This window comes from Balaenoptera ricei, chromosome X, assembly GCF_028023285.1.
Source record: "Balaenoptera ricei isolate mBalRic1 chromosome X, mBalRic1.hap2, whole genome shotgun sequence".
NCBI classification, from domain to species: domain Eukaryota; kingdom Metazoa; phylum Chordata; class Mammalia; order Artiodactyla; family Balaenopteridae; genus Balaenoptera; species Balaenoptera ricei.
The window spans coordinates 132,263,182-132,839,897 of NC_082660.1; the positions used below are offsets into that span (position 1 = coordinate 132,263,182).

Genomic DNA, 576,716 nt, shown 5'->3' on the forward strand with positions numbered 1-576,716 from the left:
TAATATGTATGCCTTTTATTAGTTTTCTTGCCTTAATGAACTAGCTAGAACTTCCAGTACTGTGTTTTTGTTTTATTGAGATATATTTGACACACAACATGGTGTAAGTTTAAGATGTACAACATACCAATTTGGTACAAGCAGTGAAGAGAGAAGATATCCTTGCCTTGCTACCAATTGTGGAGGGAAAGCATTCAGTCTTTAATCATTAAGTGTGATGTTAGCTGTAGATATACTGTAGATGTTCTTTATCAAGTTGAGGAAGTTCCCCTCTAGTTCTGGTTTTCTGAGAGTTTTCATTGTGAATGGGTGTTGAATTTTGCGAAGTCCGTTTTCTGCATCACATGATACGGTCATATGATTTTAATTGAATTTGTCGTTTTGAGATAATTGTAGATTCACATGCAGGTGTAAGAAATAATGCAAATAGATCCCATGTACCGTTTAGCCAGCTTCGCCTAATGAAAACATCTTGCAAAACTGTAGTATAATATCACAACCAGGATGCCGACATGGGTACAGTCAAGGTACAGAACATTTCCATCTCCACATGAATCCCTCGTTTTGCCCGTTTATGGACACATCCACTTCCTTCCCACACCAACCTCCTCCTTACCCTTTGGCAACGTCTAATCAGTCCATTTCTATAGTTTTGTCATTTTAAGAATTATATAAATGGAATCACACAGTATGTAAGTTTGGAGGGGTTGCCTTTTTTTTTTTTCACTCAGCATAATTCTCTGCAGATTCATCCAGGTCATTACATATATATCAACAGTCGTGTCTTTTTTTTGCTGAGGAGTATACCGTGGTATACAGGTACCAGTTTGTTTAATCCTTCATTCATTGAAAGATTTCTGGGTTGTTTCCAGTTTGGGGCTATCATGAATAAATCTACTATAAACACTTGTTTACAAATTTTTGTATGACTGCAAGTTTTCATTCCTGTGGGATGAATACCCAGGAGTGCAATTGCTGGGTCATATAGGAGTTGCATGTTCAGTTTTTAAGAAAGTGCCAGTTTTCATTCCCTCCAACAATGTATGAGTAATCCAGTTTCTCCCATTGTTGCCAGTATTTGGTGGTATTGAGTTTTTTAAATAAAGGTGAAATTCACGTAACAATTCAGTGGCATTAGTACATTCACAATGTACTAAGCCATCATGTATTACTTCAACTTTTTAAAAATGTTGTGGATTGTCTTATAGTCCAGAATATGTCTATCTTGGTATATATTTCTTGAGTGCTTGAAAAGAATGTAAATTTTCCTGTTTCTTGGTGGAGTGTTCTATAAGTGTCAATTAGATCCTATTAGATGGTGGTGGTGTTGAGTTCTTCTATATCTTGCTGATTTTCTGTCTAATTGTTCTGTCAATTATTGAGAGAGGACATTGAAGTCTCCACTATAAATGTAAATTTCTCCTTTCAGTTATGTTAATTTTTGCTCCATATATCATGTAGCTCTGTGGTTTGGTGCATACACATTTAGGATTACTTTTTCTTCCTGGTAGATTGACCCTTTTTCCATAATATAATGCCCCTCTCTGTGCCTGGTAATTTTCTTTGTTCTGAAGTTACTTTATCTGGTATTACTAGAGCCACCCCTGCTCCTTTTTCTTTAAATTAACATTTGCACGTTTTTCATCCTTTTACTTTCTACATGCCCATATCATTACATTTGAGGTGAGCATCTTGCAGACATCATATAGTTGGCTTATGTTTTTTTATTGACTCTGTCAATTTCTGTCTTTTAATAGGTGTATTTAGATCATTTTCACTTAATGTAGCTATTGATGTTAGTGCTTAATTCTGCCAATTTATTTTTAATTTCTGTTTGCTCTCTATTTTTGTTTCTCTATTTTCTTTTTCCTGTCTTCCTGTGGGTGACTTGAATATTTTTTAGAATTCCATTTGATGATTCACGTACAGTGTTTTGCATGTTTCTTTTCGTATACCATTTTTCTTGGTGGCTCTAGGTATTACATCGTATATACATAACTTATAAGCGTCTACTGATGTCAACATTTTACCAGTTCAAGTGAAGTATAGAAACCTTACCTCTCTTACCACTGCTTTACCACCCTCCTCTGTTTATAATGTAATCGTTAAATATTTCTCCCACATACATTTAGAACCACAGCATGCACTGTTATAATTGGTGCTTCAACCACCAAACATAATTTAGAAAACTTGAAAGGAAAAGGAAAGTCTATTCTATTTACCCATATTTTTTCTCTTTCCATTGTTCTTTCTTCCTTGGTGATGTCCAGAATTTCTTCTTTTATCATTTCCTTTCTGTTCGGAGAACTTCCTTTAGCCATTCTCTTAGGAGAGGTCTGTTGTTAACAAATTCTTTTAGTTTTCCTTTTTTTTTTTTTTAAATTTATTTATTTATTTATTTATTTTTGGTTGTGTTGGGTCTTTGTTTCTGTGCGAGGGCTTTCTCTAGTTGTGGCAAGCGGGGGCCACTCTTCATCGCGGTGCGCGGTCCTCTCACTATCGTGGCCTCTCTTGTTGCGGAGCACAGGCTCCAGACACGCAGGCTCAGTAGTTGTGGCTCACGGGCCTAGTTGCTCCACGGCACGTGGGATCTTCCCAGACCAGGGCTCGAACCCATGTCCCCTGCATTGGCAGGCAGATTCTCAACCACTGCACCACCAGGGAAGCCCCTAGTTTTCCTTTTTAGTTTTCCTTTTTAGTTTTCCTTCATCTAAGAATGTCTTGATTCCCCTTCCATACCTGAAGCATATTTTTCAGCACTTATTTAGATCTTCTGTTTTAGCTGACTTCCTCTGACAATGCTCTGGCAGGGAAAGGGGAGCACGCTCTCACTTCTGCCAGGTAGCTATGGAAATCCAGGTTCCCCACTTAGCCTTCATTGACACCGGGGAGGTCGGGGCTTCTCATTACTGCTGGGCAGTGGTGACAGTTCCAGCTCCCCACTGGGCTTCCACTAATGCCACCCTGGCTGGGATGGGTAGGAGTGCCTCATTACTGTTCCCCATGTGATCTCCACTGACACTGGAAGGGATGGGATGTGGACCTATTACCACTGTGCCAGGGGCAAAGGTCCTGGCTCTCTATGAGGCCTCTTCTAACACCACCCTAGCAGGGACAGGGAGAGATGACTCATTACTGCTCTGTGGGAGTGGATTCTAGGCCCCCAGTTGGCCTTTACTGATGGGGCTGGGTGGGACCACCCTTTTTTTCTATGGTGTTTAGCTGAATTAGAGTGGTTCTTGTATAAAAGTTTTCGGTCTTGGGAGGCTGCCCCTTTCCCAGTCCTTTGGCTTTTGCTGGAGACTCTTTGTCTGTGTTCATTGGCACTTTGGATTGTTGGCTTCTTCAGGTCCTGATCTGGGATCTGTGAGGCAGAATGAAAACCCAGGGAGCTCGCCACCGTGTTGTTCCTTAGGTCCCAAGGTCCCTACCCAGCCTGTTTTCTTCTCTCCACCTTTCAGGGTCTTCTTATGTTTGTTTTATATGTAATGTCCAGAGGTTTCAGTTGTACTCAGTGGGAGAATGGGGAAAGTACTTCTCCATTTTTCCAGAGCCAGGCATCTGGACATGGAAATTTTAGACCTGGTTTTGTACTGCCAAGTAGATCTATGGGAGGGAGAGCTTCCCTCACATATGAATGTCTTAGCAGAGCTCTTATTCCATGTCTACATTGTGAGAACAAAAAGAAATGAAACAAAACAAGAGGAGAAAAATCCTCTGTACCTGGGTTTGCACGTGTCCGCTCATCTGTCATGCAGGGCAGAAATTGGGGCAGCCATGATCGCAGCCGGCTCGGTTAGTGTTTTGTAAACCAGTGCACCAGGGTTTCATGAGCCCCTTCCAACATCCATTGCTTCTTTCCATTGACTGTCAGGTTATGACCTGTTAGTCAGCTCACTTGGCTGGGTGCTAATGGGCAGAGTGGGGAGTTGCTCCTTCTATGGGCCAAAGGCTTCAGTAGAGCTGAAGGGGCAATAAGCCATCACCTGATCCAACCACCATGGTTTTCATATTTAAAAAAAAAAAAAAAAACTGTGTCAGAAAACAGAAAAGCCTTTCCCCAGATCTCACTGCGTACAACACAAGCAAAGCCAGACCCAGGAGCCCCATTCCCTGCCTTTAAGCCCGCTGTTATTTAAGGTACATTGGGCTGCTTCTCCACCCATCCCTCAGCTCTCCAGTGAACTTCACTCTGCCCCATGGCCAGGGACTGCGGTCTCATCCCAGCCAAGTGCCTCCCATTGGTGCCCTTCATCCCTGGAGGTGGGAGGGGCTCCATGAGGGTGGTGGGGTGGGAAGAGAGACAGGAAAACGAACGTGGCTGACTCCACCTAAACCTGTCCTCAGAATGCAAGTCTGTGATTCACGGGGTCAATGGTCTCATCTTCATATCTGAAAGACAGTGTACTTTTTGTCTCCCTAAGCCCTGTGTCTAGGTCGTTTGGGAAGCGCCTTGGAGAGTCAAGAATAAAATTGCAGGTCAAACAATGGATGACTGGAAAAGTCGGCTTGTAATCAAGAGCATGCTTCCCCATTTCGCCGTGGTGGGAAATCGTCAGGAGCCCAGAAAGCTCCAGGAATCGGTCAGACAATGGGCTATCGGGGGGAGGGGGGTTTTGAATGCTTCTAATCTTAAACTTGAACGTAAGATGTGTTATTGAAATTCTCTGTGCGAACTTGGTGGCAAGCAACCAACCCAAAATGTAAGGAACTGAAATCTGACCTAGAAAGGATCTAGGAGATGAGCTGACCTTGCCCCTTGTGAGTTTTTGGAAGAGCAGGAAATAGAGTCCAAGGTTCCATGTGGATTCCCAGTCCAGCTCTCTCTGTACTGCACCCGTTCAACTGGAAAGAGATGAAGGGTGCAAAGGGAAAAAGACCTACTTTTTCCCTTAATAGAAACCAGGAATGTGGGGATGACAGGCACTAGATATATTATATTAGCTTCCTAGTACCACTGAGAGCAGGAAGCCGGTGAGTGGGGCACAGAAAGATATTCCCATTCGATTCTCTGGCCCTGATGTCCTTTCAAAAACTCATTTGACAAATTTCTGCTTTCCTCCCTTGGAACTCAGATGTCATCCATGGGTCTGAACCTCAGGGTTAGGGATTCCAGAGAGCCATTGGTTGGTTGAATCTGACAATAAAAGCCTGCAACCTCGCCAGTCTACCAGGCTTAGCTCAGTTAGTAGGAGGTGCCGCAAACACAATGGCTGTTATCTCAGTGTATTAGGTCCACAAAGGAGTGGCTCACTTAATCTCTGCAATTAATAGAGCAGAGAGGAAATGGCTCTTCTAGACCCGTGGGTTTGCTTCCTTCCTGTTCAGAGAACTGGGAGCTGGGGGCCCTGAGGTAATGTCATTTCACATAACTAGAGGGCCTGGCTTCTCCAATTCCAAGGGCAATCCACTTTCAGTAAGTCAGTTTTCTATTTAGTTGAGGATTCTGATCTGTGCACAAGTGTGCGGGCACATTGTTGCAATCCTGTTGCTCTTTTTTGCCCTGGTTGTCTGCCACCAACAATGTACTGAAAATGTGGTATCCAGTTGAGACATTTACAAAACTTTGTTTACTGGAGTTCCAGCTCTCACAGAGATGGCGGAAAGATGGGATGGCAGAGAGGGAGCAATTACTTTGGCCTGTGCTCCAAATTGCCAACCCTCCCGTCAGGCATCATTCCATGGCAGTCTCTACCCTCCATCCTAATTACCCTTTTTAGTTCTTGCTTCTCTTTTATGGTCAAGAAGTAAGTCAGTGAAGGAAAGCCTCTCCATAATGCATCCAGAATTGATGGTCAGTTTCAAGGGGCCTTGCAGTTTCTCCTTTGTTTCATCCAGAGTTCGTGGTCAGTTTCAAGGGGCCTTGCAGTTTCTCCTTTGTTTCATCCAGAGTTCGTGGTCAGTTTCAAGGGGCCTTGCAGTTTCTCCTTTGTTTCATCCAGAGTTCGTGGTCAGTTTCAAGGGGCCTTGCAGTTTCTCCTTTGTTTCATCCAGAGTTCGTGGTCAGTTTCAAGGGGCCTTGCAGTTTCTCCTTTGTTACATCCAGAGTTCGTGGTCAGTTTCAAGGGGCCTTGCAGTTTCTCCTTTGTTACATCCAGAGTTCGTGGTCAGTTTCAACGGGCCTTGCAGTTTCTCCTTTGTTTCAGGCTTGTTTCTATCCCTAGGGGAAAAGAGTGGGTGGGTTGTAGATGCAGGATCCTTTTCCCCTTCCCCCCATGTGCCCCACCAGCACCCTTTTAAAAAGTGTGACTAGTAAGTAATTGTTTTGGTTTTGATCAGTGTAGATCTCAGCACAGGATGGGTTTTTCCTAGAACAGGTTCTTGGAGCTGCCACCCGTGCCCTCACTCTGGAGAAGCGGCCCTTGCTCACGCCATTTCCGGGCTAAGCTTCTCTTTGCAGGTGGCCTTTAGAGTCCTTTGTAAGTCTTGCCAAAAATTCACATTAATTGCTTTAGAGTCACACCTCGGTATTGATCAAAATCAGCCCTTCTCCCTCCTCCGTGGCACACCTTATTCTCCGCCAGTGGCTCAGAGTGAGTTGTTTCTGAAAAGCCAAGCTGTCCTAGAAGACCATGGATTTTCCCCAGTTGAGGGGATCCAAAAACCAAGCCTTGGGCTCCAAAAGGTAAAAATCACATTCATCTTCTTGGAAGATGCACATGGCCTCTGAAGGAGCTGACACAGGGCACCTGCTCCTTTGGCTGTGCCTGATGGCTATGCTTAGAGTCTGGCCGAGCCAGGCACTGCTGATGCAGCCAGTTCTGGTTTGAGCAGTTCCTGGTTTGAGCACAGCTGAATTCTCGCAGCTGGTCAGTCCCTGCAGCTTCAGGAAGGTACCTGGTGCCCACACGGAGCTCTGCTCCACACGCTGAGTAGCTCAGCAGCCCCGTGTTTGTGGACAGAGACGGACAGATTCAAAGCAGAATGGCCAGTCAGTTCACCATGAAACCTGCTGTCCAGATAAGTTAATACAGGGCCCAGGATGGCAGCAGCAGAAAGCAGTCCTTTGTGGGAGCTGGGCTGGCACCTCCCAGGTGTGGCCTGGACTGGATCTCGGCTGTTTCCAATGCTTGCGCTCCCTCTGATGCTTTATAATATCCAGGGATGACACCCCACACCCCACCCCAGGAAACTGTGTGCCTCTGGAAGCACATCCCTAGCACCACCCTCCCTTGTCCTGCCAGCATCCTCAGCATAGAGGTCTGACACAGACATTCAGCTTACTTGGGTTTTTTTGTCCTTTCCCAAGAAACAGACTAACAACAACAACAACAAAAAACAAATTTCAAGTCAAGTTCTGTTAATAAAATTATATCAGTCCCAAAGGAGAGTTCTTTGAAACAGCCCTGGGATTTCCATGTGAATTTTTTTTTTAACATTTTTATTGGAGTATAATTGCTTTACAGTGGTGTGTTAGTTTCTGCTGTATAACGAAGTGAATCAGCTATACATGTACATATATCCCCATATCCCCTCCCTCTTGCGTCTCCCTCCCACCCTCCCTATCCCACCCCTCTAGGTGGTCACAAAGCACTGAGCTGATCTCCCTGTGCTATGCGGCTGCTTCCCACTAGCTATCTGTTTTACATTTGGTAGTGTATATATGTCCATGCCACTCTCTCACTTCATCCCAGCTTACCCTTCCCCCTCCCTGTGTCCTCACGTCCATTCTCTATGTCTACATCTTTATTCCCGTCCTGCTCCTAGGTTCATTAGAACCTTTTTTTTTTTTTTTAGATTCCATACATATGTGTTAGCATACGGTATTTGTTTTTCTCTTTCTGACTGACTTCACTCTGTAGGACAGACTCTAGGTCCATCCACCTCACTACAAATAACTCAATTTCATTTCTTTTTTTTTTTTAATATTTATTTATTTATTTATGGCTGTGTTGGGTCTTCGTTTCTGTGCGAGGGCTTTCTCTAGTTGCAGCGAGTGGGAGCCACTCTTCATCGTGGTGCGCAGGCCTCTCACTATCGCGGCCTCTCTTGTTGCGGAGCACAGGCTCCAGACGCGCAGGCTCAGTAGTTATGGCTCACTCAGTAGTTGTGGCTCATGGGCCTAGTTGCTCCGCGGCATGTGGGATCTTCCCAGACCAGGGCTCGAACCCGTATCCCCTGCATTGGCAGGCAGATTCTCAACCACTGCGCCACCAGGGAAGCCCAATTTCATTTCTTTTTATGGTTGAGTAATATTCCATTGTATATATGTGCCACATCTTCTTTATCCATTCATCTGTCAGTGGACACTTAGGTTGCTTCCATGTTCTGGCTGTTGTAAATAGTGCTGCAATGAACATTGTGGTACATGTCTCTTTTTGAATTATGGTTTTCTCAGGGTATATGCCCAGTAGTGGGATTGCTGGGTCATATGGTAGTTCTATTTGTAGTTTTTTAAGGAACCTCCATACTGTTCTGCATAGTGGCTGTATCAATTTACATTCCCACCAACAGTGCAAGAGGGTTCCCTTTTCTCCACACCCTCTCCAGCATTTACTGTGTGTAGATTTTTTGATGATGGCCATTCTGACCGCTGTGAGGTGATACCAATGGCATTTTTCACAGAACTAGAACAAAACATTTTACAATTTGTATGGAAACACAAAAGACCCCAAATAGCCAAAGCAATCTTGAGAAAGAAAAACAGAGCTGGAGGAATCAGGCTCCCTGACTTCAGACTATACTACAAAGCTACAGTAATCCAGACAGTATGGTACTAGCACAAAAACAGAAACATAGATGAGTGCAACAGGATAGAAAGCCCAGAAATAAACCCATGCACGTATGGTCACCTTATCTTTGACAAAGGAGGCAAGAATATACAATGGAGAAAAGACAGCCTCTTCAATAAGTGGTGCTGGGAAAACTGGACAGCTACATGTAAAAGAATGAAATTAGAACACTCCCTAACACCATACACAGGAAGTAAACTCAAAATGGATTAAAGACCTAAATATAAGGCCAGACACTATAAAACTCTTAGAGGGAAACATAGGCAGAACACTCTATGACATAAATCACAGCAAGATCCTTTTTGACCCACCTCCTCGAGAAATGGAAGTACAAACAAAAATAAACAAATGGGACCTATTGCATAGCAAAGGAAACCATAAATAAGACAAAAAGGCAACGCTCAGAATGGGAGAAAATATTTGCAAACGAAGCAACTGACAAAGGATTAATCTCCAAAATATACAAGCAGCTCATGCAGCTCAATATCAAAAAAACAAACAACCCAATTTTAAAATGGGCAGAAGACCTAAATAGACATTTCTCCATGTGAATTATTGAGAGTCCCCTTGCAGGAAAACGTGCATCTGATGTAATGATTTTTCTTGGCCTAAGACCAGGGCCCAGGACACCTGATTCCAGTCTTGCTTCTGCTCCTAACTAGCTATGGGGCTTTGTCCATCCTTTGCCCACCCTGAGGACAAAGATCAAATGAACCAAGAGTAAGAACAGCAGCCACGTTTAGTTGAGCATTGACTAGGTGCTATGCACTTGCTAAGCATTCGGGGCGCCTTATCTCCTGTAATCCTTAGGATAACCCTGAGATGAAGAGGTTAGCTCCAGGAAACTGAGGCTCAGGGAGGTTAAGCAACTTGACAAAGTCACAGAGGCAAGACACAGAGCTCAGAGCCTGCTTTCTTCACCACTGTGCTCTGCTGCCTCTTGGATCTGAAGCGTGTTGAAAACCACAAAGCTCCAAGCACATATCAGGTGGGAGTAGTTGTCGTAAGAAAGTGCAGCACCCTCTCAGCATTTGTTCATTCATTCAGCAGCCTGATTGCTTAATGACTCGTGATCTGGAGTTTTACCTTTTGAACACTTGGGCATCCACCCAAGTTTAATAAGGCATCCAGTCTCTGCAGTGAGTGTATGGAGTTTTAACAGGAGGCAGAATGTTTGCTCCCTCCTTTTGAAGTTAAGATCTCCACTCCTCCCCCAGAACGGTGAGTGGATTGATTACTAGTGCACGAATCTCTAAAATACTAGCACTCCAGATGGGAGCGCTTCAGAGCCCACATGGAATTGGAACCCAGTCGTCTCCGTCTCAGTCTGCACCCAAAGTTGCGAAGATTCCCCAGCTCTGAGCAGCCGCCTATTCCGTTCATAAGGCAGCTCCCGAGAAAATGGAGGCGTGAAGGGCATTAGACATACAGTCGGAGAAGGAACGGGACGCTGCGCTCACGGCGCACCTTCTGTGTGTCGTCATGTGATGATAATGAATGGCTGACTCTACGGTTACCATGAGTTGGCATGCCCAGTCTTCCTTCCGGCCTTCCCAGCCATTGCCCCTCTTTATGGATGAGGACGCTAAGATCCAAGAAATCCCATGACTTGTAGTAGGATGCTCATGGCGAAGGTGGGGAGCTCTATCAAGGGTCCCCATTTGGGTGGCCCCAAGTGCAGCCTGCTTTCCACCTGCAGTGTGACGTAAACCAACGGCTCACCCCTTCTTCTCCTTCTTGTCACCTCGAATGCAAATGGAGCTGAGGAAGGGGCAGAAAGGAGTCCTGTCTGTCCCTCTGCTTTAGACTGGTGACCTTAGGTATGCCCGGTAGGAGGAGGGCCATTCACCGGCTGCCATGGCGTGTGGTCAGGTTGGGGGTTTGTACCCCTCATCTTCAGAAGCACACACTTTTCTTTGCAAAAAGCGCAGGGAACTCAGTAAGGAGACCTCAAATTTCATCCCAGGGCTCTAACTAGCACTTTGTGAGCCCTTGGGTAAGTCCCTTTGCTCTTGAGGTCAGAGGGCCTGCATATCTCAGGCCTTCTGCCACATTTCCAGGGTCCCTCCTGTGTGCCCAGCCCTGTGCTAGACCATGGGCTACAGCAGCTCCCAGTCAAGGGGTAGGTAGACTCTTCCCAGGCTTCCTGCACTGGGAACAGATGTGTCCTACTCTGTAGTTCTGCCTGTCCTCCTCGGAAGCCGGGAGGAGAGGATGGCCAAGCGGCTCCCTTGTGCACGTTCCTTTGTGGACAATAGCTCGTCTCCTCCTGTGACACAGGGACTAATATCTCCACTTCACCGGGGAGGAGACCGAGGGACTTTCCCAGTGTGGCGCGGGCAGTAGGTTGGAAATTCCGATCTCAAACCCAGGTGCCCTGACCAGCATCATCCAATGCCCAGCCTGTGAGCCGAGAGCCAGGCTAATTAAAACCCCGCAGGGAGTAGGGACAGCCAGCCAGTGTCCCCTGCTTCATGCCGGCTGTGGGCAGGGTGCACTGGCCCCAGGAGAAGGGAGCAGGGTGTATGGCCCCGGCTTCCAGGAACCAGGGGGTCCAGGAATCAGCTCACTGGGGAGGCAGCTGTCCCCGACAGTTACTGGGATCCTGCACGAGGCTGTGCCCTCTGCCCACGTCAGATGACGATGAACACAGTGTGGATATGAACGCAGTGTAAACCACACAGGGTATTGCCGCTGTGAGCACTTTTTTTTTAATGATCAGAGATGGGCATTGGTTCAGAAAGGCGATGAGAGACAAGTGTCCTTGGAGCTCAGGTAGAGACACAGGGCCCCTGAGGATATCTCAGGCTCATCAACAGCCCCGCTGCCCGAGGAGCGCTGGATTTATGGTGTAGCTCTGAGCATTCTGGGTCAAAGCCTGCAGTGCGTATGTGCCTTTCTATTTGGGGATCCTCCCCACGGAGCACGCAGCTGTTCGCTCCTTTTCCTCCCGCCCCCTCCTCCTGCAGTGAGGGCCCGGCCCTGTTCCAGACACCCCGCCGGGCTGGGCCACCAGGCAGAGGCCTTGCCTTCAGCTCGGCTCTCCTGCGAAGCGCTGCTCGGCTGGCAGGACACCACTGGCCTCTGCATCCGGGTCCCACCTGGGTAGCCCCGTCCAGCAAAGCAGTGACCTGAAAATCGCAGTCAGTTTGCAGGGGGGGCTGCCGGGAGGAGGAGGTCTGTTTGGCAGCTGGCGCCCACTGGCATCTGGGCGCTCGGCACTGCCTATTTCTGAACTTCTAGGAGCCCACGTTAGCCGTGTCTGCGTTCCTGCCCGGCCTCTGCCCACAGCTTCCTTGACATCAGGCCTGAGGTGACAGGTGTCTGGAGCTTGAGCTGCCTGGGGGAGGGGGAGGGTGGACACTCTCGGACCCCAGGTCAGGGTGTCAGGAGAGTCTGGCTGAGCTGACACTCAGGCACGACCCCCATCTAGGGTGTGTGCAAACCAGAGGGGGGCAGCCCTGGGACGCAGACCCAGGGCTCCTCAAACTCTGGCTTGGCCTGTGCAGGCTGAGGCCCCTTGCTTTTGTTGAAAATCCCCAGCTGGAGAACTCAACGTGGCTCTGATTGCAGACAGATATTTGGGTCATAAGCTGCCCCTGGGGTACCCAGTTCTAGACCTCAGGTTGGGGAGGCGACAGGAAGCATGCACTTCTGAAGATCAGGCTACAGATTCTGATTTCTGCAGTTGACATAGAAGAATCTGTCAGAACCCTGCCTCCTGCCCCTTGGCCTTTCCTTTCTCCTCCTCATCTACCACCTCCCCTGTCTCACCAGATCGCCAACCCCAAAGTACCAAAGTTAGAAAGACAGGCAGGAGCCCAGGCCGGACTCGACCCCTGAGGGCCCAGACCCAAGGCCCAGGCGTGGCAGCTGCCACCCCTCCCTCCCTGCCCTCCCCCCCCCTCCCTTCCTCACAAACCCCCTCTGTGTGCCTCCCCCTGGTGCAGCAGGGTGCGGTCCCTCTTCTGACTCCATCCAGAGCTGTTTCTCCAGGCCGGTCGCCCCCCTCCAAGGCTGTCAGCTGGCACACAGACACTCTCGTGACCCTGAGTAAATGCTCGGTGGACAGCGGTTGCCCTTCCTCTTGGCCAGAAGGTCCCTTAGAAATCGTCCAGGTCGCCTCCTTTGTTGACCACAAGAGGCCCAGACACACGAAGGAGGAGGCGTGTCCTTCACGGGGCCAGTTAGTGAATTCATCACCATTTCTGGAAAGCGATTGCCTCTGGGCCTTGTGCTGGGAATGGAAGAGAACAGGATCATTTGTAGGAAACCTGCTCCGGGGCTTAATTCACATCTGCAGATGCCAGCTGAGCCCTGTCACGACACTAGGTGCTCTGCGGGTACAGAGATGAGGAGGAGACAGCCCCAGCCTTCTGAGAGCTGCGTTGTGGAGGCCAGGGGTGGAAGGGGTGGGACTCGGGGCCGGGTTATCCTAGAGACCCTTGAAGGCCCGAGGGAGGAGGGTGCGCTTTCATCTGCTGGACAAGGTGCGAATTGTTGCTGCGGATACGAAGGCTGGTAGAGCAAGCAGACAGCCGGGCCTTCTGCGGGAGGCGGCGTTCTCTTTCATGGACCCCGTGGAGCGCCCGACAGATGGGCAGTAACAATAACCACCGTTAGCGAAGGTTAAACGTGGCGTTTGCGACTGCTGCATGCCTCACCCATTCAGAAGTGGTCACCTAACTTGTACGATGGTAGAGATCTTGAAGATTTTCAGCTCCGAAAATGTTGCCTGCCACTGTCTCGTGAACAGTAGGCCTACGTGGCCCCCTGCAGTGTGAGGAGGGCAATTTGGAAATAACCTCTGTGCCTCGGGGGAGATGCCCAGCCTGTGCTGTAGGTCAGGGCTTGGCAAACTCCCACCCGCGGGCTAAATCCAGCCCGCAGCCTGTTCTTGTAAATAAAGTTTTATTAGCACAAGCCACACCTAGTCATTAACATATCGTCTGGAGTTACAACAGGGACCACTTGGTCTGCAAAGCCGAAGATAGTTACTCTTTGGGCCTTTACAGAAAGTTTACGAGCCCCTGATCTAGGTCACTGGGCTTTGGATCATATTTTCCGAGGCCGCAGTTTCCTCCCATAAGTGGGTGCTCGGCTCTGTGCCACTTGAGGGACAATCACAGATCCTGGCACCTCTCCAGGCATTCTGCTTCCTCTCCTGTGCCGCAGCTGGCCTGACCCCCCTCTGGACCTATCCCTTCTCCAGAGGCCTGGCCTCTCTAACTCTTCCTTGTCCTTCCTGCAACATCCCTTTCTCTCTCCCATCAGCATCCAGGCAGACCTTTTACAAACAGATGGAGCCGACCGTTCCTCGGTGTAACGCCCCGCCCAGTGGTTTCCCACCGCAGACATCTGACAGTCCGCCCGCTTCCCAGGGCTGCAGGTCCCTCTGTGAGCCACGGCTGTCCCCCCGGCTCGCTGTGCACCAAGCACAGTGGCCACCTGCCCGTCCTCGGAGCACGCCGAGAGCTTTTCCCCAGGGCCTCTCCCTTCTGCCCTCCTGCCTGGAGCGTTCTGCTCCCAGGCCTTCTCCTGGCCACTCTGTCACATCACTGCCCCTTCAGTCCCCTGAAGGATCCTGCTCACACCCTGTTCTTGTTCTTGCCGTTTCCCTACCGTCTGTTCCACTAGAACTCCAGCTCCGTCTCATTCTGGTTCCCCGCCCCTCCCCCGGCATGTGCTCATTCTCAGGGGGCTTTCTGTTCCGGGCCCCCTCGACAGCCCTGCTCTGTACAGTAGACGCCTCCGTCTCTGTAGTGGGCAGGTGCTCAGTGCCACTCGCTAGCTGCCTCTTTTTCTAAAATAAACTTGAGGCAATAAAGTTGTCTAGTGTTAGGGCTGTCTGTGTGATGCTGTCAGAAAATCTCAACATTTTCTTGCCTCTTTTTCTCCTTTAAGTCAAGCCTTTGGGCTTTAGAACAATGAACCTGGCCGATATAAAATACCTCCAGGAAGTCAGCCCCCAAACACCAACATCCAACATCTGCTTTCTGAATATATGGCTTCAAAGAGCTAAGTGTACGGTAGCTAAGTGCTGTCCGTCCTATGTTTTTAAGCCACAGGACAGCTAAGGAACTTAGAAATGCCTTGCCCTTTCCTGTAGTTAAATCTGACATAAAATTACTTTATTGGCAGCATTTTAACAAACAAAAATCTCCTGTGTTTTCACCGGTAATTCAGCTTCAATTTTCCAAGTGAGAAAAAAGTAATTACGAATGATGGCAAGGAGACAGTTTTGAGGTCTCTGTTAATAACACATTCAGGGCGAGTCTTCTTTCTCCGGCCCACTCAGGGCAGCTCCTTACAGTGAGGTGGAGCGAGGAGGAATCACTCTGTAGGAACAGCCCCTTGACTGTCAGCACTCCGGCCACTACCAGTACCAGCATCACTACCCCTCCACGTCCACCACCAAGACCATCACCACCAACCACCACCACCACCAGCATCACCACCTCCACCACCACCACCATCTCCACCACCACCAACACCATCTCCTACATCAACACCACCTCCACCATCACCACCTCCACCACCAGCATCACCACCACCTCCACCAACACCATCTCCTACACCAACACCATCTCCACCACCACCACCAACACCATCTCCTACATCAACACCACCTCCACCATCACCACCTCCACCACCAACACCATCACCACCACCTCCACCATCACCACCTCCACCACCAGCATCACCACCTCCACCACCAACACCATCTCCTACACCAACACCATCTCCTACATCAACACCATCTTCACCACCACCACCACCACCATCTCCACCACCACCATCACCACCAACACCATCACACAGACACACACACACGGGAAATTTTTCAGGTTCTATGACATGCTCCCTGATGTAATCACAGACACCTTCCACACACAGTGAAAGAAAGAAATATTTTCGGGTTTTCATCATTTTCATTATGTAATCTACTCTTGTTGCTGTGAGCTTTGGCACTATGGGACATCAGCATGTGTTTGTGGCCAAAATTAAACTAGGATTCATTACAAGAAAGGCTAATATCTCCGAGTACTACAACTTTAAGACAGACAAGTTTGGATGAGAGATCTTCACTTCATAAAAGGATTTACTGAGGATTTCCTTTCAATGGCAGATTCTTGTTGCATTTTATTATGATTTGGTTGACAAAAGTTAGCCTTGCACACAGCTGTTCAGGAATGCAGCCAATGAGTAAAGGCAGATCTGCCTTGAATGGCAAATGCTGCTGAGTAACTATGTTACAGGCTATTTTAGGACCACCAAGAATGTGTTTGCATTTTCAAGAGTGGAAAGAGAGAGAGTATTTATTCGGTATGAACACCATGCCAGGCACTACGCTCACACCATCTCCACCTCTAAGCTCATGTGATTCTGATAACAAGTTTGTGAGGTGGCCTCAACTCTCCCCATCTTGGTTGCACAGCACTGTGAATGTACCAAAGGCCACTGAATTGTACACTTGCAAAAGCTTAATTTCATGCTCTGTAAATTTTGCCTCAATTTCAAAAAAAGAGGACCTAAGCCATTTCACAGTGTATACATATGTTAAATCATCACGTTGCACACTTTTCAAAAAATCACATTGTACAACTTCAATACGTATAATTTTTAGCTGTTGATCATACCTCAGTAAAGCTGGAAAAAAGAGAGGACCTAGACCATGGGGAGGGTCTCTGCACTGACCTGAAGCTCCTTAGCCCATGTCCCTTCGCAGCCTCTGCTTCTGTGGCATCAGAGCTCCAACAGCCTGGCTCAAAGATCTACTAACTAGGGTGCGTACGTTTGCAGGCCATTAGTATATTTTAGAGCCAGAAGTTGGCACCTAGCCACTAAAATGTGCTTATTCAGTAAGCATGTGACCTCCAGAATACACTGGACTAACCGGGTGTCTCTGGATTCTTCCCCCACCTACACAGCTGTTGGGTTTCTCATGCAGGGAACTTCCTGCCATGGTCTAAAGCCTGTCGCCATTTTATTTAGCCCGTTGTTGGGACACAGGCAGAAGCAAAGTCCCCTTCTGCTTAAGCTTCAGGACTGGCCTTCGAACCTTACAAAGTCTGGGACGTAATTTTCTTCTCTGAACCTTATATTCCCTTTTATAAAGCTGGTGCCTCACATTGTATAAACTTCAGTCCCCACAAAGCAGAGGTCTGAACCTGGGCGCAGGGAAGGAGGTACTGATCAATCCCCAGCTGGTTTTCTCTTCTTCCCACTTAAGCTACTGGCTCCTCAGACGTGGCTGCCTGCCGCTCTCCAGATCAACACAGCTAGTCCACACACACACACACACACACACACACACAGTGTTCCAGTCATTCCTTGTTGAAACACACACACACACACACACACACAGTGTTCCAGTCATTCCTTGTTGAAACACACACACACACACACACACACACACACACAGTGTTCCAGTCATTCCTTGTTGAAACACACACACACACACACACAGTGTTCCAGTCATTCCTTGTTGAAACATACACACACACACACACACACACACACACACACACACACACACTGTTCCAGTCATTCCTTGTTGAAAGGGCATGGAGAGCTATTTGGGGAAGATCATAATTTGACCCCAGCTGGTCTGGGGCAAGCTGTGCTTTCTTTAACATGGTCTGGAATTGGAGGTGATGTACACCTCCTGCCCATGGCAAGGACACTTGTGAACCACGAGGCTCTCCTTGGCCTATCTGCACCCCAGGGAGAGAGGCCCTCTTAGGTGGGGGAGAAGAGCATTCATCTTTTCTCTGCAGGAGCAGTCCAGAAAGAAAGTCATAGCATCAGCTTACCAAAGCTGGGACCCGTTCACTTTGTGGGTGGGGAAACTGAGGCTCAGAGTGAGTAAGGGACCTATGAGAGGTCACACCACAAGGTATCAATACTTAGAAGCAGATCCCTGGGAGAAGTGAGAAAGTTGGGCTTAAATGAACTCCGAGGGCCCTTCTGCCCTCTTCATATGTAGAAACCCAGGTCTGCCCAGTGGCCCTGGTGGTCTCCAGCCTCGGCTCTGCATTCGCTTTTCCTCTTGCCTGCATGTTTCTGGGCGCATCAGCCTAATTCAGGTGAGATACAGATGACGCTTGTCAACCTCAGTCCTGCGCAGACAGACTCAGCGGGGCTGAGACGATGCCCTTGCCTTTGACCTTCGGCTTCTAGTGTGGCTCCGCAGGCAGTACCTGCTTGATCTCTAGGCCAACCTCATCAAGTCCGGGTGCTTGAAACCAACTCCATCTTTCTCTTCTCCCCGCAAGTGGTCATCTTTATCCCACTAATGATGCTACATGGGAAGGCCTTTGGAGGAAACCGGGGCAGGGTTTCTTCCAGTGGAAAGAGGCCAACCTGGCAGTTAGAGAAACTGGCCCATGGGCACATCTCTTCCTGGCTCTCAGCCTCATGAGCCCTCATGTGAATGGGAGGGACCGGCCTGTCACTAAGGACCTGGCAGTTCTGACAGCCTAGGAGTGCAAGGCTCGCACTCCAGAAACGCCTGGTCAATGACGGAATACTTGGAGGCGTCTTGGGGGGTGGTACAGCTGAATTATGAGCCCATCAAATCTACATGCATCTATCGGTTTGGGGCCATTCTTAGAGTTGCTAGTTTTTCCAGCTGGTGTGTCTACACTACAGAAAGGGAGAGCACGGTTCTCAAAAACCCCCAGGTCTGCTCATTTCTGCATTTGTTGGGGCCGCTCTGGTTGAAGCTTGTTGAAGCCACACCCTCATGTTGGGAAGCCTGAGGGTGCAGACGGTGCGGTGGAGCCCAGAGTGGTGGGCGCTGGCTGTCAGGTCGGTGCCATCGGTGCCAGGCTGCTCGTCTCCCTCCACTCCCACCCCATGTCCCGATTCTAGAGCATGTGTCCTTATTTGCCAGAGAGCAAGCCGAGGCCCACACTGGAGGGCACTGGGGCAGCCTGGGGACCCAGGGCCTGGAGAGCGACATCAGTGACAGTGACTGCTTCTGATGTGCACTCCTCAAAGGTGCTGTGAGGCACCCAGGGCAGGCCGAGGACTCATTCTACAGAAGAAAACTTGAGGCTCAGAGAGGGGGAGTGACTTGCCCACAGTCACACAGCAAATGGAGGAGCTAGGACTTCCATCAGGTCTTTTGCTGCCTACTCCAATGCTCCTCCCTCCACCCCAGCCCGCCTCTGCCTGCAGAGCGTGCAGTCTCTGTCACTTCGGGGCAAGCCCGCGGCACCAATACAGCCCCTCTTTCTAGGGTGAGATTCTTGCTCCAAACCACCTGTTAGCAGAGATTCATTCCTGAGACAAACCGACTCCTCTTGAAGCCAGTCAGGATTCCCTGCAGTTCCCATCCACCCTGGGATTCTCCAGAGCCTCAGGTCTTGCAATTCTGGAAATGCTGAAAGTCCTGTTTGTTCTACAGAAAGATCAGTTTGCGGGGACGTCGTTCTGCAAAACAACCGTGCAAATGATACATCAGCTACGGGTGCTCCTCTGATCCCATGTCTACACGCAGGCAGGTTCCCTCTCTCTCCCTCCTTCCCTCCTTGTCCCTCTTCCTGCAAACCCAGTCCTGCTGCATCGTGTCCTAGCTATTCTCCTTTCTTCTGAGCAAGTCTACTGGGGAACACTCCTGTCTCAGAGGGCTTGAAATGCAAGCTAGTTGGCCAGCGTGAGGTTCTTGGGAACTCCCAGGGAGCATATGTAACAGTACTGAGGAAAGGTGTTGATGGAGCATGCGTGGACTCGTGTGAGAGAGGCTGAGAGAAGCAGAAGCAGATTGGCCGGGGCTGCCCCCGCGGGAGGTGCTAATGAGAGAGGAAGGGGAGACTAAATACGCCACAGGCGATTTCCAGCTTTTTGACGATCTTGCCCGGGGCTCTCTGGAGGGAAAAACGAGGCTGCCTGAGCCAATCTCTCCTGGACACCTTCGGCTTCCTGCATTCTTACCCAGGAGGGACGGTGCATATTTTTGCTGGCCTTTTGTAGGTGTCTGTGTTAAACCTCCAGCTAGAGTGTTCAAAATCAAGTGTTTATAGCAACCTGCCAGACTTCTTTGGAAAGAGTTATATATATATATTATATATACATATATGTTCTTCTCCTTATGCCCATTTTCTGAGCCTGGACTGTACTCTTATACTCTAGACCCTTTACCAAGAAATCTTTGCCCTTTTTGCCATTCTGGACTAAAAAAATGTAGAAAGGGAAGAATTGCCATATGTCATTGTTCAGACAGAACCAGAAATAATGTTGACTTCAGAGCTGAACTTGGCCTCTATCAGAAGGGTTGCCTTTGTTTTCTCATTATTTAGGGGGTGGGGAAGGCATCACATGCTTTGAAATGCATTTTAATGAATGTTTATAAGGTCGTGGGGATCACATTGGTGGCTTTGTCTGCCCGATTATGAAATGGGACTCCTCCGGCACTGGTGGATGGAGATAAAATCATTCCTTTCTAAAAGACGCCAGGACACCGTTCCTCATTCCCCCTCCCTGCCCTGCCACTGCCCGGACCTGTGAGGGCTGGGCCTCCTGGGGTCTAGTGTTGGTGTTGGCCCCTAACTAGCCGTGGGACCACAAGCAAATCACCACCCATTCTGTTTTCTGTAAAAAGTGAAGGTTGAGATGTGTTGTCTCGCAATCCCGCTAGCGGCTACTGATTCACTTATGGTAAAAAAAAAAAAAAAAAATGTCCTCCCAGTGAGTGGGCAGAGTCACGTGTAGTACAAGACCTGAAGGAAGTAGGGGCTGGCTGGGAGCTGGGACCCATAGCTTGCTGTACAGAGTCCACAGGGACTGGCAAACGGCACATAGGTAAAGCTGTTTAGAAGGGTCTGGAAGTTTGGTGGGGACCTGCCACCCCCAGCATGACGCTGAGAGGGGAAGTCATTCCGGGGTAGCAAGCTCTCTGCTGCACTTGATCTAGAAGGGTGGCCACGGGGTTCAGTCAAGCACAACAGCCCAGACAGGCTGACCTCGGTGGTGGCAGCAGCCTGGGTCTAGGGGTGAAATTAACTCGTAGTAGATGTCAACACAGCCGCCTTCCCTCGGCTTGTTTAGGCTTGGCTGGGGATCTGGCCATCCGGCCAGGGTGCTTTAGGCAATCTGTTGAAAGCTCTCCCTGTAAAATCTGAAATGCAGAGCTGCGGCCTCTAGCAAAGTGGAGTCTCGTTTAGTCCATTGAGAAAGGAAAGCTGGGAAGAGGCTCCCGCCTGCCCCGCCGCTGAGACTGCGGAGTCAACCAGCGCCCCCCATTGGACCCCCAGGGACAGCAAGGACAGCCTGCCCGCCGACTAGGGAGCCTCCCAAAGCGTTCAGGGAAGCTAGCACCAGTGGCGTCCGGCTGCAGGTTTGGCACAGCAAGGGTAGCACCTGCTCCAGCAGATGGGATCCACCAGCAGCACAGCGGCCCCCAGAACCTCGCAGGGGCATCCTGGGGTCCGCTGTGGGGTTGAGGGCCTGAAAAGTTGGGGGCACACACACTCTCAGTTCAGAGAGCTGGAGACCCCTTTCCTTCGCCAGTGGTTCCCAGTATTAACTTTAGCATCTGGTGGTCATGTCCCACCTTCCCCACCTCCTGCCACCTTAGTCCCAACAGGATAATGGCAGACCAACAATTAAATGAAAGCCCTAGTATCTGCCAGGCCGTTCCAACTCACAGCTCCTGCCCTCCCTCCTTTCCCTCCCATCCCCCAAGCCCATCCTTCCCCCGCCTGGTCCTATGCAGACTTCACTGGCATTAAACTCGCCTTGAGTCCAAGACATCACGAACAGCGCATTGGGCACGGCCATCGCCAGCTCGGACTCCCGGCAGGGGATCCTATGTAAAGCCCACACTGAGTCGTTCCTTACTGATCCATTTTAGACATTTCTGTTTTCAATATATTGGATTTGTTCTAAGTCTTTGGGAAAATGTAGAAGAGACCAAATTTCAGCCTGAAATGCAGTGACTTCTCTGTGGCCCATAATGGATTGAGTGAACGGCCAGGAAAACACGAGGCGGAGCTCGCTGGGTGCTGAGTCATTTGTGTTCATTGGTCCACGGATTCATTCAGCTTCTGTTTACTGAGCACCTGCCGTGGGCCAAATACCTAGTGAGCACTCCTGGGTTCCTGCCTGCCCCGTGGTAGTCAGGCCTCAGGTGAATCTGGTGGCGGACCTGCCCCTCAAAGTGCCCTTTTCCGGGTGGTGGACATCTCAAAAGGAAGGGCAGGGAAGTAGGCAAGTCCCCTCGCTAAGAGAGGGGGAGCCCTTTCTGCGGGGATGGGATGGTCAGTGTCCAGCCATCGGCGGGGGAGGATGGAGGCTGCGGGTCGGGGAGCAGCTGAGTGACGGTGGCAGGCCCCTGTATCTGCCCGGGCCCTGGGGCCCTCTAGCTGAGCCGCTCGGGGCAAGCCTTGCCCATCCCAGGGTCTCAGGGGCCCTCCCTGTCTTTAAAGGCCAGGGTTGGACTCCCAGAGCACTTCCAGATCTGCCCTCTGTAATGCCAGCTACTAGTTAATGAGGGTCCACTAGGTGCCATGGAATCTGTCCCGTCTCACATGATAGCCCGAGCAGCATCCTGAGATGGGAACTAAAATGACACTCATTTTACAAATGAAGAGACAGAACTCAAGAGATTCTGTGTGGAGGCCAATACGTAGTGGTTGCGTCTGCCTCGGGACCGGGGCCCTAGGCCATCCTGCCTCCACCCATGCTCTCAACCTGGCAGTCCACTGAGAGCCAGCCAGGGAGCTGTAACAAACCTTGGGTGCCTGGGCCCCGCCCCCGCCCCAGAGGAGACTGAAGCAGTTCAGCTGTGGTAGGAGAGCCTGGGAATCTGGGGGTTTCTAAGTGCATCTGATGGGTGCCAAGGATCCAGATGTGCAGCCCTGGGGGATCTCTTTTGACGTTCACTCTGCTGCAAGAGTCACGGCCACTGTCGTGCTAGTAGGTGGCCCTCAGGCACGCCTTGACCCTCCAGTGAGCCAAACGTAAGGGGACGTCAGAGGATCAGCAGTGGATGTCCCAGTAAGACTTCAAAGCTGGAAAGAGGTTTCTTCGTGCAAAAGTGCTTCAGGGGAAATGTATCTGGTAGAGCGCTGGCCTTTAGGTGATTTCCAGGCCCATCTCTTCCCACACATAATCCTCCACTCCACTCCCTTCCCCTTCACTGCAGGTCATGGTCATTTACAAGACAGCCACGGATGACTGTATGAAGCCTTGAAAGAGTAGGAAATACGGCATTAGTAACTTCTTTGATTTGTTCCCAAAGGCTAGGCTTTTATAAATGGCGGGCAGTTCCCCCAAGTGCAGATCACAGATCGGGGCCTTTTCCTGTTGTTTCCTATCTCCCCAGCCTGAGGATGCATCTGCACGGAGGCATTTCTTAATTAGATAGCTTTATACTTTTTTGGTGGAGGATTGTAAGTTATTCCATTAAAAACAAGCAATAGAAAAATACAGAGAATAGAAAGTGAGTTTCCAGTCACCCCCAAAAGATGACTACTCCAAAGAGTTGCATATACTTCCTTCCAAGGTGTTTCTGTGCACTCATAGCAATGTGTGTGTATGTGCGTGCACATGTGTGTGTCTGCGTGTGTACAGATAAATGGAACCATGCTATAGTGACTGTTATGCAGTTGTGTTACGCTCCAAACAGTGTCTCTCAGACAGCTGCCCAAAAGAACACGCCAGATCTACTTCACTCCTCCAAAGCCTCTGCTTTATCCCATTTTCTCACCAGAGCCTGATGCATTTAACCGAGACAGGGAAGCAACCTAAAAAGTTCAATGTCTACGTCACGCTTTTCCTTTTAAAAAATCAGGTTACCGGTAGACAGGTGGGAATTGCAAGTTTCTTAGCGATTCTCCTTTGCCCTCCAATGTCTGCCCACGGCCCAGTGCACTCCGTGCCTTCTGCATAGTTTCGCTGAAAGCTCCTTTAAGTGGGCAGAGAATATCCTTCGCGTGACTTTCTGTAGTGTTTGGTGTAGAGACAGCATAATGCTTTATTTGAACTGTAACACGCCAGTCTAAATGAAACACAGCAACAAAAGAACAAGCCTCATGGTTCTAAAAATAGGCTGTATTGTATAGTTTTGACAACTCTTTCTAAGTCTTGAAACTGAGAGATCTGTTTTATCTTGCAAGTTTCCTGTTCAATAGCTTTAATGTGCCAAGCCTTTATAAACATTCCTCTGTCTCCCCCCTTCCCTCTCCCTCCCTCCCGCCCTTCCTCCCCACCCCTCTTTTCTCTTCCAGCCACAGGGAACCGTTAAGAGGAGACAGGAAGGAGAAACTTTCCAGCTTTCAGGCATGGCCGAAGGAGGTTACCCTAATAAAATTAAGAGACCATGCCTTGAAGATGTCACCCTTTCGATGGGCCCCGGCGCCCATCCCAGCACAGCCTGTGCAGAGCTGCAGGTTCCTGCGTTAGCCATGAACCCTAGCTCTGCAGCGATGGGAGCAGCTGGCCATTCATTACTACTCGAAAATAACCCCATGAACGGCAGCGTAATGGGCTCACCGTTTGTGGTGCCACCAACTGCGGAAATGGGACTGAAAGGCCCCCCTCTTTCTTACTATGACAAGACCAACACTGTGCCTGCTGTGGACCAGGAACTTCAAGATCTGCTGGAGGAGCTAACAAAAATTCAAGAACCTTCTCCGAGTGAGCTCGACCTTGAAAAAATCCTGGGGAGCAAGCCGGAAGAACTGCTGGTCTTAGATCACCCCCCGGCCACCCTAGGCGTGACTCCCAAGCCTGCGGTTCAGATGCCACACTTGGAGAGCCTTGGTTCCAGCAAGGACTTCGCTTCGAGCTGCAGCCAGGTCCCTGGGGTGTCGCTTCAAATCCCGCCCTCCTCCGCGGGGATCAGCTACGTCATTCCCTCCACCAGTAAGCAGATGGTCTCCCCCAGTTCTTCAACAGCACAGGCCAAGAGCCAGGTCCAGGCGCCGCTCCCTGCGGCTGCCTTGCCCCCGCTCCCTGCGGCTGCCTTGCCCCCGCTCCCAGTGCCTCAGTGGCACCACGCCCACCAGCTGAAGGCGCTGGCGGCCAGCAAGCAGGGCTGTAGTACGAAGCAGCCGGGCCCCGCTCCCAGATGGTCTGGCCTGCCTCTTCCCGGCCTCTCCCCGCCCTACCGCCCGCTGCCCTCACCACAGCCGCTGCAGCCCTTCAGCCCTCAGGGCCTCATGGTGTCCTGCATGTCGTCGAGCAGCCTGCCGGCGAGTGCTCTGCAGGGCTCTCCCGATGCCTTATTGTCCAGCGTGGCGCCCAGCAGCGGCGCTGCCCTGGGGCCGGCCATGACCTATGCCCCCGAGAAGCTCCCCAGCCCCGCGCTCCAGCAGCAGCCGCAGTTCAGCCCGCAGCCCTCCATCCTCGCCAACTTGGTGTCCTCCACCATCAAACACCCTCAAGGGCACCTGCTATCCACTCTGCCCACCAGCAACCCGGGGCCCTCCACTCCCTACCACGCAGAGAGGCTGTCCAGCTCCGGCCTGCCGCAGTGCCCCCTGATCCGGAGCCTCGCTCCCACCAGCAGTCCGCTCGGCCCGCAGCAGCCGCAGCTGCAGCTGCCGCCGCTGCCGCCGCCAGCCAGTACCATCCTCAAGCCCATGGCCACCAGCTCACCCAGAACCCTGAGCCTGATCACGCAGCAGGGGCTGGCCGGCCCCAGCCCGGGAGCCCCGGAGCCTTTTACTTTCGGCCACACCAAGCCCTTGTCACATTTCGTCTCTGAGCCGGGCCCCCCGAAGATGCCCTTGGTGCCCGCCGCGTCTCGGCAGCCTGCCCTGCTCCACTACTTGCAGCAGCCGACGCTGACGCCGGCCTCTTCTGCCACGGCCTCGTCCACGGCCACAGCCAGCTTGCAGCTGCAGCAGCAGCAGCCGGACGCCGCTTCGTTCCTTCTGCAGCACGTGACGCAGCAGCCGCAGCGCGTTCGGCGGTCGGTGGCCTCGGATTCCATGCCTTCTCTGCCCAGACAGGTAAGCCGATCTCATCTCTGGTTGCGTCCCTTGGTTTTGGAAATAAGAACCATGTTTCATGGTATTGAGAGCCGGCTTTGGAGGCAGATCCAGGCTGTAGTCCTCTTTGAGAGTGGACTTCACTCTGGAAAAGTCTGTTGAAGCCAACTTATTCTGCGCGGTCGAAGCACAGTATTCATGAGGTCAAGGTTATGGTTTCAGTTCCTGTGCAGGTCGCTTAGCTTCCCTGGGAGAAAAGTGCACCCACAAGGTGCCGCCAGGGGAAGGAACCAGGGCAGACGAGTCAGAATCACACAGAACTGGGCCGTGAGGCACGTTCCCTCACCCAGGACCAGTGAAGCCTTCATAGGATGCAAGGAAATTGCATTGAAGCATTTAAATTTTCTCCCTGCTGGTGTAAGGCTGCACACCGAGCCTTCTAGAAGTGTCACAGCAAACGTCTGCTGGGCAGCGGCAGCGTGCCATTCACCCCTGCACCAGGTGCTGAGGCAGGTCCTAAATGAAAATGTCAGAGACGTGTCAGGTAGTTACTCTTACCATCCCCATTTTACAGACGAAGTAACTGAGGCTCAGAGTGTTGAAATGACTCGCCCAGAGTCACACAGTTAGCCAGAGGCCCAGCAGCAACTTGAAGGCAGGCGGGCTTGCTCCAGAGCCCGTGCTCTTCTCAAAATCCCCATGATGTCTCTCTCATCTCCTACAGTCTTGTCAATCACTCAGTTCAGCTACTTCTCCCTGGGCGGTGTCTATCATAGTTCCCACTTTTCGTTTGCTCTGACCTCTGCCTGTATTAGTTACCTATGGCCGCGTAACAAATTAGCCTATAACTACTGCTTAAAACAAGACACATACATAACTTCACAGTTTCTGGGGGCTGGGAATCCTGGCACAGCTTAGCAGGGCCTTCTGGCCCCAGGTCTCTCACAAGGTTGCAGTCATCTTAAGGTTCAACTGGGAAGGACTGGCTTCCAAACTCACTGCTGTGGTTGTTGGCAGGCAGCAGTTCCTTGCGGGTTGTTGGACTGAGGTCTCGGTCCGTCATGAGCTGTTGGCCAGAGGCCTCCCTTGGTTCCTTGCCACGTGGACCTCTTCATAGAGCCTCTCACAACATGACGGCCAGCTTCATCAGAGCAAGCAAAAGAGAATGCGCCAGCAAGAGAGGCAGGGGGAGTGCCAGCAAGTCAGAAGTCACAGTCTGTATCACCTAGTCTGGGAAGTGACATTGCATCACGTGTGCAGTATTCTGTTCATTAGACGCGAGCATGAAGATGTGAATACCAGCAGGGGATTACAGGCTGGGGAGGGTACCAGGAGGCAGGGATCCCTGGGAACCACGTTAGATGTCTCCCTGCCCCAAATACCGTCTTTCATGCTTCCTCTTTTCCATTGCTCTCAGGCCTGCCCAAGTTCAGGCCCTCTTGATTCTTCATCCGAACTCGTACAGTTGACTCTTAAACTGGTCGCCCCAATAAACCATCCGTTTCTCTGAGAATTACCTTGCTATAACACAGACCTGATCATGTTCACACTTGCTCGGAAGATTCTGGAGGCCCATAAGCTGGCTCCATCTACCTCCTTAGACTCAGTGTCCATCGGGCCCCAAAGTGCTTGCAGCTCCCGGCCCACTCTGCGTTCTTGGCCTTGACTCCCACTGTTGCCTGTGTCTGGCCTTCCCTGCCCACCTTTGCTATCCTGTCCCACTCTTACAGCTCCTAAGGCTCAGTCACCATCCCCCCCGCCCCCCAGGAAGCTTTTCCCCAACTGTCCTCTGGACTTCTGTCTCCCACTCTGCCTCCTTCTTCTGTAGAGAAGCCAAGGAGTAGGTGGCCGTAAAGTGCTTGGCTGGGAATGTGGCCCAAGGGAAGCTCCTGGTGTGGGCTGACCTCTTTGCTGAGGGCCCTGGATGACCATGGCCGTGGCAGTCCCCAGAGGAGAGAGACCGTGTCTTTTTCATCCAGGTCTCATGAAGCATCACCAAGCAGAGCGCTCCACGCCAGGGATCGGTCCTTCAATGGGAGCACCCGTGGGGGTGACCAGGGTGAGCGGCCAGCCCTTGTCCACAGTTCAGGAGCACTTTGGTTTGATTTTGTTATAGGCCTGTTGCCAACTGTTTTCGTGGACTTCTGCAGCTGGCTTGGGGGAGCGCCAGCGTCAGCACCGGAGCCCTTATCCTAGCAGGCAAGATCCTCAGCCTGGAGCCGTGTCACCATCTAACATTGTGAGCCTTTTTGGTTTCTTTTGTGTTCAGTGGGGAACGTGTGTAGCCTGACTGTGTTGCCTCGGAGCCAGACCAGCTGGCTCACAGAGAGAATCTTTCATGATTAGGGTCGTGAAAATCACACCGGACTGATTCGCTAGGTGGGGCTGGAGAAAGTGTCCGGGAGAAAGCGCATGCAGCCGAGCTCCCCAGGCCAGGAGGGGCTCAGGTGATCTCTGCCGACAGAGGCAGGAGGCTGGGCTCCCCAATGGGATGCTCTTGCTGCCAAGAGCTACTTCCCAGCCAGCACTGGCCAGTGCCCAGGGGCTGGGCGTGCTACCTGGTACTTCACCTGCCTTTTCTCGTCTTAGTCCTCAGGGGTAGGGGCTGTTATCATTCTCTTTAAAGCTGAGAAGTCCCCAGGGTTGCCCACAGTCACGCAGCAAGTCGGGGCCAGAGCAGGGAGTCCGGCTAGAGAGCCCACACTTGTAACCCCACGCACGGGGCCCTGCCTCAGAGCCCTTTGTTCCTGCCTTGACCTCCTAACTGTTGCCTCTTCTACAAAGTGGGTGTGATGGTAGGTTGTTTGAGGTTGTCTGAGGATTAAAAGCGTCGATTCAGTGCATCTGAAGCACTCCAAACAGCCTGGCGCAAAAGCTGCCAACGAAAGCTTGCTCTCACTCCTAGTCATGAGTCTCCAGATCTGTTTCCTGGGGGCGAAGATGGTTCTCAAACCTGGGGCTGTGTCGGGGCAGAATATGAGCAGTGCTCTCTCCAGACCCCATGCCTGCCAGTGAGATGGACAGGAGTGGTGGGGCCCACTAGCTTCGTGGGCTCTTCTCGTCCTAGGCCCTGCCCTGCCTAGACCACCGCAGGCCCACTGGGTGAGGGGAAGGAGCCGCCTTTGTGCTTTCGCTCTGGCTCCACCCCGCTTCCCAGCACCCTGCTCTGTGCACGGCGTTCTTTTAGCCAAGATGCACTGACGAGGCCTCCAAACGGGCACATCAGCAGCTCCGCTGTTCCTTCTCGTGGCTTTTCCGCATTCAGTTTAAGGCCTGAGAACCCAGCTCCGGTCACTTGTCCAGGAGAAGGTGGAAGAAAGGGAGAGGCGAGTGTTTGAGGCCCCCATGGTGGGCAAGTACATGCTTCTTGCTCCCAGCAGGGAGAACTTGCCGTGTTTTACTGATGGCCAAGCTGAGCCTCAGGGAAACATTCGTTACCCCCTGGATGGCGTTGACTAGCTCGTTGCACCTCCAGGGATGGTAGTGGTTACCACAGGAGGACTGGGCATTCATGTTAAACCAGAAATGCCAAATCCAGCTGTCGCGAGGAGCTCGTTCTTATTTTCAGACTAGTTTTTCTCAGCTTGGGGGATTTCACTTTACCAGTTACGTGAGCGATCCAATTTCAGTGACCCGCTTGCTTGCACTGAAGGTAAAAGGTAAATGCCATCTGGCATCAGGGCAGCAGTTCAGCATGGCAAGGGCCCTGGAGGCAGACAGACTGGGGTTCAAGTCCAGACAGCAACTCTAAGTGGGCAATGTGCCAGGAGCAGTGTCACTTAAGCCCCCTGAGCCTCAGCTGTACCTGGGGAAAGGGATGGGCCCCATCTCGTAAGGCTTTGAAAGACAGGAGATGCTGAACCGATACCGCTCAGACCCCTGCCCGGCCCACACTCCGCGCCCAGGCACGGCAGGCGTGGGCTCCCGGACTTGGATCTGGAACCCCTGGGGTCAGACGCGTTTCCAAATTCAGAACTTTGGGGACTTTAGAAAAGTAATATGGTGCATATACCAGATATGACACGACCCTCCGGTGGAATCTGGGGCAGCATTTTATTATTTTTTGCAGAGAAATATAAATATTTAACTAAGCCCAGGTCAAGTTTTGTTCCCAAATAAATTTTGGCACCAAATTTACAAAAATAAAATAGGCTTTCAGAGCTTTGGGCCTTGAAATTACAGATAAGGGATGTGGACCTAGAATTATTAAGGAAAGGACTATGGACTCGTGACACCCAGCCCTGGTGTGTTGACTTTCAAGGCCCCCAAATCTCCTCACTGTATTCCCCACCCTACTCCCAAGGCTGGGTGACTTCTCTCTGTTTTGTTTTTTTTGTTGTTGGTTTTTTATTTATTTATTTATTTATGGCTGTGTTGGGTCTTCGCTTCTGTGTGAAGGCTTTCTCTAGTTGTGGCAAGCGGGAGCCACTCTTCATCGCGGTGCGCGGGCCTCTCACTATCGCGGCCTCTCTTGTTGCGGAGCACAGGCTCCAGACGCGCAGGCTCAGTAGTTGTGGCTCACGGGCTTGGTTGCTCCGCGGCACGTGGGATCTTCCTAGACCAGGGCTCGAACCCGTGTCCCCTGCATTGGCAGGCAGATTCTCAACCACTGCGCCACCAGGGAAGCCCTTCTCTCTGTTTTTAATCGAAGTGAGGCAAAATGAATTTTGTTGCCATAATTGAATGCCCCTTCTCGCTGAAAACCATTGAGGATACCTTAGGGTATTGTGAACATCAGGGTTAGGACTTCAATTTGACTATCAGCCACTGGCAGAGGAACTGACATTTACTCAAAGACAGAGACAGTTCTGTCCAGGAGATGGGACTTGTGCTCTGGAAGAGTCGGGGAAGCAAGAGGCAGCAAGAGCGCCCTGGGTGCACGTGCGATTGCAGAGCTGGGAGTGTAGCCTGGCGGGGAGGAGGAACGAGGATGGTGGCCAGTTGGAATAAGAACAAAAAAGCCTGAAATCTGATCCTTGAGGCAGGCCCAGTGGGGGGGTGGGCAGCTGCAGAGAAATAGACCAAAGAGGCATATGCTATGGTTTGGAGAGATTTTGAGAGGGGCGAGAGAGGGGACCTGAGCCTGCCTCTGGGAAGGCTGGACGAGCCCTCGCCTGCGTCTGCCCCGTTTTCCGCCTTTAATGCCAGCCGCCAGTCTCCCGTGCTTAGGCAGCAGTGAGCACCCAGCGATGGTGGAGGCGCGGGCTCATCGGGGGAACTTGCCATCCACCCTCCTGAAGGGCTGGGCCGGAGGGGGATCTGGGCGCCTCGGTCTGAAGTGGGACCGTGAGGAAGCCCTCTTGTCACCCTCACCCGTGGGTGCCTCTTGCCCCTGGGAACTGAGCCCCTGAAGCACAGCACTCCCAGCACCCAGGGCCTGGAGGGAGACAGCACAGAGCCAGGGACAGCGGGGCCTTGGCCCTTGGTTCCTGGCAGGATGCAGGCCCCCGGGACTGGGCTTGAGGCTTGGATCACTGAGGTCCAAATCCCGGCTCTGCCACTTTTTCATTTGGCACGCTCCTTCCTCTCTCTGTGCCTCAGTCTCTCCATCTGCAAAATGGAGATGCTAGTATACCTATCAAATGGGGCTGCTGAGAGGATTCAAGGAGATGAGGTAAAAGTGCCTGGCCCAGGGCCTGGCACACAATAATGCTCCACCGATGTTAGCTCTACTGTTTCGAGAAAGCTCTTGAAACTCGGCACCCAGTGGAATGCGTTTAGGCTGCCAGGCTCCTCTCCGGCTCCCAGAGTTGGGTGGTGGCTTGCAGAGGAGGGGCGGGGGAGCGCCCTCCAGCCGTGGGGTGTCAGGGAGGCCAAGTGGCAGACACAGACTGGTGACCCCCGAAAGGAGCAGAGCAGCCGGGCCTGGCTGCAGCTTCCCGAGCACCCTGGCCAGTGGGGAGGGGACAGTGCTGGCCATTCTCCCTCCGAGCACAGATGGCAGAGGTGCTGGGAGCCATGCGGGGGGCTGCACCATCCCCGCGTGTGTGCTGAGTAACAAACGGCAGTAACAAATTCTGCCTGCATTCAGCTGGGCCCCAACCCCGCCGCTTGCAGCAGGCCGAGGGCTGCCTGGGTTTCTAGATCCAGAGGGACTGCTGCTGATGGGCGGAGAGAAAGAATGGAGGGCAAGTGAGGGCCAGCCTTGCCGGCCTCCCGGCGCCAACGCCACCAGGAGCACTGGTTCAGCGTGGTGACTTGGTTTGGACTTCCGAGGTTGGACTCGACTGCTCGGTAGAGCAGAACCTTGAATTACTGCTGTCTCGATTAACACTGCAAATTAAAATCTTTCCCTTCACACCGTGACCTCCCATTGCAAACCAAAATGATAAAACCAGGTTAGTTAGACCGAGAGAATTCCCTATTCTTGTCAAAGTTACGCCGGCTCCATTTTCCACTGGAGGAAGAGAGTCAGGAGAAATGGCAGCGTGTGAGTCTGCTCCTAGCCTCAACATCGTTCATGGCCCTTTAAAAGCAAGTGACCACTATCTTGCCAGAATACTACACCCCCGTGGGATCAGACGTACCACACGTTGTCAAGGAAGGGCCTGTGACCTTGGACTTGAGAGTCCTTTCAGCAGCTTCCCTTAATTCTTCTGCTGTTTTGAGGCTAAGAGGCAGGGCAGAGCGGCACTGCTCCCCGTGTAATGAGGAAAGCTTCTTCGCCTTTGTCTTCTACGAATTCTGGTGAGAAGCATCACAGATTTCATTTCAAAGGTTAGTACTGCTGAAATGCAAGAGCAGAGGCCCCTGGGGGAAGCTCTGGGTGCACTAAGGAAGAAGCAGGGCAGGCAAGTCAGATTTCAAAGAGCCCATGTGTCCGAGCTCGGGCCTCGCCTTACACTCGTCTTCTCTACCAGACATGAGGACATTTTCCTGAATAAGCATCTTTATTTTGTTTTTAAATTATTATTATTTTTAAGATTTATTTATTTATTCGTTTTTGGCTGTGTTGGGTCTTAGTTGCGGCACGCGGGCTTTTCTCTAGTTGTAGCACTCAGGCTCAGTAGTTGCGGCGCGTGGGCTTAGTTGCCCCGCGGCACGTGGGATCCCTGACCAGGGATCGAACCGGTGTCCCCTGCATTGCAAGATGGATTCTCAACCACTGGACCACCAAGGAAGTCCCTAAGCATCTTTATTTTGTATTTAAGCACGATTGTACATACAAGCTTAGTTTTTCCTTTCTTTTTTTAAATTGGGCAGCAAAGAACTATTTAGTTTGGGGAAACATTTTTTAGCTGCTTTGGGAGGAAATATAATTAGACAAAGTTTACAATAAGTCCCCTACATACGAACCTCCAAGTTATGAGCTTTCAAAGATGCGCACGTGCCCCTGTATGCCAGCTGTTGTACTGTACTACAGTACTGTTCAAGGTACTGTACTGTAAGATTAAAAATGTTTTCTTGGGACTTGCCTGGTGGCACAGTGGTTAAGAATCCGCCTGCCGGGACTTCCCCAGTGGTTCAGGGGTTAAGAATCCGCCTGCCAATGCAGGGGACATGGATTCGAGCCCTGGCCCGGGAAGATCCCACATGCCACGGAGCAACTAAGCCCGCGTGCCACAACTACTGAAGCCTGCACACCTAGAGCCCGTGCTCCGCACAAGAGAAGCCACTGCAATGAGAAGCCTGCGCATCTCAACGAAGAGCAGCCCCCACTCGCCACAACTAGAAAAAGCCCACTTGCAGCAACAAAGACCCAACGCAGTCAAAAATAAATAAATTAATTAATTTTTTAAAAATTTTTCTTTATTTTTTGTCTTTGTTAGTTTTTTAGGTATTATTTGTCTGAAAAATACTATAAACCTATTACAATACAGTAATATATAGCCGATTGTGTTAGTTGGGTACCTAGGCTAACTTTGTTGGACCTCAAACAAATTGGACTTACAAATGCGCTCTCAGAATAGAACTCATTCATATGTAGGGGACTTACTGTAATAATACATTTTGGTAATTTAGAGACCGACATCTCTGTGTTGAATAAGTTTTGTTTTAACCACTCTGAATTGCCAGGAAATGAAAGTCTGTTTGGCAAAACACGGGCTCAGAACTTGGTACTAATGTTACCAAGAATCAGATTTTTTTTTTCAGTTTCTTTTTTGGTTTCTAAGTACCATTAATGATCCTCCACCTCAAAGCTATGTCCTTTTTTCAAGAAGTGGAAATTTTAAATGAGCTGCCTATCAAATGCTAACTTTTTAAACATCAAGCTTTTTCTGTGTCAGAAGCTGAAGAATAAGTGAGACGTCGCGTTGCAATGAGGCAGCATTACTTTTTGCCCCTGGAGTAATGATCCATCACTTAGTAAGGTCAACAACAAAATTAATGGGGATGCACAAAGCCCCCCAATTCAGATGCCTCCATAATGGCGATCACCAGCCTTAATTTTTAATTGCTTGAACAATTGACTCATGAAAGCTAGAAAGGCAGCCATTTTCAGAAACCTCCTGTGAAGTTTTTGTTTGGTTTTTTGTTTGTTCCTTTTGTCTTTACATACCTGAAAGGAACACTAAACTTTGCTGAAGTTGGGGTGCCCAAAATAAGACGTTTTAAAAATGAAGTGTGTAAATTATTTTATACTAAGTTCATTGAAACAAGCTGCATATTTGTCACTGTAAAGCAAGGAAAGGAATCTGACTTCAGTTTTCAAAGAGTCGAAGAGGACAGAAATAAATCATTGTGTTATGTTCCTTTAAACTGTAACTGCTTATGAATATCTACAAACCCAAAATGTAGACCACGTCAGGGAGAGGCCGTCCACTTCCACACATAAAACAGGTTTGAAAGTGAAGTGGTCAGCTACTGTTGTGACCCCAAGTGAAAAGTTAGCAAAATAGAAAACATGTCTAGGGCAGATGGAGGGTCACAGTGGATTTGCACCGTTCGGCTGTGACCCTAACACCTACAGCCAGCGTTGTCGCTGAGTTCAGGATGGCGCCAGAGGAGCAACGCAGGTCAGAGATGCGACCCTCCGGGCGAGCAAGGGATGTGTCCTAAGGGGGCTCCACTGCACCCCTGCCCCTCCTTCCTGCACCCTCCCCAGCTTCCCTCTCTCAAATCCATTCGTGGCGCCATAGCACAAATTTATGGCAACCTCTCCTGAGCCCGTTTGTACGTTCAGCCTCTTCTGTCCCTTGGGGGTTGTCAAATCGCACAACCTGGGCCTGCTGGGCAAAGCAACAGTGTGCATATGCTCCTGGTGGCTTGTGAGCTTGAAGGGGGCAGCGGATGAAAGCAGTCCACCCCACCCCTACCCCCAGAGAGTTTCTGCTTCTTCCTAAGGAGTTGAAAAAGTTTAGGTTTTGATTTGATCTCGTGAATTTTGCCCACAGTGACAAGCGCTGCTTTGTCTGATTGTGCTCTGTTGTTGTTGGATGAGGGCTTATCATGTTAGCTTCTCCCAACAAAAGCAGTGAGGTTGTTGAGAGCTAAAAGCAGCGTGAAGGTCCAAAGAGATCACACCTCCACCCCAGGCCCACGTGCGTGCGTGGCGGTCCTGAGATCCCATGCGGTGCCCCGAGCTGAGCCTTCCCTGGCTCCTGCCTCCCAGGGGAATAACAGCTTCTAAGACAGTGGAAGAAAGGGGCAGCATTTCTCCATTTCTTCCATCCTTCGCTCCTTCTCCCCATGTGAACCGAGTTTCATGTTAGATTAGAAAGTGGGCAGCATGGACTCGCACAGAGCCCGTAGACCTTGACTCAGTGATGGAGAGCTAGGTGCACGGGAAAAGGGGAAGTGGGCAGTCCAGGAAATGATCACAAAGTCCTGGCCTAAATGTGACCTTGGAAGCCTGAAAGATGCATAGCCCTACTTCATCAGAAATTACTCCAACTCTTGCTTTGCTTTTGGGAGCTTTGGATTTGAAGCTAAATGCGGAGGCTCTATCTGGCCTTACCCCCTGCAGCATGCTACCATGTTTGGCCATTTTTGAGCAGAGGAAGTGAGCAGAATTGTGGGGACCCAGAATTTTCTACAGGCCCATGTCTGGGTGGCACGTGAAAAGAATTTGCCAAACCAGCTGACTCAGGAGGCCAGTAGATGAAGGTGGACCCCTTATTCGCAATTTTGCGTAATGATCATTTATTTCCATGTGACAAAGCTTTGAAAGATGTGGGAGGCCTCCAACCACCCTTGAGTGGCAGTAAGTGGGAACAATTCCATGACCTTTCCCTCTATCAGGCAACACTTTCAAAGATGAGCTCTAGAAAATGTGAACAGGCAAAGCTCTCAAATATGGCTTTCTAGTTTCATGTCGTCAAAAAACAAAATCTTGACACCGATTAGGATGGCTATTATTTTTTAAAAAATAGAAAAAACTAGTGTTGGTGAGATGTGGAGAAACTGGAAACCATATGCACTCTTAGTAGGAATGTAAAATGGTACAGCTGCCGTGGAAAACAGTAGGGTGGTTCCTCAGAAAATTAAACATGCAATTACCATATGACCCAACAATTCCATTCTTGGGTATATACCCAAAAGAATTGAAAGCAGGTTCTTGAACAGATATCTGTTCACCAGTGTTCCTAGCAGCATTTTCACAATGTCCAAAAGGTAGACGCAATCAAAATGTCCATAGAGAGAAGAATGGATGAACAAAATGTGATCCATCCACACAGTGGAATATTATTGAGCCTTAAAAGGAAGGAAATTCCGATACCTGTTACAACATGGATGAACTTTGAAGACATTATGCTAAGTGAAATCAGCCAGTCACCAAAGGACAAATACCATATTATTCTACTTATAACAGGGACCTAGGAGTCAGATTCATAGAGACAGAAAGCAGAGTGGTCCTTGCCTGGGGCTGGGGCACTGGGGGTTAGTGTCTAATGGGGACAGAGTTTCAGTTTGGGAAGATGAAAAAGTCCTGGAGATGGATGGTGGGGATGGTTGCACGACACTGTGAATGTACTTAATGCCATGGAACTATGCGCTTAAAACGGTCAGTTTAACAGCAAGAAAAAAAGAAAAGAAAAAGCAAATTTTAAAACATGAGCTAATCCTCTCCTAGTCAAGGCAGTATTTAATTTTGATAATATTGACGTGTGATGTCGAGGTGGCAGCAGCTGAGCTGCCTGTCTTCCTTCATGGAGAGGAGAGTACTGACTGCACTTCCTAGATGCCTTAGTGACATGCGTGCACTTCCCCTTTTCACTTAGTGCATGCGTGTTACACGCACGGCGTAGGGTTCCTGGGCATAGCCAACGCCTAGAAAGAACTTTCCTGATAAATTGATCACAACTTCTGTCCTTTTCTGGGCATTTTAGAGAAATGACAACATGTGGATGGGGGAACAAAGAAGTGATGTAGACAGAATGGGGTCTCTGCTCCGGAATGGGGTAAGAAAGCCCACTGGCTTCATGGGTTCTCTGGTGCATCTGCAAGCCTAGAAACGCTAGGATGGCTCACAGTTTGCTGATGAATACAAGAGCCAACGGAACAATGCTAGGGACTCACTTTCTGTGCACAGTGTCCCTCTGGAGCAAGTGCTAGGCCCTGGGGTCGAGTTCTGGAAAAGGTTAAGGGGTCTCGGCTACGGTGAGAACCAGGCGTGACACTGACACACAAAGTAGGAAACAGGAGCCTCTAGCCGTTGTCCAAATGACTTTTGGGAAGTTGACACACCTGGTCACTGTGTCCCCACTCACACCCCAGCTCTCAAGACCTTCGGTTTCTGCCTTTCAGGGCCTGGCAGTGTCCACTTTTTAATCAGAGTCATTTGTGTCTTGCCTGTGCCCCCATTTGCTAGCAGATTCCTCAGGCACACGATGTCTTATCTAGGTCTGTAAACGTGAGCTCGAGGAGCCTTTGAACAAATGACTGGAAGAAGGCAGGAAGGAATGAACCTATAAATCAGTTGCATCTGCTGGCCTCTGAGAATGACGCTCCTGAGATTATTTTGAGTGTTTTAGAGTAATTATTGGTAGAAATCCCCAATGTTCGAAGCCCAGGAGGCTGATGAGCTCAGATTCTTGTGTTGGACTGAAGGGAGAGCTCCGCCTCTGCACGCAGGGTCCCTACCCCCTGACTGTGACTGTCCACGAGGACAGACACTTGCCTACAGTTCTACAAGTGCACTATCTGAATACGTTTGATTTCTTCAAACTCTAACAAATAGCACAGTTTTGGACCTCCAGGGGTAATTTGCACTGGTTGTTCTGTTGCGGTGGTAGCGGTTGTTTCATGCATTTTAGAAGGACAAACAAGACCTCTGGCTGCTATTTCACATACCACAATGATAGCAGCACATGATATAAGAAAAGAAAAAAAAGCTGGCTTAGAAATTCAGGCCACTCATTCCATTGCTTTTTTCCCCAGTTCAGATTCGCTTATGCCTCTCTGGGGCAGCACTGTTATTCCTAACGTAACCCAATCAATTTCAGTTTTGAAGGCTGCTCAGCGTGTGTTCTTGTCCTGTCAGACTTTAAATGTTAACTTATAAGAACAGTTGGTTGTATTTGAATAAGCTTTCCCCATTGGTTTAAAAGAATTAAAAGGTTTTTTTTTTTTACTAGTTCATGAGCACAGATTTTTATATCCTTTGTGGAAATGATCTTTGGGGGTTTCGTTTTGATTTGTTTGTTTTTGTCATTTTCACAGCTGTATTGTTAGCTTCTTCTATTTGCTTGATTCACTTTTCATTTGGAAGTGTCTTCTTTAGCAGAATAATTACATCACAGAGATTCCTTCCTGGCACCCTCCAGAAAGATCTCCTGATGTCCCCTATTGCTATATTAGCTGTTAGAGTTTGAGATTGGTACAGATCAAAGTAGCAGAATGGGGTTGAAAAGGACAGCTTCTGGCAATGGCCTTGACCCGGTCGATTCCCTCTGAACTCATAGAGCTCCAGCATCATATAGATCTGTTCTGCCTGGCCCTTTCCTCAGCAGCCAGTGGGCAGTACTGCTCTTCCAAGTGCTGTAGTTACCCCATCCTCCCTGCAAAAGGCAGGATTGTAGCAGAGGACCCATCCTTTGATGAAACTATGTCAGCCGACTATCGGAATGACCTCATGGCCTCAGGAACTGACCGGACTCCGCTGCAAGCAACAAGTATGCTTGTGACTTGTCAGAGCTAGATTGACATCCAGTTTAGAGTTTAGAATCCTTCTCCATGTGCCCCACTTTTGGAAACAAATTACAAAATCGTGAGGTTGATCAACATTGTAGTCCAGATTGACATATGTACACTAATATGTGTAAAATGGATAACTAATAAGAACCTGCTGTATAAAAAAATAAATACAATTTTAAAAATTAAAAAAAAAATAAAAGACATTGTAGTCCAAATATGCTCTCTGAGAATTCAGAGCCCTTCAGAAGTTTGAAGACAACTGGGATGTTCCCACCCCCAATTCTTTGCCCGTTTCCTGGCTATTTCTCTCTGAACTGAGCACAGGGCATTGGCGTGAGGCCCTCTGGGTGGGTAAGGCTTTACTGCACTGACCCAAATGCTTCAGGTGCATGAGCCCTGCGCAGGGGAGAGCAGGAGGGTCATTCCCCTTCTTCCCAGCAACGCCGCTGCTTCATTCCTGCTCCTCCATCTCACCTGCCATGGCAGTAGCCTCAGCCCCACCTGCCCTGCCCACACTCATTGCCCAGGCAACTCCAACTTGTGACTCCGCCTTCCCATGTCTATTTCCCACTCTTCAGTAGATAAAAGGTGTTTTTTTTGGCGCACTTTTTTTTTTTATTGTAGTATAGGTGATTTACAATGCTGTGTTAGTTTCAGGTGTGCAGCAAAGTGATTCCTTTATATATATATTTTCAGATTCTTTTCCATTATAGGTTATTATGGGATATTGAGTAGAGTTCCCTGTGCTATACAGTAGGTCCTTGTTGGTTATCTACTTTATATACCTTAGTGTATATCTGCTAATCGATAAAGTTTTGATATAATATTGGACTAGGGTTTGAGAGAGAGAATGAACCCTCCTAGAGCCATCAGCACCCGAGTCACCAACACCTCTTACAGGCTTTTAATTTTTTGTTTACAGTTATTACCTCTGAAATCAAATCTTGACTTTCTGGTATGGTCTTGGACTTTTCAAGGGATTTAAAAATTTAGGAGCTCGGTGCCAGTAATTGCTTTTAGGAGCCAGCACTGCTTATTTGCTATAGATGAATTCCAGTTTGGATTGTCAATTATTTTCTTCACAGAAAGCCACAAAGTACATATTTGAGTTAGCGTCGGAATTGAATTTGATCCAGGAATTCATAATGTTGTTAAGCTAGATTATTGCTGCTAAAACGTGGATCACATTCAACTAATGCAAAATAGAGTATTTAAGAGCTTGAGTACCACACTTGAGATCTGAGCAAAGAGCCCAAGATTGCAATCTGGGATCCGCACTCGATGCGTTTGCTGGGTCACGTTGTACAGACAGCTTAGGCGTGCTAGAATTCTCTTTAGATGAACTGGTCTGTGGGTAAAGGAAGATGACTCAAGGCTGAGCAGGGTCCCACAGGCCCCAGGCGTCATCGTCAGAGATGGGCTGTCCTCCAGCGTGAGGCTGGAGGTGTGACGCAGACGTCGTGAAGGTCCGGCCAGGCTAGAGTCTTTAGCAGTTAGGATGTATTGAGTCGCAAATAGCAGGAAACAATAAAGGGAACTGACTCAGTCCTGTAAGTGGAAGTCCGGCGCTTGGACAAACTGCAGGTAGTGTCACCAAAGATGCTCTTTCCTCCCTGCTTCATCCTCAGGCCGGCTCCCCCTTGTGGGCACACGATAGCCCTCAGCAACTCCAGGGGTTGCAGGCCGCCTCCTGCCCTCATCCAGGGGAGCAGAAGAGAGAGTTGCTTCGAGAAGGTCTGTCAGAAGAGCAAGGAAGCGTCTTTCCCAGAAAGCCCCTGGCACTTTGGGCACAGTGGCCTGAATTGATCACATGCCTACTATTCGGCTTCGTGTAAGCGGAGCTCGGTGCCCGGCCTCTGCAAGCCCAGGTGGAGCCACGTTTCCCCAAAGCACATGGGCACATGGGGCAAGTGAGGCCGCCTGAACGGAAACTGTGGAAGGCACTGAGAGCAGGAGAACTAGGTGCCAGCTTAGCCATCATCTGTCTTTGCTGTAATCGGCCTCTTTGGCCATCCACAGTCATACCCTCCCTCTTTGCCATGCGTATGCATCCAGAAATGCTCACTCCTCCAGAAAACCTATGTACACCCTCCCCAGAGGGGTTCAGTTCCAATCCAGAAACTGCAGATGTCGTGCCATCCCCTCAGTTTGGTCAGAGCATAGCCCCTCCTGTTCCCGGGACCCCTGGCCATCGTGCTTACCTTGGCAGAGAAAAAGCAGAAGTACAGGACAGGAAAAAAAAAAAAGAAGCTCCCGTTTGGAAAGGAGGAATTGGAAAGCAACACACAGTGGTCACTAGCCCAGCATCCACGGGCTTAGGGGTTCCTTGCTTCTCCGGGCCTCAGTCTCCTCTTCTGTATAACGAGAGGGTTGGATTAAAGCAGTGGTTCTCTCTGGAGTGTGTCCTGGAGGGTTTGTGAAAGTGCAGAGTAGTGGGCTCCACCTGCAGAGTTTGTGATTCAGTAGTTCCAGGTGGGACCCAGACACGTGCATTTCTAACTGCTGCTGTTTGCCCAACGACTCGCACTTTGAGAACCTCTGGTGTAGATGAGTCCCACAGGCCCTGCTGATTCTTGACATTTGGGACTCAGCTTTTTCTTAGCTATCTCTTCGTTCTACGTTGATTTACAACAGATTGTTCTATAAATGGGACACACCCTACCCTACCATGTGAATAGCTAAAAACATCTCAGACCCCCAGCTTTGGTTTGTTATCTGATTTTCAGCAAGTGGGCTTAGGGCTTCAGGAGAGCCAACAACTTTCTTGAATTTAATAAGTTAGGAATAGAAATACGAAGATTGTTCATCTGTCTTCCCCGCCCCCATCCACTGCAGCACGATGTTCTTTGGGTTGACTCTGTGTGACTCCAGAAAGCAGCCCTTTTTCCAGGGAGAACCCAGATCCTTAGGCCTCATTTTGAAAGCCTTCTCCGTACATAATCTGCATATCCATCAGGTCTTGGGATAGGAGTGGCACTGGGTGAAGCTGTGATGTAGATAAAGTTGATTTGAGAACTTTGCGAATTTTCTGCCCAGGACCCCCTCACCTGGACAACATCTCTTTGTCCTTCAGGTCACAGCTTAAAGTTCAGTTCCCCCAAGAAGCCTCCTCTCACTAACCCCTCACCCCAGCCAGGCTGGGTTCTCCTGTTGTTCTCTGCAGTGTTCCCTTATAGCACTTACCACCTTTGTTATAAATCCCGTTTAAGTGATCTCCATTACATGAACGTGCCTGCTCTAAAAGGGCAACACCATCTCTGCTTTGTCCACCAGTGTTATCACCGCACAGGGCCTGGATCCTGGTGGGTGCTCAGTAAATATGTGTTGCACGAATGCTATAAAAGGCAGACTGTGAGCAGATTCCAGCCACCGTATTTTATTACAAGGAAAGCTATCGAACAATCTATACTATACGTTCTACTATGTGCAGTGATGGTTGCTCCAAAGGAACGAAACAGACAAGCCCTCAGAAGAAACAAACACACTGATAGAGAGCCTCAGGGTCCCTGGCAACTGCAGCCAAATCTTTCATACCCCTCCTGCCTTCTCTCTGGGAACCTGGCACCTGGGAACTAGGTATCTCCTTACCAGGCACCCTGGGCCTCCTCTCTCCAGACAGCAGCTTCCTGAACGCCCAGCTCCACCCCTCCCACACCCATAGTTTGGAGATAGGCATTTGGGTGAAGTCAGTGGAAGCCCCCGCAGCTCACAGCATGCCCCACCCAGCAGGGCCTAGAGAGCTGGTCTGGGCGAAGCCCGCATTTTCCCCCTGGGGTGGTGTGAGTCTAGCGAGGCCCTGAAATGCCTGGTCCCAAGCAACAGCCTGAGTCTCCTGACTCCTGGCTCAGACTCTGGGCTCACGAATTCTGCATCTTGAAGCAGACCAGGTGGCTTCAGATCTAGGAATGAGATATGAACTTCGTACACTTTTTTTTTTTTTAATTTATTTATTTTTGGCTGTGTTGGGTCTTCGTTTCTGTGCGAGGGCTTTCTCTAGTTGTGGCAAGCGGGGGCCACTCTTCATCGCAGTGCGCGGGCCTCTCACTATCGCGGCCTCTCTTGTTGCGGAGCACAGGCTCCAGACGCGCAGGCTCAGTAATTGTGGCTCACGGGCCTAGTTGCTCCGCGGCATGTGGGATCTTCCCAGACCAGGGCTCGAACCCGTGTCCCCTGCATTGGCAGGCAGATTCTCAACCACTGCGCCACCAGGGAAGCCCCTTCGTACACTTTTTATCCCCAATGCTGTAATTCCCTACTATTAAGTATAATTTTATAATGAAATTCAACCCAACCTGAAAATTCTTTATTTAGAGAAGGCAGATTATTTATTACAGATGAAGTCTACAAACTGACCAGTAGTATACCCTGGAACAAAGGCCCTAGAGTGCAAGTGCTGTGTCATCCTACAGATGCATGGCTAGTTTTACATTTCCCACCAGCAGTGAGTGGTCCAGTTTCTCCACTTTCTGACCAGCGTTTGGTGTTCCCACTGCTGTTTATTTTAGCCATTCTGATAGGTAAGTAGTGGTATCTCATTGTGGCTTTCATTTGCAGTTCTCTAATGGTTAATGATATTGAACATCTTTGTTTGTGCTTATTTGCCTTCCGTAGAAAGTCTTCAGTGGAATGTCTTTTCATGTCTTTCTCCCATTTTCTAATTGGGTAGTTTGTTTTCCTGCTGTTGAGTTTTTGAGATTCTTTATATATTCTAGATACTAGTCCTTTATCAGATAGGAGGTTTGCAGATATTTTCTCCTAGTCGTGTTTTTCATCCTATTCACAGGGTCTTTCACAGAGCAAAAGATTTTACTTTTGATAAAGTCTGATTTATCAATATTTCCTTTTATGAGTCATGCTCCTTGGTGACCTTCGAGCTCATTCTAGTTAGATTAGGTGCATCACCAGTCTCTTTAGGTACTTATTTTCTGCATAGATTCCCACAGACGGATCGTCCCATCTTTTTTGTGTTGATCCTTACCAGTTTCAATCTTAGCTGGAGACCTTGTCTTTTTTCAGTATGTTTTAAGATCTTCTGATTACAAGAATAATATATGCTCTTTGTAGTAAACTTTGAAAATGCAGAAAAGTGTAGCGAAAACACAAATCCCATGAGATAATAAAATACACAAATACACAATGTATAAATTAGCCAGAGATAACCACTGTTAACGTGCTGGAATACACATTATTTTTTTTCTGTGCCAAAATATGTATTTCACATGAGTGGCGTTGAGCTGTGTATATAGCATTTCCTTTTATTGTGAAACGTGACATAGATACAGAAAAGTATGCAAGGCCTATATGAACAGTTTAAAGAAGTATAAAGTGAAAACCTGTGTCACTACTGGTTAGGTTGAGAAATAGAATATGGTCGACCCCCGAGTAGACCCCATACCCCTGCTGCCATGTGCCCCTTCTGGTAGAATTAACCACTATCTTGATTCCCAACGTTCTCTTGCTTTTCTATATGGTTCCACTACTTATTCATGAACTCTTCAACAAGCGATCGATTTGTTTTGAAGAACCAAGTGGCAGGCACCATCTAGGTGCTTAGGCAGCAAAGGGTCAGGGTGCCACTATTCAGTGGAGGCTTCCAGAAGAGAAGCCGCTCCCCTCTTACGGAAGCCAGTGACTAAAGGTACAACGGGTCCGGCCACTTGTAGAGCTCGCCGCCATCAGGACTCCTGGCGGAGTCATGGGCATGGTACCGGAGTCATGGGCATGGTACTGGAGTCATGGGCATGGTACCGGACAGGCAGAAGAAATCTGGCCTGAGGGCTTTTTCTCACCACAGCCTGCCTCCAGGCCCTCCAGCTTCCAGGTGGAGGTCAACAGAGAACACCTCTGTGGGGTGAAGCAAATCCGGGCAGCAGGATATGGAAGGCAGAGCAGGAAATTCAGCAGCAAATGGTCAAGCCAGCTCTCTGCCAGAGGGGAGGAGAGGCAGATACCCAGGGGTGTGGAGGCGGGATGGCCATCCAGGCGTCTGCCTCATTGTGTTGGCCACCCACGTGCACTTCACCTGCCAGCGCCAGAGACCACCTGGGGCTGCTGTTCCTGAGCCTGCCATGTGGACCAAGCTGCTTTTCCACTCTCCCCTCTGCCATTCTGTGATGCAGCTTCCTTGGGGCCGTGGAGTCAGTTAACCCTGGTCTGACTGCTTTTGAGCTTGGGATAATGCATTCGCCTTATCCTCGCAGGATTGTGTCTTTAAAAACCAAACCAGGCCAACCCCTCACGGGACTTTTAGTGGGGCTTTGTGAGGGAGTGAATTTAGATGCATGCATTAGATCTGCTGTCTCGATCCGGAAGTCTCCAAAGGAAATCCTGCCGCTCCCTTCCTCGGTTGCCTGAATGTGATGGTTAGTCGGATGGCTTCTTTGGAACCCCGGGGCCTGTCAGCAGTGCTTACTGCACCCGGCGGGGAGACACTGGACGGAACGGGGGAGGATTCGGCGCGCAGAAGCAGAAGGGTTATGTGCTGGACGTGGCAGCTGTTCATCGTCATCTCCCCCATCATCATGAGACGATCGGAGCCTTCCAGAAGCTGTCAGAGCCTGGCTCCAGAGGCTCTGGACTCTCGAGAGCTTTGGTGTCCTTTGACCCAGTCCCGGGCGCTCCTCGTAGCAGTGATCTTGAGCTCACCTTGCTCGTAGAGTGATTCCCAGTGGCCCACGTAGCCTGACCAGACACGTAGTCTTCCTTCTCTATAACCCAGCGTTACCAACGACGGGCACAGCCCTGGCCACTCTGCAAAAACGCCCCACGGAAAAACAGCTCCAGACATTTAAACCTGGAAATACTAACATTCAATTATATACATTTATAGAGGAAAAGTCCAGAAAAGCTGAAAGGAAACTTTTACAAAATGCAAATGTACAGAAGAGATCCAGCAAATGATAGGATTGGTGCTGCCTTAGAGGGTTTCTTGCAGAATCTCTCTAGTGACCCTCCCACTCCCCTGTACCACATGTATCAGAACAGAAATCCCTCAACTTGGACTTCTCCTCACTTTAGGATACGGTTGTTATAAAAGGAAAACAACACCTGGGTCACACAGTAGCCCACCCAGCAGCCCTTGCACAGCTATAAGACCCTAGCAGCAGTCCAGAATCTTCTTGCTGCTGGTCTGCTTATATATCACATTAGCAAAAGTTTCAGTCAGGCAATTGGATCAAGCAAAACTCGGGGCCCGGGCTTTGTAGTCAGACAATGTCTGGATTCTAGTCCAGGCCCTGGCACTTACTAACGAGTGACCTCCATCAAGCTAGTTGCTTAACCTTTTCTCTTTGTGCCTCAGTTTCCTCATCTTTACAATGGGATCATAACAGTGCCTCCGTCTTCGGATTGTTCTAAGAATTAATTAATTGAAATGACTCCAGGGAAGGGCTGAACCCAGTGCCTTAGATTAAGTTCTCAGTAAATGTTTCTAATATTATCATCGTCGTTTATTATTATTATTAGTTTATTTTACCAAGAGATAGGAAAAGTGATAGCTCCGCTGAGCTATGTTGGCCAGACCACACCTTAGAGCATGTTCAGTTCTAGGAGGAGCGGATCAAGATGGTGGAATAAAGGGACGTGCAACTCACCTCCTCCCACAGGACAGTGCCTGGAACATTGTAAAAGTGCTTGATACATGGCAGAGGTATTATTGTTGATTAAGACTATCACTGACTAACCTTCAGAGAATACAGCATGCAGGCACTACACGTGTGTTAGTTAATTCGGTGAATCCTCATAACCTCCGCCACTCTGTGAATGACGCACTTTTATTACTTCCCCTTTACAGATGCGGATATTAAGGCACAGAAAGGTTAAGTAACTTCCCCCAATTACATAGCTAAGAAGTGGCAAATCCACGAGTCGAGTCCAGACCCTCTCTCTCCAGAGCCTGCACTCTTAGCCAGTATGGTGAAGAACTGTGCTCTCCGTTACTGTCACCAGCATTCACAGGGGGCTATTTAAATTCATTAAAAGTGAATACAATTCAGAATTCAGTTCTTCATTTGCGCTAGACACATTTCAGGTGCTCTACTGTCGCATGTGGTCAGGCGCTACCATACTGGACAGCGCAGGTATAGAGCATTCCGTTCTTTCTGGAGGATGATTCAGCATCATCGCAAAGTTCTGTGGGACTATGCTGCTTTGTTGAGCTTCTACGATTCTATTTCTTACAAAATCTCAGGCTTGAGTTGTATAGCTTTCTCCTAGTGTTATTAACAGATGCATGCTTGTGATATATTGAAATCCCATTTGCATTTGGCCAAGTAGTGTAATGGCAAGTAAGAGGCCAAGAAGTCTGACTCACATTACACTTTCCTGGTTTCCCAAAGCATTACTTCACATTTACAAAGTCGTCTCCTGTCACCTCTGTTTGACAAGTCGGCACATTCATCCATTTTCCCAGAGATCCAGCTTCTTCTGCAGCTCTGCCTTGCCCTCTTTGAGCTATCTGGATAGCATTTAGTACCCTAGCGTGTTCTTCTCACTCGTGACTTGAACAGCTGGGGCTGGCTTCTGAAGTCAGCCCAGCCGTGAGTGACCTTGGCCTCTGAGAGTCTCTGGCACATGCACCAAGTCTCCTGTTCCTTCTTCTGGGCTCTCTCTGCTCGCCTCTGTTACACGGTTAGTAAAGTAAAGGAGGAGTTAAACAGGATTTGTTGCCTGAACTTTCAGGATGAGTAAGTCTAGAGATCAACAAGCTCCCAGAAGCCAGTGGGATTACAGTACACAACTGTAACCTTGTGAATGCACATATATTTCCTTCTGACCTCCACGGCGAAGACTGGACCAAGATCTAATCCAGTCAATAATTGATAAAGCCAGAGCAGTCATCTGCTTCTTGCAAAGCGTCTGAGTATCTGTGGAGGTTAGTCATAATCTGAGCTCCTTACATCAGAGCCCATTTGTTCTACGGTGAGGTCACAGAATAGCCAACAACGTGGAGTTACTCCAGTGTGGATGAAGGACACCCGACTGCTTCTCTCCGTGTGCAGAGAAGGAGCCCTCTTCTCCCAAACCCAGCACTTGCTTGGGTTTTAGTCACTCTGTAAATCAGGTCCAGGCCTGTACCCACCTTCCTGCTGTGCGTCCTGGGTAAACCTATCTCCACTTCCTTGTCTTGTAAACTGGGGACAGTCTCAAATATATGTGTGTGTGTGCACGGTTAGTGCAGTAAATGTTAGCTGATGTGATTGCCACGGTGTGATGATGATCTCTGTTCTACTGATGGGTCTTATTAACCCAACAGCGTTGAAAAGAGATGAGTAAATGTGCTTAAAATGAGGGTCAAGGCTCACTTTTATCATTAACAGTGCTCACTGGACTCTCATATTCCGAGTGCCCGGGATATCATGCCAAGCTCATAACAGATACAGTCAGTTGAATTTTCCAAATATTTGCTGAACCCTTTGCCTGTGCCAGGCACTGTCTGGGCACCAGAGGGGTTTAAGGATGATTAAGACTTGGCCCGACAAGGATGTATCAGTCAGCCAGAAGAGCTGGCCCAAAGGAGAGACAGAATTCCCAGGGTGGATCTCCAAGGACACGCAGGGTTCCAGACGGGAAACTTGGAGAAAGGGCTCTCTGGGCTGGCGAAGCAAGGAGCGCGAGCACAGGGGACTGAACACAGGCGGCAGCCTGTCTGGGGAACTCCAAGGACATGGGTATGACTGCGGGGTAGTGTACCTGACACCATGGGACAGGAAACCTGCCTGCCAAGAAGGCAGGAGGCCAAGGGACAAAGAGCCCTAATTGCAAAGTTTAGCAGGATGTGCTTGGGGCTCTAAGTGGCTGCAAGCCATCAGAGGGACCCAGGGACAACCTCGTTCCAGCAAGTTCTCTAGCAATCACGGGAAGCCCAGTGGGTGTGAGCTCTGTGAAATCGGGCACCAGCATCAGGCACTATCCATCCCAGGGTCTGATTCTCTGAAATTTGGAATCACGTGGAACCAGCCAGTCTGAGAGGTAGTAATCATGCCCACCAATTATGGATTGACTTGCTTTTCTGAGATTTTCGGTGATTCCAAAGAGAGAGATGGGTTTACCTTATGTTTGGAAACCTCTAGGCGTTGAAAAGTCCCAACCACTTTTTCTTTGGAAGCTGGACCTCCCACTTACAGGGCGTGTGACAGCAGTTTCTTTTCCAAAGTAAATAAAACGGAGAAGATACACAAGCATCAGCTACAAAGCTCCTTGTCAGCCAGAGTCAAGATTGAATCTCATCTAGTTTATTTCTTTTCTTTTTCTAACCGAGGATTACACCGGTCCGCGAAGTGCCTGCTCCCATTCTGCTCCACTCGAATGGGTGGTTGCAGCCCCGTTCCCAACTGCTGCCGAAACAGAACTGCCCACACGGTCGGGGCATCTTCTGCCGCTGGTAATTTCCATGTGCCATCTGCAGGTTTTTTTCTGCCTGATGAACTACCGAGGCACTGTGAGCGTATGTTCGTGCTGATGGGGGTTCTTGCTTCTTGACCCGTCATTAATATCCTACAAGTCACATGAAGCTACCAGGGATTCCTGAGCAAAAGCTTAAAATGCTTCAGTTCCCTACAAATCAGCCCCACTCATTGCTTTCAGACTGTGTCGTCATGGGGTGGGCAAGGAATCAGACCTCTAGGAATACTTGCATATCGGGATTGTAAAAACTCCTACGTGGCTATAAAATAGTGTTTTGAATTATCAAGGCGCTAGGTATGCAGGCAGAAAGAATAGTCCATTGTAGAGAGCGACGTTTCTGCTCATGTCCCAGATGACCTTGGTCCAAGGACAAATTGGAGCTTGACGAAGCGAAGCTTCAGGTGGCCAGTGAGCTCAGCTCTGCACTAATGCACCAGCCCAAGGGGAGGGGCGCTGGGCCCTCTGTAGTTGGCTTATCGTCAGAATGGCAAAGAAGTTTTCTTTCCCACGTGCACTGAGTTCACTTGCTAAGCGTATTTCACGTGGTTTTTTGGTTTTGTTTTTCTTTGGGGAGAGGGGTGTCATCTCTAAAACTCTCCAAGTAGTTAGGTTTTCTTCCTAATCCCATCTTTAAGTATTTATAATGTGTTCTTAAAATTTTGCCTGGGGGTCCCTTGTAAAACCTGGCCTGTACTTTTCTTAATGACACACTTGAACAGTTTCTACATTTCAAAACTTGTTTTCCATATGACAAGCTAATCACACACACGCACACACCATGCCAAACTTCATGTGGACTTGGGAACCAGGCAAACCTGGATCTGCATCTTCCCCTGCTATTAACTAGCTGTGTGACTTTGGGCAACTTCGTTAACCTCTCTGGGCCTCAGTGTCCTTATCTGTAAAATAAGGGCAATAATCGTTCCTGCCTCATATACAGCTGTTTCAAGGATTGAGTGAGACTGAGTATTGAAAGCACTTGGGTTAGTGCCTGGTACGTAGCAAATGCTCGATAAATTCAGTGGTGGCAGTTTTTATTGTTAATTCAAATACGGCATCCAAATATCTACTGGCCTGTCATCCATCGCAGAGACTTGCCCACAGTAGGCGCTTAGTCGTGTTTATTGTCATGAATTGAATTGACTCCGACTGTTTAGCTTAGATTCGGAGGATAAATATCTCCCTTTCTACTGGGCTGTTTGATAGACACAGGTGATCACGCAAAGCTCAGGTGTTAAAAGCACGAGAGTGAAGAGGCTGCTTCACGTAGAAAGATCTTCTCCTCAAGGCAGGCTCCCCCTGGTCCTCTTGGGCACCCCTGTGGCCGAGCGCTCGGTGCGTTCGGCAGGATGTCAGAGCTGTCTCGGCAGCTCCTTGGAGTCTTGAGGCTTCCTGTGACGTGGATATCAAGTGTGAGGGGTTCTAATTGCCTTTGGCTGAAAGAAGTGGGTCAGATGTTCAATTCGGGCGAAATCCCTGCCTTCTAAAATATGACGGAAAGGGGAGGTGCCACTCACACGCAAGTCCTGAACCGTGGGGGCCCCGGCAAGGTGAAGTACAGTGAGGGCTGCCGCTCAGGGCTGGGCTGCTGTGAGATTGCCACTTGACTGCTTGGTTTTGCACTCACCATTTGGTTTTGCAGATTCCTCAGCATGTGTCTACACACACGTACCTACAAACCAGTTTAGAATGGTGTGCTCTGTTGGGGGGGAGGGGCGTGGGGAGGGATCGGGATTGGTCAAGGTCATTGCTGATGACCTAGCTTGACTCCCATTTCCAACAAGACAGTGACTGATGGAGGCAGAGGCTCCTTAACCGAGACCCACGGATGGGTAGTAAGTGGTCCAGAAAACCCCTGAGATTATAGGTAAGATGTCGGTGGGCTGGGAAGGGGGAGACACCAGTGTAAGTGCTTTTTCTGTGGAGAGAGACCATAGCTTTTAACCGGTTCTCAAAGGAGTCTGTGACCCAAGACAATAATTAAGACCACAAAGCTGTTGGGTTTGGTTGGCCCAGACCAGTTGGTGTGTCTAACCAAGCACCCAGACGACCCCGCTAGGCGGTCAGGGCAGTGACAAGAGCAGTCAGAGGCATGTCGTGGCCACGCCGCTGATGGACTGTTCAATGGTTGTTGTAGACTCATGTAGACAAAGCCTGCAAGCTTGGGGAAGCCAGGCCCCCCCAGGTCAGCCTCGGGCGACAGCCCCCATCCTGCCAGGCCCTGGGGAGTGAGTCCTTCCTGCCCGGCAGCTCCTTTGCTCAGGAGCTGGCCCGAGTCACCTCCTCGTACAGCACCTCAGAGGCAGCGCCCTGGGGCGGCTGGGATCCGAAGGCCTGGAGGCAGGTGCCCGCTCCACTACTGCCTAGCTGCGACGCTGTCGGTAAGTCACTTCCCCCAGCCTCGCTTTCCTCATCTGTCAGCTGGGCACCGTCCCCTGCTCAGCCTGCCCGCCTGCCGCACAGGGTTGTTGGGAGGCACAGAGGAGGTGACAGCCCGGCCGGTAAAGCTCTGTTCACCTAGGAGGGATTTCTAGCAGAGAGACCACCCAAGCGAGCGAGTGCTCCAGGCACCTCATCTCCGGGGCGTTGAGTGGGGGTCGCCCTGGGCGCAGTTGCTCCCTCCCTGCTGTTGGCCTTCCAGCACCCCAGCGCATTCCCTGCCTGTCTGTCCGTGCGGCCAGGCTGTGAGTCCGTGGGGCACAGGGGCTGCGCTTCTGCACCTCCGAATCCCTCCCCGCCGCCCCGACCCCGTGCCTGCCTGCTCCATAGCTGGTGGGCGCTCGGGAACCGCCTCTCCCTCCAGCGATCTGCTGTGGACTCCGCAACCCCAAGGTGTTCTTTGACCCCACCTGGGACTCACGCACCCCAGGAAGTGGGAAGCTGGATCGCCCCGCTGGAGGACTGGTAGCCCCTGGGCGGGGGCAGAAGGAAGCCAAGCCAAGCCTGTCCAAGATGGCTGTGAGTTTGCATATGCCCTGAAGAGTCACGTTAGTGGTCATGAGAGCAAGATGGTGGACGCCAGCCAGCGCGGGCCTTTGCAGAGAATTTCATTTGGCTCGTGGAGTTGTTGTTCTGGTGCATGAAATATCAGTGTGTACAGGATGTCAGACCTCTCTGCAGAGAAAGCTAGAGAAATGAGCATTGGCTGAGTGATAGCGATCAGAAGATGCTCATCCAGCTGAAAGGACCTCCGGGATTCTGGCCTTTAATGGAAATGCTGCTTCGGTATGTGAGGCCTTGCTCTCCCCATCCCACCTGCCTCGGCCCGCAAGAACAAGCAGTGCTTTCCAGTCAAGGGCTATCGATTTTTCTCTCTCTTTTTTTTCCCCTTTTCTCTGCGTGCTCTCAGAGTGACAGTGCTCTTCGGCTTGTCCAGCACGAAGCTGCCAGGGAAACAGAATTAACAAAATGGATGGGGACATCGTCCACTCAGGACGTCTCTGAGTTCCACCCTGGTCTGACCTGTTTTGCCCTCTCCCCAAAAGGCAAAAAAATGAGGGGTCCAAGCTAGCTTGCCTCGAGAGAATTCATTTCCCCACCGTATTATCTCTCTTCAAAGCCAAGCCAGGCCTTCCACCCTGCGCTGGAGGGTGGGGCAGAGGCTTGGCCCTCAGATCTTCCCTACGAAGCTTTGGAAGTTGGGCCCACCTCGGGGGGCTTTGAGGGACAGGACCTCCAGCTCAGCCATGACTCAGGAAGACCAGACACAGTGTGAGACGGAGGATGCAGGCACCCCAGGGGAAGAAGAAAGGCGAGCTGCAAAGACATTTGTTTCTTTTGCGGCCAGATCAATCCCAGCATGTAGACCCAGCCCTTCCGGGACCAGGCGGCCCTGAAACCACCGAGGTGGAGGTGGAGTCAGGAGAGAGTTCATATAGTTGGAGGTCAACTGCAAAGGCAGAAAATGGAAAAGAAAAAAGCTGAACTACAGCTCTGGTCATATTCAATGGCGTTGATTTTGTGAAGTCCCCAGCGGCAGCTTCAGATCGGTTCAAACCCAAGGGCAGCATCATGACCGTGGGGGAGGTCCCTGGCTCCTGCTCCAGAGGCCCCAAGGGTCAAAGAAAGACCCCAGCAGGCCACTGGTGCCCCGGCCTCCGGGTGTGGCTGGTTCCCGTGTACCCTGAGGGCCCCACGGCCTGAGCCTGGGTTTCTGCCATGCCCGCCCACTCCTCATCCCTTCACTCTGTTGTATTCTCTTTAGTAGATGTGCCACCACTGGCAGTGATTTTCTTTGATTGATTTGCTTGCGTCTTGTCAGTTGCCCCCTCCATTGTAAGCTTCATGAGAGTAGAGACACACAGTGCCACCCCCATGCCTGGGACAGAGCCTGGCCCATGGTAGACCCATGAGAAATGTCTATCAGCTGACTGACAGAGGGGCTCACCTCTCACCCGGAGTCAGGGAGGCTGCCCTCCGGGCAGGGAAAGGCATTGAGCAGAGGCCCAAGGAAAGGGCAGGTGTGCGGCCGCCCCTGCCCCCGCCCTGGCCTTGGCCTCTGAGGTCCGCAGGGAAGAGTAGTGGCCTGATGACCCACTCGGCACTCCCATCTGGAGGCACTCTGGAGAAACTGAGTCATGGGCTCAGAGAGTTAGGAGCGGGGGTTAGGAAACACTGGAGCTAGCCTGCCATTCGCTGTGGGCAGCCCGTTTCTGAAGGACACGTGGGGAGAGTTTAGCCTAAGAGCAATCGCGCCCCCTCAAACAGGGCTTCGGGTCTGAGGGGTCCCCGTCCACAGGCGTGTGGGAGTCCCTAGAATTCAGATCTCCATGCAGAACGCTGTCTTCCCGTCATTTCAAAGGAAAAGTCAGAAGAGTGGGTGAGTTGTTTCCAAATCTGGCTTCCCGAAACCACAAAAGAAGGTGCTTTTCCTATTGGAGGAAGAAACAAACCAACCAACCCACACACTAGAGCTCACTAACCTTTGAACCTTTGAACCTTTAACACAGAGGCGAGTGGCTTCTGCTGTGGCAGGCTGGCTCTGCGTGGGGCACCCAGGGCCTTGTCTACTGAGAGAGGAGCAAGGAGCTGCCTGGTGCTGGAAAAAGAAAGCCCCTCCCTCTGCCCCTTTCCCTCCTCCCCCTTTCCCTCCTCCCCCTCCCCCTCCTCCCCCTTTCTCCTCCTCTTCCTCCTGTCTGTCTCCGTCTCCCCCCTCCCCTCCCTCTCTCCCTTGTCTGTCCTCTCCTCTCTCTCCCTCCCCCCTCCTTCCCTCTCTTAACTGTGCTGCACAAAATAAGGCTTCAGATCCATCCCTGCATTCCCCCAGAGCTATTCCCTTGGAGTCCCCTTCCCAGTCAGAACGCTCTCCTCTTGGGGATCGTGGGGCAAGTAACTTCAGGCCGAATCTGCCCGAAACGCAGGAACCCTGTGTGCGCATTCGTGCGGAAGGCTTGCTGATATTCTGCCTCTGCCCCCTCCCCCATCCAGTTAGAGCGTCCCTGGGTCTCATGAAGTGGCTGAATCAGTCATGAGACCGTTCTTGGCCTGCAGTGGGGAGAGGACACATCAGGTGCGTGCTCTGGGGCTCACAGGAGCCATCCTCCTGTGGTGGCCAAAGGGTGAGGCCCATAGGGCGGCCTGGCCTCCTGGGGGGCCCAGGGTTGGGCTCTGCTGTGTTGGGGTTCGGGCCGGCCCTTCGCCTGTCTCTGCTGCTTGTACCTAGCACCCACAGGTGAACGCTAGCCCTCAAGTGAGCTCCCAGAGCTTCCTGGGCATCAGCAGGAAGCTCCTAGAAAGGCAGCCCCAGGACTTCCTGGATCACCATCTTGGCTGAGGCCTGTCTGTGAAGGTGGCCCCTTGGCCAGGTGGGAGGAGGAGCCAGGGCCCTCGTTCCTGGGGAGACTTCCTTCCGGGGACCACGTGGGGAAGCACACCTAGGTTCACACAGGGCCCACCTGACGCTGCCCCGCTGGCATCACCTGGTACAGCAGCACCCAGCTCCATGACAACCGACCGCAGCCCTAGGAAAAGCAGTCCTTGGATGAGCTCCTCCATAACCATGCTGGTGAAAAGCCACAGGTTGCCTGGGCCATCCTTCGGAGTGTCCATCACTAAGCAGCCACTTTCAGCCACTGCTTCCTCCTGGTCACTGAAAACATTTGTCATTTCCTGTTTTCTCCATTTTCCAACGATTCTAATTGTCAGTGTCAAAAGGCAACAACTGTTTTCTTGGGGCTTATCTTTGGAGCACACTGATTCAGAACAAAGGATGGGGGCCTCCGTCTGCAAAACAAAGGAAGCAGCCTCCTCGGGAGGCCTGGAGAGAATGCTCCGGCTGCTCTGCCAGGGACGACAGGCCAGGCCGGGAGCAGAGGGCTGGCGGTGCCCCCCGGATGCCCCGGCAGCGTGAAGAGACCCCCGCTCGGTGGCGGCACCCCAGGATGGCAGAGGCCGTGCCCTTTGGACTTGGGAGTTTCTGTAGCCGTGCCGCTCACCAGACTTTCGCTTGAACTCGGGATGCTCTGGATTTTTGTGCTTCCTTGGATGAACACTGGCCAACATCCCGTTGTCCCTGTAACCGTGGACCGTTCGAGAAGCACTCCCTTTCATCTGGCAGACACTGCCCACTTCCTCCACTCTGACCTCTGCCCCAGCCTCGCCTTCACTTTGGTTTCCCAGGCCCTCTCTACCTCCTTCCCTTTGGACTCTTCTGCCTGTCCCCTGCTTTGTCTTTGGTCGCACTCTGTGGCCTCCCCCTGCCCTTCCCCCACTCTGTACAACTTTCTGTTACCTGATGAACCTACTGGAGCAGCTGGTGGGGATGGCGTTAGGGATGGTGTAGACAGCAGGGCCCAGGAGCCGGTTCCTGGCAGCAGCGGGCTGGGGAGGCAGAAGCACTGGATCTGCGGTTAGGAGACCCTGCACTTCCCCAGCCGTGTCGCCTTGAGCAAGTCATTTACCCTCTGTGAGCCTCAGTTGTCGTGTCAGTAAGCTGGGGCCATAGGTCTTCTGCCCAGATCTCCTAGGGCTGGTGGGAGGTTCGATGGAAAGAACAGAGGTGAGAGGGCTGCCTTCAGAAAGGCCCGCCCGCCCTGAGCAGCTCAGGCAGAGCGCAGAGCTCCCCCAGTTCCCGGGGGGGGGGGGTGGCCTTGGGTGGTCATGTGACCCCTGTGCTCCTCAGGCCCTGTCTGCGCACCCCACGCTTTAGCAGGAAGACGGCAGCTCCAGGGCTGAAGAACAGCGTCCCTGACACCCACCTCCCAGCAGCCCCAGGGCAAGGGGGGCAAGAGCTCGGACAGGAAGCAGGCTGAGGGCGGGATGCTGAAATTGCTTGCGGTGTGGTCCGCCTGCTGCCACGTGTCAGTCCTCTCTGCCTTGGCGGGACCCGAGGCCAAGAGCTGCCCGACAGGCCTGGGAGCCGGGCACTCTCCCGGGCGCCGGCCCTCCGAGTGCAGAGAAGCAGGCCCCGGGCAGCCTGTGTCGTCGGGTCAAGTCTTCTGGCATCTGGGGGGGGCGGGGGACGCTGTTCCGAAAGTAAACTCAGGGAGGTGTGCTCCCCGACAGAGCCACCTTGGTTGGTGGCGCACGCGGGAGCAGACTTCCTGAGAAGGGGAGAGAGGCGGCAGCGGGTGAGCAGTCTGGCCTGGGAGTCAGAGCTGGGACCCAGTCTCAACCTGGCACCGAAGGGCCGAGGGGCTTGGGGCCAGGCGTGCCTTCTCCTGGCCCTCAGCTGGCGCTCTCGCGGCTGTCCCCTTGAGCGCCTCCCAGACTCAGGGCTGGGACTGCAGCCCTCAAGCGCGGTTCCTCCCCCTGCCCACCCAGCTTGGAGATGGAGACCGGGAGCCCGTTCCCATGGCCCATGTGTGGCCAGTCAGGCGAGCAAAGGGAAGCTGGGACCGAGTGATCGTGTGATCATCCCACCCTTCGTGCCAGGACCACCCGGAACAAGCCTTGGCCCTTTCCCCATGACGGCCCCGACATCCCTGGTTCGCTCAGCCATTCTTTGCCCTCGTGCTTGGGAGTCTGAGCCCTACCTCCATCACTTAGTGTCCTCCGAGCGCGGCCAGTTTGTCTGGGTCTCCCTGAGGCTGGCATGCCCAAACTCTTGTCAGCACCGTAGACATGGTCTGGCCAAGGCAGAGTAGTGTAGGACTGTCACCTCCCTCCTTCTACATACTCTGCTTCTATTAATGCAGCCTAATGTCACATTTGCTCTTCTGGTGACCACATCTCACTGCTGTCCCATCCCGAGCAGGAGGACATCCAGAATGCCTAAATCTTTTTCCTCCGTGCTCTTGCTGTTAAGCTCTGTGTCTCCCGCCCCATCCTACGCTGTCGCAGTTGGTTTTTTAACCCAGGTGCAGAATCCTACTTTTATTTATACCTGCGGAGTTTTGCTTGGGAGGGTGGGGCATGCATGCGAGTGTGTGTTGGTGTGTTCACTCATGCTTTCTGCTACACCAAAGCCAAGTCCTGAGTCCCCACACAGAGATCCCAAGTCTAGTATTTCTCGGTAGCCCTAATCTAACACTTCTTTTTCGTCTTCTATTTAGCAAGAGAAGCAGAAATCAGGTCTTATGGCAATGATCCCTGAAGAGCAGAGAGCATATCTCGCCCAACAGTTGAGTCAATTTCAAGGTAAGCACTTAAAGTCAATGTTCTCGAAAGGGTGGGACAGGGGGAGTGTGTGTGAGGTTGGGGGAGAATTCATTCCAGCATAAACAGTTACTGAGATGTTTCCGAAAAGCATTGAGGGAAAGAGAGGAGGCCTGCAAGGTACTTCCATAGCAGCCTGGTTGGATCTGTCACATGGAAAGCTTAAGCAGAGTCCCAATTAAACGCTCAGTCTTAATGACTCTGAAATCACTGTTTGATTCAAGAGATTGATTCAACCATGGCAGCTATGACTGTAATCAACATTGATTGGCCGCAGATACAGCTGTTAGCCAAAAACCAGACATGGTCTCTGCCAGACTAGCAGGGGAGACATGCGTTAAGCAGTCCTCCCCAGCCAGTAGTGACATTGGACCAGCCCAAGGGTATTCTTGCCTGGGGTTTGGGGGAAGCTGCTTGCCCTCCGACAGGTGTTCAGCAGCTTCACGGTAGCCCAGGGGCCAGCAATGGCCCATTGCTCCTCCATTCTCTTGCAAAGACCCCTGTTCCTTTGGGCCTGATACCAGCTGAATGTCGCACCTGCCCAGGCTGGAGTGGACATCCTTCAGGGGGTGGGCGGTGCCAGGCCTGCGTACGGATACTGAGTAGAAAAGCAGACCCAGACCCTGGCTTCATGGAGCTTACAACCTACTGGCATTTTCAGTGCAACATGATCTGCTCTTGGGTGGAGGGGGAGCTGTGAGCACAGACCCAGGGGGTCTGGGAGGGCTTCCGCCAAGAACTGCCGTCCAGGCTGAGGGTGGAGGAACCAGGGGAGTGGGGGACACTCGGGAGGCGCCAGGGGCGGAAGGTGAGAGGTCAGTGCTGGAACTGACCCCCACTTCTCTCTTTCTGCAGCCGTCCAAGATCAAGTCACCTCCAAGTGTAGCCGGACCAAGGCAAGCTCCCTACCTAGCCAACCCATGATGCCACCCAGAGCTGGGCTCCTTCAGAACAGTCTGAGTCCAGGAATGCTCCCACCCACCAGGCACCGGAGCCGGGAGGGCGTGGGCCTGATCTCACCAACTCCGGGCAAGCAGCAAGGGATTTTCAGCTTCAGCCCCCCGTTTCCCACACCCTTGCACTTGAGCCACAACCCCGCGGGCAGCCTCGGGTCCGTCTGCCGGCGCACGCGGATTCCCAAGGCCGCCCCCACGGGGGTGCCCCTGCCCGGCTTCTGTCCCAGCCCCCTGGGCAGCCAGCTCCTGAGTCCCCACCAGTCCAGACAGCCGTGCGTGCCGAGAGTGCCCGCCGTGCTGCACAGCGCTGCCTGGGTGGCAGCAGCAGCTCTGACCACCACGGTGTTGAGGGAGCCACCCCCGAGCCAAGCAGCCCGCGGCATCCAGCAGCATTTCAATAGCAATTCCCTCTTTGCCAAGGCCCCCGTGAGAGTCCCCCTGGGAGCCCCAGCGTTTCCTTCACAACAGGCAGTTGTGTCCCCCAGTCAGGTGGCCCCGGGAGGCAGACCCAGCCAGAAGGTGGGTGCTGCCCCCGCCAACCCCAGCTTCAGCCTGCTGGGCCACCAGAGCCTCAGACAGAGCCCGCCGCACGCCACCAAGTCCCTCCAGCAAGGCATGGCCAGCTTCAGGCCCATGAGTCCCATCCAGGGCATCGAGCCACCAAGCTATGTGGCTGCCACCGCCACCACCGCCGCCGCCGCCGCCTCCTCCACCGTCGCTGCCAGCCCGTCCCCCGGTCCCTTCAACAGCGTGGGGAGCCCCCCTGAGTTGCCACCCTATGCCTTGTTGCCCCAGGCCTCACTGAACGATCTCACCTCACCCCCTGACTGCACTGAGGTGGATTTCATCGAAGCTCTCTTGAAAGGCCCCGACGTGAGCCCAGATGAAAACTGGGTGTGCAACCTGAGGCTGATCGATGACGTTCTAGAACAGCACGCTGCTGCCCAGACTGCCGCAGCCCAGAGTGCCGGCCACGTCCCTGAGCAGGCTGGCCACATCCCGCAGGACGCTGGCGAGCTTTAAATGCCCAGAGGAACCTCCACGTGGGGAGCGGTGTGAGTCCACAGCAAATTCGCAGCTGGTCCCACGTAGCCACACGCTTGTTGCCTCATTACAATTTGAGGGGCGTCAGCCCACGCCCACCCCTCTCTCTACCTGTGACAAAATGGAAAGCTGGTGATTTTTCAAGCTACCTGTACATACCTGAAAATTTTGTAAATGGTTTTCCTAAACATTCATGACAGAAGTATTTATACTTCGTTTTGTGACTTTGTAAATAAAGTGACGGCTTTCCTTTCAGTAGAGCTGTGTTCATCATGCATTGTCTGTGTTTATTGTACATTGTTGCAAATACGCAGACTGTGTTCCTCGCTCCAGCCATACCTTATCAACCAGGTGGTGGAGTCATGTACGCTTTAGATGCAATGGTGGATGTGATCAAGAGGTGTTGTGCAAACTGACGAATACCAAATAGAAACTCACTTGGCCATTTATTGCCATTTCCACTGAAACTTCTGTCGCCCTGTGTGGTTCTTAACCTCTTTCGCAAACCTTTCAGTCTCTGCTAGCTCTTTCCTGGTGAGCATATTACAGCACAAGCCGTTTTATCGTTAAGTGCCCCTCAGAGGAATTATTTGCCAGGAGGCCGGAGAGTTCTGTAGACTTGGGAGAAGCAAAGAGAGAATGTGTGAGCTGGGCACTGTCTGAGTATCTTGAGCGCCCTCCCTTTATCACTCAGACGGTTGGCACTACTCCAGCCGCACCTTGCAGGGTGGAGGCGAGATGCCCCCGGTTTAAAGCCTTTCGGTATTTGTTTTGATGTCAGGCTCTGTGGTCTGGGGGAAAATGAGTCTGTAAACATTAATTGTTGATTCGGGCTTTGTCTTTGATGGTTTCTATCTGCAATTATCGTCATGTGTATTTAAGTGTCTGTTATAGAAAACCCACACCCACTGTCCTGTAAACTTTTCTCAGTGTCCAAATTCTGTGTAATCACATTTTAATTGCCACCTCGTATTTCACCTCTACATTTGAAACCTGGCTTCTGTTTCAAACCAGTGCATTTTTTCTTCGTACTGTAATAAACAGCCAGGAGAAAAGCGCCTCTATGTTTTCATTTCTCCAGGGAGCATTCATTATCTACAAACCCCTGTCAGCTAAGCCCGCTAGTGTCTTCGGGCCTTTCTGAGGCCACTGCCTGTCTTGGGATGCTTGGGCACCGAGGGGAGAGGGGTGAGAAGCTTGTGTAGCGTGCGCCGCGATCCTTTCACATCACAGCATAGAAGCACATCATTTCTGACTCGAATGCCTCCTACAGAGGACGAAACAGGGGAGCCGCTAAGGTGACTCTGCGCTGGGGGCAGGGGGCGGGGGGAGGCTTGCGCTGAGAATCTAGACTCTCCCACCACCAGCCTCTTTCCACTGAGAGAGTGACACACCCAACTAAAGATCCAGCTCCTCCCACGTAAGGGGGACCCACATAGGGCGGCTGGAGGTTGTCCATCACTTCACAGAGAGAGTCTGAAGAGCCTGGTGAAGGCGTGGTCCCGGGAGAGAAGGGTCTTCCCGCCTCCTCGTCCCCTGCCCCTCCCCCAAAGTCTAAGCTAAGGCCAGCCCTGTTCGTCCTTAGCACTGGAGCGGGTAGAGCTCAGCGGCCGGGGGTGCTGAGCGGATGGGACGCAGGGGCTGTGCCGCCGTCCCTCCCACGTCGGGCTCCTGGAGCCCCGCCCCAACCTGCTACTCAGTCCCCGCTCGGCCTCCTCCTCTCCCCGCCCTCCTCACCAGCAGTTGCAGCCAGCATCTTGGCTGCAGGCTGTTTCCAATTTAAACTGCACGAAATCTACAGGGACTCCTGTCACCTCACACTCGGGCCCCCCCGTCACAGCAAGAAGGTGGCTGCCACAGAGCTTCATCGAAATGTGGCCTCATTCTGAAGGGGACCCTAAAGAAATGGGTGGGACCTGTGCCTTTCCCACGAGGTGGCCAGGATCTGGCGCGTAGGTGGCAGGGGCGTTGCAGATGGAACCACATCTCAGCAAAGGTAGTCAGGAAGCTAGTTGGGAACACACACACACACACACACACCGTGTGCTGTAAGAGCGCAGCTGAAGCAGCAGCTGCGATCAGGTGTGGTCCAGACTGAATACACACATTTAGTCCCCTAACTGGCAGGGAGAGTTTATATCCTCATCCTCAAGGTACGAAATGTTCCAACACATTTTGGAACTTTGGGGGCTGAGGAAGCCAGGTGCACGGAGGCAGGCCTGTCCTGTCCAGCAGAGCCTGAAATGCTAAGAAGATGCCGCCACGCGCCCCTCTCAATGGCTGTGACTGAGAGCAAAGCTCCACAGGGGGAAGCAGGCCTCCCTAGTCCGTGGGCCAGAGGGGTCGTGGAAACAGTCATGGCCCCAAAGCCTGGGCAATTGGCCCACCTGCTCACAAGGCCCCTCCTGCTTCCTGCAGAGTGTTCCTCTTAGGTCTGGGGAACGGATACGTGCCGTGGGCGTCCCTCAGCGCCAGTCACGACTCTGGGTCTCGGGCTTGACCTCTGTTCCCCCAGTGTTGACTGAAGCGCCCCAGTGGTGCCAGGCCCCAGGCAGGCCCCGGCTGCCCCTCAGGGCCACACCGGGGCATTTGGGCCCACTTCTCCTGCGGGCCCAGGGGCAGGAAGGGTTGGACCCACCTGCCCAGAGACTGTTGTTCACAGCCAGCCAGTTGGGGTGTTGAAGGCCAGCCCGTGAAGCGGGGCCTCCTCAGCCCGCCCCAGGGCTTCTGGAGCCACAGCTGTCCCCGCTCAGCTCTGCCAGCCCTCAGAGTCCGAAATAAAAGCTGAGCTTGGCCTGCTGAACTGTCCCGCCTTCCATTCCCAGAGGGCTCACTTCTCACCTCAAGCACGTGGTGACCTCAAGGCTGAGCCAGCGTGGGCAGCACCCACGCCCAGCACTTCCTGCTACCTGACCCCAGCCTGGCCTCACTACCCCCAGCAGGCCTTGCCCTCTCTGTTGCTCCTGGCGGTGGTCGTCCCAGGCTGCTCCTGCCCGGAGACACCAGCTCCCACCACTCTGCCATCGTTCAGTTCCCCTCTCTCCTGCACCCCCGGCACCGTCAGCCTCTCCTCTCCTGGATTCTTCTCAGGGGCTTGGAACTGGGCTACGTGAGAAAGGTCCTCGCCACCTCAGCCCAGAGCCATCTGGCTCCCGTCCCCGCTCCTCCCCGAGGACAGTGGCCAGAGGACCAACTCCCTCCAGGCCTGAACCCAATGGAAGCTTCTCAGTTCTCAGTGGACTTGCCCCTCTAGCAGCATAGGACTCTCCCTCCTTCCAGAACAGCACCGCCCCCGGGGTCCTGGGAGCCACAGTCCCCTGGGACGCTTCTTCCCCTCTGAGGTCTCTTCTCTCCTGTCGCTCTGTAAGGAGACGTTGCTCCTTCCGTAGCTTCCTCTCACCCAACTAGGGCTTCTCCCTCTCTCCCTATTTTCCGGTTCCTTCCCCTGGGAGACGAGCAGGTCCCTGAGCCCGCATCCAGCACCCCAGCATCTCAGCATCTTGACAGTCCAGCCACAAAGAGCGTCGTATGTCTGGGCAGGGCCCTAAGTTTCAGTCCCCAGGGGGTCGCTGCTGGACCGGTCTGCACGTTGGGCTGAAGCCTTCTAGGCCCCTTGAAGAAAAAGTGAAAGAGTTTGGAGGCTGCTGGATGCGCCCCACCAAGAGGGTTCACCCTCAGCCTGCATCAGACAGCAGCCTTGATGGGAGCCCCTCCCAGGCCCCGGCCTGCACAGGTCCTTCACTGGGAGGGCTGGGAGGAGCTTGCAGGTGGGGCCTGAGGCCTCCGCACAAAGACCCGCAGTCACCAGCTGGGAGGCTGGTGACTACGCACTCTGTCCCATCACCCCGCTCCCCAACTCTGAGGCCAGCCCCGGGGTGAATGCCAGAAGTCCCTAGGGAGGTGTGTGAGACCCCCGGAGCCTCCGTCCTCCCTTACAGCAGGCTCAGGCCCCTGGAGGTCTGTTTATCATCTGTCCCCCTTCAGCCTAGAAAGTCAGGGGATCTGGCAGTGGACACGAGGTTTGGGAAAAGCACACGCTGTTGGCTTCTCCAGTATGTGGCCATTCCATGATTCAACAAGCATGCTTGTGCCAGGCACCGGGAGGTACACAGACATGGTCCCCAGCCTCATGGAGTACACCAGGGGGTGCGTCTGTCAAGGTCATGCACAGAAACAGAACCAGGGGGAGATGTGTGTGGGGGGTGTGTGTGTGTGTGGGTGTGTGTTCTCCACAGCCACATGATCTGCCATCTGCAAGCCGGGGCCCCAGGAAAGCCGGGAGTGTCATTCCTAAGGCCGGAGAACCAGGGGCGCCGGTGGTGTAAACCCCAGTCTGAGGTCTGAAATCCACAGGACAAGCTATCAGGAAGAGCAGGCTGGAAACTCAGGCAGGAGTTGACACTGCAGTCCACAGACAGAATTTTCTCTTCCTTGAGGAAACCTCAGTTTTGCCCTTAAGGCCTTTCAGCTGATGGGCTGAGGCCCACCCAGATCATTCAGGGTAGTCTCCTTCACCTTACGTGACTATAGCTGTTAACCCCATCTACAGAATACCTTCACAGCAGCAGATCAGTATTTGATTAAATAACTGGCCCATATAGCCAAGCCGAGTTGACAGGGGGACAGATGATTGACACATTAACAAAGAAAATAGTAACAAGTTGCATTAAGGTCTACAAAGGAAACACAAAAGGGGCAGAGAGTGAGAGACCCCAGTGTGGTAACGCTGGTGGGGACACTTGGGAAAGACAACTCTCAGGGAGTGAAATTTGAGCTGAGATTAAAGGATGGGAGGGAGCAAGCCACGCAAAGAGCTCGGGCAGGGATATTCCGGGGAGAGGAAAAAGCACGTACAAATGCGGGGAGGAAGGGAAAAGAAGTCGGTGGGTGGGGCCAGTGAGCAAGATAGGGGGGAGCCAGGAGAGGGGGTGTGGAGGAGGGCAGGGCCCTGGAGGCTGTCTTGATTCCTCAAGGGAAGTCTTGGGTCACTCCTGAACCCATGTGGAGGATGGATTCCAGAAAGAATGAGGGCGGCCAGTGTGGAAGGCCTCCTTCTCCATGAGGACTTCCCCTGGACATCTCCAGCTCTGGAGGTCTAAGCTGAACTCCTCATCATGCCTGCAAGCCTGGGCATCCTCCTGCTCGGTGGAAAGCGGTCATCATACCCCGCTAAGGGACCCAAATCCACTTGGTCTCCAAGTCCAGACCTGGGAGTCATCCTCGATGTTTGTCTTTCTCTCACCCCTTCTGTATTCTGGGAAGATGGGATTTCTCCCCCACATCCATCTGCAAAATCTCTGTGATCACAATAAAAATCCCAGCAGGATTACTTTCTGGAACATGACAAAATGATTCAAGGTGACTCATCCGGTGGGTCAACAAGACAAGAATAGCCAGGAAACTTCTAAAAAGGAAGAATCAAGAAAGGGTTCTAGCACTACCAGATATTAAAATGTATCGTGAAGCTACCATATTTAAAACAATGTGGCCCTGACACAGGAAAAGATAGATGAGTCAGTGGAAAGGAAATAGATGAAAAGCATATATGGGAATTAAGACAATGAGCAAGGTGGCATTTCAAATACACAGTGCTGGAAAAACTGACTGGCCATCTGCACAATAAATCTGGGTATTCTACCTCAATCCTGACATCAAGATAAATTCAGATGATTCAAAGATTAAAATAGAAAAAAGAACCCAGAAAAGCACTATAAGGAAACAAGGGTGGGTATTTTTATATCAGGGTCGATCAACCTTCTCCTATCATGACATGAAATCCAGAAGCCATAAAGGAAAAAACTGATAAAATTGCCACATAGAATTTTGAAACTTGCATACAGAAAAACACACCATGAAAGTCAGAAGATAAATGACAAATTTAGAAAACAAAGATTTGGAACACATGACAGACACAGGGTGATTTACTCAATACTTACAAATAAAAGTAGTAGATTGTCTCCAAAAAGACAAGTACAAGAATTCATGACACTTTCATTCACAGTAACCAAAACCTGCAAACAGCCCAGGTGTCTATCAATAGGAGAAGGGATAAACCAACTCCAGTGTATCCATGCAATGCAATACCAGCATCAACACAGAGTGATACTCCTCGGCCACGTGTCAAATGCTGCCAGAAAGAAGCCAGACACAAAAACACACGTACTGTATGATTCCATTTATATAAAGTGGTAAAATAGACAAAAGTCATCTGTGGTGAAAAATAATCAGAACAAGTATGGGGGTTGACTGAAAAGGGGCACAAGGGAACTTTCTGGAGTGATGGTCAATTCTCTGTCTTGCTAAGGATGTGGGTTACACGTGTGTATGCATTGCCAAAACTCAGAGAATGGTTCACTGAAGATCAGGACATCTTGTTGTTAAGTACATTTTGCCTAAAATAGAAAAATCTTAAATATTGAACTCTAGTTAATGATCTGCTGGAGTGCTTAGGGGTGAAGTATACTCATGTCTGCAACTGACTTCGAAACACATAAAAAAAGATGCTTGATGGATGGATAGAGGGATGGGTAGAGAGATAGAGAGATGTGATCAAGCAAGTAGAAAAATGTGTTAATCTTAGAATCTAGGAGGTGGGTCTATAAGGATTCAATATGCATTTCTTCGAACTTTTCTGATGACTTAAAAATTTTCATAATCAAATATTGGGGGAAAATAATTTTTAAAAGTACAAGGGTGCTTTTTAAATACAAATCTAGCAATTTGAGGTGGAAGGAAAAGGCCATAGAGACCAAGTTTGTATTTGGGAGCAGGAAGAGGAATGTTTGATTTTCCTACGGCCTCTTCTCCGGAAGCCAGCATAGCTGAGCACAAAACTACAGGCACCTCAACAGCCAATCACTACATGAAAGGACCAGACAAATTGGTTTTATCTCACCTCTTCTGACAACATTTTGCTCACTTGAATTATCTCTATAGGCTCAATATTCTTTTTTTCATCACAGGTAAGTGGTTTTTTTTTTTTAATTTTTATTGAAATATAGTTGATTTACAATGTGTTAGTTTCAGGTGTACAGCAAAGTGATTCAGTTATGCTATATATGTATCCTTTTTCAGATTCTTTTCCCTTATAGGTTAGTACAAGATATTGAGTAGAGTTCCCTGTGCTATACAGTAGGTCCTCGCTGGTTATCTATTTTATATATAGTAGTGTGTATATGGCAATCCCAATCTCCTAATGTATCCCTCCCCCCACCTTTCCCCTTTGGTAGCCATAAGTTTGTTTTCTATATGTCTGTCAATATTTTTTTAACTGTTCTTTTTAAATGTTTCTATCTTCATCTTCTTAGTTAAAATATTTACCTTGATAAGCATTTATTCTTTTGTATGTACTACATAAAAAATTAAAATAGAGCTCTTTCAAATCACTAAGAGAAAGACTAACTGCCCAAGGAGGAGGAAATGAGCAAAGGACACGAGTAGTCAGTTAACAGAAGAGACAGAAATTGCCAGTGAACACAGAGAGGATGCTAAACCTCCCCTGTAATGAAAGGAAGGCCAATAGCACCAATGGTGCTCTGTCAAGCCCTTTCTATCAGATTCGCCTCAGACGTAACAACAAATAATAGTCGGTGAAGCTGGGGCCTGGGCACACAGGTGTTCTCTCTCCTCCACTCCTGAGTGGAAGACAAACTCATGCAACTTTTGTGGGCACAGTTTGGCAATTATTGGGCGAATTTCAACTTTGGCCATGCATCAGAACCACCCATGGAGCTTTTGAAAAATATACCTGCCTGTGCCCTAACCTCAAAGAATATCATTTAGAGGGGCTAGGGTCGGGCCCAGGAATCTGTATTTAAAGCTCCAGGATTGAGGATAACTGGCTTGGCTTTGGACATGATAGGAGTCTGTTACAGAGAAAACTCACACAGGCATTCAAAGATCTGGGCACAAAGTTGTTGATTACAGTGTTGTTGGACCTAGCCCTAAATTACAAACAACCCAAGTGTCCAAAATAAGGGCCAGTTAAAGCCGTTCAGTGGAGTATTACGCAGTTGTTAAAAAGCATGCACGACTTCTCATTTGTTGGAAGTCTGGGTTCCACTGTCCAAAATAGGCTGGAATCCCTCCCAGGCCAACTTCTACCAATTTGAGAGCCTCATGCATCACCTTCTTGTTCAGATCCTCTCATCTGTCCTCATCCAGGATGCCAGTTAAGGACCTCAGTAACTTGGCCATCAGTCCTAACAACTAGAAGAGTTATTCCAACAGCAGGACAAAGAAGGAAAGATCCAACCAGAAATGGGACTTGGCATTTCTCCGTGAAAGAGAAACTCTGAGGCACCAGTGATTTATGTGTAAAGGCTTATGTTACTCATAGGATGGAGATCAGATTGGATACAGGTGTGAATGTCCATGTTGCCTTGCAAAGATGCTTTCTAGGAATTGAAAGCAATGAGGAATGAACAAGTAGCAACAAGATGCAGGATTTTGCCAAAGAATCTTTTTTTTTTTTAACATCTTTATGGGAGTCTAATTGCTTTACAATGGTGTATTAGTTTCTGCTTTATAACAAAGTGAATCAGTTATACATATACATATGTCCCCATATCTCTTCCCTCTTGCATCTCCCTCCCTCCCACCCTCCCTATCCCACCCCTCTAGGTGGACACAAAGCACCGAGCTGATCTCCCTGTGCTATGTGGCTGCTTCCCACTAGCTATCTATTTTACATTTGGTAGTGTATATATGTCCATGCCACTCTCTCACTTTGTCCCAGCTTACCCTTCCCCATCCCCATATCCTCAAGTCCATTCTCTAGTAGGTCTGCGTCTTTATTCCCGTCTTGCCCCTAGGTTCTTCATGACCATTTTTTTTCTTTTTTCTTTTTTATTCTTTTTTTTAGATTCCATATATATGTGTTAGCATACAGTATTTGTTTTTCTCTTTCTGACTTACTTCACTCTGTAGGACAGATTCTAGGTCCATCTACCTCACTACAAATAACTCAATTTCGTTTCTTTTTATGGCTGAGTAATATTCCATTGTATATATGTGCCACATCTTCTTTATCCATTCATCTGTTAATGGACACTTAGGTTGCTTCCATGTCTTGGCTATTGTAAATAGAGCTGCAATGAACATTTTGGTACACGACTCTTTTTTTTTTTTTTTCACACACACACACTGTATTTTATTTTTACAAGAGATAAATAGACTGACACCAAGCATTGTACATGGATGACCGACTCTTTTTTTTTTTTTTTTTTAAGAATTTCACTTTATTTATTTTTTGGCTGTGTTGGGTCTTCGTTTCTGTGCGAGGGCTTTCTCTAGTTGCGGCAAGCGGGGGCTACTCTTCATCGCGGTGCGCGGGCCTCTCACTATCGCAGCCTTTCGTTGCGGAGCACAGGCTCCAGACACGCAAGCTCAGTAGTTGTGGCACACGGGCTTAGTTGCTCCGCGGCATGTGGGATCTTCCCAGACCAGGGCTCGAACCCGTGTCCCCTGCATTGGCAGGCAGATTCTCAACCACTGCGCCACCAGGGAAGCCCCCACGACTCTTTTTGAATTATGATTTTCTCAGGGTATATGCCCAGGAGTGGGATTGCTGGGTCGTATGATAGTTCTATTTTTAGTTTTTTAAGGAACCTCCATACTGTTCTGCATAGTGGCTGTATCAATTTACATTCCTACCAACCGTGCAAGAGGGTTCCCTTTTCTCCACACCCTCTCCAGCATTTATTGTTTGTAAATTTTTTGATGATGGCCATTCTGAGAGGTGTGAGATGATATCTCATTGTAGTTTTGATTTGCATTTCTCTAATGATTAATGATGTTGAGCATTCTTTCATGTGTTTGTTGGCAATCTGTATATCTTCTTTGGAGAAATGTCTATTTAGGGCTTCTGCCCATTTTTGGATTGGATTGTTTGGTTTTTTGATATTGAGCTGCATGAGCTGCTTGTAAATTTTGGAGATTAATCCTTTGTCAGTTGCTTCATTTGCAAATATTTTCTCCCATTCTGAGGGTTGTCTTTTCGTATTGTTTATGGTTTCCTTTGCTGTGGAAAAGCTTTTAAGTTTTGTTAGGTCCCATTTGTTTATTTTTGTTTTTCTTTCCATTTCTCTAGGAGGTGGGTCAAAAAGGATCTTGCTGTGATTTATGTCATAGAGTGTTCTGCCTATGTTTTCCTCTAAGAATTTGATAGTGTCTGGCCTTACATTTAGGTCTTCAATCCATTTTGAGTTTATTTTTGTGTATGGTGTTAGGGAGTGTTCTAATTTCATTCTTTTACATGTAGCTGTCCAGTTTTCCCAGCACCACTTATTGAAGAGGCTGTCTTTTCTCCACTGTATATTCTTGCCTCCTTTATCAAAGATAAGGTGACCATATGTGCGTGGGTTTATCTCTGGGCTTTTTATCCTTTTTCTTCTCTGATTGCTGTGGCTAAAACTTCCAAAACTACGTTGAATAACTGTGGTGAGAGTGGGCAACCTTGTCTTGTTCCTGATCTTACTGGAAATGGTTTCAGTTTTTCACCACTGAGGATGATGTTGGCTGTGGGTTTGTCGTATATGGCCTTTATTATGTTGAGGAAAGTTCCCTCTGTGCCTACTTCCTGAGGGGTTCTTATCATAAATGGTGTTGAATTTTGTCAAAAGCTTTCTCTGCATCTATTGAGATGATCATATGGTTTTTCTCCTTCAATCTGTTAATATGGTGTATCACATTGATTGATTTGCGTATATTGAAGAATCCTTGCATTCCTGGGATAAACCCCACTTGATCATGGGGTATGATCCTTTTAATGTGCTGTTGGATTCTGTTTGCTGGTATTTTGCTGAGGATTTTTGCATTATGTTCGTCAGTGATATTGGCCTGTAGTTTTCTTTCTTTGTGACTTCCTTGTCTGGTTTTGGTATCAGGGTGATGGTGGCCTCATAGAATGAGTTTGGGAGTGTTCCTCCCTCTGCTATGTTTTGGAAGAGTTTGAGAAGGATAGGTGTTACCTCGTCTCTAAATGTTTGATAGAATTCACCTGTGAAGCCCTCTGGTGCTGGTCTTTTGTCTGTTGGAAGATTTTTAATCACAGTTTCAATTTCAGTGCTTGTGATTGGTCTGTTCATATTTTCTATTTCTTCCTGGTTCAGTCTCGGAAAGTTGTGCATTTCTAAGAATTTGTCCATTTCTTCCAGGTTGTCCATTTTATTGGCCTATAGTTGCTTGTAGTAATCTCTCATGATCCTTTGTATTCTGCAGTGTCAGTTGTTACTTCTCCTTTTTCATTTCTAATTCTATTGATTTGAGTCTTCTCCCTTTTTTCCTTGATGAGTCTGGCTAATGGTTTATCAATTTTTTTTATCTTCTCAAAGAACCAGCTTTTAGTTTTATTGATCTTTGCTATCATTTCCTTCATTTCTTTTTCATTTATTTCTGATCGGATCTTTATGATTTCTTTCCTTCTGCTAACTTTTGGGGTTTTTTTGTTCTTCTTTCTCTAATTGCTTTAGGTGTAAGGTTAGGTTGTTTGTTTGAGATGTTTCTTGTTTCTTAAGGTTGAATTGTATTGCTATAAACTTCCCTCTTAGAACAGCCTTTGATGCATCCCATAGGTTTTTGGTCGTCGTGTTTTCATTGTCATTTGTTTCTAGGTATTTTTTGATTTCCTCTTTGATTTCTTCAGTGATCTCTTGGTTATTAAGTAGTGTGTTGTTTAGCCTCCATGTGTTTGTATTTTTTGATTTCCTCTTTGATTTCTTCAGTGATCTCTTGGTTATTAAGTAGTGTGTTGTTTAGCCTCCATGTGTTTGTATTTTTTACAGATTTTTTTCTGTAATTGATATCTAGTCCCATAGCGTTGTGGTCGGAAAAGATACTTGATACGATTTCAATTTTCTTAAATTTACCAAGGCTTGATTTGTGACCCAAGATATGATCTATCCTGGAGAATGTTCCATGAGCACTTGAGAAAAATGTGTATTCTGTTGTTTTTGGATGGAATGTCCTCTAAATATCAATTAAGTCCATCTTGTTTAATATATCATTTAAAGCTTGTGTTTCCTTATTTATTTTCATTTTGGATGATCTCTCCATTGGTGAAAGTGGGGTGTTAAAGTCCCCTACTATGATTGTGTTACTGTCAATTTCCCCTTTTATGGCTTTTAGTATTTGCCTTATGTATTGAGGTGCTCCTGTGTTGGGTGCATAAATATTTACAATTGTTATATCTTCTTCTTGGATTGATCCCTTGATCATTATGTAGTGTCCTTCTTTGTCCCTGTAACAGTCTTTGTTTTAAAGTCTATTTTGTCTGATATGAGAATTGCTACTCCAGCTTTCTTTTGATTTCCATTTGCATGGAATATCTTTTTCCATCCCCTCACTTTCAGTCTGTATGTGTCTCTAGGTCTGAAGTGGGTCTCTTGTAGACAGCATATATACGGGTCTTGTTTTTGAATCCATTCAGCCAGTCTATGTCTTTTGGTGGGAGCATTTAATCCATTTACATTTAAGGTAATTATCGATATGTATGTTCCTATTACCATTTTCTTAATTGTTTTGGGTTTGTTATTGTAGGTCTTTTCCTTCTCTTGTGTTTCAAAGAATCTTATTAGCAGCAGGTTTGATTCAATTTCAGGGCCAGTATCCAAACTTTCCACTAGTAATCTTAGGATCATGATGGGGCAAGCTGGTAGGTTTCTGTGATGGCAGTTGTCTTTTTTCCTTCCCAGGTCTGTCTTTCTCCCTCCCATGTTATCTACAATCTAAAGTTATCTTCATAGGGGCTTCCCTGGCAGTCCAACAGTTAAGACTCCGAGCTTCCAATGCAGGGGACGTGGGTCCGATCCCTGTTCGGGGAACTGAGATCCCACATGCCACATGGAGCAGCCAAAAAAATAAATAAATAAATACAGTTATCTACATAGTTGGAATGCCTTTCAGATTTTAATGTGCTTAGTCCCTTTGTACTGATTCGCCCTTCTTTGGCACATCACATGTGTGTCTTCAGATTCTAAGGTGGATGGTAAAAGTAGACCCTGTATCAAGGGTAAAGTATAAAGCAAAATACTGTTGGGAGAAAGAGATGTGGAAATAGGCATTGGTGATTTGACATTGTATAGTTTAAGTAAACATGATCGCATTAAGGTAAGTGTTTTCTGCTCCATACCAATTGTCTTTCCATTTTCAGTACCAAATACATGTGTTTAAAGGAAGCTACCATTAAAAACTCAGTTTGCCTTAAAAAACAAAGGGTGTGGCAGGAGCCCCCTCCGCCCCCGCCCCATGCACATACCTGAGACCCACCGCAGTGCAAGCCCTGCTTCTCCCTGCCCTTCATGCCCTGCCCACCCACTACTCTGCATCATCACTTCAATCTGCTTTTCAAATGGTAGGAAAGGAAGTGGGCTTCAAGGCACTACTCCCTCCTCTCTAACCTCCCCTGAGACAGGGACGCCTGAAGAAGCCAGGCCAGGCTCGCCACTTGACATTGACGTAGGGGACCTGTAAGGAGAGAACACACACACACACACACACACACACACACACACACACACACAGAGTGATATTTTCACAAGAGTTCTTGCCACCTGCAGTAACCCGGTCTGCTCATCAGGAAGAAGGTCCCCAGAGCTGTTCCCAGAGGTTATCCCTGGGGCAGGAGCAAGGGGGACTCCTGCTTTTGCTGTTGTGGTTCTGAAACATAGAGCTCTGCCTTCCAGCAGATTTTATTTGTCCCAGAGTCAGCTGGCCCACTTTTGAAAGGGCTTCAGGCTAGGCCTTCACGAAGCTGACATAGCACTGGGGCTGTTGATTTCAGCCCAGGGCTTTCCAGATCCCACTGCAAAAGGCTCTCGCCCTGGCCCATCTGCCTGGCCTCGGCTCCAGCCCCCAGGTCACCTCTACGGCCCAGGCCAGCTCCATCTCTTTTCTGCTGGCATGGATGTTCCTCCTTCTCTTTCCAGCCCCCTCCCCATGTCTGTAGTGCGTCCCCCTGAATGGAGGCTTCACTGTTGGAAGATCTAGAGCCTCACCACTGCCGCAGCAGCGAATGCTGGTTCTTTGTAAATTGAATCTTCTGGTCATTGGAGAAGCAAGGCCCAGGGCACAGAGCCTTCATAGAGGTGCAGCCTCCTTGCGTCACGTTGCCTTTGTTTTTTTTTTAAATTAATTTACTTATTTATATTTATTTTTGGCTGTGTTGGGTCTTCATTGCTGTGCACGTGCTATCTCTAGTTTCGGCAAGCAGGGGCTACTCTTCATTGCAGTGCGCGGGCTTATTGCGGTGGCTTCTCTTGTTGCGGAGCACGGGATCTAGGCATGCAGGCTTCAGTAATTGTGGCACACAGGCTCAGTAGTTGTGGTGCACGGGCTTAGTTGCTCCACGACATGTGGGATCTTCCCGGACCAGGGATCGAAGCCGTGTCCCCTGCATTGGCAGGCGGATTCTTAACCACTGCGCCACCAAGGAAGTCCTTTGCCTTTGGATTTGATAAATCGATCTGCTTGCATTCAACAACGTGGCCCACAGTTAGCAACAAATGAGGAGACATCACACAGAGCCCTGGCTGCCCTGCCTGCCTGCCAACCCAGAGCCCTGCCTCCTTCCGAGTGGCCATGGCTACAAAGCTCCTCTGGGGACCAAGGGGACAGGCTTGGCACGCTGACCACTTGGGCCTGCAAGCAGAAGTGGGAGGGCTTGGCAAGTGTGGACTCCAGCCAAAGGCAAGCACCTGGCTGGCCCAGGGCCTCGTGGGACTTGGACAGAGTCTGTGAGCCGAGGGGCAGCACGGGGCAGCCGTGAAGCCGAGGAACTTTGGCGCCAAAGCCCCTGGGTTCAAAGCACGGCTGAACCTCCTGATACCTGTGGGGCCTGGGGCAGGTCAGGTCAGCAAACCACTTCAGCGTCCTGTGCCTCAGTTTCCCCATCTGAAGATAATAACAGTATCTCCGGACTTCCCTGGTGGTGCGGTGGTTAAGAATCCACCTGCCAATGCAGGGGACACGAGTTTGAGCCCTGGTCCAGGAAGATCCCACGTGCCGTGGAGCAACTAAGCCCGTGCACCACAACTACTGAGCCTGCGCTCTAGAGCCCTTGAGCCACAACTGCTGAGCCCACGTGCTGCAACTACGGAAGCCTGTGCGTCTACAGCCCATGCTCCACAGCAAGAGAAGCCACCACAACAAGAAGCCCGCACACCGCAACGAAGAGTAGCCCCCGCTCACCGCAACTAGACAAAGCCCACGCGCAGCGACAAAGACACAACACAGCCAAAAAATTAAAAAAAAATTTTTTTTTAATTTAAAAAATTAAAATAAAGTTAAAAAAAATAATAGTATCTCCACCTCAGAGGGCTGTTGTGAGGAGGAAAAGAGCCAATACCTTCCCCAAACAATTAAACATAGAGTTCCACCACTTGACAGTCCTGGGCAATAGCCAAGAGAAATGAAAACAAATGTCCACGCAAAAAGTTGTACACCAATGTTCATAGCAGCATTACTCATAGTAGCCAAAAAGTGGAAACAACCCAAATGTTCATCGATGGATCAGTAAGCAAAATGTGGTCTCTCCAAACAGTGGAATATTATTCAGCCTTTAAAAGGAATTAAATTCTGATTCATGCTACAACTTGGATGAACCTTAACAATATGGTAAGTGAAAGAAGACAGTCACAAAATCTCACATATTATATAATTTAATTCATTTGAAAGTCCAGAATAGGCAAATCCAAGGAGACAGAAAGTAAATTAGTGGATGCCAGAGGCTGGGGGCTATGGAGGGGTAGGACAGCGACAGCTAAAGGGTATAACGTTTCTTTTTGTGGTGGTGAAAACGTTCTCAAAATGACTGTGGTGATGAAAACCTAAAACTGATTGTGGTGATGGTGATAGCTGCACAGATCTGCGAATCGACTCAAAACCATTGACTTGTGCCCTTTAACTGGGTAAACTGTATGTTATGTGAAGTGTATCTCAACAAAACTGGTTTAAAAAAAACAACCAAAAATGTTATGTTACTGAAAATAAACTGTCACTCCAAAAACCTGTCCTTTCCCATTGAATTAAATTCTAAAAACAGAAGCAGCAACACACGTAAAGCCTGGAGAATAGTGCTGGACACCAGCCACTGCCCTCTCCTGTGAGCCTCACCGCCGCGGGGGATTTGAACGCAGAGCCCAAGCACCCGACTCCCCACCTCTGGGCCCAGCCTGGCACTGAGTGGGCTGCGACGATCAAGGCATCAGACCGGGGCCTTGCCCAGGAGGGGGCCTCCGGTTCGGGGGAGGGCAGAGGCCCTTGAGAGAGGAGAGGGTAGGGTGGGTCAGGGAGCCTCAACCGAGCAACCGGTAGGGAAATTTACCAGACACGGATGGCCACCTTGACCTCTTTCCCTCCCACGTCCACCTCGAGTCTTCTGGGCGCACACGATCATGAGTCAGGGTCAGCCTGACCCTGGAGACAAAAGTCCCCGAGGGGAGCTGGAGGCTGCCACCCCGCCCTGTCTCACGTGGCTGTTCCCACGTGGTGACGTTAGCTGGACCCTTTGCAGGGTGAGATTGTCTCTTGAATGAGCAATAAATAAGGGATTGAATTGGTCTTCTACCTCTAGCAGCTGCTCATATTAAATCTGCCTCCCTAAGCAAGGGACCCATCTCCTCTGGGGTCACCAAGTGCCAAGCAGGGCTCAAAACACGCCCCTTGCTCCACCCTTGGCATCTTCCGAGCCCTCATCTCTTCCTCAGCTTTGGCTCCCCTGGCACTTTTCCAGCAGTCTGTGCCCATCGTGCCCGGGGACAACCCCCCACCCAGCCGGGGGACAAACTCTGCCACCTACCCTTGTACGTGCTCCTTTCAAACGGGAGCTCGCTGGTTTCATTAGTTGCTTCTTTTTATTCTTCAAGGAGATGATTTGTAATCGTAAAGACAAAATGCCCTTCCTTGGGCAAAATGTCACACTAAAAACTTATTAATATGTTTTTCTCAATCACATTTCCTTGTGGGAGATATTCCACCCACAGTATTCCAATCACGGGAAGAAGATAACAAGAAAGATAACAAGAAAGATAAAGACAACTTTTGATACCTCAAATAGGATTTTTGTGTCCATGACCAGACAATGGCCTGGAAAACCAGACTTCATCTACAGAGAAAAGATTTTTCTTCTAAATTCCTTTGGCTCCTGGTGATCTCCGGTGGCCTCGGCGTGCAGCGGCTTGAAGCAGGGCTTCGGTTCCCGGCCAGAGGTGGAGGTCAGGCAGCGGCAGTGAGAGCGCTGAACCCTCACCACCAGACCGCCAGGGACCAGCGGCCCGTGACAAGGGCCTGGCCCGTCAGCTGTGTAGGAATGAACCTCCACATAGAGGAGGAAAGTAGTGAAGCAAGTAAAGTGTTTATTAGGAGGAAGAAGAGTCCAGTACGTGTGGATAGACGCACGGGCAGGCTCAGAGAGAGAGTCGCGCCCGCGTGGTGGTTTGAATCACTTTTATGGGGCATTTCTTCCGGGTTTCCTCTGGCCAGTCGTCTTGCTTTGCCTGGTTCTGAGTCCGTATTTGGTAGAACTCAGGGTCCTCCCCTGTGTGCGTGCGCATCTCTTAGCCAAGATGGATTCTAGCGAAGAGGCCTATGGGCAGCTGGTGTTACTTACTATGAGGCGGCGCCCCCTCCCTTTTTGACCTCCAAGGAGCCTTTCTGCGCATGTGTAGTTGGGGAGGTCTCCTTGACTTCGAGAATGAGGAATATGTCGTCTTTTATCTCTTATCTGGGCGGGGCCAGCCTCCTCCATCATCCTGCTTTTATGGAGTTTCTGCTATTATGGAGTTTCTGTCCACAGGGGAGAAACTGTTCAGCCTGGGGCCCATCTATCTCCTGCCTCACTGTGATGGTCAGCTTTACATGTCACCTTGGCTAGGCTGTAGTCCCCACTTATTTAATCAAACACTAATCCAGTTGTTGCTGTGAAGGTATTTGGTAGATGTGGTTAACATCTATAATCAGTTGACTTTAAGTAAAGGAGATTATCCTCCATCATCTGGGTGGGCTTCATCCAGTGGAAAATCACTTGAAAAGCTTTAAGAGCAAAGACTAAGATTTCCCTGAGAAAGAGGAAATTTTGCCTCAAGGCTGCAGCATCAATTCCTGCTGAGTTTCCAGCCTGTAGACTTGCCCGGCAAATGTGGGCTGGCCTAGCCAGCCCACACCATCACAATCCCTTTTAATACATGCACACTCTCTCTCCCTCTTTCTCTGTCTCCGTCTCTCTCTCTCCCTCCTGCTGGTTGTTTCTCTGGTAGAACCCTGACTGATGCAGTGCCCATCGTCATCAGATCAAGAACCAAGCCCATTTTCTTACGTGCTACAGGTGCAGAAACTCCAGATAAGATGAAAAAGAGGCGGTAAGGGCTCCCCTCCCCCATCCCCCCAACTCTACTTCAGGCCAAAGGGATGGTGGGAAAAGGAAGGAAGAGCGAGAAGTAGACAAGCAAGTCTCACCTCCCCACTTGGGGCTAGAGTCCCGTGCAGGCTACGTGTGGGCTGGGGCCACACTGGAAGGTGGTCCAGGGAAGCTGAAAGCTAAGAGAACCCCCCACTCCCCATCTGAGAGCATTTTGTTAAATGCCCTTGCTGAAGGGTGTCCCAGTTGGACAGAAATGAAGCCCATATGCATGGCCAGTGTCGACGGTTCTTGGTTTCCTGTTCGAACTCTAGCAGGCAAATACGACAGTGCCTGGCAGGCACCCACAGAGTCACAGCGCGGTGTCGGGCACGTGCTCATAAAAGTCAGCAGTACACAAGTCTGTCATCAAAATGACCTGCTACAAACCCGAAAAAGGCAGACAGCACTAGAACATCAAAAAGACTCCAGGCATGGGCTTCCCTGGTGGCGCAGTGGTTGAGAATCTGCCTGCCAATGCAGGGGACACGGGTTCGAGCCCTGGCCTGGGAAGATCCCACATGCCACGGAGCAACTAGGCCCGTGCGCCACAACTACTGAGCCTGCGCGTCTGGAGCCTGTGCTCCGCAACAAAAAAAGAGGCCACAATAGTGAGAGGCCCGCGCACCGCGATGAAGAGTAGCCCCCGCTTGCCGCAACTACAGGAAGCCCTAGCACAGAAACGAAGACCCAACATAGTAATCAATCAATCAATAAATAAATCTTTAAAAAAAAAAAAAAAGACTCCAGGCAGTCTCCAAGAATGTTCCTTGACGAAGCAGAGCTTCAATTCACCCATAAAGTCAACTGGACACCTCTGTGATTCTTCTGGGTTCCATGGATGCCTTAAAGACACGGTGGCCGTATTCCCCCATCCACCAAAGAGGCTCATGTTCTGCTGGGATGCAGCTATGACAAGGACAGGAGTGCGGGGCACTCAATGTCATGTTCTGATTTGAGTTCATTGCCAACGTTTATAAAAATGGAAGATTTCCCCCCAAAATTCTGATAAGAGATTTTGTCTTTGGCTTAAAATATCTTTGCCTCTAGAGTTCTTTTCAACACCAATCATAGTGCTTGCTGTGTTTTCTCTGTGAACGCCCGGCACTGGGCTGAGCGTTTTTAATGGGTGCCTGGTGAGGTGGAAGCTTGCCCCTCTGCCAGTCTCTTCAAGATCCTTGGAGAAGCTTTTTGTTTGTTTGTTTTGGGGGTTGTTTTTTTTTTTTTTTTTTTTTTTTTGATCATCAGAGAGTCCCAGGCCTCACCCTTCATAGTTCTGGGAAAATGAGGGAAGGATCCCACAGAGCCTGACAAAGGCTGTCTCTCTTCAAAACTCTCGATGCACAGAGCTGAGCCGGGCTGGGCTGGGCTCCAGGCCCCAAGAGAGGGGCTCAGAGGTGCCAGGAACAAGCTGCCCAAGGGTTGGGGAGAGGAAAGAAGCAGAGCCTGGGAACCTGGCAGGGGCAGCCCAGGGAGCGTTCCTGAGTCTCTCAAACCCAGGCTGGAAGAACCAGAAATGAACATAAGGCAAAGTGCAAGGCCCCCAAAGTCATGTTTTCCCAAACAATATCTTAACGGCAAGAAGCACGTGGGCTATTTCTTGGTATTTGACATTTTCTCTGGTGAATAGAGGCCACGTGGCCCAGGGGGAAGGCTGCATGCAGGCTCTGGGTTTGAGTCACAGCTCAGTCCCTCTCTGGCGCTGTGATCCTGGGCAACTCAGGTGCCTCAGTCAAGGCTCCCCAGCCAGGAAGGGCCAATCCAAGATGCAGACGCTCAAAGCCAGTGCTCTCAACCGTGATACCACATTGCCCAGTAGTGATGCCAGGAGATGATGTTATCTGTCTTCCGAATTAGAATGATAACAATACACAGCATCTGAGCCCTCCACACTGTCCATTATCCAACTACACCCCCCAAGTACACGTGTTTTTCCACTTCCCTAAACAGCTATTTCACACTTTCACCTCCCTCCCACCCACAAGTAGAAACAATCAGACCAGAACTGTCTCATCTTCTGGTCGCCATACCTACCAAGAACTCATAACTGGAACCACTCACCTGCCTTCCCTGCTGTTACCACAGGAGACCTGGCCCCGGGCCCCTCCCCAGGATCCTGGATCCCAGTCTCGTCACCTTCGAAAGAGCTTTGCTCCTACAGCTATGCTCTTTCACGGCTGCACTGTCAATTTCTCCCTTCTCTGCACGGTTCTCTAGTATCTCCCTCCCCCAACTCCTTATCTCCCTGAGCTAACTGCCTCGCTTCCCCGCTTCCTTTCACAGCATAAATTCTTAGAAGAGTCATCTATACAGCCTGCTGTCATTTCTTCGTTCCCACTGTCTCCCCAGTCCACTCCAGTCGGGTTTCCAGGGCCATCAATTCACCACGTCAGTTCTTATAAAAGTCACCAGTCGAGGTTCTGCAGATGAGAAGCTCGGCAGGTCCTGAGTGGTCCCTGCGAGGCTCCTGGCGTGAAGACTTCAGGGGGCTTCCTCAGGTGCCTAGTTCAGGCTTCACAAAGTTTGAGGAGAGGGTCCAGTGTCTGTTGTCCTTCTGACAGACCTCCCGGATGGCTAAGAACTCTTCCTGTGGGCATCAGGAACTCAGGCTCCGGTTGCAGTTGATACCCGAGAGGACTTGGGGAAAACCAAGTTTGCCCGTGGCAGGAAGGGGACAGCTGGTTCCCTGCTGCCGGCGAGAAGTCACCACCTGCCAGGGCCGGCCAGAAGCTGACCTCTGCTGTAGGCCACGTTCCTCCTCTGCTCTGCTGCCGCCACTGCCCACCGCCTCTGGCAGCCATGCCACCACAAGGTGTCCCTGAAGGGGCAGCAGCGAGTGGACCTCACCAAAGGACTAGAGTCTCCCACTAAACCCGCCACCAGTGCCCTTCGACGCACCCCCCCACCCACCGTGGGGACGTGTGACATCACACTTGCTCTATGAACTTGGGCAGGTTCCCCTCCCTCCCTGGGCATCAGTTTCCTCACCTAGAGACGAAGGGGTTTGATGAAATCCTCAAGTTCTTTCTAGCACCATCACTCAGCTCCGCAGGGTGATTCTATTCTGGGGGCCTGGAGCCAGACAATCTGGGTTTGAATCTGGCCGCTGCCACTTCCTAACTACATTATCTCAAAGCTACTTACCTCCTCTGAGCCCCAGTCTACTCATCAGTAAAATGGGCGTCATAATGAGAGCCGCCCTGAAGAAGGCTTGCAGGGATCAAGTGAGATTCCTCACGCAGGGAAAGCAGCTGTCCCAGGGGTGCTCCAGGAGGGCGAGCGATTCGCATCTTGTTATCACACACTCCTGATCGTCCTGCAATGCGCCTACCACCAACGGGATGGCGGGAAAATGCTGACCAGCCTCAAACCTGCGGCTGCGGTGCAGGAGGGGCAGCCTGCCTTCGGAAATCCTGTGAGAAGGAGCCAGTCAAAATCGATTTCATTTTTCACAGTGGCAGGACCTGGGGACTGGGGAGCCCACCACGCACAGCTCTCCTGAGGTCTGGGGGAGGTGGCTGGGAAGACAGGTCTGTTTACTCAGCATCTGGGCACTTGGCTGGATTCTGCATTCCCGGGGAGGCTGTTTCTTGGTACAGAATTGATTATTCTAATCAAGGCACTTCAGTGCTCAAACTGTTAAATAGAAATAGGGTAGAGCAGCGTAACAGTGTGGCTGAAAGGAATCAAGTCGCAGGTGCTTTCCCGAGAGGAGTCCAGATAAATGAGCGGTTAGCATGCAGCAAAGGCAATCATAGGGACCTCACGCTCTGACTGACACAGACCGCACGAACGGGGAGGCACGTTTCCAGGGAAGGGCTCCACGTGCCCCCCCCCAGCAGTTGCTCTTCAAGGCGCAGTCTGGAGGCTTCCAACAAACACAGGCGCCTGGGCCAGGATGATGTCTCTCCCAGCCTAGGGAAAGCCAGAGATGGGTGGGACGATGAAATGCAGGAAGGGCGCCCATGGAAACCGAACCCAGGTGCCACTAGGGATGCTCTGGGTAGTAGACCAATGGGAACCCTCTCTGCGTGAGAGCTCCCAGCCCTCCCTTCTGGAAGAAAGGCTGGGATATCAAAATTAGGACTCTAGAACAAACTGGGGAGCTGAAACCTACCCTGGACTTGGCCTGGGCTGGGGATGGGATGGGAAATGGGAGACCAAGGCATGTGAAGCAGCAGGAGGTGGCCCTGAGCAAAGGCACCCTGGGAGGGTGGGACTGGAGTCGGTCACTCCAAGTCCTCCAGTGGAGGCCCAGGGAATGCAGTTCCTTCTCTTCAGTTGTTAGGGAGACTCGGTGACAAAATTTGAGAAGCACCAGCGAATTGGGATCAAAGGCGGCCTTTGGTATCAGATGAATTTAAATTTCCACTTCACTTCTGTTATGGGTTGAATTGCGTACCCCCCTCCGCCCCAGAATCCATATGTTACAATCCTAACCCCCAGGACCTCGGAATGTAAACTTCTTTGGAAATAGGGTCGTTGCAGATGTGATTAGGTAAGATGAGGTCCTAGAGGAATAGGGTGGGCCCCTCACCCAATACAACTGGAGTCCTTAAAAGAGGGGGAAATTTGGACACAGACAAGCACACAGGGAGAAGACAGTCAAGTGAAGATGAAGACAGAGATTGGGGGGATGCTTCTATAAGCCAAAGAACATCAAAGATGGCCAGCAAAATACTAGATGCTGGGAGAGAGGCCTGGAACCGACTCTCCCTCACAGCCCTTAGAAGAAACCAATCCTGCCCACCCCTCGATCTCAGACTTCCAGCCTCCAGAACTGGGAGACAATGCATTTCTTTTGTTTACAGTTTGTGGGACTTTGTTATCATAGCCCCAGAAAACTGATACAACCTCCCTCCACAATTTGCCTTCACCCTTGAGAAGATCGTTGGGCCCTTGAGCAGGTGATGTTAACACTCGGGGTTGATGACACCTGCTCAAAGGCTGGTGTGAGGACGAGAGACTGAGGAAGGACGGCGGCCCCTGCCAGAGTCCTGCCTGGGCCCGGGAACCGGACCACTGCCCCACATGGAGGCCCAGGTGTCACCGTGGCCAAGCGAGCAGAACAGGCTGTCAGGCTGAGTCAGTCTACTGCTTGGGGTCATGTAGAGTCCAGACCGGGGAAGGCTGACCCACAAGCTGGGGTGGCCAGAGAGGAGGGAGGGAGGGCGCTTCTCCAAGGGTGGGAGCAGCCAATCAACACTCGGTGTCCAAACTAGAGCCTTCCTGGGCCCTCAAGCCCCCATCTCCCTTCTCCCCCAAAGCCCCAGAGGCCCCCGAACTTCGTCCATAGTTGCAAGGAAGATGGCGGGGAATCATGGGGGTAAAAGCTCAGCCCAGTGCCTGGCACAGCAGACGCCCCACAAGCGCAGGAACACACACACACCTCCACCAGACAGCAAGAGCATGCACTTCCGATGGGGATGCCCATGGGGGGAGGTGGTTGGGTTCCTGGCCCCAGGGGGGGTCGGTGCAGGGCCTGCCATCCTTCCTTGGTCTCTCATCCTGCGCCCATCTCAAAGGTAGGCGTCATTCCCAAGTATTAGAATTGCCTGCTCAATGATACATATACATATGTCATATGTATGTGTATAACTGAATCACTTTGCTGTACACCTGAAACTAGCACAACGTTGTAAATCAACTATAATCCAATATAAAATAAAAATTAAATTTAAAAAAAAAAAGAATTGCCTGCTCAAGCTCCCAGAGGTCTCATCCATGGGGAGGGAGGTCAAGCTATGGAGGGAAGGGGGATGGAAATTCAAGCCCATCTGACGCTGAAGGTCACCTTCCCCAGGTCCCCCCAACATGCCAGTGCCCCTCATGTTTTTCAGCTGCGTCTCCCTAACAACTGAACAGAGTGAGGTGCAGCCCCCGAGGATGGGCTGGGTCAGAGCCCACAGTTGCCATTTTGATACCTCGTGTTATAGCTCAAAACTCCATATGGAGTTTGCATTCGAGTTTGCATACTACATCCATGTCTGTTTAAACAGAAAAACCTAATCTTTACATTACTGACCAGTTAAAGTAACTATTTCACCCCAGTTTTAGAGCAAATTTTACCCTCCAGGAAGACAGAGCATAGGCTGTAGGGATCCCAGCTGGAGAAAGCTGGCGTTGCTCCAGGCTGCCTTTCAGTAGTAACAAGTGCTCACCACTTCCCCCTTCCCCATGGGGCAGAGGTCCTCCTGACCTTGCTCACTCCCCCTCCCAGCACTGGCACCTGTTCCTCCTGGTGGCCCCATGCCGTCCCTGGCTGGCCGTCTGTGCTCCTGGCCCCTGTGAGGGCTCAAGGCCTTACATACCTCAGCCAGGCAGCGACCCAGGGCCCCTACGTGCCCCCAGGCCTGGCAATGGGCCCTGCATCCCACCACTTGAGCTGCCAGGGCTGTGCTTGGGCGATCGGAGGCATTTGGTGGGCTCCGTATGGCTAATCTCTCCTGCCCTTGAAGACATCCTCGACAGTGGAATGCTCACTCATTCATGCTCTGGATCATTTACTCTATGCCAGGTCCTTGGCCAGGAGCTGGGATGTAAGGAAGTGATCACAGGGTCATGGTGGAAAAAGACATGATAGTACAGGATGGTAGGTTGGTAGGTGTCTTGGTCAAGGCAAGCTCCGGGAGCTGTGAAACCGCAAAGGAGGAGGCCAGGCCTGGCCAGGGCAGGGGGTGCCGGGGGAGGGGTCACGCCTGGAGGAAGTGATGTGTATGATGAGGCAAGAAGGACCCCTAAGAGTCTGGGGAAGGAAAGGCGTTCCAGGTGAAGCCAACAGCACGTGCTCCTGCCATTGTGCTGACCTTTCAATAATCAGAGAACCGACCACCCTTTTCAGCTAAGGATCTCCAAGTACCTCCACGTGTGTGCTATGAGAACCAGGCTGGCAGGCCAGATTAGCACCCGTGAGCACATGAGCAGCTCGTGCGTCCACCTGGCATCCCAGCTTGCCAAAGTAGGGCCCCATTGGCCCAGTTCAGGGATCCGGGGGGAAGGGAGGGTGTAGCTGTCTCATTGGAGGGGCATCCCCCTAACTCCCCATGCCCATGCCTATGGCAGGGGAAGGGGGCTGCTATGGACTGAATGTGTCCTCCCAAAATTCACACATTAAAGCGCTTCCCTCCAATGTGATGGTATTTGGAGATGAAGCCTTTGGGAAGTAATTAGGATTAGATGAGGTCATGAGGGTGGAGCCTCGTGAATGGGATTAGTGCCCTTATAAGGGTCATGCGAGACAGCTTGCTTCCTCTCTGCTCTCTTCCATGTGAGGACACAACAAAAAGTCAGCTGTCTGCAACCTGGAAGAGGGCTGACACCAGAACTCGACCATGCTGGCACCCTGATCTCAGCTTCCAGGCTCCGAAACAGTGAGAAATAAGTTTCTGTTGTTTATAAGCCACCCAGTCTGTGCTACTTTGTCATAGCAGCCCAAATGGACTAGGAGAGTGGCAAACCACAGAGTGCCCAGAAAGTCACTCAAGGCTGCTGGACATATATGCACAGGATTTTTGTAAATCAAATGCTGTCTTCCCCTCCATAGTGACTGTGATTTCAAGGGATTTTAGGTTCACAGCGGAGGGAGGGGTTCTCCAGCTGCCTGAGTCAAGCCCCAAAGGGTTTACCCAGAGTGGCCCCGAGGGGGTCTCCTGGGCTCAGGACTGTCCAGCACATGTGCATGGCTGAGGGCACCAGCAGAACCCTGGGGAAAGCCTGGCCAAGGGAGGGGGGCGGGAGGCTAGCCTAGCATCATTTGCCTTCTCCCAGCGCCGTCAGGACGCACCCCAGAGCCTCCCCTGCAGCAAGCGCGGGGGCCATGGGGAGATGTTAATGGATTGGTCCTGTGGCAACGGCTGGAGGCTGGGGAGGGATGCCTTCCTAGTCCAACTCTCCTGACGCTGAATGATCACAAGTGCGCCGTGAGGGCAGAGACCTGGCGGGGTCTCCATGCCCAGCTCAATGCCTGGTACATAGTAGGTGCCCGACAGAGATTTGTCACATGAATAAGTGGATGGGCGGATGCGGGGATGGGGAGGGGACACAGGCGATACAGGGCAGGCTGGGAGAGGATGGGGGGAGCTACAGGGAAAGCAGGCTTGCACTCTGAAGGGGTCCTCGGAACGCAGGGAGGTGTGTTGGGCAGCCCACCGAGCACACCAAGCAATGCTCACAAGAATCCTCAGAGGCGAAGACTCTCCTGGCTCTCCCCCTCCCCCTTCCCTCATTATAGATGGTCCACCGGAGGCTTAGGGAGCTAAGGCCACTTGCTCAGGGCACCAAGCTACTAAGTGGCAGAGATGAGATTCGAGCACAGGCTGAGCCTCAGGGTCCACTGAGCACGAAATGGGGAGTTGAAGAGGCAGGGCTCCTGTCCCCAACTCCCAGCCCCAGCAGGTCCATCGTCATCCATCTTTCTACAGGGACACACCTATGTTTTCCCTGGAAAGAGGGCTCTGCAGCTTTTGCACTGCGCTGCACCCTGACTTCGGCCTCAACTGAGCTTTGTTCTCTCCAGGCACAGCTGCAGAGTCTCCACCCCTCAGGCAGCACCCCTCTTCCTGCGCCCCCAACCCAGTGCCCTCTGGGAATCAGGGTGATGACTCCCACGTCACTGCGTGTCTGGAAGGAGATCCAGTGCCTGGTGCAGCCCCTAGCGCAGGGCCTGGCGTTGAGAAAGTTCTCCGGGAACAGGCACTGTTAGCATGACCCTGGGGTATTATTAATAACCAGAGGGCACCAGTGTGTGTCAAATCCAGAGGGTGAGACAGGCAGGCAAAGGAGGAGTGAGGTCAGTGGCCAGGAAAGGCCAGTATGAGGGAGGGAGGATGGGTCAGACCTGGTGCGGGCCCAGCTGCTTAAAGGAGCCACACCAGGCTGGCCTCTGGTCACCCGGGGCTCCCTGTGGCTGCAGCTCAGGACTTCCAGATGGGAGGAGAGTTCTGGGGACTTCAAGCTGCTCCAAGCGCTCACACGCAGGCACATCCCGCTTCAACTCTGGCCTCTACTCCCCAGGACCTGCCCGTAGCAATGGCCTGCCCTCACCCCCACTCCTTCCTATCCCTGGCATTCCACCCACCCAACTACTCACTCACTCATCCTCTCCTTCATTCAACAAGTAACACAAAGCAGCTCTTCTGGGACGGTCCCTAGGGCCACAGAGCATCCAAGACAGCCGCCCCGCCACCCCCCATCTTCCCAGAGATCATAGCGAAAAGAAAACCCTCCATGAACACACAGCGGCAGCGCTGCTGTGATAAGGAGGCTCAGGGGCTGGGGGAGCCCCGAGAAGGGAAGGCCTGACTCAGCCCGGAGTGAGGGGGCGGGGACTGGGTGGGGCCTGGCCACACGTGCAGTTCCGAAGTTCAGGGTGAAAAGCGGGAACCTAGGTTTAAGCCAAAGGCACGTGGCATTTCCTTCCGTGACAGTCACTGATCCACGGGCGAGCCTGTGAACTAAGCGGGCCCGTCGAAACCTTTACTGGCTCTTTCATAAACCTTTACTGGCTCTTTACTGGCTCTTCTTGATGCAAACAAGAAGTCCCGGAGCCAGAATTGCTATCCGCTGTTATATTAGGGGCCCCAGGGGAGTCGGTCTTTGGATGAGCGCTATGGCTGACAGCGAAGAGGGGCAGAAAAATCTGAGTGCTTGATGATATTGTGGGGCCTGCCCTACCTTTGGACTTCCTGTTATGAGTGAATAACTTTCCTTCCTGTTTAAATTTTTTAAAGTGGGCATAGTGACGTTGCAAGTTGAGGTGATGGACAAAGGCCAGGAAGCCGTGATCGGGGAGGCTCCATGGGCCTGAGCTGTCAGCAGGGTGACAGGGCCTGAGCGGGCTCTTATGCCAAAGACCGGTGATTCCTGGCATGAGGCTGCCTACCATGTTCTTGCCTTCACCTGAAACGGAGCCCTGATGAGGACTTGCAATCCTGAGGCTAAACAGGCATTGGGTAGAGAAGACTGCTTTTTTTTAATTTTTAAATAGAGGCGAAATTCATATGACATAAAATTAACCATTTAAAATAAATCAGTGGGACTTCCCTGGCGGTCCAGCGGTTAAGACTCCGTGCTTCCACTGCAGGGGGCGTGGGTTCGATCCCTGGTCGGGGAACTAAGATCCTATTAGTACATGCAGCGTGGCGCAGCCAAAAAAAAAAAAAAATCAGTGGCATTTAGTATATTCACAATGTTGTTCAACTAACATCTCTACCTATTTTTAAAACATTTCCATCACCCCAAAAGGAAACCCTGTGCCCATTAAGCCATTAGTCCCCATCCTACCCCCAGGCCTTGGCAGCCAGTAATCTACTTTCTGTCTCTGTGTATTTGCCTATTTTGGACATTTCATTTAAATGGAATCATACATTAAGTGGCCTTTTATATCTGATTTCTTTTACTTAGCATAATGCTTTCCAGGTTGATCCATGGTGTAGCATGGATCAATACTTTATTACTTTTTTTTAAAATTTAGATATAATTGACATATTATATTAGTTTCAGGTGTACAACATACTGATTTGATACTTCATGTTTTAATAGTTTAATAAAATACCACATTTTATACATTCATACATTGATGGACATTGGGGTTGTTTCTGCCTTGTGGCTATTGTGAATAATGGTGTTATGAACATTTGTGCACAAGTTTTTGCTTGAACATCTGTCTTCAATTCTTTTGGGTACAAACCTAGGAGTGGAATTGCTGAGTCACAGGGTAACTCTATGTGCTTAACTTTTGGAGAAACTGTTACCGAGTCCAAGCTTGAACTACTCACCACACAACAGGCCAATAAATCAAGAGACGAGTTGCTGGGGCAAGTAATATCGACTTTATTCGGAAAGCCAGCAGACCGAGAAGATGGTGGACTCGTGTCCCAAAGAACCATCTTCCCCAAGTCAGAATTCAGGCTTCTTCTATATTAAAAGGAGAGGGGGTATGGTTGGTTGCTGCAAACTTCTTGGTGTTGGAATCCTTTGTTCTTGCAGCTGTCCAAGTAGGTCAGGTCATGATGTTCCTGCAAACCTCCAACAAGACAAATGGTATTCTCTGTTCTGCAACTTTTTGTCTCTATATGAATGGAAAAGGTCAGAGCCTTGAGAATGGTCTATGCTGTACATTTCAGGCTAGAGGCAACATTCTTAACTTGTAGCAAAAGCAATAGAAGAAGAAGGTTAAAGTAGGAAACCGATTGAATATGGAGTCAGATTTGTTCTTCCCTATTACACTTCCCCCACCAGGCAGTGAGAGGAGCCCCCCATCCCTGTGGTTGCAGCTGAGAGATAATTACCAGGAGTTGCATCTGAAGAGGTTCAGTCCCCACAGGCTGGTAGCCCAGAGCCTGGTCTCCAAATCCCAAAGGGCAACATGAGATGGGGAGGCCAGGCTAGAAGGAACTTCCCAAGGGGCTGCTACAGGAGGAGTTACGAAGGGGGACTGCCAGGGAGCCGTCAGCTTGTGAGCCAGTGTTCCTGGGGTGCCGCTGCCTTGCTTACTCACCTCCTTGCAAACCATCACTTGGAACAGGGATCCTTGTCATGGGCTGAGCCCCAGCTCCAGTCCCTGCCTTGTTACTCCAGGTCCCATGGAGGCAGGACCACTTCTCTGAGCCACAACCCACATGGTTGGGGTCCTTCCCTTTGGGTGGTCCTTGAGAGCCCCTTCCCCTGGGGGCCAGACCACATCCTGGGGCCACTGGGTCAGGACACACAACACACAGCCACTACTGGCCTTCTCTGTGCCAGGCCCTGGGCTGTGAGCCGAGGATTCAGCAAGAACGATTTCACTCATACATTGACTTGACCTCCATGTATTGAGAACCTTCCATGTGCCAGGGGCAGGAGCTGGATATAGGAAAGGCCAGGCCAGGCATGACCCCTGACCTCGTGAAACCCACATTCGGGAGGGAAGGACAAGAAGAAATTTAAAAATACCACAATGGGCTTCCCTGGTGGCGCAGTGGTTAAGAATCCACCTGCCAATGCAGGGGACACGGGTTCGAGCCCTGGTCTGGGAAGATCCCACATGCCACGGGGCCCTCGAGCCACAACTACTGAAGCCTGCGCGCCTAGAGCCCGTGCTCCACAGCAAAGAGAAGCCACTGCAATGAGAAGCCCATGCACCAAAACGAAGAGTAGCCCCCGCTCGTCGCAACTAGATAAAGCCCGTGAGCAGCAATGAAGACCCAACACAGCCAAAAATAAATAAATAAAATAAATAAATTTATATTTAAAAAAATACCACAATGAGATACTACTTCACACCCACAGGATGACTCTAATCAAAATGACAAATAATAACAATTGTTGGCAAGGATGTGGAGAAATTGCAGACCTTGTGCATTTCTGGTGGGAAGGTGAAAGGGTGCAGCCACTTTGGAAAACAGTTTGGCAGTTGTGCAAAAAGCTAAACATTGAGTCATCATTTGAGCCAGCAATTCTACTCCTAGCTATAGACAGAAAATAATTGAAAACAGATGTTCACACCAAAACCTGTGCACCAATGTTCATAGCAGCATATTTCACGATAGCCAAAAGGTGAAAACAACCCAAAAGTCCATCTGCTGGTGACTGGGAAAGCAAAATGTGTTAGATACATACAATGGAGTATAATTCAGCCATGCAAAGGAATGAAGTACTAACACCTGCTACAACATGGAGGAACCCTGAAAACATTATGCTGAGTGAAAGTAGCCAGACACAGAAGGCCACGTATTGTATGCTGCCATTTATGTGTAATGTCCAGAATAGGCAAATCCATAGAGACAGATAGCAGATAGTGGTTGCCAGGGGCTGGGGGAGGGGGTACTGGAGAGTGACTGCTAATGGGGATTGGGTTTCCTTTTGGGGTGATGAGAATATTTTGGAACTAGGTAGAGATGATGGTTGCACAGCACTGTGTATATACTAACTGCCGCTGAACCGTACAGGTTAAGATGGTTATGTGAATTTCACCTCCATGAAAACCAAATACATGACTTGATTTCAGTAGCAATTAGTGCTATGTAGACATTGAAAAAAGAACAACCAGGGTGGGGTGGGTTTTAGCCAGGGAGGTCAATGAAGGCCTCTCAGAGAAAATGACATTTAAGCTAAGACTTGAAGGTAATCAGCCTGTCACACTAAGAGCTGGGAGAAGGCCACTCCAGGACAAGATGAGAAAGACGTGGACTCCACCTTCGCAGCCCAGTGGGGGAGACATGCTGAGTGACAGTGAAATCACTCCGAGAGCAACAGGCATGGACTACTGGGGGGACACACAGGAGGGTGCCGACTCTGTCTGGGTGAGCAGGTGAGGGCAGGGAAGGAGACGATTCCTGAGCTGGCCCTCGAAGAATGGGGCAAGAGTCAGCCAGGGCAAGAAGAAGGGGTGTTAACGGAACGCAAGTTCGTGTGCCGGACGCACAGTGAGGCCAAACAAACCGAAATGCCAGAGTTCGGAGCAGAGAAAGGTTTATTACAGGGTCATGCAAGAAGACAGGTGGCTCCTGCCCACAAACCCCCCCCAATTCTCAAAGAGCTTCAGCAAAGCATTTTTAAAGGCAAGGTGAGGGAGGGGCAAGGTTGGTTGCCGCAGACTTCTTGGTGCTGGAATCCTTCCTTCCTGCCGCTGTCCACATAGGTCAGGTCACGATGTTCCTGTAAACCTCCAACAGAACAAATGTTATTCTCTGTTCTGCAACTTTTTATCTCTATATGAATGGACTCTTAAAGGTCAGAGTCCTGAGAATGGTCTATCTTGTATATTTCAGGCTACTGGCAACATTCTTTTACAAAAGGTGCAGAGGCAGCATGACTAAGCACAGGCAACAAAGCACAAACGGTTAAAGTAAAAGGAACAGATCTCATAGGGAGTCAGACTTGCTCTTCCCCATTAGAAGGGAAAGCCTTGAACTCCTGAGACCACAACGCTGCTCCCACTGAGAAAGAGCGTCGCCTCCTGGTCCCCAGCCCCAGCCAACTCCAGTCACGCTGCTGCACAGCCGCCAACTGGCAGGTGCTTTGGCAGCATCTATGAGGCATCTTGGCCACTTGCTGGGTCAGAGCAGGTCTGGGAGGGGAGGGCAGAGCAAGTCTTCTCAGACCTGCTTTTTCCTGTGTCCTCATGATGTTTGGGGGAGTGGAGTCCAGGTGAAGAGGCCGGGCCCATGCTTCATGAGTTATGTGTGGGTTATGTGCACGGTATTTTGGGCACATAGCTAATCCTACTGCCCCATTCCTACTCAGGCCTGAAGACCAAGGGTTTTCTGCAGTGGCCCGCAGCCTGCATAGGAAGTGCTGTGAGCCCTTGACCTTCAGTGTGTTTATACAGCCACCAGACCCATGCTATGGGGGACGGGGTGTTACTGGCCAAGTTTTGCAATATGAATGTTGGTCAGTCTTTTTGCTCTGAGACAAGGACAATATCCTGAGAAGTCTCTTTCCTGCCACTAGCGAATGCATGAAAACGGTGAGTGAAAAGACAATCTCTGCACAGACCTCAGGAATCACCTCGTCTGTCTCCCCTCATTTACCAAATGGGGAAACTGAGGCCTGGAGCAGGGACTGAGCAAACTGGCAGGCACAAGGGTCACAGGGCAGGGGGCTGGAGGGGGAAGAAGAGTTTAGGCACTGGATTCGGACAGAACGGAGTCTGAACCACAGCCTCACCACGTGCTTGCTGTATGACACCACACAAGGCTTTTCCCTGTCTGGGCCTCAGTTTCCCCATCTGTAAAATGGGAATAATGGCATGGCCTCTCAGAGTTGTTGTGAAGAAGTTATGTGACATAAAAGGCCCGATGCTTCAGAGGTACTCGGGAAATTGAACTACCCTTCTTTGTTTTACAGTATCTGTTCCGTAGTCCACCGCTCCAGCCACTTGACTAATTGGCCTTTGTACTTGGAGCATCCGAATAGCCCAGCGGAACAGGGACCTCTGGAGAGGCAAATGGCCACTGCGCATCCCATCCCGAGTGTATTTCAAACAGGCCACGGGGTGGTGGGCACCAACCATGAGAAGGCGTGGTGCAGAGAAAGATGAAAGAGCCACTTGTCTAAGAGTCAATATCCCTTTCAGAATCCAGGCATGTTCCGGGTCAACATCAGTCGAGCAAGGCAGAGCTGCAATCCACCGCTCTGTTTTCTTTTGAGTGACATGGAATGCTCTTTCTCTATGCAAAGAAAAACAGAACAACCCATGCCATTGTTCTGACATCAATTCAGAGTGCCTTGGGTGGGAGCAGCCCCTCCCTCTCCACTCCCCCAAGGTTGAGTCCCTTCCAATCCCCAGTGGCTGGACAAGCTCCAGCTAGGTTTGCCAGGGAAAATGCAGGGAGTCCAGTTACATGGGATTTTCAGAGAAACAGTAAATAGTGTTGTAGTGTAAGTATGTCCCAAAGATGGCATGGAACATACTTATACTACAAAATTATTCATTGTTTATCTGACACTTAAATTTAACTGCGCATCCTGTATTTTTATTTGCTAAAACTGGAAACCCTGGCTCCAGCCAAACCAGCTGGGAGTTAGACCGGCTCCTGGCCACAAATCTGGGTCACTAGGCAAATTGCAGTGGGGTTTCAAGGCTGCCCAGCCCTCCAGAAGCAGCCATCTTGTGGATGCCACTGAACTAGGGGGACAGCCAAGCACGCTCATTCCTGTCTGTGGGTTCAGCTCCTAGGAAGGCAGTTCTCCACACCCAGCTCTAAAAGAGACCCAACTGGTCTCGGTGGTGGGGACTTTTGAACTACTACCCCACACTGGTCAGCCTCCCTCCCTCCCCCAGCAGCAGCCTGCAAGCCCAGCCCTGCCCAGCTCACTCAGCGCCTTTCCCGGGAGTGCCTACTTGCACCAGGCTGTCTGAGAGCCTTCGGAGCTCGATGGGGTGGTGAGCGAAGAAGATCCAGCCCCTGCCCTCCAGCAGCCCCAGGACTACCATTTGTCAAGGCCCACTTCTGTGCCAGACACTTTATAGGAATCGTTGCGTTCAGGCCTCATAATGATCCTAGTGCTATTATGACCATCCAGTTTTATAGATGCAGATAAAGAGGCTCAAAGACAGAAGCTAGGGGGTGGGGATGCCAGGATTTCAACTCAGGTTTCTCAGACTCCAGGAGACTGGACCCGCCCAGAGGGTGGAACTATGACACAAAGTGCAGGAGGTCCAGGGGAGGGAGGGGTCCGTGCCTCTGGTGGAAGAAGGAGGTCCAGCAGCTGGCTTTGCTGAACTGGAGGGCCCCTAAAGTGTGGCAGTGGGGACCCCATGAGGGTCCCTGCCTGAGGACAGCGGTGCTGGAAGGAGTGGACATTGGGACAAGAACGAGAGTTGTATTATCATATTGTTCAGACTTCCGATATCCCCCCCCAGAGGGGGCACTGTGGTTATTTGGCTTGAGGTCACCCCTTTTGGGAACAAGAGAACAGCAGCAAAAGTCACACTTCACTGGAGAATGCTCACAGCCCCTCAGATGGAGACACCCACGATGATGATCGGGAAGCATCCCCCAAGAGGCCAGTCCTCAGCCTCTGCAGCACTTGCCGAGGCCTCATTCATTCATTCATTCATTCAACCGTTCACGTGCTTCTTCAGCAACAAATACTTGGGAAGCACCTACTAGGTGCGAGCTGTGAGGTGCGGGCTGAGTGATCCAGCCCCGCCTAGCTGATCGTGAACAATGGGGTTCCCTCACCAACCATCCCCTAGGGTTTGGGTACCTCTCTGCCCCTCTTTCAGGCTCCAGGTGTGTGGAACAGGGAGGAGGGGGCCTCCGAAGCGGTCCCCGGCACATCAGAGGGTGGCTCCCGGGAGGGAGGGCAGGCCGGCTGCTGAGGGGCCGCCTCGCCTTCCCCGTCGGGCCCCACTGGGAGTCCCGTTCCCGGAGGACTCGGCTGGAGGGGGGGTCCCAGCCGGTTCCGGGCAGCACGTCCCCCTCCACCCCACAGCGCCCCGGAAAAGCACGGCCCTCCCGGGGCCTCGGCGGCTACCCGTGCCCTTGACCGCGGGCCTCGCCTCTTCCCTATTGGCCGCCGGGTCACGTGCGCGGCCGCCCTGACCAGCGGGCGGCAGCTCAGAGCGGCCGCCGAGCCGGGTTCTCGCAAGTACCCCGCGCGCAGCCACCCCTTCGGGCCCCCGCCTCGCTCCGCCGCCGGCTCGCTGCTCGCTCCCCCCCTACGTGCGCCCCTTCTGCGTCCCTCAGCCTCCTTCCCGCTGCCCTCCGGCCCTCGGACTTACAGCCGGTCACTGTCAACTCAGCTCAGCTCCTCCGTGGGAGCTGGGGACCCGGCAGCTCTGAAGTGTTAGTGGAGGTGGGTAGCAGACACGGTGGGCCAGTCGCCGTGAAAGCAACCGCTGATTCAAGCCAAGTGTGTTTACTGAGCATCTGCTGGGTGTTGGACGCCTGCTGGGTGAGCGGGGGGGCGGGGATAGAGTAGGGCTGGAAACAGGTAAGATTCCTGCCCTTACGGACCCGCCATTCTAGTGGCCCAGCCCTTTGGATTTAGATGCCATCAGAGGCTCATTTATCTCTGTGGGTGTTCCTCTGAGCTCTCCCCACCCTGGGTCCCGACTTCTGCTGGGCATTTTACGGGGGGCTGGCTGGAGAGAGTGGGGGACAAGAGTCAAGATGAATCACCCCACAAGAAGCCCACAAGAAGCTCCCAAAGCCCAGTGGAGAGTAAGACGAGAAAACCCCTAATTAGACTGGAAGCCAGGAAGTGCTGTGCCCAAGGCCTGACTCTGCGCGCCCAGAGGATGCAGTGTGAGCGGGCCTGGGCTTTCTGCTACCACCACTCATTTCAGGCTCCAGCGCGGGCTGCGAGCGGGACTCGCTGCCCTGTGCAAACACCAAGGTGGGGTGTGAATCATGGGGCTGCAGGGTGCGAGGTATGGGGTTAAATACAGGATGCCCAGGTACGTTTGAATTACAGATAAGCAAACAAACAAACGGGGGTGAGGGCATCACTTTGGTGTAAGTATATCGCAAATATTGCATGGGATGTACTTACACTAAAAACAGTCATTGTTTACATGAGATTCAAATGTAACTGGGCAACCTGTATTTTTATTTTCTAAATCTGGGAACTTTGGGGAGTGCCGTGTGGGAATGGCCCAAAGGGACATTGTCTGGGAAGAGCAGCGGTGGGGTCATTGACTAGAGTCCCCAGTCTGGCACTACCCCCTAGAATGAAACTGTCTCTACAGCAACTTGGAGCCCTGGACCGAGCGGCAACTGTTGTCCAGTAGTGCCCTGGACCCTGTGTGATAAAGGAGGGGCAGCCCCCGGTGGGGGAGGGGAGGAAGAGAGGAATTAGGATGAGTCCCACCCACGGAATAAAGGCCTGAAGGGTTAGAGGCTTCCTGGAGAGGATTTCTAGAAGGGACTGCCGAGCTCCAGGCCAGCGATGCCCTGAGAACTCCGAGAGGCTGTGGAATTCGTCATTTTCCCCAGCAGGGCTTGGGGTCGAGTTGGGGAAGGGAGCGTGAGTGGCTTTGGTCCTGACAGCAACTCAGGGCTCCCAGGGTGCAGGTGTGGCCCCCAGGAACTGCAGCAGCTCTCTAAATCCCGAGAAGCACTGAAAATAGAGAAAAGGGGTATCAGGGCTCACCAGGGCACGGCTGTTGTCTGGACATGGGTTATACAGGGCCCGGGACACACAAAGTGTACAAGGTCACACAAAGTGTACATGGCCCACATAAAACCAGAACTTAATTTGGCCTATAATAAAATATGCGAACAGGAAGAAATTGCAAACTAGCAATGATTTTGTTTGCTTTTGCACAAGTTAGAAGCATTTTAGAGGGGGACAGTATTTTAAAGGTCTAGATCGCTCCACTCCTGAAACAGGCGCGCACACACACACACACACACACACACACACACACACCTGCCCCGAGGAAGGTAGGGGCAATGCCTTCTTTCTAGCTCCCATACATTTACTGTAGGAATTGGAGGCCTTGGGAAGTAGCCCATCCATCTTAGAAGTGACCGTTAAACAACCACAACGAACAAGCAGATGAGGCAGCGGCCCAGTGCAGGCTGAGGCACCAGGCGCGCCCTCTCCGCAGTGGAGGGCACACGCGTGGGCTCTGGGCAGGATTGGCCTGGCTTCAGTTTGCTTTGGGTGCCACTTAAGAGCCACATGACCTTAGGATGGCCCCCGACCCTCTCTGAACTTCTGTTTCCTCATCTCTAAAATGGGTCTAATGATCATCCTGACCTTGCAGGGCAGTTGTGAGGATTTAATAAGATACTGTATGGGAAGCTCTGTTCAGGGCTCAAGAAATGGACCCTCTTGTCAGAGTCAGAGCTAATAAATGGCCCACAGACAGGAAGCTGTGGGCGTCAGGCTGGGGGCATTTTGTTCGCACAGTTACCACTCTTCGCTCTGCACTCTTCACTGAGTGAAGACCTGCCTGGCGCGGGCTTGACTGCACCCCGCTTCCTGTTGGCCTAGTGGATGCCGCGAGGTGGAGGGTACAGAATGGATGGCTCCGTGTGGGGAGAGGGGAACGGGGCTTTGCTGGTTAATGTTTATCCACCAAGGTTGCTCTGGCCAGCCTGGGTTGGTTAGGCCGGGGTGTGCAGAGGGCTGGAGCTGCTGCTGAGATCACCGTGTGCAAAGCATGTTTGCCGTGAGACAGGAGGCGGGGGCGGGGGGGGGGCGGAAGTGATCCAGACTTGTCCGCCCCTCCTCTTGTTTAGATTCTCCCAGTGGCCTTCTGGAGCAGAGGGGCCCCAGCACTCGTGCTCTGAGTGAGCAGGTGAGGAAAAGGCCGAGAAGCAACGAGAAGCAGCCCATTTCTCTGCTCCAGCAGGGCTGGTGCTGTACCATGTCATGCCGTGTGTGGGTGGAAACGGCTGTGGTCTGTCCCTCTTTTAGTGAGAGAAGGCTAAATAAGGGGTCTGCAGAGACTTGCTGGAAGGCCTTTGTAGAGCTGCTGGAACAAGCTACCGCAAACTGGGTGGCTCAAAACAACAGAAACTTATTGTCTCACTTCTAGAGGCCAGAAGTCCAAAATTAAGGAGACAGCAGGGTCGTGCTGTGTCTGAAGGTTCTAGAGGATGATCCTTCCCTGTCTCTTCCGGCTTCTGGTGGCCTCAGGTGTTCCTTAGCTTGGGGCTGAATCACTCCAATCTCTTCCTCCATCTCCACGTGGCCTTCCTTTCTGTGTCTCTGCGTCCTGTCCTCTCCCCTTCTTACAGGAACGCCAGCCACTGGATGCAGGGCCCACACAAAAGCCAGGACGATTTCATCTCGAGATCCTTAACTAGCTACATCTGCAAAGACCCTATTTCCAAATAAGGTCACATTCTGAGGTTCTGGCTGGACATGAATGGGGGGGCGGACGGATACTATTCAACCCACTACACACTCCTAACTGAAATTTGTGCCAAAGTAAGCATTTCAGATTTAATCTTTATTAGCTATTATTTATGAGAATATTGTTAATTGACAAAAATGTGCTTCAAAGTGGTTTCCATCATCACCAAATTCCCCTCTAACGGTGTTACCTCAGAAACACACCCTGACCACTGCTGTATGCCGGTCCCCAGAACAGTACCAGGTATATAGTAGGTGCTCAATAAACATTTGCCAGATGAATAAATATAATGAAATCCATTTAATGGCCCAAAGGACTTGCCTTTCGGGTGAGAGAAGCCGGTCATGGGCACAAAGTCCCAGGTTTTCCCAGCTATTAACAAAAGAGTACAGGGCATTTTTTCAGACAAATCTGACAAGTGTAAAAGCAGTCCAAGCTGAGCCCTTCCGGTCTGCCCTGCCCACCCTCTGGGCAGTCCCCGGGGTACTTCCTGGGGCACCAGGAGCCATGTGGAAACCCTGGTCGTAAGTCAGGAATCAAAGGCAAATGAGATTTTCCAGTGCTGGTTGTACATCACACACAGAACCAAGGCATTGACAACCACCCCTAAAGTTCACCCCGTAAAATGACACAGCTGTTTATTCTACTCCCCCCAAAGCATTCACTGAGAGTCAGCCTCCACGGTGTACTTTAACAGATTAACAATTGTTATCTTGCAAGGCAGGTGGTGAAAATGGTTTTCGAGTGAGGAACTACCCTTTCTATTAAAGGGATCCCATTGTTTTCAGGATGCATATTTTGCTTTCTTTGATTTCCCAAAGGGAAGTGCAATACGAAGAAAAGATATTTTTGTAAATGTGAGGAGGAAAAAAAAAAGCCCCCGAAGCGCTGTCCATCTCTAATTGGACTAAATTGAAGGGTTGGGCTGCCAGGGTGACTGTTTTGAAACAGATCGTGCTACGTGCCAGCCTACCAACTGATAGTAATCCCCCATGACCTTCAGGATGGTCTAGACTCTTTAGCTTGTCATTCTTTCACAGCTGTCTCCATCTTCTGCCTCACTGTTAAGGATTGAATTGTGTCCCCCCCAAAGTATGTTGAAGTCCTAACCCCTAGTACCTGTGAATGTGACCGTCTTTGGAAATAGGGTCTTTACAGAGGTAACAAGTTAAGGTGAGGTCTTCAGAGTGGGCCCTCGTCCAATGACTGGTGTCCTCATAAAAAAGGGACATCTGAACAGAAAGGCCAGCTTGATCTCAGGCTTCTGGCCTCCAGAACCGAGAGGATACATTTCTGTTGCTTAAGCCACTCGGTTTGTTGTACTTTGTTCCCAAAGCCCTAATGCACTCACCTTCCGCAGATCCCTCCCCCACCCTCAAAGCTCACACTCCAACTGCTCTGTTCCTTACCCGCTCCCAGCAGCCTCGCCACTTCCATCGTGTGCTTTGGCTTGGAGGAATCACGCATCCGGGTTTCCAGGAACAGTCCTGGCTTATGGCCGTCGTCGCAGCATAATGGTGAACAGTGCCCCTTTTCAAAGGCATCCTGATTTGGACGCTGTACCTGTGGTCCCACTAACGTTTGTCTGTGCTAACTCCAGCTTGAGTGATCCTCCTCTCCTTTTCTACCTGGTAAACTTCTACTCGTTGGTCAAAGCCCATTTTGAATATCACTGCTTCTGTGAAACATACCCAGCCTCAGCCAGGTTCTCATCAATCTGTCCTCTGGGTCCCCAGGGCAGTTGATACAGTTCCAGCTCACAACGCTTGTCACTACGTCATGTCAGCTCAAATCAGCTCTTCTCAGGATGACTCCCTGATGTCCTGACTGGCCCAGAGCCCTGGCCATTGCTTTCATGGTACCATGGGCTCCACTCCCTTCGTGGTCTGTAGCCCGGGCTGTAATGAGCTATTTGGGTGAGTCTTATCGTGATGGTAATCCAGTACTTGCTCCCACCCACTGGTGGCAGGCACCAGGTCTGTGTCCTGGCACACAATTTGAATGAAGAAACATCACAAGCGATTGTTTAAGTTCTTGTCCTCCCTGTAAAGCTGTCACCTCTTGCCGATCTTGGCTGTGTCTTCATCCTCTCTCTCCCCTTTAGCACCTGCTACTGTGTCTAGAACATCCAAGGGCTCGATGCCTGTTTACTGAGATCGTGTTTTATTTAAGAACGTAACTCAGTGGCTGAACAATACTAAGAGTCAAAAGGGATATTGTATGTTCTTCCCTCCCTGCGGGAATACCATGTGATGTTGGGGCCTTCCTGGACAATAAATGCAACTGGGGCAATCGTGGGTCTCGGAGTGACTGTTCTACTGGGATGGAGAAGTGATACAGTGACAGTAGTCTGCTGTCCAGCAATAGTTGCAGGGCGGGGAAAGGTGTGCGAAATGGCCCATTTCAGCCCCTGATCCAGATGATTTCAGGCAAGAGCCATTGTAGAAACACAGGACTAGTGACTCCTCATGTGTATTTTAGTCTTTGAGAGTTTATAAAACGTTTTCACTTAAATGAACTACGTTGAATCTCACACCTCTATAAACTAACGAGGGCAGGGAAAGGAGAAGCGGAAGCGGCCTTTATTTCAAAGGGTCAAATAGCATGTCTTCAGAGTCTTGCCGTTTAAAGAGAGCTGGGCTGTCGAGGAGGGAGCTTGAGTTTATAGTTGAAAACTGGGGTTTTGGTCCCAGCTCTGCCACCTATCTACACAGTTACCTTGAGCTACCTGTAGCCTCTCTGAGCCTTGGTTTCTTCATCTGTAAAAGAGGTATGATCACCTTATTAATTTGTCCTTGAGTGCTGTTGTGTGGACCAGAGAAGAAGAGGGGTTGAGAGGGCCTGGGGAACTTGAAAGTACTGGGTATATTAGGAGCCATCCAAGGTGGCCTTCCTAATGAACCCAGAGAGAAAAGAGAAAGAAAGAAGTATGGTACTGGCATTAGGCTAGACGTATGGATCAATGGACTAGAATTAAGGGTCCAGAAAGAAACACATACACATATGGTCATTGATTTTCAACAAGGGTGCCAAGACCATTCAGTGGGAAAGAATAATCTTTTCAACCAGTGGTGCTGAAACCACTGGATATCCACATGCACAAGTGTGCACTTGGACCCCTACCTCACATCAAACACAAAAATTAACTCAGAGTGGCTCATAGACCTACACGTGAGAACTAAAACTAAAACTCTTCTAAGAAAACAGTGGTAAATCTTCATGACTTTGGATTTGACAGTGATTTCTTAGATATGGAACCAAAAGCATAAGTGACAAAAGAAAAAAAAAAAAAAGACAAATTAGACTTCATCAAAATGAAAATCATTTGTGTTTCAACAGAAACCATCCAGAAAGTGAAAATACAACTCACAGAATGGGAGAAAATTTTGCAAATCATATATCTGATAACAGACTTGTACCCAGAATATATAAAGAATTCTTGCAACTCAACAATAGAAAAGTAAGTAACTCCATTTTTTTAAATGCGCAAAAGATCTAAATAGACATTTCTCCATAAATGATGTTCAAATGGCCAGTGAGCTAATGAAAATACGGTAAATATCATTAGTCACCAGGAAATGCAAATCAAAACCACCATGTGGTACCATTTCATACCCACTAGGATGTCTAGAATAAAAAAGATGGACAATGACAAGCATTGGTGAGGATATGGAGGCACTGGAATGCAGATGCATTGCTGGTGAGGATGTAAAATGGTGCAGCCACTTTGGGAACCAGTCTGGGAGTTCTTCTAAATGTTAAACATGAGAGTCACCATATGACCCAGCAATTCCAATCCTAGGTGTATATCCAAGAGAAATGAAAACATAGGTCCACACAAAAAATTGTGCCCGAGTATTCATAGCAGCGTTATTCATAAGAGACAAAAAGTGGAAACAACCCAAATGTTCACCGATGGATGAATGGATAAGCAAAATGTGGTAGGTATAGACATACATTGGAATGTTATTTAGCCATAAAAAGAAATGAAGGGACTTCCCTGGTGGCACAGTGGTTAAGAATCCGCCTGCCAGTGCAGGGGACACGGGTTCGAACCCTGGTCCGGGAAGATCCCACATGCCGTGGAACAACGAAGCCCGTGCGCCACAACTACTGAAGCCCGTGTGCCTAGAGCCTGTGCTCTGCAACAAGAGAAGCCACCGTAATGAGAAGCCCACGCACTGCAACGAAGAGTAGCCCCAGCTCGATGCAACTAGAGAAAGCCCATGCACAGCAACGAAGACCCAACCCAACCTAAATAAATAAATAAATAAATAAATAAAATTTAAAAAAAGGAATGAAGTACATACCTGAAACTAATATAATATTGTAAATCAACTATACTTCAATTAAAAAAAGAACTGAAATACTGATTTATGTTACAACATGGATGAACCTTAAAAACATTATACTAGGCCAAAGAAGCCAGACACAAAGGGTCACACATTGTATGATTTCATTTCTATGAAATGTCCAGAACAGGTAGATCCATAGAGAAAGAAAATTCATTGGTGGTTTCCAGGGGGTAGTGGGGAGGGAGAAATGGGGAGTGACTGCTCACGGATATGGGGATTCTTTTGGGGGTGATGAAATATTCTGGACTTAGTGGTGGTGGTTAGAGAGCTCCGTGACTATACTAAAAACCATTGGATTGTACCTTTTATGTGGGTGAATTTTATCGTGTAGAAATTATATCTCAATAAAACTGTTAACAGAGTGCATGCGCCACGTTCTGTGTTGGGGGCGGGGGCAAGGATTTGGGAGGGGGAGCTTAGCCCAAGCAGGTTCCCACGTGTAGCACTGAGGCCCGGGCTCTGCCGGTGCTCCCTTAGCAGTCTGAAAAGTTGCCAGCGCTCTCATTCCCCAGCATTTCGGCTTTGTTCCCATAAGCCCCATGGTGTGAGGAAGGACAGGTGGGTGGTCTGCAGCTGTCACTAGAAACACTGGTATTTTACTCCCTAGAGGCCCCACAGGGGCAGCGGTAGGGCTGAGATGGCTGAGGCTCCATCCTGCTCACAAATAGCTACCCCTGGAGGCCCCCACTTGAAGACTCATAGGGTTAACAAGCTCCTTTGGGGGGTGCACATGCCCCCCCATTGGCTGAGGACGTCTTTGAAGTGATCCCTGGAAGCTCTAACTGGGAATGAAGCGCCTCGCTCAGACTCTCTCTGGGGCACTTTCCCAAAGAACTCCCCCCAGCTCCCCACCCCTGATAGGTGTGACTCTTAGGAGGCCGCTTCTAGGGCAATTCCATTGCATCCTGCTCCTCTGCACACCCCAGCCTTCTCCCTGGTGTTTTTCCTCCGGAGTGGAGAGGAAGGGTCTAGAAGACATTATGGGAAAGGATCTCCCTCCACAACTCCCATGAGTTTTTGGCAGTGACACAAAGAAGAGGTGGTAGTATTTATTTTGGAAAGAACCTGTGTTCTTGCTTCCCTCATCCTTCTAGTTGCCTGGGACTGGGGCTCTTGGTTAATTCTGGCTCCCTGTGGGAGGCTTTGTTTCTGAAGCAGGACGTGGGACCTCCAGTCCTGGGTGGAAGCTGACCTTGGCAGTGTACAATCACATCTGAAATGGACCATGAAGGACCTTGTCAACGAGTCTAGGTTTTTGTTCCCCTTAGCTCAGACTACTGTGGAGGCTTAATTAATCTTTTTAAAAAATAGTGGTGTAATACTTACAAGCATCAAATTTACCATTCAACCATTTTTAAGTGTACAGTTCAGTAATGTTAAGTACATTCACATTGCTGTGCAATTGTGAAGGGTTCTAACTTCATCTTGAAAAACTGAAACCCTGTACCCATTAAGCAATAACTCCCCGTCCCTCTCCCCCCAGCTCCTGGTAATCACCATTTAACTCTCTGTCACTATGAACTGGATTACTCTAGGTATCTCACATAACTGTAACTGGAATCATACAATACTCGTCCTTTCGGGCCTGACTTATTTCACTTAGCATAATGTTTTCAAGGTCCATCCGTGTTGTAGCAAGTGTCAGAATTTCCTCCCTTTTTAAGGTTGAATAATATTCCATTGTGTGGGTAGCCCACATTTTGCTTGTCCATTCGTCCATGGATGAGCACTTGAGTTGCTTCCACCTTCTGGCTATTGTGAATATTGTTGCTATGAACATGGGTATACAAAAATCTCTTTGTAACTCAGCTTTCAATTCTTTTGGGTAGATACCCAGAATGGAATTGCTGCATCATATAGCAATTCTATGTTTAACTTTTCAAGGAGCCACCGTACACTTTTCCATAGTGGCTGCACCACTTTACATTCCTACTGACAGTGCCCAAGGTTTCCATCCCTCCACATCCTCGCCAACACTGGTTACTGTCTGGGGTTTTGTTTGTTTGTTTGTTTTTGATAGTAGCCTAATGGGTGTGATGTGGTATCCCATTGTGGTTTTGATTTGCATTTCCCTAATGATTAGCAATGTCAAGCATCTTTTCCCTTGCCTTTGGCCTTTTGTATATCTTCTTTGGAGAAATGTCAATTCAAGTCCTTTGCCCATTTTTTAAGTGGGTTATTTGATTTTTTCTTGTTGAGTTGTAGGAGTCCTTTATGCATTCAGGATATTAATCCTTCATCAGATATGCAATTTGCAAAACTTTCTCCCATACCATAGGTTACCTTTTCCCTCTGTTGATTGTGTCCTTTGATGCACAGAAGTTTTCAATTTTGATGTAGTCTAATTTATCTATTTTTACTTTTGTTGCCTGTGCTTTTAGTGTCATATCTAAGAAATCCATGTCAAGATTTCCCTCTGTTTTCTTCTAAGAGTTTTATAGTTTTAACTCTAACATTTAAGCCTTTGATCCATTTTGAGTTAATTTTTGTGTATGGTGTAAGATAAGGGTCCAACTTCATTATTTTGCCTGTGGATATCCAGTTTTCCCTGCACCATTTATTGAAAAGATTGTCCTTTCCCCACTGAATGGTCTTGGCAACCTTGTTAATAATAATTTGACCCTATATGTAAGGATTTGTTTCTGGGCTTTCTAGTCTATCCCTTGGTCTGTATGTCTCTCTTTATGCCAGTACTACACTGTTTTGATTACTGTAGCTTTGTAGTATGCTTTAAAATCAGGAACTGTGAGCCCTCCAACTTTGTTCTACTTTTTCAAGATTGTTTTGGCTATTCGGGGGTCCCTTGAAATTCCATATGAATTTTAGGATGGATTTTTCTACTTCTGCAAAAATAAAATGTCATTGGGATTTCAACAGAGATTGCATTAAATCTGTATATCGCTTTGGGTACTACTGATATCTTAATAATATTAGATCTTTGAATCCATGAACACAGATGTCTTTCCATTTATTTGCCTTTAATTTTTTCAGCAATGTTTTGTAGTTTTCCGTGTACAAGTCTCTCACCTCCTTGGTTAAGTTTATTCCTAAGTATTTTATTCTTTTTGATTAATTAATCTTAAATAACAAAATTTGATTCAGGTTCAGCAAATATTTGCTGAGATTCATGTTTTTCCCCTTTCATTTCTCCCTTTCTCATATATTCTTGTTCAGTTTCAATCTTGGGTCTCCAAATCTCTCAGTGTTTGAAAATAGCATACTATTTACCTCAACATGAATCAGGCCAGCCCCTTTAAATAAAAAGATAAAGCTCTTTTTAAAAATCTGTTTTGAATAAAACACACTCGAATGTATCATGAAATAGTTCCTCATGGGGCTTACTTCCTCAAAAAAATTTTAGTGTAAGAAACTGAGATTTTTAAATAAAACTCATAATTGGGGGCAGAGAGAGGGTATCTTGTGAGTTGGCCTTTCTTCCGAGTGGCTTCGTTTTGATGTGTGATCTGACTGGGGCCTGGGGCAATTTTCTCACCAGGCTGCTTGTGGATTAAACCTCAAAGCCGTCCCTGAACACCCTCTATTTGCCTAGTGGTGATGAGGGAGACAAATGGAGGTGGCCCCTGGAAATACTGTGATGTCATAACAATAATCCCTGCATGTCTGGTCCCTGTGTCTAAGAGGCCCTGAGACAAAAAAAATCTGGGTTTCTCTCTGTGTGTAAGTGTTTTCATGTCCCATTCCTTGGCTCAGACTTCCACCCAGCACCTGGGAAAATAGACCCTGCTGACCAGCGGGGCCCCTCCGAGGAGGCCCTGACTCAACACTGAGTTTCGCAGGGAACTGGAAGGGAAACGGCAGCAACAGCACCATGGTCTACAGATGAACACAGGGTCCAGGTGGACCCCCACAGTATCCTGGAGTCCCTCCGTGTGCGCCACAGGTCACTGGCAATTCCCAGAGAGAAGGAGGGGGAAACTTCTTGTCCCTGGGGCCCACAAGTGTCATGCTCCATCCAGGTAAGCACTCCTCATCCCACCCCTACGGGGCTGGGCCACCATCTTCTCCTGGTGGTGGCTCTTCCCTAGCCCCACCCGAGCTTTTGCCTTACAGCACACCCTTGGTATGTGTAAGGCAAGCATCACCACCCTCTACCCTTCAAGGCCCTGGGCCTCTTAAAAACAACCAACAAACCAACCAACCAACCAACCAACCAAACAGAAGCATATGAACAATTGTGGGCAGCCTCAGGAACCTTCACTGAGGCTACTTCCTCCCGCCCTTTAAAACTCAACTTTACTGAAGTATAATTTCTCTACAACAAAATGCACCTATTTCATGTTTAGAGTTTAATGAGTTTGGGGCATTGGTATACAGTCATGTAATCACCATCACAATCAAAGCACAGAACGTTTCCATCACCCCCCAAACTCCCTTCTTTGTCCCTTGGCAGTCAATCCCCTTCCCATACCTCTGGCCCCACAAATCTGCTTTCTGTCAGTATAGTTTTGCCTTTCCCCCAATGTAATATACGTGGAATCATACAGTATATAACATTTTGTATATTATGTATTCTCCTTAGCATAACATTTTTGAGATTCATTCCTGTTGTAGCACGTTTCAGTGGTTCTTCCTTTTTATTGCTGAGTAGTATTCCATTGTGTGGACCTATCCCCGTTTAGCCATTCATCAGCTGATGGGAATCTGAGATGTTTACCTTTTTGACTATTATTTTTAAAAGGCTACTATGAATATTTGAATACAAGTCTTTTTAGGAACATAAGTTTCCTTGTGTCTTAGATAAGTACCTAGGAGTGGTATTGCTTGGTCGTGTGTGCATTTAACTTTATAATTCACTGCCAAACTCTTTTCCAAAGTGGCTGCACCATTCTGCTGAGGCTACTTCTTAAATAAAGGGCGGGGTGGAGAGGAGGCAGCAGAAGGACTTTGCGGTTCTTTTAGAAGCAGAAGTTAGTCCTAGGCATTCATGTGTTTATTCTGCACAACAAGCTTATGAAGTAGATATTAATATCCCCATTTCACAGATGAGGAAATCCAGGTTCCGAGAGATGTACTTGCCCAAAGTCACACACCCAACAGATGGAAGAGCTAGCACGAGCCCAGGGGCCTTTGTGCCAATGCCCAGGGGCCTGTTCCCGCCCTCTCCCACCTCTCTTCCCATCAGCCACCTGGCAGCTTGGGCACACTGCTGCCTTGGCACTCTACCGCACACTCACCCCTATCCCTGCTGTGCTAGGACACAGCAACCCTGGGAGGTGGCCTTCGACTCCTTTTTACAGAGGAAGCAGCTAATGATCAGAGAGGTGAAGGCTAACAGCTTGTCTATAGAATTGCTGGGACTAACAGGGGTTAGTCCCAAGGCTAACAGCTTGTCTACAGAATTGCTGGGACTGGCATCCAGGTTTCCTGATTCCAAGTACTTTCTGCCAGAGCCCAGTGGCCTGTAGCCACATCGAAAAGTTTTCATTTCTGACCACTTCCGTCTTCAGCTTTCTCCTTCATAAGGACGCCCTTCCCTTTCCTCCAACTTCCTCCACTTCAGGCCCAACGTAGGGAACCTGGTAGAACAAGGTGATCGCAGCCCCCAGCCTGCATCAAGCCGAGGCGGGGTGGGGACTGCAGGGGTCAGAGTATCATCACCAGGGCCCTTGGGGTGAGTGTGCTGAGGGAGAGAAGTAGGAAACAGGCCATTTCCTCTCTCAGGCCTGCTTCTCCCCCAGGAGGCTGAGGGTGGGAGAAGGGACATACCTAACCAGGCCAATGGTGTAGGCCCCTCCTGGTTCTGCCTGCTTTACTTCCCCCAACTTGGGGGAACAGGATGGAGCCCAGAACCTAGGAGGCACCTCTAGTCTGTGCCTTAGCAAAAGCAGGCGGCCATTGGTGGGGATGGGTGCGGGACGCCCTACCAGAAAGCTTATCGGAGAAGCAGCCTCTGTCAAGTCTACTGCTCTTCCCTCTCTGTTGTGCAGAAGTCCCTGACTGGGAGGCCTGCCATCTCTCCACAGGTCCCTGCATTTGAAGTGTGTGTGCACGTGTGAAACACAAGGAAGCCTGAAGAACCCCCAACACACACACAGACACTCACACATATACTTTGAACTGTGAGCTGCAGCCCCAGCCTGAGGGAGAGCAGGACTTGGTCAAGACTACGGCCAGCTCGCCAAGGGCAAGGTGGGAACTCCTCTGCAGGGTTCAGCCTTTACAGTTTTCCAAGTGCTTTCACTTTTCTTCCCTACGTGATCCCGTGATCCCGCAACAACGCTGTGAGGCAGGCAGGCAGGGGTCTCGCCCTCCATTTCACAGGCCAGAAGACTGGTCTTCTCTCTCGGCCCTTTCTGCTTGGGCTGCCTCCTTGTGGAGCTGGGCTGGGCTGGGGCTGGACCCAGTTTGGAGGTGGTGGAGAAATCTTCTTCAGTAACCACCTCCTTAGGACGAGGAGTGTCCTTGCTCTGGGCCCTGCCCCTCGCCCCCCACTCCCATTGAGCAAAGGGCTTCAGCCTCATCCTTGAACGCAGTGCCTACGGTAGGCAAGGCCTCCCACCCAGCGGCCGCCCTCCCTCCATCCAACCACAGGTCCCTCTCTCCCTCTGCTCCAAGACTCACAGGTTCGGGAATTCGGTTACTGACGCAATGCATGCAGTCAAGAAGCTTTAATGAGCACTCTTTGAAATCGGGTACAAAAGTGAATGTGCTTCAAAGAAGTTCCCAGTCTGGGGAGGGGAGTTGACAGGGCAGAAGGGTAAGCACTTCTCATCAGTGCTATGAGAAGGGCTCTGGGGGAGGGGGGAGCTTCTAATTCTGCCTGGCCCCGAGCAAGTGCTATTCTGCTGCCTTTCTAGGAGTCTGGTCAATCCAGGAGAAAGGAAGAACAAGCGTTAAGGGGCTGGAGGGAGGAAAGAACAGTGGTGCATCCAGAGAATAGAAAGAAGTTCCCTGTGATTAGACCAGAACTTGGAGTGAAGAGAGAGGGAAGAGGCACATTGGGAGACGTGGCTGAAGAGTAGGTGGGGCTCGCGTCTGAAGGGCCTTGTTACTCAGATGAGAAATCTTGACTCTTCAGTAGCGTTAATGTGTGTGTGTATATATATATAAAATGATATATGGTTATTTACACACACAGACACACATATAGTGGTATCGTGTTTTTAGATGCTGGAGTACTAAGAGTAGAAGAGGCAAAAAACGGCATGTTAAAGTAATCCTATTTACCGTCATTTACCTGAGCTGCTTATGTATAACTATAATGTAGCACAAGGACTATTACAGATATTCTATGAGTATTTTTTTCTAATTACACACTGAATTATCTTCCTGAAATTGTCTTTTTTATTCCATTCTTTTTACTGGGTTAATGGTCGCCTGTCCCAAACCTCAAAAAAGTAGAAGGAACTTTGTCCTGAAATGTTTCCTTTCACTGAGTCTCAAGAGAGTTCTTGTAAAGGTGCTGACGCAGCATGAAGGACACCAGAGTCAGTGAAATTTTTTTCCCTTACAGTATCTCAACTTCACGCAGCCAACCCTATGAGCCCCCAAATAGCTCAGTTTAGCGACAGCCGCTAAAGTTTTATCTAGAGAAGTTTTCCCTCTGGGTTTCCCCCTTATAGGAGAAAAACAGTGAGACGCAAAGAATAATTCTCGGACTACACTTCCCAGCGGCCTCCGCTCGGCGCGTAGTCCAACTTCTCTTAACAGGGGTGGCCCCTAGCATCTTGGTCCCGCCCATTCCCGGCACCGTATTTAGAACTACAACTCCTAGCTGTCTCCACGCGCCAGGCCCCTGAAACAGGGTTTCCCAGCAGCCTCCAGGGCGAAGAGCCCCGCCCCTCGGAGCTGCTCCCCAGGCTTGGCCGGCGCCCTCTACCCGCCCCGCCCCCGGCATGTGACGCACCCCCACCAACCGGCGCGCGGAGGAGGGCGGCGGGCGGTGGCCGAGGGCGGGGAGGCCGCAGGGGGCGGGCCCTGGAGGGGGCGGAGCGGGGCCCGGGAGCCGAGCAGCCTGGCAACGGCGGTGGCGCCGGGACCCCGAGGTGGGTGCGCGGTCGCGGCTGGCCTGGCTCCGAGCCGGGCGCTGCGGGGACCCGTGGTGGTGGGGGGGGGGGCCGGGAAGAGGAAGTTGGGACTCCCGGGGCCGGCAAGTCCCACGGGGCCTCGCAGCACCCGCGGGGGTGGGCGGGGGGAGGGGGATTAGCCCGAGTGCCTTCGCTGTCCCGGCCGGCTAGGGCTGAGGCCGGGGAGCAGCAGGCAGGTGCCTCCGGCTTCCCTCGTTCTCCCCGCCCAAGGTCCCGGGCCGGCGGCGGGCGAAGGTAGGGACAGGAATCGGGCCGGGAGGCTGGGGGAGTGGGGGCGTCGCGGCCGCTGCCCGGACTTTCCTTCCCAGTCCCGGGGCGGCGAGCGGGCCGAGCGGCGACGCGCCGCGGCTGGTCCTCACCCTGGCCCTCCGGGCGGGGCGGGTGCCTGCCGCATCCCCCGTGGGTCCTGCGGAGGGGCCGTAGCCCGGCACTGTCCGCGAAGACTCGATCGGCGCTCCCGGCCAGTGTTTTTGTGCCGTGCACGGGAGGTTTATCAGCTTTTGCAACAGTTGAGGGAAGATCTGAGGAGGGAACGCTTAGTTCCCTGATACGCAGTCGGAAGTATGCACAGGCACGAGCAAGCGCCCTTTGCCGGGTTGCCTCCCTTAACTGTCTTGCTGCGCTCAGGAAGTGAAAACTAATTTTAGTTTTTGCCTAAGCAAATATGAAATCAATCTGCTGCAAAAACTATATCACGGGCTTTATAGACGCATGCAAAGTATGAAGCGAAGTGGATTGAGACTGATTTTTAAACAGACATAGTAGACCTTCACAAGAATGGAATCAGGCCGTATTAGAATTGACTGGGACCTTTACGTTTATATAGTTCACTTGTTTCCCCGATAGGGAAGCTAAGGCCCAGAGAGGTTAACTAATGTGACAACTTAATGGCAACTTAAAGGCAAAGCTAATATCACAAGTCAGGTTTCTGGGGGCATCTCAGCATCTGTGTAGCCTGGGTAGTTTTTATCACAGCTCAGTTTTGTTCCTTGTAAAGTATCCACCGTAGAGTCTAGAGACCGAGCCAGCGATTTTGTTGTAGTCCAAACCATGTTTGAATTACCTTCAAACCAGTTTACCAGCCAGATAAGACTCTTAGGCTTGTTCATTTATAGACAGCTTTCCCTTTCATCCAACATATATATTGGGCATGATCACTTGTTCACCACTTTTGGCTGTTTCACAAAACCCAGTATACCCTTGAGAGATTCCACAGCACGGAGGAGGTTCAAACCAGAGGTCCTGCCACTGTGTAGCAGCTTCCCGAGGTACTTGAAAGTGGAGAGCATCCGTAGGGGCTTTTAGAGTCTAGTATGGTTATTTAACGATTGGCCTCCTTACCTTAAAATTCTAACTTGTATTTATTAAGTTGTCAGTGGGTTCATTCATTAAACGCAGAATGCCCATGCTGTGCCCGCAGTGTCCTGAGTGCTGGGAAGACAGCAGACGGCACCACTGACGAGGTCCCTGCCTTACAGAGCTTCTGTGTGGGGAAGCGGACAATAAAAAAATAAACAGTGATAGATTTTCCGGCGGAGATGAGCTCTATGAGGAAGAATAGAGCTCTGAAACTCTGACATGACCATCCAGCAGGTCAGCATGATTGAGAGGGGGTTGGGTATCACTTAGCATCGCTAGTCTTAGATGGTCAGCGGCGGCTCCATTAAAGCAAATCGCCAAATCCAAAAGTAAATCTGTCTGAATCCGGGAGATCCTACGGGGTCATCATTTCTCCCGCCATTGCCTCTTGGATGATCAGTTTGTCACAGCCTCATTTTTACTTGCGTTTTCCCCTCCCATGCGAACAGTAAGTGGTTTCAAACACCCAGGGAGGCGCTCTTCAAATCCCTCGCCATCTCAGTAGCTGCCTCACTCCAGCTACAGAAGGCCCTGCTGACTGAGGTCAGGGTTGGGTGTTGATCCCATGCCAGTGTCTGCTGGCTGTGAGCTACCTGACAACGAGGATTTCTCTTCCCGCACACTGGTTTGTACTGGGAACCTGTCATGTGAAGGGATCCTCATTCCTTGTGTTGTGTGCTTTGTAAAGAAACTAGTTCAATTTGAAATTAGCTCTAGAGTCCAGAAGCACCCAACTTTCCCAGAAGAGTGCCAATGAAATGGCATTAGTGATAACTTACCATAGAATTTCATCTGCTTAGTACCTTTTCAGTTCTCTCCTATTCTGTATGTTCAGTGGCTTCAAAGCAAATGTTTTCATTTTTATAGGTTCCAAAAAATCATTAAAGTTACTCAAAAAATACGCCAATATTCTTTGTTCCAAAATGAAAGGAGGATTAACAGAATGTAGTTACTTTAAAAACCACTGAAAGAACATGGGGTTCTTGCTCTTATTGGGGGCTCCAAAATAAGGAGAAAAGCGGAGCCTCTTCAAGGCTTAGGCCACATTTTGAACTGGTGGCCAAGGATTTCAAAAGGCCAGAGTTTCTCTTATTTCCAAAGTTTTTTCAATTTTATCAAAGAATAAGTGGTTGTTTTCATTACTTGCTAGTAATTTCCCTTCCCTGTTTCTGACCTCTTTGAAGTTCTGCTTTCTTTATTTTCTAGTTTCTCTGTTCATTATTCCTTTTTGGCAGATGGGGGGACCGGGGCTGTCGTTCACCTTTAAGGTGTTTACTCAGGATTTGAATTCTATCTAACTTTGGGCGAGTTCCTTACTTCTGTGCCTCAGCTTCCTTATCTGTAAAATGAAGATACTAACAACAGTACCTTCCTCCCAGGGTTGTTGGCCAGCCTGCGTGATAAGGTGTGTTAGGTGCTTGCAATAGCATCTTACACATAGTAGGCACTCAAGAAATGTTAACTGTTACTGACTTGAGCTACATGGAACTCCTTTCTTTTAAAGAAAAAAAAAATGATTCTAACCATGTTCCAATAAACTTTTGGAAATCCAGTAAGCATGATTTTCTAGACATTTCCTTGCATTTCATTGTTGACCCGAGCTTTGAGTTTCAGGTGACATTGGCAGCAGCTCACACAGTTCTTGCACGGCTAAGTTCTCTTTACTGTTTGGACTCAGAAATTACTCGAGCCCATATTTTGTTTGTTGCTACAGACAGGACTAGAGCAAGAGAGGCTTTCTTCCAGTTCCTCTCCCTCGAGAGCCAGAGAGGACCAGGAGACCCAGTTGGGGTTAGTCGAGTGAGATCCAGTTGCCATCCTGTAGTCAGAGGATGGTTTCTCATGTTAAACGTTTACAACAGATTTATCCACAGGACCACCAGGAGAGTTGCATCCTTTTCTTTTTAAGAATGTAGCAGGCGTCTCTTCAGAAAATTGGCATCGTGCACTAGTGCTTTCTGTTTCTACCCGAGGAACAAAGAGTGGTAAAGGAGCCTTGTGTCTGTGGGAGGTGGTAGAAAGCCCCCTTCTTAACTCCGTGACACTGGACGAGTCATTTCGCCTCACTGCTGGTGGTTCCTCCATTTGTAAGACAGGGCTAAGACAGCCTGCACCACCAAGCTCCCAGAGCTCTTCAGAGGATCCAGTGTGCATCAGCGTCCTTTGCAGACTGTACGGCGTTATTATTATCGCATCTGTGCGTTATATAAGCCGTCGCTATTTGGAGAACTGGTGTGAGAGGGCAGCATCCTTCCTGTTCTTGGCCCATCTCCCCCCCCTCCCGGAGCTGTAGGTGTGGCCTCTCTGACCGCCGCCCCCCCAGCTGGTGTCAGCATTGAAATATGCAAGTGTTTTGTTGCCTCTCTCAGACCTGAAGCCATTGGTACACCTTGTGAGCTTCCATTTTGTTTATTCCTAAAATGATAGTACTGTGTAGCCAACAATCCCAGGGCGATAAGGAGGCGATCTCAGCACCAGGGAATATTGCCTGCCTTTCCTGTCTCAGAATGGAAGCCTTTCCTTTTTTAAATCAACACTTTACCTTAGCTCCACAACGCAGCTTGAGGCCCTGCCGAGTTCCTCCACTCCTGGGGTCGGGATGGGAAGAAATCCAGGGACTTGATTGCTCTCCAGGTCCACAGCACCTTCCCTGTTCGAACAGGATGGGTGCCGAGTACTCTTCTTGTTACTTGAATTTGTTTCTCAGGATCTTGAAATGACTCCATAAGTAGCTCTGAAATTTCATGTATGTTTAGTGTTGCTCTTCCTTGACTCTCGTGATATGTAGCACCTGCGTATTTCAGCAGTAATTTTTTTCATCTTCCAAGCTTGTAATAAAGAGGGCTGAGGTTGAAGACTTTTTTTCTGGGCAGGTGAAACCTAACGTGGCCCTGTACACGCAGTGGACATTTAGTAAGTGTTCTTTGACTTGAACTGGACAAGGGGGCATAGCTTAGGATTGTTGGGATGTGTTCATTTCAACAAATTCTGTTATCTATCTAGAGATCAGAGTACCCGATGAGCACAAGATGAAAGGGAGCTCATGCTTAGTCTTTCTTTCCATGGTCAATTAGCAAATGAATAAGAAAGCGCTGAGTCCAGTGGGGCGAGAGGTCCCACACGTTGCTTTCCTACCTTTTTCTTCCCAGCTTCTGGATTTTTAGACTATTGTCACCAGTAGTTTGAGTTTAGGTTTGTTTTTTGCTTTGCTTGTTGGTATGTTTGGGGGTGGGAAGGGGTAAGGGAAGTTGAAGGTAATAATTGAAAGTAAAAATAGAAGTAACTTGTTTGTAACTCATTCAGCTTTTATTCCCTTGCCTACAGACCTCGGCAACACGGTGATGCCCTTTCTTTACCTTGTGATAATTGTTATAGGCGATGCCCTTTCTTTACCTCGTGATAATTGTTATATATTGCTATCTTGTCCTTGGGCATTTTGTGAGAAGCAGGCGCTGTGTGTTTCCTCTTCCAATGGAACGGGCTGCTCCGCCAGGGTGTCCTGCTTTCACCTTCACAGGAGCTCTTGAGGCGGAGGTGGGTCATAAAAGGGAGTCTTAGCATCAGGTGGTGTTGCTTGAAATGCCCTTGTATGACCCTCAAGTTCCTTTATGGCCCTGGGACGACTTAGGCGGGGACTGAGCCGTCAGGGTTCATTCCAGCGGGCCTGGAATCGGCCCGAGCTGTTTTACTGGAAGAGGAAATGTACCTGCGCAGCAGTGACCAGCTGCGACCTGTCAGTACTATCCGTGCGTCACAGTGAGAAGGAAGATTGCACTCGGTTTCAGTGAGACCCCAGGAGGGTGCTGCCGTTGACACTGGTTGTGTGGCAGGCAGGATAGAAGAACCCCCAGTCAGGATTCCATTTTGAGCTTCCTGGTCCTGAGATGTTCTTGCACACGTCGGTGCTCCCGGATCTGTCAGAGAGAGTGGGAGTCCCTGCTGCCCTCCCAGGTGGAGGACAGTCGGAGCTGGCCCTCACCTCTCTGTAGCCCTTGCTGCGAGACATAATAACTGATTTTTTAAAGTTGAGGCTGAGTGTAACCCTGCTGCCATTTCCTTTCTTCACTATTATCAGCTCTGAAATGACATGATCCTTTCTCCAGAGCTTCCCATCATGTCTGTGCCACAAAACAGTTTTTCCTTGTTGATAAAATTGTTCTGATGCCCGTGCTCCTGGGAGCTTAGGAGAAATACAGAATCTCAGGCCCCCGTAGACCTACACAACCAGAATCTGCAGGCTAACAAGACCGCCAGGTGATCTGTATGTAAATTAAAGTTTGAGAAAGTTGGTCTAAGTAGCAGTTCACATCCCGGCTTCCAGATCCTTTGGGACCACGCTGTTCATTAGAAAAATAATTCAAGCCACATGTGTAATCCCGTTTTCCTAGTAGCCGCATTAAAAAAGACAGATGAAATCAATTTTTATAATATATATTATTCAACCCAGTATGTCCAAAATATTATCATTTCAACATGTAATCAGTATGATAATTAGTGAGATGTTCCCCTCCCCTTATTTGCACTAAGTTGTCGAAATCCAGCAGGTATTTTACATCTACAGCACGCCTCAGTTTGGACTAGCCATATTTCAGGCTCCACATACTAGCAGCTCCAAGTGTTGGACAGTATAGCTTTGAGAGATACATTTTGGCCTTGATTTGATGATGATGTCATGAGATTTGCTGTCAATGCTCGAAGAGCAGTTAGAGCCTCTGCTGCCTGGGTAATAACTTGAATTAACGTTCGGTGTAATCGGTGCGGAGCCCTTTGCCCGGTGCTACCGCGTACATCTCATTTGAATCCTCACAACTTTGTTTCAGAGAGTTCTTCTCTGGGTTTCAGCTTGGTAACCTGTATTGAGAAATCGCCATCGGTAGACGTGTGGAATGCAAGCTTCTTTCTCGGGGGCATCTTCAAAGGACTCAAGGGACGCCTCTCCTCTGGCTCAGGGCGGAAATGGAAGCTTCCTTGCGCGCTGCGGACCTGCAGACCCGTGGTTGGCCACGCTGGCTGCTCATTAGAATCACCTGGGGAGCCTTAACGACCTGCTGCCCCAGCCCCACCCAGACGTTCAGATTTATTTGATGGGGTGGGAGGGAAGAGATCAGACATCTGCATTTTAAAGAAGTGCTCTGGGTGATTCTGGCGTGCCGCCCAGCTCGAGAGCAGCTGTCCGCAGCTTTGCTGCGCCGAGAACCACCCGGACTTGGGGTTGAAGTGCAGATCCTGACTCAGGGGGACGGGGACGGGCGGAGAGCCCTGCTCCCGCAGGCGACGCGGATGCTGGAGCCGCGGCCTGAGCTCTGACTCCGAGGAGCCTGTGCTCCAGAATCACCTGAGGGCGGTTCCCAAACTCCACGTTCCCTGGCAGCTAGCCTGGAGTTTCTGATTCAGGAGGTTTGGGGTGGGGCCCAGGATCTGTACTTGAGAAAGCACGATGTTTTCCATATTTCACCACAAAGTATTATGTTGACTTTAGGGTTTGCGTAGGCGCATTTCTAGTGCACTTTTTTGGGGGGCGGGGTGGTGCAAATGGATGTTGAGTTTTATCAACCCCCGTTTCTGCCTTTATGGAGATTTGTCCCTCACCCTTTAAACCTGTTAATGCGATGGGCTATTTTAAGGGATTTTCTGATATAACTTGGTAGCGTTAACCAGGTTTGCATTGCTGGCATGGACGCGTTTCTTACTGCTGGGTTTGTTTGGTAATATTTTCTTCAGGATCTTTACATCTGTATTTGTGAGTGAGATTGGGCTTTAATTTTACTTTCCTCTACTGTCTTTGTCTAGCTTAGTATCGTTTTGCTAGCCTTATACAGTGAGTGAGAGCATTCCCTTTTTCTGGTCTCTGGAAGATTGTATAAAACTGGAGTTATTTGTTCCTTGAATATTTAGTAGAACTTGCCCCAGAGCCAGCTGTGCCTGGTGCTTTTGGTGTGGGAAGGTTTTAAACTACCAGTTAATATCTGCCATATCTGTACTTACATCTGTCTTTTCATTCTTAAATCTTCATATTGTTTGTTTGTGCCTTCTCTCTGTTTTTCTTGATGAGTCTTACCGAAGGTTTGTCTAGTTGTGGTTATGCACTATGAGGTTTGTCACTATGTAGAAAGGAATGAGCAGAATTGTATTCTCCAGCGTCTTTTTGATTAACTTTAATGAAACGATATGATTGGAAAGTCAAATTTTTACCAAGGTATGTTCCGAAAAGCTTTACTTTCACTCCTGTCTCCTGCTAGGCATGCTGTTTCTCCCAGTCACTCCAATCACTATTATTAGTTTTTAATTCATTCTTCTGTGTTTCTTCTTTTGCACATTTGAGCTAGTGCACACATGCGTGCACCACACACACACACTCTCACACTTACTGCATTTCCTCCCTTTTCTTACACCAAAAAAGCATACTACATACACTATTCAGCCTCTTGCTTTCTTTTTTTTTAAATAAATTTATTTATTTTATTTTATTTATTTATTTTTGGCTGCATTGGATCTTCATTGCTGCGCACGGGCTTTCTCAAGTTGCAGGGAGCAGGGGGCCCCTCTTCGTTGCGGTGCGCAGGCTTCTCATTGAGGTGGCTTCTCTCGTTGTGGAGCACGGGCTCTAGGCGTGCGGGCTTCAGTAGTTGTGGCCCGTGGGCTCAGTAGTTGTGGCCCATGGGCTCAGTAGTTGTGGCCTGCGGGCTCTAGGGCGCAGGCTCAGTAGTTATGGCGCACGGGCTTAGTTGCTCTGTGGCATGTGGGAGCTTCCCGGACCAGGGCTCGAACCTGTGTCCCCTGCCTTGGCAGGTGGATTCTTAACCACTGTACCGCCAGGGAAGTCCCAGCCTCTTGCTTTCTTCACTTAAAATATACCCTTGAAATCTTTTTCTCTTCATTCTCTCTTCTTTCTTTGGATTTATTTTGCTGCTTGGATGTTTCAAAACACAGTATTTTTATTATTATTTAGTTCTAATATATTCTGATTTCCGTTGTGATTATTTCCTTCACAGTGGAGTTGTTTAGAAGTTTATTTTTAAATTTACAAATATGTTTTCTAGGTATTTTAAAAACTGATTTCTAAGTTAACTGCATGATGGTCAGAGAATGTAGTCTGAATACTAGTAGTTCTTTGAAGTGATTTGACAGTAGGTTTATATAGATAGTATTCTGTGGTTGGCTTCTTTCATTTAGTGTAAAGCTTTTTATATTCATCCATGTTTTGTCATTCATCGTGTACCAGCAGTTGGTGACTTTCTTTTGCTAAGTACTGTTCCATAGTTTGGCTGTAACAATATGTCCATGCACTAGTTGATGAACTTTTGAGTTAATTCAGTTTTTTGGCCATTATGAATAAAGCTGCTATGAACATTTGCTTACAAGTCTTTGTGTGGACTCATATTTTCATTTGTCTTGTGTAAATACTTAGGTGTGGCATTGCTGGGCCATATGCTGAGTGTATGTTTAACTTTACAAGAAACTGTCACGCTATTCTCCAGTGTCTGTGCCATTTTGCGTTCCCATCCCACTGGCAAAATAAAGTATGAGAGTTCTGTTTGGGCCACATTCTCACTAACACTTGTTATTGGTTGTCCTGTTAAATTGTAGCCATTCCAGTGGGTGTGTAATAGTAGTTCATTGTGGTTTGAATTTGCATGTTCCTAATGACTAATGATGGTGAGTATGTCTTCTTGTGCTTATTGAGCATTTGTATATCTTCTTTGATAAAGTGTCCGCTCAGATCTTTTGCCTGTTTCTTATTGCATTGTCTGTCAGTTCTTTATATATTGATATTTTGGATACAGGCCTTTATTAGATAGGTAATTTGCAAGTACTTTCTCCTGAACTGTGATTTACTGTTTCATTTTCTAAACTGTGCCTTTGAAAGAGCAAAGGTTTTTAATTTTGATGAAGTCCAGTTTATTGGTGTTTTTCTCTTATGGTTTATGCTTTTTGTGCTCTAAAAAAACTTTGCCTAAGGTCACAAAGATTTCCCCCTGTGTCTCCCTCTAGACTTTTGCAGTTTTAGCTCTTTGTTTAGACCTATTTTGGCAGATAGACCCTAGGGTGGCACCCCTGATTTCTGCCCCCCACCCCCATGTTCATACCCTGTGTAATCCCTTCCCTTGAGTATACAGCTTTCTGAGACCTTGAGCAGAGGATCCCGGTAAGGCATGCCCAGACTCCTGACCCACGACCCACACAAACTGTTGAGATAATTAACATGTGTTGTTTACAGCTACTAAGTTTGTTATACAACAGTATAAAACTAATACTTATGTGCTTCATTTCAAGTTAATTTTGCATATTGTGTGAAATAAGGGTCAAGATTCACTTATTTCCATATGGACATCAAATTGTTCCAGCATCATTTGTGGAGAAGACTGTTCTTTTCCCACTGAATAACCGTGTTACCTTTGTTGGAAGTCAATTAACCATTGCTAGGACCTCCAAAAGATGGGCCTAGTTCTGCACTCTATTCTGTTCCATTGATCTATATGTCTAATCTTATGATGCTAGAACCACACAGTCTTGATTACTGAGGCATTATAGTAAGTTTGGAAATTAGGTAGTGGAAGTACTCCAACTTTGTTCTTTTTTATTCCCCCCCCCACCCCCGCAAGATTATTTTGGCTATTCTTGGTCCTTTGCTTTTCCATATAAATTTCAGAATCATCTTGTCAATTTCTATGACAAAGCCTATTGGGATTTGATAGAGATTGCATTGAATCTGTGGATCAATATTGACATCATAACAATGTTGAGTGTTCTGATCCTTGAGCATGATATATTTCTCCATGTATTTAGGTCTTCTTTAATTTTTCTCTGCAGTGTTTTACACTTTTCAGTGTATGGATCTTGTACACATTTTTGTTAAATGTATCCCTAAATATTTCATTTTTTAAATTAATGCAGATGATATTTTTATACTTCAGTGTTCATTTGTCCATTTCTAATGATAACAAATACAATTTTTTATGTTGATATTGTATATCATGCTGACTTTCTAAATTTATTTACTAGTTCTAGTAGTTTTTCTCTAGTATTCTTACGATTTTTTACACAAGTGACCATGTTGTCTGCAAATACAATTTTAAGTCTTCCTTTCAATATGTTATGTCTTTTATTTCTTTTTCTTGTCTTGTTAAAGTTGCTAGGATCTCTAAAATATATCAAATGCAAACAATAAGAGCAACCATCCTTGCCTTATTCCCACACTTGGTGGGAAAGCATTGCATCTTTCACCATTAAGTAGATGTTATAGGTTTTCCATAGGTTACCTTATCTATTCCTAGTTTGCTGAGATTTTTTAAAAAAATCATTATTAGATGTTGAATTATGTTTGTAGAATCTGTGTCTCAGATGTAATCTTCAGGAAGATAATATACCTCATGAATAGCCCTGTTGACTCTACATATCACCACATTCGTACTGTTATCAAGCACCACTCCCCAGCTTTTCCTCCTAGTGTCGATAACAGAACTTCCACCTGGAGCCTGGGAATTCTTTCATTTCTCTATGGAGCAGCATATGCAGTCATCCCTCAGTATCCATGGGGGATTGGTTCCAGGACCCGTTGTGGACACCAAAATCCATGGATGCTCAAGTGCCATAGTCAGCCCTCTGTATCTGTGAGTTCTGCATCCGTAGATACGGAGGGCCGACTGTATTGCTCCTTCAAAAGCCATGGCAATTCTGTGTCGGATTCATGTGTCATTGTTATGGTACTGGAATTTCTTCATCTTCTTTCTTTGCCATTCTTTTGACACTGGTTTTGGTTCCTCTTCATGTCCTTGCCTTTTTTTCTTAGATTATTTCTTCCACATCTATGAAAACTTCCTCTCTGCTAATATTGCCAAGTTCTTGAAGTGTGTGCGTGTGTGTGTGTGTCCGTAGCAGGGATGGGTGGCCACTTGTATTTGTGGCTGGAATAATAGATAACTGCGCCAAGTAGGAAGATAACCGTTGTCCATACTCTGGGTCACTGCAAGTGAAACTCCAAGGCTTCTAGTGAAGCCAGTCTTTGGAGATTCCCTTTAGACACTCCTTTAACTACTATGGCGAAGTGCCTATTGCACAGACTACGAGTCCTACTGCTGATCTCTGTTAACCTTCAAGGTCAACCTGCTCTTGTAAATAAGGACTAATTAAGAAGTATCAAGCCCAGCATTTTTAACAATTGGGAGATCTTAGGCAACATTCAAAAACCTCACCTGCTGCTTTTTCTTCTAGCCCATGTAGAGAAGGAACAGGTAGCTCCAAATCAAAATTTTCCAGCCCAGTTTTTGGAACTCTTCTTTGGAATTGCCTTCAGAGACCATGACCATGACAACTTTTACAAAATATCCTCAATGGAGTCAAATCTCTGAGTAAAGACTTGGCATTTGGCTTCAGCCCCAAATCATTTTGAGGCCCATCTATTAAATAAAGAGAGTGGGCACTCATGGGCAGCATTCTTTTTTGTTTAAAAATTGAGATATGGTAAAAGTCATGAGATGGTGTCTTATCTAGCTTTAAGCTCTAAAAGCATTTTCAAAAGAATTGGAAGAATACTTTGCATGGTGACAGTGTCCCTGGAATAAGTACACACCATCAAAAGGGATGACTTTGTAGAATAACTCATCTAGCTACGTGTGCTCTGATAGACATTTTTAACCCTCACTAAATTTTGTCCTTCTTTTTAATACAGTTTGACAAGACTCTTCCACAATACAAAGTACTACTGCAGTCAAACAAGAAGGAATATACTGGCTCAGGGCCTCACAGACATGGATTTGGAGGGGAAAGTCACTATTTGGTTAATCATATTTAAAATGAAGTCTAGTGTTCTTTTTTGTGACCAGATTTTATTACATAGAGATGGAATTCCAAAAAAAATTTTTCTATTCAGCTGTGTAAGCAGGAGGCATAACGTTTTCATTTTTTAATTTGATCATCAATTAGAGAATTCAGAGCAACAGACATCTGTTAGTGGGTATAGTGGGTAAGAGAACCAGACTGCCTGGGTTTGAATTCCAGTTTCGAAAGTTCTTAGCGGACATGTTTAACCTTCCTATTCTCAGGGTTGTGTGTTTTCATATGAAGGAGTATTAGTAGTTGCCTTATGAGGTTGTTGGCAGTATTGAAGGAGTTCATCTGTGCTTAGAACAATGCCTAGCACGTAGCAGAAAATCAGTAAATGGAAGCCAATTTGCTTTAATTGTCTATTTAACTTACACCTGTTCGTTGTCTTTATTGCTGTTTACCTTGTCTTATATTTATTCAGCTCCCCAACTCCGTTGCTAGCTCCTTGAAGACCTATCTCAATTTTTTTTAGAATTTCTCACCATGCTCCAGAGTAGTTGCCTAGCATGCATTTGTTGACTGATATTGGACCTCTTTGGAAACAGGATTAAATAATTGTATATGCCGAGTAAGGAGTATCTCAGAAATGATTAGCCTGGTGTCATTTCATTATTTCTTCTAGGAAGCTATATTAATATTTCAGTGCTGGTTAACTTAATAGGTGTTCAGTGAACGTTTATATATGGATTGACAAGCTAAATTGTTCTGGTAACCGTATGTCGACCATTTTGTAGATTGTTAATTTCTGAAGCTAACCTCTTGCTTGCTCTGCTTTGGTTTGTGTCCCCATAGAAGATATGTTGGTAGGCTTAGCCCCCCCATAACTCAGAATGTCACCTTATTTGGAAATGGGGTCACTGCAGATATAACTAGTTGAGGTCATACTGGAGTAGGGTGGATCCTTAATCCAGTATGGCTGGTGTCCTTATAAGAAAGGAGAGCACCACGTGAAGACACAGAGACACACAGGGACAACACCATGTGACAACAGAGGCAGAGGTTTGGAGTGATGCAGCTGCAAGCCAAGGAATGCCAGCAACCAGCAGAAGCTAGGGGGAGGCAAGGAAGTTTCCTCCCCGAGAGCCTTCACAGGAGCATGGCCCTGCCAACGTCCTGATTGCAAACTTGTAGGCTCCAGAACTGTGAGGGAAGAAATTTCTGTTGTAAGCCATCCAGTTTGTGGTACTTTGTTTCAGCAGCCCCAAGAAACTCAGACTCCCATCCATTATTTTGCCCTTTTCCCCTTTGCTGCTTGAATTAGAGTGTTGACAACCCTGGGATTTCATTTCCTCTCAAATGGTTGATTTGCCTCCATTTTCATCCATTATCCATCTTCTCCATATATTTTGAAATTAAAAAAAAAAAATGTTTCCTGCAAGGTCAGACAAAGGTGTTGGAAAACCTGGCACACAGATGCCATCGCAGTTCTGACACGTGTGCCAGAAGCTGTTCGGAACGTAATAGCGGAGCCTGGAGCCAGTTCACGTGACCGCTGAGAAGAGAGTGGAAAGCAGCGTGTGGAACGGTGGACCGCTCTGCAGCAGGGAAGAGGAGCAGAGCCCGGCGCCTCACATCCACATCCGTGGCTCTCACAACAGTGTCGTGTGAGAAGAGCAAGGGCCCGCAGAACGTGTAACCATTCCACCTACGTATAAAAGTTCAAAACCACGCACACTCAACGTATTATTTGGGGATATATCCATATGTAGAAAATGATACAGGTATGCAAGGGAGTTATCAACGCAAAGATCAGCCGTAGGGAGGGAGGCTGGAGCACCTTTAATGCCCAAGGGCTGTCTCCAAGATCACGCAGGTTTCTGAGGGTGGAAGTGTATTCACTGACTCATCAACTGAGGGCCCGGGCCGCTCCGCACGGCATCGCAGTGGGAACCAGCCCTTGGCCTTAGGAAGCTCTGATCCAACAGAGAGACGTAAAATGTCAACGGAGGGGTAAGTGCAGTACAGCATGAGAAGTGAAATGTTAGGAATTTCTGCAACATACAGAGAAATGAAGCATGTGCGTTGTGTGTGCGCGTGTGTACATGGGCAGAAGCCTCCTGTGTCTTGAAGCAGTTACCTAAGGACCGAGTGCCAACACAGCTCCTGCTTCTCCTCCCAGTGAATGTGTCTGGAGGAATTGGGCTGAATGGCAGGTTGTCATCTCCAACCTTCTCTCCTCTCTTTGTTTTTCTAGAAACTGCGCATCTGCTCTTCAGTTTCTTTCCAATCCTTCCCCTCCAGCGCTAATTCCAGTTGGAGGTTTCATTGTTAATAATGCCCAGTCTGCGAAGGTCTGTGGGAAGTTCAATGTTCTGAACCAGCACCTTCGTCACTATTATAGCTGTGGCTCTTATGTGTTTACTCTTACCTTCAACAATTACCGTTTTCACTTCTGTGTAAGAAGGTACTTTTCACTTGTAAATTGAAAATACACTTTTGGGGAATAGTTTCTCCCCGGGGGAAAATAGTTCTGTCATGGAGCAGATCAGCTGGGTTCATGAGTTTGGGAATTGGCAGGTGGATGGGGAACTTGATCTTGTTCCTATTTTAAAACTTTGTTTACCGGCAGGTATTTGGCGGTTACAAAATCCATTGGTGAATTTAATGATCTGTTTAAGTGTATATAAAATTACTAGGTAGCCTTTTTACATTAAAAAAAGTTAACCTGATGGTAGCTGGCTTTTCTAATAGTTGCTTTAGCATACCAATTTTAAGTTATGAAGCATTTCTAAAGTTACCCTGTTCCATGGCCACAGCGCATGCCGCTGGAGCCAATCAGCTGTCTTGAAGATGTGCCATTTGTCATGAGGAGACCAAGGACTAGGCTGAATGGATCAGCTCAAATCCATCACTAACCACTGGAAAAAGTGATTCAAAATGCATTCTTCACTGAATCTGAATTATAGTGTTTTTAGCCAAAAGGTCTTGGCAACATTTAAAGAAGTGGAAGTAAGTGTATTGTGATCTTTAAAATGAATAGTAAATATCAAAATGATACAAAGAGTGAGTTTCTACATGAAATACTGTTTAACATTTTATAATTTCCAAAGAAGAGTCATCAAAACAATGTCCCTTGAGCCCTGAGATTTGATTTGGCTGAGTTAAATCAAGAGGCTCTAACACATGTGTTGGAGGTATCTTTTTGGACAATAAGCCACTTACATTGACAGGGGCTACTCTTTTGGAATAACTACAGTTAGATCTACTCTGAGACCTCTAGTGTATTTCTATATCCTTGAGTCAGAATAGAAGGCAAAGAGGCAAGATCTCCATGTTAGGGATCCCATGGAAAGTTTCCCTGGACTAGGAGTTGAGTGTTGTCTTTTTTTTTTTTTTTTTTTTAATGGAAGTAGGCATGCTTTGAGAATAACCTGCTTTAAGGCTGTCCAGAGCTTTGCCAAGATTAGGTGGATTATCTTAGAAAATGTGTGCAGAATGGTTAGGCAGTGTTAGATATTGTATATTTTATGGAAAATCCGGCCTAGTGTGTCAGCGCCACTTTGAGGAATGACTTCAAAGCATCTCTTGTAAGAGGAAGGGACCTGGTATTTGAGTGCCTCTGTTTTGCCCTCTGCCGTGCCAGCATTTTACACGTTACTTATCACCGCCCCATGAAGTAGGTAGTATCATGCCCATTTCACAGACAAAACTGCAGTCTGTCCAAGGTCGAATGACTATTATTAACCAAGTGACAAAATTGGGATTTGAAAGCCAAACTGGTCCGAATACAGATTCCCTTCCTCTTTTCAGCTGTGTCACACAATTTTGCAGCTGGTCATAGTGCGTTTTTACAAGGTATAAGCTACGAATGGTGGGGTTAATGGCTTACATATTAGTTTAAAAGTCTGTCATACAGAGTGAGGTAAGTCAGAAAGAGAAAAACAAATACCGTATGCTAACACATATATGTGGAATCTAAAAAAAAAAATGGTTCTGAAGAACCTAGGGGCAGGAAAGGAATAAAGACGCAGACGTAGAGAATGGACTTGAGGACACGGGGAGGGGGAAGGGTCAGCTGGGACGAAGTGAGAGAGTGGCATGGACATATATAAACTACCAAATGTAAAACAGATAGCTAGTGGGAAGCAGCCGCATCGCACAGGGAGACCAGCTTGGTGCTTTGTGACCACCTAGAGGGGTCAGATAGGGAGGGTGGGAGGGAGGGAGACGCAAGAGGGAAGAGATATGGGGATATATGTATACGTATAGCTGATTCACTTTGTTATACAGCAGAAACTAACAACAATGTAAAGCAATTATACTCCAATAAAGATGTTAAAAAAAAAAGTGCACACAGACTGCTGGTAGAAGTACTAATAAAACAATATAAAAGATTTTAAAAAAGGACATTATTATTTACTTTGGCTGAAGAAATTTCACTTGGAAATAACTTTTTTTTGATAGTTTAAGGCAGAGGGTGGCAGCCCGTTTTTGTAAATAAAGTCGTGCTGGAATACAGCCACACCCCTGTATTTCCGTATTGCCTGTAGCTGCCACAAGGCCTAAAATAGTTACTCTCTGGCCCTTCACAGAAAAAGTTTGCAACCCTTGTTCAAAGCAAAATGTATAAAGATGAAATAAACTCCTACTTTTGCAGTTCATTGTTTGTCTTCATGTGGGATGAGCAAGTATAGAGGTTGAATTGATTGTTCCTGGTCTCTAAATGGCTGGGGCGTGAACATTTCTCTTTGGTGCGGGGTGGTTTGGTTGAGCGCATCTTAACACATCTTTTTCATTTCTTGCCTCCGAGGTGGCCTACAGTCAGAGCAACTTTAATGCAAAAGTCAGCACAAGTTAGTCTTGTAAATCCTGTGTTTCTGGGCCTTCAGGTGCAGAACAGAACTCTCTTTGCGAGTGGTTCTCACTGGGGGCGAAACTCCCCCTAGAGGCCAAATTGGAAACGGGGGTGTTTTTGTTTTTAGTGTAGTTTGTATTGAAAAATACGTTATTATAAATCACTGTCCTTTTATTATATTTCTCCTTTATCCTGGAGCGCAGGCATTATATTGATGATTTTTAAAATTGTGGTTGGTTTGATAATATCCCTGACTTTCACTGCAGGCTAGCCAAAGGGGCTTTGCACAACCTTGTTTTATAACAAGGGGAGCATTGGGTCTGGGAGAACTGAGCAGCTCTGCCCTGAGTATTTGGCATTTTTTTCAAAACAGACTTCCAAGTAAAGAAAGCTCCCTTCGAAAGACTTGGAATTCTGGACTCAGAGGCTGCTTGTGCAGGACTTCTTGCTCGCTGGCAGCCTTTTGAAGTTGGTTTGCAGACTGGGTAGGTTCCCACAGCTCTCAAGGGAGCCTCCAGAGAGAGATCACCTGTAAACTTCATTTAAACAGCAACACAGAGTAAGAAAGCACAGCGCGTAAAATCCAAAGAGGAAGGCCTGTGTGCCTTTCGTCACTGTTTGTACACGGAAAGTGCGGGAAAACCCCTAATCAAGGGCCATCGATTGCAAATCGGTGACCATGGCAACTGAGCTCCCCTTGGAGTTTAGATTTTGCTTGCAAAGGCCCAATGAGGTGGAGGTCAAATTTATTTTCTAATTCTACTGCTTTTAGATGTTTCCAGTAAGGGTAAAAATGGTCCTTATTTATTTGAGAGCGTTTATAGTTACGTCTGCCGCAGGTGTTTTGTGAAATCCTATTTTTCATATGCAGTGGAGAGGGGATCAGTTTCTTAGTCTGGAAGAAGGGCTTGGGGGAAGAGGTCTTTGTACCTTAATTTGAAATATCTCTTCCATTGTAAAGTCTGTAGTGCAGGATGGTAGGTTCTTTTTGGTGCAAGTTCCTTATGGTGCTTCAAGGCGCCAGAAGTTAATGCCATCCTGCTGCGCAGAGCCATGGTGCCTTGAGCACCTTGATTAGCCAAGGATTGGTTTTACCCTTTTTTTAAGCTTGCATAAATTTCTGGCTTAAGTGAAATACCGGGCAAACAACAGTTAAGTTTTTTGGCCGAGTCTTTATTAAAGCCCAGTTCATTCATTCATTTAATGAATACCTATTAAGTACCTACTGGGTGCCAGGCACTGTACCAGGTGCTGTAACTTGCAGCATTAAGTAAAACAGACCAGAATCCTCATCTGCTGGGGGCTCGTATTCTGGTAGGGGCTTGTATTCTGGTGGGAGCTTGTATTCTGGTGGGAGCTTGTATTCTGGTGGGAGCTTGTGTTCTGGTAGGGGCTTGTATTCTGGTGGGAGCTTGTATTCTGGTGTGTGGGGTGGACAGTAGCAACAGATTATCTGAAAGGTGGTAAGTGGTAGGGAAAGGAGACAGAGGGAGAGAGAGGGGCAGAGAGAGAAAGAGAGGAGGGAGACAGAAGACAGAGGGAGAGGGGGAAGAGAGGTGAAGGGACACACGGAGGGACAGAGAGGGAGATACCGTGAGACCATTGAGGTTAGTTGGCTTGAATTTAAAGAGAGACACAATTGAGGCCATGTTGTGACTTTAAAATTTGATTTTTTAAATAATGCCACCTTTATGTAGCTTTATTTGAAGGGGTTGGGGGGGGGAGGTCTCAGAGATTGCTTGCCTAGATGAGTTTTCCTAACTATGTTTCTTACTCTAAAACTCCTTCTCTACTGAGACTGGGACCAGTCTCATCCAACCTGGTTTCTTGAAAAATAGAGATCACTTGGACACACTTTTCCCTGGGTGGAAAGGATACTGCCGTGTTAGGAGACGTCAGCTAGAGCTGGTCCTGCCACTGACTCACGCTGGGGTCTTGTCCTGCCCTCTCTAGGCTTTCCTGTCATCTTCTCTGTAATAGGAGAAGACTGGGCTTAAATCATCGCAAAAGTTTTTTTCAGGATCAAAAAACGTAGAAGTCTACCTTTGGTTAGATTCCTGAAATTAGCATATATATAGGGAATTAAGTTTCAATTTTCACTTAAAGCCAAGGTAGCCCAAATTCAATGTTTTTTAAAATTAAAAGGATTGAAGCTTGATCTTTAGGGGTTTGGGGCAAAATACACTATAACCAAAAGGGTAGCTGACTTTTGTAAACTTTACTATAGCTTCTAATTATTATTGAACCCCATTTAGACCAACAGAGATATTTTATAGATGAAGATATGGATATTAGAGACAGCTCAGGGCCTGCACTCACCCGTCTAGTACATTTTCCACAGCTCTGCACTGCTTCCCAGGGTCCAAATGAGACAGTATTTCCATGTACTTTTTTTTTTTAATATAAATTTATTTATTTATTTATTTATTTATTTATTTATTTATTTATTTATTTTTGGCTGCGCTGGGTCTTTGTTGCTGCGCGCGGGCTTTCTCTAGTTGTGGCGAGCGGGGGCTACTCTATTGTGGTGTGCAGATTTCTCATTGCGGTGGCTTCTCTTGTTGCAGAGCACGGGCTCTAGGTGTGTGGGCTTCAGTAGTTGTGGCACACGGGCTCAGTAGTTGTGGCTCGTGGGCTCTTGAAGCACAGACTTCAGTAGCTGTGGCGCATGGGCTTAGTTGCTCCGCAGTATGTGGGATCTTCCCGGACCAGGGATCGAACCCCTGTCCCCTTGCATTGGCAGGCGGATTCTTAACCACTGTGCCACCAAGGAAGTCCCTCCATGTACTTTTTCAAGAGAAGCTTTATAGCTAGATCACCACTGGCCACGCACTATCCCTGTGGTAGTTAACTTTCTTCCTAGTATTTCTAGGGTCAGACCTAATTTGTAGAAGAATTGGTTGTGGCGTCAGCATTCAGTTATTATCCTTTCATTGTTGAAAAGGACGCTAATAATTTGTTAGCAAATATATCATGTACTGTTCTAAGCCCTTCATGTGTATTACTTCATTTTGCCCAACTATCCTGTAGTAAGATAGAGATAATAGCAACTGAAGCCCAGAGAAGTGAAATAATCTACCCAAGGTCAAATAGTGAATTGCACAGTCGGGATTTGAATGGAGTCGGCTCAGTACCTGTGCTGTTCAGTGTCAGGCTGCTCCAGCTCCTGTACATTTCAAGGGTCTGTTGCAACCTTTCAACAAAGAGAGGCTCACTGATGACATTTGAAAGCAAACCTCATCATGGAACTAACCCATGTTACCCAGACCCTTGGATTTCTCAGCTTTGTACTCAATCCAGCTTTTAATAGTAGCGTTTTCTAGGGTAACTCTAAAAATGAGGGCTTTAGACATAAAGACTGCATATTATTTGATTCTGTTTATATGAAATGTCCAGAATGGTCAAATCTATAGAGATAGAAAGCAAATATGTGATAGGGGCTGGGGGAATGGGGAGTGATAAGTGACTACTAATGGGTATGGGGTTTTTCGGGGGAAGTGATGAAAATGTTCTAAAACCGATTGTGGTGATGGTTGTGCAATTCTGCATATACTTAAAACTGTTCAATTGTTCACTTGAAAGGGGTGTGTTATATAGTATGTGAGTTATAGCTCAATCAGATAGTTAAAAATAAGGGGAAAAGGAGGACTTCCCTCTGTTATATTTAGTTCATGTTATTTATTTTTTTAAAATATTTATTTATTTGGCTGCGCCAGGTCTTAGTTGCAGTGTGCGGGATCTTTAATTGCAGCATGTGAACTCTTAGTTGTGGCATGCGGGCTCTAGTTCCCTGACCAGGGATTGAACCCAGGCCGCCTGTATTGGGAGCACGGAGTCCTAGCCACTGGACCACCAGGGAAGTCCCTATTTAGTTCATTTTAAATTGAAGTTTTTAAATGAGGATTGATGAAAACAGGAAGACTCATCTTTCTTTTATGGTTTATAAACAGGACCGTGAAGACCGAGTTGATTACGTAACCCAGCATTTGAAATGTCTTACGTTGACCTGACAGTAATAATTTAACATGTGTTTGAAGACATTGACTTATATGATAAAAACATTTTAAATATTATAGCATCTGATTACTAAAAGTAATTTTATATCCGTTCCTGATGAAAATCCCCCAAATATATAATATTGTTTAGTCAGTAGAATAATTTCAGGGCAGAAACATCTGACTTGCTCTATCCAGTCCATCTCATCCGTTCTGCTGTCTCAGAGAATAATGGGTTATTTTGACTGGATTTGAATTTACAATTAGAGAGGTTTTTCAAGGCTATATTGTCTGAACTATTTTGTCTGCATTTAATTCATTCGAGAGTTATTCATTAATCTTTTTTAAAAAGTTATTTCTAATTTTAGGTCGTGCTACCTCTTAATAGTTTCAGGTCCTTTAAGTTTAGTATTCCTTTCTATAAAGAAGTATTTTATTTTGCCCTAAGTGTTCATGTTGAAGCGTCTGCAGTAGTTTCCTAGTTCCGGTGTTCTGGGATTTGGTGAACTGATACACAAGCTCAGAGCATCATCATGTTTCACAATAGTGTGTGTTTTGCACATAATCAGTCATTCGTTCATCAAGTAGTTATGAGTGTCATCGTGTGCCAGGAGATTGCCGTGACCCAAATGGACCCCCAGCCTTGCCCTTGGAGAGCTGAGCTCTGGTGGAGGAAGCCTGGCGGTGCTAATCTTGTAAGATTGTTCTCACCTGGCCATCTTGCTGCCTCTTTGTCCTGATGGGTACCCTCATCTGCATCTTTTGTCACCTCTCAGGCCTTACTTAAGGACATTGAGCAGCAGTGCACAGCTATCAAATCACTAGGTTTTGTGCCAAGGGGTGGTAATGTTCTCCATGCCAGATTTTGTTAGTGAGTGGTTGGTCTTTTAATGAGCCTGGCAAAAAAGATCCTATAAATATCCACAATCACCTTGCTGAATTGGATATGGTTTAACCACCAGTGACTTCATATGTATCTCTCTGTGTCATTAACTTTGATAAATAAACTAACCAAAGCACTACTTAGTTTCCTGTTGTTGCTATCATCTTCAAAAGTCTAAATAAACCCCTGGGTTACCAAGGTATTGTATGTATTCTGAATATGATGGTTTCATTTATGTCTGAATTGTGATGAATATGCCTTATTTAAGTGAAGTATATACTTTCCCTAGAAAATGCTGATTAAATCAAATCTTACTACTTTGATTTCCATCAAATCCATGCCACTTTAACTTGCCTTAATTTAGAGAAAACAGAATTATTAAAGGGGAAAGAAGTGTGAGTTCAGCAGTCTCCCCTTTTTATCACTCTGCCTGGCTGCCTCTTAACTGTCTTTAAAAATTAAGAAATGTGGAAATTTGAAGCCTGTTGCACAATTAGTAAACATTAAGTTTTCTCCCATGACAGTTTGAAGGCTAGGAATAAAAATTCCGGGAACATGTGTGGTGTCTTCTGCTGAGCTCCCCCTTCTCTGTTCCTCCACGGTTCCCTGCACCTTCATCGGAGCTCTTTCCCATGAGCTGTGTTGTGGTTGATCCTTCGTGTGTCTCATTCCCACCGGAGACTACGAGGGAAATAGGGCCTGTCAAGCGTACTCCTGTTTGTTCTCAATTGCAATATGTTTGAAATTGCATACAATTCCATTGATATTGAATGTTGTCTTTCTTGGTAGAGTTTCCAGTATGGCCTCTGCACCGACTTCTAAATATAATTCACACTCCTTGGAGAATGAGTCTATTAAGAGGGTAAGTTGAGTTTTCAGATTTATCTGTACCTCTTTCTCTCATTTCTCCTTTCGTATTTGAATATTAGGTGCTCATTCTGGGTTTCTTGAATTATTAATTTCATTATTTATTCACATAATGTAAATTCTGTGATACATGTGGTTTTATTAACCCACCTTGTTCAGTAAAAGACTGATTACCTTATGTGTGTTCAGTGAGTTTTGTTTGTAAATCCTTTCACATAACTTCATTTTTGAGAACCTCTGACTTGTGAACTACTTCCAGTGTTTCATTTAAGATACTAGGCAATCTCTTGCCCCTGAAAGCTTTCTGAAGGAGAGATTGGAAGCCAGGGCCCGCTGAACAGGCTGTTAACACCTTCCTAAATATTGGTGTTATTTTCTAATTATGAGGATAAAAGAGTTATAGGACCAAAACAAATACAACATTAACAGAAAATGGTTCCAGGTGTCAAGGAGAAATTGCGTAATTAGAGGGAGATATTGGAACAACTATTGGAAAGAAGGAATTTTAAATAAGCTTTATTCATGGCCCTTTAAGGCTTCTGATACAGATTACCGACTATCCACCAGAGAGGTTCATTTACACATCCACAAGCAGTGTAGAGAGATACCCAAGCAATCAGAAGGGAGCCAACTAGTGTCTTTTAATTTGTATTTCCTTGAGTACTAACAAGGGTACCTTTTTTTTTTGGTTTTTTTTTAAAGGTGTGTTTCTTGTCCATTTGTAATTCTTTTGTGAAGTGGCTGTCTGTGTCCTTTGCCTATTTGTGTTTTGGGGTGTTTGGGGGATCCTTTTCTGTTGATTTATAAGCGTTCTTTATAAATTATGACGATCAACTCTTTATAATATATATTATTCTTTATAATACATATAATAACGTATAAGACTTTTTCCTAGTTTACTGTTAGCCTTTTATTTATGGTGTTTGGAGTTTGAAATACAGAGTTTTAAATTTTTATGTAACCACATCATCAGTCTTTTCTTACATTTTCTGCTTTTGGTGTCATGTTTGTAAGGACCTTTTCATCCCCAAATTATAAAAGTCTTTATTGTATTTTAGTATTATTATGGTACAAGGATCAGTTCTAAACACAAGAGTAACTTCAAGAAGGTAATTGTAAGTCCTTGTGTAACGTTACTCTACTGTGAAAGTACATCTTCTGTTAATCCCATGTTTTCCTGTGTTAATCAGACATTTGTTTCCCTTATGTTGTGGCTGAATTACGCTTTCTTCTCCTGACCCAGAGCTGTGGTATTTAAAGGCTGTATGAATATTAAATTTGCTCATTATACTTGTTTTTAGTTTGAGGCAGTGTTGAAGGAGGATGATAATTTCTTTCCAGTCTTATCGTTTATATAAAACGTGTGGTTTTTGCTCCTCATTGAAGAAGGCATTCCTGGCTGGGAACAGTTTGCCTTACCCTCCGATTTATGAAATGCTTAGCTTACAAGCACTAAAACATATTGAAAATTAGCTAGGAATTTTCATTTTGTACCTGAATAAAAAGACTAAAACCATGAAAAATCCAGCAGAGCCCCCCCTCTTTGACAGCTTATCCCTCACCTAAATACACAAGCCGCATTTCTCTTGTTTCAGAATACTTTACATTTGCATAGCCCTTGGTAATTCTCTGAAGTGTGCTTGTGCAGTTTGTTTCACTTAATATTCACGAAACTCCTTTGAGGCAAGGATTACTAGCTTCGTACATGAAAGAATTGCAGCGTGACTTTGGAAAACAACTAGAAAAAAATGAATGAAGAACAGCAATGAGAAAACCTTTTGCCCAAACAGCTGTTAGTGATGTGCCTGCCACTGAGCTGCTGGGGCAGCTGAATAGATTGAAAGACCCCTTTCCCAGGCATCCAAGTCACATGGCAAGTGAGCCTCTCAGAACTCACCTTCACTTTTAGTGGCTAATACTTTGCCTGCCTGGCAGAGCGGCTGCGGTGATTGAATGAGGACCATGCATGGGGATACCTGTAAAGCCAGGAGGCCTAGAGACGTAGTAAAGTCACACGAAGAATTTGTGTGTAGATGGTTCCCAAGGCCCCTGTTGGCTCAAAAGTTCAATGACAGGCCACCCCGTCCTCTTATCTTGTCACCTACATGAAGAAAGATCTTAATAAAATAGGAAACCCAGTGTGTAGTGACTGTTATTTTCTGGTGTCGTGAGAAGATGCTGTAATTACTGTTGCTCAGTTAAGGCCCCATTGAAATCAAGTTTTCATTCCTTCTCTCAACAAAATAGGACTAAATATTTAATATGAAAAAAAAAAGCTGCCACAGTATATGTGTATCTATAGAATACACTTAATATTTACTTTTTATCACTTTCCTGAACACTGTTAACTGTAAAGTGCTTGAAGGGGTGTTTAATTAATATCATTGAAAAACGTGCTAATGTTATTTACAGACTGAAAGTTAACACAGCTAATGAATGTTGAATGCTAAGTTGTATTTTTTAGTCGTTTTGATTTTCTGTGCCAATTTTCTATAATGGTCACTATTTCTCTAATTTTTTTCTTTGAAAACGATATTTCTGTTTGGTTGCTTAAAATCCTGTGCAAATGTAATGTCATTACTCCTGATGGCACCATTTTGTTTCCAGACTTCTAGGGATGGAGTTAATCGGGATATCGGTGAGGCTCTTCCTCGACTTCCAGGAGAAACCCGCATCACTGGTAAGGAGCCTGTGAAGTTAGGATTTTTGTACATTGATGAGAGGTCCAGCAGGATCAAGTGGCTTCAATCCCACTGACTCTTTAGAAGTTACATTTCTTGATCAAAGAGTTCTCTCAAGAGCTTCATGCTCTCCAGGATAGTGATATTTTTCTTCTCTGTACCAAAGACAGAATTATTTTGGAAAAAAAATGTGGATTATCTCTCGAAAGTCTCTTATTGGAGCTATAAGCTCTTATGGTTTGAGGTGATAAGAACAAAATGGTATTAAGGTTTTCCAGTCTATGACGTATGCTTTAAAATGCCTCAACTTGGAGGCTTAAAGTCCAAGTATTCTCTTCTTTGAAATATAGGAGACCACAGTGGTTTAAAATACCTTTCATTTGCCAGATAGCCGAAGTTAGTTATGTTGATGTAACATTCTGATTGTTGACTTCCTTTCTTCATTATAAATTCATATTACGAGGAAGGTATCTACTTTGGAAAGACTAGATCGTTCTGGCTTAAGAATCCAGAAGCACCTGACAGCTTCTAAGCGAAGTGCTCATGTTGTGGGCATTCACATTTTTTATTAGAGTCGACGCCCCCCTCTCAGATTCCCATTTGGTGATGATACAGTTACCATCGTTTCAGAGAACCTTTCGTTTTATTGACTAAGATCTGGGTTGTTTAGCTTAAATGGCCGAAAGCATGGTGCTAATCAGATTAAGGTCATAGACGTGGTACCTGTGTGAATGAGTTAGCCATGCACCATGAGAAACTATTCCATGTCCACGGACTTGCACACGTGATCCTAGTCTTGAAAAGGAAACTGGTGGCGTGTGTCCATCCCAATTTCTGGATAAGAAAAAAGAGGATAGCTTACTTTTGATGGTCTTCATATATAAAGTTTTGGTGCTCTGTATCAGTGCCAGAACCTTCACTGAGGTAGTAACTGACTGAATGAGCATGAAGTAGCCTTACTGGGTATTCTTCATTTAGCACCTGAGGAGAAAGGGATTTCAAAATTACTATGAATAAATAAATAGATAAATAAACAAATAAACAAATGCCATTAACTCATTCAAGGACATCCTTGAAAGATAAGACAAAGATATATTTTATTATAACAACTCAACTCTCCTGATTTAGTTTCTCCTTTTGTTTGATTCTACCAAAGATGTACTAATTTCTTGGCCATCTGTTTCATCTTACTTAATATGTGAAATGAATCTAGCTCCACTCTTCTCTGGCCTATTAAAAGAGAAAGAATAGACTATCTAAACATTTCTACTGCTGACGTTCATTTATTAAAAACATCATGATGTTTTGTGTGATTAGAGGTTTGGCAGACCTCAAAGCCGATCTGGTGGTGAGTCCGTGAGACTGTCCTACATGAATTGCCATCCTCTGGTTGAAGTCTGCAGTTCACGAGTTACCTTGACAACCACCTGAGGGGAGCAGCGTCAGTACCCTCTTTCACTTCTGCTCTCCAGCTGTTATCACCTTGTCCCTAGGTAGTGGCAGCCCCATTCGACCTAGCATGGTAATGTAGAAGCATTGCCAGTGCTTGCTTTAGGCCTTTTCAGTGACCTTTTTTTCAAATTGTAGTTATTCTTAGCCGAATAGTTTATATTAAATTAGTGCCATTTGTTGTGTATCTTGGTATATATTTCCATTATTTTAGGGTACTTTTTTTATCTTAATAGACAAAGAAGTTATTTACATATGTCCTTTCAATGGCCCCATTAAGGGAAGAGTTTACATCACAAATTATCGTCTTTATTTAAGAAGTTTGGAAATGGTAAGTAGAATCTAAGACCATAAAGATGACCCTAACTGTTAAAGATAATGCTAAACTGTTTCTCTTCTGCCTTGCAAGATTGACTGTGGATCAGATTAACATGGGGGTATATTTGCTTCTCAACTCTTAATTTTTGGCTTATGCAAAGCTCATTTCACACTAACACCTGTATATGTAGGAATAGAGTGAATTAAAATAAGTTTTGTCCTTGATGATCTGGGGAGGGGAGTTTTGTAACTGTACCCATTTGCTAGTTTGGAGAAGTTAGTTAGGTGTAGAACAGTGGTTCTTTACCAGAAGCACCGATGAGAACCACTTGCGGCGCTTAGCAGCCACTACAGATGCCATGATGTACTGCATCCGAGTGTTCAGGCTTGTGGTCCAGGCACAGCGGTCATTTTTTAAAACACCACAGATGAGGATGCTGATCTGTGTGAATCTGATGTGAATCCCTTGTTAAGGCCCACTGCTCTAGAACTTTCCAAGTGTTCAATTACAGAACACCAGGTAGCAGTTTAGAACTAGGATGACTATGGTGTGGCTTAGTGCTACTCTACCTTTTCATTCCACGGCCATAAGATGTTTGCCATGGTATTTCAAGGAATGTTCCATTGATGGAACAATGTGATGGAGACGAGATGCTCCAGAAGGGAAAGAATGAATGAACAGCTGCTGAGGCTGTCCCAGAAGGGCCTGTGGTGGATGTGGTGGGTTGCCGTTGCCCAGGCCAGCCTGAAGGGGCAGCTGTATTTTGATGGGCTGGACCGAGGAGGGATAAATAGGTCCGGGGCACGTGGAAGAGGAGCCCAACATCAGCTTAAACGCAGGAGATGTTGAGAGTGTTGGGGGAATCTAGCTTTTGTTTTACTGCTTTTGCCTCAGAATTTCTTCAGGACAGTTCTAATCTAGATTAGTTTGCACCTTTTGATTTTTAAAAAATTATGTTCATCTTTGTGTCCAAATTCTGAAAAATGCTGTTTATTACTTTTATTGCCTTAGCTGTGGGAGCCCACTTCTGTAGTGTTCCTAGACCCCCATGGTCCTGAGATTGGGCATTTTATTTATGTGACTCTCTTCAGGCTTCTAAGCAAGACTGGAGCTGAACAAATGTTTTAGTTTTCCAGAATGTGAAAGAAGATTCTGGAAATTAACAGAACAGTGAGCTGGATGTCAACCATTGGCAACAGTTGGCAACAATTGTAGAATTTATCATTTGAACAGATGATTACGTACCCAGGAAAGAAAGAAACCCGTTGGGAGTATTATTGACAGACTGTGTAACTGGTATCAAGCCTTTAACTTGGAAGGGGGTTAAAGGGAAGGGGAAGGGGTTTGAAGTAGTCTTAATCGGCTAAGATATTGGAGTGAAACTGCTAATGTAAAATTTAGTGTAGATAACATTTACTTCATAAAAACCAGTTGTATTGGTGAAGGATGGAAGAGGTCTGTCTTTACAGGGGCTCAAGCTTATTTGATCCAGTAGTTGGATGGGATTGGTTAAAAAGTTAACATACCTGTAGACTGAACTAACAAAAGTATAATATAACATTATATAATATTATATTATACTCTACTGTACTGTACAATATAATATGGCCAGCCAAAGTGAGACTCATTCTGTACAGCTTCCAAGTGTCAAATTGGGACACACTGAGAGATTTTATGCTAATATATGCGAGAATCGTCAAAAATCGAATTAGAGCAAGTTGTTGACCAGCCACACATGCCCGGTTCCATTTCGTGCTGTCACTGGTGATGAACTGGGGAAATTATTTAAACTGCGGTGCCGTGACAAGATTGTGTCTGTTCTGTGATCTCAACTGTGGAAACCAAACAAAAACTATCTGTCGAAAAGAGACCAGAAAGAAATACACCAAAAGGTTTAGTACTTGCGATAGTTGGACGGTGGAATTATGTATGCTTTTGTTTTCCTCCTCCCACTTGGCGTGAGCATACATTACTTTTGTAATTGGGCGAGCACTTGGTCAGCTTTATTTATTTCGTTTTCATACGGCACTCCAGAGGCCAGGGATTAGCGCGGAGTGGGTGAATAAAATGCCCATTTGACACTGACTGCTAATCTTTTTCTTCTTCCACCAAGTTTTACATAAATATTTTGACCGAGTGGCCACATCGTTTAGTCCAAGTTTAAAAACAAGCAGCTAATGGCAGAAAACATCATATAAAGCAAGCCCTTTGGGTGGTTATGCAGAAGCCTCAAAACATAGTCACTATAGTGTATCTCAAAGTCCTAAATAAGAACATTAATTGTGGATTCTGCTGCAAAATGTGAATGTCTCTCATGTGTTTGACAAAGAGCCGCCATCTCACTGGCCTTTTGAAGCGGACACCTGTGTGGTTCAGGTATGTAAACACTGCAGTGGGAGCACGGCCTGCCTCGGGAGTCAGCTGTCCTGTTTCGTCAGGTGTCAAGGGCAGGTTGCCTGCCCCCGATGTCCCGGGCAGTAGACGCACCGTGGTCTTTGGACTGTCACGCGGCCTTCTTCCCCTGGGCGTCCTTTGGGGTCTGCCCCCTCCACTCTGAGCAGCATACTTCGCAGTCTGAAAACTCTTGTTGGATCCGCATTGCCCGCAGCGTAAAATCCACTTTCCTTCGTGTGGCAGAAAAATCCTTCTGACTTCCCTTGCCTCGACTCACACCGCTTCTCCCCGTGCTGTTGTCCAGCTGCACAAAGCCCCGGCCCTCTTCCCAGCACCTGAGGCCCTTCTGGGCTGTTTTCACTGTGCCTGGATGCCCTCTCGTCCCTCAGAACCCACCTCAAAAATCACGTCCTCCCTGGAGGCTTCGCCAGCTTCCGCCGAAGGCCTCACTCCTTCTCTGTGTTCGTGTCCCCATGTTCACACTTACCGCTGGGAAACCTCCCCTGCCCACGGGCTCTAAAGGTCCCAAACCCCTCCCCCTCCTCCTCTCCCCCTTTCGTGTTTATTTGTTTCTCCTGAGCACTTGCCACTGCCTCCTATTTTGTATATTTCACTGCTTTGCCTCGTTCCCGTCCGTCCGAGGCCGGGGATGCTTTGTGTCTGTTCGCAGCCAAGCCGTGAGGCCGAGGATGGAGCGTGGCGCCTGGCAGGGAAGGAATTCAGCCGTATTTATTTGTCACGCTCTCTGGCCTTCACTAGTGGCGAGACCTGGTGGTCCCGAACACCACCGTTGCGTTTGGCTTTGAGAAATCCCATAGCCGCCTTTTGACCTTGAGGGGTTTGGCTTGCGTTCGATCTCGTGACTCCAGTAGGGCTATTTAGGCCTGTAATACTCTGTCATCTGTGGACTCCCCAGGGGCAAGACCGCTTCCAGTTTCCCTCGCAGGAATACTTCGGGCTCAGGCGCTGTGGTGGGTGAGGAAGACAGATTAACCCTTTGTTCATTCATGCGGCCGTATCCTTATCCCAGAGACACTCACTGAGCACCCGGGTGAGTCTGCCACGGTGCCGGGTGCGCGACACGGAGACGAGCAGGTGTGGTGTCGTGTGGCAGAGCCCACGGCGGGTGCATCGTGCCATGAGGTTACAAGGGAGAGGCGGGTTAGCTATATGCTGAGTCACAGAATGCCTTGTAGACGAGGTGATGTTCGAACCAAGTCTCGAAGAAGGGGGACCATTTCCCGGACAGGAGGGAGAGAGGGAGGAGGCTCTATAGGGCGCTTTTGCACGTTGCGGGTCCAGTGCTATGGAGGGGCCTGTGTACTGCGGCAGGGGCGGAGGCGTGTGCTGGAACAGGAGTGTGGAGGGGAAGGGAGCAGACGAAGCTGGAAGCCTAGCCAGCCTCTAGCATGTCATCAGTCACCATTCAGCAGTGTGCGTGTCACGTGGGGAACGACACATGCGTTTCAGGAAGGGAAGTCGGGTCGCAGCGTGTGTGACAGATTGGGGGAGGGGGAGACTGGAGGCGGGGAGACCATCCAGGAAGTTATCTCTGTTTTCCAGGCGAGCAGGTCCTAATCAAGCCCACGTTGCAGTAGAAAGGAGGGAACAGCCGTGAGCCAGGCAGGAGGATCTGGGTGGCATTTGGAGTTGGGAGTCAGCAGTGATCACCCCTGTGGTTCTGGGCTTGAGTGGTTGCAGCCGCTCCCATTCGTGGGAATAGACATCACAGGAGAAGGAGTGGGTTGGAGCTGAGCCCCCGGGGGACAAGTCTGAATGTGCAGACTTACAGCTGCGTGAGTGCGAAGTGGAAATGGCTCAGGAGCCATTGGAAACACGAGTCTGAAGCTGCTGAAGTGATGAGCGTACGGGTGTCCGTAACACCCGGGTCTAGCCACAGGGTTACCTGAGGGGACCAAACGGCCAACAGAGATGCGGCTGCGGAGGGAGCCACAGGGGGCCCGGCTCTCCGGGGCGGGGAGGGGAAGAAGCCGCAGTCAGAGCAGAGGGCAGGCTTGTAAGACAAGGCTTTGGTGGAAGTGGGGAGAAGAGCGAAATCTCTAGAAGGAAGGCAGTGGACAAGGGAGTGAAATGTTGCAAGGGTCAGTGAGATAAAGAAGGAACAGAGGCCCCGGAGGGTGGCCATGGGGAGGTCGCTGGGAGCCCCGGCGAGAACAGAGGCTGTGGAGACGGTCCCCCTCTTGCTCCTGCTTTCACTCCCCCTTCCACTCCCTGGTGGAAGCTTCTCCAGCTCCCGGGCCCTCAGCACACTTCTCTCTATTCATTCTCCCCACGGCTTCCTCCACTTCCCGGCTGCACTCGCTTCTCTCCAGTTAGCATTGTGTGTCAGCAAAGCTCCTTAGAGCCTGCCGAGCTCTTGCCCACGCACTCAGCCCATCTGACGGCAGCTGCCGGGCAAAGCAGCCGCCACCCGGCCCCTTCCCTAATCCCCCCAGCCCGGTCCTGGTTTTCTAGCACCGACCTTTCTTCGGGCCCCAGCTTCTCCTTTCTCACTACCTGCTGGGGATCCCTTGACTTTCCACCTGGCATCCCAGGTGCACGGCCGAGCCAAAACTCTCCTGCTTTTTCTCCCTGCCACTTCCTTCTTTGGGTGTTCTTGCTTCTCTAGATGGTGCTACTCTTCTTCTAGTCACCGTGGAGTCACCTCCTCCCCCCTCCTCCGTTCTCCTCTGCAGTCTTCATTGTCCCATCCCTGCCGGCGTCTTCTCCCCACTGCGTTCTCTCTGGCTCCCACAGACATTCTTACAGACATTCTCCCTGCCCCCCACTTGGAAACTCTCAGTGGCTCCTTTCCTCCCTCATTTCAGATTCCTCAGTGTTCTTGGTCCTCTGCAGCTCAGCCCTGAGTCGCCTCCCCACCTCTCTCCTCTGTACACCCCGCATGCTGGCACAGGTGGCCTACTCACTGTTCCCTAAACCGGCCCTCCGCTTCTCTGCCCTGGCTGTTTTCTCCACTAGAACTCATACATATTCATCCCCACCCATCTCTGCCATTCACACCCCCACTTTTTAAAAAATTGTTTTGAAATATTTAACATAGAAAGTTTGTAAAGAATAACATAAACACCTGTGGATCTACCCCGCAAGCTGAAGAAATCCTTTCCCCCCTCCCCATCAGTGGTAGATACCATCTGAAAGTTCCTAGGTCTCACTCCCGGTCATTCCACAAACCCCTCTTTAAAAATAGGATGGAGTTCCGGAGATGCACATATGAGCAGATGATAACCCTTAGCACTGCTGGTGGGATGAGCAGCGTGTCGTGTGTACACTTTGCATTATCTGACAGTCGGAAACAGTACGTTCTTCCTGGATTAAATTCAAGGAGAAATTTGTCATTAGGGTTTCCTCTAAGAGGTAGGACCGTAGTGCTTTCATTCTTTAGGCAGAGGATTACCTAAAGATTCTTGAATACCATTCAAGACTCTCTTTAAGGACAGAACACATGTTAACTTTTACTGGGTAAAGGTATTTCTGGGAGTGACTAGCATGATGGGGTCTGTTGACTTTGCTTTTTTGATGATTTACCAGCGCGGAGACAGGACTTGGAGAATCAAGGTGGATGGATGGCCCTCGTTTCTGCCTCTCAAATATCTGGTTCTGAAATGAGCATTGGGCAGGTGCGAGGTACCGTACCACCCAAGAGCTGGCATCTGACACGAGTGGCAGACCTGTATTGCCTTCCACTTCATCACAAGCATGAACAAAAAGGGTTCCTATAGTATTTTTCTTTTCAAAAAAATACGTTGGAAACTTTTCAACGTTGTCCTTTTTTAGTTCCTTCCGTCTAATGGAGTTAACACCTTTTTTCATTTTAAAAGAGGTGAAATAATGCTAAAAAGACTATAATAATAAAACATCCTAGAGTGTCTGTAAGTAGGAGTGTCAGTGGGAACGTAGGATCTGTACTCTAGGTTTTCTTTTAAATTTCAGTCTTAAATCGTCTCTTTTATTTTGCTGCTGCAAAACGACAGAGATCTTCAGGTTAAAACAGTCCCTGCTGATACCCCAGGTCCCCTTGCCCCTTGTTGCCATCCATTCCCAATTTGCCAGTCACCAAGCTCGAGAGGCTGTGCGCTACTGAGCCCTCCTGTTGAAAGTCACACAGTGGATTTAAGTGATGATTTAGCTCCACTACAAGTTCGGGTTTTCAGACCTCAGAAAGGGGCTCGTGGCTGCTTTGGCAATTCTCTCCATCTCAGATCGACTTCTCATCACATTCCCCACCACACCAGTGACAGACCCCTCTGAGCTCCTTTGCAGACCTCATCTCTTGCTTTGTTGCAAAGTTAAAAGTCATCCTCGCTGAGCTCCCATAAATTCCTTTCCTCCTCCTCTGCCATCTCAGAGGAAGGAACTAGATGTCTTCTTTTACAAAGCGAGCCTTTCTGCTTCGAGTCCCTCTGGAGCCCTAGTGCCCCACCGGTTACTCTGTGTCTTAACGTGTGTCATTTTCATTGGCTCCCCAGCCCGCAGACCTGCTCAAGTCTCTTTATTTTAAAACACCTTCTTGCATCCCTGCTACCCTGATACTACAATACCATCCTCTTTCTTCCCCTTCCTTGCTAGACTTTTTTTTTTTTAATTTATTTATTATTTATGTTTCGTCTGTGTTGGGTCTTTGTTGCTGCACGCGGGCTTTCTCTAGTTGCGGCGAGCGGGGGCTACTCTTCGTTGCGGTGCGCAGGCTTCTCATTGCGGTAGCTTGTCTTGTTGCGGAGCACGAGCTCTAGGTGCACGGGCTTCACTGGTTGTGGCACGTGGGCTCAGTAGTTGTGGCTCACGGGCTCTAGAGCGCAGGCTCGGTAGTTGTGGTGCACGGGCTTAGTTGCTCTGCAGCATATGGGATCTTCCCGTACCAGGGCTCTCACCCGTGTCCCCTGCACTGGCAGGCGGTTCTTAACCACTGCGCCACCAGGGAAGCCCTCAGCCTCTTTTTTTTTTTTTTTCTTCTAAGAGTGGAATGTGATGTTGTGGAAAAAAAGCGTGAATTTTGATATATATATTACCTATGTGGTCTTTCACAAGTTACTTATTCTCTCTCAGACTCAGTTCCTCATCTATAAAACAGACATACAGTATCTACTTTTTCGGATTGCTTTAAGGCTAAGAGGAGCTGAATATAAAATGCCAAGTTTACATAAATGTATTATTATTCAACCAAAAATCTACCATTCATTAGATATACAAATATACAAGCTAAATATGGAATGGAAGTAACATTAAATTATGTTTACAAAAAAATAGAAGAAGGCCTGAAACAAAATGGGAGAAAAACAGATAAGGAAAAAAGTGGGAAAGAAAATATTATTCAAAAAAAAAGTGAGGCACTGGGAGGGCAGTGGTGCCTCTGAGAGAAGAAATGGAGATACTAAGGGGCTCATGGAAAGAGGTGGAAAAGAGACAAAGAATATGAAGGTTATCCTCTCCCTATTCCATCTCCATTTCCCCCAAACCACTACATTACACTTCTGAGGACACAAAGGTTTCATGCTTTGAGCAAAAAAAAAATTTTTAACTAAAAATACTCTAAAACACTGTATTCACAGATTGATTTTCATGACTCTTTCTGTAAACTATGAGCTTCAGAAATCTGACCTATCACACCTGGTAACATTAAAAAATGAGTGCACACACGCTGCTTCTGCTTCCGGACTGTTAACTCCGTCACCTCTCATGGCCTGGCTTATGCGCCCTGTTAAAGCTCCTCTCTGGCTGCTCAGTTCTGTAGACCTTGGTAGACTCTCAGCTCTTTACCTTCTCTGCAGTGATCAGTCAGTATTGCTGCTTACTGCCGCTTTCTTTGTCCTTTTCTCCATGCGTCCTTTTGCCTTTATTGCAGTTCATTTCTCCTTCCCACCCCCTAAATGTCTATTTCCCCTGTCCTTACCCTCTTCTTTCTCACTTGTCAGTTGCTTTCCAACTCTATAGCGCCAGACCCGACCTTTCATTCTTTATTCACTATTTGAGAGCCTGCTGTGTGCCAAGCACCATGCCAGGCACTGGGATAGAGTGGCACGCACAACAGACACGGTGTCGCCCTCATGAAGCTTTAGGTTCCGGTGGGACTGACAGACATGAATCAGATAATCACACCAGGGTGTAACAACAGGCTATGCTAAGTGTTGCCTGGGAGCGGCACAGGAGGGCAGTCGTTTGAGGAGCCTGGGAAATTGTCCTGAGAAAATGATGCTTGACCCATGGTCTGAAGAATGAATAGCAGTTCCCTAGATGCTTGGCGTGGACTGGGTCGGAGACAGTAAGCTGAGAGAACAGCACAGGAGAGGAGCTGGGACCAAAGGGAGCATGAAAAAGTGATGGTGTGGCTGGGTTGGGGGTTGGGAGAACAGCAAGGGGTGAGCAGGAGAGTTGGGTAGTGGCCAGATGACCTAGGCCTTGTAGACCCCGTTAAGGATTTAGGTTTTTAGAGTTGAGCAATGAAAAGCTTTGGAAATGGTTTAAGCAGAGGGATGGTAGCATCAGATTTACTTCTGTAGAAGATGACCTGGACTGCTGTGCGGTGGGCAGACTGTAAGGGAGCAGAAGTAGATGCAAAGAGACCCCTGCGTCTATTCCAGTGGCCCAGAGAAGTTGCTGGTAGAATTGGAGAGAGGCGGACAGATTCAAGATGGATTTAAGAAGTAAACATGGAGATTGGATTAAGCCTAGTGGAAAAGGGAATGTCAAGGATGACTTGTAGGTTTCCAGCTTTTGTCACTGGACGGATGGAGTGCTAGCCACTGAGATAGGAAGATGTAGTTTGGAGACAGAAACATCATGTGCTTAGTTCTGGGCATTTTGAGTTTGAGGGGCCTTTGGGATCTTGCACTTCTGCATTTCCAGCTGCCTCCTGGATATCTGTACTTGATTATCAGTCAAACGCAGGGTGTTTATTTTTATTTTTTTTCACTTTATTATTTTTTTTTCTATTTTTTTTTTCAAGGAGCAGGGATTCTTTTTTTTTTTTAATTTTTATTTATTTATTTATGGCTGTGTTGGGTCTTCGTTTCTGTGCGAGGGCTTTCTCTAGTTGCGGCAAGCGGGGGCCACTCTTCATCGCAGTGCGCGGGCCTCTCACCATCGCGGCCTCTCCTGTTGCGGAGCACAGGCTCCAGACGCGCAGGCTCAGTAGTTGTGGCTCATGGGCCTAGTTGCTCCGCGGCATGTGGGATCTTCCCAGACCAGGGCTCGAACCCGTGTACCCTGCATTGGCAGGCGGATTCTCAACCACTGCGCCACCAGGGAAGCCCCTGTTCTGCTTTATTTTAAAGGAAGTACCCTTTTCAGGACTCCTAGGCCCCTCGGGTGTGCATCATTTTCCCTCCAAGATCAGTGAGTACCTCCAGACCCCTGTGGGCCTGCTGAGCAACATCGAGGCCCAAAGGTCGGTCCCTCGGAGGCCCTCTGTGTATGCCGAGTGATGGGCAACACACTGCTCGTTCCTTAAGGAGAGCTACATTTCCAGAGCACTGGAACAGCCTCAGGACCACATTTCTAGCCAGTGCGACGTGCCATGGAAGTGTTCGTCATGGCCCCCGTCTGAGCTGCCATGAGAAAACACTCTGCTTAGGATTCTTCGAGGACCTCGTACCTGAAGTCACTCTGCTCGAGGAGAAAGTCAGCATCCTACCATGCTGTGTCGCTAACGGGACACTCAGCGTGAGCAGTTGTCTCGAGGTAAGGCCCTGAATTGCCATGCAGAAGCGGAGGCGTGCAGCAGTTTCCAGGAGGCCGTAGCCGTTGCTCTGCATTATTTTAACGTCAGTACGCTTTGCAGGACATCTAGGAGCCTCGCGTGGGCACCCTATTCCCTGCAAGAACACTGAGTACCCTCAGGCCCCCATGGGCCTGCTAAGCCACATCCAGGCCTGTAGCCCTTCGGAGCCACTCTGTGTATGCCGAGTGTAGAGCAACAGACTGCAATCTTTCTTGGGACAGCTTGATTTCCCCAGCACTCCCACAGGTCCACGAACACCGTTCTAGCAGGTCCAACATGCCGTGCAAGTCTGACTCATTGCCCTAGTCTGAGCTGCACTGAGAAAAACACTCGGCTTCGTATTCCATCTGGGACCCCCTGTCTGAAGTCACCCTGCCTCCAGGAGAATGTCGGCTTGCGTTCCGACTGCAACTAAAGCCCAGTTCCTCGGGTAACACTGCAGGCTTTTGAAGAGCCACGGGCCCGGAGGCCTAGCTGGGGATTTCCTTGGTTGAGGCAGTTCACTAGATGCAGAACACCCTGCTTCGAGGAGTTGATTCAGGGAAGGAACCACTGGGTAACCAGTGTCTCTTTGGACTTGTTAGAAAGCACAGGGATGTATGCTGCGTGTGCCCGTGGAAATGGGGGCCTGATGGAAGTAGCCTTGCTTTCCCATTTTGAAAGCTCCATTCATGCTGCCTTGAAGCTACTTGAAATTGACTGCTGTTGACAGGCCACTAGCCACTGTAGGCATGGCTCTGGGAAGAAAATGAGTTTTCTCTAGGTAAGCCGGGTGCTTCGATGGCCGGGGTGGAGCTCATCCTGCCACGCTCTAGAGCTAAAGGGAAACTCAACGTGAGTACTGGCCTCGAGGTAAGTCCCTGAGTAGCCGCACAGAAAGGGAGGCGTGCAGCTCTTTCCATGAGGTCTTAGTCGCTGTTCTGCTTTATTTTAGTTTATTTTTTTTTATTTTTTATTGTTTTTTTAAGATTTATTTATTGATTGATTGATTGCTATGTTGGGTCTTCGTTTCTGTGCTAGGGCTCTCTCCAGTTGCGGTAAGTGGGGGCACTCTTCATCGCGGTGCGTAGGCCTCTCACTATCGCAGCCTCTCTTGTTGCGGAGCACAGGCTCCAGAGGCGCAGGCTCAGTAGTTGTGGCTCACGGGCCCAGTTGCTCCGCGGCCTGTGGGATCCTCCCAGACCAGGGCTCGAACCCGTGTCCCCTGCATTGGCAGGCAGATTCTCAACCACTGCGCCACCAGGGAAGCCTCTTTTCTTTTTTTTTTTTTTTTTTTTTTTTAAGATTCCAAACCCAGTGTGTTTAGACACTCAAACCCAGTGTGTCTAAAATTCACAATGTTAATCTTTCTCCAAAACCCCCTCCTATGCCCTTCATGTCTCTTGGTGGGACCACCGTTGTCCCAGACACTTGGGCCTGCCTCTGTGATTCTTCCCTATGGCTCACCTCCTTCTTTTGCTTTCCACCGCGGACACTCTCCACTTTCAGATCCTCCTGGTGATCCTCTCACTTGCACTGAAACATTAGCTTCCAGGACTGCAGGGAATGGGTGGACCCTCCCTGTGCTGGTGCGGAGCGCTCAGCGCTGCCGGATGCATGTGCATACGGCAGCATTACGTCATTGCAGTCCTCTGCCCAGGACACGTTTCCCAGATCCCAGTCACCCTGATTCAAGCCCTGGGGTACTCCCCAGGGGATTCCCTTGCCACCTGATCTTAAACCTGGCCCATTTGGTTTTGTTTTTGTTTTTTTAAAATAAAATTCCCATGCTTTCCCACACGTGTAGCCACTGTCACTGTTACCTGTTTTTGGAAGGCCAGTCTCCAGCTGCTGTTATTCCACCCTTTAAGGATCATCTTTAACGTTGCCATCACAGCAGAGCCATCCTGTGACCCCATCAGGAAGAAATCGTCCTGCCCTCTGACCTCCCGTTCCACTTCATCTGGATTTTTTTAAATGGCTCTTGGCACTTACAACCTAGCATTGTGGCTATTTGGGTACATGTGTCTCGTTTCCCAGACTGGGCCTTGAGCTCTGTGAGGGCAGCACCTACATCTTATTTCTCTCCGTGGTCCCTAGCATCCAGTAGTTTCTGTTACTCAGTATGCACTCGAGAGAGAAGGCAAATGATTGCATCTTTTAAGCTGTTACATTTACTTCTCAGCTATTTTAGATACGTACAGGTACAGAGGAATAGATTTTGAGTTAGAATGGACCTTTGGGAATCCTTAAATATTTAATGATACTTAGATAGTGATGACTCAGGTTTCTAGAGAGTAAAGCTAATTTTCCTATTCCTGGATCTTCCAGTTGGGCTTGCTGGGTTATCCGATCTTGAACCTGTCATTCGGGGAGAATGTGGCAGGTTAGCCTCATTAGACTCTGGGTGCCTTTGGTCAGGAGCCGGCTGGTTCTCCTCGGTGTCCCATTTTCTGGTATGTGTTGGGTCAGGGTAATCAGAGCTATAGGAATTTTCTCGCTGCAGGGACAAAGAACAGTAAGGTCTCACTCACTTCTAATCCTTCTGCTTTTTAAATTTGCATTCTTGCTTCCATCTTGATATTAGGATATCAGACTTTCATTTATTGTCTACTCTATGTATTTTTAGGTACAAGTTTGATATTTAGGAGTACAGTTGAATTGATACTCGTAAATTTCAATATAATCTAAGCATAGTAACAGACTGCTTGATAGTATTTTATTATTATTATTATTTTTATTTATTTTTGGCTGCATTGGGTCTTCGTTGCTGCACGCGGGCTTTCTCTAGCTGTGGCGAGCGGGGGCTGCTCTTCGTTGCAGTATGCGGGCTTCTTATTGTGGTGGCTTCTCTTGTTGCAGAGCACGGGCTCTAGGCGTGCGGGCCTCAGTAGTTGCGGCATGCGGGCTCAGCAGTTGTGGCTCGTGGGCTCTAGAGCTCAGGCTCAGTAGTTGTGGCGCACGGGCTTAGTTGCTCCGCGGCATGTGGGATCCTCCTGGACCAGGACTCGAACCCGTGTCCCCTGCATTGGCAGGCAGATTCTTAACCACTGTGCCACCAGGGAAGCCTGATAGTATTTTTTTTAATATCTTTTTTTTTTTTTAATTTTGTCTGCACTGGGTCTTCACTGTGGCCTGCGGGCTTCTCTAGTTGTGGCATGTGGGCTCTAGAGCACGCGAGCTCAGTAGTTGCAGCACGCAGGCTTAGTTGCCCTGCAGCATGTGGGATCTTACCCAGGGATCAAACCAGGGATCAAACCTGCATCTCCTGCGTTGGAAGGTGGATTCTTAACCATTGGACCACCAGGGAAGTCCCTTGATAGTATATTTTTAATAACTAGATTATATTGAGAAGTAAATACATTATAATATTCAGCTACATATGTAGATGGTTACTAAGTAGTGTCTTTAATCTCTAAGCATTTGGAATTCAGTCATGGAGTGAGGGGTCTCACCGCATGGCGCCAGCTAAAAGATGCCTCCTTATAGGTACAAACAGAAAGCCCTGTAACTACTTGCTACAGCATACTGATCCACTATATTTGCAGAGCACAGTTATGTCTTTCACATACTAAGATAGTCTTTGCTATAATAATAATAATAATAATAACTTGCATTGTTATCTAGCTACCATGTACTGGGCACCATGATGCCAGTTACTTTAAGTCCATTATCTCTAATCATGCCTATTTTACAGGTAAATGTGGCTGAGAGGTACAGTAGCTTGCCAAAGTCATCCAGTTAATAAATGTCAGAACTCAGATTGGAAGCAATTTTGTCCAACTTTAGAGTTTGTGCTCTTTTCTCTTCACCACGATAGCCATACTCTCACACTTTTTAAACTTTATTTTGAAATAATTATGTACTCTCAAGAACTTGGAAAAATAGTTCAGAGAGTTCCTGGGTACCCATCACCCCGCTTCTCTAATAACTGCACTGCTTTGTCAAAACCAGGACATTGAATGGCACAGTATAGTTAACTAAGACTCTGTACTTGACTTTCACCAGTTTTTGCATGCACTCATTTTTGGCGTGTTTTTGCATACCGTTCAGTGACATCTGCTGCCATGTGTGAATTCATGTCACCACCACCACCAGTCAAAATATGCGACTCTTCTCTTGCTACAGAACTCCCTTTGTAGCCTTTATGCTCCCTTTATAGCCACGCCCTCCTTCCGTTCAGCCCCGGCAGCCGCTTCTGTGTTCTCCAGCTCTAAAACTTCGTCATTTCAAGAATGATATAAATGGAACCATACAGCACCTTTTGAGATTGGCTTTATCCACTCAGCATGATGCCCTTAAGATTCTTCCGGGTCGTTGCGGGTATCCATAGTTCATTCATTTTTGTGGCTGAGCAGTAGTATCCCATGGCATGGATACACCACAGTCTTATACTTTTTAAATTTCTAGAACACCCATGAGCTATATTTATATTTTGTGAAGAGATGCTTAGTTTGTTGTATTGTGTTTTAAAGAGAAGCATTTAAAGTAAAAGAATAAATTAACTTTATTTGTATTCCCCCCAGAGGACATCTTTTAAAGAACAAAAACTCAATAAGCAGCTTTTAAAATATTTGTTAGCAAAGTCATCTAACAGAGCATTAAAGAAGATATTGGCTTAAAAAATTTGTGTAGCCCTTTCTATCTCTGTCCATATGAATATATATTTTACATTATTGTCGTCACAGTGTATTTTGTATGCTGCTTTTTTGCACTTAAACTTATTTTTCCATGTACCATAATTATTTTAGTAGCTGCGTGCTTATTCCATCAAGTTGACTGACTAATTTTCTTCGCCCCAATGACCACCTCTGGCTCTATCGAGCATCTTCACGCATGTAGCTTTTCCTCCTGTTGCTCCACAGCTGTAAGATAAGGTCTTAGGAGTGCAATTATGGAGTCAAAGGGTAGGACCATTTTTATGGTTCTTTTGATATGTGTTCCCAGACCTTGGCTTGAATCTCAACCCTTCCCTGTAGTTACTAAGCCAGTTACCGAAGCTTTTTAAAGCTTTGGTTGCAACATCAGGAAATGGGAATACTTCACCTGTGTCCAGAATGGTTGTGAGGACGATACACGCAAAGGCCTTTTGTGGTACCCGGCACAGATGATGTATTCCGAACACAGCAGCTGCTGTTATCTTGGTGTGACGATCTCGGTACGACTTTACTGACGTTATTCCGTCCTTCGTGCCAGCAGCCCTCTGGACCCCTTGCGTCCAGCGTTGGGTAAGGAGCTATGGAGAAGCATTGTATGCCCTCAGGCCTTCTCCTTTGGGAAGAGCACCCATGCCTAAGATAGGCACCGCTTCCCGATGTTTGGCTTCCAGTGAGGGAATGCGGATGTGGAAGTTCACGGCAGTGAGACTTGAAGCAGGTGGTGTAACACCAGTCCGAACCGAGTGCTGCAGAACTGCAGAGGAGGGAGTGGTCAACTCTGTTTGATCTAATGGGAAGTGGGGCGTCGTTGGAGAATGTTAGTAGTTGGGAAAGTCAGATCATCCTAGGCAAAGGGAACACCGTGCACAGAGCCCCTAGGCCTGAGTGTAGACAAAATGTTTGGAGAATGGTGAAGGCATCTACTTAGTTGTAGCATAGAACGTTGTGGGACAGCAGCCCACAGAGACAGGTTGGGAGCAGCGTCCTGGGGCCCTCGAGTTGTGTACCTAGGAGTTCAGGCTTTATTCTGCAGGCAGTGCAGAATGGCGCACGTTTGGGGATGGATTTTGGTCGCATAACTGACTATTATCATGCTTGCTTTTTCATGTGTGATCGCTGTCATGTTTTTACTCATAAAAGGTGGTAAAAGGGCCAAGGTAAAAATGCCCCGAAAGCACATGGGTTTTTTAAAAATATGTTTTTGATGTTTTAATTGTACTGACAGAAATATTGACTTGTGTCTTTTTGTCCATTACAGGATTCTGCTCTAATACTTGATGTTCCTCTGGGTGTGATCTCAAGAATTGAAAAAATGGGAGGCGCCACAAGTAGAGGAGAGAATTCCTATGGGCTAGATATTACTTGTAAAGTAAGAGATTCAGTACTTTCTTACGGGAAAATAGGCACGTTAGCGTTGAATGATAAGTAAAAAGTGAATGTGGGTTTAAAAGAAAAATCAAAGACCCTTGTTTATCTGAGGCCCTGGTGTGGTTCTCCCTTCATGATCAAGCGTTCCAGAACCTCCTGGGGAAAGAGTTCCTATGAAAGGGACCTGCTGTCGTCCTTAAGTGTGAGAACCCGAGCCAGTCAATTGGTTTGCTTGACTGACTAGGAAGAAAAGTTCATAAATCACATTTCACACTTTTTTGTTTTTGCACAAGTCTGCTCCTGGTGTTCCTTCGTGTGATGTGTTTCCAGCCAGACACCTTCACATCGTAACAAGAAGGACAAATACATGAGATTTTTCCCTCTGTGAAGAGTCTGTGTTCTTACCTCTCACAGCCCCTCCCACTTTTGCTTAGATGGTGTTCAGAGATGGTGGCCTCCTGTTATGTTTCAGCATGGGGAACAGCAGAGATTTAGTGATAGTAATGTTCAGCCAGTTATAATAGTAATTGTTCATTGAGCATCTCTGTCGGTCCAAACAGGTACTAGGGGCTTTGCATTAAATCCTCAGGGCAGTCCTCTGAGACGGACAGTGGTGTCCCCATTGTATAGATGGGGAGCCTGAGGCTAAGAAGAGTTCGGTAACTTAGCTAAGATTACCCAACAGATGGCAAAGTTGGAATCCAAATCCGGTGAGATAATCATTTTGCAAACGACAGAATAAACCTTCTTGCAAGAAAACTTCCTTCTCAGATATTCTGTATCGGAAGATTACAGTGCCCAGTCCTAGAAAGAGCTAGAAGGGGTTTGGAGGTCATCTGTCCCAGTGGTTCCCACAGCTAAATATGCATGAAGGGAACCTGGGAAGCCCTCTTCGGGTTGACAAAGGTAAAGCTTTGGGTTCTACCCCAAATCCCCAGATAATCTCTGAAGGCTGGGTCCCAGAGGCTGGGACTCTTTCAAGTATCTGACCATCAATCTAGTGCAGGGGTCAGCAGACTTTTCCTGCCAAGGGCCAGAAAGCAAGTATTTTAGGCTTTGTGGGCCAGCAAGATCTCCGTCATATGTTCTTCTTTGCGTTTTGTTTTTTCTCAACCCTTTTAAAATATAAAAAACAATCTTAGCTTGAAGACCACACCAAGACTGACCTGGGCTGAAACTTGCTGACCCCTGGCCAATCCGAGTCCTTCATTCTGTGGATGGGAAATGAGGCATTTGCTCAACGGGCTTCCTTGCCTATGGGTCCCCGAGGAGCTGATGCAGGAGTCAGAATCCCACCCCAAGTCTCCTTTTCCTGGTCTTGTGCACTGTAATTTCTTAAAGCCCATCTCCTGTACTTTTGTTTGGATTATGAAGATGATACTTTTTTTGTCTCCAGTTTGTACAAGGTCAAGACTAGTACACTCTATCAGAAAGCAAAGGATTTTGTCACGATGAGACTTGAACTGAAATTCTCCTTCACTCCCCATCTTGGCTTGTTTTTGTTGGTTTTGGTTGAATCCAAGCTCCCTTAATGCCTTATCTATAATCCCAGCTACTGTCTACCCTTTTGGGCCTAGAAATGTGGGGATTTACTTTTAAGGAAGGTTTTGCATTTTGCATAAAAGAACCCATGGGAGGAGAGTGTTATATTACAGCACTCCAGGGAAAAGGAGGTTCTGATGATGTCAAAGTGACTTTCATTCTAAGCAAGTGGAAAAAAATCCTATTTGTTGCCTTATCAATGGGAAGAACTTGTATTTAAATGTTAATCCCCCCAAATTAATAACACAAAGCACACTCTTACCCTTTGACTGTTTTCTCTAAGAACAAAGGTCTTGGGAACAGCTGGGCAGGCATAATTCTCAAATGTTGCATATGTATGTTTCTTGGAATTAATGTCAAGCCCAGAGACAATGAATGGCCTAGAACAGTGTTGTAGCACAACCTTTTAACTCAGTTATCTCCCTGGAAACACGGATGTTGAGAGTCGAATTCCGTTTTCTCAGGAACAGACCTGAAGGTGACAGAAAGAGAATCTGCTGCAGTGGGACAGAGACTCGCCTCCTGTCTCCCGTAGGTCCCCTTTCATCTGCAGGTAGTAACCACAGTACAACTGTGCTGCTTCACCGAAACAAGAACGTAGAACCCCTACAAATTTGGCTCCACCAGGTCCGTACATGGGGATTTCTGCTTGCCAGTGGCAACTTGCACATGATGGATAGAAGTCCCAGTGGTTGTCATCTAGCAACCGAGGAGAAGGTAGCTCCGAATATATGAATTCTTACCCGCCAGGCCCCATGCCATCCCCTGCTGACAACTCAGAGCTTAAAAAAAAAAAAAAAGGCAGAGCCAAACCATCCCACCCGGGCTGTTGCAACAGGGGTGTGTTTACTCATTTGTTATCACGAGGCTTGGCTCAGCACCCAGTGCCCCAATTGCTAAACGCCAGGGGTCTGACTGCGAGATTCTTCTACCAAGAGGCTCTTTCCCAGGTGTCCTTCCCTGATGGGTCAGGCTCTAGGAGACCAGGTGCAACTTACGCCTCCGTATATGCTCATATTTCTGTTACAGATTTGGTGATCTGCCACCTGTGAGTCATTTGCCTTTTCCACTGCATTTTTCTTGTTGGCAAGACAAGGTAGTGATTCTTTCTGTCCTTTGATTACATCTGAATCAGATGGCCACACGAAGTCGCTTCAGTCACTTGTACTTTGGCACATCGAAAGTAGTGGTTTGAATCACTGATGGACCAGGATAAATATTTATCTAGAAATGGTCTAGTTTCTGGTTGAGTGGTTAAGAGCATGATGTTACAGAGTTATCATCGGAACCAAGGCTGGTCGGAAGAAAATCCTTCGTACGTCTGTGAGCCTTGGGGATACTCAGCTAGCCGGTGCTGTACTCGGGGTTCGTTGCAAATCCCTTGAAAGCACGTCTTCTGATTGAAATGATTTTTTTTCCTTCTACTTGACTAGTGCTTTGCATCATGAGACAACAACTGGTATCCCAGTGTTCTTGGAATATGTCGTGAATCAGTTTTTGGATGTTATTAAGTTACATGCTTTTAAAAAAGAAAGCATGGAATCCTGGCGCTGGCGAGGCCCAGTAGATGCCATCTGTATGCAGAGAGATCGGTTTTGGGTCGTTGATGAGGGGTCTGAGAGCCTGTTGCCTTACACTCCCTTCACTCCCCTTTGCATTTTGGGATGTGTATGGCAAGGCCTTTGCTGCTCCTACATGTTGAAGACTTAGGAAGCTTCAAGAATGCTGTTGAGATAACAAATGAAAAAGCACTTGGAAAAATATGAAGATGGTGACATCCGAGAGGGCAGGGGCTGGATCTGTCTCACTCCTGAGGTGTTGAAAGTGCAATGCAGAAGGTAACAGCCATCACTCAGCCACAGCACCATGAGTGATTTAAGAGACAACCTCAAAAACTGCCAGCTTCGAAAATAAGTTAGAATGTTATATCTTTTGCTGTGTAATACAAATTGATATTTAAGGGAGCTTATTTTATTTGAATTCAGTTTAAAAGAAGGTTTTCCTGCTTCTTAAAGAGATATGTATTGGAAACTATCCTTAAAGTCTGGTTTTGAGCATTAATTCTTAGTTCCTAGAAGCATAGTCACTCCTCCTATGGGGCACCTTAATGTGGTCTTTATAGAAGTCTGTGAAAGTAAAATTGTTTAGTAAAAAATGTATTACATTACTTGTATTAGAGCTTAAAATGCCAGTCATTTCCTAATTTTTAAAAGGGAGACTTTAAAGTTAAAAGCATGAGGGGAGAGGGAGAGAGCGTCTGTATTTTAAATGACATGTTTGACAATTTTGAAATGATATTTTATGGCAGATACACATTTGAAAAGTCCTAAGAATAAAATACCGTTTTATAATTAAAATACCTCGGAAACCAGTCAGAGTAGACAGACACAGACGTGATGCTCAAGGCAAGGTTTGATTTTTCTATCAAGTGAACTTTAGCTCTGTCTTCTCTTTAACACGAGTTGTCTTGTCTTGACAATCATGACTATGATGGGAATATTTTCAGGTGTTCTTAAACCGGATGTTTCAAAATATTGTACAAAACAAAGTAATTTTCTTAGTAGTCTAGATTTATTGCCCAATCAGGTAAGTCGATCTTCTACCTGAATAGAAGGTTTTTTGCTAACAAATGTGACTCGATTTGCAGACTGAACTGGCACGTTTCTCTTCTGCCCCCAGGACATGAGAAACCTGAGGTTCGCGCTGAAACAGGAGGGCCACAGCAGAAGAGATATGTTTGAGATCCTCACGAGATATGCCTTCCCCCTGGCCCACAGTCTGGTAAATTCCAGGGTTCTCCTCGGTGGCATCAGAGGGTTTCTGGGTGTCCCCTCCTTCCTCTCTGTGCTGCACTCCCCAGTGTGATGTGTGTACGAGGCTGTTTATTACAGAAGGTTGACCCGTTCCCCGAGGGAGCGGGCCTCTCCTCTGCCAGTCTGTGTGGGATGGCTCAGCCCAGGTGACTCCTGCCAGCCCCGAGCCTGCCCTCCACCTGGGCCAGCCCTCTTCCAAAGGCAGAAGGTGGCGAGGTGACCACAAGCATGTCAGTGTAGCACTGTGACGTCACATCCCAGAGCTCGTCGCCCTCTACTTGGGAACCAAGAGTGAGCCTAAGTGCCATTTAAGCCAATGTGCTTCTCAAATGCAGATTCGTGGCTTAGGTGCTGCAGGCCATCACTGGACAGGGGAGGTTTATTTATTTATTTTTAAGGGATGACACTTTAAATGTCATTTGATAGCATTTACTATATATTTGGCAGGACAGACTTATTATGCATTTAATTACTTACAACCTATGACTTAGTCCATAGCAAGTTTTGGGCTGTGTATACCTAGAACTTTTCCTTCCTATTTAGTAGACTGAGTAATCTCACTTTGTTTTACCACGGGACTGAAATAAAGCTTTCCACGCGTCTTGCTCTTCAAACCATCTTTCTTCATATTCTGCCTTGATCTTGCCACCTTTTTTTCTGTCCTCTTACCCCATCCTTCTCCTCTGCTTGACTTTGTTTTTTTGTTTTTTTTTGAAATGTAAATTTCAAAAGATTTATTGATTTTATTTTTGATAGTGTTCTTAGCATTTTCCCCAAATTGTTGTTTTAAAATCTTATTGAAGTATAGTTGGTTCATAGTGCTGTGTTAATTTCTGCCGTACAACGAAGTGACTCAACTATACATATATATATACTCTTTTTCGTATTCTTTTCCATTATGGTTTATCACAGACTCTCTGCTTGACTTTAAACAAATGTGGAAGCAGACATCTGCTAAGGGGAGAGCAGGGGAATAATTCTTTAAAGATAATTCTTTAAATAAATAAATAAATAAACGTATGCCATTATTTTAAGTATGGAGTAAATATGCCTCCAGCTAGACTGAAGGTGATGAAAGAGGTCATTAAATAGAAGAGCTGCTTTGTAATGGAGCTCTTCTTCCTATGCCTGTCTTTTATTTATCTATCTATCTATCTACCTGTTTATTTATTTATTTATTTTGGGGGCAATGAGGGCCTGAATTTTTTTCTAGCAAGACAAGGCTTCTCTCTTCCCAAATTTCATCAGCAGTTGTTTCCGTCAAAGGAAATTCATGGTTGATGGAAAGGACAATTACACAAAGACCGTGGTGGTCTAGAAGGATCTGGAGTACTAGTCATGGGTCATGTGTTGATTGTAGATTCAAATGTGATGCTTCCAGGAAATGCAATGATATCATAGAGTTGAATACATTCTTAGCCTTTTCTCAGTTTTTGATTAAATATGTGATTTAAAAGATATTTCAATATTAAAAATTTTTAACTATTAGGATAAAAAGAGTTTAATGGGAACACATCCTCAGAATTACCATGAAAGTGAGAATGTACATCTAATCCACGAAAATTCAGTGAGGGAATGGGTTATGTCTTGGGTTTTGCATATCTGGCCTTAAATGATCAGAGATTTAAAGATGGTTCACAGATCAGGGTTTGTTTATTTATTTATTTATTTTTGGCTGCGTTGGGTCTTCGTTGTTGTGCGTGGGCTTTCTCTAGTTGCAGCGAGCGGGGGCTACTCTTCATTGCAGTGCACAGGTTTCTCATTGTGGTGGCTTCTCTTGTTGTGGAGCACGGGCTCTAGGCCTGTAGGCTTCAGTAGTTGTGGCTCGCGGGCTCTAGAGCACAGGCTCAGTAGTTGCGGCGCACGGGCTTAGGTACTCCATGGCATGTGGGATCCTCCCGGACCAGGGCTCGAACCCGTGTCTCCTGCATTGGCAGGCAGATTCTTAACCACTGCGCCACCAACGAAGCCCCACGTAGCAGGTTTCTTCAAACCTCCTTCGAGCTCAGGCCCCAGTCTGTCTCCTACACAATCTTGCTCCATCAGTCATCCCCTTTCTCTGGTATCTTCTGTCTCCTTGAGAGTTTACTCCCCTAAAAAGAGGTCAAGTGTTGGACCAGCTTTCCTCTAAACTACTGTCCCATCTCTCACTTCAATCCAAACTTCTGGAAAGAATATTCTAGGCTGTCCACATCTCCGGTTCACTCATTCCTCCAGCCCATTCTAGTATCCAGTTTTATCGCAAGTACCTTCTTGGAACTCAGACCTCTTACTGGCCAAGTCTAGTGACTCACTTCAGTCTTCATTCGGTTTGATCTCCCCCCAGCATTCAATAATTTTGACCACCCTCTTCTTGAAAGTCTTGGTTTCTGTGTTTCTGTACCATCTTGACTGTTCCTTCCCAGTCTCCACTGCCTCTGTCTTTTCCTTAAAGGTAGACATCTTGGTGGTGGTTCCCTGTCAGCCCTCTTCTCATGTTACTCACTTTGACTTGATTATTTCATTTAATCCATAGCTTAAGCTGTCATTGCTGTATGGGTGATTTCTAAATCTAGCCCTGACATTTGGATGATCCTCAGTTGCTCAGATTCGAGAACTTGAAGTCAATTCCCCACCCCAATGAGGCATAAAACTTATTTATTTTATTGAAGTATAGTTGATTTACAATGTTATATTAGTTTCCGGTGTACAACATAGTGATTCAGTATTTTTACACATTATACTCCACTTAAAGTTATTATTATAAAATATTGGTTATATTCCCTGTGCTTTACATTACAACCTTGTGTCTTATGTACGAAGTCAACTTTCTCATTCCCCTGCCTTACTTCTCCTATAGCCGCATCAGTTCCAAATCCCATAGGTTTTGCTTATTAGTAACTCTCAAATATTTCTTCCCATTTCTACCTGTGCTTCCCAACTCACTTCCCTTCATTCAGTTTCCTTCCCTTCCAACTTATGCTACACAATGCTGTTGTCTTTTTTTTTTTTAGGTATGATCATATCACTCTATGTCCCACTCTCCACACACAAAAAATTCTCAGTGACTTCCCGTGGCTTATACCCTAGACTCCAACCACACAGGCCCACCCTGTGCTTCTCTGGTATGCATAGAACTTTCTCAACTCAGGGAAACTTTGGTTTCCCTGTCCCCTTTACCTGCGGTCCCCTCATCTCTTTAGAGCCTATCCACCATGTTGCTCAGTCCTAGGTCCTTTCCCATGCCATGTGCGTTCCCTGGTGGGAGTTCATCTTACCTCTCAACCTGTTAGACTTTGCAGGTCCCTCTACTAGAGCACTTATCTCCCTCAGTCTGCCTTATGTCATAATTATGTAGTAATTACCCATCCCCCTCCTATACTGTAAGCTTATCAAGGCAGGGATCAGGCTTTATCTCTCTAACCTCAGCATAATGACTTCTGCATGGCAGTTGTATAATGATGGCTTTTTTATTGAACACAGGTTTAGTAGAAAGTGAAGGAAAAATCCATTCTATGGAAACAGATGGGCTGGATTTCTGGATATTGTGGATCTAGTACCAGAGCATAGGATTCTGGGTTGCTGTCATTGGAGTGGTCCACAGAGGGTTTGATTTCTCAAGTCTATGGTGCTTTGCCTTATTTTTTGTGTCTGTGCTAGGAATCCCTACTTTTTTCTTTAGGAAGTCAGTAAAGTGAAAAACTGGAGAAAAAAATGGGAACTGAATTGCTCATACAAAGTTTTGGAAAATTACATTCTCAAAGTTTTAACCAGTAAAAGTCATCTTAAAAAAAAAAAACTAGTCACCAAAACAATACAAGATACAGATAAAAACAGATCAGCTAGTGACATGGCTCTTGGAATATTAGCCCCTGCTATTCCATTCAGTGTGTGCAGCTATTTCATCAGTTAGGTTCATTTCAGAGTAGTGTGTTGGGTGGTGTTGGGGAGCCATGAAGGCAGATGAGAAGTCGTAGTAGGATGAATGATACCTGCTCCCATTTGGGGATGTGACAGAAGTGATATGACAGATGTGTATGGTTCCAGTATAGGGCGGTTGATATTCAGTGCTGTAAGAGAAAGGCCGAGGAAGCCTTCTGGGGAGTCCCAGGGGGAAGGGAACAGGTCCAGCCTAGATTGGAAGAGCTTGCATGGAATCGATAGTATTTGTGTTGGGCCTTGGAAGGACGGTCATCGTTGCCAGTGGGCAAGGATGGCGGAGGAGGTGGCATTTCAGGCAGAGATAAGACCCTGACCCTCAGCATAAGGGAGAGAAACCTGGAAGTGTTGAGAGCTTACGAGGGTCGCCAGGGATGTTTGGCTGGAGTGTGGCGGGGAGGAGGAAAGCTGGGCGCGTCTGGTGGACGGCCCTGCTGGAGTCAGGCGCTTGTACCCTGGGAAGTAGCAGAGACTTACTGAAGGTTTTGAAGTAAGTGATGGGACTGAATACAACGTCACGAAGAACAGATAGGAGAGGAGAGCTCATGAAGCTGGGAGGGGAGTCAGAGGGAGGGCCAGGCGAGACGGTGGTGGTGATGCGGGCGGAGACCACACGCTTGGGCGGTAGTTTGATCCCGGAGAACAGGGAGAAGGCTGAATCATCCTTCCTTCTGCGGTCTGCGGCCCGAGTGATGACAGAGCAGGGAAGTGAGAAAAGGATTTCGTTTGGGGAAGCAGGTGGAAGAGGGGGCGAGGAGGGAGGAATGGGGAGTTCTGTTTTGTTTGCAGGGCAGTTGGCATCTTTTGACAGAATTTCCGGCAGCAATTGCGGGCCTGCCCCTCAGAAGAGAGTTCAGAGGTGTAGATCTAGAATCGTGGTTCTCAATCTGTTTGGAGTCATGGATTCCTTTGGTGATACGGTGTAAATTAGGGTGTCTCATCCCCTGAAAGATGTGCTATGTGCAAAACTTGACATACAATTTGAGGGGACTTGCAGCCCCTCGGAAGCTCACCTGTGGGTCCCAGGTGAGGAGCCCTGGGTGTAACAGAGGAGCCAGCAAGGTGAATGAGGATGCTTAGAGAGGTGAGGGGAGAGCCTGCAGGGTGGGGTCTGCAGAGGCCGAAGGCAGACAGAGGCCTGAGAAGGTAGTGATGGGTGTGTGAGGCTGCGGGGACAGAGAGGAGGCTCAGGAAGAGTCCTTTACATTCGATGATTACCAGTTCCTTGGGGGCTGGACGCGCTAGCTGTGGACTGCTTGAAGCTGGGACCTTCTTTCCTCATCTTGTTCCCCAGCGCCGAGTTCAGTGCCTGGCATACACTTATTGAACTTTTTTGAATCACAGAGGATGGTCTGGGTAGAGGGGACCAGAGCCAGTTGGTAGAGGTTTAAAGAGAGAGTAGGTGGTATTTAAAAACAAAAATAGTGGTAGCGGCCAGGTTGAGGGAAGACGTGTTTCCCTGAGAATCCGAAAAAGGTGAATGAAGATTTGTGGGCAAGAGAGAGAAGGGTTCCTTTCCTGAGCGGGATCCTGGGGAAGGCAGAGGGGGATGGGATTAAGGCCAATTTGTAGGGCAGTTTGGGAAAGGAGAAGGGACAATTATTCCTCTGAGACAGGAGGGGAAGAAAAGTTTCCAAACTGCCACTGTGGGGAATGCGAGAGTGTGCCAGAAAGGGATTTCCTGGAAGCGTAATCTAAGCCTGATTGCATTCAACAATACAGAGGGCCCCTGCTTGAAAAATATCACTTTGTTAATATTATTGAAACTGTTAGAGCAGCTGCAGATTATCTCAGTGATTGTTATTGGCATTGGAAGCCAGAAGTAAACTTGCTGTTGCCTCCTGAAATGGTGTCTGGAGGCCAAGAGAGCTGGGTTCTAAATCCAGCCATGGGGTGAGCGGTGTGTGAGTGAGCTTTTTTCTTTCGCACCAGCCCCGGCTCTCTTGCCTCCTTCCCCATTAGTATTTTCACCACTCAGTGTGTTCAGTTGGAGACTTAAACTTTGAACTGAACTTGAATTAAACTTAGCCACACACAGTGGACCCCAAACCATTACCTTGATTGTTTCTATATTATGTCAATCCATTAAGACTTGAAAATTATTTAGATTACATTTTCTATTTCCACCAAAGCATTTATTTTCTTGTTTTATTTTTGCTTTGCTTTTCAAACAGTAGAAATTGTATGCCATTTTCTCAACTGCATTGTAACTCAATACTAAGTAAATGCTACATTTTTATGATAAGAAATGTGGCAATGCCTCTGATATGATGGTAATTTTTTTTTAAAAGCAGGAACAAAAATTGTGTACATATGAACAGAGCCTGATAGCGCTACAGAAAAATAAAGAGTTTAATTGTTGGAGTGGTATGTTCAATGCCAAAGTTCCTCTTTCATTGATTTCCTTTACTGTTTTTGCTCAGTCTTTACTCAGACGGGATAGTCAGAGATAATTCAAATTTTAGATGGGAGTTTTTTTTTAAACTCTGAATCCCATTGTATTATTGAGTCGTGAAATCAGTTGACTAGGTTGTAACCAGCATTTTTTAATGAAATAGAAAACATTAAGAGCATAACACATAATATAGATAAGTATGGTTTCATGAAAGATTTCTTTCGGTTATCCGTGTGTGTGTGTGTGTGTGTGTGTGTGTGTGTGTGTGTATGTGTGTCTGGGTCATGGTGTAAAGTGTATGGCTTTCTGTTAATCATAGTCTAGAAAGTTTGATGAACAGTCTTTTAGATAATGGTAGAATATGTAGAATAAAATGCATTTTAAGTTAATTTAGGCACCAATACAGTCACTTAAATCTATCTTTACAGCTATAGGCCTGCGTGGATTTTCTTGACTTTTGTTTAAGTGAAGGGCTTGAGTGTATGACTAAACTCATGGCCTGTAGACTCACATAAGGGAAACGTAGCGCTTGAAGAAACGGAGCCGGAGACCTGGCTGCCAGGCTCCCGGCGGCCCAGACCCTGCTTGGCGACTTTGAAAATCATGTAATATTTCTGTGCTTCAGCATTCTCATTTGTAATGGGGATAATAACACTCTCTGCTTCACAGGGGTTTTGTGAGGATTAAACGGAAAGTGCTCACAAAAGTGCGTGGCACGCAGTAAGTGCCCAATAAATGTCAGCGCTTCTGTTCTTAGCGCCCCATTTTTCCCAGCAGGTGCAGAGAGTAAGGATGATTACCACAACCCAGTCTTCCCAAGAATGTGAGTAAAGTAATTGTGATCATATGTGGGACACTTAGAGCCCTTTAAAAGAAAGATGCTCTACAGATAATGGTCCGTATTCTTATTAACAAACCATTGCCTGTACGTTGCTAAAGGATTAGTCGAAAGTCTTCAGTTTCAGAGCATTAAACCCAGAAAGCATCTTAAGTAGAAATGGGAAATACGGGCAGCGATGCTATGTAACACACAGAATTCTTCAGGAATTGTTTTCCCTTTCTTTTCTTTCCACCGGTGACTCTGCGTGCGGGGTAACGTAGCTCTCTCGGGATTCAGCTCTTCCGCATTGCAGTGTTTCCTACTTTTTGTTATTCTGTGAGCTAATCGGCAGTCATAGGATTTCAAAGTTTTCTGGTATTTGTTTGTTTTGATAAATTTGACCATCTTATGGGCGGTGGAGATGGACACAGGAGAGAAGACCCGCTGGCTCTAATCTCGAGAGAAGCCACAGGCTCGCAAGGCCTTTCTGTGGCGATCGGCGAGCAGGGCCCTTCCCTTTTCCCCGGGCTTCACTGAACCCCGTCACGCCCTGCCGTGTGGCATAAGCAGTGCCGTTTCCCCTGTGCCCTCTCTGGCTCTACTCCCATGGCGCTTGCCTACAGAAATAATTCCATAAAGGTTACTACACTGGGCTATGGGGCTGTGCATCTTTTCTGACCATTTGAATGAGGCGTATAAATGACCCTACGAAGAGAAAATGAACAGCATAGGGTACTTTTTCCTGTGCCTTCGGTTTTCAGTTCAGAAGGCGGGGACATTTTTATAAATTGCTTTGAGATTGTAAACCAGACTGAAATGGAGCAGACTCTTACCTTCTAGGCCGATTACAGAATTAACAGCTAAAAGCAAAAAACTCATTTTCAGCTGGGAATTGAACGAGAAGCCACACTTCTCTGCCTGGATGCGGCCTGAGACTGAAGTGTGGCTTCGTTCTCCGTTTCCTTTTTTTTCTAGAATAAACGGTAAACTTGGCTAATTGAGGGTCTAATCATGCTTTTAAATCTCCTCCCTTCGTGCCTCCTCCAAGACTTGGCCCTCGGTTCTTTTTGTGTGGCTCTCTCTCCGCTGCCCTCTCCCCCCGGCCTCGGGACGTGCCGACCGTCCTCCCCGCACCCATCTCCAGGGACCGTGGTCCCGGCTGGACCACCCCTCGCGCTGCCTTCCATGCCCACAAGCACAGCGCTCACGGCCCGCCCGCACGTCCTGCCTTATTGCCCCACTGCCCGCCCTGCTACTTGGGAGGACTTGGCCTCTTCCACTGCACCAGCATTCAAAGGTTTTTAAAAAATATTGAGTAGCTGCAAGAGAATGTTTATAAAATGCCCATCAAATGCCCAGAGTCAGGATCTTCAGAGCAGCCCTTTGTCTCGGGGCTGCTATGTCTTCTACTTGCTTTACCCCCTCTCTCTTCAGCCGGGCCTGGCCTGCTGCCGTCTCGTCTTATCTGCTGGCTCACGGGGCCCAGTTTCTTGGGCTATTTTGTGATGATCTTGCCTGTGGACTCATTCCTTGGACCTTTATCTATGTATGGGAAGACTCCGAGGCTGGGATTGAAGGCAGTTTTACGTTTTCTTCTGCCAGGCATTTGGGGGGCACTCCCAACCTGGGACAGTCACAGATTAACTTCTCTGCTTGATGTTTTTCGGACCATCCAAGCTTTATGAGTTTTGGCTGCCTTGTGCTGCAGGCTCCATTACTCAGCACGGATCGTCTAGACAGGTAAGTTCCCTCGGAGTCTCAGGTGCTTGTTTCCTGTTCGTCCTCACCCTGAGGGCACAGTGTTATTGAAGGACGTTTCCAGTTTGACACCCATCTTGGCATCTTGGGGCAGGCCCGGGGTGTTACGTCCTCTCTCCTAGAGCCCAAGAGGCCACGAAAACCGGTCCTGCCCTGGGGGGAAAGCCGGCGTGCTCCTCTTGCTCTCTGTTCTGTTCGCAGTTTGGCTTGGGCTTCTGAGTATTTCTTCTTCCCTAGTTGACTCATAAATGCATTTTTAAAAAGGGTTTCTGTTTTATCCAGCGGTTTTAGATGTTGTCGGCAGAAGTCTCAATTAGAGGAACTAGACCATCATCCTGCCGGCCACCTACCTGTCCTGTTGCTTCTGAGGTCTTGATCTCCTGGGCTTCCTTTTCTTTTCTAGTTCCTCGGCTTCCTTCTGTCATCTAAATATGGGTTTTCTAGAGAAGTCCATCCTTCCCCTCCTCCTTGCTCCGTGCCATCCCCTCAGCTGTATTTCTCTCACTTTGACCAGCATTGCCTTCTTAGCTTCATGTTTCCCATTAGCTGCTCCATAACTTCAACTGATGCCTAAACCTTTGTTTAAAATTAATCTCTCATCTTTCCCTCAAGCCTCCTTTGAGCTCCCAGTTTCTCTAGTGCTGTCACTGCTTTCTCCACCTCTTCCTCCTCCTCCAAAATCAAGGTCGTTGTGAGATTTCCCTTTTCCATAACATTTACTGAATCCAGGGGATTCTTCCTCCCCAGCCCAACTTAGTTCAGGTTTCCATCTCTTCTTTTCTAAACTGTGGGGATGGTGCTTTTGCTGGTTTTCCTACTTCTGTTCTGTTTCCGATCCAACCCACTTCTACACGTGCCTCCTGTCAGGTCGCTGTCCCTGGGATGCAGCTCAGCTTATCTCATCCCTTCGCCTCCGAAACTTCAGCCATTCCTCCCTCCCTGTCAGTGTAAACGCAGACCTCTGTCTCCTCCACTGTGGGGCTGCATCTCTCCATGGTCTCCTGGTTTTCTACCTGTCTATGCTCTGGCTGCCAGACCGAGGTGTTTGCTGATGGCCACGTGTTTTCTGAGTTTGGCTCCCATTTGTGACTTTTTTGCCATCGTCGTCGTTACCCTGTCCAAAGTGGTCTTACCCTTCCAGGGGAGCTCACATGCCATCACCGCTCCTCCAGGCCCATCTGTCCAGAAGTAACCCTGGCATCCCCTGGCGCCCCATGGCACTTTATCTGTACCTCTCATGGCACTTACCGTTCTCCTCTTTACGTGAGCAGTAGTTGCGCTCTCCTCATCTCTTTCCTTCGGAGGATTTCTAACTCCTTAAAGACAGTGGTGGTGTCCTATCTTTTTCTCTACTTAATACCTTGTTCGTAAGTGGGCCCTCAGTAAATGTTTGTTAAGTGAATCTACTAATGGCAGTAGAGTGAATGAATAGGAGCTAGCAGCAACCAAGTGACCAATAAGAATATTCTGCTGTTTAGAAACTAGGGCATTTATGCAGCAAGCATTTATTGGGTTGGCCAAAAAGTTCATCCGGTTTTCTCCAAAAAGCCTTTCCATCTTACGGAAAAAGCTGGACGAACTTTTTGGCCAACCCAATACTTTAAACTTTTCAAAAATGGCTAATGTATGCCCGTGATTGAAAAGTCAGGAAGGGTAAAAGGACTGAATGTTTGTGTCCCCCCCCAAAATCATGTGCTGAAGCTCTAACCCTCAGTGCGATGGTATTTGGAGGTGGGGCCTTTGGGAGGTGATTAGCTTTAGATGTGGTCATGGGGGTGGAGCCCCACGATGGGATTAGTGCCCTTAAAAGAAGAGGAAGGCACCAGAACTCGCACTCTCCACCACGTGAGGTACAGCACGAAGGCCGTCTAGGAAGCGGATCTCACCAGAACCAGACCATGCTGGCTCCTTGACCTCAGACTTCTCAGCCTCCAGAACTGTGAGAAATAGTTTATTGTTCTAAGCCACACAGTCTGTGGTATCTTGTTATATTGTAGTAGGCCCAACAGTAAAAATAGTAAAAATAACTCCCTCCCAGCACCCTTCAGCCATGCCATTCCCCTCCTCACAGGCAACTAGTGATATTTAGGCATATGCAGGCAAGTTGTTATTTATATTCCTTCCTCCTTGGACCCTAATGGAGCATGCTACATATGCTCTTCCATACCTTGCTTTTTAAATTTACCAACACATATTGCCTACCAAATGGGCTTCTTCACTCTGTGAATGACTGCACAATATTCTGTTGACTGTATCATACTTTATTTAATCCTCTGTTGATGGATATTGACATCATTTCCAATCATTTGCTATTACACAAACTACTGCAATGGATAACCTAGCATAAACATCATTTTGTACGTGTTCATGTATGTTGTACGATAAATTCTTAGAAGTGGAATTACTGATATTGCCAAGTTCCCCTTTACGGAAGAGGTACTGGCTTTCACTCCCACGTGCAGTGTGTCAGAGTGCCTGTTTCCAGACATCCTCTCCAACTGTCTTAGTTTCCTATAGCTGCTGTAACAAATTATCACAAACGTAGTGACTTCTAAAAACATGAGTCTGTCTTCTTACAGTTCTGGAGTTCAGAAATCCAAAATGGGTCTCACGGGCTAAAATCAGGGTCTCAGCGTGGCTGTGTTCCTTCTGGAGGCTCTTGATTTTAGCCCGTGAGACCCATTTTTCAGCTTTTAGAAGCCACCGCGTTCCTTGGCTCATGGCCTCTCCCTCCGTCTTCAGAGCCTATCTTAAAGTCAGCCGATTAGAAATCTTAATTCCACCTGCAACCTAATTCCTCTTTGCTGTGTAGGATAACATAACACAGGTCCCAGGGATTAGGACATGGACATCTTTGGGGGACCGTTATTCTGCCTACCACACCAATCCAGTATACCTTCTAATTTTTTGATCTTTGCTAATCTAATAGGTGAAAATGTAGATTCCTAGTTTTATTTTGTATTTATCCTATTTGAGTGAAATTGGTTATCTTTTGGTTTGAGCTATTTGTATTTCTGTTTCTTCATTCTCTTTGTCTTCTGCCCATTTTCTTTTGGGATTTTGGTCTTTTTTGTTGTTGTTAGTTGTAGGAACTCTTTATGAGTTGTAAATATTTTTCCCATTTATCTTTTGACTTTTCTTATGGTGGCTTTTGCTGTGGAGAATTTTAAAAATACTTATTTGGTAGAATTTATTGATTTTGTGTGTGTGTGTTTGTGCGTGCGTGTGTGTGTGTGAGAGAGAGATGGGAGTCCCTAAGCCCACTCCCAAGTTCAGATTCCTTAGGAGAATTCACAGGACTCAACATATAGTCATACTCACAAGTATGATTTAATACAGCAAAGGGATACAGAGCAAAAGCAGCAAAAGGAAAAGGTGCGTGGGGCGATGTCGGGGGGAAACCAGGACACACTTAAATCCTATAGTAGCAAGTTGTGACAACCCACGGGAAATGTTACCAACCAGGGGGCTGGTCACGTGGACAACCTCTGCCTAGCACATACCAAACTTCCAGAGTCCCAGGAGGAAGGCAGGGGTTCGACTTAAAGCACGTTGTTGGTATAAACATTTTAGGTGCCGTAAACTTAAACTCTTATCAGTTAAGGAGTGGTGGGCACTCTCCCAAAATCCAGGTTCCCCGATGCCAGCCAGGGGCCAACCATGCCACAGGCCTCTGTAAGGACAGCAGTCTCAGACCTGCTAGGTTAACTCTTTTCTGCACACTTCTCTTTTATAGCTTCTGGGTTTTACATCCCAGGTAGGAAGGTCTTCCCCACTCAGAGTTATAAAAGAATTATCCCATGTTCCTCTAATACTTTAATTTCCTTTTAAACATGTAAATGTTTGAGCAGTTTGGAGTTTATCCGGGGTTGCCTTGTAAGATAAGGATCCAACTCTTTCTCCCCCTTTTATTGCAACATCATTTGAAGACCAATCCACTGGTTTGAAATACCACCTTTACCACACACCAAATTCCTCTCTCTATTTGGTCTTATTTCTGAATGTTTCATTTCACGCATCAATCACTCTTCATGCACCAGTAACAGTCTTGTGACTATCAAGGCTTTGTAAGATGTAATGTCTGGTAGGGCAAGCCCCTTTTTGTTCCTTCTCTTTTTCATTCCTTTCATCCCTAGTCTTGGTCAGCAGACATTTAGACGATGCCTACATTACAGCCGCGCGCTGGGGCTGGAGCTGATACCACTCCCTGTCCCCAGGGAGCACAGTTTTCCTGGGTGATGTGGACGAACAAATGCATACGATACAGATACAGATACACAGGGTGTCAGGAGAGGGGAAAGTCAGGGGGTTGGTGTCGGGGAGGGCTTCCTAGAGGGGGCCAATCCTGAAAGATGAGCGTGCTGGGACAGTATGTGCAGGTGTCCAGGGGCTGGACACAGGCTGACCCCACATGCGGATTAGAGTCCGGGAGTTGGTGTCCGTGTGAGGGTGGCAGGGAGAGATGGCACTGGAGGGGAAGGCGGGGCCAAAGCTTGCAGAGCCTAATGTGCCTCACCAAGAAGCTTCGTTTTTTATTTGAAGGTGAGGGGAGCCGTTAAAGGGGTTTAGGCAGGAAAGTGACATGATTAGATTTCTGTTTCAAAAAGATTCCTTTGTTGATTGACTGGTTATAGTTATGAGGGGGGATGGGATGATAAAGAAGGAAGAACCCAGCCTGGATAAACAGGTCGATGGTGGGACCAGTGGTCAAGATGGGGAACATAGGAGGGGAGTGAGGCAGAGAGGGCAAGTTCCATTTTGGCTGTGCTGAGTTGCAGGTGTCTGTGGGACAACCAGGTATGGGTATCTGGGGGGCCGGTGGCTACGAAGACCTGGAGTTCTGGCCTGGGGAGAGGTTTATTTGGTAGACTGGCTGTGATCATTGGCATTTTCATCGATGCGACCAAAATTGCCGGGAGAGAGAATTACAGTGAGAATCGGGGTGCAGTGGATGAACCCTGAGAAATGTCAGCCTTAAATGATTATGATTGTGGCCAAGTAGTAAAGAATGTCCTTTTTCTAAAATGCTTTCAAATGACATTTCAAATGTCCTTTTGTAGGTCCTTTCCTGAAAAAATGAATATGTACATTTATATATGAAGGTAAGGGTGACTCAAGAATATTAAAGGCATTTTCTCCAGGGAAAGTGGTAGAAATAGGACTAGGAGAATTCTTTATGCAAACAAAAATAGCAATGGTAATTCATGTGCAAGTTGCTTTTTGACCTATGAGACTTTTGTCAGATTTTTGGATGAAATTACTTTTGATGCAGTTGTATGAATTAACTATGTCAAGTCGTGTGAAAAGAGGCTGAAATCCCTATCTAGCGTGAAGCTGTTACTTAGAATTATAAACTCTGCCAAGTTTCAGCACCTCCTATGGTTCTTCCTTAAAATTTTAGACTTTTTCTCCTAACCTGAATGAAAGAGTTATTTTTCTTAGAGGAAGGGGTCTTGTTTCTTAAGTGTAATCTAAAAGATGAAAATGAGATAATTTTACATTGCTGCTTCCTTCAGTGGTAGATGGAAGCTTTGAAAAAGGCGAATGTCTTCAATTTCAGGAATCAAATTAGAAAAAAATGCTCACTTAGATTCCTGTTCAAACATTCCAAAATTCTATCAGGAAAGAGTTAGTGACCAGTTTCCTGCATTTTTAAGGCTAGGTCTTCAGAGATGTAGTAAATCGTGTCCACTGATGACCATGCCTTTGTGTGGTGGCAGCATCATTTGAAAGCACTATTGCATCTACATAGCTTATCAATTTATTTTCCTCAATACTGTGAAAATTGTTTTCTTCTATAACTGTCTCCCTATTGAATGATCTTTAATTTCTATAAATCTGACTCTCAAACATCCATTTCTGAGACACGACACTTTTGACAAGCCTTTGGGAGAAGAGGCTGTCCACGAGGGGCCGTCGTGAGATCAGGGAATCCTAATTCGGTGACAGACAGTTCTCCCTCCTCAAAGAAGGAAACTCATGAATCACTCATTATTTATAGATTCTACTCAGTAAGAATAAATCCAATCTAGATGTTTAAAGCAAGTCAGTGCATCTTTATATAAGTGCCATTTAAAAATAAGGGCTAATTAAGTGAAAGCTAAAATTTGCTGTCATTTCAGATGTTTGCTCCCACAAGACATAACAGTGATAAATGTAGCTAAGTTAAAAAGACAAGTTACATTCTCTTTGTCAGAGCTGTTTTTATCCCTAGTGTGAAATTGGAGATTTTCATCTCAACTTTGTCCTTTAACATTTTTCAAATGTTACATTGTGCTATTTTTAATCCTGGAAAAAATGCACACGATTGCTTTTTTTTTTTTTTTTTTTCCTCTCAAGTCTCCATGCATGGTATCTCTTGACTAGTAGGAATCTGAATTGGTGAAATGCCCAAATATTCATACAGAGCCAAATAAAGGAAGACCTGCTCACTTGAAGCCAGGGGTGAGCACTTGAGTGTGTCTGTTTCCTGATGTCGGTTTCCCAGCTTTGATGCTGGGCTCCGGTTATGCAAGATGCTCACACTGGGGAGGCTGGGTGAAGGGTGCATGGGCCTTCCCTGTACCTTACTCTGCAACTTCTCGTATATCTATAATTATTGCAAAATCACTTTAAAAAAGTAAAGCAGCCCCCCAAAGCTTGGCCACACAGAACCCTCAGGCAAGATTCCCACGTGTTCTGGAGTATTCCATGGCCCTTGAGGATCAGAGCATCACCCCCTGGAGGTTCTGGTTCAGCGGGGCGAGCTGGGGCACAGGCAGTGCCTGGCACGTTGGGGAAGTGCCCCCCACCCCAGGGTCCCGAGGCAGAGGCGAGGCAGGGCCCAGGCCCCCGGAGAAAGCCAGGAGGGCTTCTGGAAGTGCCCGCTGAACGCTGACCTTCAGCAAACCATCCTCTGCCCCGAGGCTTTGCTGAGCTGGGACTGAATCCTTCTCGGGTTCTGCACAGGCCGTGAAGCAAAATGGGTGCGGGGACGGGGTCACCGAGGGCACGTCATCACCCACTTGGCGAACCTGACTCCCTGCGTGCCCTCAGGAGGGAGAGTCTCTAGAAGCAGTTCCCTCTGTGGGACTTGTGTTTCCCAACCAGGGTCCCAACGGACCCAGGGGTGTCGTTAGGAACAACTGGAAAACATCAACCCGCGGATCAAGTTCTAAAAGACTCAAAGCCTTAAAAACTGCGAGTCTATAAGAAAATAAAGGACAGCCAAAAACCTCAAGACACGTAACCCGCTAACTTTAGGTTTTAACAATTTCCAGGCAAGAGCTGTAATTAGCCTTGTAACAAGTAACCACTTGTAGGGGATTTTGTACTTTTTAATAATGAGGTACAGATGAATGGGTTCTGTTGTCCTTGCTTTAATGCTTAGTAGTTTTAATTTTTTTGTAATAATCCACCTTTATGTTAGTCTATTGAGAGCTTGTGTTTTAAAAGTCTTGCTTTGTTCTCTTATCTGAATCTTTAAGGGAAATAAGGTAAAAATTGAAATATCTGGGAAGTAAGTCCTGTACATTCAACTTTAGAAACTGTCAGTGTTGGTTCTGGTAGAACGCTTGCTTCAATAGAGCCAAGGAGTTAATGACAACTTAGTGTTTACATTATGTTTTCCTTTAAAAACTAACAAGTAATGCTTTTTTAAAAAAATGTTTTCTTGTAACTGTAAGCTGATTTATTTGGATGATTAAAATATTGGTTTGAGCACCTGGCCTTTTCCACCTTAAGCTCCAGTTCAATGTTAGATGTGTTGGTATGTATTTCATGGCAAGAAATATCTGGCTGTTATTTGATTCATAAACTTGCCTGAAATATTTGAGGTCCAAGTCTGGCTCTTAGCATCAAGAGTCTCCTGGCAGCTCTGTCCGTCATAGAGTTCCCATAGGCGCGTTTCCCGGGTAAAGGATGCCAGTCTTGCACTCGTCCTATGTATCTGGACATCACTCAGTGTCACTGCAGACTGATTTCATGAGAAAGGCCGCCTGGTAGGTCGCTACCTTGAGGACACTATCATTCCCATATTAATGACAATTCTTTTATATGACTTGTTTTCAGACATTAAAGAAATCATGGGGATAATTTTGGTTTGGGCTATAGAACTTTATCTTCTGATGATAACAGTTTTGTATACTTAGATTACACTTACTGGTAATTTTAATGTAAGACGCAAGAGGATAGATATTTGAAGCAAAGAAGGAGTTGCTTTATTAGTGATTGAGAAATAGAAAGTTACATTGAAAATGCTGCTGGCAAGTCAGAGGACACTCTGGGCATTAATACACTTGATGGTTTTTCTGGAGAGAAAGCTTTATCTGGCCTCTGAGTGAACAATTTTATTCTTTCTTCCTAAAAGGCCACCATATTTGCTTGAGTTTCATGGGAAAGATGCAAATAGCTAAAAACCGAAAAATGAACAAAACTCACGTTGAGATCAGGAACTTATTTCAAGAAAGCAGATTCTAGGTTTTCTTCTAAAGTGAGTGACAGTACAGCCTTACGTCATCTACAAGTATGTCACCAGCACAAGGTTCAGCAGTATTGAGTATTTCCCCGGGCCAGGTACTGACCAGGGCAGTATCCCGTGCTCAGATGTCACCAGGAGGGTGCTTGGACATGTTCTGTAGATTCCGTGCTCTTTGCACCAGCAGTCCCTCTGTCTCTGAGTTGAACTTCAGTTAACAGAAATCACTTGTTTTCCCCGGGAGTACTGAATAATTAAGTATTCCTGTGGATTCACTGTCAGCCTAAAGCCTCAATTGCATAGCTAGGTCAACGTCATTGCTAATGTGCGGTCACAGAATACACAGCACTTGGGCCTAGTGCTGCCAGAGTTGAGACCTGCTGAGGGTGCCACATGCTTTGGAAAGTTCAAGAAGACAGTCCGGAGAGCACGATCTTGATCAGTTTTCACCTTAAACCTCTTTGCCACTTAAGTACAGAAAACCGTTGCCGCTAACTGATGCTTTACCAGAAATTCTCTGTAACGTTGGGGTCGGGGGGACACTAGCATTGGAGGCCACAGGCTGATAACAGGAAAATGGGTGGAAGGAAGATACTTAGAGGAAAAGTGCCTCCAGAGAAAGCGCTTGAGCAGGGGCTGTATAAGGCTTCCCGTCCTCATTCGGTCAACAAATATGTATTCCACCTACACGGGCCAGACACCGTTCCGGTTACTGCGGATCCAGGATGGGAAAAAAAGCAAGTGTCTGCCTTCATGGAGCCCATGGTCTAGGAGGGAGGACGGTAGGGGTCCAACAGTAACAAATAAGTAAATATAGGTCAAATGGTCAGAAGTGATGGAAATGAGAAGGAGAATGGGTGGTCCTGTTGTGGGGGAACATGTGTCAGAGAAAGGCTCCCTGATTAAGGTTACATTTGAGCAGAGATGTGAAAGAAGTAAGGGAGGAAACCATGAGGGCAAAGGACTCCAGACAAGTGGAACAGCAGGTGCAAAGGCCCTGAGATTGGTGCGCGCTTGTTGCTTTCCGGGAGCGGCACTGAAAGCCAGCGTGGCTGGAGTGGATTGAGCAAGAGGACGAGCAGAGACGTGGTGGGGGACGTGGCCAGGTGGCAAGTACTTCCACTTTTACCCGAAGTGAGATGGAAAGCCACAGGAGGATTTGGGGCAAGGGAAGGATTTGACCTGACCTAGGTTGTGACACAATTACTCTGACTTTAGCGGTAAAGATGAAAGCAGAGGACCAGTTAGGAGGTGTTATTATAATCCAAGTGGAGGTGGCAGAGCCTTACACCAGGGTGGTAGCAGTGAGGTGACGAGGGTAATGCCAAGGTTTTGGGTTCAGTCAGTGTGGAGGATGGCGCTGTCATCTACTGAAATGGGGAGACTGGGAGGGGCCGGCTGCAGTGGCCAAGTCTGCAGATCACAGTGGGGCTGGAGGGCGATAGATGTTTAGGAGTCGCCAGGGTATGGATGGTATTCAAAGCCATGAAGTTCATCAGTATCATCTTGAGAGTGAGCATAGAGGAGAGGTGAGAGGCCTGAGGCCTGTTGTTTCAGAGATCAGGGCATTGATTCCGAATTCACAGAGGACAGTTAATTAAGAATTTTCTTAACGTTCTGTCACTTTCTTAATAGATTAACACACCACTGGTCCCTTTTGAGACAGTTGCACTATTTAATAATCATTGCTGAATTTTCTTTTTCTTTTATATTTTAGTGTCTTTTACCCGTCGATTGTTAATACTGCTTAAAACTGATAGGCATTTTTGGGTCTGGAAATCTGAGTTCTGTGCAACAGCATTAAAAAAAAACACCAAAAGAGATGTTTGTAGCCATAGAAAATTGCGGTCTCAAAAATATACAATTGTTAATCAAGATAGAAGGTAGTGTAAGTCTAGTCTAAATTTTTCACTGTTATTTCTTGCTTAGAAGTCTCAGTTGGGGTTGTGATTTCATGGTAGGCAAATCTGGCAAAAAAAAAAAAATCAAAGGATGTAGTATTAATAGAGTATTAGTTCCTTTACACTGAACTTGAAATTCTTTCTTTTTTTTTTTTTTTGCCTTTTCTAGCCAATATTTGCATTTTTAAATGAAGAAAAGTTTGACGTGGATGGATGGATGGTTTATAATCCAGTTGAAGAATACAGAAGGCAGGTAAGTCAGTAGATACTGTAGATGTGGGGAATCTCAAACCTGCCTGGTGATGATATGCCATCAGTCATGCTCTTTGAGTATCAGTAACACCCTTGCTAAATAAATTTTTCCTGGCAGTGGTATAATCTGGCTCATTATGTCTGTCTAGTACTGTGGAACCTACGGGCTCATCCCAGGGCCATGTTCAAGCTGCACTGAAGGCTGCATGGCTAAGTTCTCTTTCCTTCCGCTACGCGAAGAACGTCCGTTATATGTTGTCCATGAAATGAATCAAATACTCAGAGTCTAGAAAAGCCAGACTTCTGTACCTTACTACTCAGGAGTTGATGTCATGATGTATGTATGTATTTGGGAGCTTAACTATTACTGGCAGTTAGATTTCTGTTATATTCATTTCAGTTTAAAGATTCAAATGAATTAGAACTGTTTTCCTGTAATGACTTTTCCAAGAATGCTTTGATGAATGTGTATGAGAATTGCCTTTACTGCCCTCTTAGTAAACTTCACCCACATGCATGTTTATTTGCAATAATAAAGCGGGAGGCTTCGTGTATCGTTGCTGTTCGCGGCAAAGGTCTCTCTGCATTTTAAAGAAGATTCCCATGCCTGTTACGGAACAAGAGCTACACTTTGACCTCTGCTGTAACCAAATCATAGGACAGTTAGGAGTTTTGTGATGAGGCTTTTCATAATTCTCCTTCTACAAAGCTCATAAAGTAATTGGGAAGTTTTGTTGAATGAGGTTTGAGAATCAAATCAAGCCCAGTGAATGTAAAGTAAAATCGTAGAACCCTAGACTTGAGAAGAACCTTCTAGCCACCACTTCCACTACCGGGCACCTGGGTTGACTTCCCGGTTTAGTCTTTTTTTTTTTTTTAATTAATTTTTATTGGAGTATAGTTATTTTACAATGTTGTGTTAGTTTCTGCTGTACAGCAAAGTAAATCAGCTATAGCACAGGGAACTCTACTCAGTGCTCTGTGGTGACCTGTTTAGTCTTGATCAGTGGTTTGCCTCTGTTCATAAGAAGATTCGATGCTCAGGGATGTGGGTGTGGGAATTTATCTCTAGAGCACATGTGTGCGGTAGTATGTCCTGTTGCTTCCAGAAATCAGCTTTAGTTTGTTGAGTTTTCGAAGGCTGTGTGTACCTCTCATTTTAATAACCTCTATTCTAGGTCAGTTGTGGAGGCAGAAGAAGGACCATTAAAACATCTTGCATGTTTTGGAGACCTCTGTAGCGTTACGTATTAAAATATTTGCACCTTAGTTTTTGAGTGTTATTGACAATATTAAGACTTACTTTTTAGGGCTTCTAGCTTCAAACAAAACAGTTCCTGTTTTTAAGCTTGTATGCATATACGAACTCTTGAAGGTATTTAGTTCTAGAATGCCATTATAGTCCATCTTTTTTTCTTATACCTTTCTGATGGGACTTGTAACTCTCTAATTGGACTCGACATCAGACTCATCTGTCTGGTCCGAGCTCTATAGGGCCAGACCTAAAGACGAGGTACAATTTGCGTCCCCAGAGCAAGCACCCACACGGCTCACTTTTGTGTGTGTACTTGTGTGTTTGTGAGCGTGGGGAGAGAGTTATTCCACCACCTCTGGACCTTGTCCACAGTACCTACAATTTTGTGGGTGGGCGATAGGATGGGAGGTGTCTTCCGTGTCACACTAGCAGTCTGCTTAGAATGCAGATGAGTGTATTTCTCACACAGCCCATAGAGCAGTCACCCATCCCAAACCACTTGATTGAAGAAACTCTTAGGGGGTGGGGAAATGAGCCTCCCCAGAGGGGTTTTCCTTACTTCCCTTCTGTGAATTTCTTCACAAGCTTAGCCTCTTTCTACTTTGGAGCAGGTTGAAGCATTCCCTCTGTTTTGAGTGAGGAGTGGAAGTTGCCTGATTTCTTTTTTACCCTCAATCAGACACAGATGAAGATTACACAGTGTACTTTTCTTTAGGGCGTGGGGTGGTTTGCACAGGTCGGGGAGGAGCTTGGGTTTCTCTTTATTGTACAAGTAGTAGAGAAAAGTTTGACATGAAATCAAGGAAGATCTCAAGTTCAAGAGAATTTGTATTTACCAACGATAGTTTAGAATTCTGGAACCCGCCAGTGTTTTGTCTTGTGTTCTTACATTGTCTGGATTATCGATCTGGCTCCCTTACTATAAATCAGTACACCGTTACTACCCTGCTGTCAGAGGCACGTGCACATTCTGCTCAAAAGAAGAAAGGAGACCCATCCAAGGCCAGATCCAGAGATGAAATCATCAGTGCTGACGTGGACTTCCTTTTTTCCTGCAGGGCTTGCCCAATCACCATTGGAGAATCACTTTTATTAATAAGTGCTATGAACTGTGCGACACTTACCCGGCTCTCTTGGTGGTTCCATATCGTGCCTCAGATGATGATCTCAGGAGAGTTGCAACTTTTAGATCCCGAAATCGAATTCCAGTGAGTACTGCAATTAATATTTTCTGTAAGGAGTGCCTTTTCTTCCATGAGAACAGTAGTCAAGTAATTCAGAGAAACACTCTTTTGGAATTTCAGTCACACAAATAATTATGAAGTGTCCTCTGAGTGCAAAGCAGCAGGCCAAATGGGAAAGAAGTAAGACGTCACCTACCTTCCAGGAGCTCGCGATCAAGGACAGAGAATGAACTCAAGTAATTCTTATACAGGAGAGGGTACAGGTAACGCCAGGTGGAAAGGAAGAAGGAAGGACAAGGTCTCTGTGGCTTGTGTCTTTGTAGCACAATAAGTGACAGGCGTTAGGCTCTGGGTAATGTCGGTTGAGTTATGCTGGAAACCATGCACTAGCCTATGTTATGGAGCCTATGAGTATAGGCTTTTACGTACCACCTTTATTAGGATTCGTCTCTCCTCATCACGTTTGTAAGCTGCCTTCATACCATTAGCAACCTGGGGTCAGGTGCAGACTATCCCAAACTATATTTATGGTATCACTGGACCTAGTTCATAAATTAGTCTTTGGTTCTTAAATATTTATGTACGAGTCACCCTGTCTACTCTGTGCCCATAAATCTTGTTGGCTAAAAATTTAGAGAATTTTTCCCCTCTGTTAATTTCCAGGGCATGTCATAATAAGTACATTGTCTTATTTTGTTTTGGTTTGATTTTGAAAAACAAGGGTTGAAAAATTAAGATTTAATGTCACGTTGCCTTTAACTTCCAAGTCTAGACATTTTTGTCCCTAAAAGGATATTTGTGTGAAACTTTTGTTATGCTATCAACGTAATATGAATTGTAACTTTTTTAATGCACTTGCTTCGCTAAGCACGAGCGTCCGTTGATATCTTCAGGATGTATATTATACTTGAAAGTATGTTCTTTAGCTCATTTTGCTAGAACACTGTGCTAATGAAGCTAGAATTACCATTTCGCTCCTCTTGTGCTCAACCCCTGCCCTGGCTAGCTGTCTTGCTAATCCATGCCTCACCCACAGGAGAACTGGGCTAGGATAGTGTGAATTGATTTTGTTCACTCCTTCATTCAATTAATATTTATTGAACATCTACTGTGTGTGCGTGCGTGTGTGTGTGTGTGTGTGTGTGTGAATTTCACGGGATCAGGGGTAGGAGAGGAAATGAAACAACTGAACCCAGTCCACTGTGCTCAGGCTGCCATCTTGTTCCAGTGGTTGCCCCGGTTCTGAGTGAATGGGAGCCCACCGTACAGCAAATAGAATGCTTAGCCTTTTACTTAGCCATTTTATTGATCCTTCTTACTTTGTGATGGCCACCAATTTGCATTTATTTTTCCTAAAAAAAACTAAGGTTGGGCTTCCCTGGTGGCGCAGTGGTTAAGAATCTGCCTGCCAATGCAGGGGACACGGGTTCGAGCCCTGGTCTGGGAGGATCCCACGTGCCGCCGAGCAACTAAGCCCGTGAGCCACAACTAGTGAGCCTGCGCTCTAGAGCCTGTGCTCCGCAACAAGAGAAGCCACGACAATGAGAAGCCCGCGCACCGTGATGAAGAGTAGCCCCTGCTCGCCGCAACTAGAGAAAGCCTGCGCACAGAAACGAAGACCCAACACAGCCAAAAATAAATAAATAATAAATAAATTAAAAAAAAAAAAAAAACTAAGGTTAAGCTGTCCATCACCTCTCTATCTTTATAGATTACCATGCTTAATAATATCTAGTAATAGATAATGTACTCTTTCTGATATACCTTCTAACCACCTGACTCTTGACTATAACCCAGGAAATATATTTGCTTTTGATATGAAATCATTAATATTTGATATTCAGTTCTTTTTTTAAAAAAAAAAGCCATGTAAAGATATAAAAAGCATTGATGAGAAAGCAGTCTTGTTATGTTGTCCATAAATAAGATGCAGAGTATTATAAAATATCACTGAATAACAAAATAATCCACATGCATTAGTGTTCCCATTAATGGATACATACTCCTTTGTTCTCAAACAGGTTGGTCTTAATGTTATCGAATTCTTTAACATATAAGTAATACATATTTATTTTAGACATTTACAAAAATACTGGTAAGCCTAAGGGAGACTGCCACCTAGTGAGATCCACAGTTACGTGCTTCCAGACTTCCTTCTATGCATACATATTTTTATTTGAAAAAAAGGAAATTATTCTGTGGTTTATGTCTCAATCTGCTTTTTCTACACCGATGACTCTCTGTTCATGTGCCAGTGTGTAGATGTACTGTGTAGATTGACAGAAAACTGTCAATCAGTTTTCTATTCCTATTATAAACAGTGCTGTGATAAACATCTTTTGGTGGCTAAATATTTGTGTACATCCTTAATTATTTATGGCTTCTACATATTAACTTCAAAAAGAATAGCCTAATATAGTAGCACATACTTTAAAAGCACTCACAGTAGTTGATGTTGTGAAATTTGCATTACTTGTACCTGGTCAGCTATATAGCAAGCATCCTTTTTATAAAGGTAGTTGAGATCCCAAAAGAAAAAGCAGGTAAGAGGTGAAACAACTCGTAAGAATAGCATTTCTTAACATGGCCTGGTGATTCCAGTCTTAAATCTCCCAAGCAGAGAGAAGAAGGGCAGAAGAACGGAGGGCACGGGGGGAACAGGGCAGTTTCTTGCATATGACCTGATTTAAATTTAAAACTTGATGAGGGTCTTTATCAAATAATAACTGTCTTGTATGTGCAGCAATTTGCTCTTTTAAAAGTGATCTCATATCGGGAATTCCCTGGTGGTCAAGTGGTTATGACTCCACACTTTCACTGCCGAGGGCCCAGGTTCCAGCCCTATGTTGGGGAACTAAGATCCCACAAGCTGCCCAGCGCGGCCCCCCAAAAAAAGAGTGGGGACTTCCCTGGTGGCACAGTGGTTAAGAATCTGCCTGCCAATGCAGGGGACACGGGTTCGATCCCTGGTCTGGGAAGATCCCACATGCCGTGGAGCAACTAAGCCTGTGCGCCACAACTACTGAGCCAGCGCTCTAGAGCCTGCAAGCCACAACTACTGAGCCCGAGTGCCACAACTACTGAAGCCCGCACGCCACAACTACTGAAGCCCACATGCCCAGAGCCCGTGCTCCACAACAAGAGAAACCACTGCAGTGAGAAGCCTGTGCACCGCAAAGAAGAGTAGCCCCCGCTCGCCACAACTAGAGAAAGCCCACGCGCAGCAACGAAGACCCAACGCAGCCAAAAATAAATAAATAAATAAAAATTTTAAAAAAAGAATGATCTTGTATCAAATCAACATGTTGTAGACCTTAAATTTACATAGTGTTATAGGTCAAGTATATGTCAATAAACCTGAAAAAAATTAAATTAAAAATACATAGATACTTAAAAGTGATCTCACGTCTTTTCCCCCTTGGAGGCAAAGCCATAGGAGGTGGGCAGGGCAGGTCTCACCTCCACGTTGTAGATTAGAAAATGGAGGTTGAGGGAGGCCAGTGCTTGTGCCCAGGCCTCCCAGGCCTGAGCCTTTGGACTCTTAGTTGGGGGCCACAGTGGTATTTTGACTGGGCCCTGGCAGGCACAGAGACTCAATTGAATGAGTATTCATTCGTATTATCATATAATCTTTTCTCACTAACGTGTTGTCATTATTATACACAGTGATTTTTATGAACATCAGTGCTCGTCATTTGCCATAGTGGGGAGGTGACTTCAGAGACCACAGCGTACTTGGCCTTGTATTAAGTGAGCTCGAACACTTGTGCTTCTGGGGTTCTTGTGTCTGCTTTTCATGGGTTTTCGTACCCTGTGCTGGGTACACGTGTTCTCCATTCATCCGCCCAGCAGCGTCATGCCGTCACGTGGCTCCGCACTTGATGAAAGAGGGAAAGGACGCTACAGAGGCTGTGAACTCAGTGCCCAGGTCAGAGCCACCTCAGAGGTGCGCCTGCCCCGGAGCACATGCTGTCACCCACCACACTTACCTTCCCCCTTCTGCTTATTTTATTTTATTTTTCTCTTCTAACAGCTGTATTGAGATAGAATTCATCTATGAAGCAATTCATTCATTGAAAGTGGACAGTTCTGTAGCTTTTGCTCTATTACATTTTTAGCTTCCTTTTACAGGTCTTGTTTCTCAGGTGCTATGAACTGAGAGACCAGGTAGCAAGTGTGCTGGGCTTGTGTGTAAAATTGGAGAAGGCTGATTCTGAGTAAAGGCTCAGAGCTCTCCCAGGAGGCGGGTGTCCAAGCTTCATTGTGGAGACTCTGGCAGCTCTTTGGCTGTCCTGAGATCCTGTTTGCTTCCTTTGGGTTTTCAAGCCCCTGTGTTAGATTCTAGAATTGAGACTGTTGGGAAAATGACCTGCAGATGTGAGGTACCGGGGTGGTTTTCTTTACCTCTCACCTTTTGCTAAAGCTGTTTCTGGGTGATGACAAATCCAGTGCAAGCTACAGGACTGAAATAAAATATCTGAAGCTTTCTGTTTCCTTTAAGTGATATAACTATTTTTAGGTAAGCATTTAATGTTTTTAGATGTGGTGCGAATTAAGAAAAGACCAGTAAAGCAATTGGTTATTCTCATTGGCTCTGAATAGTCATCATCGTTAAATGTGTGTTTCTGGGCACACATGGAAATGGCAGGTGAACAAGCATCCCGTTTCAGCAAAATGAGATTCACTTCATCATGATTGTTAGTGCTCTCTTTTTTTTATAGTTTTAATTGTTTTGACATTTGGTTCTTTCTCGATAGCTTAAAATTTCTGAACCAACCGTAGGTGCTGTCATGGATTCATCCAGAAAACAAGACGGTCATCGTGCGTTGTAGTCAGCCTCTTGTTGGTATGAGTGGTAAACGAAATAAAGATGATGAGAAATATCTCGACGTCATCAGGGAGACGAATAGACAAATTAACAAACTCACAATCTATGATGCTAGACCCAATGTAAATGCAGTGGCCAACAAGGTAAGTATATTTAATGACATGGTAGAAACTTGCCTTACATACAGTGTGCAGTGTTCTACATGAAGGTTGTTGCCATGGCGTATCAACATGCGGGTTTAAATTAAACTTCGCTTAAAGAGGAAAACGAGTTCACTGAACGTAGAAAGTAGTTTTAATCACAAAACATATCTTAAAAGTTGAATACATTAAAACCAAATGAAAATAAGCTTTAGGTAAACTAGAAGTCTAGAGCTGTAGTGAATTTGGGAAAGAGTTAGAATCTCTTTGGAGCCCTTTAGGCTGTTGACAGTCATTCTCAGTGTATACACTAGTGAGGCATCTGTGAGGATTGTGGGAAGCTGTAATTGTTAAAATCCTAAATTTGTAGCTTTATCTAAGCATTCTCTTCACTATACTCAGAAATGTGTGTTCTCATTTATATGAGACAATCCAAGAAATGAGTAGATCCATGTATGTGAATTTTACAGTTACACACATAATGGTAATATTTTCAAAGAAATCTGTCTCAAGGGTCTTCTTGGCCTTCTTAAGTAGAGTATGCAGACTGCCCTAAAGTTGAATGACAAGGCAGTGTTGCCTGCAGGACCCCTCAGCAGATGCTCAAGGTGGAAGGCTGTTTGCCCCTGCACTACAGGGCCCAAGATTCAGAAATACCTTTGACATTCAGTTTCACCTTTTTGTTTTGTTTTTTTTTTCCTTTCCTTCTCCCATTGCCAGCTGTCACTTATAAGTATTCACAGTGGGCCTGCCCCATTCCACCTTTCAGATGTATGGCTTCTTGTCAGATGTAGGCTTAAATTTCATCATCTTGAATATTTTGCTTATCCCAAGGTCATTTATCTGGCATCTTCAATTATTCAGAGCACAAGACAAGAACCTGAAAGCAAAACAAGTCCTCAAGCAGCTCAGATAGATGCAGTAGCTTCCTAAATGGACCCTGTGATGTCTGTCTACACAGGTGCATGTGTGGGGCTCCACTCATAATTATTTGCACACAGATTGTGCACCTTACACATTTACTTTTGGACCCGGTATTTGTTACTGCAGTTGGTTTTGTTTTACATAACAAAACTGATATTGAAATTATTTGTAAAGCCATCAGGTAGCGAAATCGATCAATAGGTTAGGAAATATAAGACAACATTTAGGAAATTAAGTCTAAATATGAATATCTTGTTGTATTATCCTTACCTTTATATTTCTGTTCCTGCTATCCTTCAGGTATAATTCAGAGTTGAATACATGTATAAAATGAAGTATTTCCATGTATACATTTAGCCTGAAACAGATATCATATAACATTACAATGGGGTATTTAGAAAGAATATTTTAAAATATATAAAATGAATAACTTTATTGTATTAACTCTAAAGCTCATTGTTGTAGCAGTAGAATTCTTGAATGCCTTTTTAACACTCAGGAAATACGGCTGTGTTTCTAGTCCATTTAGGAATGAAGGGAAGGAGAAAATTAAGGAAAAAAACCTAGGCTTGAAAGATCTGTGCATCATTCTCTAAAAAAACACACTCAGGTTCCCCTCCTCCCTCGGCTGTGTCTTCCTAGTCATCTGTATCCATAGCAACAGGCTGTGTACGTGGTTGTACTAGGTAACGTGGGTTGTTCTTTTTTGTTGAAGAGAACTGAAAAGAAAACTTCAAAACTAATCAGAGATGTGGAATTTGAACTTTTGGGAACTCAGTCTATGCTTGACTAATTGATTTTTACCCTTCTGAATTCTCTCCTCTTTGGACCTAATTGTTCTGCCCTTGTGGATATTTAGAAATTTACAACCCCATAATGTAACAAGCAACATTGCACCATTTTAAATGAAACAAAAAAACAAACAAAGGAAACCTAGAGGCAGATAAGATCCAGCAGCCTGTGATGAATTAAAGTGGGACTGTGTCAATGTCTGTTTTTGGCAGAAACTTTGGCAATGAATTATTACTTTTTCCTCCTATCATCTTCAGTGATCTATGAAAGAAACTCCAGAGTTAGGAATGTCTTTGAAAATCACTAACTGTTTACAAACCACATGTACAGAGAAACGGGTCATGTGTCCGTGGGAGGGTAACGTGTGTCGTCGTTGTGTGAGAGGCTTGCAGATCCAGTTCGCAACAGTGACTGCCAGGGGGATAGGTGCACCTCTGTTGTGACCTCTGATGGCAGCTGCAAGGTGTTATTCCCTGAGGTAGGGGTAACCAAGGAGAGGGGAATATGACCCATTTGTATATGGATTCATTAGCTGATAACTATTTAAAAACAACAAAGTGAACGTTTATTGTCTACTTACTACTGATGCCATTTGCAGCAAGCTTTAAAAACACATTTCTGTCTAAATAAAATACAATTTCTTACCTAGAGTCTGTGGAGATCAAGGCTTCTGGCTTGTACATAGGTCTCCAGGTTTGAAGTTCAAGTGGTAGCCTTACTTCTATTGCAGGAAACCTTCTCTGTGACTAACCCCGGAAAAAAACCATAGGATGTGTTGGCCCTTATGTCCCGAGCTACAAGTTTATATTCCTTCTATTGTAAATGAAAAGAGAAGAGGTATTCCGTGGCAATGGCAGGCATGTTGCTTGTCTGTCCGTCCCCTGCAGGCACTGCCAAGATAGTACAACTTGGCTTTGACTATTTACTTACCTTTACTGGTGAGTTTACATATTCATATGTTTTTATGATGTTAATTAGCATCCTTCCATTTCAGCTTGCTTTCTTCGCAGGTCCCTGAATAATTCAACTTTTTCTTAAAAGGCCAGAGGCCACGTGTTCCATGGCATTTTAAAGCATTAAGCAGAATGCAGCCAGGTTCCTAAACAAAGCTGGAGTGTTTCTTTTTGTCTTCGTGGAAAACGTGCATCTTCACGACCCTGTGAAAGGGAAGTGACGTCCACCCTAGCGGGTGGATGCTGGTAGGCGCCGCGGCAGGTGGTAGCCATCTCGTCCCCGCTTGAAACCTTTTGTCCCTCGAGGGCCCACCACGTGCAGCGCTGTCCCTGGCTGTGAAGTCAGATGACTTAAATTCTGCTGCTTACCTCTGACTTTGGGGGTAGTTAAATAGCATCTCTTCTCATTTTCAAAATGGAGATAGTAATACCTGTCTTGCAGCATTGCTGTAAGAGTTAGATAAAATTATGTAAAGCAAGAATCACAGTATCTGGGATGTCAGAGGGGCTCATTAAATGGTGGCTGGTGTTAGCTGTTATAGAGCCTGGCTCCTTTTAATCTTATGAGACCTAGGTAGTAGTATCCCCTGTTCTACAGGAGACAACATTGAGGCGCAGAGAGGTTAAGTGCATTGCCCCAGATCACACAGCAAAGAGGGGCTGAAACTGAGCTGTCGACCTGGGTCTGTCTGTCTCCAAAGCCAGTCGTTCTCCTCTAGCCCATCCAGTCCCGTGGGAGCCTGCCCCTGAAGAGCACTGTTCAAATCCGATGGAAGACAGCGACCATTCACACCCTGCTCTTGCCTTTCCAGATCCGGAAGAAGAGCTAGTTATTATAGAACATTTTGAAAATGACTTTTTCTCGCAAATACAGATCCTCAGGAAATTGCCAGCTCGCCATCTTTTTTCCCTAGCTCAAAGTGTGACTGATGTTGTTGAGGCCTAGTGTCAGATAGGAAGTCAGGTCACATCAATGATTGTATCTAAGTTGCAAGTTTTTAGGTTGAGATTTGGAGGACCAATAACCTTTGAAATATTTGTGTAAGTTACTGAAGAAATAGAAAACCCAACTTACTGTTTTGTGTATCTTATTGTTTCTTAGGCAACAGGAGGAGGATACGAAAGTGATGATGCATATCATAACGCCGAACTTTTCTTCTTAGACATTCATAACATTCATGTCATGCGAGAATCTTTGAAAAAAGTCAAAGACATTGTTTATCCTAATGTGGAAGAATCTCACTGGTTGTCCAGTTTAGAATCTACTCACTGGTTGGAACATATCAAGGCAAGTATATTTTTTTGAAAAAAGATACACATATATAAAAAAGAAAGTAATGGTTTAGTGGATCAGGAAATTTTTTTGATTCCTTAAATTAAAAACAAAACTGAACAGTGAGAGAGAGAATATTTGTTGTATATGGCTCTACATTTGACAATTTTGTGTTTCTTTATAATTTGCTTACTTAAATTAAAGATTTCACAATATTATCTCCAGAATATTTTTTAGAGTTTGTAGAGATGTCACTTTCCAACTCGTCAATAGCAAGTAGTTGAGCTTTTCACCCAGGTTTATTTAGGAGTAGATAATTTATTATTGAACCATTACTGGGTATGACCCTCAAGAACCTAGAGCAATTGTTTTTATTGAAACTTATCTCAAATTGACTTTGTTTAAAGAATGAGTTTTGTGTTTTTATTATATTCAATCCTTCATCTTGATAGAGGCATCAAAAACCTCCATTCTTTTAAAAGTACTTGAAGTTGGGACTTCCCTGGTGGCACAGTGGTTAAGAATCTGCCTGCCAATGCAGGGGACACAGGTTCGATCCCTGGCCCGGGAAGATCCCACATGCCGCGGAGCAACTAAGCCCGTGCGCCACAACTACTGAGCCTGCGCGTCTGGAGCCTGTACTCCGCAACAAGAGAGGCCGCGATAATGAGAGGCCCGCGCACCACGATGAAGAGTGGCCCCCGCTTGCCGCAACTAGAGAAAGCCCTTGCACAGAAACAAGGAATTTCTATGAAATTTCTAGTAAAGGCAAAACTGTAGAGACAGAAAGCAAATCAGTGGTTGTCTGGGGCTGAGGGTGGGAACAGAGATTGGCACCCGGAACTATCTTGGGTAATAGAACTGCTCTGCCACTGGATGGTGGTGATGGTCGCAAAACTGTATAAATTTATTAAACCTTATCGAAGTGTACACTTACAGGTAAATTCTACTGTTTGTAAAGTATACTTCTGTAAATACTTAAATCATCAAAAAATGACATCAGAGCAGTAGCTCTTTGTATGCATACATTTAGTCACTGGTAGGTCTCAAATTTCTACCAGAGGCTGTCAGTTTATCTTTAAGTAAGGATTCTGCTATTTATGAGCCACATAAGAGTTCATATCTTGTCAATTTAAAGGCCAGAAGGTGATTTCCATTGTATCATGCCTTTAAGGTCTAGACTGGACCTCTTGGGCCAGTGATTTTTCTAATGTGATCACTGTTATGGGTTGTACTGTGTCCTCGCAAAATTTATATGTTGATGTCCTGACCCCCAGTACCTTAGGGTGTGACCTTATTTGCAAATAGGGTCACTGCAGATGTGATTGGTTAAGATGAGGTCTGACTGGAGTAGGGTGGGCCCTTCATTCAATAAGGCTAGTGTCCTTATGAAAAGGGGAAATTTGGAAACAGATACATGCTCAGGGAAAATACCATCTGAAGATTGGAGTTATGCTGCCAGAAGGCAAGGAACTAGCAGAAGCTTTGAGACAGGCCTGGAACAGGTCCTTCCCGAGAGCCTTCAGAGGGCGCATGACCCTGCCCACACCTTGATCTTGGACTTCCAGCCTCCAGAAATGAGAGATAATACATTTCTGTCATTTAAGCCACCCAGTCTGTGTGACTTTGTTACGACAGCCCTAGTGAACTCGTACAATCACATATGTGAAAGAAAGCTTGAAATGCAGTTTGGCTTTTCGTGTATTTGTCTTGTTTTTTAATACCTACTTGCATTCGAAGGCAGTTTCTGTAGAGGAAAAGCAACAGACCCTGCAGCTTCTGGCCTTCTGTTTTCAGAACTCTTTCTGTTCTAGATGTTAATAGTATTTTAAAATGGACTTTAAGTAGGGCTAAAAGCTGTAAGTTCAAATTTAAGCAGTCCCTCCCAGCTAGCTACTGACTCGCATGTTTTTCTTTGGCAGCTCGTTTTGACGGGAGCCATCCAGGTCGCAGACAGGGTTTCTTCAGGGAAGAGCTCAGTGGTGGTGCACTGCAGTGATGGATGGGACAGGACTGCCCAGCTGACGTCCCTGGCCATGCTGATGTTGGACAGTTATTACCGGAGCATCGAGGGCTTTGAAATATTGGTCCAAAAAGAATGGATCAGTTTTGGACATAAATTCGCATCTGTAAGTAAACAATAAAGCTAGTTTTTTAAATGTCTGATCACCACCATCTGGGATTAAAAAAACTATTTGTGAAACCAGTGATTTCCTTTTAAAAAGAAAATCTGAGGAGTGTAATAAAAAACACTCTGCAGGTTTGAAAATGTGTGACGCCTTGGGTTTAGCCAGTCTTTTTAGGAGACATGTTTGTCCATCTGCGCTATTTACAGTTTCGCTTGAAAGTAATACAAAAAGTGTTTAAATTGAAATTGTGCAAAAGAAGGAAGATACTCCTTTTTCAACTAATATTATAACTATTAGAGCCAAATATTTTGTAGAAATGCTAGACTTTCTGTTGAGGCTTTTACTATTCTCTGATAGACATTTTGAAAACCAAAAGAACCTATTAAAATTCCTATTTCTTTTGAAAACCAAAAGAACCTATTAAAATTCCTATTTCCTATTTTCCTAAAGAACCTATTAAAATTAAATTTCCTATTAAAAGGGTGTCTTGTTTCCAGACACCCTTTGAATAAGCATTTTGAACAAGTTCCGCACATGGTCCTCATGAAGAGAATCCATAGACAGTTTCAGAAACACTGCTGTGTAGCCTTGTAGCCTTCATCTAAATTTCACAAGTAGTGTGAATGGCATCGTCAAGTAGAAAGAGTCATTGTTTAGTAAATGAATAAATGGTGAGGTTTTTGTCTTGTTTTTGAGAAAGAACCTTTTTTTAAAGAACTTTTAATTATAATAATCACACCCTTTTGGACATGGTTTCAAGACTTGAAACTTTGGGATTGGTCCCTTAGCAACTGGTAACTTAACTCTACCTGCATCTGCCCACGACTTGTACAAAATTCCAATCGGATAAAATAGTTGTCATGTTCACATAGCATCATGATGCTTTCTCAGTTTGTATTGATATATTGTAGAAGTTTATATACTTAATTTCCGTTATTTTGAAACCATACGTTATTTTCTGTATTGCCATGGGGAAAAAAAAATACTATTCACTCTCTGAGAAGCTTGGCGTTTGGAACGCAGATTGCTGAGTTGTGATTGTCACATTTTGTGAGTTATATGCTTCCTCAGTTTTGTACCCAGAGATTAAAACAAATCATCACTTCCTTTCAGAGAATAGGTCATGGCGACAAAAACCACGCCGACGCTGACCGATCTCCTATTTTTCTCCAGTTTATTGATTGTGTATGGCAGATGTCAAAACAGGTAAGGGATATTAGGATGAAAATACATCTGACTTAATGTTTAAATATTTTGATATAATATCTGGGATTTGCCTCAGAGTAACACAGGGTAGAGACAGAGATGCAACAAGTTTGGCCACGTGCAAATAATCGTTGAAGCCGGGTGATGGGTACACGGTGTTCACTTTTTTTATTCTCACTACTATTTATGTTGACTGGGAGTTTTCATAATAAAGTTTTAAAATTTTAATATTTAACTGTACTCTCTCTGCTAATGGAGGAGCAGCATAATTGACAATAGCAAGTCGTCTTTTTCAATTCATCCTACGCTGGCATTTGTGTATAGGCGTGTCTGCTACCTTAGACTACCATAAATAATTAAACCATCCTGTGTGTCCTGTATGCTCAGGAGAGCCCAGAAAATGGGCTTATTTTCCCTTTTTCCCTCTTTATTCCTTTACTTGACGCTCAGTTAAGCTCTTCAGCCCTGTGCAAAGCACCAACAGGTGAGCTCTAGCGTGCCACAGACCACAGCCTCAGCTGTCCTCCTGGAACATTTATGCACCTCTTCTCAGCTCTATGCGAGATCAGCCCCAAGTTTTCATGCATTGTTTGCTTGTTTGTTTTTGTCTAGTTCCCTACAGCTTTTGAATTCAATGAACGGTTTTTGATTGTAATTTTGGATCATCTATATAGTTGCCGCTTTGGTACTTTCTTATACAACTGTGAATCCGCTCGAGAGAAACAGGTGAGTGTTTAACATCTTTAACATCTTTTTAGTTAAAGACTCACCAAAATGTGTTTAGTCTGCTGTGAAATAACAAAGAATTTGATAGCTTGGTTTGTGGTTAATGCAAAGTTTCTCATTCTGTACCCCAAGCTTGGGCGTTTTCACTTCAACCAGGGGTTATTGAGTGTGTGGTGTTTATTTCAGGGGTAAGACATTGACTTTGCCTTCAGGGAGTAGGAATGACTTTTTTGTTGAGGTGTAGACGATTTACAATATTGTATAAGTTTCAGGTGTACAACACAGTGATTCAATAGTTTTATAGATTATACTCCATTTAAAGTTATTACAAAATAACAGCTATATTTCCCTGTGCTACATATCCTTATAGCTTATTTATTTTATACCTAATAGTTTGTACGTCTTAATCCCCTACCCCTATCTTGCCCCTCCCACCTTCCCTCTCCCCGCTAGTAACCACTAGTTCGTTCTCTATATTGGTGAGTTTGTTTCTGTTTTGTTACATTGGCTCACTTTTGTTTTATAGATTCCTCATATAAGTGGACACATACAGTATTTGTCGTTCTCTGTCTGACTTATTTCACTTAGCATAATACCCTGCAGGTCCATCCGTGTTGCTGCAAATGGCATTATTTCATTCTTTAATGGCTGAGTAATATTCCATTGTATATACATAGCACATCTTCTTTATCCAGTCATCTGTTGATGGACAGTTAGGTTGCTTCCATATCTTGGCTATTGGAGTAGGAATGGCTGTTAAAGGCATGCAAGGTCACCGTCCCAAAATGCCATAAAAATGTCAGTAAGGGAAATTTTTTTTTAAAAGGCATAAACCCACAAGAACAGGGGGAAATAAGGAAGGAGACACAGCAACAAACTTGGAAGCTGGAAACCTAGTAGATAAGTGGGAAATAACTGTACTTGAGAAAAGTGACTCGCAAACCAGCAGTGGGGAAGCCAAGAACCAGGCCACTTTGCATCGCAGCAACCCCATATGACTCAGGGGTTCTGGGGCAAAGGTGTACCAGCGTATGGGGCAAAGAGGGAAGGGTAAGATAACCTGAAGGTCTGTTTAGAATAAGCAGGTAGCTTCCCCAGATCACCTCCACTTGTCTCTGGAGTTAAGGACAGAGGTTTCTTCTCGAGAGAGGGTGAGAGTAGGCATCCGGGCTGGGGACCTGAGTGTCCTCAGGGGATGAGGTGAATGGGAAGAGCTGGTCTGTGAGAGACCATGTCCCCTGCTCACTCCCAGCATTCTGGCAGCAGGTCCTTATCTTTCAGGCGAGAGGCTGTTGGCAAGAATGGGGAGAAAGTGGAACCCTTGGATGTTGCTAGTGGTATGTACCCAAGAGGAATGAAAACAGGGGTTGAAACAAAAACTTAGACACAGATGTTCATGGCAGCCCTACTCAGAATAGCTAAAAGACGTCAACAACCCCACTGTCCATCAGCTGATGAATAGATGAACTAAATGTGGTCTATCCATTCAGTGGAATATTATTCAGCCATCAAAAGGAATGACGTTCTGATCCATGACACAAATGGAGGAACCTTGAAAACATGCTAAGTGAAAGGAGCCAGACACAAAAGGCACATATTGTATGATTCCATTTATATGAAACGTCCAGAAAAACAAGTCCATAGAGACAGAAAGCAGATTTGTGGTTGACAGGGGCTGGAGGGAGGGGAGAATGGGAAGTGACTTCTTAATGTGTACAGGGTTTCCTTTGGGGATGATGAAAATGTCTTAGAACTTCATAGAGGTGGCAGTTGCACAACATTGGGAAAGTACTAAAAGCCAGTGAATTGTAGACTTTAAAATGGTGAATTTTATGGTACGTGAACTACACTTCAATTTGGAAAAAAAAAGAAGGAATCATCTCTAGAGAAACTGACTAGCCCAAGAAGAAGGACCTAAAGATTACCAACAGCTAGGGTTCCCCATGGTGAAGCTCAAGTTGACAAGCCTCATGACTTCAGAGCTTACATAATAGCAACAAGCAGGAGGGAAATAAAACAGCTTGGAGAAAATAGTTACCATGTAGGGTGGGGAGAAACCTAGACAGGAAGCTATCAGTTAATATCCCAAGAAAGATAGGAAAATATTGGTACCATGAAATAATAACAGTATATTATTTAGAAGGAATATTTAGAGATAAGAAAACTTGAAATTAAAAACGTGCTATCAGGGACTGCCCTGGTGGTGCAGTGGTTAAGAATCCGCCTGCCAATGTGGGGGACACGGGTTCAAGCCCTGCTTGGGCAAGATCTCACATGCTGCGGAGCAACTAAGCCCGTGCGCCACAACTACTGAGCCCGCGAGCCACAACTACTGAAGCCCTTGTGCCTAGAGCCCGTGCTCCGCAACAAGAGAAGCCACCGCAATGAGAAGCTGGTGCGCCGCAACAAAGAGTAGTCCCCACTCACCACAACTAGAGAAAGCCCACATGCAGCAACAAAGACCCAACGCAGCCAAAAATAAATTAATTAATTAATTTAAAAAATTGTGCTATCAATAGAAATTTAAAATTCAGCAGAAGAGTTGTAAGATTAGGTTGAAGTCTCCCAAAAAGTAGGGCATAGAGACAGGTAGAAAATGGAGATAAGAACACTATAGAAGATCAGTTCTGGAGTCCAATATCCAAATCATAGGAGTTCTAGAAAGAGAAAATAGGGAAAGAAGAGCAGGAAATCACCGGAATAATGTGAGAATATTTCCCAGAATTGAGGTGTGTGAGTTTCCACATTGAAAGGCCTACCGAGTGCCCAGGCACAGTGGACAAGAAGAGACCCACAGTAAAGCACATCTTTGTGAAGTCTCAGAACACCAGGGAGAAAGGAAAGACCCTTCAGGATTCTGAAGAGAAGAAGAGTGGGTTATTTGCAAAGAAACAGAAGTCAGGAAGACTTTGAATTCTTCAGCAGCAATATTGGAAAGTAGAAGTCAGCGGAGCATTGCCTTCCGAATTTTAAAGGAAAATGGTTTCAACCTAGAATCCTCTCACCACCCAGCTGTCAACCAGATGTGAAGGAGACCAAACATATCCTCAGACATACATGGCATCAAGAAAGAAGACTGCATGGAGTTCAGGAAGCCAGGAGCTCCAGTACAGAGAGGCCAGAGGGAAGCCTCAGAGGGCGAAACAGAAGAGACTTCCTGAATGAGAGCTGGGTGCATGGCGTGGGGGTGGCCGGGGCAGCTCCCTGCTCCCAGGATGCACCTGGGGACTCCAGATGTGCTGAGTGTCCTGATCAAAGTTTTAAAGACATTGGAGGAAGAGTTTGGGGTTGAATGAGTGATAGATGCCAGGAGAAGTAAGCAAGCAGAATAGACAGCTGTTAAATTAAAGGAAAACAAAACCAAAAATTGGACAGGGAAAGAAATCAGAGTAGAAAAGACATGACTTACCTGGGAATAGCATTTGCTGAGTCATAGCAATCTAAACCCTAAACATGGATCTAACCAAAGCAACGCTGTTAACTGGGGGTCTGAGGCAGGGTAGAAGGTGTGAGCACAGCAGGATGGGGAGGAGCCATTCTCACTGTGGCAGTGTCAGGAGTTAATGCCTGTAACTTTATAGTCAACAAGTAGCAAGAAAAGGGTGTTTCTCACAGGTGCGGAGGTAAGTACCAAATAACGAAATCAATTTTAAAAATCAAACACAGTTGCTTGGGGGAGAAAGGTGAGAGACTACTTTTTTCATAACAAACCTTGTCAAGCTGTTTGACTTTAAATCAACTGTGTGTATGTATAAAAATAAAAACAAGCATGCAAATAAACACAAGGCAGTGTAGACTGTGGCATCAGAAAGGGACAAATGAAGTTTTAGGTGGATCCCAAGGAAGGCAAAATTATGCTGCTATTATTACCGTTCACATTCACGAAATGTGTATGTTCAAAAAATTTCTTCAGTCACTTATTTCAAGCTGTTCTTTTCAGCTTCCAGTTTTAGCTTACTGGTCCTTTCTCCTTGACGTCATTACTAGGAAGAGTTTCCAATTTTGCCTTCAGTAATTTTAATATTTGTATTTTTATTTCCCAAGTTTTGATTTTCCTCTACTTATGATCAAAATGGGTAAAAATCTATAGTTAAAAAACAATGAAGATGTGAATATCTGTATGAGATGATGGACACCAGACTGAAAATTGAAGATTCAGTGAAGTCAGTTATCCACGTGTTTCAAATATCTGGATACTGGCATTAAACATCTGGATGTTTGATTAACATAACGCTTTGTCTAGATGCCTACTGTCAAGTAGACACAGGTTGAGATTTTGTAGTTCTAACAAACACAAAAATGGAAAAAGTCAGTGAGATCTTATGATAATTTTTCTTGCTGCTGAATTCAAAAGAGCGTACTGCCCATCTGTTCATAAATGTTTTCCCTAGCCAGGAATAGTCTTCTTAGGTCAGTGAGCTGCATTTAATGTTAGAGCATCCTTCCCCTCTCTCTTCAGGCAGAAACAGGGGCTCTCAAGCCATTATCTATGCAAATACTGGGAAGTGGTGCTCAGCACTCCCAGGCGCAGAAGGCTTTTTGAGCTATTATGGGGATAATGTACGTGTGTGATTCAAGTTGATGCTCAGCTGTATCGCCGCAGCCTGCAAAATGGTTTGTGTACCGGGGTGTGTTTTTACTTAGGCTTTCCACTTTCTCTTTCCTCTAGAAAGTTACAGAAAGAACTGTTTCTTTATGGTCGCTGATAAACAGTAATAAAGACAAATTCAAAAATCCCTTCTACACTAAAGAAATCAATCGAGTTTTATATCCAGTTGCCAGTATGCGTCACTTGGAACTTTGGGTGAATTACTACATTAGATGGAACCCCAGAATCAAGCAACAAGTAAGTGAAGTAGCGTTGTGAATTACAGTGATGTTGACTGAGTACTACTTCTGGACTTAAGTAATGTTATGTAGTACATTTAAAAAAATTTTTATTTTATTTTAAATTTTTATTGGGGTATAGTTGATCTGCAATGTAGTGTTAGTTTCAGGTGTACAGCAAAGTGAATCTGTTATACATATACCTATATCCACTCTTTTTTAGATTCTTTTCCCATATAGGTCATTACAGAGTATTGAGTAGAGATCCCTGTGCTATACAGTAGGTCCTTATTAGTTATCTACTTTATATATAGTAGTGTGTATATGTCACTCCCAGTCTCCCAATTTATCCCTTCCACCACCTTTCCCCTTTGGTAACCATAAGTTCATTTTCTACATCTGTGACTCTACTTCTGTTTTGTAACTAAGTTCGTTTATACCCTTTTTTAAGATTCCACTTACAAGCGATATCATATGATATTTGTCTTTCTGTGTCTTACTTCACTCAGTATGGACAATCTCTAGGTCCATCCATGTTGCTGCAAATGGCATTATTTTGTTCTTTTTTATGGCTTTTCAAAAATATTATGAAAGGAAAAATAGCAGACTAAAAAAATGACACTTTTATTTTTTTTATTTTTTATTTTTTGAGTTCACTTGGCTCAACTATTTTATTGACTTAAGCATCTGTTTTTAATGGGTTTTTTTTTAACATCTTTATTGGAGTATAATTGCTTTACATTGTTGTGTTAGTGTCTGCTGTATAACAAAGTGAATCAGCTATACATATACATATATCCCCATATCTCCTCCCTCTTGCGTCTCCCTCCCATCCTCCCTATCTCACCCCTCTAGGTGGTCACAAAGCACCGAGCTGATCTCCCTGTGCTATGCGGCTGCTTCCCACTAGCCATCTATTTTACATTTGGTAGTGTATATACGTCCGTGCCACTCTCTCACTTTGTCCCAACTTACCCTTAGCCCTCCCCATGTCCTCAAGTCCATTCTCTAGTAGGTCTGCGTCTTTATTCCCGTCTTGCCCCTAGGTTCTTCATGACCATTTTTTGTTTTAGATTCCATATATATGTGTTAGCATATGGTATTTGTTTTTCTCTTTCTGACTTACTTCACTCTGTATGACAGACTCTAGGTCCATCCACCTCACTACAAATAACTCAATTTCGTTTCTTTTTATGGCTGAGTAATATTCCATTGTATATATGTGCCACATCTTCTTTATCCATTCATCTATGACACTTGCTTTTAAACACAACTTTAGTTAAAAATTGTTTTTAATTACTAAACCATGTATTTTAAAAATTTTATTTATTTATTTATTTATTTATTTATTATTTTTGGCTGTGTTGGGTCTTTGTTGCTGCACGCGGGCTTTCTCTAGTTGCAGCGAGTGGGGGCTACTCTTTTGTTGCGGTGCGCAGGCTTCTCATTGCAGTGGTTTCTCTTGTTGTGGAGCATGGGCTCTAGGAGCGTGGGCTTCAGTAGTTGTGGCTCGTGGGCTCAGTAGTTGTGGCTCACGGGCTCTAGAGCACAGGCTCAGTAGTTGTGGCGCATGGGCATAGTTACTCCACGGTGTGTGGGATCTTCCTGGACCAGGGCTCGAACCCGTGTCCCCTGCATAAGCAGGCAGATTCTTAACCACTGTGCCACCAGGGAAGCCCCACTAAACCATTTATTTTGATTGGTGTTAAACTTACATTTTTCCTGACAACATGAATAATACAATTTTTTTTTTACTAAGATGTAAACTAATTTAAAGCTCTGGAAAATTTCTGAGTTTTGATTGTCAAGGATTTTCTTTAATCATTATAAATTGTTAGACATCATAAGAAGGTTCTTTCCAGCGACTAGACTGAGATGATCCTTTAAGGAAAAGGAACATTGTCTACTCTCTGTTCAGGTGTATGTACTTGTCAGCTAATATCAGAGTGCTCTTTACTGAAGGTCTTTACTTCTAAAGTAAAGATAATTGATCTGTCAAAGGATAGTACAGTCATTTGGCCATTTCTCGGTCCAACATGGCAATGGTGATTTTTGAAGCAAAAGACTGCACATTTTATTAAAGGCACAGTCAGGCTTTCCCTTCTCCCAGCCTCACTGCATCCAATATCAGAAGGAAAGTCCAGCCTGTTTGTGAGGGCTCAGAAGTATGTCCACTGAGCCATTTGTTCTAAGTGCTCTAAATAGTCAATATTTGCGATTGCTCTCTGTAAAGGTTTGCACGTTTTCCTGCAGTCCCAGGCCAGTCTTGCGTAAGCAGAAGCTTAATCCCGCTACAAATAGTCGGGCAACAGCAGGGCCCAGTGCTCAGTCTGTCCCTCGGTTTGTTTATTCCACTCTGGCAGCTGGCCACACTCCAGTGTGTGTGTGCTCTCTCTTCCCACTGGGGAAATGCACGTTTAAGCTGGCCCTCTTGTTTCAAGGTCTCTGCTTGCTTGCATGAAAGCCTTTTGCAATTTCGTAATGGTTGAAATGTGTAGTCTTTTGGAAAGTGACAGATTCCAGGGCTTGAGAACATTCACTTGTTTAGTTTGGGATTTGAGAAGCACACAGAGGGAATGCCTTTAGCGTAGCTCCAGCATTTGGAATTATCAAGTAAAGAGGAAATGGGAATTTTTACAGGGTTCTAAGCAGTGTTACATGGGGCGTGTTCCTTTTCTGATTAAAAAATATAGATGAGCACTGTTTGTCCTATAAATTTCACCTTTTCTGTATTTATCATGGCTTTTTAAAAAACTATTGTTTTTTAGAAAATGTTGACAATTTCTGTACAGGTTCTGTAATCTCCCATCACCCATTTGAACTTGGAGAAATTCTTGAAATTGCAGGCATTTAGAGCAATTCATTTATGATATACAAAGGTAATGACAATTGTGTGACAAGTCAAGTTTGCAGGGACATCATTGGCAGAACTTACTGTGATGTGTTTCTCCCCCTTATTCTCCCAGAGCTTAGCAAAATGGAACTGGGCCAGGTAGGAATGCATATTTGTTTGATTGAGGTTTTTATTTTGAGACACTGATTGGTGTGTTTTAGGATCTGTGACATTTACCCCAAGAAAATAACTTACCCTTTCTATATAGATTTTCTGAACGTCAAGGGTCCTACACGTGTCTTTATTGTCGCTCGGCACCTTGTGTTTTCATTTACGAAATACTGAGCGTTCCCATGCGTCAGGCACTGGGGGGACCCAGAGATTAAGAAGAGGTGGTCTCTGCCCACAAGGAGCTCCCAGACTGGCAGGGGTGCCCAGGAACATAAGCCGATGATGATTAAACACTCGAGGAGAAATGTGGAAACGGAAGTGTGAATGAAGTGCATCAGGTTTCCCGAAAGATCTTATGCAGGACATTATTTCATACAGAAATAGATTACAATCCAATCACATAGGACTTTGCAAATTATATAACGTAGACCTAAAAGAATATACTTAACCACTGAAATCGTTACTCAGTTGTGTGGCCCAGTTGGTATACAGGCAGTTACTGTGGTAAACTGTCAGACCGATGCTTACATTTGACAAGCTATGAATAAGCAAACTTGGTACTTTTATGTAATATGAGGAAGTTGCTCATGCCGAAAGCCAAAGGATAATTTAGTCACGTAAACCTGAGTGGGACCTTCGGCTGCTGGTGAGTCGCGTATTGTCCTCTGGGGACCTCTGCACTCCACGTGGCTGTGAACCAGAGTTGCCCCGGGCAGTTCCCATTTTGCTTAGGATGACAACGAGGACAGACATTCACAGGCTTACCTGGGTGAGGTTTAAGTCATTTCTGATAGAAAAGTTAGAACTTCATGCTTCATTCCCCAAGGGAGATGTTGAGGTGTGGGATTTATAGTCACTTGACTACGAATTTCATTTCTCATCATTGTGTCCTTTGATACACTGTCACAAATGCACTCTTTCCTTCTATTACATCCTCTAAATTGGTTTTGTTTGTTTATAGACTAATGACTTCTACATATTTTGTACCCATTACTAGATCGAATTGTCTTTTTATTTCTAATAGTTTTCTAACTCTATAGCCTCGTCATCGGCAAAAATGATTGTTTTACCTCTCATTTCTTTGTCTTGTCTTAATTGTACTTGCTGGTACAATAACAAACAGATTCTAACAGTCATATGGGAAAGAGAGGTTTTCAAAATAGCCAAGACCAGAAACAGAGCATGGAGGTTCGGAGACTGGGGAGGGTGAGAAGGTGGCAGAGGGGAAAGAATGGACTGTTGATGGTAAATGTTTACTGTTAAGTGGTGCTGGCGCAGCAGATGTCACACGTCCGCACAGACCTCCCGTTCCCCAAACCTGCTCCCCCCGCCGGCTTCCTCATCGCAGCGCTCAGCAGCTCCATCCTACACGCCCCGCCCAGAAACCTTACAGTCAACCTCCCACCCGCCCACTTGGAAAAACAGCTTCATTGAGGTGTAACTGACATACAGTGATCTGTACACGTTCAAAGTGTGCAGTGCGGTCGGTTTTCACATGTGTCGATACCTGTGACACTGTGACCACAGTCGAGATTGTGAACATACCCGTCCCCAGCAAACGCTCTTGTCACTACAGGTGAGCTTCCGTTTTCCAGACAGTCACCCTTGTCTCCCTGCTCTCTCATCCCAGGCTGTCAGGAGAGCCTGCTGGGCTCGGCCTTCAGAAACCCGTCCAGCCTCCGAGCCTGGGGCCGTGCGTTGCTGCAGAGCCTTCCAGCTGGACCCTCTGATTCTCAGCTTGCTTCCTTCTAGTCTGTTCTCAACACGGCAGCCGAAGTGCTCCTTGCGACATATACCCCCCAGATGCCAGCACTCCTCTCCTCAGCACCGTCCTGGCAGCCGCTCGCCTCCCCCGGGGTCAAAGCCCAAGGCCAAAGCCCAAGGCCCAAAGCCTCAGACCTCTGAGGCCTTGTGTGGCCCCCGCCCCACGCCTGACCTCTCTGACCTCCCGGCCTCCTCACCAGCGACTCCTTCTCACACACCCTGATCTGGCCACACTGGGCTCCTTGCTCAGCCTCAAGACACTCAAGCATCTGCTTGGTCGCCTCCCTCAAGCGCTCCCCCAAGAGTCACCTCCTCAGGCGGGCCACCCCGACCACCCTGTTGAGAGTGTAGCCAGCGTGTCCCCGTCCCTCTCACCCTGCTCTCCTTTTCCGTAGTCCTCATCACCTTCCACGTCCCATGTACCTCACAGGGTTGTCTTCGTTGTTTGTCTCCCCCTGCTGGAAGAGAAACACCATAAAAGTGGGCGTTTGGGCCTCCTTTGTCCACTGACGGATCCTGAGCACCTAGAGCGGTGTCCGGCCACTGACGGATCCTGAGCACCTAGAGCGGCGTCGGGCCCTTGGTGGAGCACATTCAGAGAAGAATGGGCAAAGGGTGTTAACGGGCAGTGCACAGCACTTACCGGGTGTCAGGTGCTCTACCAGGCTTTCCTGTTCTAATGCCAATATGCATTTTGGGAAAAACCTTACATTCTGCAAAGTCATGCAGTAAAAAGAACAGGGACTTACAGGAGGGATGGGGCTAGGAGGTAGGAGGAGACCTCTCCAAACCCGTGCACCTCTGTAACCAGAGCACTGATGAAAGCAGCAATCAGGCCTTGGCAGCCCGTAGTGGGTTGAATGGTGGCCTCCAAAAGACACATCCACTTGGAACCTGTCAGTGTGACCTTATTTGGAAAAAGGGTCTTTACGGATATAATTAAGTTCAGGATCTCAAAATGAGATCCTCCTGGATTTAGTCAGGCCCTAAATCCAATGATATGTGTCCTCATAAGAGAAGAGAGGAAGATCTGAAAGACAGACAGGATGAGGCCATGTAAAAACAGAGAATGATTGGAGTGATGTGGCCACAAGCCAAGGAAACCTAGAGCTGCCAGAAGCTAGAAGAGGCCAGGAAGGCGCCTCCCCTAGAGCCTGCAAAGGGAGTGTGGCCCTGTTGGGTTCCTGCCCCCTTCTCTGAGATGCAGGTCCTGGAGAGCATCTGCTTCTGATACAGACCATTCTCCTGACCAGTACAAGTCAGATCCAGGGTATAGCCTTCTTCGTCAGCGTAGCGCCTTCGCAGCTTCCTTGTTGGTACTCGCAGCTTCAGCAGATAGCTTAATGCAGTGGAAAGCAGGACAGTTCTAGAAGCCACTAGCCATAAAGGAAGGCACTTCTGTAGACTTTCAGCTTTTTTCTTAATGTCTTCATATATTGCTCAAGCTTTCTAGAAGCTTGCCCTTGATCACTTCAGAACCTTAACATGTTGGCAAGGGAGTCGAGGGTCTGTTCTGTTGTATATTTTGGCCTGGGTGGTGATTACAGTAGTGTATATGTATGCAAAGATTCATTGAGCTGAACATTTTTTAAAGATTTGTGTGCATTACTGTATGTAATTTCTATCTCAGTACAAAAGTTCAAACAATTAACATCCCAGGGATGTTAAATAAAAGTACCACGTATTAAATTGGTAGTTAAATTGGTACCAGGGAGAATCTCATTGTGTTCTGGTGTAACTTCTACCTTTGTACTGCCATCAGTCGCCTATTTATCAATCAAAGACATCAGTGTTGTACCAGAACAGACTGTATTGACTAACTTCAGTCTCACAACAACCCTGTGGTCTGGGCTGGTTTTATTCCCATTTGACAGATAGGGAAATGGAGGCACCCAGAGAGTTGTTACACAGCTGTTAAGAGGCAGGCTGGAGATTCACACTAGGCTGCCCGTCAGAGTCACTGCTTTCAGCCATGCACGTGAAAAGATGTGCTAAGGCAGAGTGATGCAAGCTAAAGCTACCATGAGATACCATGTTATACTCATCAAATTGGCAAAAACTCTTTCTCTTACGTTGCTAAGTTCTAATGAGGATGTAGAGCTACAGGAATCACCAGATGCCACTAGTGGGAGCATAAGGTCATCTCCCCACCTCAGAGGACAATTGGGCAGCATCTAGTAAAGTTGAAAAGACCATACTGTCCTCTCCAGCAATTCCTTCCCCACCCACCAGGAAAATTCCTTCGAGAAACATTCACATACAAGTCTGAGGAGATGTGTCCAAAGATGGCCCAGCGTCGCTTATAATAGTGGGGAATATCCCACTATTGGGAATGGATAGATCAGCTGTGGTTTATTCATTCAACGAATTCAACTGGGATCCCCTTGAGAAAAATACTGTTGGATCACAATGTCGGTTGATAAGTACAGAATACCACCATTGATGTAAATTTTCACCAAATAGAGAAGAATGGTGTATTTTGTTTCTGGATATTCATCGAGAGGAAAAGTGTCACAAGTCTGCTCGGGAAGGAAGGCTGCATGCCAACCTGAGAAGAGTTGTCGCCTCTGGGAGTGAAAGCGGGCAGCAGGGACAGGTGACACAGGAGCCCGGAGCTGTGCCTGGGTTGATGCATTTTAAAAAGATGCTGGCGCATGTGTGTGGATGTGTGTACGTGAGTTATCTCTTGGTGGCAAATAGCTGGGTGTTTTTTTTATTAATCTTTGTGCTTTTCTGTATTTGTAAATGACGCAGTATTGAAGGAAGTGATGTGTGTTAACCCACAACGAGCGGGTTTGTTCAGAAAGCGGCAGCCGCAGCAGATGTGGGGCACAGGCGTGTCGTGGTGGTGGAAAGCGGGAACTCACATCTGTGCTTCTTTCCAGCAGCCCAATCCGGTGGAGCAGCGTTACATGGAGCTCTTGGCCTTGCGCGATGAGTACATAAAGCGACTTGAGGAGCTGCAGCTCGCCAACTCTCCCAAGCTTTCCGATCCCTCGACCTCCCCTTCCAGTCCTTCGCAAATGATGCCCCACGTGCAGACTCACTTCTAATAGAGGAAATAGCTGACTTTCATTCGGGGCCTCTGTACAGAGTAGGTTAAAATATTTGCCTCCATGTAGAACTTGAACTAACATAATCTTAAACTCTTGAACATGTGCCTTCTAGAATACATATTGCAAGAAAACTACAGTGTCTACACGGCAATTGGAAGAAAGGAGCCCAGATGGGGTTTTGGAAAATCCTGATACCTTCCAAAAGCAGTTTTTGAAAGATAATATTTAAATTATATTTACCTCTTCAGAAATGTTATGTGTACAATATGTATTTTGTGGGCCTCATTGGAACAACAACATTTTTAACTAAAGGGGAAAAAATATATGTTTGTGAAATGGATTTACCTCGAACTGCTTATAGTAGTTGCTTAGGGTGATCTAAAAGGAACCCAAATGTGAAAGATGTGTGTTCCTGCCAAAACCAAATTGAGCTCAGCTTCCGAGGCATAATCCACAAGCAAGGTGTTTAAAGAATTGCCAAATTTCATACCATCGTAAGTGTGATGACTTAAGGACAAATAGCTGTGTAGATGAGCTTTCCATTATTTTGAAATTTTGGAATATGAAGTATTTTCCCCAAGAGAAGCATATTTTTATATTTAAAAAAACCTGATAGGGCCCAGTTAAATATGATTTGATGATTTTTAACATTGCCAGTTCTGTTTCCTAAGTTCTTTCATGAGCTTGCCTAGAATTCTGACCTATTTTCAGGTGGTGGAAACCCCTTCTATAGCACTGTTTGAAGATGTCGGATGCATTATGCTGCTTACGTGAATGTTTTCGCAAACGTTGCTCTAGTCAAACTAGCTGATCTGCCAAAGTGTCGGGTTGACCATCTTGGATGTGTGAGCTGTCGCTAGAGCAGCATCCTTTGAAATAAAAGCCGCAGATGTACATTTGTTGAGCGTATTCTTGAAAGTATGGTGTTTATGCATTTCAATTTCAATGGTGTTCGACACCCCTCCCCACCCAGGCGTGCATAAAAACTGGTTCTACAAATTTTTACTTGAAGTACCCAGCGGTTTGCTTTTTCAGGTCTTTTTTTTTTTTTTTTTGTAGTATTAAATGCAATTTCAAATGCAGTTCTATTTGATATCTGAACTAATTCATTTAGTCAGTATATTTGTAAAAGTTAAGGCTACAGTTAAAAAACAATTAATGTGTTCTACAATGATTTGTAAAGGACTATTTATAGCTAATATGGTTTTGTTTTCAGTGAATTAAGAGAGATTAAATATATCTTTGTAAATTATTTTATGTCATAGCTTAATGGTCTACCAAATAAGACATCTCAAATGCAGTAGTATAAATGTATAAATTTTGTATGTATAAGAAATTTTTTAGACAGTCTCTTGCTTTTTGTAAACGCTGTAAATATTTCATAAATTAACAAAGTGTCACTCCATGAAAAGAAAAAAAGCTAATACTAATAGCTGAAAGGATTTTGTGAAATTTCATGACAGATGTTTCATGGCAATAATGACTGAAGACCTGCTGTAATAAATATATTAACTAAACATTGCACTCTATTCCCAGGGCTGTAACTGTGTATGTCTCTTAAATGTGCATGTTGCCCATCTTACTTGCTTTTCCTGGGTCTACTTCACATGCCGTTTATCTTACTAGCAACCTTGTATAGGGCTGTCCCCAAATCCCAACAATATTGGAAATTTAAGTACATTAACAATGCAGATTTTAAGCCACAGCTACCTTTATTTTTTTAAATGTATTTTATTGAAGTATAGTTGATTTACGATGTTGTGTTAATTTCTGCTGTACAGCAAAGTGATTCAGTTATAAATATATATATATATATATTCTTTTTCATATTCTTTTCCATTATGGTTTATCATAGGATATTGAATATAGTTCCCTGTGCTCTACAGTAGGACCTTGTTGTTTATCCATTCTATATGTAATAGTTTGAATCTGCTAATCCCAAACTCCCAATCCATCCCTCCCCCACCCCCTCTCCCCCTTGGCAACCACAGGCCTGTTCTCTATGTCAAGCCACAGCTGTCTTTATTAAAGCAGGGATAGCTTTCACAAAAGCGCTGGGCTGCAGAGACGCAAGACTTTCAGACTCCGGACGGAGAACACAGCAGTTGACATTAAGGGAGATTAAGAGACTGGTTGAAACAAGTCATACTCGATGTCTCTTTAGGTAAGAATTATTAAAATTCTTCAAATGCGGCCAACTGGAAATTATCTACGTGTGTCCTAAGAATGCTAAATAGTTATACTAGTAAACTTACCATTTAAAAAAAATCCAAATAGGACTCTTAAAAGAGTAAGTATCTCTTTTAAAACTATGAGTATTTGAAATGCTCTCCAAGGTTCTTCTTCAGACACGGCTGTGTTTCACCCTCACTGCGCCCTCGTGGCCACGTGGTGTTCTATTATCCCTGTTTTTCAACCGTGGAGAGCATTGTTGCTGCAGGGGTTCATTGACTTGCCCAAAGTCCCGGAGCATTGAAACAAATGTATGCAGGCATCGAACTGAATTCTGCCTCTCTTGCATTCCCACTGAATAGCCTTCGCTTTGCCTTCTGGAATGAAATAGAATAATCTCTTCCTGGGACAGCCCTTCAAGTAAATTGGAATCGTATCTATTTTTGATAATATAACAGGTTTTTCGTAACTATAGTCATAGTACTTTCTGATCTATTTTTGATAATGCAGCAAAGCTCCTCCTCACAGTTTTGGGGAAGGAATCATACTCAAAAGTTTGAAAATCTGTTGGCCAGTATCTCATCACCTGCAGCCCTCTCTACAGAATGCAGCTGTCAGTCATGTGGACAGCTCATGTGGCATTTGGGAGCATTAGGCAAAGGCAGGACTATATAAAGGGAATGCTCTTAAAGTACAGGAATTTATTACAGAGTATATACACCTCTGACTGGAGGACGTAGCCATTGGTGGCCATTAAAGTAAAATCTGGGGACACCCAAAGGAAATAAGTATATGCAGCATGCAACACAAACAAGAACGAGGATTAGCACATCTGCAGGAAAACCTAGTGGTTGAAATAGATTGCAGTCGAATTCTTTTAGGTTCACAGAATCACTAAAGCATGCTGCCGGAATACCAATTTTTGAAATGAGTTTAATACTCTGGCATCTATTATAACTTAGTTAAGGAATTATTAGTAAAGTCTTTTGTATTAAACATATCTGGAAGATGAAAGATCAACAAAACAAAGTATTCTCATTTCCTTATGAGGCTCAGATTCAGATATGGTTTATTCCTTATTTGCAATAATTCGTCATTTAAAAGCAAAGGCGATAATGTATTTAAACCATGTAGGGTAGCTAAATGCTTAGTATTTAAACCATGTAAGGTAGCTAAAATGTTTAGACATGACCATTAAGATTTAGTTTGTTTTTCTAGTAGTTACGGAGAACACGGCTTATTCATTTATAGTGGTTAATACGTATGTGCTTCTGAAATGGACTGTTCCACAGTGCAGTCCACATAAATTACAAAAGAAAGTTGTTCATCTCATTTCGGGAGCTTTATGTCACAAACCTGTATTAGAAAGAACCCTGGTCGGGACGTGTGGGGACCTGGGTTCCCGTCTGGGCTCTGGACCTGCTTCTTGGATGGAAGATGTGAGGTCCTCCCAGCACCCCCTCGGGAGGCCCGGGAGGAGGCCTTAGTGTCCACCTGCTCAGTGAGGGTATGGACTGCACGTTCTCGAAGATTCCTTACAAGTCAAACAGCCCTTGTCAGAAACACATTTTCATCACTTATGCTCATACAATATTTACGGCAGAAGATGGCGTTGGCCCTGTGTATCAGTTTCCTGTTTCTGCTGTAAGAAATCACCACAAACTTAGTGGTGATTTATTATCTTCCCCACACATTTATTCTCTTACAGTCCTGGAGGTCAGAAGTCTGAAATTAGCCTCCCTGGCCTAAAGTCAAGGTGTCAGCAGGGCTGCGTTCCTTCTGGCAGCTCTAGGGGAGAATCCTTTCCTTGCCTTTTCCAGCCTCTAGTGGCCGCCTGCTTTCCCGGAGTCGTGGCCGCTTCCTCTGTGTCTAAAGCCAGCAGCACAGCACCTTCAAATCTCTCAACTCTGACTCTTCCGCCTCCCTTGTTGACATTTAAAGGACCTTAGTGGACTCCCCTGGCGGTCCAGTGGTTACGACTCCGCGCTTCCACTGCAGGGGGCACAGGTTTGATCCCTGGTCGGGGAACTAAGATTCCCCGCGTGGCCGAAAACAGAAAAAGGAAAAAAGGACCTTGGTGATTATATTGGGCCCGTCTGGATAACCTAGGCTGCTCTCCCCACCTCAGAGTCAGAGAATCAGCAACCTTAATGCCCCCTTGCTGTGTAAGGTAACACAGAACAGGTTCCAGGCATTAGGATGTGGACGTCTGGGGAGGCTATGATGTTACCACACGTCAGTCCGTGTTGGCAGATGATGGTGGGCCTGCAAGCTGAGAGGTCAGACACACTCTCCTGTTACCAGCTCTACAGTGACTCACAATTAGGGAAACAACTAGCTCAATTCATTTTGTTACATCTCAGGCGATATTTAGACTTAGAGTTGCCTCTGACTTTATTCCCTGTTTCTATCCTCGCATCTACCTAAAGCCAGACCATGTACTTTCAACCCCCTTGGTCCCTGAATGGAAGAAAGGGAGATATTTATTGGGGGCATATGTGCCAAACTCTGTACTATTTAGCCTCCCCACAACCTTGTAACATTGATAGGCTTGGTTTTTTAGGGTTTTTTTGTTTGTTTTGGTTTTTTTTGGGGGGGGCGTCATTTTATAGATGAGACTAAGAACCAGAAGTGGTTTTTTTTAAGACAATATTTTCGATAGTATTTTTTTAGACAGTATTTATCAACAAATACTGTCTACTATGACCCAGACCTGTGTCAGCTGATCTTTGTTGGGAAACAAAACTGAGTAAAACAGTGGCCTCCTTTGAGTGTCTGGCCTAGTAGGAAGACAGTTCAGTTAACTGGTAATTCCCATGCAGGGTGTACCCTGCTCTAATAGAGGCAGATTGGGGGGCTTTGGGGCCAAGATAGGGGGTCAAGGAGGAACTTCTTGGGAATGCAGTCAGAACTGAGTCTTCTTAGTTAAATAGGAGCTCGGTGATATCTCATCAGGGGAATGTACATTCGAACCACAGTGGGCTACCACCCCACACCCACATATTGGCAAACCTTTTAAAAGTCTGGCAGGGCTTCCCTGGTGGTGCAGTGGTTAAGAATCCGCCTGCCAAGGCAGGGGACACGGGTTCAAGCCCTGGTCCGGGAAGATCCCACCTGCCGCGGAGCAACTAAGCCCGTGCACCACAACTACTGAGCCTGCGCTCTAGAGCCCGTGAGCCACAACTACTGAGCCCGTGTGCCACAACTACTTAAGTCTGCACGCCTAGAGCCTGTGCTCTGCAACAAGAGAAGCCACCGCAATGAAGAGTAGACCTGGCTCGCTGCAACTAGAGAAAGCCCACGTGCAATAATGAAGACCCAACGCAGACCAAAAAAAAAAAAAAAAAAGGCACTATTCCCATCATTTCAGGGCCCTAGCCTTATGACCTTATGACCTAATCACCTCCCAAAGGCCTCATCTCCAAATACCTCAATACCAATTTGAGGTTTAGGGCTTCAGTATAAATGGTGGAGGTGGGGGGAGAGACACAAACATTCAGTCTATAATAGTGGGTTAAACATTTGATTTAGTAATTTTGGAAAACCCGAAGCCTGCAAGAGGTGGGTCTCCAGTGTATCTGGAGATCTTCCCTTCCTTCCTCCCAGCTCTCCGCACCCTGTCACCCTTTCACCCCAGGCTCATCCCCTCGTGGGTGTTAGGATGGCTGCTGGGGTTTCAGGCATCACATGCTCACAGTTCAGTTGGAAGTTATTAAGCTGGGAGGGCAGGATGGGTTTGGGATGGGAACTAGTAACTCCTTGTCTACAGGTCTGCCTTTTTTCAGGATGGGAAGTATTCCCTTTATATTTCACTGGCCAGACTTGGGTCATAGGTCATACCCAGGGCAATCACAGGCAAAGCGGCTTAGCCATGATTCCCATCCCCATCCCCAACTAAATCAGGGGTGGGTTGAGAGGGGATGAGCCCGTTGGATATGCAAACCCTAACAAAATGAGCAGGGAAATAAATATTGAACAGGAATCAAATGTCCTAAATGCCTTTATCATCAGATACTGCCCTGATTTTCACAAGCGGTGATTTAGCTGACAGAAGTTAAATGTTACTGTTAATATAAAGCAAGGGCGGAAGTTCCGAGGGCGGTATCAGAACACTTGGTTGCCCTACAGACGGCTGGGTAAGAACGGAGTGAGGAGGGGTTGCTAAAATGTGTGGGATTGCTCGGGGTTGGAGACGTCAAGACCAGGGAGGCCCAGGGGGCCTGGGCTTCTCCCACCGCCAAACTTTTCTGAGAAGGAATACTGAGGGAAAACAAATCACGCTGAGTAGTTGAATTTCCCTAAACTTTTTTTTTTTTTAACCCTGCATCTCTAATGTCAGTCTGGTAGTTTCCTGAGCAGAGCACGTTCTTTCTGCATAATCCATTGGTGGATTTCGACCCTAAGTGGCTGGGGACGTGCCCGGTCGCCTGGGCCCTACCTCGCCGGCTCGCGGGCCGGGCGCCCAGGTGGGGTTCGGGCGGGGCGGGGGCGGGGGGACCCGGCTCCCGGCCGCGCGCCGCCCTCCCCGCCCCCCACCCCACGCGCGAGGCCTTGTGGGTAACGCGGGGCGCCAGGTGACAGCTAATGGCGGCGGCCGCCTGAGCCGGGCGGGCGGCAGATCGGGGCCGCCAGAGGCGCGCGGCTGGACCTTCCGGGGCGCCGCTCCCCTCCCGACGGCGGCTTCCCTGCGGCGGCGGCGGGCTCGGCGCGCCATGGACAGGCCAGCGGCGGCGGCGGCGGCGGCGGCGGCGGGGGGCGGCGAGGGCGGCGGGGGCCTGGGCCCGGGGCCGGCGGGCGGCAGGAGGCCCCCTCGGGTCGCGGGGGCCCCCGCCGCCGGCTCCCGGCAGCCCAGCGTGGAGACCCTGGACAGGTAAGCGGGGCCCGGCCGCCGCGGCCTCCCGCTCCCCGACTCCCGAGGGCCCCGCGCGAGGCCCGGCTGCCCCTTCCCCGCGCGCCGGGCCGAGGCCGAGCTGGGGCGTCCCCCTCCCGCGTCCCCTCCGGAGCCCCGGGAACCCCCGCCTGGTCCCCGGGGCCCGCACCTGGCTCACTTCCGCCTCGCGCCGGAGCTCCCCGCACCCCGAGGGGCTTCACAGCTGTCAAACCGCGTCCCAGGCCGCTTCCTACTGCACCTTGGAGCCACCTCGGCAGCCCTTGCCCCGGCCACGAATCGTTTGGGAGGAAATTTCGCCCCGGCGCCCCTTTTTTAGCGTGACCTTGCTTCGTGTGATCTGAAGACCCAAATCCCGCCGCCGCTGCTTGGGGTCTTTGATGCTGGGGTTGGTAGGGGGCAGTTGGGGGGCGGAACCCCGTGGGTGTCGGGCTAGCGCAGACAGAGGCAAAGATACCCTCATTTGAAAAGCTGGGATGGAAAACTTCCAAACTGCTCCCGATTCGAGAACACATCATCGTTTACTTTCAGTTGTTCACACTTTGAAGGAACCGGTTCATTGTTTTCACAAACACGTAAGCCTACTGCTTCTTAGGCAGTCCGAGAACTAAGATGAATCAGTTAGAAGCACAAACCGACCAGATCCAACTGGGAGGGCCACCCTGACACTCGGGACAAGGGGTGGGTGATCCCATAGCCTGGAATGTGCAGCTTTTCCACATCTTGGCCATTTCGCTGACGCTAAACTGCAATTAGGCGAGACATAGTGTTGTAACACCACTGGGTCAGTTTCAGATGCTGGTTCCTGCCTGTCTCAGTCACACCCCTGAGCTGAACTTTTGGGAGTTTCCAAAGGCAGAGGAACAAGAAACATTCCCTTTGTTTCTACCTCAGTGTAATTACAATGTATTTTAATAAAATAATTACCTAAGTGGTCAGCTTCACTGAAAACTAATCACAGCCAAGACAGTACGTGGAATGGTCAGGGATTCACTCACCTGCAGATACTCTGCAATGTATGAGGGCTTGGAGAGTCAGAGAATAACGCCCGACGGCTTTCGCTCTCTGGCTTACCATCTAGTGGAGAATACAAACAAACCAGCCATTGAAATCAAGTGTGATAAGTGCCAGGGTGGAGGTACGCTTGGAAGTGCTCTGGATGTGGTGTGCGTGGGAATCATCTGAGAAGCTTTTTAAGAACACCAGGCGGCCAGAGACCCCAGTCCTGAGGCTTCTGATTTAGGAGGTTTGGGTGAGGCCCAGGAGTTAGAATTTTTCAAAAAGGCTCCACAGCCTCAGCTGTGGTCCACTGCACTGCGGTACACGGAGGTGGGATATTCGCTTTAGTTTTTAGTGGCGGGACGGGGGCAGGGGATGCTTTTTGGCCACAGGAGTGGAACGTGCAGCCACGTGGGCTGGATGCTGGATGTGGGGAACTGGTGATAGAGAAGACTTGCGGGAAGGCAGGAGTTACATCCTGAAGGGGCCTGTGTGCCTTCCAAGGAACTGTGCCTTTGTCTTCTGGGCCGATGCGTCTCTGCTCAGTTCTGTATAACCTGAGTCAGGATCACCTCCAGTGCTTGATTCAAATGCAGACTCTTGGATCCCACCCTAAATCTAATCCACCATTTCCTGGGTAGAGCCTGAAATTCTGCATTTTTAATAACCACCTTAGCTACAAGTAGGGTGGGCTTTGTGGTCTCTTTGGCCCCAGATGGTACAGGGTACTGGTTGAGCCAGTGTAATTATCAGTAGCATCCTTCTGCAACTCACAATAGTGTCTTGGTTTGGATGAGAAATTATATGGTCACCCTAGTTATGGGGGGCACAAAAGGATTTCCATCAGGGGAGCTACAGGATGGGGTAGGCATTTGAGAACAATTGCTGTGCAGTAGTGTTGTGAATGGACTGCAGGTGGGCCGTCTCACTGAGTTGGGTTAAGTTGGTTCTGGAAACGCTAATCTCTCAGTCATTTATTCTGCGAATATGAGTGCCTGCTCTGTGTCCGGCACTGTGTTAGCCCTGAGGATACGGCAGGGAACACACACACACAAATCCCTGCCCTCGTGGAGCATCTTTGTAGTGCGAGAGAGAGAGAGAGAGAGAGAGACAGACAGAGAGACAGAGACAAAAGAACACGTCACATGTGTTCTGTGTTAGGTGCTGGGGAAGAAAAGTCAGCTGGGAGGGGGTAGGAAGTGGTGGGGCTGTGCGTTCTGGGGAGTGGTTGGAATTTGGTGCAGCGTGGTCAGGGAGAGCCTAGCTGAGAAAGGTGGCCTTTGAGTAGCACCCCAGAAGAGGTGAGGGGCCTAGTCATGCACATATCCAGGCGGCAGCACAGGCCTGTGCTCCCTGACGCGGGAGGGTGAGCCAAGGGTTCAGGGCTCAGCCAGCAGACCAGTGTCACCAGCAGGGAGGGAGCTAGGGAGACAGCAGTAGAGGACAAGCTCAGAGAGGTCACAGGGGCAGATGGTGGACAGTCATGGGAGCAGAGGAGGGACAAAACCTGGTGTGGATTGCAGGACGCTCTCCACGGCTGCTGTGTGGACAACGCACCGGAAGGGGAAGGAGTAGAATCAGAGTCTAGCAGGTGGGAGGCTGTCACAGTTATCAAGGCGAGAGAGGATGGTGGCTGCGACCGGAGCCGTGGGCTGGAGGAAGGGAGAAGTGATCCGATTCAAGATATCATTTGAAGAAAATCTGCAGGGTAGAGCCAGTAGGGTTTGGGAAGATTGGTTGTCGGGTAGGAGAGAAGAAGAATCAAGGACAATCCCAATGTCTCTGGCTTGCGGAAAACGATGTTGCTGAGATGGAGAAACCTCTACGTGGAGTGGGGTTAGGAAGTTAGCAGGCTCTCAGCCCTGGATATAACAGTAATGAGATACCAGTTGGATTTCCCAGGGCAGATGTCAAAGAGGCAGTTGGTTTATTTAAGCCTGGAGTTCAGGGGTGGTGTCTGGGCTGGAGACCAAAATTTGGGAGTCACCAGCATAGAGGTGGGGCTTAAAGTCACAAGGTGGGAGAACACGGACAAAGGATGGGCGTCTGGAAAAGGTAATTGGAATAGGGATGGGCAAGGTGCGTTCTTATGATACTTAGCAGATAAGAGTGACGAGACTCGGTGAGCATTCAGATGTGAGAGCGAAGTGGGGCGTGGGCTCCAAGGTAAACCCCAGCTTTGGGGCCTGGGGCCCCTGGGTGAGGCTGTGCCTTTCCCTGACTTAGGAAACGTGAGGCCTGGAGGGGCAGGTTGCAGGCTGGGCGGCTGATGCTGGTCTGGACACGTGGAGCCGGCAGGGTCTCTGGGACCGACCAGTGGAGCTGTCTCATGGGATCCTCGGTGTCCAGATCGGGGGAGTCCAGGCTGGAGAAACAAAGCTGGGAGCCCCCAGACTGCAAGTGATTGTTGCCACCAGGAGTGTGGAGGGAGACTGCACTGGCTAAAGAGCAGAGGGGGGAGGAGACGTGGCCTTCCTCCTCAGTCCCGTCGTTGTCACCGGCTCTGGTTCACGTTCTTCTTTTAAGAGACCCCCAGAGTAGACCCTGGCTCTGCAGCTGTAGCTCAGCCGTGGACCGTGGGCCCTCCCCTCTCTTCTGAATACCGTACTTCTCTTAATGCTGACGGAGCTGTGGGCCTGCGAGAGGATGTGGCTCACTCGAGGTCACGGAGCTGGCTGGTGACAGAAGCAGGACCCGGAGCCAGGCCTCCTGTCTACCAGCCCACCATGCCACCCTGTTTATAACTCTGTTGACCAGGATGCTTCTGGTTGCAGGTACCAAAAACACAGATCATTCTAGCTCCAGCCATCACTGCTGCAGCCAGGGCGAAAGATGGCCGCAGGCACATTCAGAGCCAGAGTTGCAGACAGTGTGGATGAGGCTTCTCATCTCTGTTTTCTTCATGTCTTACTCTCTGCCTCTGTGGGTTCCTCGAGGTGGTGGACGTGGGGAGTGGCCTCCGCCAGTGCTGGGGGCGGGTCTACACAGCTCCGGACCCAAGAGGAAAGCTTGGGGTTCCTCGCCTCCAAGTGGAGGAGGAGGAGCAAGGGGTCGCCCTCCCCCTCCTGCAGAATCCTGTGACATGCGGAGGGCAACTCCCTACCGTAGAGAGGAGTGTCCTCACTAGAAGGAAGGGGAAAGGAAGGTAGAGGATAGCAGCAGCCCCCCTCCAACCCGCCCCGTCCATGGTGGGTGAACAGGTGGGTTCCTGCTGTTAGATTTGCGCTCAGGCCCAGGTGCTGGCAGAGGAAAAGGCAGCTTGGCAAGAAAAGCATGGGAGAACCGGACAAAAAAGGTGCCTTAGCCTTTAAGAGGAAACTAATATCCCTCCCTTTCCCCTCCTTCTTCCTCTTAGTTATTAATTGTGGTAAATAGAGTCTTGGCGTATGACAGGAATGTCTGCCCATTCAGCAAATGTTTTGACTTATATTTTCGGCCCCACAGGTAACTACTAGGCTGTCCTGGTCAGAGAATGCAATTTAGATCGCTCGTAGAGCACATCAGATGTCTTTATTTCACTAGTTACGTTATTTTACACACTGCCTAGGGATTCCAGGTTTTTCTATCCTTCCAGTACACGAGTGTGGATTTAATTAGTGATGAGATTTTCAAAGGTCTGGAACACTGTTTACAGTGAAAGCTACCTGCAAGGTAAACTTTCATAAGTATCTTTTGCCCTTTTACTTGATTTCTTCAGTGCTTTCATGAGTTGAGAGAGGAGCCTGGCCTCTGGAGGCAATTTTTAATTCCCTCAGTGCTTACTTTGCTTACGTGGTCCTTTACGTCAGATGAGCACAGCCCAACCACTTACCAGCCGTGTGACCTTAGTCGAACGCTAGAGCCTTAGTTTTCTCCTCTGTAAGGTGGGTCACTGTGAGGCTCGGGTGGCGCTGTGTGCAGAACTGTGTTGAACATTTGAGAGCAGCACACAAGCGCGAGATGCCATTTTCTCTGCGTCCTCGTGTTCTCCTGTAAGGCAGTGCCTAGCATCTGTGGCGCCGGCCTCTGTTTTGCCCTGTGGTTCTGTGAGTTGGTCACCGTTGGTGGTACCATATCCTGGAAGGACAGCCCCACTACTTTGTGACGGGCCATGTCGCCTCTGCACCTCAATTTTCTCATCGCAGAAACCTGTTGGCTAGTCCCTGTTCTGCCTTCTTATCACATGCGGTTGTCAGGCTCTGATATCATAATGGCCTGGAAGAGCCTTTTGTACGTTGTCAGAGCACTTACAGAAATGTAAGGTCGCATTATTACTACACACAGGACATAACTTTTCTAGTCTGTTCTTTTTAAAATCATACAATCAGCTTTGCTCCATTAAGAGTCACTTTGATTCGCTTGAAATTACATCGTTTTCTAGATTTAAAACCACCAGCATGAAATTGATTGCATTTTTGAAAAGCATATGCTGTAAGATAAATATTTCACTTTAGAATTAATTTTCTACTAACATTAAGAATATTCACTCTATATAATTGTAATTGAGTGATATTTTATTAAATGCTGGAAAATAACGTGCTTAACTGTCTGAGGCCTAGAATCTTAACCTTAAAATAAATTGGTTGATTCATTTCAAATCAACCTGGAACCTAATCTTACTTCCTAGTGGTCAGTCGATATTTCAGTTCTTACATTAAATGTAAAGGTAACCAAATAGTCTAATTAAAGTTCATTCTCTAAAAAAAGAAATGTACATATATCCCTAGTCAGTGCTCATTTTTCTCACTCAGAGCCTATGTCTTAAAATATTTTAATTGCACTATTTCTTTTAGTCCTACAGGATCACATGTTGAATGGTGTAAACAGCTTATAGCTGCTACAATTTCTAGTCAGATTTCAGGTTCAGTGACATCAGAAAATGTATCCAGAGATTACAAGGTAAGCGGAATTGAGTCCTTAATTCATTTTCAATATGCTAAGTAGCCAAGAAGCATTGCAGTTTTAATTCGAGTGAGACTTTGGCCCCTTGATGCTCACCGGCCATTTGCTTGGGAACAAGGGTGAAAGGGTCTCTGTTGTTATAGATCTGAACTTTAGAAGAGACATTTTTACCAGGATCTAGTATATGCGATCATAGTTTTATAATTGAGAGGAAAAGCTGACTTTAGATTATGATCATTCTTTTAAAAATCCAGATCCATTTTATTATTTTATTATATATTATATTTTTAGATTTGATTATAATAAATGCCTATATTTTCTTTATTAGTATTCTGAATTTCAGAAAATGTCTGATAGATAGTATTTCCCTAACTTCACAATTTGTTTCTGTATTTATGTACTACCTATGGGTTTTCAGCATTAATGTGTGATACTAGAATGCAAAACACTTGCAAAATCTCAAGAATGTTGTATGGGCAGCCTCATTTTTTAGTCCTTATTGAATTGAGAAATCTCTTCTTGTTTATTTTAAAAGTTGGATTCCCTGCTTATTCTAAAGTTAAGAGTGATAAGCTCCTTGTCAGCAGAGACTGGGGCTCTTTTTCTCACCACTGCTCCCCCAGCACGATCCTGGAACATAACAGGTGCTCAATAAATTCTTGTTGAATCAATTAACAAATAAAACGCTTGCGTGCTCCATCTTTGTTAAGGCTAAAGACTAACTTCGTTTTAATGTCAAGAAACTATTAACAGGCACATTAAGTGAAACCATGTTTACATTTCAGTAGTACAGTTTGCTTGAATTGAGGATTCAGTTTACTATAGTCATTTTTGCCCACTAGTAAGGGAGACTAGATTTTCACAAGTATGTATGAATTACATTTTAGTATCCTGTCCTACCCTAGGTCAACGGCTCTCAAAATCATAGTCCTTGCCAGGCATCAAATCTTACAAAGAGTTCAAGAGCTATGATAACGATGTTAAGTCATTCTTAATAGCTGTCCGTGTTGAAGGGCTCTAGCCTCACTTCCTCTTTAGCCCGTCCTGTAACAAGTGCAGAAACTGACTCCAGAGGCTGTGTAATTGAGATTTGGCTATGGTGCTGGACTTGCTTCGTCCAAGCCATTGGATGCTGTTGCTTACGCCTCCCAGAGGAGAGCATGGCTGGAGATGAACAGAAATTGGATAATATGGCCAGCCAGAAGAGTGGCAGTATAGTTCTTGATAGGTTTCTCCGCTATCTGGTTTTCGTGTTTGCCCACGTCAGAGGAGCTGGGGCTCCTGTTCCTCAGAACCTGACTGGGCAAAACGTGACTGCCGCTTCCAGGTGGGAGAAGCATTTGCTGCGTCACCTACGCCTGAGTGGCTGGTCACTGGGCAGCTGCTGACCCCACTGGTCCCAGGTGCCCTCTTGCCCCACGTTAGCGGAGAAACTGCCCTACTGAGTGGAGAGGCTCAAGGACCCATATTAGCAGAGAATAGCTCTTAGACCTCGGATTGATTTTCTTTATGGACAATTATGTGTTAACTGTAATGTTTTCATTATGGTTGAATAGTTGTTAGTGCTGTGTGGGTTCTAGAAAAGGACGGTGACTGTGTGCATAGCTGTCTAACCTCTACATTAATAGATCAGACTGAATCTACACTTCAACATGAAGCAACTAAGGTTTTAAAAAAATTTTTTTAGTTTATTTATGAATTTTGTATAGCAGAATTAGCTCGTGTTGGAATGGTTTAACAGACGGTATTCAGAGAAAAAGAAGGCTTTTCTATATTTTGTAAATTGAATTTTAAGTGCCTACATCAGATCATTGCTAAAGCTTTAGATGAATTATTGTAAGAGAGCATTTTTAAATCATTGTCTTTGTTAGATTCACCCTGTAACCAAGTCTGCAAATTTGGTGTTAAATTTATAATTCAGGAGTTGTTATGTTTTCTTCAAGGAGAGAGTTCTTTTAAATAATAAAAGCATAAGATGTTTCTAAACCACAGATAATTTTACATGCTGTGTGTAAAGTAGTTCTTAGAATCAGGGTAACCAGCATGGGCCTTTGGGACACCTCTGGCATGGGAGCCAGAGGGGTTGGCCCTGAAGGTCCAGATACAATTCCTTGAGGATTTAATGTGCAGTCATCCGTTGATAATATTTGAAATTATATATTGTGCAAATATCTTATTTGAAATACACACTCAATTTGGGGGTAAATTTATTATAGGTTAAGCTCAGTGTCAGTAATGAAACGGGAGCAGATGTCTGTGGAGCAGAGCGCTTGCACCTCGGTTTGGAACGCTGACTGCGCTCTCAGCTGTAGGCTGCGGCAGCAGCCTCATCAGCCCTCTAGCATGTGCAGCGCTCTATGGTTTTGTAATACTTTTGTGACGTATCACCCATTTACTTCTTAAAACAACCCAGTGAGATGGCTTTTATTATAATCATCATTTAACAGATGAGTGAAGCAAGGCTCAGAGCGGTTAAGTGACTTGCTTAGTATCATGCAATTAGACTTGGGGTTTGAACCCAAGTCATCCTATTGAAAAGCTAGAGTGATTTTTAAAATTTTGTACTGCCTTCCTGTTCACTGTTTTTCAAAATGTGGCCCTTGGGTGTTTCCGCACCAGCACTCCCTGGGGTGCCTGCAGAAATGCAGCTTCCATGGTCCCCGTCCCCTCAGTGAATCAGAATCTCTGAAGGCAGGGAACAGTGTGTCTCATGCATTTCTTTCTTTCTTTTTTTTTTGATGGTGTATTGTTACTTATTTTTACAAGATTGGGATTATATCCTACACATTATTGTTCAATTTGCTTTTTTAAAATTGGAGTGTAATTGTTTTACAATGTTGTGTTGGTTTCTGCTGTACAGTGAAGTGAATCAGCTATGTGTATACATATATCCCCTCCCTCTTGGACCTCCCTCCCACCCCCCACCCCATCCTGCCCATCTAGGTAGGTCATCACAGAGCATCGAGCTGAGCTCCCTGTGCTATACCGCTGATTTCCACTAGCTACCTCTTTTACACATGGTAGTGTATTTATGTTAAACCTAATCTCCCAATTCATCCCCTTCCACCCCTGTGTCCACACGTCCATTCTCTACATCTGCGTCTCTATTCCTGCCCTGGAAATAGGTTCATCTGTACCTTTTTTCTAGGTTCCACATATATGCATTAATACACGATATTTGTTTTTCTCTTTCTGACTTACGTCACTCTGTATGACAGACTCTAGGTCCATCCACATCTCTACAGATGATCCAATTTTGTTCCTTTCTATGGCCGAGTAGTATTCCATTGTATATATGTACCACATCCTCTTTATCCATTCATCTGTCAATGAGCATTTAGGTTGCTTCCATGAGCTGGCTATTGTAAATAGTGCTGCACTGAACACTGGGGTGCATGTGTCTTTTGGAATTATGGTTTTCTCTGGGTATATGCCCAGTAGTGGGATTGCTGGGTCATATGTTAATTCTATTTTTAGTTTTTTAAGGAACCTCCATACTGGTCTCCATCATGGCTGTATCAGTTTACATTCCCACCAGCAGTGCAAGAGGGTTCCCTTTTCTCCACACCCTCTCCAGCATTTATTGTTTGTAGATTTTCTGATGATGCCCATTCTAACTGGTGTGAGGTGATACCTCATTGTAGTTTTGATTTGCATTTCTCTAATAATTAGTGATGTTGAGCATCTTTTCATGTGCTTCTTGGCCATCTGTATGTCTTCTTTGGAGAAATATCTCTTTAGGTCTTCCACCCTCATGTATTTCATTCATTCATTCGTTCATTCATTTATTTAATTTTATTTTATTTCATTTTTGGCTGTGTAGGGTCTTAGTTGCAGCCCGCAGGATCTTCGTTGTGGCATGTGGGATCCTCCACTGTGGTGCACAGGCTCCTCTTTGCAGTGCGTGGGTTCCAGAGCCCGTGGGCTCTGTAGTTGTGGCACGTGGACTCTCTAGTTGTGGCCTGCGTGCTCAGTTGTTGCGGTGGGCGGGCTTAGTTGCCCCGCAGCATGTGGGATCTTAGTTCCCCGACCAGGGATCAAACCTGCGTCCCCTGCATTGGAAGGCAGACTCTTAACCACTGGACCACCAGGGAAGTCCCTATTTATTTCGTACAATAAATTGTAAAAAGTTCAGCTTCCCTAGGTTTGTATCTGTTGAAATTGGTGATGAGACCATACATTTCTGGTACATTCCCACAAACCTGAATATTTAGCAACTCATGTTAGATTTTAGAGTACAATTGTTTTATTATTTACCCATGTCATAAATTGACAGTTAGCTTAGGGTCAGATCACCCAAGGTGTGGTAAGAATATCACTGGCATCACATGAGATGAGTTTAGATGATATGCCCATGGACATGTTTTAACAGTTATGTAATTATTTTAATGTGTAGTAGAAAACCTGGCACATCAGACTTGTGATTTAATGGGTATTATTACTTAAAGCCAGGTGAAATATGAAAAAGAGTGGATTTAAAGTCAACATAAAGGGTTTCCCTGGTGGCGCAGTGGTTGAAAATCCGCCTGCCAGTGCAGGGGACACGGGTTCGAGCCCTGGTCCGGGAAGATCCCATGTGCCACGGAGCAACTAAGCCCACACACCACAACGAAGAGTAGCCCTTGCTCGCCGCAACCAGAGAAAAGCCTGTGCGCAGCAACGAAGACCCAATGCAGCCAAAAATAAATTTAAAAAAAAATAATAAAAGTCAACATAAAGATAAATACTAATATTAGTACAGGTGATATGCATATAGCAAACCAGACTTGTAGAGGTGGTATATAAGATGACAGAAGTTTGGAAAACATTGTCCCTGTTGAAAGAGTAGATAGCTATTATGTGGATTATGGATTAACTAAATTAATAAATGTATGCCTTAATGCCAAGTCATCCTGAAGATTTACCTGATAATTAAGAGTACTAGAAGAAATGTAATAAAATGTTTTGTTTGCCCACCCCCTACTACTAACTCAGTTGCTTCCATTTTTAACGGGCTAAGAAAGAGTACAGATCTCTCTCTTGAATTTGTCAAAACATTTAAGAACAAGATCTGAATGTAATGTTCCAAAGATTAGATGAAAAAGTACAGTTATAACTTGAAATGAAACATTTTTAGGAACTATTAGCAGAAGTGACACAGTTGATCAGCTTCCATTGTTTGCAAAGCAGAACTAGGCCAAGAAGAGGGAACATGGTGGAGTAGTACAGATGGTACTGGTTAGCTTTGTGACCTTGTATAACCTCTGAGTGTCTGTTTCCTTTTGTGTAAGGTTAAGAGAATTTGGATTAGATTTGAAGTCTCTAAATTCCTTTCTTTCTAGAACATTCTTCAATTCTGTTTTGTCCAAAAGGATTTGATTCTGGCCAGCCTTCAGGAAATTAGGACACTATAGTTTTAATGTGATCATACTCTTTCCTCTGGCTCCAACATCGTCGTCGTCGTCGTCGTCGTCATCATCATCATCATCATCACCATCACCATCATCACCATCACCACCACCCCTCTGTCCTTCTCCTCCTGTTTCTCTTACTCTCATCCCTGCACACACATTAGCTAGATCTCTTCTATAAACATTCTGAAGAAAAAGGAGAAAATGGAGAGAGTCCTATACTAAATTTAATCATTTAATAGGTTAGTACAGTGATTAAACTCTGGATCCTAAACAAAAATTTCCAGAAGGGCTTTGGAGGGAAATGGGATGCAGTGTGTGGGAAAGGCTTCATTATGCTTGAGCTCGGCCTTAGTTAATACTTCTTAAATTGAGTACTAGTCTAGAAGGAGGGAAGCTTGAGCACGATCTTTTCGAATCCATGACCATAGTCCACTGTTAATAGCTTGGCTTCGTGATCTGTTTATTAAATCAGAGTTTGCAAACACAGATGTCTACAGGGTATAGCTAACAAGCTAAACAGACGTGGCTGTGGAGAACTGGAGACTGCAGCATGTCCCCCTAAAAACAATTAAATTACAAAAACAACCCTGCTACTGCCTGTTTGAGCAATAGGCCTCCAGTTGGTAACCACTGTAATATCAAAGTACTATCCTATCTCTCAGGATTACTTGTGGAGTAGAATTATTTCTTAAAAATATCAAGATTTGGGCTTCTGCTTCTGGAAAGATGGAGCAGATGTACTTTTTTCTGATTTTTCACTCTCAGTACAAATAAAAACCCTGGACGTTATCTATAAAATAGACGTAAGAATGCCCTGAAAGGTAGAGAGAAGGCAGACCGGTTAGGGACCTCAGGACCTAAGGAACGACAGGGTGGTCCTATCCCTGGATTATGTTTTTGCCATATATAACCCAGACTTGTTGCTGAAGAAGCCAGCAACCCAGAAATGCCAACGGATGCAGACAAGAAAAGCCTAGTCTCTCTAGCCAAAGGACAGGAAGGGGGCAGCCGAGTAGAAAGAAAACTTTTAGACAACTCACCACTGTGCTCCGGCCCCACACCCACCCCGCCAGCAAGGCCAAGCGGGGAGCCTAGATTCCACCGTTGCCAGGCTGTAGCAAGGCACAATGACCCCTGTAGCTGTGGTGTCGGAGGCCTGGTGGAGAGTCAGGACTTTCACTACCGCCCACTGGCAAGGAGGCCACACCTCCACTGTGGTTACAGTGGTGTCAGTCATGAGTGCTCCTGCCACTCCCAGCTGGGCAGGTACGGGCGGAAGCCTAACTGGGAGCTAGAGCGCTCACCCCCACCCAGAAGTAACTAGGAGGCCCCTGTCCCTTGATGGCAGCGTTGGCCGAGAGGGAAACCAGGACTTGTACCCACACCTGGCTGTAATGAGGCAGTGCTCACCGCCCCTCTGCTCCTGCAGCAGCGGCAGAGAAAGCAGCTGCAACAGAAGGGTTACATGAGACCCGCACTCTTCTAGTATCCAGAATGGCCAGATTGCCACTGAAAATCGTTCATCATACCAAGAGCCAGAAAGATCTCAAACTGAATGAGAAAAGAGAATCAGTAGATGCCAAAACCGAGATGACAGATGTTAGAATTAGGTGAAAAAGATTTTAAAGAAGCCATCATAAAACTGCTTCAGTAAACAATTACAGATATGCTTGAAACAATGAAGACGTAGAAAGTGAGAGACAAGAAACAGGAAAGTTTCAGCAAGAAAATATGAGATAAGAACCAAATGGAAATTTAAAAACTGAAAAATATGATAAAGAAACAAAAAACAAAACAAAACAAAACAAAACAAACAAAACCACCAAACGCTCAGTGGATGGGTTCAACAGCGGAACAGAGAGGACAGAGAAAAGAATTGGCTAAATCTTAAGGGAATTACACTGAGTAGAAAGTGCCACTCCCAAGAGATCACATACTGTATCATTTCATTTGTGTAACAGTCTTCAAATGACAAAATTAGAGAAATAGAGAACAGATTAGTGATTGCCAGGGGCTAAGAAGGGGAGGGGCTGGGAGGGAACTGGATGTGGCTATAAAAGGGCAACATTAGGTGGTGAGGAAATTGTTCTGCATCTTGGCTGTGTCAGTGTCGGGGTCCTTGTTCTGGTATTCTATAGTTTTATAGTATGCCACCATCGGGGAAATTTGGTGACATGGTACACTGTACATGGAATCTCTATTATTCTCACAACTGCTTGTGAATCAACAGTTATCTCAAAATTAGAAATTTAATTTTTAAAAAGTCAAGATTTTTACAGACTGCTCAACGACTCTATATTGCATGTAGAATAAATTTTGATTAATATTTCTAACAATTCATGATATATCAGAAGTATTATTTAAATGGAGCATATAGTTATGCGAATAAAGATGTTAGAATCTGGTTAGTGGAAAGGGTATCAGCAGTTATCCTGTACTAGTTCAGTTGCAAGTATGCTCATCCCTTTTGTACATGGCAGTTGGGGCCAGCATGCTTCATTGAACGGCTCATTGGTCACATTTCCTGGAGGGCTTTAGAGAGTGGAGAGTGATTGTTTCAGGCTTGGCTTTGACAAGAGTCAGGCCAGGTTCAGGTGTGGCTTGTTTCCCAAAGACCAGGGTTGTATTTGGATGACTGGTTGAGATTTGTATTGGCCTGTCCTTGGCCTCTGGCTGCAGCCGGTGGTAAGGAATAAGCTGCGCAGACTCCTGCCTACTGAGGCTCCTGCAGCAAGCGGAGCGATCTCCTGACCCAACAGGTCAAACTCTTTAACTCATTTTGTAGTGGTCTGATTGCTAAAGCAGAATTACTTTATAGACTTTATGCCTAAAACAGAGAACAGTGATGTTTTTACTCCACTATTACAATCTTTTTGTGAAAAGAAGACTCTTAGAGGTGTAAGCTCAAAGATAACTCATTTATAAAAAAAAAAAAAAACAAAACTGGTATTTATTTCACTTAGAATCATATGGTTTATCAAAAAGATCATAAAATTTGGAGTCAGGGCACTTTGCCTTGAGTCCAGCCCTGTACCTGACTAGCTGCCCAACAGGTTACTTTACCTTGCTGAGCCTCAAGCGTCCTCATCTGTATAGTGGGTGTTACAACAGAGGTTTAATGTATTGAAAAGGGCAGCATATGTATGAAATGCATACAGTGCTCATTTACTGTATGCTATTACTCTATGAAAATGTATATATGTAAAAATGACTACAAGAGGAGTGTATTGTAATTGCTGAACGCCAGTCCACTTCCATAAATGTGATGTGAGCACCTAACATGCGCAGGGGCGGGGCTGGGCTGGGCTGTGTGGAATTCATAGAAAAGAGGGCATTCTGGGCATTAAGCCTTGAGGGCATTTGTCAGCCTCCTCAGAAAGGGAACAGGTTTAGGTGGGGCTGTATAGAGATTAAGAGCGTGGGCACTAAAACCAGTCAGCTTGGGTTTGAATCCCCACCCTCTTAGAACACTTGTGACACCAGATGTGTGGGTTTTTCCCCACACTGACGAATTCTCCAAAACCAGCTGAGTGTTCTACAATTCAATTCGATTCTGATACTAACCAGAGTTAGTGCAGACCCCACAGGTTAAGGGCTCAGTCCCACAGAAGTTCTCACTTCAGATGCCGGTTTCAAGTAGTGGGTACCCAGGTTACCCACAACTTCTGCTTAGCTTGGCTACAAATCGGGGGTTCCCACAAGTCCCTCCTTGAGTCCGATCATTTGCTAGGAAAACTGACAGAACTCAGGTAAACACTGAGGTTTACCAGTTCATTGTATAATAAAGAATATAAAGAAAGATACAGCCTGTGTGGCTGGCTGAGTTCTCGAGGGCCGTCAGCACTTGGAGGCCGATTTGCCCCCCACCAAGTTTAGCTTGGGGAGATGTTTTCTGAAGTCTTCCAATGAAGCTTAAATGACTCCTAGGGTTTGAGCGCTGGTCAGGACCTCGCAGCCATTCGTAGACTGGTTTCCTTTTGTACGTGTAGAAACTGAGGCCGAGTGCAGGCACACGGAGGCCCAGAGTCTGCCGGTGAGAGCTGGCCCCAGGCCGCCTGACTTCAAACCACCTCTCTCTGGCTTCGATCAGAATCAGATTCAAGAAAAAGGAAATGAACCTCTCTGTGCGCCTGAAATGGCTTATTTCAGGAGAGATGAAAACTATAAAGCAGAAACACATGGGTATCAACTCAGGTGACCTCCATTGACCTTCCCGGCCTCCGACCAAGGGTAGCGAGGACTTACATACAGCAGGTGAAGAATTGTGTGGGTGGCAAAGCAGATGATCATCCTGCCCCTTTCCTTTTGAGTTAGTTTCTCCTTCCAGTAGCAAAAGGCTTGTTGACAGTGGTATATCTCCTACATCTAAGGCCCAGTTATGCTGCTTGTGAATGCTGCTTTCTAGTTGTCAATTGTTACTATCACTTTACAGACAAAACATTACAAAATTAATTGCAGTTACAGAACAAAAGTGAAAATAATAACCTGTTGGAGCAGAGGTTTGGAGGGAGCAAGGAGAAGCGAGGGAAGAGGTCGTGGTATTGCTTTCTTCATCCACCCTTGAGAGAGTTAAGAGAAAGCAGATGAACATTTGAAGGCTTTAGTTAATGTGGGTTAATTAAACAGCGGCGCTAGGCTGAGGCGGTGTAGTAGACTATCTGGGTTATAAGTACTTGCTCTGAAACCTTGAACTTGGCCAGATTACTTAACTGTGCCTTGGTTTTCTCATCAAAAAATGGGGCCAATAATAATTTTTATCTCACAAGGTTGTTCTGAGAACGAAATGAGTTAGTATATACAAGGTTCTTAGAAGAGTGTCTACCACCGAAAAATTATTTCATGAGCTTTTTTTAAAATGATGCAGCTGCTGCAGAAGGACAACGATAAAAAACTAAAAATAACAATTTCAATCAGCAGAGATTGGGAAGAGGGAGGGAGTAGTTTGAGAAAGCATATTTCTCATCTAGCTAGGTCACTAGGTACTGTTTAAAGCTGACAAATCAAGAAGTAGTGGTGTAAACATACTCATGGTTATGGAGGCAACCCTCAGAATTAAAAAAGTCTCGTTAAACGTGGTTATCACTGACAAATGAAGCTTGGGAGGGGAGACTATTTTGACTTTTTATTACTATGTATGTCCCATTTTGAGTTTTTTATTAACATAAGCATGCATTTTATTTATTTTGTACTAACTTTCCTGTTGTAATTAACAAATGATAAACTTCACATATTTAAAGTATACAAATTGGTAAGTTTTGATAGGTGCCCACTTGTGAAACAAGCACCACAATTAAGATGATAAAAATATTCATCACCACCACCCCCTCAAAAAAAAAGCCAGGTTTAAGCTTCTTAGTCTAAGTAGTCTATATTTAGGAACTTCTGGGCTTTAATTCCCTTTGAGCTACAGCATCCCTTAATTCAGATACCTTTTTTACTTCAAACAGTATTTTCTTTTAATGGTAACAATGATGACCTCTATATTCTCGTATTCATGTGATCGTCTTATCTTTCCTGAGTAAAACCTATAAAGCTAATAAGAACCTACAGTGATTTTTTTTTTTAAAGTGATCCGTTTTCCATAGAACCTCCAGTGTTTATCGTATGTAACAATGATCGGATTTCAGACTCGAAAGTGGGGAACAGATGATTCATGTCTTCCTCAGACTGTTAGCACTATTCGCTTTTCAAAAGTTCCATCCGTTCTCTGGGCTGTTTCCCCGAACGCTCATGCTGCACGTTCAAGTAGGAGTCACAGGAATAACCTCTCTAAAATCAGTATCCCGATTTAGTAAAGCTTGGCTTTCCTTGCACGGAGCCTGCCTTCCCCGGCCCTCCCCTCCCCAGCAGCTACCCTTTCCCAGCTGAGGCCACCCCTTCCCCTTGCAGCGGGGCTGGGCTAGAGTAAGGGACGGGCACCTTCTCCCTGTGGGGCGGCCGCATCGGGGAGTTTAATTCTGGAGTCCCAAGTGCGAATTGGAAATAGAATTTCTGTAGAAACCAGATTAAGATTTGTGCTTAATTAGGCTTTATGATCCCATTAACGCTGTGGCTGAGCTGTGCTCTGCGCCAGCTGTGGGCGCTTTCGTGGTTTCTTGGTTCGGTTTTGTTTTGTTTCTGTGGGCTGGTTTGGGAGCAGAACCGCCTTTTCATATCATTGTTTCTATGCGGAAAATGCGTTCAGTATTCCAAACAGACACACAAATGAATTTTTCACACACAGCCTGTTCACACTGCCTTGTAATAGCCCTTGACAGAAGGGGTTTGTGTTTAAAATAATGTAGTTTGTCTTAGCCTAAGGGCAATAAGTTTCTCCAAGTCATAGACTTGCCTGCAAGTTATAGGACAAATGTGTTAGGATTGATTGGATATCGAATGGAACTTAGAGGGCAAATGTGTTAGGATCGATCTGCTCGGTTTTATTTGGAGGCGTATGATGTTTCTTAGGGCATGGGCTGGCGAACTTAATGGCATCTTTCACAGGTCAGTAGTGACGTGTCCGTGCTGATGATGTTCTGTGTTCTAACTGACAGGTTCTCAGGAGGCCTGATACAAGGGTAAGGATATTTGGCTTTCAGCCCATGGGCCTCCTCCTCGTGTGTTTCTGTGCTTTATCGAACACTTAGTCTATTTAGCGTTCTTTGCCTTCTCACTGATTTTATGAGTCACTCCGATCAGTTTGCTCTGCTGTGTCATAGCTTTCAGTGTTCACTAGAAATGCTTTATTTGTTACAACGTTTCTATGTGCGGAAAAAGCCAGTGTGTGTGAGGGCAGGATGCTAAAATTGTTACCACTGTGCAATACTGACTTCTGTTGTGTTACATGAATTCTGACCAAATGGGTATTCATGGCACCGGGTTTATAAGGCTAGGCCTACAGAGTCCTCTTAATTTATAACCTCGTTCGTCATGTAATTCATGCGGAAGTATTTAATAACAACAACAAGAACAACAACAAAGTGGTCAGTTGTCCTCCTTCCTGAGTAGGAGATCTAAGTAAGATTTCAAGTCTTGATTACAAGATCAAGTAAGATTTCCTGTCTGCATGCTGAATCCCAAAAGCAGAAGTGCTAATCTTGAAGATAAATTTAGCAAAATCAGCCCCATTTAGTATTTCTTAAAATATAGAGGTAGCTGTTACAGCTCATAGATTATAGTTTATAGTTTCCTCATGATTTTCCTTCCCTTTATTTCAGAATATTCATAAAACAAGACAAAGATTGGTAATGTGCATGCATTTAAACCTGAGTATCAGATGTTGAAAATTAACCTATTTCCATTAAATGACAACAATGTGGATTTTGACAGAATCATTTCATGACTTCAGTTTTAAAGCTTTAATCTTATTGAAGCCAATGAAGTAGTACAAAAATAAGCAGGTTAAATCAAATTCTTGTTATTCTAGTTGGTTTTTCTTTGTTTAATTTTGTTTTTATCATGTTTTCTTTTGCTCATGGGAATCATTTTCTTTCACTGATTCACATTGTTAAATATTAGTGTTTGGCTTTACACTTGCATGGACTTTGAAATGCTGTGGGTTTTTTTTAATTGTTGTTGTTTAGTCATTCATTCTTCTGTTTTTAAAATTTTTATCAAAGAATGATTCCGTTTTCTTTGTATTTAAAAAAAGAATGTAAATTTTAAAAACCTGGCTGCATTTAAAAAATTGTCCTGCTCTGAAGGGTAGCAGTACCAACTGTGTACTAAATTCAATCTGATGATAAAGTATAAAAATATTTTAAGTAGCTATTTTATTGTATTGACAAAAATGAAAGGTGGGAAAGAGTAAATTCTTTTAAAGCTTTGCTACTTCTTCACTGATTGCCTCTTAAAGAAATGTAGTCATTAGAACCAAAGTTTCTTGAAGGAAAAATATATTGATGCTAAATTTTAATATTTTCAGCCTCAGAGACTTGATACAACTTTTAAAAGGTGTTATATAATCTTGTCATCTTCAATATTCATACTCATTATACCACCTGCTAAACTAAAAGTCCAAGTTCTTAGAGTTTCAAAAACTGATTCCATAAAGAAATTAAGAAGAGTATACATGTAAAGGGATTGGAAAAAATTTAGATAAAGATATGTGACGCTTTTCTTCGAAGCACGTTGATACTGTAATTAGAAAGATTTAATATGGTTTTGAGTCATAAATCACAATATTTAATTAGCAGTAAGTAACAGAGTGTATGTGTGTATCTGCATATGTATGACCCCAGCATGTGATATGCGCATGCACATGTGTGTGGAAATGTTGTTAATTCCAGTGGTGTTGACCCCTGGACAGCATAATAGTTCCTTTTTAAAACACATGTCTTTGAACTGCCTTTGTATTTTGGCTTGATTTTGTTCCTTGCCCTCTGTGGTATGTTTTATTTTCTATGAGCATGTTATGCGTCTGTTATTTTGTTTCTTGGCTGTATGCTGCAGTATTGCTTGATTTTAAAAAGACAGTACATTCTTTGAAACCCATGATGTTTGTTTGCTTTTCATTTTTCTACCCCAACACAAACACAGAATAGATACTCCATTTTAGGCTGAGGATGCTATAGATGGCCTACACGTTCTTTCCTTAACTCCAAGGGGGAAAATGTTGGGATATGCAAAGCCATGAAAGGTGTGTCGACTTTTACATGCTTACTGTCTCTTTAAAAAAGAACTTCTGTCTTTCACCTGTCTGTTTGCACGTGTTTCTCTTTCCCCTCTTTGCCTTTTCTTGTCCATGCACCTGGTGCTGTGCAGGAGATTCAGGAAGAACACAAGGGCTACCCTTCTGAAGCTGAAGCTGATCAGGTGGCAAGTTCTACGTGTTCATCTGTTTGTAGTTACAGATCGTGTATTTAGAAGCCATTTCATACTAGATTTCTAGACAATCAGCAAATGCTTTTTCCACTACAGTAGTACTCTCCTGTCCAAGTTTGGTAGATTCCATTATGACATTATTTGCAAAAATTGGTTTATCCAACATTTTGTCAACCAGAAATTTGTTCATCTCTGCTTCTTGGTTTTCCCAGGTAGATTTACTGATGAGGTTAATGAGCGTCAGTCATGACAGGATTCTGAAGTGCCTTCACAAAGACTTAGAGGGGACAGATGCATACGCTAAGCGTGCTCCTCGAGGGTGCAAACTTTGCTTTATTCAAATTTGCAAGGTCTGTACCCAGCACAGCGCCTGGCACGCTGTAGGTGTTTGTGGAATGAGTCCATGTATTTTACAGAAGAAAAAAAATCATCGAGGTTTCTTGAGTGCTTACTCTTTGCTCAGTACCTCTGGACTCTCAGGAGTTTTTTAAAGCAGCAGAATTTTCCCCAGAGCTTATGTATGAAACCTCTAGAAGAGCTGCTCTAGGGAAGCATGGCAAATTCCCTGTGCTCAGTTGTGCCTTTGCCCAGCCCACCCTCCCTTGGTGACCCTGGGAGCACCCTGAAGAGCCAGTTTGAAAAGCACTGCTTTCGGCAGGCGGCTGTTACAGAAACTATCCACCCAGCAGCCTTAGGTTCAGGAGGAGGAGAGAGTACTGGAGAGGCCAGGAAGTTGATGGGCCTTCAGCTGGACCTTCCTTCCGGGTCGCCGGCACAAGGTTGGGATGAGATCATCAGAGAGAATTCCTCAACTGGGCAACACCTTGAGCAAAAGCACCAAGAGGGCTGGGTGTGTTCACGAGACACATTTTATCCATAAGGACATTCCTTCTTTGATTATGCTGTACATGGGTTGGATAAATCAAGGGTCAAATCATGTCCTGTGCAACTTGGAAGTTGCAGTTAAAGCTTAATATAGCACAAGTGTGAGTGCTATCTCCTAACACCAGCTTTATAGAGGGAATCTACTGTACTCGCAAAACAGTGAGCCTTTAATAGCCATTCTCCTCTCAAATTCCTATGCTAAAGCTGAATGTCTTTCCTGTACACAGCGAACCTTTTATGGGGATATCTGAAGCAGTAGGATCAATTGATTTGTTTTATTCTGATAGTTGCTTTTTCATCACTTAAAAAAGCATGTCCCAGATTTAATTATTAGTAGTGAGAGGTTTGTCTCACTCTGTCTCACCAACACGTTCATGCTTCATATAAATGCACAAGTATTTCAAGCCAGATTTAACATGATTATCAGAAGAGAAGAGAAACCTTTGATCTCCAGCCTCTATCTTGAGAGCCTTGTACCTTCTCAAAATGGTCCCAATCACTGCGCCTCCCATCAACAACATTTTATTAGTTAGTCCCGGGTTGAGGACTTTAAAGTGTTTGACATGACTTGCTATAAAGCTTAAAGTGAATCAGACTTCCCCTCACCTCTTCCAGATTCAGTTGATTAGAACAGCTTGCTTTAGTAAATATATTTCAAAATAACATATTCCCATTTATTTTTAAATATCAGTTAAGGAATTTAAGTCTACATGATAATATTTACCCATTAAAATAAGCTTTAACAGTGTAACATTTGAAGTTATTTAAAACTTGAATATTGATTAAAATAGCTTTCTGACTTTGTAACTATATTATAAGAATAGTCACTAGTTTAGGCAATAAATTAAAGAAAGCAGACTTTCAAAAAAAAGGCTTCTATTAAGATTGGTGATTTTTTTAGTGTTTCTAAAACTGGACATTTAAAAGTATAAATATTGGTTTATGCTTTATTGTGTCACAGATGTATTTCCAAATCACGTGTGAGTATAAATGAATCCACAAACACTTCTCTGTGTCCCCTTTAACAGTTCTCTATGTCCCTAAAAATGTTGATTGAGAAGTGTCTTAAAAACCAGTCTGAAATCTAACACACCATTGTAAAGCAATCATACTCTAATAAAGATGTTTAAAAAAAAATTGAAAAAAACCCCACCAATCTGGGCTAAAAATTTAAACTGAATAAAACTGCTTAGGGGAACCATGAACACTAATCTGTATGATTTTAACCGTGCCATGAACACTAATCTGTATGATTTTAACCGTGTATCTTGAGGAGGAGGGCGGACTGTGTCGTTTTGTGCCCTCCCCGAATGGACATACCTTGACCAACATTTAGCATTGAGTTTGCTCTTTATATTTTGACATTTTCCCTTCTTTATTTTATAAAATTGGATGAACCTACTATATATAGTGTTTTTAAATGGACCTTTAAGTCCCTTTATAAAATATATTGAAATATTCTTATAACTGTAAAAAATAATTATTTTGAATTTTCAATAATTTTGATTAGAATTATAAAATATCAATTTTTAATATTTTGCTTTACAAAATTATGCTGAAAATTAGTATTGTCTAATCTGTTTTCCGCTGAACACTAGTGACCTCCTGATGTTAGCAGGTATTTTTTGGAGAAAGCCCCTGATGACTAGGTAGGGGAAATGCAGCCTACTCCAGCGCCCTCTGGCTGATTCAGCATGCATTAACATGCTAAAGCCTTGCCTCACCAAAAAAAAACCCCAAAAAAACCCCCCCAAAAAACCTAGCTAAACTTGTTTCCTTTAACCCAGCATTTCCCAAACTTTTCCCAAAAAGTCCTATTCACATCTCTTGGGAATTTAATGCTCTATGAAACACAGCTTGGGAATTGCTGGGGTTTTGAACACCTTATTCTTATTCGTGACACGTTATGTCAGAGATGCCCAGGAGAAAGTGACCAGTTTCCTTGGCAGCATCTCACAGGGTGGCAGTACCTTGGAACAGGCACCGAGTTCAGGCTCTGGTCCCCAGCATTGTAGTTCAAGAACACCATTTTCTCAGCTCCCCTGAGTTATCTGGTACTATCCAACCAAGCTTGCAAGAGACTAGCTACTGGGCCACAGTGCAGATCTGGACATTTAGAAATGTGGGCATGTATCTTTCCAGCCATCCAAGACATCCTTTTCCTAGTGGCATTGTAGCAGGAACCCTGATACCTCATTAGCAATTTGCTTGGTGAGCGTGGAAACAGCACAGAGTGAACTGACTTGGGAGAAGCCTGATGAACACACCCTGCTCCACAGGAGTGGGTGAAATACTCTTGTCTGCCAGATGAGGGCGCATTCTTGTGGCCTGGATGGGATACACACTGACAGGACCACTTGCCCGTCCCAGCTGTACGCTTTGTGCAGACGCAGGTGGCTGCGCTGTGGTACAGAAGCCTAGGGCTTTCCTTGGTAAGAGACCCCTGCCTGGTTTCTTGTTAATTAGACTTCGGGGTTTCCCACGCAGTCTCATAGCTGGGCCATTTCTACAGCTAACTAAGCATCTGCATCTAACGTTGATTTTATTTGTATTAGTTTCACGCTCAGAAGGTAACCTTTTTTGACCTTCTTTCCAAATTCTGGAGGCACCTTGTAATAGCTGTCTGTGTCATGATCACAGTATCTATCTGTCACGTCAAGCCATTTCTGTATTAATGCTTTCTAACTGTGAACTTTAAATATGTGTAACAATTTGCTAGACTATGCAGCATGGCGTCCTGTGATGCTGAGCTTGGACACTGTCTTGTACGGGGAGGGGGCGTACATTGTGCACGCTTCTGTAGCCTCGCAGCAAGAGCGCAGAACACTGCCACTCTTCCCAGGTCTGCAGTTGGAAAGTGAGATTTACTCCTGTTTGGTTTCTTGCCAGGCGCTAAGGGATGGAAATAAGCTGGCACAGATGGAAGAGGCACCCCTTTTCCCAGGAGAATCAATCAAGGCCATTGGTAAGTTTAACAAGTACACTTTGCTTATAGAGATCCATAAAATGAAATGGCACTTTACTCGCAAGCACAGATGATGTATGTGCTGGAGATCAGCCAGACCAATTTAATTAGGGGACAGATGGACTAGACCTAGTCATTCTTATTAATGTCACCATGACCTTAAGAGATAAGGGACTGTAGAGGACCCGTTTAAGCTCCGAGCGAGTCTTAGGTGGCAGTACCAACAGAAGAGGGGTCCAGCTTTTCCCCATGAACTGAAGGCCGATGAGACTCGCACGGTAGCGTCAGTTCGCTGCTTTGTTGGAAGGCTTCACTATTGACAGATGATCCATATCATGCTTTTAATGACAGTTTTGAGAACTTGGCAAAGACATTTTAGTGGCTTCTAAGGTCCAGAAAGTACAATTTTAGTGCAGGAAAAGGGCATGTGTCGCCACCCTGGATTGTAAGGGCGACGGCCTGAGGCGGACTGCCGGGGCTGGAGGGGTGGGCAGCCGGCTGTGGCCTCTTCACCTCACGATCGCCGGGGTTAGGTCGGACGGCCTGCTTTGCGAGGCCGAGTGTCGCCTTCTTCCCTCACGGCTCTCTCCCGAAGGTGCGTGCCGGGTCTCAGAGCACGGTCATCTTGTGTTTGAGTAGCTGGGCTCTATCAGGACCTCCAAACAACTACTCCTGCTGGATAGCCTAGTCTGTGGCTCAGGACTCTGTTCAGCCCGACCTGAATTTCGAAACTGTTTTTCTCTTTGGCTTCTGGAACTTCATTCACTCCTGGTGCTCCTGGCCTCTCTGGGCTTTCCTCCTCTGGGAGCGTTTCTAGCCCTGCCTCCGTGCTGCTCTGGGAACGATCTGACTACAATGCAGAGCTAATTATGTCATGCCTCTTCTTCTGCGGACAACAGACTGCACAGATTCAAAGTGAACGTGAACAGTTTTGACACATTTGTACACCTGGGAAACGATCATCACAGTCAAGATAATGAACATATCCACCAGCCCCCAGAAGTTTCCTTAGGCCCCTTTATATCCCTCTCCCCCGTGCCTTCTCCCCCTTCCCCAGGCACTATAGGCTAGTTGTTATTTTCTGGAGTTTTATAGAAATGGAATCATTGAGTATGTTCTTCTGTCTACTTATCCCGTTCTGCATAATTATTGTGATAGTCTTCCATATTGTGAGTGCCATGGGTCAGCAGTCATGCCTTTTCATTGCTGCGTAGTACTCCACTGTGTGGGTACACCACGGTGTGCTTATCCATTCATCTATTGATGGACGCTTGGGTTGTTTCTGCTGTTTGGCTATTACAAATAAAACTGCTATGAACACTCATGAACAAGTCTTCTCTGGCCTCGTGTCCCATCATCCTCGTGCACCCTTTGACCCAGCCACACTAACCTCTGGCAACTCACTGATCTCTCCTCCCTTCCCCTCCCCCGCTTCCCTGCTGAGTTAAGTCATTCCTTTTCTGAGCTCTTATCACATTGAGTCCACATGGTTCTGATAGCATTTATCAGGTTATATGGTAATTTTCTGTGTAGTATCTCTCACGGGTCACCTGGTGGGCAGGAACCTTGTCCAGGTATACCCAGAACCCCAACAATAGGAGCCGCTCGGTATATAATGAGTTACAGAAAAGTTTATGCAAGTGTTTTGAGAATTTGGCTGAATGACATCTTTAGTACCATTATTCATCCCCTCGGACTCATCTGTAGCTGTGTCCATTCCTGCCATTTCAATGGAACAGCACTTTGGGAAGATTGGGAAGACGTGGTATCTTTGTGATAGGCGTGAGCTTCTTAACATTCATAGGAGTCATATATGTTGTTGATTTGATATGAAAGGTATTGATATTGATATTAACGTTAAGAAAATAAAATTGATATGGAAGCTGATGAAGAATTTGAAGCAGTCTTTTCCCACTTCATTGATGTGGTTTTGGTTTTTGTCATCTGTAAAGCAGTTTCTTTGGAGGTGCATCAGGGGACAGTGTTTAGCTTTAGTTAGTTTTCATTAGCAGTGATTTATGAAATGGTAGGCCAGGTTCTTCAGAGTTTAATTAATGTTTTTGAATGTGATTAATTTATCACTCAGGGAAAACGTGAACCACTTGGAAAAAAATGACAAAATGTAACTTATTATGAGGCCTTTTACTTAAAACCTCAAGTAGCAAATCAAAATTTTGTTTTAAAAAATGGAATTTTATTAGAAGACTGTCCATCTATGCCTTTATTTAAAGTAATGAAAGAACTTAAATGCCTAGAGAACTGGAATCACAAATTTATGTATTTGGAAACTCATGTTAAGATTTATTGACACAAGTCAACGGCAGTAGATGATATTTTGGGTTTTTTCTTTCAGTGAAAGATGTCATGTATATCTGCCCATTTGTGGGAGCAGTGAGTGGCACCCTGACAGTGACAGACTTTAAGATGTACTTCAAGAATGTAGAGAGAGTGAGTATTTAAAAGTGTGTTTTATTTTTTTAAAAACTGCAGAAGAAAGTAAACAATAAAGAAGACAATAAATAGTATCCTGAAATCCCATCACCCTGAGAGAAACAGAGGGTCAGTTTTAAGATGCGCGCATTTGCAAGCAGATTTTGTATCTTAAAAAAAAAAAAAAGGCTGTTAAAGTAGCACTTCCACCTGCACTGGGGGTGAGGGGGTTGTTTAATTGTAGTCTCGACGTCTACTTCACAAAGCAGGTTATAAATCAGACTTCGGTGTCATAGCCAGGACCAAGAGGAAACGCGAAGTAAGCAAACGTGTCTTAAGCCAGCGAAGACTTAAAATGGGAAGGCTCTGTTAGCCGACACTGACTGGCATTCATGTTAATTTGTGAACCCAGGACCCGCATTTCGTCCTCGATGTCCCCCTGGGAGTGATCAGCAGAGTTGAGAAGATTGGAGCGCAGAGCCATGGAGACAACTCTTGTGGCATAGAGATCATGTGCAAGGTACGGTCCAGACACGAGAGAAACTTAGAGGGGGCGGCTAGCTTGGAACTTCTTCACAGCCTTTGGACAGTAAGAGTAATTCGGACATTAGTGACTCAGATGTTTTCAGGACCCAGACCTCTTCAACCTTTCATCAGCCAATTCAGACCATTATATAAACCGTTGAAGTAAACCGCTTCTTTTCCATTGAAGTGTTCTAATTAACATGGACCTGTAACCTAGGCGCTGACGATATTTGCTACATTTCAGAGAAATCAAGTGGAAAGCAGAGATCAATATTTTTTCCAGTTTGTCGTGATAAGACTAGTCTTCAGTCAGAGACTTCCTAAAGGGACAACAATATTCATAAATTCTGTGATTAAAAACACAGTTAAGTTTCTTGGCTATGTTGGAATTTGCACCTGAGCCATGCTTATTTTTGGTTTTCGCCCCTTCCTCCAAGGGGTTAAGTAAAATTTGTGTGACAGCTTTGATGAGGACTAGTCATTTAAGAAACTCCTTAACTGATGTTTTATTCCCAATGACTTTGCCTCATGGAATACAGTTTACTAACAAACCCACCTAAAATACCAGGCAAGGGCTTCCCTGGTGGCGCAGTGGTTGAGAGTCTGCCTGCCAATGCAGGGGATGCGGGTTCGAGCCCTGGTCTGGGAGGATCCCACATGCCGCGGAGCGGCTGGGCCCGTGAGCCACAATTGCTGAGCCTGCGCGTCTGGAGCCTGTGCTCCGCAGCAAGAGAGGCCGCGATAGTGAGAGGGCCCGCAACAAGAGAGGCCGCGATAGTGAGAGGGCCCGCGCACTGCGATGAAGAGTGGCCCCCGCTTGCCGCAACTAGAGAAAGCCCTCGCACAGAAACGAAGACCCAACACAGCCAAAAATAAATAAATAAATAATTAAAATACCAGGCAAGAGATCCGGCCTACAGCATCATCAAGGTCCCTTCCCAACTTGGGGTTTGGATTAGATTCCTGCCAGTCTGTTTGCTTTGATCAAATCTCTGAGGAGACGTTCCTCTGGTTGGCCCTAGACTGCAGTTGAATCCACTTTTTCAAATAACCCTTTACCGTGCCAGGTCGGGAATCTGCTGGCTTACTAGGCTCACCTTGGGCGCCACACGGCAGTCCTCCCCTAGGACCAATCACTGCTGTCCCGATTCTCAGTCCAGCGTGCCGCACGCAGAGCAGTGCGAAGCCGTTGCAGAACTGAAACCAGAGGGGCGTTTGATCAATTCTGCAATTCTGCAACAGGTCACTTCCCTACTCAGAGCTCTTCACTAGCTGCCCGTTACCCTTGGGCTGCAGGAAAAACTTACAGAGACCCCGCGGTGTGAGCCGGACTTCCTTTCCTCGGCAGCTCCCTCTCCAGCCACCCTCCCCTTGTTCTTGCCATCCAGGTTCCTAGAGTTGTTCACACTTGCCTTGTACCCCCCAATCCCCACCCCACACAAACTCCTGGGGCTTCACACATGCTGTTTCCTTTGCTTGTAACGCCTTTCCCTCTGAGCAATCCTAAATAGCAAGTCAGCTCAGTCAGTGAGCTGGCACGTGTGTAGCCAGAGTAGCTTGGAGGGAGGGCACAGCAGGAACTTATGTCACTTAGGCAGATGTCCTGTGGCTGTTTTCCTATGGTATATTTTGTGGCTGGGGTGAGTTTTTGCTAATAGCTGCTTTAAAATGTTTTCCAGCCTAGAATTACCAGGGCCGTGCTTAAACAGGTGATATGCAATTCAAAAAGTACAAAAACTGTGTGTAGTAAAAAGTAAGTTTCCCTCCACCCAACACCCAGCCACCCTGATCTGCTCCCTGCAGGCACCCACTGTTACCAGTTTCCACAGATGGCCTATGCACACAAGTATGTATTTGAAAATGTGAATGGTTGTATATTACATACACTGTGCTGCCCCTTTTTTTCCCTCCTTAACCATGTATCTTGTGTCTCCTTAAGAGCAGTATATAACGAGCTGCTTCTTGTTTGTAACAGCTCCATAGTATTCCATTAGTGGTACTGTAGTACATTTAGCCAGACCCTGTTTATTTTTTATTTATTTATTTTAACATCTTTATTGAAGTATAATTGCTTTACAATGGTGTGTTAGTTTCTGCTTTATAACAAAGTGAATCAGTTATTCATATACATATATCCCTATATCTCTTCCGTCTTGCATCTCCCTCCCTCCCACCCTCCCTATCCCACCTCTCTAGGTGGTCACAAAGCACTGAGCTGATCTCCCTGTGCTATGCGGCTGCTTCCCACTAGCTATCTATTTTACATTTGGTAGTGTATATATGTCCATGCCACTCTCTCACTTTGTCCCAGCTTACCCTTCCCCCTCCCCATATCCTCAAGTCCATTCTCTAGTAGGTCTGTGTCTTTATTCCCGTCTTGCCCCTAAGTTCTTTATGACCATTTTTTTTTTCAGATTCCATATATATGTGTTAGCATACGGTATTTGTTTTTCTCTCTCTGACTTACTTCACCCTGTATGACAGACTCTAGGTCCATCCACCTCACTTCAAATGACTCAATTTCGTTTCTTTTTATGGCTGAGTAATATTCCATTGTATATATGTGCCACATCTTCTTTATCCATTCATCTGTTGATGGACACTTCGGTTGCTTCCATGTACCGGCTATTGTAAATAAAGCTGCAATGAACATTGTGGTACATGACTCTTTTTGAATTATGGTTTTCTCAGGGTATATGCCCAGTAGTGTGATTGCTGGGTCGTAGGGTAGTTCTATTTTTAGTTTTTTAAGGAACATCCATACTGTTCTCCATAATGGCTGTATCAATTTATATTCCCACCAGCAGTGCAAGAGGGTCCCCTTTTCTCCACATCCTCTCCAGCATTTATTGTTTGTAGATTTTTTCATGATGGCCATTCTGACCAGTGTGAGATGATATCTCATTGTAGTTTTGACTTGCATTTCTCTAATGATTAATGATGTTGAGCATTCTTTCATGTGTTTGTTGGCAATCTGTATATCTTCTTTGGAGAAATGTCTATTTAGGGCTTCTGCCCATTTTTGGATTGGGTTGTTTGTTTTTTTGATATTGAGCTGCATGAGCTGCTTGTAAATTTTGGAGATTAATCCTTTGTCAGTTGCTTCATTTGCAAATATTTTCTCCCATTCTGAGGGTTGTCTTTTGGTCTTGTTTATGGTTTCCTTTGCTGTGCAAAAGCTTTTAAGTTTCATTAGGTCCCATTTGTTTATTTTTGCCTTTATTTCCATTTCTCTAGGAGGTGGGTCAAAAAGGATCTTGCTGTGATTTATGTCATAGAGTGTTCTGCCTATGTCTTCCTCTAAGAGTTTGATAGTGTCTGACCTTACATTTAGGTCTTCAATCCATTTTGAGTTTATTTTTGTGTATGGTGTTAGGGAGTGTTCTAATTTCATTCTTTTACATGTAGCTGTCCAGTTTTCCCAGCACCACTTATTGAAGAGGCTGTCTTTTCTCCACTGTATATTCTTGCCTCCTTTATCAAAGATTAGTTGACCATATGTGCATGGGTTTATCTCTGGGCTTTCTATCCTGTTCCATTGATGTATATTTCTGTTTTTGTGCCAGTACCATACTGTCTTGATTATTGTAGCTTTGTAGTATAGTCTGAAGTCAGGGAGCCTGATTCCTCCAGCTCTGTTTTTCTTTCTCAAGATTGCTTTGGCTATTCAGGGTCTTTTGTGTTTCCATACAAATTGTGAAATTTTTTGTTCTAGTTCTGTGAAAAGTGCCAGTGGTAGTTTGATAGGGATTGCGTTGAATCTGTAGATTGCTTTGGGTAGTATAGTCATTTTCACAATGTTGATTCTTCCAATCCAAGAACATGGTATATCTCTCCATCTATTTGTATCATCTTTAATTTCTTTCATCAGTGTCCTATAATTTTCTGCATACAGGTCTTTTGTCTCCTTAGGTAGGTTTATTCCTCGATATTTTATTCCTTTTGTTGCAGTGGTAAACGGGAGTGTTTTCTTAATTTCTCTTCCAGATTTTTCATCATTAGTGTATAGGAATGCTAGAGATTTCTGTGCATTAATTTTGTATCCTGCTACCTTACCAAATTCATTGATTAGCTCTAGTAGTTTTCTGGTGGCATCTTTAGGATTCTCTATGTATAGTATCATGTCATCTGCAAACAGTGACAGCTTTACTTCTTCTTTTCCGATTTGGATTCCTTTTATTTCTTTTTCTTCTCTGATTGCTGTGGCTAAAACTTCCAAAACTATGTTGAATAATAGTGGTGAGAGTGGGCAGCCTTGTCTTGTTCCTAATCTTAGTGGAGATGGTTTCAGTTTTTCACCATTGAGGACGATGTTGGCTGTGGGTTTGTCATATATGGCCTTTATTATGTCGAGGTAAGTTCCCTCTGTGTCTACTTTCTGGAGGGTTTTTATCATAAATGGGTGTTGAATTTTGTCGAAAGCTTCCTCTGCATCTGTTGAGATGATCATATGGATTTTATCCTTCAATTTGTTAATAAGGTGTATCACATTGATTGATTTGCGTATATTGAAGAATCCTTGCATTCCTGGGATAAACCCCACTTGATCATGGTGTATGATCCTTTTAATGTGCTGTTGGATTCTGTTTGCTGGTATTTTGTTGAGGATTTTTGCATCTATGTTCATCAGTGATATTGGCCTGTAGTTTTCTTTCTTTGTGACATCTTTGTCTGGTTTTGGTATCAGGGTGATGGTGGCCTCGTAGAATGAGTTTGGGAGTGTTCCTCCCTCTGCTATATTTTGGAAGAGTTTGAGAAGGAAAGGTGTTAACTCTTCTCTAAATGTTTGATAGAATTCGCCTGGGAAGCCCCCTGGTCCTGGGCTTTTGTTTGTTGGAAGATTTTAAATCACAGTTTCAATTTCAGTACTTGTGATTGGTCTGTTCATATTTTCTGTTTCTTCCTGGTTCAGTCTCGGAAGGTTGTGCATTTCTAAGAATTTGTCCATTTCTTCCAGGTTGTCCACTTTATTTGCATATAGTTGCTTGTAGTAGTCTCTAGCCAGACCCTGTTTATTGATGGACATTTAGGTTAGTATTTCCATTCTTACGCTGTTACAAATAATATCACAACAGTAACTTCCTCACTTCCCCAGTTGCTCTTGATTTAATTTGTTTGTGGTCATATTTATTTTCAAATCTGATGTAAGGTTAAAGAAGAATGAGATTTTTGTGTTTAGCTAATGATGTAGGTTTAGAAGGGTCAGGGGGTAGTGCTCAGATCATTCCCAGGAAGAAACTGCACCGTCAGAGCCACCTCGTTGGCATTGCTCCTGACAACTTCCACTTGAGCTTTGGGCCGGCAGCTCGCATGGCAGGGTGCTTTCAGAAACCGATCTTGAGAAACGGCATTATAATTTCTGTAAGGAAGTCACTGAGGGCCATACATGACACAGAGTCCTTGCTATGAGTTCAGAGGAGAAACCTCTGTCGCATTTCTATTTGATGGATGGTGTGAATTCCGTAATTGACTCTTTTAGCAGCTTAAAGCCCGCAACTGATTCTATGGCACACCTTTAGCAAGTAAGTGCACAGGACTTGATGGCATGTCTTTTATGTACTAACCTTATTCTTGGTTCCATCTGATGAGGTTTTTCCCCAACATGTCCCCTTTGTTCCAATTTCCTCACTTAATCTTTTATTATCTTGTTGGAGGTGCTTTGCGAATTGCCTCAGTATCCACTGGTGATTGGTTACAGGACACCCCCCTCCCTCCAGCAAATACCAAAATCTGGGGCGCTTAAGTCCCCTTATATAAAATGGCGTTAGTATTTGTATACAGCCTACGCACATCCTCCTGTGTACTTTAAATTATCTCTAGATTACTTATAATACCGAATACAATGTCAGTGCTGTGTAGGTAGTTGGTGGCACTCTGCTAATTCAAGTTTTGTGTTTTGGAGCTTTCTGGAACTTTTTCCCCCAGTGTTCTCGATCCGTGCTTGGTTGAATCTGTGGATGTGGAGCCTGCAGATAGGGAGGGCCGACTATATTTCATGAGAAATGAATAAAAATATTTTATTTATCTCTTCGTAGCATGGTGTCTACTTCATAGGTACTCAATACATGGTGAATAAACGAGTTTTGCTAATTGTTTAACAGGATATGAGGAACTTGCGACTTGCTTATAAACAAGAAGAACAGAGTAAACTAGGGATATTTGAAAACCTCAACAAACATGCATTTCCTCTTTCCAATGGGCAGGTAAGTATACCAAAATAAATCTTTTTATGTGTGGGTCTAAATGCCTTCATGGAGGTCTAAAAATTTCATGTTTAACTATTCTTTCTTCCAGAGGTTTCCTTTATCTCTTTTCTCCCTGTTGGTAACTAATATTAGAATATTTAAAATTTGTCAGTTCTGTGTAGGATGAAGAAAACTGCCAATTTGTTGCTTCAAAATTTACAGATTAAAGTAGGAATCTTAATACATTCAGCTCATAACTGAATGAAAAGCTTTAATAGTGGGCATATGACATAGCAAAGAAATGCTGACATATGTATTTTGTGGTTTTATATCCAGACACTCTTTGCATTCAACTATAAAGAAAAATTTCCAGTGAATGGATGGAAAGTTTATGATCCAGTATCTGAATATAAAAGACAGGTAAAGTGTGTTGCTTATCAACCGGAAAATAATAGGTTGAGCATCTTTTTCCTAAAAGGGTAGAAATGTAGTGGAGAAGAAACCTTTTGAAACATGTTGTCCGTGGGTGTAACTCATCTAGTTTGTGGGTTCTTCAGCTCTGGATGTCCGTTCTCCCCATACCAAACCTTTGGTTATGGTGCTGTTTGTTCTTCCTTTTTCCAGAGTGCAAGTGGAGTACGGGGACGGGGGTTGACAAACCAAACCAGCCAGATGGTTTTTATTAGATATTCTGGTAGCAAATTGATGAGTAAGGATCAAAACCAATGGTTTAAATTCGATTTTAAGTATATGGCATGGCTACAGCGGTCCGATGAGGTGTCCCTATGCCTAGAAGCTCTTCAGTGCGTGGTTAGTTTGAAGATACTCCAATCAGACATTATTTTCATGACATTTACTCTTTGCCTGCACCTTATATTTGGTATGGTCATTTTATATTCCTTATTTTAGACATTTTTAAGAACTTTCTGCTTCTCTAAATGACTTCCATGGGTATTTTTAGGAACAGCACTATGCTCATTCGTTATAGAAAACATGACAAGAAATGCATACGACTGGGATTCAAGTATACAATTTTCATGTTTTAGTATGTTTGGAAATTATGCTTCATTAGGTTTTTTTTTTAAAAATGAGTTAGGTAGGAAATGGCTTATATTAAATAAATGTGTATTTAAACTTTTAAGTGGCAATGAACAATAAATTACAAATGGATTTTAGTAGAAAATAAGAAATGGGGACTCCCCTAGCGGTCAAATGGTTAAGACTCCGCGCTTCCACTGCAGGGGGCTCGGGTCTGATCCCTGGTCGGGGAACTAAGATCCCGCATGCCGTGGCCAAAAAAATCAATCAATCAATAAATTTTTGAAAAAAAAGAAAAGAAGAAATGGATGTGGTCCACGCTTAGTACTTTTTGAAAGTGTAAAAGTGTGCTCCTCTCCGCCCCCTGACACCCTGCAGGGCTTGCCAAATGAGAGTTGGAAAATATCCAAAGTAAACAGTAATTATGAGCTCTGTGACACCTACCCCGCCATCATTGTCGTGCCAACTAGTGTAAAAGATGACGACCTTTCAAAAGTGGCAGCGTTTCGAGCAAAAGGCAGAATCCCGGTAAGTAATAAACTTTGTCATTTAGATATAAATATATACTGTACTCGATCTAATATGGAAAAAAGCAAGACAGAAAAAATTTAGTGAATCATCCTCGAGAAAATGCATTCTTTCTTAGATACTGAGTGCAAGGCTCTACCTATACTGGAAGGGGCACCATTGCAAAAGTAGACAGCAGCCAGCAGGGGGTGAAGTTTTTTAAACAGCTTTGTTGATATATAAAAAAAGCTCCATGTGTTTAATGGATACAATTTGATGAGTTTCGATATATGTGTACACCCAGGATTCTATCACCACAGAGAAGCAGGGAGCGAACGTTTTTGAGCCCCGAGTTTGTGCTCTGGTATAACCCTGAGTCACTTGGCTGCTGGAGGAAAATGGGAGGCTTGGGGTCTTAGCTTTAGATTTCATTAAGAGACTGTATATTTACTTTGTCCTCATACGGCCACGTACGCCACTGTTGAGAGCCAAAGGTGTTTTTAAATTAGGAGACAAAATAAAACTAGTCAATCAAATAGAAATGGGGCTTGATGTCAGTCATAGTTTGACTTAGTCTCTGGTTTTCTTAGAATCATAGAATTTTAAAGGTAGACAGGGATTCTTAGAGCTCATTTAGTCAGACTTCTTTCAGCCTGACCCAAACATTGAGTCCCAGGGCCACTATCACGCTGTCCTCAGGCTGACTCCTCCCCTTTGTGGAAAATATGCAGAAGCAGCTGTGCTTGAGAAGAGAACTTGTTTTCACTACCTGGTCATTAGAGCACATATTATTTTAGGACCGTACTAATATTTATGGTCTTCAAACACTAGGTGTTGTCATGGATTCATCCAGAAAGTCAGGCAACGATTACCCGTTGCAGCCAGCCGCTTGTGGGTCCCAATGATAAACGCTGCAAGGAAGATGAGAAGTACCTGCAAACGATCATGGATGCTAATGCGCAGGCCCACAAACTCATCATCTTTGACGCCCGGCAAAACAAGGTCGCCAGCACCAACAAGGTACACTGTCAGTGCCGCTGCAGAAGGTTTCCTTCTGTACTGCTTGTAAACCATCATGCCGTTCAAAGAGCCCAGTGAGGGTGGGCTCTGGCGGGGTAGCCCACAGCCGGGCCTCCTGGGTCCCTAGCCCTCGGGAATCCTGTCGTCTCATTGCCCCTCCACAATCCTGTCTGCTGAACTAATTAAGTAAAGACCCAGAAAGAGAATGATCGCCTAGAGAATCTAGTAAGTATTTTAATGAAAGGATCATGAGGCCCTTGGAAGTCCCTTTAATCTGTGAACTATGGTGATTACTTGATTAATTCATATCTGCCTGAAGTTCTGTTAGAATGGAGTCAGCTATGTGAAACAAGGCAGATACACAAAGTTGCCATCCGCACCCAGCTCCCATCTGATCCCCACCAGCTGAAGAGGCCCAGGCTGTGCGGTCAAGCCTCCAGCACCTGCTTTCCAACGGGAAGGGCTCTGAACGGCGTCATTTCTGTTTCCCACAAATGACTTGCTGATAGTGTGGTCCCGCAGGCAGGCATCTGGCAGTAAGAGTCCTGACCCCTCCACAAGGAATTTCAGGTATGAGGATGGTGGGGACAGCCCTTACCATCTCAACGCCTACCTGTAAGGTGACGCTCAGGTAATAAACACGTAATGAGCATGTACTAGGGACAAGGTGCTGGGGGAAACACCAGGACAGACAAGGCTACACGTAGGAGGTGTCAGCTCAGTGTGCTGGGGGAGCTCGTGCCGCTGGGCGAGGCTTCACAGAGAAGGTGACATTTGAGCTGGCTTTGGATGATCAGCGGGAAGAGACGGGCCCCTAGGGCATTCTAGACAGCACGGGACCCATTCAGCGGTGTGCCAGAGCATGTCATTCACGAGAATGGCAAGAAGGGGGGTGTCTGAGGGCTCCCCCGCCGTGTCCCCCTAAGCAGTGCTTGGGGGTCTTTGTTTCTCTTGGCAGCTTGTGCCCCTTCTTTGCTCACTGATGATTCCATCGTTGACCACAATCTCCAAAGAGCCAACGTCTTGCGTCCCCCGTCTCACTCTCGGGAGGAGCCCTTCCCTCCTACTTCAAAGAGCAAACAAGCCGTCAGGTGCGCCCATGGCCCTTGAGGCACGTGCCTGCCATGGGCCAGGCGCACAAACTGCCAAGCGGCCCCCACCGTGAGGCGGGGTGGCGGGGGGCGTCCAGCGTGCTCCGCGGGAGCGTAGAGGCAGCGTGGTTGTTTGTACCTGACCGTGGGCAGTTACTGCATCTCTCTAGACCATGATCGCCTCATCTGAACTGGGAGTGACAGCACACCTCCTTCCTGGAGTGGATGTGAAGGTTGCGTGGGTGCCTGTCCCAGAGAAAGCTTTCGGGTCAAGTTCGCCATCTCTGCTACTGACCCAGAGTGGACGGCCCCATTCTCTTGACTCTCATGACATCTCTGCCCTGGACCACTCCCTCTCTGCACCCTGGCCGGCTCAGCCTCCTTCACTGCTTCCTCTCCCTCTTCCCAACTGGCAGATGGCAGCACGCCTGGAACCCAGTCTGGGGTCCTCTTTTCTCCTTTGCCCAATCTCGCTGGGCCATCTCCTCCAGTGCCCTGATTCTCAACACTCCCTGTGTGTTCAGTTTGCCACCCAAGTTTCTATCCCGCTCTGATCCCTCCTGAGGTCCAGATGGGATTTCCATCCCGTCGTCTGGTTGGCGTCCCCTCTTGGCTGTCTCCCAGGTAACAAAACCTCAGTGTATCCAGACCAGCCTAAGAGACAGGGTAGTGAGAACCCTCAGCTTTGTGTTCAGTTACATGTGGGGTTTCCTCCCTGCTCTGCCACTTAGTGCTCGATAGAACCCTGAGCAAGTTACTTAACCTCTCCAGAAGCCTCTTCTGTAACAGGGGAGGTGACAGTGTCTCATGTAGAGGGCTGCGTAAGGATTGCAATTGGGTGAGGAGAATGCACAGTGCCGGGTGTATCAGTATAGGATGCTGAGAGGCTAGCCCCACCCTGCCCCGGGGTCTGGCCTGGCAGTGAGTGGTGGTGTCAGCTACTGAGTCGGGGAAGCTGGGAGAGGACCAGGGTGGGGAGAAAGATGGGCAGCGCGTGAGTTTCCTGAGGTGCTGAACCAATGACCACAAACTTGGTGGCTTAAAACAGCACACATGTATTCTCGCACAGTTCCGGGATCTGGCAGCACTGTGCTCCTTCTGAAGGCTTCTGGGGAGATCCATTCCCTGCGTTTTTGGGCTTCTGGTGGCTCCTCTGTGCACATGGCAGCTGCCCTCCAGTCCCTGCCCCTGTCTTCCCACGGCCTCCCCCTCATTGTGTCTCTGGGTGTTCTCCTCCTCTCTCCTCCAAAGGCACTTGGGATGGCATTTAGGGCCCACCCAAGATAACCCAGTATTCTCACTTCATCTCAAGAACCTTAATCACATCTGCAAAGTCCCTTTTTTTCCCCCAAAAAAGTCACATTCACAGTTGCCGGGGATTTGGTGTGGATATCTTTGTGGGGAGGGGGGAAGGCGGCATTTGTCAGCCTACCACGGGGAGTCATCCTTAATTAGCTCCCCTTACTCCCCACGCCTGGCGGATCAGCGACCCCTGTCAGTCTTTCTCCGTCTCTGCATACTTCCTGTCACCACTGTAGTACTGTCCCCAGGAAATAAAAAAAGAATGAGAAAAGCTACATTCACAGAGGCAATCTCTAAACATCCAATAGAGCAAGGGCAGTGCATTATATTTTATCCCATGCAGAGGAGACAGGAGCAGGACACCAAACTGCTTGTCTAGAATGATGTTAACTATAGTGGTGTATGTGTCTAGGAACCAGACAAGGATAGTTATCTGTCCAAGTCCCCATTAGCTCTTCTATATGTATCATGTCATCCACAAGTAGAGAGAGTTTTACTTCTTACTTTCCAATCTGCATGTGTTTTATTTCTTCTTCTTGCCTAATTCCCTGGCAAGAACCTCAAGTACCATGTTTTGCTTTTTTTTTTTTTGAAGATCTAATTGGCTTTATTAGGCAATTCATGAATCTGGCAGAATCCCATCTAGCAGCCAGCAGGGTACTTACTCTCTAGGACCATGTTGAATAGAAGTGGTGAAAGCAGGAATCCTTGTTTTGTTCCTAATCTTAAGAGGAAAGCTTTCAGTCTTTCACCACTGGGTATATTAGCTGAGGGTTTTTCATACATGCCCTTATCAGGTTAAGAAAATTCCCCTCTATTAGTTTGTTGAATGGTTTTATCATGAAAGGGTATTGGATTTTCAGAGGCCTTTTCTGTGTCAATTGAGATGATCATGTGTTTTTTTACCCCCTTCATTCTGGTAATGTGGTGTATTACATTGGCTGATTTTTGTATGTCGACTACTCCTCGAATAGCATCTCCCCCAAATTCATGATCATCTGGGACCTCAGAATGTGACCTTATTTGGAAATTGGGTCTTTGCAGATGTAATTAGTTAAGATGAGGTCAGACTGGATTAGGGTAGACCCTAAATCCAATGATTCGTGTCCTGATAAGAAGGTGATGTAGAGACACAGACAGAGGGAAGGTGGCCATGTGACGATGAAAGCCAAGATTGGAGTGATGCAGCTACATGCTAAACAGCCCCCAGGACCGCTGGCAGCCACCAGAAACCAGAGCCTCCGGAAGGAACTAACCCTGCCAATAACTCGATCTTGGACTTCCAGCCTCCAGAGCTGTGAGGGAATCAATCTCTGTCGTTTTAAGTCACCTGCTTTGTGGTACTTTGTTACTGCAGGCCTCGGAAACTCATGTAACCCCCTTACGTTTCTGGGATAAATCCCACTTGGTCATGATGTATAATTTCCTTAATATGCTGCTGGATTCATTTTGCTGGTACTTTGTAGAGGTTCCCTTCAATCCTGTCTCCACATCATGGCCAGAGTGGTTCTAAAGGTCCAGCTCTGTGCGCGCCCTTAGCGCACAGAGGCAGTGACATCCAGTTCCTGAACAGGGCTCTGAAGCCCTCCAAGCAGCGGGCTCTTCCCTTTCGGCCTCGCCACACCCCCCAGGCCCACCTCCCAGCTATGACAGGTGTCTTTCAGCTCCTTAAGCATATCCCAGTGTCGTCTCCCAGCCTCTGCCCACGTAGCTAACCACTACCCCGTCCTTCGGATGGCACTTCGAATGTCACTTCCCCAGCGCGGTCTCTCCAGATGAGTGGAAGTCTCCCATGCCGTGGTGCTCTGCTCTTTCCTTTCTGTGGCCCTCGGCACGCGGCGGATTCCTCATTCAGTGTGCATCTTGCCCCTCGGCCATAGGCCACGTGGTAGCAGGGACTGGAGGATCTTGAGCACAGCTGGATCCCCAGAACTGGGCCGTCACACAGTAGCTGCTCCCCGACTGGAACAAAGAGCTGCTGGCTGGTGGGCAGGGTCATCTCTCAATGGAGGACCTGATGGTGAGTGGCATTGTATGTTAATTCAAAAGTCCAGACTCCGTTATGGAGGTTTTCAGGTCAGCTTTCTTCTTGAGAAAGTGAACATGCAGGCAAGGAATTTCATTTTAACCTGTTGCAGTTGAGGAGCCTGTGTGGGGACGATAAAGCTCTGGAACTCAGAAAAAGGTCAGGTTGGAGGTCGAGTGGAGGTTGCAGCCTTGGAGGGGAGTGGATGAAGTTACCTAAGGAGCCTAGGTCATGTGAGCGGGGCCAGGCACCAGACCGCCTGAAATGCTGTCTGTGGAGGGTAAGAGAGGAACTCAGTGAAGGAAAGGGTGCTCCAGGTGGTCGGGAGGAGACCGCAGAGAGGAAGGGAGAGGTCCCAGATGCCAGGAGAGGAGGAGTGTCCAGGAGAGAACTAGGGGGAGGGGTGTCTTAGCTTGGACAGCTGTAACTAAGCATCATAGGCTGGGTAGCTTATAAACGCAATATTTATTTCTCAAAGCTCTGGAAGCTGGAAGTCTAAGATCAAGGCACCAGCAGGTTCAGTGCGTGGTGAGAGCCCGCTTCCTGGCTGTAGACAGCCCCGTTCTTGCTGTGTCCTCACACTGCCAGAGCAGAAAAGGGCAAGCTCTGTGCCGTCTCTTCCGAGAAGGGCACTAATCCCATCGTGAGGCCTCCTCCTTCATCACCTAATCTTTCCCAGAGGCCACACATTCTAACACCATCCCATCGGCAATTCAGGTTTCAACATGGGAATTTGGGGGGATTCAAATGCTCAGTCTGCAACAGGGGGAGGTGTGTGGACTTCGGAGTCTGGGGGCGTGGGAAACCTGTCCTGCCACTTGCTGCCTTTGGCCTTTGGGAGTTGCCAGCCCTCTCTGAGGCTTTGCTTTTCTCACCTGGGAATCCTCCCTGCTGCCTAGGATCGGCATCCCGGCGGGCCTTCACCAGGCGCTGAGCAGCTGGCTTGAAATCATGAACCCTGAGTCCATCCTTCAGCTGCCTCCGTCCCAAGGGGTGTTAGGCTTTCTTCTGAGGGTTGAGGATTGCCCTGCCGCCACTGCTGCTATGAGCTGATCCTTGGGGACTTGGGGGCCAGTGGGGAACAGTGTCCCAACATCGCTGGCTTCCCTCTGGAACCCTGCTTTGCCCCCGTAGAGAGAGTTCTGGCCAGCAGGTTCGAGTCTTCCAGAACTTTCTGAGCCCCCTCCCCCTGTCCCTGCTGGGGTATGGGTGGGGCCCCTTCTCACCCTCCTTCCCCCTCTTCTGTCTCCAGACCTCCGGGTGCCTGCTCTCTGTCCTAGCATGGAGTAGGCACTTATGCTCGTTTTCTCCCATGATCCCATTTTCTGATTGTCATTTGTCTTGTTTGGAGCTTTAGTAATCAGTTTCCAGGCAACAAACTGGCTTTAACTACATTCTCCTGGTTAACACCAGCCCTGAGCACCCACACCCTCCATGCTGAAGTGCTTTCTGGGCGTGGGGCCTGTGCCCCAGCCTCAGGTCTTCCTCAGCGGGACGGGGTCCCTGCCCAGCTTGGGGCTTTTTGAGGTAGGTGCTGGGGGAGGTCATAATACATCAGTGCCCGAGTATGGGGGGCGCGCACCAAGCCTCGCACGGATTAGCGTTCATTAAGATCGTTTATTTAGTTAGTATTTAATCCCCACAGTGAGCCCCTGGAGTCTTTCCGGTGAGAAAGCTGGGCGCAGAGAGATGGTGAGGACCCATAGCTACTTGAGTGGCAGACCTGGGATGACGAACCCACGCTCCGTGCCACCAAAGCCTGTGCCTTTAACCCCTCGGCCAGCAGTGTCTTCAGTGGGCGCCAAGGATATCGTTTATGAAAACATCATCCTGCCACGCAGGCAGGACCAAGCTCTAGGCTGCTTTGGCCACAGTTTGTGTTCAGAGAGTGTTCTGTTGAGTGAGAGCGCCTCACGTCATCCTATGCCAGCCAGAGGACGGGCGCATCCAGACCTGATGACGACATTCTCTTCTTTCCCCGCCAGTCGTGTTTGCGGCTCCTGAGCTCGAGCAGGTCCTCGGCCCCTGCTCCGCCCCCGCTGGCTGGGCTCCGGTCCCCTGGCATGGCTGTGGCACGGGCTCGGGGCACACTCCCCTGCCCCCACCTCCCTGCCCGCCCGCCCCAGGCCCACACCCGGGCCGCCGAGCGGGACCCCAGGCTCAGGCCCCGGGCCGCGGGTTCCTGCCGGGCTCCCTGCCTCCCCTGGGCCCTCCAGGGGCTGGGTCAGCCCTTTACAACTCTTTCTCTCCTGGATGGCCCTGCCCCACGCCCTTCGTCCTCGACCCTTTGGCACAGAACACACCCAGCCTCAGACGGGAACTCCCCCCCACCCCGCCCCTACCTCCACGCCCCGGAAACTAGGGTGGCCTCCCCGCTGCGTCCTCCCCCGACGCCCTGCCCCTGTGCCCACTCCTTCCCGTGAAGTCTGTCCCAGCTGTGCAGATAAGCCCTCCCCGGAGTCACCGTCCCCGTCCCCTCGCAGCTGGCTCCACCGTTCCCCTGCCCCCGTGCCCGTCTTGGCCTGGACTCTTCACGGTAAGGCCACCGAGTACCTTCTTGTCACGACCTCGCGAGCTTTTGACACAGTGAGTACCCTCTCCTTTTTGAAAGACTCTCTTCCCTTTTCTCTTTATCCTCCAGTCTTTGGCCGCTCTCCTCAGTCTCTTTTGCTCTGCATTCCCTAAATGTCGGCCTTCCGCAGGCTCTGGACTGACTGCTCTCCTCACCACACACGCTGTCCTTGAGCCCTGGACACCGTCCCCAGAGCCGCCGCCCTGCCCCTCTTCCGTGCTCCAGAGCTGTGCGCCCTGCTCCCGAGACAGCCCCACCGCTCAAAGCCCAGCGCTCTGTTCCTCCCCCAGAAACCAGTCCACAGTTTACAGTTCAGTGCCTTCTGGTCTGTTCACAGCGTTGTTAGACAGTCACCACTGTCTCATTCCAGAGCGCTTCCACAGCCCCAGATGGAAACCCTGTGCCCACTGGCAGTCGCCGCCCATCCCCCACTCTCCCCAACACCTGCCAACCACTAATTTACTTTCCATGTAGATTGCCTTCTTCTGGAAACTTCATATAAATAGAATGATACACTGTGTGGTTTTATGTGCCAGGCTGCTTTCACTTGGCGTGATGTTTTTACGGTTCCTCCGTGTTGTAGCGTGTACCAGTACTCCGTGCCTTTGTGTGGCTGAAAAATAGTCCATTGTAGGGATACAGCACAGTTTATCTGCTCATTCATTGAGGGACATTTGGGTTGCTTCCACCTGATACCTGTTGTGGATATTCCTGCTATGATTTGTTGTGTACAAGTTTTCATGTGAATACCTGGTTTTAGTTGTGCGGGAGTTGGAATTTCTGGACCAGATGGTAGTTCCGTGTTTAACTTTTTGAGGAACCATCAAACTTTTTTCCACAGAGACTGTACAATTTAAATTTCTACCAGCAATGTATTAGGGTTTCGATTTCTCTATATTCTCATAACAGATGTGTTTTGGATGTTGACCTCTGCAAAATATAAGCTAATTGTAGACCAGAGTTTGTTATGAGATTACCAAGGGGTGAGCCATATCCCCCTTTTTTGTTACACTTGCATTTTATTTTACTTAAATTACTTAAATAAATCTCACTGTTTGGGATTTACAAATTGTTTTATATAGAAGTTTTGTGGTAGTAGTTTATATTTTTTAATATTTATTTATTTATTTTTATTTTTGGCTGCGTTGGGTCTTTGTTGCTGTGCGCGGGCTTTCTCTAGTTGCGGTGAGTGGGGGCTACTCTTTGTTGCAGTGTGCGGGCTTCTCATTGCGGTGGCTGATCTTGTTGCGGAGCACGGGCTCTAAGCGCGTGGGCTTCAGTAGTTGTGGTGCGTGGGTTTCAGTATTTGTGGCACATGGGCTCAGTAGGTGTGGCTCGTGGGCTCTAGAGCGCAGGCTCAGTAGTTGTGGCGAACAGGCTTACTTGCTCCGTGGCATGTGGGATCTTCCCAGACCAGGACTCGAACCCGTGTCCCCTGCATTGGCAGGCGGATTCTTAACCACTGCATCACCAGGGAAGTCCACAATACAACTTTTTTATTCAGATAGATGGTAGAACGTTTTAAAACCCAATTCGCCTTGTGTAAGATCCAGTTGTTAATCATTTTTAAAACTGATGATGGGTGATGGAAGATTGTTGTGGGTTGAACTGTGTTTCCATTAAAAAAAAATGTGTTGAAGTCCTAACTCCTGGCACCTATGACTGTGGCCCTGATTTGAAATAGGGTCTTTGCAAATGTAATCAAGTTAAGACGAGGTCGTATGGAATTAGGATGGGTCCTAATCCAGTCTGACTGGTGTCCTTATAAGAAGAGATACAGACACAAGGAGAAGGCCATGTGAGGATGGGGCAGAGATTAACGTATCTATAAACCAGAAACACCTGGGGCCACCAGAAGCTGGAAGAGGCAAAGAAGGATCTTCCCCAAGAGGGTTCGGAGGGAACACGGCCCTGCCAGTACCTTGATTTTGGACTTCCAGCCACTAGAACTGAGAGAGGAGAAATTTCTGTCACTTTAAGCCACTCAGATTGTGGTACTTTGTTCCAACAGCCATGGGAAACTCATACAAGGATGTAGGAGGCTTATTATAAACAGATGAGTTTGTCGCTTCTTTAATGGTCTCTATCTGGTTAACACTAGAAGGAACAGAAAAGTTAACTCAGATGAAGTGACATATATCTTTTGTTTTCACAGGCAAAGGGTGGGGGCTATGAAAGTGAAAGTGCATACCCAAACGCAGAACTCGTGTTCCTGGAGATCCACAACATTCACGTGATGAGAGAGTCGCTGCGAAAACTGAAGGAGATCGCGTACCCGGCCATCGACGAGGCGCGGTGGCTGTCCAACGTGGACGGGACGCACTGGCTGGAGTACATTCGGGTACTTGACGTGCTTTCTGCTTAAGATTTCTCTGCAGCTGGGCCATAAAGCTGTCTGGCTGTCTGGCTGTCTATCTGGGTGGTTTCTTAGCCTTGCAAATGAGTGCATCTTTGTTGTGTACTTGGGCTTTCATAGTTTCCATGGGCAGCATCCAAACTGTGGTCTTTGTTGGGGGGGCTTTTGTGACATAACAGAAAGCGATAATGCTTGCCTCAGATCAGGTTTTTAAAGTACTTTGTGGCCCTTTGATAAAGGACCCTATTTACTACTGTAGTTTTTTCTTAGTGTAAGTTTCTCTTTTTTCCCTCCGGTTACTAACGTTTCCTAGTGATTCTTAAATTGATTGCATTCTTGTTTGGTTCATTGACCTGAACTTCCAGTGTTCTCCACAGAATCCTTTTTGTTGTAATAGAAATTAAATGTAGCCTGGTTTAATGTGCCTTCTTTTCTGAAGATGCTTCTTGCTGGGGCAGTAAGAATTGCTGATAAAATAGAATCTGGGAAAACCTCGGTGGTGGTGCACTGCAGCGACGGTTGGGACCGAACATCCCAGCTGACGTCTCTGGCCATGCTGATGTTGGACAGTTATTACCGCACCGTTAAGGGATTCGAGGCTCTCATAGAAAAGGAGTGGATAAGCTTTGGACATAGGTTTGCACTGGTAAGTTGAGACAGTGAGGTGCACGCTTCATTATTTTGCTATATCCTATGCATGTTCGTATCACATATCACACACACACACACACAGGAGACGGCTTTGTGCTCTGTGTGAGACCTGAATCGCCATAAGAGAATGCCATGGACCTCAGCATTGTATGTTCCTGGCAGGGCAATCTTTTTTATTTCCCATGTAGGTATGCCTTTATTTTTGTAAAGAATTAAGGTAAAATTCATATAACATAGAATTAACCATTTTAAAGTATATAGTTCCACGGCATTTGGTGCATTCAGTGTTGTGCAACCATCATCTCTCTCTAGTTCCAAAACATTTCATCACCCCCGAGAGGACACCCTGTACACATTAAGTAGTCATGCCTCATTCCCCTCTTCCCACCAGCCCCTGACAACCACTAATGTGCTTTCCATCTCCCTGAACTTGCCTACTCTAGATAACTGACATAAGTGGACTCATACAATATTTGTCTTGCTGTGACAGGCTTATTTCACTAAGCACAATGTTTTCAAGGTTTATGCATGTCATAGAACCTATCAAATTTTATCAGTAATTCCTTTTCATGGCTGAGTGGTATTCCATTGTGTGGATATACTGCATTTTGTTTATCCATTAACTTGTTGGTGGACACTTGGGTTATTTCCATCTGCTGGTGATTGTGAATAATGCTGCTGTGAACATTGGTGTACAAGATTTTGCCATACAAAGTACCATAAGACTGGGTGGCTTAAACAACAGAAGTTTATTGTCTCATCATTCTGGAGGCTGGAAGTCCAAGATCAAGGTTCTGGCAGGGTTGGTTTCTCCTGATGGCTCTCTCCTTGGCTTGCAGATGGCTGCCTTCTTCCTGTGTCCTCACGTGGCCTTTCCTCTGTGCACACACATCCCTGGTGTCTCTCTGTGTCCAGACTTCCTCTTCTCATAAGAACATGAGTCAGACTGGAACAGCCTCATTTCAACTTAGGGCCTTTAAGGATTTGATTCTCTCCCAATGCAGTCACATTCTGAGGTACTGAGGGTTAGGACTTCAACAGTGCTGGACACACGGTGGTGCTCAGTTACGTGTATCCTCCAGTTTTAATCTTCTAGTGACCTCGCGAGGCAGCTGCTACCATGGATAGATGGGGTAACTGAGTATGAGCCATCTGCCAAGGTCACCCAGCTATTGAGGGTACAGCCAACCTTCAGTCAGGGGTTTCAAGCCTGCAGTCACTCACCTGCTGGGTCCGTCTACTATTCCTTCCCTCGAGTTTCTGTGGATGAGCTCCTACCTGAAGCCAATTTCTGTCCTTGCCCACCTGTCCCGTCATCCGGCTCACGGGCGGTTCCTGCCTCCATCCCCCCTCTCCCCTTGATCGCTTCCATTGATAGAAACGTGCTGTTACTTATCCCACCCTAAAACCCAACCCTCTTGACTGTACTTCCCCCTCCAGGTGTCACCCTGAACATCTGCTCCCCACTGCAACAAATCTGCTCAAAACTAGTCTGTTCTGGCTCTCACTGTTTCTCTCCTTCTGGTCTCTCTTGAACCCGCTTCAGCCAGGCTTCCTCCTCACTCCCCCGCACCTTCGCCCTGCCACTGCTCTTGTCACAGTCACCAATGGCTGCCACTCTGCCAAGTGCTTCTCCTATTTGGCCTGAGCATTTGATACTGGTCATTGCTCCCTTCTTCTGCAAACACTTTCTTCCCTTGGCTTCTAGGTGGCTACAACCTTCTGAATTTCCTCCTACCTTCTGGTCCTCCCTCTCTCCCCAACTTCTTTTTTTTTAAACACCTTTATTGTTCATCATTGTTTGTTTGCTCTTTAGTTCTTCTAGGTCCTTGTTAAACGTTTCTTGTATTTTCTCCATTCTATTTCCAAGATTTGGGATCGTCTTTACTATCATTACTCTGAATTCTTTTTCAGGTAGGCTGCCTATTTCCTCTTCATTTGTTTGGTCTGGTGGGTTTTTACCTTGCTCCTGCATCTGCTGTGTATTTCTCTGTCTTCTCATTTTGTTTAACTTACTGTGTTTGGGGTCTCCTTTCTGCAGGCTGCAGGTTCGTAGTTCCCGTTGTTTTTGGTGTCTGCCCCCAGTGGCTGAGGTTGCTTCAGGGGCTTGTGTAGGCTTCCTGGTGGAGGGGACTGTGACTGTGTTCTGGTGGATGAGGCTGGATCTTGTCTTTCTGGAGGGTAGGACCGCGTCCGGTGGTGTGTTTTGGGGTGTCTGTGAACTTATTATGATTTTAGGCCGCCTCTCTGCTAATGGGTGGGGTTGTGTTCCTGTCTTGCTAGTTGTTTGGCATAGGGTGTCCAGCACTGTAGCTTGCTGGTCGTTGAGTGGAGCTGGGTCTTAGCGTTGAGACGGAGATCTCTGGGAGAGCTCTCACCGATTGATATTACATGGGGCCAGGAGGTCTCTGGTGGTCCAAAGTCCTGAACTCGGCTCTCCCACCTCAGAGGCCCAGTCCTGACAGCCAGCCAGAGCACCAAGACCCTGTCAGCCACACGGCTCAGAAGAAAAGGGAGAAAAAAAAGAAAGAAAAAAATTTAAAAATTAAAAAAAAATAAAATTTAAAAAACTATTGAAATAAAAAAAAATTTTTTAAGTAATAAAAAAAAGAAGAGAGCAGCCAAACCAATAAACAGATCCACCAATGATATCAAGTGCTAAAAACTATACTAAGATAAACATAAAAATCAGGAACAAGTCAGTTGCATACAGCAAACCCCAAGTCTACAGTTGCTCCCAAAGTGCACCGCCTCAATTTTGGGATGATTCGTTGTCTATTCAGGTATTCCACAGATGCAGGGTACGTCAAGTTGACTGTGGGGATTTAATCCACTGCTCCTGAGGCTTCACTCTCCCCAACTTCTTAATGTTGGGGTGCCCTAGGGCTCAGTCCTCACATCGTTTCTTTTCTTTCTGTATGTTTCATCCCTTACTGATCTCAGCCAGTCCCACGATTTTAAATGCATGTATTTCAAATCTGTCATCTCCTCCCCATTGCCACTGGGTCCCCCTTAGTTCAGGCCTGGCCAGCTCCCTTGGAACTATTATGGCAGTCTCCCTGTCCCCTTCCAACCCCCTGTCCCCACTGTAGCAGATGGGGCATTACATAAAGCAGATCTGGTGCCGACTCTCCTCAGCACAAACCCCTCCGAGTCTGCCCACGGCCTACTGGGTTGTGGGCAAACTCCTCAGCGCCACGTTTGGGGCCCTTGGTGATCTGGCCCTGACCCACCTTTCCAGCCTCATCTCACCTCTCTCGCCTTGCCTCAACCGTGCCCTGCTACTTACGGCACCCCTGGTGGCCACCACCAACCACCCCCTCCCCCCCCGAGCCTCCCCACTGCTTCTCATAGAATCTCTCCCTGGCCAGCCAGAAGCAAGTTCCTCCTGGTCCTTCAAGTTCTATCTCAAATAAGACCTCCTCCATGACTGTGACTCGTGACTTTCCCGCCTAGCTTCCTCCTCTAGACCATCCTGGGATGGCTGCTTGTTCCTTTGCAGCCCCACCATACGCATCTCAGACTGGGAAGCCCCGGTGCACTTTATCGCCTCTGTTATTTACAGGTCTTCTCCTGCGACTAAACCACAAGTGAATTATTCATTGAGCCCAGATGCTGGGTCTCATGTGTCTTGGTACCCCAGGCTCCTAGCCAGGGGCCTGGCCTCCACTGGACCCCATGAAACCACCTGAAATCCTGAGGGTTGGGGTGGGGGACGCCTTGCACGCACCGTAAGAGTTCAGTGCGTGTCTATTAAAAGAAAGAATGAATCTTAAATTGTAAACTGTCAGTGCAAAACTTGCCCTGGTGCCTGAAATTACTGAGGAGCAGGTTCCACACATTATTTTATAAAGAAGTACAGAGATAATGCAGTGCACGCGGCCGCTCGGAAAACAGTATGGCAGTGCCTCAGAAAATCAAACAGAGAGCTGCCATGTGATCCAGCAACTCTGCTTCTGAGTACGTACCCCAAAGAAGTGAAAACAGAGACTCAAAACACTTATTTGCACACCCATGTTCATAGCAGCATGATTCACGATAGCCCAAAGTTGGAAGTAACCCAGTGTCCATCAACAGATGAATGGTTAAATAGATTGTGGTCTATCCGTACAGTGGAATGTTATTCAGCTTTCAGAGGGAAGAAAATTCTGACACCTGCTACAACACGGATGAATTAAGAGGACATTATGCTAAATGAAAGAAGCCAGTTGCAAAAGGACAAATAAACTGCATGATTCCACGTGTATGAAGTATCTAGAGCAGTCAAATCTGTAGAGACAAAGGAGGATGAGGGGGGCCAGGGGCTGGGGGAGGGGAATAGGGAGTTACTCTTTCAGTTTGGGAAGTTCTAGAGACGGATGCTGGTGATGGTTGTACGACAGTGTGAATGCACTTAATGCCACTGAACTGTACACTTAACATGGTTATGATGGTAAATTTGATGTGTATATTTCACTACAATTAAAAATTTTTTTTAAAAAGAAGGCAGTATACTGTTCCTTTGAGGTGTTCATGTTGACTTGGTCATTTCTTTCTTTTTCTGTCTTTCTTGGTGGCGATTTCATAGGCCCAGTATTTCTCGATCTTCCTGTGTAGTGATTGCCTTGTATCTTCATAACTTTCTTTTTCAGCCTTTTGCTTAGTCATCAAATTACTTGAAGTTTCTGTTAGAATGCTCACTCCTGAGCTGTTTTTAACTTGATATTTTCAGTGTTTTTGTCAGTCCTGTTTATGTGTTTGAAATTATCTTTTACCTTTTAATGTGAATCTATTAACATCTTGTAAAATATCAAAAGGTATGATATACAATACTGGATATCAGTTATGTCTTAAAACTGGAAAAAAACCTGGAGATACAATCCCGGACTGCCTTGAGGACTCCCCATTACCATTTCAACAGCGAGGCTTTGAGCTTCTCTGAGGCGTGCAGAATTGGCTAAAACTTGAAGATTGTTAATTGCTGTTTTGATTCTCAGACTTCCTGACATTTCTGAAAAATGGGGGAAAAAAACTACACTTGTGGAGAAAACGGCAGTCGTCATGTGCTTTGTGAGCTGCTAATTGCTGGTCCCACGTTGACACTGAGCACCCGGAGTGGTGGCTGGGGTGGACTGAAAAGTTGGCTGGCCTTTTGCTTATAACTTCTCGATCTCGACTGTATTAAAGGGAAGTTATGAAACAATCAACATGTAAAAACAGTACACTGAAATTTTGTTTCCTAAGAGTAATGGCAGTCGGTTCAACGCAATGAACGTTTTTGAGTGCCTTTTATGTGCCGGGAATTCTGTTAGGCCTTGGGACATATAAATGAGACATGCTTCTTGCCACCAGGCAATTTAAAGTGACCTTGAGAGGACCATGGCACACATTAAAATGTTTAACCTCCTGATTGTTTTCAGCGAGTGGGCCATGGCAATGACAACCATGCAGATGCTGACCGATCCCCTATATTTCTTCAGTTTATTGACTGTGTTTGGCAAATGACGAGACAGGTGAGAGATTTCAAGTCTATTTCTGACCTTTATAGTCTGATCCAAACATATCTTAAAGTTGAAGACAAACTTTAATTTCAGGTTCGTTCAAAGTGAAGATGTGTGTGTTAAATATGACCCCTTCTGTCATTTAACTCAGTTTGATTCTAATTACTTAGAAATATAAGCAGAAAATTGGAAACAACCAACTTCACACCAAAAGGTGCTTTTCTCCTGCCCCTCAGTCCTTCTCTTTCTTTCACTTGCCCTCTCTCTGTCAGGGCAAGCAAGCACAGCCCGCTGCTGGGCAGGTGCTGGAAGACTCCCAGGTGTTAGAAATGGGGATGTGACTGAACAAAGGGGGTGGAGACCAGGGAATCCAGGACCCTCTACGCCTCGCCCCAGGCCACAGCCCCTCCCACCCCAAGGTGAGGAGGAAAAGGACTGTCCCAGGACCAGTGGCAGATAGGAAGCTGCTGAGCGTCTTGTCATTCCTTACCCGGCAGTGCATGGGGCCCTGGTAAGCCAGCTGGCCACGCAGGGGTCTCCCTGCCCTAAGCCAGTCGGCCCGATGGTCAGCAGGCCAGAAGGCACGTGCTGTTTCTTCCCTCATCTCCAGCGTCGAAACCTGAGTTTGGGGTCTTACCCTCATGATAGGACATCGTGCCGTACAAATGGACCTGAAATCAGCCAGAGAGCAAGCCAGAGTGCCGGAGGGAGCCAGAGGGACAGAGACAGGAGGGAAACCGAAATAGAGGCAGAGATACAGTGAGAGGGACAGAGGCGAGGGAGAGGGAGAAAGAGCAAGCAAAGTACGGAGCCCTTTCCAGAGTGCCTGCTTGGGTGGGATTGTGGGGAAGAGAGGATAGAAGAGCATGGCCTGGGCTCTCTCCTTCCTGTTGACCTGGAGGTCTGGCCTTGACCGCTTCAGGCACATGAAGGGGACCATATCATATTAAAGATGCGCCTGCTTGGGCCCTGCCCCTGGAGACCCTTCTTCCTGTGGGCCTGGGGAGAGGCCCAGGTGTGTGTAGTTCTTAAAAGCTCCCCAGGTGGTTCTGATATGAACATGAGCTACAGGACAAGTGATCCAGACAAGTGGTTCCCAGTGCAGTCCTGGGGCCAGTAGCCTCAGCCTCCCCGGAACTGAGAGATGCAGATTCTCAGGCCCCGCCCCAGACCTGCTGACCCTGGATGGGGGGCAGCACTCTGTTTCACAAGCCCTCCAGGGATTCTGCTCTACTGGGGCGCTGCTTAAACTTCATTGTGCACACAAATCCCCTGGGGATCTTGTCAAAATGCAGTTCTGATTCATGGGTCTGGGGCAGAGCCTGAGAGTCTGCATTTCTAACAAGCTCCCAGGCTGTGCTACTGGTCCACAGATCACACTGGGGTAGCAAGGATCATGAGAGGATAGACAGATATACCTTCAGAAATTAGAAAAAAAGTGGGGTGGCGTGGGGTTCTAAGCAGCCAAAGTCGATTTCACAGAGTCCTCAGGCCCTCCCTTACAACTTGCTCGTACTTTTAGAGCCAGCTTCCCCAAGCTGATTGGGCTCTTGCGTCATCTGAGTGCGAGTTCACGGCTGATTCAAAGCAGCCAGTTAGGTAGAGGGGTGGGAGGTAGAGGAGGGGCGGTCTCAGCGGCAGGCACCCGATGGTATGAGTAACAGGGAACGGCAAACACATACTCAAAAGGCATGGACACTGGCCTGAAGTCTTACTGTTTTGTAGTGCCATGTACTTGCAATTTGTACTGATTTCCAAGCCAGTAACAAAATTAAATGATGGTTACATTCAGGTTAAGACAAGAAGGTATGAAATACATTTCAGAAAAATTACATAAAAAGGCTGAACACAGAAAATAATTCTGATGCTTCTGAAGGGATAAGCACCATTTTTGTGGATGTGAAGTAGCTTAATCCTCCCAAATGCCTAAAGTGTGTGTGTGTGTGTGTGTGTGTGTATATAGCATCTTCAAACTGACTTCCATTCTTCATATTGCTTAGTGCCTATTTTCATGTCTAATTTATATAATTTTTGTAATGTTTACTGGATTTTTAAGAAAGAAAATGAGGGGTTTGGGTTAGAAGATTTCAGATGCCTCTTACAAGCTTTAAGGATTCTGTCCATGAAATGTGTATAATTAATTTCTTTTAAAATACCATTGTTAATGCATTAGGAGGAGACACACCAGTAATCAGTCTAACTATGAATTAAGTTACAAGTGAATGAGATATGTAGCTTGTCAGAAAAGATGCATTAATGTGACAAGATTAACTTATTTTTAGGTTTCCTACTGCTAAATCAAATAAGCTAAGTCAGTGTAACGTTGTTAGACATCTCAATGAAATGAACTAGTCTGTGTGCACAAATTGATATCAAAGGAACTGAGGGAAAAAGTCATTGAAGGACTCCAGAGAAGAGTCTCAAAGACATTCTGCAATAACCTCAGTTTAATAGACTTTTTACCCTTTTGGATCGGTTTAATAGTTGATGTTTTTGTCCATCAATAGGTGCAGAATTTCATTATGGATTTCTATGGGGTTTTTGAGACCACACTTTTTACAGTATATGGTATAGTTTCAAGGAGAAAAGGCTAAAACAAACTGTGAATCACAGGGGCTTAATCTTTTATCTGTATCTAGCGGTTGCTAATTCCTCTGATGAAATGTTTCCTGAACTGAGTTTAACACTACAATGCCCTTCGGATGCGAATAGCAGTCCTGACCTAACATGAATAGATGGAGCCTTTGTGTCCCCGTGTTGTGGGTGCCAACCAGCTTGGGCTGAGCCCCGCCCACCCTGACCTCCCATACCTGCTACCCACCTGGCCAGAGTAAGGCTTGTAGTCAGTGGCGATACCCACCTCCACGGCCCGCCCAGCCAAGCTCCCAGATCCAGAATGCGGGCTCAGGGTTAGGACTAAAGACTCATATGACTTCAAAAATATGTCAGTAGAAGCTTTGCTGTCCTGTTGATAAATGTATATTTTTAAACGTTTGAAAATGAAATACAGACCTTCCATTTCTATCCTTGATTTAATTGCTTCAGTATATATGTAACTGTTATATTTTTGCTTAAAATTCATAAATTTCTTGGTGCCAATAACTTATAAATAGAGCATGACTAAGCTGCACAGAAAAATACTAGAAAAAATTGACATAATGTACTTGGCCAGATTTAGTTGATTTAGTTCATCATTGATTTGGTTCATCTAAGAACAAGATTAAAAAAAAAAGTTTTGTGTTTCTCTGAGAGCAATCCTTAAAGGTAGAGAGAGGCAAATCTTAATCTAGGGCAGCTGAGCAGAATTCCTTAGGTTGGCTAATGTCATAGCCTGGTGAGGAAAATAACAATTTCAGGTGGAGTTTGGACAGTCCTGAATTGACCATTGTTTCGAATTGAGAAGCTTGTCTCTGGTCTAGTAAAGTAATAAAGATAAGCTTAAAAAATAAACTTTCCATCAGTGACCCTGGTTGTCACTCTAGAGATGACAGAATTAGTTGTGACAGTGTGCAAACATCTATGATTAGGGAATAGATCTTTAAAGTACGCTGATGCACAAAAATATGCTGGGTAGTTCTATTTGGTTTTGTTCTAATTGGCTTTGCTTCATTGAATAGACGATGAGTATTTCACTATGTTTTTACATTAGAATTCTGGTACATGGTAGGCTCCCAGTGCACGCCTGCTGCTAGGATCATTATCATCATTTCCAGATCGTCTCTATCACGGCTACTAAATGTCAGCTACTGGCTAGAACGTCACGGCAATGGTAATTCTGTGCTGGAATTTTGCTAGCCCCATTAAGAATTACCTGAAACAGCAACTGAGAGGATCGTGTGGTTTTCCTCCTTATTCTGTTAATATAGCGAATTGCAATAATAGTTTTGTTTTTGTTTTTTTTTTTTTTTTGGTAACCTTGATCTTCAAATCTTAAACCAGCCTTGCATTCCTGAGACAAACCCCACTTGGTCATGTGGTGTTACCCCTTTTACATTATATATTGCCAGGTTCAGTGTGCTTACATATTGGTAAGAATCTGGGGATGTATGTCCATGGAGTTGTCTCTGTGGGAAGGTTTTTAATTTTGAGTTGTTTCTTTAATAGAAAAGGACTTTCTATTTCTTCTTCAGTCACTTACCTGGGAATCCCCCTCCCTTCTCCGTGACTCAGAATGTGCTTCCCCAAGGGAAGCTGGGACGGTAGTAGGACTTGTCTCATTGGTTTCCATTCTGAGCTGGGGTGGGGTGTGGTTATCCCAGTCCTGTGCTCCTGGCTGTTGCCAATGTCTACAAACAGCTGGGTCGTATATTTTGTCCAGCTCTCTAGTTGTTTCTGGCAGAAGGGTGAATGCAGGCTGTTCTGTCATCGTGGCAAGAAGTGGAAGCTCCATAAGCTTTCTTAGGCACTGAAAAGTACAACAGTTTTTGTTGCTTCAGGTTGTTTCTCAGCCAGATCTATAAGCTTGGCCCGGAAACTAGAGACAATTAAGTTCTACATGGCCTCAGTTTTCCTTTTAATCTTTGGCTATATTCCAAGTTGTAGCTTAGCTGTCTTTCAAAAAAAAAATTAGTACCAGTTTGTTTTAGAAATTGAACTTTAAAACTAAACCTTATTTCTCTCTCCATTTAAGTTTCCTTCAGCATTCGAGTTTAATGAACTATTCTTGATTACAATTTTGGATCACCTTTATAGCTGTCTCTTTGGGACTTTCTTGTGCAACTGTGAACAGCAGCGACTGAAAGAGGTAAGTGTATTATAGCCTCTGGCTTTCCTGATTGCTTGAGTGCCTTTCCCATTAAGTGCCACTGCAGAAGGGGGACTGAATGGAGAGGGGACTTGGGTCTCGCCCTGCTGCTGTCTGTAAATGGAGGGGTTGCACGAAATGCCCTCCCAGGGTTCACCAGCCCCAGCGCATGTGTCTAATCTTCCAGCTGAGTTGACGAAAGCCCCTTCCTTTACAGGTGCTGGGGCCCAGGGAGCCCACAGCTCCCTGAGGTCTCCAGGGTCAGGACTAGACTCTGGACCCCCTAATCTCCAAAATGCTATGATCCTGCTTGTCTGTCTCTATGCTCTTGGGCAGAAGGGTACTGGGAGACCGTGGACAAGGAAGTCTGTAGATGAGCCCAAACCTCTCCCGAGGTAGCAAGCTCAACTTTGTTTCCATCAAGCTGATAAAGGAGCAGTTACCAAGCTTCTCTGTTAGATTTACCTCTTCCTTTTCTCCTCACTTTGGGATAAAAGACAGAAATGATCAAAAGTGAGGAAGCATTGGGGGAAGGCAGCTTAAAGAGTGTCCTCTGGTTCATAGAAAAGGACTTCTGCCAGCGGGTTTAGTGTGCTAGAACATTTGAGAACTTAGGAGAAAACGGCAGGCCCCCAGAGCCCACCTCCCTCTCTCTCAGTGCACAGCTAACCACTCCCTCACCCCATGCCCTCTCTGGTTCTCCCCCACCTCGCTGGCCTTCCCTGCTCAGTCTCTTTCCTTTTAACCCATCTCTAAACTTGGAGTCGCCCGGGCCCGGGTCCTCTTCTTGTTCTCTCTCTAGGTAACTTAATCTGTCTTGGGGATCCAAATGCTGTTTTCCTCTTCCTCCCCCACCCTTTTGCATCCCACTCAGTGGCACCTCTGCCCATCTAGGTGCTAAGGCCACATACATACATAGGGGCCATCTTCAATCCCTCCCTCGCCCTCACCTCAGCTGCCACGTTCAGTCCCTCAGTGAGTACTGCCAGCCCTGTCCCCAGGATGGATTTGTAATCTGGCCACCCCTCACTACTCTGCCACGACAAGCCTAGTTGAAGCCTACCCAGCCCGCAGTCTTGCATCTGGAACTAAGGCAGCTGCCCAGAAACGAGCATTTCTGACCTCCAGGGAATCCAAGCATAGCGACCAGGGCAGCGCTCCCAAACTTCAGACCGGTCACGTGCCTCTCCTCTGCTTGAAACCTCCCTGTGGCTTCCCACTGTGATCAGGGTCAAGTCCACATTCCTGAGGGCCCAGTGTAATGGGGCCCTGTTAACCTCCTAATGAAGAAAAAGAATTTAAATGAGTGAATTTTATGGTATGTGACTTATCTCAATAAAGCTATTTTTAAAGAAAACGTCAACAGAACAATATGATTCATATGTAGAATTTAAATCCTTGTGGTCTTATCTTTTTTTTAAATCAAAATGTACTCTAAAAAATCAGCTCTCTTGAGATGTAATTTACATACCATACAATTAACCCTTTTAAAGTGGACTGTTCAGTGGTTTTTAATATATTCAGGGTGCAACCATCACCACCATCTAATTTCATAAAATTCTCATCACCCCAAAAAGAAATCCCATACCCATTAGCAGTCACTCCCCATTCCTCCCTCTGCCCAGCCCCCGGCAACCACTAATCTACTTTCCGTCTCTATGAATTCACCTCTTCTGGACATTTTGTATAAATAGAATCATACAGTTATTTGTCCTCCTATGTCTGGCTTATTTCACTACGCATACTGTTTTCAAGGTTCATCCATGTTTAGCATATACCAGTGTGTCATTCCTTTTTCATGACTGAATAATATTCCATTGTATGTACAGACCACAATTTGTTTATCTAGTCATCAGCAGATGGACATTTGGGTTGTTTCTACTTTGGGCTCTTATGAATACTGCTGCTGTGAACATTCATGTTCAAGGTTTTGTGAGGACATATGCTTTCACTTCTCTTGGGGAGACACCTAGGAGTCCAATTGCTGGGTCATATGGTAGCTCTCTGTTTAACCCTTTGAGGAACCACCAGACTGTTTTCCAAAGCAGTTGCAATATTTAACATTTTTACCAGCAATGTCTTAGGGTCCCATTTTCTTCACATCTTTGTAGACACTTGTTATTGTTTATCTTTTTGATTCTAGCCATCCCAGTTGGGTGTGAAGTGATACTTCATTGTGATTTTCGTGTGCATTTGTCTGAGGACTGATGATGCTGAGCATCGCTTCATGTGCTTATTGGCCATCTGTATATGTCTGTGGACAAATGTTTATTCAGAGCCTTTGCCCATTTTTATTTGGGTTATCTTGTTATTATTGAGTGAAAGAGTTCCTTATGTATTCTTTACATATATAAGTCCCTTATCAGATATGATTTGCAAATATTTTCTTCCATTCTGTGCACTGTGTTTTCACTTCTTTGATGGTGTCATTTGAAACACACGTCTTTAATTTTGATATAGTCCAACTTATCTGGGGTTTTTTTGTTGTTATTTTTGCTTGTGCTTTTGTTGTCATATCTAAGAAACCATTGCCTAACTCAAGGTCATGAAAATTTAAGCCTGTGTTTTCTTCTAAGAGTTTAGCTCTTATGTTTAGGCCTATTGTCCATTTTGAGTTACTTTTTGTATGTGGTGTGAGGTAACGGTTCAACTTCATCTTTTTGCATGTGGTTATCTAGTTGTCTCAGCACTGTTTGTTGAAAACATTGTCTTTCTCCCATTGAATTTTCTTGGCATCCTTGTTGAAAATCAGTTGACCATAAATGTGAAGGTTCATTTCTCTACTCTCTATTCTTTTTCATTGATGTATATGTCTCTGTCTATCCATCCTATGCCAGTACCACCTGTATTGATTACTGCAACTTTGTAGTAAGTCTTGAAATTGGGAAGTGTGAGACTTACAAATTTGTTCTTTTTTCCCAAGATTGTTTGGCTATTTGGGGTCCCTTGAATTATTGCTGGTGTTCCTCTTGTAAATATAAAATATAAAATATGAAAAGATCCTAATCTCTTGTGTCTAGATAACTTGGGGAGAAGTCAGCTGTCTTGGGAGCAGCAGAATGGTGGAAAACACTCCTGGCCTCACCATTTTCTCACTTTGGCTTTGTACTTGATCCATGTTTAATGTCTGTCTGCCCCATCATGCCTGTGGGTTTGGGTGTCTGCATTCCGATGGGCAATGCGAAGTTACAGTGTACTGTAAACTGGGGAGGTGGGGGTCTATAATTTAATGATATATTCTCTATATAAGGCTTCTTCAGCCTGCCACCCCACAGGTTCCCCCCAGATAGCCATGATTTTCCAGTGAAAGGAATCTTATCTGTAAATTCTACCTATGGTCCTTAATATTAAGGGTCACACAAGCAAGGTGCAAAAAAGAATAAAAAATGTATTTGTTAAATATGGGCCCCATCATCCTGGGATTGTTAGAAAGTTCTAATTCTGCCTTCAAACAGACACAGTCGCCAGATGTCATCTGACTCAGCAATACGTTTTTCTAGGACAGTAACTGGTTTGTTTTTGGGTCATCCCAGCACGAGGCCGTGCGTGCAGAGGGATGGGGTGGGACTTAGTAAATGTTCCTGATTTTTATCAGTTGAACCCGCTTCATTGTTCAAGTCCTTTTCTCCACGTGGTACAAATTCTTGAGGCTATGAAGGAAAGTTGAATTTATTTCAATGTATTCCTTTTTTGTTTTTCAGGATGTATATACAAAGACTATATCTTTATGGTCTTATATCAATAGCCAGCTGGATGAATTTTCTAATCCCTTCTTTGTGAATTATGAAAACCACGTCCTATATCCTGTTACTAGTCTGAGTCATTTGGAATTATGGGTAAACTATTATGTGCGATGGAATCCACGAATGAGGCCTCAGGTACCTTTTTGTTTTTCTTTTCAAAAAAAGCATATCTTTCTGCCCAAGGAAACATGGTGGTGTAGAATTATGTGAAGGTACACAGCTGATGAAGTGTTGTAAATTACTGCATTTGTCAGTCCTTCCGATGACTCGACTTGGTCACAGCTTACAGACTCTGGTAGCACAACAGAAAGAGGGCACGTGCCGAGTCACAGAGCACGCACCCCCTTGAGGAAGTGGTCGTTTCCCCCTCCCTTTTCACTGTAACATCTGCTGAGATTGAAGAAATATTACAGAACAGTGCACAGCAGGGCCAGGCAGCCGAGCTGTGGTCGCCCTTGGTGTTCGGTGGCTGAGCTCTTCCAGCTGGGTGGCCGGGATGTGGTGGGTGTGGGTGAGGAGAACAAGGCAGCCAGCCCTCACCTCCACGGGCAGATGGCTTTCTACTGAGGGTTCTGGGCTTTTTTTTTTTTTAAGTTGAATTGTCTTCGGGTTTACTGGCCGTGCACCAGGAGCATGTCTCCAGGGCCCAGTTTGACCTCATCACTTCTGTCGGCCCCAGATGTGCAGATACGCCTTTCCTCTCTGCCCTCCTCCTGCTTGGTCCCTCCCTCTTGCTCTGTGCCTTCAGAGTCTCTCCAGGCATGTTTCATCTGTCTCCTTCTGCGTGGGCAGCCGTGACAAAGTCCCACAGACTGGGTGGGTCAAACAACAGAAATGTATTGTCCCCCAGTTCCGGAGGCCAGAATTCCAAAATCAAGGCGTCTCAGGGTTGGTTCCTTCTGGGGGTCGTGAGGGCAGGATCTGTTCCAGGCCTCTTTCCTTGGCTTGTAGACGGCCATCTGCTCCCTGTGCCTTTTTTTTTTTAAGTTTCATTTAAAAAAAAAAAATTATTTATTTATTTATTTTTATTTATTTTTGGCTGTGTTGGGTCTTCGTTTCTGTGCGAGGGCTTTCTCTAGTTGCGGCAAGCGGGGGCCACTCTTCATCGCGGTGCGCGGGCCTCTCACTGTCGCAGCCTCTCTTGTTGCGGAGCACAGGCTCCAGACACGCAGGCTCAGCAATTGTGGCTCACGGGCCCAGTTGCTCCGTGGCATGTGGGATCCTCCCAGACCAGGGCTCGAACCCGTGTCCCCTGCATTGGCAGGCAGATTCTCAACCACTGCGCCTCCAGGGAAGCCCTCCCTGTGCCTTTTCACATCATCTTCCCTCTATGTGTATCTGTGTCCAGATTTCCCCTTTTCATAGGGACACCAGTCATACTGGAGTAGGGCCACCCTACTGACCTCATTTTAACCTCATTACCTCTGTAAAGACTCTCTCTGCAAATAAGGTCACATTCTTTGGTACTGAGGGTTGGAACTTCAACTTACGAATTTAGGGGGGGACACCTGTAATAGTCCCCAAGCCCCACTAACCATGGGGAGGACTGAACTGTTCATGTCCCTCTCAGTTGCGTGGCATGTGAACGTGGACAAGGCCGTCACTTCACTAACCTTCCCTCCATGCTAGGAATTCGCTTGCTGTAGCCTTGGCTTCGGGCTCCGTCCTGACAGTGCAGCCTGCTGCCTGGGGCACCACTTCCTGCTTGTGCACGGCTCACCACTCACCTCGCCTCGCCTCGCCACTCGCCTCCTCTTTCCCTTACTGTTTCCTTGCTCCGTCCACCAGTTCCGTGAAGCTTCAGCTATGGAAGCCCTTTCGTCCTCTAACCCTCTGAGTTGGCTGCGCTGCCCTGGAGACCTGAGGACTGTCCTCCAGAGCGTCACTATCAGGGCCTGTTCAGCACAGCACTTGTCCTCCTCCCGGAGCAGCCCCTGAACTGGGCCTCCCGTCACCCCCCACCTACGCCCCCGTCTCCTGGCCTGCGATGGATGCTGCATCCCGCCAGGGGCCCCTCAAACCCTCTGACCCCAGAACGCTTTCCCTGCCCTCGGCCTCACACCATGCTGACAGGGGACACTCAGAGAACCTTTTCTTATGAAACCTTCCCTGACCTGACCCGCCCCTGCACTTACTCTGAGGGCCCAGCTTCTGTCACCGCATACGAGGCAAATGTCTAACGCGGGCATGGGGCCACTAGCTGCTTCCCGCGTTGAAGTGGCCAGGGCAGCGGGCACGTCCACACCGGCGCGGACATGCTGGGCGCCAGCAGGGCCAGAGCACGTTTCTACCTACTGAACACCAGGGTTCTGGATTTAATGTGTGTTTTGAGTAGCAAAAATGCCAACTTTTTTAGGAGTTGTAAAGTGTTCCCTTTATTGAACAACATCTGAAGTTGAGGCACAGTCTCAGCTCTTTTCCCATGAAACCAAACAACAGTATACAGTTAGGCAACTTCTTTGGTCAGTGGTCAGTATTCGAAATACAGGTTTTCAGTTTCGTGGCCAGTAAGCCATCAGTCACTAATTTCAGGCGTCCTTTGCTCACGCCTGTACCGACGAGCACCCCTCCTGTTAGTTCCATGGCATCTGGAAAGTTAACAATCGGCCGTGGCCTTCAAAAAGCCACCTCACGAGCATGGTCCCCAAACCTGTCCCCTTCCCTCTTGTGAGTAACCCACGCGTCTTGAGACCCTGGACTCGTGCAGCCAAAGTCAGTCCTGCGACGGCCCCTTTGGCGCCTGGCGGCCTCCTGTCACCCGCCCCGCCCCCCCCAGGCCTCTGGGTCTGTCATCTCAGCTCCCGGATTCCCTTCTCCGGGCCACAGGGACAAGGTGGTGTTCATCGCCATTTCCCTCTCCTCTTAGGTTTGGCATTCTGCAAGGCTGGCCCCTGACACAAGCGCTGTTATGAGACTGAATCACCCCCAGGCGAGCTCCCGGCGCAGCGCTCCGCCCTGACCCGGCGCCCTGACCCGGCTCGTGGTCTTAGGCTGCCAAATCCAGGGCCCCTGGAGCGCTGCTTTCCAGTCTTGAGTCGCTTAGGCACCCAAGCCTTCCGGCAGCTCCTTCCTACGTGTTGTGTTGTTAGAAATACACCAGGGCTGAGGTCTCCTACCGCCCCGCCCCCCTCCCCCACCCGGCTCCCTCTGCTGGCGCTACCAGCCTGGCCCTGTGCTGGTCACGAACTTGGTGAGGACAGGGCCCAACTCCTTCTTCAAGCCTGCATGCTGCACGCTCCTCTGTTCTCGAGAGCACTCGAATTCGTACTCGTCTGAGCGCACTCAGCTCAGGACGATCGTGAGAAGCACAGGCATTGCTGCTCCGGGATGAGGCTCTCGGGGGCGCCCCGGCCAGGGCCAGACCCCGATCCTGGCAGTGAGTCAGTGCCCACCGCGCGGAAGGTCCCCAGCCTCCTGAGACCTCGCAGGGGTGCGAGTGGCAAACGGATCCCTACAGAGCCCGGCACAGTGCTTGGAGGGCTCAGGGGGTGGTCTAGCTTTGTGCGTCCCCCCTGCATCTTCAGGTGAGGACTTGATCGCAGGGGCTGTGGGCCACCGCGGCTTTGCAGGAGGCTCACGGTAGCAGCGCAGCACAGCACAGGCACGGGAAGGGCAGCAGCGGGGCCTGGCCAGGGGATCAGCGTGAAGGCTGGTGTCCAGTGATGGGGCAAGGAGCCGGGCTGGGCAGAGCAGAGGCGGGGGCAGGAAAGAAAGGCAGGGGCACAAGGCGGCTGGCCTCTTTGAGGAGGAGGGGCTAGGATAGCTGCCTGGAGGGGGCCGCCTGGGCCTCCCTCAGAGGATGGCTGTGTGGGGACTCCCGTGGCGTTTAGTGTCACACATGCTAGCGCTGGGCGACTGGCCCCGAGATGGGCATTTTCTCAAACGAGCATGCCTTTGATCTATTGTAAATGAAGATAACGTGTGACAAAAGATAACGAAGGCTGCGTGGAGACTAAGATGAGAGTCTCGGGCCTGGGCGGGTGTGAAGTCGCGTGTCACCCGCATGGCTCGCCTCTCTGACCCCAGGGCCTGGCTGTTGGTAATGGTAGCTTGATCGCAAAGCGACTGGAATCAAGTCCCACCAAATGGGAAAATACCCAGTAGGTCCGAGGCTAAGAGGGGAGCTGTTGCCCACCTCCCAGTGGCCTCTCCTTGTTTGGGGGCCTTTGCCATGGGCCTCCCCCACTGCCGCCCCCTCTCTCCTCCCTGGGGCCGAAGTCAGGAGTGTGTTCTGAGCCTCTTCTGGGCGGGTTACCGGGCACCCTCGCGCATCGTGGACACCTGGCCGCCTCCCCCGCCGCCCCTGCCTTGTCTGGCTCTGTCGTCCCTGTCCCCCTGCCCCTCATCCCTCGCATGCGCTCACTTCTCTGGTCGCTCACTCTCGGGTCTCGCGTCTCTCTCACCTGTCTCCTACCTTCCCGCTTCGTCCACTGGGGTGCTCACCACTGGCACCCCTGATGGGATGGCTCCCAGACTTCGTGGGGAGGTCATGATGAAACACGCAGGCGTGGCAGGAGCGCAGAGTCTCCAAAAGGCCCCCGCCCAGAGCAAGTGCCCTTCCAGCCTGTCCCTGTAGGATGAAGCCCAGCCTGTGAGCGAAAAGGGTCGGGGGATGGTGCCCCAGGCAGAAGGGACAGCACACGTGTGGCATCTTCCAAAACCTGGAAGGTTCGGGAATGCAGGAGGGGAGAAGAGGCAGGACTTGGTGAGGGCTGACCAGGGGAGGCAGGCTGGGGTCAGACCACACAGGGCCTTGAAGCCAAGGTCAGGATCTTACCTGCAGGCCTGCAGGAGGAAGCCAGTGGAGGCTGTTCATGGCATCCCGGAGCCTGGCCGGGGCTCAGGGCCCAGGCTGGTGGCTGCTGCCCCCTTGCCCCTCAGGCGGTGACTTCCCTCCCCGGTCTGCTTCGCTCCACGAGGGCAATGCCAGCTCTGGGCTGTCTGGGCTGCGGCAGGTGCCCAGGGCAGCTTGCGAACTGAGCGCGGGAGGGAGTGGGTGCTGTGGCCAGAAGAGTCGGGCTGGGAGGCTGGGAGGCCCCACAGCCCGGGAGCACCGTTCTCATCTCTGTGCTCCGCGCATCGACGGGTGCAGGAATCGGCTGAGGCGGGGGGCGGCGCTGGCGTGGCCGGCACAGGCTTTGTGAACAGGGACGGGAGCCAGTGGCCTGGGCCCCTCCCCCGGCACTGCCCCCTCCAGGGCCTTCTGCCCGCGCCCGTCCAGGCTGATGAAGACACGCGGCTGCGAAGTGCAGGAAGTGCTGGTTTAACAGCAGGGTTTTCAGTCAGCAGCGCGACGTACGGAGATGCAGAAACGGAGGTGCAGGGGGTGTGCGGGGCCACGGCCATCGATGCTGCTGGGTGGTGGCCTCAGCCGAGGGAGCACCCGCTGGGGAGGACAGCCAGGCCACGGCTCGCGGGGAGGGGCCCCTGTGCCCGCGGCGGTGAGGGCGAAGGGCGGGAGGCGGGGGCCGGGCTGGGGAGCGGCGGGAGGCGGCGCTGACCCGCGTCTCTGCCCGCAGACGCCCATCCACCAGAACCTCAAGGAGCTGCTGGCCGTCCGTGCGGAGCTGCAGAAGCGGGTGGAGGACCTGCAGCGGGAGGTGGCCGCGCGCGCCTCGGCCTCGTCTGAGCGGGGCTCCTCGCCGTCACACTCGGTCACGCCCGTGCACACGTCGGTCTGACGCCGCTGCCCCTGCGGCCCGGGCGGGGCACCTGCGACTTGTCCGATTAAGGCCCGTGCCCGCCACGTCTCAACGGCGCTTTCCACCAGTGACCGACCGTGTGCTAGGGGACAGCGTAAGTGCTGTTGTGTCGTCAACACCCTTTTCCCTCCTGCCGGCGCCTTCCCAGGGCCGAGTGGGGGACACTCGAGCGAGCGGAACGCAGGGCTCAGGCTCAAGGTGGGGAATCCTCGTGAAAAGCCACCCCGCTCCCCTAGTGGCCACGTGGCAGCCCCGTGGCTCCTTCCAGCTCTCCGCTCCCCCTCCAGGGCTGTTCAGTTAACTCTGTGCCGGGGAAGACAGGCCGTCACCGTCTTCCCCAGGGCCTCCTCGCGCCAGGGGTCCTCCGGTACCACTTCTTGTTGTGTACATATAAGGTATTTTTAAAAAAGAGAAACATGCCTTTATTTTCCTACGTCCTTTTTTTATGTTTAGACTAGTCACCCAAGGAGGCATCTGCTTGACGGGACTGGGTGAGGAATTTTCAAAGCAAGCTCATGCTAACTTTGACGTGGTACATTTGAAGCACAATTTGAATGTGGCCACTTAAGGCCATGTGTTCCGTCCTCACCCGACTCTGGGACCTGCCACTTCCTACTGCTGACAGCTCTCTGTCACAGCGGGTCTGCTCTCGCCTGTTATCTGCTGTCTGAAATAATCGTTCTCGTTTTATCGAGATCCCTTCAACTCGGTTTATTCCCGTCACTGCATGTCGGTATTTTAAAGCAACCACTGCGCTGTGACTTCAGATGCCGAAAGCAGAGCACTCGCCTCCCTGCGTTTCCTCATCTCAGAGCCACTCGGGCCTCTCCTCCCCATCTCACACCTTCACTCACCGGCTGGGCTCTGGGACTCCATCAGTCTGGGCAGGAATTAATTGACCGTCAGCTGGTTCATCCACTAGAGCTAGAGCTCTGAGCTGCTCCGCGTGGCGCGTCATGCAGAATCTTGCACATTTGCGCCCCACCCTCCTCCTCCTTCTGGTGCCCAGGGCCGCGCCCATTCCTGCCAGCCCCGCCTGGGACCCCAGCGCTGCAGGAATTAAGCTGGCCTTTGAGTGGGGGGAGCTCATCGGGTCAGACCTGCATGCAACTGCCTTGTAGTATCTGGTTGGTTTCAAATTCCTGGATGCTACCCAGAGCCCTACACAGCGACCTGATTTTTGACGTCATTCTTAAAGGTTTCTCACACTCAGATACTTAGAGAGGAGATGGTTTCAACTTGGAACCTTCTGATTCTTACAGAAAATTATCTGGTATCTGTAAGGTATCAAATATTTATTCGAGGTAATTTGATAACCTAAAATCAGTTCTCCATTTTTATCATCTGGGGGATTTGCTTCTAAACTGTGTTTTAATTGACATAACTTTTGATTCATGCTTCCCACATAGCTGAAACCTTATTTATGAAGGGATAAACTGGATTATTCATTGACATACTGATTTTTTTAAATGGGGACCCATTTTTTCCCCAGAAATATCACATAATCCCCAGCTGCACTAAGACTGCCAACCTTGGTGTGGGCTGGAGGCGGCTTTTGACAGAGCCAGCGAAGCCAAGTGGGCCATCCTTGCCAATGTCAGCATCCTGGGCCCTAGGAGGACCCCCTAGAGGCTCCCATTCGGTTTGAAAGCAGCACAACAGATCATTTTCCTTTGTGTGTTCCTAGCACAGAACTGTTTCTAAAACAACTTGAAGTACAGTTTTGTTACCTAAGCACTTCTTTTTTCGGTTTTATTTAAGTGTACTAGAATGTAAAACCTCTATGGTTCAGATTTTTAAAGACTGGTGCAGTATTTTATTTGCGTCATCTGATGCACTGTATTTCAATCTGTAATTAAAATAATGTTTGCTCCGTGGTCTCATTTTTTGTTGTCCTTTTAAGTTTTTTTTTTGGTGATTTTTTCCCTTGTGGAAAATTAGTAAACATTCAGTACACGTCATTTTATTATATGCCAAGCACAGTTAGTGCATGTAAAGTACCCTTACGTGATTTAATTCATTTACTAAGTTGTAAGTGCAATTTATCATAAGACTTGAGTGTTTTGGCTGAAATGGGTAACTATTCTGATTTTAAAATCTGAAACGCCCCTGCACCTTACCCTTGAGAAAATGCTGCAGATGTGAGGAAAGGACTGGACCCCCTGAGAGGCAGGTGTGGCCCCGAGGAAGCAAGGCCAGCTTTCTAGCCCATGAGTCCTAGCTCTTAAGTGGGACAGACTTCTGAGAAGCCCTGGGGTCCCCCTCCCCCCGCTCCGGAGTCTCCGGAGGGAATGCTGGCCTTTACGGGGCTATAAGAGGCCTGGACGAAACCACGCCGGCCCCTGCGGCTCACCCTTCTTCTAAGGCCTGGTGTCCCTTTCCTCCTCCACACAGCAGTCACTGCAGCTGTGGGCCCCGGCAGCGACAGCCGAGTGGCAAGGCCGGGAGGGCCACAACTGCTGCCCGGCAGAGTCACGAGGGGGCTGGGTTTGAGGACTCGGTGCTGTTTTACTACAAGGCCGCTACGGCAGGAAGGCGCCACCCAGCGCACTGTGAAGCCCTGCCAGCGGCCCCCGCATCTTCCTCACGCTCTCTTCTCAGTTTGCAAGGCGCACCGTGTGACAAGCGCACACCTGGTCCGCAGCAGAGCACGCTGCACGCGCGGCCCCGGCCCCGCTCCGCTTTCTCGGGCTCAAACAGCCACACGTCACCCGAGTCGACCCCGGCTACTGGCTTTCTTTGAAGAAGGCAGAGCAGTGGGCTTAGGAGTTGCGAGTTGGGGGCCTGCCTCTGCCCGTCCCTACCCCCGTGACATGGGGCACGGCCTCAGCTCCCTGTGCCACGCAGGGGACCGCCCCCGGGAAGCCCGACACGAAGCCGCACAGCAAGGGGGGAAGTGCAAGAGCCCTAACCCTCTTGAGAAAGGCCCTTGGCTGGCGGGGAGGGGAAGGAGGTCGCCTCCATATAATTAATTAGGAAAAACCAGCATCACTTAACAAAGGGAGTGCCTTCACACCATCAGAATACAGGGATCTGTTAGGTTCCGTTTTGTTTAATGAGAACACGAGAGAGCTTACAATTCACAATTAAACACGAGCACAGAGAAAGTATCGGGGATCCTGAGGTCAGTGTCCACCTCTTCTTCCTCAGAGAACTGGTACTGACCCCCGCCCCAGGCAGCCGAGGCGCTGGGCCGGGCGCTGCTCTCTGGGTGCCATGGGGGGAGGGTGCCCGAGCCGGCTAGGCGGTCCTGCCTCCTTCCCCCAGGGGCTCGGAGTTGCTACTGTAAACACTGAGCCCCCTCTCCCCGTCCCCAGTTAAGCTGACAGTGATCAGATACTGTCAGCTGGCCTTTCTAGCTCACTCACCGTCTCCACTACCACCTGGGACGGGCCCAAGCCAGTCGATGAAGCCTCCAGGTGGACACAGCTACAAGAGCCCCCGGGCATCAGCCAGCATTGGTCCCCCACCCCCCACCCCCGTCCCCAGGATGTGAGCCCTGCAAACGGGTGGGTGAGTGACTTTCAAGGCCTCTCCGGTCACTGCCACAGGGCTGGGTGCTGGGCTCTGGGCTTGCCACACAGGGCACCGAGATAGACAAGAAGAGTGCGATGGGTCTCTCTTAACCAAAGTCAGTGCTACTGAGAAAATGGATTTGCAGAGGGCGCTGACTTCACATCACAGATAGGATTTCAGGGTCTTCACCATCAGATGAGCCTCGCCGCAGAGCTAAGGTGGCCCACCGGGGGCGCCATGCCCGGCCATGCCCAGAATCACATGGGCCACGTCACTTCCTAGTCACTGCCGTGACTGACTTCTCTATAAATGTCCACCTTCCCAGTGGCTGGGAGAGAAGCATCTTACCACACGCAAGTGCTGCCTCGTCTCCTTCTTTAAAATGCCTGGGAACGTTGGCGAGCAGCCCTCCTAACGCGATGAGCTTCCGAGCACTGCCCTGATCCCTTCCCAACTCCTGTTACTCAGGACACGGGCCCTCCCTGGGCCCTGAGGTCACCCTGTTTTGCATTCATAGCTTGCTGTCACCTAAAGTCCCTCAGAGCCGCCTCCAGCCCAGCAGCACGGGGGTGGGGACATCAGCCCTGGCCAGCCTGGAGAGGGACGAGCCTGGCAAAGCTGACAACAGCCTGTCCCATGAGGGCAGGGCGGGGAGGTCCTGGAAACAGGCAGACCTCACCAGCGACCGCTCTGCTGCTCACTTCCTGGAGCTCGGGGGCCGCACACGATCCAGCCTGCCTGGCATGAGCCTGCAGGCGGGGGCGTCGGGGGGCCCACGGCGCGCCCTGTATAACACGAACACACGAGGCCATCTAAGCTGCGGGGTCTGTTCAGATGTCAACTGTCTCCCTAAGAAGTCGGAGTTGCCTCATCCCAACCTAGCGGACGTGAAGGGGCTGACACAGCAGTCCTGCAGCACGTGAAGCTGGATTAATAGGACCCCGCCTTCCTGCTGACTCACACGATGCTTCCAGAAGTGCTCTCTGACACCGCAAACTCATTATCCATAGACGGTGGCTCTAGACTCTAGCTCAGCCGGACAGCAGCGCTCCCAGGATCAGGACCACACGTGGGCCTGACAAATGTTCCAGGAAGGCAGCTCTGCTCCAGCCAAACACGACAGCGGCCGCAGGTCCGGGTGCCCGCGGGCCCCCACGCGCTGTCCGTCAGAGGGCAGGCAGGGTGACTAGAGACTCACCGAGTCCGGTGAGCTCCCACACCAAGCCAACGCCCCTCTCCCCTCCCCTCCCCACTACGTACATCTTCAGGCAAACAACGGGCATGCTTCAGGCTCTGACGCTCGTTCTTGAGGTCTGTAGCTTTTGCTACCAAAATAAGCACACACATGCCCCCAGCCCCAGTAGAAAACTCACTGCCACAGCATAAATGATCCCTCAAACTAATCGTGTCAGCCTGGAGACCACGTCCGGTCCCACGGCATCATACGGGAATTAGGCCTGAGAGCCACAGCCTCCTACACATCCAGAAGATTCCTGAACTCTCAAGGCAGGGATACTGTGACATGCACGTTTTCACTTAAATGAAAGGCCACCACTTGTGCCAGCTCTTGGGAAGCCCAGCGGCATAAGGGCTGCAGCTGGAAAGAAGGATGGAAATAAAAACACCCCTGGGTGTGGCACGTGAGCGGTGTCACCCGGCGCTCACCGGCGAGCTCCTCGCGGCCGCACCCCTGCCAACAGCCCTTCCAGGTCACCGCCAGGACTGCCTCCCGGCAGAAACCCACCCAGCAAGGCAGTGCAGCGGAGGGGATGGCAGGGCCCCAGGTTCAGACTCTTGCCCCGCAGCACGCGTGGCCTCTGGCCGCCCTCCGCTCGGTCTCCCCCCTCCCAGCTCACCAAGGATTTCCGCAGAAAGGCTCTCCAGAGGCCGTGCGGCAGGGCGGGTGCACGAGCCAAACTCACGAACACCCAGAGCTCGTCCGGAAACTGAGAACGACAAGAAGCCAATGACATCGAAGGAGCAGCATGGCAGCCGTGGGTCCAAACGAAACAAGGAGCTGGGTCCCAAGCAGCGGCCCTGTGTGCCCACAGCCTGCCAGGCGGAGCGGGGCCTCCCGTCAGCCCCTCAGATCCGGGGCGGCTCCGGCGGCGGCGGCTCCACGGACTGCGTCTGCAGCGCTGAGTATTTCACTAGGGACAGGAGAAACCCGTCAGCAAGGAGTCATGTCCAGCCCACACGAAGACACAGAGACACAATCATGTCCTTCCCTGGGCACAGAAATCCGGTTCCCCGTCTGTCTGTCCCAGACAACTGGCCCCTGGCGCCCGCTATGGCCCTGGAGACGAGGAGGGAGCAAATGGACCCTGTGACCAGCTCGGCCTCCACTTTCTCATCTGTAAAGTGGGAATGGTCCCGGCGGAGTGACTGGGAGGAGTTTTTTTGATTTTTTTTTTTTTTTTTTTGGCCACGCCACGTGGCTTGTGGGATCTCCGTTTCCTGACCAGGGATTGAACCCGGGCCCGGGCAGTGAAAGCACCGAGTCCTAACCACTGGACTGCCAGGGAATTCCCAAGGGAGGAGTACTTTAAATAAAGCACGTAACACAGCAACTGGCCCATGGTAGGTACCAACACCGTGGTGGCCAAGAATTGAAAACATGAGTACAGTGACTGCAGCTGTAGAGTCCCTTTCCCCACGTTTGAAATCCAGCGCTATCGAGTCCATCCGGCATTCTATCCTAAGTGACCGGATGGGGCCCTGCACCCATTGCAGCCCTGGGCGGTCCCTCCGGCCGCAGCCTCAGCGCCCAGCCCAGCAAAGGCACGCCTGGGCTCCGGTCTCTCCCGCCCACCCCGGCCTGGAAGCCCTTCCCCGGCCTCGGCTGACGCCAAGCGTCCTCCTCCCCCTTCTCCGTGAAGCCTTTCCCGGTCGCCTCGTTGGCATTCTGGGGCCACAGGCTGCATCTGCCTTGAGAGGTTGGCCACTGCAGGCCGGCAGCCTGACGTCACGCAGCCTGTAATCGCTCACCGCACCCGGCAAGTGCCTGACGATCACAGGACGGCGGGGGTGGGCCTCCCTCTTGCCTGTGGCAGTTTTCAGATGGAAAGGGCCCGGGTCTAGGTCTAAAGGTCCCCACAGCTTCCGTCGGCATCTGGCCGGCGCGAGTCTGTTTCCGCTGGCGGGGAGCAGACGCCCTGGCTGTGGCCCCCGTGTCCCTGGCGTCAGCCCATCGTTCTGGCTGGACGTTCTAGAAATGGATGCCTCTGAGCGTCCCGCTTTCCTAGCCCGGTCCTGCTCAGGGCTGCGCCCACCCGCCAGGCGGCCTTCGGCGGGGGACAGTGGCCTGCAAGTCCTCACCTTGGGGCTCCTCACACACAACGGCCTCCAGGTGCTCCCCCTTCACGTAGTCCGCACTGAGACCCTCTGCAAAAGGCAAAGGGTGGAGTTGGTGACTGACGCGGAAGCGAAGGGTCCCCGGCCATGAGGGGGCGCTCCTGACCAGGCCCTCCGTCGTGGTGAAAAAGCCCAGCCCCCTTGACGAACGCAGACCCCTGCAGCCTGGGCCCCCCAAACGTCTCTGTCCCCTCATCTGGGCGGAGAGCGGCTGGCAACGCGTTGCCCTGCCCTGGACTTCTCACCCTCCTCCTCAGATGTGACGTGCGGCAAAGGCCCCGACACCCATCCCCGTTGGCAGGTGCCACCACGTTGTGAGACTGCAGGCCACACAGCAGCTCCGCCCGGCAGAGGGGGCACCCGATGGCAGGGCTCAGCGCCACCCCTGGGTCCACGTGCTGGCCAGGAGCCAGGGAGGCAAAGAGGGAGCCAAGCACTGCGTGAGTGACTGATGGAGACGGGGCGGGGCAGACGGCTGGATGGGCTCCGCCGGGCAGCAGGAAGGCGGCTGTCTGGGCCAGAGTGGAGGGCCCAGGACCCACGGACGGCTGCTCTGGTCTAGTGAGTTATTTGGGCTTCCTCCCCACCCGCGTCCAAGAGGGACCTGGGGACTCCACAAAGCATCCTCTGCAGGCCAGCACTCAGGCCGCTGCTTGGGGAGACTCAAGAGGCCATGTCCTGTCCCTGGATAAGCCGGGGACTGGAAACCTCCTCAGAGCCCTGGGCCTGTGGGAAACGCAGGCCACAGTTCTAACCAACCGACTGAGCAGGCGCCAGCGTAAGTCACTCCGCCATCCCGGGCTGCGTTCAGGCTCCTCACGTAGAAGGGACGCCTGCCTGCCCTGGTGCTCGCTGGGCTCAAGGCGGGCACCAGATGGGCCCAGGAAAAATGCGGGTGTCGCTTGTCGGCAGGTGTGGGGCGGGATGGGTGACGGAGCCGGTGCAAGCTGTTCCCAGCGGATGGGCCAGGGCCAGGAGATGCGCCCTGAGTCTCCTCATCTCTGCGCAGCTGCCAAGCTAGCATGCGCCAGACTGCCTTCTGCCCATGGGCAGGCCTCTGGTTGCTCCACGGGGATGACCGTCAGTGGGCATCTGAGTCCTGAACAGGACCTCCACGCCCGCCCCAGCACCCTGAAACGCACGTGGAAAACTAAAGATGGTCGTGGTTTCAGCCAAGTCGGTGAGCACCAGGGAAGGGGAAGGGCGCGGGGTGGAGAGTGGCGACAAGGAACGAGAGCAGTGGGGGGTGGGGGGAGGGGAGGGGAGGACGATGAAGGGTAGAGGCCAAAGCAGAAGAGGAAGATGAGTAAGTCAAAGCACGTCGTTACCTTGACCTTCTGCTGCATCTGAAGGCAAGACACAAAGCTTAGGACCCTGGAGCAAGAACTCAGCCCCCGGCAACAAGACACGTGGGCTTTCCACGCGACACGCCGACCCTTGGCACTGAGGGCAGAGACATGGGGAGCAGAGGGTCCCCAAGGCTGGGACCCCTTTGGTGGCAGTCGATACCGCAAGCCCCTGAGCACCACTGCGGGGTCAGGCCCTCCTAGCAGTCAGTGCCATCCCCCAGGGCGTCCCCGTGCGCCGGGTGCAGAGCAGCTTGTGCCCTGCCTTCCCTGACTTACTTCCCCGAGGAGATGGCTGAGGCCACTCTGGGCAGGCGCTTAACAGAAAGCGTGGGCATGAGAGTCCTGTCCCCCAGCTTCTCAGGGGATTAACCACCCAACGGACATCCATGGGGCTCCTCCTGATGCCAGCCCACCTAGGTGCCAGGGACACATCAGTGGCTGAAACACACGCAGTCCCCCACGGAGAGCGATGGGCTGGGGGGTGGGGCAGCAGCCGCGGACACAAGCCCACAAGCCTCGTCCCACCCCAGCGGCCGCACGGCGGGGCAGCAGGGGGCGCTGTGGCGGCGTGCAAGGCAGACATCTCCGCTGGCCCACAGGCTGGGAGGGCGGGAAGGCGCCTGGGAGGGTGTCCCAGGCCTGAAGGAAGAGGGCTGCTAGGGGAGTGAACAGGACGCCGGGCGGGATGCTGGAGCAAGCGGCGCCCACTCGGGTAAGTCAGTGCGGCTGTGGAGAGGCTTCTGGGGACGGGGCCACGGGCGGGGAAGAGAAGGGATGCGGCTGGAGCCAAACCATGAAGGGCTGTGAATGTGAAGCTCAGGGGCTGGGCCGGGAGGAAGTGTGCATTTGAAGTGGATCCCGCCGGCTGCTCAGAGCAGGGAGAAGGGTGAGGGAGACTGGGGCGGGGGGGGGTGCTGATGGAACCATCCAGATGGAGGACCAGGGCGGTGGCGGTGGAGAGGTGCGGCCCAAGAGCAGAGCTGCGCACAAGCCCCAGGAGCGGGGACCCCGCTGATGTCATGTCAGGGGATGGAGGACCCAGGAGGGCTGGTGGGATTCATAAGGGGAGGCGGGAGGGGATACAACATACACACTTGGAAAAAAATGTTGGTAGCACAGCGGGCGGACACAGAAGCAACGGGGGGCTTCTTCAAATGTGGGGATGCGCCGCTCTCAGTTCCCTTCTAAGGAAACTGGGGGTGATGGTGGTACTCGCACAAGTGTCCAGCTGAGGGGCTCAGGACAGTGTGGGTTTAGCAATGACAAGGACATCACCGACAGACTAAGGGGAGAGGACCGGGGGGAGGGCCACCCACCCTCAGACGGAATGGGGGGGCTGGGGGAGGCCCGCAGGTTCCGTGAGCTTCCTGGGAGCCCCTGGGAGCCCCCGTCAGCCCTGCAAGCACGCTGGCCCCCCTGGCCTGGGCCCCCCGGCACGCAGCCCAGCAACATAACACCCTCACTTCCAGGCCACCCTCCAGAGAGAGAGGTCACATCCAATCGCTCAACTGTATGTGCCAAGGCCTTCATGTTCTCACATTTTATTGGGTTTTGCCCGCTAATCCAGTTTGCAAAACCTCAAATCTGTTTGTTTCAGGAAACAAGTGTGAAAATAATGTACTTTCACCTGAGTGCCCCCACTGGGACAGACAGACACAATCCAGACATCTATTCTTGGCTTTGGGCATCAACCTCTTTCCCCCTCCTTGTTCCCATCTACTGGCACCCCTTCCCTTCTACATTCACCGCTTCCCGTCTTGAGTGAGTTCCTTCAACAATCCCCTCAGCCTCTGTCTCCTCAGCTATAAAATGAGGGTGCCCGGCACTGCTGCGCCACTGGGCTGTGGGAGTGCTCAGGGCGGTGACCCACACTCAGTGCCGGGCAGTGTCAGGCGCTGGCAAGCGTGGAGCGTCTGGGAAGCCATGCTTACTATAAGTTTAGGCCCAGCTTTTAGTTTCTCGTTTACCCAACATGCATTTTAAAGTCTCAAAAGCCATCCCGTGGCACACGAGCCACCTGGCCCAGCTCTGCAGTGGCCATGTATTTGACAGCCGTGGATTGCACTCATCTCACTGTTAGGGTTACAATGCTGAACTGGGGTGAATGGTGGCCCCTAAAGGCTATGTTCATGTCCTCACCCTTGGAACCTGTGGATGTGACCTTATTTGGAAAAAGGGTCTTTGCAGATGTGACAAAGTTAAGGATCTCAAGATGGGATCATCCTGGATTTAGGGTGGGGCCCACACCTAAATGACAAGTGCCCTTTAAGAGCCAGAAGATGACACAGACACAGAGGAAAAGGCCACCTGAAGACAGACGCAGAGATTGGAGTGATGCAGCCATAAGCCAAGGGATGCTCGGGGCCACCAAAAGCTGGAAGAGGAAGGAAGGATCCTCCCCTAGAGCCTCCAGAAGGAACCAGCACTGCTGCCACCTTGATCTTGGATTTCTGGCCTCCAGAACCATGAGAGAATAGATCTGTTGTTTTAAGTCTTTTGAGCTGGGACAAGTGATAGCTCTAAGGCCAACCCAGCCTCCAGCTCTGCACTCCCTCTCCCTCTTCCTGTTCACACCACTCTACAGCCAAGCTTCGGGCACGACAGCAAGTGGGTGGGAGCTCAAGCAGGGCAGCCGTGAACAGCTGTGCCGGTTGTGTGTTATGCACAGCCTGTGGAGCACCAAACACAATGGAGACGGCGGCAATATCCGCACACAAAGCATTCTGGGACCCAAGTCGTTTCCTGGGAAGCTCAGGTCCAGGCTAGAATTAAGCGCAGAGGCCCAGAGCAAGGGAGGGGGAAGCCTCACAGGGGATGGTCCTGAGCTGCAGGAAAGAGGAAAACTATGGCTGAGTCAGGGTCCCTCACTTGAACTAAAAATCGCCTGTCTTCAACCAGAGACACTCTCGGCAAACAGCGACACATCGACACTGTGCTTATGAAACCATCAACAATGGCATCCCCACGGGGCTCCCCCGACACGGGGGTCCCGTGGCTGGGCTTCTCAGACACATTCCATCTGTAACTATTCAGTTCACACACCTCGGATAGAGTCACAGCTACAGCCGAAAATGAAAGCCGCCTATGTTACGAAGCTGGTGTGTAAGGGGGGGCAGGGACCACACTCTCCTCTTCCTTTAAAACAATTCATGATTCTCTGGCTCACGGGGAGGAGCGGGGGCACCCAGGCAGCGGGCAGCGGCTCCTTGGGATCTGAGAGGGAGGGGAGGGCTGCCAGGACCTCCGAGGTCCCGGGGACGCCTGCCTTCTGCCTCCGAAGGGCCCACATCCCCTTGGGTGAGGTCCGAAGCCACGTGGATATTCAGGGGCTCTCCTGTTCTACGAGAAGCCCACGGCTCACCCTTGGAAGATGAAGGTCATTGGGCCCAGCCCAGTCCTCTCTTCCAGGCCGCTTTACACTTCAGTTTGGCCGAGGTCTGTCCCCAAGGGTTTTAAAATGTGCAGCACCACCTCCACCTCAGCCCGGGGAGATCTGCTGGGGAGGTGTCTCGGGCAGGCTGTGGAAGGTTCCTGAATCTTAACTTGCTCGGGATTCTGCCCCTTCCCCTCCAAAGCCCTGGCCCCTCTGTTCACGTCGAGCAGCGGGAGGGTGCAGCCACGGGCGGTCGCAGGGCAGGTCCACTTACGCTGAATGCTGAAGCAGAACTTCTTCTGCTGGTAGGAGATATAGCTGGAGACAGCGCCGATCAGGGCCATGGCCAGAGCACTGGCCACGCCGGCGATGGTGCCGGTCTCTGCGGACATGCCTGGGGAATGGAGAGAGGCAGGGTCAAGCCCACAACGCCACGGGGATCGGCTCAGGCACCTGGCTCTCCTCTAGCCAGCGAGCTAAGCTTGTTCTAGGGCCCGTGACCCCCAAGCTAGTGTGCGGGGCTGTGCCATTTATACCGAAGGGCGTAAAATGACACAGTGTGCCCATGTGTCTACCAAGTACTTCCCGTTTGCCGTAAGGATTCCCATATTGAGCGGCTTGAAAGGTGGCCGTGGAGGTGCTGCAGCCTCCACCCCGCCAGCTGAGGCCCAGACAGGCCAGCGGGCTGCCCCCGGGGCCACTCCCCTGGGATCCAGAGCTTCACGCTTAATTCCTTTAAAGGGCTGCATTCCTCTGCTGGTGGCCTCACGGACGGGTCTCTACCAGGAACCATCACGGGAGGGTCGGGAAGACCAGCTCTGAGAGAAAGCGGGCCAGTTTGTGGTTTCCAGCAGAAACCTCGGGACTCAAACTCACCGGATCCTGAGTCTTCCCCGCTGCCGTACTGGCCATCACCTGCAGAAAGGACAAAAGCCGTCAGTGTCCTCCGTGACCACCAGCTCGGGGTCGGGAGGGACAGCCCCTTCCCGACTGGCTGAGCCTTCCGGGTCCACCTCTGCCCCAGGCCCCGCCAGCACAGCCCCCGTGGGCTCTGCCCTGACTGTAGCAAGACCTGCTTCCTTATGCCTGTCACCTGCCAAAGCCCAGGTGGGACGTTTTATTTTTGAAATGACAGCGACTGTGCACTGAGAACGTGTTACATCCTGGCTCTTCACATGCAGTCCGCTGGCGCAGGTGCGCCCAGCAACCATCCCCAACAATAGCGCAGGGAGCAGAGGTGCGCAGGCGGGGGACCTGCCGGCAGGTGGCGGAGCTGAGCCCACGCCAGGCGAGCCTGACTCTGAAGGATAGCACCGCGTGGGTCCCACGCATCTAGTGTCCCCTGTAAAATATATTTATCATTTACCTAATTATAGAAACACGGTTATGTAAAACTTTGTTTTAAAAAAGGACGAAAAACTAGCATAAAAATATTTCATCATCCTACTACCCAAAGAGATTTACAGTTAATATTTCAATTTCTTTTCCTCCTGTCCTTTGCCCTTTACCTGGTTTTCTTCAAATCCAGATGCTTCTGCTCATGTAACTTAGGTACACATACGGTGGTGGTGCCCTTACGACATGCTACAGGACTAAGTGATAATCAGGAGTTTTTTAAGGGCCATCCACTTCTGGCTTGGCTTATAGTTTGAGTTGTTCTTGGAACATAAACCAATGCAGGCTGACAATTGCCTATCTAGGATTTTGAAATTCAAAAGGCTCTGAAATATCACAGAGATGGAGAACAGATTAGTGGTTGACAGGGGTTAGGGAGGGTGAAGACGGAGGGAGTTGGCTGTGATGAAAAGAGGAAAACGGGAAGGATCCTTGTGGTGACAGAAGTGTTCTTTTCTTGACTGCAGTGGTGGTCACACAAACCTACATGTGATAAAATTTCATAGAACGAAACAGACACTCTCTCTCACACACACACACACCCTGCCCAGACAGCAGCTCCCTAACAAGCAACCGGTGCCATTTGGGACATTAATTAGCCTTGAGCACTCCCTTCACGGCGCCCTCTTCTTCTCAGGACATAATGCTCATTAATGGAGGGAGCCCGTGTGCCCAGAGCCCAGGGTTCTTGGGGGAAACTGCTCTAGTATGCTGGGGGGGGGATGTAGGTGCATGAATTGTAACAAATGTACCCCCTCCGGTGGGGCATGCTGCTAATGGGGAGGCTGGGGGCGCGGGGAACTCTCCGTACAATGTGCTCAATTTTGCTGTGAACCTAAAATTGCTCTAAAAAATAAAGTCTTTTTTTAAAAATAAGAGTCTTGGGGGAGAAAATGAGGTTTGCTATGTTCCCACCTGGGACTGAGTCCTTGAGTTAAATGCATTTTACAGACATCCATGATTGGAAATGAATGGTTATTTACAAAACAAGGAACACTGGCATTTTCAAAAACACAGTCACTGCTGTTGGAGGAAGCAGAGCAGAGAGGAGGACATGAGTCACCCTGTGCGTTAACGTGTGAGCAGCGAGGTCACCTGTGAGGACTTGGAGTCCGGCTGCGCTGGCCCATCACTGGTCCCTTCTGCTGCGCCGGAGGTGGCTGTCGTCAAGGGTAGCGGCGAGCCCCCTCACAGGCGTCCTCTGCTGACGTGTTCGTGTCACTAGATTTCCAGATAGGAATGAGCAATTCAACCCACTCTTTGGTTCACCTTGAGCTGGAATGAAGCTGAGTGTTCCCAAGTCTCCCTTTCCTGATTAATTCTTGATCATGAGGATTCACAACAACTTGAACCTCACAATCTGTATGGCCAGGAGCTACGAGGGTGTTTACATGAAATGTAAACAGGAAGGCCCCCTGATCTCCAGGGGCATCTGGAGAGCTCTGGCTCCCCCTGGCTGTCAAAAATATTCAAATGCTCAATTCTTCAGTCTCTAGGAATCCCTGACTATCTGACCATCTGTGATTGGACAAAAGCGTTTTTCTAAGAAGATGACAAATAAATGTTACTCCCTCCTCAAAAAAAAATGTGATTCCCATCCTGTGGGTTACTCACTGCTCAGATGGGCACGTGGGCTGAGATACTAAGAGGTTAAAGAACAATTGGAAAATAAGACCCCACTCATTCTAGATCCTTCCATCCCTTCTAGTTGCATGAGCCTGAAGTAAAGTCGGCCACCAAGGCTTGCCATTGGAGTTAGCCAAGCCAATGTCACGGTTTTGATCCCTATTTGGCTACTGAGCTCCATTCACTTCCCCTGAGCACAGGCTGAACCCAGTTCCTTTACGAAATGCATGCCATGCAAAAAGTGGTATTGGGACAACTGATGACCCACTGGCATAACAAATTTATCCAAACCAACACCACCAAGGGAAGTAAGTTTCCAATAAATATAAAATGGATGAAGCCATAAAAGCACTATGAGAAAATGTAGGACAACATTTATATTGTCTTGGGGTAACGAATGACTTTCTAAACCTGGCCTTCAAGCCAGGAGCCTGAAATGGAAAAGATTATATCAAAAGTCAAAACTTCCGTACTAAAAGCACAAGATAGGAAAGGGAAAAATGGATAAATCGGACTCTGTCAAAATTAAAAACCTTTGTGCTTCATAGGACATCATCAAGAAAGTAGAAAGACAGCCCACAGAATGGAAGAAAACATTGGCAAATTCTATATCTGACAAGGGATGAATATTGAGAATAAAGAACTTCTACTACTCAATAAAAAGGCAAATAATTCAATTTTAAAATGGACAAAGGATAGGAAGACATTTCTCCAGAGAGATATACAAATGGCCAATAAGCACACGAAAAGAGCTCAGCATCATTAGTCACCAGGGAAATGCAAATCAAACCCACGATGAGATACCACTTCACACGCATTAAGATGGCTAGAATCCAAAAAAAGGTAAATAGCTGTTAGTGAGGATGTGAAGAAATTGGATCTTTCAGACAATGCTGATGAGAATGTAAAATGCTACAGCTGCTATGGAAGACAGGTTGGTGGTTACTCTCAAAGGTAAACACACAGAGTTTCCACAAGACTGAACAATTCCACTTCTAGATAGATAGATAGATATATAGATATATATATATAGATATATATATATATATATATATATACCCAAGAGAATTGAAAACACCTGACCACACAAAAACTGGTACACTGATTTCATTGCAGCATTAGTCGTAAAAGCCAAAAAGTGGAAACCACCTAAAGGTTCATCAATTGATGAATGGGTAAATAAAATGTCTTTGGAAGGTATGAAAAGAGATTAATAATCCCTAATGTAAAAGGAGCCCTTACACATAAATGAGTAGAAAATGGGACAATGGGCATGAATAGGTAATTCACACAATGTATTAAGAGCGTCTAATAAGACAGAGGTGAAAAGTGTTTCACTTCTTGGATGCAAAGAAATGGAAAATTTAAACAGGATAGCATTTTGTACCGATCAAATCTGCGAAGAGTACAAAACTAAAATACCCAGTGAAGGTTGAGTATATGAGCAGACAGGCAGCTGTTTCCTTCCTAGTGGTGGAAATGGCAGCTGGTACAATTGTAATGGAATGCCATGTGGCAGTACACTCGAAGAGCTGCATCTTTAAAAATGTACACCTCCTGTGACTCAGCAGTTCAAGTTCTAGGAATTTGTCTGACAGACAATTAAGGTTTCATACATTTGGCGATGAGGAAGTTCATCCCAGCGCTGTGTACAGTAGTAAAAAGCTGGAGGAAAAACCCTCTCTGTACAAATATAGGCCCTGGTTAAAGAAGTCACAGTGAAACACAATATTATGCAGTGGTTGACATGATTTTTTAAAGGACTCCCTAATACAGAAAAAGATATTCAGGGTATTATTGAATTTAAAATACTGGTTTTAAAAAGGCAACACGATCCCATTTTTGTAAAAATATTTACGAATATATACTTTATGCATAGAAAAAGTACTGTGAGCATATACTCCCAATTATTACTAGTGATTCTCCCTAGGTGGTAAAACAATAAACAACTATTTTTCATAGAATTTTTCAAAGAATGTTTAAAATATGCAAGCCACATGCAAATTTATCTACATCTACTTCCCCATAACTGGAGAAATAGTTCAAAGAGGTTATTTCACAGGTCACTGGCAGGACCTTCATTTTCATGGACAATATGTTTTGTATCCTCACCTGCCTTCTGAGTTCACAATTATACATCACAACTACATACCAAAGAGTCTAGAGTCACCTTCTATTGTACTAGAAGTTCCCCGGTACAGCATATCTCAGATTACAATTTGCTTTGAGTATAGACACCTATACATGTAGATAGTTATGGAATGCCAGAGCTCTAGGGACCACTGTCATAGCGATAGTGACTGCCATAGCTGTAGGGACTGCCACCATAGCTCAAGGGACCCCATAGCTATAGTGACCACCATAGCTATAAGGGCTCCTATAGCTATAGTGACCACTGTAGCTACAGAGAACACTGTAGAACAGGAGGCATTACCCTGTTGTCAACAGAAATGTTACCTCAGCATCTTCCAACATAAAAGAACAATACACACATATTGATACATACAGACATATCAATCTTGAGTCGCAACAGCCGCATGCCTGTCAGACAGGGATGCAATGCACCGACGTGTCCCTCACTGACAACAGTGCAATTCCAGGCTCACAGCCAGTGCCTGACACGTCTGATTTCCTACGGGCACGGAGAGCCACGTGACAGTGGTAGATAACAGCTAGAACGGCCGAGGGGGGACGTTCAAGTGTTTCAGGACCTTTGTAAGTATGCTAGACTTCCAGCAGCCACAGCTAGGAGTTTTAGATTTTTTTAAAAATTATCTTCATTATTAAAAAAGTGGCAGCAGAAATGCAAAGTAAAATTTTAAAAAACTGAAAAATGAATAAACAAAGAGGGACAAACACTTGCTTCAAATGACCCATGGTTACGAAGTCAAATCGAACTGAAAAGAGTCAGCCAGAACATGGCTCCCTCGGCTAACCACTGGGGATGCCATTCCTCACTGTTCCAGAAAGTCTCCAAGGTCCAGATCTCCTCCGTCCCCCACCTCAGGGAAGAGAACGGTCACCCTACCCTCTAGATAACGTGACAGGTGCCCCAACCCAACACTGAGCTGTACACCCCACCTACCTATGGCAAGCTCCCAAGACACCAGAAGTTATCCCAGAGAAAAGCCCTGTGTTCGTGCTGCGCTCGTGCGTGCATGCGTGCGTGTGTCTGTGTACGTGCACGTGCATGTGTGTTGGGGGCAGGGGCTCTGAGGGAGCACGTGGGTTTTTTCACATTCTAGAACACTAGAACCAGAGAGCTGTTCTTCACATCTGAAACATCCTATTTCTTCATGTTATGAAAGCTGAAAAAAATACAGAAATGGGTCCATAGAGAGACATGGAAAGGGCTGTCTGGGGGCAAGTCCCTAACTTTTTTCAGCTCCCAATAGAAGGCAATGTTTCTGGGGTAAGCCCTTCCACTTAAGCTCTTTTGCCATGATTATGTTCCCACTGAGACCCAATTCCCTGTTGCATGAGATCAACTTAATGGCTTGGAAGGGACCATGACAGGGCCCAGATATTTCGAGTCAGTGACTGTAAATACAGTAAAAATGGAAGAGGAACGATTTCTTTAGACTTGGAAGGGAAAGTAGATAAACACAACGTGGTATATCTATACAATGGAATATTATTCAGCCGTAAGAGGAAATGAAGTACTGAGCCATGCTATAATGTGGATGAACCTTGAATACATGCCAAGTAAAAGAAGCCAGACACAAAAGGGCAAATGCTATACGATTCCACTTAAATGAGGTACCTAAAGTAGTGACATTCACAGAGGCAGAAGGTAGACTAGTGGCTATTAGGGACTGTGGGGAGGGGAGAATGGGGCATAACTGCTTAATAGGTACAGTTTCCCTTTGGGAAGGTTCTGGAGATGGATGGTGGTGATGGTTGTACAATATCGTGAACATACTTAATGCCACTGAATTGTACACTTTCAGTGATTAAAATGGTAAATGTTATGTATGTCTTACTACAGTAAAAAAAATTTAAACTCAGTCAGGAACCCTGGGGGCCTGGAAGACTCTAGAAGACCGGACGTTCCAGGTGGGGAGCAAGCAGAGGCCTCAGCAAGGCTTCCCATGCGTGGTATTAGAAGAGAAACACATGGAATGAAAATTCAAAGGCAGGAAGCAGTCTGCCGAGTCTGTCCAGGCACCCGCGAGACAAGAGGGGAGAGCAGAGGAAGCCATCTGTGCAAAGCCCTGGAAGTCAATCCAGGACCGAGGCTCCTGGGCCCCGGAAGGCTGCAGCTGGAGGGAAAGGGCACTGGAAGCTACAGTCAGTTAACTGACCACCGCCAAAAACAGCTTCTCATTTAACCCTGGGAAGTAAAGGTGATGGGTTCCCGCTTCACACGTGGGGACACCTGCACACACCTGGAGGAGAACGTCTACATCTCTTTAGAGGTGTGGGTTTTGGCTCTTGCCTCTGGTTTTAAGAACTACATGCTTTGGCCTTAAAAACTACCATCTGGGAGTAAAAAGAGTGCTCAAGCTGGTTCTAATATGAAATTTTCTTTTTTGACTAAAAACAATGATGCAGTATTTTCTGCTAATGACATCCCTGCTCCCCTCCATGCTCTTTCCCAACTGAGGACAGACACCAGGAGCCAGAGGAAGATCAGGTAAGGCGTTCGCTTCATGAACGGGGCTTCCGAGTACTCCTCCGCTCCCCCCCTGCCCCTCACACAACCACCTGGGGGAGAGCTGGGTTCACAGATCAGATTTATAGAGCTCACCTCCCGTAAGAGTGCACACTTACCGCCCAGTTACATGAGGGGGCACGGCCTCCCTCATCGCTCCCTTTGGGGTCCAAAAGAAAGCATTTCATGCCACGATGCCATCACTCATGTGGCCCAGAAGGTCGTCAGCCTAGCCAATCAAATGTGTCACTCTTCTCTTCATGGGAAAGCGTGGGCGGGAGGGTAGAGAGCAAAGCCAGGTTTTTGGTCTGTCCTGGTCCCCTTCATTTCAGGAAACTTTTATTGGGGGTGCCAGGGATACACAAGGAAAAAGGTGCCTGCCTTCAGGAAGCCCAATCTAGCAGGAGTGAAAAAGCTACACGTGACTCGGTGTGACTCAGTAATGATACGGGCTATGCTGTACCAGCAGGATGACAGAAGTTCTACGAGAACCAAAGGCACGAGATGGGTGCTGTGCCACAGGGCCACAGGGCCACAGAGGGGAGGAGCCTCCAGAGAGGAGGGGATCTTTGAGGTGTCCCTTAAGGGATCAGTGGCTGGGCATTTGCTGGACATGAGTGGGAATTCATCTGGTGGAAGAAAGGCATTTAAACAGAGGAACAGCATGTGAAGGCACAAAGATAGGCACAGACCAGCTCGTTCACATGTTTGGAGGCGAAATGAAGTTGACGGTCTAGGGCAGAAAGATATGTCAGCAGGATAAGGGGCTTGAACTTATCTTATAGGCATTAGGGAGCCATTAAAGAGACTTTTTGTTGTTGTTGTTTTGGCTTAAAAAATTTTTCCCAACAATTAAGAAAAAGTTCAAACGTTCAAAAAAGTTGAAAACACTGTACAGTGAACACTCATATACCCACCATCTGGATTCTATAATTAACAGTTTACACTGTTCACTTTATCATACGTCCATCCTTCCCTCTAGCCATCCAATCTTATTTTTGTGATGCATTTCAAAGTAAGTCTCAGACATCTGTACGCTTCACCCGTACACATATTATAACCTAGAGTTCCATGTTTGCTTGTGGTTCTTTTTTTAAGGTAAAATTTACATATAATAAAATACTAATCTTACATGTACCATTTCGTAAGTTTTCGCAGATGCATACACCTGTGAAACCCATACCCCCACTGAGATACAGAATTAACATCAGTCCAGAAAGTTCTCTCATGTCCCTGTCCAATTAATCCCCGTTCTCACCCCAATCCACAGCAGCCGTGGATCTCATTTGTAACATTAGAAATTAGTTTTGCAAATATTAGAACTTCACATGTTTGGGCTCATATAGTATGTACTGTTTCTTTCACTGGCTTCTTTCACTCAGCATAATATTTTTGACATTTATTCATGTTATTCTGTGTATCAGTAAGTCATTCCATTGTATGAATATATACCACAATTTGTCTATCCATTCTCCTATTGATAATTAGGCTGTTTACAGTTTCTTTTGTTGTTGTTTTGCTATTATAAATAAAGTCGCTTTTAGAATTCTGTTATAAGTCTTTTTTGGACATAAGTTCTCATTTTTCTTAAAAATAAGTGAAATTGCTGGGTTATTGCGGAGGTCTAAGTTCAGTTTTATAAGAAACTTTACATTCACACCAACAGCGTACGAGCATTCCAGTTGCTCCACTTATGCACTAACATTCGGTATCTGTCAGTCTTTCTGATTTTAGCCATTCTGGTGGCTGTGTTGTGATAACTCATCATGGTTTTCATTCACATTTCCCCAATAAAGATTTTGAGCATCTTCATATAACTTCTTTTATGAAGTGTCTCTTAGGCTCGTTTTTTTAATTCGGCTGTTTGTCTTTTCATTATTACACAATAGTTTTAAATAGAGGACTAACAAGATCATGTTCCTGGTGATTCTCTCTGGCAGCTGCATGGAGGACAGGCTGGAGCCAGGAGACCAGTTAAGAGATTAAGGTAATGACCCAAGGGTAGCTGATATGGGCCTGGGCTTGAGGGGAGGCAAAGAGAAAGAATATTCCAAATTCAAAAGATACTAGCGGAGAGGATGTCTGGCATGAGGGGTTGAGGAGGTCAACAAACCCTCTTCTCAAAAAGCAACTATAACCCTGGACAATCAAAGACAGCCATTTCAGGAAACAGATTTAGTTCCTGTGAGAACAACTGGAATCTGAGGCCTTTTCCCCCAGGGTTGCTCTCATTTCCCCTTCTCCCAGGTCTTTCAGCAGCTAGTTTAACTGGGGAGAGGTGGACAGGCCATGGAAATCAGCAACTGCACTGCAGCTGCCAGACGGGACCCACATGACTTGGAGCACCGTCGGTTAATGTAGCAGTCTCAGTGGCAAGTGAACAGGGAGAGCTAACCAGTCAACTAGCCAGGGATTTAACAGAGACGTGAGACAACCATAGGGGGCTTGATACACTCTCCACGTTGCCCCGAAGCTGAGGACATGCCCAGCAGAGACAGTACTGGTATTGGCTGAAGGCCAGCTACAGACAACAATGGAGCAGAACTGAGAGTCCAGAAACAAACTCTTACATCTGTGGTCAACTGATTTTCACCAAAGGAGCCAAGACAGTTTAGTAGGGAAAGGATAATCTTGTCAACAAGTGGTGCCAGGACAATTGGATATCCACATGCAAAAGAATAAAGTTGGACTCCTATTTCACACCATATACAGATGAACTAAAAGATGGAACAAAGGCATAAATGTAAAAGCTAAAACAATAAAACTCTTAGAAGAGGACATAAGAAAAAATCTTCATGAACTTAGTTGTTCTTAAAACACCAAAGCATGATCTGTAAAAGAAAAAAAATTGATAAACCAAAATTTATAAAAAGAATAAATTTTATTATTTGATAAACAACACTATGAAGAAAAGGAAGAGACAAGCCACAGACTGGGAAAAAATATTTTTAAAATCATATACCTGAAAAAGGATTTGTATCTAGGTTAAAAATAGAATAAAAGCAAACTGAATTTTTCACATGGGCAAAAAATCTGAACAGACTTCAAAGAACAGTATAAAATAAGAATATAAAAAGATGCTCAACATCACTTCCCATTAGGGAAATACAATGAAAAAACAATTAGATACCCCTACACAAGTATTAGAATGCCTAAAATGAAAAAAAAACAAAAAACAAACCCTGACAGAACCCTCTTACACTGTTGGTGGGAATGTAAATTGGTACAGCCATTATGGAAAACAATATGGAGGTTCCTCAGAAAACTAAAAATAGAACTATATGATCCAGCAATCCCGCTCCTGGGCATATATACAGACAAAACTACAATTCAAAAAGATACATGCACCCCAATGTTCACTGCAGCACTGTTTACAAAAGCCAAGACTTGGAACCAACCTAAGTGTTCACTGAAAGATGAATGGATAAAGAAGTTGTGGTACATATATACAATGGAGTATTACTCAGCCATAAAAAGAATGAAATAATGCCATCTGCAGCTACATGGATGGACCTAGAGATTATCATACTAAGCAAAGTAAGTCAGACAGAGAAAGAAAAATACCATATGATAACACTTACATGTGCAATCTAAAATATGACACAAATGATCTATGAAACAGACTCACAGACACAGAGAATAGACTTGTGGTTGCCAAGGTCGGGGGGTGGGGGAGGGAAGGATTGGGAGTTGGGGGTTAGCAGATGCAAACTAGTATATATAGGATGGATAAACAACGAGGTCCTACTGCTGTAGCATGGGGAACTATATTCAATATCCTGAGATAAACCATAATGGAAAAGTATATATATATATATATATATGTATAACTGAGTTACTTTGCTATACAGCAGAAATTAATACAACACTGTAAATCAAATATACTTCAAAAAAAATTTTTTTTAAAAACCCTGACAATATCAATTGCTGATAAGGATGTAGAGCAACTGGAACTCTCATTCATTGCTCACGGAAAAGTATTGGGTTGGCCAAAAAGTTCGTTCGGCTATTCCCATAAGATGTAAGAGGTTGGGTTTTCTCAAACGAACTTTTTGGCCAACCCAATATAATGGTACAGCCACTTTAGAAGACAGCTGGGAAGTTTACTGTAAAGCTAAACACAGATTTACCATATGACCCAGAAATTATATACCTAGGTATTTACCCACGTGGATTGAAAACTTATGTCTGTACAAAAACCTGTATGTAAATATTTATAGCAGCTTTATTTATAATCATCAAAAGCTAAATGCAACCAAGATGTCCTTCAAGAGGTGAATGGACAAACTGTGGTACATCTAACCATATGACATTCTGCAAACGGCAAACGCTATGGAGATGATAAACAGATTAGTAGTTGCACTAAGAGAGAATGGATTAGGGCTGAGGAAAGAGAGAGTGGCTGAGTACCAAAGGGGTATACAGAAGAACTTTTATGGTGACAGACTGTTCTGTATGGTACTCGGGTGGTGGACACATGACTATATGCATTTGTAAAAACCCATACAAATGTATACCACAAGGAGTGACCTTTCATGTATGCAAGCAAAACATCAACCAGGTTGGTGGGGGATCCCAGGATGGAATGTAGACTGTGACAAATGAATGTATCTGCATTATAAATGTATGTCACAACTGCACTGAATGGAGGGGTAATAAAGGAGCTATGCAAGTAACTTTAAAAAAACGGTATTTTGACTGAAACTGTAAGGTAAAGACAAAAGACGAAAAACAAACACTGGACTGCAGTTGGTAAAGCTGCATCTCATAGGAGTATGGGTTAACAATTATGATTGTGCTATACACGTATAATACCAGAATTGAGCAAGTAAGCAAACAGTTGATGGATGGTAGGTTTCTCATTGTCAGAGAGAGAAGTTAAAGATCAGCAAGAAAAGAATACTAAAATATGTCTCCAACTGTAATCTACTGCCAGAAGGCTTAAGTATGAACTCATGTTTAGGTTAATACAGATGCTGATGAATAGATACAGAAATAATTATAGATACATATATATACACGGTTTATTAATAAAATACACCCATGTACTTCCTGTTTCCTAGTTCTGCCCACTTAAAGGGTTTAGAAGTAGCAACATCCCACTAATGAATACACCCAACACCCAGATCTTGGTTTCTAATACCCTTCCCTTTCAGTGGGGAAGAGAATGACATACCGAACTGGACGCCCAAGGAAAGAGACCCACCAGGCAACAGTGTTTAGGAAGAAGAAGTGAATGAGAACAAGAAAGTGGGAGAGTGCCAGGTAGGGCCCAGGAGGAAAGAATGTGAAGGAGGACGTGGTCATCAAAGTAAAATGCTGCAGAGGTCACATGGGACAGAGGGCTGTGACCACCAAGAAATGACTGGGGACCAAATAGCAACTCCAGGGGAATGGGAGTAGAGGCTTACATACACTAAGGTGTAGACCACAGAGGGGACGATGAGATGAAACTGATTGGCTCAAGCTTCTCAGTCAGTGAAAATGCTAGGGAATGGAGGAGGCTGACGGGACCTGTTGACGAGAGACAGTCACTACTACCTACAGACAAAATATGGGGCACCTACAGGGCCATTAGAAATGTTTTCTTGAGAAAAAATATACAACAGATAACATACTATCTCAGAAATACACTCCAAAACTATAGTTGAGTCTGTGTGCCTAAAACCCAGTTAGAAAATGCATTAATTAGGATTGTTTTTATGCTGAAGATCATCATTTATTTAAATGTGGTGTTTTATCTTCATACATGGCATTAGCACGTTTGCATAGAGGAGACTGTCTGAGAACTTCATCGTGTGCTTATCATAACCTGAGTTTCAGTTTCACACTCGTATTTTTTGCCAGGACTCTCTACTTTCTTTTACTGACACCTATAATGACAGAGAGTATATCTTATGCTAACAATTGATTATTCTTTACAAGAGAAATTCAAATATGAGCCTAATTAAAGAATTTCCTAACACTTCTTCCTTATTAAAACATGTACTTTTAATAAGGAAACCCCTCTCTTCTCACCATCTGGAAATACCATTTGTCACCTGGGAGTAATTGGCTAATTTGCTGGGTTTGCCCTTTAAATGTTCCATGTTCTCCTGACACCTGTGAGTTTCATTTAGAGGTTTTTGGAGCTTTTTACTCAAAATGACACTGTTTGGAAAGGTGGTTTGAAGGACAGATTTGACTACAGTATCCTTTGATCAGAAGACAACACTGTTCCCATACGAAAGGCACACAATTCCTACAAGAAAGCAGCAGATGCTAGTGCCACAGCCTAGATTGTGGGGAGTATAGCAGGCTGACACCGGATACAATCACGACATGTTACACTCAGAACTTGTTGTTACACTCATAACCACAAATCACAACCACAACAGGGAATCACCACAAAATGCTATACCCACAACTTAGCATCACAACAGGTTACCATCACAATAGTTACAATCATAAAAACTTACCACCAGAACTAAAGTTATAATCACAACATACCATCAGAACAGGTTACAACCACAAGTACCAACCACAAATTACAACCTTAACTTATTTTGCCACATCAAGTCTGGCTAACATTGTCTCCATACTAGGATCAGATCTTGCCAACATATTAAGATAAAAGGTTTAAATCTTTGGGTGATTTGCGGGGGAACTAAAACTACCTGGCCTTGGGGGAGGGTGTGACTATGAAGGGCTGACACATCTGATACAATTTCATCGACCCAGACCCACGAGTGCATGTGTCCATGTGTACACACACACACACACACACAAGTGCATGCAAAATCTGATGAAATCTGAATAAGGTCTGTATGTGACTTAATAACAATATTGTACCAGTGTCAGCTTTCTGGTTTTGACAATGTAACTATAGTTTTGTTAAGATATCAGGGGAAGCTGGGTGAAGGGTACACAGGAATTTTCCTGAACAATTTATTTTTACAACTTCTTGTGACTCAAACTATTGCAAAATAAAAAGATATTTAAAAAAGATATCTGACTCGCTACGGGTGTCTTAAAAAAGTTCTTGTCATGATGAGTTTTGCTCCCCCCATCCCAAGAGTGACAGGCCCCCCAGGTTGGGAAGGCTGTTCCCAATGAGTCCTCTGACCTTCAGTTACTGTAACTGGTGCTGCCTTGGCAAACAGCTTGTGCTAGTATGGACACATTAACCCATGCAGCACCTTGGCTTAAGGAACATCAGGGAAAATGTGTGGCTTTTCCAAACTGGCTCATAAATGCCCCCCTTGAGCTGCACAGTCTCTGTATCATTCCAAGTCAACCCCAAACTGCAAGCAGGGATGTCTAGGAACTAACTACCTTTGATTTCCCAGAGTCTGAGTAAGAACAGCTCCAATCAACCTGGCTGCTGTATAATCCTGTCTTTAACGAGAATAAGGCATCTGGACAAATCGGTGCTCCTACCTTTACCCTTGTCAGGTTTGTATTCACCACCCCCTAATAGGTCTTCAAGATCCTTGTCTGAAAAACCTGGAGAAAACGAAACACACATCTCAATGTCAAACACATTGTTCAGAGACAAGAAATTTGTTACTTAATGTTGTCCAACATCCCCAGAAAGTGACTGCCACTTAAGAGTATCCCTGATGAATGCGCAGGCAAAACTCTAAAGGGGCCCCCAAGATTCCCGCCCACCAGTGTACACACCCCAGCATCCCATGACTGGGTGCGAGTGGAACCATGCATAGGATGGCTATCAACCCGTGATTAGGTTATATTACATGCCGAGGTGAACGGACTTTGCAGATGTAATTAGGTTACCACATCAGTTTGACTTGGCATTAATCAAAAGGCAGATTTTCCTGGGTGAGCCTGAACTTAATCAAGTGAGCCCTTTAAAACAGGGTTGAGGCCCTCCTGAGCTCAAACACTAGAAGCAACAGACTTAGCCTTCCTCTCCCCCTCCCCACTCTTCTCTACTCCCCCTCCCCCTCCCCCCACCTCCCTTCTCTCCCCTTCCATCTAGTCTCTGTTTTCCTCCTGGTGGTCTTTCTTTCTTTTTTTTTTTTAACATCTTTATTGGAGTATAATTGCTTTACAATGGTGTGTTAGTTTCTGCTTTATAACCAAGTGAATCAGTTATACATATACATATGTTCCCATATCTCCTCCCTCTTGCATCTCCCTCCCTCCCACCCTCCCTATCCCACCCTTTTAGGTGGTCACAAAGCACAGAGCTGATCTCCCTGTGCTATGTGGTTGCTTCCCACTATCTCCTGGTGGTCTTAAAGAAGCAAGCAGCCACTTGGCTCTAGAACTGCAAGGAAACGGTTCTCTGCCAATGAGCACACGAGCTTGGAAGACAACCCAACCTCAGCTGAGACCCCAGACCTGGATGACACTGTGACTGAAGGTGTATGAGGTTCTGAAGAGAAAAACTCAGCGGAGCCATTCCTGAACTCCTCACCAAAAGAAACAGCTTGTGATCATTTGTTATGGTGGCAACAGAAAACTAATACAAGGAAACCAAAAAATTAATTTTATTATAGCTCAACCATTGAGTACACATCTTTTAATATTCTGTGATGAAATGGGAAGCACGCTTACAGCATTTCTGTTCCACTCCAAAGTCCTATAGTTGACTCAAAAAAGCACATGTGTGACTGTTTCAATTCTGCTTTGTATTAGCTGCTTTCTGCCATGAAAGACTACTTTTACTAGAAAGAAAGAATAATGGGCTAACTATGGTTATGGCAGCTTGAGGATTTGGCAGATGTTTTCTTGAAAATGAATGAAATGGGGCTGTCACTTTAAAGAAAACCACTGGCAGTACTTGTTGCCAGTGATAATATTTCAAACAAAAAAGAGAATTTTGGAAAATCTATATCTACCACTGCGAGCTTAACAACTTTCCAATACTTAAAGACTTTTTCTAATGAGATGGTGATATTAACAAATGTGAATTTGGGGCACTGCATAATGAAATATGGCATTATTTGGAAGGTCAAAAGACTTAAGAACATCAATATTTTCCAAATGACCACTGCGTAATGCACAAAACCACGAATGGGTAAAAGTTCCACTAAAAAGTACATGAGAATCCCTGGGGAGTTTAATGAAATCAACTATGGAAAATTTGTTGATATGGTTTCACATTCTACACTGCACTTAACCTATAAGAAACAACCAGTGGTCGAGTTTGGGTGTCTTACCAAAGAAAAATGATGTGAATCAATGATCTGAAAAGTCTATTAAAATATTCTTCCCCTTTTCAATGGCGTATCTCTTATAAGGCCAGATCTCCTTCATATACATCAACTGTAACAACATATCACAACTTGAGCCCAGAAGGAGATGGAGATGTGAGAGTCTAGCTCTTCTTTTTTTGGCCGCACCACAGCATGCGGGATCTTAGTTCCCCAGCCAGGAAGTGCGGAGTCTTAACCACTGGACCGCCAGGGAAGACCCCTAGCTTTCCTACTAAGATAGACATTATAGAAATTTGCAAAAATGTACAATGATACCACTTTTCTCACTAAATTGTCTTTATCTTGCCATAGTTATTTCTCATAAAATATGCTATTTATGTTATTAACATGTGTTTGTTTACTGTTGTTCATTTAAATTTTTTTCCAGTTTTAGAATTCGAAGATGATAAATATCAATAGATGTGACCCACATCTCAGTAGAGATTCTCAATAATTTGGGGAGTCCTGAGACCAAAACGCTTGAGAACCACTGTTGTAGGGTTCTCCTGGGCCTTGAAGTGCCCCCAGCTCTGCCAGGCCAGGAGTGGCTCTGTGGGCTGTTGTAGTTAATGAGCTACACCCTGACCAGGAAGCTACAGCACTGGCCTGTGCCTTCAACCAGCTATGACTTACCTCCTCCTCCTGCATTCGGCTTCCTGTGGCCATGATCTTGATCATTTCGATCATCCAAGGCATCGGCCAAGTCAAATTCTTTTTCTTCAGGGGGCCCTAAAACATAAAAGACAAAGTCAGTTGGTTAAATTACAGGTAGCTCATTTGGACATGGCCCCAGAGAGCTCCACGGAGTCTTCCTTAGTGCCCTCCTCCGAACAGCCGTGTTACCTGCAGGCTTTGCTGGAGCTCTGGTCGCTCCCGGTCTCCTGGTTGTGGTGGTGACATGGTCCCATCTCTCTAAAAGGGGGAAGGGGGACAGCAAGGGGAGCACCATTAGTAACAACACACAGCAGCCACTGCACGGCTCAGGGAAGTCACAGCATGAGTACAGCACTCCTGTCCTGGTCCTTGAGGTCCCTCTTATGCCTCTGAAGAATCACCTTGAGGACGACAAAGAGATGTAAGAAGGTTTACATGAGACGAGTTCTGCTTGCTTTTCTTCACAGGATGGGTGGTGAGGTGGACATGATCCCACATTTGATCTGGTGATTAGTGGAGCTGGGACTTGAGCCCAGATCGACAGGAGATGACCACATGCTTCAGGGGGTTCCAGAGCTTGAGCACAACCCCTGAGAGCTCCAAGCCTTGGTTGTCACCACTCTCAACCTGGCACCGTAATCACAGATAATACTGCCCAGGGATGAAGTGATGTTATGTTCCCAGTAGAGTATGGGAGTGTCTCATAAACTGAAAGTGGTTACAACACCAACAAAATATTTTATATAAGTGTGGTTACTGTTGTTAATACTAGGTCTTTCAGCTCAACCATATTCCTTTAAAATTGTGGACTTCTTGCACATCAATTACGTAGCATGCCACACATGAGTTCTCCAATAGTTTTTCTTGAACTTCAAGACTCCCATAACTGTTCCTATAATTGGAGGTAGCAGAGGGACAGGAAATTTAAGGGAAGGGAAAGGCATAGACAGTACTGTGTACAGTAAGCACTTAGAATAGAAACAGCAATGTTTTTGGGGAAAAAAACCTCAATGACTTTTACAGATCAATAACATAATCCTCAAACTGCCCAGGTAATTTACAATGCATTACCTATCTTTTTTGGATAGAGCCTTGGGGTTGTCTATGGATCAAAGAATTACAAGTCTGAATCTTCTGGAAAGAGTGTTAAAAACACAGTAAGACATGACCTGCCAGTTCTCACTAGCAATAAAGGGGGATGCCACATAATGATAAAGGATCAATCCACCAAGAACACATAACAATCGTAAATGTGTATGCACCAAACAACAGAGTCTCAAAACACATGAAGCTAAAACTCACAGAGCTGAAAAGAGAAATAAACAAATCCACAAGTATAGTTGGGGACATCAATACTCTACTCTCAGCAACTGACAGAACTACTAGAATGAAAACCAGCAAGAATATAGAAGAACTAAACAACACAATCAACTAACAGGATGTAACTGGCATAATGGACACTACCCAATCGCAGCAGAGTAAGTAACTGTTTAAGCACCCATGGAATATTCACCAACAGATCACACCCTCAACCAGAAAGCAAACCTCAACAAATTTAAAAGTATTGAAGCAATAGAGAGTGGTATCTCTGACTATAATGGAATCAAACTAGAAACAACCAAACCAAAAACAAATAAGAGAAAACAAGAAAATCTCTAAACACTTGGAAATAAACAACACACTTCTAAATAAAACAAGGGTCAATGAGAAAGTCTCAAAATGAAATTTTAAGAATAAATAGCCCTAATGAAAATGAAAATACAGCATATCAAAATATGGGAGATGTAGCTAAAGTAATGCTGAGAGGGAAGTTTGTAGCACTAAATGCTTAAATTAGAAACAAAGAAAGGTCTCAAATCAATAATCCAAGTTCCTAACCCAAGATACCTAGAAAATGAAGAGCTAGATACTAGAAAAACAAATCCAAAGCAAGAAGACAGAAGGAAATAATGTAAGAGCAGAAATCAATGAAATTGAAAATAGGAAAGTAAAATAGATCAACCAAACGGCTTGTTCTTTGAAAAAGTCAGTAAAATTGATACACCTCTAGCCTTACTAACAAATATAATTGAAGGAAAAAACCCCAAAATACTAATATAAGGAATGAAACAGCAGATATCATTATAGATTCTGCACTATTAAAAGGATAATAAGAAAACGCTATGAACAACTTTATGTATTTGACAACTGAGAAGAAATGGACCAATTCCTCAAAACCCACAAACTATCACAACTCAACTCAATCCCGTGTTCACGTAATGTAAGACTAATATTGTTAAGATGACAATACTACCCAAAGTGATCTACAGATTCAGTGCAATCTCTACCAAAATCCAAAACAGCTTTTTGGGCAGACTTAGAAAACCCCATCCTAAAATTCATATGGAGTCTCAAGAGACCCCAAATAGACAAAAGAATCTTGAAAAAGAAGAACTCACTTTCCTGATTTCAAAACTTACTACAAAGCTACAGTAATCAAAACAGTGTGGCACTGGCATAAGAACAGACATATAGACTAATGGAACAGAACAGAAAGCCCAGACATAACTCTATGGTCAATAGATTCTTGACAAGGGTACCAAGAAACTGAATATCCACATGCCAAAGAATGAAGTTGGACCCTTACCTTACACCATATATAAATATTAATTCAAAATGGATCAAAGTCTTAAACATAAGAGCTAAAGCTATAAAACTCTTAGGAAAAAACATAGGGGAAAATCTTCATGATATTGGATTTGGTAATGACTTCTTGGATATGACACCAAAAGCATAGGCAACAAAAGGAATAATAGATAAATTGGCCCTCATCAAAAGTAAAGCCTTTTGTGCAAAGGACACTGTCAAGAGAATAAAAAAACAATCTCAGAATGAGAGAATATATTCATAAATCATATATCCAGTAAGAGATTAAAATCCAGACTATATAAAGGACTCCTACAACAATTTAAAAAATGAGATTTAAAGATGGGCAAAGAACTTGAATACACATATCTTCAAAGAAGATATACAAATTGTCAATAAGCTCATGAAAAATGCTCAAAGTCATTGGTCATTAGGGAAATACAAATCAAATCCACGAGGAGATACCACTTCACACTCATTAGGATGGCTATTATCAAAAGAAAAATGAAAAATAACAAATGTTGGTGAGGATGTGGAGAAATTGGAACCCTGGTATGTTGCTGGTGGGAATGTATAAAATGGTGCAGCTGCTGTGGAAAACACTTTGGTGATTACTCAAAAATTTAAACGTAGAATTACTATATGATCCTTCGATTCCACCTCTAGGTATAAGCCCAAAAGGACTGAAAGCAGGAACTCAAACGGATACCTGCACAATGTTCAATACAGCACTATTCACAACAGACAAAAGGTAGAAACAACTCAAACGTCTGCCAATTTATAAACAGATAAAATATGGTATATACACACAATGGAATATTACTCAGCCTTATAAAGGAATGAAATTCTGATACATGCAACAACATGGATAAACTTTGAAAACATTATGCTAAGTGAAATAAGCCATACACAAAAGGACATATCTTGTATGATTCCACTTATTTGAGGTACCTAGAATGGGAAAATTCTTAGAGACAGAAAGTAGAACAGAGGTTAGCAGGGGTTCAGGGTAGAGGAAAATGAGGAGTTACTGTTTATTGGGTACAGAGTTTCTGTTTGGGATGAGGAGAAAGTTCTGGAAATGGATAGTGGTGATGGTTGTACAACACTGGGAATGTACTTAATGCCGATGAACTGTACATTTAAAATGGTTAAAATGGTAAATTCTATGTTAGTATGTTTACCACAATAAAAAAAGTAATTCAACCTAGATGAAAACACAATCTGAATATTTCTATAACCATTAATGAAACAGAATTTTTAATTTAAAAGCTCCTAAAAAAAGAAATTTCCAGGCTTTTTGATGGTTTCACTGGTAAATTTTACCAAGCATTTAAAGAGGAATTAACACCAATTTTATAAAACCTCTTCCAGAAAATAAAGAGGAGGGATATTTCCCAACTTATTTTATGAGGCCAGCATTAACCTGATAATAAACACAGAAAAAGACTGTATTAAGAAAAAAACTACAGCCCAATCTCTCTCATGAACTAATATATAAAATCCTCAACAAAATATTAGCAAACTAAACAGAATGTATAGAAAGAATTATACATCATGAACAAATGGGACTTGTTCTAGTTATGCAAGGCTGGATCAACATTTGAAAAACAATGTGCCCTACAATATCAGCAGCCTAAAGAAGAAAAAATCATATACAGGCATACCTCGGAGATATTGTGGGGATAGTTCCAGACCACTGCAATAAAGTGAATATTAATAAAGCAAGTCACATGATTTTTTTTTGGTTTCCCAGTGCACATAAAATTATGTTTATACTATACTGTAGTCTATTGAAGTGTAACAGCATTATGTCCCAAAAAAATGTATGTACCTTAATTAAAAAATATTTTATTACTAAAAAATGCTATCCATAATCTGAGCCTTCAGGGAGTAGTAATCTTTTTGCAACAGGAACATCAAAGGTCACTTATCACAGACTGCAGCAAATATAATAATAATGAAAAAGTTTCAAATAGCTTTGAATTACCAACATGTGACACAGAGACACGAAGTAAGCAAATGCTGTTGGAAAAATGGCACCGATAGACTGGCTCAACGCAGCGTCACCATAAAACTTCAATTTGTAAAAACGCAATATCTGCAAAGTGCAATAAAGTGAAGCGCAATAAAACGAGGTCTGCCTGTAATCTTATCAACATGGAAAATCCAATACCCATTTATGAAAAAAATTCAGCAAATTAGGAATAGAGGGAAGTACCTCAACTTCATAGAGAGCATCTAGAAAACACCCATAGCTCTTGTCAGACTTAATGGTGAAAGACTGAACACTCTCTCCTGAAGATCCGGAACAGGCCAAGGCCATTGTTCTCACCACTCTTATTTAACATAGCGTGGGAGGTTCAACATTGCAACGAGAAATAAAAGACATACAGATTGGGAAGGAAGAAATAAACCTATCCCTATTTGCCGATGACATGATCATCTACATAGAAAATTCCAAGGAACCTACAAAAAACGATTCCTAGAATCAGTAAGTGACTTCAGCAAGGTCTCACAATATAGGAGCAACAAATATCAAAATCAATCATATAATAGCAATGAACATACGGAATCTAAAATTAAAACACATAACCATTTTAAATTGTTCCAAAGAAAATGAAATACTTAGCTGTACACTTGAAAAACATGTACAGGACCTGCAGGCTGAAAATTACAATATGCTTATGAGCAAAATCAAAGAAGACATAAATAAATGGAGAGACATACTGTGTTCATGGACTTGAAGACTCCCTTAAAGACATCAACTCTCCCCAAATTCATCTACATATTTAACACAAGTCCTATCAAAATCCCAGCCAGGTTTCTCTAGACATAAATAAACTTATCCTAAAACTTGCATAGAAAAGCACAGGCCCTAGAATAGCTAAAACAACCTTGAGAAAGAAGAATAAAGTGGGGGGGAAATCAGCCTACCCAGTATTAAGGCTTACTTTATAGTTACAGTAATCAAGACAGGGGCAGAAGGGTAGACACACAGAGCAGTACAACAGAATGAACTACCTAGAAAGACCTGCCCAAATATGCTCAAGAGATTTCTGTTAAAGGTGCAAAAGCAGCTCAATGGAGGAAGGACAGCCTTTCCAACAAAAGGTGCTGGAGCAACTAGGCATCTATAGGCAAAAATAATGAACCTTGATCTCATCCTCACACACCTCATACAAACCCTAACTCAAAATTGATGACTTTTTTGGGTCTTAAATATAAATCTATAGAACTTTCAGAAGGAATGATATGAGAAAAATCTTCAGGACTAAGGGCTTGATGAAGAGTTCATAGACTTGACAATAAAACCATGATCCACAAAAGAAAAAAATGGATAAACCAGACGTCATCAAAATTAAAAATTTCCTTTTGTGAAAGACTCTATTAAGAAGATGAAAAGACAAGCTATAGAGTAAAAGAAAATATTTGCAACACACATACCCATCTAAGGACTAGTGTCTAGAATATATAAAGAGCTCTCAAAATTGAACAGTAAAATCAAACAATCCAATTAAAATGGGCAAAAGACATGAAGAGACATTTCACTGAAGGGTTTACACGAATGGCCAATAAGCACATGCAATCAGGGAAATGCAAACTAAAACCACAATGAGGTATCACTACACACCAATCAGAATGACTAAAAAAAAATAGTGATAACACTAAGTGCTGATGAGGATGCAGAGAAAGTGGATCACTCATTTATTGCTGGTGGGAATATAAAATGGTACAGCTAGTCTGGGACACAGGTTTGCAATATTCTTAAAAAACTAACCCTATGACTACCATAGAACCCAGCAATTACCCACCTGGGCATTTATCCCAGAGAAATGAAAACTCATGTTCATACAAAAACCTAGAGCCCAAAACTGGAAACAACCCAGGTGACCTTCATAAATAAACTGTAGTACCTCTACATCATGGAATACTATTCAGCAAGGAAAAGCAACAAACTATTGATACATGCAATGCCTTGGATGGACCCCAAGGGAATTATGTTGAGTGAAAAAAAGCCAATTCCCGAACATTACATACTACATGATTCCATTTACATAACATTTTCTAAATTGCCAAATTCTATAGATGGAGAAAAGATTAGCACTTAGGGACAGGAAATGGGGGTGGGCACAGCAGAAGGGAGATAGTTGTTTTTATAAAGCACAGCAAGAGGGTCTTTATGATCATGCAACTGTTCTCTGTCTGGACCACCATGGTGGATATATGAATCTACACAGGTGATAAAACTGCATAGATGTGGAGACACACACACACAGACACGAGTACAAGTAAAACGGAACATCTGAATAAGATCACTAGATTATATCAACATCAATATCCTGGTTGTGACATTGTACTATAATTTTTCAGGTGTTACTATTGGGGAACTGGTATAGTGTGACGGGATCTCTCTGGAGTATTTCTTACACCTTCATGTGAATTTTACAGTTAGCTCCAAAGAAAATGTCAATCAAAAAATAGTTAAAGATTGATTTGAGCATCGTAGTCATTTCTGACAGGGAAAAAAAAAGGTCTGACACGTAAATGGCTGGTCTTCAGGGGTGCACAAATGTCTATTATCGACCTTAAAAACTAAGGAGCAAATCGTGTAGACCTCACCTTAGGGGGAAAGAGCAGTAGGTAAGAACATCTAGAAGGGAGGCGGTACATACAAGGACGTTTTCCAGACAAATGAAGCCGATTCCTTCCTGATCCCAATGGTTCATACAACACTGAAAATCTTCCAGAGAGAATATCTTTACAGAGCAAACAGCACAGCTCTTTTTCTCTTTGAAATGAAGATACAACGTACACACTTCCTAGAGGGCCCGGGTCACTATTTTTCTGTTATCACACTGTGCTTACCTCTTAAAGACCAGCCCCCTTTTCAGCTTTCTGGATCACTGGAGCGAATCTTCCACGGACTAGGAAACGGCCCAGCAGACCAGCGTGACAGGCCTCAGGGGCAGGCCGGCCTGCGGACGAGGAGGCCTGTGCCGGCGCCCCTGCGGCCAGGTGCACGAGCTGACCCTACACTCACCTTCAGGTCATCACCACCTTCCTGGGCAAACACTTCCAAGAGCCACACACACAGAGGAAGAGGCCCTTGGGGTGAAGCCAGGATGCCTGGGCCCGGGCCAGCTACACTGCTGGCTTATTATAAACGTAATATATGCTCAGTAGAAAAACGAATCCAATGGTGTAGAATCCTAAGAAAGAAAATATAAAAGGCAGCCAAATCTATCCCCACAGGTAGCTACTCTCAATCTTTTCAGATCTGTATGTATCTGTCTCGCTCTCTCTCCATGTCTGTGTGTGTGTGCCCCTCTCTCTATGTCTCTCTCTCTTTCATGTCTCTCTCCATGTCTGTCTGCGTCTCCCTGTCTTTCTCTCCCTGTGTCTCTCTCCCCATCTTTGTGTGTGTCCGTGTCTCTGTTCACATCTCTCTCTGTGTGTCTCTGTGTGTCTCTCTGTGCATGTCTTTCTGTGTCTCTCTCTGCCCATATGTCTCTCTGCATGTCCGTGTCTTTCTGCGTGCGTGTCTGTGTGTCTGTGTTCACATACACTTAAATTTGATAGAAACTGATTCATATTACATATATCCTGTTCTGTAACTTGCTTTTCTCATGCCAGTTCCAGAGATCTATCTTATTCTTTGAAATGGCTGCAGACTATGAATGGTTTAGAATTTATGTATTCAACTGTGTTATTTAAGAGTGTTTTAATTTTGGGCCGATACAAAACACAAGAAAGCTGCAAACACCATTTCAAATGTACCTCTGCACGCATGCATAACTGTACCCAGACAGAAAATGCTTTGAAGTAGAACTGCTCAAAGATTTTATCAAATTGCCCTCTCAAAAGGTTGAACTAATTTATACAACTGTCTAGAGAAGTGAAACTGTAAAGGTATAGCTCAATACAGCAGAAGACATATAAAATGATCTTCCTGCTCGCCCCAACTCCACAAATACATGTTCACTGCACATTAACATTGACGAGATCATAGATTCGAACGAAAACACACTGATGCCACATAAATATGTAAGGGCATCTTCTCAGTCAGTAGTTCACAAAGAGTGTTCCACGGACCCCAGGGGTCTGTCAGGTCATAACTATTTTCATAATCATCCTCAAATGTCCTTTGCCCTTTTTACAGGGTTGACATTTGCACTGTGATACAAATGCAATGGTGAGTAAACCTCCCAGCCCTTTGCCTGAACCAAGGAAGTAAGGAGCACCAAACGCTATGAGAAGTCATTAGATCCTTCGCTATACAATAACATTTGAAAGAGAAGGCCAGTTTCACTAGTGTCCTAGATGAACATGGTAGGCAGAACTTGAAGATAGCTGCCGAGACTCCCGCCCCCTGGTGTACACACCATGTATAATTCCAGCCTGCTGAGTGTGGGAGGGACTGAGTTACTTCCATGACCAGGTTATGACATGGCAGAGGTGAAGGGATTTTGCAGATACAATTAAGATGCCCAATCCATATGACTGAATTACTCAAAAGGCAGAATATTCTGGGTGATTTGGACATAATCAAGTGAGCCCTTGAAAAGAGGGCTGTAGGCCTTCCCTGAGCTAACATTAGAGGTAGCAGACTCTCATTCTTTTGCTGACCTTGAAGAAGCAAGTGGCCATGAGTTCTATAGCTGCACAGAATGGAATTCTGCCAACAATCCCGACCTGTGAATATGTCACCTTATGTGGGAAAAGGGACTTGGCAGATGTGAGTAAGCTAAGCACCTTGAGATGGGGAGACTGGTCTGGATCATCTAGGCAGGCCCAGTGTGATTAGAGGAATACTAGTAAGAGAACGAGACCAGCAGGAGAGTCAAGGAAGGAGATGGAAGCAGGGGTGAGAGTGACAGAGAAACCTGAGGTTGCTATTCTGTTGGCTTTGAAGATGGAGGAGGCATCCAACAAGGCAAAACTGCAGGCAAAGGCGAGGAAACAGGCTAGAGCTCCCAAAAGGAAGACAGCCCTGCCCGTACCTTCACTGTAGCCCAGTGAAACGCAAATCATATTTCTCACCTCTAGAACTATAAGATAATCAGTTTGTGCTGTTTTAAGCCAGCACATTGTTGCAATTTATTACAACAGCAGTAGGAAATACCCAAATAAATACCTAAAACTGTGGAAGCAACTTTGGAATCGAGTAATAGACAAAAGCTGGAAGAATTTTGAGAAGCATGATAGAAGAAGCCTGACTGCCTTGAGCCGACTTAGTAGAAATACGGATGTTAACAACTTGTAACAGCTAGTGAAGATTCAGAAGGAGGTCAGGAACATGGTAGAGGAGACCTGTATCATACTAGGGAACACCTAAATCATCACGAACAGACTGTTGACAGAAATGTGGATGTTAAAGGCTTTGCCAGTGAGGTCTCAGATGGAACCAAGGAAAATGTTATTGGACGCTAGACGAAAAAAGATCCTTACCATGTAGTGGCAGAAAACTTGGCTGAATTGTGCATCCTGTAGTTACGCGGAAAGCAGAACTTCTAAACAATGAACTTGGATATTTTAGCTGAGGAGATTTTCAAGAAAAGTGTTAGGAGTATGACCTATTTTCTTCTTGCTGCTCATAGTAAAATGCAAGAGGAAAGGAAGAGATTGAAGGAAGAACTCTTGAGCAAAAAGGAACCAGGACTTGATGATTTGGAAAATTTTCTACCTATCCTAATTGCCACAAAATGCTAAAATTAGGGGACTCACTGTCAAGAAAGCATGCTCTGGGGAGAAAGTCAATGGTGTGGCTGGAAAACATTATACGAGTACCTTGGAAGGGTCAAAAGGTCAGATTAAACATAAGATTATTCATGGATCCCCTTTGCCATCTCAGCAGAAGCCAGAAGTATAGATGGCATTATCCAAGAAAGATCTGTGGAGGAGCCTCTTTCCCAGTGGGTGATCACCACTATATACATGGGAAACCCATAGAGTTCTTGAGAATTTTACAACAGCAGGAACACTGCCAGCCTGGAATTAAAAGGGACAGAAACAGAAAAAAATGTAAGAAGGCTGTTAGACGCCCCAAATTCTACAGGCAGAAAATAGGCTGATATAACTACTCAGCTGCAAACATGTGCTATTTTTCCTGAAAAAGGGAGGCTGATTCTGAGGGCAGAGCTGCAAACTCAGAACGTAGAGCTGTGAAACACAGTGCCTCATCCCTGGGCCTGGAACCTAAAGGACTTGGATTTGGGAATTTCTTGAGACTGGTGAAGTCTTTTTTTTTTTTTTTTTTTTCACTTAAAGCTTGAAATCTTTTTGCCTGATGTTTTCTCACTTTTGTAAATGGAATGCCTATAACCATTATTTTATGCCTGTCCATTGTATTTTGGGGAGCAGATAACTTGTTTCTTGACTTTCATAGGTTTGTAGATGGAGAAGTGTTATAGCCAAAGCTTCACCCATGCCTGACATATAGTTTAGATGATGAGGTTTGGGACGTTTCTGCTTATGAAATTACGATGAGATTTTGCAATCTGAGTTGACGATGTAATGGGATGAAACTTTTAAAGAAGTTGGAATGGACAATGTATTTTGCAGGTGGAAGGGACATGAAGATTTGTGAGCCAGACGGCAGATGTGTTAGCATTAAAATGTCGCCCCCAAGATGTCAGTGTCCTAATTTCCAGAACCTGTGAATATGTTACCTTATGTGGCAAAAGGTTTTGCAGATGTTTTTAAATCAAGGACACTGAGATGGGGAGACTATCCTGGATTATCTGGGTGGGTCTGGTGTAATCACAACAGTCCTTAAAAGAGAAATAGAGAAGCAGGAGGGTCACAGTCAAAGTAAAGATGTGATGACAAAAGCAGGGGTGAGAGAAAGATCTGAAGATGCTACCCTACACTGCTGGCTCTGAAGATGGAGAGAGAGGGCCATGAGCCAAAGAATACAGGCATCCTGAAGAAGCTGGAAAAGGCAAGGAAACAAGAGACACTACAGACTCTACTAATTCTGTAGAGTCTCCAGAAAAAAAACCAGCCCTGCGGACGCATGGATTTTAGCTCACTGTGATCCATTTTGGATTTCTGACCTCAATAATTATAAGCTAATAAATGTGTGTTTTTTAAGCCACCAAGTTGCCAGTAATTCGTTAGTGCAGCAACAGGAAACTAACACAACCTCAAACCTCAGATGAGACTCTAGCCCCAGCTGACACCTGCATGGCAGCCTCGTAGGAGATACAGAGAAGAGGACCCAGCTAAATAGAACCCAAACTCCTGGCCCAGGGAAATAAGAGAATGAATGGAAATTGTTTTAACTCAATTTATGGTAACTGATTATGAGGCAATATAAAATTAATAGGAGGGAGTAGCAAAAATATTTTATTAGCTCTCAACCTTGAGTATATCAACTTTTTAACATTCTGTGTTATGAAATGGGAAGGATTGTTAAAGCATTTCTGTTGCACACCAAAGCATCACAGGTGACTTGAGGAAGGTCACTTGTGTGATTGTTTCAGTTTTCAGCTGAATTAGCTGCTTTTCTCATGGCAGAACAAATTTATTTCAAAGAGTAAATTACAGCAAACTGTGTCTATTCATATTTGAACATTTGCCAAAAATTTTTTTGAAAATGAATTAAATGAGCCTGTCAATTCAAGGAAATCAACCGACAGTATTAGCTGACAATAAGAAAATTTAGCTTTCAAAAAAATATACACAACTTTGGAAAATGTGTAACTGGCACCATGAGCCTGTCAGCTTCCCAATAAAGATTTTTCCTATCAGATCACTGGTGATATTAACAAATATGACTTTTGAATATTGCATAAGGAAAGGTGTCATCATTTAAAAGCTCAACACAACTCAGGACACTAATGTTTTCCAGATAACGTATGTAGGACGTTACAAAATCATGAATGGGCAAAAGATTCATTCAAAGGGTAAGAAAGTCCAACGAGGTTCAATGAAAACAAATAAGGAAAGTTTACTGATATGCCACTTAGCCTTAAGAAACCACAGCTTCTCCAGTCCTGGTGTCTAAATGTGCATGTGAACATTAATAAAAAAAAAAGAATAAGCAGGAGTGACTATATTAATAGTGGATAAGGGAAACTTTAGAGCAAGGAAAGTGCTAGAGAAAAAGAAAGGGACATAATGATAAGAGGATAAACCTATCAGGAAGACATAATGATCCTAAATTTGTATGCACCAAAAAATCAGACTCAAAATACATGAAGCAGAAACAGAGAGCTAAGAGGAGATACAAATCCACAACTACAGTTGGGGAATTCAACACCCTACTCACAGCAATTGACAGAACAACTAGACAAAAAATCATCAAGGATGTAGAAGAACCAGTAAACACAACCAACCATCAGGATCTAAGTGACATATAGAGAACAGTCCATCCAACAACAGTAGTTATAATGATGAAACTGTTCTGTGCCTGACTATCATGGCAAATACACAAACCTGCACATGTGATAAAACTGCAAACAACTAAGCACACACGCACACAGAAGTGAGTACAAGTAAAAACTGGGAAATCTGAATAAAATGGTTGTGACAAACAAAAACAAACACACAGATACAGAGAACAGAATAGTCATTACCAGAGCTGGGGGGCGGTGTGTGTGAAATGGGTAAAGGGGATCAACTATATGGTGATGGAGGAAACTAAATTTTTGGTGGTGAGCACCCTGCAGTGTATACAGAAGTAGAAATATAAGGTTGTACACATGAAACTTATATAATGTTATAAGCCAATGTTGCCTCAATAAAAACCAAATTTTTAAAAATACATATGAGTTTTTTTAAAAAACAAACAAAAAAAATGTTTGTGGCCTTCCCTGGTGGCGCAGTGGTTACGAATCCGCCTGCCAACGCAGGGGACACGGGTTTGAGCCCTGGTCCAGGAAGATCCCACATGCCACGGAGCAACTAAGCCCGTGCGCCACAACTACTGAGACTGCGCTCTAGAGCCCGCGAGCCACAACTACTGAGCCCGCGTGCCACAACTACTGAAGCCCGCGCACCCTAGAGCCCGTGCTCCACAGTAAGAGAAGCCACCACAATGAGAGGCCTGCGCACTGTAACAAAGAGTAGCCCCCGCTCGCCGCAACTAGAGAAAGCCAGTGCACAGCAATGAAGACCCAACACAGCCAAAAATAAAATAAAATAAATTTAAAAAAAAATGTTTGTGATATTATAGTACAACTTGCAACATGTTACCACTGGGGAAAACTAGGTGAAGGGAATAACGGCTCTTTCTGTAGTATTTCCTACAACTACATGTAAATCTGTAATTATCTAAAAATAAATTTCTTAAAAGTAGGCAAAGGGGACTTCCCTGGTGGCGCAGTGGTTAAGAATCCGCCTGCCAATGCAGGGGACAGGGGTTCGAGCCCTGGTCCGGGAAGATCCCACATGCCGCAGAGCAACTAAGCCCGTGTGCCACAACTACTGAGCCTGCGCTCTAGAGCCCGTGAGCCACAACTACTGAGCCCATGTGCCAAAACTACTGAAGCCCGCGTGCCTAGAGCCTGTGCTCCGCAACAAGAGAAGCCACCGCAGTGAGAAGCCCGCACACCACCATGAAGAGTAGCCCCCACTCACCACAACTAGAGAAAGCCCGCGCGCAGCAACGAAGACCCAACACAGCCAAAAATAAATAAATAAAAATAAATAAAGTACAAAAAATAAAAAATAAAAGTAGGCAAAGGGAAAGTTGAGAATCAAGGTCATTTTGTCAAAAAAGGTTTGACAGTTAAACATTTGGACTTCAGCAGCACAGAGAAACTTAGAAAATATAGGGTTGGACTCTTCCACTGTTGGTGGGAATGTAAACTGATACAGCCACTATGGAGAACAGTATGGAGGTTCCTTAAAAAACAGAAAATAGAACTACCATATGACCCAGCAATCCCACTACTGGGCATATACCCTGAGAAAACCATAATTCAAAAAGAGACGTGTATCCCCACGTTCATTGCAGCACTATTTACAATGGCCAGGACACGGAACCAACCTAAGTGTCCATCGACAATGAATGGATAAAGAAGATGTGGCACATATATACAATGGAATATTACTCAGACATAAAAAGAAACGAAATTGAGTTATTTGTAGTGAGGTGGATAGACCTAGAGTCTGTCATACAGAGTGAAGTAAGTCAGAAAGAGAAAAACAAATACCGTATGCTAACACATATATATGGAATCTAAAAAAAAGGTTCTGAAGAACCTAGGGGCAGGACAGGAATAAAGATGCAGACGTAGAGAATGGACTTGAGGGGAGGGGGAAGGGTAAGCTGGGACGAAGTGAGAGAGTGGCATGGACTTATAAATACTACCAAATGTAAAATAGATAGCTAGTGGGAAGCAGCCACATAGCACAGGGAGATCAGGGAGATCAGCTCAGTGCTTTGTGACCACCTAGAGGGGTGGGATAGGGAGGGTGGGAGGGAGACGCAAGAGGGAGGGGATATGGGGATATATGTATACGTATACCTGATTCACTTTGTTATAAAGCAGAAACTAACACAACATTGTAAAGCAATTATACTCCAATAAAGATGCTAAAAAAAAAAAAAGAAAATATAGGATTGGCAAAAAAAAAAAAAAAAACCAAAAACCCCCAACGAACTTTTTGGCCAACCCAATAATTGAAAATTGTTTTAAACCAGCAAGTTTGTGGTAATATGTTAGGCAGCACTGGAAAACGAATATGAGCAGAAAAACTATTACTTTTATGAAAGTGTGCCCTTTTAATATTCTGATAAAACAGCAAGTATGTTTAAAGCATTTCTGTGCCACCTCAAAATACAGAGGTTGACACAGGAAAAGCATTTGCGCGACTGTATCAGTTCTAAGCAGTGCTAGCCACTTCTCTCATACAAGATTCTTCCTTGAAGATTCAGTAGTACGACTACGGTTATACTGACTTGAAGATCTGACAGACATTTTCTTGAAAATGAATGAAGTGAGCCTATCACTTCAAGGGAAACAACTAACAGTATTTTTTGCCAATGGTAAAATTTAAGATTTCAAGCAACATTAAGAATTTTGAAAAACTACTACTGTGAGCTTGACAGCTTCCCGATATTTAAAGACTTTTTCCAATGAGATGGGTGGTGATAGTAACACATGTGATGTTCTGATGTAGAATGAAATGCGTCAACAGAGGGAAGGTCTGCATAAGGCAGGGCACCGACATTTTCCCAGGGACCAGTGCACGATGCTCCCAAACCACGACCAGTAAAAGATCCACTCAAAGGATAAGAGAGGCGGTTCACTGGGGTCAAGGATGGAAGATTCGTTAATACGGTTTCATACTCCACACTGCCCTTAACCTGTAAGAAACAATCAATGGCTGAATTTTTGTCTTGTATCAAAGAAGAATGTCCCTAATTACATGAATAGTCAATTGAAATATTCCTCCTTTTTCCAGCTGCATATTTATAGGAAGCCAGATTTCCTTCATATACTTCAACCATAACAATATATCACAACAATTGAATCTAGAAGCAGATGTGAGAGTCCAGCTCTTCCACTAGGACAGAGATCACAGAAATTTTCAAAAATATACAAAAAAAATCTTCCCACTAAATTCTGTTTTTGTCTTGCAAAGCACAGTCATTTACCATAAAAATATGCTATTTATGTTAACAGATATGGCTGTATTATTGTTCATTTAAAATTAATAAAAATATTAAAAAATTTTTTTTCAGTTTTATGTTCAAAGATGATAAATATTGATAGACGTGACCAACACCTCAATAGAGATCCTCCATAATTTGAGGAGTCCTGAGACCAAAACGCTTGAGAACCACTGTTGTAGGGTTCTCCTGGGCCTTGAAGTGCCCCCAGCTCTGCCAGGCCAGGAGTGGCTCTGTGGGCTGTTGTAGTTAATGAGTTACACCCTGACCAGGGAGCTACAGCACTGGCCTGTGCCTTCAACCAGCTATGACTTACCTCCTCCTCCTGCACTCGGCTTCCTGTGGCCATGATCTTGATCATCCAAAGCATCAGCCAAGTCAAATTTACTACCTTCAGTGAGCCCCAAAACATAAAAAAAAAACAGCCAACTGATTAACAACTGGGTACAAGATTCCAAAAAAACAAGTCAACATTCATGGGCTCTGCTGATCAGCGAAATCAATGAGTTAAGACAAAGAAACTTAAATTGGGGTCTGACTCCTTCTACAGACACTGATAATGAAAATACCAACAGGATGGAGCAAGTTACTGCTTTCTGCCTTTGCAATATATTACCAATTTTCCACTACTTTATATTCCCACACATGCTTTGCTTAGGCCAGCAGTCAGACCATTTTAACAGTAAACTCACTGATTATAGGTATTAACCCAAGATTCAAAACCAGCTGCATAGAGTCAGAAACTGGACAATCAAGAGGGAGGCTACGTGGTCACAATGCACCTCTTTGAGGGTGCAGATGTGAAGACATGAGGGCAAACTGTAAAGCAGCACTCACTCTTTTGGGTCATGACTGTCTCTTCAGAAGAAAGGTAGCTATCCACTTCAAGGAACATGGTAGCATGCTCCTTAAGTACTAGTAACAAGTTGCCAGATGGAAGCAATGTCTGCGCTCCCCACCCCGAGGCTACGTTTCTCTTTATACCAGTGAAGATATCTGAATAGTAAAATGGCCCATCTGGAGAAAAGTTAAAACAGCTCCAGGAAAGAGTCACAAAGAAGCAACAAGTTCCAAAATCCTTCAGTGAAAGATGACACTGTAAAGCAAATGTCATTTCAAAATGCTCCATCTGCCTAAAGAAAATGTTTGATGGGCTTCATAAAACCTAAACAAGTATATCTTCCCTGATTTTAGAGTGTAAAATGGTTGAAAAGGGGAGGAAGTCCAAATGCATTTTTCTCTTGAAATTCTCCCAAGCAGGACTTTTCATAAAACACACAGAAGTCATAGTGACTGGTCATACTCTATTAAGTTAAACCCAGTGTTCAGATGAAGGTCTTGGTTGGCATTGCACACACAGGACTTAAAACTATGGGTAGTTCAACTGGATACTACCCCAGAGGGAGCTTCATGGGGTCCCTCCTTAGTGCTCTCCTCCGAACAGCCGTGTTACCTGCAGGCTTTGCTGGAGCTCTGGTCGCTCCCGGTCTCCTGGTTGTGGTGGTGACATGGTCCCATCTCTCTAAAAGGAGGAAGGGGGACAGCAAGGGAAGCACCATTAGTAACAACACACAGCAGCCACTGCACGGCTCAGGGAAGTCACAGCATGAGTACAGCACTCCTGTCCTGGTCCTTGAGGTCCCTCTTATGCCTCTGAAGAATCACCTTGAGGATGACAAAGAGATGTAAGAAGGTTTACATGAGACGAGTTCTGCTTGCTTTTCTTCACAGGATGGGTGGTGAGGTGGACATGATCCCACATTTGATCTGGTGATTAGTGGAGCTGGGACTTGAGCCCAGATCGACAGGAGATGACCACATGCTTCAGGGGGTTCCAGAGCTTGAGCACAACCCCTGAGAGCTCCAAGCCTTGGTTGTCACCACTCTCAACCTGGCACCGTAATCACAGATAATACTGCCCAGGGATGAGGTGACGTTATGTTCCCAGTAGAGTATGGGAGTGTCTCATAAACTGAAAGTGGTTACAACACCAACAAAATATTTTATATAAGTGTGGTTACTGTTGTTAATACTAGGTCTTTCAGCTCAACCATATTCCTTTAAAATTGTGGACTTCTTGCACATCAATTACGTAGCATGCCATGAGTTTTCCAATAGTTTCTTTCCTTAAACATCAAGACTATGTTGTTAAAAAAATAAAAATAAAAATAATGAAGCCCCCCAAAAAAAGACTATGCTGTAACTGTTCCTGCAATTAGAGGTAGAAGAGGGAAATGAAATTTAAGTAATGGGAGAGGCAGAGATGAAACAGGTTTGGCTTTATGCACAGCAACCATTCAATAATTAATCAACTACTCAGAAAAAAACAGCAAAAATAGAAATTGGTTGAAAGTAAAAGGATGGATAAAGGTATACTATGCAAATAGCAACCATAAGAGAGCTGGGGGAGCCACACTATTATCAGATAAAATAGTCTTTAAGACAAAAATTGTCATAGGAGTCAAAGAGTGACATTTTATAATAATAAAAGGATAAACCCAGCAGTAAGATATAAAATTTTAAACATGAGCACCTAACAGAACCCCCAAAATATATGAAGCAAAATGTAACAAAACTGAAGGGAAGGATAGACAATTCAACAATAGTTGGAGATCTCAATACAATCCTTTCAATCATAAATAGAACAAAAGGGAAATACAAGATTTGAACGACACTATAAACCAACTAGATCTACCAGACATCTATAGAACGCATGCCCTCAAAATAGGAAACACATTCTACTCAATTACACATGGAACATTCTCCAAGAAAGACCACATGCTAGGCTACAAAACATATCTCAATATATTTTAAAAGTCTGAAATCATACAAATTGTGTTCTCCAACCACCATGGAATGGAAATAGAAATCATTAACAGAAGGGCATTTGAAAAATTTCCAGCTATATGGCAATTACACAACACACTCCTAATAACTAATGGTTCAAAGAAGAAATCACAAGGGAAATCATAAAATAAACTGAGATGAATGAAAATAAAAACACAACATATTAAAACTTCTGTCACAGCAAAGGAAACCACTCACAAAACAAAAAGACAACCTACTGAATGGGAGAAAATATTTGCAAATGACTGATCAATAAGGCATTAACATCCAACACATACAAACAGCTCATACAACTCAACATCAAAAAAACAAACAACCCGATTAAAAAATGGGAAGAACTGAATAGACATTTTTCCAAAGAGGAAATGCAGATGGCCAACAGACACATGAAAAGAGGCTCAACATCACTTGTCATCAGGGAAATGCCAATCAAAACCACAATGAGATATTACCTCACACCTGTCAGAATGGCTATCATCAAAAAGACCACACACAAAAAATGGTGGCAACAATGTGGAGAAAAGGGAATCCTCCTACACTGTTGGTAGGGATGTAAATTGGTCCAGCCACTGTGGAAAACAGTATGGAGGTTTCTTAAAAAACTAAAAATAGAACTTCCATATGGCCCAACAATTGCACTCCTGGGTATATATCCAAAAAACCCCCCAAAACACTAATTCAAAAAGATACATGCACCACAATGTTCACAGCAGTATTATTTACAATTGCCAAGATATGCAAGCAAACTAAGTGTCCATCAACAGATGAATGGAAAAAGAAGTGATGTGTATATACACACACACACATACATACACACACACTCACAATGGAATACTACTCAGCCATAAAAAAGAATGAAGTTTTGCCATCTGCAACAACATGGAAAGACTTGGAGGGTATTATGCTAACTGAAAGACAAATACTGTATCATAGCACTTATATGTGGAATCTAAAAAATAAAACAAACTAGTGAATACTTAAAAAAGAAACAGACTCACAGATATAGAAAATAAACGAGTAGTTACCAGTGGGGAGAAGGAAGGGGGGAGGGGCAAGATAGGGGTAGGGGACTAAGAGGTGCAAACTATTATATATAAAATGTGCTACAAGGATATATTGTACAACACAGGGAATACAGCCAATATTCTATAATAACTATAAATGGAGTATAACCTTTAAAAATTGTGAAGCACTAAACTGTACACCTGTAACTTACATAATATTGTACATCAACTACTATACTTCAATTTTAAAAAATGGGCAAAGGACTTAGACATTTCTCCAAAGAAAACATACAAATGGCCATCAGGTACACGAAAAGATGCTCAGCATCACTAATCATCAGGGATATGCAAACCAAAACCACAATGAGACATCATCTCATACCTGTTGGGATGACTACTATCAAAAAACAAAAGATAATGTGTTGATGAGGTTGTGGAGAAAAAGGAGCCCCTCCTACACTGTCAGTGGGAATGTAAAATGGTACACCCACGATGGAAAACAGTATGGAGGTTCCTCAAAAAAATGAAAAACAGAACTATCATTTGGGGACTTTCCTGGTGGTGCAGTGGTTAAGAATCTGCCTGCCAATGCAGGGGACACGGGTTCGAGCCCTAGTCTGGGAAGATCCCACATGCCACGGAGCAACTAAGCCTGTGAGCCACAACTACTGAGCCTGAGCTCTAGAGCCCATGAGCCACAACTACTGGAGCCCGTGAGCCACAACTACTGAAGCACACGTGCCTAGAGCCCGTGCTCTGCAAGAGAAGCCTGCGCACCACAACAAAGAGTAGCCCCTGCTCTCTGCAACTAGAGAAAGCCCGCACAGCAATGAAGACCCAATGCAGCCAAAAATAAATAAATAAAAAATCAGTAAATTTATTTTAAAAAAAAAACTATCAAAAAAAAAAAAAAACACAAACTATCATTTGATCCAGCAATCCTACTTTTGGGTATATATCCAAAAGAAATGAAATCAGGATCTCAAAGAGGTATCAACATGTCCAAGTTCACTGTAGCATTAATCTCAATAGCCACAATATGGAAACAACTCAAGTGTCCATTGATGGATGACTGGATAATGAAAACGTGGCATATACATGCAATGGAATATTATTCATCCTTAAAAAATAAGAAAATCCTGCCCTTTGGGACAACATGGATGGACTTGGAGGACATCATGCTGAATGAAGTAAGCCAGACACAAAAGAACAAATACTACATGACTCTACTTTTATGAGGAATCTAAAATAGTCAGATTCATAGAGAGTAGAATGGTGGTCACCAGGGGCTTGGGGGAGAGGGAAATGGAGGAGGTGTCAGTCAAAGGGTACAAAAGTCTGGGGGGAAAAAGGAAAATAAGCTGGTGAGGATGTGGAAAAATTGGAATCCTCATACACTGCTGGTAGGAATGTAAAATGGTACAGCGACTGTGGAAAAAAGTTTGGCAGTTCCTCCACAAGTTAAACACAGAATGACCATATGACCTTGTGATTCCACTCCCAGGGTATATACCCTAAAGAATTAAAAGCAGGTATTCAAACAAGAACATGTACATGCATGTTCATAGCAGCATTCTTCGTAACAGCCAAAAGATGGAAACAGTCAAATGTCCATCAACTGATGAATAGATAAAACTGTGGTCTATCCGTACAATGGAATATTACTCAGACATAAAAAGGAATGAAACACTGATACATGCTATAAGGTGGATGAACCTCCAAAACATTATGCTATGTGAGAGAAGCCAAAGACAAAAGGTCCCACATTATATGATACTATTTATATGAAATATCTTGGAGAGACCAGTCAACTGATACAGAAAGTAGACTGATGATTGTCTGGGGCTAGGGGGAGGTAGAAATGAGGAGAAACTGCTTAATGGGTAAGGGTTCTTACTCTGGAGTAATAGAAATGTTTTAGGACTGGATAGAGGTGGTGGTTGCACCACGGTGAAATGTCTTAAAATGCTACTGAATTGTTCGCTTTAAAATGGTTAATTTTATGTTACATAAATTTTACTTCAATAGATTATTTACAAAGAGGGAAGGGTGGGAAAGGAGAACATCATCACAACTGCATGTGCATTCTACCACAATTCAGTTTTAGTAAAAGTATATAGGGAAGTTGAGAATATGGAAAGTCTTTCTCTTAAAATGATCATACTTCCTTCACTCTTTGCGAAGGCTTTGGGTACACGAATGCCTACTTCAATGTGGAGGCCACACCAGTGGATGGATTTTTACGGTGAGGGAACCACAAGTGATAATCTGTTGTCATTATGTATTTTTTAAAATCTAGATCATCAGTTTAGAGATAGTTTTTTTTTTAAATTAATAGCTACTTTATTTATTTATTTATTTATTTTTATTTTTAGCTGTGTTGGGTCTTCGTTTCGTGCGAGGGCTTTCTCTAGTTGCGGCAAGTGGGGGCCACTCTTCCTCGTGGTGCGGGGGCCACTCTTCATCGCGGTGCGCGGGCCTCTCACCATCGCGGCCCTTCCCGCTGCAGGGCACAGGCTCCAGACGCGCAGGCTCAGCAGTTGTGGCTCACGGGCCCAGTTACTCCACGGCATGTGGGATCTTCCCAGACCAGGGCTTGAACCCGTGTCCCCTGCATTAGCAGGCAGATTCTCAACCACTGCGCCACCAGGGAAGCCCCTAGAGATAGTTTTATATCTATAATTTCCATTTGACTGTGCACCTATAATATGAAGAAGTACAGCTTACCTGTCTAAATGAGGCTCCTTATGTATACCTTATATTATGGTGATATGTATACTTAGGAAAGAGAAATGACATTACTGAAACCATTATTTGTGCAACTTTCAGACAAGCAATTGCCACTTATATGATATTAGCTTAAAATCCGTATGCTTCATGCAGTGCTTGTGTAAAAATATTTCTTTTTCCAGCTTATAAAAACAAAATCAACTGAACGTAGATGTGAAGGGTTTACTTGGGGGACTCTGATTTCTGTTCTGTCCTTATACTGTGCCACACTGTCCTGATCACGATAGCTTTGTGGAGCTCCGCCCTACTACTCACAGCTTCTGAGGAGCCTGGTTTCTCGGAAGATCTGCAGGTGCCAGTTCAAGAGAGTGCTCCTTACATGTCTAGGGAACCCGATGCTCTGCCAGAGCCTGAGCCTGCAGTGATACAGAGCATGACCTTGGATTTGTGCACTTTTAATATACCATTAACTACAGATTTTCTTGTTGTGAGCCTTTGAATGGGATTTATTATCATCCATAATTGAGATGAGCAAAGTCTAGCTACTTATCAAGGAATTAGAATAGTAGGTCACCGTCATCAAAGCAAAGAGCTGCTAAAATAAAGACATCTGTTTCTGTGAAGCCTTGCTCAAAACGACAAACTTAGAAAGGATTCTCTGATGCTCAGCAAATGCTGCCAGCAACACTGCACCCCTGCCCGGAGCGCCTCTTTGCAAGGTGTGCCGCACCCCTGGGTGTGGCTTAACGACAGTGCCACGGCATTCGGAGAAAATCAGGGCACTCATAAGAAGCTTGATTCGGCAAAAGCAGAAGTGGGTTCCCCCTGTGAGATGATTGCTCACAGAGAGAAAAAGGGAGAGATGACGGGAGAGATGGAGGGAAGCGGGGAGTGAAGGCAGGGGAGAGGGAGGGGCAAAATTCTGAAAGCAACATGGTGAACCTTGAAAGCGTTATGCTAAGTGAAGGCAGCCAAAAGTAAGTCCACATATTATATGACTCCACTGACATGTCCCAGAACAGGGAAATCCAGAGAGACAGAAAGGAGATCAGTGGTTGCCAGGGGCTGGGGCGGGGGAGGTGAAGAATCAGGGGATCAGAGGGTAATAAGTGAAGGGTACAATGTTTCTTTTAAGGTGATAGAAATATTCTAAAATTGGCTATAGTGATGGTTGCACAACCGTGTGAATATACTAAAAGCCACTGAACTGTACATTTTAAATAGGTGAGTTGTATGGTATGGGAATTATCTCTAAATAAAGCTTTTAAAAAAATATTGCAGGAGCTTCCCCTTGTACTTAGAATAAAGTGGTCACTATGCCCAATAACACCCTATATGATCCAGCCCATGCCAACTTCTCCTTTTCTCCAACATTCTCCACACTCTGGCCACACAGGCCACCTTCCAGGCCTGAGAGTCAACCCAGTTCTTTTCTGCCTCAGGGCTCTTACACTTGATCCCTTGGCCTTGAAGGCTCTTTCCCTGCTCTTGCATGTCACCTTTCCTCAGAGAGGTCTCTACTGCTTGATCTAAAGTAGCCAACCCCTTTTGGGGCCCTCCCTGCCCCATCACCCTACTGTATCTGCTCCAGAGTACTCTATAATATCTGAAATGATTTTATGTACTGTCTGAGTCCTTCTGGAGAGAACAGCTCCATGAGGGCAATGACCTAGTCCACATGGTATGCCCAGCAACTGGAGAAGTGCCTGGCAACAAACAAGCACTCAACAAACACTGTTGAATGGATGAATGAATGTCATGTACAAATATCCTGAGCAAGGTGTCAGGGACTTTTTCAACAAGAAATGTACAATGTACAAAGTAGAATGTTCTCCAACCAGAAAAACAACTGAGCCAAGGAGAGATGGACGGGCCTATCTCTTTGAAACCTCAGTTCCATGAAATGCAAGCCAAGATAGAAAAAAAGGATGGCAGAGTGATGTGGTCTTGAAGGATGTCATTCAACCGAAGACACCATGTGCTGGTGGTCCTACAGGTCCCAGACACACTGGCTGATGGGTGCTGATGAAGATCAGAAAAGCCGGTGCACAACTGACAAAGGGATATAAATATTAAAAAGTCCTCCATCAGGAAATTAACAAATTTACTAGTCAGGGGTCTGTTTATACTTACTGTGTTTGTTTTGTTGTTTGGTCATGTTTGGTTTTGGAAATGTTAAACAATTCCATTAAAACCATCACTGCTAATAAATTAAGTATATTTATTTTCCTGAGAAGCTAAAAGGCCACCTGCATGTATAGGACTGTGGACATGCTCAGGAAAGACCTGAGAATGCTCAAGGCTCTCACCTCACACCACACACAAAACTATAAAGCTCTCAGAAGTTCATTTTTAGGTATATGATCCATTTTGAGTTAATTTTTGTATAATGTATAAGGCAGGGATCCAAATTCATTTTTTGCATGTGGATATCCAATTGTCTCAGCACCATTTATTGAAGACACCATTCTTTCCCCATTGAATAGTCTTGGCATCTTGGTCAAAAGTCAACTGGCCATAGATGTAATGGTTCATTTCTAGACTCTCAATTCGATTCCATTGAGCTCTATGTCTATCTTTATGGTAAGTACCACACTATCTTGATTACTGCAGGTTTGTAGTAAGTTCTGAAATTTAGAAGTGCGAGTCCTCCAACTTTTTCTTCTCTTTCAAGATTGTTTTGACTATTCTGGGTTCCATGAATTTCCATATGTATTTTAGGATCAGCTTGTCTGCAAAAATTCTATCTGGAAGTTTGACGGGAATTATGTTGAATTTGTTGATCAATCTAAGCAGGTGAGCATTCCTCATGTATGCCTGACTCTTACACCAGAGACCCAGCCACAGTAAGTCCTTCCAATGAAATCAGTTAAAGAACAATAATAATGGCTGACACTGAGCACTCACCTTGTACCGAGTCCTCTGCTGAACACTTCACAGGGGCCATCTTATCTAACCCTTACAATTATTATTAATTTATTATTATTAACCTCATGCAACAGATGAGGAAACTGAGGTGCAAAGAAGTCAGATAACTCACCCAAGGTAACAGTTAATAAGTGGCAGAGGCAGGGTTCAGACACAGGCAGTCTAACTCCAGAGCCCGTGCCTTTCTCAGTCTTGAACATACAAAGAGACCTCTCAAACTCATTAAAAAAAAAAAAAAAAAAAAAAAGACAAGCAACCTGGCAGAAAAATGGGGAAAGGATATGAACAGACAATTCACCAAGAGGAAAATGCAAATGGCAAAAAAAAATATGATTTTTTTGTCCATGATACTGGTAAAATGTTTTTGATTGGTAAAATCTGGCGATGGTACGGGTTTGGGGGGAAAAGGTACTCTTGTAACAGTATCAGTGGGAGTAGACGATGGCACATGCATTGTGGAAACAATTTGTCAAAATCTATTAAAATACAAAATACATATACCCTTTGGCCTGATAGTTTCATTATACTTGGACACAAAGGAAATAGACCAGAATGTTCACTGAAGTCCCATTTGTAATTGTGCAAAACAGAAACAAACCACGTGCCTGCCAGTAAGAAGTGGCATCTCTGGCCATGGCCAAAGCCACACCACTGGAATGCCAGCTCCATGAAGCATACGTTTGTGAATGAGATAGAGGTATAAAAATATAGATATATAGATAATATAGTGTGTTGAACAGTGGCCCCCAAAATACATAGCCAAGTCCTAAGCTCCAGAACTTATGAATGTGGCCTTATTTGGAAAAAGGGTCTTTGCAGTTGTAATTAAGTAAAGATCTTGAGATGAGATCATTCAAGATTATCCAGATGGGCTCTAAAACCAACAGAAAGTGTCCTTATAAGAGACTGAAGAGGAGAAGACACACACACAAGGAGAAGGCCAAGTGAAGACGGGGGCAGAGACTGGGGTCATGCAACTGCAAGCCGAGGAGCACCTGGAGCCGCCAGAAGCTAGGCTAGGCAAGGAAGCATTCTTCCCCTAGAGCCTTCAAGTAGGCGTATGGTCCTACCGACACCTTGATTTTGGACTTCTGGCCTCAAGAACTGTGAGTGAATAAATTTCTGTGGTTTTAAGCCACCCAGTCTGTAGTACTTTGTTACAGCTGCCTGTAAGAAAGGAAACTAACATAGATAGCTATATTCACTCAGGTCTTCAATACATATTCAGTTTTTTTAAAAGTTGTGAAATACATATAACTGAAATGAAAAAAAGCCCTACACATGTTATGTAAAACAAAATCACTGAATAATCTATGAGTACAGATGTTCACAACAGCAGAGAAAACTAGTTGGGACCAGCATATCTCAAACTGACTTAGGAAGCTCCCTCTTGGGATGGGAGTGGGTGTTGTAGGATGGGGAGGGATCAATGGAAATATCAACTTTACTTTCTAAGCATTCATGCATTTTTTTAAAAGAATGGTTTAAATTTTTTTCTCAAAAAAAATGTAAAGAGAAACTGGTGACAAAGCTTAGCATTTGAGAGATTACCTGTAGATACCGTTCTAAGAATACCTGTTATAAAAATATCTAAAAGGAGAAACAAATCCTTTATCCATTTCCAAGTATCTTTTTCTGAGCTAGAAAAAGATAGTCCTTGGAGGCCACTGCTGAGGTGTCACACCAGTAAAGGCTATGACTTGAGCCAGAGAAAATCCTGTATCAGTTACTGCACATTTTTGGTATTCTCCACAAAGGAAACAAAGGATTTTAAATATTCAGATTTTCTTTAAATAATGCAATTTATGATAACCATGTTATATCTGATCAAGTGAAATACAGGCCACCTACTGTTTTCCCTGAATGTGTATTCTGAATGGGTAAAGCCTATTAAGCATTATTATTTGCTTTTAATAGTTTGATTTACTACTCACGCTTTACTGAGGAAGTTTCTTCCAATGCATCCTCCAGACTGAAACCAACGTCCCCAGATCCTAAAAATTAAAAAAAAAAAAAAAAAAAAAAGATTTTTAAATGTAACTGCCTTTGCAAGACACAAAATAATACTGAAATACTCTTGTAATGGTCACTTCCCTTTAGACAGTGTCATGAAGATAATGCCACAAAAGGAAATCAGTTGAAACCACCCAAAGATATATTGAATTGATATCCTTTGACAAGTAACCTATTGCTACCAAAACAATAACAACAACAAAACAGTCTTCAGTCTACTTGAAGGCTGAAGGCTCAACTGTATGAAACATGAAGTACAATCTTACTAAAAAAAACTTTATAGTATGACTTTTGCAACAGGGAGTATCAGAGCCCAAAAACTCCACTGATAATGGACAAGTTCTTCCACCCCATCCCGTCTCTCACACAAAGGCTGCTCTGCATTTTGGCAACCCAGGGCACCTTCCCCCCTGATCCCAGCAACTACACCTAGACTAGTATCTCTGACTGATTACACATAACTAAAAAGGCGCTGGGGAAGAGTTTTTCACAAGAGAAGTTGTCCTCCGAAGTGGACCCATCTGCCCAACCCTGACTGCTATTGAACTTGACAGCTTTCATTCCCTCTAGATGGGCATGTAGTTTCCCACGGGGGTATATACATTAACTCTCAAGCAAACCACTATGCATGTATACTGAAGTTGAACAAATAAGTAAATGGACAGTGGATTATAAAAGCCAGGTTTCTCACTGTTGGAGAGGGAGGTCACAGATAAGAAGAGAAGGCTAGAATGATCTATGTGATAGTGGATCGGAGTTGGAGACCTCAGTAGGAACCACATTTAGCTTAATATATATACAGATGGTTACATACAGAAATATTCATAAACATGTGTATATACATGGGTTAGTATGCAGATATATATTCCCTTGCTCTGTCAGGTGAAAAGACCTAGAAGCAACAACACCCCAGTAGCAATGAACACACCGAGCACCCAGATCCTGGTTTCTAAATACCATTCTCCAGTAAATGGAACCAGAGCTCCTTGGAGATATGGCTGATTCTAGAATTGGGGCAGGAAATATCTAGATGAGTTTGGAGCATCTTACAGTGCTAGAAGTACTTTAAAATATATTGATATTGGTTGGTATATGTCAAAGGACCACAGGGCCAACTGAAAGAGTTCTCAATGGCTAAAGCTGGAACAATTTTAAGCAGCAAAATAAAGTGGTATTGGATTATGACCCTAAGTATAAAATAAATTTCCATGAGTCCAGGCTGATATAAATAATTCAACAAAAACATAAAAAGGAGGGAATAGAAGAATTCAAATTAATTTATATAGATATTTCTCCTCTCCGTAAGTGTAGACTTCCTTCCAAGATCACAGTATGAGAAGGTGGGGGGAAGAGATAGTAACTTTACAGTGGAGAAACCTGACAAACGCTACATCAGCCAGGCAATCAAGGTTAACTTTAACAGTGATGAGTCATATTGATACTATATTCCCTTGATATGATGTGATGACAAGGGCACTATACCTGTGTGGTCTTCCTCTCAAGGAAGTGTAACTCTATAACCCCAGTATAATCATAAGGAAAACATCAGAGAAATTCCAATTGAGGGGCATCCTACAAAATACCTGACTAATACTCCCCAAAACTGTCAGGTTGTCACAAACAAAGTCTGAGAAACTGGCATAGCCTGAAGAGCCTAAGGAGATGTAATGATGGAGAGTCATGTGGTACCCCTGATTGGATCCTAGAATAAAAAAAGGACTTTAAGTAAAAACTAAGGAAGTATGAATAGAGTATGGACTTTAGTTAATAATAGTGTACCAATGTTGGTTCATTAATTGTGACAAACGTACCATGCTAATATAAAATGTTAATAATGAGGGAAACTGGCCGTAGAGCACATTAGAACTCTTTGTACTAGCTTTGCATTGTAAATCTAAAACTGTTCTTAAAAAGTTTATTTTTAAAAAAACATTTTCTATAGCAAAAAAAAGGGGTAATCGCTAAAAGAGTTATATGATATATAACCTCTAACTTATCCAAGAAAAAAAAAGAAAGGTCAACACCAACAACTAAAATTCAATTCAACAAAAGTCACCAAACAGAAAAAAGAAACAAAAACATGTTAAATAGAAAACATGGACTTTAACATAATATGTACACTCATATCAGTAAAAAGTGAGTGTAAATAGAGTAAATCTCCTATCAAAAGATAAATGGGGACTTCCCTGGTGGCACAGCAGTTAAGAATCTGCCTGCCAATGCAGGGAACACGGGTTCAAGCCCTGGTCCAGGAAGAGCCCACATGCCACGGAGCAACTAAGCCCGTGCGCCACAACTACCGAGCCTGTGTGCCACAACTACTGAAGCCCGTGCGCCTAGAGTCCATGCTCTGCAACAAGAGAAGCCACTGCAATGAGAAGCCTGCACACCACAATGAAGAGTAGCACCTGCTCGCCACAACTAGAGGAAGCCCGCGCGCAGCAAAGAAGACCCAACGCGGCCAAATAAATTTTTTTTTTTCAAATAAATTTTTTAAAAAAAGATAAATGCGATAAAAAATTACTATATGCTGTTGACAAAATATACACCTAAAACAAAACATATATATATAAACATATATATAAGCATATATATAAACATATATATATAAACATATATATATGTATATAAAATAGAGAAATATATCAGGCAAATGCTAACAGGAAGGAAACAATATTAATATAAGACAAAGATAAAATTTAAGACCTAAACCTCTAAACAGGAAAAGAACAATATTTTATGGGAATAAAGCATATAATCCACCAATAAAATAAAAGTCTTACACTTAATAACCTAGCTTCTAAAATTCTAAAGTAGACTTCTGCTTCTTGCTATGATGAAATAATTGGTATCAGATTAGCTTTCCCATCATAAACGACCATAAAATAGACAAAACACGAGGCAACAGCTTTCAGCATTGAATAAGCACTGAGAGACCGCAGTCCCTGAGATCAGGGAAATCATGACAGCTAAATCCAACAGGTGTTCCTGGATTGGATCCTGAACCTATAAAGATCATCACTGGGACAATCAGTGAAATCTGAATGAGGTCTGTGGACTACATGGTAATACTGGATCACTGTCAATTTCCTGATCTTGATGGACGTACTCTGGTTGTGGAGGAGGGTGTCCTTGTTTTTAAGAAATGCACACTGAAGTATCAAGAGGTAATGGGCACTGATTCTGAAATTGTTCAGAAGAAAAGTATTTGGAGATACATATACACACCAGAGCAAATGTGGTAAAACTGGGAAATCTAGGTGAATAGTAAATGGGAATTCCTTGTATTAGATATTACTGGAACAACTGGTGAAACTTGAATGAAGTCTTAGGATTAGGTAGTATTAACGGATCAATGTTAATTTTCTGATTCAGATGGTTACATTGATGATATACAAAAGGATGTTTGTAGGAAATGGACTCGAAAGTATGCTGTGGGAGAAGAGATGATAGGGCATGGTAACATATTCTTAAATTACTGGGGGGAAAAAAGTTCCGTGTACTGTACTTGCAAGTTTCCTGCAGGTCTGTAACTGTTTAAACATTTAAATAATTAAAATAATTTAAATATGCATATTTCTTAATCCAATAATTGTACTTCCAGGTACATGTTACAGAAAAATACTTATACATGTGCCCAAAGAGTTATGTACAGGATGTTCATAGCAGTACTGCTTACAACAGCAAAAAGAAATGGAAACAGACCAAGTGTTCAAAGAAGAATAGTTGAATTAAATATGGCAAACATGGTTCTTCAATACAATGAAATGTTCTGTAGCTGTTTAAAAGAATGGGATACTCTCAGTAAACTAGGACTAGAAGGCAATTTCCTCAACTTGATAATGAATATCTACAAAAAACCTACAGCTAACATGATATTTAAGGGTGAGAAACCAAAGCTTTAGAAGATCGGGATCAAGGCAATGATGTCCCTTCTCACCACTGCTTTTCAACATCATACTGGCAGTCCCAGCTACTTCAATAAGAAAAGGAAAAAAAGGTATAAAGATTGGGAAGGAAGAAATAAAACTGTCTTTGCAGAGGACATGATCATACAAAATAATCCACCACCCCCCCCCAAAAAAAAACCCAAAACAAAAAACTCCTGGAACTAATAAGTAACTACAGCAAGGGTGCAGGATATAAGGTTAATACAAAAGTCAATTAATTTCCTATGTACCAGCAATGAACAAATGGAATTTGAAATAAAAAACACAACACCATTTACATTAGCGGCCCCCCCAAATAAACGCCTGATATAAATCTAACAAAATTTGCACAAGCTCTATATAAAGAAAACTACAGAACTCTGAAGAAAGAAATCAGAAGAGAACTAAATAAATGGAGAGATATTCCATGGATAGGAAGACTCAATACTGTCAAGATTTCCGTTCTTCCTAATTTGATTTATAGATTCAGTGCAATCACAATCAAAATGTCAGCAAATGATCTTGTGACTGACAAACTGATCAAGTTTATATGGACAGGAAAAAACCCAGAATAGCCAATACAATATTGAATGAAAAGAACAAAGTTGGAGGACTGACAACTACACAGCCTCAAGACTTACTATAAAGTTATAGTAATCAAGATAGTGTGGTATTAGCAACAGACAAACAGATCAATGGAACAGAATACAGAGCCCAGAAATAGACCAACATAAATATAGTCAACTGATCTTTGACAAAGGAGCAAAGGCAATACAATGGAGAAAAGATAGTCTTTTTAACAAATGGTGCTAGAACAACTGGACAACCACATGGGAAAAATATCTAGACACAGACCTTACACCCTTCACAAACATTAACTCAAAATGGACCATAGTACATTGTCTTTTTGTTTTGTTGATAAAAGCTTTTGCACAGCAAAGGGAACTAAGTTGAATTAGGTTCCATTTATTTTTGCTTTTATTTCCTTTACTTTAGTAGGTGGATCCAAAAAAATATTCCTGCGATTTATGAGAAGGAGTGTTCTGCCTATGTTTTCCTCTAGGAGTTTTATAGTATATGGTCTTCCATTTAGGTCTTTAATCCATTTTGAGTTTATTTTTGTATATAGCATTAGAGAATGTTCTAATTTCATTGTTTTACATGCAGATGTCCAGTTTTCCCAGCACCACTTATTGAAGAGACTGTCTTTTCTCCATCATATATTCATGTTTCCTTTGCCATAGATTAGTTGACCGTAAGTGTATGGGTTTATTTCTGGACTCTCTATTCTCTCCCATTGATCTATGTGCCTGCTTTTGTGCCAGCACCATACTGTCTTGATTACTGTAGCTTTGTAGTATAGTCTGAAGCCAGGAAGCATGATTCCTCCAGCTCTGTTCTTCTTTCTCAAGATTGTTTTGGCTACTTGGGGTCTTTTGTGTTTCCATACAAATTTTAAAATTATTTGTTCTAGTTCTGTGAAAAATGCCATTGGTATGTTGATAGGGATTGCGTCAAATTGGTAGATTGCCTTGGGTAGTATCATCATTTTAATAATACTAGTAAACAGAATACTGATACCCAGAACACAGTGTATCTTTCCATCTCTTTGTGTAGTCTTCAATTTCTTGCATCAGTGTCAAAATGGATCATAGACCTAAATATAAAACACAAAGTGATAAAACTCCTAGAAGATTAACACAGCAGAAAATATAGATGACTTGGGTTTGGTGATGACTTGTTAGATACAACCAAAGGCATGATCCACGAAAGAAAAAATTGATAAGCTGGATTTCATTTAAGTTAAAAAATTCTGCTCTGCAAAAGACACTGCCAAAAAATGAAAAGACAAGCCACAGACTGGGAGAAAATATTTACCAAAGGCACATCTAATAAAGGACTGTTATCCAAAATATACAAAGAACATTTAAAACTTAACAATAAGAAAACAAAGAACCCCATTAAAAATGGGCCACATCCCAAGAATCCCTGGTGACTAGTCTTCTCCTGCAGACTTGGGATCCAGGCCCAGGTATATGAAAATATGTTTTCCAAAGAAGATATACAAATGGCCAACAGGTATATGAAAAGATGCTCAACAACACTAATCATCAGGGAAATGCATATTGAAACCACAATGAGTTATCACCTCACACCTGTCAGAATGGCTAGAGTGAAAAAGACAAGAGCTAAGTGTTGGTGAGGATGTGGAGAAAAAGGAATCCTTACGCACCACTGGTGGGAGGTAAATTGGTTCAGCCGCTATGGAAAACAGTGGGTCTTCAAAAAATGAAAACGAGAATTATGATCCAGCAAATCCCACTTCTGGGTATACAGCCAAAGGAAATGAAATCACTATCTCAAAGAGATATCTGCACCCCCCCCACACCATGCTCATTGCAGCATTATTCACAATAGCCAAGACATGGAAACTACCACTGACAGATGAATGGATAAAGAAAATGTGGTATATAAATACACACCATAGAATCTTATTTGCCATTAAAAAGAAGGAGATTCTGCCTTTTCAACACATGGATATATCTAAGAAGGTATTATGCTAAGTGAAATAAGTCAGACAGAGAAAGACAAATACTGTATGATCTCACCTGCATGTGGAGTCTAAAAAAGCCAAACTCATAGAAACAGAGTAGAATGGTGGTTGCCACGGGCTGCAGGGGTGGGGGAAATGGGGAGATGTTGGTCATAGGGTATAAACTTCCAGTTATAAGATGAATCAGTTCTAGGGATCTAATACAGTATTATTAGACAGTAATATAGGTGACAATAATTAGCAATTTTCAGGTATATAATACACTATTGCTAAGAGGGTAGATCTTAAATGTTCTCACCAGACACACACAAAAAATGGTAATTAGGTGAGGAGGTGTTAACTAATCTTATCATGGTAATCATTTCACAATATATACGTGTACCAAATCATCACATTGTCAATTATATCAATAATGCTGGGGAAAAAAGAGATAAAGAAAAATTAAAGATATGAACCATGTGAGTCAGAGTTGGTGTATGCCTTGTTGGAATGTTTCTCTAAAACTATACACATAAACAAAAGCTGACCAAGAAAAACACAGCGGGCCAAAGACCTTAACATACACGTCACCAAAGAAGACAGATGGCAAATAAGCATATGAAAACATGTTACACATCCTGTCATTAGGGAAAATCGAATTAAAACATCCAAATGGCCAAAAATCCAGAACGCAGACAACAGCAAGCACTGACAAGGATGTGGAACAAAAGGAAATCACATTACTGCTAGGAATGCAAAATGGTACAGTCACTTTGGAAGACAGTTTGGTGGTTTCTAACAAAACATACATACCATATGATCCAGCAATTCTGCTCCTTCATGTTTACCCAAAGGAGTTAAAAACTTATGTCCGAACAAAAACTTACACAAGGACGTTTATAATTTCTTCATTCATAATTGCCAAAGCTTGGAAGCAACCAAGATGTCCTTCAGTAAGTGAGTGGATAAATAAACTGTGTTACATCCAAGACAATGGAATATTATTCAGTGCTAAAAATAAATAAGCAATCAAGCCATGAAAAGACACAGAGGAACCTTCAATGCCCATACTCAGTGAAAGAAGCCAATTGTAAAAGTAACACAGTGTATGATTCCAACTATCTGACATTCTAGAAAGACAAACATTAAGACAGTAAAAGGATCAGTGGTTGCCACGGCCTGTATGGGGTGGAATGACTAGGTGGAGCACAGAGGATTTTTTTTTTTTACGGCAGTGAAACTACTCTGTATGATACTCTGATGGTGGATGCATGTCATTACACATTTGCCTAAACCCACAGAACGTACACCACCAAAAGTGAACCGTAATGTAAACTATGGACTTTGGGTGATAATAATATTGTCAATATAGGTTAATCAACTGTAACGAAGGTAGCATTCTCGTGGCGGGGGGCTGTTGGTAATGAGGGAGGCTGTGCATGTGTCGGGGCAGGAGGTATATGAGAAAACTCTATACCTTCTGCTCAATATTGCTGTGAACCTAAAACTGATATAAAAAAATTAAGTCTATTTTGAACAAAAGAATGGCATAAGCCTATATACTGACATGGGAGAAAGCTCCAAGATACAGTATTAACTAAATAAAGCAAAGTGCAGAGAAGTATTTTTCCATGAGTGTGTATCTACATTTATAGCTGTAAAAATCTTCTGGAAGGTAGCTTACACACAGTAATTGGTAACAGTGGTTATGTTTAGGGAATGAGAAAAGTGGTCAGGGAGGAGCACTGTACCATTAATTAAAACCCTTCTCTTTTTCTGTTTTTAATCATGTATAAGTATTTATATTATTATTATTATAAATAATTTTTAAAGTTCTGTATCAACCCCTCCAAAATCATAAGCCAATCATCCTACAAAACTCTATCCCTACTTTTTCACCCCAGAAGTGAGAGAGTAGGTTCTTCCAAATAACACCTTGTACAAGTAATAATGTTTATAGCCTCAGCCATTCCCCTGTTTGCTGATATATCCTGCTATATGTCATTAAGAGTTAAGAGCAATACAACACACATTTTTCCAAAGAAGACATGCAGATAGCCAGTGGGCACATAAAAGGACGCTCAACATCGTTAATCACAGGAAAATGCAAATTAAATCCACGATGAGATCACCTCACGCCTGTCAGAATGGCTACCATCAACAAGAACACAAATAACAAACATTGGTGAGGATGTGGAGAAAAGGGAACCCTCCTACACTGTTGGTGGGAATGTAAACTGATGCAGCCACTGTGGAAAACAGAATGGAGGTTTCTTAAAAAACTAAAAATAGAGCTACCATATGACCCAGCAATTCCACTCCTGGGTACATATCCCCCCAAAATGAAAACACTAATTCAATAAGATACAGGCACCCCCCCAATGTTCAGAGCAGCATTATTTACAGTTGCCAAGATATGGAGGCAACCTAAGTGTCCATCAACAGATGAATGGATAAAGAAGATAGAAGATGTGGTGTACACACACACACACACACACACACACACACACACACAATGGAATACTACTCAGCCATAAAAAAGAATGACATTTTGCCATTTGCAACACAATGGAAGGACTTGGAGGGTATTATGCTAACTGAAATAAATCAGACAGAGAAAGACAAATACCGTATGATACCACTTATATGTGGAATCTAAAAAATACAAAAAATTAGTGAATATAACAAAAAAGAAATAGACTCGTAGATATAGAGAACAAAATCCTGGTTACCAGTGGGGAAAAAAGAAACAGGGGAGGGGCCAGATAGGGGTAGGGGATTAAGAGGTACGAACTAGTATGAATAAAATAAATAAGCTACAAGGATATATTGTACAACACTGAGAATATAGCCAATATTTTGTAGTACCTATAAACAGAATATAACATTTTAAAATTGTGAATTACTATGTTGCACACCTGTAATATAAAATATTGTACATCAACTATACCTCAATTTAAAAAAAAAGAGCAATAACACAATTCTGCAGTATTTATTAATCCCTCGTTGACCTTGGATTCAATGGACCCAAACCATCTGTGGACAAAACCATTCAAAATCTCAATCTACATCCTGAGCTACTAAGACTTCAGAGTCTATAACCAAGCACAGCTGCTAAAATCAAGATGGGAACAAATATTCTCATGAGAGATACCACACCTCAAATGGTCTAAAATAGGGTTGTATTGTGGTGATCATTTTGTAAAGTACAGAAATATCAAATTGCTATGTTGTGCACCTGGAACTAACAGAGTTGTAGGTCAGTTATACTTCAATAAAAAAATAAAACTGTACCAGGGAGATAGCTCCATATCAGAAAAAAAGAAATAAAAAAGGGTTGTATCCCACAGCTCTTCTATGTAACGTATAACTCAACGACTCAGTTTGGGCATAGCAGACAGGAATCCTGTGCCTCAGGCACAGATTCACCCCCTGGCACAAGGCACACCCTAGAAAGCAGCTGACTCAGCGTAGGCTCAATTTACAAGGCCCAAATCACTGCACCTGGGGGGCCAGTGTTCCAGCATCCAGCAGAAAAGTTATCTCGCTCCACTGCAGAGGGCTACAAATTTCTTTTAATGGAAAAAGCATGTAGTGAGCTGGTCACACCTATCTGAAAACATACGGCAGAACTTTGGAAATTGTACCCACAGGCTTGTGTGTGTCCTTGAGAAGATACATCTAATAAGGAAAGTGCCAGTTCTATCCACAAATGCCCCAGCAGCCTGAGTCTGTCCTGAAGTGGATTGTGCCCCTTTGGGAGGGAACACAAACTTGACTTTATATTGCAACCTGACCCACCGTGCCTGGGTGACTGGTGTCTGAAGCTAAGGGCACATTTAATGAGGGCTATAAAACCAGGCACAGCAGGCCCTTGTTAGAGGTTTCTGCCATGAAGTGGCTGAGATCCAGCACCTGCCCAAGCCTTGACTGAAACATCTCATCCACGAGAGAGCCCATCTGATGTGCCCCTTAAGTACCTTTCATGTGGATTTGATCACTCCCTCCCTCCCTCCCTCCCTCCCTCCCTCCCTCCCTCTCTCCCTCTCTCCCTCTCTCCCCTGTCGTCCTCCCACCCTTCTACTGAGCTCATCCTGAAAGCACACCCACCCCTGTCAGGTGTTATGTTCATCCTCTCTAGCCCTGCCCTGTCCAACATGGTAGCTCCTAGCCACATGCTGCTATTTAAATTAATTAAAATTCAATAAAAAATTTAAAAATTGAGTTCCTTAGTCACACTAGCCACCTTCAAGTGCTCAACAGCCACGAGTGGCTGCTGGCGACTGTGTTGGACAGGCCGACAGAGAACCACCCATCGTCGCCGCTCTAGACGGTGAGCTGCTGGAAGCAGGGATGAGGCCTGGCAGCGAGAAGGCCCTCCCTCAAGGTGTGTTCCCTGTGACCATCCAAACTCTGTCCCCATGCTGTGAGAGGGCTACCAGTAGATCGCACCTGATATGACTTTGTAACAGATCCATTTGGGTTTCATGCCAAGAGCAAAGTCATCTCTGCAGAGGGAGAGACTGCTCTCTCTGCTGGATTCAGAACTGCAGGGGCAGCCGGATCTCTGCTTACTGAGGATTTCAGAGGCAAAGTCGCAACCCGGCCAGGGAGATGCGTGCCTCTCGAGTGCCCAGTCACATCCATCGCCCCACTCTCTGAGGATGGTTTCTTTTCCACCTTTTTCTTTTGTACGTATAAGCAGTTTTCAAGTTTTGGGGAATGGGTCCGGTACAAATCCTAAATGAATAAATATTCACCCAAACTGCTTTGGTTCTCAAATTTTCAAATGTTGTCCCTTTTCTGTGACTGAATAAGAACCCAAGGGAGGGAGTGGCATGGACATATATACACTACCAAACGTAAAATAGATAGCTAGTGGGAAGCAGCCGCATAGCACAGAGAGATCAGCTTGGTGCTTTGTGACCATCTAGAGGGGTGGGATAGGGAGGGTGGGAGGGAGGGAGATGCAAGAGGGAAGAGATATGGGAACATATGTATAACTGATTCACTTTGTTATAAAGCAGAACCTAACATACCATTGTAAAGCAATTATACTCCAATAAAAATGTTTAAAAAAAAAAAAAAAAGAACCCAAGGGACATCTGAGACTAGTAAATTGTAGATGCCTCATCTTAGGATTTCCCATTTGTCTATCCGAGTGAAGCTTCCATAGATACCGAAACTACATTTAAGTTTGTCCGAGAAAGCCAGGACAACACCCACCTGCCTGGCATCGGGGCTAGTGCCTGCATCTATGCCACAACTGCAAAGGAATGGAGTTAGTTATCCAAGAGGAACTGACTCGGTCAACAGCGAGGCTGTTAACAAATACAGAGAAGATCCACACCAGAAGACGGGTCAAAATGAAATTCACGCTGGAGGGGTCAAATCATAACCCAGTAAATATAACCGCGGCACAAGCCCCTTGATCATCTGAGTTCGGGGAATAAGACTAAAATCAGCCCCAGAAGACTGAACCTCCTGACGTAGGGGTGGGGGGACAGCTTGATTGAAGCTGAAATGAACCATGGAATGAGGATGTTCTACTTTAATATGATAAAGACCTCGGCCGACACGGCTGCGTGTAAAGCCATGCATTTCCCCAGCCCTCTGGCCGGGGGCCACTGGGCCGCGAGTAATACAAAGCAAACCTGCAGGTCAGAAAAACAACTTCCCGCCCCTCTGCTGCAGGGCTCCCTGCCGACCACAGAGATGCTCCTGAAAACTGCCCGTGGGGAACCTCCGCGACAAAGTCATCGGCACGCATGGTCAATTTTACAAGCGTCTCTTTGAACACACTTTCTCTGTCTCCCGCCTCGTGCTAGAGAGGGTGGGAGCAAACTGAAAACGCTGTTAGGCTCGTCCCCGATTTCCCCGAATTTCCGCACCGTTTTAACTCTTGTTGCCTCAACCTAGATTCAAACGCATGTGTCTTGATAAATTTATGCTTTTACACCTCCAAGCGTGCTGAGTAATTAATATCCTCTGGGTTAGCTAGACGCTGCAGCCTTGCAAGGGAACATGAAAATGGCTTTCCTCTGATTCCGATTACTAAACGGATTTAGCTACTGCCACCTGAGCTCTCACCAGATTCATGAATAAATTTAAAGCAGTCCCGGAGAGGACAATAATAGCGCAAAGGCAGCAGTTCACCAGAAGGCAGGGATCAGCATTTCAGTCCCCAACAGCCACCACCATCAACACATCCGCAGTGTCCAACCCAGGCAGCTGGCTGCCCGTATTCACAGGGCACACCTCTTGCCAGGCACCTGCTGTGTAAAGGGGAACTTGGTAACGCAGGGAAGGATGTAGATGCGGGTGACGTGGCTAAAAGTCTTTTTACGTATTTCCAGGAAGCGTCTAAGTGTCCTACATACATGGCAGGTAGCTTGATTTTCAATGTCGGGGGAGGATTTTTGTTTGTTTTACAAATTGCATAAGTCACTTCGCTGATTGAAAGGACAGTTTCAAAAAAATAATTAAGAAAAAAGAAAGGACAGTTTCTTCCTTTCCACAAAGAAAGGTACATGCCTATGATGGCTGTTCAGAGGAAATTCCAAAGGTTCTCGGAAAGCCTGCAAGGATAACCTTTTCCACAGAAGTCGGAGCTGACAGCTAGGGGACTCCTCAGCTAAAGAAAACTGCACTGGATACCAGGGGCTGGGGGACTGAGGACTGACTGCTAATAAGTATGGGGTTTCTTTCTGGGGTGATGGGAATATCCTAGAGGTAGACAGTAGTGATTGTTGCACAACCTAGTGAATATACTACAAACCGCTGAACTGTAGACTTCCAGTTGGTGAATTTTATGTTATGCGAATTATATCTCAATTTAAAAATGCAGTAGCTGTCACCAGGTATCGTCCCCAGCATTCAGCTCTGCAAGGGGGTACCCTGGGACCTTAGAGATCAGGGTGGGGAGGTGAGGACCAGAGCAGTTAATCATTCGGCAGCAGAAACAGAAATGGTCCTGGAGCCAGCAGATACGATGTCTCGTCACAGCTCTGCCACTCACCGACTGGGGGTCCTGCAGTGTTCACTTGACTTCGTAGAAGGGACCTGTTTCCCGTACGTAAACTGAAGCTACCACATCTGGTTGCCCAACCCCCAAAGCAATAAGGTGGATGGCATGATGGAAACAAAGCCACCATGGACAAATAAATAAAGTGCCAAGATGATGTACCAGGAGCCTAGGGGTCTCAGGATAGCCCTACGACAAGAGCACACTGCTCTTGGGGTCATAGTTTCTGAGAAGCAATGCGAGATACTAAGTGCCTTGCCAAAAGCAACCCTGCTGGTGTCACATCAAAATCTGGAGCCTAAGGCTTCCCGACTCTGGTCCAAGGCCATTTCAAGACAACACATGAGGATATCAGCGCTGATGACCAGCTTTGGAGTTAAAGAGCCTGGGGTCAGGTCCCTTTCTGCCACTCACCAGCAGAGACACCTTGGACAAGAGCCTCGACAGCTCTGTGCCTCAGTTTCCTCATCTGTAAAATGGAGATAAGAGATTCTACTGCAGTGGGTTGAGGCGAGGAATAAATTGGTCATTATATATAAAGTGATTAGCCCACTATCTGGCACATAGGAATCTCTCAATTATCAGCTACTATTATTATATTTGGTACTAAGTAAAGTAGAATTGCCTGGTAGATCTACAAGTAGAAGGCCCTCAAAAAATATGTATGAGTAAATAGCTTACAGGAGAGTATTAAAAAGTTCAAAAGCTTAATAGATGCAGACAGAACAAAGTCACATTCTGATCTGAACTTACCCAGTGTCTGATGAACCTCTAGATCCTACTGATGTGATATAAGCCTGGGAAATCGAGGCATAAGAATGTCACAAGGCCATCCCGAAACACTTCTAAGCCACAGGCTCTTGACTAATAATCATCAATGCGCATGGCATTTCCTTCCCCTTTAGCCAACATAAACATAAACACAATTGGATATTGGTGTAATTAAAAATTTTTTTTAATCCTGTGTAATTCCTTAAGTGAGGATGTTGCATAGATGGAACTAATCAGAGCCAGGCAGCGCGGAACAAGACCTCAGAGATCGGTTAGTCCAACCCACTCATTTCTGAGGTAAAGAGAATCCATTAAAAGGTTGATAGAGTTGAGGGGGTGGGTTGTTTCAAGTTGGTTAAACAAAAACAGGAGAATCTCATTATAATACAGCTCATTATGCAGTACACATACGTTCTGATCAAGCCCAGGTTGCATCATGGGCCCTCAAAGAGCCCACCTGGACCGAGAGCCTGATCTACCCAGTCAACTTCAAGGGCAAAGCCAAGCAATCATGTCATGAGGTACGGCACTAAGCTAGGGGCTTCCCTGTCCGTGTTCATGAGTAGGATCGGCGGTGGAATCTGAGTCTACGCTTAAGAGGCCCATCAAGATTTCGGCCTTACCACCTGGCCAGGCCAGCGCAGTGGGAAAGAGGCGCTGCCAGCCCAAGGCGGCTCCTGTACATCCACAGCCCAGATCTTTCTCCCGAAATCCAATCCTGCAGGTCACGCTACCCAGGGGAGATTTCCACAGCTCCAAAGAAACGTGCCCAAACTGGCCTCTGTCTTCCCTTGTCTTCCCAGCCTGGTTTCCTCCTTTTGCACAGAAGAGCTCAAGTGAACGCATCACCACCTACCTAGGCACCAAGTCAGAAGCATGGCCATTATTCTTTTTTTTTTTTTAGAATTTTATTTATTTTTTTATACAGCAGTTTCTTATTAGTTATCCATTTTATACATACTAGTGTATATATATTCTTGGCTCTTCCTTCCTCATTTATGATTCATCCAATACCAAATTTTATCTATTTTACCACCAAATATTTCTCATACCCATTCCATCACCTCCACTTTTGTGGTCACTCCCTTAACTTCTCACCTCAATTATCATAACAGACCTCTAAGTGCCCTCCTTAGCTTGAGCCTTCTATTCTGCTGCCAGAAAAATATGCTACATCCAAAGATCTAGTTGGGTAACCCTTGTTACTCAAAAATTACCAATTTCTCTCCATTCTTGCCTAAAGAACAAGTCCAAACTCCTTGCATATCATTCAAAACCCAACCATTCTCTGCACTTTTCTACCTCCCCGCCCACTGCTCTTTTCCCAAACCCCCTTCTCTTCCTATAGATGCCGTCAGCATCCTCAGAGGTGCCCATTCCATGGAGCCCATTGATGCCCACCCCCTTTGCCAAGTAAAACTTGTCACATGGGTCATCCATCTTTCACTCTAACTGTATCAGATACATCTGGGCCTGTCACCCTCACATTTGACTGTAACCTCTTTGAAGACAGGAGAAAAGCACAAGGACTTGTCCTATAATATCACTCAGTTCACTGCCCCAAATCAACTCCTACTCTTCTAGCACATGCTTAGATTGGAAACCCAAGACCATCTACGTTCAGGGAACCAACAACTTACAACTTATTCTTTAAATTAGTGAACAGACAGATCTTCTGCCAAGGAAATCCACAGTTTCTCCTGTAAGCACTGAAGTTTTGATAAATAACTTTATAACAAGCTGGTGTCTGCAGCTTAGGAAGACAATGAACGTATAGGCCTCAAACTTCAATTTTTTTGGGGGGGGCGTGTTTCTTTAAACGTTATCTACCCCTTCTTGGTTGCTGAAAACATTCTTTATTACTAAAGTTCAACAATTTAAAATATTTATTCAGATTTTTTGTTTTAAATGGTAATATTTGACAGGATCCCGGGAACACTTTTGAACTTCAGGCTCGGCTTATCTTTTGTCAAACCTCAATTCTGAAATGCTTCCTTACTAATCCATCTGTTCCTGATGATAAGTCTTTGAATCAAATGGCAACTTTTTGGATCAGTCAGAAAACAGAAGTCACTTTCAGGGAAAATACTCCCCTGATTAGTGGCCTAAAAGATGTGAAAACTTCTCTTACCAAAGAGTCCTCTATGCCATAGGGCTAGTGAGAAGAAAAGAGAAAAAGATCCATGAAGAGAAATATGTAGATTATTTGCTCATTTTTCAATCGTGTTGTATTTTCTTGTTGAGTTGTAAGAGTTCTTTTATATAATCTGGATACAAGTCTCTTACCAAATACGTGATTTGCAAAAGTTCTCTCCCATTGTGTGGTTTGTCTTTTCACTTTTTGGATGGTTTCTGGTGAAGCACAAACGTTTTTTATTTTGAAGTCCAATTAATTTTTTTTCTTTTATCACATATGCTTTTGTGCCATATCTAAAAAGGCCTTGCCTAACCAAGGTAATGAAGATTTACTCTTATATTTTCTTCTAAGAGTTTTATAGTTTTAGTTGTTACGTTTAGACCTATGATCCATTTTGAGTTAATTTTGTGTATGGTGTGAGGTAGAGGTCTAACTACACCTTTTTTTTTTTTTTTTTTGCATATGGAAATCCAGCTGTGCCTGAACCATTTATTGAAAAGATTCTTTCTCCCACTGAATTGTTTTGGCACTTTTGGCAAAGTTCTACTGATCGTAAATTTGAGGGTTTATATTCCAACTCGCAATTCTATTCCATTGATCTATATGGTTATTCTTGTGCCAGTACCATCCAGTCTTGAATTCTGCTGTGTTGTAATAAGTTTCGAAATCAGTAAGTGTGAATCCACCAACTTCATTCTTGCTTTTCAAGACTGTATAGCTATTCTGGGCCCCTTGAATTTCCAAATGAATTTTAGGATCTATTTGTCATTTTCTGCAAAAGAGGCAGCTGGGATTTTGACTGGGATTGCCTTGAATCTGTAAATCAACTTGGGAAGTATTATCCCGTCTATTTTTAAACATGCTCAAATCTCTCTTTTGACTGTACGTCCCTAGCCCGATACTGCCTTCTCTCTCCTCCTGTTCATAACCAAACTTATAAAATGGCTGTTTATACTCGATGCTTCCAACCCCCTCCCCTTTCAATCACTCCTCAATGTCTCACAGCCACCTCACACTCAGCAGGTGCAAAACCAAACGCCTGCCCTTGGCCCTCCGACCTAGACCCCTTTCTGGGTTCACCCGTTTCACTGAATGGTACAGCTACACGCTCCACTGCCCATGCCAGAAACCTGAACATCATCCTGACAGCTTCCTTCTCATGCTCCACAGCCACACCATGAAGCACGGTCAATTCTACCGCGTGCCCTCGGCCATCTGCATCCACTTCTCCACATCTCTGCTGCAGCCATCATCTCTTACCTAGACAACCACAAGAGCCACCTACCTGGTCCTCCCAGGTCTGCTCCCCATCCCAACCCATTCTCCGCACAGCAGCCAGGGAGACAAGCTTTTTTATTTTTTTAAACAAATATCACAGCACATCATTTCCTTGCTCAAAACTCTCCAAGACCTCCTCACTACAAGGAGTATACACTCCACATGCCTGATTACAGCCTGTGAGGCCCAGCCTGATGTGGCCCCCACCTAACTCTCTCTGTAAGCCTCTCTTGTACTATGCCTCTCACTGTTATGTGATTTTTGTTACTTGTTTTCAAGTAAGGTATGTCCATTATGGAAACATTAGAAAATGTAGAAAAGAAATAAAATACAAGCAAGTGATTATAACACAGATGAATCTTGAGGACATCATGCTAAGTGAAAGAAGCCAATCACAAAAGGACAGATACTGTATGATTCCACTTGCACGAGGTACTTTAGAGTAGTCAGATTCATACAGACAGAAAGTAAAATGATGGTTGCCAGGGGCTGGGGTGGGGGAGGGGGAGTCGTTGTTTAATGGGAACAACATTAGTTGTTAGTTTTACAAGATGAAAAGGTTCTGGAGACTGGTTGCACAACAACGTGAACATGTTTAACACCACCGAGCTGTACCCTCAGAAGTGACTGAGATGGTAACTTCAGGTTATGTGGGGTTTTTTACCACGCTTAAAAATAAAGAAATAACAGCAAGTGATGGTTTCTTAAAAAGAAACTTCACAAAGACAAAGACAACCACCTCGGGCATATTAACTTTGGGCAGAATCTGTAACGTCATCTAATCAACCGTCCCTTAAAATGCAGCGAACTCATCTCCCTGTGTAACTCGGAGGTTCTCAGCCAGGAGGGACAGGCTAAGTTTAGGAACCTCCTCCCTCCCAGAATCACCTGGGTTGGGGGACCAGGCAGGTGCTGTTGAAGGTCATTCGTTGGAAGAGTCAGGTTGTTGGAAACTTCTTATTTGTGTTCACCTCAAAACTGGCCCTGATTCCCCTGGCATTATAAAGAATAAGTCCATCCCCTGTTACCCATGACAGTCCTTCAGACATCTGAATCCTGCTATACTCCTCGCTTCTTCCTCAACACCTTCCCCCTTTGACTTGTACGACTTTTCTCCATGAACCTGTCCACGTGCATCATATTTGCAGGAAATGGCTTGCCCTAATTCTTTCCCTGATATACCCAACGGCAGATTGCTGCTTCTATCAACAGCCCTTGGCACTTGTGTGGTGCTCTGTAAAAAGTGACTAAGCAATCCGAGGAGCAGTGTCAAAACACAGAACGAGTCAGCCTGTGGGTATAAATACATCCCGCTCCGTAACCTCCTTCTGGGGCTAGCTTACCACTGGAGCAGGCAATCAATCTGGCTCATCCTTCAACACAAATTCTCAGAAGGAGTGAGGTCCCCCACCCCCATGGCTGCCATTTTTCACATCTGTGGAAAAAAAGAGATTGCTGTCCTGGGTTACCCAGCAGCTCCCAAGAACTTATCCAAGCCTGTGTTTGCTTGATTTGGCCAACCAAATCCCTAAATCAGCCAGTTCTATGGGGGAGTATAAATCAAATAAGTGAATTAATACTATGCAAAATAAAATCACAGCTGTTCAGCTGACCTTTCCCCTTTTTACCACTCTGTGCTTGTGCCTCTGCACACAAGCTGGTGGTGGGTGCTAGGAATATAGATGTGCACCACGGAGCAGAATCCAACTTATCCACTTTCTAAGCTTCTTTCCAGCCCAAGTGCGTCCCTTGAAACATGAACCACCCAGGCTCAGCAGCAGGCATGCTCACCTTTAAGAACCTCAGCAACTTAGACTATGTTTATTCCCCAACTGCACCTGACATGGATCGCCCACAGTTAGAAACGTACTTTGCATCCCCAACCAGTACAGGCAAGCAACCAGCAGACATCAGACATCAGACATCAGACATCAGACATCTATGTAGCAACCAATGTTGCAACACAGTGCTACTGGCTGAACTGTCTTGGCAGCTTTGCCAAACAAAGGAACAGATTCAGCAAGTTGAATTCTAACTTTGTTCATGGCCATGTTCTCCACAGAAAGGGGGTCTGGAAGGTCTGAGGCAAGGCTGGGAGTGGCACAGGTCCACTGGGTACTCAGCACATTTTTCGCATGAGGTCACCTAGCCTGTATATATATAATATATATATATATTATATATATATAATATAAATATATTATATATATATATATTTTTTTTTTATTAACACCAAACCTTCAAAAAGGAGACTTGCCTCATTTGAGGGAGGAAAAGGAATGAATGATATACACACCAACATGGATAAATTTCAGGATAATTATGCTGAGTGACAGAAGCCAGACCAAAAAGAAAGAGTAAGTGCTGTATGACCCCATTTCTATAAAATGCTAGGAAATGGAAACCTGTGGTGACAGCAAGCAATACTTGGGGATGGGAATAAGGGCAGAGAAGGACTACTAGGGGTACAAGGAAACTTCTGGAGCTGATGCAGACAGTCATGATCTCGACTGTACTGATGGTTTCACAGGTGTATACATATGCCAGAACTGATCAAACTGTACACTTTAAATTTTAAAAACAATGAGATATACATCCCTTGTGAGGAAAAATGTATGTGCCTAAGTCCTTACAATAAGCCCCTGCTTATGAACCTCTTCTTCTAGGTTTTTTCATTTCTTGTTTTCATAAAGTCTGGAATAATATATACCAAAATGTTAACTGTAGTTATCCACAGATGATGCCTATTTTCTGAGAATCTATTAATTCTACATTCAAAAACAAAACTATTTTTTTAAAAGCAATGTAACATAATGCAAAGTTAATGTTATAACAACCAATACCCTTTGTGGCAGGTAGGACCCCTCAAGGATGTCCACATCCTAACCCCTGGAACATGTGAATATGTCACCTTATATGGCAAAAGGGATGAAGGATACTGAGATGAGGAGATTATCCTGGAGTATCTGGGTTGGCCCAAGGTAATCACACAGGCCCCTATAAGTAAAAAGAGGGATGAGGGAGGGTGAAAGTCAATGTGATGGGAGGAAGGAGGCCATGAGAGAAGGAATGCAGCTGACCTCTAGACGCTGGAAAAGCCAAGGAAACAGATTCTCCCCTAGAGCTTCCAGAAAGAACACAGCCCTGTTGACACATTCATTTTAGCCCAGCAAGACCCAAGTCAGCCTTCCAACCACCAGAATGTAAGAGAATATATTTGCGCTGCTTTAAGCCTCCAAGTTGGTGGTAAGTTGTTACAGCAGCTACAGGAGACTAAGAGTCCCTTCCTGTCTTCTATGTACAGGTTTCTCTCTTCTGCCAACACAACTTTGCTGAGCTTCTACTTGTGTCAGATATCATCCTAGGCCTGGGGAATAGCAAGAACAGTACATTACCTGCCCAGAAAAGTCACCAGAACAACCGGCATCTGTTCAAAAGAAGCCAAGTGTCCACCTTTGTTCGTAAGCGTCATGCAGCATTCACTTGGAAATCTTTCCAGATCCTATTCTGCTAACCCTGTAATGTCATTATTTCAACAGGCAATTATTCTTTAAAAAAAAAAAAAAGTCCTACTTACAATTATGTATATTCTAATTGGGTAATATGACTGACAAAGGCCTTAATTATGGTCCATAATTCACACTTAGTATATTATTAGACCCTTGCTACAAGTTGGCATTTGTGAGCATTACACCATTGGTCTGTCATTTGTGCAGCTTTCTCCAATTATTGTACTTGCAGGGCATTAGTGCAATACAAGGTGAAAAACAATGGACAGTGGTCCAACTACCAGAGTCTTTCATTTACCTGAGAAAAACATCTTTTGGTGACTCTAACCCAAAACACACAGGCTTTCAGTGGGGATCAACTATCCACAAGGAACTTGATTTGCTAATCTTGTGAATTATCACAATACTCATGTAAAGGCAGGCTGACTATATTCCCATTTTCAGGTGAGAAGACCAAAGCACAAACCAGTCAAAGGCAGCAAGTTAAGAAATGAGAATTCAGCGGGTACCTGTCTCACATTTCCATGTAGATCTTGCAGTACGGGCTCAACATGAGCAGCCACGTGGACTTCCTTTCCATCAGGACATGAACAGTCTTCTTTTGGTGGTTTTTGTACACAGTTGACCGTTGAACAACATGGGTTTGAACTGTGTGGGTCCACTTACACATGAATATTTTCCAATAGTAAATATTAAAGGATTACATGATCCACAGGTGTGGAGGAACCACGGATACCAAGGGCTGACTATAAGTTATACTTTGATATTCAACTGCGAGGGAGGTTGGTGTCCCCAACCCCCGTGTTGTTCAAGGGTCAACTGTACTTCTCTTTGCTGTAATGAAGTCTACCTATAACACTGTACTGGGTTGAATAGTGTCCCTCCAAAATTCATGTGAATGTGCCTTGTTTGGAAACAGGGTCTTTGCAGATGTAATCAAGTTAAAACGAGGTCATACTAGATTAGAGTGGCCCTTAATCCAATGACTGGTATTCCTATAAGAAGAGAGAAATTTGGACACAGACACAGGGAAGAGCTCCGTATGAAGATGGAGGGAGAGACTGGAGCGGTGCAGCTGCAAGCCAAGGAATGCCAAGGATTGCCAGCCACCGAGAGAAGCTAGGAAGAGACAGGATTCTACCCAGAGTCTGAGATGCAGCAAAGGAGCACAGTCTTGCCAACACCTTGATTCAGACCTCCAGAATTCTGAGAAAATAAACTGGTGGTGTTTTTAGTCATCCAGTTTGTGGTACTTGGTTAGAGCAGCCTTAGGAAAGCAATATAAGCACACATTACCTAAGCATTCTAGAATAATTCAGAGTCAGGAGTAGAGAAGGTAGGGTTAATCTGGTAAGACTTCCTGGAAGCTATAACCTTAAGAGAAGCTTCTAACAGTAGGAAGAACATAGCTTGGGAAGGAGAAGGACAGGGGACAAAGGACATTCAACCAGAATACAGAATCCCTCCCCAGCCAGGAGATAACAAGACATCTGCACAGGCGCGCATGAAGCACTATGGGTAGGACCACAGAGGTGAAATCTTTACCAGAGCTGCTCAGCACGATGAGATACCACTTTATACCTATGGTGAAGGCAAGAGTGAGAATGACGGATAAAGCTGAGATCTGGAAAGAACGTGGGAACACGGGAACCTCTGGGTCCTGCTGGTAGGGGTATGAACCGGCATAGCCATTGTAGAAACAAGCTGGCAGCACTTGGGCGAATCCACATGTGTGCACCCCATGACCCACAGCCCTACTCCTGGGCACGAATCCCAGGGAGGGTCTTGTGCACAGGGCCCACAGACACAGAGGAGGGTGCCTGCTGCAGTGCTGAGCACAAGGTGGGAAACTGGGTACAACTTGGGTGGGGGTCCATGACTGGCAGAGCACGGAGGTACACATGGTGATGCTTACAAAAAAATCCATACCCTAGGGCAGCTGGAAGCAACACACCCAACGTAGCAACACGAAGAGGTCTTGAGAACACCATACTGAGTGCAAACAGGAAACAGAAGGGCACGGTACAATTTATGCAAATCCCACACTCTCTCTACATATTTCAAAGGGACGTGTGCATATTTAATGACACATATCAAGAACAAGTGCTTAATGAGGGGAAGAGAAAGAAAGTGGGGATGGGAGATGAAGGGGAATAGAAACTATGAACTGAAAGAGGGGCCTCGCAAGGCCCCCATGGTGACAGTGGGCCAGGACCCTGGAGCGAGATGAACTCCATGCTCCTCACTAGAGAGCCGAGAGAGAAAGACTAACGAGGCAAAGATGACCTTGGCCCATCTCAGTGACCGGTGCACAGGAGGTCCTCCGGAAACGGCAACTCTCCCCTCCCCAGCAGTAATGCACTTTTCCACAGGCATCCTTGGAAGCAGAATCACTGAGTAACCTTGAACTCCATCAATTGTAACAGCAACAAGAAAAAGAAGATGAAACCTACATTGAAGTTTGGGTAGTAGTGTTTTAAAAAACCCAGTTTAGGAAACCTTCAACCATTCAGACTGTGGAGGACCCAAAGACATTGGGAACTCCAATTTTGGAATTCTTGACTATTTGGCCCAGTAATTCTCAGAGGCAAAATGCCAGGTAGGGGATTAGATCCTGGAACAAAAAAGAGACATAAGGGAAAAACTACGGAAATCTGAATAAAAGCTTGGACTTTAATAATAATGTATCAATATTGACTCATTAATTGTGACCAATGTACCATACTAATGTAAGATGTCAATAACAGGGGAAACTGGGTGTGGGGCATATGGGAACTCTCCACGCTATCTTTGAAGTTTTTCTGTAAATCTAAAACTGGTCTAAAAAGTATTAAAAAAAAAAAAAAAAAAAGTCCAGGCAGGGCCCTAGACTTACTTCATGCCACTTCTCGCCCCAACTTTAAAAGAGGACAGAAGCTCAAGGACGTAGGTGGCTTCCTACGGAGACTTCATTCCTTTGAATAGAGCCCATGGAAGCATATTTGCAAAGGTCTCATTACAGAAGATAATTAAAACCGAATCAATAAGTGGTTGGACTTCTTTGATTTCTTTTGTAGTCTGCTGGCTTTTCCGTTCTTCTATAGGCTCTCTCACGGTCAAGGCAAATGAATGGGACTTTCCTGGATGATCAGTTGAAAGGTTCTGGGAATGAGCTTGTCCTGATGTGGGTCCTGATGGTCCCTGCGTTTCTCCTTGGGTCCTCGAGGAGGCTGTCACAAGCAGGAAAGCCTGGAGGCCTTGAATTGGGTTCCGTGTCCAGCCTAAGAAACCTCCTTGAAATGTTCTTTCGTTTGTCTCAGGCAGGGTCTAAGCTCTTGCAGATATTTTAGACTCTGCCTCCACCACACAGACAATTCACCCAGACTCATCGCCAGCCTCAGTTGTGGTGATCAGCAGCTCTGATTTCGCTCAGAGAGGGCTGCCCTGCCCTCAGAAGTCAGGTCAAAACAGGAAAAACATACAGGAAAAAAAAAATCCTAACTAAGAGCAGTTACCGAAAGCATCAACTCCAGGGGAGACACTGTCTTTGCAGTACTTGGCACAGGGAGGTTTCTACAGGGATGCCTGCTGCAGCACCGCTACACAGAAGCGCTGGAAACAGCCCAGCTGAGTATCAACGGAGCAGTACCTCCATCTAATCAGGTACAGCAATAGTGTGGACGTGAGCCAGCAGTGTATATGAATGACAGAGATCTACATGGCAAGATCCTCAAGACATACAACTGAGTGGAGCAGTGATACACAGAGTATAATGGCATTAATGTAAAATCAACTATACTCCAATAAAAATTTAAAAAAACCATCCATCAACAGACGATGGAGAAAAAAAAAGTGGTACATCCCTACAACAGAATATTATTCCAGCATACAAAGGCATGATGTACTGATTCATGCTACAACATGGATGGCCCTTGGAAACATGATGCTAAATTAAAGAAGCCAAACCCCAAAGTCCACATATCGTATGATTCCATTGATGTGAGATGTCTAGAATGGGCAAGTCCATAGAGACAGAAGTCAGCTTAGTGGGTAACAGGGGCTGGGAGGAGGAAGGGAGAAATGCAGAGTGACCGCCTAACGGGTACAGGTTTCAGGTTCGGGTGATGAAAATGTTCTGCAATTAGCAGTGGCGATGGTTACACAATTGTGAACGTACTAAAAAAAAATCCACGGAATTGTATACTTTAAAGGGTCAACTGTACAGTACGTGAATTATAACTCAAAGAAAAACAACAGATGCATGGGTGAACTTGAGCAATGAAACTGGGAAGGTTACTTGGGGACAAGGATGACAGAGTGAAGGGGCAAGGTGATACGAGAGGATGTGGAAGTTTCTAGCTCACTTACAGAGCTCCCCTGTAATACATTTCACTGGACCCCTGGGGATCTGAGTAGCATCTGGGCTTCCCTGTGTACGTCAGGTCATTACCAGTAGGCCTGACATGAATCTAGTAGCTAGCTTAGGGGCTTTGGTTGGGGTGACCGGCAGAAGAGGCACAGGGGACCTGCTAGGCTCAGGACCCATTTTTGGAGCTGAACTGTCTTTGACACACAGGTCCCCAGAAGCAGCCAGGGAGCCACGAGTCCCCACCCCCAACAGTGATCACCCAGTCCCAGAGCCCAGCCCTGTGGTTCCCTCATCTTTGTAACTAACACAAACCGACAGAGGGATAACTAATCCCACAGCTGCCACACCCACTCGATCGGGAAGGGGGAGGCAGCCCAACCAAGGGGATGGGGAGTGTGTCCAAATATCACACTTACCCTGTGCAGGACAGACAGACTGTCCAAGTGCCTGCTGGCAGCCCGGTCAAAGGCCAAAGTGCTAGGCCAAGTGCATCCAAACCCAGCCCTGCCACTCACTAGCTACGGGACTTTGGGCGGGTTTCGTGCGTCTCCCAGAACCTCCGTTTCCTCCTTTGAGGCTCATCACTGTAGGTCCCTGAGGCTACTGGGAAGACAAAACGAGATCGTGGACAGGGATGTGAGCGCGCCTGGCATGCAGGGGGCACCCCGTCCGGCGACGTCGCCCTCCCCCAACCTCCAGCTCCGGCAGCTCGTTCTCCGCAGCCTGTGGAGTGCTCAAGCCTCCCAGCCCCTCCTGCCCCTTGGCTGCTACCCTCTCCATCCTGCCCCTCACAGGCGGGAGGAGTAGGGACTCTGGGCCTCCTTCCCTAGGGTGGCCTCACTCCATCACCCCCTGCAGGCTGGCTTTGCCCACCGCTCCTGGAAACCGTTCTCAGGAATGTGAGCTGGAACTCGGACATGGCTTCTTTTTCTTCTGATTTTCTTTCCGCCTCTGTGGCCATCCCTTCCCTGGCTCCTGACTGGCAACTCTTCCTCAGCCGAAACCTGTGCTGTCACCCTCTCCATCCATCCTTCCTTCTTTCTCCACTCACTCCCTGGGTGATGTGGTCCAGGCCCATGACTTGGTTTCCACCTCATGTTGAGACCTCCAGACTCCTGTTTCCAGCCCTAGCCCAGGCCACCATCACCTCTCCCACAAGCACAGTCATTGCTGAGACTTGGTCTCCTCCTCAATACACTGGCAACGGTAAATCCCAGAGCTGCTGTTGTGCCTAGCACACAGCAGGTGCTGACTCCAAAGCTCTGACCCAATGTGCCGTGTGACCCTCTGCAGGCCCTCAACCTCTTTCTCCCTCGAGTTCGCCACGTCTCAACGACATGGTACTCAGGACAGTAGCCCTAGGTGCAAAAATCAGACAGCATGTGCTAAAATACTTAGGAAGTAAAAGGGCTCTGAAACACAAAGCATCTTGAGGTTATCAGTCTGTCAGTATTGGCAAATCGTTCCACTGGGCTAACACTTTCTGGGCCTCCTTGCCAACTCCAACTCTAAACCTCTCTGCCGATGGGGAAGACGGGCTGTCTTCCCTCTGAGGGTTGTTACTGCAGACGGAAGGCTCTGGAAGAGGCTTCTCATTAGTGTTTGAGGGCCTCCTCCATACCAGGCACTGTGCGAGGTGTTCTACATCATCCATAATGTCCCAAAATGCTCTCGCGACTACCCCTGCCAAGTGGGTCTTATCCCAGCCCTTACTGGGGAGTGACAAGGCTAAGAGAGGCACAGGCATAGCCCTGGGGTGAAAGCGCACAGCCTGGCATGACTCCAGAGTCTCTCGCTGGTTCTCCAAGCTGCCTCCGTGTGGGGCTAAAAGCAGACATTCTCTTTTCCTTCCCCAGACCAGGCTCCCCAAATGACCACCAACTGAGTAACCGGAACGACCAGTTACTGCTGCCCAAGCCGGAAATGTGGGCGTTATTTTGCCCTTGACCCCTTCCCCTCCCCCTCTCACCCATCAATGAGGTCAGTCAATTCACCTGAAAAAAAAAATCTCTGGAATCTAGCCATTTCTTCTATGCCCACCGTCACCACCATGCTCTAGAGTTAACTTGCATATTGCGTCTGTCTCATCTGTATGTGAGTCTAATGCCTTGTCCATAAGTGTGGTCAGGCTTCTTGCACATCTTCCCGAGGTGCTCAATGACCCAACAGAAGACACTCTTTAGACGGTCTGAATCTCTGCCAGGTCACACAGAGCCCACCATGAGATGGCAGGTGCTCTTGTCACTGTCACCAGCCGAGACCTCTGCTCGGGCCCTCTCCTTGCCTCCCTCAATAAAGAGCTATCTTATAACCTTTGCACTAAGGACAGAGGCAAATAATCAGATCCCCTCTTTGAGAGATTGTCTTGAAAAATGACTATCCGTGTAAGCAAGCTGGTTTAAAAGAGAAAAACCTTTCAGATGTGTTTGCATCTCTGGCCTCTGGAAAAACGGGTGGAAGGGAAGAGAAGGCCCAGCGGACTGAGAAGGCTGCTCTCTTCCCCACCGCTGGCGAGGCATTTGATTTCATGAGTATTAATCAAAATCACTCTTGATTATAGCAAAAACAACCTTTGCTATAATTTTAATGCAATTAACTGGAATATATGGTAATTCTGAGCAATCCTGCTCTTGAGATTAAAGAACAGCCTGCCAGGAAACAGACGAATAAAGCTTTAAGATCAAAATTTGCATAATTAGGTTTCTCCCCTGCTCTCCACTCCCATCCCCAGCCTCTCGGGCTGTGAGAGGTTCTATTGAAGGGAGGTGTGTGGAGTCGGCAGGCCGACAACCTGGGCTGGCACCGTGCGCTTCCCTCCCGGGCTGGAATACTCCTTTCCAAGAGCGTGTTCACATTTCTCCAACACATCCCTGATGGACTAACAGACAGCCAAAGACAGGCGGACAAACGACAGAGGGCGGAGATTTTGAGCCGCCCTTGCAGAGCTGGGGGCAAAAAAAGTAGCAACACCTCCAGCTTCTGGAGCTGCTTCCTGGCAGTTTAGCGCCGTGCAAACTTGTTCATCCCGCTCTGAAGACGTAGCATACTCTATTCTGCTGCTGCTTTTTTTTTTTTTTAACATCTTTATTGGAGTATAATTGCTTTACAGTGTTGTGTTAGTTTCTGCTTTATAACAAAGTGAATCAGCTATACATATACATACATCCCTATAGCTCCTCCGTCTTGCGTCTCCCTCCCACCCTCCCTATCCCACCCCTCTAGGTGGTCACAAAGCACCGAGCTGGTCTCCCTGTGCTATGCAGCTGCTTCCCACTAGCTATCGGTTTTACGTTTGGTAGTGTCTATATGTCCATCATACTCTATTCTTGAAACCGTAACAACCTCAGCAATACCTCAAACCCCAAACTTAGAGTTTTGTTGATGACACGTTTTAATGTCTGGTCACAGGCTCCCGCCAGCCCAGGCCCAGGCGTTGCTACCACAAGGCCCCACCTCCTACCACTGTCTTACAGGGGCTGTGACAGCCAGAGCCACTGCCTCACTCCACTGCATCCCCTCCCGACCAGCCCTAGAGTCCCTAACCCTCCGGGGAGAGCTTGCATTACCCCGGGAAGGAAGGAAAAGCATCAGTTACTTTTCTGAAGACATTACAAGCAGGACCATGCGCACTTCTACTCCTAAGAAGGGGGAGAAAAGCCAGGAGATGGTACCAGTCGCCCATGTGACAAGCAGGCTGGGGGCTGAGTATTCCCAGAACCTAGCGAAACAATTCCTACCCCTTGCCTTCGACCTCCGTCTCATACAGAGATTTTCCATTCAATCCTACCCATGAAAAGATCTTTAACATTTAAAATCATGTAAAATGTCAACAGTCCCATTTCCTCTTAAATAAGTTATTCTTGGACCTGCAGTAAAGTTTAGGCTGAAAGGTTAATACTCCTTTATCAGAAGGCTTGGAGGAAACAGACATCATCACTTTTGTTCTTTGCTGCTTTGAAAACAAATGTGGAAAAGAGGAAGAATACAAAACGGGAGAACAGTTGGTCCTTTCTCACAGAGACCTTCAAGATGTAATGCCACACTAGAGACTGCTCGGATAACGAAAAATCTGCCCAGATTTTCCGTTCCGGACGGTGGACGCCAAGCACATTTATACCCCTGTCTCTCAAAGCCACTGGGGAGTATCAGGAAAGGAGCGCACAAGTGAGTACATGCAGACGAGCGCTAGGAACAAGGGGGTGGGGAGACGAGCTTCCAGAAGAGCAAAGGTGGATGAGATCAGAACAACAGATAAATCAAAGTCAGAAGAGCTGAAGAGACGTGGAAAAGGAACAGCTGACGCGTATTATAACATGGATGAACCTTGGAAATATTATACTGCATGAGAAAAGCCGGACACAAAAGGGTAAATATGATATGGTTTATTTCTATGAAATTCTAGAAGAGACAAAACTAACCTGCGGTGTAAAAATCAGCTCAGTGGTTGCTTGGGTGAGGGATGCTGGGAAGTGATATGAAGGAACTTTCTGGGATGATGAAAATGTTCTGTCTTGACATGCGTTCGTCAAAACTGATTGAACTTAAGGATCTTAATACCTTAGCATTTAACTATATGTAAATCATACCTCAATAAAAAATACTTAAGAGCCTTACTAGAACCAAGTGCACACAAATTTTTAAAACGCTACTGAAGAACATTCCTTAAAATCTTAACATCTGAGGTATGCAAATTATACCTCAATTTAAAAAGATACTTAAGAAGTATACTAGAACTAAGTGAAGGAAAAAAATGAAACCAGTACAGTTGACCCTCAAACAACGCAGGGGTTAATCCGCATGCAACTTACGGTCAGCCCTGTGCATTCACGGATTCAACCAGCCACAGACTGTCTGGTACTGTAGCATTTACTACTGAAAAATATCCGTGTATAACTGGACCTGCGCAGTTCAAACCCGCATCGTTCAAGGGTCAACCGTACTGAAAAACACAAAAGACGACTTGAACAAATGAAAAGACTAGGTTGTGGATAGGAAGATGCGATATCATACAGGTGCTAATTCTCCCAAATTTCTAACTATGACATGTTTCCAGTAAAAATGGTAATGACAACAAATGTGGGAAGGAGCCAAGCTCAGGAGCACATCCCCTGTCCAGAAGGAGACGTGGAAGCTGGGTGGAAGACCCCGTCCCTCTCCCCCCCCTCAAGTCAGTGTCGGGGAGGAAGACAGCGGGAGAGGGGAGGGGAGGAGCCTAGGGAACCGTGTGCAGACCTGCCTCTCCCCTCGGCCTCCTGTGCAGCCCCCTCACGACAAGAGAAGCTGCACATCTTCCCTCCAAAGAAACTGAGCAAGCTGGCGAGGAGGAGCCGGCGGCCCAAACGGGCCTGGGACCTGGAAGAGGGTCCTGTTCAGGCTAGCCCCAGCCTGCTCACTGGTCCCTTCCCTACCCACAGCCTTCCCCTCTCCACACCGCGAGCTCCCATCCACCGGGCTGCAGCCCACCGCCGAGCCCCGGGCGAGGAGATCCCGGCTGCGTCTCCACTGACAAATACAAGCAGACCCGCAGAATCACTGAACAGGAAGCTCCATTCATTCACCCAACAAATAGTTCCTGATGGGCAGGACGGGGTGCTCAGCTCTGATCTCGGCCCTGGGAAACGTCCACGAAAAAGGCAGCTACAAACGGTGGCCTCACAGCACAGAAATCTACTGGGAGCGGTCTATCCGTGCCATGACATTATTTGGTGATAAAAAGGAAAAGAAGGACTGAGCCAGGCTACAACCTGCATGAGCCTTGAAAACCTTATACGAAGTGAAAGAAGCCAGACACAAAAGGCCACATAGTGCATGATTCCATTTATATGAAACACCCAGAATACGTACATCCACAGAGACAGAAAGCTGATGAGTGATTGCCAGGGCTGCGGGAGGGGAGAATGTAGACTGACTGCTTAATGGGTATGAGGTTTCCTCTTTGGGCGATGAAAATGTCTTGGAGCTAGACAGAGGTGACGGTCATACAACTTGGTGAATGTCCTACATGCCACTGAGTTGTACGCTTTAAAGGGGTGAATTTTATGTTACGTGAATTATATATCAATTTCTTAAGCCATTAAAAAAAAAAAAAAAAGGAAACCTGCATTTCAGGATGACATTCACAGGGAAGCCAGTGGAAAGATGGTTTGAGTCAGAGACTACAGGGAACCGGGCGGAGCCAGCCCACAGGAGGGGGAGTGGGAGGACGGGCGTGAGGGGAAGGAGAGGGCAGATGTCTTGCTCTCTATAAATACACCTGGCCCCGAACCAGACTCGGAGCCTGACTGCCCAAACACGAAACAGGGCGTACTTCCAGGGGCTGCTAGGGTTTGCTCAGACATAACACAAGTCTGATTCAGATTTCTGCAAGTCCAAATCATATCGTCAAGGACCTAAGGAGTTTTCGTTTGAAGGCAATCCTTCGGTGAATGCTTTTCATAGGATTACAGAACCAAAAAGTTAGCGCAGGACTATTCAGTCACCAAACACCACGGACCAGGGACTGGGAAAGAGAGAAAGATGAGAAAAGCAGAGTTCTTGACCTCAGTCCAGGGGTGGAGATATTTAAACAAATGGGGTTATGACAGCTGCGTGTGCCCGGCGGAGCTGGTGACGGCTGCTGTGATTGTGTGGCAGGCTTCAGGGAGGGGGCGGCAGCTGAGCTCAGATCGGAAAGGGGAGCAGAGGGAGAGGGCCTTGGGGCATAAGCAGCCTCCCGAGTCAAGCCTCAGGGGTGCAGGGGCCGGCCATTCGCAGAGAGCAGGGGGAAGTCAGGAGGGCTGGAACAGAGTATGCGGCAGGGAGTGGTCAGAGAAGGCGGCAACAGATGAGGAAGGGCAGTGGGGAGACTTAAGAGGGGTTTCGGGGGGGAGAGGAGTGCAAGGATGACCTACATGTATCCCTTGGCATATGGACGAGAATGGCGACAGCATCCGCCCAGCTGGGGAGCACGGGGGGAGAGGTCAGCCTGGGGGAGAAACACCATGTCCAGGTTCACATGTGGTGGACTTCAGGGCTCCTCTTGACGCTCCACCAGCTCTGACACCACTGAGCAACCTTCCCTGAAATCTGTGTCCTGAAGCTGGTCCTGCTCTGTCCCCCTCTTCAATTCTGGGGCTCCCCAGATAGCTACCGCTCACGCTCACCCAGTCTCCCAGCCAGATCCCACCTCCTCCTGTGACTGCAGCTCTTAATGCCCACCACACCAAACAGAAATCCCCACGGGCAAAGTGGCTCTGAGCTCTGGGCCCAGGGTTTCCTGCCAGACACCTCCCTCTCCCTGTGTGTCCCCTGTTCAGAATCATTATTTTGAATCACCTCTTGCTTAGCTGTTTTGTATTATTAAGTAGATGTCTCCAGGAGGGTTGCTGAGTGACATATAGCTTCCAAAGCATTCCATTTTTTAACTGAAATTTTTATTGAGATAATTATAGATTCCCATACAATTATCAGAAATAATACGGGGGGAGGGATAAATTAGGAGTTTGCGATTAACATATACACACTACCGAATATAAAATAGATAATCAACAAGGACCTACTGTATAGCACAGGGAACTCTACTCAATATCCCATAATAACCTATAAGGGAAAAGAATCGGAAAAAGAATCTATGTATGTATGTATGTATAACTGATTCACTTTGCTATACACCTGAAACAAACACAACACTGTAAATCAATTATACTTCAATTTAAAAAATTAATTTAAATAGTCAAAGGAATAAAAATACTGTTATCCACACCTATTAACCTAATTCTCTGTTAGTATTACATTAATAAATATTGTATATTTAACTACAAAAAATAAAATGTTAAAAAAGAGAAATAATATAAAGAGATCGCTTGTATCCCTCATATACTTTGCCTAGTTTCCCCAAAGGTCATATTATGCAAAATAGTATACTATCACAATCAGGATACTGACATTGATACAACCCACACATCTTATTCAAATTTCCCCGGTTTTACTTGCACTCATTTGTGCGTTTGTTAACTACCATACAGTTTTATCACATGTGTAGATTAATGTGACCACCACAGTCAAGATAAAGAAGAGTTCCATTGGCACAAGTATCCCTTATGCTGCCTTTTTATAAGCAGACCCACTTCTCTCCCACCTTTCCTCTTCACCTCCCCTACCTGTGACCACCACTAATCTGTTCTCCATCTCTATATTGATGTTATTTCAAGAATGTCATAGAAATGGAATAATGCAGTATGTACTCTTTTGAGACTGGCTTCTTTCACACAGCATACTACATCTGAGATTCATCCAGGTTGTTGTGTGTATCAACAGTTCGTTCCTTTTTCATTGCTGAGTAGTATTCCACAGGGTAGGTGTACCACAGTTCATCCATTCACCCATCAAAGGGCATTTGGGCTGATTCCAGTATTTGGTAATTACAAATAAAGCTATCAACACTGGGGTATAGGAAGCCTTACATTTTTCATAATGCCTTTGTATTGCCTCTCCACGAGAATGACAAATTGATCCAAACTTTTCCCCTCAAAACTGTGTAGAGGTATTAACCCCATGTCTTCCAGCATCAAATACTGTCATGAAGCAGGGTGAAGTGAACTGGACTTATTTTTCTTTCCTCTAATAGGCGACTTGCTCCTTCTGCCTAGGTTTCTTTAAAAAATCATCACCAAAAGCACTAAGTCACTCACCAAGGTAATCATGGAAAAAAAAAAAAAAAAAAGAACTGATACCCAAATTAGGAGTGCGAAAAAATACAAAGGAAATCAAAATAATAATACAACTATTTATAAATACCTACTATGTGCCCTGCCTTGTTCTAGGTCCTAAGGATACACCAGTGAACAGACAAAAAAATCCTGCCTTTATGAAGCTTATATTCAACTAGATTAAATGGATATTATTCTAGAACTACATAAATTTTCAAAAATTAGTCAAGAAGAAAGAAAACCTAACATATAGACAGAATAAATATATATAATAGAGAAAACCTAAATAGAGCACCATGAGGAAAAAAACTGTGAAAACTGTGTATGAATACTGCTCTAGAAGAATCAACCAGGCTCAATCCACATGAGAATTATTTCAATCCTCAAGAGACAGATGATTTCTCTACTGTTCAAATTTTCTAGAGCAGAGAAATGAGAAAAACTTCCCATCTTGTAGTGACACCTGGAAAAGGTAGCATAGAAAAAGCACACTATAGACCAATCTCACTTTTGAATATTGATATAAAAATAAAGTGTGCATTGGGACTTCCCTGGTAGCACAGTGGTTAAGAATCCGCCTGCCAATGCAGGGGACACGGGTTCGAGCCCTGGTCTGGGAGGATCCCACATGTCGCGGAGCAACTAAGCCCGTGCGCCACAACTACTGAGCCTGCACTCTAGAGCCCGTGAGCCACAACTACTGAGCCCACGTGCTGCAACTACTGAAGCCCGTGCGCCTAGAGCCCGTGCTCCGCAACAAGAGAAGCCACAGCAATGAGAAGCCCACGCACGGCAAGGAAGAGTAGCCCCCCTCGCCGCAACTAGAGAAAGTCCGCGCGCAGTAACAAAAATCCAACACAGCCAAAAATAAATAAAATAAAAATTTAAAAAATTTTAAAAAGTGTGCACAAATAGAACCCAAGCATGTATTCAAAATGAATACATCCACAGCACAGTGGGATCACCCGGATGCTCACCAGGAGAGGCCTAGGGATAGGATTTACTATATTCATGGGTTAAAGGGGAACACACAGATCTTGAGATACCAAACCACCACTAGAGACAATTCAGTGTCTAATTCTGATTTTTCAAAAATCCCAACCCTTTGTAAAACAGGAGGGAGGATTTACCCTTAATAAGACAAAGCAATATATCACAAACCAAAGTCACAAACAAGCAAGGAGGTCCCTTAGCACCACTACTGTTCTTTAACACAGTCCTGGGTGTAGTAGCCAGGAGAATCAGATAAGAGACTACTAAGGGGCAAAAAAAAACTGGAAAAGAGGCAAAGTCATTGTTATTTGCAGATGATATGATCATATAGCTGGAAATGCCAAGAGAATCAAGTGAAAAACTAGATGAAATAAAGATTGTTTAGTAAGGTGGTTAGTAATAAAAAAATTACATATATGTACAAAAATCAGTAGCTTTCTCAGACACCAATCATTACTTAGAAAATTTAATGAGAAAAAAATCCCATTTATAACAGGAATATAAAGTACTTGGGAATAAGTCTAACAAGAGATGTCAGGTAGAACACGAAGAAAGATACAAAATGTGAAAGAAGAACACAGAACTAAATTGAAAAACCAGTTTGGATGAGAAATTTTAATACTGTTGTTAAAAAAAAAAAAGTCAGCTTTCTTAAAAATCGACCTAGTCAACGCAATTCCAATCAAAATCCCAACAGACTTTTTTTTTAACTTGAAAATTTGACCCTATAGTCTGCATATGGGAACAGAAAGTTTTAGAAAGAGTAGTTTAAGAAAAGCCTGTCCTATCAGATTCTAAAATTTCTGCAATTTGTTTCATCAGAGCAACATCTAAATACATTTTTAACTCCAGTACATGAATGACCCAGCTGCATCACTGATTGTGTTTACAGACAACACTCGACCCCAATGTCAGTTCAAAGGCCTCAGGGGCCCACTATTTGAATATCACTAGTCTAGACATTTCCTGCCACCAGTTCTATGCACCCCTACTTCCACTGCCTGCTCTCTACTAAACTAATTCAAGAAGCTCCCTGTATGCCTCTTCCCAAATAACCCTACAGTAACAAGGGAGAATCACCCCATTCCTTCCAATTCCACACCCCAGTGAGGTCACCAGTATCAATGATCTGGGACCTGCTACTTCAATATCTACTTAAAAAATACATTTGCCCTGATGGCCTCAGTGAAACCTCCGAGTAGACCAGTGGGGCAAATGACGGAAGCCACACTCCAGTTTGACTGAGAAAAAAAGGGAGATGAAGAGGAAGGGCAGGGACTGGAGATCTGGAGGAGGAAGGGATAGGGTATTAGCTTAAAAGGGAGGCAAGGGAAGGAGAGATTTTGCAGGATGAAAGAAAACTTAAGCATGTTCTTAGGTGAGTGAAGAGAACCAAGGAAAGGGAGAGGGTGCTGACTGAAACACAGACAGTAACTGATGGGTTTGATTAACAAGGTCCCTGCTCTCAAGAAGGGATGGGGATGGTAGGATATATTTATAACAGGAACAATATACCATAAAGGACCTGTGACTCAATCAATCTAACAAGCAATGTTAGAAGCGCCCACTGTGAAACAGAGCACGGCTAGAGTTAGCTCCAAGACTCCTGGTTCCCACTTTAGTGCCCTCTGCATTGGAGAGACTTTCACTCAAGAACATAACCCAATAAGCACAGGAAAGGACGCTCAACTTCATTAGTCACTAGGGAAACGCAAAGCAAAACCACAATGAGATACTACAACAACAGAAAATAAGCATTGGTGAGAATGTGGAGAAACTAGAACCCTCACACGCTGCTGGTGGGATTGTAAAATGATGCAGCAGCTTTGTAAACCCGCCTGACAGTTCCTAGAGAAGTAAAACACAGCATTACCATATGACCTAGCAATTCTACCCAAGATAACTGAAAACTTACATCCACACAAAAGTCTGTACATGAATGTTTACAGCAGTATTCACAGTAGGCAAAGAGTAGAAACAACCCAAGTGTCCATCATCTGAGGAATGGGTAAATAAAATGTGTTGTTCCCATACAATGGAATACTACTGAGCCATAAAAAGGCATGAAGCACTGACACGTGCTACAATATGGATGAACCTTGTCAACATTGTGCTGATTGAAAGAAACCAGAAACAAAAGGCTACACATTGCATGATTCCACTCCTATGAAGTCTCTAAAATAGGCAAATACACAGAAACAAAGCAGACTAGTGGCTGCCAGGGAGGAAGGGGGGTGGATTGGGAGAGGGGCTGCTGAAGGGCATGGGGCTTCTTTCTGGGGTGACAGAAATGTTCCAGAATGCAATGTGATGGTTGCCCCACTCTGAATATACTAAAACCCACCGAATTTTACACTTTCAGTCGGTGAATTGTACGGTATGTGAAAATAGAACTATTTCAACTTGTGGGAGGAGAAGGGAAGTCAACCTGCTACACAAAGGCTTCTGCACTTCAGAGGCAGTGGTTATAAAGGTTACCATCTGTGACCGTGGGCAAGTACCTTTACGACATTTTGCCTGTTTCCTCCTCTCTAGGGAAGATCAGGCCCTCCAAGAAACCCACCCTCACCCTCAGTCAGCCCTCCCTCCTCTTGCGAGGCTGCAGCTACCTAGCTGCTGCCCCTATGCTTAAGGCCATCCTCTCCTGACTTCCAGCATATTCCCTCTGAGTCATGCAGCGAGTGGAGCCGCCCGGCAGTGGCTGGGTTCTCTCTCTAGCCCAAGTCAACCTAGTATGCTAACTGCGGCCTGGGTATCCTCCAGATCCTGCCCTCGGCCCCTTCACCACCTTCCGCATCTCCAAAACCCTTCACCCACCTCACTCTGCTAAAGGCAACTGCATCCCCACTCTGCACAAGAAACTGCACCACCTTGGAAATCCCACTCTCTGGTCTTGGCCCCATCTTCCCACTCCTGGCCGCCCTTTGGCGGCCCCTCCTGCTCTCCTTGGGGTACAGCCCCAGCGTGGTCACGGCAGAGACCCGAGTGAGCATCCGCAATCCCTGCCACAACGTTCTGCTCTCACCCTACTAATCCCCAACCTCGAGAGGAGAACCCACTCTCTAGCCCCACTACGCTGGGACCTTCTGGAAGCAAGGCCAGTGCCCGAGTCACCTCCGTTGGCCCAGCACCGAGCAGGGTGCCTGGAGGCACTTAATTAACACCTCCTGGAGGGGACCGACCATATGCCCAGCAACCACCAGCCTGGCCACGCTGTGGGGCGGTGCCTCCCCGCAGTAGCAGGTCTCACACCCCTGTGCTGACTGGCGTTGGCACAGCTGCCAGTTCAGGGTTTGTGACTCGAGCCAGGCCCTCAGGGTACCTTGGCAATCCACGTTCCTTAATCGGCTCCCTTTGTCACCTGACATTACTCCTCTAACCCTTAACTGTCTAGCTGGCTCCCCACACGCTCGGCACGAGACTGTCTCCTCATCCGCAGGCCGTGATAAGAAAAGGAACAACAGTTGACGTGAATGGAGCACTAAGGTTCACACCCTCTCTCTCCGCCCTCTCCCAGCCACCCTGTCATTAGGTACCATTATCGTCAGCCAAATATTATGTACAAACGTTTACTGAAATGTAATTTATAATAGCAAAGACCTGGAGTCCACCTTAATAGCCATCAGAAATCATGTACTGAAAACAATTTTAATTACACAAGAAAATGTAAGGTTACATAAACAGGATAAAGATATATCAATTTGTGTTTCTAGTAATGGCAGGATAGATTATTTGGAGCGACCTTCCAATTAAGAACAACTAAAACGGGTGATTTTAAAAAACATACCCTTAAAAACACTGAAGAACTGACAAAATGGTAAAAAACAACAACAAACATGGCAAAACCTAAGAGACAGCAGGAAATCCGGAGATGCGGGAACCCACGCACACCCAGCTGGACAAACTTTGCCTTTGATTTTGGCAACCTTCCAAGACAGGCGAAGGGGACTGTAGTTTGGGACCATGACCACCTAAATTGAGGAATCTATTTAATAGAAAAATTCTTCCCACATTAAACTGCGACACCAGAGGACTATACCCTTGGGGTAAGGGTGACTCAGAAACAAACTTGCCCCTTCCCAATTCAACCTCCAGAGGACTGCAAGGAAGGCTGCCTTGGTGCTGTGGAAACAAAGGGAAAAAATTAGACACTTGTTTTAAGTAGTCCCAGGCTAATAATGTCCTAAGGGCACCTGACAAAGTCAAATACAAATCTTCTCTGGAAGAAGGTACATTTATCCTAGACTTCAAAGCATCCCCACATATATAGTTCAAGGGCAATGAGTAGTACACAGCCAAAAATAACCAAGCACATGAGGAAATAAAGCATCCTGTGTGAGAACCATAGGAAAAGAATAGATCAATGAGCCAAGACTTGAACAGGCAATTCATAAAGAAATCAAATTGCACAATAAACATATGGAAAGATGCCCAACTTCATTAGTAACCAGAGAGATGCAAACGAAACCATAAAAATATAAAATTACACACCCACAAGTAGCTAAAATTATACAGAAGTCTGACAGTGCCAAGTGCTGGCACAACCACTTTGGAAGACGGTGTGGCATCACCTGCTAAGACTGAAGTTACAAATACTACATAACCCAGAAACTCCACTCCTAGGTAGAATCCGAGGACAGCAATGTTCAAACTTTTTGGCCTTATACGCTCAAAACTTGAGAATCCCAAAAAGCTTTTGTTTATGTGGGTTATATCCATTGACATTTATCATATTAGAAATTAAAACTGAGAAAAATGTAAAACACAAGACGACGCAAGCCCACATTCCATTAGCCATCAGAGTAATGTTGTTACACATCACATCAACTCTGGAAACAACATACACTCGTGAGAAAATAATGCAAAATGCATTTAATATCTTAGTGTTATTATGAAAACAGCCTGACCTTGTGGACTCCTGAAAACACTTTGGGGGCCCTCCGAGGGTCCCCAGACCACAGTTTAAGAACCAGCACCCTAGATATATATATACAATGGAACTCTACTCAGCCATAAAAAAAATGCCACTTGCAGCAACATGGATGAACTTAGAGATTATCGTAAGTGAAGTAAGTCAGAGAAAGACAAATATCATATCACTTATATGTGGAATTTAAAATGTGACACAAATAAACTTACCTACAAAATAGAAACAGACTCACAGACACAGAGAACAGACGTGTGATTGCCAAGGGGGAGGGGGGTGGGGGAGGGCTGGATTGGGAGTTTGGGATTAACAGATGCAAACTGTTATATATAGAATGGACAAACAACAAGGTCCTACTGTAGAGCACAGGGAACTCTATTCAGTATCCTGTGATAAACCATAATGGAAAAGAATATGAAAAAGAATGTATATATAACTGAATTACTTTGCTGTACAGCAGAAATTAACAAGATTCTAAACCAAGTATACTTCAATAAGTTAAAAACAAAAAAAGAACCAGCACCCTAGAGAAACTTGTACATATCTACATAAGAATGGTTATGACAGAACTGCTTGAAACATTCAAAAACTGGAAACACCCAAACATCCATCAGTAAGAGAACAAGGGACTTCCCTGGTGGCACAGTGGTTAATAATCCTCCTGCCAATGCAGGGGACATGGGTTCAAACCCTGGTCCGGGAAGATCCCACATGCCACGGGGCAACTAAGCCTGTGAGCCACAACTACTGAGCCTATGTGCCACAACTACTGAAGCCTGCGCACTAGAGCCTGCGCTCCACAACAAGATCAGCCACTGCCATGAGAAGCCCGCGCACCGCAACGAAGAGTAGCCCCCACTCGCCGCAACTAGAGAAAGCCCGCGCACAGCAACAAAGACCCAATGCAGCCAAAAATAAATAAATAAATAAATTTTTAAAAAATAAAGAAGAAATGAATTTTTTAAAAAACTTGTGGTATATTCAAACAGTGGAGTAATACATAGCAATGAAGATGAATAAGCCACAAATACACACAACAGATCATTAGCAATGGTGGGGGAAAGAGGCAAAACACAAAAGCCTACGTAGAGTGTAATTCCATTTCTACAAGGCTACAGGACGGGCCAAACTAAACTATTTAGGGCCACATGCATAGGTGTTAGAAGTATCAAGCAAAAAAAATGACTGCACAAAAGGCAGGCTAGTGTCACCTCTGGGGAGAGGGTGGGTCTGTGATCAGGAGGGGCACACAGAGGTCCACCTGGGTGCTGTCAACATTCTATTGCTTGGCCTGATTGGTGATGACACAGATCTTCACTTTATACTTATTTGTTAAAGGCCTTGCACACTTTTCTATATCTATGTCATATTTCACAATAAGGGAAAAAGCTATATACACAGGTCAATACTAATAATGTGAAATATATATTTCTACAGAGAAAAAAACTACTACTGAAATACGGTATTCCAGGGAATTCCCTGGCGGTCCAGTGGTTAGGACTCAGCGCTGTCACTGCCAGGACGCGGGTTCAATCCCTGGTCGGGGAACTAAGATCCTGCAAGCCATGCAGTGCGGCAAAAAAAAAAAAAAAAAAGTACTGTATTCCAACATGTTAACAGTGGCTAACCCTGGGTTATGGGGTTTGCATTTTCTCGACACCTCTCTACATTTTCAAAGTTTACTACAAAGAGCACATATTACTCATGTAACCATGTAAACACCTGGTATTGTCAGACTTCGTTATAGTTTTTAGCTTACTGGAGGGTATGTAATTTTATCTTATTACAGGTTAATTTGCATCTCTCCAATTACTAATGAGGTTGAGCATCTTTTCATACGTTTGTTGTCCAATTTGATTTCTTCTTTTATGAATTGCCTGGTCAAGTCTTTGGCTCATTTTTCTGTTTATTCTTTTTCACCAGTTCTCAGAAAATGGTAAAACATATTTAAAAAGACAAGGTCGTCAGCTAAAACTGAAGCTAATAAGGATCAACACAAACTAGATGGGACAAGCCGCCTGTGGGAATCTATGCAGAAAATAACTACCTAAGGAGACTGGTGATGCGCCTGATCTAACTAGGATGAGCTCAAAGCTCACCAAGGAGCCTACGGTGTTTTCCTGGTTGGCTGTGATCGGATTTACTCTCACATGTGTATCCTGAGGCAATGTGACGATGACAGAAAACTCCAGTGACTCACGAGGAACTGAAAATGGAGAGTGGAATCACAAAGAATACGTCTGTCTGTTCAGCAGCGGGTCTCAACCTGGGCGGTTCTGCTCCCAGGGGCCATTGGGCAATGTCTGCACTCATCTGGGGCTGGCTGACTTGGGAGGGGGTACTACTGGCACCTAGTGGGGAGAAGCCAAGAATGCTGCTAAGTATCTCATGATGCACAGGACAGCCCTCCCGCTGAATTCTCCCACCCCAAATGTCAGCGGTGCCATTGTTGAGAAACCCTGCTCAATAGCCTCTATCTGGGGTAAAACTGCTCCACCTTTTGTGACCCTTCTCCAAGTAGAAACAGTCAAAGCCCCGAGCTGTCCCACCTTGATGGGGGTACTCCAAAGCCCTTGAGACCCACCATGCAACTACCTGGGGGAGGAACTTCTAGCCAGAGGAGAGGGCAAACAAGAAGATGCCAAGGCGATGGACTGGACTTAACATACTGGAGGAGCAGCAAGCCAGCCCCGGGCAGGGGTGGGAGCCAAGGTCAGAGCATGCGTAGGCCCCATTCTGCTGGAACTTGTAGGCCACAGAGCGGTTTAGGTTTTATTTTCATTACAACTGGAAGCCACTGGAGGGTTCTGGGCAGAGGGATGCAATGCGATTTAGGTCTCTAAAGATGGTCTGGCTGCAATGTAGAGATTGGACCGTAGGGGGCAGAAGTGAACTCTGAGACACCTGTTGGGAGGTCACTGCCAGGGCTCCAACGAGAGGGGACAGTGGCCCAGCCAAGGGAGGTAGCCAGAGAGGAGGTGAAACAGGTGGGAGTCTGGACGATTCTGAGGGTGGTCACAGGCGTGGTCCGCTGACAGATCAGACGGGGGCCGTGAGGGAAGGAAGCCATGGAGGAGTGGCCAGAGCCCCTAACAGCATGGGGCTGCCAGTTACTCAGGTGGGAGGGGCAGGCTGGGAGGCAGCCAGCGGCAGCTCAGGTTTGCACTGGGTCTTCTGTGACGCGTATGAGCAAGGGTCATAGTCAAAATAACTTAACATGGCTGCACACGGCATGGACCCTTTGGTTGCTGGATTATGGGGAGGTCCAGGAATCCTGAGCGAAGGGCGAGGACTCAGTTGGTGGAAGGGGAGAACAGATGAATTGGAAGAATTTCAGTAACTTAACACCAGCAAGACATCAGAGGACCACGTGGGGATGCTGAATGCAGGAGCCTGGAGGTCAAGAGAGATCAGAGCTGGGGATAGAAACTGAAGAGTCAAAAGTATGCAGATGGGATTTCATTTAAAGCCATGAGGCTGGTGAAAGCACCTGGGAAGCGAGTGCAAGTAAAGCAGGTGGACTAGGCCCAAGGCACCCCCACAAGCCCTAAGGTCAGAGGTGAGGAAGAATGGCAAGGAATGACCGGTGCGGCTTCCCAGAAGCCAAGGGGAGAAAGTGTTTCCAGGGGAGGGTGTCAGATGACCCTTGGACCCAGCCACACTGAGGTCACCACTAACCTTGGCCAGGAGCAGCTGCGGGGGAGGGGTGGGAAGCCAAGTGTTGGGAGGAAATTAATGGGAGCCCCAAACTTCTACAAGTCCACATGGTATACTGGATTTTACGAATGAAAGATTAAAATATAGTTCTTGTTTGTTTCTTTTTAGGCACTACTTTGGATTTTTGCTTTTTTTTTTTTTAAGCTGAACGACAGAGCCAAATGAATGAATGGTGAGAAAGTAAAAGGGATTGCTCCCGAAAGATAGCCCAGAACTCTGCAGGAGGCCAACGGGATATGAAGAGCAACTAAATTAGAATTGCTCCCGGGACAGTTCTTCCTCTGAGCTCATTGGGACTCTGAGCCCAGCTCAGTAATTCGGTGGGCACTTTGGTTCTGGTCAATAAAGGCTTTTGTAAACGAAAGCCCCTGAATGCTCATTAGAAGCAATGCAAGCAAGCAAAGAAGGCAGCCCTTGGGCAGGTGGCCTCTTTCCCATTCTCCTCCCCTCTGGGGAGCCTAACTTGGCTAATAGCGGGACAACACAGCCTATTTGCATTAGCAGTTAATTGGCTACTCCAACAATTCTGTGAGGCCGACAAAGCAGAGGTCAGCAGCCTCTTGGTGCAGATAAGGCAACTGTGGCCAGCAAATGGTGGGGCCACACTGGAATGCAGGCCCGTGTTAATTCCATCATCCCAGGCTAGCTGAAGCGGCAATAAAAATAAAAAGAAGGTCAAAATGAGCCCTGAGTGCCTTGGCACTATTTTGGGGGTCATGAATTCCACACTGCAACAATGTTTCTTGCTGAGGGTACCCCCTCTAAGTTGGAAAACAGTCCCAAACAGAACCACCTTGCAATGCCAGCCAGAGGCTGTCTGGCCGCTCCTTTAAACAGATGTTCACTGAGCTGTGGCACTCCTCTCTGTGGGATTCCACTACAGTTTTCAAAGTGTTTTTGTTTTAAAGTTGCAGAACCCTCTGACATCCGATGAGCAACCCCATGTAGAAAACAAACAAAAACAGAGCTCAAAACTACTTGAGGGCTTACTTGGTGACGCAGCAGTTAAGAATCCGCCTGCCAATGCAGGGGACACGGGTTCGAGCCCTGGTCCGGGAAGATCCCACGTGCGGCGGAGAAACAAAGCCCGTGCACCACAACTAGTGAGCCCACGTGCCACAACTACTGAAGCCCGCGCGCCTAGAGCCCGTGCTCCGCAACGAGAGAAGCCACCGCAATGAGAAGCCCACACACTGCAACGAAGAGTAGCCCCCGCTCACTGCAACTAGAGAAAACCCACACGCAGCAACGAAGACCCAACACTGCCAAAAATAAATAAATTCATTAAAAGAAACTAGTTGAAGGTGGAGTGGCGGTCCAGGCCCACCCATTTCTGCTCTGGTCCTTTCCCCCACCCCGCCTGGGGACAAAGGTGAGCCGGCAGCCCACTCCTCCTCCTCAGCAAAGGGGCAGGCACAGCCCAGACAAGGAAGAAAGCCTGTCTGCTGTACCCAGACTGCACCTGCTTCAAACGCAGCCATCGTGACTGGGGGGGGGCCGGGGCGGGGCGTAGGAAAGGCCTTTTGGGACACAGCCGGGGGCCCCCGATACAGGTGGCCCACTGAACAGGGCGCACTCTGCAATCTCCTTCAGGAGTAGTTTAAAATCAAACCCAGGCAAAAGAAATCCAGCTGCCTTCCAGGGCCCTCAGAGGTGCTTCAAAGCATTCATTGCCGCACCAAGGCCGCCACCACAATCCAATTTTCTGCACATTTATTTTAAAATCCTGAACTGAGAGCAGATTGGGGGTTGATTTAAAATGGCAAAATTGAAACAGTGTAAAGAAACACCACAAGCTAGTTTTTTCAAAGAATGAAGCGGACGCTAATATCCACCCCTTAGCTTCTCCTAGCTTCCTCTTGCTGCTGTAATAAATGATGGCCAACGTAGTGCCCTGCAACGCACACTTTTATCTTACCGTTTGGGAGGTCAGAAGTCCAACGCGGTCTCACTGGGCTGAAATCAAGGTATTGCCAGGGCTGCATTACTTCTGGAAGCTCTAGGGCAGAGTCTGTGTATTCCTTGGCTCCCGGCCCCTTCCATCTTCGGAGCCAGCAAAGGCAGTGGACTCTTTCTCGCGTGGCATCACTCTGACCCTCACTCCTCTACCTTCCTCTTCGATATTTAAAGGAACCTCATCCTTTAATTAGCCAGCATAACCCAGGAGAATCTTATTTTCAGGCCAGCTGATTGGCAACCTAATTCCACCTGCTACCTTAATTCCCCTCTACCGTTAAGGAAGGAGATAGATAGGCCCTGGGTTAACCTGCTGCAACTGGTTTCAACTGGTTTCATGCTGACCCTTTGAGATGAACTACAAGAATTAAGCACCGTGATTGGCTGAAAGACAAAGCAGCCCACCACAGCCTCCTCATTTTTGTGGTCAAGATTTCCCAGCCCGACACATGTGCAGAAGGGGTCCCAGGTCATCCTCTAGTAACCTTGGCCACACTGTAATATCATTAGCATTGCGGTTTTGACCCTTCCCCCTCTCCCCCTGGGTTTTGCTTAGGTGCTCACGAGAAAGATTCAAAATAGTGCTTGAGGGGCTTCCCTGGTGGCGCAGTGGTTGAGAATCTGCCTGCCAATGCAGGGGACCCGGGTTCAAGCCCTGGTCCGGGAAGATCCCACGTGCTGCGGAGCAACTAAACCCGTGTGCCATGACTACTGAGCCTGCGCTCTAGAGCCCACGAGCCACAACTACTGAGCCCGTGAACCACAACTACTGAAGCCCGCGTGCTTAGAGTCCATGCTCTGCAACAAGAGAAGCCACCGCAATGAGAAGCCCTCGCACCGCACCGAAGAGTAGCCCCCGCTCGCCGCAACTAGAGGAAGCCTGCACGCAGCAACGAACACCCAACGTACCAAAAATAAATAAATAAATACATAAATTTATTAAAGAAAAAAAAATAGTGCTTGGTGGAAGGCCAAATAAGGAATTGCAGATGACATGATCATAGGGGAGAAAAAAGGAGGGTCACCCTCATCTAAACCCCAGAAGACTAACCCCATATTAACTACCTAAGCTACCCCAGAGCGCAAGGCATTGCTACCCCTACTCCATGAGTTTGCCTGTGTGCTCTCCCACATGTACTGTGCTTCTAATAAAGTCTGTACCTGCTTTGCAGTCTTGGTCTCTTTGCTGAATTCTCTCTTCAAAGAAGACAAAGACTGAGGTCCTCTTGCCGGCCGAAATCACTATGTAACCTCCCATAGTCACAGGTTCCAGAGATTAGGGCATGGACATCTTTGGGGGCCATTTGGAACACTGACCTGCATGAAAGATTTCTCCCCTGTTTCTATTACGCGTTTAGGATGACTTTAGGCTTTTACATGCAAACCAAGATTGGCCAGTCAGTGGACCTGTGAGCCAGCCTCAGGGAGGGCCCAGCCTGGGCTGGGGAACAGGAACCTCCAGACAGAGCCGGGCCTCCCCCCACACGCCAAGAGCAGCAGAGGAATACATGCCAAGTGCAAAGGGGAGGAGTGGACACACAGCAGGGAAAGCACCACCACCAGGTGGGGGAAGAACCCAGAACGGGAGTCAGTGCGCCTGGAAAGGATCTTTCCTGAACTCACGAAAACCAAAATCAGCTGCTCCCCACACTCCCCTGCGAGCTGCCAACAGCCTCTTCACCCTCATCGCCGTCACCTCTGCTGGAGGCCCCTCCTCAGTGCCTGCTGGCACTGACTCTTGGGTGATTTCTGTGTGTGCGCGCCTGTTTAAGAAACACACACATTTTTGTTACCTGGCATCCAAAATGATGGAGGGGATGGGATGTGACCTTTGACAGTGAGGAAGGGGCTGCAAACCAGTCAAAACAGGTGAGACTAAAAGGCAAACAGTCCCTAGACCCTGTCGGTCCACTGCAGTGACCGGGGTGCATAAGGGCAAACCTGAGCCACACAGGACAGGGAAGGTCCCCCCTGCCCAGGATGCACCTTTGCAGGGGCCACTGCTGCACTCAGGCGGGCCAATCCTGCAGGTGCCCCAGGGGTCTGTCTGGCTCAAACCCAATAGCCCAGGTCAGCCCACAGGGCTTCTGCCTGGATCCCAGCGCCACCAGCACTCGGGGCCCCCCCTGCTCTCGCTCTCCCTGGCCCGACCAAACTCGGGGGCCCTGAAGACCAACCCCAACCCAGGGGTCACATGCTGCCACCTCCCTCATTTGTTCTGCTTGGACTGCAGTGAATGTTTTAAACAGAGATATAATCCACATACCATACAACTCACCCTTTCAAAGCGTACAATTTAGTGGTTCTTGGTACATTCACGAGGTTGTACAACCACCACCTCTATCCAGTTCCAGAACATTTCCATCACCCTAAAAGGAAACCTGGTACCTATTAGGCAGTCACTCTTCATTCCCCTTAGACCCTGGCAACCACTTATCTACTTTTTGTCTCTATGGATTTGCCAACTCTGGACATTACATATAAACGGAATCATGCAATATGTGGGCTTTTGTGTCTGGCTTCCTTCACTTAGCATAATATTTTCAAGGTTTGCACTGTGTATTTTTTAAATGTGGCTTGGAATAATAGTTACTAGCACAGAGCTCACTCGGAGCCAGGTGTTGTGCTAAGTACTTTATCCATTTGCACTCATTTAATCCTAGTAACAGCTCCATGAGGCGGATGGTGGTATTATCCCCATTTTCCAGATGAGAAAACTGAGGCAACAAGCAGTTAAGTGACTTGCCCTGCACCGTGGTAGCGCTGGGCAGGCCTGCCTCGCAGCTGGCACTCTCCCTCTCTTGGCCGGGCTGCCTCTCTTTAAAGGAGCAGGCACTTGGAGATCTGCCAGCACGCTCATCACACATTCTTGGCCACGGCTCCCATTTCTGTCACCTGCCCCATCCCTGGATATATCTGCATTTATGACCCCTCCTTTGGTTACTCAGATAAACCTGAGTTCAAGTCCAAAACCTCACTGGACCACGTTTTTCATCTGAGTTATGGGTTACCGCTCAGTTACTTTTCAAGGCTGTATGCAAACAGCCATTACGAACATCAGGAGACAAGATGGGTCACAGTGCCAAGCTTTCAGGGTAGTTAGGAGGTGTAAATGTGTGTGAGGCCCTGAGGGCCTGGCACGTGGAAGACACGGGGGAAGTGGGGCCCTCGTATGATCGTTACCCACCCGTACCACTGAGATTCTTCTCCCCGGAAGTCAAAAGCGCAGCTTCCACTTCTGTAGGTGCAGACAGGGGACATACCTGTCCTCAGACGATTTTTCAGAACTAGTAAAATACACAGTGCACTAAAAGCCCATCTGTAATTAGAACAGGAATGACTTGTTAACCACCTTTTAAGCTCCTGGGAGCCTAAAATCTGTCTCAACTTGCCCGAGTCGGTGCGGATTTCACAATCGCGCTTCGAGGCTCTGAGTGTCTCCTGCGGCCTGCCAGGCTTCCTAGGTCACACCTCATTACTGAGGACCAGGACCAAGAAGAAAGTGGCTCTTGGGCAGACCCACCTGATCCACCACCTGGGGGCTCCCGGAGAGCCAGTGGGTACCTAACTGAGACCTGCTTTGTGTTTGTTCATTTTGACACAGTAGCTCCGAAACTAACTGTCCGGATCCCCAGAGGGGACCACCAATGCAAAACCCGTATTTGTCATGTTGTTCTGCACAAAAGATCCAGGAAACTGGGGCCCTACCTTGAAGCAAAAGCTTCTTCTGGTTCAGCGTTAATTAAAATTTAAAAAGATCACTGGCTAGCAATCTTAAATGGGTGGGATCCTGGCTCTTTCCTTCTGAGTTATGTGACCAGGGGCCCCTCATCTGGAAGGCGGGGATTATACCTAACAAGCCAAACTCCTGGGGCAATTAAAAAATATGTATGTGAAGTGGTACACAGCAAGCCCTCAGGAGATGGTAGCTGGTGGCAGGGTTGCAAATCTGAGGGTGACACACGCCTGGTTCCCTCGAGATACCTTTATGAGTTGTTAGGCATTATACAGATGAGCAAACCGAACCAAGTTCAGGGCACTTTCCCAAGGCCACTTGGCCAGTAAGGCGTAGGAGGAGGGCAGCCTCCAGGTGTAAAGGCATTATGCCTAATACTTAAAAGCAAGGACAGTGGAATCAGACGAGCCTGGAATCAAATCTTAGCTTTGCCACCTGAGGCAAGTTACTTCACCTCTGTGCGCCTCCGTTTCCTCATCTGTAAAATGGCTGCACCCATTTGCAGTTTCCCCCACCACTTTGTAAATCACCTAGTGTAACCCGTAATGATGAAAACCTGACACCTCATCATTTAAATTCCTCACCTTCTCAATGTGCCTACCATGTTGAAGACCTGCAGAAGACAGCCGTGAAGGGAGCATTTTTCGAACTTTTTTGCACTTCCACTTTCAAATGTCCCATATCATTAGATGCAAGTTAATCAAGTGATCATACTTTTCCCCACAAATGCATCATAAACAAAATAAAAATCTTAACCCCGAAGGGAAAAATGAAACAAAATTCAACAACCCTGTAACTTGCTTTATTATTCTTCACTGCACTAATTGTATATAGATTGCGATGTTTGCACTTATTTTCTCCCGCATCAGGATGTCAGCTCCACGAGGACAGAGCCTGAATTTTGTTCACTGCTGCAGCATCAGTGTCTAGAACAGAGCCTGGCACCTTTGTAGAATGCTGAATGGCTCTTCTTGTACAGACTCCAGGAGGGCTGCCCGCATGAGAAACATTTCTACATCTTTTGCAAAACTGCTTTGGACTGTCTACTGTTTTCCAGTGTTCCTTATAAGTAACATAACCCTCACTAGAACGCACTTATAGGACACGGTTTTGTTTTTTGCTGAGCTCATGTGTTTTTAACTAGCTGAATCTGCCTTTGTGTCAGGAAGCTCAGAGCACAATTCTGTGCTCACTGCACTGTTTTCCTCAACCTCTTTTTCTGATGTGGAGATGAGATAAGTAAGTGTAAGAAGATTCTGCTGGGACTCCTTGGCGACCCTATTTTTAACCACAGACTGCATTTATTCTAAGAAGATGCTTCTCAAACTTAAATGTGCCTGCGAATTACCCGGGGATCTAGTTAATGCAGAATCTGACTCAGTAGGTCAGGGGCGGGGCCTGAGATGCTGCATTCCTAACAAGTCCCAAGAGATGTCGTTGCGGGCCTTGGACCACACTTTGAGTAGCGAGGGTCTAAGAAACTTGCTTCCTTGATTTGGTAGAATTTCTCTCTCCTCCTCCTTGGCAAAATATCACCAATGGCTCGAAAACTGGGGCGGGTACCAGAAGCTCCTGGGGAGCTGGTTAGACTTACACACCGCCGTTCCCCGTCCACCCCCCCATCCCCGCCGAGATCCTGACAAGGTAGGAGTGAGCACAGGAAGCTCCCCAGGTGCTTCTGCTGCAGGTGGCCTGGAAACACATTTTGAGAAGCCCTGCTCGGGGAATGAGTGCTCTCTTCAAGGTTTTTCCAACGGCAATCTCCCGGGGACAGGTGTTGTCACCGGCGGAGACACCTTGTTCAGGATTTTAAGGGGGGGGAGTATCCCGCTGTTTCTAGCCCAGCACCAGGAGGGGTCCCGGTCCCTCCCCACCGGCCACATGGACTGCGGCACGGTCAGCCCCCGCGGGCTCGGGGCTAGCACCCCCGCCCCATCCTCCCGCACGGCCCCGCCTGCCCGCCGGCAGCCTCCGCAGCAGGCCCTCGGGCGGGGGCCGAGCCGCTCATGCGCACCACCGGGCCCACGGGGCGCAGGGCCCCCGCCCCACGGGCCCAGAGGGCGGGGTCCCCGCGTGCCCCCCGCCCGCCTTACCTCTCTGGACCACAGTGGCCAAGGAGAAAGCGAGGCAGATGAGGAACGCCGAGTGCCAGGCCACCATGGCTGGGAGCGGGCGGTCGGGGCCCAGAGGAGCACAGTTAGCGCGAGAGCGCCCGAGGGGGTGGTCGGGGAGGAGCCGGGAAGGAGGAGGAGGAGCAGAAGAGGGAGGAACCCTGCCGCTACTGCAGGGCCTCGCCCAGAACCGGCGCGCGCGCGGCGCGGCCCCGGGAGGGCGGGGGAGGGGCGCGCGCGAGCTCTGGCGGGGCGTGCCCGACGGAGACGAGGTGAGGTGGGGTGGGACTGCGACTGTGGTGCGAGGGGCGGGGCGAGCCTGCAGTCTCGGGGGCGGGGCCTATGCGCGAGGGGCGGGGCGGCAGCCTGCGGGCGGGGCTGGGGCTTGAGGGGCGGAGCCCGCGGGCACCCGGCAGGTTAGGCTGTCTGGGTCCCGGCCAGTGCCGGCCCGTGCCTCGCGGGCCCCTTCACACCCCGCCCTCGAAAGGGAAGTCTCAGAGGTGGGCCCTGCGGGCCCGGAGCAGTGAGTCAACAGTGGCTGGGGAGCCGGAGGCGCTGGCAGCAAGGGTATGCGGTGATTTCCACCCGGCGCGCCAGACTCCTCTAGGGCCCGGAGCAGGACCCAAGGCGGCGCACAAGCCTGGTGCGTTCTGCCAGCCGGGTGACCTTGAACAGGAGGGCTCTTCCCCTTCTGGCCTTGGTGTCCTCCCGGTAAAGGGCTGTTCCCTAGGGGTCCCTCCAGCTGCGGCTCCAGGACCCGGCACCCACGCTCCTGCCCCCGTCGCCTTGGCGGAACTTGTTTGTCAGAACCGCCGGCTGCCCTCCCACTTAGCTGATCCTGCAGTGGAGCCCTGCCCAGAGATGAAAGAAAAGGGCCATTTTCGTGGCTGGCCGCGGTTGGCAAACAGCGGCACGTCTGGAGGAAACGAGCCTGAGGCCGGGGGCGCGGGGGGCAGGCGAGAGGGAAGTTGCGGGGTGACCTGGAGCCGAGCGCCGCGGGCCCGGGGGAGGAAGGAGGAGGGACAGGGTCAGCTCCCCCGAGGCTTTGATGAATGCGCTGAAAGCGCGAGTTCACATCTGCAGAGTCGATCTGTAAACGTGCTCAGTGATTGACACACGCGCTGCAGTCCTTTCCCATGAACCCCTCCAACCGAGCCCATCTCCGGGACCGGGTGAAATCAGATTCCGACACTGACTGTAACAGCAAAATGCCCGCTGCAGCCTTTGACGTGAACGCTCTCAAGAAGGGCTCCGGCTGCAGCCGGCTTTCAAAGACAAAGAGAAAGCGCCGCTGCTCCCCGGAGTCGTCGAGCCTGTCCCTGCCATTATTCGACACAGGCTGCCCTGGGCCACATCCTCCTTGAGGGTAGCTACTACCATCTCCCCCCAGTGTCCCTTCGGTAGGCTTCCTGCGTCTCCCACAGGGCCACACCTCCATACCCCCCCAGAGGCTTCCCCCACACTCTGAGCCATAGTAGGGGGCGGGGGTCTCCCTGAGATGGAGCCAAAATCTTTCCCTCTGTGACTTGTATCCATTGCTCTGAATCTTGGGGCTGCAAAAACAAAACATACAAGGAGTGAGCGGATATTCTGATTTTCAGGGCAGTGCTTATTCTATGACACTAGCAGGAGAATTAACAGAAATAGCTAGTGGTTACTGAACACACACGATATACATGGTATATTCCAGGCATTTTATTCTTATTTTTTATTCCCACAACAACTTCATGTATCACCTCAATAATTAATGAGGGAAAAGGAGCAAAATGGAGATTCCTTGAGGTTGGGGAGTTAACCAGGTCCAGTCCCATAGTGTCAAAGGGGGGCACGGGGATCACCAGGAACCCCAGCAGGTGAATGGCTAAGAACATGTGCTTCCGAGCCAGACAGAGTGGTGATCCTGGCTGGACGCAATAAGGTCGTGCTAAGGATTAAATGAGATACTGGAAAGCAAGTGGTCTCGGACACAGTGAGCGGAGACGCATTACTTGTTACTCTTATAACAGCTAAAGAAATACTGGCTACTGTGAGGTTGGGCAGTTGCTGTGTATTCCAGGATGCGAATATGCCCCAACTTGCCCACTAACTCTGGGTGCCCTGTGCCATTCCCTTGCCCTCGGGCTTCAGGAGTCCCACCTGTAAGGAGGGCACTAGACATCATGCTCTTTTAGAGCTCTTGAGGCTCTGATGGGTGAACCTCAGCACCTACACACTCAGCTACACTGAGGAGGCTTGAGGAGGTGAGGAAAATGCAGCCTCTAAGTGAGGCATCTCAGTCACACGCAGCTGGGGCTTTAACTGGTCAATGTGTAGTAGAGATACCTCAATCCCAGCAGCAAGACACTGGCCACAGTGTAACATGCAGGAAGACTGTTTTCTAGCTCAGGGGTGGTTGGCACACTGGCTTGCAGGTCAAATCCAGCCCACCCGCCCGTTTGTATGACCTGCAAACTAGGAATGGTATTTGTACCTTTAAATGGTTGAAAAAATCAAAAGAAGGTTATTTTGTGACAGGGGACATTTAGACAAAATTCACGTGTCAGGATCCACGAAGCTGGTGGGAACACAGCGGCGCGCATTCGTTTCTGTACTGTCTACGGCTGTTTTTGTGCTACCACAGCGGAACTGAGTAGTTGCAACAGAGACCGTGGAGCCCACACAGCCTAAAATATCTACTACCTAGCGCTTTACAGAAAAAGTGTGTTGGCCTCCATTCTAGCAGATTGAACTATAGCAAGGATGAATAGTAACAGGCGACGGTGCAGGGCCTAAAGAGTGTGCTCCTGTAGAACAGGGGATGAGCACAGGAGCTGGCACGGGAACAAGAAGCAACAGAAAAGGATCGTGTTTATCGTGTGCCAAAAGACACCCACTCAAAAAAAACCCAAAGAACAAAAAAACAGGCCTTTAGTCAAAATATTGCAAATGTCCGAGGTCAGTTATCCTGCCAGATAACTCTCCCTATGTAAAATGACTCATCTGAGGCCTGGTTTGTCTCTCAGTCTCTTATAAGTTAGGTTAGTGTGAGTCTGACGGAACCGATGACATCAGGGCCTGAGCCTACCAGGCTGAGGACCTCCCTGGAACTTGGTGAGCCTCTCAAGTAGCTGCTACCCTGCTGAACTGCAATTGATGGTGGAGCTGATTTACATACAGGAAATTCTACACTTAGAAACCATGATTCTGTGCCCCCCGAATACACACACTCCCCACTGCCACTGCATGTGGGTGCTGGGACTGACTCCTGGCCAAGCCTGCCTTGTCTCCACATCACCCTCCTTGTCCTCACCCTCTTGCTACTCCTCACCCCTTCCTGAACTTCTCATATCCTGCAGATGTTCACCACTTGGGAAGCCATTTGGCCTGACGAGCTCCTCTCCTAAAACGCCCACCTTGCCTCAGCACTGACCTAGGCAGAGAAGTGTGACATGGACAAATGGCCACCAGGCTAGTCTGGGAGTACAGGAGAGGCACAGATGGAGCTGGGAGGGCTTACACTAATCTGAGTTACGTAGGCTTCTGAGGGCAAGCCTGGTCTTCCGTCACACCCCACCATATCCTGAGGAAGATGTGTTCTAAATTCCAAAACAGCTGTTCTCTCACTATTAGCGCAGAGTTCCCGTGCTTGCTCCCAAGTGCCACAAACCGCTCCTTGCGGCCCCCCCAAGGGGGCCACCCTCACCTGTGGCCAAAATTAGACCCGCCTGGTAGCATCTGCCCACCAGGGCTCTGGAATGGCCTTGCCATCAGCCCCATCACTGTTGAAGGTGCCCATCTGGAGAGCACCACTCTCCATGTCAGCAGTGCCGATTCCTGGTCCTTGGGGCGCCAGAGTGGAGAGGGAGTCCACGTGAGGGCAGGGGCGGGGACAAAGGACTTGCCCCGACTCAGGGTCACCCTTTAAGGGCCCCGGAGCCCAAGGCAGCTCAGCTTGTGCTCAGGGCTTCAGCAGCCCTTCTATCTGCTTCCTCTCCTCCCACAGCCTTGGGTCCTAATCCCTTTAACCGAAGTAGTTTGAGGGGCCGGGATGGGCTCCAGAGTAGGTGGGAAAGGGGCCAGCACTCTCCCCACCCACCCAGCTTCCCACCACGCAGGCCAACTAAGAGACATAGCCTCCCTGCGAAGCACTGGAATGCAGACAGCCAGCGGTGGGAGCCGGTGCACCAGGGGCTACAACAGTTCTCCAAATGCCTGATAGCAGGGGCGAGTCTTTACCAGTCTCAGGCAAAAGAAGAAAGTGAGACTGTTGCGGTAATTCCCCCCCATAAAGCGAGAGGGCTGACCTTTATCCTGAAATCGTGGACTTTTCTGGGTACACAGAAGTCCTTTATTTCACAAAAAGATGGCAGTGTTTTGTTCAATGTGCCTGCTTTGCAAAATAAAAAGTTGGCAACCCTGCCCGTCCCCAAATTTAAAATAAAGAAATCTACTCACCAGTGAAATTCACAAGTCTGCGAAGCCCTGGCTATGCCAGCAATATTTAGCCCATCCAGGGCCCTGATACGTGGGGATTTTTTGGAACACACCCCATATGTAAACAGAAGCCCTGAAAATGGATTCTAAAACAATGTTCCCTCTCATATTTTTTGAGTTGTAAGCAAATTATCCCTCCGTCGCCTCCTCCTCCTCTCCACAATGTTCGTATTCTCTCCTCTCTTGGATTTTCTAGTAAGGCAAGGTCAGGCAGAGCCTTGAATGCCATGCTAATGAGCAGAGCTTTGATCCTGAGAACAGAGGGAAGCCACTGAAGGGTTGTAAGCATTAAGCAGCAGAAAGACAGGGAAAGTGAGGGGCAGGGAAAGTGGTCCACAGGAATGGCTACTGGCATCATCTCGGCAGAGAAGCTGGGAGCCTGGGGCTGAAGAGAAGTGTCTGGATTCAGGCTATGTATGTGGCAGAGGCAACAGTGGCCATAGAAAGGAGGGGATGGCTGTGTCCACCTGGCCCTGTTCTCAGGGAACAAAGGATGTCCAGGGTGCCCTGTGGGGAGGAAACAGACAACAAGCAGTCAGGTGATAGAGGCAGTTAGAGAGGGGAGCACAGGGCACTGTGGGAGCATGGAAGAGCTGACTTAAAGGAAAAGGAATAGTTCACCGTGCAGATGGCGGGGCGTGTGGGTTCCAAGAGAACCGCTGAAGCAAAAGCCCAGAAATGAGCCTTTGAATTTGAACTGCCTGGAGCCAGGTCATGCAGGGTTCCTAGAGCAGGTGAAGTTTGGACTCTATCCAAACGCAACTGGAAACCCCAAAGAGTTTTAAGTGGGGCTCGGGTGAGGCTGCAGGGTGACGAGATCAGATTGGTATTTCATGGTTCCATTTCTTTCAGGAGACTCAGGACTCTGTTGTACAGAACCCAGCATCTGCCTCGGAAAATGCTGCTCTAGGCGCCAGAGCCATTGAAGAGTGAAAAGCTAGGAGAAGTGGGGAAGAGATTGGGCAGGGACATGGAGGCAGGGGGAAGAGTGAGGAGGCCAGTGCAGGGGTCCTGAGAGATGGGCTCAGGAAGGGGGCGGGCTGGGATTCCGCTCTCCAGCTCTGTCGCCCGGAGACAAGGCAGTGTGGCCGGTCAGGAGCTTCAGCTTCACAGACAGTGGGCAGATTTGCATCCCGTGTTTCCACAGAACCCCCCTCCCTCATTCATTCCTATGGCTACTGCATGCGACAGTTGCTCACCCCTGGAAGGGACCCTTTGACTGGAGCATTTTGTAATCCAGTGCAACAAATTCCCAGGAGACACAAATCATCTCATCCTTTTTGATCCCTGTTAGAATTCCCACTGTGTGTTTGAAGTGTTTCCTTAACACATCAAGGACCATACTATAGTGACGATCATGTCAATGATGGTCACGGTGACAAGAATCCAGAAGGAAAAGAAGACAGGTGCAAAATGCCAGTGGGTCACCACCTAGTTTCAAGGCTCATTACCATGAGAAGGAGTCCTCTGCTCTGGAAATCTAAATGCAGAACACCAATCCGTCTTCTGGAAGCCTGCGTGCCAAGTCAAGCAGGGCAAAGCCTTATACCTGCATATTTTCCTAATTCGAGAGACTGTTCTGTAAATTTCTTTCTAGGGCTCAGTCGAGTTAATATGGAATTTGCATAAGCACTTGGCAAAAAATAACTTATCTCTATGTAATATTTGTGAGGCAGCATTTCCCACTCTGAACCCTGACCTCTGAAGGACTAGGACTTAACATTTGCCTCCCAAACGTGGACCTTATTTAACGCACCCAGTGAAGTCTCCCTGAAGCACTCGGGAGACTCAAACCACAGAAACCAGCGTTTGGCCTCTTTATGTCTTTGCATGTCATCGAAGCAGTTGAAGAAACCTCCCGGAAAAAGTTACAGAACGCAAGTGTGGAAACAGCATCCGATTAATAGTAATAACATTGTGTTCAAAAATACCTCTTGTCGGACTTCCCTGGTGGTGCAGTGGTTAAGAATCTGCCTGCCAATGCAGGGGACACGGGTTCGAGCCCTGGTCTGGGAAGATCCCACATGCCACGGAGCAACTAAGTCCGTGCGCCACAACTACTGAGCCTGTGAGCCACAACTACTAAGCCCACGAGCCACAACTACTGAAGCCCGCGCGCCTAGAGCCCGTGCTCCGCAACAAGAGAAGCCACCGCAATGAGAAGCCCGCGCACCGCAATGAAGAGTAGTCCCCACTTGCCGCAACTAGAGAAAGCCCACGCGCAGCAACAAAGACCCAACGCAGCCAAAAATAAATAAATAAAATGAATTAAAAAAAAACAAAATAAAAAGTTAAAAAAATTAAAAAAATACCTCTTGTCGGTTTTCAATAGGCGTCGCCTCCCGTTTGGGGCACCAATATATCAAACACCTCCCTACACACACATACACAGACACACATGTGCACACACACGGAGCATTAGTGTATGTGAATTCAGATATTATGGGAGCCCAATCCCAGTCCAACCAACAAGTGAATGATTCCCTTAACTCCTATGCAAACATCAAAGCTCTGTTTGAGTGCAGACTTTTCTCACCTGGCCTGGGTAAACTAAGGCAAGGAAAAATGAGGGCAGCATGGATCTACCTCTCACAGACTATGTGAATTTGAAGAAAAACATGATGAACATGTATCCACTGAGGTCTTCAAGACTTCTCAGAGCTCCCCTTTCTCTCCATCCCCACTAAGGACACCTGTGGAAACAGAGCATCTTAACTGGGGTCCTTCCTTCTCCTTTCCCTGCTCTCCCCCACTCAAGCCCCGCAGTGCCTTTGTCCCATTGTCCTTGGGATGGGTCTGAGCTCCTGAGCTCGGCATTCAAGGCTCTGCAGGCCCTGGGCCCAGATGACCTCTCCAAATGGTCTCCCTCCCACCACTCCTGGCCCCAGATTCCAGCCTTACCAGAACACTCCCTGTTCCCCAAAGCTCGGTGTTCCTTCCTGCCTCTGTGCTTTTGCTCACACTGCCCCGTCTACCAGGCCCCGTCTTCCTCTCACTCTATCCCCGCTCCCTGGGCCATCTCATCCACACCTACGGGCAGATCACACCCACTTGCTCCTCCTGTGAACCCAGATATGTCCATTCAAAGGCCTGTTTTGCATTGTCTAATGGCTTTTCAGAGGGCACTGCAATGTCCAAAACAGGACTGTCCAGCCTTGTCCCCGAAATCATCCTGCCACTCCCTCGAGTGGTCCCCATCTCAGGAAATGGCACCACCGATCTCCCAGTTGCTGGGGCCCCAAAGCTAGGAAGCAGCGTCGACCCCTCTCCTAGTCTCACCCACTCCATGACTAAGGCCCGCAAACTCTGCCCTCTAACCAGCCTTGGACGTGCGCACCTGTATCTGTCGGGAATAACTGCAGCCCGTTCTCCACCCAGCAGCCAGAGGGAGCCTCTTAAAAGGTAAATCTAATCACGTTTTTCCTTTGCTTCAAATCCGTCAATCTCATGTTAAGGGCTCTCCATCTCAATCAGAGCAAATCTAAGCTCCTGCCCACGGCCTACAAAGCCCTACATGAGCTGGCCTGAGCCTGCTGTACTGCTCCGTGCCTCCAGATTTTCCTACACGTTGCCCCTGTCGGCAGTGACCTTCCTGCCGTTCTGGCTGGCTCCACTTTACCCCTCAGGCCTTACTAGAACGTACTGCCGCTCCCAGCCCAGGAAGGGTTAAGGGCCCATTCTTTCTACTCCCAAGGCCTCTGCGCTGGACTCTACCTCACTTCCGGCTTGCTGCTTTCAAATTTACTGTCTCCTTCCACTGGTCCCCTGGTTCTCAACCCTAGTGACACGGTAGGACCATCAGGGAAGCCTTCTTTCTTTTTAAACTGAGGTAAATTTCACCCTTTTCAAGTATACAATTCAGTGGCATTTAGTACATTCATAGTATTGCATGACACTCACCTCTATTTACAATACTTCCAGAATATTTCCATCATCCCCAAAGGAAACCCCAAACCCATTAGCACTCACTCCCTAGTTCCCCTCCCCCAACCCCTGGCAACCATGAATCTCCTTTCTCTCTCTGTGGATTTGCCTATTCTGGACAATTCATACAAATAAATCACATAATATGTGACATTTTGCGTCTGGCTCCTTTCACTCAGCATAATGTTTTCTCGGCTTATCCATGCTGCAGCGTGTATTAGAATCTCGTTCCTTTTTATGGCTGAATAATATTCCATTGTATGGATGCACCACATTTTTTTTTTGACTTTAAATGCATTTTATTTTTAGACAACCTACATGACATGTTTTTTTTTTTCTCAAAAACAATGCCTCCGCTCCAAACAAATCAACATCAAAATGAAGAGGCCAAGAGGACATCAGTCCCATTTGTCTAAGTCCTGGTGTTGTGTGGATGAAAGGCAGCAGACAGCCAGTTATGACGAGCAGGTGATCGATCCAAAGGAACAGCCAAATCTGTTGACATTTTTCCATTTCTAAACCATCCTTCAAGGAAATCATACACGGGGTCACACCATCCCCACTGTAGTCCAGCAGAGCCGCCACGCCATCTGGATTCATGTTTTCACCAATAAAGAACTGATCGTTTTTTGAAATTAGCAAGGATGTGCTTGCTTTGTTCTGCAGCCCCTGTCATAAAAGGTTTTACTCTTTCTGGTCTCTGTTCTTCAAGCTTCCCTTTGATTGACTTCATGTAATCTTTGATGTACTTCTTGTAGGCTTCTTTTGTGAAGCTGGTTTCCTGCAAGTGATGGTTCATGACAATATCCACACCAGTGATTACTGTGCTTTCGGTACCTTCTCCCTCGGGGCCTTCAGCGGAGGCGTTTCCACCAATGAACGAGTCATCAATGTTACCCCCTGTCCTACGGACCATCTTCCCCTCCACCCCCAGACACAGGCCATCCTCGACCTCCCGGATCTTGTAGATGTCAGAGAACATCTCCTCATGGCTGATGAGGTCCCGGTGGATGATCCTGATGGCGACTGGACGGAGACGACGGTGGTGCTAGCTTAGTAGGAGCCCGGAGCTCAGAGCGAGCGCGGTGCAGCCGGAGCGGTGCTCGGGGGGAGGGGGGAGAGGGTGGAAAAAGGGATGCACCACATTTTGTTTATCCAGTCCTCAATAGATGGATATTGGGTTATTTCCAGTTGGGGGCTATTATGAGCGATGCTGCCATGAACATGTATGTAAAAGTTTTTGTGTGGGTGTATGTTTTCATTTCTCTTGGGTCTATACTGAATTGCTAGGTATCAGGGAAGCTTTTAAAATTATCCCCTGCCAGGCACCACTCTGAGATTTTGATGTGCTTGGCCAGGGTCGGGTAAGGCACTCGTGTTTTTCTAAAGCCTCCCCTGGTGATTCTCATACACAGCAAAGGCTGAGAATCACTGACTGAGACCATGACCGGCCAAACTAGGGCCCCGGGGCCAAGGGTCGCCTACTGCCTGTGTTCACATGGGCTGCCAGCTAAGAATGCTTGAGAAAAATTAAAAAGAAGAATATTTTGTGACACGTGCAATGATGCAACGTTCAACTTTCCATGTCTATAAGTAAAGTTTTATTGGCACATAGTGACACCCATTCATTTACCTATTGTCTATAACTGCTTTTGTTATAGACAAGGGCAGAGTTAAGTAGTTGTGACAGAGACCGTGTGGCCCACCAAGCTGAAAATATTTACTATCTTATCTTTTACAGAAAAAGTTTGCTTTCATCCATTCACAGTCCTCTCATACTTGGTCTTTCAGCAGCGGTCGGCACCGTTGATCACCCTACTGCTTGAGATACCTTCTTCACTTGACAGCTGGAAACCCGCTCTCTCCTGGAGCTGCCTCTCTGGAGCTTGGGGAAGCCCCATGGGGGTGGATCCGGGTGCCCAGTGTTTGGGAGCTGGGCCACTTCCACCCCTCATATGGGTGCTGGTGGGGGTGTGTGTGAGGGTGAGGGGAAGGTGTTAGGAGATCACTCGGAGGCTTTGGGCAGCTCACTCTCCTTCTGGGTTGGACAAGACTGTCTCTGAGGTCCCTTGCAGTTCTGAGTTCTCTGGTGGTCATAGTGCCAAGCACTGTCACCTGCATCACCTTGTCGAGTTCTCCCAGCAACCCAATGAGGAGGGCGCCATTTCTATCATTATCACAATTTTACAGAAGACAAAACAAATCTTCAGAGAGGAAAAGTGGCTTTGGCCAGGTTGCCCAGCAAGTCTGTGGCCTTCAAACTCAAGTCCAGCCCACCTCACCCTGTCTAGCAAGATGGATGTACCAAGTGCCTATTGTTTAAGCTGATGAGATCTCAGAGAACTTGGGGTTACTGGGGAGGGCACACTGGCAGGTGGTGGCTGGGTTGGCTCTATGTTGTGGATGTGGGCAGCTGTGAGTGGGACCCAAGATGAGAAGAATAAATTCTTGAGAGGCCTTGGGCAATGCGCCCAACACCGTGATATGTACTTGACTAGGATCATATTTACTAATTTAAATACTCCGTGAGGGAGGATTAGTTTTTCTGTGGCTGCTGTAATGAATTACCACAAACTCTGGTAATTTGGTAAAACAACACAAATTTCTTCTCTCCCAGTTCTGGTGGTGAGAAGTTCAAAGTCAAGGGGTAGACTCCTTCCTTGCCTCTTCCAGCTTCTGGATGCTGTCAGGCAATCTTTGCTGTTTCTTCACTTGTAGGTGCATCACTCCAATCTCTGCCTCTGTCTTTGCACAGCCTTCTTACAAAGACACCGGTCCTTGCATTTAGGGCTCACGCTAAATCTAGTATGAGTGCATCTGGAGATCCTTAGCTAAATTACATTTGCAAAGACCATATTTCCAAATAAGATTGCATTCTGAGGTTCCTGGTGGATATGAATTTGGGGGGACACAATTCAACTCACTACAGGGGGAAATATTATTCTCAGTCTACAGTTGAGAAAGCTGAAGCCCACTCTCGTGACATGAGAGCAGTTACCCCCTTAGCTAGCTCCTTAGTGACTTAGGAACCAATGCCCAGTCCTGTATTATTTTAATGCCTCAGTTCTCATAGACAGGAAAAAAAAGATATACAAAAAACCCAAATCACCTTTACCTTACATTGTATACAAATAATACCTCAAATTAGATCAAAGACCTAGACTTGAGAACTAAAAACTATAAAACTCTTAGAAGAAAACATTGGTCAAATTCTTCATGATGTTGGATTTAAAAATGACTTTATGACTCTGACACCAAAAGCACAGGTATCAAAAGAATAAAGATAAGTTGGACTTCATCAAAATTAAAAACTTTTGTGCGTCAAAGGACACTATCAACAGAGTGAAAAGGCAACAACCTACAGAATGGAGAAAATATTTGCAAATTGTATATCTGACAAATGATTAATATAAAGAACTCCTGCAGCTCAAGAACAAAAAAAACAAGCAACCAAATTAAAAAATGGGCAAAGGCCTTGGAAAGACAGTTCTCCAAAGAAGATATACAAAGCCAATTAGTACATGAAAAGATGCTCAACACTACTGCTATTAGGGAAATGCAAGTCCAAACCACAATGAGATACCACTTCACACCTACTAGGATGACTATAATTTTTTTTAAAAACTGAAAATAATAAATGTAGACAAAGGTATGGAACACTAGTACATTGCTGGTGGGAATGCAAAATGGTGTAGCCATTATGGAAAACGGTCTGGCAGTTCCTCCAAAAAATCAAACATAGAATTACCATATGATCCAGCAATTCCATACAGATAGATATATAGATAGATATAGATAGATAGATATAGATATAGATATATCCTGAAGAATTGAAAGCAAAGACTCAGTTACTTGTGTATCCATGATTATAGCAGCATTATTCACAATAGCCAAGAGGTGGAAAAAAACCCAAGTGTCCATTGACTGATGAATGGATAAACAAAATGTGATCTATACTCACAATGGAATACTATTCAGCCAAAAAAGGAACAAAGTTCCTACACCTGAAACTAACACAACATTGTAAATCAACTGCGCTTCGATAAAAATAAAAAGGAACAAAATTTTGATAGATGCTACAACATGGATGGACCTTGGAGAGTTATGCTTAGCAAAATAAACCAGATACAGAAGGACAAATATTGTATGATTCCACTTACAGGAAGTATCTAGCTGGAAAAGACTAATTTATAGAGACAGAACATAGAATAGAGGTTACCATGAGTTGGGGGTTGGGGGAAAGGGAAGGTATTATTTAATGGGTAGAGTTTATGTTGGAGATGATGAAAAGTTTTGGGTATAAATAGTGGTGATGGTTACACAACATTGTGAATGTAATTAATGTCACTGAATTGTGCATTTACAGATGGTTAAAATGATAAATATTATGTACTATATTTTACCACAATTTTTTTCTTCAAAAAAAGACTGTTTAAAAAGAAAACAAACCATATGAGCTTCAAGGAAAGCATTTTGGAAGAGAAAACACAAGGCTCCCCGAATGCATGACAGCCAGCTGGGCACAGTTCCTGCCGCCTCGCCTTGCCTCCCGTGAATGTTCCCCGAAGCTGGTTCTTTCCCTGGGGTTTCACCCTTTTTTTTCTGCTTAGGCAGAGTCCTAGGAGAAAGAGGTTTTCATGTACCTGTATCTCCTTCTTTTATTCTCATCACTCTTTATCGTCCTCTACATCCTGCCCACTTGTGATCACAAATACCCACTTCCTGTCACTTCTCTTTGGTCCCCTGCCCCAGTCTGACAGAGCCCTGAGAGTGACGTTTGCCGTCTTGCTGCTCCACGCGCTCTGACTGCTGGTGAGTGGTGGCTTGTCTTTGAGAGCGTCCACCACCCCAATCATCTCCTCCTTTGGATGTAACGTTCCCCTGCTTCCCTGTTGCTTATGTGATCAAGCTGCATGCCTTGACCTGGCATTCAATTCCCAGCCTGCCCCGCCTTAGTGCATCTGGCTCAACAGGTGACCTCACCGTCTCCTGAAGAGGCTTCATGGCTCCCTGCCTCCTTGCCTTTCCTTATGAGGTTTCTGTTGCCCATCATGCCTTCCCTTAGCCCCTCTATCTTGATATCCAAACGCTAATGTCCCCTAAGCGCAAGGTCAACATAAACCTCTTTCTCGAAGCCTTGGGAGGTCAAATATTATCTATTTAACAAGGAATCATTTGTTACTGCCTTGGGTGGGCATTTCCATCTTTTGTTATTTTCAAATATACCCTGATGTTGATTTTATCTATCGAGAAAGCTTGTGGAAGCCAAGGACACATCTTATTTCGTGTTTCTCTCTGGGAGCCCTGCATTTCATTGACATGAAATGAACATTGTTTCCACGCAGGCTTGGTGGAGAGGAGGGTACCTCTAAATATTTGGTGCTCCTGGCACTTCGGTCCCTCCTTCCTGTGCCAGCTTCACACTTTCCATCAGACTCCAGCAGGGGGTTGGGACCTGGGCTCAGAACATAGGGAGGTCAGTAGTCCCCCCGCTTCATCGGTGGGAATTTTCCTTTAGAAACTCTGACCTTTGAATTTTTCCAAGACTATCTTTCTGTGGCGAAAAACAGTGAAAGAACTGAGTGAAAGTACCCCACTCAGATGCCTTACTGTGTCTTCTGGGACTGCTTCCTCCTCACTGCCACTGCTGTCTCTGCCATGGTTCCAGCTGTCACCATCTTGCATCAGAATTGTTGGACCAGCTGCACCCTGGTCCCTCTGACTCCAGCGCTGCCCCCATGAACCGATGCTCCACACGGCGCTCAGGGTGGCTGTCCTAAAACAGATTTCTTCCTTTTACTCCCCAGCTGACAAATGGCAATTTGTCTCCGAGAAAAAAACCAAGATCCTGAGACTGGGGTTCCAGGCACTCTGACCATCTGACCCCCAAGATGCAGCCCCTGTCATAATTCCTATGATTCTGATACTTCACTTATGTCACAATTTGTTTATTTCTAAAATGAAATGGACATATCAATGCCTCTGGTGCTCAGTCCAGGCAAGTCTCCCCTCCTGGAATGTCTGACCATCTGAGACAGATTCTGAAAGGTTCACCTCCTCTCTAAGCTCTATTTCCTCAGCTCTCCTCCCACTTTGGGGCTTTGCTACAGTACGAAGCCAATAAATAGTCTCTGAAGAAAGCAATTAGGCCACAATGAGATCCCACTTCATACCCGCTAGGGAGACTATAATGAAAAGGCAGATAATGACAAGTGTCGTTGAGGGTATGAAGAAATTGGAAACATCCTACGTTGCAGCTGGGAACATTGTCTTAGTTCAGGCTGCTATAACAGAATATCATAGACTGGGTGGCTTATAAAAACAGACATTTATTTTTCACAGTTCTGAAGGCTGGGAAGTCCAAGATCAAGGCACCGGCAGATTTGATGTCTGGTGAGAGCCTGTTTTATAAAGGGCTGTCTTCTCACTGTGTCTTCACATGGCAGAAGGGACAAGGGATCTCTCTGGGGTCTCTTTTATAAGGACACTAATTCCATTCATGAGGATTCTGCCCTCATGACTTAATCACCTCTAAAGGCCCCACCTCCAAATACGGTCCCATTGAGGGTTAGGATTTCAACATGTGAATTTGGTGGGGGACACATTCAGTCTACGACATATGTAAAATGTTGCTGACGCTATGGAAAACTATTTGGGAGATCCCCATCAAGTTAAACGTAGACTTACTATATGACCCAGCAATTCTACTCCTAGGTATATACCCAAGAAAAATTAAAACGTATGTCCATGCAAAACTTGGACATGAGTGTTCATAGCAGCATTATGCATAATAGCCAAAGTGGAAACAGCTCAAATGTCCATCAGTTGATGAATAAAGAAACAAAATGTAGTGTAGTCATACAATAGAATACCGTTAAGCAATAAAAAAGAATGAAGTATGGGTACATGCTACAACATGGATGAGCCTTCAAAATATTATGCTAAGTGAAAAAAGCCAGACCAAAAAGACCACATATTATATGATTCCATATATATGAAATGTCCAGAATAGGCAAATCGATAGAGACAAAAAGATGAGCGGTTGTCAGAGGCTGGGGGTGGGGTGGAGGTGGGAGGTGACGGCACCGAGGGGCAGGGTTTCCTTTGGGTGTGATGAAAATGTTATGGAATTAGATAGTGCTGATGGTTGCACAACTTTGTGCATATACTAAAAACCACTGAACTGTACACTTTAAAGGAGGAAATTATACAGTGTGTGCATTATATGTCAATAAAGCTGTTAAAAAAAATAAAGAAACCACTTGGCAAGTGTATATTGAACAGTTACTCCATGCCCAACACTGAGCAAGTATTTTCCAGGCATTACGTCCCTAATTCTCATCAAAATCCTATGAGATAGGGGCTTCGCTGGTGGTGCAGTGGTTAAGAATCCACCTGCCAATGCAGGGGACAGGGGTTTGAGCCCTGGTCCGGGAAGATCCCACATGCCGTGGAGCAGCTAAGCCCATGCGCCATAACTACTGAGCCTGCGCTCTAGAGCCCGCGTGCCACAATTACTGAAGCCCGTGCACCTAGAGCCCGTGCTCCACAACAAGAGAAGCTACCACAATAAGAGGCCTGCGCACCGCAATGAAGACCCCAGGCAGCCAATAAATAAATAAATAAATTCTTTAAAAAAAAGAAAATCCTATGAGATAGTGTTATAGACTGAATGAATCACTGCTAACTTCATATGTTGAAGCCCTAATCCCCAGTGTCATGGTATTCCGACTTGGGACCCTTTTGGGGTAATTAGATTTAAAGGAGGTATGAGGGTGGAGCCCCATGATGGGATTAGTGCCCTTTTGAGAAGAAACACTGCAGCTCTCTCTCTCTCTTCCATGTGAGGGCACAGCAATAAGCCAGCCATCTGCAAACCAGGAAGAGAGCTCTCACCAGAAAGTGAACATTGCCAGAACCTTGATCTTGGACTTTCCTGCCTCCAGAACTGTGAGAAATAAATATGTGTTGTTTAAGCCACAAAGTCTTTGGTGTTTTGTTATAGCAGCTCAAGCTGACTAAGACAGGTAGGTACCATGTTTATATCCATTTTACTGCTGAAGAAACTGAGGCACAGTAAAGTAGCTTGCCCAGTGTCACTCAGCCCATAAGGGGCAGCACCAGGATGTGAACCCAGGCAGCCTGGCTTTCAAACTCCTGCACTTGACTGCCTCTCAGGTAGACAAATACGTGCTACTAAGGGTTCATGGTCAGAAAAGGAAGAATTGGTTCCTCCTTTGCACTCCAGAAGAGGGATTCAAGGGGTTCCCAACCCTTAAAAGTTGCTTGTCCCAGAGGGTTCTGGCAGAATAAGCCCCCAGATCCTGTTTACAAAGAGATATGCTTCTGCTGCCCTCCATCCATCCTCAGCCTTGAAATTTGAGCCAGTAGACCAAGCCAAGCCAGCAGGGGTGCTGGTCATCCCAGGGGACGTGCTCTGGAGGGCCAGGAGAGAGCCAGGGTGAGCATTACTGGCCTTCGGCTTTCCTGATGTCAAGGGCTGGGCCTCGGCCTCTGTATGTGCTGGACCTTGCATCATGGACCAGAGGCATAAGGAAAGGGGGTCCTGAAGCCGATATTGGGGCCTGGCACAGCTTGCTGCTAGTGGGAGATGAAAGGCACGGGGTCACTCAGTGCATAGAGGATGGCATTCAGCCGGAGAGGTAAAGGTAGAAAGCGTGGACTCTGCAGCCAGCCAACTCTGGCTTCCAGCTGTGGTTCTGCCACTTACTAGCACATACTGTGTGACCTGGGGCAAGTCACCTTGCCTTTTTGGACATCAGTGTCAGGATATATGAAATAGAGAGGAAACACATTCACACGCATGCAAAGTGCACAGAACAGTGCCTGGCACAGCGTATGCTCCCAACAGTAGTAGCTTTTTGTTTCATCTTGTTTTAACTCTTATTATTTTGGCTAATCAGATGGGAAGGGAAGGAGACACAGTAAGAGATACATCTGGGTTATAGATGCTCCCTGAATCACCACAGAAATAGTTTGACATCTTTTTTCCATATATCCTCTTGACGGGCCTCATTCTGGTCTAGAGGGAGGCAGGTGACAGTCTGACGGTCACAGTGCCTGGCCGCCTGCCCTGTTCTGGCTCCCAGTAACCTCGCTGAGAGATGTTAACAAGCTGGATTTACCTCAGGAACCAGTGATCAGGATGTCAAAGGGAACTCAGGATGCTCATCCGAGCAATCATCTTGGGGAGTGTTTAAGCAAGAGAAAAAGATGACTTTAAGGGATGAAAGGGAGAAGAGTGATGACGGAGAATCCTGGGAGGAGTCATGAGGGATTTGATCTGTTCTGTGTGTCCTCTACTTTTGGAAACAAGGATAAAGGGGACAAGCTATGGGACGATGGATTCTGGAACCTTCTAAGAGGCAGAACAACCTCAAGATGGAAGAGCCGGCTGGCCTCCTGGGGATGCTTAGGTCTGGTTCTCTGGTCCCCCTTGGATGCCTCTTCTAACCTGGAGACCCTGTGAATCACTCCCCTCCCCCACCAGGTTTGGGCCAGGACAAAAGTGAAGGGCTGGTTTCCAGAACCGCTAGAGCAAAGCAAACAGAGGGTTTGGCAGGTCCTTTGTTTAGTCTAAGCCCGAATTTGAGACACACCTTTGAGACTCTGCCACGTGCCGCCTGTGGCCAAGCTGAACGTAAGCTGCTTTTCCTGCCCTCCATCCCCCCGCCGCCTTTCTGCTCTTGCCCTGTGAGCCCAAGCTGAGGGAGCGAGGCTGGGAGGGAGCTTCTGCCAGGAGCTTTTACTTGTCATCTTGTCTTTAGATACAGGATGAGTGGGTGAAGGGGAGAGCATATGTACGGAAATAATTCCTGGGATCCTATCTAGATCAAGGCCAGTGTCTAGCTGCTAGCCCGGTCCATCCTTTCCAGAGAACTCCACTCTAAAGTGCATTTCTCAATGCGCCCCTTCGTCTCTTGAAAATGAAATCCTGGCGTTTAAATGTGATCCATGTCTTTTACAAAGTTCTTCGTTCAGATTGGTGTTGAAAGGTACATGGGATGCTTTCCGAACACAGCCCAATAGTGAAGAAGGTGCCTTCCTTCAGTGTCACCTAGTTCAGCAGCTCCTCATTTACAGATGAAGAGACGGAGGCCTAGAGAGGGGAAGCGACTTGTCCACGGTCACACGGTGAGGCATCGGCAATGTAAACCAGGCCTCCTGCCTTCATGTGGAGTTGTGGGCGGCATGGCTTCTTGCGCTGTGGCTTGTGGCGGCTCAGCAGCACCCTGGGGGCCACACCTGCCTCCCCGATCTCCCAGCTCTAAGGCCTTTCATTTGTACCAGCTTCTTCTGCCAAGTTTAGCTCAAGCAGAATCATTTCTAACCAGCAGCAGGGTTTTCACTTGTAAATAAACCACAGAAGAGACCAGCTACTGACCCGACAGAGGAACAACTCGACTCTCTCGAATGGGGCCCAGCGTTTGAAGGGGTGATCATCGTTGATTTAAATGTTAGTAAGTTAACACTTGTAATTTACAAGTCATGCTGTTTCTCTTAGTGCCGTTTCTTGTGGACAGTTTGGAAGTGCAAACGATACTACCCTTTATCAGAGGATTTGTGCCTATTTTGGGTTTGGCTTGCCCATCTGCTCAGAGAGAGAGAGAAGTGTGGAAAGTGTGCGGAGTCTAATTCTGCTGTGCCCCACGATGAGCCCATGTGCGGCGTCTACTTGCGCTCCATGAATCAAGTGCTATTCATGGGCACTGAACAGAATGAACCAAGCCAAACCATTTAGCTTGCTAGCCATTCGTTAAATCCCACTCCCCACTTGCAACGCACAAGCTCAAGGCCTGTTTCAAAGGGTAAATTTTGTAAACATGAAGAAATTGTCACAGGTTGTACTTGGAAAGAGTTCAGCTGATGTTGAACTACCCTGACCTGTAGGTAGTATGTCTTCAAGGAGATTCACTTGAATGGATTTAGGTTGAGGAACAGTCAATAACAAAAGAGTTATTCCTGCATTCAATGTGGACACATTCTCACCACATAGGGAATCTGTGGGGCAGCCCTTTCACAGGTTGATCTTAGATTATGGTCTAGGAGGTCTGCAGGTAAAGGTTTTCTAGTCTAAAGCAATGATTTAAAAAGATAATAGCCAAAGTCAACTCCAGATTTACCAGTTGATGCCCTGCCCCTGTCCTCCCCCACCCCTGAAATCTGATTTGGGGGTCATTTCATGGCTCAAGAGCGGAGCTAAGATGCAAACTAGTCAATTTTGTAACATAATAACAGCCCCAGTAGCAGGTTGCCAAGGGGAGAGAAAGGGAAGTAGGAGCTAAAAAAGGAAATTCTTGCAATTACCTTTGTTTTTCTGTTTTCTAGGCTGTCTGTATCCTCCATCAGCATAGAGATCCAGAGTTGAGGCACTGGATTCTACTGCAAGGTGCATCTTGATAAACCTAGAGTTACCATCTGACCCAGAAATTCCATTCCTAGGTATCTACGCAAGAGGAATGAAAACATCTGTCCACACAAAGACGTGTACACGGGTGTTCACAGCAGCATTATTCATAATAGCCAAAGTGGAAACAAATCAAATGTCTATCAATTGATGAATAGATAAACGAAATGTGGTCTATCCAGAGAATGGAATATTATTCAGCCATAAAAAGGAATGAAGTACTGATACATGCTACAACATGGATGAACCTTGAAAACATTATGCCAAGAGAAATAAGCCAATCACAGAAGGTCACATATTGCATGAAACTGTTTCTATGAAGTGTCCAAAATGCGCAAACCCATAGAGACAAAAAGTAGAGGGAAGGGGAGGGATGAACAAGGACTGCATAATAAGGGTGGGATTTCTTTTTGGAGTGATGAAAATGTTCTAAAATTGATTATGATGGTGATTTCACAACTCTGCAAATGTACTGAAAACCAATGACATAGTACACTCTAAAATGGCTAAAGTGGTAAATTTTGTCTTTAAAATTTTGTTTTATTGTGGCAAAATACACATAACATAAAACGTAGCCATTTTAAGTGTACGAGTCAATGGTGTTAATTACGTTTACACTGGCATTCAACCTTCACCACTAGTCACCTCCAGAACTTCTTTGTCATCCCAAATTGAAACTCCATACCCGTCAAATAATAACTCCCTATGACCTCCTCCCTCCAGCCCTTGGTCATCTCCATCCTCCTTTCTGTCTCTATGGGTTTCACTGTTTTAGGTCCCTCATAGAAATGAAATCACAGACTATTTTTCCTTTTGTGTCTGGCTTCTTTCACTGAGCATAATGTTTTCAAGGTTCATCCATGTCGTGGATGAGTACGTCCATGTTGTAGCGTGTGTCAAAAGTTCTAAACTGGTAAATTTTATCTTATGTGAATTTTATCTCAGTAAAAAACATTGAGTCCTGATGGGAGACAAAAGTAGTCCAGGGAGGCAGGTGTAAAGGCTGCAGGTAGTAAAGGGAGGTGTTGGTAGACACGGGGCTGACCCATTTGCAGGGCTTGATCGTGGAATGCCTTGAAGCCAAGCGGGGACGTCGATTTTGGTCTCACAGTCAGCAATGGGGAGCCACTGAAGGACTTCTCAGGTGTGATGTGGGGAGACATGGGCGTGAGCAAGTTCACGCTGGGGCGGTGAGGGGTCAGGGTGTTCATCAGAGAGACCTGTTGGCAGGCTGGCATGCCATTATGCCCTTGCAGAAGTTTAGGTGTTGAGAGTAGGACTTTCCTCGGGGGAATAGATGTGCCCAGCTCTGCTGTGTCTGTAACGGCTCAGTTACATATATGAAGGCTGGAAAGCGCAATGATACATCGACAAGAAAAGCAGGTGGCCTTCTGACGAGAAGCACCAGCTTACAAACAATAATCAGGGGACGTGGGGCTGACTCACCGTTCGGGGATCCACAAGGCCTGGGACTAGTGGTCACTGTTGGCCCCAGGGGTGGAGCATATCTAAAGTCAACTCAGGCCCACCAGGTGGTTGCTCGCTCTCCACACGGGAGTTACAACTGGTGTCATTGTAACTCAGACCAGCAGAAAGGGAGCCTCCTGAGGGATCCTGGAGTCTCTATCGTTGCTACTTAGGGGAGAAGGTTTGGGTTGGTCAATGTAGATTCTAAACCCACAGGCAGACGTTTTCACCTCCATTTCTGTGGGAGGCTGAATAATGGCCCACAAAAATATCTGAATCCTAACTCTGAGAACCTGTGAACATTACCTTATATGGCAAAAGAAACTTTGCAGACTGTGATTTAATTAAGGGCCCTGGGATGGGGAGATTATCCTGGATTATCCAGCTGGGCTCTAAACATAATCACAAGTGTCCTCGTAAGAGAGGCAGGGGGACATTGCCCACAGAGGCAATGTCACCACTGAAGCAAGATGCTTGCTGGCTTTGAAGGTGCAGCTCTAGATGCCGGAAGAGGCAAGCAAACAGATTGTCCCCGAAAACCTCCGGAGGGAGGGTGGCCCAGCCGACACATTGGTTTTGGCCCAGTGAAACTGATTCTGGACTTCTGACTTATGGAAATGTAAGAGAATAAATGTATATTGTTTGAAGCCACTGAGGTGGTGGTAATTTGTTACAGCAGCTGAAGGAAATGAATACAACTCCCATGATGTGATATGCTTCGAGAAGGTGCTGTGGTCACAGAAGTTTGGGATCAGGAGTAGGGCATTCAGTGTCCATTTGCTCCTTGCCAAAGACAGTCTACACTGGTCTGCCTGTGTTCCTTTATGTACAATGCCCTGGCTGCTCTGGAACTTGCTGGAATATTCCATGGAATAATGGGAGGCATGGTAAAGGACCATACTCTTCAGTCCTAGCAGACCAGCTTCCCAGTATACAGAATCCTACTCCCTTAGCCTGGGGTTGTGGGTAGAGCCCGTCCTGCCCAGCTCTGCCATCTGCCCTGCCTGTCAGGGCAGAATATGGTCAAAAAGAGTATTATCCTTTCATTGTCTTAACAAATCTACTCTGCAGGGTAGAGAAATGAACTCCTGATCCAGTGGCTTTTTCCTAAGTATCTCTTGGCTTGTCTAATAACCACCAGGCTTTTATGAGTTTCTACTCTGTGCCCTCAACTATGCTTGGGTTACAGTCTGAACTTTGTTTATTCATTCACCAAGGGCCACGTTCCCTCTAAAGGCTCTAGGTAAGGGTCTGTTCCAGGCCCCTCTCTTAGGTTCTGGTGCCTGCCATCAATCCTTGGTGTTCCTTGGCTTGTAGTTGCATCACTCCAATCTCTGTTTCTGTCTTCATATGGCCTTCTTTATTTTTTATTTTTTGGCCATGCCACACCACGCCACATGTGCAATCTTAGTTCCCCAACCAGGGATCGAACCCAGGCCCCCTGCCTTGGAAGGGCTGAGTCTTAACCACTGGACCATCAAGGAAGTCCCTTCATATGGCCTTCTTACAAGGACACCAGTCACTGGCTTTAGGGCCCACCCGAATCCAGTATGAACTCATCTTAATTTGATTACATCTGCAAAGATCCTATTTCCAAATTAGGTCACCTTGACAGGCACCAGGGATTAGGACACCAACCTATCTTTTGGGGGGATATGATTCAACCCACGATACCTTCTAAACAGTCTTGGCAATGTCTTGCTGCTTTGAGGCAAAGCTGACTGTTCCTCCCATTCAGCATCTGCTGTGTTTCTCTTCTTCCTGCTAGCTACAATACTGGGATAGGAAGCAGCCATCTCTAGGGCCTGGATATCCAAGACTGGCCAGTGGGCTCAATGGACCTTCAAGACTGGCTGACAACAGATGAAGAAATGTGTACAGCTCCACACACCATGGAATAATCAATCTCCTGGCTGGCTTCAATCAAGCAGGCCTAGCTAGGAGGGGCTGTCAGCAATGGTGCGTATTCCCCTGCCCCAAATTTAGATCAAGTGAAACCTGTATAGTGATATTCACAGCAGCACAATTCATAATAGCCAAAGGGTAGAAACAACCCAAATACCCATGAACAGATGACTGGATAAAGAAACTATGGTCTCTCCATACAATGGAATGTTATTCAGCCATCAAAAGGAATGAAGTACTAATACGTGCTACAACATGAATGAACGTTGAAAATTTCATGCTAAGGGAAAGAAGTCAGACACAGAAGACCACATACATATTGTATGATTCCACTCATAGGAAAGTCCAGAACTGGAAATCTATAGGGACAGAAAGTAGAGTAGTAGGTGCTTAGGTTTGGGTGGGGGGATGGGCTGCAGGTAAAAGACAGTGATAGCTGAAGGGTACAGGGTTTCTTTTTTAAGGTGATGAAAATGCTCTAAAATCAAGGAATTCCTTGGTGGTCCAGTGGTTAGGACTTGGCACTTTTACTGCCGAGGTCTCGGGTTCAATCCCTGGTCAGGGAGCTAAGATCCCGCAAGCCACTGGGCGTGGCCAAAAAAAAAAAAGAAAAAGAAAAAGCTCGAAAATTGACTGTGGTGTTTGTTGCACAACTCTGTGAATATACTAAAAACCACTGAATTGAACACTTTAAATAGGTGGATTGTATGATATGTGAATTATATCTCAATAAAGCTGCTTAAAAACATACGTTACAAATTCTTGCTATCTGTACATAGTATGTACTACATATATATTACATTGTTCCCATTCAGTTATGCTTACATGAAGGTCTCAAACTCAACTTTCTTGTCATTACATGGTTGTTTTCTTTAATTAATTTGGGTTTATTTTAAAATTATCACTTGGATTCAGTCGACATGCAACAAAGAAATCTAATTTTACTAAATCACCTACACTTAGTTCTTTAAGATAATTGGTATTTACCTGCACTATGTTCTGTTCTATAGTATTAAGGCTGGCCTTTAGCTTAGTGAATGCTTTAGTTTCTTATTGCTGCTGTAGCAAATTCCCACAAACATAGTGACTTCAAAGGACAAAAATTTATTATCTTGGAGTTCCGGATATCAGAAGTCTTAAAATCAAGGTGTCAACAAGGCTGCATTCCTTCTGAAAGCTCTCGGAGAGAATCCGTTCCCCGGCCTTTTCCAGCATTTAGAGGTCACCCGCATTCCTTGGCTCATGGCCCCTTCCTCTACCTTCAAAGCTAGAAACAGCATCTTCCAATCTGTCTCTCTCTGACTCTGACCCTCCTGCCTCCTTTTTACAAGAACTCTTGTGATTACATTGGGCCCACCTGAATAATCCAAAATAATCTCCACATCCCAAGAGCCATGACTTAACCACATCTGCAAAGTCCCTTTTGCCATATAATAAGATAGTCACAGATTCTGGGGCTTAGGAGTGGACATCTTGTGAGGCCATTACTCAGCTGACCACAGTGAAGTCCTTCTGCGTCTTCTGTAGATGCCTCTCCCATTTGGAAATGCCATGAGGTAAATCTACTTTCCTGTGTGCAGGCTCGCCACCAACTGAAGGATTGCTGCCTTGAGTCCTGGCCACACCACTTTGCACACACTAGGTGCTTGGTAACCGCTGGCTCAAGGCTGACTGGGTCCCGGTTGATGGGCTGTTTCAAGGTCATCACTAAGGAAACTTCTCAGTTAACAACTCCCCTCATGGAAGCTCTTTGCTGGAGCTATTTTAAATCTCTCCTACCACGATGGAAGCCAGTTTACTTTGCTCTTGTGTAGTTCTTAGGGCAAGTGTACGATCGCTTCCGAACAGAGCATGCACAGACTGGCAAAGCACCACTAATTTACTTAGGCCATTTGAGCAGGTGAAATCATTTCAGCTCCTTTCTGCTTTCTGTGCAGGGCCTTCTTTCTTAGGAATTACCCACACTGCAAAAAGCTTTACTCCAGTTTTCCTAAAAGACCCAGAAGTTCTCCTACGTCCAATCTCTCACTGCTAACAGATACCCACTGAGTGGTCTGCTGTGAACTCCCCTTCCTTCCATCTCTTCCCACTGGGTTTCTGTCCCCTGCTGGTTCCTATTTGTTTCACTGAAGGCAGGCATCACAGCAGAATAGAAATAACGTGGGATTTGGAGTCAGAAAACATGAATTGGAGTTCAGCCGTGAACCTGTTGGCTGTGACCCTCAGCCAGCCACCTCTCCTCCAGAGCCTTATCTCTTCATTTGAAAGGGGGCTGGGGCTGGGAGTGGGAGGTGGTTGAAAATTCCAGGGCTCAGCCCCTCCCTCCAAAGGGGTGAGAGGCTCCTCCGGCCCTGCTGACGAGTCTTGCTTTGTTCCCCAAGCCTCCTGATCAACTTCTAGCAGAACTTAGCACTGGTTGAACATCACCTTTAGAAACTCAAAATGAAACAACAGCCTTAGCGAGTAAGACTTTGAGCCAGACAGAATGTAAATCAGGCCAGCCATCCTTGCTATCAACTCAAAATGGATTAAGGCTTAAATATGAGAGCTACAGCTATAAAAGTATAAAATTCTTAAAAGAAAACACAGAGGCAAATTGTCACGACCTTGGCAATGGTTTCCTAGATACAACACCAAAAGCACAAGCTACCAAAAAAAAAAAAAAAAAGATAGATTGGACTTCTTGAAAATTAAAATCTTTTCTGTTTCAAGGATACATCCTGGCAAGGATATATGCTGGCAAGGGTACTTCTTTGCCATTATATTGTTTCGATAGCCCTGAATTTAAAATTGCATAGGTATGATACTGGCATAAGAATGGACATAGAGATCAATGGAATAGAATTGAGAGTCCAAAAATAAACTCTCACATTTATGGCCAATTGACTTTCTACAGTTGTGCCACAACAATTCAATGGGGGAAGGAATAGTCTTTTCAACAAATGGTGCAGGGAAAACTGGATATTCACATGCAAAAGAGTGAATTTGGATCCCCTACTTGTCACCATATATGAAAATTAACTCAAAAGGGATCAAAGACCCAAATATAAGGGCTAAAACGATAAAACTCTTAGAAGAAAACAGGTGCCAATCTGTATGACCTTGGATTAGGCGGGCAGTGGTTTCTTAGATATGACACCCAAAGCACAAGTGACCAGAGAAAAAGTAGTTAAATTGGACTTCATCAAAATTTAAAACTTTTGTGCTTCAAAGGACACTATCTAGAAATTGAAAGATTGGAACCCTCCTCTATTGCTGGTGGAATTGTAAAATGGTGCAGCCATGGTGGAAAACAGGTTGGCACTTCCTCAAAAAAATAGACATAGAACGTATGACCCAGCAATTCTACTTCTAAGTATATATCTAAGAGAATTGCAAACTGGTGTTCAAACAAGTACTTTGTAAACAAATGTTCATTACAGCACTATTCACAAGAGGTGGAAAACCACATAAGTATCCACCTATAGATGAATGGATAAACAAATTGTGGTGTATCCATTCAATGGAATATTATTCAGCCACGAAAAGGAATGAAGTATAATACATGCTACAACATGAATGAACCTTGAGAACATCATGCTAAGTGAAAGAAGCCAGACCCAAAAGGCCACAGATTGTATGATTCCACGCATACACAATGTCCAAAATAGGCAAATCCATAAGAGACAGCAATAGATTAGTGGTTGCCAGCACCTGGGGGAGGGAAGAATGGGGAGTGACCGCTTAACGGGTATGAGGGTTCATTTGGGGGTGATGAAAATGTTCTGGAATTACATAGCAGTAATGGTTGCGCAACCCTGTAAATCCACTAAAAACCACTTTAAAAGGGTGAATGTCATGGTATGTGAATTCTAGCTCAATAAAAATAAGCTGCACGGGCCGCACTGAGGGCGTGTGGTGGGTGCATGGGTCAAGAGCATGGGCTTCAGAGTCGGAGGGACATGGATTCAAATGTCAACTCCCTCCCTTCCTAGCCAGTGCCCTTGAGCTGCTTGCTGAAAGGTCTGCTTTCAGTCTCTGCTCCCTGAGACCTGACCAGTAAAATGAGGAACTATTCATTGAAAGATGTTGGGGAGAATTTTCTACAGGGCTTTACCCAGGAGGCAGTGGGCCGCCTTGAGAGGTAGTGAGGAGCGGGTCACTGGAGGTGTGCAAGCAGAGCCTGGACGGGTCCTGGGCCGGTCCGAGCCAGACAACCTTGGGCAGCTCAATGTTAGGGATTCCACAGTGAGTCAGGGGACGGCGCTCTCTCGTGACCTGGAGGAGAACGACAGGAAACAACGCGGTGACAGGCCCCGTTCAGGAAACAGACTCTGTAAGGAGGTGACTGTCCGCATGCTTGCGCGTGTGGCCCTCCTCCTGGGGTACAAAGAAAACCCTGCTCGCTCCAGCCTCCTCCTGAGAATTAAACAGGTAGCCCTCCCTCTCCTCTTCTCTTGGGACGCAGCTCCAGGGAAGGCCAGCCTGGGGGTTGCGGGGTGAAGACGCAGGGAAGGGTAGGTGTCTGCGGGGACAGGCCCCTCCCCCGGGGGAGAGGCTGGGGCGGAGTGGGGCTGGTCCACGCCCCCGAGTGAAGGCGGGTCGCCTTCAGGCCTTACCTCTGAATGCTCCTCCAATTATGGAGTCGTGTTCTGCCCTCAGTACCAAGGAACCCAGCCCCATTCCCCAAATCCTGCTCCTCAAGCCTTGGGCAGGTTTCCTGTTGAAAAGTTGACTATTAAAGTTCACATATTAGTTGCTTCATTAACAAATATTTTCTCCCATTCTGAGGGTTGTCTTTTCGTCTTGTTTATGGTTTTCTTTGCTGTGCAAAAGCTTTTAAGTTTCATTAGGTCCCGTTTGTTGATTTTTGATTTTATTTCCATTACTCTAGGAAGTGGGTCAAAAAAGATGTTGCTGTGATTTGTGTCAGAGTGTTCTGCCTATACAAGCAGCTCGCGCAGCTCAATGTCAAAAAAACAATTTTATTTTTCTCCAACCCTTTCAATAAATGTGACCACCAAGATGCAGAAAAACAAAAACAAAAACAACAAGCCAATCCAATAATGGGCAGAAGACCTAAATAGACATTTCTCCAAAGAAGATACACAGATGGCCAACAAACACATGAAAAGATGCTCAACATCACTAATCATTAGAGAAATGCAAATCAAAACTACAATGAGGTATCAGCTCACATCGGTCAGAATGGCCATCATCAAAAAAAATCTACAAACAATAAATGCTGGAGAGGGTGTGGAGAAAAGGGAACCCTCTTGCACTGTTGGTGGGAATGTAAATTGATACAGCCACTATGGAGAACAGTATGGAGGTTCCTTAAAAAACTAAGGAATAGAACTACCATATGACCCAGCAATCCCACTACTGGGCATGTACCCTGAGAAAACCATAATTCAAAAAGAGTCATGTACCAAAATGTTCATTGCAGCTCTATTTACAATAGCCAGGGCACGGAAGCAACCTAAGTGTCCATCAACAGATGAATGGATAAAGAAGATGTGGCACATAGATACAATGGAATATTACTCAGCCATAAAAAGAAATGAAATTGAGTTATTTGTAGTGAGGTGGATGGACCTAGAGTCTGTCATACAGAGTGAAGTAAGTCAGAAAGAGAAAAACAAATACCGTATGCTAACACACATATATGGAATCTAAAAGAAAATAAAATGGTTCTGATGAACCTAGGGGCAGGACAGGAATAAAGACGCAGATGTAGAGAACAGACTTGAGGACACGGGGAGGGGGACGAGTAAGCTGTGACAAAGTAAGAGAGTGGCATGGACATATATACACTACCAAATGTAAAATAGACAGCTAGTGGGAAGCAGCCGCATTGCACAGGGAGATCAGCTTGGTGCTTTGTGACCACCTAGAGGGGTGGGATAAGGAGGGTGGGAGGGAGACGCAAGGGGGAGGGGATATGGGGATATATGTATACGTATACCTGATTCACTTTGTTATAAAGCAGGAAGTAACACAACATTGTAAAGCAAGTATACTCCAATAAAGATATTTTAAAAAATAAAGTTCACATATTAGATTCATATGAAAGTCCAGACTAGGGGAGTCTATAGAGACAGAAAGTAGATGAGTGGCTGCGGGGGGGCTGGCAGGATGGAGAGGGTATGAGGTGTCTTTAGGGGGTGAGAGGAATTGACTCTGGTGATGGTTACACGTATCTGTGAAGTTACTAAAAATCACTGAATCGTCCACCTCCAATGGGTGAATTGTATGGTATGTGGCATATGTCAGTAAAGCTGGGGGTTTTTTTTTTTTAAAGAAAGCCTTTTTTAAAGGCAGTCCTTTGTTAGCTGACTTACCTCTCTTGAAATTTCCAAGAAGTGTCAGAGGAATGCATGCCGCGGGTCTGTCTGTCTGTCTGTGCCTGGCCTGCACGGGCGTCGTTCTCGGGCCTGTTGTCGCTGGCGCTAGGGGCTGCCCCACGGGGCCGGGCGGCCGCAATCTGATTGCAGATGGCTGGCCAAGCACGCTGTGTGCAGGCAGCAGTGAGAACTCTCTGGAAGGCATTTAATATAGTGACTCACAGGGTCATGCTTGGAAAATGAAGTCAAATTGGCTTGGCATCGGGCCAAGAAAAACTGTCTGAAGAGGCTGTAAACAGAAGGTAGTGGATGGAGTTGAAGGAGGGCTAGCGGGAAGGCAGCGCGGGAGGCCCGGCCACACGGCCCCCAAGGCAGCTAGCTGGGGGCTGGGGAGTGGGGCGCCCACGTGGTGACTGGCACGCTCCGTGCTAGACTGGGCACTGGGGACTGCGGCCTAAGTCCCGGACCTCTGGCTCCTCGCACTCCCACTCTGGAGGCCCTGGTACCTGGTCCCTTCCCCCAGGCCACACTGATCCCTGTCGCCCGGCTCCCCCTGGCATTCCTGATGCTGCTGTTTGCACCTTATCTCCCTGCACACCGTGAGCTCCTGGAGGGCAGAGAGGGGCAGCTGCAGACAGAGGATCGCTTGTGTCTGCCCCAGAGAGGCCCTGGAGGGCTGCCGAGGGGCCCCGCTTTTTTAAGCCCTCCCCACACTAGACAAAAGTACTAATGCAAGCCTTTACTTCCAGTCGTCTGTGCTGGGAAAATAATAGGTTTCTTTATGGGTTTTCCAAAAAGGTGTTATAATGTCTTTGTTTTTTTCCCAGATTCATTGAGGTTTAATATAGATAATGTAAACTGAGGTGTACAATTCAGTGATTTTTAGGAAGTTTGTATAGTTGTGCAACCATCACTACAATCACTTTTTAGAACATTTCCATCACTGAATATGTCTTTTAAACTCCACCTTGCCCTCGTATTCTGATAAACGCAGAGGTGCAAAATGTCCCCTTTCTTCCCCTTCCCAGCTCCTGGAGGTGAATGCTCAGTGACCTGGGGGCCAGCCCCCCGGGTCCTCCCCACAGCTCTGCTACTGAGTGGTTATGTGACCATGGAGAAGCCGTTCCCCTCTCCGGCCAGTTTTCCCTCCTGGAAGGTGGCGAGATGGCACTGGGGAGGGGACGTGGCTGTCCCTCGGAGGGCCCTCCAGCTCCGGCACCATGCGGGCATCTCTGCCCTGGCATGAGGGAGCTGCAGAACCCTGCAGGTCGAGAGCCTATCACGTGGGCCCAGCTGGCACCTGCACAGGTCAGAGCGGGGGCATGGAAGGTTCCAGAGGCTTCCTGGGCACAGTGCTTGGGTGTGGGACTCCTTCCCCAGGCAGTAAAATGATCCCCTCCCCAACCGCAGGCACACTTACCGTGCCTGCAGCTGGAGGTGTGGCCCATCTTGGGCAGCAGAGCAGAATGTAAGCATCTTTAGGAACGCTGATTCCTTCAGAGGGGCCCCTGGGTGGCCTCACACATTTGCCCTGCCCCTGTGGCCCTCACTGCCTCCCCTGGCTGAGTGAATTCAAATAAATGTTTCCTGAACGTCTACTAAGGGCCAGGGCTCAGGTGGGGAGGCCCCGCAAGGGATGTGGACGTGAGCAGGACATTTCAGGCCCTGGAAGGCCCCACGTTCTGCGCAGCAGAGGAAGCGGGGTATATAAGTTTCCTATTGCTGCTGTAACCAACTGTCACCATTTAGTGGCTTAAGACAACGCATATTTCAGACCTTACAGTTCTGGAGGGCAGAAATCCGAAATGGGTCTCCCTGGAGTAAAGGCAAGGTGTTGGCAGGGATACGTTCCTTCTCTCCAGAAGAGAGAGTCTTTCTCTCTAGGGGAGAGGCAAATTCCTTGCCTTTTCCAGCTTCTAGAGCTGCCCCCATTTTTTGTCTTGGGACCGCATTGCTCAACCTCTGCTTCTGTCGTCACATCTCCTTCTCTGACCCTGACCCTCCTGCCTCCCTCTTATAAGGACACTGGGCTCACGCAAATAATCCAGGATAATTGTCCTATCGCGAGATCCTTATCATCTCTGCTAAGTTTCTTTTGCCAGGTAAGGTATGATATCCAAACGTTCCCAGAATTAGTATGTGGACATCTTGGAGAGTCATTATTCTGTCCACCCTACAAGGCTTCAATTGAGCAGCCCCTTTGGGTGCCACCCAAGTAGGCCAGGTGAGAACACTGCAGACAGGGAGACCCAGCCTGACAGCACGTGTTCTTACACACACACACGCTCTTTGTCATTTTTTCCCAAACCGTTGGAAGGTAAGTTGCTGATGTGATGCTCCATTGCCCCTAAACACTTCAATGTGTATTTTCTAAAACCCAGGACACTCTCCTATATAATCACAGTACACACATCCGAAGCGGGTAATTAACATTTAACACTACTACCTGATCCATAGACCCCATTGAAATTTCTCTGATTGTCCAGTCATCAATGTTCTTTGTAGCAAAAGAACAAACGAACAAATAAAAACCTACTTGGGTCCCGGCCTCCCGGGCGCGTTCCGCCGCGGCGGTCCATCCTTGCAGCCCCGAGTTCCATCCACTGCCTCCACCTTCCGCCCCGCGCCGGTTGTCAGCGCGACTGTCGCCTTCCATCGTCGTGTGGCCCTTGCGGTGGCGCCCGAGCCCGCACGGGCCCCACCGGGGACCTGGGCATGCCAGTGAAGGCGAGGCGGGCACAGAAGGCGAGGACGACGGCTTCGGGGAAGCAGGATACGCTGCCATCAACTCCACGTTGGACCAGATCAACTCTTGTCTGGACGACCTAGAGGAGAAGGACGAGCACCTCCACGCCCGCCTCCAGGAGCTGCTTGAATCCAACCGGCAGACGCACCTTGAGTTCCAGTAGCAGCTTGGGGAGGCCCCCCGCGATGCGAGCCCCTGGCTCTGGGAGCCCCCCGCCAGGCCCCAGCCCTGCCTCACTGGGCCAGGCTCTGGCCTGAGTGCTCACCACCTGGCTTAGACACCTTCTCAGGGGCTGGCCTACAGATCTCCTGGGGGGTCTGCCTGCCTAGGCCACCCTTCTGCTACTTCCCTTGGCGTGCCTGGGCCCACCCCTCCTCCGGGCATCCTCTCCTGGGGCCAGGTGTAGGCCAGCGGCCCACCCACCTTGCCTGCCCGCCCAACTCCTGGACACTCCCCATGCTGCCCAGGCCTTGAGCGTCCACATTAAATGGTTCTCCAACAACAACAGCAACAAAACCCCACCTTGGCCACCAACAATAACAACCCCCGACAAAAAACCCTTTCGTTTTTCCCCTTTCCTTTCTGGTCTGAGATCCAATCCTCAACCATATGTTGTATTTAGTTGACATTTCTCTTTAGTCTCCTTCAATCTGGAATACTTTCTCAGTCTTTCCTTGTTTTTTATGACCTTGACCACTTTTGAAGAGCACAGGCCAGTTATTTTGTAGATTGTCTCTCCATTTGGGTTTGGCTGATGTCTCCTCAGGAACAGCTGAGGAATGATGTGCCCTCAGGACATCATATCAGGAGGTATAGGATCTTGGTTTGTCCCATTACTGAAAAAATTAACTTTGATCACTTGATTAAAGTGTTGTTTGCCAGGTTTTTCCTCTGTAAGCTGAATTAGCAAGGATTTTATATTTATTAATTTATAAGTAGTTAATAGGTATTGGGGGAAATACTTTGAGATTATTAGATATCTGTTCCTCATTAAACTTTCACCCACTGGTTTTAGCATCCGTTCATAATTCTTGCCTGAAGAATCAATTATTATTATCATGGTTGCCAAGTGAGGTTTTCCCAATTCCATCATTCTTTCTACATTTACTAATTGGCATTCTACTATAGAAAGTGCTTTCCCTCCTCTCCCACTTGTTTGTTTATATCAGTATGGGCTCGGGAATTCCTATTTTATTCAACAGATAATATATCATTCATTACTATCATTTTTTATTTTGACACTCATATTGTCCCAGACTTGGTCCATGGGAGCCCCTTCAAACTGGCTTCTGCATCCTCTTAACCTGTCCCCATCATTCTTTGAGTCCATCCTTACACTCTTGGCAATACAAGATGTTCTAGGCTCATCTGGTAACTTTACTGCCACCAGGGAGTCAACAATTTCTCTAACTCTGATTCATTTAAAATTATTTAGAAGCTAAGATCTAGGGGCTAGGTGTGCTCGTTGTTACTGGGATGTCATGGTGTCTAGGCCCTCTCAACGAACAGAGCAAGGAAATATATGTGTCTATAATCGCACACGTGTATGCACACACACACATCTACACCCATATCTCTGTATCTCAAACCGGGAATACACACCAATTCCTGCCTTTCGAATCCAACAACCCAGAGTTTATTCTTGCCCTCCACTTTTCCATATCTTCATTTCCCTTTTCCAATAATGAGAAACCTGGTCCTTATTATTCTCAACATATTAACTTGTTCACTCGGTTCCCCCATATGACACTAATGTCCTGGTCACAAAGGCCGTCTCAGCTGTGGTCCACTGGGCCTGCCAGCTGGACCTGCTGAGGCCCTGCCCTGGCCCTGCCCAACGCCGCTGGACCTGACACCAACGTGCTGTGGAACCTTGGCCCCCTCTCTTCGCTCCCTTCATCTCACCCAGGCAACAGGAGTGGCAGGTAGAAATCTGTGCCTCTTCCAAGCAATGTGTGGGGCTAGAGCTTAGGGAAAGGCTGGAGCATGAGAGATGTGAGTTAGCGCTTCTCAAACTGGGCCTCACAGAGTCCCCAGGGCGGCTGCTGACTGAGAGGGAGGGCTGGACAGCTCCGGAGGAGTAAGGAAAAGTGTGAGCTGGAGGGAGGAGATCAAATGTGTATTTTCTTTGGAAGCTCTGGCAGTCCTGGGAGAGCGTGAGGGGAAGGGGCAAGCGGACGGGAGAGAGGGATAAGACAGAAGGCAGAGACCAGTTAGAAGTTTGCTGCAAGAGGCCAGGGAGAGGGAATGGAAGTAGAAACTAAGGTAGTGGCCATGGCAGAAGAGGAGCAAACGAGAGGGATGGCCAAGTTCAGGGAAACCCTTTCCTTTCTGTGGCACTTAGAGGCCAACCTGAACGGTGAAGCCTTAGTCAGAGCCTGGGACTGGGAGGGAGGGCTGTGGGGAGGGGAAGGGCAGAGGGAGGAAAAAGGAAGGACTCTTTTGATTTGGAGACGACAGCAGGACTTCAAAGTAAAGCCTCCGCACCGGGCAGATGAGGATGCGGAACGCAGAAGAGGCACTCTACCGGGGACAGTTCATCAAGGCCATGGGAAGGGGTGAGCTCTTTGAGGGCCAGATAGTGTGAGGCCCAAGGTCAAGGCCTGCATTTTGGGGTGGTGGGAGCGTGGGGCAGACAAAGAAGAGCCCGGGGAGGGAAGGAGGCGGGACAGGAGAGAGTGTGACACGCCCTGAACAGCAACGCGCCCAGGCTGAGCCAGATCCCCATGTGGAGCCTTGACGCACCATCCCCAAGACAGGAGGCTGTCTCAGCCATCCTGGGCCTCTAGAGTGGCCCTTGTCCTTTAACTCCAGTGACTATTCCAACCCCCCCTCCCCCCCGGGAGATCATCCAGCAGGAAGATCCCAACCCTCTCCCACCTGAAGGAAGGCTCATCCATATGGGCCCCATTCAACCCCATGGATTCTGCAGTCGTTAAGCGCCCTCTCCTCCGTGCAGGTGACCACGATTTGCAGGAGGCTCTGAGGATTCAGATGTTCCCGAAGAGTCACGTGTAAATCCAGTCTCACACCTTGTACTCCCCATGGTCAGTTTCAGGGGGGTCATCCTACTTCGGCATCACTCGCTCGGCCCCAGTGCTTCTCAGCGCCTTTGCTTTCTGTCTATCTCCCGTCCCTTTGTTGAGCAGAAAGTGGCACCAAGACTTCTCTTCTCACCCACTCCTTGTCCCGCGTAAAGCCACCAGCCCACCTCTAACTCCTCTGCTGCCTCCACCCTCCTGGGAAGGTCCAAAACTCTCTAAGAGGTCACGTTCCCAGGGGATCATGACAGCAGGGGCTGGAGCCAGAGTGGAGGGCGAGGCCCCCAGGGCCCGGTTCTCCTGCCGCTGCCTGCGCAGAGCTGCTCCCCATCCTTGCCAGGAGCACCAAGCACGTGCTGCCACAAGCAGGTGCCACCTCCCCAGCCGGCGGCGCGGGACCCGCCTCCACAGAGCTCACAGGCCGGCTTGCGGGTGGCTTCCTGTAAACCACAAGCCGCCTTAGGCCGTGTTGGATGCATCCAGCTTCTCACAAGCGTGTGCTTTATAGACTGTCAGCAGTCAGTGATTGTTTGTTGCTGACTTCCAAAGCCATGTCATATCCCACTTAGCGACTTGGGGAGGTCGATTCGTTGATGGGCAGGCGCGGAGCTCAAGGCGATCGCAGGCCGGGAGAGAGGAGCAGGGAAGGGCCCGGCAGGCAGCCAGGCTGGCTCACGGCGCCTGCCCTGAAGCCGGTGGTAATTAACATCCCTTCAATTCCAGCCACGGATCCGCCGCTGCCCCTGGTGACAGGCCCAGGGCAGGTGCTATGGGAATCCAAGGTGAGGTGGCAGCTCCGGTGCTGACCTGCTCAGCACTGCTGGGCCCGGGGCCAGGGGGCACGTGACCCCGGGGCCCAAAGCCCACAGGCCTGCTGGGACCGGGGCGCTCTGCTGGGGGCTGGGGGCTCCGTACCTCCGGTGCCTCCCTCCCTCCCCCCACCCTTTCCCGCACTCACACCCAGACATTCTCACACCACACATGGCCAACACCAGCCCTCCCAGAGCCATGCTCACACCTTCTCACGCTCACACACAGATGCCCTCACGTACACACACACTCACACGCTCATACACATGTGCCCTGTCACACACCCCGGAGCTGCCACACACACACACACACACACACACACACACTCACACAGGCTCATGCAAACTCTCACTCACATACATGTCTGCACTTACACACATGCACATCCACGTCCCTTCACACAGCCACACCCTCAGGCTCACACTGTCACACAAGCACACACCCATCCACCTTCCCACTCCCTCCTTCCAGGTCTCGGTCTCTGCACTGTCGTTTGTGGCAGTTGACAATGCAGAACATGGTAGACAATACAGTACACGGTAGACAATACAGTACACAGTGCAGAAACACACTGCTTTGACCAAGCCTCGAGAGCCCCCTGCCAGGTGACAGGAAACACAGGGGCTAGACACACGTGTCTCCAGCACATGCATTCATTCAGTCAGTCTGTCTGTCACATACTCCTAAACATTGATTGAGCACCTACTGAGAACCCAGATGTCAAGAATATGTGCAACCTTGAAGAAGAAGACACAGTCCCTGGCTGGCAGAGCTCATGGTCTAGTGGAAAGGCATACATCCACATTCCACTTTCTGGTGGAAAGTGGATGGCAGTATAGCCCAAGGGCTGCTGGGACAGCTGCTCTGTGGGCACATCAAGGAAAGGGCCCTCCCTGACCAGGGTGACCGTGTAACAGAAGTCCCTGCTTGCTCTGTGCTTGGGGGATGGGGGCGGCATACGTGCAAATAAACGAGCTCTGTGGTCGGCAAACTCGAGGGCACATCAGCATCCTCTGGAGGGCTTGTTACAACACAGATTCCTGGGCCCCAGCCTAGAGTTTCGGAGTCTGTAGGTCTGGGGTGGGGCCTGAGCACGTGCATTTCTTACACGTTCCCCGGTGATGCTGATGCCACTGGTCTGGGGATCACACTGGAGAACAACGGCACCAGCTCAGGCCCTGCCGTGGGCGTCTGTGTGGGGAGGGGCAGGAGCACATCTGGCTTAGGGGAGCAATGGGCTCCGCCAGGAAAGGCTCATAATTATACAAAGACAGCTATATTCGTTTCCTAGTGCTACTGGAACAAATCACGACAAACTGAGCGGCTTTAAATAATACAGATATATTGCCTTATCATTGTGGATGTTGGAAGCCCGACAAGGGTCTCACTGGGCTAAGATCAAGGTGTCAGTAGAGCCGTGTTCCTTCTGGAGGCTCTAGGCGGGAATCCATTCCTTCCCCTTTCCAGCTTGTAGAGGCCACCTGAGTTCCTTGGGTCATGACCGTATCACCCCAGCCTTTGCTCGGGTCATCACATCTTCTCTCTGACCCTCCTGCCTCCCTATTCCCTATATAGGACTCCTGTGATTAGATTGGGCCCACCTGGGTAATCCAGGACAATCTCCCCATTTCAGGATCCTTATTTGAATCACATCAGCAAAGCCCCTTTTGCCTTGTATGGTAACAGATTCATAGGGATTAGGGCATGGACGTATCAGGGGCGGGGGCATTATTCAGCCAGGACTACAGCAATGGAGGTTAGAACCAAAGAGTAACGGCAGCTAATCCTAAGAGAGCACCTACTACAGGGCAGGCACTGCCCTAATTGTTTCACACCCGCCATCTTGAATTTTCACTGCAGCCCCATAAAGTAGATCCAGTGGGACCCCCGTTTTATGGCTGAGGAACCAAACTTAGAGAGGTGAAGTGATCTTGAAACCCACGTGGTTGGTGCGGCGGGAGGGCCAGGAAGCTGTTACAGGAAATCCAGATCTCAACCTGGGACCCAGCAAGGGGAAATGGTCAGCTTTAGGTTTATTATGTGTTAAAAGTGGATGGTGACCTTGCAGAAGCCCCCTAGTCCCAGGACAGCATCCTAAGATCGTGGGAGGGGTGTCTGCATCTGGGTACTTATCCCTCTCTTGCAGAATTTATCAGTTTAACCCTACAGGTGAGCCTCCAGGGCAGAGCTTGGACCTTGTTCTTGTAGCTGTCATAAGAAATTATCACAAAGTTAGTGGCTTAAAATTACAGAAATTGAGTCTCCCTCAGTTTTGGAGGCTAGAAGTCCAAAATGGGTCTCACTGAGCCGAAATCAAGTTGTTGCAGAGTCAGAGTTCCTCTGGAGGTTCTATGGGAGAATCTGTTCCTTGCCCTCCTGCAGCTTCTGGTAGCTGCCAGAATTCCTTGGCTTGTGGCCACATCACTCCAGTGCCTGCCTTCATCTTCACACGGCCTCCTCTTCTTCTGCGTGTGTGTCATAAAATCTCCCTCTTAAAAAGCTACATGTGATGGCATTTAGAGCCCACCTGAATAACACAGGCCAAGCTCCCCATCTCTAGATCCTTAACTTAATCACATATGCAAAATCCCACTTGCTATATAAAGTAGCATTAATAGGTTCCAGGGATTAGGACCTGGATATCTTTGGGGGCATTATTTACTCTCCCACAACCCTCAAGTCTCTAGCCTGGAGCCCGGCTCACAGGAGGTGTTCAGAAAGATGTTTGTGGGCTGGCTGAATGAATTGCAGTTTGACCTCTAAACTCTAAACCCAGTGGCTTCGATGTGGATTCTGGGCCCCCAAGCAAAGGTTTATTTTGGAGTTAATTGTTTACTTGTCCCTGTACTGGGGGAAGAAGCTGTTATAGTTAGTTGTGGGCTGTAGGGAATAGAGACAGAGGAGTCCAAGGTCACGAGTACTAGGCTAGCTGGGCTCCTTAGAGTAAGCTGATCACCCTCTCTGGGCCTTGGTTTCTGCAGTGGTAAAATCAGATTTGCAGTTCTTGTCCTGTCTTGCACTAATGCTTCCAGGCATTAGCGCAATGACTATGTGAAGTAGGAATGTCGTGTGTTATATGAATTTCAAGCTTGTTAGAAATATTGTTATAGAGTTTAAAAGGGGGTAGAGGGAAGAGGGCAACGTTCCACTCAAAGGATTGCATCTCTAATGGTGGAATTTAGGTCTGTGGGAGGCCTGTAGGAGCCTTCCAAACCCTGTGGCCTCCTCTAGCTACCGTTAAAGTGGCCCCAGTGGTTCAGCTACAGCCTCTTCACGCTATTGTGCTGCCCTGGGTACAGGGCTGGAGTGGAAGGTTGCCCTGAGGGCTGATCTGTTGCTAGCCTTCCCTCTGCTTCCCTCAGTGTATGAGCTGAAGCCCAGAAAGCCACGCCACCCCTCGTGGCCCAGAAATGGGGAAGGGCTGCCCCAGGGGCCCAGGAACCCAGCTCCCAGGCCAGGGCGCCTTCCTTGGGGACTGAGGACACCTGAGTGGACCGGGCCCTGGAGAAGAAGAAACGCAGCAGTGAAGTTAAGTCAGATAGTTTCGCTCCTGAGGCTTCTCCGTGAGCCCCAACATGCGGGCGCCTTCTGCAAACCAGGGCAGAAGCGCACAGGAGAAGCAGCTGAGTCATTAAGAGCCACCCTCAGTCTTCGTCTCCCACCTGTGCACAGCGGGTTTTTCATCCAGGAAGCACTGACTCGGGCGTGGCTTGGCTATTGTGCTGCCAGGGGCCATTTATCAGTGGCCTTTGGGTCCTGCAGTGAGTGAGAGGGAGGGCGCGCCAACTCTGGCACCAACTCCGGAGCCTCAGGGCTGCAAAGACCCCAGAGGCCATCTAATTCAAGCCCCCAGGAGCAGCCAGGGGTGAGAAACAGGAACCAGTGAGGGCAGGTGGGCCAGAAAAGACGCTGAGAAGTGGGAAGGAAGGGTCTAGGACAGAAGAGGCACCCACCTAAGGGGCTGGAGCCAAGGTTTGTGGTCTCCACTCGGTCACTGACGGGCCCTGGGACCTTGGGCAAATCACTTCCCCTCGCTGGTCCTCAGTTTCCCCATCTGTCAACGAAGGGATGGGACTGGATTCAGTGGTTTATTCACTGGTTGGCCAAATATGCCTTGAGCACCTCCTGTATTCCGGGCTTATGCCGGGCTCTTGGCGCAGAGGATGCTGGGGGAGCAGAGAGGAAAGAGAGTGTTATCGTTGGACAGGTGGATGGGGAGGCAAGGTTGCACAGCGTCCCAAGGGTCCAGCACCTGAGCTGAACGTTGCAGGCAGAGTAAGGGTGTGGAGTGAGAAAAAAGGGCCAAGGACAGAAGGAGCTGGATGTCGACATGTTTCTTCAGTGGCAAAATACACAAAACATACAATGTACCATTTTAAAGTGTACAATTCAGCAATATTTCATTCATTCACAGTGTTACGTAAACACTACCTCTATCAAATTCCAAAACCTTTTCATCATGCCAAAAAGAAACCCCCTCCCCACTGAGGAGTCACTCCCATTCCTCCCTACCCCCAGCCCCTGGTGAACACTCATCTGCTTTCTGTCTCTGTGGATTCGCCTACTCTGGACACTTTCTATAAATGGAATCATACAATATGTGGGCTTTTGTGTCTGGCTCCTTTCACTCGGCGTAATGTTTTCAGGGTTCATCCATGTTGCAGCTGTGTCAGTACTTTGTGCCTTTGTATGGCTGAAAAATATTCCGTTGTATAGAGAGACCACAGTTTGTTTATCATTCATCATTGATGGACATTTGAGTTATTTCCACTTTGGGGCTACGATGAATAATGCTGCTATGAACGTTCGTGTATAATACCTGTTTGGGTGGACAATCCTGGTCCCTGTTTGAGATCTTTGGGGTCTATACCTAGGAGTGGAATTGCTGGGTCATATAGGAACTCTCTGTTTCACTTACTGAGGAACTAACAGGCTGTTTCCAAAGTGGTTGCACTAGTTTATTGATACATTCCCACCAGCAGTGAATGAGGCGTCCGATTTCTCCACATCTTCACCAACACTTGTTATCGGGATGGTGACTTGTAAGGGACAGGTTAAGGAGGAGGAATCTGAATGAGACCAGGAGGAGCAGCTGGGGAGGGAGGAAGGTAAAACTGGGGCAGGGGCTTGAGGTCTGGCAGGAGATGAGGAAGAGGAGAGGGTGTGTGTGTGTAAACGCGGATGGCAGGGCTGGGAGGGCATGGTCAACGTGGTGCGGAGAGTGGGGTGGGGAGTGCAGAGGGGGAACGGGGTGCAAGGGAGCGCTTTGGTCAGGGCCGTGGGACTTGCACAGTATCTTTTGATCTGGCTCCCCACCTGGAGCAAGGGCTGAAGCCGAGGCCCGGCTGGCTTGACAGTTTGTTGGAAGAGAGACTGTCAGGACTCAGCAGCCAGGAAATCTGGCCGAAGCGGTACTAGGGGAGCCAGGGAAGACAGGGGCTGGGGAAAGTCCGGAAAGCTGGGGCCGTGCTGGAACCATCCCCACCATTGAAATGACAGGTCCCTCTCTCCGAGGGGAGAAAGTCCCAGGGCCTGGCTCAGTGCCTGGGAAATGGTGGAGCTCAATCATGTGTTTGGGTGAATGAGGGGAGAGAGAGTCTTCCCAGGAGTCCATTTGCATGAGATCCTGTGAGGTTCCTGGGGTGACCCGCAGGGCTCAGGGGGCAGGCGGTGGTGGCAGCTGCTGCAGCTGTGGGCAGCTGGGGGCTCAGGAGACAAGAGGCTGGCAGGCCAAGCAGCCTACGGGTCATTCCAGGCCACGTCCCCCTGCCCTCTCTTCCTTGGCCTGCTCCCCACCACGTGATGCAAGGGCACCCAGTCCTGAGCCCAGTTGGCAGGGCCTGCGCCTGACCTCATTCCATGGCGCCTGGTGCAGGCGGGGGCCCGGTGAGTGGTGGAGGCTTGGACTGGCCTTGTGGGGGAATCCCAGGGCCCTGGGCTCTCTGAATGGCCTGCCCATCTCCCCAGGCTGGTCAGCTTTTTACTGAAACCTGGGAAGGCTGGACTTTTAGAACTGAAAGTAAGACCTGGAATGCAAGATGGGGAGAGCTGGCAAGGACTCGGGGGGGGGGGGGGCCGGCAAGGACTGGTGGGGGAGGGCCGGCAAGGGGGTGGGGACCATCCTGGTGTGCTGCTTCTTTTCCAGATGGCATGTCACCCTTTCCAAAGCCTTCCCCCTACTCCGGAGGCTAGGCCAGCCTCCTAGCGCCCATTCTGGCGGGGACACCAGGGGCCTTTCCCCCCATCCAGCGGCCTCCCTGCAGACGCCTCGCCAAGGCTGTTCCCTTTTCCTGTCCCTTCATCCTCCTCCTTTCCCTTTCCTCCCCTCGACCTTCCCCCCCAGTGCCCTCCCCCCCCCCACACTCTCTCTCCCGCCTTCCCCACCCCCTCTCCGAGTGGAGCTGGATGGAACAGCAGGAGTTGCGTCACCTGCCTTCAGCCGTTCCTGCTTTCCTTCCAATCTTCGCCCCCAGCTCCGGGAACATACCAGTTGGAGCAGGAGGCTGGACCCAGTCTCCATGCCTTCTTCAGGGGCAGGGGGCACAGCAGAGGGAGGGGGGGGGAGGTAGGCAGGGAGGAGCCTGGTGCAGGCGGTGGGGTGGGAGAGGTGAGTCCTGTCGACACCTCCCCCTCCACCATGCCGTGCTCCCCTCCTGCACACACCCGGTGGCCCCGGTCGGGAAAGGAACTGATGACCGAAGGCAGGGCTGCTGTGTCCCCTGGATGCTTTCCGGGCACCTCTTGGCTTCTTTCCGCTGGACCAGCCGTGGTGACACTACAGGGTGGCTGCCGGAAGTCCCTCTGGCCATTCGCCAGCAAGTCCCCACGCCGTGGAGGGGCACGTGTGTGTCCTAAAAGAGTCCTTTTGAGGTGAGTGTATGAAGAAATGAAGAGAGCGCTGAGCAGGCCGTCTGGACTTGGCCACCAGTGTGACTGTGGGCAAGTCACTGACCTTTTGGGGACTCTCCCCGAGCGGCTCTCCAAGCGTGGTCCTTGGGCCAGCAGCAGCGTCCCCTGGGAGCTGATCAGAAAGGCAAAACCACAGGCCCTCCTCCAGACTTGCTGACTCAGCAACTCTGGGGCTGGGCCCAGGAATCTGGGTTTTAGCAAACCCTCTGGGTGATTCTAATGTGCACCCAAGTCCGGCCCATGTTGTACATGTATGTGTGTGCACATGTGCACACACACACGTGCACTTACTCTCTTTGCACAACAGTCCCTGACAAGCTCTGCCCCCCACTCTGTTGATAGGCTTGCTTTAGATAGATTTGATTACAGCAAAATTCAGGATTTCTTTCCATGAAGGACAGCACAGGTCGTTAACAGACAGACAACAGATGGGGAGAAGATATTTGCTGTTTAGAGCTGACAAGGGATTAATGGGTAAAACATACATGAAAATTCTGCAAACTAACAAGAAAAAGACCCAACAGGAAAATGAGCAAAGCATATGAATAGGCAATTCCCAGAAGAAGAGATCCAAAAGGCTAGAAAGGAAGTCTGTGAAGAGATGCTCGGATTCATTAGTAATCAGAGAAATGCAAATTAAAACAATGAGATACGATACACACATGTCGGATTGGCAAAAAGCAGCTATATGATGCCAAGCGTTGACTAGGATAAGGAGAAAGGGGAACCACTGTGTGCTATTACTGGGAGTCCAGCTAGATTGGTGCAGCCACTTTGGAAAGCCACCTGGTGGCACCTACTCAGGTCAAGTGTACATGTCCACACTGACCCAGCAATCCGCCTTCTGGGTACCACCCCAAGAAATTCTCCTGCGGGCCCACAAAGGGGCTATTAGTTCACCATGCTTGCTGTAACAAATTATCATAAACTTAGTGGCTTGAAACAATAGAAATTTAAAGTTCTGAAGGCCAGAAGTTCAAAGTCGGTACCACTGGGCTGAAATCAAGCTGTCAGCAGGATCACACTCCCTCCAAACACTCTAGGAGAGGATGCTTCCTGGCCTCTTCCGGTTTCTGGTGGCTGCAGGCGGTCCTTGGCTTGTGGCCGCATCACTTCAGTTTTCAAGGCCAGCATCTTCACATCTGTCTCTGTTCCGTCTTCACATCGCCTCCTCCTCTGTGTGTGTGTGTGTGTGTGTGTGTGTGTGTGTGTGTGTGTGTGTCATCTACCTGCCCTCCCTTTTATAAGAATACATGTGTACCGGTCGAATAGTGTCTCCCCAAAATTCATGTTCCCCCAGAACCTCAGAAAGTGACCTTAGGAAATCGGGTCTTTGCAGATGTAATCAGTTAAGGTGAGGTCATCCTGGATTAGGAGGGACCCTTCATCCAATGACTGGTGCCCTTATAAAAGGGGGGAAAGACACATGGAGACATAAGGAAGGCCCTGTGAAGACGGAGACAGAGACAGAAGGGTTGCTGCCAGAAGCCCAGGAACGAGCGCCTGGGGCCACCAGAAGCTGGAAGAGGCAGGAAGGATCCTGCCCTAGAGCCTTTGGAGGCCGTTTGTCCTGCTGACAGCTTGAGTTTGGACTGCTAGCCTCCGGAACCATGGAAGAGTAAATGTCTGTTGTTTTAAGCCCCCTGGTTTCTGCAATTGCACTTCAGGCCCACCCTGGTAGGTGGAACACCTCTGCAGCCCCCGAGTCTTGAGTTAATCACATCTGCATAGTCCCTTTTTCTATCTAAGGTCACATCACAGATTCCAGGGATGAGGACCTGATATCTTCGGAGGCCATTACGCAGTGTGCAGCCTACACGGACCCACACAAGGAAGGAGATCATCACGCACTGTTGTGCTAACAGAGGGTCAGAGGCAACCTAGGTGTTTACCACTGGGGAAAAGGAGAAGCAAACGAGCAGTTACAAGCAATAGACTGAAACACGCAGCAGCATGGAGTGGTAACATACACAGGGCTGAGTGGAAAAGGGACCCAGGAAGACAGTGAACAAGTTCTCCAGGACACTCGCACTTGTGTTTATTGAAAACACATGGACACACTACCCTACACGTTTGCCAGAGCACACACTCAAGTGTTTGCTGCTGAGGGGAGGGAAATTGGGGTGGCAAACAGGAATTACAGGGACTGGATGGGTGGATGGATTGATCCAGCCAGAGTGGGACCTCACACACCAGTGATGGTGATGCCACGAATTGAGGACCGTCATTACCTGAAGGCCAAAATAAACCGAGGAAAGTAGAAGTCCCAGATGAGTCGTTTCATGAAGGCTGCCCCACTCTGGAAGCGCCTTGGCATGTTTTGCATAAAGATATCTTTATGCCTGTGAGCTTCACCTTTCCTTTCCTTTTGGGAAGGGAGGAACCACGTGGCCTCCAGAGTGGAGGGAGAACATCCCCCTAGCAACTCCAAGGAACAAAGAAAGCCACATGAATGCCATGTGCCGTTGCCTGACATCGTCGTTGGCTCACCCACTGGTCTTGGTTCAGACCTCCCATGGTTTTGTTCATTCTTGGAACGCGCAGAACACACCCTGCCTCCCTTTTTCCAGATACAATACTTCTCCCAATGCCATTTGATCAAGTAGCAGGAGTGCAAAATAGAACGAGGCCAGTGGCCCTGGAAACAGTCATATACATCACCATGGATTCCGAATCAGTTTGGTACTTGGTCTGCCGTTTTAACCTGTGGGGATGGGGTGGTGGATCGCGTTTGCGTCTTCCCCATTGGGTTCCTCTTAGTTCCCCGTAAAGTTCCCTTTGAAAATGCCATCCTTCTTGCCTATGCTTGGGAAGAAAAAGAGAATGTTTTGTCTGTTAGTACCAAGGCCAGCGGGAAAGGGGGGCGGGTTACATTTTACTGTAACCTTTACTTTATCCCCTACAAAGGCCTTTTAGCAGAACTGACCTTCAGTATTTTTGAATCGAGCAACAAGAATAATCTCATTGTGACATTCAGCAGCGTTCTTGTCTGGGCTCTCTTTGATCCACTTAAGGATTCGTATTTTCGGGTACACTACCAGCTGCTTCATTTTGCTATTCATTCCTGCCACCTCATCCCTCCTGTTACAGGCACACCCGGAAGACTAAATTTCCAAACACAGGTGAGGAATCAAGCAGTGGCTTTTCATCTCTGAAGATGCTTTCACAGCCGGCTCAAGGTCGGTGCTCTTCGTGAACGAATATTTCATTTGAACCTTGCCGCGTTTGACACAGTTGGCAGTCCTTGTTCAAAACAGAAACTCATCTAGAGACGCCAATGTATCCTTAGCTATTTGCCTGGGAGACAGGGTTTTCGTCCAACAGGAAAGGGAAGACGAAAGAGCAGACAGAGGTAGCTTACCTCATTCACTCCTCACAAATATTCCTTGTCTGCCTACCAAGAGAGGCCTTCAGCCAATCACCCAGCCCCCCAGAACCTCGGCCTCCCATTTGTAAATGAGGTGCTTGGAACTAGGTATGTGTTTTTACAGTCTGTTGGTGGAGAGTTCTGGGAGGTGCTTCAGGAGCCACCACGGAGAAAGGAGACCTAGCAGGTAGGGATCTAGCCCCCTTTGTCCACCACTGCCCCTGTACTTTCATCTGTTATCTTAAAAGCCCGTGGCATATGATTTCATTCCAAAAGTCCTTGATTTTGCTGCTAAAAAGGTATGGAAACCACTGGACTAGATAAACTCTAAGGGCCCTGTACTTGTTTCCTGTGGATGCCATAACAAGTGATCATAAATTGAGTGGTTTGAAAAAACAGAAATTTACTCTGTTCTGGTTCTGAAGGCCAGAAGTCCGAAATCAGTATCACGGGACTGAAGTCAAGGTGCTTCAGGGAGAATTCATTCCTCATCTCTTCCAGCCTCTGGTGGCCGCTGACATTCCTTGGCTTGTGGCTGAATCTATCCAATCATCAAGATTTGTGTCTTCAAATCTCTGTCTTCTCTGTCTTTACATCTCCTTCTCCTCTGTCAGTCTAGCCTCCCTCTGCTTCTTCTTATAAGGCAACATGCGATTGCATTAGGGCTCATCCAGGTAATCCAAGATAATCTCCCCATCTCAGTATCCTCAACTTCATCACGTCTGCATCTCCATAAGCTTTTTTTTTTCCCATATAAGTTAACATTCAGAGGTTCTGATGGTTAGGGCAAGGATATCTATTGGGGGCCCATTTTGCAGCCGACCACAGACCTTTCCAACAATAAGATTCTAAGAATCACCTCCTCTCCCCCGAATTCCCATCTTAGTAGCCTTCTCTATATTCCCATGCCTTAAAGAACCTAAAAATACAGCATTATTTTTTCATTCAGCTCAGAAGGAGGGAACTCAAACTTCATTCTTTCATCATGAATGCATGTAGATTTGAGTGCCCCACCCTACCTGGGTGCTTTTATTTCTATAAAAGCCTCATGGGAATTATGAGTTGGTTTTGCACTGGTTGGCCTGGCTGCTGGAAGATGCTGTGCTCCACGCGTGGCCACCGGGCAGCATAAAGGGAAGCACCGGTGCTGGTCCCAGGGCTCGAGACCAGAGTCTCGGCACCTGTCTCCCAGCTTGGCCTCTTTCCTCTGCCCTGTGACCCGGCAGCATCTGTCTGCCCTCTGACAATAGGGAGAACACCTGCAAGGCCTCGCAGCGGTACCTTCTAGAATCTGTTTGAAAAAAAATTTTTTTTTCAAGGATAGTTTTCTCCCCCTTCTATTTTTTTTCTCGTCATAAAGTAATCCCTGCTTAGGGTCAAAAAGTATGAAGAAACAGAATAAAAGATGGCCCATAATTTCACCTTTCCAAGACAACCACATGTACTGAATGCTTCTTATCTGCCCAGACACAGGCTAAGCGAGCTCCATCCTTTATCCTCTGTCATCCTCACAACTACCCTGTGAGGTGGGTCTTATCATACCCATTTTATCTATAAGGAAACTGAGGCACGGGGAGATTCAACAACCAGCCCAAGGGCATGAGGAAGGGATGGAGGTGAGACTTGAACCCAGGTACTCCTGATTCCAAAGCCTGTGTTCTTGGGACTTCCCTGGCGGTCCAGTGGTTAAGACTCCACGCTTCCATAGCAGGGGGCGCAGGTTCGATCCCTGGTCGGTCACTAAGATCCCGCATGCCGCATGGTGTGGCCAAAATAAATAAATAAATAAACAAAGCCCGTGCTCTTGACCTCTGCACCCACCACGCACTGTAAGTACAAGTTTGTATTCGGAGCTGTCAAAACAATCTGCCGGTAAGGCTGTATGCTCGCGGGGGCATTAGCCCACCAGGACACACCCTCGCTAGGATGCGTTCTTGCAAGAGTGTATCCTCACTGGGATTCACTTTTATTCTGTTCTGCTCAAAGCTTTGTTCCGTGAGGTGGTCGCACCACTCTGGGTTTCTGGAGGGGAAGTTCGGTTGGCGGGGTACTCATCTGGCTACAAGTTGACCAGCGGCTTGGGCAAAGCAAGATTATATCAGGAGGGCCTGAGAAGCGCATGAGACCTCCCATGCCCCACCCCGGGACTCAGTTCCCCATCTAGAAAAGGAAAAGTTCACACTAGATGCTAATGGTCCTTCCACCTGTAAAGTTCTATGATTTATCAAGTGTCAACACTCTGGCATGCTAAGAGGGGATTTGAGAACCCATCATAAATATTTAAATTAGCTAGCAACACAAGCTGGGCTCATCACAGAATCACCAGCACCCCGATTGCGGAGCGAGACCTGGAAGAGAGCGGGTGACGCCCGATTGGACACTCTCTGTGCTCTAGATCCCCCAGTCAAGTGTTCCAGAAGCTGGATTTCCGTGTGACCCCTGGCTCACCGTCATCGTTATCATCATCCGTCTGCTAAGATTAAAGGCAGGAAGCTAGCGGGAGGCATTTCCCAGGGGCCGCAGCGGCGGCAGCAGCAAGGCCACTGCGGATCTCTCCCCTCACCCTTGTTTTTCTTCTCAGAGCTTTTTTTTTTTTTAACTTTGGGTTTATTTATTTATTTATTTATTTATTTATTTTTGGCTGTGTTGGGTCTTCGTTTCTGTGCGAGGGCCCTCTCCAGTTGCGGCAAGCGGGGGCCACTCTTCATCATGGTGCGCGGGCCTCTCACTATCGCAGCCTCTCTTGTTGCGGAGCACAGGCTCCAGACACACAGGCTCCAGACACACAGGCTCAGTAGTTGTGGCTCATGGGCCCAGTTGCTCCGCGGCATGTGGGATCTTCCCAGACCAGGGCTCGAACCCGTGTCCCCTGCATTGGCAGGTGGATTCTTAACCACTGCGCCACCAGGGAAGCCCTCTCAGAGCTTTCAGTTGGCTGCACTCGTTACCAAATGCTGCCCCTCATCTCAACGCCGGCAAGCCAATTCTACCTCACTCAAATTTTACTCCAAGATCCCAGCAGGGGCCAAACCTTTTGTGGGGCAGTGGGCTGTTCTATCCCTGGGGCGGGTACAGAAACAACTAGAGCCCCCGGGGCTTTCAGGCCCTTAGCAGGAGTGTGAGAAGTGCAGAGGAGGGTCACAGGGTCTCTGTGTGTGATTGGGGGTAGGGCGGCAGGAACCTGGCTGGAGCCAGATCTTGAGGGGGTCTTTCTGCGGCTTTATCTCAAGGGTCCAGGGACTCATGAAAGGATTTTAAACTGAGCAGTAACAAGACAAATGCACATTTATAAAACATCCCTTGGGTCGCTGGCGTGGAGAACGAATAATATGTGAGGCTGAGCAGGAAGACCGGTTAGGGGTCCGTCGTGGCGGTCCAGGGGAGCGATGATCACGGCTCAGTAGTGGGATGGCGAGAAGCTGCTGGATTTGGGAGATACTTAGAAGAGTGAATCGCCAGGATTTGGGGGCAGCATGCATGCGGGAGATGAAGGAGTGATGGGAGCCGGGCAGGACGGGGTTGGGGGAAGGGCTGAGATTGGGGAGCTTGGTTTGGGACACACTGGAGTGAGGTCCTGGGGGGTCACTCATCTGATGACTGCAACAATTGCCCTCAGTCCCTTTGACTTTTGCTGCCCTTCTCTCTGGGGCTGTAGGCAGGCAGAAGGTTCCTGGGATGGTCATTGTTTGCCCACGGGAAACATTCTGACATTGAAGCCTGTTAAACAGACAGGGAGGCAGGAGACACTGATGGACTCCCGACTCTGCTCCTGACAGCCTGCTGCCCTTCGGCAAAACACTTGCTTTCTCTCCATTTCAATTGTTTTTCAAAATATGCCTACATATCTCACAGGACCTTTGTGGGGTGCAGGTTAGATAGCAGATATGCAAGCACCTTGTAAACTGTGAAGGGACAAAATACAAGGTAGCATTCGACCGTCATCATTATCATGTTCTCTGATCTGACTTGGGCCATTTGTAGTTTATGTTTATAGTTCCTTACCCTTATCATTTTATCTGGTTGTCCTTTTCTCTGATAACCAGTGAATGTGCAGGTCAGGTACGAGCATATCCAAAAGTAAGTGGAAAGTTAAGATGATAATCAATGTATATCATGTTAAAAACGAAGGCTTTTACTTGAAACATCTCAAGGCAGGCTGATCTGAGAGTCACATCATATTGAAAAATGTGTCTAGAATCATTTGCAAAGATTACCAAGCAAAGGAGATCCATTTATGGATATAAACATACTTTTGTATGGATATAAACAGCCATCTCACTGCAAGACCGTAGAATCCGAGCCTCTCCACCCATTTATTCATTCGACCAATATTCACTGGGCATTTACAGCGTGCTTTCTTCTAGGCATTTGAGAAAGCGGGTGGGAGGATGGCTGCCCACGAGGAGCTTACGCTCCAGCGCCCTGGAGATCATCTAGTATCTAGTGCAATTCCCTGACTGTCCAGAAGGGGAAACTGAGCACCAGTGAGGGTCAGGGGTTTGTCTAAGGATTTTCCAAGGCCTCTTGCAGCTGTGGAGGAGCAGAGGGCAGAGCCCCTGCCTGTGATCCTAGCATGATAGTCCTTCTAAGATACCTCTGTGTGTTTGGATTTGGAAATGCGGAGCTATTTGCCCAGTACTTCATCAAACGATATTCCTTGTCACCTCAGAATGCAACAGTGAGGTTGGCCCTTGTCAATTACTCAGAATGTCCATTTCACAAATGCACATTAGTTCTACCTTGGACAAAACTCTCCCTCTCAGCAAACACTGGCCGGCTGAGCCTAGACTCTGTGCCAGACTGTGGAGGCGGGGCCACTGGGAGATGAGGAGCTCAGTCCTTGCTCTGAACCTGGCGATTACAGTACCATGTCCTACCTGCCCCCTTGCTAGGGTTCTGGCCCCTCCCCACTCCCTGCTCAGGTGCCAGGAACTCAGGACCAGGAACTCACTAGGTATTTAGAGGACAAATGTTTGTTGTGTAGGACTGGTGTGGGCGTGAGGACGGGTGTAGGGGCGTGCATTCGGATGCACCGGCCCAGCTTGCCTTGATCCTATAGTTCAGGTCGCAGACAGCCCAGAGAGAGTTGATTTGCTAAGGAAGATGCAATTCCCAGCATAGACAACGGTTTCTTGGCTGTGGACAAATATGGTTCAGGCTTGTGCCGCCTATGTTTGGGCTGTCCTCTGACTGCTACTCCTCTGCGTTGGCTGAAGAGCTCAGAGTGAGATCCAAGGCGACCATTAGAACCATGAACCCTTCTCGAGTGAGACATCGCACTGAGCGCTTCATAGGATCCCACAACAACTTATGATGTGGGTACCATTACTACTCTCAATTTTGCAAATGGAGACACTGAGGGACGGAGAGCCGAGGTTGCTTGCCCGAGTTGCACGGCTGGCATGCGGCCCCTGCTCTTTCCCACACGCCTGACCTCAATGCTCCGCGGTGCTATTCGGACTTGGGAGCTCCCTCTGTGAGCCAGAGCCCTAGTGAATGCTGCAAATCCACCGCAGGACTCCGGGGCTGAGAAACAAAGAATGGGAGTCCCCACCCTCCCTGCGGTCCCACAGCACTGCCCTGGGTACCAGGCAGCCAAAGGGGCCTGCCTTGGGCTGTCTTCTGCGAGTGGGGCAGATACATGCAACTCCCCTGCTTGGCTGAGTGAAGTCCTTTGCGGAATTGGCACTGGTCCTCTAGTTTTCTCATCACCTCTACCCCCAATCAGAGAGGGCCGCCGCCTCCTTCTGAGAGGGCGTGCCCTCCACACCAGCATCGGATAACACAGGCATGCCTTTGCTTTCTCAGGCCTTTGCTCATTCATCTAGTATTTCTCTGAGTGTCTCCTGGGTCCCCAGCCATGTGCTCGTTGGGCAGAAGCCCAATTGAGACAGACATTCAACAAGCAATCGCCTAAAGAGTGGCCAAATGACATTTGTGAGGCATGCCACAAAGGAGACCAGAGGGAAGCAAGGAAAGTGTGGGCAGGGGATGTCCCCTCACTGGCTGGGGACTGGGCTGAGGTCTCAGGGGTGGCAGCACTTGCTTAGGAGCAGAAAGGGGAGGGGGTCCAAGGCAGCAGGAACAGCAAGTAAGCACACACTCCCAGGGATGGGAGAGAGGACGGCCTGCGGAGGGAACTGGCATTAAGAGCGAAGGGGGCCTTCCCTGGTGGTCCAGTGGTTAAGAATCCACCTTCCAGTGCAGGGGACGCAGGTCCAATCCCTGGTCGGGGAACTAAGATCCCGCGGCCCGAGCGCTCCAGAGCCTGCGCACTAGAGAACCCGTGGGCCGCAACGGAGATCCTGCAGCCAAATAAATAAATATTTTTTTAAAAAGAGTGAAGGGGAGTTGGGGTTAGGGAGCAGAGGGTGGGGAAGAGGTTGCAGAAGCACGCAGCGTGTGCTCTGGTCTGCAGAAGCGGGGAGGAGAGGCCACGGAGGGCTCATGTGACAGCCAGATTTACAATTTGGAAAAAGATCACGCTGGCTCTGGCTGGGAGGTGGGCAGGTCACAGATCCGGCTACTTTCCCCACCCTCACTGCCAAGGTCTCAAATCCAGGCCCACACCAGCCTCTGGCCCCCTCTGGCCCATCCCCCCGCAGCGACAGGGGAGAGCTTTCTCAGATGGAGCTCTGATTCGGTCACCACCTGCTCAGAATTCTGCCATGGCTGCCCATTCTCCGGAGCCTGTGAAAACCTACTGCGTCTGCCAGGACAACCTCTGTGTCTCCAGAGCAGCTCTTACTGCCCCGTTCCCTGGCCACTGTAGCTTTCGAGTCCTCACGCCAGTTCAGTGCACACTTTCACACCTCCGTTCACGGGTCCTGCTTTCCCCACGGCCTGTGGTAATTTGCTCCGTCTCAGCCCGTGGAACCCTCACTAACCCTGGATGCCAGGCTCAAAGTGACCTCCTGTGCTCAGAAAGCATTCTCAGACCCGCTCCACCTTCCTCTGGCCTTCGCTTGTCCTATTTTGCTGGCATTTATTTCATCCTCGACCCGTTTACTGCTGTTGGTGTGTCTGCTCTCTCTAGATTGCAAGTTGCCTGAGGGTGGGGACGCTGCCTTAAGAGTGTAAGTGGTCAAGGTCGATGGAAAACTCATTGTTAACAAATCTGAATGGAGTCCCCGCTCTGTGCTACATGCTGGGGAGACGGCAGAGAACAGAGCAGACACAAGTCTCTGCTCTCATGGGGCTCACTGTCCGGTGGGGAGACTGACAATCAGCAAGACAAATGTAAAGGTACAGTGAGTGAGCTCACCAGCTCGTGGTAAGTGTATGTGGGTAAATAAAGCAGGGGGAAGGAAGGCAGGGGATGCGGAATTGCAGCTTTCGGTTTTCAATAGGGTAGTCAGGGAAGGTGACATTGGAGCAAAGAGCTAAAGGAGGTGAGGGCAAGAGCCTTGCAGATATAAGGGGGAAGATCGTCCCAGGCAGAGGGAAGAGCATGTGCCAAGGGCCTGGGGTGGCCTTTCCCGAGTGAGGTGGGGGCAGGGTGAGGAGAGACTTGAGAGGTGGAATCAGAGGTGAGTGTGGTGAGGGGGAGTGACTTGGGCTGTACCCTGAAGGGACAGGGTCAAGGTCCGAGGGTCCTGAACAGAGGAAGGACAGGGTCTGACTTAGCAACTTGCCTCCGGCCGCTGTGCAGAGGCAGACTGAAGCTGCTGGGGCAGATGACATGTATGCTGATGACAAGTGTCATCCTTGGCAGAGTCAGGTTCTATCACTGGCCACTGGGCCTGTTTCTAAAGCCCTTTTCCCAGAGGACTGGGCATATGGAGGGCCTTTGCAAGGCCACATTTCAGGTTCTTTTTGGTTTGGGGGGAGGGGCAGGGTGGGTGAAGATAGGAGAATCATTCTCTTTGTGAAGCCCCATCAGCCATCCTAAGAACGATGATGCCCTAAGAGATGCCAGGGACCAGCCGCTGCCCCTCCTTCTCATGACGGGAAACTTAGGCCCAGAAAGAGGGCATGAGGAGCATTTTAAAAGCAGCGACTTCTATCCCGTTTTCAAAAGTGGCAATCTTCAGCTCTCCCCCTCCCCACCGCAGGAATCCCTTTGGTTCAAGTGAGGAGAAACAGTTCGTACCGTTTCCCAAAGAGGGGCATGCTGGCCCATTGGCTGCTCAGTGAGTCAGAGCCGGGCCTTTGCATCACTTGGGCGGTCACAGAAGGGCCTGCGGTATCAGGTGGTCAGAAACCCGGGGCGGCTCTGAGAATCCGGCGCTGCGCTCTAGGTGGGAGGGGGTCTGGGGTGAGGCCGTCTAGACCCAGTCACCCAGCAGTGGGTAAAGTCTTCAAGGCCTGACAGGGCAGGGCTGTTCCCGGAGCGGGCTGGGTCAGCGGAGGTGACCCCGCTGAGTGTCTCCTCCCCTCCCCGCCCTTCCCCCATCACAGCTCTCCCAGGACTGGGTGCCTGGGAGAGCAGGGACCCTTCATTTCATCTTCATCTTCCCCAGGAACCCTGGCCTGCCTGGCACGTCCTTGACTCGGGATGGGCTTGCGTGGATGAGGACCGTGTGCCCACAGGGCAGCAGTGTGGGCAGTATCGTGGAGGAAATCCTTCGGTCGTTGCCCCACTTCTCACTTTCAGTCAATGTGAAAGGGGGGCCGGCAGGCCTGGAGGCGCTGCTGCGGCCACGTCATGTTAAAGAGCACTGGCTCCCGCACTCCCTTCCCAGCGGCCTGACCCATGGCCTTGGGGGCGGGCGAGGTGGCGCAGGCCGGCCCCGCCCTCCCATCTGTTCCCCACCTGGAACCCCTTCTTCAGTGGAGCTGAGCTACCAAGAGTAAGACAAGCGTGGGATTTCCCTGGTGGTCCAGTAGTTAGGATTCCACGCTCTCGCTGCCAAGGGCCCAGGTTCAATCCCTGCTCCCTGATCGGGGAACTGAGATCCCACAAGCCCCACGGCGCGGCCAAAAATAAAAAAGAGTAACACAAGCGTGACACTAAGGGTCAAGAGACCAGTCTTCCAGCCCCTGCTCAGCCACTGACTCCTGTGGGGCCCTCTGTGGCAGGAGGAGGCTGGGCTAGTGGGCTTCCGAGGCGCCTCTACTGCCCTACCATCCCATTAGAAGCGCGCGGAGAGCCTCGCTAGGAAAACACTTTCCTCTCTTCGGGATAAGAGTCCAGTTGGAATGTAACTCCCACCCAAGAGCAGAGGGAAGGTGAGGTGGAGGCGCCAGGGGAGGCCCCGGATCCCCTGGGAGTGAGCAGAGTGGGGCAAGGGCCCTGGGAAGGCCTAGAAGCCAGCAGTTAAAGACTCCCTACCTGTGAAGACTGGAATTTACAAAGGCTCCCAGATCGCTAGTGAAACGCTGTGCTCACATGTGGGATCTTCACAGCGAGTGCCCTTAACATATTTTAAATGATTCAACAATCTGACCCCACCTCTGCTGCCGAAATCCACCCTGGCGCGTTTCCATTGATTCTTCAAAGGAGGCTGGCCTGGTTGGGCCTCGGGGATGTCACCTTTAAGCCCTGGGTGCTCAGATGGAGACCTCGGGTGGGGTTGGGGGAGGGTGAGGTCTAAGGAACCAGGGTTTCATTTTTGTTGAATGATGAAGATTCCTCTTAGTTTTGGGGGAAGGGGGTCTTGAACTGACAGGCATCGAAAACCTCTTTACCACACTCTGTCGTATTTCCTATTGCCTTTGAATGGTTTCCTAACATCTCCAGGCAGCAAAGTGGCTTACAGGATTCTTGTTTGAGGTTCCCCTGCGTGGATGCACCTGACCTCAAAGGGGACTGATGTGGCTAAAGCGCTTTCCAGCGCCTTGACCAGCTGGAGCGACCCCAAGCCACTGGGCACCGAACTTTGCTGCAGACAGAAGAGGCAACTTGCCTTGGAAGCCCTGAGTCCAGGCCATGGCCGGGCATCCCTGACTTTCTGTCACTTTTTTCCCCTTCCAGGCTGTTTCTTAGCCCTGCCCTGGGTGGCCTTTCACAGGTGACAATCAGATCACTTTCACACACACCCTCACAAGCAGACTGGACTGTGGCTGGGGTGGATAAGGCAGGTCGAATCACCTTTGACACATGACACTGAGGCTGGCAGAGCTGAGGTGACATGGCAGAAGGCCCACCATGAAGTCAGTGACAGAGTCCAAAGCCACTGCCTCGCCCCTGCCCTCCAGTCCCACCCCCGCTTCACCCCATCTCCCTTCTGTTATTTATTTATTAGTAGACATTCAAGACGTGTACATGGGATTGAGTTATGAGAGAGTTTCTGCTGAGGTAGGGACCTGCCAGGCACCGCCTGCGCTCCAGCTGCTGCCACAGACAGGCCGTGCTGAGGAGAAACCTAGGCTGTGAGGAGCCTCCCAACCGAGGCTCATGCGGAATAGGCGGAGGAACTGGGGAGACTGGGCCTGCAGGAGACATGGAGACTTGGGGTGATATGTGTGTTTGTTGGGGGCAGGTCAGGGAACCATGGCAACAACCTTCAGATCTCTGACACGGGTCAGCGATGTCATAGACACTTTCTGTGAAGTTCTGATGTTGGTGACCAGAGGTCGAAGCTTCAGGCCAAGTGCTTCAACATGATAAGAGGAGTGGCTTTCTCGGGAGCAGACATTCTTCCTTTGAAGAATAAGAGGAAGCCTTTCGTCATTCGAAGTAAATACACAGAAATCGGAGGCGGCGGGTAGGGAAGAGGGGGTCTTGAGGGTGGTGTCTGGACACCACTTACTGTAAGCTCTCTTCTGGCTGGGAGAGGCTCTTATTTCTCTGGCTTGGCTTTCAAACTCCTGCCCCTGGGAATGCCCTGGGTGTGCCTGGGTGTGAGTGTGTACACACGTGCTGCTTGTGACTTCCCTGTGCTTGTAAGTGTGACCCTCACCAACCACTCGAGGGCTCGCCAAGTAGTGCCCGTGGGCTCTGAGGCTGACCACTCCGGTTCCCCCAGCTTGGTGCTTGCCAGCTTCTAAGGGCAGCTTCCCACTGTGGCCAGGACACCAGGCGGTGGCTGGACCAGAAGGAGGCCCCTGCCCTGCCTGAGACCCTGACTCCCATCTCTGGCCTAGAAAGGCCTGACAACATTGAGAGGCTAGGGCACTCTGTACAGTGGTCAGACCATAAGTGGAGGCCCTGCTCCCCTCCGGGAAGGGTAGAAACAGAAGAGGGGGGAGTGGCTTGGGCAGATCAGACCCTGAGAACCTGATGGTGGAAGAAGCTGGAGCTGTCCGCCTGGGGAAGAGACTTGGCCTGCTGCGAAATCTCTGAAGGGTAAGGGATTGGACTGTGTGTAGGATGGTGACCCCAGGGCTCAGAGGTAGCCCCAGACGGAAAAGACAGCCCAGAAGGGAGGTGGTAAGCTCACTGTGAGTGGAGGTATGCAAGGAGAAGGTAGGCAACCGCTCAGCTGGCTCTAACAGGGCAGGGGATTAGACGAGGGAGCCTTAAGATGTCTGCATTCCTCAGAGTCTGTAAACTAGGGACCTAGGAAACTGACTTGATACCTGTGGCTCTTGTCAAAAGACCACTATCTTTGCCTTTTGGTCTCAATTGGATCCCTAATGTTGGAAGCCCAGCAGTGCCAGCTGCAGGGGCTCAGACTTGCCCAGGACATTCAGAGGAGTTGGCAAGAGCTGGGTGGGGGTGGGGAGGTAGGTGTCTTGTGAGGTCAGCTCCCTTGCATACCTCAAACTCAGCTACAGTTTCTGGAAACAGCATTTGGAAAACTCATCTTTTGGTGGGTCTCATCTCTAACTATGGGAATTATAAATAGCTGGCTATCTTGGCCTTCCAAAGTGCTTTAGAAAGTGAACTTCGATAGAAACTCATGATGCCTCTTCTACTATTTTCTCTAAATTTCAACCCTTGAAATGTGCTCCTTTTTCTCCCCCTTCCTTTTTTCTTCCATTCTTTCCAGGATGCTCATGGTATCTCCAAGAGGGAAGGGGGCTCTCATATATTTTTCAACAGGGCTGATACTAGCATTTGGAAAGGGACATTTCTTCCTCCTGCGTGACTCTCCTTTACAATGCAGGACATTTGGCATCCCTGGCCATCCCATCCTTATATTAAATTCCAGCAGCAAATCCCAATCATGGAGCATTTCCCAACATCCCTTAGAGGTGACACTGTCCCCTCCAACACACGCATTTTGAAAACCATTGCCTGAAGCCCCCCAAAAGAATTGACTTGCTCAAGGCCAAACCACCCAGTGACAAAGCCAAGGCCAAGTCAAATCTCATTCATTTATTCCAAGAACTTTTATTCTTCAATAGGGTGTGTGTCAGAAGAGCAAAGGGAACGCGGGCCTGAACTGAGGCAGTGGAGAGGGGACTCCCCGCCCGCAAAACTACTACTTCCCACGATTTCTCTCCTTTTGCCAAACTCCGGTTTCCTCCTCTAGCCCACCTAGCTCGCCGTTTCCGCAATTGCAGCACAAATTGACTTTCTGGCAATTAGTGGAAAGAGTCTAGTCGAGCGCGATCCGCGGGAGGAGAATCAGGTGCTTTTCAGGCGGGGCAGGGGAGTGCGAGTGCCGAAACCCAGAGGTCTCGGGAGCGAGCAGCCGCCTTCCGCCGGGCATTCGAGAGAGAGCTGCCGCCAGGCCCCTGCGGCAGAGTCACGGCGGAACTCGGTGGAGGTGGAGGACCGTCGACCCTCGCGGTTGATCCCTGGAGGTGTCCCGGGGCGGGGGGGGGGGCTGTCTGGGGGCTCACAGGCCGCAGCGCAGAGGGAGCAGAGAGCAGCGCAGCCGGGCTCGACCTCGCCCTCCAGACACCAGAGGCCGAGGCCGCTGGGAATGGAGGGGCCACCTCTCCAAAGTCCTTTGAGATCCCAGCTCTGTTCGAAGAGGGGGGTGCGGGGGGTGGGAAAGCGAGATTATTATTATTCCTCTGTTTTGCCTCTGCAGCCAGCGCCGGCGGGTTGTTCTGTTTGAATGAATGATCCCAGCGGCCGCGCCCAATGGGCGCCCGCGCCTGTTTAATATTCATGAGGCCCGCAGCCAATGGCCGGGCGAGGAGGCTGTTTTAAACGGCGGAGCCCGCTGGCCAATCAGGCGGCTCTCGTGGAGGCAGCTAGCGCGAGGCTGTGGAGCGCTGAGCCGCGCGTCGTGCCCTGCGCTGCCCAGACTAGCGAACAATACAGGTACGTTTCGCACCGCCCGCCGCTGCTGCTGCTGCCGCCGCCGCCGCTGCCGCTGCCGCCGCCGCAGCAGCAGAAGCAGCGCCCGCACAACTTTCCGGCCCGCGCCGCCGCGAGCGCGCTCCGCCGCCGCCGCCCCCTGCCTCTCCTCCCCGCGCCCTTCCCTCCCCCTTCGCCTCCTTTCTTGCTAGGTGCGGGAAGGAAGGAGCAATTCAGGTGTTTCAACTTTTCAGTGCTTCAAGCTGAGCTCCCCGCTGTCGGGGCTGGGCTCCCTCCGGGGAGCCACCCTCGGCCGACGCCCCCGGGGCAGCGGCCCAGGGACCGAGGCCCCCTGAAGCCAGATGTTCGGGCAGCTGCGGCGGCGCGAGCCGAGGGGCGGCTGCGGGTTCGGGTGGCGCGCGTCCCGGCGCGGGGCGGCGGCCCGGGGAAGGGGGCCGGTGCTCCCCGGCCCGGGACGGACTCCGCGGGGGGCGGGCGACCGCTGCCCGCCGGGGGCTACGGCGCAGGCAAACTTCGCTCCCGGGCTCGGCGGGCGCCGCGCAGACCCGCGGGCTGCACTGCTGCTTCTGCTTTAACATGGCCGTCGCGGGAGCGCCTGGCGGCCCGTGGTGGGGGGGCGCGGGCCAGCCGCCCCCCGCTTCTCTCCTGCCCGCCGGGCGCCGCCGCCGCCGCCGCCGCCGCGAACATGGCTGGCGCGGCGCTCGGCTCGGGCGAGCGGAGGACCGGCGGGCGGGCGGGGTGGGCGGCGGCGGCGGCTCCCGGGAGGGCTCCGGGCTCGGCCCCGGTGCTCGCGGCCTGCGGCCGGAGGCGTGGAGAGCCGGGGTCGCCGCCGCGGGCCCCAGCGCGGCCGAGCGTCATGGCCGCACGGGCGCCTTTGTTATCCGGAGCAGTGCGCCCCGCGCCGGCGGGGGGGGAGGGGGCTCCGGCCCGCGGCCTCCGCAGCCCCGGGCGGGGCGGGGCGGGGTGGGGGCTGGCGAGCAGGCGGCGGCGGCGGCGGCGGCGGTGGCGGGGCCCGGACCGCTTTGTTCGCCGCCGCCGCCTGCGCCGGCCGCGCGCGGATCAGCCATTTTAGCGAACGGGGCTCGGAGGCACGGCTGGCGCCACCGTCGCCGCCGCCGTTGCCCGCCCGGCTCCGCGCCCCCGACGCGCTGCCGCCGCCGCCACCCCCGGCCCCGTGCGCCCCCCGGGGGTGGCAGCGGCGGATTTCAGGGGCACTTTCTTTCATCAGGAAGCTTTTGACAAAATGGAAGGTGAATTATGTGTGTCCCGGTGACCCAGCGCGGGGCCGAGCCCGGCTGCCCGTGGCCGGCCCGGGGTTCCCCCCGCGACCCGTCCCGCCGCACCCATGCCGCCGCCGCGGGGCCCTAATTCAGCCTTTCGGTCTGCCCCTGCGAAGGGGAGCGCTTTAGTTTTGCGTGATGACCTTGGGTGTGGGAAAAGGAAAAGATGGCGGGAAGCAGGGGGGTGGGACAGGGACGATGACACGCCACAGCTGCATTTTTATTTGGAAACTTTGGAGAAAGTGTTCCTGGCTGGACATGCGTTCCGCTTTACCGACGAGCAAGACTACCCCTTTTGGTCTCCCCTCCCCCTTTAGGTAACGATGAAGTGACAGATTTGAACTAGTAGTACAAGGGATAGCTGCTCACTTGCCAGCTCACCCTTCTTGTAAAAGCCATTTTTATAAGCCAGAACGCTTCAAAAATAGTGAAATTTCAAATGTTCCCTGTTTACAGTTCTCCTGCTTGGATCTTGTGTTTGGCAGTGGTGACAGTATTTTCGTCTCTAACATAGTAAAACAGATGACCAGCTAGCCTTAAGTCGTTGGTTTCAAGCTTCTGCCATCCACCTGCACCCTCTCTCTACAAATGTGTCCTCCCCAGTGCCCTTCCCATTATGTGATTGTAGTTTTCAAAACGTAGTAGTTCTGAGTCGGAATATACCTCTGAGCCACCCCACTTGGGTTGGTTCCATTTGGAGAACTTGATCTCTCTCAGAGAAGTAACTCGCAAACCAGCGCACTTCGTGCTGGTCAAAAAAAGTTAAATGACATGCGACAGTGAAACTGATTTCCTCCCCACTCTGCCTTCAGCTGCTAGTGGCAGCTGCGGGGAGGAGGGTTCTTCCTAAATGGCCACCTTTGGTATATCTTGTATATATTCATTGTATTTGTTTTTCTTTGTCTCTCTTCCTTTCATCAGTCAAGATGGCTAAAGGTGATCCCAAGAAACCAAAGGGCAAGATGTCTGCTTATGCCTTCTTTGTGCAGACGTGCAGAGAGGAACATAAGAAGAAAAACCCTGAGGTCCCTGTCAATTTTGCAGAATTTTCCAAGAAATGCTCTGAGAGGTGGAAGGTATTTTTCTTTTGTATCTTTCGAGCCAGTCCTAGTTGGATTTCACACTTTGTGTTTACTTACCTTCAGTGTAGCCCCAGGTGGCTGTTTTCTTCCTCTTAGACTCATCTTGCCTGTCTTTAGAACTTCGCATGTGTGCTTCTATTTTCGAAGACTCTACCAGGGTTTAAGTCCCCTTTTGCAAGTGATTATAGCAGCTGCCACTTTAATTAAAGGACAACTGAACAGGTATGTGCTCATGGCATTGAGGAATTTAACAGGTCCTATTCTTTGCAGACAATGTCTGGGAAAGAGAAGTCTAAATTTGATGAAATGGCAAAGGCAGATAAAGTGCGCTATGATCGGGAAATGAAGGATTACGGACCAGCTAAGGGAGGCAAGAAGAAGAAGGACCCGAATGCCCCCAAGAGACCACCGTAAGTGACTATAGGATTCAGTATAACAGTTAAGAGCTTTCCTTCTGCTTGAAAGATTTTTTAAAAGATAACTACCTAAAAAATGTTGAGATACGTCTGCAAAACATTCTGTACTTTGAGCTTTAAAATGCAGGGCCAGGGAAGTCCGGAGTTACGGCTGTGTTTGTGAGCTGTGTGCCTGGTTGGCTGTCGGCCTTTCCACTGGGAAGGAGGCAGACAGCCCAGTTCTGGGTGTCAGGGTCCGGTCCATAGGCGTGTTCTCTACCCTCTTCCCAGGAACTGAGAAAGCACCATATATTTCTGAAGCGTCTTAGCATTCTGGTACCTACAACTTTGTAACATTGTGCCTGGCATCACACATTTCTTCACTTGGCAGGAGTCGTAGTGGTAGGAATTTGTGTATTCAGGAACACGGGATTTCGACTTCAGCTCCCATTTTGGTGGGTTCTCATGTAATGTATACCATTCTCCCCTCCAAGGTCTGGATTTTTCCTGTTCTGTTCTGAATTCCGCCCGAAGATCAAATCTACAAACCCTGGCATCTCTATTGGAGACGTGGCGAAGAAGCTGGGCGAGATGTGGAATAACTTAAGTGACAGCGAGAAGCAGCCATACATCAACAAGGCAGCAAAGCTGAAGGAGAAATACGAGAAGGTGAGGGGGATCAGAGTGCCGTGCGCGGGCTGGGGCCCCTGGGAGCCTGGATGGGTGAGCAGTCAGCTGCCCTGGCTGGGGCTGGGCTGGGGGTGGAAGGCTGCAGGACCCGTCTCCGCTCCAGATCAGCCTGGTGTGCTGGTGGTCTGGCTTCTGACCGATGTTTGTGTCTGGGGCAACTTTTCAGGCAGGCCTCGAACTTGGATCATGTGGGATGCCCCGGGCAGAGGGTCTGATACTGCTATTCACGGGACTTTGCGAGCGCTTGAACACCCGTTCATCCGCAACTGGAATGGCTGAGAACCCAACTTGAATCTGGAAACAAATACTTGAAAGAGCAGCCCTGTCTTCCTCCCTTGTTTTCTTATTCTGGGGCGGGGACAGCTGGCTTCTCCCCTTGGCTCATTGGGAATGTGTCCCTGTTCCTTCCAGGATGTCGCAGACTATAAGTCTAAAGGGAAGTTTGATGGCGCCAAGGGTCCTGCTAAAGTTGCCCGGAAAAAGGTGGAAGAGGAAGATGAAGACGACGAGGACGAAGAAGAGGAGGAGGAGGAGGAGGAGGATGAATAAAAAAAAACTGTTGATCTGTCTCCTTGTGAATACCTTAGAGTAGGGAGCGCCGTGATTGACACACCTCTCGCCTGAGACGTGTCTGTTGCCCTCATTAGGTTGAATTACCCAGTTGGATCATGATCATATCGTAGTCTCAGAGTGCTCTAGCAATTGTCAGTGGTTTACATGAAGCGGCCATGGGTGTCTGGAGCACCCGGAAACTGTATCAAAGTTGTACATATTTCCAAACATTTTTAAAATGAAAAGGCTCTCGTGTTCTCCTCACTCTGTGCACTTTGCTGTTGGTGTGACAAGGCATTTAAAGAAGTTTCTCGCATTTTTTTTTTTTTTTTAATTTGTGAGGTGGTGTGTTAACTCTATGGTCGTTGACTAGGAATCCTGAGTTCTCAACTGTACATATCTATAGTTTGTAAAAAGAACAAAGCAACCGAGACACACTCTTGACGCTCCTTGCTTGGCGTGGAGGCTGTAGGAGCGATGCCTTCCGGAGGGGCCGTAGCTCAGGGCGTGCACTGTGGGGCTGGACCTGTGGACACTGCAGTGGGCATCCATTTAGCTTCAGGTTGTCTTGTTTCTGTATATAGAGACATAGCATCCCGCTGCCATTCTTAGCTGTGGAAAAGGGGGGGGGTCAGCTGGCATGAGAAGTGTTTTGGATCCTTTTTAGTTGAAGTGTGGTAGTTTTAAACTGTTTGTTTTTTAAACAAACCATAGAACTCTTCATTGTCAGCAAAGCCAAGAGCCACTGCATTGATGAAAGTTCAAGAACCTTCTGTACTAAACACGATCTGCAATGTTCTGTTATTTTTTTTTTTTGTATGTTTAGAATGCTGAAATGTTTTTGAAGTTAAATAAACAGTATTACATTTTTAAAATCGTGCTCTGTGATAGTCTAAATGTCTGACTCACAGCAGTTTTAGCAGGACAACCTACTCCATGGTATCTGGTGACTAGCCTCCTGGTGAATCTGATAAATGACTGACTTACTGTGGCCAGCCTCCTGAGGAGGGAGATGGAAGAGGGCTACTTGAAGCTGCTGCATGATTTTGTTTGTGTCTGAGAGGCATTAAGATGAAGTCTGAGCTGTTGAATATAGGAGCTAAGGTCATGGTACAGGCCAGATTTAGCACCCTTCAGAGGTTTGGGAAGGTGGGTGGTTAGGATTAAGGCTGACTACTGTGTAGGATGTTTTTGTTTTTGGTCTCCCACTCTGCCCCCCACGTTGTGGGTGTGAAATTCATTGCTGAACAGCAAAAAAAAAAAAAAAAATCTTTTGGGCTTTGTTTTTCCTTTCACCGTCTGCCCCTACCCCCCAGTACTCATACTAGAATATTATTTGTTCTGCTCAACAATCAAGGCGGTCTTGAGCTGGAACAATCTCTCCTGGACCCCAGGGAGGGGTGGGTGGAGGAGGGAGCAGTGTCCTTTTTTTCCCCTGACTTAAAGAAACCAAACACTCCAAGGAAGATGGCTGGGCTCCTGTTGCAGTTTCCATGATGGGGCACCTGCAGGGCAGGGCGATGGAATCAACTGCTTCTAAGCACTAAATGCATCAGAAGAAAAGACCCATCTACCCGTGGTTTGACCTCCGGAACACAGATTGTTAAAATGTTAAATTGTTAAGCCGGAAGAAGCCTGGTGTAAGTTTCAGTGGTTATTTCCAGCCTGGTGTATGTTTCACTGGTTATTTCTTGTTGGAAGATGTAGCATTTTGTCGCAAGTTGGGCTGAGGGGTGCTGACCATAGTGGCAGATGGTGATCTTAAATGTTTTGAGTGCTGCTGTGTACGGGCCGTAAGGAAGGGGACTATATTGTAGGTGAGCGTTGGTATTGCCCAGCGTTTGTCCACGGATGTGTGTGTTGGAGACTGAAGCGCTCGGGTGTTTTAATGACGCCGAGGAGAAAGCAGTTTATTTAAAATTCACTATTTAGAAGCTTGCGTGTCTGCACGCAGCATCTTGCACACGCTGTCAGGGACATGGTCACGGTCACCGGCCCGATCTCTAATCTGCATTCATAGCCATTCCTTGTCACATCACAACTGTTTGTCCTAAGTGTGTTTTTCTAGTTCTAGAAAATGACCACTAATTAAAAAACCCTTGGTCCTGAGGTTTGCCCAGAGGTGCTTGTCCAGGATCGCCCTTCCGTGCCTCAGCTCTGCCTGGTCACTTCCCTCCAGCCATTGTTTGGCATCGTTGGGTAAAGCCTCTGCCACCTGACACACAGCTGACCAGCCTAAGACGTGGGAGCTGTGACCAACCTTGTCAAATACGAGAAGCTCAACCGGTAGTCACAAAGGACAGATTTCTCACTAAGAGGTGCCCCTCTATCTGATGGAAACTGGGCAAGTCACCTATGGAAGGGAAAGACTAGAAAGAGATGACTTTCTTTTGTGCTGCTACAGTAGTTAAACCTAAGTGGGGGACCTGTTAAGTGGTCTTTGATTAAGTAGACATTTACTTCTAAAGAGACTCAGGGCAGCTTGGCCCATTAGCTGCTTGCAGCAAGAGGACTACTGTAAGATTTTCACCCATTACCATTGCTCCTCTTGATGGAATGATGCCTCGTCGCTCCTCTGTGATGCTACAAGTGGCATGGTGTCACCATCTAAGGCTTCAGCTTAGCCTGATCTCTGGGCCCAGGTATGTGTTCCTACAATGCCAACCTGTTATTATTTTTTAATCAAAAGGACAGTATCTGCTTTATCTTCTAACACCCTTACCCCGTTCTCGAATGATGTTTTATCCTTGAGAGAACAAGGCTGTGATGTAGCAACTATTGTCTGTGTCTCCTGTGTGTCTGTTCTTGTCACAAATGTATTTGGGGACGTTGAATGCATTCATTTTCTGTAATAAAGTTTCTTAATCAGTCTTCCCCAAAAGTAATCAGTGGGCTGTCTGCAATCTGTTTGAGATACTGAGCCTCTGTATTTTGGGCTGATTATAATCAAGGTTTTAGAAGTACAAGCTTCACTGTAACTATAGATCTAAACTAAGGTTTAATGGAAAGATGCCATCAAAAAGAGCAAGCGTTAAGGGCTCCAAAGCCCCTAACTCGATCAACCCTTCAGCCAGAGGGGTAGGGGGAGAGTTGGCTCTGGAGCCCTATGCCAGGGTGAATATGCAATTTGCAGGAGCTGCTGTTGATAAAGTGGCTGGGTACTTGTAATCGGCCAGCCCTGCCAACCAGGACTCCCTGAGGCCGAGGGTCTGGGCTCAGTTGGCTGGCAGAGCCAGGCCCAACAAGGAGTTTTGGATGAGAGCCACAGGGCCACTTGCTGTACTTGGCCCCTGGCTTAGTTTCATGTGGAGCCCAAAGCTATTTGGGAGGAGGTGATCTGTGGGCCAACTCTGCAGCCCCAGCCTTCCCTTCCTGCTTCAAACAGAGCAACCCCCGCCTTGTTTTGTATCTTGAGCATCCTCCTAAGATGTTAGCCTAAAAAAGAAACTGGGGGACTTCCATGGTGGCGCAGTGGTTAAGAATCCGCCTGCCAATGCAGGGGACACGGGTTCGAGCCCTGGTCCGGGAAGATCCCACATGCCGCGGAGCAACTAAGCCCGTGCGCCACAACGACCGAGCCTGCGCTCTAGAGCCCACGAGCCACAACTACTGAGCCCGCGTTCCGCAACTACTGCAGCCCGCGTGCCTAGAGCCTGTGCTCCGCAACAAAGAGAAGCCACCTCAATGAGAAGCCCACGCACAGCAACGAAGACCCAACGCAGCCAAAAATTAAATAAATAAATAAATTCATAAAAAAAAAAAAGCTGGGACACCATATTGATAAAATAAGGGAAACATCATCTCAGTAGATACATTAAAAGTGTTTGATAAAATCCAACACCCTTCTGTGATAAAAACAAACAAACACTCTGAAAGCTGGGAATAGAACGGAACTTCCTCAGATTGAACACTTAGGAAAACCACAGCTAATATCCTACTCAATGAGAGACTGAAAGCTCTCCCCCTAGGTTTAGGAACAAGACAGGGATGGCCACTTGTGCCACCTCTATTCATCATTGTACTGGAAGTTCTAGCCAGGGCAATTAGGCAAGACAAAGCAAAAGCGTCCAGACTGGAAATGAAGGAATAAAGCTATGTCTATTTGCAGGTGAGATAATCTTGTATATAGACAATCCTAAGGAATTCCCAAATAAAACTGTCAGAACAAATGAGTTCAGCAAAATTGCAGGACACAAGATCAATGTATAAAAATTGTTATATTTCTATATATTAGCAATGAACAATTTGAAAATGAAACTAAGCAAACAATTCCATTTATAATAGCATCAAAAAGAAGTCCTGGGCTTCCCTGGTGGCGCAGTGGTTGGGAATCTGCCTGCTAATGCAGGGGACACGGGTTCGCGCCCTGGTCTGGGAAGATCCCACATGCCACGGAGCAAGTAGGCCCGTGAGCCACAACTACTGAGCCTGCGCGTCTGGAGCCTGTGCTCCACAACAAAAGAGGCCACAATAGTGAGAGGCACGCGCACGGCGATGAAGAGTAGCCCCCGCTTGCCGCAACTACAGGAAGCCCTAGCACAGAAACGAAGACCCAACATAGTAATCAATCAATAAATAAATAAATCTTAAAAAAAAAAAAAGAGGACTATTTAAAAAAAAAAAAAGAAGAAGAAGTCCTTAGGGTGTGGGGGAGGGATAGTAAGGGAGTTTGGAATTGACATGTACACACTGCTATATTTAAAACGGATAACCAACAGGGACCTAGTGTATAGCACAGGGAACCCTGCTCCATGTTATGTAACAACCTAAATGGGAAAAGAATTTGCAATAGAATAAATGCATGTATGTGTATAACTGAATCACTTTGCTCTACGCCTGAAACTAACACAACATTGTTAATCAACTATTCTCCAACATAAAAAGTTAAATAAAAATACTTAGTAACAAACTGAACAAAATAAGTGTAAAATGTATATGGGGAGAACTACAAAACATTACTGAAAGACCTTAAATACCTAAAGAAATGGAAAGACATGCCATATTCATGGGTAGGCAGAAAAGATTGTTAAGATGGCAATACTCCTGAAATTGATCTATAGATTCAATGAAATTCCTATCAGAATCCCAGCTGGCTCCTTTGTAGAAATTGACGAGGTGATCCTGAATTTCATATGGAAATTCAAGGGACCCAGGATAGCCAGAAGAATCTTGAAAAAGAACAAAGTTGGAGGACTTGGACTTCCCAATTTCAAGACTTACTACAAAGCTGCAGTAATCAAGACAGTGTGGTAACGGCATAAGGACAGACATATATACCAATAGATTAAAACTGAGAGTCCAGAAATATACCCATATATATATAGCCAATAGACTTTCAACGAGGGTATCAATACAATTTTATGGGGAAGAGGATAGTCTTTTAAGCAAATGGTGTTGGGCCAACCGGGTATTCACATGCAAAGAAATAAATTTCGACCCATAACTCAACGCCACATACAAAAAATTAAAAATGGATCAAAGATCTAAATGTAAGAGCTAAACTATAAAACTCTTCCTAGGAGACATAGGTGTAAATCTTTGGCAATGGTTTCTTAGGACACTGAAAGCACAAAGCAACTAAAGAAAACAGATAAATTGAACATCAAAAAAATAAAAAAAACTTTCATGCTTCAAACAATATCATCAGGAAAGTGAAAAGACAATCTACAGAATAGGAGAAAATATTTACAAATCATATATCTGATAAGAAGCTAGTATCCAAAACATATAAAGGACCATTATAACTCAATAATAAAAGGACAACCAAATTAAAATGTGGGCCAAAGATCTGAATAGACATTTCTCCAAATCAGATGTACAAATGACAATATGCCCATGAAAAGATGCTCAGCATCATTAGCCATCAGGAAAATGCAAATCAAAACCATAATGAGATACCACTTCACTCTTACTAGCATGCATTTAATAATAATATAAAAAAGAAAATAACCAGAATTGGTGAGGATGTGGAGAAATTGGAACACTTGTACATTGCTGGTGGGAATGTAAAATGGTGCAGTCACTGTGGAAAATAGTTTGGTCCCTGAATCAGAGTTATACATAGAATATGAACATAGACTTTGACCCAGCAATTCCATTCCTAGGTATACACCCAACGAATTGAAACCAGATCTTCAAACAAATACTTGTACGTGAATATTTGTAGCAGCATTATTCATAATAGTTAAAAAATGGAAGCAATCCAAATGTCCATCAAGTAATGAATGGATAAACAAAATGTGGTCTATCCATACAATGCAATATTATTGAGCCATAAAAAGGAAGGAAGTACTGACACAGAGGCCACATAGATGGACCTTGGAAGCATTGTGCGAAGGGAAAGAAACCAGTCACAAAAGGCCACATATTGTATGATTCCATTTATATGAAATGCCCAGAATAAGGCAAATGCATAGAGTTAGAAAGTAGATTAGTGGTTGCCAGGGGCTAGGGGTTGCTGGGGGGAAATGAGGACTGACTGCTAATAGGGGGATTCTTTTTGGGAAAATGAAAATGTTCTAAAATTAGATAGCAGTGATAGTTGTACAACTCTGTGAATATAGTAAAAAGTGTATACTCTAAATGGGCGACGCAGCGGCAGAAAGGTGTTTTTTTGCACTTGACAGCGTGGGGAACTGGGTGGTCCTTATGGACAGTTGGTTCAGGGGAGTGATGCCGATGGAGATCTGACTCCAGAGTGGAGACAGTGGGGGGCGTGGGGTGAGGAGCAGAACCAGGGTAGGTGGTTTTGTTTGTTGCTGTTCTTATTTTTGAGATAGGAGAGACATGAGGGGTCGTGATCCGTGATGACACTACCTGTATATCGCCAGGCAAAGCCTCTCCCCCGACCTCCAGACCTCTAGATCAAATCATCTCTTTGACAAGCCACTTGGATGACCCACAGGCACCTTGAACTCCATATGTTCAAACGTAAACTCCTCATCTTCTCCCAAATCTGTTCTTCATCCCAGCCTGCAATCTGGAACTCCATCCCAGCTTATATTTACAAATAACTATTCACTTAAAGACAAATTTCAATTAATAATCACAATGGGAATTTAGTTATTTAATGCAACCACTAATCTAATGTCACCAATAAAATCTAAGCAGTTATCCTGGGCTCCTTTTCTCACACCTCCTCTCATTCATGCTGTCAGTGTAGGTAAAGCTCTTGTCTCCAAATTCTCTCATACCCTCGTAGAGCTAGCCTAGAACTTAAATTTTTCAGGCGTTTGCTCACCAATTTCCCACCAGGGAAATCTCCAACTCTGATGCCCTGGTTGTATCTGTCTGGCATGATACCGTCAGAGCCGGAGACAAGCTGTAGCTCGGGCCCTTACTCTCTTTTGTCTGGATGAATGTAACAGCTTCCCAAATGATTTCCGCGCATTCCCTCTTACCCCTCCTTCATCCCCAGACCTAGTAGAGCCACTGATGCATACTTGGTGCTAAGTATGTATTCATTGCCTAAATAAATGAATGAAGAGGGACAGATAAGGGGAAAATTCAGCAGAGCTGGACCTCATAGGCCATCTTAAAAATTTGAGCTTTCCTAAGGTCAAGGGTGAGCGTTGAAGAATTTTCATCTGTTGGTGTTTGGGGTGTGGTGGATGATGACATGGTCAGATAGGTATTGTAGTTAAATTACGACGGCATCTGTGAGGAGGTTGGATTAGAAGACACGGGGAGGGGCAAGAGTGAAAGCAACTCTCAACTCTTAGTGACTTAACACAACAGGAAGGTTACATCTCACTGACATTACAGTCCAGTCAAATATTTGGCAGGTAGCCCTCCATATTGTGACTCAGGGATCACAGCTCCTTCCATTTGGTGGTGGGACCATCTTCAATCCATGGCCTCTGTGTCACTGCAGAATAGGCTTTATTTTTTTTTTTAATTTAATTTTTATTTACATTGGAGTATAGTTGTGTTAGTTTCAGGTGTACAGCAAAGTGAATCAGTTATACATATACATATAGCCATTCTTTTTCAGATTCTTTTCCCATGTAGGTTATTACAGAGTGTGAGTAGAGTTCCCTGTGCTATACAGTAGGTCCTTGTTGGTTATCTATTTTATATATAGTAGTGTGTATCTGTTAATCCCAATCTCCCAATTTATCCCTCCCCACCTCTCCCCTTTGGTAACCATAGGTTTGTTTTCTATGTCTGTGAGTCTGTTTCTGTTTTGTAGATCATTTGTGTCATTTTTTTAGATTCCACGTATAAGTGGTATCATATGATATTTGTCTTTCTCTGTCTGACTTACTTCACTTAGTATGATAATCTCTAGGTCCATCCATGTTGCTGCAAATGGCATTATTTCATTCTTTTTTATGGCTGAGTAATATTCATTGTAGATATATACCACATCTTCTTTATCCATTCGTCTGTTGATGGACATTTAGGTTGCTTCCATGTCTTGGCTATTGTAAATAGTGCTGCAATGAACATTGGGGTGCATGTATCTTTTTGAATTCGAGTTTTTTTCTGGATATACGCCCAGGAGTGGGATTGCTGGCTCATATGGCAACTCTATTTTTAGTTTTTTGAGGACCCTCCATACTGTTCTCCACAGTGGGTGCACCAATTTACATTCCTACCAACAGTGTAAGAGGGTTCCCTTTTCTCCGCACCCTCTCCAGCATTTATTGTTTGTAGACTTTTTGATGATGGCCATTCTGACCGGTGTGAGGTGATACCTCATTGTAGTTTTGATTTGCATTTCTCCAATAATTAGTGATGTTGAGCATCTTTTCATGTGCCTGTTGGCCATCTGTATGTCTTCTTAGGAGAAATGTCTATTTAGATCTTCTGCCCATTTTCTGATTGGGTTGTTTGTTTTTTTTTTTTTTTTGATATTGATCTGCGTGAGCTGTTTGTATATTTTGGAGATTAATCCCTTGTCGGTTGCTTCTTTTGCAAATATTTTCTCCCATTCTCTGGGTTGTCTTTTAGCTTTGTTCATGGTTTCCTTTGCTGTGCAAAAGCTTTTAAGTTTCATTAGGTCCCATTTGTTTATTTTTGTTTTTATTTTCATTACTCTAGGAGGTGGACAGAATAGGCTTTAGAATGAGTCCCGGAAGTGACATTACTTAACTTTCACCCACATTCCAGGGCTCCCGAATGAACTGCAAGGGCAGCTGGGAGATGTGGTCACTCTGTGTGCCCACGGAGAATCTGAAATGGATTCGTGAACACATAGCATTTTCCATTCTATTCAGGGAGATGGAGTAGGGGTGGTGTGGGAGTCCATCTAGGTGAGGGATGCTGGGGGCTTGTACAGAGTGGTGCTGATGGGGGTAGAAAAGAGTAGTTGGATTCAAGAGATACTTAGGATCCCTAGGACTTGGTGGGGGGTTGGATGTGGGGGATGAGGAAGAAGGAGGTATTGAGAATGAGCCTCTTTTTCTCACTTGGGGCACTGGAGGGGTGGCAGAGTCTTTCAGCAAGATAGAGTCCCTGAGGAGAAGCAGGTTTGAGAGTGAATCATCTCCAGGATTAGCAGTGTTCAAAAAGGGTAACAGGTCCAAGCTCACGTTTCCCGACTAGGGAAAATTTGGAACTTGGAATCACAGACCATTCATGCTGTCAGCCTCACTCTTTCCCTCTTAGGACTAGTCTGGAAGTTGCATTTTTCAGGTTTTTTTTCATCAGTTTCCCTCTAGGGAGATCTCTAGCTCCAACCCCTGGTAGGATCTGTCTGCTCTGGTAGGATCTTACCAGAGTGTCAGAGCTGGAAATGTCCCTGGAGGGAAACAAAATCCCTTGGGCTAGAAGAGGGCTTCCCCCTTTCCATACTCACGCTTCTCAATCTGTTTCTAAACCGGGAGTATTTGAGGAAAAGCTCACAGAATCTTCCTGCTGTTAGCCTCAGGCCACAGTTGGTTTTTTTCAGTCCGCATAGGAAATATGAGATGCACACTTTCCTAGGCTGTGTATTTTGTTCCGGGTTTGTGGTGGCTTTTTGCATGCATGTCAGCTCTGATACTGTGGCAATGTTGTTTGCGACATTTGACAGTTCCCATTGCAAGATGTGTAGAACATATGATGCTTCTGTCCTCTGTCCAAACCCTCAGTCATTTACATGAAAAAGGGCTCCTATTTCTGTGATGAAACATTCACAGAAGGCTGAAATATGTCACTTAAAAATATTGGGTTAGCCGTGATTTTTTTTTTAATCCTCTTGTGCTGGAGCTGCTTTTAACTCCTCTATCAAGAAACACTCTTCTGCATATATTTAATTGATCAAACGAAAGCAGCTGATTGAGGAGCATAATCCCCAAAGTTTCTACCTTGATTTAGACTGGGAAGATCATCCTAAAACTAAGAGGCCACACGGGATTGTAGAGGGAACATCGAATACCTAGCTCGGTGTCTGGAATGCAGGAAGAGTACAAATACGAATTTCCCTCCCATCCGCACTCCAGGAAGGAGGAGGTCTGGGGTCTAGAGAGTCTAAGTGGCTCATCTGAGGTTCCACAGATAGTTGGTGGTGGAGCCAGGATTCAAATTGATGTCCGTGGACTTCAAAGTCTGTGCTATTACCCACCCTGCCTATAGAGAACACATACTCTGTGCCAAGTATCCCACTAAAAGCTGGGGATATGGACATCATGGCACTAGAGCATGACCCTGGGCCTCAAGTTGCTCATAGACGGTTGCAGAGTTAAGTAAACTGGTAATTAAAATACAGTAACTGTGCTAATAGAAGTCAGCAGGGGGTTCCTAGGGAATAAGGAGGAGGAGCCATTTATACAGTGCTCAATTAGGGAAGTCTTCCTGGAGGAATAGATGCTTGGGCTATTTGTTAAAGGCAGAGGAGTTAGCTAAATGGAGAGGGATGGGCCGAGGCGATAGCACACACGAAAGCATAGGGGGGGGAGAAGCAGCCTGGTGAGTCCTGGGAATTTGCAAGCAGTTTCCTCTAGTGAGAACTGTCTTAGTTATTTATGGCTGCAGAACGAATCACCCAAAACTCTAGTGGCTTAAAATATAACAAAATTTATTAGCTCACAGCTCTTTGGGTCAGAAATCCAGACCACTTAGCTGCATCCTGTGATTCAAGGTCTTGGCCAGGGTTACAGACATCTCCAGTCTTGTCTGGAGGAGGATTGCTTCCAAGCTCACTCACATGGTTCTAGGGAGTGTTTAGTTTCTCATTGCCTGGTGGTTGGAAGCTGACCTCAGTCCCTTGTCACTTGGGCCTCCCCATAGGGCAGCTCAAAACATGGCAGCTTGATTCATTCAGGGAGAGCAAGTGAGAAGAGTCAGACAGAGTGCAGGAGCAAGACGGAAGTCAGTTTCTTTGGAACCTAATCTCAGAAGTGAGATCCCATCACCTTTGCCGTATTCTATCTATTAGAAACAAGTGACTAGGCCCAGTCCCCACTCAAGGGGAGCAAATTACATGAGGGCATGGATACCAGGTGGTGGGGATCATTGGAAACCAAGTCAGAAAATTTCAGTTGTATTTAACTTTACAAAAAGGTACCATTCTATATGCACTCTTTTAAGGCTTGTTTTTCACATAAAATTACGACAAGGATTCTTGCATATTGTTTTGTTGCTTTAGTTCATTCATTTTGACCGCTGTATTCCATTGTGTGTATATATATATACATATATACATGTATTCCATTGTATATCTATATATATGTATTCCATTGTGTGTATGTGTGTATATATACATATATATATATCGTAGATTATTCGTTTTCTCCCATGATGGGCATTTGAGTTGCCTGGGGCTGAGGAAGGGGAGTTGGGGAAAAGTGGGGTGTTACTGCTAAGGGTTTTTTTGGGGGAAGGGTAATTAAAATGTTCTACAATTACATGGCAGTAATGGTTGCACAACTTTGCATGCTAAAACCCATCAAACTGTGCAGTTTAAATGGGTGAATTGCATGGCATGTGAATTATATCTCAATAAAGCTGTTGTTAAAACGCTATGGCAGGTGGGAATGTAAATTGATACAGCCACTATGGAGAACAGTATGGAGGTTCCTTAAAAAACTACAAATGGAACTACCATACGACCCAGCAATCCCACTACTGGGCATATACCCTGAGAAAACCATAGGTCAAAAAGAGTCATGTACCAAAATGTTCATTGCAGCTCTATTTACAATAGCCAGGACATGGAAGCAACCTAAATGTCCATCGACAGATGAATGGATAAAGAAGATGTGGCACATATATACAATGGAATATTACTCAGCCATAAAAAGAAATGAAATGGAGGTATTTGTAATGAGGTGGATGGAGTTAGAGTCTGTCATACAGAGTGAAGTAAGTCAGAAAGAGAAAAACAAATACAGTATGCTAACACATATATACGGAATCTAAGGAAAAAAAAAAAAAAGGCCATGAAGAACCTAGTGGCAAGACGGGAATAAAGACACAGACCTACTAGAGAATGGACTTGAGGATATGGGGAGGGGGTGGGGTGAGATGTGACAGGGTAAGAGAGTGTCATGGACATATATACACTACCAAATGTAAAATAGATAGCTAGTGGGAAGCAGCCGCATAGCACAGGGAGATCAGCTCGGTGCTTTGTGACCACCTAGAGGGGTGGGATGGGGAGGGTGGGAGGGAGGGAGATGCAAGAGGGAAGAGAAATGGGAACATATTGTATATGTATAACTGACTCACTTTGTTATAAAGCAGAAGCTAACACACCATTGTAAGGCAATTATACTTCAATAAAGATGTTTAAAAAAAAAAACTATTTTGTGGTCAGAGAATATATTCCATATTATTTCAGTACTCTAGAATTTTTTTAGACATGCTCTATGGCCCAATATCGTCTTTTTTAAAAATCCTCCACCTCTTTTTGAAAAGAATGTATTTGCTGTTTTGTTGTTCAGTTTTCTTTAGCCTTACTGATAGTTTTGTCTGCTTGTTTGATCAGTTTTAGGAGAGTATATTAACATATACTACTATGATTGTGGATCTGTCTGTTTATCTTTGTAGTTCTGTCATGTTTTGCTTTATGTATATACTTTGAAGCTATATTACTAGTTAAATAAAAATTATAATATCTTTAAAAAAAAAAAAACGCTATGGCAATGAATTTGAAAATGTAGAGGAAAAAAACTGATGATTTCCTAGCAGAATATAAAATACCAACATTGACCCAAGAAAAACTGGAAAAATTAAAGCTATAAATAATCATTCACAAATTATAAAGGAAATTAAAGGTCTACCATAAAAAAATCAGAGTGGCCAACCAGCGCATGAAACAATGCTCATCACCTAATAGGGAAATGCAAGTGAGAACTACAATGAGAAATCTAAAATATGACACAAATGAACTTGTCTACAAAACAGAAACAGACTCACAGACACAGAGAACAGCCTTGTGGTCGCCAAGGGGGAGGGGGGGTGGGGGAGGGCTGGATTGGGAGTCCGGGATGAGCAGATGCAAACTAGTGTATATAGGGTGGATAAGCAACAAGGTCCTACTGTGTAGCACGGGGAACTCTATTCAATATCCTGTGGTAAACCATAATGGAAAAGAAAAAAAACCTACAATGAGGTATTACTGCACACCCACCAGAATGGCTAAAATCAAAAAAAAAAAAAGAAAAAAAGATACGACCAGGTGTTGGTGAGGATGTAGGGCAACTGACCTTCTTATACACATTTGCATATCCTACAAAGCAGAAATTCCATTTCTAGGTGTGTATACCAATAGAAATGGCTCCATACCCATAAGCCATGAACAAGATGCTCGTTAGGGCACCACGTGTAGTAGGCAAAACCAGAAACAACACAAATGCTCAGCAACAGTAGAAAGGAAAACTCAACTGTGGAATACTCATGCAGTGGAGTACTGTGCAATAATGCAGGGTAATGAAATATATGTACATACAACGACATGAGTGAATCTTGCAGACATAATGATGAATGAAAAAAAGAGTACTTATTGAGTGATTCCAGTTATATGAAGCTCAAAACAAGCAAAAGTAATGGATAGTGATAGTGGATATTCCTGGGAGCAGGGTACTGACTGGGAAAGGGAAAGAAGAAACCTTTTGGTGTGCTGGAAACACTCTGTGTCTTGATCTGAATGATAGATATATGGGGGTGTGTATACATATACATATATAAATGCATCTGCATGTACAGTTAAGATTAGTAGACTCTATACACTTTACTGTATATTCATTATCCCTTAATAAAAAAGTTACACATATGTTTTTTTTAAAGGAAAAATGATGTACATATTCTGGATTTTCATTTCTGATCATGGAAGACTAGGTAATGTGAACCAACCCTCCTGTTGAAAAAACTGGACAAAATCTTTGAAAACATCACTTTAAAAGCATCAGTGAGCTAACTAGAGAGTCTGAAAAATGACTGAGCCAAGATCCAGGAGGCCAGGGACTGGAGAGAGGTGAGCCTGGCACTTAGAGCTGTTTTTACACTGAGATGTTTGGGGTTTGCTGACCTAGAAGAAGCAGCTGGGGGCTTAGGACAAGGAGTGACAGTCCAGACTCCACCAAGAGCATATATGGACACTTGACCTGTGACAGATGTGTCACTGTGCTAGGGCGAGTGTGTAACAGTGCTAAGACAATGAGAGATCCATACGAAAAGATGAAATGAAAGCCCTGTCTGGCACCACACACAAAAACAAATCCTGGGTGGGTTGTAGACCTACGGCTAAAAGGTGAAACAATAACAATTTTAGAAGGGAACATTGGGAGAATGTCTTCATAAAATAAGGTAGGGAAAGACATTGTAATCAACACTCACAAAACAAACATTAACCCTAGAAGACTGATCAATTGCACTACAATAAAATCCAGAACTTCTGTTCATCAAAAGACATCAGCATCAAAAGGCATGAATAGGCAAGCCACAGAGGGGGAGAGGATATTTGCAGTACATATAACTGCAAAGGGCTTGCCTCCAGAATATACAAAGAACACTTACAAGTTAATACGAAAAAGTCAGACAACCGTGTAGAAAAATGGGCAAAAGATTTGAACAGTTACTTCACAAAAGGAGCTATTTATCGGCCAACAAGCATATGAAAAGGTGCGCGGTCTTGTTAGTAATAACGAAAATGAAATGTTTAGATCACAATGAGGTACCTTCAGATACTCATCAGATTGGCTAAAATGGACAAGTCTTACAATTCTAAGTATTGAGGAAGATGTGGAACAAGGGGAACTCTTGCACTGCTCATGGGACTTTATGTTGGTACCACCACTTTGAAGCACGGTTTAGCTTCATTTAGCAGATTAGGTGTGCACTTGACAGAAGGGCAGGCCTGTGAGGGCTCGTAGGTGCATTCACAGCAGCACGGTGTGTAATGCGCACGAAGTGGAAACAACCCTAATGTCCATCTACAGCAGGTTGGATCAATAATCTGTGGGATATTCCCACAGTGGAAATGAATGAACTTCAGATACCCTCAGCAACATGGATGAATCTCACAGGCATTGTGCCTGAGGAAAAGAAGCCAGATGATTCCATTTATACAAAATTCATAAGCAGGCAAAACTAAACCCTGTTGTTTAGAGATGTACGCAGAGATGGCTCAATTATAAAGAAAAGCAAGTAGTGGATAATCTAAAAGTCATAATGGTGTTTACCCCTGGTGGGGGATGAAGACGATTGTTACCAAGAGGGGTGTTAGGGGCTGAGTTGTGTCCCCCAAGTTCACATGTTGAAGTCCTTAGCCCCAGGACCTCAGAATGTGACCATAGTTGGAGCTAGGGTCTTTAGGAGGTGATTAAGTTAAAGTGAGGTCCTTAGGATGAGCTCTAACCCAATGTGACTGGTGTCCTTATGAGAAGAGGAGATTAGGACACAGACATGTACAGAGGGAAGACCATGTGAGGACACAGGGAGAAGATGGCCATCTCCAAGCCAAGGAGAGAGTTCTCAGGAGAAATCAACCCCGCTGACACCTTGATCTTTGACTTCCGGCCTCCAGAACTGGGAGGGATAAATTTCTGTTGTTTAAGCCGCTCAGTCTGTAGTACTTTGTTATGGCAGCCTGAGCAGACTAATACAAGGGGGCATCTGGGAGGACTTCTGGATACTTCCAATTTTCTATTTCTGGACTAGGGTGATAATTGCACAGGCATTTGCTTTACCATAGATTGTTAGGTTGTATATTTAAGCTTTATTTGCTTTTCTGTACATGTATTATATTTCACAATAAAAGAGTAAGCCAGAAAAGAATGGCTTGGCCTGGGCAGGGAAAATAGATTTTGCTCTCATTGGATCTTCACACCAATCCTATCAGAAAGACTTGGAAAAGACTCTATTTAGTAAAGAGCTTTATTGAGATGTAATTCACATACTACACAATTCATTTATTTAAATGTAATAATACAGTGGTTTTTAGTATACGTACAATGTTAGCAGCCATCACCATGGTCAATTTTAGAATGTTTACATCATCTCAAAGATAAACCCTGGACCTTTTAGCTATCATTCCCCATCCATACCAGCCCCTGGCAACCACTAATCAACTTTCTGTCTCTACAGGCCTATTCTGGACATTTCATACAAATTAAATCATGTAGTATGTGGTCTTTCTGTCTGGCTTCTTTCACTTAGTTTTCAGGGTTCATCCACGCTGTAATGGGTATCAGCACTTCATTCCTTTTTGTGACTGTATAGATAGACCACTTCATGTTTATCCACTCATCAGTTGGTGGACATTTGGGCTGTTTCCACTTTTTGGCTATTATCAATAACGCTACTATGAATATTTGTATACAAGTTTTTGTGCAGATATATGTTTTCAGTTCTCTTGGGTATATACCTAGGAGTGAATTGCTGAGTCATATGGTGATTCTATGTTTAACTTGCTGAGGAACCACCAAACTGTTTTCCCCAGAGGCTGCACCATTTTACATTCCCATCAGCAGTGTATGAGAGTTCCAATTCATCCTAGTAGGTGGGAAGTGGCATCATTTTATGGTTTTATAAACAATTTTTTTTTTGGCCACGCCACTCCGCGTGTGGGATCTTAGCTCCCCCACCAGGGATGGAACCTGTGCCCCCTGCCGTTGGAAGCATGGAGTCTTAACCACTGGACCACCAGGGAAGTCCCTCTTTATGCTTTTGTTTTGCATTTCCCTAATGACTAATGATGTTGAACTTCTTTTCATGTACTTACTGGCAAGGACTGTTAACTCCATCTTCCCTGATGAGGAAATCGAGACCCAGAGCCGTTAAGTGAATCATTCCACATCATGCAGTCCGAGGCTCCTTTTTCCTTCCAGTACCCCCCTGCCATGTCCATGGAAGGCAGGGTTCTCTCAGCAGGTCAGCCCCACGCTGGGGCCTTTGGTTTGTCTGGGTCAGTTTCTGCTGCTGCCACCACCCCCCTGAAATCTTACTGGGTCTCCTTGTTGCCCAGGACTTTCCTACAGAGGGAATCGTGGCTTTACCAGAATCAGGTACTCAAGCATCCCAGCTTAGCAAACAGAGAATTCCAGAAAGCCAGGGCTGGTAGGACCCTGTGAGGGCATCAAGTTCAAACCCTCATCATTCAGAGAGGGAAACTGAGGTGCTGAGAAGGTGGGGAACTGTCTGGGGTCTCACAGGACGCTGGTGGTGGAGCTGTGGACAGGGCAGAACTCTTCCTGATGTGCACATGATGGAAGAATTAGAAGAACATTCCTCCCTCTACCCTCTTCTCCAGCAAGGGAGCACGCAGCAGGGCTGTCTGGAGGGGGAAGGGCAAGTGCCTGCTGGTTGCCTCTCAGCCTAGAAACGAAGCCGGAGCTTCGTGTTGATGGACAAACGGGGCAGCCGCCGAAAGCTGGATTTGACCTGCACTAGCGAGCGGGTGCCCTGATCTGGTAGAGCAAGGTCTTCTGCCCTGGTGACAGGTTAACCACAGTCACTTGAGAAAAGTAAAGATAAATGGATTTCTCCTCCAAACCCTCTGACCTCTGCAAACCAGGTGCAAAGTATGCTTAGCCCCGGCGGAGCTTAACCTCCGGGGGAGGGAGGGAATAATAGGTCTTTTCTTTTTCAGTTTTACAAGCTTTGACCTTTAGCCAGTTCACTTGTTTCCTCAAACCTGCAGTCTCACTGTGGCCAGTGGGAGTGGAAAGCCTGGAAAGTCTGCTGGGACCCGCGTCCCCGCTCCGCCAGTGGTGTCGTTCACGGTCTCCTTAGAGGAGTGGGCTATTGGGGCTAAGATTCAAGCTTCAGGTCAAAGTCCCATGGAGGTCATCTTTCCTTCTGGAATGTCAGTGCTGCAAGAACCCCAGGGTCTTGAGGAAGTGCCCTGGGCTGGGAGACAGAAGCCTGGATTCCACCCTCAGCCTCTCCTGGAGCTCACTACAGGCACACACTTTTCTGAGCCTCAGTTTCTTCATCTATACAATGGAGTTAAGAACAACCCTATCATACCTTCCTTGCCGGAGCCTTATGAAGATAAAATCAGACCGTGCATGTTGACATACTTTTTAAGTCCTGAATGAACAGATAACCAGTTAATACCCTTTATCTAAAAAGAGCCACTAATAGCCAGAGATAAAAGACAAATCCCACATTTGAAACTGGAAAAAAGTTATGAAAAGAATTTAGCAACATGTATAACATTTTTGAAAAGTGCACATGCTTTACTCTTGGGGTGTACCCTAAGAGCAACTGAGCTACATCAAAAATGTAAGTACATACCATCATATTATTCTTTTAAAATTTTTTGAATAATTCAAATTTTTATTAAAAGCAAACTTCTATAGTGCTTTAAAAATATAGCCCATTCAAAAAAATATATATAGCCCATTCACAAGCATATTTGTATTAAGGTAAAAAACATTTTCATTCTAATTTCTCTTCCAACTACTTATCTAAGTTAAAAATTTCAGAAAACTGACAGATTTTTCCATTTGTATTCCTTTATTGTAGAATCCCAAAATTCCCAAATTACATATTAAATATATTTAAGTGGCAGAAACTGACACCCCATTCGGAAGTGGACACATGTGCCCGATGTCCTACAGATGTAAAACCTACGGTTGCAAAGGAGAAGTCTACACAGGTTTAAGACTACACATTCTTAAACCTGGTACCCCTACTGCTTTTTATGTTATTTTCATACTTATCATATGTATGGAATACTTCACAGTACATTTTAAAAAAGAAAACGCATCATCAACGAAAAATGATCGAATAAGGTTGGTTGCCATGGCCTTGCTTATAATGGTAAAAAATGTAGAAGAATTTTTACTTAGTATGTGGTTATAACAATGCCCTCTGTGAATTACACCTCCCCGTGTCCATCCTCCTTTGCAATGTAACCCCACTACTCCTTCCATCAAGAGGAAGAGTGGATTTTCCCACCCATTTGGCTCTGGGCTAGACTTGTGACTTGCTCCCACCAATACAGTGCATCCGAAGTGGTCCTGTGTGACTTCCAAGGCTAGGTCTTAAGAAGCCTTGCAGTTTCCATTTTCACCCTTGGAATCCTCAGACCCCCGTGGTATCCTCCAGTACCGGAAGATTAGAGGTGTGCAGGTGAGCCCCTGGCCTATCCTGCCTGAGAGCGTTTATGTATGCCTGAGGCTTTGGACTCTGCTGTATGAATTTGACCTCTGGGGAGCTGGGGTCTGAGTAGCCGAGGTCAGTCACATGGGTGCTGCAATAAAGACCCAGAACACTATGGTTTGGTGAGCTTTCCTGGCTGGCAATACTTTGCATGTGTCGTCACACATCACTGCCGGGGGAATTCAGCATGTCCCCAGGAGACTGCACTGACAGGAGATACTTGGAAGCTTGTGACTCGTTTCTGTTGGACTTTGTCCCGTGTGCCTTTTGCCTTTGCTGATTTTGATCAGCATCCTTTCGCCATAATAAACCATATCCGTAACCATAACAGCTTTCCTGAGTCCTGTGAGTCTTTCTAGTGAGTCAGCAAGCTTGAGGGTGGTCTTGGGGACCCCTGTCACAGAGCATACATGGAGAAGTGAGGAGCTCTGGCCAACAGCCAGCAGTAACTGGCAGACAACTGACTGAGAACATCTGGGGCCTCTGAGCCCCAGTCAAGGTGTTGGGGGTCGGTAGCTGCACAAGTGAGCCCAGGAGAGCCCAGCAGAAGGATCGCCAGCCTCCCAGCAAAATCACGAGCAATAACACATTACTGTTATTTTAAGGCATTGATGCTTGCGGTGATTCATTAGTGCCCGTAAATGACTGAAAATAGGCAAACAGTTAAAGAACTTATCGTATATCGATACATTGAAATACTAAGATGTCCTTAAACATGCTGATATACACTGCGTATTAGCATGGAACTCTGTTCACTGTATATTTCAAGTAATGAAATGTTGTAAAAAATAAGTATGTATTTATAATATAATCCCATTTTGAAAAATAGATATGTATTTATAGCTAAATGTATAATTAGGATGAGCCACATGCAATTGTTGATATTCAACCTTTTTTTTTTTTAAATTACACTATACTAGGTGTGCTTTATTTATTTATTAATGGCTGTGTTGGATCTTCATTTCTGTGTGAGGGCTTTCTCTAGTTGTGGCAAGCGGGGGCCACTCTTCATCACGGTGCGCGGGCCTCTCACTATCGCGGCCTCTCTTGTTGCGGAGCACAGGCTCCAGACGCGCAGGCTCAGTAGTTGTGGCTCACGGGCTCAGTTGCTCCGTGGCATGTGGGATCCTCCCAGACCAGGGCTCGAACCCGTGTCTCCTGCATTGGCAGGCAGATTCTCAACCACTGCGCCACCAGGGAAGCCCTCAACCATTTTTGACCTACCAAAACAACACTTTCCTGTGATCAACTAATACATACTGATAGAATCAAGGCTGGAAGGCCCTGTAGCAAACTGTCGCCTATGGCTGTGTTTGGGTGGTGGGTAATGGGGACTATTTTCTTTTTGCTCATCTGTATTTTCTCAGTCTTGTACATAGCACATGTAATTCTTACGGTAATATGAAGAAAAAAACACAAGGGAGCTCATCTTTTTATAAAGTGCTACTTAAACACGTGAACAGCGGTGACTGGACGAGGAAAGCAAGCCGAGAAGGGGGATGGGCGTAGCTGGGGCCTGGAGCCAGCTCCACCCCCCCCAGCCTGGGATTCGGGCTTTCGCCCTGTGACTGAGAGCAAGTTCATACAGGCTCCGGGTAAGGCGAAAGGAGGCTGAGGCCAAGGGCGGAGGCTTCTACGTTGCGTGGCTGGCTGGAGCTGGGCTCGCGCTTTGGGTCAGCTTGCCCGGAGCCTCGTTAATCATTGCCTTTTGCTCTCCATGGCACCGTGGCCCTCAGTCCTCCTCAGGGGCTCTTACCCATGCTGGAACCCACTACCAGCTGGCTGCCTCTCCCTTCGAACTGGAGCATCTCCAGGGCCGGAGGCCGGGGGGTGGGGCGGTGGTGTCTTAGCTCTGGAGGGAGCCTTGGAGATCATCTGGTGCCGTCCCAGCACGATGCGGGACTCCCCCCCCAGCAGGAGCTCCCTCCACGCCCCGCAAAGGTCAGCATCCTCTGCCTGTCCGACCACAGCCTTACACTACGCCCAGAAGCACGCACGCTATGTGGCAGTGACCAATAGAAAATCCATCCTTACTGGTGATAAGCGGAACACTGCCTGCTATATCGGTAAACAAAGGATGTCACGGTCGTCAGCGATTGCAGCCCTCCAACGTGAGCCCTGAGAGAACTCAGGAAGGAAAGAATACCTGCCATCTAGCAGCAATCAGACTGTAGCCACTCCCCACGGTGAGCTCTGAGGATGTGAAGACACAGGATACAGGCCCCAGACAGCTGAGGTGCATATCAAAGGAATGATTTCAATGAGCCCAGACTCCTGCATCTTCCCATACACGGAAAAGTGCTAAATTCATTAACTTGAGATGTCTGGTTTTCTTTAACAGTAAACTTTTGATGCTCTGACTACCTGCCCTTTGTTGCCAAACTCCTACTATCCTGGTTCCCCCCCCTCACCTCCTCGGAGCAGTCCTCTCAGGGTTACTTGAGGCGCTGCCTCCCGGCCTTGAAGTCCTAAAAATTCCCGCCGAATAAAACATAACTCTCAACTTTTAGTTTGTGAATATTTTTTTTGTCGACACTGGGAATCCCAAATCGGCTCAAACTTTTCTCTGTCAGAATCCTCTCTCTTTACTTTGGGCAGCAGTAGTTTCCTCTAAGTGTACAAATCCTTATTGACCGTATGGTACATTCCAGGCATGGAGCTCGGTGTTGTGATGTATATATGCTATTTCCTTTAATTATCCAAACAACCCTGTGACTGAGATATTACCATCTACATTTTACAGATGGAGAAACTGAGACTTAGCAGGGCAACATGAATGCCCAAAGTGTCATACTGGGAAGTGGCAAAGCTGGGGTTTGACCCTGGTCTGTCTGTTTGAACCACTATATTATACAGCTGCCTCCGTGTCATTGATTGACACCCGACTTCATTCGACAATGAATTTGAGATAGCTTAGAATATGCACAGTTTAATAAAATAGAAATAGAGAAGCAAGCCTAGAGAAAACACAAAAAGCAGTAGAAAATCAAAACAAAGTAATGTATGAATATGCAGAACATCTGGGCTACAGTTGACAGGGTTATCAGAGGCTGTCAGGCTGCCCAGCTGAAAAGGGAAAGCCAATTATCTTTATAATTCTCATTACCAGTAAGAAGTTCTTTAGAGAAAATGTACCAAGCAAAGAATTCTAAAAACCATGTATGAATACCGTCGATGATATTGTCAACTGTCAGCATTTGGCACCTCCCAGATGCCATTAAGCTCACCTTGGGTCCTGATATCAATGATGGGGCAGAAGTATATCTATACTTTATCTGTGTCTCTATCTGTACCTGCATCTATTTCACTATCTGGATCTGTGCCTTTACCTGTCCCTGTATCTTTATCTGTGTCTCTGTTTATACCTGTATCTGTGTGGCTATAAGTATGTGTATCTATGTTTCTATTTGTACCTGCATTTGTATCTCTAGAAATTCTTATTTCTGTGTCTCAGGCTATACTAGTAACTGTCTCTCTCTCTGTACCTGTATATTTTTCTTTATTTATACCTATATCTGTTTCACTATCTGTACCTTTATCTGAGTTTCTATAAGAACTTGTATCTGTGTCTCTATTTGTATTTCTTTGTGAGTCTCTCTCTATATAACTGTCAGCGTTTCTATCTGCATCTGTATCTCTGTCTCTGTATATCCCTGTATCTGTGTCTGGGTTTCTATATGAAATTGAATTTGTGTCTCTATCTGCACCTCAAACTGTGTCTCTGTCTTTAACTAGTACTTGGTCTCTATCTGTACATGAATCGATGTCTTTACCTGTGCCTGTATCTGGGTTTCTACCTTGTAGATCCATCTGTGTCTCTATCTGTACGTATATCTGTTTCTATATCATACGTGTATCCGGTTCTCTGGTTGTACCTGTATCAGGGCTTCTACGTGTAACTGTATCTGTATATGTGTCTCTAACTGTACTTGTGTCTGTCTCTGTAACTACCTATATCTGTACCTGTATTTTTGTCACTATAAGTACCTGTATGTGTCTCTCTATCTCTACCAGTAATTGTGTCTCTATCTGTACTTGCATCTGCGTCTGTAATTGTATCTGTAACTATGTCTCTATCTGCCCCTGTATCTGTGTTTCTATCTGTTCCTGTATCTGGGTCTCTGTAGGTACCTATATATCAGTGTCTTTACCTGGATCTGTATATGGATCTATCTCTTTACCTGTGTCTGGGTCTCTATCAGCCTGTACCAGTATCTTCATCTGTCCCTCTATCTGTAAATGTATCTTTGTACTGTACCCTATAATGCTTTCTTGGTATGTATCTCTACCTGTAACTGGGTTTCTGTATGTATCTATACCATTGGCTCTCTCTGAACCTTTATCTGGTTTGCTATAAGTATTTCTATGTGTGTCTCAATATCTTCCTGTATCCGTGTCTATCTGTATCTATTTCTTTATCTTTACCTCTATTAGTTCCTGTGTTTGTGCTGCTTTTGCACTTCTTTTGTGTGTCTCTACCTCTATCCTATCTATATCTGCATTTATATCTGTACCCATGTCTGTCTCTCTGTGTGTTCCTGCATCTGGATGTCTATCTGTACCTGTATCTCTCTCTCTCTCTCTGTGTACCTGTATCTACGTTTCTATATGTACCCGAATCTGTTTGTCTACCTATACCTGTATCCGTGTCTTTGTCTGTCCCTGTATCTAGGTCTGTATCATACCTGTATATGTGTCAAGGGAACTTGGAGATGCTCTGAGACTTGCAGGAAGGGTTACAAAATTTGCCTGTTAGTTCTGTTGCTAGTTCCAACATTGCTTCTCATTATGCTAGTTTCCTGAGACCACTGTAGGAAATTACCACAAACTGGGTGGCTTAAACAAGTGAAATTTATTGTCCTAATGTCCTGATGACTAAAAATCTAAGGTCAATGTTTTGGCAGGGATAGTTCCTTCTGAGGGCTGTAATGGAGAATCTGTTCCATGCCTCTCTCCTAGCTTCTGGTTGTTTGTTGGATAGCTTTGTCATTTCTTTGCTTGTAGAATCATCACTGATGTCTGCCTTCATCTTCACATGGCATTCTCCCTGTGTGGGTGCCTCTCTGTCCAAATTTCCCCTCTTTATAAGGACATCAGTCACATTAAATTAGGGTACACCCTAATGACCTTATCTTTTTTTTAAATTAATTAATTCATTTTTGGCTGTGTTGGGTCTTCATTGCTGGGCGCGGGCTTTCTCTAGTTGCGGCGAGCGGGGGCTACTCTTCGTTGCGGTGCATGGGCTTCTCATGGCGGTGGCTTCTCTTGTTGAGGAGCACGGGCTCTAGGCACACGGGCTTCAGTAGTTGTGGCTCGCGGGCTACAGTAGTTGTGGCACACGGGCTTAGTTGCTCCATGACATGTGGAATCTTCCCAGACCAGGGCTCGAACCCGTGTCCCCTGCATTGGCAGGCAAATTCTTAACCACTGCACCACCAGGGAAGTCCCCTAATGACCTCATCTTAACTAATGACATCTATTGATACATTGACTCTATTTCCAAATAAGGTCACACTTTTGTGCTTAGGACTTCCTATGAATTTTAGGGGATACAATTCAACACATAACACTCATCTTCGTCCTTCATTTCACTGCCAAGCTCTTACCTTGACAAGATTCTGACTCCATCCTTCAGACTGGCTTTGCTCTGTGTTCTCATTTGGGCCTGGGACAGCTAGTTGAGAAGGCCACTACCATTATTTGGGGAAGGTAGCTCCAGGGCAACCCAGGGCACAGGCCTATGAGGCAGAGGTCTGGGGGAAGGGTGGCTCCTCAGACCTAGAACTGGAACTTGGGAGGAGAGTCAGTCAGGTTGAGTTAGGTGGTGCTGCAGTAACAAATAACCCCAAGATCTCAGTGCTTAACTCAACAAAGAATTATTTCTCGCTATGCAATATGTTCATCATGTGTCAGTTGGAGTGTTTAGCTCCATATCCTCCTCACTCAGAGCCCAGGCTGAGGAAGGCTCTATCATCATGGTTTCACTATCCCCAAGGCAGGAAAAAGGAAGCATGGCCTATTGTATACTGGCTGTTGATGTTTCTGCCCAGAAGTGAGATGCCACACTTGTATTTATACACCATTGGCCAAAGCAGGTCACATGTTCACACCTAATCTCAAGGCATCAGGGAAACAATTTTACCACGTGCCTGGAAAATGAACTGGAAATATTTGGAGAAAAACAGGCCTTAGGAAGCCTGGGAGGGGCTTCTGCTTCTTTCTCTCCCTTGTGTCTCTCTTTGGGAGGGTTAACATATGTCCTGGTTGGCCAAGGCAATTTACACATGCTGCCCAGCCTAAATAGTAATAGTGCTTTCTTTCAGTCTTAAAAGAGTCCCTCTTTGGATACAGATTCTATGTTTCTTAACTTCTTCTTACCCTTCAGCCCTCAGGTGAGCCTTCTTTAGATACCTAACATTGTCTCAGTTGTGTCCTAGGGCTGAGGAAAATGACATGCATTCAGAGAACAGAAAAAGAGTGGTGTCCTTCAGAGGCTGGCATGGGGGTGGCAATGGTGATAAGCAAGGGGCATCCATGGGAAGGAAAATGATCAGGGTGAGTGTCTGGGGCCTATGTTGCCCTCTCTTACCCCTAGAAGTCTTCTAGTGATGACCAGGAGTTTTGGGGGTTTCTTTTTTAAGGAAGATGGCACTTTCTCAAAGATATCTCCACAGTAACACCCATTCCTCCTCCATTTCATCTTTCCAGACTAGCAAGGAAGCCACTTCCATCCCAGTGCTGGCATCCCAGTACAGAGAGGCAGGGCTGGCAGGGACCCCCTTACCATCTTGTGCCAGGATAGACAATGGGGACTCCTCTTGCCTATGGAAGGGCAGGAGTGCCAGCGTAACCTCCTGGTTGCTGGGGGCGTGGGTGTCATCCTTTTTCTCCTCACACCTTCCTGCCTCAGGGCCTTTGTACCTACTCTTCCTTCTGAGTGAGATGTCCTTCCCCTCCTCTCTTCATGTCTAGCTTCTCATCCTTAGAGACATAGCCTGTTAGTATCCCCTCTCCCTAGATTACCCTTTCCTTCCATCCTCTGTCATGGCACCCCATTCATTTCCTTCATGACAATTGTCATGGGTTTTGAATAACTATTTCCTTGTTAACTTTTGGTTTCCCCTCTAGACTATAAGCTCCATAAGGGTGGAAACTCTACCTGTTTTGTCCATCATTGTGTCCCACAGCCTAGCACAGTTCTTGTCACGTAGCAGGTCCTCAGCACCTGTTTGCTGAATGAACGAAAGAATGGTTAAACAGATGAATGAGTGTATGCACTTGAACTCAGTTTCTGAGGATTTGCTGGCCCTGGACAACAACGTAGGAAAGTGAGGGACACCCTGGAAAACCGAAATTGAATTCAAGTTCAAAATGGCCACTCCTAGCAGGTCAGACAGAGAAAACTGAGAATGATCTAGATGTCAGAGTAGAACTCAATACATATACAGAAGCATCACATTGGAATTTATCAAAGGACAGTGTCTGTCTGAGAAGAGCAGCCGGCCCTTTGGAGTACTGATTGATTTTATCAGTAATACCCATTTCCCCTTGCGGGCAAGTTCTGTGGCCGTGAGGACGGTGCCAACACAGGGGTGACATGTGTGAGGTTGACCAGAGATGGCGCTATATAGAAGGAAGGGTATCTGTCGGTGGGAATGTGATAGCTCAGTGGAGAGACACAGCGCTGAGAATCTGTCTCAGCTGGATAGAAGTGCAGTCTGTGTGACTCCGTTTGGTGTGCGCACGTGCATACTCACATCCTCGCACACAGAGATGAGGCCGCTTTCAGGTGGCTCTGTGGCAAATAGCCATCCTTCCTGCATGTAGGAAATATTCAGAGACAGCTTTCTGCTTCTGCAAGTTCCTCTTGATGTCTCATCCCTGCCCTATTCAGAAGGTTCTGGAAATAACATGGGGACACGGGTTCGAGCCCTGGTCTGGGAAGATCCCACATGCCGTGGAGCAACTAAGCCCGTGCGCCACAGCTACTGAGCCCACGTGCCACAACTACTGAAGCCCGCGCGCCTAGAGCCCGTGCTCCGCAACAAGAGAAGCCACCGCAATGAGAAGCCCGCGCACTGCAGCAAAGAGTAGCCCCCGCTTGCCGCAACTAGAGAAAGCCTGCGCACAGCAACGCAGCCAAAAATAAATAAATTAAAAAAATTTAAATACATTTTTAATAAATTTAAAAATATTTTAAAATATTAAAAAAAGAAAATATTCAGAGGCACTCAGTGCGGGGATTATTAGCCCCATTTTACAGAATAGGAGACTGCGGCTCACAGATGTTAAGCTTGTCTAAGGTCCTCCCGTGAGTGTGTAGATGGCAGGCAGGCTGATCTCTGCCACCCTCCTGCCCAGTGTTGGACTCTGAGTCAGTGATGGGCGGGGATTGAAGCTCAGAACTTGTGCCTGATTGGCACTAGCGTTAGCGATGCAGATATAAATGTGCTTTGTGATCCACCATGCAAGGGTCTGAATCTCTGGCTGTGGTGAGTGAGGGTATCCACATTGAAAAATGTCGCCAGATAATTTGGAGACCCTCCTCCTCGCAAGAGGGCTTCTCCCAACCCCCTCACCCTTTGAGAACTACCTCATTGGAAGGTACGTGGGCAACAAGTTCTTAAGGAACTTACTTTCATTTAATGAGTTCATTATAAAGGCCATGGAACACGTTCCCAACTAGAGGTCAGTTACACCCACATTCCTCAGACTCACAAGATCTCTGACAATTAACGATCCTCAAGGTGCCTGTGAGGCTTGCAAGAGACTTGTACTAACCAGAACATACCATCCTGTCTCCCAGGCTACTGCAGAGATTTTACTGAAAATATATTCAGTGGGTTTCCCAAACGTTTCTCACATGGGGACAACGCAGATAGGAAGGACACTACGCTTGAATTCTACCCATCACACAAAGGCCTTGTGTGCCTTGAAAAATGTTCAAGGCAAAGATTTCTGTTGACTGTAAAACCTGTTTAGAGAGTGCCTTTTCCATATATGTGTGGGCCCCCACCTCCACCCACATTCCCCAAGTACTCACACTTGTGAAAAAATGAAAAAAATGTTTTTCCTGTGGGGCTGTAAAAGAAATTAAACGAAAAAACCTTCTAGCCTTCAACTACTCAAAAGTCTAAGATGGAAAACTCACAAGTCAAATGCCTGGAGACACTTCAGGGAAAAAAAAACCCTAAGGTCACACTCAGCTTAGCTGGCCCTTCCTTCAGGAAATCTTTCAGGGCCCCTACCCCTGTTTGCCCTCATTCCCCTATGGGTAAATTAATCATTCATCCATCCTTTCATTCAATAAGTATTTACTAAGAACTCTATATGCCAGGTACGGATCAAGGTGCTGGGCAAACAGACAAGAGAGACAAAAACAGACAAAATTCCCTGACTTCGTGGAGCTGATGCTCTAGCTGGGAGATACTGACAATATACAAGATGAAGAATTGTATTCCATAGTGCATTTGAAGGTGGTAAGTGCTAAGGATAAAAATCAAGCATGGGAAAGGCCAGCAGGTGCCAAGTGGTAGAGGTGATGCTGTAATTTTGGACGTGAAGGAGGAGAGGCGGGATGCCACGTGGATGAGAGAAGTGCGTCCCAGGCACGGGGCAACAGCATGTGCAAAGGCCCTGAGGAGAGGCATGCTCGGTGTGTATGAGGAACACAAGCAGGCCTGTGGGCCTGGAGTGGAGTGAGTGAGGTGGAGCTACAGGGAATGAGATCGCAGAGGGGTTCCCCCCATTGCACCATGGGAATGCTCCTCTTGCAGTGCAACCGTAAGGGTCGTTATTGTCACTCTTGTTAGTTGGGTTCCCTGGGACACAGGCTTATGGGGTGGAGCCTAGTGCGCTCTCGGGATCGATATTTGGGCAAGGGAAGGGCAGGAAGCAGCACTGGGAAGAGAGAACAAGGACTCAGCCAACCTGATGGGGAACTTTGGAGCTGGGATGACCCTTTAGCATCACCCTGCGTTGTGGAGAGGGGGCTGGGCCATTATTCCCCTCCCCCGTACATCCACCAGTCACTGGATGGGGCTGCCCTTCACAGGGGATGTGACCTGGGGCCAGGCTGCTCTCATCAGGGGTGGGCCATTCCCGCAGAAGCTGACCCTCAGGGAAACTGACACTCGAGAATCCACACGCCCAGCAGCTGCGGAAGTAAGTGCTTCAGCCCTGAAGGGAGGTTGGGGGGGTGCACTACAGCATCCACTGCGTTGTCCAGAGCCGAGGACTCATGGTAAGCCAGGCACTCTGCTAAGCGCTTTGTAATGGTCTCATTTAGTCGTCACACAAAACCTGTGAGTTAAGTATTACAATTAATTTCACTTTATAGAAGAGACCCAGAGATTGAGTAGCCTGTCCAAGGTCCACGCTACTAGGCAGCTAAATGGGAGTTCCAGTGCAGATGTATCTGACTCTAAAGAGTGAGCTCCTAACCGCTGGATTCACCTCCCTTGTTCCGAATGCCTTGCCTCTGTTGATACAGCCCAAGGGCAAGGCCACCACTTCACTACGCTGACTCATATCGGACAGTTGAGTACTCCTCCTATCTTCCTGGCCCACCTCTGTGTCCTGCCCTGGTGCTGTGGAATTTATGGGCCCTGATACGGGGTCCCTAATCCTTCCTGCCCAGATGCTCTCCTAAGAGTCAGCCTCTACTCCAGCATACAGGGGTCCCTTGGAAATTTGCCCAGCCATAGACCTCTGATGAGAGGGTTTATGACATTGAGGATACCAGGGTTGAACAGAGACCTTGGCCAACTGTCTTGGCCTTAGAGACCTTGGCCAACTGTCTTCATAGGGAGCAATGTTGAGGTCTGGGAGCTGCCTGAGGCTGACAGCCAGGAGTTGCAGGATGGAATCAGACTGAGTTGTATCCCTCAAACATCATACGTTGAAGTCTTAACACCTAGTACCTCAAAATGTGACTGTATTTGGAGATAAGGTCTTGAAAGAAGCAATTAAGGTAAAATGAGGCCGTTAGAGTGGGCTTTCATCAAATCTGACTGGTGTCTTTTTAAGAAGAGGAGATTAGGACATAGATGTGTGCAAAGGGAAAATCATGTGACCTTGGTGTTGAACCTAGGTCTAGCCCAACAGACCTAGACACCAGGCCTGTGCTCCTCTCTCAGCCCCAGTCACTGTGGCTTGGCATCACTCTGGAACTTAGCTTGGTGTAGGGCCAAGAGCACTAGTCTTGGAGTCAGAAAATCTGAGGACTTTCTCTTCATCTGTCTATCTGTGTGAACTTGAATAAGTCACTTAACCTCCCTGAGCTTCTATGTCCCCATCTGGGAATTGGAAGGAATGAAGGAACACTTCCTTCCTAAGGGCCCATTCGATGTGCTGGCAGTTTCAAGGGCCTGGTGGGAATGTTGGAGGACCCAAGGACAGACAGCTTTTTGTCATCATAATCCCAAACACTTGACCAGAGCATTACGTTACATGAAAAGAGCCTGGCCTGTAATGGATGGTACCACATGCCTAATCCACTTCCAGGGAAAAGAGAAAAGCACACATGGGTGGTCCATCAGGGCCTGGATTACTGCCCTGGGCAACTGGCAGCTGTTCGAAGGCCACACCCTGCAGGTGGGAGGGTGGAGAAGGAGGGGGAGGGGGAGAAGGAGGAGGAGAGGTGAGCAAGCTCTCTCCACCTCTGAGCCTCTGAAGGGGAAGGGCACAGCTATGTAGTACCGACCCTGGGGCTCAACAGGAGTGGGGATCATTAACCCCTCGGAACAACATGGAATGAGCAGGTATGCCATGTAATAATCATGATACTAATAATAACATTAGCAGTTATTACGGGGGAAGTAATCCATCACTCAAACCCATGATTTCTTTCCTTTAAATTTGCGGAACCAAAATATTTCTCTTGTCAGTTCACCCTGAAGTTGGAAGTTCATAGTGGGAGTGAGGAGAGACAGTAACTCACTCTACCTAAATCCTCAAGTGATTGGTGGTTCATCCCTCCGTGGAAGAGAGCTATACGGTGATGGGAGCCTGCTGGTCAGGGGATTTCTGTCTCACTCTCAGAGCGCTTGGAAAATCAGGTTAGTCAGTACAGATTTCTCAGGAACCAAGGGGGTTGGTTGATCTTGAAGTAACTTTTATACAGGATTTTTAAATCATAAAATAACTTTTATACAGGATTTTTTTTTTTCTGGCTGTGCCATGCGGTATACGGGATCTTAGTTCCCAGACCAGGGATCGAACCCGTGCCCCCTGCATTGGGAGTGCGGAGTCTTAGCCACTGGACCTCCAGGGAAGTCCCAAAGATTTTTTTTTTAATTTTGTGGGGTTTTTTAAATTTTATTTTTATTTTTGCCCACACCGTGTGGCATGCAGGATCTTAGTTCCTCGACCAGGGACTGAACCCGTGCATTGGGAGTGTGGAGTCTTAACCACTGGACCACCAGGGAAGTCCCTTGGAGGCAAATCTTGATAAATTGTCCCAGTTGCATAGCAGAGTTCTGAAACTTTACCTTGCTAGGAGTCAGAACCCTGGGTCCTCTTCCTCACAGCTACAGCAGAATTCGCATTAACACAGTTTTACTAACCGTAGTGAATACATGCTTGTTTGTTGGGCCAACAGCACCTCCTCTTCAATCTACCACCTGTTAGATGTATAGCCTCTCTGTGCTTCAGTTTCTCCATCTTTAAAGTGAGGCTAGTAACAGTACCTCCCTCATAGCGTTTCCATGAGAAATAATACATTATTCAAATAATACAACACACTCACTTAATATATTAAGTGCTTGGAAGAGTGCTTGAAGCATACTAAGCATTCAGTAGGCATTACTACTATTATGAGTATCACGATTGTTATATAGTATCCCTATCTATTCTACTTGGTTCAGAGTGGTGAATGGTCCCCAAGCTACTTCAGCCTTAGGAGTGATATTGCATGACTCAGTCCTGGTCAGTAAGAGTACTCTATCTCAGGCAAAGGTGAAGTCAAAGTAAAAGAGAGCTGGGATCACAATCTTGTTCTCAGAGAAGGTTGAATCAAGAAACAAAGGAAGGGATATGATCCACAATGATCTAATAGTCCAGAAAAACTGTGAACCAAATAATAGAGTATCAAAGTTCATGCAGAGGGCTTCCCTGGTGGTGCAGTGGTTAAGAATCCACTTAACGCCAATGCAGGGGACATGCGTTCGATCCCTGGTCCGGAAAGATCCCACATGCCGCGGAGCCACTAAGCCCGTGCGCCACAACTACTGAGCCTGTGCTCTAGAGCCCGCGAGGCATAACTACTGAGCCCGCATGCCACAACTACTGAAGCCTACACGCCTAGAGCCCGTGCTCCACAACAAGAGAAGCCACCGCAATGAGAAGCCTGCACACCGCAACGAAGAGTAGCCCCCGCTCGCTGCATCTAGAGAAAGCCCGTGCGCAGCAACGAAGACCCAACGCAGCCAAAATAAATAAAATAAATAAATAAATAAATTTATTAAAAAAAAAGTTCATGCAGAAAAAAGTACAGAAAGTGCAAGGAGAAATAGAAACACATTTGTAGTAAGGAAATCTATCTCTTTGAGCACATAGGAGAGCAAGTGGACAAAAGATAAGCAAATATATAGAAGACCTAAAGAATATGATAAAGTCTATCTATATGTATCATCTTTTATTAGGTTATGCTGTGGTATAACAGCAACTTCCAAGGTTCAGTGGTTTGCAACAGCAAATGTTTATTTCGTGATCACATCACATGTTGGTTGGTGTCGCCTTTTTTTTTTTTTTTAAAATAGGTATTTTTTTATAGTGGGTAATGTGAAGACTTCAGATGAAATAGGTTGAGAAACTGATTGGAAAGTGAATGCAAACTAAGACCACTTGACTGTTACTGAAATGAATAGCCCAGTTTGCTTTTTTTTTTTTTTAAAGAAATTCACGTTCTTTTATTTATTTATTTATTTATTTATGACTGTGTTGAGTCTTCGTTTCTGTGCGAGGGCTTTCTCCAGTTGTGGCAAGTGGGGACCACTCTTCATCGCGGTGCACAGGCCTCTCACCATCGCGGCCTCTCTTGTTGCGGAGCACAGGCTCCAGATGCGCAGGCTCAGTAATTGTGGCTCACGGGCCCAGTTGCTCCGCGGCACGCGGGATCCTCCCAGACCAGGGCTCGAACCCGTGTCCCCTGCATTGGCAGGCAGATTCTCAACCACTGCGCCACCAGGGAAGCCCTGGTGTCGCCTTTGGCTCTCATCCATCGGTTTTCTTTATTCTGAGATCCAAACTGAAAGAGGAGCCCCTCTCCAGGATATATCAGCATTGTGGCAGAGGGAAAAGAGCAATGGCACAGCCAGTGATGGCTCAAAGCTTCTGCTCCTTGTGGCTCAGATCACTTCTATTCATATTCTCCTGGCCAAAGTAAGTCACATGGCCAAGCCTGATGTCATTGAGATAAGGAGTTATACTCAATCCACAGGATGGCAATGCAAGTCATGTGGCAGCGGGCAGGAATTGTGTAGTCTTTTTACAGGGATGGCAGCAAATGGTTGGGAACAATAATACAATCACAGTATCTTATTGATATCTATCATATTCTGTACTATGTAATGCAGCTTGTAAGTACCACTGCACATTCACAAAAATTGAACATATGTTGGCCCACAAATAAAATGTCAATATATTCTAAAATGTAGAAATAAAATTTTGCCTTCAGAAACAGCAGACTCGGTTGTTTCAATTCATTTCTCCAGCTGAGAACAACTAGAAAAGCTAGAAAAGTATTAAGATAATCAGAGAGCTAAAGGCAGGGAGAATTTACAGGGCCAAGATCTGAAAAAGAAGGCAAGCCCAGAGAGCTGAGCCTGGCATTTGGCTCTGATTTTTCCCTGGAGGGGAAAGTGTCAATTCTGAAAGCCATAGCTGAGAGGGTGAGAAGTTGTGCAGATTCAAGACCCACTAAAGAGGAGCCTTGGTGACACCTTCTCAACCCCCAGGTTTTGAGTTGGGATCCTGAAGGGCTACATCCTAAGAGTAAGGGCTAACCAAAACTAGATTAATCCTAAAAAGGACAGAATTTCAGTTTAAAATCATCTCAGTCCTGAAATGGATTAAGCTAATCTGTTCCTAGCCTAGTTGTCTGCCAGAAACAAAACTATAGTGGAATATATCATTAACCAGAGCTTCACAATATCATGGTATCTTAAATTTTCTTAATAAACAATATTTTTCACTTAGTAAAAAATAGTGATAAAAGAAGACAAGGTATGATCCATATACTTAAAGGAAAAAATGAAGAATTGAAACAGATCCTTTAGTCCTAGTTAGCTGAGTTCTTTTTTTAAATCATGAATGGATATTGGATTTCGTCAAATGCTTTCTCTACATTAATTTATATGATTGTATGATTTCTGTTCTTTAGCTTGTTAATATGGTGGATTACACTAGTTGATTTTGAATGTTGAATCAGCCTTGCATACCTGGAATAAATCCTGCTTGGTTATGGTGTATAATTTTTTCATACATTGTTGGATTTGATTTGCTAATATTCTGTTGAGGATTTTTGCATTAATGTTCATGAGAGATATTGATCTGTAATTTTCCTTTCTTGTAATGCCTTTGTCTGGTTTTGGTATTGGTGTAATGCTGGCCTCATTGAATGAGTTAGGCAGTGTTTGCTCTGCTTCTAGTTTCTGGAAGGGACTGTAGAGTATTGGCATAGTTTCTTCCTTAAATGTTTGGTACAGTTCACCGGTTTTACCATCTGGGCCTCATGTTTTCTGTTTTGGAAGATTTACAATATTGATTCAATTTTAAAATATAGACGTCTTCATATTATCTATTTCTCCTTGTGTGAGTTTGGTAGTTTGTATCTTTTAAGGAATTGATCCATTTCGTCTAAGTTATCAAATTTGTGAGCATGACATTGTTCATAGTATTCCTTTATTATCCTGTAGTCCATGGGATCAGTAGTGATGGCTCTTCTTTCATTTCTGATATTAGTAATTTTTTTCTTCTCTTTTTTTTTCTTGGTTTGACTGGTTAGAGTTTTATCACTTTTACTGATCTTTCAAAGAATCAGCTTTTGATTTCATTGATTTTCTATACTGTTTTTACTGTTTTCAGTTCCACTGATTTCTGCTCCAATTTTTATTATTTCTTTTATTCTACTTCCTTTATGCTTAAATTGCTCTTCTTTTTGTAGTTTCCTAAAGTGGAAGATTAGATTACTGATACTAGATCTTTCTTCTTTTTTAACATGTACATTTCATGCTGTAAATTTCCCTCTAAGCATTGCTTTTGTTGCATCCCACAGATTTTGATAAGTTGTATCATTTAGTTAGCAATATTTTTAGATTTATTTGAGCCTTCTTCTTTGACCCATGTGTTGTTTATAAGTAGGTTGTTTAATTAATTTGACGATTTTCTAGCTATCTTTCTGTTTTGATTTCTAATTTAATTCCATTGTGATATATGAATATGTTTTATATGATTTCTACTCTTTTAAAATTGTAAAGTGTATTTTATGACCCACAATGTGGTCTATATTGGTGACTGTTCCATGTGAGCTTGTGTATTCTGTGGTTGTTGAATGGATTATTTTATTATATTTTCATGCTGTATTAGATTTAAGTTAAAAAACCTTTTCAAATTATGTTACCTGCTATAGATCATTTTACCTACTCCTCTGTCTGGCAGCCAGTCTCTGGTCTCTTCAGCAATAGTGAGGTAGATACCTTTTCCTCAGGGAAGAGAAATCCATGGTTTGTTGCCTTTGCCAGTAATGAAAATGTTGGAGATCTAGGTGGCAAAGCTGTTGCCTTTGGCATCTTTCATATGAACCGTATCAAAACAGCCAGGATGTCTCTCTGTTGGTGATCATACCTACTCTTTTCAGGTTGGCACCTCTGGTCACCACCGTACACAGTATCCAAATCAATTTGAGTGGTGTCATTCACCTTGCTGAGGGGATTAGGGTAGCAGATAATTTGAGCATCACTGGTCACCGGAGAAGGGATCCCTTTTGTGCCCACAAAGATCTTTCTCCCTTTGCACAATTTGTATGTGGCCTCTTTGGGCATAATATGATGAACAGCAAAGCAACACTTGGTGTCATAGATTGGTCTTGTCAATGCTGATGACATCCATAAAACCAGCAGGGTAGGTTATATCAGTTCAGTCCTTACCATCAGTCTTAATGAGCTGCTGCATGCAGATCTTCTTAACCTCCTACTGGAGCATACTTAAGTCTGTTACTTAGGAAAACGATGAGGGGGAAACATTCTCTCAGGTTGTGGGGACTGGTAGATGGACAAGGAGCAAACACGTTGGACAGTTTATCCAGTATCCAATGTTTTGGAGTTGCTACACTCTTCAGATCCTTCTTGGAACTATGAGCCATGGCTGTGCTAGGTACTGAAAGAGCTGCATGGAGTATTCTATAAATGTCAATTACATTAAGTCGATTGATAGTGCTGTTCAGGTCATCTATATCCCTACTGACTTTCTGCCTGTGTGATGTATCAATTACTGACAGAGGGTTGTTGATGTCTCCAACTATAATTGTGGATTTCTGTATTTGTTTTTTCAGTTCTAGCAATTTTGGCCTTGTGAAATAAAAGTGTCCCTATCTGCAGATGGCATGATTGCCTATGCAGAAAATCCCAGGGAATCTATGTAAAAAACTCTTAGAACTAATGACTTCAGCAATGTTGCAGGATACAAGATCAACACACAAAAATCAATTGTATTTCTGTATACTAGCAATGAACATGTAGAAACTGATAATAAAAATTATAATACCATTTAAAGTTGGACAAGATATACTTAGGTGCCCTCAAGGAGCTTGCAGTGTAGCTATGTACTGATCTGTGCTGTGGCCCAACACAAAAAGATGAGCCTGGCCCATCAGGTCCTCTAAGGAACTTGTGGCTGGGGACTTCTAAAGGATGAGGTAGTGAGCAGAGGAGCCATAAGAAGAGACGTACCTCTGCCAAGTCCTTGGGGGGCTGAAGTTATCAGGGAGCATGAACCACAATAACGTAGAAGCCATGAATAGAGAAGTAAATAGTAGAGGGTGAGGAAATCAGTCTGTGACAGTAGCTATGGGCAATCAGTGCAGAGTAGCTGGGCCATGTTAGTGGTCTGAGTGAAGATAAACAGAATTCTGGGTTCCCATGTATGTGCGTTGCAGTTGTCAGGACAATTTAGGTGACAAGTGATGGAAACCCACCTCAAACTAGCTTGAGCCAAAAAGGCATTTATTGGTTCACTAGACTGGGAAGTTCTGGGCTTGAGCTGGCTTTAGGGGCTTAAAATTGCTAGGGCTCTGCCCCTCCTTCCTTGTCTTGGGATGTTTTTTTCTCAAAAATTGACTTCATTCTGTAGATAATTTATTTCTTCTGTAGACGGCCACTGATGACTGAAGTTAGTTGGTTCTTAGTGTTTTTGGTGCTAGCGGAGAGAGAGATCCTCACCCACCATGCACTTCTTCTCTGTGAAGAGTCTCACCGACCCAGCCTCAGTCAGGTGTTCACCCCAGACCAATTCTGGCTAGAGAGATAGATTACCCTCATTGGCCAGCCTGGGCTATGATTAACAGCCTTGTCCCTCCCTCAGTTAACCATATTAATTGAGGAGGAGTAGTTTCCTAAAGGAGAAACCCAGTATTCTTAAAAGACGGAGGAAGGGTTATGGGCTGACCAAAGCAGTCACGTCCACTCCATGGGGTCCCCTCTCTCCCCACTCGAGGAAACTGGAAGGAATCTCTTTCTGGGAACCAGAAAGCTCTCCCTAGAATAAGTGCTGCCTGTCATGTCTCTCCTTTGGTTTTGGTTTTCTTGGTGTTTAGGGAAGTTCTGTGTGGCATGGTAAGGGGAAACAGCAAAGAGATTTGAGTCTGTACCAGCAGAAGGGGGCATGGTGGCCTTCCTGGCAGAGCTAGGCATTTGTCAGCATTGTGCTTGAGGAAGCAGAATCATGTGCTGGGGCATGGAATGGGCCCCAGCAAGCGCAGCTTGTGAGTGCTGAGTGGTGAGTGGAGAGGAGAGGAGTCTGGGAGAGTAAGGGATGGAGTGCTGCTGGTTGCCGTGGGATGGGAGAGCGCCACTGGGGCCTTGAGAGACCCAAGTGTACACGCCACTGTGGGCATCCCTGGCTTTCTGAGTGCACTTCTCTCCAAATCCTTTAGTCATAACACTATTTAGGCTGTCTTAAATCTTTTCTTTGTAATGACTAAATATACAAATAAAGAAATAATTAATGTTGTGAGATTGACAATTTATACTCACCCTACCCAGATAGGCAAAGAAGTTCAGCCTTCCTAACTTCCTATAATTCTTCTTATCTCACTTTGAAACTCCTGTTCCTATTGACATAGAAGAGAAAAATCATGGACTTGGTAATTAAAGGATACGAACTCTTCTGCAGATTAAGGCCATTTTTTTTTTAGGTACTTCAATCTAACTAAATGCTCAGTCTTTTCGACTTTCTTCTCCAAACACTTCTGCTATCCAAGGTGGCATCTGGCATGGGGAGATTCCTGTGTATCTTCAGGGAGAGGGAGTCCCAGATGCACACGGGGGTCTCTGTGCTGCCCTCTGCGTTCTTGCTGGCCGCTGTGGCCATGTCCTTTGTCCTACCTGGTCACTGAGTGTCTTGCTGGCATCTGCTGCTGAAGGGTGCATTAATGAAACTCGGGGGGTGGACCACCAAGCCCTGATCATGCCACCACTGCCCCACTCAGCCCAACCTTGGGTCTTACTGGTGCTGAAGATCTTCCCCAAGCACGAATGTGTGCAAAGTGCCGTGGCACCACGATTTCAAGAGAACGGGTAATTGGACAGTTTAATACTCTGTATCATTGAATTTAAGAAGCACTGTTATTTTGCATACCCCTAACAAAGTGAATATGTTGCCAGCTAAACCATGAAATACCATTGCTTGTAAGATGCGTCTCAATTTCAGAGATGAGAAAAGTGCATCACAGAATCATTAAAATATGGCATTTCGTAATTAGTGTAATGGTTAAGAGCCCTGATACTAGAGCCAGGCTGCTTGGGTTTGAATCCCAGCTCTGCCGTGTCCAAGCTCTGGGGTCTTGGGCCAGTCACTCACTGTCACTGTGCTTTCGTTTCCACGACAGTATGACGGGGATGGATCAACTTCCTGGCGGTGTTGTGAGGATTGAATATATGTGTAAAGCATTCCAAATAGTGCCTGGCACATAGTAAGCACTATATGTGTTTGCTATTTCTATTATAAAATATCCATCACATCTGCAGATAAGGGATAAACCGCCTTACCACCACCTCACCGGCTAAGCAGGGCTCTTGCCAGCCCTCCACAAACCTCTTGGCAGCCCTTACCAAGAAGGGGTTCCTTGCTGCCTCACTGCCAATTTGGGGCTGTCAGGCACCAGTGGGACCATAAGCCAACCTGGGCATGTCTGAGGCCCGTCATTTCCAACCAGATCTCTCATCACTGTAATCCTCAGACACTTCAGGAAAGACAAGCCCCTTCCTCACCCAATGTCCCCATCCCCTTATCGCTATGACCATTCTCACCTTGGCTTCTCCCAACTCTTGCCCCTCCCCGGCTAGCTCTTTCCAAGAGCTCCCATTCCACTGCAAACAAATGCCACTACCGTCTCAGTCTCTTCCCAGAAGGCTTTCTTCACTGTCTTGCAGCCCTAACTGGAGAATGGCCACACCGCCGCCCTGCCACTGTTAGGGTGCCAACTCCTCCACCACATCCCATCTTGGGGGGAGAGGGGGCAGGTTCTCCCAGCTCCTTTATGCTGGGTCTAGACTAGGGCATGGTTATTCTACTGTCAAAGCTGACCCTTCTATGAGCCTTAAACTATCAAGCTGAACATTTTGTCTTAAAAACAAAGGAGTTTTAAATTATGCAATTAATACATGATAAATCTTCCTTTTAAAAATGGCATTCTTCCCAGATAAAGCCAGCCCTTGGCCCTATCCCTGGCTGCTCTTCAGTGAATCCCAGCTATCTGGTTGGTGCATCTCTCTCCTGACCTTTTCCTGTGCAGTAACCCATATACAGAAATGTAGAGTTTTGGTGTGTGTTAAAAAAATCCAAAGCTACAAACGGCTTCTTACTATAAACATCGTTCTGTGACTTGCTTTTTTCACCTGTCCTGGCAGTCTTTCCAAGGACAATTCTACTTAATTTTTTAAAGTTGCTACATTGTAGCTCTTTTTGCAAATATCACATTTCTTTAGCCATTCCTCCAACATGAACATTTATGTTGTTTTCATTATTCCCCATTATAAGAAGATGCAGCGATAAACGGTTTTCTATGTGTTGGCTTGCACACAGGGAGAATGCTTCTTCATTCTTAATAGTTTTAAGAGAATAATCACTTTATTGTTTTTATGAAGTACGTAATGCAGATTACAAAACTGAAGCAATTTAAGAATTACAATGAAGAAACAAGTAGATCGCCAACAATTTCATTACCCAGAAAAGAAAGAAATACGGTTACCATTTGGGGACTAGCTTCCCAACCGTCTCTTTATACACATGTCCAGATAGAAGACAGCAAGCTGTCTAGAAAGAATTTTACAATACTGGGATCATACCAGTCATGTTTTTTTTTTTTTTCACACACACACACTGTATTTTATTTTTACAAGAGATAAATAGACTGGCACCAAGCATTGTACATGGATGACCACAACAAAGTCATGTTGTTTTTAATAAAAAGTGTGAAATTTGGTTTTACTTGAATTTAAAGTATAAAAAAGGAGCTAGTGAAAAAATAAAGGTACTGCTGAAATTGATGTAAATGTTCCTTCCCCCTAAGGTTTATTAGCTCCAGAGAGGCCCCTCTGGGGGACAGAAGGATTATCAGGTGGGTTAAGTGATTGGAAAACATTGTTTCCTTTTCCTCCTCTCCCCTCTTCTCCCCTTCCTCTCTGCCCCTCCCCTCTCCTCCCCCTTTTGAAATCTACATAGCTACTATCAATTGACTCTCCACAATGGAAGATGAGACTTGTTCTCATCTATTCAATCTTTCCACCTCATTTTCTTGTTCTCCCACTTTCCAATTTTTGTTGGTTATTTTGGCTTCACTTTTTAAATGGTTATAATGCACTCTATTCTGCAAGGCTGTGACTCTTCCGGTCATTTAGTGGAGATTCTATAGTTAGCCTTAGTTTCATATTTTAATGGATTCAATAGAAATAGATAGCTAATGCTCATAGCTATCTATTTCTGAATTCTGATCTACCCCTTGGTTGGCAAGATTTTTCTCATTGGGTATGTTTTTCAAGAAGGGCTAATGCATACTCAATTCCCTGAGTCTTTCCTGACTATGAATAGCATTTATCTTTGAATAATAAATTGGCTGGGTGAAATATTCGAGTCATACTTTCTTTCCCTCAGAACTTTGTAGAACATCGCTCCACTGTCTTCTGGCACTGATAGTATCTACGGAGAAGTACAGGAAAGTCTGGTTTTTATTCCCTTTGGTGATTTGCTTTTTCTGCTTGACTATCTGAAGAACGCTCTGCTTCAAGTTAAATAATTTAATCAAGACATGCCTCCAAGTTAATGATTCTGTATCCATTTTTTCTTCATATGTGGTATGCTTTTATGACCTGCTGATTCAGTTCTTGCTTTATTTTGAGAAAATTTATTCTCAATAGACCTCTGAATATTTTCTCCTATTTTATTTATTAAGTTCTCTTTGAGCTCTTATTTTATTAAATCCATTCATCCACTCAGTCAACAAATATTTATTAAGGGTCCACCAAGTGCCTGGCATTGTGCCAGATAAAAATCCCTGCCTTCTTGTAGTTGACATTTTAGTGGGATGAAGATAACAGGAAATAAACAAAATAAACACATATAGTAGATAGTGTATTCGATGGTGATAAGTGCTATATAAATCAGGGAATATATGGGGCTAGAATCCTAAATAGGGTGACCAGGGAAGGCCTCCTGCAGGAGGTGACATTTGAGAAAGGCTTCAGCTTCTCTTGATTTGCATTTCCCTGATCAATAATGACGTGGTCTCTCTCTCTCTCTCTCTCTCTCTCTCTCTCTCTGTGTGTGTGTGTGTGTATATACAGACAGACAGTAGAGAGAGACAGAGAGACAAACAGAGACACAGAGAGACTATACATATTTCCTTTCCTGTGAAATACCTGCTCATGTCCTCTGCCTGTTTTCATTGCAACGCTTACCCACTTTTTAATGATTTGTAGTTCCTTGCCTTGGATATTTTGTTGTTTATATGTGTGGCAGAAATCTCCCAATCTCAGACTAGTCCTTTCGTTTTGATTATGGTGTTTTGTTTTTTTAAAAAATATTTGTTTATTTATTTATTTATTTGGCTACACCCGGTCTTAATTGCACCACGTGGGATCTTTAGTTGTGGTATGCGGGCTCTTAGTTGAGGCATGCGGAATCTAGTTCTCTGACCAGGGATCGGACTCGGGTCCCCTGCATTGGGAGTGTGGAGTCTTAACCACTGGACCACCAGGGAAGTCCCTTATCGTGTCTTTTGAGTAGGAGAATTTCCTACTTATTGATCTTTTCTTAGTTAGTGCATTTTGGGGCTTGGTTAAGAAATTCTTCCCCACCCCAAAGTCAGAATGCTATGGTCCACTAAAAGTTTTTAAGTTTTACTTTTGACATTTAAGCATTTGATCCATCATCTGGAGTTGATTTTTGTGCGTGGTGTAAGATGGGGCAAAACATTCGGAAGGCTACATACTCAACAGTTAACAGTGGTGACCTCTGAGGGTGGAGGACTTTCAGTTTTTGTTTTTGTTTTCTTTTAAGATTTATTATTTATTTATTTATTTAGTTTATTTTTGGCTGCATCAGGTCTTAGTTGTGGCAAGCGGGATCTTCGTTGAGGCATGAGGGATCTTTCTTTGTGGCGCATGGGCTTCTCTCTAGTTGAGGCGCATGGCCTCAGTAGTTGCGGCACACGGGCTTAGTTGCCCCGCGGCATGTGGGAATCTTAGTTCCCTGACCAGGGATCGAACCTGCATCCCCTGCATTGCAAGGTGGATTCTTTACCACTGGACCATCAGGGAAGTTCCGACTTTCAGTTTTTTTTTTTTAATCTTTTATCAATGTAATATATAAATGCAATTTAAAATCGTAGCACTTTCCATATAAGTGGACTGATCTTGAAAAACAGCAGGGCCCACTCTCCTCCCCATTCCTGCACATCACTCTACAGAGATAACATGTTCAAATCACATCTTTTTAAACTGGTATTAACCTCCTATATTCAAAATAACATTCTTATACTAATATTCCTTGATTTTTCATTTTACACATGATTTAATAAGGCCTAACTATTTTAAGATGAGGAGTGGTCTCTCTCACACTAGTGGGCACCCCTATACTCCCTCTTCCCCCTGCTCCCAATATAGTTCTATCATCATCTTTGGTGGAATAAATGTTCAGTGTTTACATTATCATGACTATGTAGATATCGTTCACAGCCAAACAATATCTTTCTTTCCCATTACAACACACCTTTTGATTATTCCTGGAGTCAATACTTGCTGTCTTTAGTTGATTTGCTTTCACTTTCTCTGCACTTATGATTCAGTTTTCTTCCAGGCTTTCTAATCAGAGATGTAAAATTCCTTGTAATACAGCCACATACATTAGATTTGCTTCCTTGTTTTTCACCCTTGGAGGTCGCCTTCTTACAATGACTTGTTCTTTAGACGTAGTGCACAGCACTCATCCTGGAGATATTCTTCTCCTCCCTCTTTCTCTCCCATTTTCTTAGATCACATGTTACCCTCTTTTATGTTTTAACTCTTCATTTTGAGGGGGCATCCTCTGGTAGCTTCCTGAGAAAGTGTGCATGGGAGTGACATATTTTGGGGGATTGTATATGTTTGCAAATAGCTTTATTTCCCCCTCACGTGTGATTGATACTTTGCTGGATATAGAATTCTAACTTGGAAACAATTTTCTCTGAAAAAATTTAAGGCATGCCTTTATTGTCTTCTAGCTTCCATTACTGCAATTAGTCAGTCATGTACCATTCTGATTACCAATCTTTGGAACCACCTTTCCTTTTCTGAAGCTTTGAGGATCTCCTCCTTATCCACAGTATTCTGAACTCTTATGATGCTGTATATTCATGTGGGTATTTTTTTCATTTATTTTGATAGGTACTTGGTGGGGACTTTTCAACTTCACATCTTTCATGAAGACTCATGTCCTTTAGTTTTGAGAAATTTCACTGTATTATTTTTTCTCTCCTCTATTTAGTCTGTTCTCTTTTGTTGGAACTCCTATTAATTGAATTTTGGACCTCTTAGACTGATACCCTAATTTTAAAAATATTTTCTTTCTTCTCTCTCTATCTCTTGGAGAGTTTCTCGACTTTATTTTCAAACTTCCTCTTGAATTTTAAATTCCAACTATCATATTTTTAAAGTTACCAATAGCTTTTCCTTTTCCTCTTTCCTTTCCCATAACCTCCTCTCCTTCTTTAATTATTGCAACATCTTGCTGTTATCTCCCTTAATATTAATGTTTGTTTGAAATGTGCCTTTTCTGCTTCCGCTGGAATCTGTGTGTGGGGATGTGTTGCCGGCGGGCAGGTGGGAGCTGGGGGAGAGAGAGACATCACTTAGCGTGCAGGTTTGCTAATCTCTCTGTTTGCCCTCCCATCTTTCACAGTGCCTGGTGTTCACAGTTTCACAGAGAATAAGCCTCTTGTCTCCTGACTGGAGGTATGATACCTGACTGGCTGGGATAGAAATGGGGACCTGCCCCTTATAAGATTTTTAATAAACCCTTGTATTTTCAGCCCCATGCATTACCCTGCCTTCCTTGGTGCCTGGCATCTCCAATTCTGAAGGCTCTCTGGGTTCTCTGGAAATCAGCTTGCTTCTCCCCTCTGATGGCTTCCTCTAGCTGGTTAAGTCAGCCACTGTTCCTCTGTCCACGTTCCAGCTTCTGAAAATAGCCATTTCTCTTGCAGATCTTTTCTTTTGCTCTTTTTGCCATTGTGAGTTTATAATACTTTAAAACATCATTTTAGACTCAATCTGAGTGAGGTTTCTGGAGGGAGCAGAATAAACTCATCTGTTCAATCAATCTGCTGTGCTTAACCGGAATTGTTAACCAATTCTTTTTCTTTTCTTTAGAACCTCTGTTACAAAGAATTAGATTAACCATAACCCTTGGTTTACAATGCACTATCACTACTGTTTTTTTCACGGCCTTAATATATTCATTTTAATTATTTAAATTAATATAAAGACTGCCTATGATCCTTATATCCAACTTGAGAACTAAGACATTACCCTTACCTTACATCTGGCTTTGTGCTCATCTTCCATCCTATTCCCTGTCTCTCCCATAATTAAGAGGTAATCACTATCCTGAATTTTTGTATTTATAATCGAAATGCATATATATATATATGTGATTTTATCATATGTATGCAATAGATTGTCATTTTCTTTTCAAAATTCATAAAAATGGGTCATACCATATATGTAATCTTGGCTTGCTTTTTTCACTCAACATTGTTATTAACATTTTTCCATGTTATTGTTTAAAATTTTAGTTCATTCATTTTCACCACTGAATAATATACCATAATTTGTTTATTCATTCTCCTGTTGTCATTTGCATTGTTCTTGTTTTGTGCTATTGTGGGCAGTGCTGCTGTGAACATTCTTATACAGGTCTCCTATTGTACTTAGAAGTGACTGCTACATTGTAGGGGACACAAACATCCTACTCCACAATATTAGGCCAAATTGTTTTGGCTAAGTGGTAGCGCCAATTTTCACTCCCATCAGAAAAGCATAAGATATTCTGATGTCCCTCATCCTCTCCAACAATTGCCAGACTTTTTAATTTTTGCCAGTTGAATGAGTGTAAAATGGCATCTCACTGTAGTTTTGGTTTTCATTTCCCTGATTGCTAATGAGGTTGAGCATCTGTTCATATGGATATTGGCCATATGTGATTCCTCTTTTATGAAATGTCTGTTCATGTCTTCTGCCTATTTACTTGTTGAGTTATTTGGAGTTTTTTTCCTTATTATTGATTTGCAGTCCTTTATATACCAATCTTTTGTCAATCATACGTACTACCAAATACCTTCTCCCAATTTGTAGCTTGTCTTTTCATTTTTTTTTATGTCAATCAATTTCTTATTAATTAATTAATTAATTTATTTATTTATATTAATTTTTGGCTGTGTTGGGTCTCCGCTTCTGTGTGAGGGCTTTCTCTAGTTGCGGCAAGCGGGGGCCACTCTTCATCGCGGTGCGCGGGCCTCTCACTATCGTGGCCTCTCTTGTTGCAGAGCACAGGCTCCAGACACGCAGACTCAGTAGTTGTGGCTCACGGGCCTAGTTGCTCCGCGGCATGTGGGATCTTCCCAGACCAGGGCTCGAACCCGTGTCCCCTGCATTGGCAGGCAGATTCTCAACCACTGCGCCACCAGGGAAGCCCTCTTTTCATTTTTTTTTAAGGTGACTTTTAATGAGCCAAAATTCTGTATTTTAATGTTGTAAATTTGCCTTCTTTTAGTTAGTGTTTTTTGTGACTAATTTAGGAAAACTGTGCTGGCCATTTGCCTGTTTGCTCTCAGATTCATTCTCTGCCCTCTCCCTGCTCTGGTTTGAAACACCAGGGGCTGGCATCCTTCAGGCTCACATGTCCATTGGCTGCCAGTTAGAGTTTGGCCAAAGGGAGGAACTGGCCTGACATCTAAAAGCAAGAGGAGGGAGAAGCCAGGGTATTTTCTCCCTTCTCTCTTTGCTTTGGGTGGCATCTCTGGCAGTGGCCATGTCTCCTCCATAGTTATAATTCCTATTAGGCAAGCCTGTTTCTGCCCCACCTGAATAGTCTGTACTCTACAATTCCAGCTCCTACTGTGTGACCCCAGCTCCTGAGATCTGGTGATATCATCTCTTCCCTTTTTCCCCTCCATCCATAGGGGTGGAAGGGGCTTTCTACAGTTGTTAATCTCTGGGTTGCTTCATTGTCCTTTGTTTGCCTTTTCACCTTTCCAACACCTTTGCAACTAGTTTTGTCTTAGTTTTCCTCTCGTGATCTACCAGTGTGGATTTTGTTTTTATAACTGGATCACCACTCCAAGGTGGAAATATATTCATCTCTAGTTTTAACTAAAAGTTTAATGTTTTTCTTTTGATAATCAAATTTTAATCCATCTGGAGTTAATTGTTGTGTAAGGTAGTTCATTTCATTGTGGTATAAAGTAGTGATCAAATTTCATCTTTTTATATGGACAACCATTGTTTTCCAACTCAACTTATCAAATAATCCCTTTATCTCTACTGATCTGTCATGCCCCCTCTTTTATATGGCAAATGCCCGTATATATCTGAATCAGTCACTGGTGTCTCTAGTTCCTTTGGTCTGTTTAATTGTCCCTGTAGAAAACTTTAATACCCACTCTCAACAGTGGATACATCATCCAGTCAGAAAATCAATAAAGAAACAGCAGATTTTAAAAACACTATAGACTAAATGAACCTTACAGACATGTATACAGCATTCCATTTAACAGCAGCAGAATACACATTCTTCTCAATCACACATGGGACATTCTCCAGGACAGATCATGTGTTAGGCCACAAAACAAATCTTAAATTCAAGAAGATTTAAATAATATCAAGAATCTTTTCCAACCACAATGGTATGAAACTAGAGATCAGTCGTAAGAAGAAAACTGGAGGACTTCCCTGGTGGTGCAGTGGTTAAGAATTTGCCTGCTGATGCAGGGGACACAGGTTCGATCCCTAGTCTGGGAAGATCCCACATGCTGCAGAGCAACTAAGCCCATGCGTCACAACTACTGAGCCTGTGCTCTAGAGCCCACGAGCCACAGCTACTGCGCTCACGCACCACAGCTACTGAAGCCTGCGTGCCGTAGAGCCCGTGCTCCACAACTACTGATCCCATGCCCCACAACTACTGAAGCCCACACACTCTAGGGTCTGTGTGCTACAACTACTGAGCCCGTATGCTGCAACTACTGAAGCCCGTGTGCCTAGAGCCCATGCTCCATAACAAGAGAAACCACCACAATGAGAAGCCTGCGCACCGCAATGAAGAGTAGTCTCTGCTCGCCACAACTAGAGAAGGCCCGTGTGCAGCAACGAAGACCCAATGCAGCCAAAAAAAAAAAAAAAAAAAAATTTATATAAATTATAAAAAAAAAAAGAAGAAGAAAACTGGAAAATTCACCAATATGTAGAAATTAACACATATCTGAACAGTCAATGATCAAAGAAGAAATAAAAAGGGAAACCAAAAAATATCTTGAGATAAATGAAAATGGAAATACAACACACTCAAACTTATGAGATGCAGCAAAAGCAGCCTTAAGAGGAATATTTATAGCTGTAAACACCTACATTAAGAAAAAAGAAAGATCCCAAATAAACAACCTAACATTACACTTCAAGTTATTAGAAAAAGAACAAACTAAGCACAAAGCTAGCAGAAAGAAGGAAATAACAAAGATCAGAGCAGAAACAAATGAAACAGAGAATAGGAATACAATAGAAAATATTGATGAAAATAACAGTTGGTTTTTTTAAAAAGATAAGCAAAATTGACAAACATTTAGCTAGACAAACCAAGACAAAAAGAGAAAAGACTCAAAATTATAAATAAAAGAGGACACATTGCAAATACAAATGATTTGTATTTGTAAAAGACACAAAAATACAAAGGATGATAAAAGACTACTATGAACCATTATAAACCAACAAATTAGACAATCTAGAAGAAATGGATAAATTTTTAGAAACATACACACTACCAAGACTGAATCATATGGAAACAGACAGCTGAATAGACCAATAATAAGTAAGGAGATTGCATCAGTAGTCAAAACCTTCAAACAAGGAAAATCCCAGGATCAGATTGTTTCCTTGGTGAATTTTACCAAATATTTAAAGAAGAATTAATGTCAATTCTTATCAAACTCTTCAAAAAAACTGAAGAGGAGGGGACACTCCCAAACTCATTTTACAAGGCCAGAATTACCATGATACCAAACACTAAAAGAAAAGAAAATTACAGGTCAATATCCCTCATGGGTGCTAAAATTCTCAACGAAATACTACCACACCAAATTCAACAGCACATCAAAAGGATCATACATCATGATCAAGTGAGATTTATCTCTGGGATGCAAGGATGTTTCAACATATGCAAATCAATAAATGTGATACACCACATTAATAAAATGAAGGATAAAAATTACATGATAATCTCAATAGATGCAGAAAAAACATTTCACAAAATTTAACACTTGTTTATGATAAAAAACTCTCAACAAATTTGGTATAGAATGAATGTACCTCAACATAATGAAGGTCATATATGACAAGCCCACAGCTAACATCATACTCAGTGGTAAAAGTTTGAAAACTTTCCTTTAAGATCAGGGACAACACAAGGGTGCCCACTCTCACCACTCCTATTCAACATAGTACTGGATGTCCTAGCCAGAGCACTTAGGCAAGAAAAAGAAATAAAAGGCAGCAAAATTGGAAAGGAAGAAGTAAAACTGTCTCTGCAGATGATATGATCTTATATATAGAAAACCCTAAATGCTCCACCAGAAAACTGTTAGAACTAGTAAACAAATTAGTAAAGTTGCAGCATACAAAATCAACATACACAAATCAGTTGCAATTCTATACAATAACAATGAACTATCTGAAAAAGAAATAAAGGAAACAATCCTATTTATAATAGTATCAAATCCAATAAAATACTTGAGAATAAATTTAACTAAGGAGATGTTACACTGTTAACACCTCCTAAAAAATTTAACTAAAGATCTCTAAATAAATTTAACTAAAGATCTGTACACTGAAAACTATAAGACATAGCTGAAAGAAATTGAAGAAGACACAAGAAAAGGAAAGGTATCCCATGTTCACAGATCAGAAGAATTAATATTGTTAAAATATCCATACTACCCAAAGTCATCTATAGATTCAATGCAATCCATATAGAAATTCCAATGGCATATTTCACAGAAATAGAAAAAAAATCCTAAAATCCATATGGAATCACAAGAAACTCTGAATAGCCAAAGCAATCCCAAGAAAGAAGAATGAAGCTAGAGGCATCACACTTCCTGATTTTGAACTACATTACAAAGCTATAATAGTTAAAAACAGTGAGATACTGGCATAAAAATAGGCACAGACCAATGACCAGAATTGAGAGCTTAGAAATAAACCCATGTATATACAGTGAACTAATATTTGGCAAGGGAGCCAAGAATACTCAATGGGAAAAGGATAGCCTCTTCAACAAAAAGTGTTGGGAAAATGATGTTCACATGCCAAAGAATGAAATTGGACCCCTATCTTACAGCACTCACAAAAATTAACTGGAACTGGATCAACAACTTAAATGTAAAACCTGAAACTGTAAGACTCCTAGAAGAAAACACAGGGGAAAAGCTCTCTGGCATTTGTCTTGGTAATAAGTTTTTGAACATGACACCAAAAGCACAAGCAACAAAAGCAAAAACAAACAAGTGGGACTACATCAAGGTAAAAAGCTTCTGTACAGCAAAAGAAACTAACAATAGAGTTAAAAGGCAACCTACAGAGTGAGAGAAAATATTTGCAAACCATATATCTGATAAGAGCTTAATATCCAAAATATGCAAGGAACTCATTGCAACTCAATAGCAAAAACAAATAGCAAATAATCTGATTTTAAAATGGACAAAGGACCTAAACAGACATTTTTTTCCAAAGAAGACAAACAGATGGCGAACGGGTACATGAAAAGGTGCTGAATATCACTAATTATCAAAGAAATGCAAATCAAAACCACAATGAGACATCACCTCACACCTGTTAGAATGGCTATTATCAAAAAGACGAGACATAACAAACATTAGTGAGGATGTGGAGAAAAGAGAACCCTTGTACACTGTTAGTGGGAATGTAAGTTGGTACAACCATCATGGAAAACAGTATGGAGGTTCCTCAAAAAAATGAAAAATAGAACTATCTTATGACACAGCAATTCCACTTCTGGGTATATATCCAAAGGAAATGAAATAATTATCTGGAAGAGATATCTGTACCTCCATGTACATTGCAGCATTATTCACTATATCCAAGATACGGAAACAACCTAAATGTCTGTCAATGGATGAATGGATAAAGAAGCTGCTATAGAATAGAATATTATGCAGCCACAAGAAAGAAGGAAATCTTGCTACTTCTGATAACACAGATGAACCTTGAGAGCTAAGTGAAATAACTCAGTCAGACAAAGAAAAATACTATATGGTATTACTTATATGTGGACTCTAAAAAAGCCAAACTCATATAAACAAAGAGTAGAATGGTGGTTGCTAGGGGCTGGGGGGTGGGAAAATTGGGGAGATGTTGGTCAAAGGGTACAAATTTTCAGTTTTAAGATGAATAAATTCTGGGGATCTAATGTACAGCATGGTGATAATAGTTAACAATACTGTTGTATAGTTGAAATTTGCTAAGTGAAGATCTTAAATGTTCACACATACACATAAGTAGTAACTGTGAGGTGATGAATGTGTCAACTAACCTTAATGTGGTAATTGTTTCACAATATATCATGTATATCCAATCAGCATATTATACATTTTACTCTTACATAATGCTCTTTGTCAATTATATCTCAATAAAGCTAGAAAATAAAGTAAAACTCTGACATTACAAAATCCCTGTATTCTTGGGATGAACTCAAATTGGTCAAGGTATGTTATCTTTCTTGTAAACTGTTTTTGTTTTTCTGCTGATACTCCTGATATATCCAGTGATTGTCTGTGGTCTGTTCTTTTGTCTATTGGTATTGGCAGCTTGTCTTGTGTTTAAATCTGCTGCCGCCCACCCCCTGTGTTAGGTGGTAAAGCTCTACCTCCCTTTTTTCACAACTGCAAGCTGGTTTTAGCAGAAAAAAAATCATAATTACCCAGTAAGATTTCTACTCCACTCTCCAGTGATTTTCAGTGGAAGAAAGGGCTTAGGTTGAGGAGTGTTTCTTTTCCTTTCTGAAGCACTTTTTATATGTCATCCCTCCAAACCGGAGAGAACTAGTGAGACCAGCTGGAATTATCTTCATTGCCCTATGGCCAGGAGCTGGAGGGTTGTGTGTTGTCTCCTAGAATCCTCTTTCACTTTAGTATAAGTTATATTGTGCCCGGCATATGCATTCACCAGAGAAAATTTTTTCTTCTTTCTTTGGGCCTTTTTGTTCATTTCAATGGGAGATTTCTGTCAAGGCACACGTATACTGGCATCTTTCCCAGAAGTCAACCCCTTTTGTAAAAAAGAAAGACTAACAAGAAAAGATTGATCATTGAATTCAAGAAGTTAGAGAGAAATTATTACATCAACAATAATGAAAAATGTAAGGAAAATAAAGGAAAGGAATTAATAAAGACAAAATAAATTACTGAAGTTGAAGACAATTGAAAAATAAATTGAAGAGCTTGTTCTTTGAAGAGATAAAGTAAAATTGTCTAAACTCTGGCAAATACTATCAGTAAAAAAAAAAAAAAAAAAAGGATCATACAAGTTTACATGACTCAGCATGCCAAAGGGTAGTTCTGGCCAAGAGAGAGAGATTTCTTTTAAATTATAAGATATTATTATGCAAATTCTATGCTAAATTTTGAAGACCTGGGATGCCATGGATGGTTTTATAGGAAAATATAAATGACCAAAATTGACCAAAGGATAAATAGAGAGTTGAGTGGATGAATAATATTGAAAGAAATTGAAAACATTAAAGCACGCTGTATGGTCCCTGGACCACCTGCATCAGAATCCTATGGAGTGCTTTTAAAATGAATATTCCTGGGCTCCAACCCAGACCGATTAGATAAGAATCTTTCACATAATTTGGGTTTGAAAAGTTGAAAGTGATAGCCCAAGAAGAAAAGAAAAAAAGTGCAGACTAATAAAATAAAAATTCCTAAGTAAAATGCCAAAAAATAGAATTCAGCACAATATTAAATGAATGATGAAACACATCCAGCAAGTGTTATTCCAGATGCATGTATCCAAATGCCCACTTGATGTCTCCTCCTGTGTGTCTAAACAGGGATTCCAAACTCAACATGTCCCAAACCAAACTCCTGATCTTCCCTCCAATACCTGCTCTTCCTGCAGTCCTCCTTATTTGAATATATGCCAATCCATTCTATTACCTGTGACACCTCTATTTCTCTCATGCGCCACAGCCCATCTGTCAGTGACTCTTGTGGGCTTTCACCTTCAAAACATATCCAGATATGTCCAACACGCACCTCCACTGTTAGCTCCATGGTCCAAGCTCTTCTCCAACCCATTTCCCACACAGCAGTCAGAGGGAAAGTTTTCACACATAAATCAGACACCCCCTCCCCCCCCATACTCACCAAAGGCTTCCAGCCACGCAGGTCATCTTGTCATTCCTCAAACAATGCCCAGTGTATTCTTGTCTTTTGCATGGACATTCTATATTTGTTTCTTTATTGACTCTCCCACTAGAACGAGAGCAGCGATTTGGTTTGTCTGGTTTGCTCTTGTGTTGTTGCATCCCCAGAGCCTAGAACAGTGCCTGGCACAAAGTAGATGCTGAATAAATATTTTCTCACTGAATGAATCCACGAACGTAAGGGTGATTCAACGTCAGAAAATTCACTGTTAACATTAATCACATCAACCAATAGTTCAGAGGTGACTGAGCACATGATAATTTCAATAGATACCAAAGAGATATTTGATAAAGTTTAACAAATATTTCTAGTAAAGATTTGGTAAGCTCCCTGATTTAAAAAAAACAATTCCAAATGAATAGCTCAAATTGTAACTAATTGTGAAACCCTAGGGATTACTGACAGTAGTGTAACACCAACTTATTTTTTCTTCTTGCCCTTTTACTAGGACTTACTAAACACTAGATGCTGTGATAAATACCTTACACATACCATGCGATTAACCCTCATGCCAATCTTATGAGGTCTGTGGTATCTTCTCTTTACAGTCAATGACATGGTGGCCCTGCAAAGGTAACCCCTGTCCCAAAGTCACTCAGCAAGTTTGGGAGGCAGCTACGACACAAAGCCAGTGGCTGGCAGGGGTGGGGGTGGTGGTGGTAAGGATTGGGCTTGATTGTGCCCTAGAATAACAATGAGCATCAAAAGAATAAACTACAATCGGCCCACAGATGTGAAAAATAGTTCCCCTTCACTAATAAACAGAGAAGTGCAAACAAAAGCAATAATGCCTATCAAATAAGCAAGTATTTTTAAGAAGGTAGAACGGCCAGTGTTGGTGCAGGTACAAGACGATGGGTGCTGTCTTTCAGCACTGGGGACTGCACATGGTTCAGTCTTTCTGGAAGGCAACTGTCAGCCCACAGTTTAAGCCGTGTGACTGTTCATTTTCTTTGACCCAGCAATTCTGCTTCTAGTAGTTTATCCTTAGGGAATAATTCTGGATGTGGGCAAAGACTGAGTTACAAGGATATTCAGTGCAGAGTAATCTTACAAAATAACCTGTACAGCATGAATTCCATTTTTTTGAGGTGTGTATACATATTTCTATACATATCTATCTCTATTTATCTATCTCTATCATCTACCTACCTATCTATCCATCTATCCATATATAGAGGGGAGGAAAGAGGGAGGGAGAGAAGAAACATCAAAATAGTAACAGTGATTTTTCTCAAGAAAACCAGATTACATGTCATTTTTTGTTTTGTTCTGAACACTTCACTCTATTTTCTAAAGGCTTATAATGATCATATATTACCCTTGTAATCAGAGAACACAATAAAATTATTTTCCTTCTGGAAATAGGTGGGTGCTTTCTTTTCTCGTACTTTGGTTTTTGAGGTGGGATTACCTGTGTTTGTTCATCCAACAAACCATCCCTCTGCCAGGGATGGGGATACAGCAGTGAACGACAGAGTCTGAGCCCCCGCTTTTGTGGAGCTGACATTCTAGTGCGGTGCGACATTAAACAAACAACATGCAGATACATAGGAGCCACGTCTACAAGGGATGTGTGCTATCAACGACAATCAAGATGGAGCAAGGGGTAAAGGGTGCTGTTTTAGATTCAATGGTCAAGGAAAGTCTATCTGTGGAGGTGATATTTGTGGAGGAGGTAGGGGAGCTAGCCCCCTGGGTATCTAGGGGAAGAGTGTTACCGGCAGAGGGGACAGCACATGCAAAGGCCCTGAGGCAGGACTGTGCTTAAAATGTTGGAGGTCCAGCAAGGAGGCTGGTGGCCCGAGAGCAGAGGGAGTGAGGAGGGGCGGGAGGAGCTAACTTCAGACAGTTTATGGACACCAGATCAGGTGAGGCCTTGTTGGCCCAGGGGGTGATGTGGCTTCTGGCTGCCTCTGCAGGAAGAGGTCAGTTCCTGCTGGTCCTGGGTGAGAGCAGCCCGCACACCCAGGCCCACACTGCTTGTTCCTGCAGCCCGCTCTTTCCCTGGTCCCTTTCTGGGGCGGCAGACAGAATCTTGGTGCTGCCTTATGGATCTGAAGCTTCCACCAGAGGCTTACATCATATGACGGCAGGGTGGGTTACAGGGATATTTACATTCTTCTTTTTGTTTGTAAGTGCTTCTTCACTTTTCTGAAATGCACATGAGTTACTTTCATTACCAAAGACAGTTATTTTAAAAAAATGACAAAGGCAAAAACTGTAGCAACATGGAAGTATTAATGATGCAATTTGAGGGGAGAAAAAGCAGAATGTAATATCTTTTGTATCTGATGATAATAACAATACAAGCATATTGTTGCTTGTGGGGAGGTTTAAAAGGGAGAAAAAGAATGCTCTGTTCGAATAGGGGGTTATGGCTACTTTTCTTTCATTTCAAAATTGTCTTAATATTGTCATATTGTTTTCTAGAGACGGGGAGGAGCTGACACATGTTCCTGACTCCCTGGGCTGCTTACAGGAAGTGCCTCGAGTGCCACTTGGGCCTGGTGAGTCAGGATTCCCCAAAGTGCACGTTCCTTGCTCACTCTGTAACTGATGGGTGGTTTATTTTTTATTTTTTTATTCTTCTTCAGATTCTTTTTCCATTTAGGTCATTACAGAATATTGAACAGAGTTCCCTGTGCTCTACAGCAGGTCCTTGTTGGTTATCTATTTTAAATATAGCCGTGTGTACATGTCAGCCTGATGGGTGGTTTAGAATGAAGATCAAGGAAACTGTTCATCTCTCCAGCTTCTGTGTCCAGAGTAGTTTCTTGTAAGTAAAGGGCCATCACTCTATCAAAACACACAGGCAATTCAGGGGCATTCTTAAGCCCATTCCAGCAGTGCTTGGGAGACCACGCAAAGATCCTTTGGTGTGAACTAGTCTAGCTGCAGTCAGGACCCTGTGTACTGAACGAGATGGCTCTTTATCCCTGCTGGCCATCCCTACACCCAAGTACTCCGTCTGTGCTATGGTGTCACCCTTGCTAGCTCTGGACGTCACTCAAAAACCCTTAGCAGAGTTTGCAGGGTTTCTGATGGTTCCAAATTGGACACACTTGGGTTCCGATTATACAAATGATGTAGGGTAAGGGGGAGAGTGTTTGTATTGTTTCCATTTTACTTCTGAGGACAGAGGCCGAGAGAAGCAGTCATCTACCCAGGCTCACATAGGATATTAGTAGGGGAGTCAGGACTCACAGCCAGGTTTTCTGATCTTCCTACTCTGCTAACCTGCCTTCTAGCCGTGGCCCGGCCATGCGTTGTCCTATGACCCTGCACCTCCATTTTGTCACCTGTACAACTGTCATGGCCTTGGTCAACATCTCCCAGCTCGGGTCAGTGATGGTGTGCCATGGGTTTTCTAGACTTGAAGATGATAAAAACTCCCAGTTCGATTTCAACGAAAGGTTATTTCATTAAAATTATGGAAACATTTTTCCCTTTGAAACCAGAGTAGTTTGAAAGCACCTCAGTGAGTATTAAGTGAACACGTGTGGGGCTTAGCGTAGAAATGACTAATATCAGTTTATAATTCAGCTAAATACCGCTATCCCCCATGGTCATTTTGACTCATTATACAGTTGTAAATTGATTTTATTCTTATGTAAATAAAACATTGTTTATTTTATATCTGTAAAGGGTCATGGCTTAAAGGCATAAGCATAAGAAATACCTGATATTCATGTACGAATTAATGAGGAGGATAAAAATGATAACAATTTTGCAAATTTACCCCAGGATGATGTGCACCAGATATGTAAATTATATTCATGTCACCAAAATTCCCATAAAACACCCCAAGGAGTTCCTATTCCTTCAAAAACCAATGTTAAGAAGAGAAAACATAGCGGCGATTATAGCCAATTAGACTTTTCATTTATTTGAAATAAAGGCTAGCAAATTATTTTGGAGAAAAGTCCTTACAACTGGCAGCCTTAAATGTCATTTCTTAGCTAATCATTTAGACACAAGATCTGTACATTAAAAACAATAATTATGAGATTTTTAAAGTTAAAATAAGAGAATCTCGAACATTGGGTCACAAAAGCAGGTTTTGCATCTACTTGCTCCTATAACTAATATACATAAAATGAAGAGTATATGTCACTTTTTAAAGTGCAAAAAGTCTGAATTTGTTTATTGCTTATGAATGTTATATGATTAGTATTATTACTATGAAAGGAGATTATAAATCAGAAAAGAGTGAGACTGGGACTTCCCTGGTGGCACAGTGGTTAAGAATCAGCCTGCCAATGCAGGGGGCACGGGTTCGATCCCTGGTCCGGGAAGATCCCACATGCCGCGAAGCAACTAAGCCCGTGTGCCACAACTACTGAGCTTGTGCTTTAGAGCCCGCAAGCCACAACTACTGAAGCCCGCACGCCTAGAGCCCGTGCTCCTCAACAAAAGAAGCCACTGCAATGAGAAGCCTGTGCACTGCAACGAAGAGTAACCCCTGCTCGCCGCAACTAGGGAAAGCCCACGCGCGGCAATGAAGACCCAACGCAGCCAAAAATAAATAAATAAATAAATAAATATTTTAAAAAAGAAGAGATTGAGACTTGCCAGCCTAGATGTTTCTCCAACTCCTTCCCGCTCTTCCCTCCCATCCCCAGTTCCCATCTCACAGAACAGTGCAGGGGAACCAGTGCCAAGGAAATAATGTTGCCCAAGGCAATACCCATCCTGGGGAGTGTTCATATGTGAACACAGGTGTATGAACATGCATGTGAGTGTGTGTGTCTATGAGTCACTTTGTGTATGTGTGTATGAGTACGTGAGTGTGTTTGTGAATGTGTGAGTAGATATGTGAGTAAGTGACCAGGTGCAAGCGTGTATAAATTCATGTACGTGTGACTGTGTGAGCATGTGTGTGAACGTGTCTGTGTGTGTGAAACCACCCTGAGGAAGAGAATCTGGGTTGACATGACTGTGGAACAGGAAATTCTAAAACATACAAACCTATTAAATGAAATAGATTCCCAGTATCCTGAGTGGAGCTGAGAAGAGCGATGCCATCTTTCTCTTCCCATTTGGTGGTTAGTCATGTGGCTATGTTTGATTTGGTAGGAGCAGATGCTGTGCGTGTGTTGAAGGGGGACTGGTGAGGAACACTCCACGAGGTGGACCAACCCATCAGCCCAGGTTCAGCCAACTGGGCGCTCTCAGGCATGAGAGCAGCTTTGGGCAGCAGCAGCAGGGATCCAGACCACCAGTGCAGAGTGGGAATCTCCCAAGCTCCTCGCCTGGCCCTCCCTCCCCCTTCCCTTTCTCTCTCCCTCCCTCTCTCCCCCCATTCCCCCAGGACACACACTCCAAAGTGGGCTCATGCCTCTGTCTTTAATAAGCTCAGAAGACAGTAAATCACAGTAATGAGAAAAACAAGGCACACATCTGCTCCCGATGAAGCATTGCACATAGACTGATCAATTGCTCTAGAAATTGTCCTTTGGACATTACTCAGGATGTTGTCCTGCCAGAGTGCAGTTTCCCATATGTACTTGGACGACGTGTTTCTCTAGTGGGACCATTGTCATGTTTTCAGTTCAGGCCATTCTGACTGAGGAGTTTGGGGTTGTGTTTCCAAAGTGCTTTTCAGTTTTTTGTTTTTTTAAACCTCAGAGCCCATTTTCACAGAAAAACAATTTTAGCAAGGGTGGTGAGTTTCCAGGATTATCTGGCAAAAATACATGCTTTTGGTCCCCGAAATGTTTTCGGAGTCTCCTGTCAACATTAACCTCCCTACCCCCACTGCAACTCCCCGGGAATCCACATTTATTTGTGACAAGGAAGGAAGGCAGCTTGTGATTAAAAGCATCCATGGGCCTGGCTGTGAGCCTCTCTCAACCAGCTCTGATACTCCCATGCCACATCCAGAGTCACAGGTAAGGGCGTTAGAAGTATACAACCTCTTAGGGCTTCCAAGGACTGCTCCCATCAGAACATACGCCTTCCTTCCTTCCTTCCTTCTTTCTTTCTTTCATTCATTCATTCAACACTGGTTTAGACACTTGGGGTACATCAGTGAAGCAAACCAAGATCCCTGCCCTTCTGAGGTTTATAACATAGCAGGTAGTGATAGACATACAGGAGGCATCATAAATGAGGAAACAGTATAGTATGTTAGCAAGCGCTATGGACAAAAGAAGAGCAGGTTGGGGACAGTGCCGAGTATTAAATGGCGTGATCAGGGCAAAACTCTAATTCGACCAGATACACGCACCCCTAGTTTCATAGCAGCACTGCTTACAGTAGCCAAGATATGGAAACCACCTAAATGTCCATTGATAGATGAATGGATAAAGAAGATGTGGTACATATATACAACAGAATACTATTCAGCCATAAAAAAGAATGAAATAATGCCATTTGCAGGAACATGGATGAACCTAGACATTATCATACTATGTGAAGTAAGTCAGACACAGAAAGACAAATATCATATGATATCACTTATATGTGGAATCTAAAATATGACACAAATGAACTTATCTGCGAAACAGAGACAGACAGAGAAGAGACTTGTGGTTGCCAAGGGGGAGGGGCATGGGGAGGGACGGATTGGGAGTTTGGGATTAGCAGATGCAAAGTATTATATATAGAAGGGATAACCAACAAGGCCCTGCTGTATAGCATAGGGAACTATATTCAATATCCTGTGATAAACCATAATGGAAAAGAATATGAAAAAGAATATATCCATATAGATATATAAAACTGAATCACTTTGCTGTACAACAGAAATCAACACAACATTGTAAATCAACTGTACTTTAATTAAAAAAACACAAACCACAGTGGTCAGGGAAGGCCTCACTGATAAAGTGACACCCGGAAGGATGAAGTTGATATCAGGTAAAGTGCATTCCAGCAGAGGGGACAGCTAGAGCAAAGACCCCAGGCCAGGAATGCGCCTGGCATATTTGTGGAACAGCGAAGAGGCCCGTGTGGCTGATTCAGAGAGCCATGGGAGGGGTATAAGGCAAGAAGATGAGGGTGGTGGTCGGGGCCAGAAGATGGATAGGGCCTAGTAGGCCATGGTGAGGACTTGGGCTCTCATTCTGCATGAGATGGGAGCTGGTGCGGAGTTTTGAGCAGAGGAGGGATGGGACCTAGCTTGTGTTTTCATACAGTCTCTCTGGCTTCTGTGCTCGAAGCAGACTGTAAGGTGGCAAGGTTTGGAAACGGGCTGATGCAGTCATTCAGGGGAGAGACAATGGCGGCTGGTCCCATTCGCTGGGCTGAACTGCGGAATTGGGAAACCTGCCTCTGGGATAACGGCAGGAATTGAGCAAGGTAGGTTTTCAAGGCTGGAGGTGGACAACTTTTTGGCAGTTTGGGGTTCAATTTTGCTTCCACCTCGTCTGGAGCTGGCCATATCTGTTCCGCTCTAAGAAAGAGAGACAGAGTCAGAGAGAGACAGAGACACATAGAAATCTAGTCCTTCAGGTTTTTCTTAGATAGGCAGACCCTAAAGGGAAGCTGCTGCTTATGGATTCAGAGGACAAATATGAAACCCCTTCAGGGGTCTGGGTCCAAGGCCCTGGGTACCTGGTGGGGGGGAGGGGGATGGGGGGTGTTGCTATCAGATTCCAGGCCTGGCAGCAAGTAGGAAGCAAGGCTGACTGCTCTTTAATTGATAAGCTGCCTCAGTTTCCCCCTCAGCACCCGCTTGCTTCTGATGGCCGTCTCTGGAAGCCTTCAGAACACAGAGGGTGAATGAAGTCCTCTCATTCCCCCCCTCCCCCGTCAAATGACTCCACTGTACTTTCCCGGTGTGCCCTGAGCAGAAATCTGGGAAGACGTACCCCACCTCCCCTCCCAGTCTGTTGGCTGTGCCCTGGAGGAATTTAGGGAAGGGATCTGTAGGTGCACCTGGGCTGGAGCCTTTTTGGAGGGGGAGGAAGCAGCGTACTTTGGGAACTTCGGGTGGGAGTGGCAGCAAGACACCAGGGAAAGGGCTAGACGGGGAACTTTGCAACGGGGACCTTGAGTCCACTGCACAGACCAGGGGCATCCAGAATTTTGCAAAGGGTCCCGAACAGGTCGGTATTCGGAAGGCCGGGTTTCCGGTCCTGATTGCACCACCGTGGAGCTTGAGCAAGGCCCCGTCCCCTCTGGATGCCTCCCCCGAAGTAGAGGGTGGGCCCAGGTGACCTCCAAGGCCTTCCAGCTCGAACCCGGGGGACCGCGTATTAGCCAGAGGCCGGCTTCTCCCGCTGCGCTGAGCCAGCTCCGCAGAGGGCGAGATGCGCTCGGAGTCAGGGCTTTAATAATTCACGCGGTGGCGGCTCGCATTCGGAATACAAACGCGGCGGCCAAGCGCGGGAGGGCTGGGCGGGAGTGCCCGGGCCCCGCCGCGGGGCTGCGCTGCACGCGCCCGCCACCCTGCGGTCAGTCTGCGCACTGCAGGCTGCGCTGCCCTTGCCTCTGGGATTGGGGTCGGGGGTGAAGGTGCATGCTCGTCCCCGCAGTCCCCTCCTGACCATCTCTTGGTGATCCTTCCCTACACAGAGTCACAGAACGACTTTCCCCTTCCGAGTTCCAGCTTTGGGGACTGCCCTTAAACCCCAGCAAGCCAGACCCCTCCTCCTGGGCCCTGCATCTCAGGAGTCCCAGGCTTTGCAGTGCCTTCCTCGAAGGAAGCCCCCAACCAGTTCCAGGGAACCCCTCGCCCAGACGGAGATTTTCATGGGTCTTGGTCCCCGTTTCGCTCCTCTCTAGGCTCTTGGATCCTCTACTCTGACCCCACCCATGGGGTCGATCAGACGTCCAGAGAAGCTCCAGGATTCCTGCCTATGGGAACCATCCCAGGGCCCCAGGGCCGGGCCTTGGTTCTAGGGGCTCCTTCTGGAAGGCAGATGGCTCCCGCTGGCTAGCAAGGAGATAGAAAGAGTGGGCCATAAGCCTGGCACCAGCATGCTGATTTCAGTGACTCGAATCATTCACCCCTAGGGGTGCCCTGTAGTAAACAAACATGTGAAGGACTGCCTGTGCTGTTTATTACCGAAACATTTAAGCATCAACTCCTTCCTTCCACAAACCTTGAGTGCCTCTGCTGTGCCAGGGACATGGCTAGGTACTGGATATTGGGCCCGGGATTTAGATTCAAAGAGGTTCTCATCTTCTGGGACCTCTTGACAGCTCTGGCCCATTGCTCCTCTTCTGAAAGGGTCTCTTCCACGGGCTTCCAGGACACCACCTGTCCTGGCTTTCCTCTGACCTCAGTCCACTCCAAGTCTCCTGTGTAAAATTCTTTGTCCCTCAGGGCTCTGTTTTGGGCTCCTGGCCCTTTCTCTGTCCACACTCCCTCTCCATCAAGCTCATCCACACTCGGGACTTGAATTACCACTTGTGTGCAGACAAAGCCAATGGCTCTACCTCTACTCCCGACCTTTCCCCTGAGCTCCAGAATCATCTCCTCCATAGTAAGGTGGGCATCTGCACACGAACATCCCCACGGCCAGCACCCACTCACCGTGTCCAAATCTGACTTGAGGATCTTTCCCAGCCCCGATGGGTTCCGTGGCCATCAGGATATAGTGCAAACTCCTTACCACGAGCTACGAAGTCACTCATGACCCAGGTCCTGTCCCTTACCTCTCTCCCCAGACTCCCATCCACACTCCAGCTGCTCAGGTCCTCACGTGGGCCACACACACTCTCTTTGTCCATGCTTTTCTCTCTGCCCATCTCGCGGTTCATCAGCCTCTCCTGGCTCTTTGCCTTCCCAATTCATCTTAGTCCCCATTATGCAGCAGTTCAATTCCTGTCTTCTGATACCTTCCAAACAATCCCCTTCACCCCCCAGGTCCTGCTGCTGCGTCTACCTTGAGGATGCTTACCTAGCCATCCACCCTTTCCTGGAATATAATTCCTTCTCTACAAAGCTTATTTTGGTGACAAAGTGAACCTTGGTGACCTTAACAGAAATTGTTTAGTGGCATGATAGAGAAGGAAACCAGGTTGGAGTGAGTTGAGGAGTGAGTGGGGCCCCAGGGAATCCTGGTTTCTCTCGCTACAAGGCTTTTGCAGACATTGTTTGTTGGAAATCTTTCTCTCTCATCTTTGCCTAGTTAACCTTTTTTTTTACATTGTGTGGCTTGCGGGATCTTCCCCGACCAGGGATTGAACCTGTCCCCCCTGCAGTGGAAGCTCGGAGTCCTAACCACTGGACTGCCAGGGAAGTCCCTAGTTAACTTCTAATACAGTGTCTCAGTGCAACCATCACTTCCTGAGGGAAGCCTTCCCTGACGTCCCTGATTCAGACAAATTCGCCCAGCTACTCTTTCATTGCACCATGTACTTACCTCTCCTTCAGAGTGGTTTTCTCCATTACAATTCTTTATTTATTTGTGGGACTATAGTAGAATCAAAACCTATATCACCCCGACCAGACTGGAAGCTCATGAGAGCATGTTCTGATCTGTCTTTGTTCACTACTGTGTCCCGGCATCTAACACAGTGCCTGACACACAGTGGGGGGCTCAATGAATGTTTGTTGAATGAATGACAAGGGGGTGGTTAGTGACCTCAGTGAGAACAACTGAAGGGGCTGTGGCCATATTGCGTGATGACTACATGAGGAATTTCAGAGGATGGGTACGTTTGGGTTATGACTATGGAAGGGGTGGCTGAAGATGGGAGGAGGGGAAGGTCCCTGGTGATGAGAAGGCTGATGTGTGAAGAAGAGCCCATTGCTTCCTGAAAGTCTTCATGGCCATATATGGCGACAGATGGAGGCAGAGGTGCCTAGAATGTTCCAGTTTGTCCTTGCTTTCCTCTGTTCTACACACAGCTCTTCTTCCCAGCAGTGGCCTGGGGCCTCAGGCCCACCATCAGATGCTTGGTTGTGGACCTACCCCAGGTGATAGAACACAGAGGCAGCAGCTTTCATAGACTTCCCCACAAACTCGCCTTCTTTGCTGACTGAAGCAGCTAAACCTACTTCGCTTCTCCAATTTTCCTGTAAGCTCTGACTTGTTCATCATACCAGTGCTTTGGGGAAACGCTTTAGGAACTCTTGCTCTGACCCTCCAACTCTCCCTTCTAGACTTCACTGCCCAGCATCTCCCACCATGTTGTGAGGTCTAATTTCCCTTCACGCCCATCATGACTCTGCTTCCCTGACTGAACTGTGACCGGTAGGTACAGTTACGGCTGTGGGTTGCCCTCCTGGACACTGAAGTCACCCAAGGTGATGGTCTGGCTTTGGGGGAGAAGGAAGACTATGGTCCTGCGGGCTGAGTCTCCAGTGACATGAGTAGGAGGCCATTAGATGACAGCAACCAGGAGGGGAGGAGGATGGCAGAGTCACATGGGTGGAGCGAGTAGCTGAAGAGGAGGAGAACTTACACGCAGATGGCAGAACAATGGCCTGAGAGGAGCACCATGGGACGGGAAGGGTGCTCACCCCTCTCCTACCTGCTGAGAGCCAGGGCTCAGGATGGGGAGGCGAAGAGAACCTCCAGTTGACGGAGCCAGGCTGAGGAGCTTGATTTTATAGACTGGGAGTGGCTGAATAGTACAATGGTGAAACGCTGGGCCACTGATGTGCTGTGTGACCTTGGGAAAGGTTTGTCCTCTTTGTCTCGGTTTCCCTATCTGTTCCATAAAATTATGGTGGTACCTTCCCCTTCCTCATAGGGTTGTTGAGGAAATTAAATGAATTAATACATGCAAAGGGCTAAGAACAGTACCTCCTTCGAGCAGTGCTTGACAAATTATGCATGCTCACTAAAACTTTTTTATTTTACATTTCATTTGGCCCTCATCAAAATTTTGAGGGGTCAGTAGGGTTGGGATTATTACCCCCAGTTGAGGAATGTGATACCCAGGGAGGTGAAGGAGCTTACCAAGACACCCAGTGAGTGAGGAACAAAGTAGGTAAAGTCCCCAGTCTCCCGATTTGCCGTTCACTGCGCTCTTTGCCACAGCTCACTGCGTGAAGGGTTCTGAGAAGTGGTGAGTGAACAGGTCAGATGAGAAGCACTGTTTCACATGCCGGGAAATTCTTCTTCGCATCAAATCACACCCTCACAGAGCTCTCAGTTCCAGCAACCTTGCCTGACAGTCTCCCAGACCGTTCCCCATCAGTCCCTCCAAGCTGAGGCCCGTGTTTTCATTGTCTGCTTCCAGGTCCCTCCCCTGGTTGGTCCTGAGAGCTAGCTGGCAGAAGATTTAATCTGCCCCCGGTCTGACCCGCTACATCCCATCGAGTTCCTGCTGGGCGTAATGTTCAGACAAACTAGTGATCTGATTAGCCTGGGCGCCGCCTGCTCTGGTCAGCCCCCTGTGGCGCTAATAGAGGGGGAGGGAGATTAAATTAGCAATGGTGCTGAGATGGTAGAGCTGCTGAAATGGGTTTACAAATGGATTTTTAACATAAAAAATAAGGGCAATTGGCACTGGCAATTAGGATATAATGAAGGCCCTTGTAGCTAGAGCTGCTGCTAAGAGGGTAATAAATTGAAGAATGAGAAACTCCCATACCAACAGACTCTGAGAGTAGATATCTGGAGATATTCATACAACCCGTAACGGCGAACTTTTCTTCGTCTTGGTTGTGGTGACCAACTAGTGGAGCAGACAAACAGAAAGCAGAAATTCCCCCAGTATCACCTGTCCACTCAAGAGGACCGGTGTCCCCTTAAGAAGAGGGCATTCGGACAAACAGAGAGAAACTGAGGGCACATACAGAGGGAAGACCATGTGAGGAGAGAGCAAAAAGGCAGCGGTCTGCAAGCCAAGCAGAGAGGCCTCAGGAGAAATGAAACCTGCCAACACCTTGATCTTGGACTGCCGGCTTCCAGAACTCTGAGAAAATCATTTTCTGCTGTTTAAGCCACCAGTCTGTGGTATTTCGTCGTGGCAGCCTGAGCAAACTAAAACATGAGCCATGACTATTCTGTGAACCAGCTCCTAACCTCTGCTGTGTGCTGTGGTGTCAGAACCAGATGTGAGGCCTTCCTTTCCAGAGTCAGGGAGGTGAGAGGTGGCTGGCCGACGCTGGCTAACTGAATAGGACAGGCCTGGCGTGGCGCCGTAAATGCACCTGTGCACCCGGAGGCTCTGTGCCCACTCTTGGTTCCCTCCACAAGCTTCCGACGGGGTCCAGGCCTCCTGCTCCTCCCCTCTGAGGGCAGGTCCCGCAACTACGGTTCCCACCGCCACCTCCGCTGTCCCGCACACCTTCTCTCTAGCTGGAAAGCAACTTCTGTGTTCGTTCCCGCACTTCCTTTGGTCCCAAGGATAACGTCATCTCAGCTACAGGAGGCCCTTGCAGCTGTCTACTGAAGGCCACTCGGAGGAGCTTCAGCACCTTACTGTGTTTGGTGCCTTCCAGACCTTCTGACAGCTTCTTCAGTTCTCCGTTCAGCATGTCCTGAGTTAAGTTCATACCGGGTCCTTCTAAAAGCCCCAGCACATGCTTGGCAATGACGTCCACCCTCTCTGAAATGGCACCCAGCTGCGCTCGACCCACAGCAGGGCGAGTCCACAGGTAGGAGTGCGCTGGGGAGACCAAATCCTGCAGGCGGCAAATGTGACCGTGTCTCAGCAGGATGATCCTCTCCACGTAGGCCGCGTCCAGCACATGCCTGTCTTGCGGCTGGCTCCCGAAAGCCTCTTCCACGAGGGCCTGCAGCTTCCCCACCAGCTGGTGTCTCTGGGTCTCATTGCTCACCAGCTGGCGGAGGTGCAGCTTGTTGAATTCTGGGAGCTTTTCCAGGTCCAGCAGGGCTGAGTGGCAGGTGATCCGGGTCAGGTCAAACTGTGTGATCAGCTCTGGCAAGGTCCTGCCCATCTGGTTCTCTGCAAACCCTGAGCCGCAGTTGGTGATGATGTCGAGCAAGGCATCGGCAGGAAGCCGCCGGCAGCAAACGTCCCCTTGTCTCTTGGACAGCTTGCTGCCATCCCTGTTGAGGAGCAGGGGCAGGTGGGCAAAGCACGGGGGCTGCCAGCCCAGGGCCTGGTAGAGGAGCAGGTGCTTAGAGATGGAGACCAGCCACTCGGAGCCCCGCAGCACGTGGCTGATGCCCATGTGGTGGTCGATCACCACGCAGGCCAGGTGGTACGTGGGGAAGCCATTGCTCTTCAGGATGACCGGGTCCCCCTCCATGCTGGCCACCTTGTGCGGATTCCAGCCATACACCAAGTCCTGGAAGGCTGGTGCCTCCCCTCCGGGCGGAAGTGGATGGCACGCTTGGGGTCTTTGGCCAGCTCCTGGGCCACCTGCGCCTGGCCCAGGCTCCGGCACCGCTTGTCATACTGGCGAGTCTGATGGCTCCTCAGGGCCTCCCTCTGCAGGAGCTCCAGCCGCTGCTCTTCAGCAGAGCTTCGGTAGCATGGGTGTAGGGCGCAAGTCGCTGAGATTGCAGGTAGGGCCCTGTAGGACCTCCCCGGCGGGGGCTCTTGTCAGGGGGGATGCCTGCCCACTCCAGCATGTCCTCAATATTCTCTGCTGCCCCAAGCGCAAGGCAGGCCTGATCCATGTCCTCCAGCCTCAGGGGCTTCTCGGCAAAGATGTAGTTGTACAAGGCAGTGTGGAGGCCGCCCAGGGGCAAGAAGCTTGTGGGGCTGGGGGCAAACCGCACTCGCACAGCAGCCCTGGGATCAGTGCCCAGGCTGGCCTCGCACCCCGTCCCAGGGGGCGGCCCAAGGCCACTGGGGGCCTCCGGGGATGCAGCAGCCTCTTCAGGAGCACCGCCATGTCGGGGTAGAATCGCACACGTGGGCTTCTCCGTGCATCACTTCCGGGGACCAAGAGTTCTTTATATATTCTAGATACTAGACCCCTATCAGATGTATGATTTGCAATTCTTTTTTCCCAGTCTGAGGGCTGTCTTTTCACTTTCTTGATAGTGTCCTTTGATGCACAAAAAGTTGTCATTTTGATGAAGTCCAACTTACTTCTTTTTTCTTTTGTTGCTTGTGCTTTTGATGTCATCGTACTGCTTCTTAAGGCAGTAGTTCTTGATTGTTCCCGTCCTCTGACCACCCCAGCCCTATCCCCAATCATCCTCTTGAAGGTTCTTGATCCCAAGCAAAGAAACTAGAAACTTTTTCTGAGAACACATTGATATGCCCTCAAGTATTCTATTATGATATTGCTAATTGATGGGAAGTTGTGAGGCCAAACCTAATCACAGTGGGTGGAGGGAGGCTGTAACAAGTTGTATTTCCATAGGTCTGCAACACAGATACACTCAAATATTTCCATTAGTCATTGTAGGTTGTAATGATACCACGGAAGAAATGTGACCTTCGCAGTGACTGAACAATACAAAGATGGGACATTTTCAAATGACTCTAGCATTAATGGCGGTATATATGATTGTTCTGATGAAAGCACTAAGAGTAAAAATAATATTGGTAATGACAATAACTGATATGAAAACTCTGGTTCCCACCAAGACCAGTCCTAGACTGAGAAGCCGTACTCTGTATTTCTCTATGTTTCTGCTCCATGTCTTTGACACTGTTCCTCACTTCATCTTTATATGCTCAAATCCTCCTCAGCCTTTAAAGACCAGCTCACCTCTATGAAGCTTTCCCTGATTTCCTGCATCCTTAATCTTCAGAAGTAGCCTGAGGTGAGGGGCACTAGTCAACTGCAGATGGAGTGATGACTTGGGGGGAAAGCCAGGGCTCAGGACGAGGAGGTGGAGAGCCTCAGGTTGAGAGAGCCAGGCTGAAGACTTTACTTCTATAGACTAGGAGTGGCCAAATAGTGTAATGGTGAAACGCTTAGCCACTAACATGTTGGCTGACCTTGGGAAAATTTTTTGTCTTCTCTCAGTTTCCCCCCATCTGTTCAATGAGATTATGACAGTAGTTACTTCATAGGACTGTTAAGGAACTTAAATGAGTTAACACCTGCAAAGGACTAAGAACAGTAGTCCCTTAGAGCAATACTTGACAAGTAATAGACACTTACTAAAGGTTTTATTTATTTCTAAATTTCATTTGGTTAAAATCTCAGGCTCCTGCCATAAGAAACCCAGGGGCATGTCTCATGAGCCTCAGGTTACACCCAAAAAGGACTTCTCATAAATGCCATGATCTGCACAGAGCAGAATGGAATATGGTAGGTAGCAGAGACTCATGGGCTAATGCAGTGTCTCTAGTAATATTTTAATTTAAAACCTGGAGCAGGCATAATTTTAAAAATCTACTGATAAACTATTAGAATTAATGAGCAATGTCATTTTATATACTAGCAACAAACAAACAGAAAAAAATTTTAATGATACCATATACAGTAGCAACAAAAAACCCATCAATTATGCAGGATTTAATATAAAAATCGATGTGCAAGATTTCTACACTGAATATGACAGAACGTTGCTGATGAATTAAAGACAATCTAGAGAAATGGAGATATATATCATGTTCATGGATTGGAAGGATCAATATTGTTAAGAAGTTAATTCTCCCCAAATTGATCTATAGACACAATGTGATTGCAATAAAAAATCACAGTAGGCTGTGTGTGTGTGTGTTTGTGCATTGACGATCTGATTATCAAATTTATATGGAAATACAAAGGGCTGAAAATAGTTAAGATAATCCTGAAGAAGAACAAAGCCAAGGGCACTTACATCACCATATATCAAGACTTGTAAAGCCATAGTAGTTACGTTGATGTGTTATTGGCACAGGGATATGAAAAAACAAAAAACGAAAAAACAAAAAACAAAAAAACAACTGAGCAATGGAATAGAGTCTAGAAACTGACCCAACACATGTCACTTGATTTATGTCAAAGATAATACTGAAGTTCATTGGAGAAAGGATGGCCTTTTTGGAAAATGGCCATCTGGATATCCACATGGGAAAATATGTATTTGGATCCCACCTCACGCCATATGCAAAAATTGATTCCAGATGTATTAATAACCAAATGTGAAAGATAAATCAATTCATCTTATAGGAGATAAAATAAGATAATATCTGCAGGACTTTAGGTAAAGATTTCTCAACTAGACACAAGAGACACTAACTACAATGGAAAAAAATCAATAAAATGGACTACATTAAAATCAATAATTTCTGTAATTAAAATACATCATAAAGAGAAAACACAAGTGAAAATGCATGCCAGAGTGGGGGATACTTGAAATACATGGAAATGACAAAGGAGTCATGTTAAGAAGTGTATAATGAAGGTCTACAAATAATGAGAAAGACAACCCAATAGAAAACTGAGTAAAAGACTCAGAGACACTTCATGAAGAAGACATCAAAAGGTCCATATGTATATGAAATGGGCTCATCTTGACTGATCATCATAAAATGCAAATCAAAAGATCTATGTGATACCACCACATATCCAGCAGAATGAATCAAATGAGGAAGGTCTACAATACAATTTTGATGAGTATCTGGAGCGACGGGTGTGCTCAATACATTGACGGGCACGCTCATGCATTGTTGGAGACCGCTTGGTTCACTTGTGGTTACCAGCCTGCCCCTTCCCCAGAAAAAAAATGCCACACTCAAAATAGGAGTCAGCTATCTCCCAGGCCACTGAGTTAGACCTAGGGCCTCAGTTCCCAGCCCAGTTTTGGAGGGTAATCCCTAAGGTTTTCTAAGGGCAACACTCTGTCCCTGCCCACTGCCACCACAGACAGATGCCAAGTGGAGCAGAAGGGCAGAGTCCTTGGAGGACACCTTAGGGATTTTGCGTGGCATGGGCCAAGCGATTGCACCACACGCTTTCCAACCACTGAATCTGGGCAATCAGCCTACAGTTGTGCACAAGCAGTCACCCCACTACAGGGAGGCTGGCTTTTACTAACTGTGCTCAGAAACACCTAAGACACCACCCCACATCTAAAGGAACACCAGGTCTTCCAGGACACCTTCTGTGGTGCCAGCCGTCATCTCAGGGTGCCCAATCCCAGGCTCTGCCTACCAGATGAGACATCCAAATGGGAGACTGGGCAAATTGGTCTCATCACTCCACTCTGCCCCACTGCCTCTATTGACCTTGCTGGAGACTCAAGAATGAGTTTCTGAGCTCATTTCAAATGAGAGAAGTCACCCTCTGCCCGTAGCTTACTCCACTTTTCTGCCTGGACTCAGTTTCCTACTGTTGTGTCGCTCCTTGTGATCCCCACTTGCTTAGAACCAGCCTTCCATAAGCCAAGGAGGAGACAAAGGCTTCCTAGGTAGAAGGCCCTGGTGCAAGAGGGAGCGTCCAGTACTGCTCAGGTCACTGAGCCAGTCGGCCTACCGTGCAGCTAGCACCTTGAGGGGAACAGGCATGTCATACCTTCACATTGCTCAGGACCTCAGGACTCCACTCCCCAACTTGTTACCAATCCACCAACTTCTAACCGTGTAACCCCGTGATAGGCCCATTTATAACCTCACCATTCTTCTCAGATTTGAAGCTAGGCACTACTTCTTGAGCTCTGCCCATGATTTGAACCTATTTGTTCATGAAATTGCCAATGGGGAAAATATCAAATGATAAGAGGAGAGGGCTGGGGTCCTAAGAAACACGCACATTTGAGGGACCCACAGAGAAAGGAAAGCCCACAGAGGAGAGTAAGAAGGAGTAGCCAGAGAGGTAGGAGGCATATCAGGAACACGTAGGGGTCATGGAAGCTAAGGGAAGGGTGTTTCCAGAAGAAAAGAGTCATCAGCTGTGCGAAGGAAGATGAAGACGAGAGTGGCCCTTGGGTTTGGCAAGGTGGACGTCATTGAAGGCCTCGACAAGACTAGTTTTGGTGGAGTCATGGGTTTGTCAGCCAGATTGGAGAGATTTGGGGAAAGAAGGGAAGGAGCAGAAGTGGGGAAAAGGAGCATAGGCTTGTCTTTGGAGGAGTTTTGCTATAAAAAGGAGCAGAGCCAAGGGTGGTAGCTGGAGGCACGGGGAGTCAAGGAAAGGATACTTTGGTAAGGATATAAGCAACAAGGTTGTCTTGGCTGAACAAGGGAACCATGACTAATGATTGGGCAGACTGTACTCTAAAAGCCATTCATGCATTATCTCATTTGATCCTCACTACAATCCTGTGAGCTTGGTGGATGCTATTATTAGCCCAAGTTTACAGCTGAGGGAATACAGGCTTGGACCTACCTTAGGTTACTGAGCTAATAAGGGGCAGAGCTGGTTCTGATCCCATGCAGGTGACCCCAGGGCTTGTGCTGTTAGCCAGCCTATGACACTGCCTCCCAGAGAAGAGGGAAAGGGTGGAAAGACAAGGGAAGAAAGGGGGAGAGTGGGTCAGTTATGTGCTGGGAGGTTGGAGGTCATGGGATCCAGAGCCCAGGGGAAGGGCCAACCTGGGATGGAGAGGGGAGGACCTCTCTAAGAGAGATGTAGATGTGGCTTCTCTTGTTGTGGAACACAGGCTCTAGGCACGCGGGCTTCAGTAGTTGTGGCACACGGGGTTCAGTAGTTGTGGCGCATGGGCTTAGTTGCTCTGCGGCATGTGGGATCTTCCCGGACCAGGGCTCAAACCCGTGTCCCCTGCATTGGCAGGCGGATTCTTAACCACTGCTGCCACCAGGGAAGCCATCTGGAGGGATGTAGAGGAGAGCAAGGCTCAAGGCATGATGGGACTTCTCCCATTTAGGCCTTAATTTGGGGGGGGGATTAAGAAATTTTTTTATCTGCTCAGAGTGAGGAGGAGGGAGGTGAAATGGGAGCTTACACAGATGGTGGAAGTTCAGAAAACTTTCCATGGGGCATTTAAAAAACTGTGCTAGGTACAAGGAGAAAGTCTGCTGTGATCCAGGTGGTGGGGAGGGCCCAGCTGAGGCAGAAAATCCTCAGTTTGGGGTGTCCCTAACCTTCAGGCTGTGCGATGAGCAGGCAGGAGGTGGGTTCAATCCAGGGTTGAGGTTTGGCAGGGTGAGAGCAGCAGGGGCCAATGGGTCAAGAGCATGCAGGGGATTGGTGAGAGGGTAGACCATGAGAGCTGGGGTGGCTAGAGAAACCAGAAGCTCTGTGCCAATAGTAGTCATGGTAATGTTCGTAGTGATGGGGATGATGATGGTGATGATGATGATGGCAACCATTTATTGTTTAAGATCTGCCAACACTGTGCTAACTTTTTTTTTTTAATTTATTTATTTTGGCTGCACTGGGTCTTAGTTGCAGCACGCGGGATCTTCGTTGTGGCACGCGGGACCTTTTTTTTAGTTGTGGCATGCTGACTTCCTAGTTGAGGCATGCAGACTTCTTAGTTGTGGCATGTGGACTCCTAGTTGTGGCATGCAGACTCTTAGTCACGGCATGCATACGGGATCTAGTTCCCCGACCAGGGATCAAACCTGGGCCCCCTGCACCTACTCCAGTGGTCCTACTCACTGGACCACCAGGGAAGTCCCGGTGCTAACTTTTTAATATACATTCGCTCATTAATTCTCACAATAGCCCTGTGATGAGGGTACCATTTGCTCCATTTTATACATGAGGAAGCTGAGGCGGAGTGAGGTTAAATGACTGTTTAAAGACATATAGCTAGGAAGTGGCCAAGTCTGATTTCAAACCCAGGACTATTTGACTCCACAAGGTGAATGGGAGGAAACAGAAAGTCTCTGTGGGCTTGTAGCTGAGGCTGCCTTAGGATAATCCAGGGGAAGCAGGAGTTAGTTTTCTTTTTTCTGTAAGCAGCCTGGTTCTGGGGGCAGAGGAGGGTGCTGGGAGATGGGGGACCAGCACTTAACTCCAGCTCTGCCGTCGACTCACTGAAGGACCATGTGTCAAACCAACACAGTGTAGATCTTAAACTTACACAATGTTATATGTCAATTATATGTCAAAAAAACACACAAAAAACCCAAGCCCAAAACAACAGAGAGGTGTCTGGGAGCTAAGGGCAGTCCTCAGCTGTAGCCAGCTTCAGAGCCTGATATGAGCCCGGCTGGCCGCCACGGAGAGGTCTTAATCAGGGCAGTGGCATGATTTGATTTATGTTTGCAAAGCTCACCATGGCAGCTGTGGGGAGGATAGACCAGAAAGGGGCTTTGGATGGAGCTCTTTGTAGTGCTGGTAAATTCCAGGTTGAAAGGTGATGAAGAACAATGGCTCCTTCTCTCCCCGAGCCCGGGAATTCCCCACTCAGGAGTACTCAGGCTGCCACATCATGCTGAGGAATACTCTTTTCTGTGGCCGGGAAGCCTCTAGCAGACGAAGAGTCGTGGGGGGTTTTGACGGCCTTCCCCATTGCCAGGGCCACTGAGGGGTCTGAGATCCAGTCTCCAGATGGCGAGCTCCATAGACTCTGGAACTTCCTGAGGTTGCCACCTGGCCCCTGCCTGCTCGGGTGCAAGTATAGGTTTTAAGGCCAGAGGAGGACTTTCTGAATCCAGCTGTTCCAGGAATGTCCATGATGCCATGATGATAAGTAAGGGTCCTTATCCTGGGGTGGAAGGCCCCCCTGGGCCAGACAAGGAGGCCCAGCAGTTCCTGGGATGTCTCACCACATCACGGGGCAGTTGGGGAGGAGTAAGGGAGGTGGTGCGTCTGCCCTCCTCTCTACCCTTTCCGTGGCCCAGGCTGGGAGTGGACACAGAGCCATGGAAGGCAATGGTCCCATGTCTCTGGTGTTTGCAAGCTTCTTCCTGCTTGAAGCCAGGAATAAGGAATGGCACACTTGCATCCCTCCTCAGACCTTCTGCGGTTCACCGACCAGGCACAGCTCTCACCCAGACTACCTCTCAGGGTAGTGGTGAGACACAATTCAAAGCACCACCCAGTTCCCAGGACTCCTGCTGGTCTTTAGTCTAGAGGCAGAGGACATCCACAGACTGACTCCATCTCCCACGGCTCTTGATCTTGATGTCACTTCTGAATCTCCTGTCATCAACTATACCACCTGCTACTGCTCTTTGTGGCAGCCATCTACAGACTTCTGGATCATTCTCCTTCACTCCTTGGAAATTGTAGTTCCTGGCTCACCGTCACTCTCTCTAACACTATTCCTTCAATAATTCTTGCTGATTCTAATATCCACATACCTGATCCTTCCAACACCGTTGTTTCTCCTTACCTTGAACTTCACTGACCAAATGATCGCTCTCCAAATGATCTTGTATCCGCCAGGATCTATTCAGGAGACAAAAACATGCCAGATATTTGAACAGAGAATTGTGATTTAGGGTAAAGTTGTTAACTGGGTAACTGAAAGGGTAAAAAGAGCACATACAGGCATCATGGGAGCGACTGCAGGAAGCAGCTCCCACCCCTGGGCTAAGGGAACAGAGGAGGGCACTGCAACTTGGAAACTTACAAGAGGGGCCCTGTGAACCTGGATCAGGACTTCGGAGGATGTGGTGCACATGGCTGGGCTGGTGTCTCTGAGCTTGGAAGAGGAGCCCATGACGTGGGAACTCAGACCTCGGCAGTGGGTACTGGCTAGTGCTGGTGGCCCTGTGTTTAGAGGGGGCCTGTGGGCTGGGACCCAGACCTCTGAGTGAGGAACTATGGCTGGCTTGTTCTTCTGTTTCTGAGTTCAGAGGAGGGGCCCAGACCTCTAGGTGTGTGTGTGTGTGTTTGGCTGTGGGGAGGCTGGGGTAGGGGAGATGCCCCAGTAGGCTGGTTCTAGAACATCACACTCTGCTGCTTTTTCTCTTATTACCGGCAGCTCCTTCTCATTTTCTCCACGTCATAATGCTACAGTGACCCAGAGCTCATAACTTGAACTTCTCTTTTCTATCCCCACTCCTGACTTGATGTTCTCACCCAGTCTCATGACTTTAAATACAATTTATATACCATTGACTCCTGAATTTTATCTCCAACCTGGTCCAGAATCTTATATCTTACTGCCAACTCAACATCTCCACTCGGATGGAAGTGGCTGCCCAGACATCAAGTCTGCCAGCACCTTGATCTTGGACTTCCATCCTCCAGAACTGTAAGAGATAAATGTCTGTTGAATATAAAATCCCAGCCTATAGTATCATGATAGCAGGGCGAATGGACTAAGACATGCGTTAATGAAAACACTCCCTTTGGTCTGTTCTCACCATGGTGGGTAGAACAGTCCTGTTAGAACATAACCCAGATCACATCCCTACAGCGCTCAGAAGCTCCCCATGTCTCCCCATCACACTCCAAGTAAAAGCCCAAAGCCCTACAAAGCCCTGTGTGATCTGGCTTCCTGTTAGTTTTCTGACCACGTCTCCTACCACTTTCCCTCATGTTCACGCTGTTCCAGCTACCTGGCCTCCTTGCTGGCCCTTAGCAGGATCTTCTCACTGGCTGTTCCCTTTGCTTTGAACACTCTTCCTGCAGACAATCCCAGGTTCCCTCTTGCAGCTCCTTTATGGTGTCACTCAAATGTCACCTCCGTGGGGCCTTTCCCTACGATCCTATTAAAATGACAACTTCCTGAGCCTCCCCTTCCCTGCTTTTTTTTCCTCCATAGCACTTCCTGCCATCTGACATACTATATATTTTATTTATTTCATTGCCCGTCTCTCCCAACTAGAGATGAGTTCAATGACGGCAGAGATTCCGTCTCTTTTGGTCACCGCTGTATCCTAGGTAACTAGAAAGTGCCGAGCGTAATAGATATTGTTGAATGAATGAATGGCGAATGAATGAATGAATGAACAACATCCATCTCTGCCTTTTCGATCTGGGAGGCAGCCTTCTACAGCTGGCCTCCCGTTCATCCTTTCCTGTTGCTCCGGGTAACGGTCTGCATAGAGTGGGCTGAGGAGTAGGTGGTATGAGCTTACCACTTTCCCCAGAGTGTTCTCTAGTCCCTGTTCTTGGATAGTTAGGAGGATACAAGGGGGTGGGGCTGAGTTGTAGCAGGGGGGATCTGCGTGGGTGCTTGCTTTTGAGATTCTCAGTGCCCCTAGGCACCTGGCACCAATGGGCGCATGCTCTGCCTTGCTCTGAGGCTTGGAGAGTATTCTCGGGGGTCTTCCTTGGGGAGGGTACTGCAACTTCTCCAGGCGTAAGTTGCCTACTAGAGAGGGGCACTCAGGCTTCAGCAAAGCCCTAGTTGCTGTGGGACACTGTTGTGGCTGAAGGAGCCGATGAGCCGCCGGGGATCAGTTTGCGTGGTGAGATAGCCGGACAGAGGAGTTTTGTCACCCAGGAGATATGGGGGTGGGGCTGGCCGTGGTGGTGGTAGAGTTCTGTGATTCCACTGTGCACATACACACACCCCTGGCAATGACCCTGGGATGGGTACTGTTATCATCCCAATTTTAGTGAAGAGGAGAGTGAAGCACAGAGAGGTTAAGTACTTTGCTCAGCGTCACACAGCTAATAGTCCGGATTTGAACCCAGGCTGTCTGGCTCCAGAGCCACACTCTTAGCCACCACACTGTCACCTCCCTAGCTGAGCCCGGGGCTGGATTTGTGATACCTTTATCGACTGGTTAGGAGAGAAGTGATTTTCTGTAAGGTGTAGACCCGTTCTTATGGTGGTCCTGGATAGCTAATCCAGGTCTATCTGACTGCATGTCTTTGGTCTGGCCAGGGACCAAGGGGTGACAAGTGTTGGATGCCTGCATGTGAATGTGAAGGCCTGTGAAGAGAACTTTCCAGAGTGGGGATATGATTCAAGGGCTGGGATTGGAGGTCAAGTGGGAGGTTTCCCCTGGAGACCGAACATTTTTCTGCTGGAAGGAAGGGTGGCGGCTGGAACAGATAGAGGCCCGGCGCCCAGGATAAAGCATGTGATCAGGACAAGGACATCTGTCTATTCAAGATGGCGCTGTGACCTGGGAAAGGGGGGCGTGTCTGTCTTGATGTCAGTGGTGTTGCTGTTTTAGGGGCTGGGGGGACTGGGTTGTGGAGTCCTTGGGGTTCCCCAGATTGGCTTTTGGATCGAGTTCTCGTATCTGTAGCAGTGGCATCTTGGGGGACATCAACGCCCCCAGACACCCCCGGCGCCATGTTCTCAGTATCAAATGGCCCTGTGTGGCCTGCTGTGGCGGGAACAATATAGAGGGCCCTCTTCCCAGCCGGGACTTACTATCGGCTCTTTTGGAAAATAGTATAAGACCACCTCTGACACTTTGCCCCTTCAGCGGCTGCCCCAGGGTGGCTGGCATCTTGGCCCGGCACTGGGGTTTGCCCTGCTGCATTGCTTCCGATGTATACCACCACGGTTGAACGGTCCCCATGTTCTCAGACTCGAGGATTCATGGGCTATAGAGGCTACTGCTGTCCCTTGAAACGACAGCTTCGGTGACAGAGATCTGGGTGGTGATTTTGGTTACTCACGTGGGCTATCTGTGGAAGCTGAAATTTCTGGACAAACTGCCCACCTCCCTGAAAGAAGATGCGCTTTGGGGTTTGTGTCACTGCTGCTGCCTCTGAGCATGGAGAAGAGAAGGGCCTCTGTCACCTGGTGCCAGCGGGGTCACTAGCTTCAGCCAAGCTCAGTTTCCATGAGAAGCTGGCTCAGGGTACAGGTCACGCGCTCCGATTCTCTAGGACTGCATAGCCTCCAGTGTGGCTCTGCAGAGCTGTTTTCCACGACCTTCTGGTGAGTTCGGTCAGGGTGGAGGGCAACGTTCCCTAGCTCCTGGCACAGCGGCCAGGGTAAGGGGACAGACAGCCCCTTTCCATTTCCAGAGGCGACGTGCCCTTGGGCTGGTCGGGGTGGGAAAGGGGAGCTGCCGTGGCAGCTTGGCCTGCCCCCAGCACTCAGGCCAGGGCCACGGGCAGGCAGGAGGAGCCCTGGCTAATGCTGCCCGGCTTCCTCTGGGCCAAGCCTTCCCACTGGCAAGTTCGCTTCACCTCAGACACAGAAGTCCTCACTTGACCCCTGCTCACTTCATTCTGCCAGCACCCCACGCCCTCCCCCATTCGTGGCCTGGTTCCAGGCTGTTTCCCTCGAGCTGATCTGGAACCCTTTCTCTGCACAGGAGGGGCCCTTATGGTCAGCTCAAGCCAAAGGACCCCACTGCCAGGCCTCCCTAGCCAGCCTGGGCTTCACTCATCTGTCCTGGGAGTTGATGGGGCAACGCTCTCTAAGCCCCAGGGTTGATTTCTGGCATCCTTGGTGCTACCCAGGGACGGACAGACAGAAGCCTCAACGTCTGCTGGTGCAGCGGTGCCCCCTGATGGTCAGCGTGCCACATGCCTCTGGCAGAACTGAGAGTCCGGCCCTTCTGGGGGCTGTGCAGGACTGAGGGCACGTGCCCGGTCAGCTGCTGACCCCAGCCCCGCTTCTGGGGCAATCGACAGGCCCCACCTCCAGTCACCTGCGGCAGCCCAGGCCAGGGGTGTTGCTCTATGAGCTCAGCTGATGCTCGTTGGGGGACTCAGACCTGGCTCCTCCCGTAGCTGGGCGGCTCCTCCATTCCTGCTGCCACCCTAAAAAAAGGAGCAGGGGTGTGGTCTGCCCTAGACCCCAGTAGGGGCAGGCTGAAGGAATCATTAGGCCACAAAAACTCTGCTAACTCCTGTGGGCTTGCACGCAATGGCTCAGCCTTTCAGCTTGCTTCCTGAGGCTGCTGTAAGAAAGTACCACAAACTGGGAGACTTAAAACAATAGTCATTTCTTCTCTCCCAGTTCTGGAAGTGGGAAGTCTGAAATCAAGGTATGGGCAGAGTTGGCTCCTTGTGGAGGCTCTGAGGGGAATTTGTTCCTCTCTCCTGGCTTCTGGTGGTTTGCTGGCCATCCTTGGCGTTCCTTGACTTATAGATGCGTCACTCTGATCTCTGCCTCTATCTTCATATCACCTTTTCCCCTCCTCTCCTCTCCTCTTATAAAGAAACTTGTTATTGGGTTCAGGGCCCGCCCTTAACCAGGATAATCTCACCTTGAGATCCTTAATTACATCTACAAAGACCCTTTTTCTAAATAAGGTCACAGGCTCCAGGTGGACACATCTTTTGGGGGTCACCAGTCAATCCACTAGAGGGCTCATACCAGGAGGGCCTCTAGAACCTACTTCTATACCCTGAACACCTCTAGCCCTGGAGGACCCAAAGGGGATCTGTGCACAGAGAGGGGTACCTCTAGTGGCTGCTCGCACGTGCACAGAGGGGTCGCCTGGCTCCTGCCAGCAACAGAGGCACTGGGCAACTTGATGCCAGCAGAGTGGGTGTGTCACCAGGTCAGCCTGCTACTGCCATGGTGCCACTCATTTCATCCAGGCCACCCAGCTCACAGGGCCCTGTCTCTGCCACTAGGACCCACCTGGCCCATCTGGCCAGCAGTGCTGGGTGGGGCAGGGGTGCGTATGTATTTAAGTCCTTGCTGTGCCTCTCATTAACCAGAGCAAGTCACTCAACTGCCTTGTGCCTCATCTATAAAATGGACACTTCTAGTCTCTGCTGTCATTATCTCCGTAGAACAACTTGGGCTGGAGTCCAGCCTCCAGTGATGGTTCCCCAGAAAGCGCCAAGTTCCAGACCCAGATGCCCTCGGAACCAACCAAACAAATCCCAACAGGAGAAACTGAGGACAAGTACAGGCATGTCTCTTGCTTTATTGCACTTTGCAGGCATTGCGTTCTTTACAAATTGAAGGTTTGTGGCAACCCTGCCTGGTCAGAGGATGGATTTTTCTTAGCAATAAGGTATTCTAAACAGAGGTATGTACAATTGTTTTTCTAGACATGATGCTGTTGCACACTTAATAAACTACAGTATAGTGTACACATGACTTGTATATGCACTGGGAAACCAAAAAATTCGTGTGACTCACTTTATTGTGGTATTCTCTTTTGTGGTGGTTGGAACGGAACCTGCAATATCTACGAGATCTGCCTGTACCGTGTCTGGCAGAATAATGCCCTCCTAAGATGTCCATGTCCTAATCCCCAAGACCTGGGAGTATATGGTACCTTACATGGCAAAAGGGACTTTGCAGATGTGATTAAGGATCTAGAGATGGGGAGAATGTCCTAGATTATCCAGGTGGGCCTAAGGTAATTACCAGGCAGGAAGGTCAGAGTCAGAGAAGGAGATGTGATGATGGAAGCAGAGTCAGAGAAAGAGAAAAGAGAGAGAGGGAACAAGATCGAGAGATTTGAAGATGGTGCGCTGTTGGCTTTGAAGATGCAGGAAGGGGCCTTGAGCCAAGGGGTGCAGGCAGCCTCTAAAAACTAGAAAAGGAAAGGAAATGGATTCTCCCTTAGAGCCTTCAGAAGGAACACAGCCCTGTTGACCCAGTTTAGACTTCTGACCTCTAGAACTGTAAGAGAATAAATGTGTTACTTTAAGCCACTACATTTATGGTAACTTCTTAGAGCAGCCATAGAAAACTAATACAAGTACCTATTGCTGTGGGTACCAGGGTGCCAGAGAAGCATGCCTCTCCACTGCCCATTGTGTACGGGGTTCTGCACATCAAGAAACCGGTGCTGACTGTCAGCCTTGCCTCGCTTCCCCAGGGCCCTTAACCATATGCGAAGAGAGCTCACGATTCAGCTATCTTCACAACACTTCTACCTGTGTTTCAGAGAAACACACCACTCACCCACCAGAAAGCATTTGTAGACACGAAGGCAACCCAAGCATTTGCCCCACACAAGACCCAGCTCCTTTTCACATTCTCCGGAAAGAAGCTACACACATCAAAAGCATCAGTGAACAATCTCGATAATGACTTTTACCTTTACGTTAAAAAAAATCTTAACAGGAAAAAAAAAAGCATCGGTGAACAAGGTTGGCTTTACCAAAGATCTCACAGGGGAGATGACAGAGGGCTTCATATCACACGTCCTAGAGCGGTCTCTCTTTTATTAATGTTCAGTTTTCTCTCCCAGCCTCTCCACGCAATGGCTACTCCAGGTGCCGTGGCCACTCTTCTCAGAGGGCAAGGAGAACTTCTAAATAACCAATGAAACCACACTTCAGTAAAAAATAACCAGTGAATAGTTTTGTCTTGCTACATGAAAGACCCCCGAGGTATGGCAGGGGCTCATCAAGCCCTCCACCAGTATATCAGGGTCACTGTTCTTTATGAAAAAACACGTGGAACTCCCCTTGGCCGGGACTCCTGGGGAAGGGGCCTGACCGGAGACATCAGCCTAGAGCCTCCTCACCCCCACTGACCCTGAGTGTCCTGGAAATGCTCCCAGGCTGGCAGTCTTGATGAAACACAATGGTGGGGGCCTTCAGCCTCACCTCAGTCAGTTAGCATATAGCGCCAATCATGACACTGATGGCTGCCTTGAATGGAGCACTTACTATGTGCCAGGCACCGGGCGCAGGGGTGAATATAGATTGACACAGATTAACATACGCGATTTCATTTCATCTTGACAACAACCCCGTGAGGTACATACTGCAATCATCCCTGCTTTAAAAAATGAGGGGTTGCTGTGTCACATGGTAGTTCTATTTTTAGTTTTTTAAGGAACCTCCATACTGTTCTCCATAGTGGCTGTATCAATTTACATTCCTACCAACAGTGCAGGAGGGTTCCCTTTTCTCTACACCCTCTATAGAGCTACCATGTGACCCAGCAATCCCACTACTGGGCATATATATACCCTGACAAAACCATAATTCAAAAAGACACATACACCCCAATGTTCACTGCAGCACTATTTACAACAGCCAGGACATGGAAAAAACCTAAATGTCCAATGACAGATGAATGGATAAAGAAGATGTGGCACATATATACAATGGAATATTACTCAACCATAAAAAGAAATTAAATTGAGTTATTTGTAGCGAGGTGGATGGACCTAGAGACTGTCATACAGAGTGAAGTAACTCAGAAAGAGAAAAACAAACACTGTATGCTAACACATATATATGGAATCTAAAAAAAAAAATGGTTCTGAAGAACCTAGGGGACAGGACAGGAATAAAGACGCAGACATAGAGAATGGACTTGAGGACATGGGGAGGGGGAAGGGTAAGCTGGGACGAAATGAGAGAGTGGCATGGACATATATACACTACCAAATGTAAAATACATAGCTAGTGGGAAGCAGCCGCATAGCACAGGGAGATCAGCTCGGTGCTTTGTGACCACCTAGAGGGGTGGGATAGGGAAGGTGGGAGGGAGACAGACGCAAGAGGGAAGAGATATGGGGATATATGTATATGAAGAGCTGATTCACTTTGTTAGACAGCAGAAACTAACACACCATTGTAAAGCAATTATACTCCAATAAAGATGTTTAAAAAAACAACAACAAAAAGACACATGCACTCCAATGTTCATTGCAGAACTATTTACAATAGCCAGGACATGGAAACAACCTAAATGTCCAAGGACAGATAAATGGATAAAGAAGATGTGGTACACATATACAATGGAATATTAGCCATAAAAAGGAACGAAATTGGGTCATTTGTAGAGATGTGGATGGACCTAGAGACTATCATATAGAGTGAAGTAAGTCAGAAAGAGAAAAACAAATATTGTATATTAACACATATATGTGAAATCTGAAAAAATTGGTATAGACGATCTTATTTACAAAGCAGAAATAGAGACACAGACATAGAGAACAAACATGGATACTAAGGGGGAAAGCAGGGTGGTGGTGGAATGAATTGGGAGATTGAGATTGACATATATACACTATTGATATTATGTATAAAATAGATAATTAATGAGAACTGTATAGCACAGGGAACTCTACTCAGTGCTCTGTGGTGACCTAAATGGGAAGGAAATCCATAAAAGAGGGGCTATATGTATACGTATAGCTGATTCACTTTGCTGTAAATTAGAAACTAATACAACATTGTAAAGCACCTATACTCCAATAAAAATTTAAAAAAAAAAAGAATGAGGGAACTGATGCGCAGAAAGGTTGGACCACACAGATAGTAAGTGGCAGAGTTGGAATTTCAACCCAGGCAGTGGAGCTCCAGAGCCCTCACTCTCAGCCATCACATTCTACTCCCTCCCTAGCTGTGCCAATTATCACTGTATTGCCTCCCAGACCCAAATCCAACCCTCTTTGGTTGCGTGTGATCCTGGAATATTTCCCCCTTGTCAGCTGGCACAATCTTAAGCTTTTCCAGTACAGGGCATTGGAGGGACCGTGGAGGACGAAAGGGCTTCTTTTCCTGGTTCTGGTGCACTTTGCTTCTTCCTGCTCCCAGGGCATTCAGCTGGTGAGTTTCAGCAGCAACCCTTCCTCCCCTCATTCCCTCTACCTTCCCAGAGGCAAGTCCTGCAGCACCTGCCCTCTCCCCTGTGTGGATTCCCTGTGAGTTTTGTGGGAGCCTCACCCAGTTTCCAGGAGAATTCAGCAGCACCGGCCAAAGGGCAGTCTCCTGGCAGGTTCTGAAGATGCCCTCGCTGGTTTTCCGGCATGGTCACCACCTCCTCCTGGGCAACTTCCCAGAGAATTTATTGGAAATCCAGGAGATGGTTTCTTGCATGCCAGCCTCAGACTGCTGACACCCCAGCAGGAAGCTTCAAGCCCAGTGAACTTCACCATTTAGTGGGCTGAAACCACACCCTCTTCAACGAGGTCTGACTTCCAGCCTTAGGAAAGTCCCTGCCCCCTTCCAAGTTTGTTCCTTCCTTGGGTACTCTCCCTTAGTCCTAGGATATTTTTTTTTTAAGTAAGAGATGTAAGTTAGCCTTATTTATTTATTTAAAATTTTATCGTAGTTGATTTACAATGTTGTGTTGGTTTCAAGTGTACAGCAAAGTGATTCAGTTATACATATATATTCTTTTTCGATTCTTTTCCGTTATAGGTTATTATAATGTGTTGAGTAGAGTTCCCTGTGCTATACAGTAGGTCCTTGTTGGTTATCTATTTTATATATAGTAGTGTGTATCTGTTAATCCCAAACTCCTAACTTATCCCTCCCCACCTTTCCCCTTTGGTAACCATAAGTTTGTTTTCTATGTCTGTGGGTCTGTTTCTGTTTCGTAAATAAGTTCATTTGTGTCATTTTTTAGGTTCCCCATATAAGTGATATCATATGACCTTTGTCTTTCTCTGACTCAGTATGATAATCTCTAGGTCCATCCATGTTGCTGCAAAAAGCATTATTTCATCCTTTTTCATGGCTGAGTAATGTTCATCCTAGGATATTCTTTAAAGCCCTCTTTTATTCCCTCTTAGTAGTGGATTCTCTAGAGATAGTTAACAATTTTTATAGTAAATCTTTCTTATTTAAATTAATGTATGCTTTCTGTTTCTCTCCTGGTTGGACTCCAACTGATACATTGGCTGAGCCCAGGGCTGGACATACTTATTGACTGTATTTGTCTGTATGGTGAAAGAGACACTATTATGCAATAACTATGTTAAAATTTCATAGCTGATGTAATAAGAGTGGCAATAACAGCTACCATTCATTGATCATCTGCTCTCTGCCAGGCACTTTACATACCTTACATTAGCTTATTTAATCCTGACAGTAGCACTATAGGTTAGGTTCTATTATTTTTTAAATTTAACGTTTATTTTATATTGGAGTATAGTTGATTTACTATATTGTGTTAGTTTCAGGTATACAGCAAAGTGATTCAGTTATACATATACATATATCCATTCTTTTTCAGGTTCTTTTCCCATATAGTTCATTACAGAGTACTGAGTAGAGTTCCCTGTGCTATACAGTAGGTCCTTATTAGTTATCTATTTTATATATAGTAGTGTGAATATGTCAGTCCCAATCTCCCAATTTATCCCCCCCCCACCTTTCCCTTTTGTTAGCCATAAGTTTGTTTTCGAAGTCTGTGAGTCTGTTTCTGCTTTGTAAATAAGTTCATTTGTATCCCCGTTGTCTTATTCCATTTGAACTGCTATAACAGAATACCGTTGACTGGGTGACTTAAACAACAGAAATTTATATCTCACAGTTCTGGAGGCTGAGTGTGCCGTTGCCCAGTCAAGTTGATACATAAAATTAACCATCACACTCATTTTGCAGAAGTGACACAGAAGTTGTTGGTTTCAAGCAATACCTGAGTTGTCTCCCAGTGATTAGAATACATACCATCCTTTTCTTGATCTGTTTTACCTCTGAATGGCATCCTGATTTGTTCTTTAGCCTGCCTTTTGGACCCCTGGTTTCTGAACTTTTGAATTGCCTTTAGCAGTTCCACCTGCTGAAAAGCCAGAAAATTCATGTCTGAAAGCTTGGCGGTGGAAGCCCTGGGTGGCCTCCGTCCAGCCCAGGCATCATCACAGGGTAGCTGTCTCAGACTGGGGGGTCTCAGGTGAACCAGCAGTGTCTAATTTTCAGTCCTCATTTCCATGCTCTGTTGGTTCTAATCACTAATTTGCCCTAAGGGAGCTGAGCTACTCTTCTTGAGTGGTTGACATCACCACTCCCCGGCTGGGGAAAGAAGCTGCCCTCAGGCACAGAGCTAATGCCCTAACCTGCCTCAGGTACCTATCGCTGGAGTCCTTGAAAGAGCCTCAGATGTAACCACAGGGCCCCAGGGATGGGTGAGCTGGCCGCACATATGACATGATACCCTCAATTCCATGTAGCACTAATTCTGACTCTTGTTCAAAGGTGCAAGGGTCAAGAACCAGCCTGCGTGACTTGGGTCAATACTCCTCGAATTTCTAATTCCTATATACCCAAGGGATTATGCCTCTCAGGGCTTCATCCTAGAACAGTGAACCCCCTCCCTAATCCCCACCACTCTGTTGCTCAGAAATGGCCCATTTTATCCCTATACTGGTACCCTAGATCTTCACTTTGCCCAGCCGTGAGCTCTCTACCTCCACACACTGCCATGCCTGGATTACTGACCTGATTCCTATTTTGTGTCCTGTCCCGGGGAGGTTACTATTCAGGTCCCCTTTCATTCACCTGATCACCTTCTGTAGACTAATGTTAGTCAATTTCAGTCCTCTATGCTTTTCAATCACTCCACCAACAAATATTCATTAACTGCCTACTATGTGCCAGATGGTGGCTGAAGTTACAGTTGTGAAGTGTATATTTTTTCATCTTCGCGTATCACCTAGCATCTGAACCTCTTGCCATGCTTGGAGAATTCCTTGCCTCGTGACTCTTGGTGTAAGAGGCAGAGCCCACGTCCCATTAGAGAAGACGAAAATGCCACATATCCCAGTATTGCAGCTGTGCTGTGGCACATGACCTAGGCTCAGCCAATCAGAGGCCCCCTTTTGAGTCTTTGAACCTGGCATTAGGAACCTAAAGAATTGCGGCAGCAGAGAATTCTCCTCTGATGGTGGTAGTTGCAGCGGGATCAGTATCCCCCGCCAGCCGTCTGTGACCCTAGTGCTTAGTGGTGACAGCAGTAGGGTCACCCCCAGAAGCTCTGTGGTACGATTTGATTCATTGTTTCTGGCCTCATAGCTTGAGTCTAGTTCTTCAATGCCCCCAGTGACTTAATGATTTACCAAATATCCTTTTGCTAAACGACTTTTTTTGCTGTATTAAAGAAGAGCCAGCTTCCAGTGCTTTCCCATAAGAATTCTGATTGATGCAGAATGTAGCACCGGAGTGGGGTGCTCCAAGGAACAGAGCTAAGATGTAGAGTTGGCTGAGCAGAGGATGTAAGATGGAGGGCGTTGAGGACCACACGATTGCAGGCAGGGAAGATGGTGAGCATCGCGATGCAATTGTAAACCATTTGGTTAAATGGTTCCCTGTAGTATCTTTGGACACACACCATTTAGACACAAGGCTCTATAATGAAAGGAAATGGTAAGAAAAATTCTTGGAGAATTTAAGAAAAAAAACCTTTACTCTGGGGATATCTCAGATCTATTACAAGGTGTCATCTCTCTGAAATCTCCACCCAGTGCTCTATATGATCACTGGGGATCCTCCACTCTTTTTGGCCAGAACTTGAACACCTGCCAGTCTTGTGTGAGCTGTGGAAATAGTTCTGCTAAAAACTTCCAAGTTGTTCTTTGCTCAGTCTGGTACTCAGTAAAGACTCAAGGAAAACCGTTCTCAGATTGCTGGACCTCTTCCTCCCAGCAGTTCCCTCACCTCTGGTGCTCTGCGCACATGTTCCAGCTGCCTCAGCCCCCTCAACTCTGACCTCCAGCTCTTCAACGCATGGAACCTTCTTTGCTCTACTTGGGTCCCTCCTCCTTACTCCGTGTATTTCCTTGCCTGGAATATCAGAGCCACGTGCTGCCTCTTGTCTGAGGTCTAAAATTAGTTGTTTCTTATATATTTGCTCAGCTTCTGGTTGTTTATGATGGATGACTAATTCCAGATTCTGTTACTCCTTCATGGCCAGAAGCTTTACTTTTCTCTATTTTCCAAACTTTCAGAGATAAGTATAAATCAATTTCCCAAAAGACATATATAATAAAAATTTAATAGATTATGAAGGGAAATGGAATGCACGTGTGTGTATGTGGTCGTGTGCACCCACCCATGTGTGCACACCTATACACCCTGAGAAATGGTAATATTTCTAGGGCATAGGTTTGGCTGATGCTTGATGTCTGTGTTGTTGGTCCCACTTCTTCAGGCTTCAGACTCAGACCTCTGCCCAGAACTCCTGGAAATCCACACACCCGCCTCACGATCAGCTGTATTGCATTACTGGCAAGTATCCAGGCTTTGGAGGGAGAATTTGGCTAGAATCGAGGAAAGCTAGCAAGCAGAACCTTGTGGGATTCCTGAGGTTGTTTGCTTCCCACTCGCTCCACATTCTTCAATGTTGTCAATGCCCCTTCTGGACACTAGGTGGCGTTCCTGCACCAAGAATGACCAGCTCTTCCCCACGGCTTGTGTCATTTCTCATCAGCTCTCTGCAGTCGAGCCTCGCTTGATCCTAGTTCTTTGGGGCAGCTAGGGATTGTGCTGCTACATGGCCCTAGGTGGCCCGTTCCCCATCTGGACGGTACCAGGTATATCGCTTTCAAAGACTAACTCTCTCTTCTCTCCTATCCCTACTCTCAGAATGACTCAGCTGGGCCTCCCAGGATACCTCCTAGTGCCAGAGATACCCTATTTTTTCCCTTATAGCTAGTGGTCACTGGGGAAGGAGGTCTGGGTCCCTGGGTATTCTTCTTCATGCTGAGACTGTCTTGAAGGCCTATTTGTACAGATTTTAAAACAGAGAAATGGATTCTCCATCAATTCCACGTGCTACAAAGCTTCTCCGGGGAGCAACCGTGAATTTTGAGAACTTTCTCTGTGCAAGAGGTTAGCCCTAAATTGGACCTCTCCTGTCTGGAAAGGAAATGTCTAGAAGAGGGTAAGGATGAAAATGGACTCTGTAAATCCAGCACGAGCATGGAGATAGTAAACAGGATCTTGGGCACCTAACTCCTGGCATATAGCAGGGACTCAATAAATATTTGTTAAATAAAGGAAAAAATGAGGGAGTGGATGGATGCCAGAATAAGAAAACTAAGGGGCATCCGTTAAGGCTGCCCACCTCCCGATCTTCTCTCCTTTTGTAAAAAATAAAAAACAGCTTTATTGAGGTATAATTGATATACAAAGAACTGCTCATGTTTAATATGTACAGTTTGATGAGTTTGGACTACGCAACTCCCTGTGATACCATCACCGCAGTCAAGGTACTAGACGTACCTAATGCCTCCCAAAGCTTCCTTGTGTCCTTTCTGTTTTGCTTTTTGTGGTAAGAACACAACATGAGATTTACCCTAGAAACCATTCATCTTGCAGACCTGAAACTTTCCTGTTGCAACAAATAAAGTCCCTAAGGGGGTAAGCGACTTGCTCAGGGTCACAGAGCTAGTTAGTAGCAGAGGCAGGACTTGAGTCCCGGAGTTCTGATTCTGGTCTAGCGTTCCCCTGACTCTAATATGCAGCAGCGAGGCCTCAGATATTCGTGTCCCTGGGAGGTTGGTAGCAGGCAGGCATAACTGGTTTCCTTGTGATGAATCACTGCCAGTGCCAGCTGGGTACCAGTACTTTTCCTGGGTGCCAGCATCCCGAGCCATCCATCCTCACCGCTTGCTGAAGAATTGCTCTTTGCCACCCATGCTGTACACTGGGGGTGCTGTCGTTTAACCAGTGGGCTTATTTGCTCGGTTATTTTCCACTTGTGTCTTTGGGGTGCCTAGATGTAGATTGGGGCTGTTCAAGTGTGACTAAGCTTGGTGTCTAACACCTGCTCCCTGCACCCCTCCCCCCAGCTTAAGAACCTCTGCTTTTCTCTAAAAGCAGATATTTTTCTCTTAAAAAAATGTGAACATTTAAACCATTTGAGGAACCCTTGATACACAGGAATGCCTGTATTTTGGGGGAGCAACACAGTTTTGCCTGAGGAGTGGCATAGGCTCGGGGGTGGGGAGTAGAGAATTTTTAAACACGTCAAAGTCTTTACCCAGCGGTCCCTTCCGTCCTTTGGGGAGAGCGCTGGCAGCGCACAGCTCAGCCAGTCGTGACTGTGTCATTACATTCTCGTCAGCACAGATGAGTCACTCGATGTAGAAGTAACCACAGTCGCATTTGATGTGGCTTTCAAATCAGCTCATTCCCAAGTCAGAAAGATCTCTCAGAATGCCTACTCACCACCCCTACAGGGCAGTGATGGGTTGCAGGACCTTCACCTGTTAAGATGATTCAGCTTGTTTGAGGGACCACCTCCCCCCTCCCCCCACTCTGTAATTAAAGGGGAGGGGGGAGCATGGAGTTCTCCTTCTTAGTGAGCATCTGTAATCCGAACAGCCCTGGGGAACACCTCAGATGTCATATCCTCGCCACGAATGAAGGAAACATTTTCTTTTAGAACCTCTCATCGCTGCAACTTTGCTGTAAGGCTCCATCTGATAAGCGCCTAGAAAAACAAAACTCACCCGTTTTCTTTTTTAATTCCTCCAAGTTGTGTGTGTGTGTGTAATTAAGCAAACTTGGCTTGATCTATAAATGTGTTTGTGTGATTTAATCTTAAAGGACGCAGAGGTTGGAGTGTTCATGCCCTTAGCACAGCTTCGCGGATTTTACCTGATCACTTAGACTCGAGTATTTTGCTACTCTGTACTTTTGAGAAATGCAATGTCTTCATCATCTTTTTTTTAAACTTCATCACACTTCGAATCCCCACAATACCTTGGGAAGGGAGGTGAGCTACTGGGCCTTTAGTTAAGCGACGATTTCATTCTGCAAAATTTGGGTGGGAGCATTCCAGCTTCCAGATAGTTCCCACTTTCCCTGGTCCATTAAACGTCGCAAGCCCGCCTGCATATCTTGCTGCCCCAGATTCTGTGTCAATACATGTGTCCCAAGCCTCCAGACCCTGTGCTGGGCGCTAGAAACCCAGGGAAGAATCAAGCAAGGCCCCTGGCCCAGAGGACTTTTCTTGAGGTAGGGCAGATGAAGGAGGCATGCAGAGAACAGTGATGGTGGGGTTGGGAGAAGAGCCGGGAACAGCAAGAGCGGTGGAAGTATTTTTTTAGAAGAGAGTTTATTAATTCTATGAATATTTTGTATTTTTCTACATTTATTTACTTATTATTTTCTTCTTTCTAGTACACAGGAAGGGGAACAACAACAAACAGCCCCAAACAAACCCAACCGCTACTCTCCCTCTACCTTCCTAACAAGCATCTTATCTCCATTTTACAAAAGTTGTCTTTCCTACCTTATTAAGGGTCATCTGTTCAGGAGTTTTAAAGATGACAAGTGGCTAATTTGGTTGTTCATGCTCTATGCTGCTGGAACTGAGCGCTTGAATGATAATAATATAGGAAGGCAGGAAGTTACTCCCTACAGCATGAACCTTGTTCTTTTCCTGACGTGTTGACTGACCCCCAGCAAGCCACCCTGTGTACATGTGACCCGCACTGCAAATTAAACAAGAGTTCAGACAGTGGGGTGCATCTGAAAATAGAATGAGCTCCATTAGCTTAATCCCAAGCACGACAGGCTGTGAATCACCTCTTGTCTGAAGGGAGTACAGGTATTTTCCATCCCAACAGGTACTGAGCCAGGGCAGGCTGCCAGCAGAGCCCTCTGGACTCATACATCCCTGGCACCAGCTGTGGCCAGATGCTCTCATTGTGGCCTTTGAACCACCACTACACGGCTTGTGAAAACCAATCATGAAAGAGGGAACTCTGAGACAGTTGTCACCTTCCCATTTACAAACAACCACGAAATATATTTCTAAACCAATAATGGCAGATATTTAGCAAAAGAAAGGAAGAACACTGCCTACCAGGTCACAATATACACAACAATATTTAAAGTATTACTTATAAAAATCTTTTTTAGTGTTTTAAGAAATTTTTTATTTTTATATTGGAGTATAGTTGATTTACAACGTTGTGTTAGTTTCAGGTGTACAGCAAAGTGACTCAGTTATACGTATACATATATCTATTCTTTTTCAGATTCTTTTCCCATTTAGGTTATTATAGAATATTGAGCAGAGTTCCCTGTGCTATACAGTAGGTCCTTGTTGGTTTTCTATTTTATATATAGTAGTGTGTATCTGTTAATCCCAAACTCCCAATCTATCCCTCCTCCCCCTTCCCCCTTTAGTAACCATAAGTTTGTTTTCTAAGTCTGTGAGTCTGTTTCTGTTTTGTAAATAACATCAAAATCTTAAAATATACGAACTTGGGCTTCCCTGGTGGCGCAGTGGTTGAGAGTCTGCCTGCCAATGCAGGGGACACGGGTTCGAGCCCTGGTCTGAGAAGATCCCACATGCCGCGGAGCAACTAGGCCCGTGAGCCACAAGTACTGAGCCTGCGCGTCTGGAGCCTGTGCTCCGCAACAAGAGAGGCCACGATAGTGAGAGGCCCGCGCACTGCGATGAAGAGTGGCCCCCGCGTGCCGCAACTAGAGAAAGCCCTCGCACAGAAACAAAGACCCAACACAGCCAAAAAAAAAATAAAAATAAATAAATAAATTAATTTAAAAAATTGCAAATCCAAAAAAAAGAAAATTATTAAAAAAAAATATACGAACTTGGTGTTAGAGTGGATGTGGGGAGACGGTGTCAAACATACACTGTTGTATTGGTGGCAGGGAAAACTGGCACAGCCAACTCGACCCCCATGAATTTGTGTTCTAGAAACACAAGGGGGCATTCACAAAGATGTTCACTGAAATGATGCGTGTACTAGTGAAAAGCTGGAAGCAGTGTAAATGTCCATCTAGATATAAGTGGTGGTGCATTCGTATTTGAGCACACTATAAATATTGTAACAAAAGTGTGGTATCTAACATTGGCCCTGTCCCAGGCACTGTTCCAAGTGCTTTGTGTGCATCAACTCATTTAATCCTCAGAGCAATTTATGAGGTCGGTGCACTTTACAGAGGAGCAAACTGGGAGGAGAGAGGGTCAGTCACTTGCCTGGAATCACTCAGCTAGCAAGTGGTAGGGCCAGGATTTGAACCCACACAGTACGGCTCCAGAGTCTGTCCTTGAAGGAGCCCCCTAAGGAGCACTGTCTTGGGGCAGCCTTCTCCTGGACGGCCAAAGCTAAATTATTAGGCAACAAGAAACAAGTTACTGACTAGTGCGTATAGCAGGATTTCAGTGGGTAAGGAAAGGGACAGTGTCCATGCCCGTGCTTGGTCAGTGTCGAGACGGATGCCCACAGAATGCCAACAGGGATCCCTTCTGGGAAGGGGCAACGTGACTGCAGGATTGGTGAGAAGGCAGGTTTTAAAATTTCACCGTACACTCCTCTGGACTGTTCAAATTGTTCCCATGAGATTTTTCAAAAATTAGATTTGACGTTAAAAAATCTTAATTTTTTGGAAGAAAAAATCTTAATATAGCCTCTGAATTCAGCAATGGAGATCAGCTTTAGTTGGGGAAGCAGTGGGGTAGTAGAAAGAACAGAAGGAGCTTGGAGCGCTACCACTGGATTAGACTTACACCAACAGGAGTTTATTCTCCCACAGGCCTGGAAGCCAGAATTCTGAGATTAAGGTGCAAGCAGGGCCATGCTCCCTCTACCGCTGTGGGGAAGATACCTTCTTTGCTTCTTCCTAGCTTGCGGTCATTGCCAGTGATCTCTGGCATTCCTTGGATGGCAGCTGCATCACTGTCTTCATATGGTGTTGTCCCTGTGTCTCCCTGTGTCTGCACTTGGCCTTTTTATAAGGACATTAGGCATTGGATATAGGGCCCAACCTAATGCAATATGACCTCATTTTCACATAACTAATTACAACTGCAAAGAACTTATTTCCAAATAAGATTACCTTTTGAGATTTCAGGTGGACATGAATTTGGGGGGTTACACTATTTGTATCAGTCAGCTTGGGCTGTCTCAATAAAATACCAGACTGGGTGGCTTAAACAACAGAACTTTATTTTCTCCCAGTTCTGGAGGCTGGAAGTCCAAGATCAAGGTGCCAGCAGGGTTGGTTTCTGGGAGAGCACTCTTCCTGGTTTGTAGATGTCCAGTTTCTGGCTGTGTCTTTACATTGCCTTTCCTCTGTGCACAAGCATGCGTGTGCACACACGCACGCGCGCGCGCACGCGCACACACACACACAGAATGAGAGAGAGAGAGAGAGAGAGAGAGAGAGAGAGAGGTAGAGAGAGAGAGAGAGGGAGAGAGAGAGAGGGAGATCTGGTCTCCCTTCCTCTTCTTATAAGGACACCAATCCTATCAGATCAGGGCCCTACCCTTATGACCTCATTTAACTGTAAATATCCCCCGAAGGGCCCTCTCTCCAAATACAGTCACATTAGGGGTTAGGGCTTCAACATGTGGATTTGGGTGTATTTGGAAGGGGAGGGACACAGTTCAATCCGCAACACTGTTCAACCCAGTACTAGCTGTGTGGTCCTGGGTAGATTACTTGACCTACCTACCCAGCTGGGGCCCCAAGCCCAGACTCTTCAATTAGCACAGGGAATCTACTTGCAAGACCCTAGCTCCTGTCCTTTCAGTGTTCTTGTTTTTCCAATTCCCCATTCTGAGAAATCCCCCTCGGTGCCCACCACCCGCTCTCCTGGCAGCTTCCTCCCAACCCTCTGTTGCCCAGCACTGCCCAGATCGTGCCCATTACACAACCAGATTGCAGAGCCTTGACCAAGTCCTCACAGCTTCTCAATAATCCTTGTCTTCATTACCTGTTTCTGAGCTTGGAACCACCTTGCCCACAGCTTTCTTTCCACATCTTCTCCCCCTTGAGCTACTGCCCTCTTTCTTCTTTATTCCATTGCATATCTTCTCAACAGAGTAGTCTCCACACGCTGTTTCCACTTTTTCACTGACCCCTCATTCACAAATCCTGGAAATCTAGCTTCTGTCTTCCCTTCCTTTGAATTGCCACCTGCGACCCCCTAATTGTCAACTCCAATAGCGTTTCCTCAGTTCCCACTACTCTCGGTACCTCAGCTTCATTTGACTCCATGGATTGCTTCTTCTTTCTGGATGTCCTGTGCCCACCATTCCCCAGGGCATTGCAATCTCTGACTCTGCTCTGATCTCTCTGGGTAGCTTTCTGTTTGCGTAAGAGCTCCTTCCACTCTTCCTCTTCATGTCTGAGATGGCAGGACTCCAGCAAAGGATTCGGATAAATGGAGAGGAGAATGAGAGGAATCACCTACCTCTTGGCCAGAAGAACCTAGTAGAATCCAGACTCCACGGGTAGGGTAAGGTTCTGGCAGTGTCTGTGAAGGGTTATGACAAAGCTCCTAAATTAGAGATCTGACCCCAAACTCCCTTCTGCTCTGGACAGGCCTTGAACCAAGGCAGGAATGCCTGTCCGAACATGGTCCTTGTTACCATGCTGGGCCAGGCAGTGTGCTAAGACTTGTGAGGGACTTGGTGGCGGACAAGACAGACATGGGTTCTGTCTTTTTGAGCTTATATTCCAATGGATTAAAATGACGGTTATTAAGACCTTTTCCAATGTGGCCCCAATCTGCTTTCCCTACTTCAACTTTTGGTCTTCTGTCTACTCCTGGCTTAACCCCTGCCCATACTCCAGCCTTTGAGTGACAAGGCACTATCTGCTTGGAATTTCTTTCTTTCCTTCCTCCTTTTCCTACCAGAAAAGCTCCTCCATCTCTCCTTCTCCCTTTCAAGGCCTAGACTTTCTCTGGGCATGTCAGTTACTCTACCTTGAAAATGTCTCAGGTGTACTGTCCACAGGTCTAGCTCTTCCACGACATAGTGTGTGGGCAAATCTCTGATTTAAGGTGAGGTTTGGGATAAGTCGTCTGTCTTAGACTCAGATGGAACTGCCTTAGCACCAGGCAGAGGTGGCCTTTGTCCTAGGACCTGCCCTTCAAGGAGTGGCATGCATGGCTAGAGTAGGACCAGAGCAATATCTGCTAAAGGGATTGACCCATGGCAGGACAAGGAGTCCAAAGGATCAAGGGGTTGTGCTAGATCAGAGCTGATATCCCCGCTTTTAGACCATGCTCAAATTACCCAGGACTGCAGAATTCCCTGCCTGAACTGCCCCTAACTTGTTTCCAGGGTTATCTTCCTAAGGGTGGACTGAGCTATTAATATGTGTAAACCCAGCCCCAAGAGGAGGCCAAGAGGCAGCTGTTTGTGGGGAGTGTGAACAGTGTGGACATGTTCAGGTGTCCACAAGCATGTGAATGAAGCCCCTCACAGTGCTGGATGGAGTGTCAGTGGGAAGAGAAGGGGAAGGGGAACAACCTCAAGCCAGGAGATGGGGGCTGACTCTCCCCACACCATCAAGTTCAAGCACAGATCCTGAGGAGTCTAAGAAGTTTAAATGTGAACCTACCCGTCTGGTCTTTAGGAAGGCATCACTGTCAAGCTACAAGGATAGAGCATATTTTTATTTAACATCTTATTAGTTTCATAAAACACTCTTAAATACGTAGGCATACAGTGCGTGGCCCTCCATGTGTTCTCTGTCCTGAGCTCTGAAAATATTAGGGGTGGGGCTGCCCTCAGGAGTCCCCTCTTGTTTCACCACACAGCCTGTCCTGCCATTCTGACTCCCTCATTGCCTCCCGATTATTTGGAGGATGTTTTCCTGGACCCCTTTTTTGAGCGGGTGGCAGTGGGGGCAGAAGGAGGGGCACAGTCTTTTTTTTTTTTTTTTAATAAATTTATTTATTTATTTTTGGCTGTGTTGGGTCTTCGTTTCTGTGCGAGGGCTTTCTCTAGTTGCGGCAAGCAGGGGCCACTCTTCATCGTGGTGCGCGGGGCCTCTCACTGTCGCGGCCTCTCTTGTTGCGGAGCACAGGCTCCAGACACGCAGGCTCAGCAGTTGTGGCTCACGGGCCTAGTTGCTCCGCGGCACGTGGGATCTTCCCAGACCCGGGCTCGAACCCGTGTCCCCTGCATCGGCAGGCAGATTCTCAACCACTGCGCCACCAGGGAAGCCCCAGGGGCACAGTCTTTAGAATCAAGAGGGCTCTTGGAGATGATCTGCCTCACTCTCACGTACACCTTGACCCCAAGACTTCCCCACAGATGGAAAAACTAATGCCTGTGCTCTGGAGCCAGCAGCCATATGCGGTGATTTAGGTCTAAATCTAAATTAATTAAGAACTAAAGAAAATGAATGTACAACTTCCTCAGTCACGCTGGCCACATTTCAAGTGTTCAATAGTCACATAGGGCTGGTGGCTACCAGATTAGAGATAGAGAAAATTCCCATCATCACGGAAAGTTCTACTGGACGGTGCTGAGTTATAAATCAGGTCTAAACCATCCAAGGGTGCTAAAGATATGCTATCTCTCAATTGTTTCTAAACACGTATTAACAGAGATGAGTTAGATGTCCTTTTCTCCCATTACAGCATTAGCTTAATGTTGCTTTTCCCAAACAATCACATCACATAAGAAAATTCAGCTAGTGAAAAATGCCAGCATATTGGAGAACTTCAGATACTTTACCACGAAAATTAAAAACTAGAAAAAAAAAGAGAAACTTTCCCCTCACCATCAAAGTTTCATGGTGATTTGCTTTGGGAGCACATGTAAGACTAAATTATAAAAGCAAAGAGCCCATCATTCTTATAGAATACTGAAGACATACCATTCATTTGCTGGGGATTGATTTTTTCCAAGATGACCTTCTAAATATATCTCTGTGTCAAACCGGGTATCCCACTGTGATTCAAGGAGGGGACTGATGCTCTGATTCTTTTGCTAATCCTCTTTTTGACACAGCCCCAGGTAAGGTTACTAAATATTTCTGTTTAAACCCAGAGTCCCACACAGGATGGTGTTCTAGTTAAAAAAAAAACATTTGGTCATACATCATACACAGCTAAATGAAAGCTACTGGGCTCTAAAGGGCATTTGTTCCTCTAAGTGAGTTTCCTCTTCTAGAATGTACCATTAAATATTGTTGGCTAGAACTGGTGTGGTCCTACTCAGCTTTCGTAGACATTATTTACTATCATTTCCATTCCTGAAAAGGTCTTCAAATATATGGAATTATAAAAACTTAGAACTGTAAGTGCTGCTAGAAATCATAAACCGAAGTCCAGAGAGTGGAAGTCATTTGTTCAAACTGAATAGAGTCAGAAAAAGAAATCAGGTCCTTTGAGCCTGGGTTCGGTGCCCATTTACGTCATCTACAGGAGAAAAAGCTGGCAAACAAAGCCCAGAGAGGTAAGTAGAGGGTCAAGAGAGTATGCTGTCATGTAAAGAAAGAGAACAGAGTGTTTCAAGAGAGAGGGAGTCGTCATCTGTATCAAATACAACTGTGTCAAATCAAGGAAGATGACAGATGTAACATATCCATTGAATTTAGCAGCACGGAGGCTGTTGTCGGGTGACCTTGCCAAAGGAAGTTTCAGCAGATTGGCAGAGGCAACATTCAGGTTACAGTGGGCTGAAGAGTGAAGGGGATTCCCATTGAGAGACGATAGATTGGGCTCTTCTGTTTATCTCCAAGCCCTAGTGAAACTCCACTATAAAAAATAAAAGGCAAAAAAGGATAAACCAACAATAACAAAGTCTCATAGTCTCACAGCAGAGAGATTCCAACGACTATCTGCAGGGCATCATGCAGATGAGAGAGTGGTAACTGACCAAACCAGGTGCATGAAACTGCCTCCTGGGGATATTGTTAAAGAGGGGAAATCCAAGAGACCCTCAGGATTTGGGGATGCCAGAGGACAAGATACTGACAAAATGGAGAAGGGAATTATCTGAAAACCTGTACATAGAGTAGTTGGACCACTGCACTCCAGAATACAGGTATGTATTTCTGGGGAGGAAAACTCTCCTTACAGAAAATGAGAGAATTTGAGGCTTTCCAGTTCCAGGGATATGGCAGGCTAGGTTAATTGGGCCAATTCATCTGTTGAAAACAACCAGACAACTTAGATAAAATACACATCTTTTATATACATTACCAAATGTAAAATAGATAGCTAGTGGGAAGCAGCCACGTAGCACAGGGAGATCAGCTTGGTGCTTTGTGACCACCTAGAGGGGTGGGATAGGGAGGGTGGGAGGGAGACGTAAGAGGGAGGAGATATGGGGATATATGTATACGTATAGCTGATTCACTTTGTTATAAAGCAGAAACTAACACACCATTCTAAAGCAATTATACTCCAATAAAGCTTTAAAAAAAATAAAATCTTAAAAGCATGAAAGAGATGACAACAGAGAAAAGAATTACCAGCCTAAAATCTAATGAAACATGATAACGCAGAAAGGTTAATGGAATAAAACCTTTGTTCTGAGGGTATTTGCTGATCCCGGCAAACTTGAACTTGGGGTTTGACAGCCTCATGGGGAAAGGGAGACAGAAGTCAAAGACCAAGAGTGGACCGTGGTGAGAAGTCTTACAGGAAATGTTCTGCACAATAAACTGAGACCCCAGAGCACTATAACTTCAACGTAAGGATAAAAGAGAATTAAACCTGTCCCTTTCCTAGGTGACTGCAAGGAAAGATCTTGGCATTGAGCAGAGCAGGGGGAAAACCCTGAGGAGTTGTAATCACAGCCCTGCTGTAGATTTGCAAACCAAATTTGCAACAGCTAAGCAGTCCATAAAACTCCAAACCTGAATTTAGTTTAAAGTACTCCCAGACTGATAATGACTTTAGTCTCTGGCAGAAATTAAGTCAAATCCTCCCTGGAAGAAGGTATTTTTATTCTGGGCTTCAAGGAATCTCCTCAAATAATTTTTCGTGGACACAGTAAAAAAAAAAAAAAAAAAAAAGTCACATAGGAATCAAAATGCCATGAGTGAGAACTAGCAGAAGCAAGAGATGGGAGAGACCCAGATCCAGAAAGACTTCAAATAATCAAATTATTCGACAGGTATGAGAAAATAAATATATTCCTTATATTTAAAGAAATGAAATAGAAGCTCAAACATTTCTTCTTGGTACACGTATTCAAAAGAAATACCTAGGGGATTTAAAAAACATAACAAATATAACTTATAGAAATTAAAAATACATTAACAGATTAGACAGAGCTAAAGAAAGAATTAGTAAGTATCCAGAACGCAGAACAGGAAGACAAAAGGGATGGAAAATACGTAAATGAGGCCAAGTGGTATTCGTAATAGAGGGAGAAGGTCTACCATATGTTTACTTGGAATTCCAGAAGGAGAGGAGAGTGAGAGGGAATTGGGCAACTGGCAATATTTGAAGAGGAATTTTCCAGAAATATTAAAAGATAACAAGCTATAGATTCAAGAAGGCTGGTGAAGTCCAAGAAAAATGAATTAAAAGAAATCTAACTTTTACACATTATGGTGAAACTGTAGTCCTAAAAAATAGAATAGGAAAAAAATTTAAAGCAACAAACGAAGAAAAAAAGAAGTTATTTCAGAGTGTCAGTTACTGATATATTGATAGTTGATTTCCTAACAGCAAATTAAAAACACACAAGGCAGTGAACTGTAATCCTTGATGTGTTCAGAGTAAACAACTGTCCATCCAACAAAATGATATCTTAGGAATCAGGGGAAAAAGGCAAAAACTAAGAGAATTTATCATAGGTGATACACAAGAAAGGAAATTCTATAGAATGTACTTCAGACAGAAGGATAGAAATCTGAGAATGAAAATCTGACTTGTTAGAAAGAATGAAGAACAAGAAAGTATTAAATTTGTGGGTAAAACTAAATGAACATTTACTAACTGAAATGATAATAATGTCTTCTGAGGTTTGAGATAAAAGTTCAAATTAAAACAGTTGAAAATAGTGATATATAAGTTGGGAGGGGCTAAATGGAGCTAAAGTGTTCACAGATCTTTACGTCATCTGGGAAGAGGGTGAAGGTGTTGATTAATTCCAAACTTCATACATAAGTCATGCATGTTGTGAATCTAGGTTAGAATTGGAGATGATAACTTTCAAACTGGCAGAAGGAATAAAATGGAATGATTTGAAAAGGTATTCGATGAATCCAGTGATGTTAACTGCTGTACTATTTTGGGCATTCACTGATGTAAGTAACTAAACACTTCAGTTAAAAGACCATGAATATCAGTCTGGACAAAAATGATCCAACTAAATGCTATTTATAAGAAACTCATATAGAAAAGAAAGATACAGAAAGGTTGACATTTTAAGAGGATAGAAAAAGAAATACCATGAATTTGCTAACTAAAAGGAAGCTGGCTTGGCTATATTAACATCAGACAAAATAGACTTTAAGACAAAAAGCATGATTAGGTATAGAGTTATTTTGTAATGATAGAAACTTCAATAACAATTAGAAATGTGTATGGAATGAATAACACAAGGTCAAAATATATAAAGTAATAATTTCTAGAAATATTCAACGGAAATAGATAAATTCACAATCATAGTAAGAGATTGTAATACTCCTCTTAGAAACTGATGAAGCAAAAAAGACAAAAAGTCAATAGTGATACAGAAGATTAAAATTACATGGTTTAATAACTTGGCCTAACACACATATACAGAACACTGCATTCAGAAGTTGCAGAATACACACTATTTTTAAGCACACAGTTACAAATGTTGACCATATTTAGGGCCACGAAGCAAGTCTTGACAAATTTAAAAGGCTTAAATCATATACAGTATGTTTTTGATCACAGTGGAATTAAAATCAACCACAAAAGAATTTCTAGTATGCCTCTATATGTTTGGAAATTAAGAAACATAATTTTAAATAACCCATGAGTCACAAAAGGTATTTTAAGGAAAAAAAGATATCTAGATCTTAATAATAATGAAAATGTTGTATATTAAAAATTGTGGAATGCAACTAAAGAACTGCTTAGAGTGAAATTCATAGCCTTAAATGGTTATATTAGAAAAAGAAAAAGGACTAAAATTAGTAATCTAGGCATCCATCTAAAAAATTAGTAAGAATAGCAAATTAATCCCAAATAAAGTAGAAGGGATAAAATAATGAAGATATAAACAGAAGTTAATGAACTAGAAATCAAGCATGCAATGGAGAGGTCAAACAGGCCAAAAGTTGGTTCTTTGAAAGAAATCAGAAAATAAAACTTTTGGAGAAGTTGATGAAGAATAAAAGAAAGAATGAATTGATAACAAATATTAAGAAAGGAAAAAAATATATCACTACAGTTGTGCAGACATTAAAAAGATAAAAAGGATATATAAGTAACTTTGTACCAATATGTTTGATAATGTAAATGAAATGGATAAATTCCCAGAAAACAATAACTCTCAAAATTGAATCTAGGAACACGGCCGACTGGGAAGGTCTAGGTTCTCATATTCCCATGGAAATACAAATACCTAGAAAGTTATTAAAATAACTTTATAGGAGCTCTGGAAATCAGTCAAAGGTCTATAGCAACCAAGCAAATGCCCAATCAAGAAAAAAACGACATTTAAAATGGTAGGAAATATGATGGCAGTTTTACTTGCCCTTTCCCTGAAGTTTAGAGGAGCAGCAATCCAGTTCCAGTGCCGTTACATGAAATGGAGAGAGCAGAGTGAACTGAATTTGCAGCTCTCTAACCTGACTGCAAGCTCCTTGAGGGATTTGTTTCTATCTGTCACATCAATGAATGCAACCATTTAGAGAAGAATTAATACCAATCTTCCTGAAACTCTCCCCAAAACTGAAGATGATAGAACACTTAACAAACTCATTCTACAAGGCCAACATTAACCTGATACCCAAACCAAAGACAATATTAAAAAAGAAAACTACAGGCCAATATCCCTTACGAATATTGATGCAGAAAATGTTTAAAAAATACTAGCAAACCAAATTTGACAGCATATTAAAATGATTTTACACCATGACCAAGAGGGATTTATTCCTAGGATGCAGGAAACAGAAACCTGAACAATACTATAATCATTAAAGAAGTTTAATCAGTAACTAATATCTTCCATAAAGAAAACTGTAGACCAGATGCATTTCACAAAAAGCACTACCCAAAGCAGGGCAAGAGTAGCTGTTGGTAACCAGCCTGGAAGGGAAGACCTTCTTGCCTTGGTAACAAGAAACAAGCTCTCCTTTGACCTTGCCTTTGAATAGGGGCTGGTTAGTAATATGTAACTGGGAGTATGTTGGGCTTGCAGCGGAGGAAGGCACTTCATGCCAAGCCAGTCTCTCGGTTCAGCACTTGTGGTCCAGCAGCGTAGCCTGGCCCTCAGCATTTCGCACTGGAGTGGCTACTACAAAGAAAACTAGGTGGAACTAAGACGGCTTTCCAGGGCCTGCATGAGGCCTGGGATCTCGGGGCTTTATCACCAGCCAGGCAGAGGGAAACCATTTAACTCGCCAGCTCCCATCCAGAGCAAACCCTCCTTTTCACACTGACAAGCCCAGTGCTAGTCTCCATTCCCCACCGCAAGAGCCTGGGTCTATCCTGACTGGGGGTATAGAAGAGAGGGCGGAAGTTAAGGGAAGGAGAGGATGTACCCGATGGGAGAGAGGGTCTCCCGTCTCATAGCCTCTGTTTCCTCATAATAATGCCATCCCTCTGGTTTGCGGTGAGGAAGAAATGAGATGAGGCCCTGTGCCTGACACTTAGAGGCCATTGATAAAGAAGAACTGTTGCCATTATCGCCGCGCGTGGAAGGAGGGCTGCTGCGTTCCAGTCTCTCTGTTGAAGGGCTGGGTAGATGCAGAAGTCTTCCTACTCCAAGACCACAGAACATGGCAGCTGGGGCTGCAGGCTGAAGGAAAAGGCTCGGTGATCACCTCAAAACTCTCTCCAAGCAAATTACTTGAGTTTTCCATTAAAGCCAGAAGGGGTGCCAAGAGGAGGGAAAGTCACGAAAACGCTTTTTTTTTTGTTTTTTTGATATTTTGTGAAAACTGATGTGGCTCAGGGAGAACAGGAAACATAATGGGAAGAGAAGGCTGGCAAGTAAGACAATTTTGATTAGAAAGTGGAACTTAAATATGGAATATCTGTTTAAGAGGGGCCAGAAGCACCAGAACTTCTCGCTTATTGTCAGGAGGTGTTCTGAAGATGCAGGGCGGGAGGGGGCTTCTTTTCGACATCTAGTCCATCAGGTACCCCTCAGATCAGAGTCTTGCAGGCCAGACAGAAAGGGGAGCCTCCCAAAATGCCTATGGTTTCTGTTCCAAATGAGAACTCAGTGGGACCAAGTGTTGCTGGAACACAGTAATCTGCTCGATCTAATTACCTGGGGTGTTAGGACCTGCCAACTGATGCCAGCCTCAGCAAAGAAAAAACAGAAGCACCTGTGAGGTCTTAAGAGTCTTTTTGACTTGGGCTAGTGACTCTACGAGCGAATGGTCTTGTTAGGTTGTTTCATTGCTGTTCGTCCTTCTGCTTCTTTGACATTCCAGACAGCCACGTCTCCTCATCTGGCCCTCCACACGCTCTCCTCTCCAGGAACACCTAGCTTGAGGAGGTGGCGTCTGCCCAGAACTCACAATTCCCCACCTTTCACTCGTGAACCTCCCTCTGCCTGGGATGGATACAGAAGTAACATTAGACGGTCCTGCCCTGACTCGGTGGTTAAGGTGACAAACTTATGCAAGTGCAAGTAAAATTTTTCCTGACTGCTTGCTGGTTATAACATCATGTAAAAATAGCTAGATGGAAGTTCACCAAATTTGGAGGTAGCTTGGAGATGACCTGACTTAGAATAGGTTACATGGGGTATACAAAATTCTTTAGGAGGACTCCTGTGAAGAACACCCCAAACCTATGTCTCCTGGGGCATCTAAAACTGAGGTTCTCAAAGATACTTACTATACCTTTAAGACATCATCTGTAGAAAACATGCAATGGTTTCAAATACAGTATTAGCTGAAATCAAAACATAGAAATGTCAATACCTCAAAGGACAGGGGTCAACTTGCAGTCAAGCTGCTACTCTCAGGGGCAGCTCGACAGTGCTGTGTATCTCAGGTGAATGGGAGGCAAGGATTTCTTTTCGGATGGCTCAGGAACCTCCTGTGTAGACAGAGGATGCTGGCTAAAGCAGGTAGGAAATATGTGCTGGGCTCCTCTCGTCTTGAATCAAGAGTCTCTGCTCCCAGAGTTGACCGGACCCCTTTTTGGGGGAAAGTGTGAGAGGAAGGAAGGCAGGCTCTTTGCCAATCAATGCCAAGTCCTCATATTTGACTTATTTAGGATCAGGCAGGGGCCGTGGCCCTCAGTCATAGGGTTGCCAGATAAAATACGGGACACCCAGTTAAATTTGAATTTCCAATAAACAATGAATAATTTGTAGTATAAGTGTGTCCAAATATTGCATGGAACATACTTATACTAAGATTTTATTAGTATTTATCTGAAATTCAATTTCCACTGGGCATCCCATATTTTCAGCTGCTAACACAGGCACCTCTACTTGGGCAGGCCACCAGGCTGAGTCTAGCAGCAGGAAGGGGGCATGGTCAGGCCTCTGGTCTCTGGGAGAGCAAGGTAGCCCTGTTACCAGGGAGCTGAACAGGTTATCATCAGGCATTGGGCCAGGATCCTCATCACCAGAATTGAGGTACAGGGTGGGATTCAGTCCGAGGACCAAAGCAAGAGTTTATGAACTAGAACAAGTATATCAAGTCCCAGCAGGATCTCACTCTCAGGAGCAGCTCGGGCACTGGGTCGCTGACTGCCAGGTCTAGACTTCCTTAAATTGCCAGGGGCTAGGTGTAAGACTGGATTGTAAGAGCAGGGTTTCTGTAAGAGGGGTCCCTGGGACCCTTGAATCGAGAATCACCTGGGGCACTTGGGAAACATGCAGATTCCAGGGCTCCACCCAGACCTGCCGAATCAGAATCTCTAGGGGCAGCCCTTGAAAGCTGCATTTTCCCTAAGTGCTCCTGGTGGCTCTAACTCGCACTGAATTTGAGAACCAGTAGCATAGAGCCGGGAACAGTGCGTGCAGTGAGGCATTTTGGTGAAGCCACAGACTCTGGAGTCAGACCACCCAAGCTAGACTTCTAGCTCTATCATATTATCTGTGCAACCTGGGACAAGTGACATAACCTTTCTGGGCCTTAGCTTCTTTATCTGTGAAAGAGGGATAGTCATTGTACCTATCTCATAGGGCTGTTGTCAGGATTAAATAAGAATATATGAACAAAGCACTCAGAACAGTGGCTGGCATCTAGGAAGGACACATACATGTTAGCCATCATTAGAGGCTGAGTGGACCCACTGGGGAGGAAGAGGACGGGGTTGGGCCCTGGTCGGTACCCATGTCCTATGCCTTGTAATAGAGGGGGCTAAAGCAGAGCTCCCGAGACAAGCTGTTTATTGCACCAGAAGTCAGAAGGTTGATTAATAAGAGGGACAGTCTTTAAACACATGGGTGATCATGCTTGGCTAGAATGAGAAACTAGGAAAATGGATATTGTTCATTAAGCTCTAATTATCAGGTAAATTGAATAAGGGGTAGGGAGTCCATGTGTTACTACAAGTAATTAATGTGCTGCTTCTTTCCCTGGTAACCCTTTGATTTGCACCACCTAAACTGGAGTCTTTATCAGGCACTGGGATTTTGGAAATACTGGCTGCTAATTGTTTTGGTGAGTCCCTGATTGCACTAAAGAAAATGGATGTGTCCTGCTCCTTCTAATGACTCAACCACAGGGGAAGATAAAGTGGTCCTAGCCCTGATGAATTAAGCCCAGAGGATTTGGAGAGGACAATCATTCTCTTGTTCATTTAACAAATCTGGAGACAGTGTCTCCAAGTTGGTAACGTAAATGTGACCAGACGTAGTCTGTTTAGGAAAAAAACATCACCTGTCCCAAGCTGCTCTTGAGTTGGTTGATGTCATGACATGGCTGGCTCCCCGTTCCAGTGGCTGGATTCCTGCCCAAATCCCTGCGCAGTTCCTTTGAGGCCACAGCCTTGCCCCTGGAGTCCTGGCCCCCATCCTCGACCTGGAACTAGACCTTCTTCAGCCTGGGCTGGTCCCACGCTCTGCTGAAACCCAGCTCCCCCAGCCCGCTGTGGACTTCAGGTCTGACCTGTCTCTAGACCAACCATCTTCCATGCTTTTATTCTGACTGATGTCAAGAAATCTGATTGTTCCTTCTCATGGAAAATATACAAATTGTATCAGTGAAGCATCTCAGGGGGGCAGTGAAAATGCGAGTCACTCTGTATGTCCCTTTCCATCTAACACACTGTCACATGTCATGGTGGCCTGGGATGCTGGTGAGTGCCCATTGGGTGGCTTCTGCCAGGAATTAGAGCCTAGAGGCAAGAGCCAGCTGGGGACAGAGTCTCTGATGTCTCAGAGAGCCTCTGTCTTCTATGGAAGTGTAACCAAATAGAGTTTAGAGTATTAGAAACGTTCAGAATAAGAATAGCTAGTGGTTGCTGAATGCTCACTCCGTTCTTGAGAGTGTTCTAAGTGCTTGCATGTATTATCTCATTTAACTCCCCCATTCACCCTATGACGAGCTTTGAGGCACTATTATTATCTGCATTTTATAGCTGAGGAAACTGAGACAAAGAGGCTAAGTCACATGCCCAGGGTCATACAGCTGACCAGTGGCAGAGCTGGGTCCAATCTTGTTTTCATTTTCAAGAATTGAGCCAAATGCAGTCTCCTTGTATCAGACATCTGCTCAGTGCTGGGGTAGGAGCAGTTTGCGGGGGGAGCAGGGACTGGGTGTGCAAAGCACCTTCCAGACTCCTGTGTACTGTCCCAAGGAGAGATAAAACATCCCCCAAAGTTCAAGAACAAATGGAGAATGTTCTGCTTGTACTCAAACTGAAAGACTTTTTCACTCTTACTGGGTTTGCACCAAATTCTCATTTTGCCGGTTTTCATATATTAAAGTGTCAATCAATGGTCTAATGCAGCTTCAGCAGACGATCTGGTAACGTCAGAGGAGCACTGGTCAAAGACGGTCGGAGTGACGGGGGCAGCCCTTAGCCGTCCTGCCCTCCCTGGGTGGGAGAGGAGGTGTGAACTGGCGCTCAGAGGCCCTCTGTCTCTCTTGGGCCAGTGGCTGCTTGGGGGCTGAAAGAGAACTCAAAATGTTCATAGCAGCATTACTCATAATAGCCCAAAATTGGAAACAACCCAAAGGTCCATTGATGGATGACTGGATAAACAAAATGTGGTCTCTGCATACAACGGAATACTATATGGCCATAAACAGGAATGAAGTACTAATACATGCTACAACATGGATGACCTTGAAGATATTATGCTAAGGGAAAGCAGCCAGACACAAAAGGCCACATATTGTATAATTCTATTTATATGAGACACACATCAGATTAGTGGTTCCTAGGAGCTGAGGGGCTGGAGGGAATGGGGAGGGACTGCTAATGGATACAGGGCTTCTCTTTGGGTTGATGGGAATGTTCTGAAATTTGATAGTAATGATGGTTGCACAACTTAGGGAATGTACAAAAAAACCACACTGAATTGTGCACTTGAAAAGGGTGAATATAGTATGTGAATGTATCGCAATAAAAATAATCAAACAAAAAATAGAACAGCAACAAAAAGGAGAACACAGAATCCACCCTATCAAGTCTCAGAGCAAAACACTATCTTACGAAGCTGGGCTGTGGGAGAGAGGCTCCTCCACTAACCTTGGCATGGCCTTGGGGAAGTCCTTTGCCCTCTCTGCACCTCAGTTTCCCCACCTGTCAAATGGCATTGTTGTGAGAATATATCCCTGATGGAATTTTTGGAAACTATAAAATGCTTATTTAAACTTACAATGCACTAATTACAAGAGAGGTATCATTATAGTACTTGAGGGTGAACATCATTATAGTACTGATGGGATTTTTGGAAACTATAAAACGCTTATTTAAACTTACAATGCACTAATTACAAGCGAGGTGTCATTATAGTACTTGAGGGTGAACAGAGAGCTTAGAAGGATGATGAAAGGTAACCTTCTGCCATTGCCTCCATAATAAGAGATCTGAAGAGGTAGCACTATCCTTGTGTGCGCAGAAAAAAGACACTCGCTTGCTCTCACTCACTTTGAAAGAGTTGCCAGCTGCCACCCTGACTGCCAGGCCCATCCTGATCTTCAGTTTTTCAAAAGATGAGAAATTTGGGGGAGGCGAGATAAATTAGGAGTTTGGGATTAACAGATACACACTGCTATATATAAAATAGGTAAACAACAAGCACCTTCTGTACAGCACAGGGAACTCTACTCAATAGCTTGTAATAACCTATAATGGAAAAGAATCTGAAAAAGAACACACACGTACAAATATATATATCTGAGTCACTCTGCTGTACACCCGAAACTAAAACAATCTTGTAAATTAACTATACTTCAAAAAAAAAAAAAAGCTTAAAGAAAAAGATGAGAAATGTGGAGGCTGCGATGAAAGGTTTCTGTATCAACAAGAAGAGGGGAAAAATCTTCTAATATCTACCTTCCGTACAGAACGCCAGTTGGCACCACCTCTGCCTGGGATGTCCCGAGCTTTCAGTCCTGGGAGTCCTTTGGGGATCCCTAGTCTCCCTAATCTCATAATAAGTGGCCTAGGGGAAAGGACCACGCTCACTGGGTTCCAGGACTGCAAACTCTCTATACATTCTCTGTCCACTATCCATTGCTTTTTCTCCTTCCCAACTTCCATATGGGTTTCCTCGGTTTTCCTGGGATCCCCAGGGAACATCCTAGCTCTCCTCTACTTTGAATCTATATCTTAATAGCTTTCAAATCCCCAATAAAGTGTTTCTCTCCATCGCCAGTTATTAGCACTTCGTAGCAGGCCTTTCAGAAAGACACTTAATTAAAAATCTTTTGGAAGCTTAACTAAACCATATGCACTGCACTCTATCCAATAAAAAGCTACCCCCTTAACTTCCAAAATAACTGAACTTATTGCCCATGGATCTTGTCCTACCCTGGCAGAGCCTGACTGCTTTTCTTCGTCATATGTATCCACATAATGGATTCGATATCCATCTGTTTTTCTTAGGATAGGGACTACGTTCAGAAGTTTTATTAAGATAATTGATAAAAATAAGAAAATTAATTTAATCAGATGCAGTCTCTGCCCCTCCACTATTAAAATAGTTGCTTCTCCCACTTGTCTAGCATTGAAAAATCCAAGCCCCATGAGGTCATGATCAAGCAGTGTTCAAACAGGGGCAGGGGCCAGGGGATCAGGTCACCCTCTCTTCTGCTCGGTCCTCAGTCCCAAGGAAGTCCAGGCCACAGTCCATCCAGAATTTCCAGTGTCCTGGGCCTCCACCTGCTCTGGGGCCACCTCATCTCAGAAGTACAGTGCACTGGATAACAGTTTGCCAGCTCTCTTTACAAGATTTTGGGCGGGGGAGGTGGCTTGGGTAGGGGACACTCCAGTGTCTTAAGTCATTAGAATGCTGATTTCCTTCTTTCATTCCAATTTTTGTTTATCTGAATTAAAAACCGCTCTTTGCCGTAAGTAAAAGGACCCAAACCCTCGGGAAACCAGCATCAGCAGCCAGACGTGAAGAACTACTTCACGGTGTGGGCGGCCTTTCGGCTTTGGTCTCTTTTCGGGGCTCACAGTTGCCTAGGGAGGATAGCAGAGCCCGTTTTGGGGCTGCGTTTATGGTAAATCCTGGCTAAGTCCGGCCCAGACAGCGCGCGGCCGGGGATCCAGGCGACCGGGAGCAATGACATAATGAATGAGAAAAGGCTCCAGGCGGGAGATTGTTATTCGTGCCTATTCCCTTCTCAGTAGCGTGCGCAGTATGGGGGTGAGGGGTTCATCTTCAAACAAGGAGACACATTACTAGTTTGGACTTTTCAGCGAGAGGAAGTGCATGCACTCTTGATTTTTCAGTCGTATCTGTCTTTCCGTTAAAGGTCCCTAGATGTTGAAGTCCCTCGCGGAACGCGCCCCAGCCCCCAACCCCTGTGTCCGCCTCCTTCCCCGCGGGTCAGGAGGGCGGCAGTGTCCAGACGGTGGCGCTCCGGGACAGTGCAACCCCCTATCCCCCCACTGCAGCAAGAAGGCTAGTCTGGGACAAGTTTCAAGGTGCTTGCTGAAATTTTCTGGGAGGTTTCTCAACAAGAGTCATAACTTTTAGTAGCCGGCACAAAATCCACCCCCGTAACCAAGGTCGTTGAGGGAACGTGTATCCGAATCTCTCTCGCCCCTGTAAGCCCGAATCTTTCGGATTTCCCGTAGCCCGTGCGCTCCGAGAGCCTGGGCGCACCGCAGGGAACTGTGACGCCTGCGGAGGGAGATCCGCGGGGCGGGGGGGCGGCCCGACCCAGTTGAGGTTGAAATGAGACCCCCCCGCAAGGGAAAAGGACTGAGCTGAGTTATTCCTGGGGCGGGGGCCTCTGGTCTGCCGGTGGCTTCCAGGCTGCGCAGCCCAGCACCTCCGCGCCCGTCCCGCCGCTCCGGCACAGCTCCCCGAGCTTACCCGAGTGCCCCGCGCCACTCCGTAAAGCTTGCGGAGCACCTAGAGAGGGGACGGGAGTCGAAGCCGCTCGTCCCGGGCTTCTTCGAGGAGCGGCAGTCCAAGAGAAGGGCTTTCCCCCCCGTTTTACTTTCCCCCAGAGCAGCCTCGAAGCTCCCGCAGCCACGATGCCAGGCAGCAGGGAAGGGGATGCGCTCTCACTCTCGCTTGCCCCAGAGTTGGGGGCAAGCGGCCACCATCTACCTCTCCTCACTCCCAGAGTACAGACACGATCCCTGCTCCCAGAGCCTGACGTAGGGGCCCTCTCCTCAAGGAAAACACAAGTCGGGGACCGGATTGAGTGGCCACCCGCCGCTGCTGCTAAGGGAGCCAACCAGCTCCTGCCAGGCACTGGAGTGGGAATAAATTCCCTAGAGACTGCTGCCCAGATTGGGGATGGAAGCCCCCGGCAGCTGTCCCCTGCTTCCCGCGGAGTACAGAATGCTTTGAAAAGGCAAAACACTGGGATGGGATGAACCTCTCAAGGAAGACTGCAGAGGAGAATATCTAGGGTTCAAGGGGCCACTGGCCGCTCCTCACGCTCTGCTGGGGGCTTCAGGCAGGCTTGGGTTGGCACTGGACCCCCAAGAGGGACCCTATAGCCCCGCTCTGCAATCTACAGCGCTTTGCCAGGTGTTTGCGTAAGAGAGGGAGGGAGAACTTGCTAGAAACGGATGCGCAGTGGCTGGTGGGGAGGAGGTGGATTCCGAGCTGGTCACGACGCAGGGTACCTGGGGGATGTGGTGGGAGGGGGAGCGGCTAGAGGGGAAGCACATACAAGGCAGTCGGAAGCAAGACGACACCTCGATGTGGATTTGTCCAAAAAGAGTTGGAGATCAAAGCAGGGGTGATCAGGGAGCTCTGATTGGTCGGGGGGAGGGATTTGGGGTGGGGCTAGCCGCCTCTTGAGGCTTTAAAAGCTCATCGGAGAGGGGCGGGAAAGCTGTCATTTGCTCTCTGACTCTCGGAGGCGTGGCAGCTTTCCTGAAACTCCTGGCGACAGAGCAGGTGTTCGCTGGCCAGACCCGGCTGGGAGGACCTAACGGTCTCCAGCAGCAACATGGGGCCTACCCTGGCAGTTCCCACCCCATACGGCTGTATTGGCTGTAAACTGCCACAGCCAGACTACCCACCGGCTCTAATCATCTTTATGTTCTGCGCAATGGTCATCACCATAGTCGTAGACCTGATCGGCAACTCCATGGTCATTTTGGCTGTGTCGAAGAACAAGAAGCTCCGAAATTCTGGTAAGACCCCTTTCCTTCTCCCTACCCACCGTGCAGCCACTTGCAACCCCTACCTAGGGTGTTAGTTTGGGCTCCTGCAACAGGGAACCTGTGGACGGGCCCTGCTCCCCATTTCCCTGCCAGCCTGAGTGATGATGTTCTGCCGGGGGGCCCCATAAACTTAGAGCTTCTCCAGGCTGCGGAGGTTCGGAGAAGCTCTGGGCATCCAAGTGCAAATCCCCGTCCCCGCGGTGCGCGGCACACCGCCGAGCTCGGCCCCGTCGGGAACCTGATGCAGAGGGAGCCGGCACCCGAGCGGAGAGTCCGGCGGCCGCCCGGGGACAGCACGCCGAGCCGGACGCCGCAGAGGTGGCCGCGCCGAGGCAGCGCGGGAGGAATTAACGCGGAGGGAGCAGCGGGGTTGCTACCCGCTCCGGTAAAGTTAAGTTCTCGGCGGCTGAGGCGGCGCTTGCCGGAGCGCAGCGCGGCGCCCGAGCCCAAGCCCGGCCGAGCCCCCGCTCGCCGCAGCCCTGTGACTCCAGGGCGGCTCCCGGGCAGCTCCCGGGCGGCGGAGCGCAGACCCCCGCGCCTGAGTGTGAAGCAGGGCGGTCTGAGCCCGCCGGAGCCGAGCTCCGTCCGCCCGTCCCAGGGCGCACGGCGGAGAGAGGCGAGCGGCCGGCTGGGCGCAGCAGGCGGTGGCAGCGACGGCGGCGGCGGAGATCCCGAAGTCCGTAAGCGGGGTACCGGGGGTCGCAGGGCGGGGCGGCGGAAAGGTTCGGGAGCTCGGCGTCCCGGGGGAATAGAAGACGGCAGAGCCGGTGAGGATCGCGGGAGGGCTGCAGGAGAGCTCAGAGGGGATGGAGGGGGGCGCAGGGAGACCGCAGAGCGCGGGGATGTGGGACGAGGTGGGGCGGCGAGCGAGACTCCCCTCGCGGCCTGCCAGTGCCAAGGGGAGGGGGCCGGCTGCGAGCGGGCCTGGGGGCCGGTGCTGGAGGCTGCAGGGCGCTGCGCCCCTTGCCGGGGGCGGGGGCGGGGGCGGCAGACGCTGCGGAGCCTTGAGCCGCCTTTGCAGGTTGGGCGGGAGAGGGCTCGAGAGGGGAGGTGGGGGAGGGGCGAAGGGGCCCAAACTCCCAGCTCGGGCCCCGGGAGGGAGGGGGCGGCGCCCAGGGTCTCCGCCGCCTGGATCCTGGCCGGCTGGGGCCGGAGGGCAGAGGGGAGCGAGGGGGCGGGGTCTGAGGGGGTCGGGCACCCACAGGACCCGGGCGGGCGGGGTGCCGGGGAGTGGAGGCCGCCAGTCTCTGGGGGGTTACTTTGCTTGGACGAGGAATCATAAACACCACACAAGTTTCTAAATGCACTGACGGGCACACAGTCATTAAAAGTTTTCTTTTAAACTCTGATGGGTGTGTCTGATTTCTCCTCGGTCCCCCGGAGACGTGGGGCCGCACACTTGGATCTCACGTGCACTCCAGCAGTGCGGTCCCAAGGGGCCCAATCCCGGAGCCCCCGGGGGTTGGGGCACCTGCAAAGTCCATTTTCTCTTTTTTCCTTTTCTCCTTCACCTTCCTTTCCTTCCATAATTCAAATAAAGGTTTTTAGAGTTGTTGTGGTTTTGTTTTTAAGTCTTTGCCCTCTCTCTTCTCCTCCTTTCTTCTCCGAATTCATTACTTTGAGGGAAAACCCTAGAAAGAACCTCTTGGGTAGAAAGCGCCGAGGCCTCGCCTTGGCAGTGCTGGCGGAAGGAAGCAGAACGAGCCGTTCCTTTGCCCTTTTAAAAGTGCTCATTTTCTCCTAGTCCGAGATGAAGTGCAATATTTTGCCAAACCAATGCTAATTAGCAATGAGGTGTTTCCAGAGAAAGGGCTCTGCATCTGCACTTGGCTTTGCAGGTTTTACAAACAGCGTTCCTACCGCCGGCCTACAAAACAGGAGTGCCCCCCCCCGCCCCCAGCACTTTCCTGTTTAGCCCGCAGGCTCCAGTAAAGCCCGGGGCCGGGGGCCTGGAACCAGTGTGCAGGGCGGCGAACGTGCTGGTGCCCGGCTCTGCTCGGGGACCCGCGTGAAGCAGGCAATTCTGCTAATTCTTGCAGGGATTTTCCTGATTTTTTTCCCTCTTTGCTCACTATTTCTCAGACTAAATTTTACAGGGCCTCTCCCCGCCCTCAGTTTTTACTCTTAGGTTACCTCGGAAATGGTAAGTATTTACTGGGCTAGGTCTTAGATTATTGTCTGTTCCCGCTGGGAAAGACCGCTTAAGAAAAAGACATGCCCTTTCTCGGACAGTTCTCTTTAGACATGTTTGCGTTGTAAATGCGATGGTAAGTTAGAGAAGGCAGAGGGCTAATTTGTTTTTTTTCGGGGTTGGGGGAGGTTGAGGCTTCCTGACAGTCCTCCAATATCTCCACCCACCCCAGTCCCTACCCTCCAGCCCGTTTCCAACAGACAGCTCCATCCAGCTCCCCTCTCCCCCCACCCTCCCCCAACCCCTACTCCGCCAAAACTTTGCATTTTGTTTTTGTTTAAAGTGATGGCCACAGGTCTGTGTGTGTGGGAGTGTGAAGGGCTCCCCAACGGGCTTTCGTGTTTACTGCTTTCTGACTTCACTTTTTTCCCAAAGCAGAGACGACGTTGTTTGAAAGGAAAAAAAGGTTGTCAAAGGACAGGTCCCCCAAACCTGCTTGTGCATCAGAATCATCTGGAACATGCTTGTAACTAAAAATAAAAACACAACTGTATTTCTTTAAAAGAATTCTAAATTGTCACGACTCCAGCTGGCCTTTTCCTCCAGCTTATATTTGTAGATTTCCAAATGTAACCATTTATTCTTCTCTGTCTTCCTCCCCCACCCCGCCCCGCCCCAATATGCTTTTCAGGCAACATCTTCGTGGTTAGCCTCTCTGTGGCTGATATGCTGGTGGCCGTCTACCCCTATCCTCTGATGCTGCACGCCATGGCCATCGGTGGCTGGGATCTGAGCCAGTTACAGTGCCAGATGGTTGGATTCATCACAGGGCTGAGTGTGGTCGGTTCTATCTTCAATATCGTGGCGATTGCCATCAACCGTTACTGCTACATCTGTCACAGCCTCCAGTATGAGCGCATCTTCAGTGTGCGCAATACCTGCATTTACCTGGTTGTCACCTGGATCATGACTGTCCTGGCTGTCCTGCCCAACATGTACGTCGGCACCATCGAGTATGATCCTCGCACCTACACCTGCATCTTCAACTATCTGAACAACCCTGCCTTTGCCGTGACCATCGTCTGCATCCACTTTGTCCTCCCTCTGCTCATCGTGGGTTTCTGCTACGTGAGGATCTGGACCAAAGTGCTGGCAGCCCGTGAGCCGGCTGGGCAGAACCCTGACAACCAGCTTGCTGAGGTTCGCAATTTTCTAACCATGTTTGTGATCTTCCTCCTCTTTGCAGTGTGCTGGTGCCCCATCAACGTGCTCACTGTCTTGGTGGCTGTCAGTCCAAAGGAGATGGCAGGCAAGATCCCCAACTGGCTTTATCTTGCAGCCTACTTCGTAGCCTACTTCAATAGCTGCCTCAATGCTGTGATCTACGGTCTCCTCAATGAGAATTTCCGAAGGGAATACTGGACCATCTTCCATGCTATGCGGCATCCTATCCTGTTCCTCTCTGGCCTCATCACTGATGTTCGGGAAATGCGGGAGGCCCGAGCCTTCGCCCGCGCCCGCGCCCGTGCCCGTGACCAAGCCCGCGAACAAGCCCGTGAACAAGACCATGCCCGTGCCTGTCCTGCTGTGGAGGAAATGCCGATGAACGTCCGGAATGTTCCACTACCTGGTGATGCTGCAGCTGGCCAACCTGAGCGTGCCTCTGGCCGCCCCACACCAGCCTCCAGCCACTTCAGGTCTGCCTCTGCCCACCGCAAATCTGCCTCTGGTCACCAAAAGTCTGTCTTTAGTCACTCCAAGCCTGCCTCTGGCCACCCTAAATCTGCCTCTGGCCACTCCAAGTCTGCCTCTGGTCACCCCAAGTCTGCCACTGTCTACCCTAAGCCTGCCTCTGTGCACTTCAAGGCTGACTCTGTCCATTTCAAGCCTGCCTCTAGCCACCCCAAGCCTGCCACTGGCCACCATGTCCCTGCCGGCAGCCACTCCAAGGCTACCTTCAGCCCTGCCACCAGCTGCCCTAAACCCACCGCTGGCCACACGAAGCCTGCCGACTATCCTGAGCCCGTTGCCACCAGCCACCTGGAGCCTGCCATCGCCGGCCAGCCTGAGCCCACTGCTGCTGGCCACCTAGAGTGTGACATCACTGGCCTCCCTGAGCCCGCTTCCAACCCTGCCACTGAGTCCCCCAAGCCTGTTGCCAGCCCGCTGGAGCCTGCTGCTGCCGCTGCCCCTGTTGACCCCATTGTGGTCACCATTGCCACCAATGATTACCATGAGGTTATGGTTATTGATGTTGAAGCTGATTCTGATGAAATGGCTGTGTGACAAATGCTCTGAGGGGTGGCCAAGCAGTGGTCCACTTTTAAGGCTGGCTAGCATACGTAACACAAGGCGAGATATCTTAGTGCATCTACACACAGACACACGCGGACACTGACTCACAGACACAGTGTGAGCTACACCTACCTTTCATTATGTACTCTGCAAAAGTGTGAGTGTGTGTGTGTGTGTGTGTGTGTGTGTGTGTGTGTGTGTGTGCGCTTGCTCTTTTAGAGACCAAATTCCCCTCAAGTTTGACTTCTGTTGTTCTGAGCCTCCCTTTCCTCCTGTGGTTGACTGTGAGCCCACAGTGATCCTTGAACTTGTAGACTTTGGTTTTTCCCCACTCCTGTGTAACCGTTTCTCCCCACTCCTCATTTCCTTCTCCTTGTTCCTGCTTGCTTCTCCCATTCCTCGAGGGGGTGGGTGGGGGAGGAGCGCATGCGCAGTGGTAAAGGTGCGCTGTGGTAAAGCCTTCCCTAAAGTGAATGTGACCGCAGAGCTTTATGTGTTTAAGTATTTATTGTACTTTGAACGGCAGTCCAAAAGGCAATTGCGATAAAGTACAAGTACTTGGAACAGTTTCCTTTCTAAATTCCAGCAACAAAATATGACCCCTATCTGAAGAACACAATTTACTAAGCTCTTATTATTAAAATAAATATTTATGCCTATGAGATCAAATGGCAAAAGGAAAGATATTGCCGCACCGAATTATTTCTATTTTGTGAAAATTCAAACATTGGTGCTGATTTTTATAGTCAAACACGAATGCAAATGATGAGACGGTTTTACCTTATTTGTAGTTACTTACCTTTTTTCGTATTTGCCAGGATTTTCTTTCATTTAGTTCCGGAAAAACAAATCCATCCATAAACTGGTTTCTCCCCACATCCAAACTTATGGTTGCTAGGATCAATTACAGTCATGCTTTTAATATTATACACAGCCTGCTCTTTTTACGCAATCAGTTTTTACATTTTTCTTTTTCATTCAGAAGGGAATTTGAGGTAATAACTGGTAGCCAGAAGTGAATGGAGTACTGCCTGGACTTGTAAACAAGTGCTTCTTCAAAAGCGGTTCCCCCCTGCCCCCCATCCCTCTGAGCCTCCTAGCTGTGGTGGGGATGGTGGGGGGAGGCGGGGAGGAAGACTTGCTGACATCAGCCAAGCCCACTACCCTTGGCTGAGGTTCTGTGATCCACCGTGTTTAGGTGTAGATGTCTTGTATCAGCACACTTGACAACCCAGGAAATGATTTTTCTCTAGAATTCAAGAAAACATTGTTTAATAAAAATCTCAATTATTGATTCAAATTGACACTTAAAGCAAGGTTTACTGTACAAAAGATTGTAAGGATAAGTGGAAATGTATTATACTGCCTTAATTCAATTCTCTATTTGTGGTAGCAATTAAATAAGTGTTTTTGTGTCTTTGGTGTGTGATCTGTGGATAAATTTGCTTCCTCCACCAGATTCACTTGTGGGGAGGCTTGGGGGTGGGTGGAAAAGCATACCCCTTGGGGGATCAAGAGACTCGGATGCAAGTACCCTCCCTGCTATACCCCAGGGCGAGTCACATGACCCCTCTCTCCACAGTTGCCTGGCTTAGCAAACTGTGGCCAGGTCGGGGTGGGGTGGAGGCAGAGGAGGGCTCCCTGGGTGTGGTGTGTTCTTCTCACTAGTACGGTGACAATGGATGACCTGACCTGCCAGCTCTTGGACTTCTGGACCCTGCCTGCCAAGGCTTCTGAAAACGGGTCCTCTTTTACCCCCATGGAAGGAGTGGAGCTGGGCCCCAATTATGTCACAACTCCGGAGGCTACTGGGACCAAGTAACAGAGCCCACAAACCAGTGGGGGGAGGCACAGGAGTGAGGGGCGGGAGGACAGGTGGGTTCCTCTCTAGCTGAAAGTCAGGTGGCGAGACCCCAGCAACTGGGCAAGCGTCCTAGCCTCAGGAACATAGCCTCAAAAGAATCTCTAATGACAACGTAATGCCCCAAACAGACTACTCCATAAAAATAAAAGTAGATTCAAAATAATGCATGGTAGGATATCAATTTGGTTAAGAAAGTATACACATTAAAACATGCACATATACATAGGCCCACGGAGTTAGGCATATATATAGTTGCTCTATCCAGGTTTAACTAGACTGTAAGTATAAGCTGAGGTCATCTTCACTTTTTTTGATGCCCAAATTACAGTGGTTCAAGCCCCAACAGAGTGGCTGCTGTACCTCAGGCTGATTCCCTGTCCACATTTCTGCCTAGTATCCCTGGACACGCAAAAAGGATGCTTACTCGTGCGCTCAAATTGCTTTACAGTTGCCACCCTCTCCCCATGTTTTCCACGTTCTCCCTGTCTGCCCTCACTCAAGGAGCTTTGCTTTGGGTAAGATTGCAAGTGTTCAGACCAAGGACGCTGTGCCTCAATGCTCCGAACTGGGTGCAGGGTTCTGAGAGGTGATGGGAGAGGTGAAGAAACTCTTGGCACTTTTTACAGCTTTGTTTCACACTCCGCTCTGAGATGCCTGAAGCAACACTGCTTATGCCCAGAATCTCATGAAAGCAGCCACTTCATCCACTCTGCTCACCTGCAAGGTGCGTTCATCATTCCTGCCTCCCCACCTCTGCCCCCATAATCCACTCCCATGGGAACAAACAGCGGTTGAAGCGCAGTGCCTCCTGTTTATACATAGCCAAGAAATATTTTTCTCTGCCCCTCTTTCCCTTATCCTGTCCCTTTCCACCCCCGAAGTCAAGAAGCCTCATAAGCACATCTCTGACTAGCCATGCCCGCTATGAGTAACCAAGGCAAGACACTGAATCTCTGCGGTCAGTTTTAAGGTGCTTTGTAGTTGTCTCCATGACAATGCAAAGCTTCTGGTTTTATACAAGTAGAATCGGAAGGGCCAATCTTACTGACTTCCCCAAAGAGAGAATCTGCCTCCAGGTGAGCCTAAGTCTCCACGATCAAGGGATAAAGAAATGGAAGCAAATTTTAAATGGCAGTTTCCCCCAGTTTCTATTCCTCTTTATTTTCTTTTTAAATGGAAATATAATGTATATACTGTAAAGTGAAAGTTGGACCATTTTTTTACACAGGTATGCATGCGTGTAACGACCGCTTTGACCCTCCAGAAGGCTCCCTTTTGCATTCTTCCAGTCTATACCCCAACCAAAGGCAAACGCTATCCTGACCTCTATCACCATACATTAGTTTTGCCTGTTCTAGAACTTCATATAAATGGAAGCATGCAGTATGTATTTTTGTCCCGTTTCTTTTTTAAAATAGTGATAAAATATACATAACATAAAACTTACCATTTCAACCATTTTTAAGTGTGCAATTCTGTGGCATTAAGTACATTCACAATGTTGTGCAATCATCACCACTGTTCATTTCCAGAACTTCTTCATCATCCCAAACATAAATTCTGTAGCCGTTAAATGATAACTCCCTATTCCCCTCTCCCCCAGCCCCTGGTAACCTCTATTCTACTTTCTGTCTCTATGGATTTGCCTGTTCTAGGTACCTGATATAAATGGAATCATATATTATTTGTCATTTTGGGTCTGGCTTCTTTCACTGAACATAATGTTTTCGGGGTTCATTCACGTTGTAACAGGTGTCAGTACTGCATTGTTTTTATGGCTGAATAATATTCCGTTGTATGGATACACCACATTGTGTTAGTTCATTCATCCACTGATGGACATTTGGGCTATTTCCACTTTTTGGCTGCTATGAACATTGATTTACAAGTATTTGAGTCCCTGATTTCAATTCTTTTGGAAATATATCTAGGAGTGGAATTGTTAAATCATATGTTAGTCTGGCTTCTTTTGCTCAATTAATTATGTTTTTGAGATTCAGTCATGTTTTTGTATCAGTAGTTTGGGGTGTGTTTTCATTTTTATGTAGTACTCTACAGTATGAATATACCATAATTTATAGATTGATTCTATTATTGATGGACCTTTAGGTTGTTTATGATTTGGGACTACTATGAAAAATGCTTCTATAAAGATTTTTGTACACTTCTTTTAATTTAATTTTATATAAAGTTATAATTTTACATACAGTGAGGTGCATAAATCTTCGGTGTAAAGTTGAACAAATTTTTACTTATATACACACCTTTGTAGCCACCACACAAATCAAGATATAAAACATCTCCAGCACTTAGAAGGTTCCGTTATGCCAGCTTAATTTTGTTGGTTCTCGTGCTGTATTTCAGTGGAAGCATGTGGAATATACTCTCTTGTATCTGGCTTCTTTCACTCATCATTTTGTCTGTGAGATTTATCCATATTACTTTGGGTAGAAGCAGTCCATCCTTCTTATTGCTGTGTAGAATTCCATTGTATTGAGTATAAGAACTTCTTATCAATTCTACTATAGGTGGACATTTGGTGTGTATTCTAGTTTGGAGCTATTATGAAGAAAGCTGTTAATGAACATTCTTGTGCATGCCTTTTGGTACATATATGAACTCATTGCTCTTGGAAATACGCCTAGGATTGGAATTCCTGAGTCGTGAGTATATGTGTATTTAGTTTTAGTAAGCACTGCCAAATATTTTTCCAAAGTGGTTGAAACAATTTATATTCTTACTAGCAATGCATTAGAGTTCAGGATGCTCTGCATTCTTGCCAACATTCAGTATTTTCAGCCCTTTTAATTTTAGCTATTCTACTGGATGTCTACTGCTATTTCATTGTATTTGCAGTTTTCAATTCCTTAATGAATAATGATGTTGACCATCTTCTCACATGATCATCGACCATTTGGATATTCTAAAAAGTGAAGAGTTTGAACAAGTATTTTGACCGTTTTAAATCTGAGGTTCCTGTCTTCTTATTGGAAGTAGAAGTTCTTTATATATTCTGGATACAAATATATGTATTTCACAAATATCTTCTCGGTCTGTGGTTTGCCTTCTCTCTCTCTTAATTGTATCTTTTGATGAGCAAAAATCCTTAATATTGTGAAGTGCAATTTATTAGTTTTTTCTTTTATGACTAATACTTTCTGTTTAAGAAATTTCTGACTAATATAATGAATATATTCTCCTAGTTTTTCTTTTAGAAACTTTATTATTTTGCCTTTAACATGTAAGTCTATGCTTAATCTGAAGTTAATTTTCTGTGTTTGGTGTGAGGTAGGGGGTCAAGATTCATTTTTTAATATAGTCAAGGTTCATATTTTCATTTAATCACCATTTATTGAGAAGGCCATCCTTTGCCCAACTGAACTGTAGTGGAGACTTTGCTGTAAATTGGTTAGTCACATAAAAATAAAAATTATTTATCATCTATCTATCTATCTATCATCAATCATCAAGCTGTTTCTGAGCGGTCTAGTCTATTCCATTAGTCTGTTTGTCTAGCCTTGCACTGATGCCACATTTTTTAAATTTATTTTTTTGTTTTTTATTTTTAATTGAACTATAGTTTATATACAATGATATGCAAACATGTTAAGCATACAGATAAATGGATTTTTACTATAGGCATATTTTTATATCACCATCTTCCAGATGAAGATATAGAACACTTCTAGTACCCCAGAAGGCCCTTAAATGCCCCAACTCAGTCAATAACTCCCCAAAAGTTGACCACTAGTCTAACCTCTAATATCACAGATCAGTTTTGCCCATTTTTGAATTTCATTAAGGGGAGTAGAATAACATGTATGCTTTTGAATCTGGCTAATTTTGGTAAACATGCTTTTGAGAAGCATGAGTGTTGTTGGATGTATCAGCAGTTCTTTTTAAAAACTGTCATAGGAAGATTTAATGATGTGGAATATCTTCAATTCATATTAAGTTGAAAAAGCAGAGAATGGTATGTGACTTTGTTAACAAAACCAAAATGCATATGTGAAAAGACACACATGTTTTAACACTTTCTATAGTAAATATATACACATTTTTATCGAGATATAATTCATTTACCATAAGTTTCATCATTTTAAAGTGTTCAATGTTGGGTTTTCTTAAAATTGAGGTATAGTTGATGTACAATATTATATGTTTCAAGTGTGCAACCTAATGAATCACAATTTTAAAGGTGATACTCCATTTATAGTTATTATAAAATATTGCTATATTCCTTGTGGTGTACCATATATCCTTGTAGCTTATTTATTTTATACATAATAATTTGTACCTCTTAATCCACTATCTCTCTCTTGCCCCTCCCCCCTTCCCTCTCTCCACTGGTAACCACTAGTTTGTACTCTATATCTGTGAGTCTGTTTCTTTTTTGTTATATTAGGTAGTTTTTTGGTATTTTTTTTAGATTCCACATATAAGTGATATCGTACAGTATTTGTCTTTCTCTTCTGACTTATTTCACTAAGTATAATATGCTCCAAGTCCATCATGTTGCTGCAAATGGCAAATTTTCATTCTTTTTTATGGCTGAGTAGTATTCCATCATATATATATATATATATATATATATATATATATATATATATATATATATATGCCGTATCTTCTTTACCCATTCATCTGTTGATGGACATGTAGGTTGCTTCCTTATCTCTGCTATTGTAAATAATGCTGCTACGAACATTGGGGTGCATATGTATTTTTATTTAATGTTTTCATTTTCTTTGGCTATATACCCAGGAGTGGAATTGCTGGATCATATGGTGGTTCCATTTTTAGTTTTCTGAGGAAACTGCATACTGTTTTCCACAGGGCTGCACCATTTTACATTCTTAACAACAGTGTACAAGGGCTCTTTTTCTCCACATCCTTGTCAACATTTATTATTATCAGTCTTTTTGATGATAGACATTCTGACAGGGGTGAGGTGATATCACATTGTGGTTTTGATTTGCATTTCTTCGATGATTAGTGATGTTGAGCATCTTTTCATGTGCCTCCTGGCCATCTGCATTTCCTCTTTGGAAAATGGCCACTCAGGTAATCTGCCCATTTTCCAGTTAGGCTGTTTGTTTTTGATGTTGAGTTGTATGAGATGTTTATATATTTTGAATATTAACCCCTAATGGGTAATATCATTTGAAAATTTTTTTTTCCATTTAGTAGGTTGTCTTTTCATTTTTTTCGATGGCATCCTTTGCTATGCAAAAGCTTTTAAGTTAAATTAGGTCCCATTGTTTATTTTTGCTTTTGTTCCTTTGCCTTAGGAAACAGATCCCCAAAAATATTGCTACTACTTAAGTCAAAGAGTGTTTTGCCTATGTATTCTTCTAGAAGTATTACAGTTTCCAGGCTTACATATAGGTCTTTAATCCATTTTGAGTTTATTTTTGTATATGGTGCTAGAAAATGTTCTAATTTTGTTCTTTTACATGTAGCTGTCCAGTTTTCCCAGCGCCACTTATTGAGGGGACTGTCTTCTCCGTTGTGTATTCTTGCCTCTTTTGTCGTAGATTAATTGACTATATGTGCATGGGTATATTTCTGGGATCTCTGTTCTGCTCCTTTGATCTATATGTCTGTTTTTGTGCCAGTACCATACTGTTTTGATGACTATAGCTTTGTAGTATAGTCTAAAGTCAGGGAGCATAATTCCTCCAGCTTTGTTCTTTTTCAAAATTGTTTTGGCTATTCAGAGTCTTTTGTGTTTCCATACAAATTTTAAAATTATTTGTTCTATTTCTGTTGAAAATGCCATTGGTATTTTGATAAGGATTGCATTGAATCTGTAGATTGCCTTGGGTAGTATGGTCATTGTAACAATATTAATCCTTCCAATCCAAGAACTGCCTGTTTGTGTCGTCTTCAATTTCTTTCATCAGTGTCTTACAGTTTTATGAATATAGGTCTTTAATATCCTTAGGTAGGTTTATTCCTAGGTATTTTATTCTTTTGATGTGATTGTAAATGGGATTGTTTCCTTAATTTCTCTTTCTGATAGTTCATTGTTAGTGTATAGAAATGCAACAGATTTCTGTACATT

The 576,716-nt window shown here is 46.4% G+C and overlaps 7 protein-coding genes, 1 non-coding gene and 2 pseudogenes across 33 annotated transcripts; 6 read left to right on the top strand and 4 right to left on the bottom strand.

Annotated features, from left to right (window-relative positions):
- The first annotated feature begins 4,445 nt into the window (after positions 1 to 4,445).
- MAMLD1 (mastermind like domain containing 1) lies at positions 4,446 to 60,756 on the top strand. Of its 8 annotated transcripts, XM_059911390.1 has the most exons (7): positions 4,446 to 4,583; positions 23,969 to 25,696; positions 27,792 to 27,914; positions 49,011 to 49,133; positions 51,294 to 51,537; positions 57,649 to 57,733; positions 58,607 to 58,694. In XM_059911390.1, the coding sequence occupies exons 1-6, from the start codon at positions 4,488 to 4,490 to the stop codon at positions 57,687 to 57,689; spliced, it is 2,355 nt and encodes a 784-aa protein (XP_059767373.1). In that variant the 5' UTR covers positions 4,446 to 4,487; the 3' UTR covers positions 57,690 to 57,733; positions 58,607 to 58,694. The 8 variants fall into 8 exon arrangements, with proteins under 8 accessions (XP_059767373.1, XP_059767370.1, XP_059767371.1 ...); XM_059911387.1 differs by lacking the exon at positions 51,294 to 51,537 and having other exon boundaries at positions 58,607 to 60,756; XM_059911388.1 differs by lacking the exon at positions 51,294 to 51,537 and having other exon boundaries at positions 23,975 to 25,696; positions 58,607 to 60,756.
- Positions 60,757 to 110,752: 49,996 nt separating this feature from the next.
- On the top strand, positions 110,753 to 206,959 carry MTM1 (myotubularin 1). 5 transcript variants are annotated; one of them, XM_059910995.1, is made up of 15 exons: positions 110,753 to 110,802; positions 133,490 to 133,562; positions 136,175 to 136,247; positions 137,934 to 138,028; positions 154,041 to 154,151; positions 158,372 to 158,473; positions 177,922 to 178,005; positions 180,318 to 180,467; positions 185,226 to 185,414; positions 189,183 to 189,368; positions 191,276 to 191,482; positions 192,596 to 192,688; positions 193,301 to 193,414; positions 198,084 to 198,260; positions 205,895 to 206,959. In XM_059910995.1, the coding sequence occupies exons 2-15, from the start codon at positions 133,500 to 133,502 to the stop codon at positions 206,060 to 206,062; spliced, it is 1,812 nt and encodes a 603-aa protein (XP_059766978.1). In that variant the 5' UTR covers positions 110,753 to 110,802; positions 133,490 to 133,499; the 3' UTR covers positions 206,063 to 206,959. The 5 variants fall into 5 exon arrangements, with proteins under 5 accessions (XP_059766978.1, XP_059766979.1, XP_059766975.1 ...); XM_059910996.1 differs by lacking the exon at positions 110,753 to 110,802 and adding an exon at positions 111,060 to 111,078; XM_059910992.1 differs by lacking the exon at positions 110,753 to 110,802 and adding an exon at positions 124,961 to 124,977.
- Positions 206,960 to 212,654: 5,695 nt separating this feature from the next.
- On the top strand, positions 212,655 to 280,294 carry MTMR1 (myotubularin related protein 1). 11 transcript variants are annotated; one of them, XR_009500348.1, is made up of 19 exons: positions 212,950 to 213,107; positions 218,897 to 219,002; positions 230,932 to 230,955; positions 231,595 to 231,621; positions 233,141 to 233,191; positions 236,975 to 237,050; positions 239,404 to 239,498; positions 239,893 to 240,000; positions 246,107 to 246,208; positions 246,527 to 246,610; positions 247,607 to 247,756; positions 248,567 to 248,755; positions 257,902 to 258,087; positions 258,542 to 258,748; positions 264,153 to 264,245; positions 268,864 to 268,977; positions 272,679 to 272,855; positions 278,240 to 278,516; positions 278,876 to 280,294. XR_009500348.1 is itself a non-coding variant. In XM_059911652.1 (18 exons), exons 6-18 carry the CDS (start codon positions 237,005 to 237,007, stop codon positions 278,399 to 278,401), a joined length of 1,713 nt encoding a protein of 570 aa, XP_059767635.1. In that variant the 5' UTR covers positions 212,655 to 212,703; positions 218,905 to 219,002; positions 230,932 to 230,955; positions 231,595 to 231,621; positions 233,141 to 233,191; positions 236,975 to 237,004; the 3' UTR covers positions 278,402 to 280,293. The 11 variants fall into 11 exon arrangements, 10 of the variants coding, with proteins under 10 accessions (XP_059767635.1, XP_059767634.1, XP_059767628.1 ...); XM_059911652.1 differs by lacking the exon at positions 212,950 to 213,107 and adding an exon at positions 212,655 to 212,703 and having other exon boundaries at positions 218,905 to 219,002; positions 278,240 to 280,293; XM_059911651.1 differs by having other exon boundaries at positions 212,784 to 213,107; positions 278,240 to 280,294.
- Positions 280,295 to 281,458: 1,164 nt separating this feature from the next.
- Positions 281,459 to 387,190, bottom strand: CD99L2 (CD99 molecule like 2). 4 transcript variants are annotated; one of them, XM_059910829.1, is made up of 15 exons: positions 386,959 to 387,048; positions 384,323 to 384,448; positions 383,408 to 383,498; positions 382,753 to 382,892; positions 382,291 to 382,446; positions 335,242 to 335,301; positions 325,252 to 325,320; positions 324,115 to 324,189; positions 307,736 to 307,804; positions 307,526 to 307,621; positions 305,109 to 305,174; positions 290,891 to 290,929; positions 290,289 to 290,408; positions 285,257 to 285,322; positions 281,459 to 284,088 (listed from the first exon to the last, which is right to left on the bottom strand). In XM_059910829.1, exons 5-15 carry the CDS (start codon positions 382,385 to 382,387, stop codon positions 284,024 to 284,026), a joined length of 822 nt encoding a protein of 273 aa, XP_059766812.1. In that variant the 5' UTR covers positions 382,388 to 382,446; positions 382,753 to 382,892; positions 383,408 to 383,498; positions 384,323 to 384,448; positions 386,959 to 387,048; the 3' UTR covers positions 281,459 to 284,023. The 4 variants fall into 4 exon arrangements, with proteins under 4 accessions (XP_059766812.1, XP_059766811.1, XP_059766813.1 ...); XM_059910828.1 differs by having other exon boundaries at positions 384,317 to 384,448; XM_059910830.1 differs by lacking the exons at positions 383,408 to 383,498; positions 384,323 to 384,448 and having other exon boundaries at positions 386,959 to 387,045.
- An 8,776-nt stretch (positions 387,191 to 395,966) lies between these two features.
- Positions 395,967 to 396,355, bottom strand: LOC132357401 (translationally-controlled tumor protein-like). Its single transcript, XM_059910815.1, has one exon. The coding sequence runs from the start codon at positions 396,353 to 396,355 to the stop codon at positions 395,978 to 395,980; it is 378 nt and encodes a 125-aa protein (XP_059766798.1). The 3' UTR covers positions 395,967 to 395,977.
- A 14,311-nt stretch (positions 396,356 to 410,666) lies between these two features.
- TRNAK-UUU (transfer RNA lysine (anticodon UUU)) lies at positions 410,667 to 410,739 on the top strand. The gene has a single exon. It is a non-coding gene; the product is annotated as a tRNA-Lys (tRNA).
- Positions 410,740 to 446,399: 35,660 nt separating this feature from the next.
- Positions 446,400 to 451,348, top strand: HMGB3 (high mobility group box 3). Of its 2 annotated transcripts, none has more exons than XM_059910037.1 (5): positions 446,400 to 446,477; positions 448,676 to 448,830; positions 449,107 to 449,246; positions 449,726 to 449,900; positions 450,333 to 451,348. In XM_059910037.1, the coding sequence occupies exons 2-5, from the start codon at positions 448,681 to 448,683 to the stop codon at positions 450,468 to 450,470; spliced, it is 603 nt and encodes a 200-aa protein (XP_059766020.1). In that variant the 5' UTR covers positions 446,400 to 446,477; positions 448,676 to 448,680; the 3' UTR covers positions 450,471 to 451,348. The 2 variants fall into 2 exon arrangements, with proteins under 2 accessions (XP_059766020.1, XP_059766021.1); XM_059910038.1 differs by lacking the exon at positions 446,400 to 446,477 and adding an exon at positions 446,539 to 446,690.
- Positions 451,349 to 486,633: 35,285 nt separating this feature from the next.
- Positions 486,634 to 487,371, bottom strand: LOC132356921 (small ribosomal subunit protein eS4, X isoform-like; annotated as a pseudogene).
- Positions 487,372 to 517,684: 30,313 nt separating this feature from the next.
- Positions 517,685 to 519,196, bottom strand: LOC132357778 (probable glutamate--tRNA ligase, mitochondrial; annotated as a pseudogene).
- Positions 519,197 to 564,142: 44,946 nt separating this feature from the next.
- On the top strand, positions 564,143 to 568,776 carry GPR50 (G protein-coupled receptor 50). Its single transcript, XM_059911307.1, has 2 exons — positions 564,143 to 564,329; positions 567,182 to 568,776. Exons 1-2 carry the CDS (start codon positions 564,143 to 564,145, stop codon positions 568,774 to 568,776), a joined length of 1,782 nt encoding a protein of 593 aa, XP_059767290.1.
- The last annotated feature ends 7,940 nt before the right edge of the window (positions 568,777 to 576,716 follow it).

Bases quoted from the DNA above. Each gene is read 5' to 3' on its own strand.
- MAMLD1 (XM_059911387.1), top strand. From the start codon at position 4,488: ATGGATGACTGGAAAAGTCGGCTTGTAATCAAGAGCATGCTTCCCCAT. The intron at 27,915-49,010 runs GTGAGCCTTTTT...TTTCTAACCGAG, and splicing joins CCGTGTCACCATCTAACATT to GATTACACCGGTCCGCGAAG. The intron at 57,734-58,606 runs GTAAGCACTTAA...CTCTTTCTGCAG, and splicing joins ACAGTTGAGTCAATTTCAAG to CCGTCCAAGATCAAGTCACC.
- MTM1 (XM_059910992.1), top strand. The intron at 154,152-158,371 runs GTAAGAGATTCA...TTCTGCCCCCAG, and splicing joins GGCTAGATATTACTTGTAAA to GACATGAGAAACCTGAGGTT. The intron at 178,006-180,317 runs GTAAGTCAGTAG...TTTTTCCTGCAG, and splicing joins TTGAAGAATACAGAAGGCAG to GGCTTGCCCAATCACCATTG.
- MTMR1 (XM_059911651.1), top strand. From the start codon at position 212,950: ATGGACAGGCCAGCGGCGGCGGCGGCGGCGGCGGCGGCGGGGGGCGGC. The intron at 247,757-248,566 runs GTAAGTAATAAA...TTCAAACACTAG, and splicing joins GAGCAAAAGGCAGAATCCCG to GTGTTGTCATGGATTCATCC. The intron at 258,088-258,541 runs GTACTTGACGTG...TCTTTTCTGAAG, and splicing joins ACTGGCTGGAGTACATTCGG to ATGCTTCTTGCTGGGGCAGT.
- CD99L2 (XM_059910829.1), bottom strand. From the start codon at position 382,387: ATGGGAGGTTACATAGTGATTTCGGCCGGCAAGAGGACCTCAGTCTTT. The intron at 324,190-325,251 runs GTAACACGGCTG...GGCTCACTGAAG, and splicing joins AGCTCCAGCAAAGCCTGCAG to GTAGTAAATTTGACTTGGCT. The intron at 290,409-290,890 runs GTGAGTTTGAGT...TCCATTCCCCAG, and splicing joins CGGGGAAGACTCAGGATCCG to GCATGTCCGCAGAGACCGGC.
- LOC132357401 (XM_059910815.1), bottom strand. From the start codon at position 396,355: ATGTTCTCTGACATCTACAAGATCCGGGAGGTCGAGGATGGCCTGTGT.
- HMGB3 (XM_059910037.1), top strand. From the start codon at position 448,681: ATGGCTAAAGGTGATCCCAAGAAACCAAAGGGCAAGATGTCTGCTTAT. The intron at 449,247-449,725 runs GTAAGTGACTAT...CTCCCCTCCAAG, and splicing joins AATGCCCCCAAGAGACCACC to GTCTGGATTTTTCCTGTTCT. The intron at 449,901-450,332 runs GTGAGGGGGATC...TGTTCCTTCCAG, and splicing joins TGAAGGAGAAATACGAGAAG to GATGTCGCAGACTATAAGTC.
- GPR50 (XM_059911307.1), top strand. From the start codon at position 564,143: ATGGGGCCTACCCTGGCAGTTCCCACCCCATACGGCTGTATTGGCTGT. The intron at 564,330-567,181 runs GTAAGACCCCTT...TATGCTTTTCAG, and splicing joins CAAGAAGCTCCGAAATTCTG to GCAACATCTTCGTGGTTAGC.